Here is a 552,631-nt window from a genome sequence, read left to right on the forward strand (position 1 = left end):
CCATATTTTAGTAAATATTTTAAAAATAGATGAGTGATTTCTCCTTTTCAGTTTGCAGTTCCAGCATTAGACCCTGGAAACTACTGATCTGAAGACAGAAACCAACCTTTATGCACCTGAATGTTCCCACCCCCGGGGGCTGATACTTGCAATGCCACAGACAATTTTTTAACTTGACTGACCCACAGTCCACCTGTGAGCTTGGGAACCTCTGATTTGTTAATTAATTAATAGGGCTCTGGTTTAGGAGTCAGAGATGAGAACTTTAATTCAAAGTGAGCCATTAATTAGTTGGGAATCGTGGGCAGGTCACACCCCTCTTCAGTCCTCAGTTAAGACCTGCAAATACTTCTCTGTGTGCTTATGTGCATATTTCCCATTACAAATCCTTAGAGGGGCCTTTGAACCCCAAAAGTTGGGGACCTCTGCACTAGATGGTCTTTCAAGTTCATTCCTTTAACAAATATTTATTGAGGGCCTACTATGTGCCAAGCCCTGGGGCTGAACAAAGCCTGAGACACAGACAAGTTCCCTGAGATCTTGTGGAGGTTACATTCCTGTGGAGGGAAACAACCAACCACCATGGGAACAAACAATTACAGATGATGGTAAGTCGCAGGAAGGAAATGAAACAGGTGATAGGGAAGTGATGGGGTGATGGGGGGAGGCCGGCCCTCCAGGTGTTCAGGAAGGGTCTTTTTTCAGAGGTGGTATTAAGGGTTTGAACTGTATCCCCCAAAAAGACATGTTCTGTTTTCTTTCTTTCCTTCCTTCCTTCTTTCCATCTTTCTTTCTTTCTTTGAGACAGAGTCTCGCTCTGTCATCCAGGCTGGAGTGCAATGGCGCGATCTTGGCTCACTGCAACCTCCACCTCCCAAGTTCAAGCGATTCTCCTGCCTCAGACTCCCGAGTAACTGAGATTACAGGTGCCAGCCACCATGTCTGGCTTATTTTTGTAGTTTTAATAGAGATGAGGTTTCACCATGTTGGTCAGGCTGGTTTTGAACTCCTGGCCTCAAGTGATCCACCTGCCTTGGCCTCCCAAAGTGCTGGGATTACAGGTGTGAGCCACTGGGAGGCCAGAACTTCAAGTGATCTGCCTGCCTCAGCCTCCCAAAATGCTGGGATTACAGGTGTGAGTCACCGCGCCTGGCCTCATTCCTATGTCTCTAATGCCTAGAACATCTACTATGTCTGACACATAGTAGATACTCAGTCTTTTTTTTTTTTTCCAAAGACAGGGTCTTGCTATGTTTCCCAGGCAACTCAACATTTACTCAACAATTAAGGATCCACTATGTGGTTGTTTCCCTCCACGGGAATGTAACCTCCACAAGATCTCAGGGAACTTGTCTGTGTCTCAGGCTTTGTTGGAACCCAAGGGCTTGACACATAGTAGACCCTCAATAAATATTTGTTAAAGGAATGAACTTTAACACTTAGTAACACTTAGTATCGCTTAACACTTAGTATCACTTTCTAACACTTGGAATGTGACCCTATTTGGAAATAGGGTCTTTCCAGATGTAGTTGAGATGCGGTCACACTAGGAAAGGGTGTCTTTTTTTTATTTATTTTTTTGAGAGAGGCTCTTGTCCTGTCACCCAGGCTGGTGTGCAGTGGTATGATGACGGCTCACTACTGGAGGCTGCGAAAGCCCCGAGCTCTGGGAGCCAACACTATTTATTGGTAATCCAACAGAGAAACAGGTGGTGAGAATGTGGAGGTCAAGAGGGCACGTTGCATTAAGCCCATGATTTACAGCTGTGATGGTTTAGCATTTGCTCCGCTACTTGAGATAATGGAGAGCAGGTTCTTTTAACTCAAGATACAATTGATCCTGGGTGAGCAAGGAGCAAGGAGCCAGCAAGTCTAGACACATTCCAGAGCCACGAGCCCTGGATTCTATCCAAGCCACAAGGGATTTTATGCCCTGGGCTTAGATTATGGTACGTCAGGGTAGCCTTCCACCCTTTAGCACAGTTTGATGTTCCAGAGGCCACAAGGAGTTTTAGACCTTGGACCCCGGACATGTTCCAAGACTTTTTTACATCATGTCAGACATATAAGCCCTACCTCAGCTTCTCCCAACACTCAGCTTTTCCCAACACACTACAGCCTCGACCTCTGGAGCTCAAGTGATCCTCCCATCTCAGCCTCCCAAGCAGCTGGGAATACAGGCTTGCACCACAATGCCCGGGCTAATTTTTGTATTTTTAGTAGAAATGGGGTCTAACTATGTTGGCCAGGCTGGTCTCCAACTCCTGGCCTCTAGTGATCTGCCCACCTTGGCCTCCCAAAGTGCTGGGATTACAGGCATGAGCCACCATGCCTGGCCGGAAAGGGTGTCTTTTTAAGAGAGGACACACACAGACATGCACACAGGGAAGAAGACGGTGCAACAGGGTAGAGATTGGGGTGATGCAGCTGCGAGCTAAGGAACGCCAGAGAGTGAAGGACCCCGCCCCCGCCACCACACACACCCACAAGCTATGATGAGGGAAGGATTCTGCCCAGAACCTCAGAGGGAACACTGCTCTGCTGACGCCTTCCTCTCAGATTTCTAGATGCCAGAACTGTGAGACAATACATTTCTTTCTTTTCTTTTTTTCTTTCCTTCCCTCCCTCCCTTCCTTCTTTCCTCTTTCTCTCTCCCTCTCTCCTCTTTCTTTTTTTGAGACGCAGTTTCACTCTTGTTGCCTAGATTGGAGTGTAATGGCGCGATCTCGGCTCACCACAACCTCCACCTCCCTGGTTCAAGTGATTCTCCTGCATCAGCCTCCAGAGTAGCTGGGATTACAGGCATGCGCCACCACACCTGGCTATTTTTTTTTTTGTATTTTTAGTAGAGACGGGGGTTTCTCCATGTTGGTCAGGCTGGTCTTGAACTCCCAACCTCAGGTGATCCTCCTGCCTCAGCCTCCCAAAGTGCTGGGATTACAAGCATGAGCGACCGCGCCCGGCCTCCTTTCTTTATGAGACTGGGTCTCGCTCTGTTACCCAGGCTGGGGTGCAGTGGTGCAATCATAGCTCACTGCAGCCTTGACCTCCCAGGCCCAAGGAATTCTCGGACCTCAGCCTCCGGAGTAGCTGGGACCACAGGCATGTGCCACCACACCCAGCTAATATGTAAATTTTTTGTAGAAACAGGGTCTCCTTATGTTGCCCCAGTTGGTGAGAATACATTTCTATTGTTTAAACTACCCAGGTTGTGGTTATGGCAGCCCTAGCAACGAACACAGGGGGCCGGGCACGGTGGCTCATGCCTGTAATCCTAGCACTTTGGGAGGCCAAGTCGGGCGGATTACTTAAGGTCAGGAGTTCGAGAGCAGCCTGGCCAACATTGCAAAACCCCGCCTCTACTAAAAATACAAAAATTAGCTGGATGTGGTGTAATCTGGCTACTCCAGAGGCTGAGGTATGAGACTCACTTGATTCTGGGAGGCGGAAGTTGCAGTGAGCTGAGATCACACCACTGCACTCCAGCCTAGGCGACAGAGAAAAAAAACATAAAAATAGAAGAAAAAAGAAAGATAAAAAAGTAAAGTAACACAGGTATCATTTGAAACTGAGGCCTGAATGATGAAAAAAAGGCACATCGTATGAAGATTTAGAGGGAAGAAAGTTCCATGCAAGGTCAGGAAGAGAAAAAGCAACGGCTGGAGGGTACGAGTCCAGGGCGGTGAGATAGAAGGGACTGGAAAGCTAGGCAGGGGCAGTTCTTGCAGGACTTGGCAGAGGAGGGGACAGAACTGGATTTAATCAGCTTGGAGGCGGTTGTCCCTTGAGCGACAGAAACAGCTGTTAAGAACGTCACCCAGAGCGTTAGAGGGCAGGAATCTAGGATGTATTAGCTGCAGCACAAAATAATGACAACGTGAATGACCGTGCCCTCTCTGCGCTGTGCCGCCCGGCCCCCGACCTTGCTGGATGGTCGATGTCAGCTCCAGCCTTCCGGGATGCTGGCCTGGGCTCAGGTCAGGCAATGACCAGGGGCCGGTGAGCTTTCATTTCACCTCCCCCAAATCTCCTTTCCCCAAACTCTAGACACCCCCAAAACACACAATCTAAGTCAAATAATCTCTGCAAATGTAACCTGCAGACAAGTCCCCCAACTCTTCCTGGAAGAGACAGATTCTGGAGGCGCAGAGGCACTGCCAAGGGGGCCGCAACAGACCCCGCAAGACCTTGCAAGCTTGCCATGTCCGGGTCCCGAACGCCGCACGAGGGGCGGGGGGGGGGGGGGGGGGCGGGGAACATGCGCACGCGCGGCCCCGCCTCCCAGGCGTGGGGCGGGGCGGGCGCCAGGGCGGGGCCGTGACGTCAGTTGCGCGCGTGGCTCTGGCTGCGCAGGAACAGCTGGTGCCTCCGAGGGCGGCCGGCGAGCGCGCGGGCGTGGGGCGCTGGGGGGCCGGCAGGGCAGCGCTGCGGGAGCAGCCGCCGCCACCGCCGCCTTGCACCATCGCATTATGTCCGGGCAGCTGGAGCGTTGCGAGCGCGAATGGCACGAGCTGGAGGGAGAATTTCAAGAACTGCAGGTAGGGCCAGGCCACCTGGTCCCGTAACTCTGCTGCCCGCGGTGCAGCGCCTTCCCCTTCCTGAGCCCCCGGCCCGGGCGGTGGGGACAGTCAGGGCCTAGGGAGTGCCCCGGCGAGGCCCTGGGGGCGGACGGGAGGCATGGACCAGCCCCCTCCCATCACCCGGCGCTTCAGCTCTTCGTGCACGTGGGGCGCCGGGTCGCAGCCCCCCCTTCCGCCGCCCTCCCACTGGCTCTCTGCTCCACTCACCCCCTTCGCTGCAGAAAGTTGGTCTGTGGCCTCAGGCAAGTTCCAGGCGTGTTCATCTGTGGGGGTGGTTCAAAGAGAACAGCCCAGCCCCCACCTCTGCAGGGTCTCCCCAAATCTCACCCCGCTCCCTCCCATCTGCTTTTGGTAGCTCAGCTCCCACCCCGTACTCTGGCGGGGCAGCACTATCCTGCAGCTCTGTTTTGGGAGGTGTACTTAGGAGCTGTTCACCTTAAACCTCTAGGCTGTGCTTGGGGATTAGGGACCCCTATTTCCTGTCTTTGGGGGCTCTGACGCTGCTGCAGGCTGAGTTTGGCGTGGAGAGCATCTGTCAGTTCGGACAGCTGGGTCGCCTCACCCAGTGATAGGGGAAACTCCCAGCTCTATCCTTTTGGCCCGGAGCCTTACACGGGGTGGAGTGAGGGCGGGTGTAAGGCGGGGATCCCCTGAGAGAATGGCATTGCTGCTGGGGGTGGGGAGCGGTCCTGGGAGCAGTTGTTCCTGCTAAGAGGTTCAGAGAGGCCCCAGCTACCTACCGTATTGACTAGAGACGCCTCAGGAAACCTTGGAGTTGACCAAGAGGGACTCGGTGACTATTTTTGAAGACAGGGCTGTTCCCTCTCCAGTCACGGGATTGTTTTTTGGGGGGTTGGCTTTGCCTGAAATTACATTGCACACTATCACCCTAGTCCTCTCATTTGGAGCAGTGACATTGTCCCTGTCCATGTAGCTCTTGTCTGCAGTTCAGTTGGCCTCCTACAGTGTGCACAGGGGAGAGGAGGTTGCCACGGGTGTCTCTGATGGGTCTTTCTAGACACGTGGCTGTAGATTCTGATCAATAGAGGGTTGCTGGAGAGCTGGGGCAGGAATGGGGGTGCCCTTTCAGGCATGAATAGAGGGGAAGGGACCTAGACTCATCTTGGCCTGTCCAGCATGTGTAGGTTGATGCCTTCTCTTCTAGGGCCTGGGTCCCTTCCGGTTCTCAGGGGACTGTTTTGGCTCCACTCCCACGGAGAAGACTCAGTCACTTCTTGTTTTGTTTTGTTTTGTTTTGTTTTTGAGATGGAGTCTCACTGTCGCCCAGGCTGGAGTGCAGTGGTGTGATCTCGGCTCACTGCAGCCTCTGCCTCCCGGGTTCAAGCCATTCTCTGCCTCAGCCTTCTGAGTAGCTGGGATTACAGGCGTGCGCCACCATGCCTGGCTAATTTTTTTGTGTTTTAGTAGAGATGGGGTTTCACTATGTTGGCCAGGCTCCTGACCTCAGGTGATTCACCCACCTCGGCCTCCCAAAGTGCTGAGATTACAGGCATGAGCCACCGTGCCTGGCCCTCAGCCACTTTTTTTTTTTTTTTTTTTTGAGACAGAGTCTCCCTCTGTCACCAGACTTGAGTGCAGTGGCACGATCGTGGCTCACTGCAACCTCCGCTTCCCGGGTTCAAGCAATTCTCCTGCCTCAGTCTCCCAAGTAGCAGAGATTATAGGCGCACACCACCATGCCCAGCTAATTTTTGTATTTTTAGTAGAGACAGGGTTTCACCATGTTGGCCAGGATGGTCTCAATCTCTTGACCTCGTGATCTGCCTGCCTCGGCCTCCCAAAGTGCTGGGATTATAGTAGTGAGCCAGCCACCGTGCCTGGTCCTCAGCCACTTCTTAATGCTTTGTCTTACTGGGCTCGGAGGTCATGGTCAGCTGTGGAACCAAGTGGGTGTTAGGGTTGGGAATGGGAGAAGAGAAGAGGTTTGCTGTGTGGAGCTTGTGTTGTTCATAATTCCTGTCCCTTGTCTTGCCTTAGACAAGGAGGAGGAGGGGGAAGAGTCTTAACACTTCAGAGTGAGGCCCAGCGCGGCGGCTCACGCCTGTAATTCCAGAACTTTGGGAGACCGAGGCGGGTGGATCACAAGGTTTGGAGTTTGAGACCAGCCTGGCCAACACAGTGAGACCCCGTCTCTACTAAAAATGCAAAATTAGCTGGGTGTGGTGGCATGTGCCTATAATCCCAGATACTCAAGTGGCTGAGGCAAGAGAATCGCTTGAACCTGGAAGGGGGAGGTTGCAGTGAGACAAGACTGCGCCATTGCACTCCAGCCTGGGCAACAGAGCAAGACTCCATTTCAAAAACAAAACAAAACAAAACAAAAAACAGCAACAACACTTCAGAGCTGTGCAATTAATACAATTAACAGCAATTAGATAGCAAGTCTTGGCAGGCAGAGGTTGCAAAGGAGTTGTTTGACTCTTTCTTAGGACTTGGTCCTCGGATGCTGAGGTGTGTTAGGGACAAAGAGATTGGGAATCAATTCTGGATTTTGTTCCCTGGTGCACAGCAAGGGTTGTAGAAGAAGGTCTGAGTGAGTGGAAACTGATGCCTCCTGCTCGGTTCATGATGGGGGAACTGGGAGGGACTGCATCCTACTTTGGGGAAGAGGGAGCCTGCTGGCTGCAGGCTTTGGTGGTCACCTGCTGGGTCAGGGGCCAGTCAGGGATGGCTCCCGGTGTCAAGATCATAGACCGGAGCAGAAACTGCTGTCTACATCTTCAATTCACAGATGAGGAAACTGAAGCTTGGGCATGCTGATTGCCTGGACGGGGGCCACACAGCTAGTTAGTGGTAAAGTTGGGGCCATAATTTAGTTCTCTAAATATTGGGAGACCCCTCTCTGCCTTCTCACGTTCCCCTTCATGTTAGATGTGAGAGCTGTGAACTCTCAGGATGCAAGGCTCTGGGACTCTGTGTATGGTAAGTAGGATGTCCATTGTGTATGTACTGGGCCGTTTTGGATACGAGATATTTGTTGGGAGCTCGGTGCATTGGCTCATACCTGTAATCTCAGCACTTTGGGAGGACAAGTTGGGAGGACCGCTCCCAGCAGGATTGCCCAGCAGTTTGAGACCAGCCTGGGAAACACAGGGAAACCCCTGTCTCTACAAACAGTAAAAAAAAATTGCTGGGTGTGGTGGTGCATGCTTGTGGTCCCAGCTACTAGGGAGGCTGAAGTAGGAGGGCTGTTTGAGCCTCAGAGGTCAAGGCTGCAGTGAGCCATGATTGCACCACTGTACTCTAGCCTGGGTGACAGAGTTAGACGCTCTCTCAAAAAAAAAAAAAAAAAAAGAGAAAGATCTGTTGGGGAACAAACAGGTCAGCAGGTAGGTAGGTGGGCACACTGAACTAGAACGCTTAACAATAGGAAGGATTTTCTTTCTACCAGAAAATCCTGGTCTATTTTAATTTCCCTACATCTTCCTTAGTATCCGGGTTGAGGGTTTCATATTCGTATCTCATTGATTCTGGGGTGATGTGTAACGATGTATAATGTCTCTATGTCTTACCTCTTTTTCTCTTTTTTTTTTTTTTTTTTTTTTGAGACAGAGTCTTGCTCTGTCGCCCAAGCTAGAGTACAGTGGCACGATCTTGGCTCACTGCAACCTTTGCCTCCCGGGTTCAAGCTATTCTCCTGCCTCAGCCTCCTGAGTAGCTGGGATTACAGGCACCCGCCACCGTGCCCGGCTAATTTTTATATTTTTAGCAGAGACGGGGTTTCACCATCTTGGCCAGGCTGGTCTAGAACTCCTGACCCCCTGATCCGCCCGCCTTGGCCTCCCAAAGTGCTGGGATTACAGGTGTGAGCCACTGTGCCTAGCTTCCCTTTTTTAAATGAAGGAAAGAAAGAGCAAACCTAATTCTCAGACCCCAGAAGATTTGAAAGGTCTTTGGAATTTCCCTCCTTCCCACCCCAAGAAAACCCAACGTAATCTCTGGGACTGTTGAGAGGAAAGGATCAGTTTTCTTTGGACTGTGATTTGCATGTGTCAGGGCCTTCCTGAACCCTGGGGCACAGTTGAGTCTCCATGAGGACTTAGTTTTTCGGGTGGTTGGGGTTTCAGGCATGCTGGTGAATTGAGTGCTAGTCTGAGACCAGTGTGCTCCTGGTCTCCTGGCCTGTGGTGTGACCGCAGAAGGTCACTTACAGACACAAGGGCAAGTAATTTAATGAGCATTTCTTGCCTTGCATCACTGGAAACCTGATCTTGTTCCTCCCAGCCAAGGAAGAAGGTGGCCTGTAGCAGCTCTTCCCTAAGTCTGACCTCACAGTGATGCAAGGGCCTTGAAGGCCATTGTAAAAATTTTGGCTTTTACTGTTAATGACATGTACATCTGTCTGGCTGCTGTGTATAGAATAGACATCAGGGAGACACGCTCGAAGCAAGAAGATCAGCATTATTTCATTAATAACCCTGTGAAATAGATCCTGGAATCTCTATTTTACAGAGGTTAAATCACTTATCCAAGGTCACATGGCCTATCAGTGCTGGAGCCAGGATTCGAACCCAGGCTGTTGAACACCAGTGTCTGTGCTCTTAACTACTGCCCAAGGCTGATCTCTGCCCTGAGTACTCCTTTTAGCTTTTGTTTCTCTTCTATCTTGGCTTGTGGGGCGTCTTTCTTTCTTTTTTATTTGAGACAGAGTCTCGCTCTGTTGCCCAGGCTGGAGTGCAGTGGCTTGATCTCAGCTCACCACAACCTCCGCCTTCCGGGTTCAAGCGATTCTCCTGCCTCAGCCTCCCGAGTAGCTGGGATTACAGACGCATGCCACCATGCCCGGCTAATTGTTGTATTTTTAGTAGAGACAGGGTTTCACTATGTTGGCCAGGCTGGTCTCGAACTCTTGACCTCATGATCCGCCTGCCTCAGCCTCCCAAAGTGCTGGGATTACAAGCGTGAGCCACCGCACCCAGCAGGGCATCTTTCTTTAGTAGCAGATTGTGCAGAAAAAAACACTGCACAGGGAATCGGTATTCTTGAGTTCAGGTCCTAGCTTTGCCATTGTCTAGTATCTGAATTTGGTGAGCCACCTCTCTCAGCTTGAGTTTCTTTATCTAAAAACAAAGGCTGACAATAATAATAATCCTAACAACAACAATAACAGTAATAGCTAACCGTGTGAAACATAGATTATCCCATTTAATCTAAATGTCAACCCATGGCCTGGCGCAGTGGCTCATGCCTGTAATCCCAGCAGTTTGGGAGGCTAAGGCGTGCAGATCACTTTGAGCTTAGGTGTTCAAGACCAGCCTGGGCAACATGGTGAAACCCCATCACTACAAAAAAACAAAACAAAACAAAACAAAACTTAGCTGGGCATTGGTGGCTCGCTCCTGTAATCCCAGCTACTCGGGAGGCTGAGGCTGGAGAATCGCTTGAACCCAGAAGGCGGAGGTTGCAGTGAGCCAAGATCGTGCCAGGGCACTCCAGCCTGGGTGACAGAGTGAGATTCTATCTCAAAAATAAGTGAATGAATGAATGACAACCCTGTTTTTTAGATGAGGAGATTGAAGCTAAGAGATATTGAGTAACTTGAAAGTCATGGAGCCAGAATTCTAACCCATGCCTGCTGTATGACTCAGATACTTTTTGGGTTCCTAATACTGTGGGCTCCAAAAGTATCCTGAGACTCTTAGCTCTAGAAGAAAAGTTTTGAACTTTCTGGGTCCCTTTTCATTTATATAGTGCTTTCACACGATGCACTATCAGGACTCTTAGTTGCAAATGAAAAAAAACCCAGTCTGACTGGTTTTAAGCCAAAAGAGGGTTTATTGAGTCAAGTCTAGTGGCAAATGGCTTCAGGCAAAGCTGGATCCAGGAGCTCAGGTGATGTCTGCGTGTGGATGTCTCTCTCTCTCTCTCTGTGTCAGCATTATTCTCAGGCAGTCCCTCCCATGTTGTGGCAAAGATGGCCAGGTGGCCCTCAGCTGACATCTGTCAGCTTAGCAGCTCTGGCAGAAACAGAGTATCCTTTCCCCCTGTGGTTTCAGCAAGCGTCCCAGGGCTGACTCTCATTGGCCCAGCTTGGGTCATGTGACTGTGCCTTACTTAACCAGTCACTGTGGCACTGATTGGCCAGGTCACGGTCACATGTCTGCTCCTGAAGCCTAAAAGTGGGATCAGTGCCACCACACTACATGAAACGAGTTGGGGAGGGATGGTCCCATGAAGGAAAATCAAAATGCTGGTAGTTTTAAAAAAAAACAGAGAGAGGGATGCTGGACAGGCACCTTTTGGGGGGTAATAGAAATTGTTGGCTGGGTGTAGTGGCCTACGCCTGTAATCCCAACAGGAGGCTGAGGCAGGTAGATCGCTTGAGCCCAGGAGTTTGAGACCAGCCTGGGCAATGTGGTAACACCCTGACTCTACAAAAAAAACACAAAAATTAGCTAGGCATAGTGGTGTGCACCCATGGTCCCATCTACTTGGGAGGCTGAAGCAGGAGGATTAACTAAGTTCAGGAAGTGGAGGTTGCAATGAGCTGAGATCCTGCCACTGCACTCCAGCCTGGGTGACAGAGTGAGACCCTGTCTCAAAAAAATTTTGTTTTTTCAAGGGAAACAGTGGCATCTGTTGGACACTGCTTGAGCTGCTAACGGGGGTAGTTTAAGGGGGTGCTTCACAGTTGCATGTTAGGCCACACTGCATTCTTTTTTTTTAAGACGGAGTTTCGCTCTTGTTGTCCAGGCTGGAGTGCAATGGCTCCGTCTCGGCTCACTGCAACCTCTGCCTCCCGGCTTCAAGTGATTCTCCTGCCTCAGCCTCCTGAGTAGCTGTAGCTAGGACTACAGGCACATGCCACCACACCTGGCTAATTTTTGTATTTTTAGTAGAGACAGGGTTTCACCATGTTGACCAGCTGGTCTTGAGCTCCTGACCTCAGGTGATCTGCCCATCTCGGCCTCCCAAAATGCTGGGATTATAGGCATGAGCCACCGCGCCCGTCCCACACTACATTCTTGATAATGTCACATCTTTGTGACAGTGCCTAGCCTGCTGCATGCACCTTATCTCCCAGCTCTTTCCAGCTGACAAAACTGAGGCACAGAGGGATTACATAACTCAGCTAATAAGTGGCAGGCTCTGGATCTGAACTCAGGCAACCTGATGGCAGCATCAAATCACTTAACCATTGTGTTTTCATGCCACCCAAATGCCTGCCTCCCACGCACAGACCCCCACTTACCGCTCCCGTAACATACCGTTCATGGATTCTGACACATGACTCAGAATCTGTCCCAGCACAGGACGCATACACGTTAGGCAAAGTCATCCTTGGTGGTGTTTCTATGGTGATGAGTCCTGGTTAAGTATAGTCAGCGTCTGAAAGTCTATTTGAAGTTGATTTCTTAGAGCTATATAAAAGTAATCTCTTGTCCAGGCACAGTGGCTCATGCCTGTAATCCTAGCACCTTGGGAGGCCAAGATAGGCAGATCATTTGAGCTCAGGAGTTTGAGACCAGCCTAGGCAACATGGCAAAACCCCGTCTCTACAAAAAATAAAAAAATTAGCCAGGCATGGTGGCGCAGGTCTGTAGTTTCAGCTACTCGGGAGGTTGAGAGAGGAGGATCGCCTGAGCCCAGGGAGGTGAAGGCTGTGTGAGCAGCCATGATTGTGTCACTGCACTCCAGACTGGGCGACAGGGTAAGACCGTGTCTCAAAAAAAAAAAAAGTAATCTCTTGAAAGTTTGCCACCAGCAAGAGGCACAGCTCTAAGGCACCACGCTTAAGTGGTGGTGTGGCCCTGTTGCAGTCTACCGGACTGCCCAGCGACTTCTGATGCTCCTGGGCCAGAACCCTGTCTGTAAATGCCATGAGATTCCTCTAGCAATTCCTGCAACAAATGTTGACTCCCCAGTCCTGGATCTTCCGACAGCCAAGATGTGTTAAGGAGGTGTCTCCAGATGTTTCACATCTGTGCTGGGAACAGGAGTCATTAACCTCATCTTCCCACTGGGGCAGAGCTTGGGTCTCAGAGGACAGCAGAGGTGGCAGAGATCCATGAATCTTCCAAAGGAAACTTGCTTGTGTGTGTCTTTACTACATGCGGAGGATGGTAATTAGACAAGTAGGGAAGACGCTCTGGGCATGACAGCTCACAGAGCTCATGTGAGCAGTTCTCCTTTTTGTTGTTGTTTTGTAAGAGAGGGTCTCACTTTGTTGCCCAGGTTGGAATACAGTGGTCCCATCATGGATCACTGCAGCTTCAGCTTCCTGGGTTCAAGTGATTCTCCCCTTCAGCCTCCTGAGTAGCTGGGACTACAGGCACACACCACCACACTTGGCTAATTTTTGTAATTTTTGTAGAGATGGGGTTTTGTCATGTTGCCCAGGCTGGTCTTGAACTTCTGTCTCAAGCATTCCTCCCGTCTCAGCCTCCCAAAGTGCTGAGACTATAGGTATGAGCGCCCGGCCCTCCTTTTTTTTTTTTTTTCAACCAAGAGTTTCGCTCTTGTTGCCCAGGCTGGAGAGCAGTGGTGCCATCTTGGCTCACTGCAACCTCCGCCTTCTGGTTTCAAGCAATTCTTCTGCCTCATCCTCCCGAGTAGCTGGGATTACAGGTAGGCGCCACCACGCCCAGCTAATTTTTGTATTTTTAGTAGATGGGGTTTCACCGTGTTGGCCAGGCTGGTCTTGAACTCCTAACCTTGTGATCCGCCCACCCCAGCCTCCCAAAGTGCTGGGATTACAGGCGTGAGCCACTGCACCCAGCCCTGGCCCTCCTTTTTTTTGAATGGAATCCGTTCTACTCTTTTTTTTCTTTTTGAGACAGCGTCTTGCTCTGTCGCCCAGGCTGGAGTGCAGTGGCTCAATCTCAGCTCATTGCAACCTCTGCCTCCCGGGTTCAAGCGATTTTCCTTCCTCAGCCTGCTGAGTAGCTGGGACTACAGGTGTGTGCCACCATGCCCAGCTAATTTTTGTATTTTTAGTAAAGACGGGGTTTCACCATGTTGGCCAGGATGGTCTCCATCTCTTGACCTTGTGATCCGGCCGCCTTGGCCTCCCAAAGTGCTGGGATTACAGGCGTGAGCCACCTCACCTGGCCTTTTTTTTTTTTTTTTTTTTTTTTCGAGACAGAGTCTTACTCTGTTGCCCAGGCTAGAATACAGTGGCACAATCTTGGCTCACTGCAACCTCTGCCTCCCGGGTTCAAGCAATTCTTCTGCCTCAGCCCTCTGAGTAGTTGGTATTACAGGTGTGTGCTACCACAGCAGGCTAATTTTTTTATTTGTAGTAGAGACGGGGTTTCACCATGTTGGTCAGGCTAGTGTCGAACTCCTGACCTTGTGATCTGCCCACCTCAGCCTCCCATAGTGCTGGGATTAGATGCATGAGCCACTGTGCCCGGCCTCCATTCTACATTTTTATAAGTAATACATATTCACACAGTTAAAAATTCACATAGCAGCCATGCACAGTAGTTTTTATAACACAACTAAAAACTGGCAACCTGAACGTCCGTGGGAATGGATCATTATACTGAGCACCCAGAGAGAGGTGAAGTAGGAGAGTGAATAAACTGAGCTACCTGTGTTAACATCCCGCAGAAAGTTGCAGAGGGGTATATACAATGTGGCACTTGCAATAAAGTCAAAAACATTCAAAACAACACAGTATATTGCTTAATGATACATTGTATGTAGTCCAAGTATAAAGATTTGCAAAGGAGTGATGAAGACCACAGTTGGTGCTATCGTGGAAATTCAGACAGGGCCCAAGCAAGAAGTCAATGGCTGTCTCAGGAAGGTCTCGCTGAAAATAAGGGGCTGTTTACAAAGGTGTGGGCAGTTTTTTAAATTTACTTTTTTTTTTTTTTTTTGAGATGCAGTTTCGCTCTTGTTGCCCAGGCTGGAATGCAGTGGCGCGATCTCGGCTCACCGCAACCTCCACCTCCCGGGTTCAAGCAATTCTCTTGCTTCAGCCTCCCAAGTAGCTGAGATTACAGGCACGCGCCTCCATACCCAGCTGATTTTGTATTTCTAGTAGAGACGGGGTTTCTCCATGTTAGGCTGGTCTCAAACTCCTGACCTCAGGTGATCCGCCTGCCTTGCCTCCCAAAGTGCTGGGATTACAGACGTGAGGCACCGCACCCGGCTTTTTGTTTGTTTGTTTTGTTTGTTTGTTTTTTTGTTTTTTGTTTTAAGAGAGAGAGAGGGTCTAACTCCATCGCTCAGGCTGAAGTGCAGTGGCGGTATCATAGCTCACTGCAGCCTTGAACTCCTAGGCTCAAGCTATCTTCCCACCTCAGCCTCCTGAGTAGATGGAACTACAGGCATGTCCCACTGTGCTCAGCTAATGTTTTAATCTTTTGCAGAGACAGGGTCTTGCTGTGTTGCCCAGGCTCGGGTATGGGCAGTTTAATGGCTGGAGCTGGCCACAGCAGGGAGCTGTTACTAGTCCTGATTCTGAAAGGGGAGGAGTCACCAGAGCTTGGCACAAGCTTGTGCTGGCGGGGCAGGAGCTGCCAGTGAGGAGCTGTAGTGGATGAAGGGGGCAGCAGAACAGGGAGGAGGCCGGAGGAAGAGATACCCCAGCCTCTCTCTCCTCCCGCCCTCTAGTCTTCTGGTGACTACCATTGAGCAAACCCAATTGGAGGGCAGTTCCTAGGAATCAGCCTCCCAGGGCACAGAGAAAGCTAGGACTCATCTGGGGTGGGCATGGGTTGAGGAAATGACCACAATCCACCTCTTTGGCAGGGGTAGAGGATGGGAATACCATGTAGGAGGGATCCATGAGGCCATTTAACTCTGTGTGCACTATTCCTTCTTTTCTTTTCTTTTTTCTTCTTCTTTTGAGACGAGGTCTCACTCTGACACTCGGACTAGAGTGCGGGGGTGTGATCATGGCCACGGCAGCCTTCACCTCCTGGTTCAAGTGATCCTCCTGTCTCAGTCTCGCAAGTAGCTGTGACTACAGGCACATACCACATGCCAGCTATAAATAATTTTTTTTTTTTTTTTTTTTTTTTTATTGGAGAGATGGGATCTCACTGTGTTATCCAGGCTGCTGGTCTCAAGTGATCTTTTTTTTTTTTTTTTTTTTTGAGATGGAGTCTTGCACTATCACCCAGGCTGGAGTGCAGTGGTGTGATCTCCACTCACTGCAACCTCCACCTCCCGGGTTCAAGTGATTCTCCTGCCTCAGCCTCCATAGTAGCTGGGATTACAGGCACCCGCCAACACGCCCAGCTAATTTTTTGTATTTTTAGTAGAGACAGTTTGACTATGTTGGCCAGGCTGGTCTTGAACTCCTGACCTTGTGATCCACCCGCCTCAGCCTCTCAAAGTGCTGGGATTACAGGTGTGAGCAACTGTGCCCAGCCAGATAATTTTTATATTTTTGGTAGAGACAGGGTTTCACCATGTTGGCCAGGCTGATCTCGAACTCCCAGCCTCAAGTGATCCACCCTCCTTGGCCTCCCAAAGTGCTGGGATTACAGGCGTGAGCCTCCGCGCCTGGCCAACATACTCAAAGTTTTATAGCCGGGCACGGTGCCTCACGCCTGTAATCCCAGCACTTTGGGAGGCTAAGGCGGGCGGATCATGAGGTCAGGAGATCGAGACCATCCTGGCTAACGTGGTGAAACCCCGTCTCTACTAAAAATACAAAAAAGTAGCCGGGCGTGGTGGCGGGCGCCTGTAGTCCCAGCTACTCGGGAGGCTGAGGCAGGAGAATGGCCTGAACCCGGGAGGTGGAGCTTGCAGTGAGCCAAGATCACGCCATTGCACTCCAGCCTGGGCGACAGAGTGAGACTCCGTCTCAAAAAAATAAAAAATAAAAATAAAATAAAGGTTTTATAAAGAGAAACAGCTCTATAGGCTCCATGTCAGTCATTTACATGGTTAGGACCATGCAAATATCACTTACAGCAGAATCAAGTAGTGTACTATGATTGTATTTTTCTCTCTTGGAAGAATAAGTGTCTTGGTATTTGATGCCTTACTGCCAGTGTTTTCCTTATAATTGCCCTTTTTCCCCTTTGTTCTGATTTGGGTATTCTATGAAGTGTGCTTTGTTTGTTTGTTTGGATTGGCCTTGAACTAGGCAGCTGGGGAGTTGGGGTTTGCCTTGTGTTGCAGAATGGATTTTCTTCCACAGCTGTCTGTCTGTGCCCCCAGCACTCTAAGTTAAATTTTTAGAGCTAGGGACTCAATGGTGGGAGTCAATCATGTTAATATGCTGGTGGTCCCTGCACTGTCTGCAGAGAGCTGCCTCCCATTTTGGGGTGAGGGTCTCCCATGTTCTAATCTACTGCTGCCAAGGTTAGAAATAAAAATAGCAGTTTGGCATCTTCTTTAAAAGTTAGACAGAAATTTACCGTATGACCCAGCAATTCCATTCCTAGGTATCTACCCAAGAGAAATGAAAAGACAGGTCCACACAGACTTACATGACATCGGATCTTCATAGCAGCAGTATTCACGATACAGTAACCAAAAAGTCAAAACAACCCAAACAACTGGTGTATCTGGGCCACATTTTTATTGCTGACTAGCAGTAAAAGGAAAAACAAAACAGATCCATGCTACAAAAACATGATGCTAAGTCAAAGAAGCCAGATGCAAAAACCCCATGCTGTATGATTCTATTTATATGAAATATGCAGAAAAGAACTATAGAGACAGGGCCAGGCGTGGTGCCTCATGTAATCCCAACACTCTGGGAGGCCAAGGAGGGCAGATCACCTGAGGTCAGGAGTTTGAGACCAGCCTGGCCAACATGGCGAAACCACATCTCTACTATAAATACAAGAATTAGCTGGGCGTGGTGATGCGCACCTGTAGTCCCAGCTACTGAGGAGGCTGAAGCAGGAGAATGGCTTGAACCTGAGAGGCGGAGGTTGCAGTGAGCAGAGATCATGCCACTGCACTCCAGCCTGGGCAACAAGCGACACTCTGTTTCAAAACAAAAACAAAAACAAAAAAACAAAACACCTCTAGAGACAGAAAGCCGGTTAAAGGTTGCTGTGGGTTAGGAAGAAGGGGAGATGGAGAGTGACTGCGAAGAGACACCAGGGATCTTATTGGGTGTTATAGAAGGTTCTAACACGAGATGTGGTGATGGTTGTACAATCTGGTAAATGTATAAAAATCACTGAATTATATTATTAAAATGGGTGAATTGTGTGGCATGTAAATTATATATCAATGAAATTGTTAAAAAAAAAATGCTTCAGGCCAGGTGCAATGGCTCATTCATGCCTGTAATCCCAGCACTTGGGGAGGCCGAGGTAGGTGGATCACCTGAGGTCAGGAGTTTGAGACCAACCTGACCAACATGGTGAAACTCCGTCTCTACTAAAAAAAATACAAAAATTAGCTGGGCGTGGTGGTATGTGCCTGTAATCCCAGCTACTCGGGAGGCCGAGGCAGGGAGAATTGCTTGAACCCAGGAGACGGAGGTTGCAGTGAACTGAGGTCGTGCCATTGCACTTCAGCCTGGGCAACAGAGTGAGACTCCGTCTCAAAAAAAAAAAAAAAAAAAAAAAAGCTTCAGGCTGGGCACAGTGGCTCGCGCCTTTAATCCCAGCACTTTGGGAGGTCAAGGCAGGATCAGCCTGGGTAACATGGCGAAACCACATCTCTACTACAAATATAAAAATTAGTCAGTTTCATAACCCGGTCTCAAAATAAATAGATAGATACAAATAATTTAAAAATGCTTTAGTTTCTCTGTTTGGTAGAAAAACACCTAATGTGACTGTTCAGAGATATGCATTTTTGGGGGTGCTGCTTAGTTCCTGGCTTGATGAAGGAATCATTCAAGCAGCCTCCAAGTCCCTGGTTTTTCACATCTTTAGGATGACATCCAGGGGCCATGGCTCATGCCTGTCATCCCAGCGCTTTGGGAGGCCAAGGCAAGAGGATTGCTTGAACCCAGGAGTTTGAGACCAGCCTGGGCAGCACTGAGACCCCGTCTCTGCAAAAAAATTAAAAATGAGCCAGGTGTGGTGGTGCGTGCCCATGGTTCCAGCTTCTCGGGAGGCTGAGGCAGGAGGATCGCTTGAGCTGGGGAAGTTGAGGCTGTGGTGAGCTGTGATTGCACCACTGCCCTTCCAGCCCGCGTGACAGAGACAGACCCTGTCTCAAAAAAAAAAAAAAAAAAAAAAGACCGTGCCCTGGTTAAGAGATTCGTAACATTGGCCGGGTGCGGTGGCTCACGCCTGTAATCCCAGCACTTTGGGAGGCCGAGGCGGGTGGATCACGAGGTCAGGAGATCGAGACCATCCTGGCTAACATGGTGAAACCCTGTCTCTACTAAAAAATACAAAAAATTAGCCAGGCCTGGTGGCAGGCGCCTGTAGTCCCAGCTACTCGGGAGGCTGAGGTAGGAGAATGGTGTGAACCCAGGAGGCGGAGCTTGCAGTGAGCCAAGATCGCGCCACTGCACTCCAGCCTGGGCGACAGCGACACTCCGTCTCAAAAAAAAAAAAAAAGAGATTGGTAACAATGAGTCCAAGGTTCAGAGCTTCAGAGCTTCTTTTCTTAACTAAGTGTGGTTAACTTTGCTCAGAAGGAAAGTTCTGTTCTTTGCCATGGTAATCTGATTTTTTACACTTTTTTTTTTCTTTTTCCTTAAGACAGAGTCTCACTCTGTCGCCCAGGCTGGAGTGCAGTGGTGTGATCTCTGCTCACTGCACCCTCTGCCTTCCGGGTTCAAGTGATTCTCCGGCCTCAGCCTCCCAAATAGCTGGGATTACAGGTGCCTGCCACCACGCCTGGCGAATTTTTGTATTTTTAGTAGAGAATGGGTTTCACCATGTTGGCCAGGCTTGTGTTGAACCCCTGGCCTCAGATGATCCGCCCACCTCAGCCTCCCAAAGTGCTGGGATTACAGGCATGAGCCATCGCGCCTGGCTGACACTCACTTCTGAAATGGAGACACTCAGCCCCAACTGGGAAGGTAAAACAGAACAGCACAGAACGTGTTTGCTTATGTAATTAAGAAGTCAGAAGCATGCTACCTTCAGGTGTAAGCAGTTCCAGGAGCTCAGATGCAATCATTAGGGCTCCACTTTCATCTACCTCTCTGCCCCGTTTTCCCAAACTGGGTTCATTCTCAGGCTGGGTCCTCCAGAGACTGGCAAGACAGCCCTATGAGCTTTGGGTCCCCATCTTGCTACCTTCAAAACTAGGGGGAGAAGAGTTTCTCTTTCTCAGCAGTTCTCATAAATGTTCTTCCACGGAGTTTTGCTGGTTCCAGATGCCCATCCCTGAATTACCTGCTGGGTTGGGAGGCCGATGTTCTGACTGGCCAGGCCTGGGCCACGTGCTCTCTCCTGGAGCCTGTGGCCAGGCCTAACCCCGCTTCTAGCCACATTTCATGGACTGAGTGTGGCAGAGGGATGGGTACCTAAAAAAACTATGGGGATGTTAACCAGAAGGGGAATGGCTGCCTGACTGGCAAAAACAACAGAAAGCTTCCATCTGGCCAGCTGGTTCCATTCGAGGCCACAGGGCCAAGGTTGCTTGGAGGTTTGCAGTGCCTCCGTTGGCTCCCACTCTGCTCCCAGAAAAAGCATCTCAAAGCACAGGTCCAACTGAGGGCCTGCTGGAGACAGCCTGATGTGCAAAGAGTAGCCAGGGACTCCAAGGGAAGACTGGGATTGTATCTCCTCCACCTGGCAGAAATGCCCCATGCACAGTGCATCAAGACAGCCGCGTAGAAAACAGTGTGGCAGTTCCTCAAAAATTAAACATAGAATTACCATATGGTCCAGCAATTCCACTTCTGGGGTATATACCTAAAACAGTTGAAAGCAGGTGGGATGTGGTGGCTCACACCTGTAATCCTAGCACTTTGGGAGGCTGAAGTGGGAGAATAGCATCAGCCCAGGAGTTGGAGATCAGCCTGGGCAACATGGTGAGACCATCTCTACAAGGAAAAAAAAAAAGCTGGCATAGTGGCACATGCCTGTAGTTCCAGCTACTCGGGAGGCTGAGGTGGGAGGATCGCTTGAGCCCAGGAGTTTGAGGCTGCAGTGAGCCATGATTGTGTCACTGCACTGCAGCCTGGGCGACAGAGAGCGATCCTGTCTTTTAAAATATTGAAAGCGGGGTCTCAGAAAGATATTTGTACACCCATGCTCACAGCAGTGTTATTCACAATAGCCAAAAGATGGAAGCAACCCATCTTCCATTCATCAGTGGAGGCGTGGATAAATAAAATGTGGCTCGTCCATACAGTGGAGTACTAGCCTTAAAAAGGAAGGAAATTCTGGCCAGGCATGGTGGCTCATGCCTGTAATCCCAGCACTTTGGGAGGCTGAGGTGGGCAGATCATGAGGTCAAGAGATCGATACCATCCTGGCCAACATGGTGAAACCCCGTCTTTACTAAAAATACAAAAATTAGCTGGGCGTGGTAGCAGGCACCTGTAATCCCAGCTACTCAAGAGGCTGAGGCAGGAGAATCACTGGAATCCAGGAAGTGGAGCTTGCAGTGAGCCGAGATTGTGCCACTGCACTCCAGCCTGGCAACAGAGTGAGACTTCATCTCAAAAAAAAAAAAAAAAGGAAGGAAATTCTGATACATGCCACAATACAGATGAGCCTGGAGCACATTATGCTAAGTGATAAATAAGCCAGTCATTAACTGGTCTGGGCACGGTGGCTCACACCTGTAATCCCAGCACTTTAGGAGGCAGAGGCAGGCAGATCACGAGGTCAGGAGATCAAGACCATCCTGGCCAACATGGTGAAACCCCTTCTCTACTAAAAAAAAAATACAAAAATTGGCTGGGCATGGTACTGCATGCCTGTAGCCCCAGCTACTTGGAAGGCTGAGGCAGGAGAATCACTTGAATCCAGGAGGCGGAGGTTTCAGTGAGCCGAGATTACTCCACTACACTCCAGCCTGGTGACAGAACGAGACACTGTCCAAAAAAAAAAAAAAAAAAATACCGGGCGCAGTGGCTCACACCTGTAATCCCAGCACTTTGGGAGGCTAAGGCGGGTGGATCACCTGAGGTTGGGAGTTTGAGACCAGCCTGACCAACATGGAGAAGCCCTGTCTCTACTAAAAATACAAAAATTAGCTGGGCATGGTGGCACATACCTGTAATCCCAGCTACTCGGGAGGCTGAGGCAGGAGAATCACTTGAACCCAGGAGGTGGAGGTTTCGGTGAGCTAAGATTGCGCCATTGCACTCCAGTCTGGGCAACAAGAGCGAAACTCCGTCTCAAAAAAAAAGAAAACAAAAAACACATACTGTATGATTCCACTTATAGGCGGTACCTAGAGTAGTCAAATTCATAGAGACAGAAGACAGAATAGTGGTTGCCAGGGGCTGAGGGGAAGGTGAAATGGGGAATTATTTGATGGGTTCGTAGTTTCTGTTTGGCATGATGAAAAAGTTCTGGAAATGGATTGTGGTATAGTCACACATCGCATACTGATGTGTCTGTCAAAGACAGTGGTCCCCTGAGATTACATATACACCAGTGGTCCCATAAGATTATGATGCTATATTTTTACTGTACCTTTTTCTATGTTTAGATACATTTATTTATTTATTTTATTTTTTTCAGACGTAGTCTTGCTTTGTCGTCCAGGCTGGAGTGTAGTGGTGCAATCAAGGCTCACTGCAACGTCTGCCTCCCCAGCTCAAGCGATTCTCCTGCCTCAGCCTCCTGAGTAGCTGAGATTACAGGCGGATGCCACCATGCCTGGCTAATTTTTGTAGTATTTTTAGAAGAGAAGGGGTTTTGCCATACTGGCCAGGCTGGTCTTGAACTCGTGGCCTCAAGTGATCTGCCCTAGGCCCTGTTAAGATACATGTAGATACATGAATACTTACCACTGTGTTACAGTCTGCTACAGTATTGACTACAGTAGCATGCTGTGTAGGTTTGTAGCCCAGGAGCAATAGGCTATACCATCCAGGTTTCTGTAGGTGTACTCTAGCGTCTGCATAATGACGACATCGCCTAATGATGCATTTCTTAGAACGATCCTGTTTGTTAAGCGACACATGACTGTACCACAGTATGAGTGTAATGCCATCACATTGTACAATTAAAATGATTAAGATGGTACATTTTTTGTGTGTTTTATCACAATTTAAAACGTTTACAAACGGTTAAAAGTTATGTATATTTTACCACAATTAAAAAACGAAAGAGAGGTTCATGCCTGTAATCCCAGTACTTTGGGAGGCCGAGGCAGGCGGATCACCTGAGGTCAGGAGTTTGAGATCAGCCTGGCTAACACGGTGAAACGCCATCTCTACTAAAAATACAAAAATTAGCCGGGCATGGTGGCGGGCGCCTGTGGTCCCAGCTACTCAGGAGGCTGAAGCAGTAGAATCTCTTGAACCTAAAACGCAGAGGTTGCAGTGAGCAGAGATCGGGCCACTGCACTTCAGCCTGGGCAACAGAGCGAGACTCCATCTCAAAAAGAAAGAAAGAGTCTGGAAAAAAGTAAGTATACAAGCAATGAATTGATGACCTTTCCCACTGCTTGTGAGGCTGGCACAAGGGTGGAATCCATGAAGACTGGGCGTGGGTGCGGAATGCCTTGGGGGTGGAGAATGTGTCACACTAAGGTCCTTGTTTGTGGCTCCCCTCACTTCATGTTGTCCTCCTCGTGGCTGGCAAATCCTGAGACTAGAGCTAAGGCTGGGGGTGGACTAGGTGTGTGTGACCTCCAGTGAGGGATCCCTCCCCTTCACCCCTGAAATGACTCTGGCCAATGACAGAGTGAGAGAATTGCAGGGGAGCAGGAATGACCTCGTGTATTGGGACAAAATTGTGGGAAGGCCCACGGATTAACCTTCCTTATCCAGTCACCATCACCAGTGGAACATTAGAAAAGTACCTGGAAAAAATTAAATGTTTATAGCATGGAGTGTTGCTCAGATGTGGACAGCTGTTATATGCTGTGGGTGGGAGTATAAATTGGTATAGCTACTCTGAAGGGCAGTTTGCCAAGACTTACTAAATCTAATAACAAGGCCGGACGCGGTGGCTCCCGCCTGTAATCCCAGCACTTTGGGAGGCTGAGGCGGATGGATCACAAAGTCAGGAGATCGAGACCATCCTGGTTAACATGATGAAACCCCGTCTCTACTAAAAATACAAAAAATTAGCCGGGCGTGGTGGCACGCGCCTGTAGTCCCAGCTACTTGGGAGGCTGAAGCTGGAGAATCGCTTGAACCTGGGAGGCGGAGGTTGCAGTGAGCCGAGATCGTGCCACTGCACTCCAGCCTGGGCAACAGAGGGAGACTCCGTCTCAAAAAAAAAAAAAAAAAAGAAAAAAATCTAACAACAAGCCTGTACCCTCTGACCTGCAATTTTACCTCTCTTCCCCAGAGAAAACTACTTTAGAGACAGCCCAGAGAGGCCGTGCAAGGATACTATTTTGCATTGTTGGTTATAGTCAGACACAGGAAGCAAAATAAATATCCAGCAATAGGGGAAGGACTAAAGAAACCGGAGTATATCTGTAGCACAAAATATGCATAGCATTAAAGAGTGGAGTGCATCCATATATTCTTTTTTTTTTTTTTTTTTTTTTTTTTTTTTTTTGAGACAGAGTCTTGCTCTGTTGCCAGGCTGGAGTGCAGTGGCACGATCTCGGCTCACTGCAACCTCCGCGTCCCGGGATCAAGCAATTCTCCTGCCTCAGCCTCCCGAGTAGCTGGGACTATAGGCGCATGCCACCATGGGCAGCTAATTTTTGTATTTTTAGTAGAGATAGGGTTTCACCATGTGGCCAGGATGGCCTTGATCTGTTGACTTTGTGATCCGCCCGCCTCGGCCTCCCAAAATGCTGGGATTACAGGCATGAGCCACCATGCCCGGCCTTTTTTTTTGAGACCAAGTCTCACTCTGTCGCCCAGGCTGGAGTGCAGTGGCGCATTCTCGGCTCACTGCAACCTCCGCCTCCAGGGTTCAAGTGAGTCTTCTGCCTCAGTCCCCTGAGTAGCTGGAATTACAGGCGCATACCACCACACCCGGCTAATTTTTATATTTTTAGTAGAGACGGGGGGTTTCACCGTGTTAGGCTGGTCTCGAACCCCTGACCTCGTGATCCACCCGCATCGGCCTCCCAAAGTGTTGGGATTACAGTGCGCCTGGCCATATTACCAGATTTTAAACAATAATCTATAAAAGTTTTACTATCTAAGGACTTTCACTCAAGAAGAAAAAATACATAGTAACACCAAGCTTGCAGGGTGGTGAGTTAACAGATACATTTTCTCTAAATGGAAACTTAGCTAGCTTCAGTGACATTTCTTGATGAGGCATCAAGTTACTGTTGCACATTTTATTTATTTATTTATTTTTAAGACGGAGTCTCGCTGTGTGGCCCAGGCTGGAGTGCAGTGGCGTGATCTCGGCTCACTGCAACCTCAGCCTCCCGGATTCATGCCATTCTCCTGCCTCAGCCTCCCAAGTAGCTGGTACTACAGGGGCCCGCAACCACGCCTGGCTAATTGTTTTTTTTTTTTTGTATTTTTAGTAGAGACGGGGTTTTACCATGTTAGCCAGGATCGTCTTGATCTCCTGACCTCGTGATCCGCCCGCCTCGGCCTCCCAAAGTGCTGAGATTACAGGCATGAGCCACTGCGCCCGGCCAGTCTCGAACTCTTGACCTCAGATGATCCGCCTGCCTCGGCCTCCCAAAGTGCTGGGATTATAGGTGTGAGCCATCGCGCCCAGCCTTCTTTTTCTTTTTGAGACAGTCTTCCTCTGTTGACCAGGCTGGAGCGCAGTGGCACGATCTCAGCACACTGCAACCTCCACCTCCTGGATTCAAGCAATCCTCCTGCCTCAGCCTCCGGAGTAGCTGGGATTACAGGCATGCACCACCACACTGTCTAATTTTTGTAATTTTTGTAGAGATGAGGTTTCACCGTGTTGGCAAGGCTGGTCTCAAACTCCTGACCTCAGGTGATCTGCCCACTTTGGCCTCCCAAAGTGCTGGGATTATAGGTGCAAGCCACTGCGCCCAGCCTGGACGTTTCTTTATGTACGTGTCTGGAACCTATGCGGGACTGACAAGGAGATTTGTCTTAGTTGGAACTATTGACTGGAACTTCTCTGTGTGGTTAAACCTTCCATATAGCATGGTTGCCTCAGGATAGCTGGACTTTTTGCTCCAAGAGCAGCTAGTTCCACTTACTTAGTTGCTCCAGGAACTTAGGTGGAAGCCACAGGGCCTTCCGTGACTTTTTCTCAGAAGTTATGTAGTGTCAATTCTGCCATATTCTATTGTCAGACTAGTCACAAGCCTACCTAGATTTCAGGGGAGAGAACAGAGGCACTGCCTCTCTATGTGAGGCATAATAAAGAATAGGTGGCCATGTTTTAAAACCATCACAGTGGGCGGGACACGGTGGCTCACGCCTGTAAACCCAGCACTTTGGGAGGCCGAGGTGGGCGGATTACCCAAGGTCATGAGTTTGATACCAGCCTGGCCAACATGATGAAACCCTGTTTCTACTAAAAATACAAAAATTAGCTGGGTGTGGTTGCATGAGCCCTTAATCTCAGCTACTCGGGAGGCTGAGGCAGGAGAATCACTTGAACCTAGGAGGCAGAGGTTGCAGTGAACCGAGATCGTGCCACTGCACTGCAGCGTGGGTGACAGAGCAAGACTCTGTCTCAAAAAAAAAAAAAAAAGTCACAGTTGGGAAGCTCTGTCCCATGAGGTTGCGTTGGGACTCAGGTTAGTTTGATTGGGGAGGGGCAATGGCCTCTGCCATTTGCATCATGTGACTTCCACTTCTGGCTTCAAGGTAACTGAGCCCTTTGTTGCATTTCCTAGCCAGGGAAGAGAGGGTGGAGGGCAAGCAGTTCCCAATAAAAAATGTGGTTCAGAACTTGCACAAGTTGCCAGGTGCAGTGTCTCACATCTGTAACCCCAGCACTTTGGGAGGCCAAGGTGGGCGGATCACTTGAGGCCAGGAGTTCGAGACCAGCCTAGTCAACATGGTGAAACCCCATCTCTACTAAAAATACAAAAATTAGTTGGACATGGTGGTGCACGCCTGTAGTCCCAGCTACTTGGGAGGCTGAGGCACAAGAATTACTTGAACCCGGGAGGTGGAGGTTACAGTGACTTGAGGTCGAGCCACTGCACTCCAGCCTGGGTGATAGAGTGAGACCCTGTCTCCAAAAAAAAAAAAAAGTCCAGGCACAGTGGCTCATACCTGTAATCTATTCTACTAAAAATCTACTCTACTAAAAATATAAAAATACAAAAATTAGCTGGGCATGGTGGCGCATGCCTGTAATCCCAGCTACTTGGGAGACTGAGGCAGGAGAATTGCTTGAATCCAGGAGGCAGAGGTTGCAGTGAGCCAAGATCGTGCCACTGCACTCCAGCCTGGTGACAGAGCGAGACTCCGTCTCAAAAAAAAAAGGAGACCTCAGCCATAGCTGTAGTGTTTTAATTTTTAACAAGGGTGATGTCTTCATGTTTTACCTGTGACATTAAATATTAATTGAAACAGATGAGGGCCTGATGAGCATCTGGCAGCTGATTTTGCAGCCCTGGTCTTATCTCTCCATGGCGGGACCCAGCACCAAAGGCCACCAGGAGGGGTGTGGGCCCCTTATCTCGCAGCAGCCTCTCAGGCCAGGGCCCCGTCTTCCCCAAGACTGCATCGTCTGGGCAGAATCTCTCCACCTCTGTCCTCCTTGTCTGGGTTCGTTACCAGCAGGTATTTGTGGGTTTAGCACAATACAGGGCTGTTTAGCACTGAAGAATTCAAAAGTGATTAAAACACAGCCTTTCTCCACACGGATAACTTATTAATTACCAGTGGAAAGTTGGACACTACATAGTGCAGAAACTGGGTGGGCATCCTGGCTGTCTTTACCAAGCAAAGTTAGCATTGTAGACACGGTGTCCCTCCTGGCAAGAGCCACTAATAAGGGCACAGCATCCTTTTAGTAGCATGCTGGTCCCCACGCATACCCCAAATCATGAGGAAACATCCGCAAACCCCCACTGGGGGACATTCTTCCAGACAACTGGACCGAACTCTTTAAAAACTTAAATTCGGCCGGGCACGGTGGCTCATGCCTGTAATCCCAGCACTTTGGGAGGCCGAGGTGGGAGGATCATTTGAGGTCAGGAGTTCCAGACCAGCCTGGCCAACATGGTGAAACCCCGTCCATCTCTACTAAAAATACAAAAATTAGCTGGATATGGTGGCACCTGTAATCCCAGCTACTTGGGAGGCTGAGGCAGGAGAATCTCTTGAACCCGGGAGGCAGAGGTTGCAGTGAGCCAAGATTGCACCACTGTACTCTGGCCTGGGTGACAAGAGTCAAACTCTGTCTCAAAAAACAACAAAAACAAACTTAAATTCACAAAAGACAGAGATTGGGAGATTGTTCTAGATTAAAGGAGAATAAAGAGACATGAACAGTACCAGAAGGCATGAGACTGAATTGGATCCAAGATCTGGAGGAAAATTGCCATAAAAGAGACAGTCAGCAAAATTTGAATTTGAGTGGTATATGAGCCCATAGCATTGTGTTATATCAGCATTACATTTTCTAGACGATTGACCCTTGAACAAGGTGGGGTTAGGGGTGCCAATCAGTCGAAAAGCCAAGTATGTAACTTCTTTTTTTTTTTTTGGAACAGAGTCTCCCTCTGTTACCGAGGCTGGAGTGCAGGGACACGATCTCAGCTCACTACAGCCATCACCTCCTGGGTTCAAGTAATCCTCCCACCTTAGCCTCCCGAGTAGCTGGGACTACAGGCGCCCGCCACCACACCTGACTAATTTTTGTAGTTTTAGTAGAGACGGGGTTTCACCATGTTGACCAGGCTGGTCTTGAACTCCTGGCCTCAAGTGATCCACCCACTACAGCCTCCCAAATTGCTGGGATTACAAGTGTGAACCACCCAGACGGGGCGGAAACTTTTGACTCCTGCAAAACTTCTTTTTTTTTTTTTTTTTTTTGAGACGGAGTGCAGTGATGTTATCTCAGCTCACTGCAATCTCCCGCTCCTGGGTTGAAGCAATTCTCCTGCCTCAGCCTCCTGAGTACCTAGGATTACAGGTGCCCGCCACCATGCCCAGCTAATTTTTGTGTTTTTAGTAGAGATGGGGTTTTACCATGTTGGTCAAGCTGGTCTCAAACTCCTGACCTCAGGCAATCCACCCATCTTGGCTTCCCAAAGTGTTGGGATTACAGGCGTGAGCCAAGGCGCCCAGCGACTCCCACAAAACTTCTATCAGCCTAATGTTGACCAGAGTCTCACTGATAACAGAGACAGTCGATTAACACACATTTTATATATGCGTTATACATTGTATTCTTACAATAAAGAAAGCTAGAGAGGCCTGGCACGGTGGCTCATGCTTGTAATCCCAGTGCTTTGGGAGGCTGAGGCAGGTGAATCACCTGAGGTCGGGAGTTTGAGACCAGCCTGACCAACATGGAGAAACCCTGTCTCTACTAAAAATACAAAATTAGCCAGGCGTGGTGGCACATGCCTGTAATCCCAGCTACTCGGGAGGCTCAGGCAGGAGAATCGCTTGAACCGGGGAGGTGAAGGTTGTGGTGATTCGAGATCATGCCACTGCACTCTAGCATGGGCAATAAGAGTGAGACTCTGTCTTAAAAAAAAAACCAAAAAGCTGGAGAAAAGAAAATGTTATTGAGAAAATCATAAGGAAGAGAAAATATATTTACTCTTCATTAAGTGGAAGTGGACCATTGTAAAGGTCTTCATCCTTCGTGTCTTCACACTGAGGAGTAGCAGGAGGAGGAAGAGGAGTAGCAGGAGGAGGAAGAGGAGGGCTTGGTCTTGCTGTCTCAGGGGTGGCAGAGCTGGAAGAAAATCTGTGTATAAGTGGACATGCAGTTGAAACCCGTGTCGTTTAAGGGTCAGTTGCGTTTGATAATTGTACTATGGATATTTGAGAGAATATTGCTGTTCTTACTAGATACACACTGTACTATTTAGGAGAAAAGAGGTGTGTTGTCTACAACTAACTCCCAAATGGTTTAGCACTGGAGTGGGCAAATCTTTTTGGTAAAAGGCCAAATAGTGAAAATTTTGAGCTTTATGGGCCATATGGTCTCTGTCACAACTACTTGTTTTGCTGTTAGAGTCCCAGCACAGCCACAGGGAATATTTAAATGGGTGGGTGTGGCTGTGTTCCAATAAAACTTTATTTATGGATACTGCAATGCCAATTTATATAATTTTCACACACCACGAAAGATTCTTGTGATTTTTTTTCAACCCTGCAAAACCCATTTCTGTCTTACTGAGCATACAAAATTAGGTAGCCAGACTTGGCCTGCAGCTGTGGTTTACGAATGCCTGCCTGATATAGAAAAAGAACACACAGGCAGGCACACACATGCGTGCACATGCAGGCACTCATATATGGGGGATAAAGCAAATACAGCATGATGGAACAGCTGGTGAATCTGATGAAGAATAGAGGCGAGTTCTTTGTATTGTTTTTGTAATTCTGCAAGCTTGAAATTATTATTATTACTATTATTATTATTTTGAGACAGAGTTTCGCTCTTGTTGCCCAGGCTGGAGTGCAATGGCATGATCTCGGCTCACCACAACCTGTGCCTCCCGGGTTCAAGCGATTCTCCTGATTCAGCCTCCTGAATAGCTGGGATTACAGGCATGTGCCACCACGCCTGGCTAATTTTGTGTTTTTAGTAGAGACGGGGTTTCTCCATGTTGGCCAGGCTGGTTTCAAACTTCCGACTTCAGGTGATCCACCTGCCTTGGCCTCCCAAAGTGCTGGGATTACAGGTGTGAGCCACTGCGCCTGAAATTATTATTATTATTTATTTATTTATTTGAGACGGAGTCTCACTCTGGAGTGCAGTGGCATAATCTCAGCTCACCGCAACCTCCGCCTCCTGGGTTCAAGCGATTCTCATGCCTTAGCCTCCCGAGTAGCTGGGATTACAGGCGTGAGCCACCATGCCCAACTTGAAATTATTTTAAAATAAAAACATTAAGTAAAATAAAAGCATTGATTTTTCCTTCCTGGGGGGCCCAGGAAGGAGAGAGGGAGTCACCCTTTCATCTTCCTAGTGGGTGGGCCAAGGTGACTCACTCACAGCATTCTTGGATGTCTCTCCTAATTGTCATCTAGTCACTTGTCATTTTTATTGTCATCTAGTTAATTCTTAGCCTTTGCCTTTTCCTTATTTACTGACTTCCTTTTTTTTTTTTTTTTTTTTGAGATGGAGTCTTGCTCTGTCGCCCAGGCTGGAGTGCCGTGGCACGACCTCAGCTCACTGCAACCTCCAACTCCCAGATTCAAACAATTCTCCTGTCTCAGCCTCCCAAGTAGCTGGGACTACAGGCATACGCCACCATGCCCGGCTAATTTTTGTATTTTTAGTAGAGACAGGGTTTCACCATGTTGGTCAGGCTGGTCTCGAACTCCTGACCTCAAATTATCTGCCTGCCTTGGCCTCCCAAAGTGCTGGGATTACAGACGTGAGCCACTGTGCCGGCCTGACTTAACTTTCATACTTTCATACCTAGGTGCCTTGCTTGGCAGGCAGGGGAGTTTAGCCTCTGTGCTCACTGTTGGACCATCCCCTTTTGCTCTCCCTCTGCTAAATCCATCTCTCCAACTGCTTAAAAAAAAAAAAAAAAAAAAAAAAAGAAAGTCACTTTAAATATGTTTGTTGGCTTATTGTTGCTTTGTTTTTCAATGTTTTTTTAATTTCTCAAGGCCCATGTTAACGTTGTCTGTATCATTCCTATTTTGGTACATGTGCTGACAAAGTCAGCAGTGGCTTATTGTTTTTGTTTTTATTTTTATTTTTTGAGACGGAGTTTCGCACTTTTCGCCCAGGCTGGAGTGAAGTGGTGTGGTCTTAGCTCACTGCAACCTCCGCCCCCTGGGTTCAAGTGATTCTCCTGCCTCAGTCTCCCAAGTAGTTGGGATTACAGACGCCCACCACCATGTCTGGCTAATTTTTACATTTTTAGTAGAGATGGGGTTTTGCCATGTTGGCCAGGCTGGTCTCGAACTCCTGACCTCAGGTGATCTACCTGCCGCAGCCTCCCAAAGTGCTGGGATTACAGGCGTGAGCCAGCATGCCCGGCCAGCTTATTGTTTTTAATGTCATGGTCTTCATCTCCCATGTTGGTTTCCCTAAATTGTTGGTGTTTGTCTTAGAAGTCCAGAGATAAGGGGTTGTTTCCCTGCCTGTGGTGGTATTTATTTGGAGGTGTGCGATGGTGGCAAAGTCAAGAAGTTACTGTGTTCTGTTCCCCCAGCACTGGGGCGAAGTCTCTTGTATTTTTCCTGGCCTTATGGCCCTAAATGGTTATTTCAAGAATGAGCTATTGAATTCATTGGAGTGACTGTGTCTGGAGTGGGGAGGGTGGGTTTAAGGAAAGGGGTATGTGCTTTTCTTAGTTGACCTAACAGGAACTCTCTTCATTGCCAGGATCAGAAACTCAACTCAAAGTGAACACTAAATAAAGAGTGATTTATTGGCTGGGTGCGGTGGCTCACGCCTGTAATCCCAGCACTTTGGTAGGCCAAAGCGGGCAGGTCACAAGGTCAGGAGTTCGAGACCAGCCTGGCCAATATGGTGAAACCCCGTCTCTACTAAAAATACAACAACAACAACAAAATTAGCCGGGTGTAGTGGTGGGCACCTGTAGTCCCAGCTACTTGGGAGGCTGAGGCAGGAGAATCGCTTGAACCCAGGAGGCGGAGGTTGCAGTGAGCCGAGATCATGCCACTGCACTCCAGCCTGGGTGACAGAGCAAGACTCTCTCAAAAAAAAAAAAAAAGAAAAAGAAAAGAAGAAAATGACCTGTTCACATTCTCCCACACACCCTCCCCCGGGTCCCCTGTTCTTCAGGAGACGCACAGGATCTACAAGCAGAAGCTGGAGGAGCTGGCTGCGCTGCAGACGCTGTGTAGCAGTTCCATCAGTAAGCAGAAGAAGCACCTCAAGGACTTGAAGGTTACACTCCAGAGGTAGGTGCAGCTGTAGCCCGGGGGCTACCCTGGTTCTGAGAGACAGAAATCCAACTCAAAACAGGCTGAAGCAGAGAAGGGAAATCTCAGTGGAAAAAGAGAGGACTGGGAGTTGCTTCAGGCATCACTGGATCCAGGAGTCAAAGGGTGTTTTTGGGCATGTTTTTTTCCCTCTAAATTCTGCCTTCCTCTGGATTGGTGTCACTCTCAGGGTGACTGTCCCCTTCACCAGCAGTGCCAGGCTTATATTCTCCAGCCTTGCTTCCTGCCGGCTGTGCCACCCTGGCTGAAGGAGAGTTTCTCTCTCTTTTTTTTTTTTTTCTTGAAATGGAGTCTTTCACTCTGTCACCCAGGCTGGAGTGCCATGGCATGATTTCGGCTCACTGCGACCTCTGTCTCCTGGGTTCAAGCGATTCTCCTGCCTCAGCCTCCTGAGTAGCTGTGATTACAGGCATGAGCCACTGTGCCTGGCCGAGAGTTTCTCATTCCCAGTACTTCAGCTGACATTCTGGGTTCAGTCCTCATTGGCTGGGATTGGTTGAATGCCCATTTGTGAACCAATCACTGAGAAGCTGCTTGGGCAGCACCATGTCGTGTGCTAAGTATGTGGCCCTGGGAGGTGGAGGGAAGGCCACGTGGGTGGTGGGAGAAGAAGATGAGTAGTGTCCTGGGTGAAAGTTGGGTGCTGTTATAGGAAGGTACCCTGCTGGACAAGTAAACAGGCAGTGTCCTTTCGTGGGTGTGGGGTGCCCTCCCCACTGGGGTCGCTGGTGTAGTGGCCACTAGGCTGCCATCCCTGGTGGAGATGTGCTTGAGCTCATAGCTTAGTTCAGTTCCCAAGGCCTGGATCGTGTTCATTTCCTGACACTCGTGGTCTCCAGGTCTGGGAAGTCCCCTCTTGCCTGGTATGTGAAGGGGCCCAGCGGATGCCATGACCCCCTTGTCAGGCAGGGAAGCTGAGGCTCCGAGTGCCTTGTCCCAAGTCACTTAGCTGGGCCTCCATTTTAGAATCTGGGACTCCTAGTCAACTCTTTCCTCGTGGACAATTTTGGAGGAAGGTCCTGATTATAGCTCTCAGTGTGGCTGGCCATTTTGGAAATGGAGGCCCACAGCTAAGGGGTAGAGAGTGTGGTTGGCCCCGTGCAAACACGTCACCAGATGTGTCTTTGGAAAAACACATCTTGGTAATGGCAGGACTCAGATTCTAGAGTTTTTTCAGATTCTCAGTGATTGCTTCACAGATGGGCACATGGCGAACCCCAGCACTATTGATGGTTCTTTGTGGGGGCCGTGCAGTGCACTGTGGGATAGTGAGTAGCATCCCTGGCCTCTGCCCACCAGTGCCAGTAGCACTCCCACCCCGAGTGTGTCCACCAAGATGTCTCCAGGCATTGCCAGCTGTCCTCAGTTGAGAAGTGTTGGGTTAGAAAGTTGACCCGTGAGTTAGGGTCTTAGACCAAGGACCTCTGTCATCCTAAGATGTGTCTGCTGACTTGTTTTCTAGTTTTGAGAGTTTCGTGTTACCAAAGAATAACAGACCGTGATTGGTCGACTGCTTATGCTTTCAGGTGCCTTTCTGTCTGTCTCTTGGTCATCTGTAGGTTATTCCTTTATTTCTATTTTTTAAAATTATTTTCATTCATTCATTCATTCATTCAGAGATGGAGTCTCGCTCTGTCGCCCAGGCTGGAGTGCAGTGGTGCAATCTCGGCTCACTGCAACCTCTGCCTCCCGGGTTCAAGCAATTCTCCTTCCTGTCTCAGCCTCCCGAGTAGCTGGGATTACAGGTGCCCGCCACCACGCCCAGCTAATTTTTATACTTTTACTAGAGACAGGGTTTCACCATGTTGGCCAGGCTGGTCTCAAATTCCTGATCTCAAGTGATCATCCCGCCTCGGCCTCCCAAAGTGCTGAGATTACAGGTGTGAGCCACCATGCCCGGCCTTACTTTTTTTGAGATAGTGTCTTGCTCTGTCACCCAGGCTGGAGTGCAGTGGCGCAATCACGGCTCACCACAGCCTTGATCTCCTGGGCTCAAGCAATCCTCCCACCTTAGCCTCATGAATACTAGGACTACACGCATGTACCACCATGCTTGGTTGTTGTTTTTTGTTATTGTTGTTGTTGTTGTTTTTGAGATGGAGTCTCGCTCTGTCACCCAGGCTGGAATGCAGTGGTGCTATCTCGGCTCACTGCAACCTCTACCTCCTGGGTTCAAGTGATTCTCCTGCCTCACCCTCCCAAGTAGCTGGGATTATAGGGGCCCACCACCACACCCGGCTAATTTTTATATTTTCAGTAGAGACAGGGTTTTGCCATTTTGGCCAGGCTGGTCTCAAACTCCTGACTTCAGCTGATCTGCCCACTTCAGTTTCCCAAAGTGTTGGGATTACAGCCATGAGCCACCACACCCAGCCCCTGGTTGTTTTCTTAAAAACCCTATTTTTTTTTTTGAGACGGAGTTTCGCTCTTGTTGCCCAGGCTAGAGTGCAATGGTGCGATCTTGGCTCACTGCAACCTCTGCCTCCCGGGTTCAAGAGATTCTCCTGCCTCAGCCTCCCGAGTAGCTGGGATTACAGGCATGCACCACCATGCCTGGCTAATTTTGTATTTTTAGTAGAGACGGGGTTTCTCCATATTGGTCATGCTGGTCTTGAACTCCCAACCTCAGGTGATCGGCCTGCCTCAGCCTCCCAAAGTACTGGGATTACAGGCGTGAGCCACTGCACCCGGCCTTGGTTGTTTTCTTTAATTAATTTTTTGTAAAGATGGGGTCTTGCTATGTTGGTCAGGCTGGTCTCAAACTCCTGGCCTCAAGTGATCCTCCTGCCCTGGCCTCCCAAAGTGCTGGGATCATAGGCGTATGTGCTGGGACTATAACATCATGCCTGCTAACTATTTCTTTAGAAAAATGAGAAGAAGGCCGGGCATGGTGGCTCATGCCGGTAATCCCAGCACTTTGGGAAGCTGAGGCGGGCAGATCATGAGGTCAGGAGATCGAGACCATCCTGGCTAACATGGTGAAACCCCATCTCTTCTAAAAATACAAAAAAAAAAAATTAATGGCATGGTGGCAGGTGCCTGTAATCCTAGCTACTTGGGAGGCTGAGGCAGGAGAATGGTGTGAACCCAGGAGGCGGAGCTTACAGTGAGCCAAGATGGCGCCACTGCACTCCAGCCTGGGCGACAGAGCGAGACTCTGTCTCAAAAAAAAAAAAAAGAAAAGAAAAATGAGAAGAAAAATAGTATTGTCAGTAATTATCCCTTGAGCTCATATTATCAAGTATTATTCTAGATGCTCTATGCTGTACTTACTCATTTAATCATCACCAGGCTATTGTCTGTGAGGTAGGCTTGAGGTTATCCCGGCTTTTCAGGTATGGAAAATAAGGCAGAGAGGTTTAAGGACTTTCCAAAAGTCACAAGACTACCTGGGAGGCAGCATCACTCCCCCAACCCCGAGAGTTGAGATGGGGAACTGCAGTTCCAAGAGGCACTGGGGTAGAAGGTGGGAGGCTGGGGTAGAAGGTGGGAGGCTGGGGTAGAAGGTGGGAGACGCTGGGGTAGAAGGTGGGAGGCTGGGGTAGAAGGTGGGAGGCTGGGGTAGAAGGTGGGAGGCTGGGGTAGAAGGTGGGAGGCTGGGGTAGAAGGTGGGAGGCACCGGGGTAGAAGGTGGGAGGCTGGGGTAGAAGGTGGGAGGCTGGGGTAGAAGGTGGGAGACGCTGGGGTAGAAGGTGGGAGACGCTGGGGTAGAAGGTGGGAGGCTGGGGTAGAAGGTGGGAGACGCTGGGGTAGAAGGTGGGAGGCTGGGGTAGAAGGTGGGAGGCGCTGGGGTAGAAGGTGGGAGGCGCTGGGGTAGAAGGTGGGAGGCGCTGGGGTAGAAGGTGGGAGGCGCTGGGGTAGAAGGTGGGAGGCTGGGGTAGAAGGTGGGAGACGCCGGGGTAGGAGGTGGGAGACGCCGGGGTAGGAGGTGGGAGACGCCGGGGTAGGAGGTGGGAGGCTGGGGTAGGAGGTGGGAGGCTGGGGTAGGAGGTGGGAGGCTGGGGTAGAAGGTGGGAGGCTGGGGTAGAAGGTGGGAGACGCTGGGGTAGAAGGTGGGAGACGCTGGGGTAGAAGGTGGGAGGCTGGGGTAGGAGGTGGGAGGCTGGGGTAGGAGGTGGGAGGCACCAGGGTAGAAGGTGGGAGGCTGGGGTAGAAGGTGGGAGGCTGGGGTAGAAGGTGGGAGGCACTGGGGTAGAAGGTGGGAGGCTGGGGTAGAAGGTGGGAGGCACTGGGGTAGAAGGTGGGAGGCTGGGGTAGAAGGTGGGAGGCTGGGGTAGAAGGTGGGAGGCTGGGCCCCGGGGAGTCCATAGCCCTCCTCTGAGTGACGCCCCTTCCCCTGTGCCTGCATCTCTGTCCGCAGGTGCAAACGCCATGCCAGTCGGGAGGAGGCGGAGCTCGTTCAGCAGATGGCAGCAAACATCAAGGAGCGGCAGGACGTCTTCTTCGACATGGAGGCCTACCTGCCCAAGAAGAACGGGTAGGAGCTGGTAACCTCCCCATCCCTAGCACAGGCCCATGCCCAGGCCTAGCACAGCTGGTCCATATAACTCTCACCTTCCTGCTGGTGCTCAGATTGAAGGGGAAAGAGGGAAGCAAGGGCAGGAGAGATAAGGAGCCTTCCTTACGCATTCCTCCATGAGCCCAGGAAGGGACCTTAGCCACACCGTGTGACAGCAGCATTCCTGGGAGAGCCGTTGCAAGGAACCAGCACTGACCACATGCCTGGTGCCACCTGGGGTTAAGAGGGAAAGTGTCCTCTCCCAGGAGAACAAACATGCATTGTGTGCCTCCTGCACGCTCAGAGCTGTGCCGGGAACTCCTGTGATGTCACCCGGTTTATCCTCAACAGTCTGTGCGTCAGACCAAGAGATGCCCATTTTTACAAGATTCAGAGACATCAGCGAATGTTTGGCCACACCAGGATGTGAACAGCAGACATTCTGACTCCAAAGCCCACATTCTTTGTATTTTCCCCCTTCAGAGAAGTCCCTGTTCCCTCCCTCAAGTGATGTCATTGCCACCTTGTTCTGGAGAGAGAGAGTTGCTTACAGCCTCGTATCATCATGACCTGACTTACGCTGCTGAGCACAGTCAGTTCACCCTGACCCTGTTTTCTGTATCAGCCTCGCGCTGAGTCAGAGCCGTGCATTAGGAGGAGGGCTCCTTTCAGGCCTGTAGCGGGTGGGAGGGAGCTGGCTAGCCCTGTTACATTTTAACCCATTCCTCCGAGCTTCTCCTTTTTGACTGTGTTCGGATAGACTTCATGAGTTAAGTGATGATCATTTTCTGCAGAATGAGCAGCAGCCTAGCATTCGTGACCCTCTTACAGTGTCACGCGCGTCTACCTTCCTGCCCCTCTGTCCCTAGGCCTCTGTGCCTCTTACCTTATTGGGAATCTTTGGATTGCAAATGATAGAAAACCCAACTCAAGGCCGGGCGCGATGGCTTGTGCCTGTCATCCCAGCACTTCGGGAGGCCGAGGTGGGAGGATCACTTGAGCCCAGGAATTCAAGACCAGCCTGGACAACATCGTGAGACCACATCTCTACAAAACTAACAAAATTAGTGTGGTGGTGTGTACCCGTAATCCCAGCTACTTTGGCGACTGAGGTGGGAAGACTACTTGAGCCTAGGGGTTCAAGACTGCAGTGAGGCCGGGCACAGTGGCTCACGCCTGTAATCCCAGCACTTTGGGACACCGAGGCAGGTGGATCACTTAAGGTTAGGAGTTCAAGACCAGCCTGGCCAACGTGGTGAAACCCCTAAACCTACTAAAAATACAAAAATTAGCTGGCCTGGTGTTACGTGCCTGTAATCCCAGCTACTTGGGAGGCTGAGGCAGCAGAATTGCTTGAACCCGGGAGGTGGAGGTTACAGTGAGTCCTGATCGTGCCACTGCAGTCCAGTCTGGGTGACAGAGCGAGACTCTGTCTCAAAAAAAAAAAAAAACAAAAAACACTGCAGTGAGCTATGATCATGCCATTGCACTCTAGCCTGGGCAACAGAGTGAGACCCTATCTCTAAAAATAATAACAATGATAATAATAATAATAATGAAAAATAAAGAAATTTCTTTAAAAATTGACCTGGAGGTTGTACCTTTGCCTCCACCTCATTGGCTATGCTTAGTCACCTGCTCACATCTGGCTGCAAGGCAGGCTTAGAAATACGGTCTCTAAGGCAGCATGGAGGAGAAATTGACTCCTCACACTGTCCTGTCGCAGGTTAATGTCCTTTGGTTAGTCATTATTCTCACTCCATGTGGGGGCCCATTTGCCCACTGAGCTTAGGCCCCCTATCTTCTAACATCAGCGCTTGGGATGTGCTCGTTAAGTGTGTTGAGTTTGAATGTTGTGGATTCGCATCCACCTGCTAAGGATCATGCCCCTCACAGGTGTTTCCTTCCAGGCTCTACTTGAACCTGGTCCTCGGCAATGTGAACGTGACCCTCCTCAGCAACCAGGCCAAGTAAGAGTCCCCACCCACACCCACACCCACAACCAGGCCAAGAAAGAGTCCCCACCACACCCACACCCACACCCACACCCACACCCACAACCACACCCACAACCAGGCCAAGAAAGAGTCCCCACCACACCCACACCCACACCCACACCCACACCCACAACCACACCCACAACCAGGCCAAGTAAGAGTCCCCCCCACGCCCCACCCACACCCACACCCACAACCAGGCCAAGTAAGAGTCCCCCCCACACCCACAACCAGGCCAAGTAAGAGTCCTCACCCACACCCACACCCACAACCAGGCCAAGTAAGGGTCCCCACCACACCCACACCCACAACCACACCCCACCCACACCCACAACCACACCCCACCCACACCCACAACCACACCCACAACCAGGCCAAGTAAGAGTCCCCACCCACACCCCAGAGCCAAGTAAGTGTCCCCCCCACACCCCAGAGCCAAGTAAATGTCCCCCCCACACCCACAACCAGGCCAAGTAAGTGTCCCCACCCACACCCCAGAGCCACACCTCACTCCAAATCCACACCCCACCCACACCCCAAATCCATACCACACCCACACCCACACCTCACACCCATACCAACACCCCACCCACACCCATACCCCACACCCACACCAACACCAACACCCCACCCACACCCCAAATCCACACCCACACCCCACACCCACACCCCACACCCACACCAATACCAACACCCACCCACACCCCACACCCACACGAACACCCCACACCCACACCCCAAACCCCACACTAACACCCCACCCACACCCCACACCCCACCCACACCCCACATCCCATACACACCCCACACCCACACCCCACACCCCACACCATGAACCCACAACCCGAACCCCACACCCACACCCCAAATCCACACCCCACACCAACACCCCACACCCACACCCATACACCCCACACCCCAAACCCCACACTAACACTCCACACCCACACCCCATCCACACCCCACACCCACACCCTGAACCCCACACCCCACCCACACCCACACCCCAAACCCCACCCATACCCACACCCCACACCCACACCCACACCCCAAACCCCACCCACACCCCACACCCACACCCACACCCCATACCCCACACTAATACCCCAAACCCACACCCAAAATCCACACCAACACCCCACACCCCACACCCACACCCCACACCCACAACCACACCCACAACCAGACCAAGCAAGAGTCCTCACCCACACCCACAACCACAACCACACCCCACCCACAACCACACCCACATCCACAACCACACCCACAACCAGGCCAAGTAAGAGTCCCCCCCACACCCACAACCAGGCCAAGTAAGAGTCCCCACCCACACCCACACCCACAACCAGGCCAAGTAAGAGTCCCCACCCACACCCACACCCACACCCACAACCACACCCACAACCAGGCCAAGTAAGAGTCCCCACCCACACCCCAGAGCCACACCTCACCCCAAATCCACACCCCAAATCCACACCACACCCCACACCCACACCCATACCCCACACCCACACCCCACACTCACACCAACACCCCACACCCCACCCACACCCCACAGCCACACCCACACCAACACCAACACCCCACTCACACCCCACACCCACACCAACACCCCACCCACACCCACACCCACATCAACACACCAACACCCCACCCACACCCCACACCCACACCCCAAACCCCACACTAACACCCTACACCCACACTAACACCCCACCCACACCCCACATGCCATACACACCCCACACCCACACCCCACACCCCACACTGCGTACCCACAACCCGAACCCCACACCCACACCCCAAATCCACACCCCATACCAACACCCCACACCCACATACCCCAAACCCCACACTAACACCTCACACCCACACCCCACTCACACCCCACACCCACACCCCAAACCCCACCCACACCCCACACCCCAAACCCCATCCATACCCACACCCCACACTCACACCCCAAACCCCACCCACACCCCACACCCACACCCCATACCCCACACTAACACCCCACACCCACATCCCAAACCCACACCCCAAATCCACACCAACACCCCATACCCCAAACCACACCCACACCCCACACCCACACCCCACACCCACACCCCACCCACACCAACAACCCACCCATACCCACACCTCACACCAACACCCCACCCACACCCACACCCCACACCCACACCCCACACCCCACACTGCACACTCAGAACCCACACCCCATACTCACACCCCACACCCATACTCACAACCCACACCCACAACCCATACCCACACCCCACACCCAATACCCACACCCCACACACACACCCAACAACCACACCCCACACCCACATGCCATACCCACACCCAATTCCACACCCCACACCCCACACCCAATCCCACACCCCACACCCAACATCCCATACCCACACCACACGCCACACCCCACACCATACCCCATACCCACACCACACCTACACCCCACACCCACACCCCACAACCAATCCCACACCCCATATCCAATCCTACACCCCACACTCACACCCAATCCCACACCCCATACCCAAACCCCACACCCACACCCAATCCCACACCCCATACCCCACACCCCATACCCACACCTCACACCCACACCACACCTCACACCCACACCACACTTCACACCCACACCACACCCCACACCCCACACCCCACACCCATACCTCATACCCACACCTACACCTCACACCCACACCACACCTCACACCCACACTACACCTCACACCCACACCACACCCCACACCCACACCAGACACCACACACCCCACACCCCATACCTCACACCCCACACCACACCCCATACCCAACACCCCACACCCACACCACACGCCCCACTCCACACCCACACCCCGCACCCACACCCACACCCCACACCCCACACCCACACTCCACACCCATACCACACCCCACACCCCATACCACACACCACACACCCCACACCTCACACCCCACACCCACACCACACCCCACGCCCCATGCCCAACACCTCACACCCACACCACACACCCCACACCCACACCACACACTACACTCCACACCCACACCACACCCCACACCACACACCCCACACCTATACCACACTCCACAGCCCACACTACACCCCACACCACACCCCACACCCACACTCACACCCCATACCACACACCCACACCCCATACCACACACCCACACCCCACACCCTATATTCACACCCCACACCCCATACCCAACATCCCACACCTAACACCCACACCCACACCCCACACCTTACACCCATACCTACACCCCACACCCCATAGCCAACACCCCACACCTACACCACACTCCACACTCACACCCCACACCTTACATCCACACCTACACCCCACACCCCATACACAACACCCCACACCCCACACCCACACCACACTCCACACCCCATACCCACACCCCACACCCCACATCCCACACACACACCCCACACCCACACCTCACCCCACACTAACACCCCACACCCACACCAACACCCCACACCCACACCACACACCACACCCCACACCTCACACCCACACCACACCCCACATCCCATACACACCCCACACCCACACTCACACCCCACACCCACACCCCATACCTACACCCCACACCCACACCCCCACACCCCAAACCCACACCCACACCCCACACCTTACACCCATACCTATACCCCAAACCCACACCCCACACCTACACCCCACACCCCACACCCACACCTATACTCACACCCCACACCCCATACTCACACCCACATTCATATCCCACACCCCATACCCACACCCCACACCCAGCACCCCACACCCACATTCACACCCCACACCTCATACCCCACACCCCACACTGACACCCACACCCCACACCGACACCCATACCCACACCCCATACCCACACCCCACACCCATGCCCCACACCCACACCACACCCCACACCCACACCATACCCCACACCCCATATTCACATCCCACCCCACTCTCACCCCACACCCTATCCTACACCCCAACCCACACCCCATCTCACACTTTTCACCTGGCTCAGAGGCCTCCGGTGTTCTGTTCCTTCAGCTCAGGGAAGTTTCATCTAAGCTAGAATTTTTGCATAAATAAAAACCTGGTCACAGGTGAGGCGCTGGCTTTTGGAGTTTCTGACCCTCTCCTCCTTTGTAGGTAGAGCACCTGGGAGAGGGTTGGTTCCTTGGTTCCTTCCCTTCCTTCCCTTCCTTCCCTCCCTTCCCTTCCTTCCCTCCCTTCCCTCTCTCCCCTTCCTTCCCTTCCTTCCCTTCCTTCCCTCCCTTCCCTCTCTCCCCTCCCTCTCCTCCCTCCCCTCCCTCCCTTCCTCCCCTCCCTCCCCTCCCTCCCTTCCTCCCCTCTCTCCCTCCCTCCCTCCCTCCCCTCCCTCCCCTCCCTCCCCTCCCTCCCTTCCTCCCCTCCCTCCCCTCCCTCCCTTCCTCCCCTCTCTCCCCTCCCTCCCTCCCTCCCCTCCCTCCCCTCCCTCCCTCCCTCCCCTCCCTCCCCTCCCTCCCCTCCCTCCCCTCCCTCCCCTCCTCCCCTCCCTCCCCTCCCTCCCTCCCTCCCCTCCCTCCCCTTCCTCCCTCCCTCCCCTCCCTCCCCTTCCTCCCTTCCTCCCCTCCCTCCCCTCCCTCCCCTCCCTCTCTTCCTCCCCTCCCTCCCCTCCCTCCCCTCCCTCCCCTCCTCCCCTCCCTCCCTTCCTCCCCTCCCTCCACTCCCTCCCCTCCCTCCCCTCCCTCCCTTCCTCCCCTCCCTCCCTTCCTCCCCTCCCTCCCCTCCCTCCCCTTCCTCCCCTCCCTCCCCTCCCTCCCTTCCTCCCCTCCCTCCCCTCCCTCCCCTCCCTCCCTTCCTCCCCTCCCTCCCCTCCCTCCCTTCCTCCCCTCCCTCCCCTCCCTCCCCTCCCTCCCTTCCTCCCCTCCCTCCCCTCCCTCCCCTCCTTCCCCTCCCTCCCCTCCCTCCCCTCCCTCCCTTCCTCCAAGTCAGTATGTTGGGTGGACAGGACTTCCCATTTCACACAAGAAATGGCCCTGCTCTGTTTCACGCCCTATCACACACATACTTCTCCTGGGAGATGGGCAGTCCTGTCTACCCTGAGTCTACCCCATTTCCAGACAGCCGCAAACCCTGGCCTTTCAGCAGCAGCGGTTGGTTGAGGGAAGAGGCCCCGTCTCTGCCCCCTGCCTGTCCCCAGCATGGGCCCAGAGCCCCAGACCAGAGTCCAGGGGCATTGTCCTTCTGCATACTTGGCCCTCTTCCCCTCATTGGTCACCACTAACCCGTCAAGGCCAGGTCTCTCCTTTAGTGGAATGGGAAGGTCCTTCCGGGCCATGGCAGCGGCTGAAGGACAAGGGTCTGATGGGGCTGAGGGCCATGCCCAGGTGCTGGAATAGTCATGGTAAGGCGCACTGCCCTGGGCGTGTCTGTCGTGGCAGGTTTGCCTACAAGGACGAATATGAGAAGTTCAAGCTCTACCTGACCATCATCCTGCTCCTGGGTGCCGTGGCGTGTCGATTTGTCCTTCACTACAGGTAGTGGGTGTGGCCATGTGTGTCTGGGCATGCAGACGTCAGGTGGGGGCCGGGAGAGAGGGATCCAGGGGACCCAGGGCCTCTCCTGCTTCTGTGTTGTTTGGCGTCATGAGGTGTAGGGGAGAGAGGGGCTATTTCTCATGGGAAATGCCAGTCCTGGCTGCCCCACCTCCATCCAACAAGTGTGTGTTAAACGGCTGCTGGAAAGGCCTTGTACTGTACTAGTTAAGAAGAAGTTCGTTGCCCAGCGCGGTGGCTCACACCTGTAATCCCAGTACTTTGGGAGGCCGAGGCAGGCAGATCATTTGAGGTCAGGAGTTCAAGACCAGCCTGGCCAACATGATGAAACCCTGTCTCTACTAAAAATACAAAAATTAGCCAGGCGTGGTGGAGTATGTCTTTAGTTCCAGCTACTCGGGAGGGTGAGACAGGAGAATCGCTTGAACCCAGGAGGCAGAGGTTGCAGTGAGTTGAGATCGCTGCACTCCAGCCTGGGTGACAGAGCACTCTGTCACCCCGACACCAAAAAAAAGGAGTTCACTGTGGTCTATGCGTACAGTGGCATATCATTCAGCTGTGAAGAGAAATGAAAAGCTGGGCGTGGTGGCTCACACCTGTAATCCCAGCACTTTGGGAGGCAGGAGGACTACTCAAGTTCAGGAGTTTGAGCCTATTCTGGGCAACACAGCAAGACCCCCATCTCTACAAAGATAAAAAATAAAATTATTTAGCTGGGTGCAGTGGCTCACACCTGTAATCTCAGCACTTTGGGAGGCTGAGGTGGGAGGATTGCTTGAGTCCAGAAGTTCGAGGCTGCAGTGAGCCATGATCACACCACTGCGCTTTAGCCTTGGAGACAGAGGGAGACCTGGTCTGAACAAAAGGGAGAGAGAAATGAGGTACTGTCTCTGAGCCAGGCTGCAGCATGGATGAACCCTGAAAATGCGATGCTGAGTAAAAGAACCAGTCACAAAAAGATACACAGTAGGATTCCATTGCTGAGAACTGCCCAGAACAGGCAAATCCGTAGAGACGGGGAGTAGGTGAGTGGTGGCCAGGGGCTGCGGGAGGCAGGAAGGAGGGCATGACTGCTACTGGGTGCAAGGTTTCTTTTTAGAGTAATAAGAATGTTCTCCCAGCCTGGGCAACGTGGTCAAACCCTGTCTCTACTGAAAATACAAAAATTAGCCAGGCGTGGTGGTGGGTGCCTGTAATCCCAGCTACCCAAGAGGTTGAGGCAGGAGAATCACTTGAACCTGGGAGGCAGAGGTTGCAGTGAGCCAAGATTGTGCCACTGCACTCCAGCCTGGACAACAGAGCGAGACCTTGTCTCAAAAAAAAAAAAAAAAAAAAAAGAATGTTCTGGAGTTAGGTAATGGTTGTACAACTCTGAATATACTAAAAATCACTAAATTATATACTTTAAAAGAACAAATTTTATGGTATGTGAATTATATCCCAATTATATATTAAAAAAAAAAAGGAAAGAGAGAAAAAGAGAAAGAAAAGAAAATGGTTTTGAGACCAACTGGCTGTTACTATGGGCAGGTTCCCTCTGGGAGCCTCAGTCTCCCCATCTGTAAAACGAGGGTGACGGCAGTCCCTGCCTCACAGGGCTGTGACAATTCAGGGAGCTGGCACTGTGTGTGGAAGCTCCACCCTGGCTGGCACGTGGAGGCGCTACTGGGGGGCTCCCCAGCTGCTGGTGCCATCCGAGTGTGGCACAGCCACGCTGTGAGGCTGTGGGCTGCTGCTGCTGCCCTGCCTGAGGGGTTTTGTTCCTTTCTCTGGCCATGGGTTCTCTGTCCCCAGGGGAAGTGGCCAAGTACGGCTTGGGCATTTGGCTCACGTGCCAAGCGTTTATTGCCTGGCAGGCGCTTGGCTGGGCATCCGGCTGCTGGTCTGGCCACTTGAATGCTCAAACAAAGGCTCTTTTAGGCCCTGGGCCCATGCTCGCCTGCTCCCAGAGCCTGGCCTGTTTCCACGAGGGCAAAGGCTGCACACATAGCCCTGCGCTATGTTCACCATGGAGGAGGAAAAGGAGTTCTTCAGTTAGTGTTACAGACAATATGGCCCACTGGGATTTTTTTATGTAACAAAGTTTACAGATGGTTTAAGGGGACAGAGGGAGTTTATAGCTTAGCACTGCAGACAACCTAAAATAGAACATCGAGTCTCCTATTTTTTTTTTTTTTTTTGAGATGGAGTCTCGCTCACCCGCCTCGGCCTCCCAAAGTGCTGGGGTTACAGGCGTGAGCCACCACAGCCAGCCAAGTCTGCTGTTCTTAAAGTCCTCCCGTTAGTGGTGGTGGTGGTGGTGGTATTCCAGCTCCCCGCGGCAAATACAAATGGGTCTGCAGCAACCTCCATTCTTGCCTCTTCAGAAGAAAGAATTTGACTGAGGGGCGTAAGGCAGAAGAAGAAACAAGTTTTAGAACAGGAGTGAAAGTATATTAAAAAGCTTGGCCAGATGCGGTGGCTTATGCCTGTAATCCCAGCACTTTGGGAGACCGAGGCAGGTGCATCACCTGAGGTCAGGAGTTTGAGACCAGCCTGGCCAACATGGTGAAACACTGTCTCTATTGAAAATACAAAGATTAGCCGGGCGTGGTGGCAGGCGCCTGTAGTCCCATCTACTCTGGAGGCTGAGGCAAGAAAATCGCTTGAACCTGGGAGGCAGAGGTTGCAGTGAACCGAGATCGTACCATTGCACTCCCGCCTGGGCGAAAGAGCGGAATTCCGTCTCAAACAAACAAAATGCTTTAGAGCAGGAATGAAAAGCCACTGGGCATGGTGGCTCATGCCTATAATCCCAGCACTTTGGGAGGCTGAGTTGGGTGAATCACTTGTGGTCAGGAGTTCGATACCAGCCTGGCCAACATGGTGAAACCCCATCTCTACTAAAAATACAAGAATCAGGCCGGGTGCGGTAACTCACGTCTGTAACCCCAGCACTTTGGGAAGCCGAGGCAGGTGGATCATGAGGTCAAGAGATCGAGACCATCCTGACCAACATGGTGAAACCTCTTCTCTACTAAAAATATAAAAATTAGCTGGGCATTGTGGCGTGCACCCATAGTCCCAGCTACTCAAGAGGCTGAGGCAGGAGAATCACTTGAACCCAGGAGGTGGAGGTTGCAGTGAGCCAAGATCGCGCCACTGCACTCCAGCCTGGCGACAGAGCGAAACTACGTCTCAAAAAAAAAAAAAAAAAAAATCATCTGGGTGTGGTGGAGCATGCCTGTAGTCCCAGCTACTCGGGAGGCTGAGGCAGGAGAATCGGTTGAACCTGGGAGGCGGAGGTTGCAGTGAGCTGAGATTGCGCCACTGCACTCCAGCCTGGGCGAGACTCTGTCTCAAAAAAAAAAAAGTAAAGTACACTTGGAAGAGGGGCCGAGCGGGCATCTTGGAAGACAAGTGTGCGGTGTGCCCTTTGACCTGGGGTCTTATATGCTGGCAGACTTCCGGGGTCTGGTGACCCTCCTCTGATTCTTCCCTTGGGGTGGGCTGTCTGCATGTGCAGTGGCCTGCGAGCTGGGAGGGGCGGGTGCGCAGTGTTTCCTGAAGTTGCACACGTGCTCACTTGAGGCATTCTTCCTTTGCCGGTGGAACGTCCCCGGAAAGTCATGTACGAGTTAAACGCTGTCACTTTACCTCCTAGTGCACATGCTCGAGCCCACTTGCCCAGCTCCTGAGATCTTGCCAGGAGGCTGCTGATCACCAGCTTCATGTTTTTCCTATCTATAGGGAGACTGCCTTTCCCTGGCACTGGGTGCGGCCAATTATTATTTGAGAGAGACAGTTAACAACCACCTGACCGTTACCTGATGGTCACCTGACATTCCTGGTTGGAGGAGGCCCTGTTTATATCTGATTAGCTACCTACGCTAACTCTCTAACATTACAGACGGTAGGGCCCATAAGTTATTTTTTGTATTAAATACATGTAACAAAGTTTACAGATGCTTTAAGGGGACAGAGGGAGTTCATATCTTAACACTGCAGGCAACCTTAAATAGAACATTAAGTCTCCCATTCTTTTGTTTTTTTTTGGAACAGAGTCTCGCTCTGTCGCTCAGGCTGGAGTGCAGTGGCACGATCTCAGCTCACTGCAACCTCCACCTCCTGGGTTCAAGCAATTCTCCTACCTCAGCCTTCCAAGCAGCTGGGACTACAGGTGTGTGCCACCACACCCTGGTAATTTTTGTATTTTTAGTAGAGATGGAGTTTCACCATGTTGGCCAAACTGGTCTCGAACTCCTGGCCTCAAGTGATCCATCCGTCTCGACCTCCCAAAGTGCTGGGATTACAGGCGGGAGCCACCACGCCTGGCCAGGTCTCCCGTTCTTAAAGTCCTTCCATTAACATCCCACCAGAAATTTCACATCACATGGGAAGAGTTTAGAAGACAGACAGGTTGCCCTGGGCTGAGTGGTCAGGGAAGGACGGGGAGACTCAGGGAGAAAGATGAGGAGGTGCAGAGGCATTTGCAGGGCCGGGGAAGACGATCAAGAGACCGAGCTCCCCCTGCCTCCCTGGTGTCATAAGGGCTTCCAGAGGCAGCGCGTGCTGTGGGCAGCCCTCGGCCTGGTTTGCTGCTCTGTTCTGTGAGGTGAGGGTGGGATGGCTGTGCTTGGTTCTCACGCCCGCACCCTTCCTGGGGGCTGTTTCCTTGCACAGGGTGACTGACGAAGTCTTCAACTTCCTGCTGGTGTGGTATTACTGCACCCTGACCATTCGGGAGAGCATTCTCATCAGCAACGGATCAAGGTACCTGGGGCCCTGGCTTTGTGGGGAGCACAAGAGGAGTTAAAGGGAAATGTCACGAGGGGTGTCAGATGGGGGCCAACACCCTCAGGCTGCATTCCTCTCCTCCTTGGGGGTTGCTCTGTGACTGTTCAGATCCAGGAAGGAGGAAAGCTGATGCTGTTGATGCAGCAGCTTTTGTTTATGATCAGCCTCTTGCTTATGAGCAACAGAAGACCTAACTCAGACTGACTCAACACAATAAGAAACATATTTTCTTGTAAAAAGAAGTGACCGGCACAGGCACGGTGGCTCACGCCTGTAATCCCAGCACTTTGGGAGGCCGAGGTGGGCCAAAGATCATGAGGTCAGGAGATGGAGACCAGTCTGGCCAACATAGTGAAACCCTGTCTCTACTAAAAATACAAAAAATTAGCCGGGTGTGGTCCCAGCTACTCAGGAGGCTGAGGCAGAATAGCGTGAACCCAGGAGGCAGAGGTTGCAGTGAGCTGAGATCACACCATTGCACTCCAGCCTGGGGACACTGCAGGACTCTGTCTCAAAAAATAAGAAAGAGGTGACCCATTGTTCTGCCTTCAGGTAAGGCTTGATCCAAGTGCTCTCCATTTCTCACTTCTGCCTTCTGTGTTGTGTTTATCTCAGGCTGCTAGTGGGGCACCCAGCAACTCCAGGCTCATGTCACTATTTATAGCATTCCCAGCAAATGGAACACATTCCTCACTTCCAAGACTCTCACTGGGTCGCACTGGCTATGTCCAGATGCAGAATGGATCATGTACCTATCCCTGAACCGGTCACTGTTGCCAGGGATTGCAGTGCTGTGACTGGCCAGGCTTGAGCCTCACACCCACTCTGATAGCCGTCACTGGGAGCGGAGGAGCTGAGTGTCAGGAGAGGAATGGTTCCCCAGAGGAAAACTGGTAGACCGTTACTAGGAGGATGGACGGGTTTTGGTGACAAGAGTGGATGGGTGGTCTTCCACGGGAAGATAGAGGGGAGAGTGGACAGGTGAAGAGGGTATTAGGCCAAACCTGCCCCACCAGAGGAGACGATGCTGGGGAGGACGGAGGCCGGGCTAGGAGAGTGGACTCCTGGGTTCCGGTCCCAGTGCAGTCACTGAGCAGTCCTGTGACCGTGGGCAAGCCGTGTCTCCTCTTTGGACTGTTTGGACTCCCCCACACATGGGGGAGTGGGTGTGTCACAGTGGTGCTGAGTGAGTCCAGGCAAGACTGGGGGTTCCCTTGGCCCCCATCTCTGAAGGGCTCTGAGTGCGAGAAGCCCTGTTGTTTTCTCTCAGTCTCCTTCCTGCCCTGCCTGCGTCTAAGCTGAGTCTTGAGACCCAGTTAAAACCCATGACTTGCCACCCGGAGGACCTATTTTCCAAAGGTCTGATTCCTTTTGGGGGTAGCCATTGGAACCTCGGCATGCCGTTTTTTTTTTTTTTTTGAGATGAAGTCTTGCTCTGTCACCCAGGCTGAAGTGCAGTGGCGCAATCTTGGCTCACTGCAACCTCAGCCTCCCGGGTTCACGCCATTCTCCTGCCTCAGCCTCCTGAGTAGCTGGGACTGCAGGCGCCTGCCACCACGCCTGGCTAATTTTTTGTATTTTTAGTAGAGACGGGGTTTCACCACATTAGCCAGGATGGTCTCGATCTCCTGACCTTGTGATCCGCCCGCCTCAGCCTCCCAAAGTGCTGGGATTACAGGCGTGAGCCACTGTGCCTGGCCGAGATGGAGTCTTGTTCTGTGGCCTAGACTGGAGTGCAGTGACGCCATCTCAGCTTACTGCAACCTCTGCCTCCCAGTTGAAGTGATTCTCCTGCCTCAGCCTCCCGAGTAGCTAGGATCACAGGTGTGCGCCACCACGCCCAGCTAATTTTTGTATTTTTAGTAGAGACTGGGTTTCACCATGTTGGCCAGGCTGGTCTCAAACTCCTGACCTCAAGTGATCTGCCCTCCTCGGCCTCCCAAAGTGTTAGGATTACAGGTGTGAGCCACTGCGCCCTGCCAACGTGCCATTCTGGTTCCTGTTCTTTCCTGAAACAAAAAGTAACAAGCTCCTGCTTCCTCCTTCCTCCTGGGAACTAGTGAGGAAAGCCCAGGAGCTGCACAGCCCCCACCGCCTAATGTGCCACCTTCCCACTTATTTGCCTTGTGGTCTCTTATGGCAGGTCCCTGCCCTACCCTGAACATAGAGCCTGGAGGTAAGGACAAGAGCTCCCCTCCTGCCTGGCCTCCTGAGGGCAACAGGAAGTTTCAGGAATGCAGCCTTGTAGCACACAGCCATTTAGAAAACATCAGTGTGTAGGCCAGGCATGGTGGCTCACACCTGTAATCCCAGCATTTTGGGAGGCAGAGGTGGGCGGATCACTTGAGCCCAGGAGTTCAAGACCAGCCTGGGCAACAAAATAAGACTTCATCTTTACCAAAAAAAAAAAAAAAAAATTAGCTGGGCATGGTGGTGTGTGCCTGTAGTCCCAGCTAATTAAAAAATTAACCAGGCACGGGCCGGGTGCAGTGGCTCATGCCTGTAATCCCAGCACTTTGGGAGGCCAAGCCAGGCAGATCACCTGAGGTCAGGAGTTTGAGACCAGCCTGACCAACATGGGAAAACCCCTTCTCTCCTAAAAATACAAAATTAGCCGGGCATGGTCGCGCATGCCTGTAATCCCAGCTACTCAGGAAGGCTGAGGCAGGAGAATTGCTTGAACCCGGGAGGCTGAGGTTGCGGTGAGCCGAGATCATGCCACTGCACTCCAGCCTGGGCAACAAGAGCGAAACTCGGTCTAAAAAAAAAATTAGCCAGGCATGGTGGTGCACACCTGTAGTCCTAGCTACTCAGGAGGCTGAGGTGGGAGGATCGTATGAGCCCAGGAGGTTGAGGCCACTGCACTCCAGCCTAGGCAAGTGAGACCCTGACTCAAAAAAAAGAGTGCTCTGGGGCATGTGATGCCTCTAGCAATCATTAACACTTTAGTAAGAGTTACTCTGGGCAGCTTTTTATTCTAATGTGACGCTGTGGATGGGGGGTGACCAGAGAGATGGGAGCAGCACTGAGCGGAGGTCTCTGCAAGTGTGGGACTCTCCAGCAAAACAGAGAGGGCTGCTAACAGGGCAAGAATGGAGTTCCAAAGCCAGCCTCCCTTGCCTAACAGTTTAGCAGGAGCTGTTCAGAGTTCCTGGAGTTCACTCTCTGACAGGAGAGCAGGGATGGTTGTCACTGAGCTTGCAATTCAAAGCCGTGTGAGTCTGCTCTAGCCTCCATCTGCCATTCATCAGACATTTATTGAGCGTCTCCTAAGTACCAAACACTGAACTAAGGACTCCAAGATAACTCACACTCTGCCTTCTGGGAGCACCCACAGAGGTTGTTTTTTTTTTTCTTTTCTTTCTTTTCTTTTTCTTTTTCTTTTTTTTTTTTTTTTTTTTGAGACAGAGTCATGCTCTGTCACTTAGGCTGGAGTGCAGTGGTGCGATCTCAGTTCACTGCACCCTCCGCCTCCTGGGTTCAAGCAGTTCTCCTGCCTCAGCCTCCCAGCCTCCTGGGATTAGAGGTGCCCACCACCATGCCTGGCTAATTTTTGTATTTTTAGTAGAGATGGGGTTTCACCGTGTTGGCCAGGCTGACCTTGCACTCCTGACCTCAGGTGATCTGCTCACCTCGGCCTTCCGAAGTGCTGGGATTACAGGCATGAGCCACCGTGCCTAGCCCAGAGTTTTTTCTACTAAGGACCTTTTATGGCAGATATGATTCAAGGAATTTGAGGTTGCAATGGAACCATTCCTCCAGGCCTGTCTCCCCTTGGTGGTCTGAGGCAGGGGTTTGAATGGGCAAGTGGAGTCTGGAATGGGGCCTCTGGGCCCAAATAGATGCAAATAGATGCGTTATCTTCTATTTAGGTTAGTCTAAAAGTATTTGTGTTTTGCAGTCATTTTTTGCACCAACCTAATAGAATGACTACAGGAGCTGGGGCCAGCTTGTGGGGGAGGGAGCAAGGCAGGTGGGCTAAATCCGAGTGAGTCAAACTTGTGACTCATCTTCCACATCTGTTGGAGATTTAGTCTCCGCCCTCCTCCAGCTCCTCCTCGGGGCTGATTGATCCTGGGGGCAGGCAAGGGAGATGCCTTGGAGGCCTCCCCTCCTGCTTGGTTCTTTACCAGGGAGTAGCTCAGAAGCCCTTGCAGGAAAGCCTGTGTGGAGGCGGTGGGAGGTGAGACTGGGATGAACTCTAGTTTCTCATCCCTGAAGCATCCACTCGGGGCTGGTGTGCGCCGTCAACACCTCGTGGTCTTTGTTGAAGTGACCCAAACCCAAGTTCTGCGGTGAGGGAGGGTCCTGGGGCCATAACGGCATTTTAGAGACAGCGTCGCTGAACTCTACGGGCCTCCTGGGGGCTTGCTGCCCTGTTTTGGTCTGATGGAGGCGCTTTTGTCCAGTTCTGGCTGCACCTGAGATTTGAATTGGGACAGGAGGTGTGGTCAGGGGAGCAGGTAGGGGTGGGGACTTCCTCATCGAGATATGAAGCCATCCTCGGTTTGTGTCTGGTGCCTGCCAAGTGAGATGCCACTCATCAGCTCAGCATAAGCAAGTCAGCTTCTCTTGTAAACTTGAAACTGATGGAAACCCATCCCATAGGGACTAAACCTGAAGGGGTCTTATGGGCGCATGTAACTGGGAATTTCCATTCAAGGAGGTCAGGAGGGCTCAGGCGGTGTTCATGGCCCGGCTCCAGCTCCCTGTTCCGTTTTCCCCTGCGATGGCCCCCAGCAGCCCCCAGGCAGGCCTCCCACCAGCAGTAACCCCTGGGCTAACAGACCTCCCTCCACCCCAGTTGGAATCTTGACACAGACTTCTGATTGGCCAGGCTTGGGTGACCTACTGATCTCTGAGAGCCAGTCACTGTTGCCAGAGGACTGCAGAGGGTCCTGATTGGTTGGCTGGGGGTCATGTGCTTGCGTATAAGACTGAGGTCTATCCCAGCCACCCAGACTGAGTGTGGGGGTGAGGTGGTTCCCCACAGGGGCAAAGCAGAGGCCACCCAACGAGGATGGGCTGTGATCGGCAACTGGGCAAAACAGCCGATGTCTGTTACAGTTAGTTCTGGGCCAGAATGAGTAATGACTTGGTGATCATGTTTGCTTTTCTAGGGGGCCAGCCTAGGGTGCCTGCCTCCAACTGGCTTTTCTAGGAGGGGTCCTCAGTGGAGAAGCCATTCCCCGCTGTCTAGATGGCCCAAGGCACAGAGCCAAGAACGGCCTGGGGTTCACAGTGGCTGGTGCACATATCTCCTGCACACTCACAGCCATGTTAATGTGTCCTGAAGGGAGAAGTCTACCCTTGCAATTTCCAGATATCGGGACATGCTGTCCCTACGTCTGGCCATTGATGCACCTGCTCCTCCTGGAGCTCATAAAATAAAAAAAGGCCGTGAGCTCCTGCAAGGTTTCTTTTTTGCTTTGTTTTGTTTTGTTTGAGATGGAGTCTCGCTCTGTTGCCCAGGCTGAAGTGCAATGGTGTGATCTCGGCTCACTGCAAGCTCCGCCTCCCGGGTTCACGCCATTCTTGTGCCTCAGCCTCCCGAGTAGCTGGGACTACAGGCGCCCGCCACCACGCCTGGCTAATTTTTTGTATTTTTAGTAGAGACGGGGTTTCACCGTGTTAGCCAGGATGGTCTCGATCTCTTGACCTCGTGATCTGCCTGCCTCGGCCTCCCAAAGTGCTGGGATTACAGGTGTGAGCCACTGTGCCCGGCTGCCCCTGCGTGCTTTAACTTCTGTGGTGAAATGAGCCCAGAGAGTGACTGCAAATGGGTGTAGGTTTCTTTCTGCCATGATAAAAAGGTTTTAAAATAGATTCTGGTGACAGTTGCACAACTCTGTGAATATACTAAAAACCACTCAGTTGTACACTTTCAATGAGTGAATTGTATGGTATCTGAATTACATCACAATAAAATGACTATATAAACGCATGTGCACACAACTAGCCCAGAGCCCTGGGGTGTGCAGATGGATGCCTGGGCTTGTGAATGCCAGGCCAGGGAAGGAGCGATTTCTAGCCTCACCCGATGTCACTGAGCTGTGTTTATTGGTGGCATCTGTCAGAGCTGGGCTCTGGGCACGGCGAGCTGTGAAATGAAAAGCTGCTGCTCAGTCAGGCTTGTTGCCTGGAGTCTGTGTCTGCCTCAGGCTGCTCCTAGACAGAGGACATTTCTCAGGGGAGCTTTGGGAGCAGGACAAAAGAGTGTGGCGCCCGCCAAGTGCTGAGGGCTGACATGTGGCTCTGCAGAGCTCTGGGAGGTTGCAGAGAGACCTCCTGGTTGCTCTTCAAGCTGGAAGTTGGGGGATCTGGCCAACTGCCTTTGCTGTCAGAAATTTGGAGCCCAAGGGCTTCTTAGACTCTGACAGGCGAGACTCGGATACATGGGTGGAGGTGGGGGTTTTCTGGGGACAAAGAAGTAGATGGACATCTCACCCTGTCCCCATGACCTCACGTGGCACCTGCAACAATCTCCTGTCACCTCTGTGCTGGTGGCATCCAGATTAGCTGCTGCTTTCACCAGTCACACCTCCCAGGCATCATTCATGTCAACATTTATTGAGTGCCTGTTGTTTACCTGGTGCTGTTAGTGCTGTGAACACAGAGCTGCATAAAACTTTGCCCCTCAGCGTAACTCCTGGGGAACACACAGGCTGTTGCTTGAAAAGCCAATGTATGCCCAGAACTGTTGCATGGGCCGTCAAGGGAAGAGCGATGGTTTAGATCCAGTCTTGTTCTTACGACGTGCGTATGCGAGACCCTGCCTGGAAAAAAAAGAGAAAGCACGTGGGTGTGTGTGTGGACCCATTTCCCTGCCCAGTCCCAAGAGAGTTCTGGAGGGATGAAGGTTAATGACTGTTCCACAAGCATCCCCAGCCTCCACCTCCCAGTCCTGGGGAGGAGGGAGGTGGCTGCTCCCGGGTACATTTGGCAAGTTACTGCCATGTGTTTGGACTAGAGGAGCCTGGGGAAGCCAGCCAAGGCCTGAGACACACTCTGGGATGTTGAAGGTTACAGGGTTGAGGGACCAACTCCTTTTTTCCTAGGCTGCCCCTGATGCTGGGGGTGGGGGGTGACAACCAGGCTCTACCCAACTGTGGATCAAGAGCCCCCAGCTGGGCCGGGTGCAGTGGCTCATGCCTGTAATCCCAGCACTTTGGGAGGCCGAGGCAGGTGGATCCCCTGAGGTCAGGAATTCGAGACCAGCCTGGCCAACCTGTTGAAATCCTGTCTCTACTAAAAATACAAAAATTAGCCGGGTGTGGTGGCAGGTGCCTGTAGTCCCAGCTACTCAGGAGACTGAGGCAGGAGAATTGCCTGAACCCAGGAGGCGGAGGTTGTAGTGAGCCAAGAATGTGCAATTGCACTCCAGCCTGGGCAATAGAGCAAGACTGTCTCCAAAAAAAAAAAAAAGCAAAAAAAAAAAAACCCCAAAAAACCCAGCTAGGGGAGCGCTGAGTTCTGGAAACAGGGTCCCCATAGCCTCTTGACTGGATAGATGAAGTCCAGAGCTGGGCAAGGGCCTCCTGTCACTGAGATGACAGGAGATGGGCCTGGGGTATGTGGCTCCTGGGGAGAAGCTGCCTCGGAGATGGTGTGAGGTGCCGCATGTGGCATCCATCAGCCTCTGCTTCTGTACAGGGCAATGTCATAGCTGCAGTCCTGTGTAAGAATGTCTGGCCAGGCACAGTGGGTCACAACTATAATCCCAGCACTTTGGAAGTCCAAGGCAAGAGGATTGCTTGAGCCCAGGAATTTGAGACCAGTCGGGGCAACATAGCAAGATCCTGTCTCTAAAAAAAAAAAAAAAAATTAGCTGGGCGTGGTGGCGCACGCCTGTGATCCCAGCTACTCAGGAGGCTGAGGTGGGAGAATCGCTTGACCTGGGAGGTCAGGGCTGCAGTGAGCCATGATTGCACCACTGCACTCCAGACAGGGTGACAGAGTGAGACCCTGCCTGGAAAAGAGAAAGCACGTGTGTGTGTGTGTACATGCATGCTTATTCAACACATTGAGCAGCTGCTTGGAACCCAGGGTCACAGATAGACTGGTGAACAATAGAGATGAGACCTCTGCTCAATCTAGAGGCGACATAGGGGTGGGAAAGGGGACAGATCACAGGAAGAAAGGCACATAATTGCAGACAGTGATCCATGCCATGAAGAAGATGAAGTGGGGCAGTGTGATCCGAGTGGGGCCATCGGGCTGGTTTAGATGAGGCGGTCAGGAGGCCTTTGTGAGGTGACAGCTAGTCTGAAGCTTGAACTTGGACCAGGAGCTAGGCAGGTCAAGGTCTTGGAGCAGAGAGAGCAGCAAGTCCGAAGGCCCTGGGTGAGCCCGCTGGGTGTAGCTGTAGGAAGTACCGCCCGCCGGGTGTCCTAAGCCACAGAGTGTATTTCCTCGCAGTTCGGTGGCTGGAAGTCTAGGATGGAGGTGCTGACGGGGCTGGTTTCTCTTGAGACCATTCTCTGTGGCTCACAGATGGCATCTCCCCATGTGTCCTCATGTGGCCTTTTCTCTGTGCACAAACAGCCCTGGCGTCTCTCCCCTTCTTGCAGAGACACCAGTCACACTGGACTAAGGCCCACCAGTGTGACCTTGTTTTACCTCAGTCCCCTCTTCAAAGGCCCTGTCTTCAAATACAGTCATGGACGTTCTAAGGTGCTGGGGGGCTCAGCTTCAGCGCAGGAATTGGAGCCACTATTCAGTCCGTAGCAGGCCCTGAGGTGGCAGCAGGCAGGCTTGGCGGATTCTAGGAGAGCCCACGTGCCTGGAGGGCCTGCGTGCTGGGGAGAAGACCTGGTGGGGAGGACAGGAGTGAGGTTTGAAGGGGAGAGGACCTGGTGGGGAGGACAGGAGCCGTGCCTGGAGCGCCCGCGTGCTGGGGAGAGGACCAGGTGGGGAGGACAGGAGTGAGGCTTGAAGGTGGGTGAGGCTAGGGGTGTGCTCTGAGGGTTGCTGGAAACCACTGGAAGCCCAAGTGGGAGTCCAGGCTAATCTGCAGCTGGTTTGTGTGGGATGGTGCAGCCCTGTGGGACAGAGAGAAGGGCACGGTCAGGGTTCCAGTCCATTTCTTACTCCAAGAAGCCGTCTCTGAGTGCAGAGTAACCCCTGCTGCATAGGTGGGGCCTTAGCGAGACACATGCCTGCGTTGCTCTCCCCTCCTGAGCGCTTTCTGTTCTCTCCCTCTCCGAGAATTAAAGGCTGGTGGGTGTCTCACCACTACGTCTCCACATTCCTGTCCGGAGTGATGCTGACCTGGTGAGTAGCCCCTCGCTGGGCCCCTCCAGCCTCCCAGGGAGTAGAGCCTGGGGCCCGGGAATGGGGAGGGGGCTGATCCAGACGGCGGTGGGGGGTGTGCTCCAGGGCCAACTTGGGAAAGAAAATATGAGCCTGCAGCTGGGCCGGGCTGCGCGGGCCCCACCCAGCCCGTGAGGGGGTTCTCCAGGGAATGGTTTCGGGTGTCCCTGGCCAGGGCAGAGGTAGCGGGGCTGCAAGGCTGGAGGGAGCGAGTGAGGCTGGGCACTGGAGACCTCGGAGGACAGAGGGGTCACAGGGAGTTAGCGCTTCTGCACGGCCATGTGGACTCTTGTGCTTCTAGAAAGGAAGATGGGATGACCTCGCCCAGCCCCAGGGATAGAAGGGCGGAAGTCTGGACCTCAGTTTGACTTTATACACCTTTTCGCCTCTCCTGGTTGGAATGGAGTTGGGGCGGGGAGGAATGTCTCATTTCACAGCGGGCCCCACCTTTGTTTTTTCCTACCTTCTCTCCAGGCCTAATGGACCCATTTATCAGAAGTTTCGCAACCAGTTCTTAGCATTTTCCATTTTTCAGAGTGAGTGACTGTTGCCTGGATTTGGGGGAAGGGGCATGGTTTTCTGAGACTTTCACCAAGGGAGGGCCCCAGCTGACATCAGTGCTTGCCTGTGTGGCAGGGAGACCAGACTGGGGGAGAGGGTCCCAGAAATCCAGAAAGAGAGCTGTTCCCGCCCCAGGTCAGCTCCACCCACCTCCCAGCCCCCAGCACTGCCTGCTCCTTCCCCAGGCTGGAAACCTGCCAACTGTGACCTTTGGGAACTGAGTAGCATTGGGGATACCAGCCTTTTTTCCAGTCCTAAATAAGTCCTCCAAATGGAAATATATATTATTTTTCTCATCTGAAAATTGCTCTGGATTTGTATACAATGAGCTGGTCCCAAGGGTTGCCTCTGGGAAGGGGGGCTTGGATGCTTGGGGACAGGGAGAAAGTTTTACTTTTCACCAACTTGTTTGTTCCCTTTAAATTTTATCCCGTGTGTATTGCCTGCCTTTCTTTCTTTCTTTCTTTCTTTTTCTTTTTCTTTCTTTTTCTTTCTTTTTCTTTCTTTCCCTCTCCCTCTCCCTCTCCCTCTCCCTCTCCCTCTCCCTCTCCCTCTCTCCCTCGCCCTCGCCCTCGCCCTCGCCCTCGCCCTCGCCCTCGCCCTCGCCCTCGCCCTCGCCCTCGCCCTCTCCCTCTCTCTCTCCTTTCTCTCTCTCCTTTCTCTCTCTCCTTTCTCTCTTTCTCTCTTTTTGACGGAGTCTTGCTCTGTTGCCCAGGCTGGAGTGCAGTGACGCGATCTTGGCTCACTGCAACCTCCACCTCCTGGGTTCAAACGATTCTTCTGCCTCAGCCTCCCGGGTAGCTGGGACTACAGGAGCGTGCCACCACACCCAGCTAATTTTTTTATTTTTAATAAAGATGAGATTTCACCATGTTGGTCAGGGTGGTCTGGAACTCCTGACCTCAGGTGGTCCACCCACCTCTGCCACCCAAAGTGTTGGGATTACAGGTGTGAGCCACCACACCCCTGCCATTTCTTTTTTTTTTTGAGATGTAGTTTCTGTCTGTCACCCAGGCTAGAGTGCAGTGTTTTGATCTCAGCTCACTGCAACCTCCACCTCCCAGTTCAAGCGATTCTCCTGCCAAGTAGCTGGGATTACAGGTGCCTGCCACCATGCCTGGTTAGTTTTTGTATTTTGGTAGAGATGGGATTTCACCATGTTGGCCAGGCTGGTCTTGAACTCCTGGCCTCAAATGATCTGCCTGCCTTGGCTTCCCAAAGTGTTGGGATTACAGGCATGAGCCACCACGCCTGGCTGTATTGACTTTTCAGATACTACAACCTACATTTTAAATTACAACCTGCTTGCAAACAAATACAAATGTATAAAGCCAAGAATGGAAATTGTATATCAGCCCACCCTAGAGGTGATCAATGTTAATTAAGATCTATGGATCTATGTCCTCTCAAAAGTTTTTATTCATAAATAGGTATATACATGTGTGTATTGCATTATGTGTATTTTCCAAGTATGGGACCCTTCTGTACATAGAGCTTTACTATTATAACCTGCCTTTTGAATTTTTAACAGTTTATCATGGCTATTTTTCATGTCATTACCACCTCATTTTTAGCAACAACGAAGTATCCCATTGGATGGAACTCTCTTGTGTCTTAGCATTGCACAGAGCTCCCAACATAGCACTGGCATAGCTTGCATTCCAGCAAGCATCTATTGAGTGTCTACTGCATGGAAAATTCCAGAAGTTTCAAATCTAGTTGGGGCTTAGATGGGTCTTCACATACCTGTGTTCTCTCTGTGTTCTGGATAAGGGCTAAAGCAGGTTCAGACCAAAGGGTGTGTGTGTGTCTGTGTGTGGTGTGTGGGCGTGGGAGAGGGTTGTAACCAGGGCACCCTTTCTGCCTCTGCCCAGTAAAGACCCATCAGCCTGTGCTTGAGGCAGAGAGGAGGTGTCGCCCTGTCTTCCGGGGACACCAGGCCCTGAGCCCAGGCACTGTGCTCCCCCTGCAGGCTGCGTCCAGTTCCTGCAATATTATTACCAGAGGGGCTGCCTCTACCGGCTGCGGGCCCTGGGGGAGAGGAACCACCTGGATCTCACAGTGGGTGAGTAGCTGGGCCTGGGTTGGAGCGGGGGGCAGGCGCTGGACTTGCCAGCTCCCCACACCGGGAGTGCAGCCCTGCGAGCACCTCCCATACAGCGGAGCCAGGCTGCTGCCCTTCATCCGAAGCGCCTTCCAGAATTCATCCTGGATTCTGTTTCAGCTGCCAAGTGCCAGGCCAGCTGCATACCAGGCCCTGAGGGCAGGGCCTCTGTCTAAGCCTCTGTCTCAGCCTCTGGAAGTGTCTATTTTTGTGTTTATGTTCTAGAATATACACACACACACACACAAAATTAGCCATTTGTGTGTAACATGTCTACATACCAACACATATAAGTATATAAATGCATATACACGGGGAAGACATACTTCACTCTTAAGCCATAGGGGTGCCAGTCAGAAAAGTGAGGAGACGCCCTCATTGAGAATTTCAGGGGAAACTGTTTTTAATACAACTCTGCTATCTTTTTTTTTTTTGAGACGGAGTCTCACTCTGTTGCCCAGGCTTCATTGCAGTGGCGTGATCTCCGTTCACTGCAACCTCCGCCTCCTGGGTTCAAGTGATTCTCCCGCCTCAGCCGCCCGAGTAGCTGGGATTACAGGCATGTGCCACCACGCCCGGCTAATTTTTGTATTTTTAGTAGAGGCGGGGTTTCACCATGTTGGCCAGGCTGGTCTCAAACTCCTGGCCTCAAGTGATCTGCCTGCCTTGGCCTCCCAAAGTGCTGGGATTCCAGGCGTGAGCCACTGCGCCTGGCCAACTCTGCTGTCTTTTGACATAGTCATTTCCATCAAATTATTCTCCTAAGTGGGTCCTCCTGTCTCAAGACTCGATAGAAATGATGCATGTGAAAATTCGTTATAAAATGCAAAACCCTGTGCAGATTAAAGAAATTAGTAACAACATAGTGCCCAGTGTCTGTGTGTTGTCACCTGGCTCTTGGTGGCTTGAAGAGAGAGAGCAGTCAGGCCGGGTGACAGGGCTGCTACTGTCATAGTGAATGCCCACCCAGCTATGACAGGTGAGGGCTGACCCCCCGCATGTGCGACTGTCTCTGGCTCATCTTAGGGTGACTGGTGGGGCTGTGGGGGCAGCGGAGCCCCTCAGCGGGTCCTTTTTCTTCCCTCCTCTCCACAGAAGGGTTCCAGTCCTGGATGTGGCGGGGCCTCACCTTTCTCCTGCCCTTCCTCTTCTGTGGCCATGTGAGTCCCCCTGGAGTTTGTGGGTGTCTCCTGTCTGGGCTGACCCCCAGGAACAGAAGGTCTTCAGGCTTTGCCCTCCTTCTCCTTCCGTCCCCATGCTGGGCCCCACGGCATCCTGGGGCCTGGGCAGCCTCTGGGCCCAGGGATGCCAAGGCAGGAGCCAGAACTAATCTTGCCCTGGCCTCAGGTGCCTGCATTTCATTTTGGGGGTGTCTGTCAGTGTTGTGGGTAGTTGATACCCAAAGTTGGGTGAGGGGCCTGGCCATCGCCCTGGCTTTCTACGTGGCTGGCCAGGGGAGCCTGGTGGGTGAGCAGCGCCTGCCTTCCTCTCTCCAGTTCTGGCAGCTCTACAATGCCGTCACGCTGTTTGAGCTCTCCAGCCACGAGGAATGCAGAGAATGGCAGGTATGGGGGGTGGGGGCATGCTCGGGGGAGGTTCCCGGGAGGGCTGGGATGGCAGGGATGGGGTATATGTGTGGCATGCTGGGGTGCGGATTCCTGAGGAGGGCTGGGATGGCAGATGTGGGGTTGGGGTATGTGCATGTGTGTGGTGTCCTGCGGGGAGGTTCCTGGGACGGGCTGGGCTGGCAGGGATGGGGGGTGTGTGTGGGGGGGGCGTGTTTGGGGGGAGGCTCCTGGAAGGGCTAGATATGGAGCCTCTCCCAATCTGTGGATCCCAAGGAGGTTCGCCCCATCGAGACCTTCCTAGGCCCTGCCCAAGCCTGAGGCCTCACCCTTCCCCCAGGTCTCCTGAATCTCTGCCTTCGATGGCAAAACCCTGCAGTTTGGGAGTTTGGGGGCAGCTGTGCTGGAGCTTCTGGAGTGCTGGGGGCAGGGGTTCAGCAGGGCAGATGCCCCAGCCTCGCCCTCCTCTCTGGACTCCCCCAGGTGTTCGTGCTGGCGCTCACCTTCCTCATTCTCTTCCTCGGCAACTTCTTGACTACGCTCAAAGTCGTGCATGCCAAGCTCCAGAAGAACAGAGGCAAGACAAAGCAGCCGTGAGCCTGGGGCTCCTGTGCCCTCGGCCCAGACTTCAAACTGCAGGGGTCTCCCAGGCTTCTTCCCAGCGGCCATCTCAGGCCCGTGGTGTCGCTGGGAGAGGGCCCAGGCCCTGGTCCCCCAGTGGACCCCAGTGGTGTAGAGGAATGTGAGCCCCGCCTGTCCGCACAGTGTCCGCCCGCCTATTTATGACATATTTAATGCTGGGTCCCCCATCGTCCCTGGAACCCGAGGCCTCACCCCTGTGCTTGAAGGTGGCCGAGGCCGGGCCAGTCTTCCTGGGGATGGGGCCTGAAGCCTCAGGGAGCCCCTCTGTTTCCACTCCTGTCATTTGAACCCCTCTGGGTGGGGTTTGGATGTGCCTCTCGGGGTTGGATTTATGCTGACCTGCTACTTACCAGGCCCAGGCTGGGGTGGTGTGAACCCTCAGTGTCCTGTGGCGCCCCCACCCCAGGGCCACTCTGCTTCTGCTGTGAGTCCCCTCCTCACCCACCCCGCTGTGGTGAGGGTTATTTAAGTTCTCAGAGACCCACCGCGTCTGCCTTGTGCTCTTCTTGCCCCTGGGAGCACTGGGGGCATCCTGAGTCAGGCTGTGAGCAGAGTCGCCACCAGAGGGTGCCCCGGGCCCTGGGTCGTCCAAGGGGACAAGGAAGTTCCCGTCTGTGCTTCGGGGTTCCCTGACCCCGTCCATCCTGCGGCCCACCTTCCTGCAGTGTCTCAGCAGGTACTTGGAGAGTGGGACCAAGACCCTTGGCCCCTGTGGAGGGGAACCACCTCCCCCCTCCTTCCCAGAGGTTTTGGATGTTGTGGGAGAGAGGTGGGGGTGCCTGGCAGGCTCACTCCCAGGGGCCGCACCCTGAGGCGGGGCCAGAGCCACTGGGCATCGCTTGGGTGAGACTCTGCATTCGACGGGAGGCAGAGAGGCCACCAGGTTTGGCTTAGTGCTCTGCCCCACCATTCATATACGGGCCTCAGCTCCCCTAACCATGGCCCTACAAATCCCTAGGCCAGACCTCACAGCAGTGCCCACAGGCATGCCTTGTTTAGCCCTCCCCAAGGAATTTTAAAATTTTTAATTACTTTTTTTTTTTTTTTTTTTTGAGACAGGGTCTGTTGCCTAAGCTGGAGTGCAGTGGCATGATCATAGCTCACTGCAGCCTCCGCCTCCAGGGCTCAAGGGATTCTCCCACCTCAGCCTCTGGAGTAGCTGGGACCACAAGCATGCACCACCATGCCCTGCTCTTTTTTTTTTTTTTTTTGAGATGGAGTCTTGATCTGTCACCCAGGCTGGAGTGCAGTGACACGATCTCAGCTCACTGCAACCTCCGCCTCCCAGGTTCAAGTGATTCTCCTGCCTCAGCCTCCTGAGTAGCTGGGACTACAGGCACGTGCCACCACTCCTGGCTTTTTTTTTTTTTTTGTATTTTTAGCAGAGACAGGGTTTCACCATGTGTGCCAGGATAGTCTCGATCTCTTGACCTTGTGATCTGCCTGCCTCGGCCTCCCAAAGTGCTGGGATTACAGGCGTGAGCCACCACACCTGGTCACCCTGCTACTTTTTAATATTTTTTAGTAGAGATGGGGTTTCACTATGTTGCCCAGGCTGGTCTCCAACTCATGGGCTCAACTGCTCCTTCTATCTTGGCCTCCCAAAGCGCTGGGATTATAGGTGTGAGCCACTGTGCCTGGCCTGATTACATTTTTAAAATGACATTTCCTCTCCCCTACGGTGAGATTCCACATAAAAGTCCAGATTTCTGCTTTCCCTAGAAAAACGGACCTGGCAACATTCCCATGGCACAGGACGCCTACTCTCCAGTTGCCACAGGCCCCGCCACCCCCCTGCCCTTCATTCTGGTCTCCTTTCTGGCCCTTTTTAGGCACCTGTGTTTGCCCTAGATTAGGAGTCAGCTAGCTGTCTGTAAAGGGCCAGATGGCAACTATTTTGAGCTTTATGGGCCAGGTGGTCTGTGTGGCAGCTACTCTTTACCTGCAGCCACAGAGCACAAGGCAATGCAGAAAGGTATGGGTGTGGCTGTGTTCCAATAAAACTTTATTTACAAATCAGGCTGTGGCCAGATGTGGCCCACAGGCTGTAGTTGTCGGACCTCTACCTTAGACCATCATGAGGCCTGGGGTTCTTCGAGAACAAGAGCTCCTTGGTTGATTCCCCAGGGTACGGCAGGGCCTTGGGAACCTGGGTGGGTTGGGGAGGGTCTCAGAAGGCTCCTTCCTTTGGCGACCTGACCTCTTGGAAGCTCAGGCTTAGGTGACGTCCCAGCACTGGGCCAGGGGAGCTGAGGCAGGAGATACAGGGAAGGCTAGGAGTTGCCTGAAGCCGTTATCCCATCTTAGGTGACACTGACTCCTAGGCGCCCTCCAGAGCCAGACAGCTTGCGACTTCTGGTGGGCACCGGAATCCCCTGGGATGCTTGTTTTAGAAGTCCTGGGCCGGGCACGGTGGCTCACGCCTGTAATCCCAGCACTTTGGGAGGCCAAGGTGGGTGGATAACGACGTCAGGAGTTCAAGACCAGCCTGGCCAGCATGGTGAAACCCTGTCTCTACTAAAAATACAAAAATTAGCTGGACATGGTGGTGCGCGCATGTAGTCCCAGCTACTCAGGAGGCTGAGGCAAGAGAATCGCTTGAACCCAGGAGGTGGAGCTTGCAGTGAGCCAAGATCGTGCCACTGCACTCCAGCCTGAGTGACAGAATGAGACTCTGTCCCCCAAAAAAAAAAAAAAAAAAAAAAAAATCCCAGACCCTTGGCCCCAGACCTTCCCAAAGGAGGCTCAGGGATTAGGTATCTGGCTGTTGGTGACACAGGTGGTCTACGAACCAGTTCTGAGAAACTGTCCCACATGGACAGGGGGTAGATCCCATCAGTTCTCAAAGGAGGCCGGGATGTCTTGCCTCCTGAACTCCACAGGCTGGTAGAAGCAGGGCTTGAGGGACAGCAGGTTGGGAGCTTGAGGACTAAGTGGGCCAGTCCTGTCCTGCCACAGTGTGGGGAACAGTCCACAGAAAACTCGCTCATGACCACATGGGGAGCCGACTGCCCTTCCCATCCCGAGTCTCTGACGGTGGGGGCTTTGGATGAAACCTTAAGGAGATGGTCAGATGGGTGGTCCAGGGTATACTTTTAACAACTGAGAAGCCATTTTTTTCTGCCCCCTGGGCACATGTGCCCAGCTCTGCAAAGACAGTGGCCAAGCTGAAGACAAGTCTTCCATGTGGGGTGGAGATGGGAGGGGTGGGTGCCAGGCTGCGGCCTGTGTCCTCCTGATAGGCCCAGCCCCCTCGGTGGCCCCCCGCGTTCCTGGGGGAAGGAAGGAAGGAGCTGGAGGATACGGTGGTGCCTATCTTGGGAGCCCAGGGAGGTGGGGACACAGGAGTGGCAGGCTTGGGGCGCCCGCGTGGAACAGTGCCAGGTCCACGTTTACCCAACACCAGATAGACTTTTTCATTTCAAGCATAACTTGAGTCTGCACTGGGGAGACACTCGTGGTGGGGGTGGCTGTGATGAGGGCACTTCGAGTCCCGAGAACAGACACTGGCTCCTGCACCCACATCACCACCATGTCCCAGGGGCAGCCTGGAGGGGAGTTTGTGGTCAGAGCCCCAGCCAGGAAAGGAGAGAGTTCCAGAATGTTCCAAGAGTCTAGCCGCAGGCCCTAGACACCATGAGCTGGAGGGTCAGGATGGGGCAGCCTCCCTGGTGCAGTCGGTACCTGGGCCCTCGGGCCCTGTCAGTGCTGTCGTGAGGTCTGTCTGCCCTGGGTCAGAGCAGCAGGCAGAGCCGGCGCTTCTTCTGCCGTTGCGCCTTCTTCAGAGCACTAAGAGCCACCTTGGCAGCCTCCCGGAAGACGTCCTCCACATTCTCCTGAAATTTGGCGGAACATTCCAGGTAGAGAGCAGCTCGGATCTGTTCGCAGGCGCTCAGGCCCTGGGTGGGGGGAGGAGCCAGCATTAGGTGAGGGGCCTCTGGAGGTCTCCTGGCACCACCTGGTGGGTTTGGGACTGGCTCTGAGGACTCTCCAGGGATGGAGGCCTTGGTTTGGGCCTGTCTGTCTCCTCCATCCCGGCTGGCCCTCACAGTGTGTGGGTGGAATGGAGGGCCAGTGCAGTGCAGCCCGCAGGTTGGAAGAAGCCCTGTCCAGGCCCCCACTCTGGCGTCTCTCCAGCTCCAGGCAGGGAGGGGCTGAATCCTGAGACCCGGGGTTGGTTCCCCCAGGTGTGTCTCCCAGGCCTGTGAGAAGAGTTGGAGGCCTCAAGACAGAAAGGACTTCCAGCCACCTCTCTCCCTTCTCTGAAAGTACCATTTAGGCAAATTAATTTGCCCTTTTATTTATTTATTTTTGAGATGGAGTTTTGCTCTTGTTACCCAGGCTGGAGTGCAATGGCGCGATCTTGGTTCATCACAACCTCTGCCTCCCAGGTTCAAGTGATTCTCCTGCCTCAGCCTCCCGAGTAGCTGGGTTTACAGGCATGCGCCACCATGCCCGGCTAATGTTGTATTTTTAGTAGAGACGGGGTTTCTCTCATGTTGGTCAGGCTGGTCTCAAATTCCCAACCTCAGGTGATTCACCCGCCTTGGCCTCCCAAAGTGCTGGGATTACAGGCGTGAGCCACTATGCCCAGCCGAATTTGCCCTTATTAATGGTTATTTCTTGTGAAAGTTTCTTTTTGCCTTTGCATTCCTTTTATTCTGTTTATTCCCCCATGCCTCACCCAAAGAGTTACACGGTCAATTGGCCCGTGAAGGGGACGCCTACTTTCAAACAAGACAGACAGGACACGACAGGACGGCGGCTCATAGCACAGACTTTGGAGCACAGTGGATGGGACCAGATCCTGGCTCCACTTCTGGCTAGCTGTGTGGCCCTGGGCAAGCTGCTTAACTTCTCTGGGCCTCAGTTTCTCCCCCTGTAAACTGGGGGATGTGAACAGCACCTGCCTCCGAGTCCTAAGGATTGAGAGTAGTCGTGTAAAGTGCTCAGGTCCACAGGCCATCAATACTAATAGTTAAAAATTATTCTTAGAATCTTGCTTCCCTCAGCTCCCTGAAAGGCCACTAAGGCACCCCAGTTGCAGAGGCCAAACGTCCGGGAAGCTTCACAGCCACGGCTGCGCCCCGGGGTCTTGGCCCCTGGCCCACCTGCATGTAGGTGATGGGCTCCAGCTGGGCCGCCCGGAGCTTCCGCAGCTGCTCCTTGTCCTTCCTCAGGTCTGTCTTGCAGCCGATGAGCACCATGGGGATCCCGCGGCAGAAATGTGTGACCTCAGGGAACCACTGTGGAGGGAGGGGGCAGGGGATCAGGGGTGCGGCCGGGCCCAGATGTGGGGCCGCCACCCAGGAGGCCGGCCTCACCTTGATGAGGACGTTGTCATAGCTGGTGGGGTTCATGACGTCATAGCAGATGAGCACGAGGTGGGTGTTCTGGTAGGACAGGGGCCGCAGCCGGTCATAGTCTTCTTGCCCTGAAAGCAGAGAGTGGGGTGGGGTCAGGGGACGTCCCCTCCCTGTCTGGACTCTGATGGGTGAAGGGGAAGGGGCCAGGCAAGTGACCCTGTCTTAGGGCCTCAATTTCCTCATCTATACAATGGGCAGCAAGCCAGGAGTGCTGGCACAGGCCTGTGGTCCCAGCTACTCGGGAGGCTGAGGCCGGAAGATCGCTTGAGCCCAGGAGGTCAAGGCTACAGTGAGCTGTGATCATGCCACTGCACTCCAGCCTGGGTGACAGAGCGAGACCCTGTTTCTTAACAAAACCCATGAGTGGCAGCCCCCCAGTCCTGGATGGTGGTAAAGAATCCTCAAGATCAAACCCACGCAGTGCTGAGAGCTTGGCCTGATTCTAGGGCTGGGGCTGGAGAAACTGCTAGCGATGATGCCAATAGCCAGTGTGATCCCCCTGCCCTGATGGTCAAGGGCAGAGCGCAGACTGGAACCCTCCCCTCCCCAAAGATTCAGACCTGTGGGGCTGGGTGGGCTCACAGTGTCCCCAAGTCCCGAGAGGCTGGTGTCTGGCTTCAGCCTCCAGCTTCTCGGGGTCTGATGCAGTTGGCTGAGTTCCCTGCCCATTCTTGCAAGCACTAGGAGGAGGGTGGTGGGTTGCTTGGTGGGAACAGCACCAAGCGCCCTCCCCATCCAGATTCACAGAGCACACTTCTGGGGGGATACTTTAATCCTGACGCCGTGACGCCCGGCCCCGCCCCGAGACCAAACACGGATCTAGGCTTGAGCTTGGTTGGGTTTGCTTTTTTCTTCTTCTTTATAAAACAATTCTTTGTAACTTTTTATATTGACAGTTTCAAACTTACAGTAAAATTGCAACAAGAGTGTGAAGAGCTCTCTGACTGTGATTCACCACCTGCTTGCATTGGCCCCTCTGGCTTTATCTGGAGACAGACACTTCTGTTTCTCCCTATCAGGGCACGGTAACTGTAGACATCTGCCTCTTCACCCCTTAGCTCAGCGCCTATCTGCTGAGAACAAGGGCCTTCTCTCCCCTGCCCCAAGCCCCAGAAACCGCATGGACTCTGCATTCTAATCCGATCCACAGGCCATAGTCAGATTTTGACCATTTCACCAATATTGTCCTTTATTTTTTTCCCCGTTGAGGAGCCAGCCCAGCCCAGGGTTCTACACTGCACTTAGTCATCATGCCCCGGTATTTTTTTAAAATCCCCACAGTGAGAAGTGAGAGCTTTTCAGGCTCATTGGTGACCAGCCCCCCCGCCCCTCGACTTCCTTCCACTGAACAAGGAACGTGGAGGCCAAGGAATCCCCCTGCCCCATCCCCAGCTGCTGCAGGTGCGGGGTGGCGCCAGCCTGCCCTCCACTCCTCTGCCAGACACCTCTCAGGACAAGTGGCCTCTCCACGGAGCACCACCAGGCCATGTCTGCTCCTACTTCCTTGCTGGTGACGGGGCATGGCCACCCTCTCCCCACTGGCTCCCCCTCAACCCAGGGACCTCCAAAAGTCCTCAGCCAGCTCCCCCATGGAACAATGCATAAGGGTGAGGTCACTAGAGGCAGATGAGACACATGTTCAAATCCCAGCTCTGCCCTCACCGGCTGTGTGACCTTGACTTAGACAGGACAGTGGTGGGAGTCTTGGCTTCCCCACCTGGGACATGAAAATCATAAAATCTACCTCACGGGGCTGTCACCAGCCAAGGCACACCATTGCACTCCAGCCTGGGTGACAAGAGCGAAACTCTGTCTCAAAACAAATAAAAATAAATAAAAATAAAAAATGAATTAACATGAAGCATTCAACTCCTCAGTTGCACAAGCCCCATTTCAGGTGATGAACTGCCTCCCGGGGCTCATGGCTAATGCAGTGATTGGGACAGGTGCATGGCATTTCCTCCACTGCAGAAAATTCTACTGGACAGTGGGGCCCTGTCTGCTGCTGGCCACCCCCCGCCCCCCCCCCGCCCCTACACCATCCTCATCTAAGTCCTCCTCTGTCCCTCTTCCCTGGCCTCCTGCAGCCCTTTGATGAATCCATTATCCACCTGACAGCTGGATGGCTCTTAAAACACAAGTCATATCCTGCCCCCGTCTCCACAACTGAAGCATCTTCAATGGCTCCCTATTGCCCCCCACCCCCCACCTTTTTTGAGACAAGAGTCTCGCTCTGTCACCCAGGCTGGAGTGCAGTGTCCCAATCTCAGCTCACTGCAACCTCTGCCTGCTGGGTTCAAGCAATTCTCGTGCCACAGCCTCCCAGGTAGCTGAAATTACAGGCGCTTGCCACCATGCCTGGCTAATTTTTGTTTTTGTTGTGTTTTGTTTTTGAGACAGAGTTTCGCTTGTTGCCCAGGCTGGAGTGCAATGGCTCGATCTCGGCTTACCACAACCTACACCTCCCAGGTTCAAGTGATTCTCCTGCCTCAGCCTCCCGAGGAGCTAGGATTACAGGCACGCACCACCACACCCAGCTAATCTTGTATTTTTAGTAGATATGGGGTTTCTCCATGTTGGTCAGGCTGGTCTCGAACTCCCGACTGTTGGTGATCCACTCACCTCGACCTTCCAAAGTGCTGGGATTACAGGGATGAAATTTTTGTATTTTTTTTAGTAGAGATAGGGTTTCGCCATCTTGGCCAGGCTGGTCTTGAACTCCTGACCTCAGGTCATCCACCTGCCTCAGCCTCCCACAGTGCTGGGATTATAGGCATGAGCCACCGTGCCTGGCCCCTATTACCCTTTGCATAAAATCCAAACATCTCCCCTGTTTCACATGACTTCATCTCCTGCCACACCCACTTGCTCACTGCAGTCCAGCCAAGGCACCATCTCACTGTTTCTCAAACCCACCAAGCTCTCATGTTCCAGCCTTTGTGCTTGCTGTTCCACATGCCAGGAAGGTCCTTCCCTCGTTTCTCTTCTCACCGTTTTCTCCTTAGCATTTTATTCTTAAACATCCAGATTAACCATCTATGTTTTTTCCCTTTTGAGGATAACTGCCTGCCCTCTGCGTCTGCCTTTATAATAATACATGCTATACTCTATGCAGTTTTCAGGGTGCTTTAGTCTAGAAATGGTTAAGAAATCCTTGGAGAAGTGTGGTGGCTCATGTTTGTAATCCCAGCACTTTGGGAGGCCGAGGCAGGCGGATCATGAGGTCAAGAAATCGAGACCATCCTGGCCAACATGGTGAAACCCTGTCTGTATTAAAAATACAAAAATTAGCTAGGTGTGGTGGCGCGCGCCTGTAGTCCCAGCTACTTGGGAGGCTGAGGCAGGAGAATTGCTTGAACCTGGGAAGTGGAGGTTGCAGTGAGCCAAGATCACGTCACTGAACTCCAACCTGGCGACAGAGCGAGACTCAGTCTTAAAAAAAAAAAAAGAGCTGAGTGCGGTGGCTCACGCCTGTAATCCCAGCACTTTGGGAGGCCGAGGCAGGGGGATCACGAGGTCAGGATTTTGAGACCAGTCTAACCAAGATGGTGAGACCCCGTCTCTACTAAAAATACAAAAATTAGCTGGGCATGGTGGCAGGTGCCTGTAATCCCAGCTACTCCAGAGGCTGAGGCAGGAGAATTGCTTGAACCTGGGAGGCAGAGGTTGCAGTGAGCTGAGATCGTGCCATTGCACTCCAGCCTGGGTGACAGAGCAAGACTTTGTCTCAAAAAAAAAAAAAAGAAAAAAAAAATCCTTACATGACAGCCAGATATGGTGGGGAAATGATGAATACTCCCACAACATAGGAAGAACCTGAGAGTCACAGAAATGAAGTGATTTGCTTGAGGTCAATGACTCAGTGACCGGGCCAGGAGTCAACCCCAGCTCATGAAATTCCAAGTGGGATGTTCCTTCTGCTGATACACACTAATGTGCTATTTTGTTTTGTATTGTGCAAAAATAGGTTCCGGTCCTTTAAGATGTAACAATGGGGTTCATAGTTCTGGCATAACATATTCCCTTTTACAAATATGGCAGGAGTGAACAGGTACAGTAGTCCCCCCTAACCCACAAGGGTGGATTCCAAGACCCCCAGTGGATGTATGAAACCACAGACAGTCTAGAACTCTAGATACGCTGTTTTTTTTCTATATGTACACACCTATAAGAGAGTTTCGTTTATGAATTAGGCACAGTAAGAGATTAACAACAATAAGAATAAAATAAAACAGGGCCAGGCACTGTGGCTCACACCTGTAATCCCAGCACTTTGGGAAGCCAAGGCGGGAGGATCACTTGAACTCAGGAGTTCAAGACCAGCCTGGCCTGTTACTGAGCCAGCTACTGACTGACTCACGGGCAGGTGGTGTCTCCAGCAGAGATACACAGAGGAAGGGGCGAATCATATCCCGGGTGGGATGCAGCAGGACAGCGTGCAATCTCATCACGCTGCTCAGAGCAGTGCATGATCTAAAATTTATGAATTATTTCTGGAATTTTCCATGTAATATTTTCAGACCTCAGGTAACTGAAACTACAGAAAGTGAAACCGTGGATAAGGTTATAAAATGGGGCCCCCTTGGACGTCTTCTCTCATTTCTTTTTTTCTTTTTTCTTTTTTTTTTTTTGGAGACAGGGTCTTGCTCTGTTGCCCAGGCTGGAGTGCAGTGGCACGATCTCGGCTCACTGTAAGCTCCGCCTCCTGGGTTCAAGTGGTTCTCCTGCCTCAGCCTCTTGAGTAGCTGGGACTATAGGCAGGTGCCACCCTGCCTGGCTAATTTTTTTTGTATTTTTATTATTTTATTTTATTTTTGAGACGGAGTCTCACTCTGTCACCCAGGCTGAGTGCAGTGGTGCGATCTCAGCTTACGGCAACCTCCGCCTCCCAGGTTCAAGCGATTCTCCTGCTTCAGCCTCCTGAGTGGCTGGGACTTGACAGGTGCCCGCCACCACGCCACGCTAATTTTTTGTACTTTTAGTAGAGGTGGGGTTTCACTGTATTAGCCAGGATGTTCTTGATCTCCTGACCTCGTGATCTGCCCGCCTCAGCCTCCCAAAGTGCTGGGATTACAGATGTGAGCCACGCGCCCGGCCTTTTCTTTTCTTTGTTTGTTTGTCTTGAGACAGAATCTCGCTCTGTCGCCCAGGCTGGAGTGCAGTGGCGCGATCTCGGCTCACTGCAAACTCCGCCTCCCGGGTTCACGCCATTCTCTCGCCTCAAGCCTCCAGAGTAGCTGGGACTACAGGCGCCCGCCACCATGCCCAGCTAATTTATTTATTTATTTATTTAAGTAGAGACAGGGTTTCACCGTGTTAGCCAGGATGGTCTCGATCTCCTGACCTTGTGATCCACCCGCCTCGGCCTCCCAAAGTGCTGGGATTACAGGCGTGAGCCACTGCGCCCAGCCTTTTTTTGTATTTTTGGTAGAGATGGGGTTTCACCATGTTGGCCAGGCTAGTCTCAAACTCCTGACCTGAGATGATCCACCTGGCTCGGCCTCCCAAAGTGCTGGGATTACAGGCGTGAGCCACCACGTCAGCCAAGGTTGTTCCACTCTCGTCACACACAGCAGAGACAAGGGTTGAGACTTGCCCACTGGGTTTGGCAACTATAGCGTGCAGTGACATCAGGACAGGAGGTGGCAGGGCAGGCATCAGGCTGCAGTGGGTGAAGGAAGAAGTCGGCCCCGGAGCGCTGGAGGCAGTCACACCCTGCCTGCCTCTCCTGGGGCCTCTGCCCTTGATGTTCACTCCTCCAGAAGGCTCTTTCAACAGGGAGCAGTGTGGCTCCTTCCCTCCTCTCCTTCAGGGCTCTATGGAATGTCGCCTCCTCCCAGAGACCTTTCCTGACTGCTCTGAAACAGCCTCCTTGGCAGTCTGCCCCATGGCGGTGGCTTTACTCATGGCTCTCACCCCTACCTGATTTCACAATACTTCTCTGGGGCCGGGCGGGGTGATTCACACCTGTAATCCCAGCACTTTGGGAGGCTGAGGCAGGTGGATCACTTGAGGTCAGGAGTTCGAGACCAACCTGGCCAACATGGTGAAACCCCGTCTCTACTAAAAATACAAAAAACTGGCTGGGTGTGGGGGCAGGCGCGTGTAGTCCCACCTACTTGGGAGGCTGAGGCTGGAGAATCGCTTGAACCCGGGAGGCTGAGGTTGCAGTGAGCTGAGATCGTGCCATTTCACTACAGCCTGGGGGACACAGCGAGACTCTGTCTCAAAACAAACAAAAATAAAAAACAAAAAAGCAGTAATTCTCTGGGTTTTTTGGTTTGCCTCTCCTGCGGGCAGGAACTACCTCTGTGCTGTTCACTGTTGTGTCCCTGGGAACACAGGTGAGCTTAACACCTGTTTGGTGAAGGAAGGCTCAAAGGAAGGAGTGGGTGAAGAGGGTTAGTCGTCGTCTCTCCGGCTTTAGGTGCCCTGCAGCCTTGGCAAGGGCATTCCACTTCCTGACCTGTGTTCATTCAAGCAGCCACCCTGGGAGGTACACTGGGCGGGGACAGTTCTTCCTGTTAAGAACCCAAGTGGTGGAGGGGGCCTTTGTCAAGGTCAGAGACAAGCACCCTGTGAGCCAGAGGCCAACCAGTCCCCAAGGTCAGCTGCCTGCCAGGCCATTCTAAAAGCACCAGTTCTTCCAGGAAGCTGTCCCCAGCCTTCCCAACTGGGAATTAACCTCTGGGCCTCAGTTTCCTCATCTGTGGAATGGAGATGTGAAAAGTGAGCGAGACTTGATGACAGTAATAATAAAGATGGTTCATACCGACTCTCTTTCTCTCATATAAAAGTCATGGTCTAGACCGAGTGCTGTGGCGCACGCTTGTAATCCCAGCACTTTGGGAGGCTGAGGCGGGAGGATCGCTTGAGGTCAAGAGTTCAAGACCAGCCTGGGCAACATGGTGAAATGCTGTCTCTACTAAAAATACAAAAATTAGCCGGGCGTGGTGGCATATGCCTGTAATCCCAGCTACTTGGGAGGCTGAGGCAGGGGAATCACTTGAGCTGGGGAGGTGGAGGTTGCAGTGAGCCGAGATTGAACCACTACACTCCAGTCTGGGCAAAAGAGTGAGACTCTGCCTCAAAAAAAAAAAAAAAAAAGCTGGGGATGTTTTGCTCTGTTGCCCAGGCCGGAGTGCACTGGTGTGATCATAGCTCACTCCAGCCTCAACCTCCTGGGCTCAAGCCATCCTCCTGCCTCAGCCTCCTGAGGAGCTGGGGCTGCAGGTATGTACCACTGTGATTCTGGCAGCACCTCTCCATGAAGGCTTCTGTGTTACATGCCAGGTCTAGCTCGAAGCCCTTCACCTGGATTAACTCATGTTTCCCCAAAAAGCCCTACAAGGTAGACACTAATGTTGGCCCCATTTTACAGGCTGAGAAACGGAAGCACAGAGAGCTGGAGTGACTTGCCCCAGGCCACACAGCTAAGGGGAAGCTTTGTAAATAACAGAGGACCCTACTGGAGTATTATTTTTTTCTTAGCCTACCCCAGAAAACAGGAAGGAATCCTCACCCTACTTGTCCCAGCCCTGACCAGGTGAGGAAAAATGTCAGCCCTCTCAAGAAAGAGGGCCTCTGGGAAGGGAGAGGCAGCCAGCTCCGACTCCAGGACCTCCTCCAGGTTGCCTTCCTGGCTTGACTCTGCCCAGCCCAGCTTTCCCTAGAATTCAGTGTGGGCCTTTGGGGCGTGGGGGTGGTGGGGGGACCAGGCCTGCAGAGGACTACTTCCGTGTGCACCAACCCCATGCCCACTTGGGGATGGGGGAGTGTACTATTAATAAATACCTTCTCTCATATGAGTCAGGAGGGTCAGGTTCCATTCACTCATGCACATACTGGGCGGGACTGTTCAGGGCAGCCTCCACATCTCGAACTGACGCCCACATTTCCCTCTCTGGGTGTCAATTTCCTTATCTGGGCAAAGGGGTGATAACAGTGATAACCCTCCCCCTAATCTGGAAGGTGAAAGCCCAGGAGAAGGGAAGCAATGCTTAGAGCGGGAGCGGTGCAGGGGCAGGGGCGGAGTGGGGGCAGTGCCGGGAGGCAGGAGGACTGCTATTGTGGTTACTCTTGAAATAGAAACTTCCAGGAGAAGTTAATAGCCTGGCATGGCGGGTGGTCAGAACCCCAGAATCTTTGGACCCAGAAGCTTTAGGGGCCTCCCAGCAACCAGGTGATACCATTACCCTCCACATTCTACCTAAAATGATACCAGGGCTGAAAGGGTCCATGTCACCTGCCCATAGTCACTGAGGGGGCCCATCCAGCCTCTGCAGATGGGCTTAGAGGTTAAAACAGCCCAGGTAGACCAGGCGTGGTGGCTCACACCTGTAATCCCAGCACTTTGGGAGGCTGACGTGGGAGGATCACTTGAGCCCAAGAGGCTGTGGCTGCAATGAGTTATGATCATGCTACAGCACTCCAGCCTGGGTGACAGAGCGAGACCCTGTCTCTAACCAATCCCCCCGTCAAAAAAAAAAAAAAAAAAAAAAAACACCCAGGAATTACATGCAAAGGATGCATGTGCTTCTGGTGAGGAAGTCTCTAGGCCTGGGCTCCCCCTAGAGCCACCCATCGTCCTGACGTGCACTGGGGCGGTGTGGCAGGGCTGGGCGGAAGGGAGGCTCATGCCGCACACAGGGCTATTTTCTTGGTGGGATGAGGCTTTGCCAAGGAAGTCCTGCTTCCGGGGCAGGGGTCTCTAAGGCCCAGGGCAGAGTTGAGGAGAAAAGACCTCAAATCCCCAGGGCAGGAGGACACACAGAGCAGGTGGCCCCCAGCTCCAGCTGGGGCGTTGGTCAGGGAGGGGTACTGGCAGCATGAGAAAGAAAGCTACCAGAAGAGGAACCCACTTTTACTCACTCTGCTGGGGCCCGCCCACCTGTGCTTTACCAGGGAGACGGGCTGGGCAGCCCCAGCTGGGAGTTGAGACCACCTTCTGGGTGACCCCAGCCTTGGCTCAGCCCAGGCCTCCGGTGCTTCTGAGGCTCACGACACACATCTGTCCCTGGTTCCTTGTCTTAGCAACTCCTACTCCATTGCCTGCCAATTTTCTTTCTGTTCCCATCTCGGGCTCAGAAGGGGATCACCTCTCCCCAGGCAACCCCCATCCCATCCTGTGCCCCGCCAACCCTGGACCCCACACCTTGGCCCCGATGAGCTCACTCTCCCGCCTGTGTCTTCACAGCCCACCTCACCCCGCCTCCCCCAGCCCAGGAAACTTCAGACTTCACCGCAGCTTCCTGCCTCAGAGGATGTCAGGGCCCTGGTGAGGCCGACAGAGCAGTGGGTGCCACGGCCCCCGCCCCTTCCCCTCTGAGCCCTGAGAGCCCCGTCACCCGATCTGCCCTCCCTCCGCTGTGGTGTCTGTAACTACTTCCTCAGGAGGGAGACAGCCAGACGGGCCTTCCACGAGGGTCCCTGTGGGCAGGGTCCGGCCCCTGCCCAGGGCCAGCGTTTGGTCCTCGGTGTGGAGAAATTCAGCCTCTGAGAGCCACCCCTTTTCTCACAGCTCTGGTGGCCATCAGTTGGGAAGATGCCCTTTCCGCCACTGTGTGTGGCCCATTGGGTTCTAGAACTTTCTACAACTACGTTTACTAGACTCATTTCTGGCTTGGCCATTCCCTCACCCTCTTGGCCTTTGCCTCTCTCTGCGTGGCCGCCTGGCCATGGCTTTCTGTCATGTTCTCCTGAGAGCCGTCCATCTGCAGGCAGAGACGAATCATCTCGGGCATTCAGATCCACTACCCATTCATTCCATAACCTTCCAAGCCTTGCTCCATGACAAGCACTGGGACCTGGGCTCTCCCTGGTGGCACTCACTGACCAGGGGATTTCCTCCTATGAGCAGGCCTTCCCCGGTCACGGGGGACACCCTACAGGGAGCAGCCAGATTTCTTCTCCCTGGGTGCCCCTCCTTGGTCTGTCAGACTGTGAGGCCAGCCTCCTCCCCTGAGCCCTGCTTCTCTGCTGCTTGGAAGAGACTTGCCAGGGAAGATAGATCTCCCCGCTGCAGCAGGGGCTGGGGGGCCAGCTCGGGGCATGGCATCGTAGATTCCAAAGCACAGGCCTGAGCTAGAGCTGGGCAAGGATGGTAGGGTCTTTTTAATTTTTTTTAATTTTTATTTTTTGAAACGGGGTCTCGCTTTGTTGCCCAGGCTGGAGTGCAGTAACGTGATCTTGACTCACTACAACCTCCACCTCCTGGGTTCGAGCAATTCTCCTGCCTCAGCCTTCCGAGTAGCTGGGACTATAGGCGTGTGCCACCACATCTGGCTAATTTTTGTACTTTTAGTAGAGACGGGGTTTCGTCATGTTGCCCAGACTGGTCTTGAACTCCTGGCTTCAAGCAATTCTCCTGCCTCAGCCTCCCAAAGTGCTGGGAGATGGAGTCTCGCCCTGTCGCCCAGGCTGGACCGCAATGGCACAATCTGGGCTCACTGCAACCTCTGCCTCCTGGGTTCAAACGATTCTCCTGCCTCAGCCTCCCAAGTAGCTGGGATTACAAGTGCCCACCACCATGCCCAGCTAATTTTTGGATTTTTAGTAGAGATGCGGTTTCACCATGTTGGACAGGCTGGTGAACATCATATATTAATCTGATTTAATCCTCATGACCCTCTTAGTGCTCATGACAGATCAGGAAACTGAGGCCCAGACATCCCCAATGATACGTAGCCAATAGAGCTGGGGTCAAAGCCCAGATCTGACTCCAAAGAGGGTGGCAGGAACAGGATGGGACTGTGGATGGGATCCCCATGGTGCCAGTGGTCGCCTGCTTCTGGTGACTATAGCAGGGGATGCTCCTCCGTCCCTCTGGTAGCAGCTCTTGGCACAAATTCTTCCTACACCCACTTGTAGCTTTCCAGAATCTCCACACCACAATCTACTCTGACACGTTCCTTGAGCATCTCTCTCTGGGCAAGGCCAGAAAGGCCATCCCTGTTCTCATGATGTGGAGGCTGCCCTGAACAGTGAACCCCGGGACCTGATAGGGGAGGCCCTGAGGGCAGAGGAGGAGGAAAGAAAAAACCTCCTGGCCTCTTGCAGGGCAGTGGGTTGCTGTGAATGTCTCCACCCAGCAGCACTTGACTCAAAAAGTGGGTTAATGACCTTGGCCCTCCCTGGCTCCTGCACAAGAACCCTGAGAGGAAAGGTGTCCCAGACCATGACTTTTACTGCCCTCTGGGCCACGCCTCGGGAATTCCTCTGATGCCCAGCTCACCAGGGGCTAGAGACAGGGGCTGTTTTGGGGGTGGCCCTACAGGGCCCATATCCCACAAAGACAGGTTCCTCAGAGGTCACGATAGGACCTGCTGAAGTCGGAATGGAGGGGGGCTTTGAGCTAGGACAGCCCCTTTTTGGGTCCTCTCCAAGGTCTAGCTGGGGGTGGAAGTGTCTGGACTTTGGCTCCATCCCAGGTCAGTGTCTGACCTCACCTCACACACACAAGGCTTGGCTGGCCAGAGAGGGCCACCTGATGACGTGGTTCCCTGCAGGTCACTAAACACTGAGTCACAGAGGTGGGGTGAGGCCCCACCTGGGGATCTCAACCTTTGGTCCCCAATGTTGATGAAGCCCAGATGGGAGTCAGGGTCCTCCCACTGACTGTGTTTCTCCTGTCCCCACCCCTCACAACACCGACTCCCAAGCAATTGCACATAAATCCGTAAACCACCCGTGGGGGCCTGCAGGCGGCAGGCAGAGCCTGGTGTGGGGCCCCTGCCCCCAGTGCTCTGTTCCTTCCTCAGTTCATTTTCTACACTGTCTGGTTTTGTCCCAGGGAACTAGGAAAGCACAGAAGTAATTGTAGCCACACAATTCCAGAACCACCAACTGCAAGCCGTGGAATCCTGGGAGCTGCAGACACAGAACTCGCATCCACAGGACCCCAGAGCCTCAGGCTGCAGAGCGCAGTCCACAGAGCCCTGGAGCCACAGGCTGATCTGCGGCCGGGAGCATCCCAGAACCACAGGACCCAGACACACAGCCCAGGCAATCCGAGCACCAAGGGACTCAAATCTGCAGCCCACAGAGTCTGCAGAGACCACAGCAGGTAGCGCAGCAATCCTGGAACCATGGGAGGCCCAAGAGCAGCCCACTGCTTTCGAGAACCACAGGAGAGGAACGAACTGTGGGCTCTCAGCACAGAGCTGGGAGGGTGGCCCCGGAGTTCACCTCCTCCTCCAAACACCTTCCACTTACATATAGGGCTTGGCCTCTAGGGCCCCGCAGCCAGCGCCCCTGAGCGGCCTCCAGGAGTGAAGAGCCGGCCAAGGCCCTGCCAAGGCTGCAGGGCGGGGACACCCGGTGGGGGACGCCCGGGAGGGGAAACCCTTCGGGCGGGCGGACCCTCGGGCCCCCCGGCGCGCAGGCTCACTCACCGGCTGTGTCGTAGAGGTTCAGGGTCACCTCCTTGCTGCCAACGGTCACGCTGGCCGTGTACTTCTCGAACACCGACGGGGCGTAGTGCTGCGGGAGAGGGGGTCGGGTTGGTCCTTGGTGGGGCCGGCGGGGGCCAAGGTTCCAGCTGAATCCACCGTCCACCCCCCTCACTCGTCCCGGATCAGCTCCCCCCCTCACCCCGCTGGGCTCTGGAATTCCCGAGGGGGCGCCCCGGGGTGGCGGCCGCCTCTCCGTGCTCGGGACGCTGGGGACTGAGGGTCGGGGCTCTGGGCGTCCATCGCCCCCACCCCAGCCCCGCTGCGGGCCTCACCTCGGGGAAGGAGCCCTGGCTGTACACCATGAGCAGCGAGGTCTTGCCGCAGCCGCCGTCGCCCACGATCACGATCTTCAGCTCCTTCCTGCCCGGACCGGGGGCGGCGGTCGGGGCCGGGGCCCCGGGGGCATCCATTGCCCGGAGCCCGCAGCACTTGCGGCTGCGCGCCGGGCACTAGCGGAGCCAAGAGGTCGGGGGCGGGGCGGGGCCAGAACCAGCCCCGCCCACTCGGAGCAGCACCGCCTCCGCCAGGCAGCCTCCCGGCCGACCTCCCAGCCTCAGTTTCCTTTCTGCTAAGGTCCCAGCCCTGAGTGTGGGTATTCAGCTCTCAGTCCCAGGGATACTGCGGCACCGGAGAAACGGGGCTCAGCTGCGAGCGAAGCTCCCACCCCCATCCCACCGCCACCCTCCGCGCGTCACGGCGCGCCCCTCGCCGGCGAGACCCGATCGTGGCTGCCCAGCGACTCCAGGTGCCCCTGATTGGCAGGCTCCGCCTTCGGCAGGGACCCTCTGATTGGCCGGCGGGGCCAGACAGAGTCTCCCGGATTGGCTGGCTGTGCCTCCGCACCGGGTTCGAGAAGCCCCCGGCCTCCAGCTCCGGGAAGAGCCCCTCAACTTTGCACTGCCCCAGCGGCGTGGCTTGGCACATGTCCGCCTCTGGCCCAGCTTCCCCACAGGAGGTAGCGGCGTTGGCACCAGGGAAGATGCTGACGCGAGGGTCGTGTCTGCCCACCTCGCCTGGGCCAGGAACGCCTGCGTGCACGCGGGTTTGGGGTGAGGGACTGGGCTCCGCTTACCCGCACCCCGACCCTGGGCTGCAGGGTGGTCGTCTGACGCCCTCTGCCGGGCAATCGCCTCGGCGCCGGCCGCTCTGGGCGCAGGTTGGCCCCAAACCACTAGGGGCGGGCGCCTCCTTCCGGCAGGAGCCAGAGGCGTGAACCACGCAAGACGTCGTCAGGGAGGGGCAGGTTGGAGTAGCTCTAGTTGAAGTCAACTTGGTCCCTCTCCTTGAGCTTTGGAGACTGATAACCCCACACCCACCGAGAAATTTAAGAAAATGCGTTTCCTTGCCAGCAGCCACATGTCCTTCATCCCAGGAATCCCCCCAACTCTCCCATCCCCTGATCAAAACAGCTTATTTGTTGAGCACTTACTGTAGGCAATGCTATCAGGGCTGCTAGCTGAATTACCCGTAACCCCCACCCCTCCTCTTACTCCTCACCCTGGGCGGGCTGACTGCCCTCTGCACCAGCCAGGTGAGTGGACAGGGTGGCAGAGGAACCCCCCCTGGAGCCGGTCCACGGCAGATAGGCACGAGAGCATGGCCGAGTGGGATCCTACCAGCTGGGGTAGGAAGAGCCCATTTCTAACAAAACCCCCAACAGCAGCATGGTTGGGGGCAAGTGACCTTCGTAGTTTCCTCAGATAGGGGCTGGCAAAACTCAGGATCCTTTTGCTGGCGACCCCACCCCAAAGACGCCCAGTTTTCAAGGTCTCGGCAAGGGTCATGTAAACCTCACTTCGTGGAGGAAAACCGCCAACCTGGCAGTTCCATGGTCAAGGTTCTCACAGTGCAAGCAAGGCACAGTCTGACCACCAGAGGGCAGCAGCGACCGCCCGTAGAATCCCAAGACCACAGCAGAGCTGGGAAGGGGAGGCCGGGGAGGCACCCCAGGTTCAGTGGATGCACTTTCCCGGCACTGGGCAAAGGGGAATCTCCTGGGTCAAGCACTCCCTATACAAATGCACAGCAACTCATCCATTCCTTTTTTGCAACACGTTTATTGAGAGGCAGTTGTGCTCCAGCCTTCCAGAAGGTCAGTCTTGGGGGAAGCAGTGCAATGGAGGTTGGAAGCAGGGGAACCCTTTACGGAAGGCTGAGCGCTGGCCGGCACACTGGGCTTGGCAGCACTGGAGGGCAGGCAGGGAAAGTAGGGTGGGTAACCCGGCCTGGCAAATGGACGGCAACTAGAAAACCTCTTCAGGTTCTGGGATGGCTGGGCCATGAGGGGAGGCCAGGCAGAGCTGTCAAGGTAACCGGGGTCAGATCATGGAGTTGCCTGCCAGGCTCCACAGGAGTGGGGGACAGAAGGAGACGAGCCCAGCCACCAGCCAGGCCCTGAGCTCCCTCAGGGTAACCAGGGAGGAGCTGTGACTGGCTGGGGAGGCAGGGCTGGGGCCGAGGTTCCCCAGGACCACAGGAGGGAGCCAAGGCACTCTAAGAGGTGGAAGAAGAAGACCAGAAGCTGGTGAGTGCATCACTGGAGCCCATAGGAGGGCTCCTGACTGTCCTCAAAAGCCTCAGACCTCAGTGTCCACTTTCTCCATCCAAGAAATGGGGGTGTGATCTCTACTTATGACAGCACAAGCTTGCACAGAAATGGAGGCGGGAAATGAGCACAAATGTGCCTTCCCAGCCCAGCCTGGGTCCAGGCAGAACAGCTGATACTGGCCCCAGTCTGCCCACCCACCCCTGCTGGCCAGGAGGCTGGCAGAACCCCAGCCCCACCTGCCTGGAGCACGTTTGATTTGGACTCGACTGTTGTGGTGATGGAGGGGGGCTGGATCTGTAGCTAAAAATACCTCGGAGCCAAGCCAGCTGCTCAGAGCTTCCTCGGAGGCTGGGCTGCACTGGGCCCACTGAGGAACTGGGCATGCCCACCCAGAAGGCAGCTCCCTTACCTGCTAGAGGTTGAGGACCCAAGTCACTCCCCTTCCAGTCACCAGGAATTCCTGGAGAGTTTGAGAAAGCAAGAAAGATTCTTTAAGATGGTTCCTGACACAAGAGCTGTTAGGCCACTGAAGCCTGGGGTAGCGGCCAGGTGGTATTTGTGGGGTCAGCTCATCGGTGTCCACGCGGGGGCCTATGCCATAGTGCGGCCAACAGGGAAACTGAGTCCCAGAGAGTTGCGGGGGCCCAGCCACTGCTGTGTTGTCAGAGCAAAGTCCAGCCAGCCCCAGTGAGACTGGAGGCAACACTGTGGCACCCACTTCCCTGGATGCCTGAGAATCCTGCAGAGGGGCCACCCACATGAGGCAGAAGACACTGAGCCTTCAGGGATGAAGCTACTCCCTGAGGTCCCAGGGACAGGAGGTGGCCTGGCAAATACATCTACCCTGCCTGAGCAGTCTCCAGGCCTTGGCTGCCCATGAGCACTCCGGGACGGGCCAGAGACAAGGCCACTCCTTGAGTGCTAAAAGTTCCCCTCCCAAAAGCCAGACTCAGCAACAGCTCAAAACATTATTGTCCGGCCAGGCGCGGTGGCTCATGCCTGTAATCCCAGCACTTTGGGAGGCCGAGGTGGGCGGATCACCTGAGGTCAGTTCGAGACCAGCCTGACCAACATGGAGAAACCCTGTCTCTACTAAAAATACAAAATTATCCGGGCGTGGTGGCGCATGCCTGTAATCCCAGCTACTCGGAGGCTGAGGCAGGATAATCACTTGAATCCTGGAGGCGGAGGTTGCGGTGAGCCCAGATCGCACCATTGCCTGGGCAACAAGAGCGAAACTGTCTCACAAAAAAAAAAAAAAATTATTGCCGGACCTGCTCCTCCCAGCACTCAGGGGCAGGAGCTTGCTGGAAGTCACATGCCAGCTACAGATGCACTGGGCCAGACGACCTGAGATGGTGGGGCCACCTCACTGCACAGCCCAGGCAGAGGCTGTGTCTCCACCCAGAGGGTCCGAAAGGTCATATTCCACGCTAGGTCTCCGGGCAGAGGAGCCGGAAGAGGCGGAGACGCCGGCAACTCAGTAGTAAGGCAAGTCCTGCCACCTCCTGGCCGGCCCTTCCGCTGGCGTGGCCCTCTCTCTGCAAGCCCTGGGGCCCGGCGCCAGCAGCAGCCCCGCCCCGCGTTCGCTGGGTGACCGGTGGATGGGGCGCCCTCGAGGGACCAGCAGGAACAGCAGCAGGACAAACTGCCCCACCCTCCCTGCCCCAAGAGGTGATGGTGGGGGGACAAAGAAAGAAGAGGGACCAAAGCAGAGAGAGAGGGGTACAGTCCAGCCAGGTGGGTCCCGACACCGCGCCGAGAACCACATCCAGACCACAGCTGAGCACCCAACAGCTCCCTGATTGGATCTAGGGAGAGGAGAAACTGGCTGGAGCCCTCCAGGGTGCAGCTGGGAGGGAGACGTACATCAATTACTTAATTATCCAAGGCAGGTGGCGGGTAAAGACCCCCACCCGGAGAGCAACGAGGACTCTAAAGGGAGGCGCCACACCCTCGGGCAGCAGAGGGTCACCTGAGAGCAAGGGGGGTTCAATGGCAGAGCCAAATTTAAAACAGGTTTCAGGGAGTATAGGAGGAGGCGGCTTTTGGGATATTGACAATGTGAACCTCAATTTTTATCAGGTGCTTTCGCCCTCTTGCTGTACTTGAGCAGCGGGGAGTCTGGGCAGGAACACTCTTCCCTCCCAGGAAAGGAGCTGGACCCAGCACAGCACAGCTCATCGGGGATTGAAGACCCAGCCCTGGCCCTCACAGGAGGAGCCAACAGCACCACGCCGGTTACTTCCAACCAGACAGTCCTGGGCAGGGATGCCAGCAGACAGCTGGCACGGGAGGAAGCCCAAAATAACCCAGACAGCTGGGGTGAGGGGGTGCCATGGGCACAGGCGCTGGCTGCCAAGTCAAGCCACCTGGAACCCCATCCTGGCTCTATTGGTGGTGGCCTTGTGACCTTGGGCGAGTCACTTCTCCCCGGACCACGGGTGGGTGACCCAAATCTTCACCCCATCATGGAACAGCCCCTGTGGATGGGGAAAGGCCTCCAGCTGGACTCAACCACTCCAGGAGAACCGCGCTGGCTGCCTTCCCAGGGAGCGCCAGATTCCCCTTTGCCCTGAGGCAGGGACACGTGCTTCAGCAGGTGTGCTGGTGGGGGGGGGGGAGTTGAGGCAGCCCAGCCCCCACCCCCTGCAGCCACTCCCAGCAATAACCGCGATCACAATGGAGGCCAACTAAAAGCTTGGGAGGAGGGCCTCCTTAACGCACTTAATCCTCCCACCACCCTTTCCAGCAGGCATCCTTATCACTTTACAGGGAGACACTCACCCAAGGTCACCAGCACTGTCGAGATCCTAGCCCATAGCGAACTGACTATCTCCCTTAACTTAGCACCAAGATACCTTCAGCAAGATCCCCGTGTTAATCCCCACAAGCCCCCAGAGCTCGGTGTAGCCCTCACAGTGGGAGTGGGGCACAAGTCCCAAATAGGGGAGGTGGTGTGATCAGGAGCACCTGGACCCAAATGGCTCATCAAAGCAATCACAAAGCAGAGATCACAAGGGGGGGGTCCGAGACCAAGGGCGGCCATCTCCAGCTGTGGAGCTTCTTAGACACTGAGATGGGAAACTACCCAATACATGAAGTCGGCTAGCGTTAGGATGAAATCAATTACTATGTGCCAAGCGTGGAACTTGGCACTTCTGCGTCAAAATCCCAGGTGTTACCAGGCTAGGGGCTGGGGTCTCAAAATGTGTTCCCAGACCACAGCATCAGCCTCACCTCACCTGGGAACCTGTTAGAAATGCCAGTCCTAAGGACCAACCCACTGAATGAGACACTTGGGCACCAGGCCCCATGGTCCATTTTCAGTGAGTCCCCCTTCGGGTGTGATTCTGATGCCGGTTCCAGACTAAGAACCACTGATCTAGCCCTGTTTTCGGAGATGGAGAAACAGGCTTGGAGACTATGCCGCTTACGCAAGGCCATAGCTGTTCAATGGCTCACCAGGTTTCAAATCCAGCTTTGTCTGGTTCTAGAAACAAGGTTTATATACAGGCGTGCCCATTTAGGGACTGGAGAAGAAAACAATCCCAGGAAAGTGGAGAAGCGTCAAGGAAGGCCCTTTCATAGAGAAAGCTGGCCAGAACCTCGGGTCTCTGTTCTTTGCCTCCCTAGCAGCCAGACAGAGGACGGCTCACACTGTCACCCCACATGCCCCACGGGGGCGGCTGGAGGGGAGGCCACAGCACAGTTGGGCTTTCTGGCAGTGACCTGTGTCTTTCAGAAGTAGGCGGCACCCAGGGCCCTTCCCCCGCCGAAGAACACACAACTGGGAAATACTTGCAAGTAGATCCTCTCGTATGCTGCTAAATTCGGCAGAGAATTGCACGCCCCAAATGCCTACCAACAGAAGCTGACAGGCGGGGATGGATGGCCCCGGCGGCCCAGCAGGCGGCCCTACGCGCTCGCAGCTGGGGGTGGGGGCGGGGCCGCAGAACCAGCCCGGCGGGTTTGGGGTTCGGACCTCCCTGGGCTGCAGGCCAGAGCCCCCCAAATCTCCCTCACGGTCTGAGCAAGGACTCACACCTACCTTAGTGGGAGGACTGTCAGAGTCAAACTAGGCCTGCCCCTGCCGTCGACAGAAGGAAAGATTGTCCATTCGGGGGGTGCCCGAACGTCGCCCCTTCTCCGGCCCAGAACCTGGAGGAGAGGAAGGTGGAGGGCGGATCAGGGCGTGGGGGGAGAGAGATGTGACCGGCCGAATGCACAGCGGACAGGGGCTCCGGGGCTGAAAGGGAGCACCCCAGACGCCGCCCCTCCCCCAGCGACCCGGGCGGCCGGGGGTGGCTGAGTCAGAAGGTTCAACCCCGACCCGGGCGGCGGCTCATCTGCATTTCCAAAGGCCCGCCCCGCCCGCACCCTCCCCGGGAAGGGCCGGAGATCTGAGGCTTCGCCGGGAGCCCCGCGCCTCGGGGGATCCCGGGGGCCCCCCTCCGCTTTCCCAGGCTTCCCCCACCTCCTGCCGGGAGAGCTGGGCTGGAGGGCTGCCCAACGAGGCGTCTGCGGCCACCCCAAGGGCCTCCCGCCCTGACTGAGGACAAAAGGGGCGACCCCCCGCCCCGCGCTGGCTCGGCTCTCAAAGGGCGACTGGGAGGTCGGACCCGGGCGCCCAGAGCCGGGTGGGCAGCGGGGGGCGGCCTGGGGTCAGGGCCAGGCCGGGCCGCGGCTTCCGGAGGAGCCCGTGGGACCCGGGGCGGCCTCGAAGCCCCGCCGACCCCGTGGCCCTCGGCTGCGGGCGCCCGCGCGGGACAAAGGAAAGGGGGAAGCGGTTCGGGGCGAGGCCTCCTGGTGCCCGCGCGGGCCTCCGGGCCGCCCAGCCCCCTCCCCCGGCCGCTCCTCCCGCCTGGCGCGCGGCGGCCGCCACCGCCCCAGCCACGGGCAGCGCGCGAAATGGCGCCCATCAGGCCGCCGCGCCCGGCTGAGGCGAGCGCGGGAGGCGCGGCGCGCGACGCCCCCGAGGCCCACGGCCCCCGAAACGGCCCCCGAGGCCCGGTCGCCAGCGCTGCGCCCCGCGGGCTCTCGGGGCCCGACCTGGCCGCGGGCCCACCTCCTGCTCCGGGCTCCCCACGACCGGGGGGACGGAGGAAAGGAGGAAGGAAGGAAAGAGAGCCGCCGCCATTATCACCGCAGCCCTGCCCGGCTGGGCCCGCCTGCCAGCCCAGCCCAGCCCAGCCGCGACGGGCTTGAAGCCTGTAAAGAAAACTGGTGTTTGGGAGGAGGAGCGAGCGCGGCCGGGAGGACAGGAGCGCCGGGCTGCGGGCGGAGATGCTGCGTCATGGTGCCAACATGGACGCCGGCCTTTTGTCCTCCTTCGCGTTGCCAGCGCAGGCGCGCCCCGGAGCCCCGAGAAGCCGGCTTCGGGGTGCGGAATCCTCACGATCGAAAGGAAAGTGGGCCCAAGGCTGGGCGATGAGGCTCCCTAGTGTTTTAAGCCACCCGTCTCCAAAGCACTTCAATTTCTTCACCCCATCCAGGTTCAGACCTGGGAAGAGCGAGGGGGGCGAAGGCAGGCGGCTCCATGGACCCCCGAGGGTCGCTGCGAAGCCCGTCTTCTCGCCCTTGGGGCAGAAGAGGCACAGGGGTCCGAAGAGCCCTTCGTGTCCCAACCCCCCGCCCACTGCCCGCTCCGGCTGCCAAATACAATGCTCCAGAATCCTCCTTCTCCCCTCAGCTCCCAAACACTTGCAGCCCTTGCTTGGCCTGCAAAAGGTTTTCCTCGAAGGGGCAAAAGGCACTTTTTATCTTTCTTACTTACCCGCTCAGCCCGGTGCCATGGAGTCTAGAAGATCAAGCTGGGCGGTGGTTTTGGAGACGTTATTGTAAAAACATATATATTTTTTGATTTAGTTGGGAAATTTGGGGGTTATGGTGGTGTCTTTGTTCTTGTTACCTTTTGTAAGTTACACCCTCACGTTCTGCTCCTTCCACTTCTGCAAACTTTCCAGGGTTGGGTAGGCAAAAAGGCGGCTTCGCTGAGGACTGTTTACTGCTCTGGATATAGCAATGGTGTGATCGTCATTAAGAGACAAAAGGCGAAAATACAGTCAAATCAAACAAAAGGCAAAAGACGCACCAGCCGCCCAACCACCACAGAAAATACCCCCCACTTAACGCTGGTGTTTGCTGGAACCAGCTAGGACTTGTTTTCCAGTTTTAATCTAGTTTCCTGTGACGGCTTTAGTCTCTCTACACAAAGAAAAGGTCTTCCTTTCCCTCACCCACCAGCTTCCCCCAACCCCCAACAACAAAGACGAGAAAAACAGGGCTGTTTTTCTTCAAACAGATCGATTTTCAAAGAAAGTGTACAAACTACGGGGAAGAAAGCTGACTAGCATTTACTGCTGTAAACATTTTCAAAAGCATAAAGCTAGAACCTTAGCTTTATAAAGCAAGATCGTCTCAAGCATCTTAACTGGCTTATATTAGACAAGAGAGACAAAGACATACATGCAGATGAAGGTTCGGAAAATTAAGGACATCTCAGCAACATTAACATAAAAACTACTGCGTCAGGACAGAATGGATTGGGTACTTACAATGTAAAAGATTTTTTAAAAACTAAGAGTAACAACTGCTCACAATTTTTTGTTGCTGCCATTTCGCTAGTCCTAAAGCTATATACATTTAAAACATTACCTTGTTAAAAAGAGAGAAGGAGTTAATAAGATGGCCAGGTTTAAGTGTTTAATAGAGGAAACTAGATATATTTAAAAATTTATTGTTCAGTCAAGAGAATACAGATTAAGACAGCTCCAAGCTCCCCCCACCCACCCATAGAACAAAAAGAGGAAAACAAAATATGTCATTTACTTAGGTTTTTTTGGAATTCAAAACTGTTAACTGCTGACATGAATGGTGTGCTATGACCTAGTTATACAAGACAAAGATGGATTCCAAGTCATAAGGAAAAATCCAGATCTTTTTAAAAAGTCTTCTCCAGTCTTCCAACTGTGAGTCCTTGGGCCTGCTGACAAATGTTAAACACACTGAGACGTCCTGAATTGGATGGTAGAGTCAAAGGAAAAACATTCCCCATTTGCAACAAAGGAAAAACCCACTTGGCCATTTAATTCCATTGCAGAAAAATGGCTTCCCTCATCTGTTGGCCTCTCCTTCGTGTCTGATGAAGGATGTTTTGAGATCAGCGTCTAATAACTCAAGCCCTATAGAAGCCGCGCGCTGATTGGCTGCCGCGCCCTGCCGCCCTGCTCCAGCCAATTACCTACCCACGGCCAAATTACAAACCCCGAAAAGAGCCCCAATATGAGCTACACCAGCTCCGAGCCCCGGCGAGGCAGCTCCTGCGCCTCGGCCGCCAGAGAGGAGCGGCAGAGGGGGCTGCAAACGCGTCCTCGCGAAGCCCGGGAGCCTCGGAGTTGAACTCACAAAATGGAAGCCGCGCGCTGATTGGCCGCCGCCACTCCCGGACCTTTAATAAAGAAAGGGGAAGGAAAAGATAAATGCAAAAAAGGGGGACTCTCTCCTCCGCGGGTGGCTGGAGGAAGGGGGGGAAGCATGTGTTCAGGACAATTACAGGGCGCTCCCCTCCAAAAATAAAAACAGAAGAAGGCTTCTATCGCCCAGGTCCAGGCGAGGGCTGCATCCTCCCAGGAATGCGAATGCTAACGTGGTGAACCCTGGTCTCCCTTCCCCAGCTCAGCTCCGGGGAGGGGGTCGCGGGTCGGAGGAGGAAGCCGGAGCACAGATACCTCGATTGCAACTCCTCTGAGTCGACGCCGGCTTTCCCCCGCGGCTCCCAGCGTCCACACACACCCTCGGCCCCCCAGACCCCAACCATCTCCCCGGGTCCCCGCGCGCCCGCCTCCGGCCCGGGCAGTTTGGAAACAGTTTTGCAGGCCCGGGACGCACGCCGCGGCGGTCGCGGCTCTGAGGGTAGTCCCGGCCGCGGGAGGTAGAGCCCGGGGAGACCCCCCTCCCCCGCCAGCCAAGACCCCCACCCCAGTCCCAGAAGAATAAATAAATTAAAAGGCCTTCCCCCGGGGAGGGGGAGGCAGTGTGGGAGCGCGCGAGTGAGGGGTGGGGGGCCGCTGGGGCCCGGGGCTTTGGCGGCGCAGCTGCCGCTGCCGGGAGAGTGCCTGGGGAAGCGGCGAGGAAGGAGAGGGGAGGAGGAAGAGGAGGAGGAGGAGGAAGAGGAGGAGGGTGAGCGCTCGGGTCGGGCTCCTTAGCGGTGTATTGTGGGATGTGCGGCTACTGGGAGCCGAGCCTCCGCCGCCAGCCGCCTCCCGGGCAGCAGCAGCAGCAGCGGCGGCGGCAGCGGCAGCAGCTCCGGGCCCGGCAGCCGCGGCGGCGGCGCCCCCCCTTCCTGGCCCCCGGTCCGGCCGCCCCGGCCTCGGCTCCCTCGGGGGACACCATGTACTGGCTGGCGGCGCAGGGAGGCCGGCGCCCGGCGGGGATGTAAGCGCGGCTCGGGGAGGGAGAGGCCGCGGTCGGCAGCCGGGCGGCCCAAGCCCCCGGCCCCGGCCCTGGCCCGAGCGGGCGGGCGGGCGGCGGCGCCGCCAGGCCCTGCCGCCAGCCCCGCGCCAGAGCCGGGCCGAGCGAGCGGCGAGCGCCACGCCGGGCGGCCGGGCGGCCGGGCGGGCACCATGGGCCGGAGCCCGTGTCCTCCGGGCGTCCACGGGCCCCGCCAGCCCGCCCCGGGGACCCCCGGGAGCCCCTCGCTGCCGCCCCGAGACGGTGGCCGAGCGGGCGGGCGCGTAATTCTGCCGGAAGGGTTATTCTCTCGCTCCATTCTTGTTTTGGGGGGAGCCAGCGAGACAGCTCCTTTCGGGGCGCGCTGGCAAGGTGGGAGGGGGTGGGGGCCTGCCGATTGGATTCTTTCGCGTGTGTGTAGAAGCGGCCGCCGCCGCCGCCGCGGCGGAGACGACAACAACTTGCTGGTTTTCAGGTTGGGTTAACGGCATGGAGAACAGTCACCCCCCCCACCACCACCACCAGCAGCCCCCGCCGCAGCCCGGCCCTTCGGGCGAGAGGAGGAACCACCATTGGAGAAGTTACAAGTTGATGATTGACCCGGCTCTGAAAAAGGGGCATCATAAACTGTACCGCTACGATGGGCAGCATTTCAGCCTGGCGGTGAGTAGCCGGCGCGCCCCCCCCAGCCGTGCCCCCCGTCGTGTCCGGGGAGACGCGCCTAGCGGCCAGGGACCCCCCGCCCGACACCCCGGCCAACTGTCAGACGGGGCCCCAGCCCTGGAGTTTGACAAGTGCCTGGAGAAAGGGGTCTGTCTGCCCATGGGGAGGGGGACCAGCCCTCTCATCCCAGCCCCCCAATTTCTCCCCACAGATGTCCAGCAACCGCCCGGTGGAAATTGTCGAAGATCCCCGGGTCGTCGGGATCTGGACCAAAAACAAGGAGCTGGAGCTGTCGGTGCCCAAATTCAAGGTAAGACCTCTCCCCACTGCCCCGCCGTCCCTCCCCCACCTCCCCGAGTTCGAAAATAACGCCAGTCCTGACCGAGCCCAGCCGGATTCCCAGTTCCCGCCGTCCGGGGCCAGGGAAGTTTTGGCGGGGAGGGGTAGAGCGCTGGCGAGAGGTTGTCCCCTCTCAGCTACTGAAAACAAAATAACACTGGGTGAAACTGTAATCACGGCGCAGATACAGTGTCCTGCACGCCCCGCGGGGGGCTCCAGTCCGCCCGGGGGCTTGGCTCCGAGACCCTCCCCTCTCGCCAGTCCACTGAAGGACAACTTCTTAAGCCTGAGGGGTCGCCCCTGTCCCGGCAGCAGGAAGAGGAGGCCAGAAAGGGGGGTGGGGAAAGAGAAACTGTTTCTTTTTCCCCTTTCCTTCCGAACCCAGAGGACTTCCACGTTCCAAACGATTTAATCCTCCGCTTCCCGGGCCCGCCCGCGTGCATTTTTTTTTTTCCAAAAAAAAATTTTTTTTTTTTTTTTAGTTTTTTTACCGTTTATTGTTTTCAACGGACGGGCGAGTTGCGGGCGGGGTGGGGGGGATTGTTGTGTTTTCCCTTAGGTTTAAACGTGCTCCAAACTCCCTTCCCCCTCGGCCCCTGCCAGATCGATGAGTTCTACGTGGGCCCGGTGCCTCCGAAGCAGGTGACATTTGCCAAGCTGAATGATAACATCCGTGAAAACTTCCTGAGGGACATGTGCAAGAAGTATGGGGAGGTGGAGGAGGTGGAGATTTTGTACAACCCCAAGACCAAGAAGCACCTGGGCATCGCCAAGGTGGTCTTTGCCACGGTCAGGGGAGCCAAGGATGCCGTTCAGCACTTGCACAGCACTTCCGTCATGGGCAACATTATCCACGTGGAGCTGGACACCAAAGGTGAGCCCGGCAGGGGAGGAGCGTGGGGAGACCTGTCAGCCCGACCCTTTCCCTCCCCGCCCCTCCTGCAGCGTGGGGAGGACCCCCCTCACTCTTCCTTGGGATCCCCCCACAACCTTATTTATTTTCTTAGCCCCCTCCTGAGGGTAGAGTCGCGTGGAGCTAAATGTGTTGTCTGTTGCTAGGAGACAGGCTGTAATTTACCAAATGTGCCGGTCCTTGGCCACCGCACCCCTAGGGACCACCCGGAGGCTTCCCCACCGCTGACACCCCCGCGGGCCCCCTCTCTGAGCCCTGGTGGCCTGGGTTTAGACAGTCCCCAGTGTTGCCTGTGTTAGGGGAGGAGGCAGTTTGTTTACTTGTGGGGGACTGAGGGAGTGCCACTAGGATGCCTTTAAATACATCAAGAGAAGGTCTGAAAACTAAAAAGAGAGTCCTCTAAGGATCCAGGGTGTCCCCCCACCTCCCTTGCCGCCCCTTCCCCCCTGGAAGTGGCAGCCAATCTGGGGCCAGGAGTGTTGTTTCATTGATAAGGTTCTCCACAGAGCCGCCGGGGATGAGCAGAGCTGGGAAGAGCCAGGCGGGAGGCTCTGGGTGCTCAAGGGTTGACACTATGTCTTCCCTCCTCTCTCTTAAAGAGACCGCAACACCTCCCCTGCTCTGGAATCAGCTGGGTGATCTCTGGAGCTGGCTGGGGAGGCCATACCTCCCACCCTGTGGGTCTTCAGAGGCCCCTGCAGGACCAAGGGGCTTGCAGGACTCGAGGGCATTCCCCAGAGTGTGCCTGAGGCCTCTTTAGGGAAGCTCCCACCTATAAAAGAAGGTGCTGAGTGCTTTGAGGGCCAGCCAGCTTGTGGGGAGATGTCATTCGGTCCCTAGCCCACCAGGGTTCCCTGGGAAACCCTGCCTGGGAGGGCAAAAGTGCAGCTTCCAGGAATTTTGTGAGCATGGGGTTCAGGGACAACTTGGGACACACTAAACCCAAGGCAGGAAAATCAGAACTTTTCTTTTTTTGCGTTTAATGATTAAAATGTATTGACCGAGCTCTAAGCTGGTGCCGGGGGTGGTGGCGGTTATTCCACGCACACTTGCTGAGCCTGTGCCCGGTTCTGTTTCTCCTCTCAGGGCACAGCCCTCTTTTTCTGTCCAGTCCACAGTCCCTCCCACCCCTTTCCCTAGCTTCTCAGTCTCTGGGGGTTGCGGGGGCAGTGAGGACCTTGGGTGGCTGCAGCACGATTTCTCCCTGATAATTGAATTGAACGTGGCACCCCCTTCCCTATCATGTGCCCACATTTTAAGGAGCAGCCAGGTCTCAACAAAATTTCATTTCTGTAAAAAAAAAAAAAAAAAAAAAGAAAGAAAACACAAAAGTCCTCAGAGACTGCCAACTAAGTTTGTATTTCAAGAAAGAGACCAGTAAAATGTAGCTCCAGGAACGTGTCTTTTTTGCATATGTAAGCAGCTGCCTCTGAGGCTCTATAAATATCAATAACCCCTGGGCCCTGGTCTATAAAAGCCTCCTTCTGCTGAGGGGTGGAGGGTTCAAGTCCAAGGTAGTTCCCAGGCCACCCTGGGGCCCTCGGCCTGGTCAGGGCCTGTGGAGTTCACAGTAATGTGCTACTAGAGCGTGTTGCAAACTCTACTGCTCACCTGGCCCCAGATATTTAACAAACTCTGGCTTCTGTGTCACGGGCTTCCCCTCCTCTTACTGCAAGCCCCTGGGTATTTAGCAGAAAGGGGAAGACGTGGCTCTGTGGGTGCCATGGCCCAGGTAATGCAGGGGTGAGGAGGGCTTGGCGTCGCAGGTGGCACCTCTAGGTTTGGGTTTGGGGGAGTCTCAGCCCCAGGAGACATTAGCTTCTGGATCTCAGGATCAGAAAAATGGTGCAGCTCAGCAGCTTTGTTGGAGGTGGGGACCCTGAGTGCGGTGCAGAGGGGTGGGAACTCAGGGCCACACAGCCTCCCTAGGACTGGGGTCTCGGGCACAAGGGACCCACCAGGGTGCCACACAGGTTGGAATCCTTGTTGGGGCTGCCCCATCCTGGAACCTCACTGAGTTCCCCCTTTCCTGCCCATCTACAGGGGAAACCCGAATGCGGTTCTATGAACTGTTGGTCACTGGCCGATACACCCCCCAGACCCTCCCAGTGGGCGAGCTGGACGCTGTCTCTCCAATCGTGAATGAGACCCTGCAGGTGGGTTTATGGCCATCAGTCTGCCCCATTGCCAGCTCTCTGATGTGCCCCCCACCTCTGGAAAGCCTCACTAACTCTCTGATGGGACCCCCAGCCTACCCCTACCTCACTCTCTCCAGCTTTGGAGACCAAGGCCTAGGAGGGTGTGAAGCCTGGCCACGCCCCCCACAATTGGGAGCAGGGCCTAGAGCCCCATTTTTCCAAGCGCTCCTGCAGTGGGGCTCCATGGGATTGGTTCTGTTTCCTGCGGCTTTTCCCCTCCCCAGCACAGGCTGTGATTCCCACAGACCCAGAGCCTGCTGGGCCCGCTTTTCCACGTTGATGCCAAACATTGCTGTTTCCCGGGTCCTTAGTGTCTGGTGTCCTGGGCATGCCACTATCCCTAAACCCAGAAACCAGAGTTCATGCCCTGCCTTCCAGAGCAAGACTGACTCCTTCCAAACCACTGCCTTCCAGGACACAGAGACAACTCTCGCGTGGGGCGAGACTCATGCGAGCTCCTCCCTGGCATCAGGCTGACTAGCTGTCACTGGCCTGTTCATCACTTTATTTTTGTTTTATTTATTTTTTTGAGACAGAGTCTCGCTCTTTCCCCAGGCTGGAGTGCAGTGGTGCGATCTCGGCTCACTGCAACCTCCACCTCCTGGGCTCAAGTGATTCTCTTGCTTCAGCCTCCTGAGTAGCTGGGATTACAGGCACACGCCACCACACCTGGCTAATTTTTGTATTTTTGGTTAGTAGAGGTGGGGTTTCACCATGTTGGCCAGGCTGGTCTGGAACTCCTGACCTCAAGTGATCCACCCGCCTCGGCCTCCCAAAGTGCTGGGATTACAGGCATGAGCCACGATGCCTGGCCTCTGTTTATCACTTTAAATCCTAAAACATTGGGTGGCTAGGAGGACAAAGCCCTTGGCCATCCTCTCGTGCACAAGATTGTAGTTCTTGGTCATAATCCTGCCTGGAAGGTCTTCGATTTCTGACAGCCTGAGGCAAAAAGAAAATCCCAGCCTAAACCAAGATGTTACGGTCTTCTCTTTTCTCTGGCTCCTCTGGAATTAGGAAAAACCCTCAAGGTTCCCTGAACATATTTGGCTACCCCTAAGATTAGAGAAAAAGTTAGTACCATCCTGACACTCCTCCTCAATCTCCCCCACTTCCATTCCTTATGCAGCAGTTCTAGAGCAGTTTGGCTCTGAGCTTCCCAGCAGCCAGAGTGAGAAGAGAAAACAGCCCTGTTCCATTGCACGTTTTCCCCCAGTGGTCTCATATCTCTGTCTCTCCTTAGCTGTCGGATGCCCTGAAGCGCCTCAAGGATGGAGGCCTGTCTGCAGGCTGTGGCTCCGGCTCCTCCTCTGTCACCCCCAATAGTGGTGGGACACCCTTCTCCCAGGACACAGCTTACTCCAGCTGCCGCCTGGACACACCCAACTCCTATGGACAGGGCACCCCGCTCACACCACGCCTGGGCACCCCTTTCTCACAGGACTCCAGCTACTCCAGCCGCCAGCCCACACCCTCATACCTCTTCAGCCAGGACCCCGCAGTGACGTTCAAGGCCCGGCGCCACGAGAGCAAGTTCACGGACGCCTACAACCGCCGCCACGAACATCATTATGTACACAATTCTCCCGCGGTCGCTGCGGTGGTCGGGGCCACAGCCGCCTTCCGGGGTTCCTCGGACCTCCCGTTCGGAGCAGTAGGCGGCACTGGGGGCAGCAGCGGCCCCCCCTTCAAGGCTCAACCACAGGATTCAGCCACATTTGCCCACACTCCACCACCCACCCAAGCAACCCCTGCTCCTGGATTCAAGTCTGCTTTCTCTCCGTATCAGACCCCAGTGGCTCACTTCCCTCCACCCCCAGAAGAGCCCACCACCACAGCCGCCTTTGGGACCCGCAACAGTGGGGAGTTCCGGAGGGCACCAGCGCCCCCACCCCTGCCACCTGCTGAGCCTCTGGCCAAGGAGAAGCCAGGCACGCCACCTGGCCCACCGCCCCCTGACACCAACAGCATGGAGCTGGGCGGCCGGCCCACCTTTGGCTGGAGTCCTGAGCCCTGTGATAGCCCTGGCACGCCCACGCTGGAGTCGTCCCCTGCAGGGCCAGAGAAACCCCACGACAGCCTGGACTCGCGCATCGAGATGCTGCTGAAGGAGCAGCGCACCAAGCTGCTCTTTCTGCGGGAGCCAGACTCGGACACTGAGCTGCAGATGGAGGGCAGCCCCATCTCCTCCTCCTCCTCCCAGCTCTCCCCACTGGCCCCCTTTGGCACCAACTCCCAGCCAGGCTTCCGGGGCCCCACGCCCCCCTCCTCACGCCCCTCCAGCACCGGCCTGGAGGACATCAGCCCAACACCCCTGCCAGACTCCGACGAGGACGAGGAACTCGACCTGGGCCTTGGGCCTCGGCCTCCACCTGAGCCAGGCCCCCCGGACCCTGCTGGGCTTCTGGGCCAGACAGCTGAGGTGGCCTTGGACCTGGTTGGAGACAGAACCCCGACCTCAGAGAAGATGGATGAGGTACCACCGTGTCTGTCCATCTGTCTGGGACTGGTTTTGTCTATCTTGTATCTCCCTTTCCCCCTTCAAGCATTTAGCATGACTAGCTAAGATGCAGAAGCAGTGGAGCTAGGAAAGCCAATATAACAGGTGGAACTTAGAGAATAAAAAGGGGATGCAGAAAACACCAGGGGCTGTGATTGAGCAATTGGTTTGGCAATGAGCTCCCTAGCAGCCGTGGAGAGAAGGAAAGCATGGCCTAGTTAGTTCTGATACTTTCCTTGTTAGGTAAGAAGTCAGCTTTTCCTAGGGATAAATTCTGGCCTGAGCCTCTTTGGTAGGAGTTTGCTGAGAGTTCAGAGAGTATGAGCTGTGGGGATGGCTCTTGGTCCCCTTGTCTGTTGCGTGGCTTGGGAATGATCAGGGAGAGTCCTAGCCCTCAGGCAGAGGGGAGGAGAGAGATTGGCCAGAATACTGTGCTGGGCTAAGTGGGGTGAAGCCCCGGAGCACTGTCTCCTAGAGCCTGGTGCCCTCTGAAGAGGGGGAAACCATGGCAGACAGGGAGGGTGCTGAAGTTTCCCTTCTTCTCCCACTGGCTCCAGGGATGAAGGAGTTAAGAGCTAACTTGGGGTGGGGGTGGGGTGCCATGTAGCCAGAAACAGGCAAAGTTGACCATCCCCCACCCTCCTCAGGTCACGGGGTCTCGTTGCCTAAACCTCCAGCCTCAGGAAGTCCCGCCCAGGAGTTGGGGGTGAGGGTGCCACGTGCCAGGTTCCCCTGGGAAGGTGTTAGGTCATCTTCCTTGGCTCCACTCCTCCTCCTCGGTCCAGGCACCTGCCGGTGGGCATGGACACTCAGGGGCTTAGACAGAGCTGTGGGCGGAGGGGAGGAGGACTGCCCCCTTCTTGGGCCCTTTGATTAGGCGGGTCTGGCTGCATCAGGGAGGAACGAGAGGAACTTGGCTTGCCTGGGAGGGTGCTGCAGGTGGCTGGGGCTCCAGGGGGCCTCCAAGCAGTTCTGGGGAAGTGGTTTCTGGCATCAAGGGGTCCAGGCAGGGGGCGTTGACAGGTGTGCAGCTGTAGGGGGGCCGCCGGCCCTGGCACTCTTCTCCTCCGCTCCGTCTAGGCTGCGTGGGGTGAGGAGTGTTTACCATGCTGACCACGGTCCAGGGCAGAGAGGCCCGGAGTGGCTGGAGCGAAAGGCAGGCTGAGGCCCCGGGAGCGGGGGGTCTGGAACTGCCCGGCCGCCAGCGCAGGCAGCCGCCGAGTGCCGGGAAGCTCCGGGCCGGCCCGCGGGCGCCCCCTGCTGGCGCCGGGGAATAGCGCCTGGGCTTTCTGCGGCCGAGCGCAGTGCGGGGAGCTGGACCCCGTCCCAGTCTAGGTGGGGGAGCGGCGCAGGCGGGGCCAGCCGGGGGTGCAGGGGGGGTTTTCTTCTAAACAGTGGCTGGTCATTAAAAGTTCAGGTTCAAGTCCTTGAGTCCTGCCAAGTCACTTACTGGTTATGTGACCCTGGAAAAGGCACTTTTGCCTTCCTGAGTCTCAGTTTCGTCATCTGCCAAATGGGCCTGTAAGAGTCCCTGTAGCACAGGACCTTAGCTTAAGTGAGGTGCTGCACAGTATGCTCCAGGCACCGCCAGACCCGCTGGGCTCCCAGTGCTCAGCAAATTCCTGCCGCTTCTCACCCCGAGACTGCTGGGCGGAGGGAGAGGCAGGGCCGGCCAGGGCTGGAGCGCAGGATCTGCCTCCCTGTGATTGGCTGGCGGCGGCGGCCTGGGTTAACCCTCTGCGTGCCGCGGCGCGCTGCGCTCGGCTCTGTCCAGGACTGATCTGGGGAGTGCTCTCTGAGGATCCACCCGAGCCCGCCTGTCTCTTCTTGATGTGCATGGGGATCCTGAGAAGGAGAGTGTGTGCGTGCGCGTGTGCGTGCGTGCGTGTGTGTGTGTGTGTGTGCGTGTGTGTGTGCGCGCACAGAGGGGACCTGGTAAAGTCCAGAGCTTCCTGCCGCTGCCTTAGTTTGGGTAGTCTGCGTCCTCCTATCCTGCTACCTGCAGTTTTCCTCTGAGGCCTTCCTCACCTGTAGTCTGACCTCTGATCTTGCAACTTGCACGGACTCCACCTCCACCCCCACTCCCCCTCAGCCTTCAAAGGTCCCCCCACCCCAATTCCAGGCCCAATTCCTGTCCACTCAGCTCCCTAAAGCCCCACGCCCATCCTTGACACCTCCCACATTCATCCCTCACCACCGCCCTGGATCCCAGCTGCAGCCCCGCACTGGGCAGGTCCTGGGCTCCAGCCCTCCTTCTGACTGGCTGTGCCGCGGGGCCACGGCTGAGGCTCTGAGTGTGTTTACTAACTGTCAAATGGGTCGGAGCCCCCCGCCCTGTGAGGTTATCTTTCGGATAAAAAATGAGACAGCCGTCTGCAGCGCTTAGCCCCACGCGGGCCCATACTGATTGTGCAGTCACGAGACTAGGTGAAAAGAGTAATCAAGGAAAAATAAATAACAACACACTTCCTGTTTATGGGCCTTTGTGCTGCTAAACCCCCGCTCCAATGTCACCTTTCCTGCCTGGCCGTCTGCCGCAGAGTGAGGACAGCAGGCTGACTGAGAGCACAGGCTGCAGAACCACTTCCTGGTTCAAATGCAGGCTCCATCTCTTCTTGGCTGTGTGGCCTTGGGCAGGTTACTTAAATTCTCTGTGCCCCAGTTTCCTCGTGGGGCAAAAATGGAGTTGAAAATAGGACTATTCTGAGGATTAGCTGAGTTAATAAATATGGAGCGTTTAGAAAGGGCCCTGGCATATAACAGACACTATGGAAGTGGCAACTATTTTTGCACACAAGTTGCAACAGAATTTCTGAAATTGCAACAGTTTCATCCTCTGTGCCCCACCCCTCTCCCTGCCTTCTTTCTCTCCCTCACGTTTCCTATCTTCACCCTCATCATCCTTTGCCTCTTCCTGCTGGCTCCGCTCCACAAGAGTAAGATGTTTGCCTGCCTCTTCCCCTCTGTGTCCCCAGCACCTAGACCAGTGCATGGCACACAGGTACTGAGCAAATGTTTGTTGAATTGGAATGAATGAATGAATTCTAGTGGTAACTCCACGAGGCAGGGACTATGATGCCCATTTTGCAAATGAAGAAGCTGAGGCTTGGAGAGGCTGAATGGCTTGCACTGGGTCACACAGCTGGGAGTGCCACTGATCACTAGTCTTGCAGAGGGGACTCCGAGAGCCGCTTGGCCTTCCAGACTCACCTCAGTCTCTCCCTGCTCTCTCTGCAGGGCCAGCAGTCCTCAGGCGAGGACATGGAGATCTCGGATGACGAGATGCCCTCGGCCCCCATCACCAGCGCCGACTGCCCCAAGCCCATGGTGGTGACCCCAGGAGCGGCAGCCGTGGCAGCCCCTTCTGTGCTGGCCCCAACCCTGCCGCTGCCCCCGCCACCTGGCTTCCCCCCGCTGCCCCCACCACCACCACCACCCCCACCGCAGCCTGGCTTCCCCATGCCCCCACCGCTGCCCCCACCGCCGCCCCCACCCCCTCCAGCTCACCCTGCTGTGACAGTGCCCCCACCACCCTTGCCAGCGCCACCTGGAGTCCCGCCCCCACCCATCCTACCACCACTGCCCCCCTTTCCGCCGGGCCTGTTCCCGGTGATGCAGGTGGACATGAGCCATGTGCTGGGTGGCCAGTGGGGCGGCATGCCCATGTCCTTCCAGATGCAAACGCAGGTGCTCAGCCGGCTGATGACGGGCCAGGGCGCCTGCCCCTACCCGCCCTTCATGGCCGCTGCGGCCGCCGCTGCCTCAGCTGGGCTCCAGTTTGTCAACCTGCCGCCCTACCGGGGCCCCTTCTCCCTGAGCAACTCCGGCCCAGGCCGCGGGCAGCACTGGCCACCGCTGCCCAAGTTTGACCCGTCAGTGCCTCCACCGGGCTACATGCCACGCCAGGAGGACCCGCACAAAGCCACAGTGGATGGCGTCCTGCTGGTGGTCCTCAAAGAACTCAAGGCCATCATGAAGCGTGACCTGAACCGCAAGATGGTGGAAGTGGTGGCTTTCCGGGCCTTCGACGAGTGGTGGGACAAGAAGGAGCGGATGGCCAAGGTGGGTGGGTGGGTGCAGGGCTCCGCAGGGTGGCTGTGGAGGGGGCAGGACCCTAGCCGGGCACCTCCTCTTTCCCTGAGACTGTTAACTGGAAACGTTGCCGTGGACCCCAGTATGGGAGCTCCAGTTCATGTGGCCACTTTCAAAGTTCTGCAAACTGTGCTCTACTTCAGCAGCCACTAGATGCACGCGGCTCTTTGAATTTAAATTAGTGGCCAGGCATGGTGGCTTACACCTTTAATCCCAGCACTTTGGGAGGCTGAGGTGGGAGGATTGCTTGAGCCTAGGAGTTCAAGACCAGCCTGAGCAGTATAGTAAGAGCCCATCTCTAAAAATAAAAGTGTAAATTAACTTAAATTAATTAAAACAGAGTAAAATTAAAAACTCCTCCTTTGTACATGCCACATTTCAAGTGCTCAGGAGCCACAGGTGCCTAGTGGCCGTACACAGGATAGCTGGTGCAGACCGCCCCCACCATCGCAGACAGCTCACAGCGGTGACTCCCTTTGAACTTGACTCCCCTCACCTCCCCTCATGCCGCCTTTTACACAGAGCCCCGTCTTGGACCACTTTTTTCCTTTTTTTGTTTTTTTGAGACAGGGTCTCGCTGTATCGTCCACGCTGGAGTGTAGTGGCGCAATCATAGCTCACTGCACCGTCAACCTCCCTGTGCTCAAGGGATCCTCTCACCTCAGCCTCCAAGTAGCTGGGAGTACAGGCATGTACCACCACACCCAGCTAATTTTTGTGTTTTTCTATAAAAACAGAGTTTCACCACATTGCCCAGGCTGGTCTTGAACTCCTAGGCTCAAGTGATCCTCTGCCTTTTGGGCTGGGATTATATGCGTCAGCCACCGCTCCTGGCCTACTTACTATTTCCTTTTCTTTTTTTTTTTTTTTCTGGAGATGGAGTCACTCTGTCACCCTGGCTGGAGTGCAATGGCGTGATCTCAGCCCTCTGCAGCCTCCACCTCCTGAGTTCAAGCGATTCTTCTGCCTCAGTGTCCTGAGTAGCTGGGACTATAGGCACCCACCACCATGCCTGACTGACTTTTGTATTTTTAGTAGAGGTGGGGTTTCACCATGTTGGCCAGGCTGGTCTCGAACTCCTGACCTCAAGCGATCCACCTGCTTCAGCCTACCAAAGTGCTGGGATTACAGATGTGAGCCACCACGCCTGGTCTCTTTTTTCCTTTTTAACATACTATTTGCCTGTTTGCAATCTTACAGATAATCTAAAATTACTTCTTTTCTCCATAAGAGAGAACTTTTTCTTGAATACTTTAAATTCCCCTTAATCCCTCCCCTCCACCCCATTATCCCCTGCTCCCCTCCCTCGACCGTGGTTATGGTTTGAGTGTTCCCTGGAGCCTGCTTTGGGAAATGCTTGCTTTCTGCCGCAGAGGTAAGCAGCACCTGTCAGAGCCTGTTTGTCATCCGTTTAACTGGGCAGTAAAATTAGAATGACCGCCTGAAATTACTGATACACAGCTCTTTATGGTTCAGCCAAATTATACTGGCCCTACAGTAACAGCTAATAGCTATTCCATTCACAATTTGAACAGAAAGAGCCACCAGGCTTCATGTGCCCTGCATCTTGCAAAGCTCTTCATGTGGCTCGTTTTGTTAATTCTCACAGCATCCCTTTGAAGGCAGAGCATTTCAGAACCACAGGGGCAAACCCTTAGTGAGCAGTGAAATAAAGCCAGTAGGTCCTGTTTTTAATGCATGGGAAGCGAAGAGAAAATGGGATAGTGTAAATCTTACCTTGTGAAGGTGGTGTTGCACAGATGTGTCCCTATGGTGTAGTTTTTGGATTGTCTGCAAAGTGCAAAGGCCACTGTTGTAAGGAAGGCAGCTGCAGTAGTCCTATTTTACAGGGGAGGACATTGAGATGTACGAGGCAGAGCGATGCTCTAGAGAGCCTCGTGGGTAACGGCATAGTGTGGCCAGGTGTGTAGGGAATGAGGATGCAGTTACTTGTGGCTGTTTCTGCCGAGTGGAAGGCAGGTAGCCCGGGGAGGGCTCCCTGCAAGGGTTGGTGGTGCCAGAAGCGGTGACGGTCCCCTCCTGTCTCCACCCCAGGCCTCGCTGACCCCGGTGAAGTCGGGCGAGCACAAGGACGAGGACAGGCCGAAGCCCAAGGACCGCATCGCCTCGTGCCTGCTGGAGTCATGGGGCAAGGGCGAGGGCCTGGGCTACGAGGGCCTGGGGCTGGGGATTGGGCTGCGTGGCGCCATTCGCCTGCCCTCCTTCAAGGTCAAGAGGAAGGAGCCACCAGACACCACCTCATCTGGCGACCAGAAACGGCTGCGGCCCTCGACCTCTGTGGATGAGGAAGATGAAGGTTGGTGCTCTGGGTGCTGGAGTCCCCTTCTTCTGCATCCCCCCAGCCCAGCTTTGACTCCCTCCCTTCCTGCAGAGTCCGAGCGAGAGCGAGACCGGGACATGGCAGACACCCCCTGTGAGCTTGCCAAGCGGGACCCCAAGGGCGTAGGTGTGCGGCGGCGGCCAGCGCGGCCTCTGGAGCTGGACAGTGGTGGGGAGGAGGATGAGAAGGAGTCGTTGTCGGCGTCCTCGTCCTCATCAGCGTCATCATCCTCGGGGTCCTCAACCACCTCACCCTCGTCCTCGGCCTCTGACAAGGAGGAGGAACAGGAGAGCACCGAGGAGGAAGAGGAGGCGGAGGAGGAGGAGGAGGAAGTCCCCAGGAGCCAGCTCTCCTCCTCCTCAACCTCATCCACGTCAGATAAGGTGCCTAGCAGGCCAGGAAGCCTCAGGAGGCCGGGCCAGGTGACGAGGGCCAGACCCTTCGGCTCACCTGTCCCCACCCTTCCTTCTTCCCCAGGATGACGACGATGACAACAGTGATGACCGGGACGAGTCTGAGAACGATGACGAAGACACAGCTCTGTCAGAGGCGAGTGAGAAGGACGAAGGGGACTCAGATGAAGGTGAGCAGGGAGGCCGTGGCCACCTGGCCCTCCCAGGGCCCCTCTTTCCCCGGAGCAGAGCCTGAGTAACTGTCAGAAATACTTTTGAGCCAAAATGTTGTGCTTTTGAGACTTTACCTTGTTAAAACACACACACAGGGTGGCGTACGGTTCCATCTTCAGGGAGTGCCATGAACATAATGGCATGTCCATAGAGATAGAAAGCAGGTCTGTGGTCCTTAGGGCTGGGGAGCCCGGTGTTCAGGGGGGCTTGCTCAGCCTACGTGGCTTCCTTTTCAACTGATAAAAATACTTAGGGACCAGATCGAGGTGATGGTGGTGCAACATTACAAATGTACTAAATGCTGCTGGAATTACCACTTTATAACAAGCAGTTGGCCGGGTGCAGTGGCTTACACCTGTAATCCCAGCACTTTGAGAGGCCTAGGCGAGTGGATCACCTGAGGTCAGGAGTTCGAGACCAGCCCGGCCAACATGGTGAAACCCCATCTCTACTAAAAATACAAAAAATAGCCAGGCGTGGTGGTGGGCACCTGTAATCCCAGCTACCTGGGAGGCTGAGGCAGGAGAATTGCTTGAATCCAGGAGGCAGAGGTTGCAGTGAGCCGAGATCGTGCCACTGCACTCCAGCCTGGGCAACAAGAGCAAAACTCAAAAGAAAGAAAAAGACTCCTAGTGAACACTGCCCCACACACATATCTGAGGGCCATGTTCAGCCTGGGTGCCGCCAGTTTGAGGCCATTGGTGAGGGGTCTGGGTGGGGCTGGGGCACAGCGGGTCCTCAGGCAGCCCCTCGTCTGTGTCCCCCATCCAGAGGAGACAGTGAGCATTGTAACCTCCAAGGCTGAAGCCACGTCGTCCAGTGAGAGTTCCGAGTCTTCTGAGTTTGAGTCAAGCTCCGAGTCCTCGCCCTCATCCTCGGAGGATGAAGAGGAGGTGGTGGCCAGAGAAGAGGAGGAAGAAGAGGAGGAGGAGGAGGCGATGGTGGCCGAGGAAAGCATGGCTTCTGCAGGCCCCGAGGACTTTGAACAGGACCGGGAGGAAGCGGCTCTGGCCCCGGGGGCACCGGCAGTGGACTCGTTGGGCATGGAAGAGGAGGTGGACATCGAGACTGAGGCTGCGGCCCCTGAGGAGCGGCCCCCCATGCTGGACGAGCCCTCCTTGCCTGTGGGTGTTGAAGAGCCAGCCGACTCCAGGGAGCCCCCCGAGGAAGCAGGCCTGAGCCAGGAAGGGGCCATGTTGCTGTCTCCAGAGCCCCCTGCCAGGGAGGTGGAGGCCCGACCCCCATTGTCCCCTGAGCGAGCTCCAGGTAACACTTGCAGCCCCCTGGGAGGGTGGTGGGAGGGAGGCAGGAAGTCCTCACTGTCAGAATCAGCCAGGGCTTCCTGGGGTAGATCGCTGACCGTCCCCAGCCTCAGTTTCCCCTGTAAAACGAGATCAGCCGGTTGTGCCTCCCTCGAGCGAGATGGGGTGTTGGGTGCCAGCACTGAGCCTGGCACTGCATGGATCAACCCAAAGGGGAACCACTGCTATTTTTCAGTCCTCACTGCCAGCGTTTCCCTGGTGGCTTTGTCCTTGGACCATCAGTCCCATGAGATGCTTCCCAAAAGGAGGATGGGTGTCCCTGGTCACTTTAGCGACAAGCCGGTGGGGTAGGCCCTGGGGTGCTGGGCCAGGTGAGGGCTGTGGGCATTGCCCACTCGGGCATTGTGATGACGCTGCACAGAGCATATGAGAGGCTCTAACTGCATGGCCAGTAGAACTTTCCACAGTGATGGCAGCGTTCTCGGGCTGTGCTGTCCAGCACTGTAGCCTTCAGACACAACGTTGCTACCAAACTCTTGAAACATGGCCAGTGGCACAGTGGAACTGAATTTATAATAGCGTTCAATTTATTTTGGCTTACATAGCTGCATGTGGTTAGCACCTACCACTTTTTTTTTTTTTTTTTGAGACATAGTCTCGCTTTGTCGCCCAGGCTGGAGTGCAGTGGCGTGATCTCAGCTCACTGCAAGCTCCGCTTCCCAGGTTCACGCCATTCTCCTGCCTCAGCCTCCCAAGTAGCTGGGACTACAGGCGCCCGCCACCACGCATGGCTAATTTTTTGTATTTTTAGTAGAGATGGGGTTTCACCGTGTTAGCCAGGATGGTCTCGATCTCCTGACCTTGTGATCCACCCGCCTCGGCCTCCCAAAATGCTGGGATTACCGGCGTGAGCCACCACGCCCAGCCTAGCCCCTACCTTTAATAAGTCCCTCAGGAAAGGATTACAGCTGCCCCTGTACATTGAACACATGGCTAGGGCCCACTGACATACAGTTTTCAACCAAACATGGACGGAAAAGACTGGTGGGATGAGAAACCCACGTATATGGAGGGCAACCGCCTATACATGGGTTCTGCAAGGCAGACTACAAGCTTTGAGTATGTGCAGATTTTGGTATACCAGGGAGTGCTGGAACCAATTCCCTGTGTGTATTGAGGGACGACTGTGTTTTGTTTAATGTAATGTGTTTTGTTTTGTTTATTCCACCATTAACCACAGTCTTTGAACATTGACTCAATATTAAGCCTCTGTTGTGTCCCTGCTATTATTTTAGGCAGTAGCAATGCAACAGTGGACCAAACAGACAAAAATATCTGCCCCCACGGAGCAGGGGAACAGATGACAACAGATCAATTAGAAAATGAAAAACAGGTGGCAGGGTCCTGTAATCCCAGCTACTTGGGAGGCTGAGGCAGGAGAACTGCTTGAACCTGGGTGGCAGAGGTTGCAGTGAGCCGAGATCGTGCCACACTGCACTCCAGCCTGGGCGATAGAGTGAGACTGTCTTAAAAAAAAAAAAAAAAAAGAAAAAGAAATGTGCCAGGCGCGGTGGCTCACACCTGTAATCCCAGCACTGTGGGAGGCCGAGGTAGGCAGATCAACTGAGGTCAGGAGTTTGAGACCAGCCAGGCCAGCATGACGAAACCCCATATCTACTAAAAGTACAAAAAATTAACAGGGCGTGGTGGCACATGCCTGTAATCCCAGCGGCTCGGGAGGCTGAGGAAGGAGAATTGCTTGAATCTGGGAGGCGGAGGTTGCAGTGAGCCGAGATTGTGCCATTGCCCTCCAGCCTGGGTGACAGAGTGAGACTGTCTCAAAAAAAAAGTAAATAAATAAAATAATATAAAAATAGAAAATAAAAAAATGTATTCTATGGTCGGGCATGGTGGCTCACATCTGTAATTCCAGCACTTTGGGAGGCCAAGGCTGGTGGATCACTCGAGGCCAGGAGTTCAAGACCAGCCTAGGCAACATAGAGCCCGTCTCTACAAAACATTTAAAGATTAGCTGGGCGTGGTGGCACATTCCTGTAGTCCCAGCTACTCAGGAGCCTTAGGCAGGAGGATCCCTTGAGTCCTGGCGGTCTAGGCTGCAGTGACCGTGATCATGCCACTGCATTCCACCCGTCTCAAAAATAAAAAAATAAATAAATTTGTGAAAAAATTAAGAAGTGTATCCTGTGACTGTGGAGATAAGTGCCAGGAAAAAATCCTTGAAGCCTCTGACAGGTCCTGCAGAAAAGAGACTTGTTGAATTTTATTTAGTCATAGAGCAGATTTTCTTGGGCCACAAGGACATTGTTCTGAAGACGTAGTGTGAAAGGCTGGAATATATGTCTCCTGCATCTGTGATTTAGCCTAGCAACTTTGATAAAGCACATACCGTTGGGCGCTGAGGAGTCCTTGAGGGGTTTAGCTGGAGAAGGACAGGTCTGTGCTCAGACTCGGGGCTGTGAGCCTGCCAGGTATGGAGCACAAAATAAGGCACTGAGAGACGTTTGGATTGAATAGTAAACGTCTCGTGTTCGCTCACCTCTCTGCAGAACATGACCTGGAAGTGGAACCGGAGCCCCCTACGATGCTCCCCTTGCCCCTGCAACCACCATTGCCGCCCCCACGACCACCCCGGCCACCCAGCCCACCGCCGGAGCCTGAGACCACAGACGCCTCACACCCATCTGTCCCTCCGGAGCCCCCTGCCGAGGACCACCCCCCGCATACTCCAGGCCTCTGTGGCAGCCTGGCCAAGTCGCAGAGCACAGAGACGGTGCCAGCCACACCAGGCGGGGAGCCCCCGCTATCAGGGGGCAGCAGTGGCCTGTCCCTGAGCTCTCCGCAAGTGCCCGGCAGCCCCTTCTCCTACCCAGCCCCGTCCCCTAGCTTGAGCAGTGGGGGCCTACCTCGGACACCTGGTCGGGACTTCAGCTTCACACCCACCTTCTCCGAGCCCAGCGGGCCCTTGCTCCTGCCCGTCTGCCCGCTCCCTGCCGGCCGACGCGATGAACGCTCCGGGCCCCTGGCCTCCCCGGTGCTCCTGGAGACAGGCCTGCCCCTCCCTCTGCCCCTTCCCCTGCCCTTGCCCTTGGCACTGCCCGCCGTCTTGCGGGCCCAGGCTCGTGCCCCCACCCCGCTGCCGCCCCTGCTGCCCGCCCCCCTGGCCCCTTGCCCACCCCCAATGAAGAGGAAGCCGGGCCGGCCCCGGCGATCCCCACCATCTATGCTCTCTTTGGATGGGCCCTTGGTCCGGCCACCAGCAGGGGCCGCCCTTGGAAGGGAACTCCTGCTCCTGCCGGGCCAGCCACAGACCCCCGTCTTCCCCAGCACCCATGACCCCCGGACGGTGACCCTGGACTTCCGGAACGCGGGGATCCCAGCCCCTCCACCACCCCTTCCCCCCCAGCCACCCCCACCCCCACCTCCCCCACCTGTAGAGCCCACCAAGCTGCCCTTTAAGGAGCTAGACAACCAGTGGCCCTCCGAGGCCATCCCTCCGGGCCCCCGCGGGCGCGATGAGGTCACTGAGGAGTACATGGAGTTGGCCAAGAGCCGGGGGCCGTGGCGCCGGCCACCTAAGAAGCGCCATGAGGACCTGGTGCCACCTGCAGGCTCGCCCGAACTCTCGCCACCACAGCCCCTCTTCCGGCCCCGCTCGGAGTTTGAGGAGATGACCATCCTGTATGACATCTGGAATGGTGGCATCGACGAGGAGGACATCCGCTTCCTGTGTGTCACCTACGAGCGACTGCTACAGCAGGACAATGGCATGGACTGGCTTAACGACACGCTCTGGGTCTACCATCCCTATATCCTGCCGGCATGGGGGGGCTCTGCACCTTCTGGGATGCAGGAAGTCCCCACTCACCTCTCTGGGCCCCACCTCCCAGTCTGTAGCAGCCCACGGTGCCCATGAAGGTGACAGCATGCACCACCGTTACTTCCCAGCACCATGCCAGGCTCCCGAGTGAATCATTGGCACGTTTTAAGGACTCCCTCTGCGCCAGGCCCATCTCACCCCCAGAGTTAGCAGGTCTCGGGGTCACATGTAACAGCAGTGCCGTGCAGTTTAACAGCACACAAGGGCTGAGGGCCTCCTTGTCCTGTCCCCGTCATAACCTCAGGTAATCCCAGTAGCCTGGTGAGATAGGGGCTATGATTACCATTTTACATATGAAGAAGCTAAGGCTCAGAGAGGTTCAGTGACCTGTCCAAAGACACAGCTACAGGTGGCAGAGTTGAGATTTGAACCCAGGCAAACCTGGCTCTAGAGTCCAGGCTCTTCACCAGGCTTTCATGAGGCTTGGCCGTTCGCATAGGCCTGTGAGGCTAGACCTCTCATTATCCGTGTTGTATTAGACTGATTTATGAGCACTCAGTTTGTGTCAAGAGCTCTGCTCAGTGCTGGGCACCATGGCTCATGGCTGTAATCCCAGCACTATGGGAGGCTGAGGCGGACGGATCACTTGAGGCCAGAAGTTTGAGACCAGCCTGGTCAACATGGCAAAACCCCATCTCTACTAAAAATACAAAAATTAGCTGGGTGTGGTAGCACGTGCCTGTAATTCCAGCTACTCTGGAGGCTGAGGCAGGAGAATTGCTTGAACTCGGGAGGCACAGGTTGCAGTGAGCCAAGATTGCACCACTGCACTCCAGCCTGGGTGACAGAGCAAGACTCCGTCTCAAAAAAAATCGAAACTCTGCTAAGGACCATAAGCATATTTCATCACTTGCAGAGAGGCATCACTGTCAACCCAATTTACAGATGGGAAACTGAACAGAAAGTTGTTAACACACCCAGCACTTTGGGAGGCCGAGGTGGACGGATCACTTGATCTCTGGAGGTCGAGTCCAGCCTGGGAGACATAGCAAAACCCCATCTCTACCAAAAAATCCAGAAATTAGCTGGGTGTGGTGGTGCAAGCCTGTAGCCCCAGCTGCTCAGAAGGCTGAGGCTGCAGTAAGCTGAGATTGCACCATTGCACTCGAGCCTGGGCAACAGGAGACCCTGTCTCAAAAAAAAAAAAAAAAAAAAAAATACACCTAGAGCCACGCAACTAGGTATTCACCGTCAGCGGGGTTGGTCAGCGGACAGCCACGTGGAGGTGGCATGGGAGTGGGCAGTAGAACTGGACATCGCTGTCCCGGGAGGGTGGTCTGAGGGTGGGCAGGACCAGTCTATGAAGGGACCAGGAGGGGCTCTCTGAGAATGTCCATGTGGCCCTTGACCCACACCCACCCACCAGCCTCTCTTCAGCTAAGAAAAAGAAACGGGACGATGGCATCCGCGAGCACGTGACGGGCTGTGCCCGCAGCGAGGGCTTCTACACCATCGACAAGAAGGACAAGCTCAGATACCTCAACAGCAGCCGTGCCAGCACTGATGAGCCCCCCGCAGACACCCAGGTACTGCCAGGGCTCCTGGACACATCAGAGCCTGCTGGGTTGGGCCACGGGGATCCAGGGCACTCGTGGAGGGGTGCCAGGCAGAGGGAAGAGTTGTGAGGCCAGAGGGTGGCACACAGAGGCTGCAAGTGGAAGGGGAGAGGTGGGTGGGCAGGGCCTAGGAGAAGGAGGGAATTGCCTTAGTCCCATGGGCCCTGGAGCACCTCCCAGTTGTTTAATCAGGGATGTGACGGAGCTGTATTTCCACAAGTTCATTCATTTTTTGTTTGTTTTTTGCTTGGGTTTTTTTTTGGGGGGGGGACAAAGCCTTGCTCTGTCTTATAGGCTGAAGTGCAGTGGCACAGTCTCAGCTCACTGCAACCTCTGCCTCCTGGGTTCAAATGATTCTCCTGCCTCAGCCTCCTGAGTAGCTGGGATTACAGGTCCCCACCACGCCCGAGTAATTTTTTGTATTTTTAGTGGAGATGGGATTTCACCAAGTTGGCCAGGTTGGTGTCGAACTCCTAACCTCAAGTAATTCGCCTGCCTTGGTCTCCCAAACTGCTGGGATTATAAGCATGAGCCACATCGCACGGCCTCATTCATTCTTTTTTTAATCCAGTAAATATCTGTTGAGTACATGCTGTGTACCGGGTACTGTTCTGGGTCTATAGCAGTGAACAAAACCAAATCCTTTTCCTCATGGAATTTAATTATTTATTTTTATTTTTAAATTAAAAAAAAATTGAGACGGGGCCTCACTCTGTTGCCCAAGCTGATCTGGAACTCCTGGGCTCAAGCAATCCTCCCGCCTCAGCCTCCCAAAGTGCTGGGATTATAGGTGTGAGCCACGGTACCCGGCTGGAATTTATATTTTAATGGGCACTTGTGGGAAATAATCAAGTGAAGAAAGAAACACGTAATTCCAGGCAGGGAAAACGTGATGGAGAAAACAGGAGAGGGGTTAGGGATTACCAAGTCAAAGGGGAGTCAGAGATGGTCAGACCCAAGCGAAGTGTGGGAAGGCACCATGCGGATGCCAGAGAGACCACAGAGAAGTGAAAAAGCGACTTCCATAAAAAGTTAAAACCAGAGAGGGGCTCACTGACCCCAGCAGGCCTCCCTAGGACAGCAGCAGTGCAAAGGCCCTGAGGCAGCGGGGAGCTCCATGGTGTGAGGAAGGGAAGGGAGAGGCCACTTGTGGGAGAGACAGCACAGGCCACCAGGGTCGGGGGTACTGTGGTGGTAAGTGACCTGTCTCCTGGGGTGACAGGCAGCAGAGGGAGGTTGTGAGAGGAGCTGGGGTGGTGTGGAGCTGGTGCAGGGGTCCTGAGGGCAAACTGTGTTCGGGTTGCTGCAGTTTCCAGACCGGACGTGCCGGACTTAGCTGGGCCGTGAGGAGCCATTAGCTGTGGAAGAATATGAGGAAGTGGGATGGACAGGACCAGGGCTGGCCTGGGTACAGGAGACAGGGATGGGCGGGGGGTGACAGCCCAGGGTGTGGCTGGGGTCGGGGGTGCTGGGAAGCTGGACACCAGTCCTGAGATGGGGAGGCTAATATGCTATCACCATGAGGCAGCTTGAGTTCTGCAGGTTCTGAAAACACCCAGGCAGAGAGGTCTTGGTGGGCATGTGGGTATGGCGGAGCTTAGGATGGGGATCTCCAGCCCGGGGACCTAAGTGTAGGTATCGCCAGGAGAGAAGTGGTGACTGAAGGTCACAGCAGGGTGACCTCACCTGGGAGGGCACTTGGGGCAGAGGCCTGGGATGCTCCAAAGGTTAATGGCTGGGGCAGAGGCCCAGGGAGGCCAAGAGCAGGACGTGACACAAGGGTTTCAGAAGGATCCCCGATTTCGAACGCTTGGGGGGTCAGAGGGGTCTGGGTGAGAGCCGAGGAGAGGGTCAGGGTAGACAAAACTTTCAGCTGAAATGGGGAAAAGACAGCGCCAGGCAAGAGTGAGTCTCGTCGTTTTGAAAATAGAAGGAGCTTGAACACGCTCAGATACTGATGGGATAGAGGAGGCAGGGAAGTGGTGACAATTAGGGACAGAGAGGTGTGGAGAAGCCCAGAGCAAGGAGCCCAGGACACTGGGGATGACAGAGATCCAGAGCCTAGGGTGGGACCGCCGAGGACACGGCCAGCCCCGCTGAGCCCCGCACACCGTCCACTGCAGGGCATGAGCATCCCAGCACAACCCCACGCCTCCACCCGGGCAGGCTCAGAGCGGCGTTCGGAGCAGCGCCGCCTGCTGTCCTCCTTCACTGGCAGCTGTGACAGCGACCTGCTCAAGTTCAACCAGCTCAAGGTGAGGCCGGGCTTCACCCAGATCGCCGGGGTGGTGGCAGGACCTGAGACCGGGGCTCACCTCTCCCCTCTTCCCTCCCGCAGTTCCGGAAGAAAAAGCTCAAGTTCTGCAAGAGCCACATTCACGACTGGGGCTTGTTCGCCATGGAGCCCATCGCGGCTGACGAGATGGTCATCGAGTACGTAGGCCAGAATATCCGTCAGGTAGGCACTGCCCGGCAGGATGGGCACGGGGCCGGGCATGGGGCCGGCCCAGCCCGACTGATGCCCTTTTGTGGCCAGGTGATCGCAGACATGCGGGAGAAGCGTTATGAGGACGAGGGCATCGGGAGCAGCTACATGTTCCGGGTGGACCACGACACCATCATCGACGCCACCAAGTGCGGCAACTTCGCGCGCTTCATCAACCACAGCTGCAACGTGAGTGCCCAGCAGGGGGCGGCCCCTGCCCTTGCCCCTGGCCCTGCTTCTGTGCCAGGAGGGCCTGGAAGCCCTGGCACGGGAATCAGCTCGGCCTCCTTCCCAAGCTCAGGTCGGCCAAGAGTTATAGGGAGAGGAAGACATGTGAGGTCTTTTACCAGGAGCTCTATTCCTCTGAGCTTCAGTTTCTCATCTGTCAGATGGGCTTTAGTGAAACTTCTGTGGCATGTAGAGGACTCAGAAGTGGTGGGTTCAGTTCATTGGTAATTACGGAGTTATTTCTCTGCGTTGGCCTTTTCTCCGTGCTTTCATTGGTCAGGCTCAGTCCTGCTCGGGCCGAGCTGTCCACTAGAACTTTCTGCAAGGGGGAGGTGCACTGCGTGCATCTGTGCTGTGGGTTAGCCACATGTGTGGTGTTGAGCACTGGAAATGTGCCCAGTGCATCTGGGGACCTGAGTCTTAAATTTTATTTCATTTTGATGAATTTAAACTGAATTAGCTTGTGATGACTGTATTGGGTGGTGCAGGCGTAGAGGGGAGGAACACTGATAACAGGGATTTGAGTGCTGAAGAATGAACACAGGAAGCTCTGAGCAGGAGGCAGGCATGTTCCGGGGTGGATGCCCCTGACTGTGGGTTCAAGTCTTGGTATTGCAGCTTAGTGAGTTACTTCATGTCTCTGTGCCTCAGTTTCCTTGTCTGTAAAACAGAGAATAACAGTCTCTCCTTGTAGGTTGTTGGGAGGGCCACATAGGTGGGTCACTGCACATGGGCCCTTTGAGTGCTGGCCAGGCCAGTCCTCAGCGCCTGCTGGCTCTCTTCGTTGTGACTTGATCCTTGCCTGGGCTGTGGGGACTTTCCTGTGAATATCCGGGGAGATCTGAGGGGTGAGAGAGAATTGCCCAGGGGAAGCGGTGCTGGGGCAAGGGGAACTGCGTGTTCAAAGGCCCTGGGGCAGTGGGGAGAACACCTGTTCGAGAGATAGCAAGGGAGGCAGTGGGCATGGGGTAGGGTAAGAGCGGGGTGGGCAGGGCTGAGGGTGGCCAAGCTGAGGAACTAAGTTTCTCTGAGAGCCACGGTCGCTGGAAGGTTGGAGCCATCGGGCAACAGGTTCTGCTATCCCTTTGGAAACGTTTCCCTGGCTGCTGGGGCAGGAGTGGATTTTTTCAGGGGTGAGAGTGGCCGAGGGGGCTGTAGCAGGCGGGTGAGCAGTGATGGGGGCCTGAGCGTGGCTGGTGGCCCCAGAAGTGGATAGCAGTAGACACAACCAAGAGGCCCTTCTGGGACTGAACTCACCGGCCCTGGTTGGGGCCAGATCTGGACTGAAGGAGGCAGGGAGGCAGATGCTCTGGGGCCTGGGTGCGTGGTGCAGCAGCTGCCCAGAGCAGGAGCAGATCATGCTTTAGGTGTGAGCTAAGTCAAAGACGGTCCCAGGGCTGCCACTGGCAGACAGCAGGTAGTTGCATTTATGGGCTTGGAGGCCTTTACCTTTTCTGTAAAGGGCCAGATAATAAATATTTTTGGCTTGGTGGCTCAGAGGATCTCTATGGCAACTACTGAATTTGGCTATTGTAACAAAAGTAGCCCCAAATTATATGCAAATGAATGGGAGAATGGATATGGCTATGTGCCAGTAAAACTTTGTTTACAAAAACAGGCAGCTAGGGGCTATAGTTTGCTGACCCTTTTTCTAGAGCTCAGAAGTGAGACCTGAGCTAAAAATAGACATACATTTGGGAGGCACTTGTACTATGAATGGATATGAAAGGCCTGGGAAATAATTTTTATCATTATTATTTAATATCAGAGGCAAGGGGTCACCCCTGGGGGTGGGGGGAGCCAAGGTCCAGAGCAGAGCAGTGGGCTGGGGGTCACGTGGCAATGTCAGGCCTTAAGCACAGGCCTGGTTGGGTTTGAGGGGTCTGCAGTGGTGTGGGACCCCGGGGGGCCGGGGGCTCACTCTCCCCCGCACCTTGCCTGCAGCCCAACTGCTATGCCAAGGTGATCACGGTGGAGTCACAGAAGAAGATAGTCATCTACTCGAAGCAGCACATCAACGTCAATGAGGAGATTACCTATGACTACAAGTTCCCCATCGAGGACGTCAAGATCCCCTGCCTCTGTGGCTCCGAGAACTGCCGGGGGACCCTCAACTAGGCCCCGGCACCAGACTCAAAGGATGTCAGCTGTAGCCCTGGGACTCCCGAGCGTGGAGCCCCTGGCCCCGGGGCTCGGCCCCCCGCGCCCGCCCCCATTTCAGGTGCTGTCCTCTACCCAGCGGCCATTCAGGGCCTGGCGCCCCACACTACCCCCTGGAGCCCCTGGCTCCAGCCCCTCCGCGGGAAAGGGCTTCTCTGTCGTTCAGCCCATGTCGCTCTCATTTTTACAAACGCCCCTTTCAGGATTTCTGTTTAACTCCAGCATCAGCTTCTCTCTCTCCGTCTCTCCTCCCCTCTCTCTCTTCTCTGTCTCTTCTCTCTCCCACCGTCACCCTCGGCCTCTTCCTGTGAATGCTGCTACATTGTTTTGTCTTCTCTATTTTTTTCCTCGTTGTGAGAAAAGACATTTAACCGTTGAAATGTGAAGGTGGAATCAGAGAGGGGCCCCGCGGGGGTCTGCAGAGGCCTCAGTGTGGCTGTGCGTGGCCTGTGTCCTGGAAGCCACCCGGGCCTGGACGCAGGGCCGGGTGCTGTGGGAAGGATGGAGGCCCCCACGGCCTTGACCTCAGAACACTACGCCCCGAAAGCCCCCTTCACTGCCCGTGGGCACAGTGAGGAGACCCCACACCTTTCCCCACCCGAGCCCCAGCCTGTTCTTTCCCCAGAGGCCTGGGGCACCACTGACCCGGTAGACCCTGGTGGAGCTAAGCTGTGCCAGGCAGGGGTCTCCGCTCTGGGCTTTCCCTGCCACCTCACACCCCAGCACCCCCTAAACCTTAGGTTCAATGTTTACTTTCTCATTCGGATGCCAGCAACGAGGGAGCCTCTCGGGGGCCCCAGTGCAGGTGAGGGGCGCTGAGAACGCGGGCGGCCACTCTCTTCTGCTCTTGCCTTCACCCTGGGTGGGAGGGGGCTCCCAAGGGCAGGCGGGTCCCCTAGTCCCGCCATTACGGGTTGTCAGACCGTCTGCGTGTGGCATTTTTTGGCTTATAAGCTTCACCCACTCACCCCCAACCCACACCCCACATCCCCCTGCCGGCAGCCCCTCACCCCAAGAAGGCCAGAGCATATTTATTTTCGGAGGGAGCAGATTACTTCTCCCAGAAAAAGGAAAATCTTGGAAAAGATTTTAAAACTCAGATCTAAGTCTTTGACAGTTGTTTTTTTTTTCTCTTTTGACCCCCTTCCCATCCTCTTCAGAATTTATTCCCGTGGCTTTTTTTTTTTCTTGTGCGTGTATAAAATCAAAACGAAGGGGAAAAAGGTTTTTGAAGTTCAGAACCAACTCTGTATATAGAGGCTGCCGCAAAGGACTTTCTCTTGGGAACATTGTTTCTTGTAGAAACATGCGGGAAGACGTTTTTTGCTCATTTCTTTGTACTTCCAAAAAAAAAAAAAAAGACAAAAGCAAGTCCCCCCCGTACCCCAGAAAGCAGAGGAGGCGTGTAAATAATTTCTGGAAAGTGACTGTTGTGACCCGGAGTCCTCATCAAGATGAGTGCGCTCCATGAGGGAGCTGCTCCCACCCTGCGGACGCAGGCGGCCGGAGCCTCTGGTATCTCAGCTTGTGTCAAGCTTGTTATCATGTAAATTCTGTACAAAGAATTGTTATTTTTCTCTTTTTTGTCGTTGGTGGTTTTGTTGTGTGTTGTTTTTTTTTTTTTTTTGATTCCTTTCCCCCAGGCCCTCTCTATTTGAGACTGTGCCCACCGGTTTCAAGATCAAGGAAATTGGTGGCAACAAGACACAGATGGGGTACCTGGGCACAGCGGCGAACTTCTCTTCCGTTTGCGGTTTTCTGCGTAATTGTGCAACTGAGGAAATAATTTATTTTTCACATGAGGAAATGCGTAGCTTGTAGAGACGGCTGATTCAAGTTACATGTACAGCCTCCAAGGGGCTGTCTCCATTCTGTCCCCTTCCCATAAAAGAAGTGGGGAAATTTGAGAAGACCAGGGAAGGGACCCTTGCCTCTCCCCTCCCCCTGGCCTCACCTTGCCCCCAGCCATCGTGCCCAGTGTTAACCTCGGCTGGCCTTCACTAAGGGGACTAGACCTCCCTCTCCCCAGGAGCCCCAGCCCCAGAGTGGTTTGCAATAATCAAGATATGTGTTGAGTCATTTTTCTTTCAACTCCCTGATTTTTCATTGAACAAATCTCTGCTTTTTAAGAGTTGGGGGTTTCTGCTATTTTTTGTTTTCTCTCTCTCCCCGTGCAAAGAAGAGAACCAATAAGTTTTAGGGATGTTTGTGCGTGTAGACTCCATCATCCATAAGTAACTTGTTTTGAAGAGAAGTGTTTCCGTTGTGAGTGTGTCTTGATGTAAATATTTGTTCATATTTTTGTGAATTCAATACTATGTACCATTGTATTATAGTAACTTTTATAAAGCAAACCATAAATATACTGACTTTTCTTACAGATACGCCGTCTCTCTTGCTCTCCTCTCTCCCTCTCCTCTTTATTCTTTCTTTCTGTTGGGAGCACATCCTGCTTCCGTGGAGGGTGGAGTGGTCCACTCAGACACTCATATCAGCAGGGGTTTTTTGTTTGTTTTTGAGATAGGGTCTCACTCTGTCACCTCAGGCTGGAGTGCAGTGGTGCAATCATGGCTCACTGCAGCCTTGACTTCCTGGGCTCAAGTGATCCTCCCACCTCAGCCTCCTGAGTAGCTGGGACTACAGGAGCACACCACCATGCCCAGCTCATTTTTAAGAAATTTTTCTGTAGAGACGGGGTCTCCCTATGTTGCCCAGGCCGTTCTCAAACTCCTGGGCTCAAGCAATCCTCCCACCTCAGCCTCCCAAAGTAGTGGGATTACAGATGTGAGCCACCGTGCCCAGCCTGAACTTGTAGGTGGGTTTTGTGAACTGGGCCAAATTATAGTCACCACTAGACCTTCCACAGCTTTTAAGTGTGATTTCTAGATTTTTTTCTTAAAACCTCAGGTTTCTGACTCATGAGGTCTGCAATGAAGGAAATAAGATCAGGTATTCTTTTACTATCACTAGAAGAACGTAGGTGGTTCCTCAGAAATGTTTAACACTTAAGGAGATGCCCCCCTGGTCTGCATTTGAGGGAGGAAAAAGGGCTGACAAAATAGTACAAGTTGAGAAGAATTAAATCTATCCTGTATTCATGGCATTTCAGAGATGCTGTGCCCCAGTCAGTCTCAGCTCTGCTTGACCCAGTAGATGGGCGATAAGGGGCTTATAGTTGGCGTCCACAGTAAATGTCTCCAAGAAGATGTAAAACCTTAGCAAAAAGCAATATGCCTGAAAAGACGCTGTACCTCACTTCTTACTGGAGAAATGTGAATTATCCCATGTTACCATTTCCCCCTGTCAGGTTGGCAATTATTAGAAGGTGGAGGAAACCCAATTTGAGGGAGCAGGAGGCAGGGGGACTCTCGTGCATCATTAGTGGAAGCCAAAAATCGCTGCAACCTTTAGGAGGAAAAATACCTATTAGCAATCATTATTTAAAATGCACACGGCCGGCGCAGTGGCTCACACCTGTGATCCCAGCACTTTGGGAGGCCTAGGAGGGCAGATCACCTGAGGTCAGGAGTTCAAGCTAGCCTAGCCAACATGGTAAAACCCCATCTCTACTAAAAATACAAAAAAATTAGCCGAGTGTGGTGGTGCACGCCTGTAATCCCAGATACTTGGGAGGCTGAGGTGGGAGAATCGCTTGAACCCAGGAGGTGGAGGTTGCAGGGAGCTGAGATCATGCCACTGCACTCCAGCCTGGGCGACAGAGTGAGACCCCGTCTCAAAATAAAATGATCAAATGCACACACAAGTCTTGGCTCCATTGTTCCACTGTGAAGAATTGAGCCTGACAGATATAGTGGGCAACAATATGAAGAAGAGTGTTCTTCGCAGCCTCATTTGTGGTATCAACGAAACGAAGGGAGGGTAAATTGTCCGTTCACGGTGGGCTGCTTTTAGGAATTGTGCATCCAGACAGGTGGACACTCCTGTACGTGGATTCATGGGACTAGAGGGCTGAGGTCCGGGCTGAGCCAGGAGACAGAAGGAAGTGTCCAGCCATTAATTCAATCACTCAATATTTATTGAGCACCTCGTATGTGCCAGGTACTCCTCTAGGCTCTGAGGACAGGAATGAAGGAAACATACTGTTCTTGAGGGCGAGCCAGACAAATGTGAAAGGTAAATGCTACAGTAAGGAGAAAAAAAGCTAAGAGAAGGGGGTGTATTTGAAGGAATATACAATTTTACCTTTATTGTTTTAGAGACAAGGTCTAGTTCTGTCACCCAGGCTGGAGTGCAGTGGCATGATCATAGCTCACTGCAGCCTCGATCTGCTGAGCTCAATGATCCCCCCCACTTCAACCTCCTAAGTATCAGGGACCATATGCACACTTTACCATGCCAGCTAATTTTAAAAATTTCTTTTTTTTCTTGAGACAGAGTTTTGCTCTTGTTGCCCAGGCTAGAGTGCAATGGCACAATCTCGGCTCACTGCAACCTCCACCTGCCGAGTTCAAGCGATTCTCCTGCCTCAGCCTCCCGAGTAGGGATTACAGGGATTACTAGGATTACAGGCATGTGCCACCAAGCCCAGCTAATTTTGGATTTTTAGTAGAAATGGGATTTCTCCATGTTGAGCATGCTGGTCTTGAACTCCTGACCTTAGGGGATGTGCCCTCCTCGGCCTCCCAAAGTGCTGGGATTATAGGTGTGATCCACCGTGCCAGGCCTTTTTCTTTCTTTCTTTCTTTTTTCTTTCTCTTTTTTTTTTTCTTTTTTCTTTTTTTGTGGAGACAGAGTCTTGCTCTGTCGCCCAGGCTTGAGTGCAGTGGTGCAATCTTGGCTCACTGCAACCTCTGCCTCCTGGGTTCAAGCCATTCTCCCACCTCAGCCTCCCAGGTAGCTGGGACTACAGGCATGCGCCACCACGCCCGGCTAAATTTTTTGTATTTTTAGTAGAGATGGGGTTTCACCATGCTGGCCAGGCTGGTCTCTAACTCCTGACCTCAAGTGATCCGCCTGCCTTGGCCTCCCAAAGTGCTGGGATTCTAGACATGAGCCACCATGCCCGGCCTTTTTTCTTTTTTCTTTTTTTTTTTTTGAGGCAGTCTCTCTCTGTTGCCCAGGCTGGAGTGCAATGGCATGGTCTCAGCTCACTGCAACCTCTGCCTCCCAGGTTCAAGGGATTCTCATGCCTCAGCCTCCTGAGTAGCTGGGACTATAGCTGCGCACCACCACACCCGGCTAGTTTTTTTATTATTAGAAGAGACGAAACCCCATCTCTATTTTTTATTTTATTTTATTTAATTGAGACAGAGTCTCGCTCTGTCGCCCAGGCTGGGGTACAGTGGCGCAATCTCGGTTACTGCAACCTCTGCCTCCTGGGTTCAAGCTATTCTCCTGCCTCAGCCTCCTAAGTAGCTGGGATTACAGGCCATGTGCCACCACGCCCGGCTAATGTTTGTATTTTTAGTAGAGACGGGGTTTCACCATGTCGGCCAGGCTGGTCTCAAACGCCTAACCTCAAGTGATCTGCCCGCCTCAGCCTTTCAAAGTGCTGGGATTACAGGTGTGAGCCACCTGTATCTGGCCAATTTTTTAATTTTTATAGAAATAGGGTCTCACTGTGTTTCCCAAGCTGGTCTTGAACTCCTGGGCTCAAGCAATCCTCTGGCCTCGGCCTCCCAAAGTGCCAGGATTATAGGTATGAGCCACTGCGCCTGTCTTCATCTTCTCTCTTGAACTTGCTCTCCTGTTATATTTTCTACTTTGGTCAATGATACTTCTGTTCTCTGCCTCCACCCACTGCTGCCTGCCACTGACCACCTAAGCTCAAAGGCCAGGGATCCTGGATTTAAACCTTCTCTTTCCCTCCCTTACCTACCAAATCTGATGCTTCTTCCCTATTCCTCAAATCCATCCACCTCTTCCTCTGCTCCTCAGTCCCAAGAGATAACTCCTTTCTTCATTGGCTCTATTGTGGGGGCCAGAATGGGAGCCCCTCTCCAGCTTTTCAGGAGGCTGAGGCAGGAGAAAGGATCACTTGAGGCCAGGAGTTCGAGGCCAGCCTGGGTAACATGGAGAAACCCTATCTCTACTAAAAATACAAAAATTAGCCAGGAGTGGTGGCATATGCCTATGGTCCCAGCTATTAGGGAGGCTGAGGGAGGAGGATCACGGAAGCTGGGGAGGTCAAGGCTGCAGTGAACTGTGATCATGCCACTGCTCTCCAGCCTCGGTGACAGAGACCTCAGACAGAGAGAGGAAGGTCCCAGACAGACTTGGGTTCCCTTGTGGGCAAGAGCCCCTCCCCCCAAAATAAGAATATTCATATAGCATTGACTCTGTGCCAGCCTCTGTTTTAAACATCTTTGATACTAGCAACAGGGCTAGGAGGAGGGTATTATTATAATTCCCACTTAACACAGGAAACTGAAGCACTGAGAGGTCAAGTAGCTTGCCGTAGGTCACACAGCTACCACGTAGCTATCTGAGAGGTGAACTTAGGCAGCCTGGCTCTCCAGTATGTTCTCAGCTAGTGGGTGTCTGCTCTGCATGCTTTATTTATTTATGTGTTTATGAGATGGAGTTTCGCTCTTTTTGCCCAGGCTGGAGTGCAGTGGTGCGATCTCACTGCAACCTCTGCCTCCTGGGTTCGAGTGATTCTCCTGCCTTAGCCTCCCGAGTAGCTGGGATTACAGGTGCGCACCACTAGGCCCAGCTAATTTTGTATTTTTAATAGAGACTGGGTTTCACCATGTTGGCCAGGCTGGTCTTGAACTCCTGACCTCAGGTGATCCACCCACCTCGACCTCCCAATATTTATTTTTGAGATGGAGTCTCACTCTGCCACCCAGGCTAGAGTGCAGAGGCGTGATCTCGGCTCACTGCAAGCTCCACCTCCCAGGTTCAAGGGATTCTCCTGCCTCAGCCTCCCGAGTAGCTGGGATTACGGGCACCCTCCTCCATTCCCGGCTAATTTTTGTATTTTTAGTAGAGGCGAGGTTTCACCCTGTTGGGCAGGCTGGTCTCTAACTCCTGACCTCAAGTGATCCACCTGCCTCAGCCTCCCAAATTGCTGGGATTACAGGCATGAGCTACCGCACCTGGCCATATGTGCCCAACTTTCTAAAATGTTGACTCAAATTTGTTTGAAACCATGCAGGCAAAATGAAGTAGGTCTATGAGGCACATTTGGTCTGTAAGCCACTAGTTTGCATCCTTCCGGGTTATACAGTTTCCCTTCTTCACATTAAGTCACAGGAGAAGAGAGGGGGAGTATTTTTTTTTGCACGGAATCCTTTGGGTTCTCTCTGATCTCTTTATTTCTGAAGTTCGTGATCCCAGAAGCCCTGATTTCTTCTATAATCTGAAAAAATCCCCAATTCCCACCATTATACCAACTCAGAGTATTTTTTTCTTCTATTGAGCTTTGATGCCTCCTAGCTCTGAGGTGACTTATCCTCACGGAGGGTTCTTAAGCATTAGAAGCAGAAAGAGGCCAGAGGCAGTGGCTCATGCCTATAATTCCAGCACTTTGGAAGGCTGAGGTGGGCGGATCACCTGAGACCAGGAATTCGAGACTGGCTGACATAGTGAGATCCCATCTCCACGAAAAATAAAAACAAAATTAGCTGGGCGTGGTGGCGCATGCCTATAGTCCCAGCTACTTGGGAGGCTGAGGTAGGAGGATCACCTGAGCCCAGGAGGTGGAGGTTGCAGTAAGCCAAGATCACATCACTGCACTCCAGCCTGAGCAATGGAGTGAGACTCTGTCTCAAAAAAAAAAAAAAAAAGAGAAAAAGAAAAAGAAAAAAGAGGCCAAATTTGCTCCACACCAACTCTTTCCTGGTTTTGAAGAAAGAATCTCCTTCCTAGGGTTTTAGGACCCAGCTGCCTCATTCTTTTGCAAGGGTCACTCACACTTGTATGAGTATGAACAAGCCCCTTTCCAAAAGAAGTCCTTACTGCGGGCAAGGCTGAGGCAGTGCAGCTGCATGGGACTGGGATCCCAGACCCCTCCTACCTGCTTTATCTCCGAGACCAGGAACCAAGGGACCATATCCTACAGTTGCTGAGCATGGATGCTGTCCCTAGAGTCCCTTGTCTAACACTCTCCCCTCTCCTGTGTTCAGAGGTTTGGGCTCTGGGTAGCAAAACTGAAGACAGCTCATCTTTAGAGATCATCGGCCGGGCGCGGTGGCTCACGCCTGTAATCCCAGCACTTTGGGAGGCCGAGACCATCCTGGCTAACAAGGTGAAACCCCATCTCTGCTAAAAATACAAAAAATTAGCCGGGCGTGGTGGAGGGCGCCTGTAGTCCCAGCTACTCGGGAGGCTGAGGCAGGAGAATGGCGTGAACCCGGGAGGCGGAACTTGCAGTGAGCCGAGATCGTGCCACTGCACTCCAGCCTGGGGGACAGAGCGAAACTCCGTTTCAAAAAAAAAAAAAAAAGAGATCATCAAGCCGGCAGACAAGATACTGCCAAACTCTAACCCCACCTCAGGGCCTTTCTCTGTTCGCTCTTTCTGGAATCCTCTTCCCGAGCATGGTCCCATGGCTGGCTCCCAAATATCACCTTCTCGGAGAGGTCTTCCGTTATCAAAATTAGCTCCCCTGCGATCTTCACTTCCACATATTCTCATCAACTGCCTTTTTTTTTTTTTTTTTTTTTTGCCCAGGCTGGAGTGCAGTGTCACGATCAGGGCTCACTGCAGCCAAGACCTCTGTCCATCAATCGATCCTCCCACCTCAGCCTCCTGAGTAGCCGGGACCACAGGTGGGTGCCACTACGCCAGGCTAATTTTTATTTTTATTTGTTATTTGTGTAGACGCAGGGGGGCGGGGTCTTGCTATGTTACCGGGCTGGGCTCGAACTCCTGGCCTCAAGCGATCCTCCCATCTCGGCCTCCCAAAGCGCTGAAATTACAGGTGTGAGCCACCACGCCCGGCTCATCGCTTGCTTTATTGTCTGAATCGCGTTTATCTCTCTACAAAAGCAGTGTCATCCGTCTTTCCCTCCAGAGTGCAAGTCCCCTATCCTTCCCTGGTTCCAGAATTCCTCTCTCCGCGTGGTAGCGCTTGGCAAAGCGCTGACACCCGCGGCTCCTCGGTTCCGCGGCGCTGGCGGCCGCCCTGGCCTCCCCCTGGCTGCCATGAGGCACTATTGCCTTATGCGCAACACGAACAGACACCGTATTGGACCGGAGCACGCTTTAATCGGGAGGGCTGGAGCAGAGGGCGGCCCCGCCGAGGGGCGTGGTCAGGGTGGGCGGAGCCTTGGGGGCCGCGTCCGCTGGTGGGCGGGACCCAAGGGCAGCAGCCAGTAGGGAAGTTGGGCGAGTTCCAGAATCAGGGGGCGTGGCTGTGTGGCTGTGGGAGGGCGGGGCCTCCGTGGGGAGGGCAGTGGGCGGGGCTTACATGCCGGGCACCACCCCATTGGTCTCCATGTTGGTGAGGTTGCCCCGCAGGTTCTGCTCCTCCTCGAAAGCCTTGAACAGTGAGTTGAAGTTGCCGGCTCCAAAACCCTGTGGCGGGAAAGAGGAGATGAGTCAAGGACCTAGAAAACCGAGTGTGCTAGCTGCCTGTCCCCTCGGGCCTGCCGGGGACAAGCAGTACCTGGTGGTTGTGGCGCTGGATGACTTCCAGGAAGAGCGTGGGCCGGTCCTGCACCGGTTTGGTGAAGATCTGCAGGAGGTAGCCTTTCTCGTCGTAGTCCACCAGGATTTTCAGCTCCTAGGCGGGAGACAGGGGGCTCTGCTAGGGGAGGCTGGCCCGCGCTCTATCCTGGCACGGTGAGATCCTTGGAGAGTCCACAGGGGCTCCTGCACCCCAAAAGTCTGGAAATGACCTCTCTTTCTGGCAGTTCCAGCCACCTCCAAATATATCCCCAAACTGTCCTATTACCATCTCCCTACTACAGTTCCTAAGGCACCATTCAAGACTGCTGCCTGCTTCTAATCTTGGTATCCTTACAATCCATCCTCCCCGCAGACATTAGCAGGACCCTTTTTTTTTCTTCTTTTTTGAGACGGAGGCTTGCTCAGTTACCCAGGCTGGAGTAACAGCACTTTGGGAGGCCGAGGTGGGTGGATCACCTGAGCTCAGTTCGAGACCAGCCTGGCCAACATGGGGAAACCCAGTCTCTACAAAAAAAAAATACAAAAATTAGGCTGGGCAAGGTGGCTCACGCTTGTAATCCCAGTACTCTGGGAGGCTGAGGTGAGTGAATTACCCGAGGTCAGGAGTTCGAGACCAGCCTGGCCAACATGGTGAAACCCCGTCTCTACTAAAAATAAAAAATAAAAAATAATTAGCTGGGCATGGTGGCACACGCCTGTGATCCCAGCTACTGAGGAGGCTGAGGCAGGAGAATCGCTTGAACACGGGAAGTGGAGGTTGCAGTGAGCCAAGATCAGCCACTGCTCTCCAGCCTGGGCAACAGAGCAAGACTCTGTCTCAAAAAAAAAAAAAAAAAAATTAGCTGGGCGTGGTGGCGTGGCGGCCTATAATCCCAGCTACTGGGGAAGCTGAGGCAGGAGAATTGCTTGAACCAGGGGGCTGGAGGTTGCAATGGGCCAAGATCGCACCACTGCACCCCAGCCTGGGAAACAATGCAAGACTCCGTCTCTAAACAAACAAAAGGGAACATGGAATTACCATGTGACCTAGCTACTCCTAGATATATACCAAAGTGCATTGAAAACACGTCCACACAGAGCCTTGTACACAGATGTTCACAGTAGCATTATGTATAACACCCCAAAAGTGGAAACAACCCAAATATCTATCAACGAGGAACAGATAAACAATGTGTGTCTATCTATACAATGGGATATTTTTCAGCCACAAAAAGGAACGAAGCACTGACACACATCCCACGCAGATGAACCTTGAGCACATGCTATAAGAAAGAAGCTGCTCACAACAGGCCTATTTTGTGATTCCTTTTTTTTTTTCCAAGACGGAGTTTCGCTCTGTTGACCAGGCTGGAGTGCAATGGCGCGATCTCGGCTCACTGCAACCTCCCCCTTCCTGGGTTCAAGCAATTCTCCTGCCTCAGGCTCCCCAGTAGCTGGGATTACAGGTGCCTGCTACCTGCCCGGCTAATTTTTGTATTTTTAGTAGAGACAGCATTTCACCATGTTGGCCAGGCTGGTCTTGAACTCCTGACCTCATGATCTGCCCACCTTAGCCTCCCAAAGTGCTGGGATTACAGGTGTGAGCCACCGCGCCCGGCCTCTGTGATTCTTTTTGATGAAATGTCCAGAATAGGCAAATCTATAGAGACTGAAGGTAGATTAATGATGCCTAGGGCTGAGGTGGGAGAGGGGAAGGGAACAGAGGGGTTGGGAGGTGCTGGCTAAGAGGCTCAAGGTTTCTTTTTGGGGTGACAAAAATGTTCTAAAATTGATTTTTTGCCCAGGCTGGAATGCAGTAGCCTGATCATGGCTCACTGCAGCTTTGACCTCCTGGCCTCAAGTGATCCTCTCACCTCAGCCTCCTGAGTAGCTGGGACTACAGGCACGAACCACCATGCCTAGCTAATTTTTTAAAACTTTTTTTTTGTAGATACAGGGTCTCCCTATGTTTCTCAGGCTGGTCTTAAACTCCTGGCCTCAAGCAATCCTCTCACCTCAACCTCCCAAAATGCTGGGATTATAGATGTGAGCCACTGTGTCTGGCCTAACTGTTTTTGTTTTTCTTTTAGACAGGGTATCACCCAGGCTGGAGTGCAGCGGCCTGATCATGGCTCACTGTAGCCTCTACCTCCTGGGTTGAAGTGATTCTCCCACCTCAGCCTCCCCAGTAGCTGGGACCACAGACACAGATCACCACGCACAGCTAATTTTTTTTTCTTTTTGTAGAGACGGGGGTTTCGCCATATTGACCAGGCTGGTCTCAAACTCCTGACCTCAAGTGATCCACCTGCCTTGGCCTCCCAAAGTGCTGGGATTACAGGCATGAACCACCACACCTAGTCCTAAAATGGATCTTTTTTTTTTTTTTTTTTTTTTTTTTTTTGAGACAGAGTCTCACTCTGTCGCCCAGGCTGGAATGTAGTGGCACGATCTTGGCTCACTGCAACCTCCGCCTCCCGGGTTCAAGCAATTCTCCTGCCTCAGCCTCCTGAGTAGCTGGGATTACAGGTGTGTGTCACCACGCCCGGCTAATTTTTGTATTTTTAGTAGAGGCAGGGTTTCACCATGTTGGTCAGGCTGGTCTCGAACTCCTGACCTCGTGATCCGCCCGCCTTGGCCTCCCAAAGTACTGAGATTACAAGCATGAACCACCACACCCAGTCCTAAAATGGATTTTGATGATAGTTGCACAACATAGCAAATAGCTAAAAATCATAGAATTGTACACCTTAAAAAAATGACATGTTATGTGACATATGTCAGTAACACTGCTAAAACCAAACCAAAAAACCCTCCAGTGGTTTCTGGTCACAAAAGAACAAAATCCAGACTCCTGAATAACAGCTCACAAGAGGAACTGGCTCTTGCTTACCTGTCTGACCTAGGTCATCGCTCAAAAACAACCTCCCATCCACTCTAGCCTATTCTTTCTGTTCCTCAGACGCTCGGGGCATGCTCCTACCTCGGCCCTTGCTGATCCCTCTGCCAGGAATGCCTTTCTTCCCGCTGTTCACAAGGCCAGCTCCGGCTCATGATCTAGACTTCACTCAAATGTCACCTCCTCAGAGAGGCCCTCCCTGACCACTCTTTGTAAAGTAGCCCCAGGCTGCCTGTTTGAACTTTCTGCACTGACTATCTCTGACCGTGCTTTTATTGTTTGTTTGTCATCTGTTTCCTCCTCCCACACAGACCCCAGAATAAATGTCCCTTGCCAGCAGGGACTTGGTCTGGGCTCCTCTCCGGGCTGAGACAATATTTCTGAAAAGATGGAACGCAGAGCTCGTACTCCCCACAAGGCTGCGGATCCTGCCTGGGCCTCACCTCCAGGGCATCAATGTTCTCCTTCACCTTGATCTTGGCGGTCTTCAGCTTCTCCCGCAGTTGTTTGTAGTACGTGGAGGGAACAGATAAGAACTCCAAGCCTCTCTCTCTCAAGTGGCGAATCTGTTTCAGAGCAAAGTTGAGGTCAGCCTTCGGCCAAGTTCAACTCCCCTAGCCAGGCGGAGGTGCTGGGTCATCAGGAGGCAGGGTCCCTATCCTAGCTCCCCTCAACTGCCAGGATGCTGTGTGGCCTCTTCCCCTTTCTTCCTGTCATGGGCCCCGTTAGAACAACAACTGCTAGATTTATAGAACACTCACCATGTGCCTGCCTCGAGCACTTTCTTTTTTTTTTTTTTTTTTTTTTTTTTGCGATGGAGTCTCTGTTGCCCAGGCTGGAGTGCAGTGGCACGATCTTAGCTCACTGCAACCTCTGCCTCTCAGGTTCAAGCAATTCTCCTGCTTCAGCCTCCTGAGTAGCTGGGATTACAGGTGCCTACCATCACGCTGAGCTATGTATTTTTAGTAGAGACGGGGTTTCACCATGTTAGCCAGGTTGGTCTCGAACCCCTGACCTCAGGTGATCTACCTCCCTCGGCCTCCCAAAGTGCTGGGATTACAGGCGTGAGCCATTGAGCCCGGCCCGAGCACTTTCTACGTATTCCCTCATTATGTCCATGCAGCAATCTTTTGAGGCAGCTGAAGGACTATTCTCCCATTTCATAGCTGGGGAAACTGAGGCATCAAACGATTAAGGATCTATCAGGCCAAGTGTGGTGGCTCACGCCTGTAAGCCCAGCACTTTCGGAGGCTGAGGCAGGCAGATCACTTGAAGTCAGGAGTTGGAGACCAGCCTGACCAACATGGCAAAATCCTGTCTCTACTAAAAATACAAAAAAAGGCCAGGCGCAGTGGCTCACGCCTGTAATCCCAGCACATTTGGAGGCCAAGACGGGTGATCACGAGGTTAGGAGATCAAGACCATCCTGGCTAACACAGTGAAACCCCTACTAAAAACACACACAAAAAAATTAGCCAGGCGTGGTGGTGGGAGCGTGTAGTCCCAGCTACTCGGGAGGCTGAGGAAGGAGAATGGCATAAACCCGGGAGGCAGAGCTTGCAGTGAGTCGAGATCATGTCACTGCAATCCAGCCTGGGCGACAGAGCGAGACTCTGTCTCAAAATCAAATCAAATAAATAAAAAATAAAAATAAAAATACAAAAAAAAGTTATCCAGGCGTGGTGTCATGCACCTGTAATCCCAGCTACTTGGGAGGCTGAGGCAGGAGAATCGCTTGAACCCAGGAGGTGGAGGTTGCAGTGAGCCAAAATCGCACCACTGCACTCCAGCCTGGAAGATAGAGCAAGACTCCATCTCAAAAAAGAAGTATATATATATATATATATATATATATATTTTTTTTTTTTTTTTTTTTTTTTTTTTGAGAGACAGGGTCTTGTTCTGTCACCCAGGCTGCAGTGCAGTGGCATGATCATAGCTCACTGCAGCCTCAACCTCCCCAGGCTCAGCTGATCCTCCTACTTCAGACTTCTGAGTAACTAGAACCACAGGTGTGCACCACCACACCTGGCTAATTTTTTGATTTTTTGTAAAGATGAGGTCTTATGGCCGGGCGCGGTGGCTCATGCCTGTAATCCCAGCACTTTGGGAGGCTGAGGTGGGCGGATCACAAGCTCAGGAGATCGAGACCATCCTGGCTAACACAGTGAAACCCCGTCTCTACTAAAAAAACAAAAAAAAACATTAGCCGGGCGTGGTGGTGGGCGCCTGTAGTCCCAGCTACTTGGGAGGCTGAGGCAGGAGAATGGCGTGAACCCAGGAGGCAGAGCTTGCAGTGAGCCGAGATCGCGCCACTGCACTCCAGCCTGGGCGACAGAGCCAGACTCCGTCTCAAAAAAAAAAAAAAAAAAAAGATGAGGTCTTACTATGTTGCCCACGTTGGTCTCGAACTTCTGAGCTCAAGCAGTCCTCCTGCCTCGGCCTCCCAAAGTGTCTGACCCCCCAGTTTAAATGTGCAATGCCCTTCACCCTTGCTGTCCCAATTCCCTGCTTTACTTTCTTCCTGGGTGCTCTCTACCATCTAGCATTTATATTTTACTTATTTTGTTTCTTGCTCCACAAGGGCAGAAACTGTTACAGGCATGAGCCACAATGCCTAACATTAATTTCCTCATTTTAAAAAAACATTTCTTTTTTGAGGCTGCAGGGAGATAGGGCCTCACTCTCTGTCACCTAGGCTGGAGAAAAGTGGCTCAATCATAGCTAACTGCAGCCTTGAAATCCTTGGCTAAATGGATCCTCCTGCTTCAGCCTCCCAAGTAGCTAGGACTACAGGCATGAACCACTAAGCCTGGTTAATTTTGTTTACTTTTTGCGGAGACAGGGTCCCACTCTTTTGCCAGGCTGATCTCTAACTTCTGGGCTCAAACAATCCTTCTGCTTTGGCCTCCTGTGTAGTTGGGACTACAGGCATAAGCCACTGTGCCCAGTCCTAATTTCCTTCATTTATTATTATTATTTTTTTCTAAAGCGGAATTTCACTCTTGTTGCCCAGGCTGGGGTTCAGTGGTGGGACCTTGGCTCACTGCAACCTCTACCTCCTGAGTTCAAGCGCTTCTCCTGCCTCAGCCTCCTGAGAAGCTGGGATTACAGGTGCCCACAACCACGCCCAGATAATTTTTGTATTTTTAGTAGAGGCGGGGTTTCACCATGTTGGCCAGGCTGGTCTCAAACTCCTGACCTCAGGTGATCCCCCTGCCTTGGCCTCCCAAAGTGCTGGGATTACAGGCATGAGCCACTGTGCCCGGCCCTAATTTCCTCATTTTTAAGGTAAGGCAACTGAAGTCCAGAGACAGCACTGAATCTCCCAGAGACACAGAGCAAGCCACTGGCAGAACTGGGACCATCACCCAGGCTTCCTGATACCCTGGCGTCTGCTACCTCCAAAACCCAGGGGTTCTGTGGAGACTGAACTCTCTGGGATGGTTGGGGCTGTGCCTGCCCATTAGTTGCAAGAAGCAGTGAGGGAGTCCTGTCAGTCTCCCAGCCCAGAGAAGTGGGCCTAGGACTGCCGCCACCTGCCCTCTCGATTTTGCAGACCGTCCCTGGCTCTGAATGAGAGAGGAATATGGACAGGGAAGGGGGTTCTAACCGCTGTGATGATGTCTTCGGTCTTGAGAGCGATGTGCTGGACCCCAGCACCCCCGTTATAGTCCACATATTCCTGGGGGAGGGAAACAAGGAGACCACTGTCATTTGCCCCATCGCCCACATCCCTGACCCTACAAGAGCCCCCAGACCTCTTCCCTGCTCCCCTCTCCTCCAGCCAGGGCGGCCTCACCTGGATCTGGGACTTCTTCTTGCCAGGCGCTGGCTCATTGATGGGCATCTTGATGGACTCTTCATAGTTGGCCACCACAATGGATCGCAGAGAGCTATATTCCGTGTGCACCTGTGTGTCATCCACGGACCAGAAGCGGTGGAACTGCAGGTTTTTCAGGTACCTGTAGGGTGGGCAGTGGAACACATGTGCTCTGAGCGCCTCCAGGGACGGCCTCCATCACCCCATTTCCACCTTCCAGAATCTGTCCCTGAGCAGGCTCCAGAAAGGAGATGCCATTGCCATCATACCCATCAGATATTTAGATCTTTTTGTTGTTGTTGTTGCTTGAGACAGAGTCTCACTCTTGCCCAGGCTAGAGTGCAGTGGTGCAATCTCAGCTCACTGCAGCCTCAATCTCCAGGCTCAATTGCTCCTCCCACCACAGCTTCCCAAGTAGCTGGGACTACAGGCATGTGCTACCACACCTGGATAATTTTTGAGTATTTTTATTTTTTGTTTTTTGAGACGGAGTTTCGCTCTTGTCACCCAGGCTGGAATGCAGTGACGCAATCTCGGCTCGCTGCAGCTGCCACTTCCTGGGTCCAAGTGATTCTCCTGCCTCAGCCTCCCAAGTAGCTGGGATTACAGGCATGCACCACCATGCCCAACTAATTTTTTGTATTTAGTAGAGACAGTGTTTCACTGTGTTGGTCAGGCTGGTCTCGAACTCCTAACCTCAGGTGATCCACTCGCCTCGGCCTACCAAAGTGCTGGGATTACAGGCATGAGCCACTGTGCCCAGCCGTATTTTTTGTAGAGATGGGGTCTCACTATGTTGCCCAGGCTGGTCTTGAACTCCTGGGTTCAAGCCATCCACCTGCCTGGGCCTCCAAAGTGCTAAGATTCCAAATATGGGCCACCATGCCCAGCCTAGATTTGTACCTTTATGATGACACTTTTCCTTCAGGTGGAAGTTTCTTGGAACGAAATACATATAGGACGGCAAGGCTCCCACAGAGGGAAGTAAGGTGCTTTGAGAAAAAGGCCCTTGCTTGGAATTTGGACGGGGGGCTCTCTGGGTGGTGGCAGCCTTCCTCCAAGCCTCCCTGGACTGTGATGCCCCCAGGGTTCCTCAGAAGGAGGGCCTGTGGGTCGCTTTGGGCCTCAAGTCCACTGGTCTCCATGTTGACAGTTTTACAGTGAATAAATGCATCAGTGGCCTCAGGCTAACTCCCACCATCTTGTGCTGTATTTTCTACTTTTATTTTATTTTACTTTATTATTATTATTATTATTATTATTATTATTATTTTTTTTTTTTTTTTTGAGACAAAGTCTCGCTCTCTCACCCAGACTGGAGTGCAGTGACATAATCTCAGCTCACTGCAACCTCCCCCTTCCTGGTTCAAGCGATTCTCCTGTCTCAGCTTCCCAGGTAGCTGGGATTACAGGCACACACTGCCACACCCAGCTAATTTTTGTATTTTTAGTAGAGACGGGGTTTTGCCATGTTGGTCAGGCTGGTCTTGAACTCCTGACCTCAGGTGATCCACCCGCCTCCACCTCCCAAAGTGCTGGGATTACAGGCGTGAGCAACCGCGCCCAGTCTATTTTATTTTATTTATTTATTGGAGACAAAATCTTGCTCTGTTTCCCAACCTACACCTCCCAGAGTCTCACTCTGTTGCCCAACCTACACCTCCCAGGTTCAAGCGATTCTCCTGCCTCAGCCTCTTGAGTAACTGGACTTACAGGCGCCCAACACCTCGCCCACCGAGTTTTTGTATTTTTATTAGAGACGGGGTTTCTCCATATTGGTCAGGCTGGTGTTGAACTCCTGACCTCAAGTGATCCTCCCACCTCCGCTTCCCAGAATGCTGGGATTACAGGTGTGAGCCACTGCACTCAGTCGTATTTTCCATGTTAGTGCAAGGACCAGGGAGTGGGCCAGTCCACCGTGAGGACCCGTCATCTTCACGCAGAGGGAGAGGGCCAGGGTCTCACCATTCGGAGGCAGACACCATCTCCTGATCAGGCTGGTTTCCCACAATGTGGTCGATAATCTCCAGACTGCATTTGGGCCTGGGAAGGGAAGAAGATGGGGGTGAGAAGGTGGCTACCCCCCAGATTGCTCCCTTCTCCATGACTCCTCAGTAATAATAATAGCTCACACTTCTGTTTTTGGAGTTTTATTTTTTTGTAGAGATGGAGTCTCTACAAAAAGAGAGACTCTTTTGTTGCCCAGGTTGGTCTAAAACTCTGGGGCTCAAGTGAACCCCCTGCTTCAGACTCCCAAAGTGCTGGGATTATAGGTATGAGCCACCGCGCCTGGCCTCACACTTATGTAGCATTTACTATGGGCCGGACATTTTATTTTGTCAACTCATATACTATTACAGTCCCCGTTTTACAGGTGAAGAAACTGAGGCCTAGAGAGATGAAGTGACTTGCCCAGGGTGAAATGGCTGTGAAGTAACAGAGCTGGGATTTGAACCTGGGGAAGTTTGGTTGCAGAGGCCATGGTCTCAGCCTCTGTGCCACCTCTTCAAGCACCCCTGAGGACTTCCAGGAATTCCCTAGCCGGCTCCATTCTGCCCCAACACACATGTGCAGTGGACATGGAGGAAGGGGCATTACTTTTCTGAGTACCTCAGGGCTTTCCACCCACCTCTGCCCTGAGGGACACTCACAGTTTAGGAAGTAGGGGGTCCATGAACGCTGGGGCCTCATATCCAGGCAAGAATTGGCCAATGTAGTTCATCTTCTCCACCAGGGTGTGTGTGGTGTCCCCATACTATGGGTGGAAAACAGTCTGGCTCGGCCCCTGGGCACCCATCCCCGCCGAGGACAGAGCACATTTCATAGCGCTAATGTAGCCCGGGATTCCAAACCACATTTGACCCTAACCAGATGCGTGATCTTGGGCAAGTCACTTCTCCTTTCTGAAATGAATTGCAATCTGTCACTTGTTTGAGAGTTTCTATGAGGGCGGGGACACTGTTTTGCTCACCATGGTGTACCCAGCGCCGAGCTCAGTGCCTGGCACAGGGGAGGTGCTCAATGAAGCACCTACTTCATTTATTTCAGTAGGTCAAGTAGATGAAGAACGCAGGAGGGCATTGGATTAAATTACACTGAAGAGCGGCCAGGCGCGGTGGCTCACGCCTGTAATCCCAGCACTTTGGAAGGCCGAGGCAGGTGGATTATGAGGTCAGGAGATCGAGACCATCTTGGCAAACACAGTGAAACCCTGTCTCTACTAAAAATACAAAAAATTAGCCGGGCGAGGTGGCGGGTGCCTGTAGTCCCAGCTACTTGGGAGGCTGAGACAGGAGAATGGCGTGAACCCAGGAGGATCGTGCCACTGCACTCCAGCCTGGGCGACAGAGTGAGGCTCTGTCTCAAAAACAACAACAAAAAAATTATACTGAAGAGCTCTGTCAGCCACTTTAACCATCTTTTTTTTTTTTTTTAAGGCGGAGTCTTGCTCTGTCACTCAGGCCGGAGTGCATCGGCACGATCTCGGCTGACTGCAACTTCCATCTCCTGGGTTCAAGCGATTCTCCTGCCTCAGCCTCCTGAATAGCTGGGATTATAGGCATGCACCACCATGCTGGGCCCACCTCAACATCCCAAAGTGCCGGGATTACAGGCGTGAGCCACTGCGCCCGACCTTTTTTTTTTTTTTTGAGACGGAGTCTTGCTTGTTGCCCAGGCTGGAGTGCAGTGGCGTGATCTCCGCTCACTGCAACCTCTGCCTCCCAGGTTCAAGCGATTCTCCTGCCTCAGCCTCCCAAATAGCTGGGACTACAAGCACGTGCCACCACACCTGGCTAATTTTTTTTTTTTTTGAGACAGAGTTCCATTCTTGTTGCCCAGGCTGGAGTGCAATGGTGCGATCTTGGCTCACTGCAACCTCTGCCTCCCAGGTTCAAGAGATTCTCCTGCCTCAGCCTCCTGAGTAGCGGGGATTACAGGCATGCACCACCACATCCAGCCAATTTTGTATTTTTAGTAGAGATGGGGTTTCTCCATGTTGGTCAGCCTGGTCTCGAACTCCTGACCTCAGGTGATCCGCTCCCTCGGCCTCCCAAAGTGCTGGGATTACAGGCATGAGCCACCACGCCCGACCCCACACCTGGCTAATTTTTGTGTTGTTTTATTAGAGATGGGGTTTTACCATGTTGGCCAGGCTAGTCTTGAACTCCTGACCTCAAGTAATCCACCCACCTTGGCCTCCCAAAGTGCTGGGATTACAGGCACACTTTAACCATTTTTATGTAATTTAACTTTTTAACTTTTTTTTTAAATTAATTATTTATTTATTTATTTGAGATGGAGTCTTGCTCTGTCACCCAGGCTAGAGTACAGTGGCGCAAACTTGGCTCACTGCAACCTCTATCTCCCGAGTTCAAGTGATTATTCTGCCTCAGCCTTCTGAGTAGCTGGGATTACAGGCGCCTGCCATGCCCAGCTAATTTTTGTATATTTAGTAGAGACAGGGTTTTGCCACGTTGGCCAGGCTGGTCTCGAACTCCTGACCTCAGGTGATCCACCTGCCTCAGCCTCACGAAATGCTGGGATTACAGGCACACTTTAACCATTTTTATGTTTAATTTAATTTTTTAACTTTTTAAAAATTTTTATTCATTTATTTTTGAGACAGAGTGTCACTCTGTCAACCAGGCTGAAGTGCAGTGGTGTGATAACAGCTCACTGCAGCCTCCACCTCCTGGACTCAAGCAATCCTCCCACCTCAGCCTCCCATGTAGGTGGGACCACAGGCATGCTCCATCATGCCTGGCCAATTTTTAATTTTTTAATAGAGATGGGGTCTCACTTTGTTGCGCAGGCTGGTCTCAAATTCCCGGGCTCAAGCAGTCCTCTTGTCTTGGCCTCCCATATTGCTGAGATTACAACAGGTGTGAGCCACTGCACCTGGCCTATTTATTTTTTATTTGTATTTTTAATTTTTGTAGAGATGGGGTCTCCCTATCTTGCCCATGCTGGTCTCGAACTCCTGGCCTCAAGTGATCCTCCTGCCTCAGCCTCCCAAACTGCTGGGATTATAGGTGTGAGCCACTGTGCCCAGCCCTTTATGTTGAATTTAATCTCGAGGAGGTAAGAGCTATGATTGTCTCTGTATTACAGTAACACAGGTGCTAAACAGAATTGGTCATCTTTGCTGAGTGTCTAATGTGCCAGGCACTGTTCTAAGTGCTATACACAAATGACCTCATTGGATCCTTTTTCTTTTTTTTTTTTTTTTGAGATGGAGTCTTGTTCTGTTGCCCAGGCTGGAGTGCAGAGGCGCAATCTTGGCTCACTGCAACCTCTGTCTCCTGGGTTCAAGCGATTCTCCCACCTCAGCCTCCCAGGTAGCTGGGACTACAGGTACACACCACTGTGCCTGGCTAATTTTTGTATTTTTTTTTAGTAGAGGTGGGATTTCACCATGTTGGCCAGGCTAACTTCTGACCTCAAGTGATTCGCCTGCCTCAGCCTCCTACAGTGCTGGGATTATGGGCGTGAGCCACTGCGCCCAGCTCTCATTGGATCCTTACGATGACCCTGTGAGGAGTCACAGTTGAAGATACTGAGGCTTGCAGCCATAAAAAGGAATGAGATTATGTCCTTTACAGGGACATGGATGGAGCTGGAAGCTGTTATCCTCAGCAAACTAACGCAGGAACAGAAAACCAAACACTGCATGTTCTCACTTAGAAGTGAGAGCTAAATGATGAGAAAACGTGGACACATCATGGGGAACAACAGACACTAGGGCCTGTCAGATGGGGGAGGTCGGGGAGGGAGCGCACCAAGAAGAGTAGCTAACAGATGCTGGGCTTAATACCTAGGTGATGGGATGATCTGTGTAGCAAACCACACATTTACCTATGTAACAAACTTGAACATCCAGCACATGTACCCCAGAACCTATAATAAAAGTTGAAGAGGCTGGGCACAGTGGCTCACACCTATAATCCCAGCACTTTGGGAGGCTGAGGCAGGCGGATCACAAAGTCAGGAGATCAAGACCATCCTGGCTAACACAGTGAAACCTCTACTAAAAATACAAAAATTTAGCCGGGCCTGGTGGCGGGCGCCTGTAGTCCCAGCTACTGGGGAGGCTGAGGCAGGAGAATGGCGTGAACCTGGAAGGCGGTGCTTGCAGTGAGCTGAGATCGTGCCACTGCACTCCAGCCTGGGCGACAGAGCGAGACTCCGTCTCAAAAAAAAAAAAAGAAAAAAAAAAGTTGAAGAAAACAGCCTGGCACGGTGGCTCATGCCTGTAATCCCAGCACTTTGGGAGGCTGAGGCGGGGGGATCACTTGAGGTCAGGAGTTCAAGACCAGCCTGGCCAACATGGCGAAACCCTGTCTCTACTAAAAACACAAAAATTAGCCGGGTGTGGGGGCTGATGCCTATAATCCCTGGGAAGCTGAGACAGGAGAATCACTTGAGCCCGGGAGGCGGAGGTTGCAGTGAGCTGAGATCGCGCGACTGCACTCCAGCCTGGGCGACAGAGAGACTCCGTCTGAAAAAAGAAAAGAAAAAAGAAAAAAAAAAAGGCTGGGCGCAGTGGCCCACGCCTGTAATCCCAGCACTTTGGGAGGCTGAGTTGGCGGATCACCAGGTCAGGAGATCGAGACCATCCTAGCTAACACGGTGAAACCCCATCTCTACTAAAAATACAAAAAAGAAAAAATTAGCCAGGCATGGTGGCATGCACCTGTGGTCCCAGCTACTCGGGACGCTGAGGCAGGAGAGTCGCTTGAACCCGGGAGGCGGAGGTTGCAGAGAGCCATGATCACACCACTACACTCCAGCCTGGGCGACAGAGCAAGACTCCGTCTTTTTAAAAAAAAAATTTTTGAGGAAAACAAAAAAAGATACTGCTGAGGCACAGGAAAGTTAAGCACATGTCCCAGATCACATAGGCGTTCCAGTTCCAGTCTTTGCTCATTTAAACAGAGTCATGGAGAGGTACAGTAATATGCCCAAAGTCACACAGCTTCATGTAGGAACTGATGTCCCCAGACCCCATCCTTCTCCCTTCTTCAGAGCCCCTGCCTTCACCCCCTTGCTGTCATCCTCCCACCCTGGGAGAAAGGGAAGCCTGGGAGGAGTGGCTGGTGGCTCCTGCAGCCCCCGTACACTGGCCAGGCATTACGGGGGACAGACTTGAGGGACAATGTCTGTGCTCCAAGGCCCATGGGTGGGATGGTTTGATGGAGTCAGCTGCGGGGCTCCTGGCATCTCAGTGGTGCCGACAGCAGGAGGGGTGGGGGCACCAAAGGGAACTCACCGTCTGCAGCACAGCAAACTTCACCTTCCCAAACTTGTCTTGCTCTACCCAGGGCTCCCGCACGATTTTGGCGCCCCGTTCCCGTGCTTTCTGCAGAGAAGATGGGATCGGGGAATTGGTGAGGGCTGGAGCCTTCCAGAACCCTCGCCTGCTGCTCCTGCCAGGTGGCCTCTGCGTGGTCCTGCAGGCCCCTCCAGTTTCTCCAGCCCCAGGTAGGAACCCCAGCCAGCTTCAGCCATTACCCCCAATACTCATGCTCATTTGGCAAATAGGGAAACTGAGGCCCAGGCCCAGAGTTGGGGCTATGGGAGACAAACTAGGTAGGGATGGGTGTCTGTCCTGCCTCTGCTAACTCCCCCTGTGATCAGTCCCCTTCTCTAGTCCTCAATTTCACCATCTGTAAAAAGAATGGTTGGATGAGAATAATAATAAGATTTCATGCATTTATTTAGCAAAACTGGACTGCATGACAGTGCTTATATCATGCACCAGGCTCTGTTCTAGATTCTAACCTCGTTCATCCTCACAGCAACATATGCAAAAGTACTATTATCATCTCCATTCTCTAGGTGAGGACGTTGAAGCACAGAGACATTAAGTCACTTGCCTGAAGTCACGCAGCTTAGATTCAGACCTGGAGAGCTTGGCTCTGGAACACACACTCTGAATCTCTAGGCTGCCTGTTGGGTACAGTGTTTGGTTTAGAGTTGTGCTCAAGAAACGGTAATTCTGAGGCCAGGCAAAATGGCTCATGCCTGTAATCCCAGCACTTTAGGAGGTCGAGGTGGACGGATCACTTGAGGTCAGGAGTTCAAGACCAGCCTGGCCAATATGGCAAAACTCCATCTCTACTAAAAATACAAAAATTAGCTGGGCATGGTGGCAGGCGCCTGTAATCCCAGCTACTCGGGAGGCTGAGGCAGGAGAATCGCTTGAACCCAGGAGGTGGAGTTTGCAGTGAGCCAAGATTGCGCCACTGCTCTCCAGCCTGGGCGACAGAGCAAGACTCTGACACACACACAAAAAAAAAGAAAAAGAAAATGAAAAAAGAAAAAAAAGGAAATGACTAGCCTGACCAACAAGGAGAAATCCTGTCTCTACTAAAAATACAAAATTAGCTGGGCGTGGTGGCGCATGCCTGTAATCCCAGCTGCTTAGGAGGCTGAGGCAGGAAAATTGCTTGAATCCAGGAGGCGGAGGTTGCGGTGAGCCGAGATCGTGCCATTGCACTCCAGCCTGGGCAACATGAGCAAAACTCCGTCTCACAAAAAAAAAAAAAAAAGGAAATGGTAATTCTAATTTCCTCCTTTGACAACCCAGCTGTGGTTAGCCCCATCTGGCAGCTGTGGAAACTGAGGCTCAGTGAGAGAGAGGACACGGGGGAGGATGGGGCACTCCCGGAGCCCAGGTGTGTGTCACACCAGCCTCTGGGCTTGTCACTGTGATGCAGCATCTGGGCTTGTCACTGTGATGTGGCATCTGGGCTTGTCACTGTGATGCAGCAGTGTCCTTCCAGCCCTGACTGATGGGGTCCCCATGGCAGACAGAGGCCTTCCTCTCCCAGTCCACCCAGGTGCTTTCGCACCTGCACGATGTAGTCACAATCTTCCACCTCGAACGCGATGTCCTTCACTCCGTCACCGTGTTTCACCAGGTGATCGCCCATCTCTGTGGCCGGCAGGGAGGGGATGGCACAGGAGTCTGGAGTCTAGGTCCCCTCACCTGGCTTTTAGTCTCCATCCAGGCCCTGAACCCAGAGCCCACCCACGGAGCCATGCGTCCACCCTCCCAGAACCCAGACCCCACCCACAGAGTCATGCGTCCACCCTCCCCGGGCACCTCACCTTTGTTCCAGGGGTTGAGCGCTGAGGAGAGGACAAACACAATCTAAGATACAAGGAGAAGGAGGTGAGGCTAGTGGCTCGGGGGGGCATGGGGAGGTGCACCCATCGGCCCCTCCCTGCCGACCCGAGACACCCCTGATGGAGCACAAGAACTCCTGGACCTGGGTTCTAGCTCCTTCTCTGCCTTAGTTTCCCACGCTGGGCCTGAGGGATGGGGCTTTCAGCCAGACCCCCTCTGGATCCTCAGGGGAACTGCTAGGTCAGGTCTCCCTTGGGGAGAGAACTCCAGGGACCCCATCGGTCAGGACACTGCTTAAAATTCCTCTCCTCTGATATCCCAGGTTTTCTGAGCACCTGTGGGGTCAGTGTTGTGCCAGGCTGAGGAGGAAACGAAACTAGGAAGGACCCTGTTGCATGGTTGTAAAAGATGCCAGTGGAGGGGTCGGTGGGAGCTGAATTATATGTTTTTGTTGTTGTTGTTGGGGTTTTTTGTTGTTTTTTGTTTTTTTTGTTGAGATGGAGTCTCTCTCCGTCACCCAGGCTGGAGTGCAGTGGCACAACGTTGGCTCACTGCAACCTCCGCCTCCCGGGTTCTAGCGATTTGCCTGCCTTAGCCTCCTGAGTAGCTGGGATTACAGGCGCCCACCATCATGCCCAGCTAATTTTTGTATTTTTAGTAGAGATGGGGTTTCACCATGTTGGCCAGGCAGGGGTTGGGGGCTGTCCTGGGGGTGGCGACTCACCTTCCCTTGTTTGATTACATGGCTGACCACCTCCCGGGAACCGGTCTCCAGGCCCCTGTAGGCTAGAGGTTCAAAGCCCATCTTGCTGCAGTAGAACGACGCGGCCTGAATCACAGGGTTGCAGCAGGATTCATGAGGGTCAAGGGGCCAGCATGGGGGACTTCCGCAAGAGAGCCCCTGGCCCCCCTCAGCCTGCCTGCCCTATTGCCTCAGGGGCAGAGACCCTCCTGGGAAGATAGACTGCTGCCTGCACATTTTGCTGACAGATAACTTTCCCGCTGCTGTAATTAGGATTCAGAGTATCTGGCCCACCCCTGGCCTGATCCTCCCTCCCAAGGGCCAATCACAGACCCTGCTGGAGGCCTGCCCTTGTCAGGCGGCCCTCTGCCCTGCCGTCTGCTCACTCCAGCACCTTGCCCTGGCTTCTACCTGCTTGGCGTTGCCAACCCAGAAGGTCACAGAGTGGAAGTGGAGGAATCGGCCTCTCTCAGGCTGCAGAAGGAGAGAAGAGGTGAGGTTGAGTCCCTGAAAGTGAGTCTAGAAAAGTGCGGGTGGAGTGATGTCACCTAGCCACCTTCCTTATCCCAGCCTCAACCACAGAATTTAGGAGCAGCGGAACCTCATGCAGCCTTGCCAAGCCTCAAAAGAGGTTTCTCATTGTGGAAGTTGAGCTCCTGGGTGTCTTGGATGGGGAAGCCCCCTCAGGAGGCCTGCCAAGGTTTCACACAGGGAAATAGCCTTATGTTGCAGCAATATGGATTTAAGTTAGACCTTAGAAAGAACTTCCAGATGGGATTAAGAGATTGGCAGGCATTTAAGAAGGGGTACAGGTTTTGTTTTGGTTTTTGTTTTTGAGATGGAGTTTTGCTCTGTTGCCCAGGCTGGAGTGGAGTGCAGTGGTACAATCTTGGCTCACTGCAACCTCCGCCTCCCAGGTTCAAGCGATTCTTGGGTTCAAGTGATCCCCCCAACCTCAGCCTCCTGAGTAGCTGGGATTACAGGGGTGCACTACCACGCCCGGCTAATTTTCGTCTTTTTAGTAGAGACGGGGTTTCCTCATGTTGACCAGGCTGGTCTCTGGTCTCGAACTCCTGACCTCAAGTATTTGCCTGCCTTGGCCTCCCAAAGCACTGGGATTACAGGCACGAGCCACCATGCCCGGTCAGGATACAAGTTTGTTACGAGGGTGAGGTTGAGTCCAGCTCAGTCTCGGGGAGCCCTGGGGGGAAAGCTGAGTGTGCAGACATGCACGTCATGCATCCACTCCAGTCCTTCCTCTTCTGCTCTCTGCTGAAACCCCAGTCTCCCTGCACTCCGACCCCCTTCTAGACTCAGGCCCCTACATTTTCCACATTTCGCCTGCTTACCTTTGCCCCTTTGTCACTGTAAGTCGTCTAAGGAGAAAAAGAAGGACAGTGAGACTTGGAGGCTCAAGGTGCTTCTGGAAGTGTTACTGAAGATGTCCCACCCAAGGGGAGACGGCCGTGGCACTTACCATGATCGATCTTAGTCAAACCTCCTACTGGGACTGGAGGCCTGGGGAGCACTGGGCTGGAGTATTTAACCCCAACAGGTCCCGCCCAGGCTTCCTGGCCTACCTGGGGGATGGGGTGGGGAGCTGAGCCCAGCCCTGGAAGGTTCCAGGCCTGGGGGCCTCTGAGCCAGCCGCAGCCTCATTAAACAGGATGGCGTTGCCGGCCCAGAGAGGGGGAGTGAAGTCCACTAGTCAGTGGGAGGCAGAGTCAGGGCCAGAAGCCAAGGGCAAGCTTTTCCAGGACTCTGGGACTGTGACCATTACTGCCCAGAATCCAAAGCTCAGAAGTCAAGGCCGGCTGGAGTGCAGTGGCAGCTCCAGAACTCTTGCCTAGAGGAAATTTGAGGGGGAATTTGCAGACTGGCCCCGAAGTCCTGTTTGCATAAAAGCGTTGTATTCCATAGCTGTTAGAGGCACGGTAGGAGAAGGTTTGCATCCTGGCTCTGCTACATACAGTGTGACTTGGGAAAATCACCATATCACTTTGAGCCTCTTTGTAAAACAGGAACAAGAATAGTGTGGTGGGGATTAAAGGAGATAAGCATGCTCTTTGGAACAGGACCTGGCACACAGGACACTCTCAGTGTTGGTTATAATTCATCGGGACAGAGAACATTCCTAGGCCATGAGGTTAGCAAGCGGCAGGGAAGAACTGGAACATGAACCAGGCTATTCTAACTCCAGGACCCACACTTTAAATTGCTAGATTGTCCTCTATACAAATGGGAGATATTGATATCCCCATCAGATGGGGAAACTGAGGCCTGGAGAGGCGAACACATGTCTCCCAGGTCACAGAACTGGTAAGAGCAGAGCTCCAAACCCTGGCCTATTTGATTCTGAAGTTGGATCTTATTGCACCAGTGCAGACCACTTCTCCCTCCTTTTCTCTATTTTCTGGGCCATTCGGGAGGCAGGCGAGGTGGTCCCACCTCCTTATTCTGCCTGTCCTGGGCCTGCCCAGTGTGCCCCCAGTGTCCACCTCAGCTCCTTAAGTCTAAATTTCCAACTGGGGGCCAGGTGCGGTGGCTCACGCCTGTAATCCCAGCACTTTGGGAGGCCAAAGAGGGAGGATCACTTGAGGCCAGGAGTTTGGGACCAGCCTGGCAACATGGTAAAACCTCGTCTCTACTAAAAATACAAACATTAGCTGGGCATGGTGGTGCACGTCTATAGTCTCAGCTACTCAGGGGACTGAGGCAGGAGGATCACTTGAACCCAGGAGGCAGAGATTGCATGAGCAGTGATCACGCCACTGCCCTCCAGCCTGGGTGACAGAGTGAGACTCCGTCTCAAATAAATAAATATCCAACTGGGAAAACTTGAGTGGAGGTGGCCCAGGGTGGAGCTCACAGGCCCAGAAGGTTCCCATGGAGGAGAAGAGCTCTGTGTAGCTGCCTACCCTCTCCAGGCCAGCAGGAACATCCTATCCCTTTGATTGCTGTGACCAACTCAAACCCCCACTCCTGGAGCCTGCCCTGGCTTATATCTTAAGCACAAAGGCCAATGTTTACTAACTCAAGGAAGTGTGTCAACAGCAGTGGGTTGCAAAGGCTGGCAGGCATCTGGCTCAGCTGGGCAGAGGTAGGAACTCTGTCCCCAACACTGTAGGTCTCAGTCCCATGCTGGGTGCACCCCTAGATGCCATTCACATGTGTAGGCAGAGAGCAGGGAGGCGAGCCTGCAGGGCCCAGTATCCAGAGTCCCCTCCCTGATGCTCCCTGTTCTGGCTGGGCTCCATTGGATAACAGATCAGCAGTGGCTGGGTGTGACTGTCTCTGTTCTTCATGCCCGACCGTGCAGAGGTGGGCTCCAGAGGCCTTGCTCAAGCTCACTAATCAGATGGGTTCATAGGACTCATCCTTAAAAATATCCTGGTGTGCAGAAAAGCATTCACCTAGCTGGGCCTGGTAGTGAGCACCTGTAGTCCCCAGCCACTCAGGAGGCTGAGGTGGGAGGATCACTTGAGTCCAGGAGTTAAAGGCTGCAGTGAGCTATGATCATGCCACTGCACTCTAGCCTGGGGAACAGGGTGAGAACTTGTATCAAAAATAGATAAGGCAGGGCCCAGTGGCTCACACTTGTAATCCCAGCACTTTGGGAGGCCGAGGTGGGAGGATCACTTGAGATTAGGTGTTCGAGACCAGCCTGGCCAACATGGTGAAACCCTGTCTCTACTAAAAATACAAAAATTAGGCTGGATGCAGTGGCTCATGCCTGTAATCCTAGCACTTTAGGAGGCTGAGGCGGGTGGGTCACCTGAGGTCAGGAGTTTGCGACCAGCCTGACCAATATGGTGAAACACCGTCTCTACTAAAAATACAAAAATTAGCTGGGCATGGTGGTAGGCACCTGTAGTCCCATCTACTTGGGAGGCTGAGACAGGAGAATTGCTTGAACCCGGGAGGTGGAGGTTGCAGTGAGCCGAGATCATGCCACTGCACTCCAGCCTGGGCAACAGAGTAAGACTCTGTCTCAAAAAAAAAAAAAAAATTAGCTGGGTGTGGTGGTGTGTGCCTGTAATCCCATCCAGCTACTTGGGAGGCTGAGGCAGGAGAATCACTTGAACCCAGGAAGTGGAGGTTGCAATGCGAGATTGTGCCACTGCACTCCAGCCTGGGTGACAGAGTGAGACCCTGTCTCAAAATAAATAAGTAAGTAAGTAAGTAAGTAAGTAAAATGGAACAAGTCTCAGTTACTGATGGTTCTTACTATAGTGTTTGCTAATATTAGAGCTTCTGGAAAAAAACATGAAAAAGAGGCAATCTCTAAATGGAGATACAGTTTCAGGGTTTTAAAAAGCAGTTTTTAGTTGCTAATGAGCCCTTGTGAAACCACACAGCTGACCTTTAGAGTCATGATTTTCTAGCTGATGGGGATCTTTTTACAGGCATCCACTCGGGCTCTGAAACTGACAGACTTAAAGGGCTTAAGAAAGCCTCGCTTCGCTCTTAGCCGCGAGACAAACAGCCTCTTGGCTTAGCTACTGCAGAAGAAAATCCTGAATTCACAAATTCTAGTTTTCCAAACCTGATCCCAAGCTAAAAGCTCTGCAAGGGGACGGTTGCCTGAGCCCAAGAGGTCGAGGCTGCAATGAGCTGTGATCGCACCACTGCACTCCAGCCTGGGTGACAGAGCGAGACCCTGTCTTAAAAAAAGAGAGAAAAAAAAAAGCTGAAACTTGATGCTGTCTGCTGTGAGCTGTTTCAGTGTCAGCATGAATTCTGCCAAACTAAAAAAATGGGCAAAATTGCTCCACTCAACACACAGGACTTTAACTCGAGAACCCTGGCAGATTAGAGACATCCCTCCCTGGGGCCATATGCTGTGCAAACATTGTGGATGCTGCTGGACAGTCTGGGTCACTTACAGATGTCCATGATGAAAGAGTTCCTCTCTAATGGGACCTTTACATTGGGCTGCTCTTCAGCTCTGCATTTCTTTTTTTATTTTTATTTTTTGAGACGGAGTCTCGCTTTTGTTGCCCAGGCTGGAGTGCAATGGTGCGATCTTGGCTCATTGCAACCTCCACCTCCCAGGTTCAATCGATTCTCGTGTCTCAGCCTCCCAAGTAGCAGGGATTACAGGCATGCGCCACCACGCCCAGCTAATTTTGTATTTTTAGTAGAGATGGGGTTTCACCATGTTGGTCAGGCGTGTCTCGAACTCCTGACCTCAGGTGATCTGCCCACCTCGGCCTTCCAAAGTGCTGGGATTACAGGCGTGAGCCACCACACTCGGCTTTTTTTTTTTTTTTTTTTTTTTTTTTTTTGAGACAGAGTCTCCCTCTGTGGCCCAGGCTGGAGTGCAGTGGCGTGGCGTGATCTTGGCATCTTGGCTCACTGCAAGCTTTTTTTTTTTTTTTTTTTTTAATTGAGATGGAGTCTCGCTCTGTCGCCCAGGCTGGAGTGCAATGGTGCAATATCGGCTCACTGCAAACTCCGCCTCCAAGGTTCATGCCATTCTCCTGCCTCAGCCTCCGGAGTAGCTGGGACTACAGGCACCCGCCACCTGGCTCGGCTAATTTTTTGTATTTTTAGTAGAGATGAGGTTTCACCGTGTTAGTCAGGATGGTCTCAATCTCCTGACCTCGTGATCTGCTCGCCTTGGCCTCCCAAAGTGCTGGGATTATAGGCATGAGCCACCGCGCCTGGTCCCCCCCCCGCTTTTTTTTTTTTTTTTAAGACACTCTCGGGATGTCTCCCAAGCTGAAGTGCAATGGCGTGATCTCGGCTCACTGCAACCTCCGCCTCCTAGGTTCAAGTGATTCTCCCGCATCAGTCTCCCAAGTAGTTAAGACTACAGGCACGCGCCACCACACCAAGCTAATTTTTGTATTTTTTAGCAGAGACAGGGCTTCGCCATGTTGGCGAGGCTGGTCTCGAACTCTTGGCCTCAGGTGATCTTCCCGCCTCAGCCTCCCAAAGTGTTGGGATTACAGGCATGAGCCACTGCGCCCAGCCAGCTCTGCATTTCTGGTGCTGATTCCTTCCTAACTTGTGATTCCTGCCCAAAGCAACAAGCCGAGAGAGGGTACATCACAGGGACTGTGATCCTTCCACGCACTCCTTCAGATTGGACTCTCAAAAGCCCCCACCAAATGTTTCACTGCAGTTGATCGTTGTGTCTGACTTTCTCGATTCGTTGCAATTTGCAACAACGGACTAATAGCCTGATTCTCCTTCCCGCATCTTTGTCCTGACGTACTCACCTTAGTAAGGCTGTCTGTTAAATGCAACTGTCCCTCAAAAGGCATTATTTCTTCTATGCTGCTCACTACAGAAATGATCGGAATGAAAAGCATTGGTGGCGAGCCAGGAGCAATGGCTGACCCCTGTAATCCCAGCGCTTTAAGAGGCTGAGATGGGGGGATCCCTTGAGCCCAGGAGTTCAAGGGTACAGTGAGCTATAATCGCACCACTGCACTTCAGCCTGGGCAGCAGAGTGAGACCTTGTCTCTAAAAGAAAAAAAAAAGAAGAAAGAAAAGGGTGGGGAGTTATATAAGCCCATTTTGGAAATTTGTGAAAATCCAGGATTTTGCCCCTTCCACTTCCTGAACCTGAAATGAAGCTTTCTGGTTAAGTTGTATAAAAATATTTTTCTGTGAAAAGATTTTTGTCCCTCTTGGCTGGGCACAGTGGCTCATGCCTGTAATCCTAGCACTTTGGGAGGCCGAGGTGTGCAGATCACCTCAGGTCAGGAGTTCAAGACACGCCTGACCAACGTGGTGAAACCCCATCTCTACTAAAAATACAAAATTAGCTGGGCACGGTGGCTCATGCCTGTAGTCCCAGCACTTTGGGAGGCCAAGGCAGGCAGATCATTTGAGGTCAGGAATTCGAGACCAGCCTGGCCAACATAGCGAAACCCTGTTTCTACTAAAAATACAAAAAAAAAAAAAAAAAAAAAAAGTTAGCCAGGCATGGTGGTACACACCTGTAATCCTAGCTACTCAGGAGGCTGAGGCAGGAGAATCACTTGAACCTGGGAGGCGGGGTTTATTGAGCTGAGATCGTGCCACTGCACTCCAGCCTGGCGACAGAGCGAGACTCTGTCACAAAAAAAAAAAAAGAAAAAAAGTCTTATTAAAGCCAGGTACAGTGGCTCATACCTGTAATCCCAGCACTTTGGGAGGCGGAGGCAGGAGGATCACTTGAGGCCAGGGGTTCGAGACCAACCTGGGCAACCTAGTGAGACCCTGTCTCTACAAAAAGTTTAAAAAGTAGCCGGCTATAGTGGTGCATGCCCGTAGTCCCAGCTACTTAGGAGGCTAAGTGGGGAAGATCTCTTGAGCCCAGGAGCTTAAGACTGCAGTGAGCTATGATTGTACCATTGTACTCCAGCCTGGGCAACAGAGGGAGGCCCTGACTATTTAAAAAAAAAAAAAAAGGCCGGGCGCGGTGGCTCACATCTGTAATCCCAGTGCTTTGGGAGGCTGAGGCGGATGGATCACGAGGTCAGGAGATCGAGACCATCCTGGCTAACACGGTGAAACCCCATCTCTACTAAAAATACAAAAAATTAGCCGGGCGTGGTGGTGGGCGCCTGTAGTCCCAGCTACTTGGGATGCTGAGGCAGGAGAATGGCGTGAACCCAGGGGGCGAAGCTTGCAGTGAGCCAGGATTGCGCCACTGCACTCCAGCCTGGGTGACAGAGTGAGACTCCGTCTCAAAAAAAACAAAACAAAAAAAACTCCTGTTATAGATAATACCCACATTAATTCCCATCCTCAATTTTAAGGCTATTATCACTTCCACTGGTTCATCTTAGGGTAGAAAATATTATAAACGTCCGGGCATATTGGCTCACGCCTGTAATCCCAGCACTTTGGGAGGCTGAGGCGGGTGGATCACTTGAGGTCAGGAGTTCGAGACCAGCCTGGTCAACATGGTGAAACCCCGTCTCTACTAAAAATACAAAAATTAGCTGGGCATGATGGTGGGCACCCGTAGTTTCGGCTACTTGGGAGGGTGAGGCAGGAGAATTGCTTGAACCTGGGAGGTGGAGGCTGCAGTGAGCTGAGATCATGCCAGTGCACTCTAACCCGGGCAACACAGCGACACTCTTTCTTTCTTTCTTTCTTTGAGACAGAGTTTCGCTTTTGTTACCCAGGCTGGAGTGCAATGGCATGATCTCGGCTTACTGCATCCTCTGCCCCCTGGGTTCAACCGATTCTCCTGCCTCAGCCTCCTAAGTAACTGGGATTATGGGCGCCCGCCACCACACCTGGCTATTTTTTGTATTTTTAGTAGAGACAGGGTTTCGTCATGTTGGCCAGGCTGGTCTCACACCCTGACCTCACATGATCTGTACACCTTGGCCTCCCAAAGTGCTGGGATTACAGGCATGAGCCACCGTGCCCAGCCACGACACTCTCTTTCAAAAAAAAGAAAAAGAAAAGAAAGAAAATATTATAAACAAAGTAATCTAAAGTAATCTAAGTATCCATCAACAGGAGATTGGCTTAATACAATAAAACATTAAATATTAAAAATAATAAAGAGGCTGGGTGTGGTGGCTCATGCCAGTAATCCCAGCACTTTGGGAGGCCAAAGTGGGAGGATCACCTGAGGTCAGGAGTTCAAGGCCAGCCTGGGCAACATGGTGAAACCCCATCTCTACTAAAAAAATAAAAAGAGCTGGGCGTACTGTCGGGCGCCTGTAATCCCATCTACTCGAGAGGCTGAGACACAAATTGCTTGAACCTTAGAGGTGGAGGTTGCGGTGAGCCTAGATCGAGCCACTGCACTCCAGCCTGGGCAACAGAGCGAGACTCTGTTTTTTAAAAAACAAAGCAAAACAAAACAAAAAGGTGGGGCGCGGTGGCTCACGCCTGTAATCCTAGCACTTTGGGAGGCCGAGGCGGGTGGATCACGAGATCAGGAGATCGAGACCATCCTGGCTAACATGGTGAAACCCTGTCTCTATTAAAAATGCAAAAACAAAATTAGCCAGGCATGGTGGCAGGCGCCTGTAGTCCCAGCTACTCGGGAGGCTGAGGCAGGAGAATGGCGTGAACCCAGGAGGCGGAGCTTGCAGTGAGCGGAGATCGTGCCACTGCACTCCAGCCTGGGGGACAGAGCGAGACTCCGCCTCAAAAAATAAATAAATAAATAAATAAACTTTCTAGATTTCTAAATGGTGATGGGAAAAAGCTCCAAGATATGTTACGTTAAAAAAAAAAAAAAGGCACGGAGCAGTGTATATAAGTTACCATTTGTGTAAAAAAAAAAACCCCACAGTTTACAGATGGTTTTAATTTTGTTCTTACAGTTTATTTGAATTTTCCACAGTACAAAACATGCCAACGGTTCTCAGCCATTTGACGGAGTTTAAATAAAGAGAACCAATGCAACCTCGCCATTTGGAATCTTCTGCTTTTGGGAGCACCCCAAGCTTAGTGACTTCAGGATTTATTTCATACTTCTCTGCACATCTAGTTGGCCTTTCTGGTTCTGCAGCAAAGTCTGTTTACATGTTTTACATCATAATTTACATGATTTAAGATTTTGTAAATATGGCTTCTATTTGTTGAGCTATAACTTACACAGAGTGAAATTCATAGAACTGTACGCTGAAAAGAGTATTTCAGCATACAGTTCTATGAATTTTGAAAACATATACAGTTGCATAACTATGACCTCAATCAAGATACAGGACAATTCCATTACCCCAAAATGTAATCACCACAAATCCACCCTCACTGTGCACCTTTGTCCTCAATTCACCCTCATCCCAACCCCTGGCAACCACTGATCTATTTTCTTTCCTTACAGCTTTGCCTTTTCTAGAATGTCATATAAATGAATCAAGCAGTATGTAGCCTTTTCAGTCTTGCTTCATTCACCCAACAAAATACATTTGAGTCCGGGTGTGGTGGCTCACGCCTGTAATCCCAGCACTTTGGGAGGCGGAGGTGGGCAGATCACCTGAGGTCAGGAATTCAAAACCAGTCTGGCCAACATGGCAAAATCCCATCTCTACTAAAAATACAAAAATTAGCCAGGCGTGGTGGCACGCATCTATAGTCCCAGTGACTCGGAAGGCTGACACATGAGAATCGCTGGAACCCAGGATGCGGAGGCTGCAGTGAGCCAAGGTTGCACCACTGCACTCCAGCCTGGGAGACAGAGAGACACCCTGTCTCAAAAAAAAAAAAAAAAAAATTGAGATTCATCCACGTTGGTGCTTGCATCCAGACTTTATTTTCTTGTTTTTCTTTTCTTTTCTTTTTTTTTTAGACAAGGTCTCACTCATTCTGTCACCTAGGCTGGAGTGCAGTGGGACTACAGGCACACACCAACATGACTGGCTAAATTTTTTTTTTTGAGATGAAGTCTCTGTCACCTAGGCTAGAGTGCAATGGCGTGATCTTGGCTCACTGCAACCTCCGCCTCCCAGGTTCAAGTGATTCTCCTGCCTCAGCTTCCCGAGTAGCTGGGATTACAGGTGCACATCACCATGCCTGGCTAATTTTTGTAGTTTTAATAGAGACAGGGTTTTGCCATGTTGGCTGGGCTGGTCTCTAACTCCTGACCTCAAGTGGTCCACCTGCCTCGGCCTCCCAAAGGGAGGGACGCCTGGGATTACAGGTGTCAGCCACCGTGCCCGACCCCACTGGCTAAATTTTTGTTGGTTTGTTTGTAGAGTCAAGGTTTTGCTATGTTGTCCAGGCTGGTCTTGAACTCCTGGCTTCAAGAAATTCTCCCACCTTGGCCTCCCAATATGTTGGCATTATAGGTGTGAGCCACAGTGCCCCGCTCAAACTTTGTTTCTCTCTATTGCTGAGCAGTGTTTCATTGTATGCTTGTGCCAGAGTTTAATACTGCTCATTGGCCAGGCACAGTGGCTCACGACTATAATGCCAGCACTTTGACAGGCTGAGGCAGGAGGATCACTTGAGCCCAGGAGGTCAAGGCTGCAGTGATCACTTCACTGCACTCCAGCCTGGGTGACACAGCAAGACCCTGTTCCCAAAAAAATGAAAACCCAAACAAACACACAACACTGCTTATTTGCTTTCTGTAATCAGCCTGTTAACAAATCAAGGGAGAATGAGTCTTGGTGACAAGACAGAATACAAATGTGAAGGGTTAGAGAACAGGAGCTGGGCAATACGCTTCCTCATCTTTGTTTTGTTTTGTGTTTTGAGACAGAATCTTGCACTGTTGCCCAGGCTGGAGTGCAGTGGCGCGATCTCGGCTCACTGGCCTCAAGTGATCCTCCCATCTCAGCCTCCCAAAGCGCTGGGGTTACGGGTGTGAGTCAACACACCCAGCCCTTTGCCTATTTCTTTTTTTTTTGAGATGGAGTCTTGCTCTGTCCCCCAAGCTGAAGTACAGTGGCAAACTCTTGGCTCACTGCAACCTCTGCCTCCCAGGTTCAAGTGATTCTCCTGCCTCAGCCTCTTGAGTAGCCTGGGATTACAGGCCTGTGCCCCTGTGCCCAGCTAATTTTTATATTTTTATTAGACATAGAGTTTCACCATGTTGGCCAGGCTGATCTCAAACTCCTGGCCTCAAGTGATCCACCCGCCTTAGCCTCCCGAAGTGCTGGGATTACAGGCATGAGCCACCATGCCCCGCCCCTTTGCCTATTTCTTAATCGAATTATAGTCTTTTTATTATTGAGCTATAAGAGTTCTGTTTGTTTGTTTTCTTACTTTTGAGGCAGACTCTCGCCCTATCATCCAGGCTGGAGTGCAAGTGCAGTGGCATGATCATATTTCACTGCAACCTCAACCTCCCTGGCTCCAGCGATCCTCCCAGCTCAGCCTTCCAAGTAGTTGGGACTACAGGCATGTGCCACTATGCCCAGCCAATTAAAAACAATTTTTTGGCTGGGTGTGGTGGCTCATGCCTGTAATCCTAGCACTTTGGGAGGCCGAGGCGGGTGGATCACTTGAGGTCAGGAGTTCGAGACCAGCCTGGCCAACATGGTGAAACCCTGTCTCTACTAAAAATACAAAAATTAACCGGATATGGTGGCAGACACCTATAATCCCAGCTGCTCAGGAGACTGAGGCAGGAGAATCGCTTGAACCTGGGAGGCGGAGGTTGCAGTGAGCCGGGATTGCGCCATTGCCCTACAGCCTGGGTGACAAGAGTGAAACTTCGTCTCAAAAAAAAAAAAATTGGTAGATATGGGGTCTCACTATGTTGCCCAGGCTTGTCTTGAACTCCTGGGCTCAGGGGGTCCTCCCGCCAAAGTACTGGGATTATAGTCATGAGCCACTGGCGTGGAAAGAGTTCTTAATATATTCTAGATATAAATCCCTTATCAAATATATATTTGGAAGTATTTTTTCCCCATTTTGTAGGTTTTCACTTTTTTTTTTTTAGTGCAGTGGCTCTCGGCTCACTGCAACCTCTGCCTCCTGGGTTCAAGAGATTCTCCTGCCTCAGCCTCCTGAGTAGCTAGGGTTAAAGGCGCCTGCCACCACGCCCAACTAATTTTTGTGTTTTTAGTAGAGACAGGGTTTCACCATTTTGCCCAGGCTGGTCTCGAACTCCTGACCTCAAGTGATCCACCCACCTCGGCCTCCCAAAATGCTGGAATTACTGGCGTGAGCCACCATGCCTGGCCTTCACTTTCTTAATTGTATTATTTGTAGTGCAACAGCTTTTAATTTTGATGAAGTCCAGCGTATCTACCTGTTCTTTAGTCACTTGTGCTTTAGTGTCCTAAGAAGTGGGCTGATTTTTTTTTTTTTTTTTTTTTTTTTTTAAGAGATGGGGTCTTCCTGTGTTGCCTAGGCTGATCTTGAACTCCCGGGCTCAAGCAGTCCTCCTGCCTCAGCCTTCCACAATGCTGGGATTACAGGCATGAGCTACCACACCCAGCCTAAGCTGATTTTTTTTTTTTTTTTTTTTTAGCTTAAAAGGAAAAAATCTTCTGCAGAAGGAACATGATTCACCAGGCGGTTACCTCTGGAGGCAGCACACTTTTTCAAAATAATTAAAATAATGTTAACACAAACTAAATTCCCATTTTCTGGTCACTTTGTTTTATGTGCCAGGCACTGTACTAAGCACATTCCATGCTCTGCCCTTTACTCATTAAATCCACAACAACCCTGTTAGGTAGGTGCTCTCATATCCCCATTTCACAGATTAGAAGATGGAGGCTTACTAGCTAGGTATGGTGGCGCATGCCTGTAATCCCAGCTACTAGGGAGGCTGAGGTGGGAGAACCACTTGAACCAGGAGGCAGAGGTTTCAGTGAGTGGAGATCGTGCCACTGCACTCCAGCCTGAGTGACACAGTGAGACTCTGTCTCAAAAAAAAAAAGAAGGCAAGGATGGGTGATCTTATTGTCAGGGGGTTTAGATTTTATCTTTGAGACAATAGGGAGCTATTGAAGGTTTTTTTGTTGTTGTTGTTGTTGTTGTTGTTTTGAGACAGAGTTTCGCTCTTGTTGCCCAGGCTGGAGTGCAGTGGCGCGATCTCAGCTCACCACAACCTCTGCCTCCTGGGTTCAAGTGATTCTCCTGCCTCAGCCTCCCGAGTAGCTGGGATTATAGGCATGTGCCACCACACCCGGCTAATTTTGTATTTTTAGTAGAGATGGGGTTTCTCCATGTTGGTCAGGCTGGTCATGAACTCCCGACCTCAGTTGATCCGCCCGCCTCAGTCTCCCAAAGTGCTGGGATTACAGGTGTGAGCCACCGCACCTGGCCTATTGAAGGTTTTATAGCAGAGATGCAACATGATCAAACATTAAAGCCTGCTCTGCTCTAGGTGAGCACAGGGAAGAGAGCTGGGCTGGAAACCCAGCTGCCCAGAGCTGCTGTGCCATTGCCCAGTGGCCTATTTGTGATTCTCCATTAGGTTTGGGGAAGATAAGTAAACCAAGAAGCTTTACATTTAAAAATTGGATCTAGGCTGTAATCCCCTCACTTTGGGAGGCCGAGGCAGGCAGATCGCTTGAGCCTAGGAATTCGACATGACCCTGGGCAACATGGCAAAACCTCATCTCTACAAAAAAAAACCCCAAAAATCAGCCAGGTGTGGTGGGGCACACCTGTAGTCCCAGGTGCTCAGGAGGCTGAGATGGGTGAATCGATTGAGCCCAGGAGGTTGAGGCTACAGTGAGCTGTAATTATGCCACTGCACTCCAGCCTGGGTGACAGAGTGAGACTCTGTCTCAATTAAAAAAAAAATGCATCTAACAGCAGTCAAATAACCCTGTGCTCTGCTTCCTGCAATCTACAACTGGAGACTCCCACATAGGCAGAACTAGTGAGGATTCAGAGGCAGAAGTCCATGGACAGAACCTCACCCCTCCCCTGCCAGGCCCCACAGCTCTCCCAAGCAAGGGCAGCTGGGACCAGAGCAGGTGAAGGCTGGCCTGGGTGCCCAGCTAATCTTGTTATCAGGTCTGGTGATCCTGGGCAGGGCCACTTAGGTGGGGCTGGTCTTTATCTCTTGAGGTACAGAGCCCATGTGTCTGAGCTTTGTGGTGACAGAAAGCTGTATCACCAGGCACCAGTGATGGCTGGGAGGGACCAGAGAGTTGGTGGCACGGGACATAGGACCCCTAGGCTCTGAAGACTGTGTAATCTTGGGCCACTCCTGGCATCCTCTGAGTCTTAGTGTCCTAACTGTGCAAGCCAGGGAGCACTGGAGCTGGCATGGACCATAGGATGTCCTCTGTGCCTGGCACCGGGGGCATTGAGGAGTGTCCTGGAGATCTCTTTTCTCTCTTTTTTTTTTCTTTTTGAGATGGAGTCTCGGGCTGGGCGCGGTGGCTCACGCCTGTAATCCCAACACTTTGGGAGGCCGAGGCGGGTGGATCACAAGGTCAGGAGTTCAAGACCAGCCTGGCCAAGATGGTGAAACCCCGTCTCTACTAAAAATACAAAAAAAAAATTAGCCGGGCGTGGTGGTGGGCGCCTATAATCCCAGCCACTCGGGAGGCTGAGGCAGAGAATTGCTTGAACCCGGGAGGCAGAGGTTGCAGTGAGCCGAGATCGCGCCACTACACTCCAGCCTGGGCGACAGAGCGAGACTCGTCTCAAAAAAAAAAAAAAAAAAAGAGATGGAGTCTCGCTCTGTCGCCCAGGCTGGAGTGCAATGGTGTAATCTCAGCCCACTGCAACCTCCGCCTCCCACCTTCAAGTGATTCTCCTGCCTCAGCCTCCTGAGTAGCTGGGACTAACAGGAGCCCACCACCAGGACCAGCTAGTTTCTTTTGTATTTTTAGTAGAGATGGGGTTTCACCATGTTGGCCAGTCTGGTCTTGAACTACTGACCTCAAGTGATCCACCTGCCTCAGCCTCCCAAAGCATTGGGATTACAGGCATGAGCCACCGTGCCTGGCCTAAAATTTCTTGTCTCTCCAGCATCCACGCCTGTTCTCATAACAGTGTCTCCCTTCTCCATCCTTTCCCTGCTCCGTTCATGTGGTTTGGGTGGGGCATGTGAGCCAGGACTGGGCAGTGAGAATACCTGTGATTGGTTCAGGGCTGGGCACCTGGCCAGAACTGGCCATGTGGATTTGCTTTGGGTCTTCTGCTTGAGAAAAGAGGCTCACTCTGAGCTCTGAGTTTGCTGCACTGATCCAGTGGTGCTGCGGGGGCCAACCTTGAGTCAGCTGAAGGAAAACATGCCTGTATATAAAGCCAGAACAGAGAAACCAGAGCTGAGAGAAGATAGGCTGATTCCTGATGTCTGAGCAACTTGTTCCAGGCAGGAACAAGCTCCTGGATGAGTCAAACCTTTTTCCCTTTTGCTTAAGCTAGTTTGAGTTGGGTTTCTGGCATTTACAACCATTGGTGCTGACAAACACAAACAGAGAAACAATAACACCACCACCATCTATGAGCATGTATTCACTGTCAGGCAACGAGTTAGGGACCATGGGGATTGTCTGTTCCACAGGGAGGTAGTACTTGATCATTTTGTTTACATTTGCTGGCACACATAAAATAAAGTTGACAGATTTTGGCAGTTTTTATTATTATTTTAAAACTCTCTGCAGACATTGCATCCCTGTGGTAGATTCTACTGTCCATAACCCTTCAAGGAAGGACTCAGTGCCCAGCTGTAGGGAGACTGGTTGGCTGTCACCTCCTATCAGATTTGCCTCAGCTGTAGAGACTTGGCCACAGCTTTCCCAGAGCAGCCCACATTTTGTGATTGAGCAAGGGAGTAGAGAGGCTGGTCCCTTTCAGTCCAATGGGGGTGACTCTGACCAGTGAGTCTGTCTCCAGGGCCCCAGTAGGGCTGGCCAAGGCCTTGTGGAATCTCCACCACTGAGTTCTCCTTCTCCCCAGTCCAGCCTCCCCTGCTTCCTTTCACTGATGTGGATCCTTAAAATGATTTTATGGCCTGGTGCGGTGGCTCACGCCTGTAATCCCAGCACTTTGGGAGGCTGAGGTGGGCGGATCACAAGGTCAGGAGATCGAGACCATCCTGGATAACACCGTGAAATCCCGTCTCTACTAAAAAAATACAAAAAATTGGCTGGGCGTGGTGGCAGGCGCCTGTGGTCCCAGCTACGCGGGAGGCTGAGGCAGGAGAATGGCGTGAACCCGGGAGGCGGAGCTTGCAGTGAGCGGAGATGCGCCACTGCACTCCAGCCTGGGTGACAGAGCGAGACTCCGTCTCAAAAAAAAAAAAATCATTTTTTGGCCAGGCATGGCGGTTCACGCCTGTAATCCCAGCGCTTTGGGAGGCAGAGGCAGAGGATCGCTTCTGTCCAGGAGTCCAAGGCTGCAGTGAGCTATGATTTTGCCACTGCACTCCAGCCTGGGTGACAGAGCAAGACCCTGTCTCAAACAAAACAACAGCAACAAAAAAAATCTTGCACCCTAAGCTCTGTCTCATCCTCTGCTCCTAGCCAATCCAACGCATGACAGCTCCCTTATGACTTGTTTGTACCTGATGGGGTGGGAAAGAGGTGATGGAGGCAGCACCCCCCGGGTATGCCATGGCTAAGCATTGTGCCCATTTTATCTCACAGCTTTCTATTTTTCTCCTCTCATTTTACAGATGAGGAACTTGAGATTCAAGAAGAGGAAGAATTGCCCAAATAACTTGTTCTTTGTGGCTAGAAAATGCTTACACAGAACTCACCAGGCCACATTCATATTACTATGTTTGTGATCATCCAAACATAAAACCAGCTCCTAGGCTGGGCACGGTGGCTCACACCTGTAATCCTAGCATTTTGGGAGGCCGAGGTGGGTGGATCACCTGAGGTCAGGAGTTCGAGACCAGCCTGGCCAACATGGTGAAACCCCCCATATCTGCTAAAAATACAAAAATTAGCTGGGCGTGGTGGCGGGCGCCTGTAATCTCAGCTACTTGGGAGGCTGAGGCAGGAGAATCGCTTGAACCTGGGAGGCAGAGGTTGCAGTGAGCTGAGATCACGCCATTGCACTCCAGCCTGGGCAACAAGAGCAAAACTCTGTGTCAAAACAAACAAGCAAACAAACAAAACCAAAAACAGTTCCTGCTTCCAAGATTTTAAGGCATTAGCATCCATTTGGGAGATGTGTGCATGTGAAACATCCATTTGGGAGACACCTGAAACATCTGAACTTTCTTTGTCACTTTCTTTTTTTTTTTTTGAGACGGAGTTTCGTTCTTGTTACCCAGGCTGGAGTGCAATGGCACGATCTCTGCCCACCGCAACCTCTGCCTCCCGGGTTCAAGCGATTGCCTTGCCTCAGCCTCCTGAGTAGCTGCGATTACATGCATGCGCCACCACACCCGGCTAATTTTGTGTTTTTAGTAGAGACGGGTTTCTCCATACTGGTCAGGCTGGTCTCGAACTCCCGACCTCAGGTGATCCGTCTGCCTCGGCTTCCCAAAGTGCTAGGATTACAGGCATGAGCCACCGCGCCTGGCCTTCTTTGTCACTGTCTTAAGTCTAAAACAGCCTGGCAAACATTTTCCATAAAAAGCCATATGGTAAATATTTCTGCTTTGTGGGCTATCAGGCCTCCGCTGAAACTACTGTAGCCTGCAAACAGCCACAGACAGTAGGTGAACAAGCTGGTGTGGCTATGTGCCAATAAAAACTTATTTACAAAAACAGTCAATGAGGGAAAAAACAGACAGTGGTCCAGATTTAGACCAAGGGCCATGGTTTACCCACCCCTGCCTAGGCAATCAACAAAAGAGTAACCTTGGTTTGTAGCATTTCCTGAATGCTGTGGTGTAGATACTCTGTATGGTCAATTTCTTTTCTTTTTTTCCCCCCCTTTTTCTTTCGTTCTTTTTTGTTTTTTTGAGACATGGTCTCACTGTGTCACCTAGACTGAAGTGCAGTGGCTCAATCTCGACTCACTGCAACCTCCATCTGCCAGGCTGAAGCAATCCTCCTACCTCAGCCTCCTGAGTACCTGGAACTATAGGTATGTGCCACCGAGCCCGGCTAATTTTTGAATTTCTTATATAGACAGGGTTTCACCATGTTGCCCAGGCTGGTGGCAAACTCCTGGGCTCAAGTGAACCGCCCACTTCGGCGTCCCAAAGTGTTGGGATTACAGGCGTGAGCCACTGCACCTGGCTGGTGTGGTCAATTTCGAGTATCAACATGAAGTCATTGAACTTGGGGTTAAGCTAAGTACAGTACATACCAAACGGATACAAACAGAAGTAAATAACCCCAAAAGCACAGATGAGGCTGGGTGCCTTGACTCACATCTATATTCCCAGCATTTTGGGAGGCTGAGGCTGGAGGATCATTTGAGTCCTAGAGTTCAAGACCAGCCTGGGCAACAAAGCAAAATCCCATCTCAAAAAGAACAGAGTAGAGAAGAGAAGAGACAGCATTGGTGATACTAAAACTTAGTAAAAATGATTAGGAAGTTGAGGCCAGGCGTGGTGGCTCACGCCTGTAATCCAGCACTTGGGAAGGCCGAGGTGGGAGGATCACCTGAGGTCAGGAGTTTGAGACAGGCTTGGTCAAAATGGCAAAACCCCATCTCTACTAAATATACAAAAATTAGCTGGGCATGGTGGCGGGCGCCCGTAATCCCAGCTACCTGGGAGGCTGAGGCAGGAGAATCGCTGGAACCCGGGAAGTGGAAGCTGCAGTGAGCCAAGATTGTGCCACTGCACTCCGGCCTGGGCCACACAGAGACTGTGTCTAAAAAATAATAATAATAAAAACTGGCACACAAACTTCCTGCAGAATTGACCGTGGGCTCTCCTGAGTGAATAGGAGCTGCTTCCCTGCTTTGGTTGCCTGAGGTTTAGAGGTGGGATGTCCCCATGATCAGGGAAAACAGCCGCCAGGGAGGCTGAACAGCTGATACGGGATCAAGGCCTGGGATACATTAAAGGGCTTTTCGTTCCTCTCAGGCTAAATTACCATCACGTCAGTAGCTCTATCACTTGCATAAGTGGAGGGTGAGGTTACTCAAGCCCAGCCATCGATCCCTTTCGGGCTGAACCTGTGTCCTCATCATCCAAAGTCCCCATGCTTGCAAATGTCTCCCACCCTTCAGTTTGGAGCACTGACTTTCATCGTTGGCAAGGGCAATGGGGAGTTCGCTTTGGCCTCTGATTTGCTGAATTGCCTTCAATACACAGCTTAACCTCTCTGAACCCCCATCCCCATTTCTGAGTCTTAGGAAGAACTGTGGCAGGGCGCGGTGGCTCATGCCTGTAATCCCAGATCTTTGGGAGGCTGAAGTGGGCTGAAGTGGGTGGATCACTTGAGGTCAGGAGTTCGAGACCAGCCTGGCCAACATGGTGAAACCCCGTCTCTAGTAAAAATACAAAAATTAGCTGGGCATGGTGGTGCATGCCTGTAAGCCCAGCTACTAGGGAGGCTGAGGCAGGAGAATAGCTTGAACCCAGGAGGCGGATGTTGCAGTGAGCCAAGATTGCGCCACTGTACTCTAGCCTGGGTGACAGAGCAAGACTCCATCTCCAAAAAAAAAAAAAAAAAAAAGAACTGTTATGAGTCTCTGTTACCTACAGGGATAGAAGTGAGTGACTCCGACTCCGTGTCCAGCGCTTTGCATGCAACACAACCACCCTGTGAGGGAGGTATTATTCTACCCATTGTACAGTTGAAGAAGCTGAGACTCAGAGAAGCTAACTGGCTCATACTAGTAGGTAGAGTTAGGATTCATCTCTCCTTATCCCAAATCCTAGTTTTTCATCCTTTCTGGTGTGCCTTACTGCCTCTAGAGCCCCTCCAGATTTTTACAAATGAGAGGGGTGTGAGAGGCTGCTGGCCAGGGACTTGAAACCTAAATGTGCCAGGAGCCAGGAAAGCGACAGAGAAGAGCTGGGTGAGGCCGGGCGCGATGGTTCATGCCTGTAATCCCAGCACTTTGGGAGGCAGAGGCAGGTGGATCACTTGAGGCCAGAAGTTCGAAACTAGCCTGGCCAACATAGTAAGACGCCTGTCTCTACTAAAAATACAAAAATGAGCTGAGTGTGGTGGCACATTCCTGTAATCCCAGCTACTCGGGAGGCTGAGGCACCAGAATAGCTTGAACTCGGAAGGTGGAGGTTGCATTAAGCTGAGATCGTGCCACTGCGCTCCAGCCTGGGTGACGGATTGAGACTGTGTCTCAAAATAATAATAATAATAAAAAGAAGAGTTGGGTGGGATTGTGGGAAGCTGCATCCCACCCCCACACTCTGCCAACGAGGGCAGTAACTTAGCTCCAGACAATTGTTGCCTGTGGGGACATGGGCCTGGTGTGGCCAGATTTTGTTTAAAAGAAATTAGCAATGTGAATTTTTATGTGAAATCCTTTGATTTGAAGATTGTCTTGTTTTGAATTCTATTTGTATGAAATATCCAGAATAGGTAAATCCACAGACCCACAGTGCAGACTGGTGGCTGCCGGACTCTGCGGGGAGGGAGGAAGGGAAAGTGACCGCTTAAGGAGAATGGGTGTCCTTTTGGGGTGATGGACAGAAGTATTCTGGAACCAGATAGAGGTGATGGTTGCACAACATTGTGAATTACTAAATGCTGCTGAATGTTTTCACTGTTTTGTGACTCTCATCTCAATAAATTGAATTGGTTTAAAATTTTTCTTTATGATTTTGTGCATTTTTAGATATTGGGAAATAGCATTTTTATTGAAGATGAGTATACATAGAGAAGTGCATAAGTGTATAGCTCTGAATTGTCACAAACAGAACACACCTGTTTAACCAGCTCAGCTATGTGGTTTTTTGTTTGTTTTGTTTTTTAATTGAGACAGTCTCACTCTGTTGCCCAGGCTGGGGTGTAGTGGTATGATCTTGGCTCACTGCAACCTCTACCTCCTGGGTTCAAGCAATTCTCCTGCCTCAGCCTCCCAAGTAGCTGGGATTACAGGTGTATGCCACCACGCCCGGCTAATTTTTGTAGTAGAGATGAAGTTTTGCCATGTTGGCCAGGCTGGTCTCAAACTCCTGACCTCAAGTGATCCACCCACCTCAGCCTCCCAAAGTGTTGGGATTACAGGCATGAACCACTGTGCCCAGGTTACAGATATGTGTTTTGGTTTTCCTTTCTTTCTTTCTTTTTTTTTTTTTGAGACAGGTTCTTCCTCTGTTGCTCATGTTGGAGTGTAGTTACACCATCATAACTCACTGCAGCCTCAAAATCCTGGGCTCAAGTGATCCTCCCACCTCAGCCTCCCCAACAGCTGGGACTACAGGCATGTGCTACCACACCAGGCTATTTTTTTTTTCTTTGGCAAAGATGGGGGTCTCACTATGTTGTCTCGGCTGGTCTCAAACTCCTGGGCTCAAACCATCCTCCCGCCTTGGCCTCCCAAAGTGTCGAGATTACAGATGTAAGCCACCATGACTGGCTTATTTTGTTCTTTAATACATAACTAATAGGGCGGGTGAGGTGGCTTCTGACTGTAATCCCAGCACTTTGGGAGGCTGAGGCGGGTGTATCACCTGAGGTCAAGAGTTTGAGACCAGCCTAGCCAACTTGGCGAAGCCCTGTCGCTACTAAAAATACAAAAATTATCCAGGCGTGGTGGTGGGCACCTGTAATCCCAGCTACTCAGGAGGCTGAGGCCAGAGAATCGCTTGAACCCAGGAGGCGGAGATTGCAATGAGCCGAAATTGCACTCCAGTCTGGGCAACAAGAGGGAAAATCTGTCTCAATAAATAAATAAATAAATAAAAAATAACTAATACAACTTGATTGGGGCGGGGTGGGGGGATGAAAATACACATAATTAAGAGGAAAAAAAAGTAAAGAAAATAAACCTACTGATAATCCTTCATCTACAGACAACCACCTTGGATGATCTGGGAATGCCCACCCAGACTACTCTTTTCTTTTCTTTCCTTTCCTTTTCTTTCCTGTTCTTTTCTCTTCTTTTCTTTTCTTTTATTTGATGGGGTCTTTCTCTGTTGCCCAAACTGGAGTGCAGTGGTGTGATCAGCTCACTGCAGCCTTAAACTCCTGGGCTCAAGGGATCCTCCCATCTCGGCCTGAGTAGCTGGGACTACAGGCAAGCACCACCATGCCTGGCCCATACAGACTACTTTCTAAAAATGTATAAAATATATAGATATGACAAGATATACAGATAATGATACATACGATTTGATACTTATGCTAATTTTTTACATATACTTTGTAAACACTTTTGTCATGGCAATAAATACACATGTTCACCTGTGTGTGTATATGTGTGTGTTTCATTGAAAAGCTATACTGGGTGGGGCCAGGTGCAGTGGCTTATGCCTGTAATCCCAGCACTTTGGGAGGCAGAGGTGGGTGGATCACTTGAGCCCAGGAATTCGAGACCAGCTTGGACAATGGCCAGAACAGATCTCTACAAAAATTTAAAAATCAGCTGGGTGTGGTGGTGTGCATATATGGTCCTAGCTGTTGGGGAGGCTGAGGTGGGGGGATTGCTTGAGCCTGGGAGGTTGAGGCTGCAGTGAGCCATGATTGCACCACTACACTCAAGCCTGGGTGACACAGCGAGACCCTGTATCAAAATGAAAAAAAGAAAAAAAAAAAGAAAGGCTGTACCATGATTTCTTTTTTTTTTTTTTTTTTTTTTTTTTTTCAGACGGAGTCTTGCTCTGTCGCCCAGACTGGGGTACAGTGGCATGATCTCAGCTCATTGCAACCTCCGCCTCCCAGGTTCAAGAGATTCTCCTGCCTCAGCTTCCCTGGGATTACACGCGCCCGCCACCACACCCAGCTAATTTTTGAATTTTTAGTAGAGATGGGGTTTGACCATCTTGGCCAGGCTGGTCTTGAACTCCCGACCTCGTGATCCACCCACCTTGGCCTCCCAAAGTGCTGGGATTATAGGTGTGAGCCACCATGCCTGGTCTGTACCATGATTTCTTTAACCAGCTCCTAGAATCAAGCATTACCAAGGTCTTCCCATTAGAAACAGCATGGATGGTGATCCAGCTCATTTGAATGTAGAGTTTCATGCTCTTTAACAATTGCTTTATTAAATTACTCTGAATTTACATTAATAAGTATCTTTTACTATTTTATGTTTTGTAGAGACAGAGTCTTGTCATGTTGCCCAGGCTAGTCTCAAACTTCTGGCCTCAAGTGATTCTCCTGCGTTGGCCTCCCAACGTGCTAGGATTACAGACATGAGCCACCATGCCAGGCAGTATCTTATTATTGTTATTATTTTCGAGGGTCTCAATCTGTCACCCAGGCTGGAGTGCAGTGGCGTGATCTCAGCTCACTGCAACCTCTGCCTCCCAGGATCAAGCAATCCCCCCACCTCAGCCTCCCAACTAGCTAGGACTACAAGTGTGTCCCACCACGCCTGGCTAATTTTTTGTATTTTTAGTAGAGACAGGATTTCACCATGTTGACCAGGCTGGTCTCGAACTCCTGACCTCAGGTGATCTGCCCACCTTGGCCTCCCAGTGTTGGGATTACAGGTGTTAGCCACCGTGCACAACCCAGTATCTTATTTTTAAAAATTACTTTCTGCTCTGCTCCACGCTCTGCCCAGGTACTGAATATGAACACACTCACAGGTATAACTGCTTCCCTTTTTCCATTCTATGGGGGAGTTGACTTTATTGAATAAAAATAGGATGATTTACTATGTGGGTCTCTGCATCTTACTTTTCCAAATGCTTAATTATTGGCAACTGTGTTGGATATTCCTTTAGCCCCTCCAAATCTCTTCCCTCCCTGCCCTCCTCTGTGCTCCAAGCCTTATCACCTTCAGCCAACCTGAGACTCTGGCAGGAAAGGAGAGGAGAGACAAGTGGGGGTATCTCTTCCTTGGTTTCCTCCCTGCCAGACGTTGCTTTAGCAGCTGTTTTAGCAGCCGCTGTGTCCCTGTACTGAAGGCCACACTCCATTGGGTGGCTACAACTCTCTCTAGGTTTCCAAACCCTCCCTTCTCTTGCCCCTTTAGGCTTAAGGGGTGGGGTAAGAGACCCCCGCTCGCCAGCCCCGGGTGGCTTCATTATCCTTATCTGCTCCCATGACTTTGTTTTTTTTTTGTTTGTTTGTTTGTTTTGTTTTGAGACGGAGTCTCGCTCTGTCGCCCAGGCTGGAGGGCAGTGGCGCGATCTCGGCTCACTGCAAGCTCCGCCTCCCGGGTTCACGCCATTCTCCTGCCTCGGCCTCCCGAGTAGCTGGGACTACAGGCGCCCGCCACCACGCTCGGCTAATTTTTTGTATTTTTAGTAGACATGGGGTTTCACCGTGTTAGCCAGGATGGTCTCGATCTCCTGAGCTTGTGATCCGCCTGCCTCAGCCTCCCAAAGTGCTGGGATTACAGGCGTGAGCCACCGAGCCCGGCCTGCTCCCATGACTTTGTAAGTAGCCCCTTCAGTAAACGCCCCTCAAACATCCGTCTGAGTGGACTAGCTGTTCTGTGATGGGCCCCTGAACAACTGATTCAGCAAGTAATTTAAAATTCTTTTTTTTTTCTTTTTGAGACGGGGTCTTGCCCTGTTGCCCAGGCTAGAGTGCAGTGGCCTGATCTTGGCTCACTGTAACCTCTGCCTCCCGGGTTCAAGCAATTCTCATACCTCAGCCTCCCAAGTAGGTGGGATTACAGCCGCGCCACCACCATACCCGGCTAATTTTTTTTTTTTTTTTTTTTTTTGAGATGGAGTCTTGCTCTGTCACCAGTCTGGAGTGCAGTGGTGCGATCTTGGCTTATTGCAAACTCCGCCTCCCGGATTCAAGCGATTCTCCTGCCTCAGCCTCCTGAGTAGCTGGGATTACAGGCATGTGCCACCATGCTCAGCTAATGTTTTGTATTTTTAATAGAGACAGGGTTTCACCATGTTGGCCAGGATGGTCTTGATCTCCTGACCTCGTGATCCACCCGCCTCGGCCTCCCAAAGTATTGCAATTACAGGCGTTAGCCACCGCGCCCAGCCTAATTTCCGTATTTTCATTAGAGATGGGGTTTCAGCATGTTCGCCAGGCTGGTCTTGAACTCCTCACCTCAGGTGATACTCCCGCCTAGGCCTCTCAAAGTGCTGGGATTACAGGCGTGAGCCACTGTGCTGGCCTGATTCAGCAACTAATTTACAACTCTTAAAAACTTTTAGGGGGCCAACTCATGTGCAAGCCTGCCACCTTTATGGCTATCAGAGTCCAGACCCTTGTTTTATAGATGCAGGAAACGAGCGGAGGATTTGTCGTTTGTGGGATTCCTGGGCCAGAGTGAGGTGAAACATGGAAAGTGTGGTGGTCCTCAAGTCAGGCAGTATGAATTCTGACCAACCGGGTCTTGCCAGGGATCTCTAGTTCCCTGGCTCTATTTCCCACGTGTTTGTCTCTTGGCCTACCTCTCGTTCTGAAGTGAAGATGAGCAAGATGTGAAAGTTTGAGAGAGGCAACTGAAGTTCTCCTAGATCTTGGCAGCTTTCTAAAATAAAGGTTTTGCTGGGCTCTCTGTGGCCACTGCAGGGAAGATGAAACAGAACAATTGGAAAGGGGAAAGACTGCTCTCTCAGCCTGTTCCCTTGCGATCCTCAAACAGTCCAACATTTGAAGATGAACAAGCCTCAGTCCACATTCTCTAAGAGTCTCCAGTGCATGGGACAGACAGGTAAACATGCATTTACAATACCAAGTGAAAAGTGCAGAAAACAGCTCAGCTGTGGGGTGGGACACATAATGATTTCCAGGGAGGTCATATTTCTTTTTCTTTTTGTTTTTGAGAGGGATCTTTTTCTTTTGGTTTTGAGAGGGAGTCTTGCTCTGTTGCCCAGGCTGGAGTGCAGTGGTATAATCTCGGCTCACTGCAACCTCTGCCTCCCGGCTTCTCCTGCCTCAGCCTCCTGAGTAGCTGGGATTACAGGCACCTGCCACCAAGCCCAACTAATGTATTTTAATAGAGATGGGGTTTCACCATGTTGGCCAGGCTGGTCTTGAACTACTGACCTCAAGTGAGCCACCTGCCTCGGCCTCCCAAAGTGCTGGGATTACAGGTGTGAGCCACCTTGCCCAGCCTTGAGCTGGATCTTGAAGGAGAGGTTCAAGTCAGCCTGGCCTGAGATGGTGTTCCAGGATGGGAAGAGCAGGTGCTAAGACCCAGTGCTAAGAGAGACTGAGCAAAAAATGTGCCAGAAACTGCTAGAAGTTCAGCATGGCTGGAGCATAAGTTTGTGTGTGTGTGTGTGTGTGTGGTGGGGTACAGGGATGGCAGGTGGTCTAAAGGCAAGCAGAGATCAGGAGTCTTAAAGGCCAAGAGAAGGGCACTGAAGCCATTAAGCAGTAGAGTGCCAATGTCACTCTTGGGAAGGTTATTCTGGCTGCTTTGGAGACTGGGTTAAAGTGGGCAACCTGAGACAGTTCAAAGACTGCCACAATCAGAAGAAGGAGGTGGTGGGGTAGGAGTAGAGGTGGAGGAGATGGGTGGATTTGGGAGCTATGAAGGCAGTCACAGGATAGAGGTTTATTATAATGACAGCAATATTGACAAGCTCATAATGTAGTAACCTAACAACAGCTCTCTTCAGACCGCATAGTTAAGAATCTTCTCCTCACCCTTTTTATTTGGAAAAATTTCAAACCTCAGAAGGACTGCAAGATAGTTCCCCCACACAACCAACTTTTCCTTTTCCTTCTTTCTATTTTTTTTTTTTTTTTTTTTTTTTTTTGATAGAGACTGGGTCTTGCCATGTTGCTCAGGCTGGTCTCAAATTCCTAGGATCAGGGGATCCTCCTACTTCTGCCTCCCAAAGTGCTAGGATTATAGCCATGAGCTGCCTACAAAAGTTTCCTTGAACATGCATATACTCTTCATGTGGATTTGCTAATTGTTACATGTTACATTTTGTCTCTTTCTCCGCTTGTATCGTTTTCTTTGAACCACTTGCAAGTTAGCAGCTGAAACCATGACACTACACATCTAAATAACTGAGCATTTATCTCCTTCCCATAAAAAGAGATACTCTCATATAACTGCAACATCATTATCTGACTGAGGAAACTTAACACTGATATACTATAATTTAATATAAAGTTCACATTTAGATTTCACCAATTGGCCCAGTAAGTCTTTTAAAGCTGCTGTTTCTCATCAATAATTCAAGTAAGGATCATGTATTGCATTTAGTCATCGTTTCTCTCTTCCTCTCTTTTTTTTTTTTTTTTTTTTTTTTTTTGAGACAGAGTTTTGCTCTGTCGCCCAGGCTGGAGTGCAGTGGCATGATCACCGCTCACTGCAACCTCTGCCTCCCAGGTTCAAGCAATTCTCCGGCCTCAGCCTCCCAAGTAGCTGGGATTACAGGTGTGTGCCGCTGTGCCCCGCTGATTTTTGTATTTTTACTAGAGATGGGGTTTTACCATGTTGGCCAGGCTGGTCTCAAACTCCTGACCTTACGTGATCCACCCACTTCGGCCTCCCAAAATGCCGGGATTACAGGCGTGAACTATCATGCCTGGTCCTCCGATAATTAATTTTTTTTTTTTTTGTAGAGACGTAAGTCTTGCTATATTGCCCAGGCTGGTCTTAAACTCCTGGACTCAGGGGATCCTCCTGCTTTGATCTCCCAGAGATATGGGACTACAGGCATGAGCCACTGCACCTGTATTTCTCTCCCTCTCTCTTTTGACAATGTTAGAAATGTTAGTTTATTTTTCTACCTTTTATCTTTTTTCTTCTTTCTGTTTAAAGGTTGTTTTAAAATTTTATCTTGAAGTGGTTTTAAACTCACAGAAAAGTTCCAAAAATATTATAAAGAACATTTATATATGTTTCACCAATTATTTACATTTTGTAAATAATTTACATTTACAAATAATTTACAGAGTCACCAGTTATTTACATTTTGCCATATTTACTTTATCTCTCTCTTGTCTACAAATATATATCTCTTTCTTTTTTTTGAGACGGAGTCTCACTATGTGGTCCAGGCTGGAGTGCAGTGGCACGATCTCGGCTCACTAGAACCTCCACCTCCCAGGTTCAAGCGATTCTCTCCTGCCTCAGTCTCCCGAGTAGCTGGGGATTACAGGTGCCCACCACCACGCCCAGCTGATTTTTGTATTTTTAGTAGAGACGGGGTTTCACCATGTTGGTCAGGCTAATCTCAAACTCCTGACCTCAAGTGATCCACCCCCCTCAGCCTCCCAAAGTGCTGAGATTACAGGTGTGAGCCACCATGCCCTGCCTTACATATATATCTGTATTTTTTTTTTTTTTAGACGAAGTCTTGCTCTGTCGCCAGGCTGTAATGCAGTAGCACCATCTCGGCTCATTGTAACCTCTGCCTCCCGGATTCAAGTGATCCTCCTGACTCAACCTCCCGAGTAGCTGTGACTACAGGCATGAGCCACCACGTCCAGCTAATTTTTGTATTTTTAGTGGAGACAGAGTTTCACCATGTTGGCCAGGATGGTCTCCATCTCTTGACCTTGTGATCCGCCCACCTCGGTGTCCCAAAGTGCTGGGATTACAGGTGTGAGCCACCACGCCCGGCCTATATCTGTACTCTTTTCTGAACCATTTGAAAGTAAATTGCCTCTCTTAACCCTAAATACTACAGGGTACTTTTTCTAAGGGCACTGTCTTACAAAACCACAGTGAAAGTATCAAAATCAGGAAATTTTCAGATATCAAGGGTGGGAGGATATTACAATTTTTTTAAAAATCAGGAAATTTGGCCAGATGCAGTGGCTCACACTTGTAATCCCAGCACATTGGGAGGCTAAGGTGGGTGGATTGCCTGAGGTCAGGAGTTCGAGACCAGTCTGGCCAACATGGTGAAACCTTGTCTCTACTAAAAATACAAAAAAAATAGCCGGGCGTGGTGGCGTACGCCTGTAATCCCAGCTACTCGGGAGGCAGGGGAATTGCTTGAACCAGGGAGGTGGAGGTTGCAGTGAGCCGAGATCTCGCCACTGCACTCCAGCCTGGGCAACAGAGCCACCATGCCCGGATAATTTTTGTATTTTTAGTAGAGATGAGGGTTCAGCATCTTGGCCAGGTTGGTCTTGAACTCCTGACCTCAGGTGATCCAGCCGCCTTGGTCTCCCAAAATGCTGAGATTACAGGCGTAAGCCACCGCACCTGGCCACATATTGCATTTAGTTTTTTGTTTTTTGTTTTTTTTTTTGAGATGGAGTCTCACTCTCTCGCCCAGGCTGGAGTGCAGTGGCATGATCTCTGCTCACTGCAAGCTCTGCCTCCCAGGTTCATGCCATTCTCCTGCCTCAGCCTCCCGAGTAGCTGGGACTACAGGCACATGCCACCATGCCCGGCTAAATTTTTGTATTTTTAGTAGAGATGGAGTTTCACCATGTTAGCCAGGATGGTCTCGACCTCCTGACCTCATGATCCACCTGGCTTGGCTTCCCAAAGTGTTGAGATTACAGGCGTGAGCCACTGCGCCCGGCCTAGTGTTTTTTTTTTTTTTTTTCGAGACGGAGTCTTGCTCTGCCGCCCAGGCAGTGATCCACCTGCCCTAGCCTTCCAAAATGCTAGGATTATAGCCATGAGCAGCCTACAAAACAGTTTCCTTGAACATGCATATACTCTTCATGTGGATTTGCTGATTGTTACATTTTGCCTCTTTCTCCCCTTGTATCACTTTCTTTGGACCACTTGCAAGTTAGTAGCAGAAATCACCACACTACACATCTAAATAATTGAGCATTTATCTCGTTCCACTAAAGATAAAAGTGATTCTCTCATATAATTGCAACACCATTATCTGACTGAGGAAATTTAACACTGATATATTATAATTTAATATAAAGTTCATATTTAGATTTCACCAGTTGGCCCAATAAGTCTTTGAAAGCTGCTGTTTCTCATTAAATAATTCAAGTAAGGATCATGTATTGCATTTAATCATTATTTCTCTCTTCCACCCTTTTTAATTTTATTATTTATTTATTTATTTGAGACAGAGTCTCACTCGGTCGCTCAGGCTGGAGTGCAGTGACATGATCTCGGCTCACTGCAACCTCTGCCTCCCCAGTTCAAGCGATTCTCCTGTGTCAGCCTCCCAGGTAGCTGGGATTACAAGTGTGTGGCACTATGCCTTGGTAATTTTTGTATTTTTAGTAGAGACGGTGTTTCACCATGTTGGCCAGGCTGATCTTGAACTCCTGACCTCAAGTGAGCCACCCACCTCAGCCTCCCAAAGTGCTGGGATTACAGGTGTGAACCACCACACCTGGTCCTCTGCTAATTAATTTTTTTTTTTTTTTTTTTTGTAGAGATGGAGGTCTTGCTATGTTGCCCAGGCTGGTCTCAAACTCCTGGACCTAAGGGATCCTCCTGCCTTGTTCTCCCAGCATAATGGGACTACAGGTATGAGCCACTGCACCTGTATTTCTCTCTTTCTCTCTCAATAATGTTAGAAATGTTAATTTATTTTTGAGGGGTGCGGTGGCTCACTCCTGTAATCCCAGCACTTTGGAAGGCCGAGCTGGGCTGGATCACTTGAGGCCAGGGGTTCGAGACTTCAGCCTCCTGAGTACCTGGGATTACAGGTGTGTGCCACCACACCCGGCTAATATTTTATATTTTTGGTAGAGACACGGTTTCACCATGTTGGCGAGGCTGGTCTCGAACTCCTGACCTCAAATGATCTGCCTGCCTCAGCCTCCCAAAGTGCTGGGATTACAGGCATGAGCCACCACACCTGGCCCATTCCATGTAGTTGATGCACATCTTTAGTGTTCTTAAATCTAGGCAATTGCATATCCGCCTCCTTTCTCTGTCCCCCACCCCTTATCCCCCATGTATATTTCACAACACTGACTTTTTTTGAAGTTTTCAGGCCAGTGGTTTTGAAGTATGTCCCTTCTTTTGGATATGTCTGTTTTCCAATGATTAGATTCAGGGCAAACATGTTTGAATACTACACAGATGACCGCTGAGACCTTTTCAAGACAAAATATTAGAGGCACATGGTCAGATATCAAAGTTGATTGTTTAGTTAAGCTGGGTTGGAATTTTGGCCTCACATTTTGCTAGTTGGGTAAATTGGTTATTGAGACGGTTTTCTCAGCTGTCAAATTGGGAGGTAATAATCAAGCTTCATGAGGTTGTTGAATTAATATATGTAAGGCACTTAGAACAGCGTCTGGCACATTATAAGTATCAATAAATAAACACTGTTACCGTTATTATTATCACTACGATTTATAGAGGCCTTAACAGGAACATCCAGCACCTTCAACAGTATATGGCTCATAGGAAGCATTCCGTGAATATTTGTTAGCAGAAGGACAGCTCTATGAGATGACTGCTATCAATTACTGCCCCATTTTATAGATGAGGAAACTGAAGCCCAGAGAAGCAAAGTAGTGACCTAGGGTCACACAGATTGCCGTTAAGTGGCAAGATACGGGGTGTGTACTCAGGCATATCGGATCTGTAAAGTGAGGGATAAGGAACCTTAATGTATTTTGTAAATCCTCCAGGGCTGTGTGGATGTGAAGAACTGAATTGGAACGCCACGCAGCGGTTCTCTGGCGTACAGTATCCATCCATACAGTAGGCGCTCAATAAATGTCTTCTGCACGAATGAGAAAAGAAAATGAGTCAGCTGGGGCGAGATCATCCCCTAGCGTTGGTGTGCAATTGCGTGGTCATCCAATGCTTCCGACGCTACTCCTGCCGGGTCACCACATGGGCACGTGTTCCGGCAGGGCGCGGCTTCCGGTGATCCAGCTCCGCCCCAAGCCCCACCTCAAGCCCCGCCCCTTGACTATTCTCGCGTTCGCGGACGGCTGCGATGTTTTGGCCCATGGGCGGAGCCGTAGTTACGGTCTACTGGGGCGTCGTCCGTAGCCCGGGAGCCGGGTGTCTGGCATCGCGGCCCCGGATTCACGATGTCCGACGAGGAAGCGAGGCAGAGCGGGGGCTCCTCGCATGCCGGCGCCGTGACTGTCAGTGACGTCCAGGAGCTGATGCGGCGCAAGGAGGAGATAGAAGCGCAGATCAAGGCCAACTATGACGTGCTGGAAAGCGTGAGTGTGGGTTCGGGGCGCCCCAGGTTGCCTAACCCGGCGCGGAGTCCCTGGAGTACTGGGAAGCCAGGGCGGCGTCAGCTTGGGCGCTCGGCAACGGATCTTCTCCCTGGGAGGCCCAAGGCGCCGCAAGTGCGGCCTCTGTCGGCACAAGAAGGCAGGCAAAGAACTTTAGCAACTGAAGAGTTAGCCATATTGATATCCAGCAAGCGTTTATGGAGCCCTACTGTGCGCTAGGCGCTGGTTTAAGTGCTGTGCATTGTTGAGTTCATTTAATCCTTGCAACAACCCTTTGAGTTGGATGCTGTTACTCTCTCCATTTTAGGGAAGGGGAAACAGGTGTTACTTGGTGATTGAACAGCTGTCATGTGCCTCGCTGACTGCCTTATCTTAATTTTGTACTTTTTGTAAAGACAGTCTCGCTATGTTGCCCAGGTTGGTATCGGACTCATGGCCTCAAGGGATCCTTGCACCTCGGCCTTTCAAAGTGCTGGGATTACAGGCGTGAGCTACCGCACCCGGCATTTGCTGATTGCATCATAAATTCTTAAACTTCAGTGTGTATATGAATTACCCGGGGATCTTATTAAAATGCAGATTTTGTTTGAGGCAAGGGAGCAACTTCTGCATTTGTAGCAAACTCCCAGCAATGCTGATGCTAGTGGTCTAAGGACCGAACTTTGAGTTACAAATAAGGCTCATCATCCTTATTGCATAAGGAGGAAACTGAGGCCCAGAGTGGGGCAAACGCCTATCTAAGGTCATGTAGTTCGGAAGTGGCAGCGGTGGGTCTGGCTCAAAAGCTGATGCAGGTTTTCTTATGCCACCTAATGTAAAATCACAAATCAGTCTGCAGAGGAAGATTCAATTAATTATGCCCAAGTAGGGTGGGATGGAATGCATTTTAGGTGATGTAAGATGAAGTTCCTTTTTTTTTTTTGTCTGAGACGGAGTCTCGCTTTGTCACCCAGGCTGGAGTGCAGTGGCTCAATCTCGGCTCACTGCAGCCTCTGCCTCCTGGGTTCAAGTGATTCTCCTGCCTCAGCCTCCCGAGTAGTAGGGATTACAGGCGAGCGCCAGTACGCCAGGCTAATTTTTTATTTTAAGTAAAGACAGGGTTTCACCATGTTGGTCAGGCCGGTGTTGGACTCCTGACCTCAGGTGATCCGCCCACCTTGGCCTCCCCAAGTGCTGGGATTACAGGCGTGGGCCACCGCGTCAGGCCATAAGAGGAGGTTTCATACGGAGGGCCAGAGAACCATTTTACTGGGTGCTGACTATATGCTCAAAGTGGGATTCAGACCTCAGGTCTGTTACATTCAGAACCTGTGCTTTCAAGCAAATTACCAGCAATTTCTCAAACTTTAGTTTATTTTCTACCACATGCAGTATACTATATGCGTATACCACTTGTACTGTTATTCCTTTGATATTTTTATTTAAATAGATCTACTTTTAATCTTATATAAATGTATTATTATTGAGACAGGGTCTCGCTCTGTTGCCCAGGCTGGAGTTCAGTGGCACCATCTTGGTTCACTGCAGCCTCAACCTCCTGGTCTCAAGCAATCCTCCCACCTCAGCCTCCCAAGTAGCTGAGACTGCAGGTACGTGCCACCACGCCCAGCTAATTTTTGTATTTTTTGTAGCTACGGGGTCTCACTATGTTGCTTGCTCAGACTGGTCTCAAACTCCTGGGCTCAAGCAGTCCTCCTGCCTCTGCCTCCCAAAGTGTTAGGGTTACAGGCATGAGCCACAGTGCCTTGCCCATAAATGTATTTTAAAAGGAAATTTCAAAACTCCGCTGCATATGGAAAATGACAATCTTTTCTCTTAAATATAAGGTCAGATGCTTTGCATGTTAATACCGCATGTTTGTTGCTTCTGGCTAGCTGCTGTTGCTTGCTGAAAGCTTTCAGCCTGAAACTGTGCTTTATATTTGTTTTTAAAAAGTGGGTTTGGGCCGGGCGTGGTGACTCACGCCTGTAATCCCAGCACTTTGGGAGGCTGAGGTGGGTGGATCACCTGAGGTCAGGAGTTTGAGACCAGCCTGGCCAACATGGTGAAATCCCATCTTTACTAAAAATAACAAAAATTAGCCAGGTGTGATGGCGCATGCCTGTAGTCCCAGCTACTTCTGAGGCTGAGGCAGGAGAATCACTCAAACCCGGGAGGTGGAGGTTGCAGTGAGCCGAGATCCTGCCACTGCACTCCAGCCTGGGCGACAGAGCAAGACTCTGTCTCAAAAAAAGAAAAAAAAAGAAAAAAAGTGGGTTTGGGTGCAGTGGCTCACTATTTGGGAGGCCAAGGTGGGAGGATCACTTGAGGCCAGAAGTTCAATACCAGCCTTGGCAACATAGCGAGACTGTGCCTCTACAAAAAAAATATTTTATTTTATTTTATTTTACTTTTTTTGAGACGGAGTCTGGCTCTGTCGCCCAGGCTGGAGTGCAATGGCGCAATCTCTGCTCACTGCAAGCTCCGCCTCCCAGGTTCATGCCATTCTCCTGCCTCAGCTTCCCAAGTAGCTGGGACTACGGGCGCCCCGCCACTATGCCTGGCTAAATTTTTGTATTTTTAGTAGAGACGGGGTTTCACTGTGTTAGCCAGGATGATCTCGATCTCCTGACCTCGTGATCCACCCGCCTCGGCCTCCCAAAGTGCTGGGATTACAGGCTTGAGCCACCACACCCGGCCTACAAAAAAAATTCTTTAAAAATTAGTTGGGCGTGGTGGTGCATGCCTGTAGTCCTAGCTACTTGGGAGGCTGAGGCAGGAGGATTGCTTGAACCCTGAATGTTGAGGCTGCAGGGAGCTATAATTGCACCACTGCACTCTTGTGGGTGACAGAGTGAGATGCTGTCTCTTTAAAAAAAAAAAAAAAGGGGCCGGGCACGGTGGCTCATGCCTGTAATCCCAGCACTTTGGGAGGCTGAGGCTGGTGGATCACGAGGTCAGGAGATGGAGACCGTCCTGGCTAACACGGTTAAACCTCGTCTGTACTAAAAATACAAAAAATTAGCCAGGCGTGGTGGTGGGCGCCTGTAGTCCCAGCTACTCTGGAGGCTGAGGCAGGAGAATGACCTGAACCCGGGAGGTGGAGCTTTCAGTGAGCCGAGATTGCGCCACTGCACTTCAGCCTGGGTGACAGAGCGAGACTCTGTCTCAAGAAAAAAAAAAAAAAACAAAACACTGGGCATAGTGGCTCACGTCTGTAATCCCAGCACTTTGGAAGGCCGAGGCGTGCAGATCGCTTGAGGTCAGGAGTCGGAGACCAGCCTGGCCAACATGGTGAAACCCCGTGTCAACTGAAAATACAAAAATTAGCCAGGCGTGGTGGTACACATGTATAATCCCAGCTACTTGGGACGCTGATGCAGGAGAATCACTTGAACCTGGGAGGTGGAGGTTGCAGTGAACCAAGATTGTGCCACGACACTCCAGCCTGGGTGACAGAGATTCCATCTCAAAAAAAAAAGTGGACGGCTAAAACTATAAATCTCGTATAATAAAGCATGGGAGTAAATCTTCATGACCTTGGATTAGGCAAAGTCTTTTTAGATAGGGCACCAAAAACACAAGCTACCAAAGAAAAAATGATAAGTTGGACTTCAACATTTAAAACTGTGTTTCAAAGGGCATAGTAAAATGAAAAGATAAGCTCCAGAATGGGAGAAAATATTTGCATATCATTTCTCTGATAAGAGGATAGTATCTAGACTATAGTAAGAGCTCTTATAACTCAATAATAAAACGACAGCCAATTAGAAGACAGGGGAAAGATCTGAATAAACTTTTCTCCAAAGAAAATATGGTCAATACAAATGGTCAATGGCCAGGCGTGGTGGCTCATGCCTGTAATCCCAGGACTTTGGGAGTCTGAGGCAGGAGGATCACTTGAGGCCAGGGGTTTGAGACTAGCCTGGGCAACACAGTGAGAGCCTATCTTTACAAAAAATTCAAAATTAAAAGCCGGGCATGGTGTCTCACACCTGTAATTCCAGCACTTTGGGAGGCCGAGGCGGGCAGATCACGAGGTCAGGAGATCGAGACCATCCTGGCTAACATGGTGAAACCCCGTCTCTACTAAAAATACAAAAATATTAGCCGGGCGTGGTGGCGGGCGCCTGTAGTCCCAGCTACTTGGAAGGCTGAGGCAGGAGAATGGCGTGAACCCAGAAGGCGGAGCTTGCAATAAGCCGAGATCACACCACTGCACTCCAGCCTGGGCAACAGAGCGAGATTCTGTCTTTAAAAAAAAAAAAAAAAAAATTAAAAATTAGCCAGGTGTGATGACATGTGCCTGTGGTCCCAGCTACTTAGGAGGCTGAGACAGATCGCTTGAACCCAGGAGTTTAAGGTGGCGGTGAGCTATGAACACACCACTGTACTCCATCCTGGGCAACAGAAGATCTTGTCTCAAACCAAAACAAACACAAAAACCATTACCTTTTACACTTTACATGGGTCAGTTATATGGTATCTGAATTATATCTCAATAAAACTGTTATAAAAATGGAGGGTCCTAGAGATAGCAAGTAACTGGGGTGTTGCAGAGACCAGCACCAAATGGACACTTTTGCCTTGACAATTGCAGGATTGAAGAGAATTGGGAAGGAGTATGTATTTTTGATTCAGGGTTATTTAATGCCCTGTGTGTGAGCTGCCAGTATTATGGATCCCACCCTTTGAGAAGCATTATCCAATGTGATATTGATTCTCAAAGGCTGGTCAACTCTTAACCACTGTGGGAAGGCAGGAGCAGATATAGGTTTTTAGCCCCTGGCGCATTTCTGCAGTGTCATGGCGAGTCTTGTGTTAGGGGAGTGTGGAGAACTATCTCCCTGTGCAGTGGACAGTAGGTTTGGGTGTAACCCGGAGGCTTCCAGAGAGAAAGGGAGCAAAGTGAACAGAATCCCTCTTCTCAGTGCCTGTGTACACTGGCAGCTTGTCTCTGGACTGACGAATCCTTACAGCCACTATTTACGACTTCTGCGCATAGTCGTTTTCTGAGTCCACCTTAATACCACAGAGTGGGTGACTTAAAACAGGAATTTACTTTGTCCCAGCTCTGGAGGCCAGAAGTCTGAAATCAAGGTGTCAGCAGGGTTGGCTCCTTCTGCAGGCTCTGAGAGAGAAGCTCCCAAGACTTTCTCCTGGCCTCTGGTGGCTGCCAGCGGTCCTTGGCTTACAGCTGTGTCACTTGAACCTCTGCCTGCGTCTTCACGTGGCCTTCCTCTGCCTTTCTTTGATGAGGACACCAGCCACCAGATGAGCTTATCTCGAGATCCTTAACATAATTACATCTACAAAGACTCTTTTTCAAATAAAGTCATATTTACAGGTTCTGAGGGTTAGCTCGTGGTTATCTGTTTTTGGGGGCTGCTCTTCAACCCACTATGCTGTGTATGCGCGTGGCACTGTGCTGAGTACTCTGCAGGTCAGCTCATTAGTTCTTGCAGCAGGCAGGGAGGGAGGTGAGTGCTCCTATTCCCATTTTATAATTGAGGAAGCTGAGGCTTAGAGAGGAGAAGGTCTCAGCTAAGGATGCCCAGCTTGTACATGGCAGAGTTGAGATTCAAATTGAAGTCTAACCAATTGCAAAGCCCGTCCCCTGAACCATGTGACTGGTTTCACTGCTTTTGTGTACTCTCCTCCGATTCATGTTAAAAAAAAATTTAAAAAGTGTTGTTTTGAATAAAGAATACATTCCCATAGGCAAAATTCAAAACCTACAGAGGGGTATAAAATGGACCGTCTCTCTCCCTGCCCTGTCACCTAGCCAACCAGTTCTGCTCCCCAGAGGCAGCTGGTGCTATCACTGTTTCCTTCTTGGAAAGCCCTTTTAGATCTTTTTATTTTCAGAAGAATCAAAGCCCTGCCACAGCTGGGTGCTGTTTGGGCTTTTCACTCCCCTCTAGCTTCCAGGGCCAGCAGCCAGGTGTCAGCCACCTGTGGGAAGGAGGGTCTGAAGGAGTGGAGGAAGAGGCTGGCCTTGGGGATGATGCTTAAAGGAGTCTTTGGTTTTATCGGCACTGTTTTAATTTCAAAAAAGAATGGATTCATGCATTACTTGCGTCGTTAGAAATAAAAAATGAAAAACACAGTGGCCACCCCAGGGTAGTTGTGAGGACATGAGTAGAGCCCCTGGTGTAAGTGATCAGTATGTGGCAGTTTTCATTACTGTCACCTTTATTATGACTTCAGAGGAGAAAGGTCTGGGGAAAGACATCCTGGGGACATTACACCCATGAGCACCTTTTAACCACGTTTCTTTCCTCCAGCAAAAAGGCATTGGGATGAACGAGCCGCTGGTGGACTGTGAGGGCTACCCCCGGTCAGACGTGGACCTGTACCAAGTCCGCACCGCCAGGCACAACATCATATGTGAGTGGCCCTCTTAGAAGACTTTCCCCACCTTGTGGTGGGAGGTGTTAAAGGCATACAAATAAAACCAACCATCTATATTATCCACTGCCTTCTCTTCTGCCTTGAAGGGATTGTCTTGTCCCCATCCAAGGACTGAGAACCAAGGGAATGGGCTAGACTCTAAGGTTGTATATTTCTAGTTTCATTTTCTCTCTCTCTCTCTCTCTTTTTTTTTTTTTTTTTTGAGTCAGGGTCTTGCTCTGTCTTCCAGGCTGGAGTGCAGTGGTGCTAACATGACTCACTGCAGTCTCAACCCCCCAGGCTCCAAGTGCTCCTGCCTCAGCCTCCCAAGTAGCTGGGACTATAGACGTGTGTCGCTGTGCCCGGCTAATTTTTTTTAGTAGAGACAAGTCTCACTAAGTGGCCCAGGTGAGTCTTGAACTCCTGGACTCAAGTGGTCCTCCTGCCTTGGCCTTCCAAGGTGCTGATTTGTTTTTAATTAAAGAGCTAGCAGAGAGTACAGATTGGATAGTATATTTGTTTCTGTTTCTGCCATAACAAATGACCACAGACTTAGTAGCTGGAGATAAGAAGTCCAGATGGGTCTCACTGGACTAAAATCAAGGTGTTGGCAGGGCTGGCTTCTTCTGGAGGATCTAGGGGAGAACCTGTTCCTGGTCTTTTCTGGTTTCCAAAGGCTGCCCACCGTCCTTGGCTCATGGCTTCGTCCATCTACACAGCCAGCAATCACATTTCCCTCACTCTGATTCTGTCATAACATCACTTTCTCTCACTCTCCTGCTTCCCTCTTTCACCTATAAAGACCTCTGTGATGACACCAGGCCCACCTGGATAATCCAGGATCATGTCCGAATCTTAAGGTCCTTAATCACATCTGCAGAGCCTCTTTTGCCATGTAAGGTGGCATATTCCCAGCTTCTAGGGGCTAGGATATGGATGTGTTGGGGGCCATTATCCACTCAGCCATAGGTAGGCAACCGTCTCCACCACAGAGTCCTATTAGCATTTATCCTCCACATTTTTCACTTACTAACTCCTCTTTAATCTGTTTGAATCTTGATTCCATCTGCATCACATCTTATTTATTTATTTATTTTTTGAGACAGAGTGTCACTCTGTCACCCAGGTTGGAGTGCAGTGGCACGATCTTGGCTCACTGCAGCCTCCACCTCCCGAGTGACAGAGCAAGAGACCATCTCAAAAAAAAAAAATGTGCTTGAGCAATTCCTTATCCGTCTTTTTTTGAAAAATCTGTTCTCGGCCGGGTGCGGTGGCTCATGCCTGTAATCCCAGCACTTTGGGAAGCCAAGGCGGGCAGATCACCTGAGGTCAAGAGTTTGAGACTAGCCTGACCAACATGGCAAAATCCTGTCTCTACTAAAAATAGAAAAATTAACTGGACGTGGTGGCACATGCCTGTAATTCCAGCTACTCGGGAGGCTGAGACAGGAGAATCGTTTGAACCCAGGAGGCAGAGGTTGCAGTGAGCAGAGATTACACCACTGCACTCCACCCTGGGCAACAGAGCAAACAAAACTCTGTCTCAAAAAAAAAAAAAGAAAGAAAATCTATTCTCAAAATAGGCTTTTTAAAAGAACAGTTATAGATTTACATAAAAATTGGAAAATAATGGCTGGGCCCAGTGGCTCACGCCTGTAATCCCAGCACTTTGGGAGGCCTAGGTGGGCGGATCACCTGAGGTCGAGAGTTTGAGACCAGCCTGACCAACATGGAGAAACCCCGTCTCTACTAAAAATACAAAATTAGCCGGGCATGGTGGCGCGAACCTGTAATCCCAGCTACTCAGGAGGTTGAGGCAGGAGAATCACTTGAACCCAGGAGGCGGAGGTTGCGGTGAGCCGAGATTGTGCCATTGCACTCCAGCCTGGGCAACAAGAGTGAAACTCTGTCTCAAAAAAAAAAGAAAAAAAAATTGGAAAATAATGTGGAGGTCCTTTGGCTTCTGTATGTAGTCTCCCGTGTTAACAGCATATATACACATACATGTGTACACATCTACACATACATGTAAATATATACACATGCATGTGTATATATGTAAAATACACATATGAGTGAATGACTCAGGCTGGGTGTAACCAAGATTTCACTTTTCTCTGAAATCCTCTAGAAGGAAAAATGCTGCACAAGCTGGGCACAGAGGCTCATGCCTGTAATCCCAGCACTTTGGGAGGCTGAGGCCTCCCAAATATATACACATGTGTATACACATAGGTTCAAGTGATTCTCCGGCCTTAGCTTCCCGAGTAGCTGGGATTACAGGTGCCCACCATCACGCCCGACTAATTTTTTTTTTTTTGAGATGGAATCTCGCTTAGCCACCTAGGCTGGAGTGTAGTGGCACGATCTCGGCTCACTCACTGCACTCACCATCTCCCGGGTTCAAGTGATTCTCCCATCTCAGCCTCCCAAGTAGCTGAAATTACAGGCATCTGTCATCATGCCCGGCTAATTTTTATATTTTAGTAGAGACAGGGTTTCACCATGTTGGCCAGGCTGGTCTTGAACTCCTGACCTCAGGTGATCCGCCTGCCTCGGCCTCGCAAAGTGCTGGGATTACAGGCATGAACCACTGTGCCTGGCCTAATTTTTTAGTAGTATTTTTTTAGTAGAGACAGGATTTCACCATGTTGGCCAGGCTGGTCTCGAACTCCTGACCTCAGGTGATTTGCCCGCCTCGGCCTCGCAAAGTGCTGGGATTACAGGCATGAGCCACTGCATCCGGCCAACAGCTTATGTTAATATGGTATGTTTGTTATAATTGCAAATTTGTTTTTTGAAATACACTGCAGAAACATTTTGTACTGAAAAAAACCCTTTCAACATTTTGATTAGAATTGTAATATGTTGTAAATAGTCATCGTTCCATTCCCCAACAGCTGTGTATTGAGCACTTCCCTGTGCCAGGCACTGCAGAGTCTAGGGGTGCTGTGGACCTCACTGGCGGAGGGCTTTTCTAGTGAAAGTGACCATGTATTATGTAAGTCTGCCTCCCAGGTGCATGTCTCCACTTGTTCAGATCTGGGTTCTTTTCCCACATCTGCTCCTGTGGGTTGAGAACTTGAATCCCTTCACGACTGAGGGTCTCACCTTTGCTCCAAAGTGGCAGTGGCAGAGGAGGCAGGTCAGGTAGTACTGCAAGCCCACTGACAGGCACAAGGTATCAAAATACCAGCTGCTGTGCTGGCGTGGCCTGCAGATTGCCATGGTGGTTCGCAACATTTTGAATTAGCCATCTGTACTGAAAAATCAGAGAATTTCACTTCAAAGATCCCAATTTTCAGCTTTTCTGGAAAAATCAAAGATTTTGTGGCATGGGCTCTTCCTCCCAAACCCAGCCAATTGGCAAGAGCCCTGTAGCAGGGGTGCCCTTTGGCCACCTCCCTGTGGACTCCCTCTCCTGGACTGAATGTCTCCAGGATTACTAGGCTTATGCAGCATTTTTTTTTTTTTTTGAGAAGAAATCTTGCTTTGTCGGCAGGCTGGAGGGCAGTGGTGTGATCTCGGCTTACTGCAACCTCCACCTCCTGAGTTCAAGTAATTCTCCTGCTTCAGCCTCCCAAGTAGCTGGGATTACAGGTACCTGCCACCACGCCCAGCTAATTTTTGTTTTTTTGTTTTGTTTTTGAGACAGAGTCTTGCTCTGTTGCCCAGGCTAGAGTGCAGCGCGATCTCGGCTCACTGCAGTCTCCGTCTCCCGGGTTCACGCCACTCTCCTGCCTCAGCCTCCCGAGTAGCTGGGACTACAGGCACGTGCCATCATGCCCGACTAATTTTTGTATTTTTAGTAGAGACGGGGTTTCACTATGTTAGCCAGGATGATCTCGATCTCCTGACCTCGTGATCCACCCGCCTTGGCCTCCCAAAGTGCTGGGATTACAGGCATGAGCCACCTTGCCCGGCCTAATTTTTGTATTTTTTAGTAGAGACAGGGTTTCACCATGTTGGCAAGGTGGTCTCGATCTCTTGACCTCGTGATCCACCTGCCTTGGCCTCCCAAAGTGCTGGGATTACAGGCGTGAGCCTCTGTGCCCGGCTTATGCAGCATTTTTCCTTTTAGAGGATATCAGAGAAAAGTGAAATCTTGATTACACCCAGCCTGAGTCATTCATTCACATGATCACAGCGCTGGCCCCTCATATATATGCCTTTGAGTTCATGGCTGTAGATTCAGCTGGATGTTACCTTCCTTCTGCTCACCTCTCAGGGCTCACCCGAGACAGCACTGCCTTCAGGAAGCCTTCCCTCATCTCCTAGACTAGCGAGGGCAGACTTTCCTGCTGGCCAGGCCTCCCTGCAGTTATCAGATGTTATTGTAATTACTTATTCTGGAGCTGCTCCTTGCAGGACTGAATGTTCCATGAGGGAATGTCCTCTGTCTTGGTCAGAGACTCCTCCTCGCCTGTAGCTCCACGTCTGGCATGTAATAAGCACTTGTTAACTCTTCAGTGAATGAATGTAGGACTCTTGTGTCCTCCACTGTCTTCCTTGGCCCCTGATGTGTGGTTCTCATCCCAGGCCTGCAGAATGATCACAAGGCAGTGATGAAGCAGGTGGAGGAGGCCCTGCACCAGCTGCACGCTCGCGACAAGGAGAAGCAGGCCCGGGACATGGCCGAGGCCCACAAAGAGGCCATGAGCCGCAAACTGGGCCAGAGTGAGAGCCAGGGCCCTCCACAGGCCTTCGCCAAAGTGAACAGCATCAGCCCCGGCTCCCCAGCCAGCATTGCGGTAATCCAGGGGTTGGCCACTCAAGTCCGTGCCCAAGGGACACTGTGGGTCAGGTAGCCTTTGGGGATGTGGAAAGACAGACTAGTTCTCTCCATGCTGCGGTGCTGAGTTCAGTTACTCATTTAACAAACACTGACTGAGGCCTGTTGTGTATCCAGCCCTGTGCTGGGGGCAGAGTTTTAGAGAGGGGTCAGCCCCGGCTGCCCACTACATTGGTGGGGGAGTGACCTCTTCCCAGTGACAGAAGATGATAAATGTCCCAAGAGAGGGAGAGGATCTCTTCTTGGGGCTCATTTTAGCTGGGCACTGAATGATGAAAATGAGAATGGCATCTTGCCAAATGAGTTATGCATCTTATGTGGTGTCTTAAAAAAAACATTAGGCTGGGCACAGTGGCTCATGCCTGTAATCCCAGCACTTGAGAAGGCTGAGGCTACTTGGAAAGCTGAGGTGGGCTCAGGAAGTCGAGGTTGCAGTGAGCTGTGACTGTGCCACTGCACTCCAGCCTGGGTGACAGAGTGAGACCTTGTCTTAAAAAAATTTTTTTTGACCGGGAGCATTGGCTCACACCTGTAATCCCAGCACGTTGGGAGGCCGAGGCCATTGGATCACTTGAGGTCAGGAGTTTGAGACCAACCTGGCTAACATGGTGAAACCCCATCTCTACTAAAAATACGAACATCATGCCACTGCACTCCAGCCTGGGCAACAGAGTGAGACTCCATCTCAAAAAAAAAAAAATTTACCCATTTAAAGTGTGTATACAGTTTAGTATCTTTTGGTGTATTCACAGAGCTATGCATCACCACAATCAATTTTATTTCTATTTTAAAAATTTTCAGCCAGGTGCAGTGGCTCACGCCCGTAATCCCAGCACTTTGGGAGGCTTAGGTGGGCGATCACCTTATGTCAGGAGTTCAAGACCAGCCTGGCCAACATGACAAAACCCCATCTCTACTAAAAATACCAACATTAGCCGGGTGTGGTGACATGTGCCTGTAATCCCAGCTACTCGGGAGACTGAGGCAGGAGAATTGCATGAACCCAGGAGATGGAGGTTGCAGTGAGCAGAGATCGTGCCACTACACTCCAGCCTGGGCGACAGAGTGAGACTCTGTCTAAAAAAACAAACAAACAAAAAATAGAGATGGGATTTTGCTCTGTTGCGTAGGTTGGTCTCCACCTCCTGGGTTCAAGTGATTCTGCCACCTTGGCCTTCCAAAATGCTGGGATTATAGGCAGGAGCCACCATGCCCAGCCATAATCAGTTTCAGAACATTGTCATTGTCCTGTAAAGAGACTCTAGAGTGATTTGCCATCACTTCCTAATCCCCCAGCTCCCCGCACCCAGTTATCTACTTTCTGTCTCTATGGATTTGTCTATTCTGGACATTTCCTATAAGTTGAATCATAAAATATGTGACCTTTTATGACTGGCTTCTTTCACTTAGCAAATTTTCAAGTCATCTGTATTGTAGCATGGATCAGTGCTTCATTTGTTTACAGACAGGGTCTCACTCTGTCACCCAGACTTCAGTGCCATGGTGCCATCATAGCTCACTGCAACCTCAAACTCGCAGAATCAAGTGACCCTTCTGCCTCAGCCTCCCAAGCAGCTAGGACTGTAGGCACATGTGACCATGCCTGGTTAATTTTTTAATTTTTTATTTCCTTTTTTTTTTTAGAGATGGGTTCTCACTATGTTGCCCAGGCTGGTCCTGAACTCCTGGCCTCAAGCGATCCTCCTTCCTCGGCCTCCCAAAGTGCTGGAATTACAGGCATGAGCTGTCATGCCTGGCCCTTCATTCCTTCTTTTTTTTTGAGATGGAGTCTGGCTCTGTCGCCCAGGCTGGAGTGCAGTGGCACGATCTCGGCTCACTGCAAGCTCCACCTCCCAGGTTCACACCATTCTCCTGCCCCAGCCTCCTGAGTAGCTGGGACTACAGGCGCCTGCCACCACGCCCAGCTAATTTTTATTTTTTGTATTTTTAGTAGAGATGGGGTTTAACCATGTTAGCCAGGATGGTCTTGATCTCCTGACCTCGTGATCTGCCCGCCTCAGCCTCCCAAAGTGCTGGGATTACAGGCGTAAGCCACCACGCCCGGCCCTTCATTCCTTTTTATGGCCAAATAATATTCCACTGCCTGGATATAAAATATGTTTTATTTATCCATTTGTCAGTTAATGGACATTCGAATTGTTACCACTTTTTGGCTATTACGAAGAGTGTTGCTGTGAACATTCTTGTACAGTTTTTTTGTGGAGATGTAGTTAAATTTAATTCCACAGCCACTTCTGGGATAGGTCCTAACCTTTACTCATTTCATCCTCGAGGAAAAGCCTCACAGACCTGAAGTAACTTGTGTCAGGGCACATAGTTCCTGCCAGGTGGAATGGGGTCCTAAACCCTGGTCCTACCAGTCTTCTTTAATGGTCACAAGTCTGTAAGTTACACAGAAGCTCCCTATCATTCACTACCCCATCTACAGCATCTAGCCCAGTGCCAGTTGGCCCACAACAAATACTTGTTACAGGGGTGAATGAGTGGTGGTCTGTGTTCTTAGGACCCAGAACAAGAGCGTCACTCTAGTCTTGGGTGCGCCCTGTGCCTGTGGCTGCTTGTCTGGGGGCTTCTAGGGCAAATGTCTTGTCTAAATGTTGACCACTGAATAAAATGGGCCCAGCCTGGCGTGCCTTCTGTTAACCTTGAACCTGGGTTAGGACCTCAGAGAGCAGCATTTGGCCTTTCCCATGCTCCTCAAGGCCTTCACAGTGTCTGATAACTGCCAGCTCTCAGACATTGGGCAGACCTGGTCATCTTTACTAGAGCTGCCCTCAAAGGAACCCCAGGAGGAGGTGGCCCCATTACCCACTGCCCCTTCCTGCATGAGGTGTCTACATCCCTGACCTCTTTGTTCTGAGCCTACCCTGTAGAAAACAAGCTCGTGACCTTGGCATTAAATTGGGTATTGAAGGTTAGAGACCACCAGGAGCACACTGAACTTCTAGACTGATTTTCCGTTTTTCCTTCCCTCTCCAGGGTCTGCAAGTGGATGATGAGATTGTGGAGTTCGGCTCTGTGAACACCCAGAACTTCCAGTCACTGCATAACATTGGCAGTGTGGTGCAGCACAGTGAGGGGGTGAGTGGGGCTACCTGGTGTCTCGGTCTGTTTGGGTTTTTTTAACAGCATGCCATAAACTGAGTGGCTTACAAACAACAGAAGTTCATTTTTCACAGCTCTGGAGGCAGGGAAGTCCAAGATCAAGGCACCAGCCGATTTGGTGTCTGGGGAGGGCTTGCTTCCTAACTCCTAGGTAGTGCCTTCTTGCTGTGTCCTCACATGGCAGAAAGGGGAGGAACCCTGGGAGCTCTTGTATAAGGGCACTAATCCCAGTGGGGGCTCCACCCCTTATGACCTAATCACCTTGCAGAGGCCCCACCCCTAATACCATCACATTGGTGGTTAGGATTTCAACATATGAGTTTCAGGGGGCCACAGACATTCAGGTCATAGCACTCGGCCTCTGGTCTATAGCCCTGGAGTTACTGGAAGTGTTGCTGAGGCCCTGGACTGCTGCCTTCATGGTGTTGCTCAGCACAGCCCCATTCAAGGACTTGGCACCTGCTATTCCTTCTGCCTAGAATGCTCTTCCTCTTCATCCTCCTGTTTTACACTGGTGACATGCTCGCAGAGGGCCTTTCCTGGCTACCCTAACCCAAATTCCCTTCTCCTCTATCCTGTCTCTGTTTTCATTTAACAAGGTTTCTTAGAGATCTTTTCTTTTTCTTTTTTTTAAGACAGGGTCATGCTCTGTCACCCAGGCTACAGTGTGGTGGCGCTATCATAGCTACCTCACTGGCTAATTTTTTTATATTTTGTAGAGGCGGGGTCTTGGTATGTTGTCCAGGCTGGAATTTTTGTTGTTATTGTTTTGTAGCAAAGATCCACACTTTTCAGGAGTGATATTGTGGCAAAGCCTGGGAAAATTATTAACTAAAGTTTTTGGTTCCCAAATGAAGTCTCCAGTTAACCCAACAGTTCTGGATTTTTTGACTCTTGCTCAGCTGCACGGTTCATCTACTTGTAACCCATCAGTGCAGGCCAGGCCAGGTCAGGTCAGGAGATGGCTGGCAGTTGCCTATGCCCCTGCTAGTGGTCAGGCCATTGTTTCTGCACTGATACTGTCATCAAATCTGTAACTTGTATGGATGTTTAAAATGATGATTTTGTGAAATTTATGTTTTTTTGCTTATGGCTCTTGCATTTTGTGTCCACTTAAAGAAATTCTTTTTTTTTTTTTTTTTTAATTAAGAAATTCTTGGCTGGGTGTGGTGGCTCACGCCTGTAATCCCAGCACTTTAGGAGGGCAAGGTGGGTGGATCACGAGGTCAGGAGATGGAGACCATCCTGGCTAACATGGTGAAACCCCGTCCCTACTAAAAATACAAAAAATTAGCCGGGTGTGGTGGCGCACCCTTGTAGTCCCAGTTACTTGGGAGACTGAGGAAGGAGAATTGCTTGAACCCGGGAGGCAGAGCTTGCAGTGAGCCGAGATCGTGCCATTGCACTCCAGCCTGGGCGACAGAGCGAGACTCTGTCTCAAAACAAGAAATTCTTTTAATTTTTTTATTGTTTTATTTTTGTTTTTCCTTTAGTTCATCTGAAATTTATTATTATTATTATTATTATTTGAGATGGAGTCTCTCTCTGTCACCCAGGCTGGAGTGCAGTGGTACGATCTTGGCTCACTGCAACTTCCGCCTCCCAGGTTCAAGTGATTCTCCTGCCTCAGCCTCCTGAGTAGCTGGGATTACAGGCGCCCACCACCACGCCCGGCTAATTTTTGTGTTTTTAGTAGAGATGGGGTTTCGCCATGTTGGCCAGGCTGGTCTCGAACTGGCCTCCCAAAGTGCTGGGACTACAGATGTGAGTCACTGTGCCCAGTCTATTTTTATTATTTTTACAACAGTTGTATTGAGATTTAACTCACATACTACACAGTTCACCTAGTTAAAGTGGTTTTTAGTGTAGTCACAGAACTATGCAACCATCACAGTTGTACATTTTCATCACCTCTTCTACGGTGGCAGCCACTTTCCAGCCACTTGTCCTTCAGAAAGACTGCTCATATACCAGCACACACAGCTGCCAGTTGATTTTATTGTATTAAGGTGTAATTTACCTGCACCAGATCCACCTTTTTCAGTGTACAGTCCCGTGAGTTTTCTTCTTTTTCTTTTTTTTTTTTAGATGGAGTCTTGCTCTGTCGCCCAGGCTGGAGTGCAGTGGCGCAATCTCGGCTCACTGCAAGCTCTGCCTCCCAGGTTCACGCCATTCTCCTGCCTCAGCCTCCCGAGTAGCTGGGACTACAGGTGTGTGCCACCATGCCCGGCTAATTTTTTTGTATTTTTAGTAGTGACGGGGTTCCACTGTGTTAGCCAGGATGGTCTCAATCTCCTGACCTCGTGATTCACCCGCCTTGGCCTCCCAAAGTGCTGGGATTACAGGTGTGAGCCACCACACCCAGCCGAGTTTTCTTTTTTTTTTCTTTGAGATGGAGTTTTGCTCTTTTGCCCAGTCTGGAGTGCAGTGGCACGATCTCGGCTCACTGCAACCTCTGCCTCCCGGGTTCAAGCGATTCTCCAGCTTCAGTCTCCCAAGTAGCTGGGATTATAGGCGCCCACCACCATGCCCAGCTAATTTTTTTTTGTATTTTTAGTAGAGACAGGGTTTCACCATGTTGGCCAGGCTGGTCTCAAACTCCTAACCTCAGGTGATCCACCCACCTCAGCCTCCCAAAGTTCTGGTATTACAGGAGTGAGCCACTGTGTCCTGCCATTCCCGTGAGTTTTCACAAATGTATGTAGTATGTCATTGTCACCACAACGAAGGTCGAGAGCATTCCATCACCCCATAAAATTGCCTCAGGCTTCTTTGTAGTTAATCCCTCCCCATCAACTTCCAGAATGTCATAGAGAGAAAAACCACACAATATATTGCCTTTTGAGTCTGGTGTTCTTCACTCAGCACAGTGGATTCTGAGACTTCTGTCTGTTGTATGGATCTGTGAGAAGAGCTGCTGGTTTTTAATCTGTCTTATCCAGTTAAATGTATTCTCAGCTTCCTTGTAGGCTTATAAATCTTTCTTTATAAAAGTAGTTATTCAATTTTAAGCAAAACGAATCTTTTCTTCATGTGAAATTTCACGGGGAATTCCAAGGTGTCACTGGATAAAAGCTGAGCTGTCTTGGTGGGCTGGAGGATGGAGAAGGTCGCATCTTGTGAGTAGGGCTTGCCCGGCTTCAGCCTCATCCCCTCAGGGGACCTGAGCTCAGCTGGAGAATCAAGAATCCGAGTTTGGTTGTCTGTTTTGTGAGTCAAGAAAAAAAACCTCGCATAGTGCGGTGGCTCACACCTGTAATCCCAGCACTTTGGGAGGCCGAGGCGGGCGGATCACCTGAGGTCAGAAGTTCAAGACCAGCCTGGCCAACATGGTGAAACCCCATCTCTACTAAAAATAAGAAATTAGGCCTGGCACGGTGGCTCACACCTGTAATCCTAGCACTTTAAGAGGCCAAAGTGGGCAGATCACAAGGTCAAGAGATCGAGACCATCCTGCCCAACATGGTGAAACCCTGTCTCTACTAAAAATACAAAAAAAAAAAAAAAAAAAAATTAGCTGGGTGTGGTGGTGTGTGCCTGTAGTCCCAGCTACTTGGGCTGCCGAGGCAGGAGAATCACTTGAACCTCGGAGGCGGAGGTTGCAGTGAACCAAGATTGCGCCACTGCACTCCGGCCTGGGCCGCACAGCGAGACTCTCCCATCTCAAAAAAAAAAAAAATTAGCCGGGTGTGGTGGCACTCCCCTGCTACTCGGGAGGCTGAGGCAGGAGAATTGCTTGAACCCGGGAGGCAGAGGTTGCAGTGAGCTGAGATCGTGCCACCGCACCCCAGCCTGGGCAACAGAGTGAGGCTCTGTGTCAAAAAAAAAAAAAAGAAAAAACGCACAGTGTTCTATTGTGAGACATTTAGATAGTTTGCAATTTTGTGGAGATTAACACTCTTGCAGATCCATTTCTATTTCTTTTTTTATTTTTTTTGAGATGAAGTTTTTCTCTTGTTGCCTAGGCTGGAGTGCAGTGGCACGATCTCAGCTCACTGCAACCTCCGCCTCCCAGGTTCAAGTGATTCTCCTGCCTCAGCCGCCCAAGTAGCTGGGACTATAGGCACCCGCCACCACACCCAGCTAATTTTTGTATTTTTAGTAGAGACGGGGTTTTACCATGTTGGCCAGGCTGGTCTTGAACTCCTGACCTCAGGTGATCCGCCCACCTCGGCCTCCTAAAGTGCTGAGATTACAGGCGTGAGCCACCGTGCCTGGCCTTTCTTTGTCTTTTTTTTTGGGGGGGGATGGAGTCTTGCTCTGTCGCCCAGGCTGGAGTGCAGTGGCGTTATAAAACTCAGCTCACTGCAACCTCTGCCTCCCGGCACCCGGCCTTCTTTAACAAACTTTCTACAGGTGGGATTTCTAGATCAAATGCATGCATTTTCAAGGGGAAAAGATCTTTAAAAAAATGTAAGTGACTGCTGATGGATAAGGGATTTTTTTGGGTGATGAAAATGATCCAGAATTAGATAGTGGTGATTGTTTATACTAAATACATTGAATATACTGAACTCTGAATATACTAAAACTCACTTAATTGTATACTTTAAAATGGTGAATTTTATTGTATGCAAATTATGTCTCAATGATAAAAATAGGCTGGCTGCAGTGGCTCACGCCTGTGTTCCCAGCACTTTGGGAGGCCAAGGTGGGAGGATCACTTGAGGCCAGGAGTTTGAGACCAGCCTGGGCAATATTGTGAGACTGTGTCTCTCCAAAATATTTTTTAAAAAATTAGCCAAGCATAGTGGCATGTGCCTGTAGCCCCACCTGCTCTGGAGGCTGAGACAGGAGGATCACTTGACCCTAGGAGTTCAAGGGTGCAGCAAACCAAGGTCACGCCACTACACTCCAGCCTAGATGACGGAGTGAAACCCTGTCTCAAATAAATAAAATACATATTTATCCTTAAAATCACATAGTGCAATTGTATTTACAAATAAAAGTCCTAGTGTTATAGCTCTAAGAATTTGTCTACCAGGTTTTCTGATTGTCACTGGAAATGCCCCCTCCCCCCAAAATAAATTTTTTTTTTTTTTTTTTTTGAGACAGAGTTTCGCTCTTGTTGCCCAGGCTGGAGTGCAATGGCGCGATCTTGGCTCACTGCAACCTCCGCCTCCTGGGTTCAAGCAATTCTCCTGCCTCAGCCTCCCGAGTAGCTGGGATTACAGGCATGCACCACCAAGCCCGGCTAATTTTGTATTTTTCGTAGAGATGGGGTTTCTCCATGTTGGTCAGGCTGGTCTCTAACTCCTGACCTCAGGTGATCCGCCTGCTTCGGCCTCCCAAAGTGTTGGGATTATAGGCCACCGTGCCTGGCCCCAAAATAATTTTTTAAAAAGTCCTGTGTCTCTCCCTTCCTTAGTGCCTCTTCTGCTGCACATGCTGGGTCCTGGGCGAGGTACTGGGGCTGTAACAGGGAACGAAACAAACAGGGTCCTTGCCTTGGAAGCACTTTGGTGGGGGAGCCAGGCCTTAATCAAATAATCTCAGCTGTATAATGATACACACTGGTAAGTGTTAGGAAGGAAGAGTGTTAAGAAGCTCAGAGAGTAAATCATGGGGCCCTGTTTGGTTTGGGATTGAAGGAGTGTTCCTCAGGAAGTGACCTTCAGATGTGTATAGAAGTTTCTCTGGTCGAGGGGAAGCTGGCAAGGAGAAAAACCTTCAAAGCAGGTTCATAGGCCCTGGGGTGGGAGGATCAAAGAACTCAAAGGAGGGTGGAGCCCAGAGCAGAATGGAGAGAAGGGGAGGTGGTGAGGCCAGGAGGTGTTAAGGTCAGGCCTGTGGTCCTTAGTAAAGATTGTGCTGTTTTTTTCCTGAGGTGCAGAAGGGAACCACCGCACAGTTCCAGATTGTGGTGTGACAGGGGTAAGAAGCCTTCTCTGGATGTTAGGTAGAGAACAGATTTGGAGGGTGACAGAGCTGTAGCAGTCAGTCAAGAGAGGATGGTGGCTGTGACAAATGGGGTGGAGTTTAAAGTTTCTAAAATTTTTTTTAACTTGAATATATGAACTTTTTTTTTTTTTTGAGTTGGAGTCTTGCTCTCACACAGGCTGGAGTGTAGTGGCGCAATCTCAGCTCACTGCAACCTCTGCCTCCCAGGTTAAAGTGATTCTCCTGTCTTAGCCTCCCAAGTAGCTGGGATTACAGGCACCCACCACCACTCCCAGCTAATTTTCGTATTTTTAGTAGAGATTGGGTTTCACCATGTTGGCCAGGCTGGCCTCGAACTCCTGACCTCAAGTGATCCGCCTGCCTTGGCCTCCCAAAGTGCTGGGATTGCAGGCGTGAACCACCACACCTGGCCTGTGAACATTTTAAAATGTCAAAGATGACTTCCAGGTTTCTGGAATGAGCTTATTTATTTATTTATTTATTTTGAGACAGGTTCTCACTCTGTTGCCAAGGCTGGAGTGCAGTGGTGCGATCTTGGCTCACTGCAATCTGGACTTCCCAGGCTCAAGCAATCCTCCCACCTCAGCCTTGCAAGTAGCTGGGACTACAGGCATGTGCCACCATGCCCAGCTAATTTTTGCATTTTGTGGTTTTGCCGTGTTGCCCAGGCTGGTCTTGAATTCCTGGGCTCAAGCGATCCCGCCTGTCTTGGCCTCCCAAAGTGCTGCTATTATAGGCGTGAGCCACTGTGTCTGGTGCTTTGTTTAGGTTTTGGAGGACCCTCCATTACTGTTTTCCACTGCTGTGCACCGTTTCACATTCCCACCAGCGGTGCACAGGACTCCAGTTTCCCCGCTTCCTCGCCAGCACTTGTTTTCTGTTTCATAATCGGTGTGTGGTGGAATCTCATTGTGGTTTTGATTTTCATTTCTCTTATGATTAGTGACATGGAGCATCTTTTCCTGTGCTTTTTGATCATTTGTATATCTTCTTTGAAGAAATGTCTATTTAGGCTGGGTGTTGTGTCTCACGCCTGTAATCCCAGTGCTTTGGGAGGCCGAGGCAGGTGGATCACTCGAGCTCAGGAGTTTGAGACCAGCCTGGGGATCATGGCGAAACCCTGTCTCTGGAAAAAAATACAAAAATTAGCCGGGTGTGGAGGCTTGTGCCTGTAGTCAAAGCTACTCAGGAGGCTGAGGCAGGAGAATTGCTTGAGCCCAGGAGGTGGAGGTTGCAGTGAGCTAAGATTGCGTCACTATACTCTCTACACTCCAGCCTGGGCAACAGGAGTGAAACCCTGTCTCAAAAAAAAAAAAAGAAAGAAAGAAAGAAAGAAGTGTCTATTCTTTTTTTTTTTTTTTTTTTTTTTTGAGACGGAGTCTCGTTCTGTCGCCCAGGCTGGAGTGCAGTGGTGCCTTCTCGGCTCACTGCAAACTCTGCCTCCTGGGTTGACGCCATTCTCCTGCCTCAGCCTCCCAAGTAGCTGGGACTACAGGTGTCCACCACCATGCCCGGCTAATTTTTATCTTTTTTTTTTTTTTATTTTTAGTAGAGACGGGCTTTCACTGTGTTAGCCACGATGGTCTCAATCTCCTGACCTCGTGATCCACCCACCTTGGCCTCCCAAAGTGCTGGGATTACAGGTGTGAGCCACCACGCCTGGCCATTTTTTTGTATTTTTAGTAGAGACAGGGTTTCACCATGTTAGCCAGGATGGTCTTGATCTCCTGAACTCATGATCCGCCTGCCTTGGCCTCCCAAAGTGCTGGGATTACAGGCATGAGTCACCGCACCTGGCCCTTTGCTCATATTCTAATCAGATTTTTTTTGTTGATATTGAGGTATAGGAGTTCTTTATATGTTCTAGATATTAAATCCTTATTAGATATATGATTTGCATGTATTTTCTTTCTTTCTTTTTTTTTTTAAAGACAGAATCTTGCTCTGTCACCCAGGCTGGAGTGCAGTGGCACATTCATGGCTCACTGCAGCCTTGAGCTTCTGGGCTCAAGTGATCCTCCCACCTCAGCCTCCCAAGTAACTGGGACTACAGATGTGCGCCATCAAACCTGGCTAATTAGAAATATATATATATATATATATATATATATATATTTTTTTTTTTTTGTAAAGACGAGATCTCCCTCTGTTGCCTGGCTGGTCTTGAACTTTTGAGCTGAAGCAGTCCTCCTGCCTGGGCCTCTGAAAGTATTGGGATTACAGGCGTGAGCCACTGTACCCAGCATGTATGTATTTTCTCCTATCATGTGGGTTGCCTTTTCACTCTGTTAATAGTGTCATTTGATACATAGAAGTTTTAGATTTTGATGGCATCTTGTTTTATTTATTTATTTTTATTTTTTTGAGACAGGGTCTCACTCTGTCACCCAGGCTGGAGTGCAGTGGTGCAGTCACAGCTCACTGCAGCCTCCACCTCTGAGGCTTGAGCAATCCTCCTGCCTCAGCCCCCCAAGTAGCTGGGACTATAGGTGCACACCACCATGCCTCACTAATTTTTATACTTTTTGTAGAGTCAGGGTTTCACCATGCCCAGCCTGGTCTTCAACTCCTGGGCTCAGGTGATCTTCCTGCCTCCCAAAGTGCTGGGATTACTGGTGTGAGCCACCGTGCCCGGATATCGTATTTTAATTTGTAATTTTCTTTGCTATGTACTCCCCCCGCTTTAATTTTAATTTTTTAAAGTACTATATACAGGCTGGGTGCGGTGGCTCATGCCTGTAATCCCAGCACTTTGGGAGGCCGAGGTGGGTGGATCACCTGAGATCAGGGGTTCAAGACCAGCCTGGCCAACATGGCGAAACCCCATCTCTACTAAAAATACAAAAATTAGCTGGGCGTGGTGGCGCATGCCTGTAATCCCAGTTACTCAGGAGGCTGAGGTAGGAGAATTGCTTGAACCCAGGAGGCGGAGGTTCTAGGGAGCCTAGATTGTGCCACTGTATTCCAGCCTGTGCAACAGAGAACCCATCTCAAAAAAAGAAAAAAAGAAATACATACGTGCCGGGTATGGTGGCACACACCCAAAATCCCAGCACTTTGGGATGCTGAGGTGGGCAGATATTTGAGCCCAGGAGTTTGAGACCAGGCTGGCCAATATGGTGAAACCCTGTCTCTACTAAATAAACAAAAAAATTAGCTGAGCATGGTGCTGCATGCCTGTAGTCCCAGCTACTCAGGAGGCTGAGGCACGAGAATCGCTTGAACCTGGGAGGCTGAGGTTGCAGTGAGCTGAAGTTGCAGTGAGCTGAGATTGCACCACTACACTCCAGCCTAGGCAACAGAGCAAGACTCTTTCTCAGAAAAATAAAGTAATACATACACATGGTTAAAAAATTAATGATACGGAAATATGTAAAAGTAAACATCTTCCTCTTATTCCGAAAGACTAGTCCTCTCTGGAAGTAACCACTCTTTTTTTTTTTGAGATGGAGTCTCGCTCTGTCACCCAGGCTGGAGTGCAGTGGCACCATCTCGGCTCACTGCAAGCTCTGCCTCCCAGGTTCATGCCATTCTCCTGCCTCAGCCTCCCAAGTAGCTGGGACTACAGGCGCCCACCACCACACCTGGCTAATTTTTTGTATTTTTTAGTAGAGATGGGCTTTCACCGTGTTAGCCAGGATGGTCTCGATCTCCTGGCCTCGTGATCTGCCTGCCTCGGCCTCCCAAAGTGCTGGGATTACAGGCGTGAGCCACCGCGCCTGGCCTGGAAGTAACTACTCTTAACAAGTTTTTCATGTTCTTCCAGAAAACTTTGCACACTAGAGCAACACAGGTGTCCTTTTAGAAAATATTATCAGCCAGGCACGGTGGCTCACGCCTGTAATCCCAGCACTTTGGGAGGCTCAGGTGGGTGGATCACCTGAGATCAGGAGTTCTGAGACCAGCCTGGCCAACATAGTGAAACCCTGTTTCTACTAAAAATACAAAAATTAGCCGGGTGTGGTGGCGGGCGCCTGTAGTCCCAGCTACTCGGGAGGCTGAGGCACGAGAATTGCTAGAACCTGGGAAACAGAGGTTGCAGTGAGCCAAGATTGCGCCACTGCACTCCAGCCTGGGTGACAGAGCGAGACTGTCTTAAAAAAAAAAAAAAAGAAACAAAATATTATCAAATAGGTTCACACTTTGGTGGGGTTTTTGTTTTGTTTTGACTAAAACCCTTCATTTTCTGTACTGTATTTGAACAATACCTATTGATGGACATTTCTAGTGTTTTCAGTTTTTGAATTTCTACACAGCCCTGGAACGAACACTTCATTTGTATGTCATCTTGTAATTGTGTACTGTGTACCTTGGACATACCTTTTAAAGACTGTTGGTGGGGGGACACGTGTTTTTTGAGGAAGATGGTACTGAGGTCAGCACCCTGGCTGCCCTGAGAGTGCAGTGCCGCGTTCCCCACCCTCTCGCCAACCACAGGATTATGCTGAAAATGTAAATCTTTACCAATTTGATAGGCAAAAAATGGGATCTCAGCATTTTAGCCTGCATCTCTGAGTACTAAGGAGGCTGAACACGAAATGAGCTTATTTTTTTTTTCAGAAGCCCCTGAATGTGACAGTGATCCGCAGGGGGGAGAAACACCAGCTTAGACTTGTTCCAACACGCTGGGCAGGAAAAGGACTGCTGGGGTAAAGTATCTGTTTCTGTTCATTCTCACTGGGGCATCATTTGAGTGTTTGTTAAACATGAAGCTGGAGGGGAAGGCTGGGGAGACATTGGGGAATAATGGGAATCCCTAGTTTGCATGGAAACTGCAGATAAATCCTTGTGGTAGGAACGAGACTACAGCTCTAGAATCAGAGGGAGCCCCAGAGTCTCTCCTGGGAGTCTCTCCAGTTCATTCATGCACTAGGCATTTGCTTTAAAAGAATGAAAGGACATTGGTGAAAAGGTCAGAAGCGCTCAGCCTCTGACCTTCCTGAACGGAGCCTCCAAACTTATGCCGTTCCTTTTCTTCTTTCTTCCAGCTGTAACATTATTCCTCTGCAAAGATGATTGTCCCTGGGGAACAGTAGCAGGAAAGCATCTTCCCTTGCCCTGGACTTGGGTCTAGGGATTTCCAACTTGTCTTCTCTCCCTGAAGCATAAGGATCTGGAAGAGGCTTGTAACCTGAACTTCTGGGTGGTGGCAGTGCTGTGGCCTACCAGTGTAATCTCCCTGGATTAAGGCATTCTTAAAAATTTATGCTTGGCCTCTTTCGCAAATTAGGCCATGGCCCTAAATAGGAATTCCCTAGATTGTGGGCAAGTGGGCGGAAGTTATTCTGGCAGGTACTGGTGTGATTATTATTATTTTTAATAAAGAGTTTTACAGTGCTGATATGACCCTGTTGTCACCCCAGCTGAATTTCTTATGACCGTCCCAAACCAAAGCTCAGATGGGGTCAGAAGAGCTTCATAGAAAGTTGGGCAAAACAGGCTAGCAATTGCGAAGTCAGGCTTTGACCAACATATTTCTTTGCACAGAGGCCTTGCTGCTGTGGATACAGAAATTGTTAAGTACTGTGCTTCCTCAGCAGCTGGGCCGTTAGGGCCATAGTAGCTCCCTTTGGAGAACAGGGAAAGCCTGGATGCTTCCCAGGTGGCCCAGCGTGGTGTCATGTCAGCTTCCTCTTTAGGAACCCACCAGAGGGCAGCAAGCTTCTTTCACTTCGGTAGTAAGAATCCCTCCGTTTTTGTGTGTTTTTGTTTTTGTTTTCTGGAGACAAGGTCTTGCTTTGTCACCCAGGCTGGAGTGCAGTGTCATGATCAAGGTTCACTGAAGCCTTGACCCCCTGGGCACTGCCTCAGCCGCCCAAGTATCTGGGACCACAGGCGTGCACCACCATGCATAGCTAATTTATTTTTCGTAGAGGCAGGGTCTCCCTGTGTTCACCAGGTTGGTCCCGAACTCCTGGGCTCAAGCAATCCTCCTGCCTTGGCCTCCTAAAGTGCTGAGATCACAGGCGTGAGCCACTGTGCCCAGCCCACTGCTAGTTTGACTTTTTATAATTGACCCTCCTGACTATGCCCTGAGATCAGCACTATTTTGTAAACCGCTGAGGTGTGGATAGGAACGAGTAGATCAGATCTCTTGAAAATGCTTATTCTTCCTCCCTTTTATTTTTTGTCTCTTTTAAGATGGTAAAATGGTTCTCAGGGATTCCTGCCGATGCTTTGAATTATTTTTTCCTCTCCATGGTATCAGTGTTCATTTCCCCAGTTCTTGCACACCACTTTCTGTTTTGGCAGTTCTGCCAGGCAAGCCCTGTGTTCCTTGGGACTGGTTTTGCTGTGGTTGGATACAGATACCAGCTCGCCTTGATGGGATCCGTATTGCTGTGTGCTTCCAGCCACAGGTTCTCACACTCAATTCCAAAGCCCTCCTATTGGGTGAATTCCCTGAAACTATTTGACGCGACAGCCACATGTATTCCCCTCTGGTAGCCACAGACATGCTGTGTTTACCAATGTTTGCTGTTTAAATTGCATGTTCTAATTCCACGTATTTTCCAGTCTGTGTTTATAAAGTCTCAGACTATAATAAACACAGCTTGCCTCAGTTTATCCTTTCTTTTTTATTTTAAGATGTATGCATATTAATCAAATTACCATCACTGGGGCATGGCAGTGTGGGCCGGGAGAATTATTCACATTCTCCTAAAATGACAGCAGCAGAGAGCCTTCTGCCTCAGTGGCTCTGGCTGGTTTCCTGCAGGGCTCCCAGTGGAAACCCCTGTGGCTACCTGTTGCCGTCTTCCATGAGATGTTAGTGGAGAGCCACTTTGACGTGGAATGATCCTAATAGATTTAGCCAGACTGGTTTTGCAGAAACGCTTTGTGCTGAGAACCGCAAGCTGGTGCACCCTGTGTCATATCTACCCCTAGCCAGCTGGAATTGTCTGCAACACGTGGTGCCCGGTGAGGAGGCAGGCAGGACAGCTGTGTGCTGCATCCATGAGACCTGGAAACTCAGTTTGCTTTTGGAAAAGAGAATTGTATCCGAGTTCATACTTCTCCACCCCATCTTGCCAAGGTTGCGGAAAGTAAAAATTGGCAGTATTGGCCGCTGCAGCTTCTCAGGAGACGGGACCATGTGAAAAGGTGGGGATCGCGCGAGCGGAGGAAGGACAGAAAAGCGAGGAAAGCCTATGCCGCCAGCGACCGGCAGGGGGCACGTCGGCCACGCTCGTCACCGCTTCCTGGCACGTGACCACCGCCCTGCTCTGTCGTTTTAGGGCCTGTCGCTTCCGGCGGCGGCGGTTGCCATGGGGACGGAGCTTGGGTGGCAACCAGAACTAGGGAGCTGGTGGAGAAGGTGGCGGCCGCTGGAAGGAGGCCCGGGAGGTGGCTGAGGGGTCCAAGCGGCGGGACGACTCTGGCCTTTTGAAGACCGGGGTGGGTGCTCTCTGTAAGTCCGGGGTGGAGGCCACGCGGCCCTGGCGAGGGGGCCCCCGGCCTGGCGGGGTCTGGCGCCCCTTGGGGGACGCTTACCCGACCTGACCCTTGTGGGACCTGGGGCGGCCCTAGGGAGACCTGAGTTGGAGGCAGAGGCCGCACCTGGGCTTTAATCCCCACGCGGAGCCACGCACCTGGCACCCCTGCCCCAAACCCCTGCGGCTCGAACCCGGCTGTCCAGATGCGCCGGCGAAGTTGGGCTCAGTCAGAAGAGGCTCGGTGGTGAGAGCCCTAGACTTGAATCAGAGCGATGATTTTTCAGCTGGAAAAACTAAGTGCCAGAGAGATCTCGTTCTTACTAGCGGTGTCATCTTGAATAAGTCACTTCACCTCTCAGAGCCTCAAACTCATTTATCCATTCATTATTTATTTTATTATTATTATTATTTTTTTTTACCAGAGATGAATTTGAGGAGCTGATACATTTAGTGCTGAGAAAGAAATGAAGAAATAGACATACCTTTTCTACTGTGTACTCTTTGGGACTTTATTTTCAAAGTGTTGAGTTCTCTTATTCTGATATCACCGAAAATGGGATTTTTTTTTTTTGTTCGGGGTCCAACTCTTTAGGGATAAAGTATCCATCCTTATTGTTTTCCTAGTTCAAACTCTTGTTTGTTATAAGGAATAAATGGGGGAATATGTCAGAAGGCTTTCAAACTGTTCATTTCTTTGCACATTAGGGTTACTTTTCTCTCAAGTAATAACAACTGCTACCATTTTTTCAAGCTGTGTGTGCCAGAATTGTGTTGAGCATTTTATATATGTTATCTCTTCTCTACAACAACCCTAGAATTTAGGATTATTCTTTTTATTTTGCCCATGAGAAAATGCAGACTCTGAGGAGTAAAGTGACTTGCCCAAGGTCACAGAGCAAGTACACGGTGGAAATGGGATTCAATGCTAGGACAAGCTGACAGCAAGGCCCTTGCTTTTAACCACTAGGCTACCCTGCTTCTTCTCGTATTCCTGTTTCTAGAATTGTTGCTAATATGTGGGTTATGCATTTCGCTGCCTGTAGGAATATGAATATATTTTAAATGAGTAAAAAGGCTACAAGGTGTTTATTCCTAGAAAGTTTACAGGCCCTGGATCAATATTTTTTTAAGATCTGGGCCACAAATACATATACTTTAAGATTTCCCAGATGTGCGTGATGGCTCACGCCTGTAATCCCAGCACTTTGGGAAGCCAAGGAGGGCGGATCACTTGAGGTAAGGATTTTAAAACCAGACTGGCCAAAATGGTGAAACCCTGTCTCTACTGAAAAAATACAAAAATTAGCTGAGTGTGGTGGCAGACGCCTGTAATCCCAGCCGCTCGGGAGGCTGAGGCAGGAGAATTGCTTGAACCCTGGAGGTGGAAGTTGCAGTGAGCCAAGATCGTGCCACTGCACTCCAGCCTGGGCGACAAGAGCAAAACTCTGTCTCAAAAAAAAAAAAGATTTCCCACTGTTGCCCAAGCTGGAGTGCAGTGGCACGGGCTCGGCTCACTGCAAGCTCCGCCTCCCGGGTTCACGCCATTCTCCTGCCTCAGCCTCCTGAGTAGCTGGGACTACAGGTGCCCGCCACCACACCCGGCTAATTTTTTGTATTTTTAGTAGAGATGGGGTTTCACCGTGTTAGCCAGGATGGTCTTGATCTCCTGACCTCGTGATCCACCCGCCTCGGCCTCCCAAAGGGCTGGGATTACAGGCGTGAGCCACCGCGCCCGGCCAACTTTTTGTATTGTTAGTAGAGATGGGGTTTCACCATGTTGGCCAGGCTGGTCTCAAGCTCCTGACCTCAACTGATCCTCCCACCTCAGCCTCCCAAAGTGTTGGGATTACAGGCGTGAGCCACTGTGCCTGACCAGAAATATGACATTCTTTTTTTATTTTTATTTTTGAGACAGAATTTTGCTCTTGTCACCCAGGCTGGAGTGCAATGGTGTGATCTTGGCTCACTGCAACCTCCGCCTCCCAGGTTCAAGCGATTCTCCTGCCTCAGCCTCCCGAGTAGCTGGGATTACAGGCGCCCGCCACCACACCCAGCTAATTTTTGTATTTTTAGTAGAAACGGGGTTTCATCATGTTGGCCAGGCTGGTCTCAAACTCCTGACCTCAGGTGATCCATCTGCCTTGGCCTCCCAAAGTGCTGGTATTACAGGCATGAGCCACCGTGCCTGGTCAGAAACATGACATTCTTTTTATTCCTGTGGAAAGGGAACAGAGCCATTTGTGCACATTTCGTCAATAGGTTAGTGCACTAGGAGATGGAAATGGGAAGCCGAGGGCCAGCTAGTTATTATGGTCAAAATCTCTCTAGAGGAAACTCTACAGAGAAGAATGTCAGATGCAGAAGAAGCTCCCCGAGAAGCAACAAGAGAAAATGGAGAAACAGAAATGAAAGAAGAGGAGGAACCTAATCCAAATTATAAAGAAGTAGAAGATCCACAACAGGAATCAAAAGATGACACATTAGCATGGAGAGAGTCTCAGGAGGAGGAGAGGAAAACGGGTGAGGAGGAAGGGGAGGAGGAAGAGGAGAAGGAGGAGGAGGGGAAGAAGGACAAAAAGATTGTCATGGAAGAAACTGAGGAAAAGGCTGGAGAATGCCAGGAGAAGGAGGCTTCAGGAATACAGGAAGAAACCACAGTGGAGCCCCAAGAAGTCACAGAGTCCATGATCCGTTTGGAGACACAGATTACCGATTCCCAGTCAGTCACATCAGGAATTTTCCCAGTAAGTAGTCATCTTAATTCATTCATCAATTCATTCAGAATCATTAATTGAATGCTTAGTATAGGCCAGACTATGGGAACACAAAACCAAATAAGGTACAATCCATTCCTTTTTTTTTTTTTTTTTTTGGAGACAGAGTCTCACTGTTGCCCAGGCTGGAGTGCACGGGCACAATCTCGGCCTGCTGCAACCTCCGCCTCCTGGGTTCAAGCTATTCTCCTGCCTCAGTCTCCTAAGTAGCTAAGATTACAGGCATCCGCCACCACACCCGGCTAATGTTTTATATTTTCAGTAGAGATGGGGTTTCGGTCTTCCCATGTTGGCCAGACTGGTCTCAAACGCATGACCTCAAATGATCTGCCCACCTTGGCCTCCCAAAGTGCTAGGATTACAGGCACACGCCACCACGCCTGGCCACAATCCATTCTTTTTTTTTTTTTTTTTTTTTGAGACAGAGTTTCACTCTTGTTGCCCAGGCTGGAATGCAACGGCATGATCTCGGCTCACTGCAACCTCCGCCTCCCGGGTTCAAGTGATTCTTCTGCCTCAGCCTCTTGAGTAGCTGAGATTACAGGTGTCCATCACCTCGCCTGGCTGATTTTTTTGTATTTTTAGTAGAGGCAGGCTTTCACTTATGTTGGCCAGGCTGGTCTCAAACTCCTAACCTCAGGTGATCCACCAGCTTTGGCCTCCCAAAGTGCTAGGAGCCCCCACACCTGGCCACAATCCATTCTTTTAAGGAGCTCTAAGGTGTGTAGGGAGGCAGACCCATGAGTGCAGTGACTGAAAGATGCACAGGAGATGAAACAGGGCCTCTTAACTCAATTTGGAGGATGGCCAGGGAAAGCTTCCTGGAGGAGGTGTGTGCCACAGCTGAGGAGCTTGCCTTAGAATGGAGTCGGTATGATAATAGGAGTGTAGGCTTCCCACAGACTGCTCCCAGTAGGAGAACTTAGCTGTGGCCTAAGAATAGGTGACTGTCTGTACCTAGTCAGCCTTTTGGAGACCACTAGTGCCACTTAGAAGAATGATTTTGCCATTGTGGGTCTGCTGGTAGGCCAAGAATAAACTCGAACACACCCGTGTTTGTCCTGTTCTTTTCTTTTCTCTTTTCTTTTCTTTTCTTTTTTTTTTTTCTTTTTTGAGACAGAGTCTCGCTCTGTCGCCCAGGCTGGAGTGCAGTGGCGCAATCTTGCCTCACTGCAAGCTCCGCCTCCTGGGTTCACGCCATTCTCCTGCTTCAGCCTCCCGAGTAGCTGGGACTACAGGCGCCTGCCACCACGCCCGGCTAATTTTTTGTTTTTGTATTTTTAATAGAGATGGGGTTTCACTGTGTTAGCCAGGATGGTCTCAATCTCCTGACCTCATGATCCGCCCGCCTCGGCCTCCCAAAGTGCTGGGATTACAGGCGTGAGCCACCGTGCCAGGCTCTTTTCTTATCTTTTCCTTTTCCCCCTCCCTTCCCCTTCCTGTCCCTTCTCCTCTCCTCTCATCCCTCCTTCCTTGCTGGGGTCTCACTTTGTCACCTAGGCTGGAGTACAGTGGCATGATCTTTCACAAGCAGCCTCGACCTCCCAGGCTCAAGCAATCCTCCCACCTCAGCCTCCCGAGTAGCTGGGACTACAGGCATGCACCACCATGCCCAGCTAATTTTGTTCATTTTTGGTAGAGATAAGGTGGCACTGTGTTGCCCAGGCTGGTCTTGAACTCCTGGGCTCAAGTGATCCTCTGCTCTTGGCCTCCCAAAGTGTTGGGATTACAGGCGTGAGCCATTACACCCCATCTTGTTTTGTTTTTTAAGTACAAAATGTTCCAGCCTCTTTTAAAAAACATTTCATAATTCCTAGGTGAGGCTAACACTGAGACTGGCTGACTGGGAATAGAAAAGGTGAATAAATGGTGAATAGCAGCATGTACTGTATGTGGAATCATGATCTTTTATTTCTTTTTAAAGAAAACCCAAAGAGGTAGCAAGTCAAAGCTTTCCTTACAATTGGAGGATGCAGAAACAGATGAGCTTTTAAGAGACCTGAGCACACAACTTGAATTTCTTGATTTGGATCAAATCAGTCCTGAGGAACAACAGATTAGTTCCCCTGAAAGGCAGCCCTCAGGAGAGCTTGAGGAGAAAACCGACCAGATGCCCCAAGATGAACTGGGACAAGAAAGAAGGGACTTGGAGCCAGAAAACAGAGAGGAGGGACAAGAAAGGACAGTATCCGACATCCAGTCCAAAGCAGGGATCTCCCGGGAGTCACTGGTGTCCAGTACCACAGAGGACATTCTGTTTCAAAAGGATAAAAGCGCCCCGGTGTATCCCTTGGTAAGTGTAATGCTTTTAAATCTCCCTCAGTGCTTTGAGAGTGTTGCGCAATAGGGGAATTTCATGCATGTTGCGGGAAAGAGAATACCACCAGAAGGATACTTTTTAAACTAATAATAGACTTGTGTTTTTTTTAGACAGAGTCTTGCTCTGTCACCCAGGCTGGAGTGCAGTGGCACAATCTTGGCTCACTGCAGCCTCCGCCTCCCAGGTTCAAGCAATTCTTGTGCCTCAGTCTCCTGAGTAGCTAGGATTACAAGCATGAGCCACCACGCCCGGCTAATTTTTGTATTTTTAGTAGAGATGGCGTTTCGCCATGTTGGCCAGGTTGGTCTTGAACTCCTGACCTCAGGTCATCCACCTGCTTTGGCCTCCCAAAGTGCTGGGATTACAGGTGTGAGCCACCACGCCCAGCCTAGACTTGTCTTTTTTTTCTTTTTTTTTTGAGACACAGTTTCACTCTTTTTGCCCCGGCTGGAGTGCAATGGCACGATCTTGGCTCACTGCAACCTCCGCCTCCCGGGTTCACGCGATTCTCCTGCCTCAGCCTCCCAAGTAGCTGGGATTACAGGCGCCTGCCACCATGCCCAGCTTTTTTTGTATTTTTAGTAGAGATGGGGTTTCACCATGTTGGCAAGGGTGATCTCGATCTCTCGACCTCGTGATCTGCCCACCTCGGCCTCCCAAAGTGCTGGGATTACAGGCATGAGCCACCACGCCCGGCCTAGACTTGTGTCTTTTAAAGTTCGGTTAAGAGCTCTGACTGGAACACATGTGACTGAACATGAACTTGAGAGTGGCATCTGGGTTCAATGGTGTTGCTCAGCAGGCAGGAAATTCCAGACATAGTTTGTCTGTTGCATAGGGTGCTATTTCACGTGGGAGATCCAAACTCCATTCTGCCGCTTTCCCCAGCTTCCTTCTCCCCCTTTCCTTCTCGCTTCCTCTCCCTCTTCTTCCCTTCCCTCTTCTTCCCCTCCCCTCTCCTTTCCCTTTTCTCTCCTCCCCTCCTGTCTCCTCTCCTTTTTCTCTCTCACATTGTAAAACTCCTCCTTCATGCTGCCAGTTCCACCCCTTCCCCTTCTTGCCTCACCTCTTCTGCCTTTATCTTTACATGCCCCCAAAACCATCCATTCCAAGAGGGTCCCAGAGTGGAAGGTAATGGAGGAGTGAAAGCCGCTGTGAAAAGCCCCAGGCAGTCCAGAGGAATCTGCCTTTGCCACTGCTGAAAATATTCCAGGGAGGCACCATCTGCGAGGAGTAAAAATATTATCATTTACCAAGAGAAGGAAAAGGAGGAGTTTTTTCCTTCTTCCTCCATCTGCTACTTTCTGAAAATTGTTTCCTAGGATTCATCCTTCCTGTAGATTCATGTCTTTAGAAGATGTGGAAGTGATTGAATGGATATCAAATACTTAATGTAGTTCCTAAGACATAGTGAGTACTCAATAAGTGTCTGCAACTGTGTGTCAATGACGATGACAGTGGCAAGATGTCTGGAGGGAAATGCAGACAACTTAAAACCTCCTTTCTGCAGATTGGCTTCATTTGAGCCCAGTGTGACAGCCTCTCTCCCATAGCTTGCAACTGTTCAGTCTGAGAGAAAGAATAATTGAGCTTTAGGGCCCACAAAGACTCTTGTCTTGTTTAGCCAGCAAACATAAATCAGGTAACGTCTCTAAGGAGAGGGTGTATTCTTTGTGTCGGGGCACAGCTATCTGGACTTGGCAAGAGCCACTCCCCAAGTTTTGGGTCTCACTTAGCTTTGGTCTCACTGCAGAACCAAAACGGCAGAACGAAAATTTTTCTAGACTGTCTCCCTTTGCAAATTACTTTAGCTTTTATTTATTTATTTATTTATTTATTTATTTATTTTTGAGATGGAGTCTCGCTCTGTTACCCAGGCTGGAGGGCAGTGGCATGATCTTGGATCACTGCAACCTCCACCTCCTGGGTTCAAGCGATTCTCCTGCCTCAGCCTCCCGAGTAGCTGGGACTACAGGCATGTGCCACCACACCCAGCTAATTTTTTTTTTTTTTTTTTTTTTTTTTTAGTAGAGACGGGGTTTCACTGTGTTAGCCAGGATGGTCTCAATCTCCTGACCACGCGATCTGCCCACCTAGGCCTCCCAAAGTGCTGGGATTACAGGCGTGAGCCACCGTGCCTGGCCTTTTTTAAGAGACAGAACCCTGCTGTGTTGCCCAGGCTGGACTAGAACTCAATCCTCCCACTTCAGCCTCCTGAAATTTCTTTAGCTTATTGCATGTATCTTCTTTCTTCTTTCTTTTTCCTTCACTTTCCTTTTCTTTCTCTCTTTCTCCTTTATTATTTTTTTCTTTTTGTTTCTCTTTATTTTGAGACAGGCTCTCACTCTATCGCCCAGACTGGAATGCAGTGGTGCGATCATGGTTCACTGCAACCTCCGTCTCCTGGGTTCAATGGATCTTCCCACCTCAGCCTCCCCAGTATCTGGGACTACAGGCGTGTATCACCACACCCAGCTAATTTTAAAAATCTTTTTTAGAGATGGGGTCTCACTATGTTTCTCAGGCTGGTCTTGAACTCCTAAGCTCAAGAAATCCTCCTGTCTCGGCCTCCCAAAGTGTTGAGATTATAGGTGTGAGCTACCGTACCCGGCCTCTATTTTTTCTTTTTGTTAAAACTATTCAGTGTTGGCCAGGGCGTGGTGGCTCACACCTGTAATCCCAGCACTTTGGGAGGCTGAGGTGGGTGGATCACCTGAGTCAGGAGTTCAAGAACAGGCTGACCAACATGGTGAAACCCCTCTCTACTAAAAATACAAAATCAGCCGGGTGTGGTGGCACACGCCTGTAATCCCAGCTACTTAGGAGGCTGAGCCAGGAGAATTGCTTGAACACAGGAAGGCAGAAGTTGCAGTGAGCCAAGATTGCGCCATTGCACTCCAGCCTGGGTAATAGAGTGAGACTCTGTTTCAAACAAACAAACAAACAAACAAACAAACAAAAACTATTCAGTGTTATTTGTAAAAAATTCAGACAACTTATACATGTTTGAAGGCAAAGATTCTTCCTACACACACCCCCACCCAATCTCATTTCCCTATGTAATTCCTGCCACAGTTGGTTGTGACTGCTCCTCTCCTGCCACAGTTGGCTGGGACTGCCCCTCTCCTGACCCTGTTCTGTGCGTGTACAACATGTTATCTGTGTGCCCACGCGTGTGCGCGTGCTCACATGGCTCACATTTAGTTTTTGTGTTGTTTGGGTTGTTTTTTTTTTTTTTTTTACCGGTGAGATAATCCTGCATTTCTACAAAATGTTTTTCCATTTAATATGTCTTGGAAGATTTCTTGTATCAGTGCATGTATCTCTACTTCCTCTTTTTGTTTTTCTTTTTTTGAGATGGAGTCTCACTCTCACCCAGGCTGGAGTGCGATGGTGCTATCTTGGCTCACTGCAACCTCTGCCTCCCTGGGTTCAAGTGATTCTCCTGCCTCAGCCTCTCATGTAGCTGGGATTACAGGCACGCATCACCATGCCCAGCTAACTTTTGTATTTTTGTAGACACAGGGTTTCACCATGTAGGCCAGGCGGGTCTTGAGCTCCTGACCTCAGGTGATCCACCCATCTCAGCCTCCCAAAGTGTTGGAATTACAGGCATGAGCCACTGTGCCCAGGCCACTTCCTCTTTTTAAATGTAACTGTTCCCCTTTCTGTGGCCATTTACGTTGCTTCTGATTTCTTGCTGTCACACAAGGTCCTACAGTGAACGTGCTCCTCCATCTCTCCTGTGTCCACAGCATCCTCCTTTTCCTTTGGGGTCCTCTCCTTAGTCCTAAGGCCTGTACTAGCTCCCAGTGTTCACGGTAAACAGACATGACTGTGGATCCCACCTCCAGCTAGGAAACAAGGCAATCATGTATTTATGAGCAGGAATCTTATGAATATCAAATACAGCGAAATCTGGTTTTGATAGCAAAGTTTTATTTTCCAGATTAATATGTTTTAGAAAAAGATTGATGTAAGCAGGGGCTATCTCCATAATCATCTGTCATGCATGTTAAAACTTCTGCAAAACACGATGATTAATACTATTTGGTTTCCGTAATTGTGAACGCTGCTCGAGTGGGGTTGTTCTGTTACCACTAAGTGAAGTCAGCCTCGTGGTGACCCGGGAAGAGCTGCTGTGGCTGAAGACAGGAGTCCTTTTAGGAATGTTTTCTTTTTGTCACTAATTTGTTAAATGGCAAAATAAATTTCCAGGAAGATGATCCTTTTAGGATTAGCAAGTTTCCAAAAGAACAATTTCATTTGAATAAATCAGCTTTTAAGAAACAGCCAAATATTAAATAATTCTGTTCCTAGAAGTTGCAGCTTGAGACAATTATGATTCCATAATTCTAGCACTCACACCCACACAATAAGATCTAAATCTAAATCTAAATTATAGGGAATGAGCAGATGGAAACACAAGAGGATGGGGAATTAAGAACGCAGGAGAGAGAAATTGGCCACATTACCTGCTATGTCTGTCTTGGGGAGAAACAATTTAATTTTATAAGTATTGTTCAAAGATAAGAAAGGAAACTTACCAGATTTTGTTTCTGTATTCCAATTTAATTCACTGATTCTTAGCAACGCAATGCATCACTTTCAGCACTCTACTGCATTTGATTACTTGACCCTAGATAATTTTATATATATGTGTGTGTGTGTGTGTGTATATATATATATATACTTTTTTTTTTTTTTTTTTGGACAGGGTCTTGCTCTGTTGCTCAGGCTGGAGTGCAGCATTACGATCTCGGCTCACAGCAACCTCCACCTCCTAGGCTCAGTCAATCCTCCTGCTTCAGCCTCTTGAGTAGATGGGATTACAGGTGCACACCACCATGCCTGGCTAATTTTTGTATTTTTTTTTTAGAGATGGGGTTTCACTATGTTGCCCAGGCTGGTCTTGAACTCCTGGGATCAAGCAATCCACTCACCTCGGCCTCCCAAAGTTCTGGGATTACAGATGTGAGCCACTGCACCCTGCCTGGATTTTATTTTTGAGCAGTTTTAGGTTTATAGAAAAATTGAAGGCCGGGAGCAGTGGCTTATGCCTGTAATCCCAGCACTTTGGGAGAGTGAGGCAGGTGGATCATGAGATCGAGAGATTGAGACCATCCTGGCCAACATGGTGAAACCCTGTCTCTACTAAAAATACAAAAATTAGCTGGATGTGGTGGTGCATGCCTGTAGTCCCAGCTACTCAGGAGGCTGAGGCAGGAGACGCTCTTGAACCCAGGAGATGGAGGCTGCAGTGAGCCGAGATCGTGCCACTGCACTGCAGCCTGGTGACAGAGCGAGACTCCGTCTCAAAAAAAAAAAAAAAAAAAAAAGAAAGAAAAAAAATTGAGCTGAATGTACTGTACACAGGGTGCCCACATATTCCTCTGCACATCCCTCCTCTCCCAGTTTTCCCTTTTATTCACATCCTGGATGAGTGTGGTTCATCCATTAGCACTGATGAGCCAATACTGGTACCTTATTATTAACCTAAGTTCATAGTGTACATTGGGGGTCACTCTGTGTGTCATGCTTATTATGGGCCTGGACAAATGTATCCTGAATTGTACCCAGCATTCTAGTATCATACAAATAGATTCATGCCCTGAAACCCCCTGTCCTCCACCTATCCATCATCCTTCCCTTCCTCCCCTGAGCCCTGGCAACCACTGATCTTTTTATTTTTTTTTTGAGACAGGGTCTTGCTCTGTTGCCCAGGCTGGAGTGCAATGGCGTGATTTCAGCTCGGTATAACCTCCGCCTCCTGGGTTCAAGCAAGTCTCCTGGCTCAGCCTCCCAAGTAGCTGAAATTACAGGCACGCGCCACCAAACCTGGCTAATTTTTGTATTTTCAGTAGAGATGGGATTTCACCATGTTGACCAGGCTGAACTCCTGACCTGAGATGATCCACCCGCCTTGGCCTCCCAAAATGTTGGGATTACAGGCGTGAGCCATTGTGCCGGGCCACACTGATCTTTTTATTGTCTCCGTAGTTTCACCTTTTCTGGAAAGTCGTAGTTGGAATCATGTAATATGCAGTCTTTTCAGATTAGCTTCATTCACTTACCAACATGCATGTAACTTTCCTCCATACCTTTTTGTGGCCTGTTAGCCCTTTTTTTTCCTCGTTGAATAATACTGCATTGTCTGGATGTGCCACAGGTGGTTTATTCTTAATTTTTAAAAAATACTTTGAGCTGGGCGCCATTGCCCACTGCTGTAATCCCAGCACTTTGGGAGGCCGAGGCAGGAAGATCATGAGGTCAAGAGATCAAGACCATCCTGGCCAACATAGTGAAACCCCGTCTCTACTAGAAATACAAAAAGTAGCTGGATGTGGTGGCGCATGCCTGTACTCCAAGCTACTCGGGAGGCTGAGGCAGGAGAATCACTTGAACCCGGGAGGCGGAGTGAACAGTGAGCTTAGATCGCGCCACTGCACTCCAGCCTGGCAACAGAGTAAGACTCCGTCCCCCCTCCCCAAAAAAACCAAAAAAACCCAAAAAACTTTGAACACAAAACTAGTATGTAAATAAACTAGTATTGAAGTAAAAGCAGTAGTCAGATTTATTGTACTTATAATTTTTCATTTCATAAAATTTTAATTTGGGTTTATTCCAGGCAATACAGAATTTTTAATTCTTCTGAAGAGATTTTGTCTCTTCATCCTTTATCCTTCCAGTAGAAATAGTACATAGAGACCAAACCCAGGCTGAATAATTTATTGCCTTTCTTTTTTTTTTTTTTGAGATGGAGTATCACTCTGTCATCCAGGCTGGAGTGCAGTGGCACGATCTCAGCTCACTGCAACCTCCGCCTCCCAGGTTCAAGTGATTCTCCAGCCTCAGCCTCCTGAGTAGCTGGGAGTAAAGATGCGTGCCACCACGCCTGGCTAATTTTTGTATTTTTAGTAGAGATGAGGTTTCACCATTTTGGCCAGGCTGGTCTAGAACCCTCAACCTCAGGTGATCCACCCACCTCAGCCTCCCAAAGTGCTGGGATTACAGGTATGAGACAGGGCTCCTAGCCTATTTGCCTTTCTTATAAAGTTACGTAATGACTTCATTGTAACTTGTCTACCTACTCTACATGCTTTTAGAAAGTAAATGGAATTTCACAACATTAGGTGCTCACTGTGTGTCTGGTACTTAAAGTCTAGGTCCTGGGGAGTGGAAGAAAAGGAAGTTATTTCTGTGTATTGTTGAAGACTTTCTTTTCTAATGGAGATATAATTAACCCTTTAAATTCACCCTTTAAATTTTTTTTTTTAATTGTGGTAAAATACACAGAACATTAACATTGCCATCTTAACCTTTTTTTCTCACACTGTCACCCGGGCTGGAGTGTGATGGCGTGATCTTGGCTCACTGCAACCTCCGCCTCCCGGGTTCAAGCGATTCTCCTGCCTCAGCCTCCCCAAGTAGCTGAGATTACAGGCATGCATCACCACGCCCAGCTACTTTTTGTATTTCTTTTTTTTGTTTTTTGTTTTTTTTTTTTTTTTTTTTTTTTTTTAATTTCTGAAGTATTTATTGATCATTCTTGGGTGTTTCTCGGAGAGGGGGATATGGCAGGGTCATAGGATAATAGTGGAGAGAAGGTCAGGAGATAAACACATGAACAAAGGTCTCTGGTTTTCCTAGGCAGAGGACCCTGCGGCCTTCTGCAGTGTTTGTGCCCCTGAGTACTTGAGATTAGGGAGTGGTGATGACTCTTAAAGAGCATGCTGCCTTCAAGCATCTGTTTAACAAAGCACATCTTGCACCACCCTTAATCCATTTAACCCTGAGTTGACACAGCACATGTTTCAGAGAGCAGGGGGCTGGGGGAAAGGCCATAGATCAACAGCATCCCAAGGCAGAAGAATTTCTCCTAGTCAGAACAAAATGGAGTCTCCTATGCCCACCCCTTTCTACACAGACACAGCAACAATCTGATCTCTCCTTCCTTTCCCCACACTTCCTCCCCTTCTCTTCAACAAAACCGCCATCGTCCTCATGGCCGGCTCCCGATGGTCGCTGTCTCTTCGGAGCTGTTGGGTACACCTCCCAGACAGGGCAGCCGGGCAGAGGCGCTCCTCACCTCCCAGACAGGGCGGCTGGGCAGAGGCGCCCCTCGCTTCCCAGACGGGGCCGCCCCGGCAGAGGCGCTCCTCTCCTCCCAGACGGGGCGGCCGGGCAGAGGCGCTCCTCACTTCCCCGACGGGGCCGCCCGGGCAGAGGCGCTCCTCGCTTCCCAGACGGGGCCGCCCGGGCAGAGGCGCTCCTCAGTTCCTCCCAGACTGGGTGGCAGCCGGGCAGAGGCGCTCCTCACCTCCCAGACGGGGCGGCCGGGCAGAGGCGCTCCTCCCTTCCCCGACGGGGCGGCCGAGCAGAGGCGCTCCTCACTTCCCAGAGGGGGCGGCCGAGCAGAGGCGCTCCTCACTTCCCAGAGGGGGCGGCCGGGCAGAGGCGCTCCTCACTTCCCAGACGGGGCGGCCGGGCAGAGACGCTCCTCACTTCCTCCCAGATGGGGTGGCGGCCAGGCAGAGGCGCTCCTCACCTCCCAGACAGGGCGGCCGGGCAGAGGCGCTCCTCACCTCCTAGACGGGGCGACCAGGCAGAGGCGCTCCTCACTTCCCAGACGGTGTGGCGGCTGGGCAGAGGTGCTCCTCCCTTCCCAGATGGGGCAGCCAGGCAGAGGCGCTCCTCACTTCCCAGACGGTGTGGCGGCCGGGCAGAGGTGCTCCTCCCTTCCCAGATGGGGCAGCCAGGCAGAGGCGCTCCTCACTTCCCAGACGGTGTGGCGGCCGGGCAGAGGTGCTCCTCCCTTCCCAGATGGGGCAGCCAGGCAGAGGCGCTCCTCACTTCCTCCCAGACGGGGTGGCGGCCAGGCAGAGGCGCTCCTCACTTCCCAGAGGGGGCGGCCGGGCAGAGGTGCTCCTCACTTCCTCCCAGACGGGGTGGCAGCCGGGCAGAGGCACTCCTCACCTCCCAGACGGGGCGGCCGGGCAGAGGTGCTCCTCATCTCCCAGACGGGGCGGCCGGGCAGAGGTGCTCCTCATCTCCCAGACGGGGCAGCCGGGCAGAGGTGCTCCTCACTTCCTCCCAGACGGGGTGACGGCCGGGCAGAGGCACTCCTCACCTCCCAGACGGGGCGGCCGGGCAGAGGCGCTCCTCACCTCCCAGACGGAGTGGTCAGGCAGAGGCGCTCCTCACTTCCCATATGGGGTGGCGGCCGGGCAGAGGCGCTCCTCACTTCCCAGATGGGGCAGCCGGGCAGAGGCGCTCCTCACTTCCTCCCAGACGGGGTGGCAGCCGGGCAGAGGCGCTCCTCACCTCCCAGACGGGGTGGCCGGGCAGAGGCGCTCCTCCCTTCCCAGACGGAGTGGCCAGGCAGAGGCGCTCCTCACCTCCCAGACGGGGCGGCCGGGCAGAGGCGCTCCTCACCTCCCAGAGTGGGCGGCCGGGCAGAGGCGCTCCTCACTTCCCAGAGTGGGCGGCCGGGCAGAGGCGCTCCTCACTTCCCAGAGTGGGCGGCCGGGCAGAGGCGCTCCTCACTTCCCATAGGGGGTGGCAGCCGGGCAGAGGCGCTCCTCACTTCCCAGATGGGGCAGCTGGGCAGAGGTGCTCCTCACTTCCTCCCAGACGGGGTGGCGGCCAGGCAGAGGCGCTCCTCACTTCCTCCCAGACGGGGTGGCGGCCAGGCAGAGGCGCTCCTCACCTCCCAGACGGGGCGGCCGGGCAGAGGCACTCCTCACCTCCCAGAGTGGGCGGCCGGGCAGAGGCGCTCCTCACTTCCCAGAGTGGGCGGCCGGGCAGAGGCGCTCCTCACTTCCCAGAGTGGGCGGCCGGGCAGAGGCGCTCCTCACTTCCCATAGGGGGTGGCAGCCGGGCAGAGGCGCTCCTCACTTCCCAGATGGGGCAGCTGGGCAGAGGTGCTCCTCACTTCCTCCCAGACGGGGTGGCGGCCAGGCAGAGGCACTCCTCACCTCCCAGACGGGGCGGCTGGGCAGAGGCGCTCCTCACCTCCCAGAAGGGGCGGCTGGGCAGAGGCGCTCCTCACTTCCCATATGGGGTGGCAGCCGGGCAGAGGCGCTCCTCACTTCCCAGACGGGGTGGCGGCCAGGCAGAGGCGCTCCTCACTTCCCAGATAGGGCAACAGGGCAGAGGCGCTCCTCACTTCCTCCCAGACGGGGCGGCCGGGCAGAGGTGCTCCTCATCTCCCAGACGGGGCAGCCGGGCAGAGGCGCTCCTCACTTCCTCCCAGACGGGGTGGCAGCCGGGCAGAGGCGCTCCTCACATCCCAGATGATGGGCGGCCGGGCAGAGGCGCTCCTCACCTCCCAGATAGGGCGGCCGGGCAGAGGGGCTCCTCACATCCCAGATGATGGGCGGCCAGGCAGAGACGCTCCTCACTTCCTAGACGGGGTGGCGGTGGGGCAGAGGCTGTAATCTTAGCACTTTAAGAGGCCAAGGCAGGAGGCTGGTAGGTGGAGGTTGCAGAGAGCCGGGATCACACCACTGCACTCCAGCCTGAGCACCATTGAGCATTGAGTTAGCGAGACTCCGTCTGCAATCCCAGCACCTCGGGAGGCCGCGGCAGGCAGATCACTCGAGGCCAGGAGCTGGAGACCAGCCCGGTCAACACGGCGAAACCCCGTCTCCACCAAAAATACAAAAACCATTCAGGCGTGGCGGCGCGCGCCTGCAATCCCAGGCACTCGGCAGGCCAAGGCAGGAGAGTCACAGGAGCCCGAGGCAGGGAGGTTGCAGCAAGCCGAGATCCCGGCAGTACAGTCCAGCTTCGGCAACAGAGGGAGACCGAAAAAAGAAGGAGAGGGAGACCGAAAAAAGAGGGGAGAGGGGAGAGGGGAGAGGGGAGAGGGGAGAGGGGAGAGGGGAGAGGGGAGAGGGGGAGCTACTTTTTGTATTTCTAATAGAGACAGGGTTTCACCATGTTGGCCAGGTTGGGCTCGAACTCCCGACTTCAGGTGATCCACCCACCTCAGCCTCCCAAAGTGCTGGGATTACAGGCGTGAGCCACCGTGCCTGGCTGAGGACTTTCTTAAAGTGGTTCCTCTTCGCTGGACTGTTGATGTGAAATCCTTCCCCTCCAGCGAGTTCCTGGAGCCCCAGCTCTGGGCTGAACACGCTGTAATGTCTTGCTGGTTTTGCCCTTGTCTTCCAGACCATGACCTGGTCGTTTGGATGGAACAGTTCTCTTCCTGTTTACTATATTCGAGAGGAAAAGCAGAGAGTTCTTCTGTATGTTTGCGCTCACACTGCAATCATCTACAACGTGTTCAGGAATAATCAATACCACCTTCAGGTATGCAGGGATTTCCTTCCTACAGGTAGAGGAGTTGTCTTTAACGTGTGTGTGGTATTTTGTTTTGTATCTCAAGGGCTGACTTAATTCTATCACTGTCGTATTTTCCCACTCTCCTTGGAACTAAAAGCAATCCTGTCTTTAGAAACACATGGTATTGTTTATTGTCTCTCTGTTTCTAATGAGAATCAACTTACAAAACAGCAGTTGATATTAATTTTATAGTGAGAATTTAAAACATCTGTATTTTTTACACTTCTGCAAAAATGTGGACAGCGTAGATCATATCTCCACAGATATAACACAAAGGGCAGCTATTCAGCAGGGTGCCGACCTCATGGACAGTTACACATGTCTCTAGTTTTCAAAGGACTTTCATCTTATAACTGTACCGAGAAGTGGGTATTCATATACCCATTTTACAGAAGAAGAAACTGAGGCTCAGAGTGGTTTAAGTGACTTGCCCAAGACTGTACTAGTAAACAATGACTCTACATCTCCTGTCTTGAAAGTGTTAAGTAGGTCAGTTGTCCTTTTATCCCTCCCTCCTTTCAGCAGTTTTGCTCATTTTCACCCCTCTCTGAGCCTCCCCCATTTGTCCTTCATGCCTGCCCTCCTCACAGCACTCTGCCTCCTTTGTTCCTGACGTTTGGGACCCATTTCATTTTCATCATTTACCTTTCCAAGCATCCTATTCCTTGGTGTCTGACTTTCCACTCGTTGACCTGGTAAACTGTTCCATATCACCCTTTCAGTTAATGTGTGTTGTTACAGGAGCATCCTTAGCTGATGCCTAGATCAAAAACACCACAAGGTATTTACCGAGGACCCAGTCAATACTCAGTGTTGTGCCAGGGACTCAAGATATCTGGGTGCAACTTAAGGAATTCACTCTCTAGAAGTCCAGAAATACACAGGTAGAAATCAGCAGGTAGCTCCCCTTGGAGCTTCATTGAATGCATGGCAGTGAGCACAGTGGTGATGGCAGAGAGAGAAGGAGAGATTGCTGTGGGTGGGCTCAGATAGTCAGGGCGAGCAGGATGCGCAGATGGGCTGGGGTGGAAGAAGGCAGGAGTCCAGCCTCACTAGGGCCAGAGGGCTGGGAGTGGCCTTGACCATCCATTCGTTTCACAAATAGTTATAGCTGCTATGTTTCAGAGTATAGGTCTGTAGTAATGAACAAAATAGATGTATTTCCTGCTCTCATGGAGCTTACAGTCTAGTACAGAGACAGACGTTAAACAAGTGAACACATAAATGATTATAAATTGTAACCAGTGCTTGAAAGGAGATGTGAAAACGCTCTAAGGGAGAAAAATCAGGGTAAGAGAAGACTTAACTTTAGATTGAGTGGGCAGGGATTGAAGAGGTGCTGTTTCTGCTGAGACCTGGAGGATGCGAATGAGCCAGCCAAAGACAGTCTGGGGGAGAACATTCCAAACAGAGAGAGCAACAAGTGTTCAGGCCTGTGTGTGGGGCCTGGAAAGAAGGCTGGTGTGGCTGCCCCACCATGAGGGAGACAGAGAAGGAAGGAGGGAAGAGGGGCCATTTCCCAGCAGGGAGTGCTGCCATTTGTGTTTCCAGAAGATTCCTCTCTTGTGTGTATAAAAGGATTGTAAGAAGATAAGAGTGGAAGCAGAGGCCGAGAATGGTGGCTCATGCCTGTAATTTCAGCACAGGCCTTGGCCGAGGAGACCGAGGTGGGTGTATCGCTTGAGCCCAGGAGTTTGAGGCCAGCCTGGGCAACATGGCAAGACCCTTGTCTCTACAAAAAATGTAAAAATTAGCTGGGCACGGTGGCATGTGCCTGTAGTCCCAGCTACTTGGGAGGCTGAGGTGGGAGGATTGCTTGAGCCCAGGAGATGGAGGCTGCAGTGAGCCGAGATTGTGTTGATGCCCTCTAGTCTGGGTGACAGAGTGAGACCCTGTCTCAAACAAACAAAAAGAGTGGGAGTAGAGACACCAGTGAGGAACTTTTTGCGCCAGAGCTGCTCAGAGCCCTGAAGTGAGCAGTGTTGTAGAGAGAAGAGGCCGGCAGCGTGACTCAGAGTGGCTGGGGAGGGGAGGGCCCAGATGCTTATCCTCCACTTGGGTTGGGAGTTGCCGCTTGCCTTGACCTCTAGGAGCCACTGTTCATGTGGGGAGCTTGTCTTTCAGGTGTTTGGAGGGAGAGAAAGTTTGAAAATCACCCACTAGGAAGTGGAGAAACCCCCAGGAAGGCCAGCGGGAATAGAATTTCCAGCCAGATGAGTGTTGAAAGGGTCTCAGATCTCTCTGTGGGGCCCCGGCCTTTGCTGATGGTGGCCAAGGCTGGGCCGCATCTTGGATGTTTCAAAGCATTTTTTCTCCATTTCCGTAGGGCCACGCCAATATTATCTCCTGCCTCTGCGTCAGTGAAGACAGGCGGTGGATTGCCACAGCAGACAAAGGGCCAGACTGCCTGGTGATTATATGGGACTCCTTCACAGGGTAGGCTTCGTGTAGCCACTTCTTTTTTCCCTGAATTTTTGTAGAGTATCTGCCACTGTGTGATAGTGACAGAATGAGTAATGCCAATGCCTAGAAATTTGATTTGTTGGCGTTCCACAGTAGACTGGCTTATGCTGACTCACACTAACCTAGCTCACACAAGCTCAAAGCATAACCCAGATGGCAAATCTGTCATTTACAATGAGAAACATTACTTCTACAAGGACAGATTTTTTAGTGGCTGGTCATGCTGCCTCTTCTGGGCAGTTCTTAATGGTTGCTACCAAGTGTTCCTGTCTATCCCTGCTCCCCGTTCCATACATTTCTTGTTGGATATGTTCGATTTCTATCTGTTTGCCTGCCATGGTTTTAGGTACAGTAATGATGGGAGGCTTTCCAAAGCTGCTGTTTCTCTGCAGTCTCTCTCTAATTCTAACAACCCACCATTGCCTCCTTTCTTTTATAGTACAGACAGGGTCTCGCTCCATTGCCCACGCTGGAGTGCGGTGGCGCAATCATAGCTCATTCAGGAGAATCAAGCGATTCTCCTGCCTTGGCCTCCTGAGTAGCTGGGACCACAGGCGCATGCAACCACACCTGGCTAACTTATTTTTGTAGAGAGGAAGTCTTGCCATGTTGCCCCGGCTGGTTTTGAACTCCTGGCTTCAAGAGATCCTCCCATCTTGGCCTCTCAAAGCACTGGGATTATAGGCGTGAGCCACCTTGCCTAGCCTCTTTTTAAATATTTTATTTTATTGTATTATATTTTTGTAGAGATGGGGTCTTGCTTTGTTTCTAGGCTGGTCTTGAACTCCTGGGCTCAAGCCATCCTCCTGCCTCGGCCTCCCAAAGTGCTGGGATTACAGGCATGAGCCACCGCATCTGATCTCTCTTTCTCTCTTTTTTAAATTAACAGACTTTTATTTTTAGAACAGTTTTAGATTTACAGAAGAATTGGGAAGATAGTACTGAGGATTCCCATATACCCCACGCCCAGCTTCCCACATTAGTTACATCTTACATTAGTAGGATCAATTTGCTGTAATTCATGAACCAATAATGACACATTATTATTAACAGACATCCAGGATCCCACCCAGGAGACCACATTCGATTTAGCTGTGATGGCTCCTTAGGCTCTTCTCGGCTATGGCTGTTTCTTAGACTTTCCTTGTTTTTGATAACTGACAGTTTTGAGGAGTACAGGTCAGGGATTTGGTAGAGTCTCCATCTATTGGACTGTGTCTGATGGTTTTCTCGTGATAAGCCTACCAGCCTTTTGACACACTCTGGTGTCTAAGAAATGAGTTGCAGTGACCTTCTTAACCTGGGGGTAAAAGGCAGGCTTACTTCGATCAAGCATCAGATAAACCAGTCCAGGTGGTGAGGGGAGGTTGACAGCCCACAGACTCTCTGGCACTGGAGCTGGGTCCGGAAGGCCGGGGTTCTGTACCCTCCTTATATCTGCTTCTGTACCTCACTCTCCTCCTTCCCCGGCTGGAGGCAGACTGAATGGAGCGTCTCTCTTGTATCAAGGTTGTCATCCGGTATTGCCTTTCTTCCTAACTCATCAAATTCACCTTTTCTGGTTCCTTTTCTGATTGTGCATCCAACAAGGAATGGTGGAATTTCCGTGGGCTTGAGCAGTGCTGCTCAAAGTGTACTCTGCAGGCTGAGCTGATCTGTCAGCTGGTCCTGGGCTATGTTGAACAGAAAGTACAGAAAATGAGAGGGGGCCTTTGGGAACTTTTGTAGCAATTTGTTCTTGCTATGGTATTTTTATTTTGTGAAAGTATTTGACCTGGGCTGGGTGCAGTGGCTCATGCACTTTGGGAGCCTCCCAGCACTTTGGGAGGCTGAGGCAGGAGGATCACTTGAGGCCAGGAGTGGGCAACATAGTGAGACTCTGTCTCTACAAAAAATTAAAAGTTAGCCACATGTGGTGGTGCATGCCTGTAGTCCCAGCTACTCCGGAGGCTGAGGCAGGAAGATGGCTTGAGCTCAGGTGTTGGAGGCTGCAGTGAGCCATGATCATGCCATTGCACTCCTGCCAGGGTGACAGAGCGAAACCCTGTCTCAAGAAAAAAATATGTATTGGTCTGCAATGGAATACAAGTTTTTAAAAATATCTTTCACCACAGATAGTTTGCAAAGTGCTGGGCAAGAAGCTGCCTAGGCAGTTGGGGGATACTGTGGGGCTGAGCAGGCCACCTTGTGTGACAGCCCTCAAGCAGGAAGCCGTCTTATCTGCCAAGGACATTGGGAATAGGGCTGGTAGTTTGGGCTGTAGGATGTGCCATGGTGTAATCGATGAGAATGCAGTAGAGGTCCACCAAATGAAGGGAAGGAACTGTAGGGTTTCAGGGAGGGGCCTGGTTGGGGACAAAAAGCATGAGCCTGCAGCAGATGGTGGGTGGGGGAACGTGGTGATGCTTGTCCAGCCGTGCTGGGCAAGGGGGGAATAAGCATAGGGAATGTGACTGGTGGTGGCTTGCCTAGGTAGGAGAATTGGAAGGGGAGAAGGGAAGGGGCCTGGGGGACTTCAGAGTGACATGAAAGAGCAGGTGGCAGGAGGCAGGTGTGAGCGCGGGCTCTGGCGTCCACCTGGGTTTCCATGCCCACTCGGCCGTGGCCTGCTGTGTGACTTGGAGACCCAGAGAAGAAAGTGACTTTCCCATTTGTGAAAAAAGAATAATGACGTCTGCTGTTTTTTACTTTCCTCAGGCTGCTGTAACAAATTAGCTCAAACGATTTATTCTCTTGGAGTTCTGGAGGCCAGAAGTCTGAAACCAAGGTGTTGGCAGGGTTGGCTGCTTCTGGGGGCTGTGAGGAAGAATCTGTCCCAGGCCTCTCCCCTTGCTTCTGCTGGCTGCGGGCGACCTTTGGTGTCCTTGGCTTGTGGACGCATCCCTCCAATTTCTGCCTCCATCTTCCCATGACATTCCCACCATGCATCCATCTGTGTCTTCTTGAGGACACTGGGCATTAGATTTGGGGCCCACCCTAGTCCAGCACAACCTCATCTTAACTAACTACATCCACAAAGGCCCTGTGTCCAAATACGGTCATATTCTGAGGTTCTGGGTGGGCCTGAGTTTGGAGGGGCCACTTAGCCCATTAAACCCAGTGCACAGGATGTTGTGAGGATCACTAGAGCGCAGCACCAGAATGCAGCATGATAGAGGATCCTAGATGCGTTTTCTTTCTTAACTCCTGGCCTGAGGCAGAGAGCAGTCAGATTCACTGACAAGATTGTTAGGGCCTGGTTGGGTAGGTGGGTGGGGAGGGAAGAGTTCAACAAGTGAGTCCAGATGCACTAGGAGGTTAGGAAGAAGTTACGTTGAATGTTCTAGAGTGGGGGACACAGGAACTGCTCTCCCGCAGGTGACGAGTGACCTCCAGGGGATCGCATTACCCAGCCCTGATCCTCATCTGACTTGACTTCTCTGTGGCATCTAACACTTCATTTTCTGTGGCTTCTCTGATCTCACATCCCTACAATACAGGGCCTTTGTGTCTGGCTTCTTTCACTTAGCATTGTGCTTGAAGGTTCATCTGTGGTGTGGCACGTGTCCTTTCTACGGCGGAATCACATTACATTGTATGGATAGACCAAACAATGTATGGTCTTTCATCTGGTTTTTTGTTTTGTTTTTGTTTTTGTGAGACAGGGTCTCACTCTATCACCCAGGCTGGAGTGCAGTGGTGTGATCATGGCTCACTGCAGCCTTGGCCTCTGGGGCTCAAGTGATCCTCCCACCTCAGCCTCCTGAGTAGTTGGGACCACGGGTACATGCCACTGAGCCTGGCTATTTTTTTTTTTTTTTTCTGGTAGAGAGAGGGTCCTGCTATGTTGCCCAAGCTAGTCTCGAACTCCTAGGCACAAGTGATCCTCCTGCCTTGGCCTCCCAAAGTGCTGGGATTACAACTGTGAGCCACTGTGCCCAGCCTCATCTGTTGTTGTTGTTGTTGTTGTTATTATTATTATTATTATTATTCTTACTGAGACAGGGTCTTGCTCTGTTGCCCAGGCTGGAGTGCAGTGGCACAATGTCAGCTCACTGCAACTTCTACCTTCTGGGCTCAGATGATCCTCCCATCTCAGCCTCCCAAGTAGCTGGGGCGACAGGTGCACACCACCACACCCAGCTAATTTTTTCGTATTTTTTAAATAGAGATGGGGTTTCACCATGTTACTCAGGCTGGTCTCGAATTCCTGGGCTCAAGTGATCCGCCTGACTCAGCCTCCCAAAATGCTGGGATTACAGGCGTGAGCCACCATGCCTGGCTCATCTGTTTAATTTCTTAAAAAAATGATTTTAGTACATTTTAATAGAAAACTGTTAAATTTAATGAAAACCAGGCCGGGCATGGTGGCTCACGCCTGTAATCCCAGCACTTTGGGAGGCCGAGGTAGGTGGATCACTTGAGGTCAGGCGTTCGACACCAGCCTGGCCAGCGTGGTGAAACCCTGTCTACAAAAATACAAAATACAAAATACAAAAAAATTAGTCACGCACAATGGTGCACGCCTGTAATCCCACCTACTCGGGAGGCTGAGACAGAATCGCTTGAACCCAGGCGGCAGAGGTTGCAGTGAGCCAAGATCGTGCCATTGCACTCCAGCCTGGGCGATAGAGCGAGAATTCATCTTTAAAAAAAAAAAAAAAGAAAAGAAAAAATTAATGAAAACTGATACATTTTCATGGAAAGCACTGGCTGCCATCTCCGATCTTAGTCTTCTTTCTAGAGGTAATCAGTTTGGTGTGTTTCCTTCCAAAACATTTGCTTTTGTTTTGAACACATATATATGGATATCTTCATGTAGTTTTTCTCCACAACATTGTTGGTGTGATCTTTTCCCAAACAAATCTGATTGTGTTGCCACCCTGATTAAAACCCTTTAGAGACTGTCCATTGTCAAATCAACTTAGGCTACAGGGGACATGCAGCCTGCATTAGGGCCCTGCGGACACTTCCCCCAGAAAGTGAAATGCCCGTTGCCTGCACGCGTAGCCGTCTGCAGCTGCCACACGCTCTCAGCTGCAAGTACTGGCACATCCAACTTAACCACAAGGGAAGGGTATTATCTCATGCAGTAGAAGGCTGCAGTCGGCCGGCAGAAGGGTCAGAGTCCTTCAGGTGTGTCTCGTCTCTGAAGCCTTTGCTGACCAACACCTTCACCAGACAGAGCTGCCCTGTTATGATGTTGAGCCACTGTTTTTTCCTTGTTTGTGAAACTGTCTCTCTACTAGACATGAAGCAACTTGAGGGCAGTGATTTTTTTAAAAACATTTCACAGTAAAGCATATCTGTGGTTAATAATGCAAATGCTACGTTAATATGAATTTTATGATATCCCAAGTGATTACTTTGGGACCCAGAAAAGATTATTCAGAGGCTGTTTTGGTTTTAGGATTAATATTCATTTTATTAGTGATAAATTAAAAACCATAGTTCTTCCTCCAGTTTTTCGCTCAACTTAAAAATCTTACTCTGTTTATAAATCTAGCATATTTTTGCAATCACCTTTGAAGAGGCTTTGATTAATGTTTGGCCCCACTTACAAATTTGGTTATTAACTCCTTTTAAATATGTAAAACTGCATTTCAATATTTAAGAGATTTAGTTTCGTTAAGTTTTTTAGTAGTCTGATTAACAAACAAATCCTTCATGGTACTTAAGTAATTACTGCAAATCTAGTAAATTAGACATAAATATGGTACATCTTAAGTTTCCTTAAGTGTTCTAATATTGTTTATAAACCTATTACAATTTTAATTTAAAATCACAAGTCTAAATCAACTACATATTTTAAATTAGCGTCACAAATCTAATCTGTTAGCAACTCTGGTATGTCAAATTCACTTAAACATTACAAATTCCTAAAAAATGAACAAATTCTCTTATCACAAATATGTTAATAATGCAGGTCTGACTGACTTCATCTTCTCTATATTCAATTCCAAGTATCTCCAGGGATAAGATACATTTTCTCACTAAAGATTTCACTGTGTTATTTCCAATCATTTTGGGATTGCCTTCCCAGGTGAATTTTTGGGGCTACTTCTCAGTGGGAAGAAGTTTCTCAAGTGACAGAGAACCAGAGAAGTCCTCAGCTGGGACACAGACTTGATGCCAGCCAGTTGGGACTCTAGTGTGACATACAGAGATGCTGAGGCCTGTTTATCTTCACTGTATCTAGGACTCCATAAACAACAACAACAAAAAAGAACCATGCAGCCCGCATTCCTGGTTTAAGTCTTGCCACCACCCACTTTTCATTCCAGCGGGAATCAGCAGACCTCCCCCAACCCAACCATTACAACTTCTATCTTCACATCCACTGCTTCTGTGCTTTGGCTGTCTTAGATACTTGCATATCATCTAATTCTGGGTATTTCAAGGCTGTGTTGGAATCATACAGCTCTAAGGTCTTGTCAGTAACACAGTATGGAAGTGTAGGAGCAAAAAATAAAAGTTCCTCCTCACCCAAACCCCATCTTCAGAGGAACCATTGCTTACAGTTTGGAGTCTATTCCTCCAGAGTTTTTTCAATACATACACACGCACATACACACACACGATTAGGATGATGCAATTGTTTTGCAGTGTGCTTTTTTCACAAATTTTGGTCACTTTCCCAATCTACCTCATTCTTTTTGAAGGCAGCAAAGTTTTTATTTTTATTTCTATTTTTTATTTTTATGCCTTTATTTTTTTTTGAGATAGAGTTTCACTTTTGTTGCCCAGCTGGAGTGCAATGGTGTAATCTCGGCTCACTGCAAACTCTGCCTCCTGGGTTCAAGTGATTCTCCTACCTCAGCTTCCTGAGTAGCTGGGATTACAGGTGACTGCCACCACACCCGGCTAATTTTTTGTATTTTTAGTAGAGACGGGGTTTCACCATGTTGGCCAGGCTGGTCTCGAACTCCTGACCTCAGGTGATCCACCTGCCTTGGCCTCCCAAAGTGCTGGAATTACAGGTGTGAGCCACCATGCTGGCTTTTTTTTTTTTTTTTGAGGCAAGATCTTGCTCTATCACCCAGGCTGGAGTGCAGTGGTGTGATCTTGGCTCACTGCAGCCTCAACCTCCTGGACTCAAGCGATCCTCCCACCTCAGCCTCCCAAGTAGTTGGGCCCACAGGCACGTGCCACCACACCTGGCTAATTTTTCTATTTTTGGTAGAGACAGGGTTTTGCCATGTTGCCCAGGCTGATCTCGAACTCCTTAGCTCAAGCAATCCACCCACCTCAGCCTCCCAAAGTGCTGGGATTACCGGTATGCAACACTGTGCCCAGCCTAGTTTCTTATCATATGGTTATGCTATAATATCTTTTTAAACAATTCATGTATGGTATATTAAGGGACATATGTGTTGTTTGATTTTTGCTATTAGAGCAGTACCACGATGACTGTGAATTTTCATTGACCTTTGTTTACTTTTTCCATGATTTCCCTAGGAAAAAGTCGTAAGAGTGGAGTTCCTGGGCTGTAGGATGTATGCATTGAAGGTTTTGATAGATACAGCCAAACTGCTTCTAGAAAAGTGCTGCTCCTTTGCATTCCCACCTACGTAGGAGAGTGTCCGATTCCTTGAGAGCTGGGACGTTGTCCTAGTCATCTTTTCATATTTACATCCTTCCTGCCAGGCATAACCTGGCACAGAATCAGTGCCTGGTACCTAGTGAATGAGAAACTAGAGCTTGTAAAGAGGGCAAACAGCAGGCCCATTGCCTTGAGTTAGGCTTGACTATTATTGTTGTTGAGGTTAAATTCGCATAACATAAAACTGACCATTTTAAAGCATACGGTTCGGTGACATTTACACTCTTATGCAACCATCAACTCTATCCAGTTCCAAAACATTTTCACTGCCCCAGAAGGACACCCTGCACCCATTACCTGTCTCTGTGGGTTTGCCTATTCTGGCCATTTCATATGAGTGGACTCATACACTATGCGCCTTTCGTGCCTGGCTTCTTTCACTCAGCATCGTTTCCAAGGCTCATCCATGTCATAGCATGCGTCAGTGCTTCATTCCCTTTTATGACTCAGAAAGATTCCACTGTATGGATAGACCACATTTTGTTCTGTTTTGGAGAGGTTTGGGCTGAGCTCAGACCTGCCCTGGGCCTCTCTGGGAAGCCAGGGAGACCTCAGCAAGTGTCGCCCCCCCTTGTCCTATTTTGCAGTATTCCTGTGCACACAATATTTGACAGCTGCCCTGAAGGGAGCGGCATCAGGGCCATGGCCATGACCCACGACGCCAAGTATCTGGCAACCATCTCAGATGCTGAAGTCCAGGTAAAGGCCCTGGCCCTGTTCAGCTCTGTTCAGGCTGGGCTGCGTGATGTCTGTGATATTCTCAAAAGACCAGACTCCAAAGCACAGAGTCTGGGCCTCTGTCCTTAGTTACTTGAAGTTTTGGGGTCACCACAAGAGGTGTAAGTTACTTCAGACTTCACAGACCTTCTCATGCCCGTCTCTCTACTGTCACCTACAGAAGGTATGCATCTGGAAGTGGACTTTGGCAGTGGAAACGCCAGCATGCACTCTCGAACTCCCCACAGAGTACGGTGTTCAGGTGAGTTCAATTGGAGCCTGTCAACATCAACCTGAAGTTATACAGGTGCCAGGCCAGGCTGGGCGTGGTGGCTCACACCTATAATCCCAGAACTTTGGGAGGCTGAGGTGGGTTATCACTTGAGGTCAGGAGTTCAGGGCCAGCCTGGCCAACACGGTGAAACCCTGTCTCTACTAAAAATACAAAAATTCCCTGGGCGTGGTGGCGCATGCCTATAGACCCATCTACTTGGAAGACTGAGGCATGAGAATTGCTTGAACCTGGGAGGCAGAGGTTGCAGTGAGCCAAGACTGCGCCACTGCACTCCAGCCTGGGTGACAAAGTGAGACTCTGTCTCAAAAAAACAAAAACAAAGTTCTACTGATGCCAGGCCAGAACCTACTTTTTGTTTCAGTAGAGTTGTGTTATGTTGCAGTAGAGTGTTTTTGTTTGTTTGTTTGTTTGTTTGTTTTTTGAGACAGAGTTTTGCTCTTGTTGCCCAGGCTGGAGTCTGGAGTGCAATGGCACGATCTCGGCTCAACACAACCTCCACCTCCCAAGTTCAAGTGATTCTCCTGCCTCAGCCTCCCGCGTAGTTGGGATTACAGGCGCGCGCCACCATGCCTGGCTAATTTTGTATTTTTTTAGTAGAGATGGGTTTTCTCCATGTTGGTCAGGCTGGTCTTGAACTCCCGACCTCAGGTGATCTCCCCACCTCGGCCTCCCAAAACGTTAGGATTACAGGCGTGAGCCACTGCGCCTGGCCTCAGTAGAGCTTTTAAAACCCTTTCATTTCCTGATCTCATTTTACTTGAATATAATAGCTAATATTTTTCAAGCACTTATGTTCCAGAGTCTGCTAAATTCTTTACTTACATTATCTCACATAATCCATGCAAACATGCTAGCAAAAAAGATATTATTATCTGTGGAATACTACCATTAATTATTAAATAATTTGTCTAAAATCACCCACCTGGCAGTCTTTCTTATTCTAGAAGTGTGCTCTTAACTACTTCGAACCTTGTAAAACTAACTCTGAGGAGTATAGGGAAGTCATCATTATTGCTCCCAACTTACGTGAGGTGACTTGCCAAGGACACCCAGAAAGTTTCTATCAGGTCTCCTTATTTTCCTGGGTCACTGCTCCCTGCTTTTGTGACTTGTCTTATTCATCCTTGCGTGCTTCATTTGTCATATATTTATTGAGTATCTGTTCTGTGCCAGGCACTGTGATAAGTACATGCCTGATTTGCAGGATCTAAAACCCAAACAGAGGGTTTGGGTGACTAGACTCAGCCAGGGAAATATGGTTATGCAGCCATATGTCCATCTTCTTTCCTTTCCCTCCAACGTTCCTCTTGCCCCTAAAAAATTTTTTCTTACTCCTTAAGGTTGTGCTAACACAGTAGCCACCAACCATATGTGGCTATTTAGGATGGATTTTTCTATTGCTGCAAAAAACACCATTGGGGTTTTGATAGCGATTGCGTTGAATCTGTAGATCACTTTGGGTGGTATCATCATCTTCGCAGTGTTGTCTTCCAATCCATGAGCATGGGATGCCTTGCCGTGTATTTATGTCTTCTTTAATTTCTTTCAGGAATGTTTTGTAATTTCCAGAGTTCAAGTCTTCACCTCCTGTAACTTTATTCCTAAGGATTTTGTGGTTTTTTGATGCTATTATAAATGAATTTGTTTTCTTAATTTCCGTTTTAGATTGTTCATTACTAGTGTATAAAAAGGCAGCTGATTTTTGTGTGTTGATTTTGTACCTTGCAACCTTGCTGAGTACACATGGTGATTTAAATTTAAAATGATTAAAATGAAAAAAATCTTTTTTGAGACAGGGTCTCACTGTCGTCCAGGCTGGAGAGCAGTGGCACAATCTCAGCTCACTGTAGCCTCTGCTTCCTGAGCTCAAGCAGTCCTCCTATCTTAGCCTCCTGAGTAGCTGGGACTACAGGTGCACACTATCATGCCCAGCTAATTTTTTAATTTTTTACAGAGACAGAGTTATGCCACATTGGCCAGGCTGGTCTCCAACTCCTAGGCTCAAGCCATCCACCCGCCTCAGCCTCCCAAGTGTTGGGATTACAGGCATGAGCCACCACACCCGGCCCTCTTCTTCTTTTTGCTATGCTTTCTTCTTGGGTATTGTCATCTATTCCCAAGGCTATTTACTTCCAAGACATATCCTGATATCTTTCCTCTCCTTTCCACCTCTGTCACCACCATCCTAGTCCAGGCCACTGTCACCTCTACCTGCATTATCTGGCCTGCTGGTCTCTCTGCGTTCACTCTTGCTTCACTCTCTAACAGTCTTCCCACAGCAGTCAGACTGTTTTTGTTGTTGTTGTTGTTTTGTTTTCTTTTTTTTTTGAGATGGAGTCTCATTCTGTTGCCCAGGCTGGAGTGCAGTGGCACGATCTGGGCTCACTGCAACCTCTGCCTCCTGAGTTCAAGCGATTCTCCTGCCTCAGCCTCCCGGGTAGCTGGGATTACAGGCACGTGCCACCATGCCCAGCTAATTTTTTGTATTTTTAGTACAGATGGGGTTTCCCCATGTTAGCCAGGATGATATCGATCTCCTGACCTCATGATCCGCCCGCCTTGGCCTCCCAAAATGCTGGGATTACAGGTGTGAGCCACCGTGCCCGGCCAGAGTGTTATTTTTATTTTTCATTTTTAATTATTTATTTATTTATTTATTTTTGAGATGGAGTCTTGCTCTGTCACCCAGGCTGGAGTGTGGTGGCGCAATCTCGGCTCACCGCAAGCTTTGCCTCCTGGGTTCACGCCATTCTCCTGCCTCAACCTCCTGAGTAGCTGGGACTACAGGCGCCCACCACCACGCCCGGCTAATTTTTTTGTATTTTTAGTAGAGACGGAGTTTCACCGTGTTAGCCAGGATGGTCTCAGTCTCCTGACCTTGTGATCTGCCTGCCTCGGCCTCCCAAAGTGCTGGGATTACAGGCATGAGCCACCATGACCGGCCATATTTTTAAATAATTAAAATATTACATCATTCCCATACTTAAAATCCTTCAGTAACTTCTCATTGTCCTCAGAATAACATTAAAATTCCATGACATGTGGCCTCCAAGGTGTGATCTGATCCCTCTATCCATCTCCTAACGTCTACCATCCTGATTATTGTTTATCAGTTTGCATTTTCCAGAATTTCATGTATAATAAATGGACTCCGTTTGCAGAGAGCTTTGGTTTCTTTCACTCAGTTTTGTTGTTGCACGTATCAGTAGTGTATTCCTTTTTATTGTTGAATAGTAGTGCATTGAATAGGTATGTAACTGTTTATTAATTCACTGTTAATGGACATTGGGTTGTTTCCTGGTTGTGGCTATTGAAAATAAAGCTGCTGTGAATGTTCATGGACAAGTCTTTATTTTTGAAGGAGATTTTCCTTTGGTATAGAATTCTAGAATGGTAGTATTTTCTTTCAGCACTTCATATCTTCAAGGATGTGATTCTGTTGTCTTCTGGTTTCTACTATTTTCTGTTGAAAAGTCAGCTGTCAATCCCTATTTTGAATGTTGTGTGTCTCTCTCCTTGGACCCCAGCTGCTTTTACAGATTTTTCCCTTGGTTTTCAGTAGGGTTTTATTTTGTTTTGTTCTGGTTTTGAGACAAGGTCTCACTCCATCACCTAGGCTGAAGTGCAGTGGCACAGTCACCACTCATTACAGCCTTGATCTCTTAGGCTCAAGTGATTTTCCCACCTCAGCCTCCCAGGTAGCACCATCATACCTGGCTAATTTTTCTTTTTTTTTGTAGAGATGGGGTCTCGCTGTGTTGCCCAGGCTGGTCCCAAACTCCTGGGCTCAAGTGACCTTCCCACCTCAGTCTCCCAAGGTGCGTTAATTATAGGCGTGAGCCAATGTTGCACCAGCCCCAGCAGCTTTTCAATGATGTGTCTGTGTGGAAGTGGGTATGTTGTTGATTTTTGTAAAGCTTATCCTTTAGGATTTCTTGAACCTGAGATGTTATATCTCTTCTCAGTTTTGGAAAATTCTCAGCCATTACCTCTTTACACATTTCTTCTGCCACATTCTTTCTTTATTCTCCTTCTGGGGCTCCAATTACATATACGTTAGACCTTTTCTGGTCTTGTCCCACTGGTCTTTTATTTTGTTTTCTGTATTTTCTATCCTTTCATCTGTTTCTGCTTCAGTCTGGATGTTTTCTACTATAATTTGTCTTCCTTTCCTGCTGACTAGTTCTTTCTTTGGCTGTATCTAAATTTTTGTTAAACTGTCTATTGAGCGTAGTTTTAAATCATTTTTTTCAGGTCTAGAATTTACATTTGATTCTTTTTTAAGTAGAGCTATCTGCTGAGATTCCCCATCTTGTCCTCTGCTTTCCTGCGTGTTAATCCAGTGATTGTCACGTCTGTGTCTAATAACCCCAATACTCGGATCTCCTGTGGCTTCTTTCTGCCGATTGCTTTTTCCTCTTGGTTTTCAGTCATTTGGATGGGTCTTTTTTCTTTTCTTTTCTTTTCTTTCTTTCTTTTTTTTTTTTTTTTTGAGATGGGGTCTTGCTCTGTTGCCCAGCTGGTCTTGAACTCCTGGCCTCAAGCGATCCTCCTGCCTCAGCCTTGCAAAGTGCTGGGATTCCAGGCATACACCACAGTGCCTGGCCTGGATGTATCTCTTTAATATGCCTGGCTATTTTTTACTGAATGCCTGATGTTGTGTTTTTTAAAGTGTAGAAATAAATTTGAGGCTTGAGATGACTTCGTCCAAAGAAGACTGACTTCTGCTTCTTAAAGGCACTTAGCAGAGTAGTCAGCTTAATCTAATCAGAGCTTGAGGTCGTTTGAGGCTGATTTTCAGGCTTTGTGAAGTCTGCCTCATGCACTTGCTTTTGCCAGTTCCTTACCCTACCCAGGCTTTTGTGCTGTTCTGATATGAATTCTCAAACACTGGCATTAGTAGTTTACACTCCTGTGGTATGTAACATTCATAAAATGTTCAGAAAATGATAGGTAAGGAATAGGCGTGGAGACGGGGTGGAAATGGCAGAAATGGAACTTAAAAAGCTTTTCTCCAGCCTGTCCCTTAGTGCTGTCTCCTGCAGCCCTTCTCCCCAGGCTGTAGCCACCCACCTCCAATGCACATTTCAAACACATACCCCATGGCTCCCCAGGAAGAGCTTGCTTTGTTGTTCTTGCTGTGACTGTTTGGTTTCTGTATTTAAAGTTTCCCTCACTTCCATAGTTTCTGCAGGGTTGGTTTTTGGGAAGGGAGCCAGCAGCCCATGCTATTCACCATCTTCGCAGGAATTAGAATCCCCTTCCAATATCTTGCATTCATTCCAAGATAGCGTGTGGCACTGTCAAATTTAGAAATGTATACGCAGCAGTCTTTATCTAAAAGGATACAGAATAAAGGTTATTGAATACTGGTTTACTTTTGCTTGTTCCAATTTATTTTATTATTATTATTGTTATTATTTTAAATTGACCACTATCAGAAAAGCTTGTTATAGCCAGGGGCAGTGGCCCACACCTGTAATCCCAGCACTTTGGGAGGCTGAGGCGGGTGGATTGCTTGAGGTAGGGTTCGAAACCAGCCTGGCCAACATGGTGAAACCCCATCTCTACTAAAAATATAAAAATTAGCTGGGTGTGGTGGCACATGCCGGTAGTCCCAACTACTCAGGAGGCTGAGGCAGGAGAATTACTTGAACCCAGGAGGTAGAGGCTGCAGTGAGCTGAGATGGCGCCACTGCACTCCAGCCTAGGTGACAGAGCGAGACTCTGGCTCAAAAAAAAAAAAAAAGAAAAGCTTATTCCAATTTATAGATGATGAATTATAATAGATCAGACTGGAAAGGGAACACATTTGACACTGTTTATTTTAATCACCAGTATTTAAATGATATTCCTATTTTTTTACCAAATGCCATATCTTTTCTGTTTTATATTCCTACTCATTTGTTTTAATTAAAATTATTATTTAATTTTAACTTTCAGCTTAACCAGAAACAGAAACTTTATCATTAATGTATTTTCATACTTTATATTTCAGAACTATGTTACTTTTAACCCAACAAATAATAAAGAATTGGTGAGCAATAGTAAAACATGGGCAATATATTATGCATGGGTAAGTAGAAATATTTTGATTTGTTTTAAATGTGGGTAGAAGTATGTGTTCATTCTTTGAGTACGAATGTTTCAGTAATGTAACAATATAGTATCTCTACTTAGGAAGCAATGAATATATATTAAAATGTTTTAATTTAACTATAGTATTTAGTCCCATTAGAAATTAGCATATTAAATCAAAAGCAAATAATTCAATTTTATTTATTAAATTTTATTGAAGTAATGAGGCAAATGTTTATCTGAATTTATTTAACAAGACTAAAATACAAGTTTTATGGTTTTTTTGGAGATGAGGTCTCGCTATGTTGCCCAGGCTGGCCTCAAATTCCTGGGCTCAAGTGATCTTCCCACTTAATCTTCTCAAGTAGCTGGGATTAGAGGGGTGAGCCGGCCACACCTGGCTCTAAAATACAGGTTTTTTTTTTTTTGAGACCTTGGCCTTTTTTCCCTTTTAGAAAGGAGTTAGCAAACAGATTAGTGATACATATACTGACACAGGGCAAAATCATGAGAATAAAAAACATTGAGGCTGAGCACAATGGCTCATGACTGTACTTCCAGCACCATGGGAGGCCAAGGCAGGATGATCACTTGAGGCAGGAGTTTAAGACTAGCCTGAGCAACATAACAAGACCTCATCTCTACAAAAAATTATTTTAAAAAAATTAACAGTGCATGGTGATGCATGCCTGTAGTCCCAGCTGCTCGGGAGGCTGAGGCTGGAGGATTGCTTAAGCCCAGGAGTTTGAGACTGCAGTGAGCTGTGATGGTGATGGTGCCACTGCACTCTAGCCTGGGCGACAGAGTGAGACTCTGTCTCAACAAAACAAAATACAACAAAACAAAAAATGTTCCAAGTTAAACATGGAATAGCTATGTGACTCAGCAATTCCAAGGTAAGATGTAAAAGAATTGAGAAGAAGCATTCGAACAAATACTTCTACACAAATGTTCACAGCAGCAGCACTATTTGTAATAACCAAAAGGTAGAAACAAGCCAAATGTTCATCAGCTGATGAGTAGGTAAACAAAATGTAGTCTATCCATACAATGGAATGTTATTGTATGAAGTACTGATACATGCTGTGACATGGATCAGCCTTGAATGCATGATGCTAAATGAAAGACACCAGACACGAAAGTCACATGTTGTATGATGCAATTTCTATGGAATGTCCAGCATAGGCAAGTCAACAGATACAGAGTAAACTGGTGGTTTTCAAGGCCTGGGGAGAGACGGAGTGGCTGCTTAATGGGTAGGAGATTTCCTTTTGGGGTTATGAAAATGTCTTGGATCTAGATGGTTGCTCAGAATTGTGAATGTATGAAACACCACTGAATTGCACACTTTAACATGGTTATGATTAATTTTATGTTAAGTGAATTTTACCTCAATAAAAAATTGTAAAGCAAAACCAAAATTGAGTCACTGATTGTGAGTGATAGTCATTATTTAAGATATTTATTATAGCTTTATTTTATTTTATTTTTGAGATGGGGTCTCACTCTGTCATCCAGGCTGCAGTGCAGTGGTGCGATCTCAGCTCACTGCAACCTCTGCCTCTCGGGTTCAAGCAGTTCTCCTGCCTCAGCGTCCCGGGTAGCTGGGATTACAGGAAACTGCCACCATGCCTGGCTAATTTTTGTATTTTTAGTAGAGATGGGGTTTCTCCATGTTGACCAGGCTGGTCTCAAACTCCTAACCTCAAGTGATCCACCCGCCTCGGCCTCCCAAAGTGCTGGGATTATAGGTGTGAGCCACCGTGCCCAGCCGATTGTGACTTTACATAGTATTTAATGCAAATTCAAATTCTCTATTAATAAGGCTTTAAAACTTTAATAAATACCTTAAGGTCGGCCGCGGTGGCTCACGCCTGTAATCCCAACACTTTGGGAAGCCGAGGTGGGCGGATCACCTGAGGTCAGGAGTTCGAGACCAGCCTGGCCAACATGGCAAAACCCCATCTCTACTAAAAAAAAAAAAAAAATTAGCTGGGCATGGTAGTGCGCTCCTGTAATCCCAGCTACTCAGGAGGCTGAGACAGGAGAATTGTTGAACCCGGGAGGCGGAGTTTGCCGTGAGCTGAGATTGTGCCACTGCACTCCAGGCTGGGCGATAGACGTGTTTCTGTTTGAAGACACCTTATTTAATATATAACTCCGTCTCAAGAAAAAAAAAAGTCATAATCATTTGTGGCATTTTTTAATATTTTTTATGTATTTGCTTTTCTTTCAGAATGTTTTTAGATATTTCCCAAGGCAGCAAGTTCTCTTACCTGTAGAAACTGCAAATTTCTGACCTTGTTTATATGTATTTGTTTTGCTTTTATTATTAATGTAGTTCTTCCTTTGGAAACTGGGTCTTTTTGAGTAGTGATTATTTTTTCCTCTTATCAGTATGAAGAGAGGGATACACTGGCTCATAGCGCCCCACTTTTAACTGAAAAAGTGAGTATGCCTATTGCATTTTTGTCCATCAGATTTTGTGGAGAATAAATATGTGCAAGCTTAGCTGCTTCAGGCTACTCTTTGTACATCTTGATATTAAGCTACTGGGAAATAATTTGAAAAATTTTACTTGGGTCCTGTATACATATTGAATTGTCAGTTGAAAATAATGGAAGTATTGTTAAAAATAAATTTTTTTTTTTTTTTTGGGACGGAGTCTTGCTCTGTCGCCTAGGCTGGAGTGCAGTGGCGTGATCTCGGCTCACTGCAAGCTCCGCCTCCCGGGTTCACGCCATTCTTCTGCCTCAGCCTCCCGAGTAGCTGGGACTACAGGCGCCCACCACCACACCCAGCTAATTTTTTGTATTTTTTTTAGTAGAGACAGGGTTTCACTGTGTTGGCCAGGATGGTCTTGATCTCCTGACCTCGTGATCCACCCGCCTCGGCCTCCCAAAGTGCTGGGATTACAGGCGTGAGCCACTGCGCCTGGCCCTAATAAAATGTTATAAAAAGAGTTATTTCTGTGAGAAGATATAAAAACGTGATGGCTTTTAGAATGTGTATGTGCATATTGACAAGGAACGAAAGTTGTGGGGGTGCAGTGGCTCTCATCTGTAATCCCAACACTTTGGGAGACTGAGGTGAGAGCATCACTTGAGCTCAGGAGTTTGAGACCAGCCTGGGCAACACAGGCTAGACTTTGTTTCTACTAAAAAAAAAAAAAGAAAAAAAAAAGATTGCCAGCCAGGGTGGTATGAGCCTGTAGTCCCAGCTATTCGGGAGGCTGAGGTGGGAGGATCACTTGAGCCCAGGTGGTCAAGGCTACGGTGAGCTGTGTTTGTGCCACTGCATTCCAGCCTGGGCAGCAGAACGAGACCCTGTATAAAAAAAAAAAAAATGAATGAAACAGTATAAGTAGAGTCGTTGAACATGAGTGGATCCCTCATAAAGCTGCTCAGTTTCAGAATAATACATGATGTTAGGTATTTAGATGTTTAAGAGCCAATAAGAGGGAGGTGAACCAGATGTTGAGAAAACATTTTATCTTGCCTGCTTACCGCAAGCTCTTCTATCTGAGGTGGAACTTGAGTCATCTCCTGTAGCATTTTCTGCATTTGCTGCCCATGTAACCTGCTCTCAGGGAGAACCTGATGATGAGTTTTCTGCATACTTGCTTCTCTCTTGGTATGATTTGTAGAAATTTATTTAAGAGGGCATGCCAAAAGACAAAAACAAAAAATAAAAAGTTGAGATGGATGGGCACAAGGAGATTATTCTGTCTGTAGACTTGTTTTTCATAAATGAAAGTACTAAAAAATCCTGTCAATTCTCATTATTGTTGGTAGTTATGTTCTATAAAGTCTCTGCAAACACCAAATTAGCAGATACTTAACTATTGCTCTTAAGGGAAATATAGGGGTAGGTTTCTGTGAGCCTCTGGTCACATTTTCACCAACTGATCAATACATAACCTTGTTTTATGTGTATTTCTATTTAAAGACACTTTATTTAATATATAACATTGATTCATTAACATTGAGCTCATGGCCAACAGCACTATAACTCATGACTTGAACAAAACTCATCTAACCTACATATTTTCTCCATAAGGCACATCACAGCATTCTTTTGCTTAGGAACACTAGACAGCACTTCAGCACTATGTTTCGGGGTCAATTTAAATACTAAAATCACCAAGAAAAATGCAAACAACCAAAAATGCAAACAACATGGCACTAAATAGACCATGAAAAGGACACTTGTTTATAGTCACAGCTGAGACAAGAAGGCAGAGCATTGCCCTGCCTGCCCTCAACTGGAAATGTGCATGTTGAGTGAGTAAAATTATTTGTCACACGGCACATGCACTTCTGCAAATGACCGTGAGAGTGCTGCAAGTATTGATTTTGGGATTACAAATCAATTCTTAAAGTAGGTGAATTCGCAAATACAGAATCCACAAATAATGAGCCATTTGAAATGATAAAAATGTATTGAAACAGTGCTGCTCTTAGAAAGAACTTGGTGCTCTTGCTTGACTAATTATTATTTTACTATTCCTCTTGTGTTCAAGTCAGAAGAGGTAAACCTTAGGATCTTCTCTGTATTATTAGAGAATCAGGCAGCATAGAGAATAGGGCATTTCTAGGTACAGTGCTTAAATATTTTCTACTGATGGGAAAATACCTTATGATCAAAGGAGGCTGGGATAATTATTTTATGCTATTTTATAACCAGAGCATGCTTTGACTCACAACAGGCATTAGTTTCTTTACCAGTCTCTGAAACCTCCATAAGAGAAGTTTAACAGGTATAAACAGTGATTAACCACTCTCTCATTTGCTTTAAACAAACAATGTAATTGAACAGAGTACATAACCCTTCACTTGCTCTTAGCAAACCTCCAGAGGTTCAGAACTGCCTGGACCATGGCAGTCCATGGGAGACGGTTTTAGTGATTGTTTTCTTTTTCTTTCTCTTTTTCTCACTATATTTCAGCATAGCATTATAAAATATCATGTTGATAAATGCTTTGTTTTATATTTATTACCAACAGTAACTATAACCTTTCTTTTGAAACACAGACCTTCAACAAGCTTGTGGGAAAGTTTAGCCAGTCCGTCTTTCACTTGAATTTAACACAAATACTCTCAGCCACAATGGAAGGGAAGCTGGTTGTCTGGGACATACACCGCCCACCCTCATCTGCCTCCACCTTTTTGGGCTTTCCCTATATCAAGCCTTGTAAATTGGTTCATTTGCAGAAAGAGGGTATCACTGTGCTTACCACAACTGATAGGTAATTTTAACTTAATTAAAAGATAGCTATGGATGATTATAAAAATATTTAAAAATTGTTATGGGAGGCTGGGCACAGTGGCTTACACCTCTAATTTCAGTTCATTGGGAGGCTGAGGTGGGAGGATCACATGAGGCCAGAAGTTCAAGACCAGCCTGGGCAACATAGTGAGACCCTATCTCTACCAAAAAACAAAGAGAGAGAGATGGGAGGATTGCTTGAGCCTAGGAGTTCGAGGCTGCAATGAGCTATCATTGCCACTGCACTCCAGACTGGGTGTTAGAGTGAGACCCTCCTGTCTTAAAAAAAAAAAAAATACCGCTTTTGGATGTATATGCATATTTTGTATATGCATAAAGTATTCTGGGGAGAGTCATAATGAACTGGGAACATTGGTTGCCTCCGAGGAAAAGAACTGAGAACTAAGATCAGGGATGGGGGTGGATTTACTTCTTTTTATAGTTCCATTTATACTAATTGGATTTTTAAAAAAATCATGAGCATGCATTGTGTTTAAAAAAATCCCTTTGTGTTGATGAAACAAAAAGGAACTAGATTTTTTCTTCTGTGCTAATTGGATGGATTTTGCACCCAACATTTTACATGCATTAAATGTAAGAAAATAGTTTGAATAGCTATATTATTTTTGTCTGATTACAAGATAACATTTACAGCTGGGAGCGGTGGCTCACACCTGTAATCCCAGCATTTTGAGAGGCCGAGGTGGGTGGCCTCAGGAGTTTAAGACCAGCCTGGCCAACCTGGTGAAACCCTGTCTCTACTAGAAATACAAAAATTAGGCAGGTGTGGTGGTGTGCGGCTGTAGTCCCAGCATCTTGGGAAGCTGAGGCATGAGAATCACTTGAACCCAGGAGGCAGAGGTTGCAGTGAGCCAAGATCTCACCACTGCACTCCAGTCTGGGCGACAGAGCGAGACTCGGTCTCAAAACAAAACAAAAATAATATTTACCCATTGTGAGAAAATCAAATGCATCAAAACTTAATAAAATTCACTAACTCTGACTTTGAGTGGCTGTGGGGACTCACAGATGGTCATTAAAGTCCTTAATTAAGACAGAGTGCTCATTTCAGCTGGGTCCCTTCCTTGCTGAGTGACCTTGAGCAAGGAACTTAACCTTGCTGAGCCTCTATTTCTTCATCTGTAAAATGGGCATAACAGTACTATTTCTCTTAGAGTGGTTTTATGAGGATTTCACGAGATAGGGATGTAACACTCTGCACATGCTTGGCACAGGGGAACCCTAGGTAAATGGTGGCCATCATCAGTGTGTGAGAGAAGTTCCCGAAGGTGTGGAGAAAACTGCCTAGTGACGGGGACCCTGCCCATATGTTTAGAGTCTCTGGGCCATCTGCTTTCAAAACGCCCATTTGGTTCCATTCGCCTTTCTTTCCATGCAGGGCAACAATGAGGTCTTGACATGGTTTTACAAAGAGAAATGCAAATTTTCACCCTCACTCAGTGGGGCGAGAAGATAGGATAACTGCAGTTGGCCATGCAATCAACCTTTAATTGGTTGGGGGTTAGGATCCAGTGAAGACCAGGCCTGGGTTCTCCAAGTTAATAAAACCCGGTCAGGACCTGGGAGTCCAAGAAGGAAAAGGTCTCTGAAGATACTTGGTCAGTATTGCTGCTTCCGTCCAGCAGAGGGCAGTGACAGATGTTCAAGCCAATTACTCAGCCCACCTGCCTTGCTTATTAATCAGAAACCTCATTTAACCACTCTGCATATGTAAGAGAAAAATCCTCCTCGTCTGCCCCCCTTGATTAGAATTATGTCAAAGTCTTTTTTAAAAAGCCAATTTGGGATGGATCCAAGGACTGGAAATGAAAGCCATTTTGTCACATGGCACTGCCTTCTGCCATGATGACTGGACAGGGTTTTATGATCACACTAACAGTAGTGCCTTCCTGTAAAGTGGCTAGTGTCCCATTGCCAGCCTGCATGATTTCGGAGGGCTGGTGGAGCGATTCTCTCCGTTGTCATCTGTAGTTATATGGGGAGTGTAAATCCTTGTCCACCGCCATTGTGTATGGCTGATCTTGGAGGGCAGGGAAGAACTAGCAGAGAGCATGGACTTTGCTTTAGATATACCTGGGTTCCCTGCATAGTCAAGCCACATGGCCCTGATAAAATTGCCAGGTATAAGTATGTCCCATGCAATATTTGGGACGTACTTACATTAAATTTTTTGTTTGTTTGTCTGTTTTGTTTTTTGAGACAGAGTTTTGCTCTTGTCACCCAGGCTGGAGTGCAATGATGCAATCTCGGCTCACTGCAACCTCCGCCTTCCATGTTCAAGTGATTCTCCTGCCTCAGCCTCCCGAGTAGCTGGGATTACAGGTGCGCACCACCACACCTGACTAATTTTTGTATTTTTAGTAGAGGCGGGGTTTCACCATGTTGGCCAGACTGATCTCGAACTCCTGACCTCAGGTGATCTGCCCAACTCGGCCTCCCAAAGTGCTGGGATTACAGACATGAGCCACCACACCCAGCTACACTAAATTTTTTTAATGCAGATTTTCAAATGTAACTGGGTTTCTGTATTGTTATCTGCTAAATCTGACAACACAATGTCCTGAGCAAATTTCTTAACTCTCTGAACATTAGTTTCCTAGATGTAAATTGGGATAACAGTAAAATCATTCTCATTGGGCAGTATTAAATTAAGTTTTTGCAATGCCCCAGAATCCAGAGCCTGACATATAATTAGGTATTACATAGATGCTACTTGTTATTATTGCTATTTGCAAAACTGATGTTATTCTCCGTTTCAGCTACATTGTCACAGGTGACATTAAGGGAAACATTAAGTTCTATGATCACACGCTGTCTATTGTTAACTGGTACAGTCACTTGAAACTGGGCGCCATAAGAACTCTGTCCTTTTCAAAGACCCCAGCAACTCCTCCTACCGAAAAATCAAACTATCCTCCTGACTGCACTTTAAAAGGTGACCTTTTTGTCTTAAGGTAAGTTGTTAATGAATCTAGTCAGTAGAATGGTTGAAAAATGATCGCTGTCTTCTTTAGTTTGCATGCAGTGGGAGGTTCATGTTGTTCCTGGGATATCTCCCTGGCTGATTGTGATAACTATTGGATCATTTTAAAAATTAATGAAACATAAGGCCGGGCGTGGTGGCTCACGCCTGTAATCCCAGCACTTTGGGAGGCCAAGGCGGGCTGATCACGAGGTCAGGAGATCGAGGTCGTCCTGGCTAACATGGTGAAACCCCGTCTCTATTAAAAATACAAAAAGATAGCCGGGCGTGGTGGTGGGTGCCTGTAGTCCCAGCTACTCGGGAGGCTGAGGCAGGAGAATGGCGTGAACCCGGGAGAGGGAGCTTGCAGTGAGCTGAGATAGCGCCACTGCACTCCAGCCTGGGTGACAGAGCGAGACTCCGTTTCAAAAAAAAAAAAAAAAAAAAAAATTAATGAAACATGACTTTAATATTAAGACTCTTTAGTAACTGGAAGCTGGAAAGTCCTGAACCCTGAGCTCTCACCTCTGTTGAGTCTGGAGTCTTTTGCTGCAGGTTGGTCTCTTTTCTCTAAGCTGAGCTTGTCCTAGCCACTGCGGTTAAAGGCACTGGATAATTAATAGCCATAACATTTCAAGACCGAATTATCTGTGAGTCTGCTTAATTACCCTTGCAGTATTTACAGGCACATCTGTATGTGTGCACCAAACTCCATATTTGCATACACAAATGAATATTTGCATGTGCAGATTAGCTAATTGTACAACTGACTGTCCATCTGCATACTTAATGACTCAATTTACATGGAGAAAAGTGGGCTTTTTCACTTGCAAATGGAGGCTGTTGGGTATTGGTGGTATATTTTTGGAAATGTTGGGTTAATAATGTCACTAAATTACAGACGACAGAGGCGTTTTATGTGCAATTAGAAGCAGAATAGCTGGCATGCCCCATTCCCTGCAAACACTGATATTGTTTGGTCTCTCCTTGGCAAACAGGAATTTTATCATTGGAACATCTGATGCCGCGGTGTACCACTTAACAACAGATGGGACCAAACTTGAGAAGTTATTTGTAGAGCCCAAGGATGCCATTTGTGCCATCTCCTGCCACCCATATCAACCCCTCATTGCCATCGGGAGCATCTGTGGGATGATCAAAGTGTGGAATTATGAAAACAAACAATATCTTTTCAGCAGGGTTTTTGAGAAGGGGCTTGGAGTCCAGAGTCTGACCTACAACCCGGAAGGTATTTTCATCTTATCAGCCTACCGTCGGTTCCACATGGACAGCCCTGAAAGGGATGGATGCACCTGGGCTGGCATAGCTCCAGGAAGTCTCCCTGACTCCAGCCCCCAGCAGGCTGGATGAGGCGCCTTCTCTCTGGGGCTCCCATGGTGTTCTGGGCCTAGTGCTCTCTGTGCGCTCACCCCAGCAGGCTGGATGAGGCGCCTTCTCTCTGGGGCTCCCGCAGCATTCTGGGCCTAGTGCTGTCTGTGCGCTCACCCCAGCAGGCTGGATGAGGCTCCTTCTCTCTGGGGCTTCCTCAGTGTTCTGGGCCTATCTGCGTCTCTGCGCGCTCACCCCAGGAGATCATGCGTTTCGGTTCATTTCTCTGCACAGGAGCTTTGTTGTGTTAGTTGCTGTCTTCTCCACACCCAGAACAAAGCCTGGCACAGACTCAACATCTCTTGAATGAATGTAATCCTTTTCCATCGTTCTCTGGCTTGTCATTTCAGGAGCCCTTCTTGGAGCTGGCTTTACAGAGGGGACAGTTTACATTCTTGATGCAATGTCTTTAGAAAATGAAAGCCCAGAGCCTTTCAAATATTCCAGAACCAGTGTGACTCATATAAGCTTTTCCCATGACTCCCAGTATATGGCAACTGCTGTAAGTATTTTCATGGACAACCCATCCAGTGGCTTAGCAATTTTATTTGAAACCAGAAGAAGCCAGACATAGTAGCTAACACCTGTAATCCCAATGATTTGGGAGGCCGAGGTGGGAGGATCATTGGAGGAGAGGAGTTCAAGACCAGCCTAGGAAACACAGCAGGACCCCATTGCTACAAAAACATTTTTTAAAAATTAGCCAGGCCTTGTGGCACACATCTATAGCCCCAGTTATCCAGGAGGCTGAGGCGGGAGGACCCCTGCGGGCCAGGAGTTTGAGGTTACAGTGAGCTATAAGGCAGGTATGTTGGTCTGCCTTTATATTGGAGGGAAAAGCAGTGGTCTTCGCTAAACTCCTGTCCCTTCCAGCGCTCTCCGTCCCCACACTGGTGCGGCCACTCCTCTGGTTTGTGTACACAACGCTTCTGAAGCCAAAGCCATCTCAGCACACTGTGGGTGCACACAGTCCAGCCTCTCTGTCCCCTCAGGCCAGGCTCTCCCACTCCAACTGGGTTCACTTGCAGCCTTCATACCTTTCAAAAACACATGGCTTTTTTACTGTATGTAGCTGGACAAAGAAAAGGGAGGACAAAGGCACAAAGAGTCAGGCTTTTGGCTTTCCATAGACAGCGAGGGGGCACCTGGAAAGGTGTGTAAAACCATAGTTTCACGTTCATACTTTCTCCCTCGCTACCTTTTCAGTTTTCTACTTTTAACTTTAATTTTCTTATCTGTAAAATGGGCATTAGGCCAGGTGTAGCTCATACCTGTAATCCCAGCACTTTGGGAGGTCGAGGCAGTCAGATTGCTAGAGGCAGGAGTTCGAGACCAGCCTGGGCAACCTGGTGAGACCCCATCTCTACAAAAAATAATGAAAAAAAAACTAGCCAGGTATGGTGGCGTGTGCCTGTAGTCCTAGCTACTTAGGAGGCTGAGGCTGGAGGATCTTTTGAGCCCAGGAGACTGAGACTGCAGTGAGCTATGATCAGGCCACTGCACTCTAGCCTGGGCAACAGATCAAGACTCTTGTCTCAAAAAAAAATGAAAAAAACTAAACTAAAACTAAAATGGATATTGTTTTACTACTTGCTTGAATAGACTAAGTTTTTTTTTTGAAGAAAATATTCTTAGTATTTTTTTTTTTTTTTTTTGATAGGGTCTTGCTCTGTTGCACAGGCTGAAGTGCAGTGGTACGATCTTGGCTTGCTGCAACCTCGTCCTCCCAGGTTCAAGCAATTCTTGTGTCAGCCTCCCAAGTAGCTGGAATTATAGGCGTGTGCCACCACGCCCAGCTAATTTTTGTATTTTTAGTACAGATGGGGTTTTGCCATATTGGCCAAGCTGGTCTCGAACTCCTGACCTCAGGTGATCCACCCGCCTCGGCCTCCCAAAGTGCTGGGATTACAGGCGTGAGCCACCACGCCCAACCCATAATGATGATTCTTAATTTGCTAAACATAAAACGGGATAACTCCTTCTCTTTTGCTCATCTTCAGGATAGAAGTTTTACTGTGGCTGTTTACATGCTGGTGGTCAGAAACGGACAGAGGGTCTGGGAGTACTTAGCAAGACTTCGCTCTCATCGCAAAAGCATTCGAAGTCTCCTGTTTGGGGTTTACCTGGACAGCAATGAGCCTAGACTGCTGAGCCTTGGGACAGACAGGCTCTTGGTGAGCTGTTTAGTTTTTGTTGACCTGGTCACCAGGACTGTGTCTTACTCTTGTGACATCCCTGGCATCTTGCAAAGAGCCAGGCCCACAGTACATGTGTTTTTGTTGGAGAAAGTGAATGCACAGTGAAGGATCACAAACCTCTCCAGGTTGGCATTTTGCCTTAACATGGCTGGGACACCAACTGGGGACACCTGTTCTGAACGAGGAGGCTTCCCGGGCAGCGACAAGTCAGAAGGCAAGGAGCAGGGAGTTCCCCACAGCTTGGAAAGCAGCCGCCCTTGCCTCCCAGTGTGCACGGGGAGGGCTGACACTCACTAACACTGTCTTCATGTCCATCAGTTGGGGTCAGGCTGCTACCTAAATGTGAAAACTAGGAGAGGTTGTGAAATAAGAGGAAAAGGTAGGGACAGGGGCAAACGTGATATTACAGAGTCAGGTGAAATGGATTCAACCAGTCATTGTATCTGTCTGTTTTTCCTTCCTCCCTCCCTCCCTCCTTTCTTCTCCCCCTCTCTCCCTCCCTCCCTTCCTTCCTTCCCTTTCTTCTTCCCTCCCTCCCCCGCCCCTCCCTTCTTTCTCTCCCCTTCCTTCCTTTATTCAGTTTCTCCATCCATTCATCCATCTGTCCATCCATCCATCCATCCATCCATCCATCCATCCATCCATCCATCCATCCATCCATCCATTCTGCCCTGCCCACGAAAGCATACCTGTATGGGCCCAGTTCAGTGGCTGCTGATTTGTGACTGCCAAGTGTTGGGCTGACATTTAGATATGAATTAGTTCCTAAGATAATAAGTGACACAGTATAACAGAACTGTAAGACGTCAGGTGTGGGAGTCAGCTGGATCTAAATTTGAATTTTTGAATTTTTACTCTGCCACTTTTTAGCTATGTGACCTTGGACAAGCCACTCTGAACATCCTTGAACATCTGTTTTCTCATCTGTAAAATGGGCACAACAGTACTCCTTTGCAGGGAAGTTCTGAGGATGACATGACAGATGTTTTTAGAGCACTCAGCTCATTGTCTTCCGGGTAGTGAATTCTCAGTACTGATGACTTAGTGTCGGGTCTAGGCAAGTCTTCTCTTAGGAGACCTGATACCATCTCCCCCAGAACAGCACTGTTGGCTGATGATTATAAAGGCTGTCACCCAAGAGCTTGGGGTTCCTTGGCTGAGCCTTTAATTTGGCTCAGTCCTCATGTGTGTCCATCTGGGCTCCTCTGCAGATAGAGTATGATCTTCTCAGGAGCTACAAAGACCGCCTGGAAGTCCTGGACATTCACCACACCGACCAGGGCTGCTATCCCACCTGCATGGTCTGGTACCCACCACTCACCAGGGAACTCTTCCTGCTTATTTGCAACAGTGGCTACAAAGTGAAGCTTTTTAATGCTACCACCAAAATGTGCAGGTAAGCACCCGGAGCTTCCCATTGCCGGGAGCGTGGATCGAGTTCTCTGCCCTCAGCCTGTTTCAAGTCTCCACGTAGGGACCTGCAAGCAGCTTGGCTACTATTATTATCCTCTTCGCTTTGCAGAGGAGGAGACTGAGGCACAGATAACGTTAAGTAATTCTCACCAAAGTCATGTGGCCCTGTGTGGCGGTGAGATATGCAGAATCCAGGAAGGACACAGACCCTGGGGCCCTGGGAAAGTTGCTAATGCTATCTCCTAGTCTCCTCTCATTAAGAAAAACATAGTTTTACCGGGCTACTAACGATTGTTTGATTTTTTTCTTACTCTTGGGTCTCAAAGGAGTTTTAACTTTAATTGCTAGCCCTCCTTTGTTTACACCCTGCGTGAGCCAGGTACCGTTTTAGGTGCTGAAGACGATGAAAACAGAACTGTTTCCATCACTGTGGAGTTTACATGTTGGCGGGGGCAGGGGATGCAATAGCGTGACCAAGTAGCAAGGTAGTAGGTTGGTGGTAATCAGGTCTGTGCAAAGAAGAAAAAAAAAAGGAAAAGAAAAAGGCAGGATAAAAAGATGGGGAGGCAGGGAGGGCCTTGGAGAGCAGGGGACATCTGAGCATTTGGACGGAGACTTGAAGGAAGTGAGGGGGAGGCGAGGGGCGGCTGTGCAGTTGGAGGAAAGACAGTGGATCAGCACGGGCCAGTGAGCGAAGGTGGGAGGTGTCTGGGGTTTGGGAAATGCCACGAAGGCTGGTGAGGCCAGAGTGGAATGGGCAAGGAGGAGGCATGGGGGAGTTGGTCAGAGGTGCGGGCTGGTGCCAGGCACACGGCACCCTGGAGACTCCGGCTCCTTCCCGGGTAAGACGAGAGCTAGTGGAGGGTTTTGAGCAGGGGAGTGACATGTTCTGACGATTCTTTAGAATGATGTCTGGCTTCTGTACAGAGAGCAGACTCTAGGGCGCAAAGGTAGAAGCAAGATTCGGGAAACTGGTGTGAGAGCTGATGGCAGTTTGGCCCTGAGGGCAGAAGGAGCGGTCAGATTCTGGATATATCCTGCCGGCAAAGTGAACAGCATTTGCTAATGGAGGGAAAAGGAGGTGTGAGAGAAGACACCTCTCGAAGTCAGAAGAATGGACTGGACCTTTAAAGAGATGAGGAGGACAAGAGAAGGATAGCTTTGAGATAAACCAGGGGTCAGACTGGACAAGGCAAGCTTGAGATGCCTGCTTGGCATTCAGGTGGGAACCCACGAATCAGACTCTGGATTGTGGAGGTCCCGGGAGAGGCTGGGCTGGAGCCAGGAACACAGGATGGTTGAAGGCATGAAGGGGAAGACACCAGTGGGGGAGCAGGGCATCTGCAGCCGGGGAGCAGGGTGTCCGCTGCTGGGGAGCAGGGAGTCCACAACCAGGGAGCAGGGCGTCTGCAGCCCAGCGTCCTAGAGTGGCGTCTCCTCCCTCCTGATGCCATCCTGCACATGCACGTGGGTCCCTGTGCTTTGGCCCCTGTGAGCCCTCACAAGAAACACCGACAATTGTGCCTTGAGTGCAGCAGGGCCTGCACTGTCATCCCATTCCCTCATCCACAGCCCTGCTAAGTATTCTCCCACTGAGCTTCAGGAGGCTGTGTGACTTGTCCAAGGTCAAGCAGGGCAGGACTTGACCCTTGACCCTAGCCCCGACCCCATCCTCTACTCAGCGCTATGGGGCCTCGACGCAGCCCTGGCTTTGGGATCTTACCTGGTCAGCGCTGGAGGGGAGCTTCTGCCTTTGGTTTGGCTGTGTCTTGGGTATGGCTGGAAAGAAGGATGGAGGCAGGAGAAGTTGGAAGGGAGAATGTTTCAGTGATCCACCACGACCACCACCGCTGCCACTGCCACCACCACCAGGAGAAGGAAGTCAGGGAACTGGCAGCAGCTGGCTCAGGCTTGAGGACTATCATGGTTTTGAAATGTATCTCAGATAAAGACAGATCCTCAAAAGGCCAGGACCACCCGGGATTTTGTTGTTGTTGTTGTTGTTTTAAACAGTTCTTTCCCAGAAGGCACAAGAAAAAATGACTGAGAAATGCCATGTTTTATGGTAGAGAGAAAAATCCAGGACAATTTTCTTAAACGATTAAAACACTCAAAAGCATGTGTAAAGAGGAGCTTTAGAAAGACTTCAGAATCATTGTGCATAGTTTTTAATGAACACATACTTTTTGAACAAAGAATATCTCTCAGATATGCGCAGTCCTAAGACACTGAATTGGCAGAGCTAGAGAATGAGGGCTGGCAGAGCTTGGGCCTGAAGTTCCTGCTAACGGTCATTCACTGGAGGAAAGAGGCAGGAGGGACTTTTAGACACAAAGTTGGGAGCTTCTGCCTATTGATGATCAATCTGAAATTAGCATAATGCATCTTAAAAAATTTTATCAAGGTGATACTCATGTAACATAAAATGAACCATTTGAAAGTGAACAGTTCAGCCGGGCATGGTGGCTCACGCCTGTAATCCCAGCATTTGGGAGGGGCCGAGGCAGGTGGATCACCTGAGGTCAGGAGTTCGAGACCAGCCTGGCCAACATGGTGAAACCCCATCTCTACTAAAAATACAAAAATTAGCCGGGCGTCGTGGCACGCACCTGTAATCCCAGCTACGCGGGAGACTGAAGCAGGAGAATCGCTTGAACCCGGGAGATGGAAGTTGCATTGAGGTGGGATTGCACTAGCCACTTTACTCCAGCCTGGGCGACAGAGCTAGACTCTGTCTTAAAAAAAAAAAAAAAAAAAAAGAAAGAAAGTGAACAGTTCCATCATGGCATTTAGTACTCATGGTGCTGTGCAACCCCCACTGTAGCTTCAGAGCATTTCCATCATTCCAGAATAAAAGCCCTGCATAAAGCATCTTGTAAGCTGTAGGAATAAGAAAGCCTCATAACCACGGCTTAATTGGGAAGGAATTGTCTTTTTGTGATAAATCCAAAAGAATTTAAAAATGCATTTAAAAAATATTTGAAAGAACGTGAAAAGGCAGTTCACAGGAAAAGGCCAATAAACCTATGAGCAGATGCTCACTAGTATGTCAAAGATGCAAATGAAAACAAGATATCGTTTTTTCACCAATCAGATTAGCAAAGATAAAAATGATTGATAGTGCTTAGCATTGGCAAGAGGCTAGGGAAACGGGCACTCTCATCCGCTTCTGGGGGCGGGTGTGAATCAGTGTAACCTTTTGGGAAAGCAATTTGTCACCCTCTATTAAATTTTATCATATCTTCTGACTTCTAGGAATGTAGCCCACAGAAGTACTCACACAGTATGCCAAGACATAAGTAAAAGGATGTCTTGTTTGAAAATATTTTTAAAAATGGAAACAATCCAAATGCCCATTAATAGGGGATTAGTTAAATGATGGTTTGTCAGTACACTGGAACACGATGCTGCTTTTAGAAAAGAAAAAAAGAGGAAGAGTAAGACAGCTCTCTGTGTAATGACGTGGAAATATCTCAAAGATGTAATATGAGATAAAGCAAATTACCAATGAAGCATGAATAGCATAATTCTATTTTTATAAAAAATTATAATTACAAAAGAAATTCTTGAGTCATATACACCAAACTATTACTCACGATTATCTTGGGATAGGGTACAGCAATGTGGAGATATAGATTTTCTCATTGTTCTTCTTCTTTTTTTTTTTTCGAGGCAGGATCTCACTGTGTTGCCCAGGCTGGAGTGCAGTGGCATGATCATGGCTCACTGCAGCCTCGACCTCCCAGGCTCAAACAATGCTCCCACCTTAGCCTCAGGCCACCAAGCCAGGCTAATTTTTCGTAGAGACAGGAAACTACTATGTTGCCCAGGCTGGACTCGAACTCCTAACCCCAAGCAATCCTCCCACCTTAGCCTCCCAAAGTGCTGGGATTATGGGCATGAGCCACTGCGTTCTGACCATGACAAGAGTGTTAAAACCATGTTGAGATTTATGAAATTTTAAAGACTCTTCTCTTCTTCTTCCTTTCGATGGAGTCTTGCTCTGTCGCCCAGGATGGAGCGCAGTACCGTGATTTTACCTCACTACAACCTCCACCTCCCAGGTTCAAGCGATTCTCATGCCTCAGCCTCCTGAATAGCTGGGACTACAGGCGCGCACCACTATGCCTGGCTAATTTTTTTTTTTTTTTCCTCCAGTAGAGATGGTGTTTCACCATATTGGCCAGGCTGGTCTTGAAACTCCTGACCTCAGTTGATCTGCCTGCCTCAGCCTCCCAAAGTACTGGGATTACAGGTGTGAGCCACCATGCCCCATCCATGACCAAAGAGTCTTTTTTTTTTTTTTTTTTTTTTTTTGAGACGGAGTCTCACTTTGTCACCTAGGCTGGAGGCTGGAGTACAGTGGCACAATCTCAGCTCACTGCAACCTCCACCTCCTGGTTTCAAGCGATTCTTCTGCCTCAGCCTCCCAAGTAGCTGGGATTGCAGGCACCTGCCACCACGCCTGGCTAATTTTTCTATTTTTAGTAGAGATGGGGTTTCACCATATTGGCCAGGCTGGTCTCAAACTCCTGACCTTGTGATCCGCCTGCCTCAGCCTCCCAAAGTGCTGGGATTATAGGCATGAGCCACCGCGCCCGGCCCGACCAAAGAATCTTAAAACCTATGTTGAGATTTGTGGAATTTTAAAAACTCTTTCTCTTTTTGCCTTCAGAAAGACGCTTCTGGGGCCAGCTTATGGTTCCCCTATTGAGCAGACACAAGTCCTCCCAGTGAGAAGCATGGCGGAGCTACAGAAACGCTACTTGGTGTTTATTAACAGAGACAAGGTAACAGCGCTCTCTTCTCCAGTTCTGGGAGTTGACTCTGTGTGTCATGAGCAGCAGTCATTACCGAAGATCACGAGACTCAGAGAGTTCTGGGTTTACAGCCAAGCCCAACTGCTTCCACCGCAGTCAGCTGTGATACTGAAAATTGCCCTTGATGAGTTAGGAAGACTCTTGGGAGACATTTCTGAGCAGAGTTACTGCATTTTCTATATTCCCAGTGAAGATACATGGGCCACCAAAGGATTTTTCCTTCCTATTTATTTACATGGAAAAACTCTTATAAAAATATGCAAATTAGTTACACTTTGTTGTACATTTAAGGAATAATCTACATTGAAAAGTGTGAAGTCGGGCCGGGTATGGTGGCTCACGCCTGTAATCCCAGCACTTTGGGAGGCCGAGGTGGGTGGATCATGAGGTCAGGAGATCGAGACCATCCTGGCTAACATGGTGAAACCCCGTCTCTACTAAAAATACAAAAAATTAGCCAGGCGTGGTGGCGGGCGCCTGTAGTCCCAGCTCTTCGGGAGGCTGAGGCAGGAGAATGGCATGAACCTGGGAGGCGGAGCTTGCAGTGAGCTGAGATCGCACCACTGCACTCCAGCCTGGGCAACAGAGTGAGACTCCGTCAAAAAAAAAGAAAAGTGTGAAGTCATAAGTTGTGAGATGTATTCTGCAGAACCCTGGACAACTGACCATGAAGGCAGGGAGGAAAGCTTCTCTTCTGTGTACCTGTTAGAGCTGTGCAAGGGGCCCCCTACCAGGGCTGGTGAGTGTGGATGCCCAGCTACATTAAATGTGGTTCTCACACTCAGAGATGGGTCCAGACACACAGGTCCTTCTGGCACACAGATCTGGAGGTGACATATGAACGTGCCAGGCCTTTCTCGGGCCCAGCTACCTGAGTCTGAATATCCAATTATGTGTTCCTTTCTAGGTTGGACTTCAGATCTTACCAGTTGATGGCAATCCACATAAGACATCTGCTATTGTTTGCCACCCGAACGGGGTGGCTGGCATGGCCGTTTCCTATGACGGCCACTACGCTTTCACTGCGGGAGGGCACGATCGCTCGGTGGTGCAGTGGAAAATCACCTTAAGGTACACGACGGGGCGAGAAGGAAGGTATCAAGTGTAAACTCCTTTTCACTCAGCAACAGTGATAGACACTGAACCCTACTGCGTGCCAGGCACTGTGCTAGGATGTCACAGGGCCTGGCCTTCAGATTGCTCCCCGGTGGCATTGCTCACGTTACTCTGCAGACGGGACTTGCTGTCCTGTCCCATGGACCAATGGTGTTTGCAGTTCAGGCGATGTGACAGCACCTTGGGCTCACCCCCTGCTCCCTAAAATGCTTCTCCCTCTCCTCCACATATCCACACCTGCTAGAAAGATCTAGGCCGACCCTCCAAAGCATGCACTACGGAAATAGTAAGAGGATCATTTGAAGTGGGTATTTTCGGCTCCTCTTCTCAGCCTCCCTGCCCTGAATGGAGAACCTCTGCCTGAGGCGAGGCTGGAGAATTCTAGAGTTGACCATTGGAGAGTATGTGGACTTGGAGGTGAAAGGGATAATGTGAGTTTGAATATGGGCCCACCCTCTACTGGCTATGGGGCCTAGGGCAAGCTTCTTAACGTCCCTCATCTTTAGATTCCTTGCATGCGAAATGGGGGTGATAGCATGCGAAATGGGGGTGATAATAGGAACTTCTGTAGGATCCCTGATCAGGTAGTTTAAATACGGGAAAAGCACCTAGTACAGAGCGAAGTACTCAGCAAGTGAATGGTTTCCTTTCTTCTCTTCTTCCTGTAAGGGCATTTGCTTATGAGCTCAGGATCTTCCCTAATGAAGAGGGGACAAGCACCCACACTGTCCTCTCATCTACCCAAATCTGGCGTGCTGCCGCAGGGCAGAGTCAACCACGTGGCAGCCAGTTCCTGTTCCTGACCACTTCTCCAAGCCCCTGCGCTGCCTGTGGCTCGGCTGGGCCTCTCTCTTGGCAGTGTGATGTTGAGGAGCAAAAACAGCTCAGAGGCACCTTCCTTCCTCAGAGAACAAACCTGATTCCTGGCTGCCAGCACAGTGTACCCCCTGCCATCTGCCAAATGCACATCTTTCTTTTTATGGCAGATATTGAAGCTTCTACTCTTAACCTGAATATGAGCAAAAATAGCCAGTTAAATCTGCTTTGGAACCACAGTGGTTTGAGATTGCACTTGCAGCTCTGACTTCCACCCCGCCTTCACCTGAGAGAGCAGATCTTGGGAACTTGGGGATTTAGGAGCTGGAGGTGAACTCTCCTATTGAAAAGGGATCATGGCCTCAGAATGGCTGCCTGGTTCCTTGCTCCCTGGCTTGTTGCCTGGAACCATGGGGGCAAGCCACACCCTGTGGGGACAAGCAGAACCTTCCCTTCTATTTGTTGTTGTTGTTGTTGAGACAAGGTCTGGCTCGGTCGCTCAGGCTGTAGTGCAGAGGTGTGATCATGGCTCACTGCAGCCTCGAACTCCTGGGCTCAAACAATTCTCCTGCCTCAGCCTCCTGAGTAGCTGGGACCACAGGCACATGCCACTGTGCCTGGCTAACTTTAAAAAAATTTTTTTTGTCAATACAGAGTCACACCAAGCCTAGGCTGGTCTTGAACTCATGGGCTCAAGCCTTGGCCACCCAAAGTGTTGGGATTACAGATGTGAGCCACTGCACCCGGCTAGAACCTTCTTTCTAAAATGTTTGTCTTCTTCTCAGTCGTCGTGGGATCTGGAACCGTAGAAATTTAAGAAGGATTAAAAAAGGCCTCTGCTTTCCAATAGCTTTCTCCTGGCCAGAGTCCAGCCTTCTGAGAATTTCAATTTAATCTGTGGTGGGGACAAAGGATCATTATAAACTAATTATCACTTCATTGCTGCTTCTGGTGACTTAATATGATCAGCACTTCACTAATGGAAAGAAATGTAAAAAACCTAAACAAGTAAACAAACAGAATTTCCTACTAGAGTTACTGACAATGAGTTGTAGGGGAGATAAAGATGATAAATCCTCTCACATTCGATCATTTTAGTCAGTGCACCCCTTGGCCCCAACTGCTACCATCACAGTCTATGGCGCTTCTGCCCTGGGAGAGCCCCTTCCATCCCCTCTCTCAGGGTTCATGCCACACGCCTCTTCTTCTCCCTCTCCGTGCTAGCATGCCACCCTTTCTCTTCTCCTTGTCTGGCGTCTGTTTCAAAATCCTGCATTACTTTTTTGTGCTCATCCTCCCTGCCTCCTGTCATCCTGCTGCCCTGCTCAGCCAAGAGCAGAGAGACCCCGATTCGAATCCTAGCTAGTCACCACCTGCTAGCTGGATGACGCCAGGCAAGTCCCTTCACTTCTTGGAGCCTCAGTTCCTCCAACTGTTAAATGGGACTGCTACCACCAAGTTCAGACCATTCCTCCTCCTCCTCATCCAGGGAGCGTTTACAGAGCACCTACTGTGTGCTTGCCACAGGGCTGAGCTTTAGCTCCTTTCCAGAAGTACTGTATGGATTGCTGGGTACACAGCAGGTTTTCAATAAGTGTCATTTCCCTTTTGTGCCCTAATGACCTCTTTTCTGTTGCAAGTGTTAGAAGCACAATTTAGGCAAAAGGGAATGTATGAGAAGGTCGTTGGGATCGCATGTAGCTACACCGCAGGAAGGCCATGGACAGCGGCACACTTGGTGCCCACAGCACTTGCTGTCCACTTGGCCCTGCTGTTGGCTTCATTCTCTGCAGAACTGGGTTTCCTTACTCAGCAGGAAGATGGCTGCTGACAGTTCCCAAATTTCACAAATTATAACTCTCACCACAGAGAGAGGGAGTCTCTTTCCCAGCTTGTGTTGGAGAAATCCCAGTGCAGCCCCCAGGCCCCTCTGGGGTCAGTTGACGGTGGCCAGGATGTAAGGGATGTAGGGGAGCTCTGAACACCAGAGCCAGGAGCTGCGGGCTGTTCTCAGAGGACCAGGTGCTCTTGCCAGCCTTTCCCCTCAGGGGCTTCTGCTGGGGACGGGCTCCTCTGTGTCACTTCCGGCCTTTACCTGGCCCTGCTCCAGAGCCACATGGCTAAAAGTGGCCTTGCTGCTCACGGAGCTTGTCGGGATTGGGCCTGGGCCTGGCCTGGAGGCCACAGAGAGGGAGCCCTCTCAGCTGGACACTTGCCGCCATGGCCTAATATTTGAGCTGAGAAATGGGGAAGATCCAGCCCTGCTAGAGGGGCCCTCAGGCACCCCGAGAATACCCAGGTTCCTCAGACCTTAAGCCAGCCCATGGCCTTGTGCATGCCTCGGTGAGAGGACCCAGGACAGTGCGTGGCAGACTCTTCCTAAGAAAGGTGTAGGAGGGTGCTGATACCCATTTCCGTGGCCGTAATAATCCCAACCACTTGTGCTGAGTTTTCTCAGGGCTGGGGCCTGCACTGAGTGAGTTCCATGTATCATCTGATTTCATCCTGACAGCCATCCTGGGAGCCAGGCACCAATATTATCCCCATCAAACACATCAAGAAGCTAACTCCAAGGGGTCTGATGACTGCCCAAGCAACGGAGGAGGCAGTGGGGCTGGGATTCACAGCCAGGGCTTTCTAAGTCCACCCCACACCTTAACAAACATTCATTACAGGAGGAAAAGAAAGGACTTTTGTCTCCAATCTTTGTGATATGGTTTGGCTCCGTGTTCCTACCCAAATCTCATCTTGAATTGTACTCTGATAATTCCCGTGTATTGTGGGAGGGACCTGGTGAGAAATGGTTGGATGGTGGTGGGGCGGGGGGTGGTTTCCCCCATGCTGTTCTCGTGGTAGTAAGTCTCACGAGATCTGATGGTTTGATAAGGGGAAACCTGTTTCACTTGGCTCTCATTGTCTCTTGCCACTGCCATGTGAGACGTGCCTTTCACCTTCCGCCATGATTGTGAGGCCTCCCCAGCCACATGGAACTGTAACAATAAACCTCTTTCTTTTGTAAATTGTGCAGTCTCAGTTACGTCTTTATCAGCAGCATGAAAATGGACTAATATAGTACATTGGTACCAGCAGAATGGGGCACTGCTGAAAAGATATCTGAAAATGTCAAAGAGACTTTGGAACTGGGTAACAGGCAAAGGTTGGAACAGTTTGGAGGGCTCAGAAGAAGACAGGAAGATGTGGGAAAGTTTGGAACTTCCTAGAGACTTGTTGAATGGCTCTAGCCAAAAGCCTGATAGTGATATGGACAATAAGGTCCAGGCTGAGGTGGTCTCAGACGGAGATGAGGAACTTGTTGGGAACTGGAGCAAAAGTGATTCTGTTATGTTTTAGCAAAGAGACTGGTGGCATTTTGCCCCTGCCCTAGAGATTTGTGGAACTTTGAACTTGAGAGAGATGATTTAAGATATCTGGTAGAAGAATTTTTTTTTTTTTTTTTTTGAGATGGAGTCTCACTCTGTCACCCAGGCTGGAGTGCAGTGGCGCAATCTTGGCTCACTGCAACCTCCACCTCCTGGGTTCAAGTGATTCTCTTGCCTCAGCCTCCTGAATAGCTGGGACCACAGGTGTATGCCACCATGCCTGGCTAATTTTTTGTATTTTTAGTAGAGAAAGGGTTTCACCGTGTTAGCCAGGATGGTCTCGATCTCCTGACCTCGTGATCCACCTGCCTCAGCCTCCCAAAGTGCTGGGATTACAGGCATGAGCCACCGCGCCCGGCCTGTGGCGGAAGAAATTTCTAAGCAGCAAAGTATTCGAGAGGTGACTTGGGTGCTGTTAAAGGCATTCAGTTTTATAAAGAAAGCAGAGCACAAAAGTTCGGAAAATTTGCAGCCTGACTATGTGATAGAAAAGAAAAACCCATTTTCTGAGGAGAAATTCAACCTGGCTGCAGAAATTTGCCTATGTAACCAATAGCTGAATATTAATCTCCAAGACAATGGGGAAAATATCTCCAGGGCATGTCAGACATCTTCTTGGCAGCCCCTCCCATCACAGTCCTGGAGGCCTAGGAGAAAATGGTTTCTTGGGACAAGCCCAGGATCCCCATGCTGTGTGCTGCCTAGGGACTTGGTGCCCTGCATCCCAGCCACTCCAGTCATGGCTGAAAGGGGCCAGCATAGAGCTCGGGCTGTGGCTTCAGAAGGTGGAAGCCCCAAGCCTTGGCAGCTTTCATGATGTGTTGAGCCTGCAAGTCCACAGAAGTCAAGAATTGGGGTTTGGGAACCTCTGCCTAGATTTCAGAAGATGTATGGAAACACCTTGATGCCCAGGCAGAAGTTTGTTGCAGCGGCGGGGCCCTCATGGAGAACCTCTGCTAGAGAAGTGTGGAAGGGAAATGTGGGGTCAGAGCCCCCACACAGAGTCTCTACTGGGGCACTGCCTAGTGGAGCTGTGAGAAGAGGGCCACCATCCTCCAGACCTCAGGATGGTAGATCCACTGACAGCTTGCACTGTTTGCCTGGAAAAGCCATAGACACTAATGCCAGCCCATGAAAGCAGCCAGGAGGGAGGCTGTACCCTGTAAAGCCACAGGGATGGAGCTGCCCAAGACCATGGGAACCCACCTCTTGCATCAGCGTGACCTGGATATAAGACATGGAGTCAAAGGAGACCATTTTGGAGCTTTAAGATTTGACTGCCCTCCTGGATTTCAGACTTGCATGGGGCCTGTAGCCCCTTTGTTTCAGCCAATTCCTCCCATTTGGAATGGCCGTATTTACCCAATTCTGGTACCTCCATTCTATCTAGGAAGTAATTAACTTGCTTTTGATTTTACAGGCAGAAGGGACTTGCCTGTCTCAGATAAGACCTTGGATGTGGACTTTTGAGTTAATGTGAAATGAGTTAAGATTTTGGGGGACTATTGGGAAGGCGTGATTGGTTTTGAAATGTAAGGACATGAGATTTGGGAGGGGTTGGAGGTGGAATGATATGGTTTGGCTGTGTCTCCACCCAAATCTCATCTTGAATTGTACTCCCATAATTCCCATGTGTTGTGGGAGGGACCTGGTGGGAGATGGTTGGATTGTGGGGGCAGTTTCCCCCATGCTGTTCTCATGGTAGTGAATAAGTCTCATGAGATCTGATGGTTTGATAAGGGGAAACCTGATTCACTTGGGCTCTCATTCTCTCTCTTGCCACTGCCATGTGAGACATGCCTTTCGCCTTCCACCATAATTGTGAGTCCTCCCCAGCCATGTGAAAGTCCAATAAACCTCTTTCTTTTGTAAATTGCCCAGTTTCAGGTATGTTTTTATCAGCAGCATGAAAACAGACTAGTATACCGTGTGTGCATTTATTTATTAATTCTTACAACAATGCTGTGAGGCAGAATCTTCTCATTTTATAGTGGAGGACACTGATGCCAGGGAGGTTAAGTCACCTCCCCAGAATCACACAGCTTGCCAGGGGTAGAGCCGGGACTTGCACTCATGTCCGTGTGACTCCACACTCTGGACGCTTCCCCACTTCCCCACTGTGGTCTACATGAGGTGTGCTTGATGTCGCAGCAAAGAGGCTAATCACCCGATTAGCAGTAATCCAGTTAGTGGATTATTAGAATGATTTCTAATGATTAGCCTTTTGTAGGAGGCAAAGTTGGTCTCATTCAAAAGTAGGTTTTCTTACCATTGAAAGGGCCTATTTTTGGAAAGTCTGACCTTGAGTTAGGGAGCAGAGGGTTATTTTTATCCGACTGGCATGGGTCCCTGTGGTCTCCTGAGTTTTTATGGAAGCAATTAGTGTTGGCAGTCCACTTGTACAATATCCCATTCTTTTGACTCTGATCATTCGTGGATCTAAAGTTACGGCTAAGGCTGCTCTGTCTGGGAGGATTGTGGTTTCAGAACACGCGATGCCTCTCCCACCCCCAGGAGAGACATGTTCCCCAAAGATTGCAGACAAATTGTCAAGCACCTGCCCTGTCATCATCAAGAGAATATCACCATAATTAAGGCAGGTGCCCTCTACCTCTGAGTTCCACGCATGAAATGGAATTTTCTGGTTTGGGCTTCATTTTAAAGGACATTTTCTTAACAAGTGTGTAGAGACCCTAACTGTATCTGCGCTGTGATACCCTTCAGAGGGCCGCAGTGCTGTGCGGACCACCTTCTGAGCCATGCTCACGCTTGAGCGCTTTCTAATAGGGACATTTCTGTTGTTGTTCCAGTGTCCTGGAGGCAGCGGTTTCTCTTGGGGGTGAAGACTTGACCCCATTCTATGGTCTGCTGTCTGGTGGCCGGGAAGGAAAATTCTACAGGGTAATTGTCTCTAGAGTAAACACCTCCTGGTAACATCTAGTTAAGTTTGTAAAGCAAATGTGCCTGGGGTTAACCTTCTTGCTTTATTCCAAAGCTTTGTTCCCCAATTGAGCTTAAAATGTACTTTCTAGAAAATGTCTTTGAAGTATTCACGGATGCTTCAGACTTAAACCTAAACGTGTTGTGTTTCCGTTGTATTCCTACATAGGAGCTAGAAGACTACTTCTACTATTCTCAGCTTCGTAGTCAAGGCATCGACACAATGGAGACCAGAAAGGTGTCAGAACACATTTGCCTGTCAGAGCTTCCTTTTGTCATGAGAGCAATTGGCTTTTACCCGTCTGAAGAGAAGGTAGGGAGAACGAAAACAAGAGCAGCAACGGGATGTGCTATTTATAAAAAACGACCTCTGGGAACAATCATTATAGGTCAAAGCAAAAATTGCACATTTTTCTTGCATAAATGGATCAGAAAGACGGTTCTGGGCATTTCAGATGCACTCCTGAGTAACTGCCTTATGGTAGAGATATGCTGTTTCTAAAAGGCGCACTCCTCATGGAAGTTTGATGTTGGTTGGAGCATGGGTCTTGCAACCATGGTGTTGAACTGGACGGACTGGGGCTGCCGTCTCAGCCCTGACCCTTGCTGGGTGAGGACCAGCCTCATAGGACTTTTTTCTTTTTTTTTTTTTTTTTTGAGGTGGAGTCTTCCTCTGTCGCCCAGGTTGGACTGCAGTGGCACAATTTTGGCCCACTGCAACCTCCACCTCCTAGGTTCAAGTGATTCTCCTGGCTCAGCCTTCCAAGTAGCTAGGATTACAGGCACCCACCACCACGCCCGGCTAATTTTTGTATTTTTAGTAGAGACGAGGCTTCGCCATGTTGTTCAGACTGTTCTCAAACTCCTGACCTCAAGTGATCTGCCAGCCTCGGCCTCCCCAAGTGCTGTGATTACAGGCATGAGCGACCACTCCCGGCCAGCCTCATAGGATTTGAGGAGGGGATTGATGCATAAGCAGCCCTGGGCACGGTGCTGGGTGCACAGGAAGAGCTCAGTGAAGGGAGGGAGTTATTATCATCATTGTTATTCTCGCTGTCTAGTTGCTCTTAACCTAGCAGGTGTTAGTTAATGGGGCCCCTTAGGAAGGTGGGTGCTCGTCTGGACTGTGGAGCACGGGGGGTGCAGCCATCCCTCATGACCGTGCCGCAAAAGCACCCCCAGATGCAAGAAGCCCCAAGCAGGGTCGAGAAGCATCTCAGGGAAATGCTCCTCATGTAAACTGTTGTTTAAAGTGCAATTAAGCCGGGTGTGGCAGCTCACGCCTGTAATCCAAACACTTTGGGATGCCAAGTCGGGGAGGATCACTTGAGCCTAGGAGTTTGAGAGCAGCCAGGGTAACATAGGGAGATCCTGTCTATCCCCATCCCCCCAAAAAAATTTCCTGGTGTGGTGGCCCGTGCTTGTGGTCCCAGCTACTCAGGAGGCCATGGCAGGAGGATCACTTGAGCCCCAGAAGTGGAGGCTTCAATGCCCGTGATTGTGCCACTGCACTCCAGCCTGGGAGACAGAGCGAGACCCTATCTCAAAAAAATTAATACATAAATAAAGTACAATTTATTGTATTTCTTCTGACTTTTATTAATATTTTCCTTTTTTTATACATATTTATATAATCATATATATAATCATGCATCACTTAATGTTGGGGATATGTTCTGAGAACTGTGTCATTAAGCGACATCGTTATTGTGTGAACATCATAGAGTGTCCTTACACAAACACAGATGGCAGAGCCTGCTACACGCCTGGGCCGTATGGTAGAGCCTGTTGCTCCTAGGCTACAAACCTGAACAGCACGTGACTGTACTGAATATTGTAGGCAGTTGTAACACAGTGGTATTTGTGTATCTAAGCATATCTAAATGAAGAAAAGGTACAGTAAAAATATAGTATTATGACCTTATGGAACCACCATCATATATGCAATCTGTCATTGAAATATTATTAAGTGCAGTGTGACTGTATAGATGTATATAGTTTTAAAAAACCAATTGGCCTTGGCGCAGTGGCTCACGCCTGTAATCCCAGCACTTTGGGAGGCTGAGGTGGGTGGATCACCTGAGGTCAAGAGTTTGAGACCAGCCTGGCTAACATGGTGAAGCCCTGTCTCTACTAAAAAATACAAAAATTAGCTGGGCATGGTGGCGCACGCCTGTAGTCCCAGCTACTTGGGAGGCTGAGGCAAGAGAATCACTTGAACCCAGGAGGCGGAGGTTGCAATGAGCCGAGATCACACCACGCCCAGCCTGGGCGACAGAGCGAAACTCTTTCTCAAAAAATAAAAAACTGGCCGGGTGCAGTGGCTCAGGCCTGTAATCCCAGCACTTTGGGAGGCTAAGGCGGGCGGATCATGAGGTCAGGAGATCAAGACCATCCTGGCTAACACGGTGAAACCCTGTCTCTACTAAAAATACAAAAAAAATTAGCCGGGCGTGGTGGTGGGTGCCTGTAGTCCCAGCTACTTGGGAGGCTGAGGCAGGAGAATGGCGTGAACCCGGGAGGCGGAGCTTGCAGTGAGCTGAGATTGCGCCACTGCACTCCAGCCTGGGCGACAGAGCGAGACTCCATCTCAGAAAAAAAAAAATAAAGAAAAATTTAAATAAATAAATAAATAAATAAATAAATAAAAATAAAAAACAAACAAAAAAACTAATTGATACCACATTGAATATGTGTTTGTATCCTATATTTTCCCTTAATATTGTATCATAAGTATTTTCCATTATATTAAAAATTCTCTGAAAACATGCTTTTTAAAGGATATATTTTAATTTTTTAACTTTTTCTAATTTAGAAAATAGAATTATAAAGAAGAAAATAGAAATTACTCAGAGATCATCACTGTTATTATTTTGGTAGATATCCTATCATTTTATATATGGACATAGATATATCTATATTTTTAAACAAGGAATTGAGATTATATGGTATATATGTATATACCTATATATGTCAACATTATACAGAGGATGTGTGTGCATATATATATGTATCAACATTCTCAGTAACTTGTTTTGTTAGCAAGGTGGTAAAAATTCCTTGGCAACATGCTTTTAAAGGCTGCAAACTTAATTGGACCATTCCCTAGTTGATAGGCATGTAAGTTTTCTGAAGTAGTTGGTGTCAGAGACACAGCTGTATTGAGCATCTCTGTGCATGGTTTTTGCACACTTCTCTAATTATTTTCCTGGGTCATAGTGCAAAAAGTAGAATTACTGGGTCAGAGAATATGAAATTGCAGACCCTGTTGCTAACCTTCTTTCCATAAATACAGCATTTTACATGCTCATCTTCAGGAATCCACAAGTCCTGAAACCTAGCTAAGACTTGATGTTCATGTTGGCTGAGAACACTTGAGCAATATAAGCTGTGGTCCCAGTCCCTTCTCTCAGCTTCAGTGGCCTACCCAGAATCACCTGTTTTGTGTGCTCCAGGTATACAAAACTCATTTCTGGAGAAATTAGTTATCAGAGCCCCTTAATCCCTGCTGAGTCTTGAACGAGGACCTTAAAATCACCAGGTACTGTTGTAAGCTCCTCTAAAGGTCTTTGGCTGATGTGCATTTTGTCATAGCACATTGCTAGAAACATAAACAACTCTGAGAAAGTTCGTACAGCCTACGTAAGTGTTCCTGAGAGTGATATTTTCCAAAGAGTGTCCCTTAGAACATGGCTTCCCAAACTGGGAAGCTGCATCGGAGCATTTACTGACTATTCAGCTCCTGGGCCCTGCCCAGGTCCAGCCAATTGGAATCTCCAAGCACAGGCTTGGGATTCTCTATATCTCCTGGGGGTGCTCACTGCGGAGCCGCCCACATTTGAAGAAAGGGAGGGGCTCAACACACTGAGTGGGATCATTAGTCAGCTTTCTTCTTCTTCTTTTTTTTTTTTTTTTTTTGAGACAGCATCTTGCTCTGTCACCAACGCTGGAGTGCAGTGGTGTGATCTCAGTTTACTGCAACCTCTGCCTCCCAGGTTCAAGCAATTCTCCTGCCTCAGCCTCCTGAGTAGCTAGGATTACAGGCATGCACCACCATGCCTGGCTAATTTTTGTATTTTTTAGTAGAGACAGGATTTCACCATCTTGGCCAGGCTGGTCTCGAACTCCTGACCTCAAGTGATCCACCTGCCTCAGCCTCTCAAAGTGCTGGGATTACAGGCGTGAGCCACCGTGCCCGGCCTCAGCCTTGTTCTTTGGTTACAAGTTACAGAAACCTAAGTCGACCCATTTTCTGGTTCACAGAATTCCAGGTCCAGAGGGAGTGGGGATGTGCAGCGTAACCTAAGCCAGGCCCTCATCCATGTCGCTGGGAAGGGTCTCTCTCTTTAGGCCTCGATTTCTGCTGTGCTGTCTCCCTCCGTGTCCGGCTCCCAGCCCACATCCAGTGGGGTTCAACGCCACAGGCAGGAGCCTGTCTCCTTCCCAGAGCTGCAGACATTGTTGTCACTGTTGTCACTGCCATCGGTCATGTGCCACTCAGGTTGGCCAGGCGTGGGCACTCTCCTTCCTGGAGTGTGGGGTGGGCTCAGTACCCTTTAACCATGAGGACTATGACCAGGTGACAGCTAAGACGTGGGCAGGTGTCTCAGCCTCTTCATGCTTCAGCTTCCTCATCTACAAAATGAGTGCAGCAGTTGCACCCAGGACCACTCTGAGCAGGTGGTGTGGCTTCCACGGAATTCTGAGCAGGGCAAAAAATGGGCCCCTCTTCATTCTCACTTCCTTCTTTTTTTTTGGAGACAGGGTCTCACTGTGTCACCTGGTCCTCCAGCCTCAGCCCTCCAAGTAGCTGGGACTACAGGAGCGTGCCACCATGCTCTGCTAATTTTTCAATTTTGGTAGAGATGGGGTTTCCCCATGTTGGCCAGACGGGTCTCGAACTCCTGAGCTCAAGCCATCCACCCTCCTTAGCCTCCCACAGTGCTGGGATTCTAGGCGTGAGCCACCGCTCCCTGACCTCATTTCCTTCTCATTTTACATTAGAAATGTTGCCTCAGATGTCTCACTGTTCCCACGGCCACTGCACTTCATCTGCATGGTTCTATCTGTGGTTCTGCTTCTTCTGTTTGTAGTCCAACATTTAACCAAATACCCACCTCCTCTGGGTGATTGGTTGGCCTAACACTTGGTACTTCAAGATGGAGAAAGGGAAGAAGCACATCTTGGTGCAAACTAGCTGGCCTGGCTGCAGTTCCCAGCCTCCTTGGCGAGCCATCCCAGCGGTGGTCTGAATGCCAGAGTCCCCTCTGTAGATGAGGCTGGAGCAGGCTGCGTTCTCACAGGGGTGTCGTGAGGACTAGAGAGCGAGGGTCTGTGTGGTGCCCAGCGCACAGAGGTGCTTACTCAGTGGGGGGCTCTTCCCTCAGTATTTCCTGTTGAGTCAGCATGTTCCTCTTAAGAGGTGATGGGATCGCCCCTCATTTTCTTATTTTTAATTTTATTTTGCAAAATTCCAAGCAAACACAGAAACAGACAAAAGAATAAAATGAACTCTTGGCCAATCACGGTGGCTCACACCTGTAGCCCTAGCACTTTGGGAGACTGAGGCAGGAGGATCGCTTTAGTAAGCCCGGGAGTTCAAGAACAACCTAGGCAATATAGGGAGACCCTGTCTCTACAAAAAATAAAAAAAAAATTAGCTGTAGTGGCATGTGCTTATGGTCCCAGCTTCTCGGGAGGCTGAGGTGGGAGGATTGCTTGGGCCTGTGAGGTCAAGGATGCAGTGAGCCGTGATCACGCCACTGCACACACACGCCGCACACTCCTGCGTATCCATCAGTCAACTTCAGCTTCAGCAATTCTCAGCTCCTGTTTGGTCCAGACCCACTGAGCTGCTCCCGCCCCATGGGTTATTCTGAAGCAAGTTCCAGGCACCCTTGCCTCACAAGGAGGCCTTTCAAACCCAGGTGCCCCTTCCTCAGCCAGGGAGAGGGTCTCCTTCACAAGGCCTGCAGGCGCCTGAGGTTCACCCTTCTATGAAAGTCACCAACATGCCATCGTGGGCCATGCCTCTCGCAGTTCCTGTGGGTGAGGAGTATTCCGGCAGCTCTCTGATACCTGCAGGTCAGTGCTAACCATGGAGCCACATCAGGGAGGCTCCCGGCTCAGGCAGCTCTGGGTTTGAATCCTGACTGTGATCATGTACCAGTTACGACTTGGTCAAGTTTCGGAACCTCTCCATGCCTCACTTTCCTCATCTACAAAATAAACATAATAGTAGTACCTACCTCCAGAATTATTGTGAAGATTAACTGAGTATCCGTTTCGTACAGTACAAGGCACACGTTAAATGTTTAAAAATGTCATCCGATATTTTTGTCTTTGTCATGATATCCCCGTCTCTGGATTCGTGATTCCAGAAGCCCTTTATGGGAATGTTTCTCTGACCTTGTGCTTCTTCGTGTATAACCCTTTCCAAAATCTAAAAGTTTATATTTTCTTAATTTTCTGGTAAAGATACTTTACATAAATGTCCAAATGTCATCAAATTGATGGCAGTCTTCTCACTTGTTCAGGATTTTGTTTTTAAGAGGCAGGGTCTCACTCTGTCGCCCAGGCTGGAGTGCAGTGGTGTGATCACAGCTCACTGCAGCCTCGACTTCCTGGGCTCAAGTGATCCCTCTGCCCCAGCCTCTCTAGTAGCTGATATTATAGGCGCACAACACCACATCATTCAGGATTCTTGATTTTTTTTTTTTTTTTTTTTTTTTTTTTGAGACGGAGTTTCACTCTTGTTGCCCAGGCTGGAGTGCAATGGCGCCATCTCAGCTCGCCACACCTCCACCTCTCGGGTTCAAGCGATTCTCCTGCCTCAGCCTCCTGAGTAGCTAGGATGATAGGCATGCGCCATCTCGCCTGGCTAATTTTGTATTTTTAGTAGAGATGGGGTTTCTCCTTGTTGGTCAGGCTGGTCTCAAACTCCTGACTTCATGTGATCCACCCACCTCGGCCTCCCAAAGTGCTGGGATTACAGGTGTGAGCCACTGCGCCCAGCCAGGATTCTTGATTTTAATCCCTGGGCTGTCCTGCTTTGTTGGTGAGGTGTTTAGCCCTGGCGACCGGTGCTCACCTTTTGCACAAAGTATTTGAGAAAGGGGGTGGGCACAGAGCAACCCGCTTGTCTCTGCTTCCTATAGAAATAAGGAAGTCCTGCATATGCCTGGAATCCCAGCTGCTTGAGAGGCTGAGGCAGGAGGATCACTTGAGGCCAAGAGTTCCAGACCAGCCTAGGCAACATAGCGAGACCCCGATCTCTAAAAAATTTTAAAAATTTGTCTAGGCACAGTGGCTCACAATCCCAGCATTTTGGGAGGCCAAGGCAGAAGGATTGCTTGAGCCTAGGAGTTCAAGACCAGTCTCGGCAACATAAGGAGACCCGTCTCTGCTAATAAACAATTAGCTGGGTGTGGTGGCGTGCACCTGTAGTCCCAGCTACTTGGAGGGCTGAGGTGGGAAGGATCGAAGGATCACTTGCGCACAGGAGGTCAAGGCTGTAGTGAGCTGTGATTGTGCCATTGCACTCCAGACTGGACAGCAGAGTGAGGCCCTGTCTCAAAAAAAAAGATTACCTGGGGATAGTGGTGTGCAACTGGAGTCTCAGCTACCCTGGAGGCTGAGGCAAGAGGATTGCTTGATCCCAGGTGCTGTAGGCTGCAGCATGCTATGATCATGCCTGTGAATAGCTACTGTCCTCCAGCCTGGGCACCATAGCTCTCCAGAAAAAAAAAAAAAAAAAAAAAAAAAAAAGTAAGGAAGTGTCTAATTAAAGATGTACTCATTTATTCTATCATTGGCAAAAAATAATAAAGCTTAAACAACTTATCAAAATCTTGCTGATGAAGAAAAGGTATCCGGAAAAAAATGTTAGTTGGTAACAAATGTTACAAGTAACAGACATTGACAATTACTTAAAAACATAAAGACAGAAATAAAAACGGAGGTTGTAAGGTTTGCACTGGATGTTGTATATGTTCTCCTGCCTGACCCCACCACTTCCCAAAAGGAGAGTTTCGGTGCTGCACTCAGTGAGGGCCCCACTCACCCTTGGATTCCAGGGTTTTTTATCTACTTTAAAAAAAAAAAAGTTTCCTCTTTGGAGATGTTTTCTGAAGGCTCCAGATGTGCCCCACATCAGTGTGCAGACTTGATTAGCTGATGAGTTAGTTTATATCTGAAGCTACATCGGGAGAAGTTTCTGATCTTTTGTTTTCAAGTCAGATTTACAGTGATTAAAAAAAATCTTTTCAGGGCTTTGAAACTAACCCAGGATTTACCGTGGTTAATGAAATATTTCCTATTGAGATGTAGCCGCTCCCCCTCCTTCAGGAAGTTGTGTGGAGTATATGCCTCACTACTGGAGTGTGTTCACACTTGGTTACAGAAAAGACGCAGATGCAGGGTTTAAATCAGCAGCCCAAAGACTATACATTATTGATATTCTTCTTATGTCATTACAACTGTCTTGGGGATTTGAAGCTAGTCAGTGTGGTACACTGAAGCCAAATTACACAAGAATATAACCCTCCCCAAAGAATTCCTAGCCATTCCCTTCTTTCACAGAAAGCTGTGCTCAGGAGCAAAACACAGCCAAAGTGGTCATGGTGGGCTGCTCCTAGAAATCATTATTTATTTATTTATTTATTTATTTATTTATTTATTTATTTTTTGAGACCAAGTCTGTCGCCCAGGCTGGAGTGCAGTGGCTCAATCTCAGCTCACTGCACTCACTGCAACCTCCGCCTCCCAGGTTCAAGCGATTCTCCTGCCTCAGCCTCCCGGGTATCTGAGACTACAGGCACCCGCCACCACACCCAGCTAATTTTTTGTATTTTCAGTAGAAACGGGGTTTCACCGTGTTAGCCAGGCTGGTCTCAATCTCCTGACCTCCTGATCTGCCTGCCTTGGCCTCCCAAAGTGCTGGGATTACAAGATGTGAGCCACCGTGCTCGGCCTAGAAATCATTTTTAAATGAAAGATCTGCAGCGTGTATAATGTTATCAAAGGAACCATAGCTTAGGTGTCATCGTTTCTACAGATGATTTCACATACAAGGCAGTTCCATCCTCTATCTTTATAAATGTGTCTTTTCCTCCAGGATTTTGGACTGTCACATTGGGATGGGGTCCAGCATATCATTCGTTTCCTGCTTACTTGCAACTTCACTTCTCTTTAGCTTGCAGAGTGTTGTATAATCTTGACAGGTTTGGGCAGGGAATTAACATTGGTGCAACCACCTAGTTCTGTGAACTTAAGTCTAATCCTGTGGAGACATATGTGCCCAGCAAGTGCCCACCTGGTGGACGCTTGGCAAATGTTGATGGAATGAGTGAATGAATCAATGATGCTCATTGGTCGTATTCGACAGATAGTGAGGAAGACAGAGTCCCTGACATTATCATTTGATCTCAGCATAATTCTTAGTAACCCTAATGTGTTTGATATATTCAGGAGCTTGGGCATAGCTTAGGAGCATTTAGAAAGGAATTAAACAGTCACTTAACTTTTTATTTTATTTGCTATTTATTTTTTGCTTAAGTTTTAAAATGTATGTATCTTTTGACTCAACAAATGTACTTTTAAGAGTGTATCCTGGCCGGGCGCAGAGGCTCACGCCTGTAATCCCAGCACTTTGGGAGGCCGAGGTGGGAGGATCACCTGAGGTCAGGAGTTCGAGACCAGCCTGGCCAACATGGCCAAACCCCGTCTCTACTAAAAATACAAAAATTAGCTGGGCATGGCGGTGCGTGCCTGTAATCCCAGCAACTCCGGAGGCTGAGGCAGGAGAATTGCTTGAACCCAGGAGGCAGAGGTTGCAGTGAGCTGAAATGGTGCCACCATACTCTCCAGCCTGGGTGACAGAGCAAGACTCTATCTCAAAAAATAAAAAAGGGAGTGTGTCCTACAGAAAAACTCACCCAAGTTTATAATGATGTACATATATAATGATGTATATATTATATATTTAAATATATAATATATAAAAATATTGAGATGGGGTCTCACTACATTGCCCAGGCTGGTCTCAAACTCCTGGGCTTATGCAAGCCTCTTGCTTTAGCTTTCCTAGTTGCTGGGACTACAGGCCCTCCAAACCCATATCTGACCTGAAGGGACAATTGTTGCCACATAGTCTATTGTGTTGAAAATCAAAACAACACTGATATCCATTGATAGGAGATGAGATTAATAATAAGGCACACCTACAAGTGAGACTGGCCTGGTGCTGCGTCTCTTCACCTGTATTCCCAGCACTTTAGGAGGCCAAAGTGGAAGGATCGCTTGTCCTTGGGAGTTCAAGACCAGCCTGAGCAACATAGTGAGACCCTGTCTCTACAGATTATTTTTTTTTGAGACAGAGTCTTGCTGTTTTGCCCAGGCTGGTGGGCAATGGCATGATCTCGGCTCACTGCAACTTCCACCTCCTGGATTCAAGCAATTCTCCTGTCTCAGCCTCCCGAGTAGCTAGGATTACAGGCAGTGCCACCATGCCCAGCTAATTTTTTGTATTTTTAGTAGAGATGGGGTTTCGCCATGTTGGCCAGGCTGATCTCGAACTCCTGACCTCAGGTGATCCTCCCACCTTGGCCTCCCAAAAGTGGGATTACAGGCATGGGATTAAAGGCTGGGATTACAGGCATGAGCCACCATGGCTGGCCATGAATTTTTTTTTTTTAATTGCTGGATGTAGTGGCGCTCGCCTGAAGTCCCAGCTATTCAGGAGGCTGAGGTGGGAGGATCACTTGAGCCCAGAGGTCAAGGCTGCAGTGAGCCATGATTGCACCATTGCTTTCCAGTCTGGGCAACACAGTGAGACTCTGTCTCAAGAAAAAGAAAAAAAAAAGCCCATCTAGGGGTTCTATAAATAAAAGACCATTTCATTCAGTGGCATCTGCCCTCCTTAGGAGACAGTTGTGGCTATAAATTTGGGGAGACCTCAGACATACATTTCTGTACTATTTAAGTTCTCCTAACTATAAACATGTAGCTTGTGTTGCTTTTGTATTCAGAACAAAAACGAGAAAGATAAACAAGCAAATCCCCCCAAAGCCCTGTGCACTAATCTTCGTGGCTAAAGCAGGGTCCCAGCTGGGATGGAGGCCTGTAGCCAAGTGGTTCAGCCTCACCCATAACAAGGGGGGAAATTTGAGCCAAGAGGCACGGGGATAATTTCTGCTCTGATAAAGACCCTGAGGGAATTTGGAAATTTGCACTTTGAAGAGAAGCCCTCATTATGTTGGGTCTTGCCCTGAAACGTAAATATCAGCAGGTATTTCCATCCTGAAGGTAAGAGAAGTGGCCCAGTGTTCTAGGGGAGGCCTTCCTGGCCAACGGAGTCCGTGGCCAGGCCCCTGCCCAGCAACAGGTGGGCTTCCTGCAGAAAGATCAGAGCAAGACAAAACTATTTCTGCTTTTCACATGTAAAGCATTTAAAGAAATAAATCCTGGATTACTATGCAGACATTAAAAAGAATGCAGGCGATAGAGTCCGGGCCTGGTGGTTCATACCTGTAATCCCAGCACTTTGGGAGGCCGAGGTGGGCGGATCACCTGAGGTCAGGAGTTCGAGACCAGCCTGGCCAACATGGTGAAGCCCTGTCTCTACTAAAAATACAAAAATTAGCCAGGCGTGGTGGCGCACGCCTGTAATCCCAGCTACTCGGGAGGCTGAGGCAGGAGAATTGCTTGAACCCAGGAGGCGGAGGTTGCAGTGAGCCAAGATGGCGCCATTGCACTCCAGCCTGGGCAAGAAGAGCGAGACTCCGTCTCAAAACAAAAAAAAAGAATGCAGGTGATAGTAATGCATAATACCATTCTGGGAAAGTGAGGCCTAGAGAGAGAAGGAAGATTGCATAGTCACTTAGCTACCGAGGGCACAGCCAGGGTTTGAACCAAGCTGGCTGACCCCCAACTCCAGGTTCTGTTCCTACATATGTATGAGTTGGTGCAAAGAAGGAAGAAAACCCTAACAATTCAGGCATCCAACACTGGTTATTGCTGCGGGACGGGGAATTTCAGGGCATTTTATTATTTTTTTTCTTTGTATCTCCATTGTTAGAATTTTTCATAACAAGCATGTTTCAATCTTGACTGGTTTTATGATATAAAAGGGTAGATCACAATGATGGTGGAAGATATATTTTAAAAATATTAATGTTCTTTGAATTGAAATGTTGTTACTTGCCATTGCCATGGCTTCTCCATATTATTTATTTTCTTTTCTTAAAAAAAACTTTATTGAGATATACCACATACCACGTAATTCACCTGTTTAGAGGATGCAGTTCATTGGTTTTTAGAATGTCCACCGAGTGGTGCAGACATCACCACCATGTAATCCTAGAACATGTTTATCATTCCAAAAAGAAACCCCAGACCCATGAGCACTCACTTCCCATTTCTCCTTCAACCACCAATGTGCTTTCTGTCTGTATGGATTGGCCTATCTTGGCATTTCATATAAATGGAGTCATGAAATACGTGGTCTTTTGGGTCCAGCTTCTTTCACTCACTCAGCATCATGTTTTCCAGGTTCATCCAGGTTGTAGCATGTGTCAGTCCTTCATTCTTTTCTTTATGATTGGGTAACATTCTATTCATCCAGGTAGATATGCCACATTTTATGTATCCATTCACGAACAGATGGACATTTACGTTTTCCCATTTTCTTGGCTATTATGGATAAGGCTGCTGTGAACATTTGTGTGCAAGTTTTTTGTTGTTGTTGGATTTTTTTTTCTTCTTCTTTTTTTTTTTTGAGATGGAATCTCCCTCTGGCTGGAGTGCAATGGCGTGATCTCGGCTCACTGCAGCCTCTGCCTCCCAAGTTCAAGTGATTCTCCCACCTCAGCCTCCTGAGTACCTGGGACTACAGGTGCCCGCCCCCACGCCCAGCTAATTTTTGTATTTTTAGTAGAGATGGGGTTTCACCATGTTGGCCAGGCTGGTCTTGAACTCCTGACCTCAAATGATCCACCCAACTTGGCCTCCCAAAGTGCTGGGATCCCAGACGTGAGCCGCGGTGCCCGGCCCACATCACTTCTTCACTTAAGCTAGGAACCATCTGGGGCTTTAGGGTGCATGAGGCAGGATCAGGATTTTGGAGAGCTGTGGACACAGAATTAGCAAATCCTTCGTTGTGGGTTTGGTACAAGGTGCAAGACTTGTCTTTCAGCTAGGACTGTCTCTTTGACCTTTAAAAACATTCACCGGGAAGGGAAGAGTCCCTGGAGGTGTTTGAGACCTGGGCTCTGATGCAGGGCAGGGTGACAGTCGCTCTAAAGGGCCCTGTGAATGGGTGTTGTTCACATGGAGTAGAAGACACTGGGCAAGAGCACCAGGCCAGGCCTTGGCTGCCGTCACCTGAGACTGCGTCCAGAGGGCAGAACTGTGCACGCGTGCCCCACTCCTGGAAAAAGAGGCAGTCGCCATCCAGATCTAGTTCCTGGAGGGAGGTATGCAGCAGCTGGGGTCATAGTGTTGCATGAATCGCAGGGGGGGCGCTCACAGGGGTCTCCAGATGTGGCCATGCAGTGATGCTGCCCAGCCCTTACGCCCCCTCCTCAGCCCACTACTCCCTGCCCCAGGTCAGCGAGGATATGCAGGGGGTGACCAGGGGAGGGTGTGAGTGAAGATGATGAGTGGGAACAAGACACTGTGCCCCATTAGTTGAGGATGTTCTAGAGGGTATTGTGCGTTGGGAGGAGGGGGTGGGGAAGAGGGTGAGTGCTCCCAGCCCTACAGGTCCATGAAACCATTACAAAAGCAAACCTGCCCCCACCAGGAGCCTGCTTATAAAAACAAGGAATGGCCCCAGTTCAAATATATCGTGTTCCTCTCCATTTAATAGGGAGGTTGTAAAACTTAATTATAGAACATAATTCTAAGGACATCAATGGCTTTCTGAGGCTGACAGCAGGGATCACAGACCCAAAGGCCTGCATTGTCAATGACAGAGGCAGAAATAAGATGCTCTCGGGTGAGGGGACTCCAGCCCACCACCAAGAGGCCACCCTCATGTCTTGGGGCCTGGAGCAGTCGGGGCAACAGAGGCCCAGATGCTGTATGTCTAAATGTTTAAAAGTTACCAATCAAGCAACAAGCTGCTAAATAAATATTCCCCCTTGACAGTTCAACCTTCGACATGAGCTGATTCAAAGTTCACACCCGAATGGGCAGCATGCAGGGCCAGGCTGGGACAGCCCCGTGTGTCTTCCCAGCTCTGGCTCCGTCCCTGGCCACTGTGTGCATGGCATTCAGGAGGTGGACCCTTCTCTATACCCTCCAAACAGCAGCCCCGGGGCACCCTTCAGGCCTATGGGTGGGCAACACCAGGGGCACAGGTTGGCCTCAGGAGGGTGAGATCCCCATGGGCCCCAGAAGTGGGCTTAGGTTATGTAGGAGAGAGAAGCCTCGGGTTCAGGTACCCAGAGTGTGGTCTAGAATTGGGTGCATGGGCTCGGGGTGGGCACCTCCTCTGCACCCTCCTCCTCACGCTTGTTTCCCAGCATAGAGTGTCTTCCTCTGACCTCCTACGTGCCAAACCCTTCATGGCTCTGCAGTAGGCCCACCTCTTCCAGGAAGCCTTCCCAAAGCCCACCTGGCTGAGAGCTCCTCCAGCCTTTGATGATGTTCTCCTGCATCTTGGCACTGAATCTTTCAGAGCCACGGTAGCCAACCTTTTAAAATCACTTGAGGGCACTTAAAAAAATACATCAGTATTTTTACACCTGATTTTTACACCTGGGCCCAAGCCTTGTGCAACAGAACCTAGGGGTGGAGCCTGATCATGGACAGTTTTTAAAGCCCCAGGCAGCCAGGGCTGAGGACCTCGGCGATGGAGCCTGTCAGCTCACTTTCCTTGTGTATATCGTCTCTTGAGCGTCTCTTCACATGGCCCAGACCTTAATAGATGCTGAATAAATATTTGCTGACCCCAACGACTAAGATTGAAAACCAGAATGCAGAACTGTTTTAGTAATAATTGAGGGACTTGCATTTCATTGGCTTTGCACTAAACCAAATAAATGCTCAGTAACCACTAGTAAATCGAGTGAAATTAACTAGGGCACTAAATGATTATTCTAAGCTTCTTGTGAGTTTCAAGAGAATTCTTTTTGTGGCCTCACTTGTGTCCACATTATTTACTTCATCATTCATTCATTCATCCATTCATCCATCTATCTATCCATTCAGTAAACATTTCTCTGAGCCTCTATAATGTGCCAGGCTCTGAACTAAGCTGCCGGGGAAATAGAGATGAAAGCTCTGGCTACAGCTTAATGGGGAAAACAGATGTGAGCCCAAAGAATTAGAGCGTGCACCGCAGCTGCCACCCATTATTACTCTCTACTGAAAGTCACAAGCTTGGGGCTGATTCATTTTGGCACCAGTATCACCTCCGTGAACCCCTGTGGTCTAAGAGCAGCAGTATTCAAAGTGTGGCCCCCAGACCAACAGGACTGACTTCTCGTGACCTAGGGACTTACAAGAAATGCAAATGGTCAGACCCTATCCCAGACTCAGAAACCCCGCAGGTGGGACCCACAGTCTGTTTGAACAAGACCTGCTGGTCATTGTGATGCCTGACGATGTCTGCGAGCCTGTGCCTTCCAGCCGTGTTTCTCAAGCTTGGCTACGCATTCAAATCATTTGAATGAGAAGCTTCCAAAAATTTGGTCCCCAGACCAATTAAATCAGGATCTCAGCTGGTTGTGATGGCTCATTCCTGTAATCCCAGCACTTTGGGAGGCCGAGGCAGGCAGATCACTTGAAGTCAAGAGTTTGAGACCAGCCTGGCCAACAGTAGCAACCCTGTTGCTACTGAAAATACAAAAATTAGCCAGGTGTGGTGGCGTGCGCCTATAGTCCCAGCTACTTGGGAGGCTGAGGCAGGAGAATTGGTTGGACTCAGGAGGTAGAGGTTGCAGTGATCCGAGATCACGCCACTGCATTCCCGCCTGGCGACAGAGTGAGACTACCATCTAAAAAAAAAAATCAGGTTCTCAGGAATAGGATCTGGGCCTCAGAACTGTTTAAGCTCTCCAGATGAATGGAATAAAGCCCCGCCTTAGCAGGCGTGAGAATGCCAGTCAAAGGCCAGGCTGACTGACGACCACCAGAATGTCTGGGCCGCTCAGCTAGGACTCCTGCTTCTCTCAAGTCATCTTCACACGGGGGCGTTCAGAACAAGCTCCACGTTCTATTTCCGGCTCCGAGGTTCCTCTCCCAAGCATGAACTTTGTTCAGACATGTAGCAGAACCTGCCTTTTCAACGAACACTTGCGAAGTCGGCTCAGGAAGGAAATGTCAGTGATGCCAAAGCTGCCAACTCTGTGCTTGTTGAGTAGTGATTCTTGATCAGTCATACGGGAAGAGAGAGTAAGAGGTGAATCACATGCTGAGTGGTTTGTGCTGTGAATGTTTGCTGAGCTCTTTGGAACTCTCTGGGTATGAGTAACTCAGGCCCTTATGAATTCCTTTTGTCGTCTTAGTCTCCTGTTTCTGAACTGAGTTAAAACATATATTACATTGGTAATTTATATATATTTATATATATTATTTCTTTTTTTTTTCTTTTTGAGACAGGGTCTTACTCCTCACTCCTGTTGCCCAGGCTGGAGTGTGGTGGCACAATCACGGCTCACTGCAGCCTCCACCTCCCAGGCTCAGGTGATCCTCCCATCTCAGCCTCCCAAGTAGCTGGGACTACAGGCACATGCGCCACCACACCAAGCTAATTTGTTGTCTTTTTTGTAGAGACAGGGTTTCACAGCCCAGGCTGTCTCAAGCTTCTAAAGCGATCTACCCACTCCAGCCTCCTAAAGTGCTGGGATTACAGGTGTGAGCCACCCCACCCAGCCAAATTATAATTTATCTTATGTTATGATTACATGTATTGTAATTAGCAAGTGCATAGAAAAATACAATAATCACAAGAATAATTACTGTCTGTTGAATGCTTGCTATGTGTTAGGCATTATGTTAAGCACTTTACATGCATAGTCTCAATAAGCTTCAGAAAAGCCCAATGCATACGTATTACTGTATTCCCTGCTTTTTCAAGATGAGGAAACTGAGGAGAAGGAATGTGAGTAACTCACTCAAGGTCATATAGACAGAAAATGGCAGAGCCAGAGTTTGAACCTAGGTCTATCATCAAAGATTGCTCTTTTAGCCCCCACCTCTACTGTCTCATGGTAAATAGTGGCATTCCTATATAGTAATACTGTCAAAATTATATAGTGCAATATGCAAATAATTGCTACTGGATAGTGTTTTTTCCTACATAAAATTATACATGATTTAACAAGCAATTGTACATAGTATAAACTCAGTAAATGCTGTATATGAAACAGTGTTACCATTTACAGCTACTTTTATAATATCAATTATATATCAATTATAGTTAATTTGTGTCTGTAACCAATAATGTTATTTCAACATTCCTAGAATCTTGCCTGGTTTTTTTTTTGAGACAGGGTCTCACTCTGTGCCCCAGGCTGGAGTGCAGTGGCACAATCAGGGCTCACTGCAGCCTTGGCTTTCTGGGCTCAAGCCATCCTCCTGCATCAGCCCCCGTAGCTAGGACTGCCACCACACCTGTTTTTAGATTTTAGTAGAGATGAGGTCTCATTATGTTGCCCAGGCTGGTCTCAAACTCCTGAACTCAAGCCATCCTCCCATCCTGGCCTCCCAAAGTGCTGGGATTATAGGCATGAGCCACCATGTCTGACCTGGAATGTTGCATTGAGAATATGTGGCATCTCTGAAAATACTAGGTGATTACTTAGATACAGCGTTAAAGGAAAAAAGCAGGATGTAAAATTATACATGATACCAGTTTTGTAAAAAATATGCATGTGTATTTTATATGCATAGAAAAAATAGGAAGGAGGTGCCCCAAATCTTTCACAGAAATTGTGATTGGATGGTTGGATTACAAGAGATTTTTATTTTTTTCTTGATACTTGAGGCCAGACCAAGATGTGAGGGTGAAGGGTACTTGAGACAGGTTGGAGCTTGGCAGTGCTGCAAACTGGTGTCCTCTGAATTTTTGTTCCACATTTTTTAAGTGGGACATGGAGAAATTGGTTACCGATGGATAAGTAATGTGTACAAATAGAGATTAACTTCCTGGTTCATTCCCACAGACCAAAGTAGAATGCCTGTTCTTTTGCAGGAGCAGGGAGGAGAAGAAGCAAATTCGTTCCCACTTCTCTATTGCTCTTATTCTTTCTTTGTAAAATTCCAAACCCCACAGTTTATTGGGAAACATCTTAGGTTAAAATGTAAATGCTAAAATAAGTTACTAATTCCTAGCCCTTTCACTGGTATAATTGGGGTTTCTGCATTTCAGCTGACTGCTACATGCACGGTACAAAAATACTGCACAGAGAGAGGCTGACAGCAGTGAGGAACAGTTTTGTTTGTTTCTTTAATTATTATATTTCTCTCTTCCTCGTGTTTTGCCAGTGACATAAGGCGTCCTGTGAGGAGTCCTGTGGTAACTGGCCCTGCATTTCCACTTAAACATAGGCATGTCAGCACCCTTTTCTCATTCGAGAAAAATTAGAAAATACACAAACTTTCCAAGTGAGAAGGGGAAAATTTTTTAAATTATTATTTTTTTAAGCTGCAAAGAATGAACATCTAAAAGATCTCATGGGCCTGGGTTCTCTAGGAGTTGGCAGTAGTAGCACAATCACCCGATCATCTGCTGGTGGCCAAAAGGAAAGCCCTTATCAAAAAGGTATTTAGGAGCCTGGAGTCACAGCTTTTATCTCTGATGAGAAGCTGTGCACAGTCTAAGGTGAGGTGGCCTGGTGCAGCCCCACTGGAGGGTGTTTTTAAGTTCTTGCAGTGACAAGTTGTCACATTTTCTTTTTGCTTCATCCAGATGCATGAATCGAAGCAACTAAAGTCTGAAAGGGAATGAAATGCCATGAGCCAGTATCTGTGACCTGCGGGTGACAACTCGAGAGCAACAAGTGACTGGGTTTAAGATGATCTCCTTTAAAAGGTGTCTTTAAAGCAAAAGGAAGCATGTGTGTTAGGGATCCACGCGCATGTGATGAACCACATAGAACAGTGAAGTGGTGCTAATGGAAAATTCAGTAGCCAGTATACGGGGCGAGGAGGTAGTGAGGGAACAGCACATGCGTGAATGCAAAGGCGCATGCCACAACACCCGGCTCATTTTTGTATTTTTTGTAGAGACAGAGTTTCACCAGGTTGCCCAGGCTGGTCTCTAGTTCCTGGGTTCAAGCAGTTCTCCTGCCTCAGCCTCCCAAAGTGCTGAGATGGCAAGGTGTGAGTCACCGTTCCTGGCCATCATCTCTCAAAAAAAAAAAAAAAAAAGGCAGGCATGATGGCTCACTCCTGCATCCCTACACTTTGGGAGGCAGCTGTGCTGCAGCCTGGGTGACAGAGAGAGATTCTGTCTCTTAAAGAAAAAAAATTTAAGTCTTCCAATCCCTGAATATGGAACGCCTTTCCATTTACTTATGTTTTCTTTAGTTTTTTTTTTTTTACAATATTTTGTAGCTTTTAGAGCACAAATCTTACATTTTTGTTAAATTTATTCCTAAATACTTTATTCTTCTTAATCCTATTATAATTGGAATTGTTTTATTAATTTATTATAATTCTTGTGCTGTTCACTGCTAGTGTGTAAAGAAATACAATAGATTTTTTTTTTTTTTTTTTTTCAGTTAGAGTTTTGCACTTGTCACCCAGGCTGGAGTGTAATGGCGCCATCTCAGCTCACGACAGCCTCCACCTCCCCAGTTCAAGTGATTCTCCTGCCTCAGCCCCCCCGAGTAGCTGGGACTATAGGCATACGCCACCATGCTGGGCTAATTTCGTATTTTTAGTGGAGACAGATTTTCACCGTGTTGGCCAGGCTGGTCTTGAACTCCTGACCTCAGGTGATCTACCCACTTTGGCCTCCCAGAGTGCTGGAATTACAAGCCTGAGCCACCATGCCCGGCCTCAATTGATTTATTTTTTAAGACAGGGTCTCACTTTGTGTCCTAGGCTGGAGTGCAGTGGCATGATCATAGGCTCACTGCAGCCTTGAACTTGTGGGCTCAAGCAGTCCTTCCACCTCAGCCCCCTGAGTAGCTGGAACCACAGGTGCATGCCACATGCCTGATTAATTTTTTGTTTTTTTAGAGGCAGGGTCTTTTAATATGTTGCCTAAGCTTGTCTCGAACTCCTGGCCTCTAGCAATCCTCCAGCCTCAGCCTCCTAAAGTGATGGGATTACAGGGGTGAGCCACTGCACCTGGCCTATAATTGATGTTTATATTATTGATCTTATACCCTGCAACCTTGCTGAAGTTGTTTACCAGTTCTAATAGTTTTTAGTGTATTGTTTATATATATATAAGATTGTGTTATCTGCAAATAGAGATAGTTTTGCTTCTCCCATTCAATTCTGGGTGCCTTTTATCTTCTTTTCCTGCCTAATTTCCCTGGCTAGAACCTCCAGGACAGTGTGGAATGGAAGTGGTGCCAGATGGCTCATGCCTGTAATCCCAGCACGTTGGGAGACCAAGGTGGGCAGATTGCTTGAGCCCAGGAGTTTGAGACCAGCCTGGGCAACATGGTGAAACCCCGTCTCTAAAAAAAATACAAAAATTAGCCAGGCATGGTCAAGCATGCCTGTAGTCCCAGGAACTCTGGAGGCTGAGGTGAGAGGATCGCCTGAACCTGAGAGGTCAAGGCTACAGTGAGCTGAGATTGCCTCACTGCACTCCAGCCTGGGTGAAATAGTGAGACCCTGTATCAAAAAAAAAAAAAAAAAAAGGGGGAGGGGGAGGAAATGGTGAGAGTGGACATCCTTGTCTTTTTTTCTGATCTTAGGAGGAGAAAGCATTTAGTCCTTCATCATTAAGTATGATTTTAGCTGTGGGTTTTTCACACATGCCTGTTATTGGGTTGAGGAAGCTTCCTTCTATTCCTAGTTTGTTGAGTGTTTTTATCATGTAAAGTTGTTAGATTTTGTTAAATGCTTTTTTTCTATGTCTGTTTAGATGATCATGTGGTTTCTGTCCTTTATTCTGTTAATAATAATGTATTATATTAATTGAGGTTGACATGTTAAACCAACCTTGCATTCTTGGATAAATCCCACTTGATCACGGTGCACAATCCTTTTGTATGCTCCTGGATTTAATTTCTTGTATTTTCTGGAGGATTTTTACATCTAAAATAATTGGAAAGTATTCCTTTTTCCTCTATTTTTGTGCAGTTTGTGGAAAATTAGTATTCTTCTTTTTTTCCCCCCACCCCAAGACAGAGTTTCACTCTGTTGCCCAGGCTGGAGTGCAGTGGTATGTCCTTGGCTCACTGTAACTTCAACCTCCAGGGTTCAAGTGATTCTCATACCGTGCCAGGCTAATTTTTGTATTTTTAGTAGAGACAGGGTTTCACCATGTTGGCCAGGCTGGTCTCAAACTCCTGGCCTCAAGTGATCCTTCGGCCACGGCCTCCCAAAGTGCTAGGATTACAGGAATGAGCCGCTGCACCAGCCCTACTTTCCAATTTTTAGAAATCTATCCCGGTGCCTTTTCTATTTACTGTGGTCTATTTTTTTTTTTTTTTATTACCATCTTTTCCCTAGATTGATGATATATTTAACGAAATTAAATTTGGTGAATATGTGGACACTGGAAAGCTAATTGACAAGATCAACTTACCAGATTTTCTCAAAGTGTACCTTAACCACAAGCCACCTTTTGGTAACACCATGAGTGGCATCCACAAGAGCTTTGAGGTGCTCGGTTATACCAACTCCAAAGGGAAAAAGGCCATTCGAAGAGAGGACTTCCTGAGACTGCTCGTTACTAAAGGTAAGCACATACATCAGGATGTCTGGTAACATCCTGGGGCCATTTCCAGTGTAGAGAACTGAGTTTGGGCAGCCAGCCCCTGTGAGAGCTCCATCTTTCATGAAAGAGGTGATTTGACCAGATTTGAGCCATGAGGGGTTCTGGCTGACCCACCTGCATCCCTGGCAAGTACGAGGTAATGGGAGGGGCCTGGAGCTAGAAAGCAGAAGAATGTGATTCGTGTTGCAACTACCTGAGCCTCAGCAAGACTCGGCGTCCTCACTTGTAAAATGGGAATAAAAATGCCAGCTGATCCATCTCCCTGGGCTGTCATAAGATTTGGGTTGGGGCCGGGCGTGGTGGCTCATGCCTGTCATCCCAGCACTTTGGGAGGCCGAGGCGGGCTGATCGCTTGAGGTCAGAAGTTCAAGACCAGCCTGGCCAACACGGTGAAACCCCGTCTCTACTAAAAATACAAAAATTAGCCGGGTATGGTGGCACACGCCTGTAATCTCAGCTATTTGGGAGGCTAAGGCAGGAGAATTGCTTGAACCCGGGAGGTGGAGGTTGCAGTGAGCCAAGATCACGCCACTGCAGCAGTTCAGGCTGGGTGACAGAGCGAGACTGTCAAAAAAAAAAAAAAAGAAAAGAAAAGAAAACAAATATTTGGATTGCATTTGTGAAATGCAACCACACCAAAGTAAACTTTTTCATTTTTACCTACTATGTTTCTCATTATTGTACGTGAGGATGTCAAGTAAACTCTCTCGGGATGACAGTTTCATCTTAGTCTGAGCGGGTGGTTCTGAGAAGAGGGAATTTGAAATGAAGCAGAGCCTGGTCCCTGCAGCATGCTGCCCTACTTCTCTATGCCAGCCCCACGTATGTTCCCTGCCTGGAGGACCCTGTTTAACACCATTAGGAAGCATATGTGACAGCACCATGGGACTCTAGATCATTTTTGTGTCTAAAGAAAAGGGGCTGGGCTCAGTGGCTCACACCTGTAATCCCAGCAGTTTCAGAGGCTGAGGCAGGAAGATCACCTGAGCCCAGGAATTCGAGACCAGCCTGGCCCAACATAGCAAGACTTCATCTCCACCAGAAAAGTTTTTATTGTTTTTGTTGCTTTTTTTTTTTTTTTTTTTTTGAGACGGAGTCTCGCTCTGTCGCCCAGGCTGAACTGCAGTGGCACGATCTCAGCTCACTGCAACCTCCACCTCCAGGGCTCAAGCAATTCTCCTGTCTCAGCCTCCCGAGTAGCTGGGATTACAGGCACATGCCACCACACCCGGCTAATTTTTGTATTTCTAGTAGAGATGGGGTTTCACCATGTTGGCCAGGCTGGTCTCGAACTCCTGACCTCAAGTGATACGCCCACCTTGGCCTCTGCAAGTGCTGGGATTACAGGCGTGAGCCACCACGCCCAGCCTAATTTTTTTTTTTTAATTGAGTAAAAGAAAAAAAATGGGATAATTCTCTTTAAGACCTCTGAATAATAAACCTAAGCCCTGATAGTATGCTTAGCCTCAAGAGCTAAACAACTACCTTCTTACTCTTTGACACACAGGTGAGCACATGACGGAGGAGGAGATGTTGGATTGCTTTGCTTCGCTGTTTGGCCTGAATCCCGAGGGATGGAAATCCGAGCCTGCAACCTCCTCTGTCAAAGGTACCCTGGCTGGCTTTGTCTGGGCATGTAGCCGTGGCTCACTAATTTGTTGTAGACTTAAGTACATTTATTTCTCCTGATTGGTGCAAGCCACTCTCCCTAAGACTGCACATAACAAAGTAAATCTGTTGGGAATCCCACATGAATAAGTTATGAAAAGAACAGTGAGTGGTGGCTTTTGTTCCCGTGCTCTGTCTGTCCTTTTGTTTCTTCTGGGCTTATTTTCCCTTTGTTCCACTGACCTGTCATCTTGCCAGCTTGGGTGGGTGAATATTGGCCACCCGTAGAGGATCCAGTTTGACAGCTGTTTCAGAAGAAGAGATATGTCAAGAGAGACTTGGGGGCCAGGCACCGTGGCTCACGCCTGTAATCCCAGCACTTTGGGAGGCCAAGGCAGGAGAATCACTTGAGGTTCAGAATTTGAGACTGGCCTGGGCAACATAGCGAGATCCCATCTCTACAAAAAAAAAAAAAAAAAAAAAAAAAAAAAAGGCAGGCTGGGCACAGTGGCTCGCGCCTGTAATCCCAACACTTTGGGAGGCCAAGGAGGGTGGATCACTTGAGGTCAGGAGTTTGAGACCAGCCTGACCAACATGGTGAAATCCCGTCTCTACTAAAAATACGAAAATTAGCCGAGCATAGTGGCGGGCACCTGTAATCCCAGCTACTTGGGAGGCTGAGGCAGGAGAATCACTTGAATCCAGGAGGTGGAGGTTGCAGTGAGCCGAGATCACACCATTGCACTCTAGCCTGAGTGACAAGAGCAAAATTCCATCTCTAAATTAATTAATTAATTAAAGCAAAACAAAACAATTAGCTGGGCATAGTGGTGTATGCTTTTAGTCCCAGCTACTCAGGAGGCTTAAGTGGGAGGATGACTTGGGCCCAGGTGTTCATGGCTGTGGTGAGTTAGGATTGTGCCACTGTACTCCAGTCTGGGCAACAGAGTGAGAGCCTGTCTCAATTAAAAAAGAGAGAGAGATAGAGAAAGATTTGGAGAAGGAGAGAGCATCAACTTGGTGGGCAGTACAAGCCCAGCTACAAGCTACCAAAACTTTCAAGTTTTTAAAGATCATCTTCCTGTCCCTTCCTGCTATAGCCTAAGTATTTTTCACCTTCTTTTCGTGCACTGGACCTGAAGTTAGGGCTGTGACTTTCAGCTCAGGAGGAACCAATCTAAACGGCTCTTCTAGGCTCGCTGGTACAGGAGCAACTCTGCTGACAAACCTGGGGATGGTCAGATCCCACCACCATCACCAAGACTGAGGAGGGTGCAAAGACCCCTCACCCATTCCCCTTTCCCTCTCCTTTTATTGTTCATTCCCCACATCAAATTAAACAAAGTCCCTGAACTCAGATAATTTCAGACTCCAGTAGCTAACAGGTCATTCCCAACCTGCAAGGTCTCCCTACCCCATTCCTTGATGTGCTTCGGATCTCAGAATGTACCTTTCCTGATTGTTATATATTTCTGCTGTGTTCCCAGGCATCTTGAAACAGAAAAATCAATCATACCATGTGGTTAAGGCTTTCCAGTAAGGTTTGCAGAGATTTGGTTAACAGTGTTCTGTTCTGTAAAGGAGAGATTTTTAAGCAATTTCCACCCGGAGTTTTTCAAGGAATCAAAGCCAAATCACAGCACAAAGCCCCTCTTGTTTTTGTTTAGTAGCATTTCCTTGTGTTTTTGGAAAATCCTCCTGAGTTAGAAACATAGTCATTGAGGCCAGGTGCGGTAGCTGTAATCCCAGCGCTTTGGGAGTCTGAGGTGGGAGGATCACTTGAAGCCAGCAGTTTGAGATCAGCCTGGGCAACATAGCGAGACCCCATCTCTACAAAACAATTTTAAAATGAGCTGGGCGTGGGGGCGTGTGCCTGTAGTCCCAGCTATTCGGGAGGCTGAGGTGGGAGGATCACTTGACCCCAGGAGTTCAAGGCTGCAGTGAGCTATGATCGTGTCACTGCACTCCAGCCTGGGCAACAGAGCAAGGCCCTGTCTCAAACCCCTCCCCTCACCCAAAAAAGAAAGAAACATAATCATCATGAAGGCATTTGGTGTTCTTTTCTTGTTTTGGCTAGGTTCAGAAATTTGCCTTGAAGAAGAACTTCCAGACGAAATCACTGCAGAAATATTCGCGACTGAAATTCTTGGCTTAACCATTTCAGAATATTCCAGCCAGGATGGTCAGTGAAGTTACCAGGAATGTTTAAAGCACAAAGGACTTTGGGTGTGTGTGCATGCACATGTGTGTGTTTTCCATGAGGCACTGCTTTTTATGCATTTCCCTCCCCCCTCTCATCTTTAGAACATTTAGACATTAAAGCAAATTTCTGGTGAGCAATGGAATTCACAAAGTTGGACATTCCACTGTTTCTGAAATAGAAAAGTGGGCGGAGGCGAGAAAAACCCTGGCAGCTGGATGTACATGGTGGCTGGATCTCTGGGTCTCTGGTGATGCTGCCTGGATGGGGTTTGCACGGGATATGGAGGAGGCGTGGTCTCAGGGGGCAGAGGGGTCCTCAGCCAGCAGCAGGCCTTCGTCGCGACACGTATGGTCCAGGAAAATGATGGTCCGTGGCCTCATTCCCTTTCCCTGCACGGCCACCTGGACCCTCCGCCCAGTGTGGCCCAGTGTGGCCCAGTGTGGATCACCCCTGCCTGTTGTGGGGCTGGGGTGGGGGTGCCGGGTGTGCCGGGCTCCTGAGAGTTCCAGATTGTGGCTTCTTATCAGCAAAACACCCAAGTGGTGGTGTGTGACCGTTATAAAGAGCATCACTGGCCATGCTTAACCCCGGTGGCAGCTGCCAGGAGAATGCAGAAGCCCCTCTGAGAGCCCCCGAGCCCGTTCACGCTGCACCTGGGCCAGAAACCACAGAGCAGCCCCGCCCAGCAGAGGCCGGGGCCTCCCTCGCACCCACACTCACCAGTGCGGTGGCTTGGCCGCCTCACACTCTGCTGGGCCGCAAAACATGTAGTAGGCAAAAATAGGGGCTGGTTCCCCAGCTCTGGGACATTCAGGGGGCGTTACTAAGTTTATAGCAGTATTTTGGCCTTGAAAATAGCATAGCATTGTAGTGTGAACAGATGAGAGTTAGTCTGACTTTGGAGTTTTGTCATTCGTTCTGAGGCCTCATTCAGGCAAAGGTGCCAGATGTCATTCTCCAACACACTCCGTCCAACACACCCCCCAGACCAGCTTCTTCCTCAGAGAAACTAGCATCTGAGATAACATTTCTGATCCACTTAAAGTGCCTTTCTCGGAAGGAACATTCCGTGGCAAAGAAACAGAAAAACAACCACATCCTTACTCATGCACGAAGCCCCCTCCACTACGTGGGGTCCAGCTGGAAATCTGGCATGGTGAGAGTCTTTGGAACGCCCTGGAACATGGAACGGAACTGTCTACCCCAAACCAGGCTGTGTCACTGTGACCTTGGGGCAGACAGCACGGGCCAAGGTTCTGCCAGCGCCAGCTTGTCAGATCATGTCACCAGGGCTTTGCAACCTAATTTACATTTTGTTCTTTTTAAAAAACATGAAAAGAAAAACAAGCTTTATGAATCAATTTTGCAGCTGCTGAGGGCTTAGGAGATCTAGTATCAAGCCAGTTAAAAAGTTCCTGGGGACATTTTAGGGAACAAGAAACTCTCAAATGACTTGTTCTCTTCAAAAAATAACTCAGAATTGGATGCAGTCTCTTACCAACCAGGGGCTTCGTTCATTGAATCTGGCGCCCTCTGATTTGGTTCTGATTGACGGCATATATTGGAATTGTCTTGAGCAGAACCGACCTGTGGTCAGTTGGACCCACTATGGCAGGTTCATTAAGCTGGGACACTGCCTAGCGCAGGCAGACGCTCTCTCTCTCTCTGCCCATCAGGCTTCAGCATCTCCTTTGGAGTCAGAGAGTAGGGAGGTGGAGGTCCTGGTTATGGATCATGGTTACAGTTATGTTCACTGAGGAGACCAAAATCACCACGGACAGCAGGATTGGCATGAATGGCATTCCCACCCCACACCCAGCCCATCCTGGCAGGGGGACCCTTCTTACCTGGGAACCTCTTTCTGCAGGTGTTTGTGGGTTGTTTGGTTTTTTGTTTTTGAGATGGAGTCTGGCTCTGCCACCCAGGCTGGAGTGCAGTGGTGCGATCTCAGCTCACTGCAACCTCTGCCTCCTGGGTTCAAGCAATTCTTGTGCCTCAGCCTCCTAAGTAGCTGGGATTACAGGCACGTGCCACTAGCCACCACGCCTGGCTAATTTTTTTTTTTTTTTTTTTTTTTTTTTTGAGACAGAGTCTCGCTCTGTCGCCCAGGCTGGAGTGCAGTGGTGTGATCTCGGCTCACTGCAACCTTCACCAGAGAAACTAGCATCTGAGATAACTCAGATTGTCTCCCAGGTTCAAGTGATTCTCCTGCCTCAGCCTCCTGGGATACAGCTGGGATTATAGGCACACACCACCATGCCTGGCTAATTTTTGTATTTTTAGTAGAGATGGGATTTCACCACGTTGGCCAAGCTGGTCTTGAACTCCTGACCTCAGGTGATCCACCTGCCTTGGCTTCCCAAAGTTCTGTGATTACAGCTGTGAGCCACCGCCCTGGCCAAGATGCTTGCGTTTTGTTGTCTCCCAACCTTCTTGACAAAGGCAGGGCACAGCCAATTGCCCCTTTCAGCTCCAGGAGGACCTCCTCACCTCTCATCAGGGCAGGCCCAGCCTGGTGGCCTCACGGATGAGAAAAGGGAGGCCCCAGCGGCCTGGTCCCATCAGTAGGAAAGAGGGTACAGTGCAGAGAGCTCAGGCTTCCAGCAGTAGGGTGGCAAGGCAGCGACAACAGGAAGGGACGGCAAAGAAGACAGCGTCGTGGAGCTCGCTCATGCATCACACTTAGGAACTAAATGCTGAACACCAAAAACACTGTGATGCTCCTTTGCAGAAAGATTCCTGTGCGTTTCACACAGGGCCTGTGGCCGGCTGACTCTCACATCCTGGTTTGTGAGTTCTGGATCAGGAACCACCAAGAGCCTCCCTGGCGCCAGCTCTCTGCTCCAGACCCCCAGTCCCACCTGCAGGTGAGGGCCTCGCACGCACAGCGTCTGCGCTGGGAGCCCATGGACTTGCCATGCTCCTGTTCAGCTTCTGCAACTTTCTAGCCACCTGTGCGCCCTTGGGTGTGGCTAAGCTCTTAGACCTCAGTTTCCTCCCGGAGCAACTCCTGCGGTGGTGGTGCAGATGAGAAGAGATGGTGCAAGTAAAGCGTTATTGGCACAGGGTAGAGCTCCAAATATGACAGCAGCTATTATTATCACAGCAGAAACTGTGCCTGAGAATCAGGAAGACATTTGGTGCAAATTAACCTCTCCCAAACCCAGAGTTTGAGCAAGAGTTAGCGTTTGCTCAAATAGGGGTCTCTCCTAATTTTGATGATGAGCTCTCAACAAGTATTTGTGGAATGATGGAATGAATGAACTTGAAGCCTCTGTGCTCTTTTTTTTTTTTTTTTTTTTTTTTTGCCGCTCTGTCACCCAGGCTGCAGTGCAGTGGCACGATCTCGGCTCATTGCAACCTCCACCTCCCAGGTTCAAGTGATTCTCCTGCCTCAGCCTCCCAAGTGGCTGGGATTACAGGCCTGCGCCACCACACCTGGCTAATTTTTGTATTTTTAGTAGAGATGGGGTTTCACCATGTTGGCCAGGCTGGTCTCAAACTCCTGACCTCAGGTGATCCACCCACCTCGGCCTCCCAAAGTGTTGAGATTACAGACATGAGCCACTGTGCCCAGCCGCTCCATGCTCTTTTCATAGCTGACTTAGCTTTGGAATGAAGGCCAATGGCAGGTCCTCACAGGGCCCTCGTCAGGGTGGGCAAACCTCCTCTGTCAAGGGCCAGGGAGGAAATATTGAGGCTCTTGGGGCCAAAGGGCCTCTGTAGTGACTTCCCAAGCCTGCCATTGTAGTGCAAAAGCCCCCAGGGACAACACAGAAAAGAATGCCTGTGGCTGCCTCCCAGCCCCGCTTTACCTATGGACACTGACATTTGGATTTCATGATAATTTCCACATATCATGGACTATTATTTGTCTTTTGTTTTTTTTTTCAACCACTTAAAAATGTGAAACCCATTCTTAGCTTGGAGACCTGCAAACACAGGCAGCAGCCTAGATTTGTCCCACAGGGTGTAGCTCACCACCCCCGACTCTGCCTCGTAGGCCAAGGGTACTCATTCCAACAGATTTCCACAAATACTACAGATCTGTACCAAACACCTGACCAGCACTCTTCAAAAAATGTCAAGGTCATGACAGACAAGGAAAGATGGAGAAGCTCTCACAGACCATAAGAGACGGAACTATGACAACTAAATGCAGTGTGGACACCTGGATCCGTTCCTGAAACAGAAAAAGGACATTAGTGGAAAAACTGGTGAAATCCAACTAAAGTCTGTGGTTTAGTTAATAGTGTTGCACCAATATTAATTTCTGAGTTTTGGGCGGTAGGCAGTGGCTTAATCCCAGCACTTTGGGCAGCCAAGCTGGGAGGATCACTTGAGCCCAGGAGTTCAAAATCTGCCTGGGCAATATAGGGAGACCCCGTCTCTACAAAACATTTTTTAAAAATTAGCTGGACATGGTGGAGCATGCCTGTGGACTCAGCTACTCGGGAGGCTGAGGCCAGAGAATCACTTGAGCCTGGGAGGTTGAGGCTGCAGTGAGCCGTGATCGTGCCACTGCACTCCAGCCTGGGTGACAGAGCGAGATCCTATCTCAAAACAAAATTTCTGAGTTTTGCTCAGTGTATCACAGTTGTGTAAGATGTTCACATTAGGGAAACTGGGTGAAGGGTCTAGGGATCATGGCACTATCTTGGCAAGCCTAAAATTATTTCAACATAAAGTTTTTATTTATTTTTATCTTTATTTTTATTTTTATTTTTTGAGATGGAGTCTCGCTCTGTCGCCCAGGCTGGAGTGCAGTGGCGCGATCTTAGCTCACTGCAACCTCCGCCTCCCGGGTTCTCGCCATTCTCCTGCCTCAGCCAGCTGGGACTACGGCGCCTGCCACTATGCCTGGCTAATTTTTTATATTTTTAGTAGAGATGGGGTTTCACCATGTTAGCCAGGATGGTCTCGATTTCTTGACCTCATGATCCTCCTGCTTCAGCCTCCCAAAGTGCTGGGATTACAGGTGTGAGCCACCGCACCCGGCCATAAAGTGTTTAAAAAATGAAATCTGTACCACCTTTCTGACGCAGTCACCCCTGAATTATTTCCACTATCTGCCCTGTGCCTTTCAATTCTTGAGCAAATGCTCCTGCCGGTGCCATAGCACCAGGTCTCCTCACTGGCTGCCTGGCTTGTGCAGACCCGGCCTTCTGCTGTGCTTCGAGGTGATGCAAACAAAAAGGTCTTTTTTTAAACATCTGTGTCCTCAAGCTGTGGCTGCCTGAGACACTGGTGTTTTCGGCTTGAGCATGTTCTTTAGGTATTTGGCCAGCAGTTCCCCTGCGGGCAGCTATTTCCAAATTGACTGTAATAAATAGATGCCAGGCGCTGGGAGTTGACAGTAGTTGCCACCCTGCTCATATGTCATGTAACCGCCCTCTGCTAGCTTAGCTGGAAAGAATATTAAAACAAAAAAAGAAAAGCCGGTTGATACAACACTGTTCAGCGGCAGCGCGATGCTGACTGGTGGGACAGTGAGCTGCGGGTCTCGGTGCCCTGAAGCTCGTGTTCTCCCGAGTGCACTGATGCCAAGGCAGACTCGCATTTATTAGTGCCCAGGCGAGAGGCATCAGCCCCAGGAAGGTCGTTGTCCAGCACTGGTGTCACCGCCCTCCCTGAGAGTGTGAAATCGCAAGTGGTGCCGTGAGGCAAGGGTGGGGGCGTCAATACTGAAGCTGCCCCGACTCAAAAGGGCTCGGACCATGGCCGGGCGCGGTGGCTCACACCTGTAATCACAGCACTTTGGGAGGCCGAGGCGGGAGGATCACGAGGTCAGGAGATCGAGCCCATCCTAGCCAACACGGTGAAACCCCGTCTCTACTAAAAAAAAAAAAATACAAAAAATTAGCCGGGCGTGGTAGCGGGCACCTGTAGTCCCAGCTACTCCGGAGGCTGAGGCAGGAGAATGGCATCAACCTGAGAGGCGGAGCTTGCAGTGAGCCGAGATCGCGCCACTGCACTCCAGCCTGGGCGACAGAGCGAGACTCTGTCTCAAAAAACAAAAACAAAAACAATAAGAAAAGGGCTCGGACCATCGTCTGAGGCCCCCTCCCCACGTCCTCTTGTTGTTTTGATTGGAAGTCATAAAACACATCAGTATAAATATAGTATTTATTTTTGCATATCTTTTTAAAGCTGCATATCTTTAAAGCTGGTGGAGTTTTTTGAGGGGAGCAAGTTTCATGACCACAGCGAGGGCAGGCTCCAGTGAGCACTTCACGCCACCTGGATGTGCTGCAGACTGCACCACCCCCAGCCCACTGGCCAGACTGGCTGCCCTGGAGAAGGGACAGTGGGTAGTCCTCCGGGCCTGGACCATGGCTGTCCCTGCACCTGTGAGGGGATGGGGGAGTGGGGCGCATGCCTCCTGGATGCGAGGGTGGCTGCCGTCCCCCCTCCCCTGGAAGCATCTCATTTGTTCCTTTACAATCTGAGTGAGATGGGACTGGAAGAAGTGGCTGTAGTCCCAGCACTTTAGGAGGCCAAGGTGGGCAGATTAGCTGAAGTCAGAAGTTTGAGACCAGCCTGACCAACATGACAAAACCCCATCTCTATTAAAAATACAAAAATTAGCCGGTTGTGGTGGCACGCTCCTATAATCCCAACTACTTGGGAGGCTGAGACAGGTTAATCGCTTGAACCTGGGAAGCAAAGATTGCAGTGAGCCGAGATGGCACCACTGCACTCCAGCCTGGGTGACAGAGCCAGACTTCATCTGAAAAAAAGAAAAAAAAACCTGAGAGAGATGGACTTCATTTATTACCCACTCATGAATTCAACAAACGCTGACTGTGTGCTGGGCCCTGTGTGAGTGAGGGCTGCCTATTTGGAGTGAACAAGAGAGTGGCTGTTGCCTTTAGGGGGCTCATGTTAAACAAACACATTAACGTAAACTTGCAAACGGTGCTCAGAGCCACGAGGGAAAAGCCCGGCCCCTGTGAGAGGGAATCCCTAGAGCGGGGCAGGTTTAGATGAAGTGGTCAGAGAGGGGAGAATGTTCCAGAGGGAGCCAAGTGAGCCAAAGCTGGGAGCTGAGGAAGAGCCAGATGCATTCAGTGAACCAAAGGTTTCTACAGTCAACCCTGGGGAATGCTGCAGGCTCAAGACAAGGCATCTAGGTATGATTCTTCCTCATGAGCCTGAGTAGGAATGTTTCATATGGGAAGTGGGTAGGTGGCGGGGTGCAGCAGCTCACACCTGTAATCCCAGCACTTTGGGAGGTTGAGGTGGGAGGATTGCTTGAAGCCAGGAGTTCAATACCAGCCTGGGCAACACAGCAAGACCCTGACTCTATTAAATTTAAAAAGAAAAAAATAAAGGAAGTGGGTAGGAAGAATGGAGGCTGGCCAAGCTTTCCAAGTGGAAGATCTGGCCACTTCTCAGTTCTTCATATCCCAGGGTCCTGATGTGGGATAGGCGGTCACTCAGAGGGTCCCAGGAAAGACTAGCCCCAAAGTCAGTGTGTTCCTTCCTATGACACCAGCCACAGATTGAATGGCTCACAGTGGGTTTCAGCCCCACCTACTTTAAGTCCTTGAGTTGGCACTTTTTCATCCTTTTGAGTTTTCCAGGGATTTCAAGTTTTTAAAAATGAAAGCGGCTGGGCACCGTGGCTCATGCCTGTAATCCCAACACTTTGGGAGGCCAAGGCAGGAGGATCATTTTGGCCTAGGAGTTTGAGACCAGCCTGGGCAATATGGTGAAACTCCATTTTTATAAAAAATACAAAATTTAGGCTGGGCCCAGTGGATCACACCTGTAATCCCAGCACTTTGGGAGGTCAAGGTGGGCGGATCACCTGAGGTCAGAAGTTTGAGACCAGCCTGGCCAACATGGTGAAACCCCATCTCTACTAAAAATACAAAAATTAGCTGGACGCGGTAGCACGCACCTGTAATCCCAGCTACTCAAGCAGCTGAGGCAGGAGAATCGCTTGAACTTGGGAGGTGGAGTTTGGTGAGCCGAGATTGTGCCACTGCACTCCAGCCTGGGTGACAGAGCAAGACTCTGTCTCAAAAAAATAAATAAATAAATACAAAATTTAGCTGGGCATGATGACACAAGGCTGTTGTCCCAGCTACTCCAGAGGCTTAGGTGGGAGGATCACTTGAGCCTGGAGAAGTTGAGGTGCAGTGAGCTGTTTTGCACCACTGCACTTCAGCCTGGGCAGCAGAGTGAGACCCTGTCTCAAAGAAGGAGAAGGAGAAAGGGACAGCTTCAATTTGGTGTCAATCATGATCTCTGGTTTGCAGTAATAGAACTTGACTCTGCTTAGCTTAAGTGGAAAAGGACTTGATTTCAAAGCTACCAGGCAACTCACAGAATCAATGGAGACACTGGAGAAGCAAGCCCTGGAGATGAGTGGGAACCAAAGGATGCCAGGACGTCCCAGTGGTGCTGCCACCCCTGAGCACTTGATCCTCCAATCCTGTTAAGATTTCCAATGGCCACGTCTGCTGTGAGTCATTTCTCCATTGTCCCTACCTTCCTCAAACCTCAAAGTCAAAATCAATCACACAATGAGATCCCGCTTGACCTCCACTAGGATAGCTAAAAATTTAAAAAGACAATAACAAGTGTTGGCAAGGATGTGGAGCAGTTGCCACATTGCCGGTGGAAGTGTAAAAGGGTGCAGCTGCTTTGGAAAGTAGCTTGGCAGTTCCTCAAAATGTTAAACATAGAATTACCATATGACCCAGCAATTCCCTTCCTAGGTATGTAGCCAAGAGAAGGGAAAATATACATCCACACATAAAGACCATTATGTACATTAGTGTTCATAGCAACATTAATCATAGTAGCTAAAAGGTAAGGTAAGACCAGGCACAATGGCTCATGCCACAGATCACAGATCGCAGCACTTTGGGAGGCGAGGGTGGGAGAATTACTTGAATCCAGTAGTTCAAAACTTTGAGACCAGCCTGGGCAAGTGAGACCTCATTTCTTGAAAACAAAACAAAACAAAACAAAACAAAAAACAAGGCAGGGCATGGTGGCTCACACCTATAATCCCAGCACTTTGGGAGGCAGAGGCAGGTGGATCACCTAAGATCAGGTGTTTGAGACCAGCCTGGCCAACATGGTGAAACCCCATCTCTACTAAAAATATAAAAATTAGCTGGGCATGGTGGTTTGTGCCTGTAATCCCAGATACTTGGAAGGCTGAGGCATGAGAATGGCTTGAACTCGGGAGGCTGAGGTTTCAGTGAGTTGAGATCATGCCACTGCACTCCAGCCTGGGTGACAGAGTGAGACTCCATCTCAAAAAAAAAGAAAAACAAAAGGTAGAAACAATCCCATAACCATCAACAAAAGAATGAAAAAACAAATTGTGGTATATCTATACAATGGAATATTATTTAGCTATAAGAAGAAATTATGTATTAATGCATGCTACCAGACAGATGATCTTTGAAAACACGCTAAGCAAAAGAAGCCAGACCTAAAAGGCCACATATTGTATGACTCAATTTATGTGAAACATCCTCAATTTATATGAAACCATATAGACTAGTGGTTGCCAGAGGCTGTGGGGAGGGGAGACGGAGAGTGACTGTTTAATGGGTACAGGGTTTCTTTTATGGATGATGAAATGTTCTAAAATTGATTGTGGTGACAGTTGCACAACTCTGTGAATATACTAAAAACCACTGAATTATATATTTTAAAAGGGTGAATTTTATGCTGCATGAATTGTATCTTAATAGAACCATTATTTTTAAAAAATCAACTGGCTAGACCATCCACCATCCACACCTAAGGTTGGAACCCATTCCCAGGGCTTAACTGGGCCCCCAGTTAAGAGACAGACATACCCCCTTTAGCTCCTGTAGCAGGGTGGGGAGGGGCTGCCTCCACCCACAAAGGCTCACCCGGAACTAGGAAGGTGTTCAGATGCTGAACAGGCGGAATCACTCCACATGTGGAGAGTACAGGGGAAGAAATCTGGGCAGCCTTCTAGATCCCTGACCTAAGAATGTACCGAGCCTGTGTGTAGAAGGATCCCAACTTTACTCCAAGCCACTGGGTCATCCAGACTTTCTGCATTTAGAAAATGCTAATAATTTGGGACCTCACTGAGCTCCACCAGCTGCGTACTGCTAAATGCTTATCAACCAGCTCTGGGTGGGGAAGAGGGGAGGAGCCTGACGTATAGCACTTGCCGATTTCCATAGTGTAAATATTCCCATTAGAGCTGATTTCAAACTATCAGCGTTATGACGTGTGTGGAGTCCGGAAGCCCAGGTTCCCCAATCAGGAGAGCTGAGTTCTGGTCGCAACTCTGCTAAGTGGCTGGGCAGCTATTGAATTGTAGCTTTCTTTTCTGTAAAAGGAGGGAGGCGGCCTTGATGGTCTTTTTCGTGCTTCGCTTCATCGCCTTTCTGTTCCTGTGTCAGAGGAATGGAGTATATTTCATTCTGTGGTTGGAGCTTTCTCCTTAAAGCTTTGCCTCTTTGCTAGGCCTGGCTAATGACCTGCTCCCTAAACACCAGAACACCTCTGTTTATGAAACCACAGGCTGCTGCTGCCGCTGCAAGTTGCCAGGCTGCAGAGACTCACCGAGGCTGGGCCTGCACGCGCCTCACAATTACACATCTCTGTTCCAGAGATGGAAACCTCCTCCACCCCGCAGTGGTGAACGAGCCTCCACCCCGGAGGAACAGCAGCAGGAGTGGATGGATACTTGAATTTAGAAAGCAAGGAAAGGGGAATAGTTTGACTTCAGTCCCTAGCGAGGGTCATTACATAGTAATGATGTTTAATCATTATGATGATTATAATGATGACGTGAGCAATTGTACAGGTCCTCTAACAAATATAGCCATGTGTCGCTTAACGACGAGGATATGTCCTGAGAAATGCATTGTTGGGCAATTTTTTTCCTTTTTTTTAAAGAGAGTCTCATTCTGTCACTCAGGCTGGAGTGCAGTAGCACGATCACAGCTCACTGCTGCCTTGAACTCCTGGGCTCAAGCGATCCTTCCACCTCAGCTGCCTGAGTAACTGGGACTACAGGGGTGCACCATCACACCTGGCTGATTTTTTTTTCATTTTTTTGTAAAGACTAAGTCTCGCTATGTTGCCCAGACTGGGCTTGAACTCCTGGCCTCAAGTGGTCCTCCCACTTTGGCCTCCAAAGTGCTGGGAGTACAGGTGTGAGCCATGGTGCCCAGCCCAGACAATTTCATCAGTGTGCAAACATCATGGAGTGTGATTTCACAAACCCAGATGGTGTCACCTACTGTACACCTAGGCTGTACGGTAGAGCCTACTGCTCCTAGGCTACAAACCTGTATGGCCTGGGAATCCTATACTGTACTGTACTGAATTCTGTAAGCAATTGTAACACAAAGGTAAGGGTTTGTCTATCTAAACATTTCTAAGCATAGAAAAGGTACCGCAAAAATACAGTGTAAAACATAAAAAATGGTCCATCTGCACAGGCACTAACTGTGAATGGATTTTGCAGGCTAGAAGTTGCTCTGGGTGAGTCAGTGAGTGGTGAGGGAATGTGAAGGCCCAGGACATTACTATCCACTACTACAGGCTTTACAAGCATGGTACACTTATGCTGCATTAGATTTATTTTAAAAATAGAGTTACAGCCAGGCGCGGTGGCTCATGCCTGTAATCCCAGCAGTTTGGGAGGCTGAGATGGGTGGATCACCTGAGGTCAGGAGTTCAAGACCAGCCTGACCAACATGGTGAAACCCCATCTCTACTAAAAATTCAAAAATTAGCCGGATGTGGTGGTGGGTGCCTGTAATTCCAGCTACTTGGGAGGCTGAGGCAGGAGAATTACTTGAACCAGAGAGGCGGAGGTTGCAGTGAGCCGTGATCATGCCATTGCACTCCAGCCTGGGCAACAAGAGTGAAACTGCATCTCAAAAAAAATTAAAAAAATAAAAATAATAAAGTTAGGCTGGGCATAGTGGCTCATAAGTGTAATCCCAGCACTTTGGGATGCAGGAAGATCCTTTGAGCCCAGGAGTTTGAGACCAGTCTGGGCAACAAAGTGAGACCCCCCTCTCTACAATAAAGAAAAAAAAAAGCGTGGTGGCAACACACCTGTAGTCCCAGCCTCCTCAGGAGGCTGAGGATGGCTTGAGCCCAGAAGGTCAAAGCTGCAGTGAACCATGATCCTGCCACTGCACTCCGCCTGGGCAACAGAGTGAGACCCTGTCTCAAAAAAATAAATAAATAAAAAATAGCTGGGTATGGTGGCACACACCTGTGGTCCCAGCTACTTGGGAGGCTGAGGGAGGGGGATCACTTGAGCCTGGGAGGAGGAGGCTGCAGTGAGCCATGATCCTGCCACCGCACTCCAGCCTGGGCAGAGTGAGACCCTGTCTCTAAATAAATAAAGTAATTGCGGGAGCAAGACCCCGTCTCTACATCAATGAATGAATGAATTAAAGTAATTGCACTATGACTCGAGGATGGATCCAATGTCATCAGCTCCGTTACAATTTTCTGGGACCACCATCATATATGCAGTTGTGGACTGGAACGTTGTTATGTGGCACACGTCCGTCCTTTCTGATGCAGCACTTACTGCGCGGCGACACTGCTCTAAGTGCTTGACAGATAGTGTGCATAATTTTCTTTTTGTTTTGTTTTGTTTTTTGAGACGGAGACTCGCTCTGTCGCCCAGGCTGGAGTGCAGTGCTGCGATCTCAGCTCACTGCAAGCTCCACCTCCTGGGTTTATGCCATTCTCCTGCCTCAGCCTCCCGAGTAGCTGGGACTACAGGCGCCCGCCACCATGCCCGGCTAATTTTTTGTATTTTTAGTAGAGACAGGGTTTCACCACGTTAGCCAGGATGGTTTCGATCTGACCTCGTGATCTGCCCGCCTCGGCCTCCCAAAGTGCTGGGATTACAGGCATGAGCCACCGCGCCTAGCCTAGTGTGCGTAATTTTCATAAGAACCCTATGAAATGGGTGTAGTTATTTTCATCCCCATTTTACAGATGAGGCACAGAGAGGTTAGGACATTTGACACAGCCATAACTAACTCACTCACTTCTGTGACCCTGGAATCCCTCTTTTACTCTTTTTTTTTTTTTGTCTTTTCTTTGAGACGGAGTCTCGCTCTGTTACCCAGGCTGGAGTGCAGTGGTGTGATCTGGGCTCACTGAGACCTCCATCTCCCGAGTTCAAGCGATTCTCCTGCCTCAGCCTCCTGAGTAGCTGGGATTACAGGCACCTGCCACCACACCCGGGTAATTTTTTGTATTTTTAGTAAAGATGGGGTTTCGCCATGTTGGCCAGGCTGGTCTTGAACTTCTCACCTCAGGTGATCTGCCTGCCCGCCTCAGCCTCCCCAAGTGCTAGGATTACAAGTGTGAGCCACTGTACCCGGCCTCTTTTACTCTTTTAACATAACTAGAATAATAGTAAACATTTGTAGAGAGCTTGACTTCCAGTTTCTAGGAAACAATTATTCAGACTAACTCGCAAAGTAACTAAAAGTGCTAGGAAAAATATTTGAAAATATCCTAAAAGCCACTACATGCTGACTGTAAGAAAGAAGATAGTGAGAAATTAGGCCAAAATTGAAGGAAAAAACACTGAAAGGTAATCTGGCAAGGAAGCCACTTTTACTTTTGCCAGCTTAGCATATTTGAACTTAACCATGAATGGTTTTATGGGGCAAAAGTCCAGAAAATTAGGCTGAGTGCGGTGGCTCAAGCCTGTAATCCCAGCACTTTGGAAGGCTGAGGTGGGTGGATCATGAGGTCAAGAGATCCAGACCATCCTGCCTAACACAGTGAAACCCCGTCTCTACTAAAAATACAAAAAAAAATTAGCTGGGCGTGGTGGCGGGCGCCTGCAGTCCCAGCTACTCAGGAGGCTGAGGCAGGAGAATGGTGTGAACCCAGAAGGCGGAGCTTGCAGTGAGCCGAGATTGTGCCACTGCACTCCAGCCTGGGCGACAGAGCGAGACTCCGTCTCAAAAAAAAAAAAAAAAAAAAAAAAGCCAGGCGCGGTGGCTCATGCCTGTAATCCCAGCACTTTGGGAGGCCGAGGTGGGTGGATCACGAGGTCAGGAGATCAAAACCATCCTGGCTAACACGGTGAAACCCCGTCTCTACTAAAAATACAAAAAATTAACCAGGCGTGGTGGCGGGCGCCTGTGGTCCCAGCTACTGGGGAGGTTGAGGCAGGAGAATGGCGTGAACCCAGGAGGCGGAGCTTACAGTGAGCTGAGATCGCACCACTGCATTCTAGTCTGGGTGACAGAGCAAGACTCCGTCTCAATTTAAAAAAGGCCAGAAAATTAAAGTCCACGACTCACACTAAGTGGGAGTCCTTTCCCACGATAATTTGGGCCCTGTCGGACTCCACCAATGGTATGCTGGTAAATGTTCAACCACCAGCTCTGGCTGGGGCTGGGGAAGGAGGGTCCTGATGTATAGATCATTTGCCGATTTCCATGGTGTAAATACTCCCTCCACAGCTGATTCCAAACTCTCAGCATGAGGTCACTAAACACAGAGGTGGGAAGCAGAAGCCTGTAAACCACCTGCAGCACATCCCTGGCTCCACCCTCAGACTACAAGAAGTCAACCAGTCTTGCACAACTCTGCGGCCAGTATTCGCATCACCTGAGTGGTCAGGGACTCACAAACCCTGAACTTAGATTAAGGTCATCCCAGACTAGCAGTGACCTGAGGAGCCTGGCAGAAGCAAATATAAATTATCTCTAGGGGGAGGCCTCAAATTATCCCTAGGAATAAATTTTAAAATAGTGTCCAGCATGGTCAAAGAGAACCAGGCATATAACAAGGAACTATGACACCATGAGCAAGACCTAGCAGAAACAGACTCTTGGAGACTTCAAATATTAGAATCATCAGACACAGGCTGTAAAACTACTGTGATCTGTTGAAAGAAAGAAGTGTAAAAATACCTGCAGGAGACAGGAAACTACTAAAAGTGACATACTAGATTTACAAAGGACATTTGAAGAAAGCTTTATGGTTTTATCGGGGATCAAAATCACAAATACTTTGAGGGGCCAGACAGGTAACACGAATGAGTAAAGTGGCTATGAGTGCACTGGTGACCCAGAGAACTCTGAAAGATACAGGGTCCCTCAGCTCTAGACGATGGGTGCCATGTGGCACTGAGGGTCCAGTTTGCAGATCTGCTGGTTCTAGAGAAGCTGGGTATTTTTTTTCCTTCCTTCCTTCCTTCCTCCCTCCCTCTTTTTCTTCCTTCTTCCTTCCCTCCCTCTCTCCTTCTCCTCATCCCTCTCTCTTTTCTTCTTTCTTTCTTTCGTCCTTCTTTTCTCTCTCTCTCTTTCTTTCCTTCATGCAGTGGCATGATCTTGGCTCACTGCAGCCTCTACGTTCTGGGCTCAAGCCATCTTCCCCACCTCAGCCTCCTGAGCAGCTGGGGCTGCAGATGCGCACAACCACACCTGGCTATTTTTTGAATTTTTTGTAGAGATGGGGTTTCACCATGTTGCCCAGGCTGGTCTCAAACTCCTGGCCTCTAGCAGTCCACCCACCTCGGCCTCCCAAAGTGCTGGGATCACAGATGTGAGCCACCACGCCCAGCCTAGATTTCTTTTTATTATGATCAAATACACATAAAATTGACCATCGTAACCATTTAAAAGTGTACAATTCAGTGTCATTAAGTACATTCACATTGTTCTGCAGCCATCACTACTATCTCATTCCAGAACTTTCCTATCACTCCAAAAGGAAACCCCACATCCGTTAGCAGTCACTCCTGTTCTCCCCTCCCCCTTGCCCCCGGCAACCACCAATCTGATGTCTGTCTTTATGGATTCACCTAGTTTTAGATCTCTCCCGCAAAGGGACTTATACATATTTATCCTTTTGTGACTGGCTTCTTTCACTTAGCATGTTTCAAGGTTCACCCATGTTGTAGCATGTATTCATTCCCTTTTATGGCTGAAAAATATTCCATTGTGTAGATAGACACATTTATCTATTCCTCAGTCACTATTTGAATTCTGACATAATATTTTCCTATTTTAAATTTTAAGATACATTTTTGTAAAGTTTTGTGTGGCCCAAAGCACATTATCTATTGATCTCACATATCTCTGTGAGATCTGTTTTATGACCTGCTGTTGCATATTTTCCCAGAAAATTCTCGGAACGATTCTCTGAAGTCCTTCTTTCTCTTTCTCTTTTCTTTTCTTTCTCTCTTTCTTTTTTTGTTTTGTTTTGAGATGCAGTCTTGCTCTGTCACCCAGGCTGGAGTACAATGGCATGATCATTGCACCTCTGCCTCCCAGGTTCAAGCATTTTCCTGCCTCCGCTTCCCGAGTAGCTGAGATTACAGGCCTGCACCACCACGCCCAGCTAATTTTTGTATTTTTAGTAGAGACGGGGTTTCTCCATGTTGGCCAGGCTGGTCTTGAACTCCTGACCTCGTGATCTGCCCACTTCGGCCTCCAAAGTGCTGGGATTACAGGCATGAACCACCGCGCCCGGCCTTTTTTTTTTTTTTTTTTTTTTTTTTTTTTTTTGAGACGGGGTCTCACTCTGTTTCCCAGGCTGGAGTGCAGTGGCTGGATCTCCACTCACTGCAACCTCCGTCTCCGAGGTTCAAGCGAGTCTCCTGCCTCAGATTCCCGAGTAGCTGCGATTACAGGCCTGCACCACCGCGCCCGGCTAATTTTTGTATTTTTAATAGAGACGGGGTTTCACCCACCATGTTGGCCAGGCTGGTATCGAACTCTTAACCTCAAGTGATCCGCCCGCCTCGGCCTCCCAAAGTGCTGGGATTACAGGCATGAGCCACCGCGCCTGGCCGGTATTTGTGTATTTGTTCTTTTCTTCATTTTTCACATCAGGAGTCTGCGTTTCAGAATAGTAAAAAGAAATGCCTAGGAAAAGGCCTGCAGTCTCTCCATTTCCTCAGTAGCGTGTTCCCCAAAGACCAAACCTTCAGGGGAAACGTCTAGAATGAGTGACAGCTTAAGGCTGCAACCTTGAACTTTCCCAGGACTCAGTTTCCCCAGCTGTGAAATGGCTGTTGTCCAGCTGTCATCTCCAGGCCCGGGGCACTGACATTTGGGCCACTCTCGGTCTCCCACTTCATTCTGGGCGCGCATTAGCTCTGGTCCGGCCAGTTCCGCTGCAGCTGAACACCAAGATGCGGCACCCAGGTTACCCTGATCATCGCAGATTTCTCCCCAGGGCTCTTGTTCTGAGGCCTCAAAAGTGCTCCTTGTAGATGGGACCAGGGGTCATTTGGGCAGTAGCAGCGCCTGGTCTCAGTCTGGTACTGAAGTTAGGAATGGCTTAAGGTGAAATCGTGGTCCTCTGGTGAAGACCCCCCTCGCCTTGTTTATGACAAGAGAACTTCTGGGGGCGGGAGGAAGAGTCCCTGTTACGATGCTGATCATCATTGAGCTTTTGCTGAGCAGAAAACTCTTTAGTACTCAAGGTCGAGAGTCTCTGGTGGTCTGCCTGGCACCAGGCACCTTCCTACAACCCCAGTTTTCCAGAAGGACAAAGCCTGGGGCAGGCGACGTCCTCGCTCGCATTTGAACAGGGCCGCGGGCCAGCAGAGATGCGCGATGCCCAACTCTTTCCAAGAGCACCTCGCGTCCCGAACCGGCGCCTTCAACTCGGAGAAGTCAAGAGACCCGCAAGAAACTTGTACGACTGCACCCGCCGCCGCGCTCCGGGGGCAGGGCAGGGGCAGCTGGGCTGGCTCCCGGGGAGCGCGACCCCAACCCGCCCCGCAGACCGGCTGTCTCCCGTGGACCCCTCGGCACCTGCGGCCTCCGAGGAAGGGTCAGCGCGCGTGTCCGCACGCCCGCCCCCGCCGCGCGCCCAGAGCCGGGGGTCGCCGTGCGCCCTTCGCCACCTCCCCGGGAGGGCGTCCGGGGCGTCCCCTCTGGGGACGTGGGAGGCCCGGGGGCGCTGCCCGGTGGCCGCGGCGCCCGGAGGCCGCACTGCCGGCGGCGGCGGCGGCGCGGCTCCCCCTGCTCGGTGCAGCTGCCGCCCGGCGCTTGCGCACTGGGCCAAGCGCGCGGCGGCCCCGGGCTTTGTGTGTGTGTATGTGTGTGTGTGTGTGTGTGTGTGTGTGTGAGTGTGTGCGTGTGAGAGTGCGAGTGTCTGTGCGCGAGTGAGTGAGCGGCGGGCGGGCGCGAGTGTGGCCGCCGCGGAGCGCGAGCAGGACCCGGCGGGCGCGCTCCCCAGCCTCCGTCTCCCCGCCGGAACCATGTCGGGCAGGTCGGTTCGAGCCGAGACGAGGAGCCGGGCCAAAGATGATATCAAGAGGGTCATGGCGGCGATCGAGAAAGTGCGCAAATGGTAAGCGGAGGCGCCCGCCGCCAGCCGCCTCCCCGGCCGCCCCGAGCCCGAGCGCGGCTCCAGAAAGCCGCGGGGCGCAGCGCCCCGGCCGCCTGCCCCGGCCCAGCCCCGCCGCGGGCCCCGGGACTTGGCGAGGGCGGGCGGACGGGCGGGCGGCGCGCGAGCCGGGTCACCTGCGCCAGGCGGGGGCCGCGGCCGCTGCCCAGGTGCGCTCGCGCTTGTAGCCCACCTGGCGCGGCGGCCCGGAGGCGGCGGGCGCCGGGGCCAGGCGGTTGGAGCGGCGGGGCGGCCCCCGCCGCGGCGCTCGGCTCCCGGGAGGGGGGCTCGGGGCCGGCCCCAGAAGCCATTTCGTTTTGTGCAAGTCACATGAAAGCGGCTTCCCGCGCGCCGGGGCCGCGATGCCGGCGGCGGCGGGGAGAGCGCGAGCTCCATTGTGCAGGCTCCGAGCGGGCCGCCGCCGCTGTCTCCTCCCCGCGCGCCCCGGCCCGCGCCCCGCCGCCCTCCGCCAGCCCCGGCCCGCCCGGCCGTCCGCTCCCGCCTCCCGGGCCCGGCGCCCTCGAGTCTGCGGAGTTTGCAGAGCGCGAGCCGTTTAAATTTAGCGCTTTGGGCTGCCTGGAGAGAGGTCTCTCGGCGACGAGGAAAGATGGGGGCGAGCGCTGGGAGCCAGCGGCCAGGGGCGCGGGGCGCCCACGTCCCGCCCCGCTCTGCGCGGCGCCCCGGGCGGGGGGCTCGGGCCAGCCGATGTTTTTGGCCAGAAGCCGTTCGTCCTGGGCCGCTGCTGCCTCTCCACACCGGGAGCTCGTGTTTGTTTTGCGGAGGGAGCTGTTGTTTTTGTTCTCTGCACGGAAGAGAGGGGGACTTGGTGGCGGCCGCGCGTGGTTTTCGGGATCACATTAGCGTCCGCCCGGCGTGGCCCGGTCGACATTAAGGGGATCGAACCTTTCCGCGGCCTCGTCGGGGTCTGCTCGGAATCGGCCCCTGGGCCAGGCCCGAGGCGCAAGCAGATCGCCAGGTTGGGTCAGAGTTGTTGAAAACTCCCCGCTCCCTGATTTCAACTTTATTATTTTTTTCCCACGCCTTCACTGGGGTCCCGGAGGGAGAGGAGCCGCCGCGACGCTGGCTCTGAGTGTCAGCGCCCGCGGGCTCGTCTCGACCCTTTATTTCGAGCCTGGAAGCCGGGCAGGCCCTGTGGCAGGGGATGTTTACGTTTGGGGGTGTCGTTTCTCGAGTAGCGCCTCGGTCTCTAAAAGCCACTGGGGGCGAGCCTCCGGTGTGGCGGTGTCACAAGTTAGCTGTCCTTTCTGAGTCAAACCCAACAAAAAAGGCAAGAGGAAAATCAATAAAGTCCACGTGCTCCCCGGCCTCCTATGGAAAGGGCTGGCTGCGATGGCCGGATGCCCGGCCGTAGGCTGGGTTTGGCTCTAGTGGGACAAAGAATTTTCAGAACCGTGAGAAGGGGAGGCTTTCCAAAGTTGAGATCCAAGTCGTCGGTGTCTCGGGAGCTCCCCTGGTACACAGGGTGCCCGGTGCCCGACTGGAGCCATTTAAAAATGGCAGAAACAGCTGCAGGCCAACACACACACGCTGGAAAACAACCCGCAGCCCCCTCTGCTGTGGGATTCCCCGCGGGAAGCCCGGAGTTGCTCCCCTCCTTCCCTCAGCCCCTGTGCAAAGAAAGAACTGGTGTCTGTGCCTGGGTCCCTTCTGTCGCCGGCCTGGAGGTTGGGAAACAGCCGGCAAGCCGCCTTTCTCTGCTGGAGGAGGCGTGGTGGGGCCTCCTACTCCAGGTTCCCGGCTGGACAGAGGCTCCTGCACCCTGACAGCTGCTCCCGCAGGGCGGCCAGCTGCTCTGCAGGGAGGGCAGATGGAGAGATGGGGCTTCCCACCCCGTGGGCCCCAGGGCGGCCGGCCTGGAGGCCTTCCAGCGCGCTGACCCCGCGGGGACCAGGCCTGTAGTTGGAGCTTGAGGGGCTATGCCTCTGCGCCTCCCTGGGTTTGGGGAAACGACACATCGTGTCCTCTGAAGACCTCAGGCTTTAGGATCTCATGGTCCAGCTTCCAGTTCACTTCGTTGCCGCGACCTTGGGCATATCATTGTCACTTCTCTAACCATGGTGACCCGGGGCTCTGTGCTTGGCTTCCAGGTCCCCTTGGGTTATTGAGGACGAGTGAGGTCATGCCTCCGAGAGCACCGCGCCCTGGGCGCAGGAGGAGCTGTTGCTCAGTGTTGTCTGTGTTGTAAGGTGGACTTTGTAGAAACTTGGCTTTGAGGGTTTTTTGTTTTTTTGGGGTTTTTTTTTGGCCCCTTCTAAGCGAAAGCCGTGGACTTATTGCCCAGGTTTCTCTGGCCCCTGAGAAGACATATCCCACCTTCCCTGTGCCTTCGGATTGGGTCTTCGACTCAGCCCATGAGACTGTGGGTTATTAATTGTGTGGCCACCAACCATGCATTTCGCCACTGGTGGGGAGGTGGGGTTGCCAGGTTTAACCAGATAAAAATACCGCACACCCAGTTAAATTCGAATTTCAGATAAACAATGAAAGAATTTTTTAAAAATAAATGTTTTTGAGTATGTCTCATGCAATATTTGGGACACACTTATACTAAAAAATTATCTAATTTATCTGAAATGCAAATTTAACAGGGCATCCTGTATTTTACCCAGAGGGAAGCTGAAGTGTTTGGCAGATCATTTGGCCCCATGAGCCTTGGGTGGGTTTCTCCTCAGCCCTAGTGACCCCTAAAATTACCCCCCCCACCCACCCACTGTCCCCTGACGCTTCTTCCCCCACCCCCGGAAAAAGCTGTGGCCTCCCTCTCATTTGGGGCAGGCTGTCTCCTCTTCTCTTTTTCTGGTGTTTCAGCAAGGCAGGCCAGTGGAGGTGAGGTGACCAGAAGATGGCTAAAGGGAAAACAAAATGGTGGGCCTCTTTTTGGGAAACTGGGCCAGGGTTTGGAGGCCCTGTGCTGGTGGAGGAGAGAAGACCCCAGGGCCGTGGTGGGAGATGAAAGCTTGGGCTGCAGCATAGGCTTGGAGGCCCGCTGCGGTGGCTCATGCCTGTAATCCCAGCGCTTTGGGAGGCTGAGACAGGAGGATTGCTTGAGCCCAGGAGTTTGAGACCAGCCTGGGTCTCAAACCAAAAAAAAGAAAGCTGGGCGCGGTGGCTCACGCCTGTAATTCAAGCACTTTGGGAGGCCGGGCGGGCGGATCACGAGGTCAGGAGATCGAGACCATCCCGGCAAACACGGTGAAACCCCATCTCTACTAAAAAAATTAGCCAGGCGTGGTGGCGGGTGCCTGTAGTCCCAGCTACTCGGGAGCCTGAGGCAGCAGAATGGTGTGAACCCGGAAGGCTGAGCTTGCAGTGAGCGGAGATTGCGCCACCGCACTCCAGCCTGGGCAACAGAGCGCGACTCCATCTCAAAAAAAAAAAAGAAGAAGAAGATAAAAGAAAAATTAGGCTGGACGCGGTGGCTCACGCCTGTAATCCCAGCACTTTGGGAGGCCTAGGCAGGCAGGTCACCTGAAGTCAGGAGTTGGAAACCAGCCTGGCCAACATGGTGAAACCCTATCTCTACTAAAAATACAAAAAATTAGCTGGATGTGGTGGTGCACGCCTGTAATCCCAGCTACTCTTGAGGCTGAGGCAGGAAAATTGCTTGAACCTGGGAGGCCCAGGTTGCAGTAAGCCGAGATCGCGCCACTGCACTCCAGCCTGAGCAACAGAGCGAGACTCCATCTCAAAAAAAAAAAGAAAAGAAAAGGCCGGGCATGTTGGCTAACACCTGTAACCCCAGCACTTTGGGAGCCTGAGGCGGGAGGATCACGAGGTCAGGAGATTGAGACCATCCTGGCTAACAATGAAACCCCATCTCTACTAAAAATACAAAAAATTAGCCGGGCATGGTGGCAGGCACCTGTAGTCCCAGCTACTTGGGAGGCTGAGGCAGGAGAATGGCATGAACCCGGGAGGCAGAGCTTGCAGTGAGCCGAGATTGCACCACTGCACTCCAGCCTGGGCAACAGAGCGAGACTCTGTCTCAAAAAAAAAAAAAAAAGAAAAGAAAAAAAATTAGACAGGCATGGTGACCCTCGTCTGTAATCCCAGCTACTCGGGAGGCTAAGCCCGGAGGATCACTTGAGCCCAGGAGGTCGAGGCTGCAGTGAGCTATGATCATGCCACTGCACTCCAGCCTGGGTGACAGGGTGAGACCTTGTCTCAAAAAACAAACAAAAAAAGTAGGCTTAGGCCCAGGACCCCTTAGCACCTGGTCTGAGAGTTCCCTCAATTACTTGTTGTGAGGACTAAGAAAGGTCTGTGCCTGAAGACCTCCCATCTATCCCAGGAGAGGTGGAGGTTTGGGTCTGAGGCCTCCCTCACCTCAGCTCCTCCGGAGGTTTCATCATGGAGACCTTCCTACTGGGCACATGGCAGGTCAGGCAGACCTGGGCCTAGCTAGGGTGAGGCCAGCCATGGGCCAGGCCTCTTGAGGTGACAGGGACTAGCCATGAAGAGTGAGTACAAGGACAGGGAGTAGAGCTTTCCTGGAGGGAGTCAGCAGGGTCCCCTTGAGCAGAGGGTAACCCTAAGATGGTCTTGTTGGCTAACCCTTGGACCTGGACGCAGGAGAACATTCGAAATTGGCCTTAGCCTGGAGAATCTGGGATGGATTCTTGTAGTTTATATAGGAGTCTGTGCTGGGGAGGAGCAGTTGGGGCTACATTCCTACTGCTGGGACCTCATTTTGTCCTTTCCTCCCAGAAGCTCAAGTGTAATGGGAAGAGAGAGGTGCTGAAGTCAGGGTAAGGTGACGGGGCCGCCAAGACAGGAGGCGTAGGGCACACCCAGGGCCAGCTTTGCAGCAAGTTGGGCCACAGCCTGGTGGTTGTGGGGATTTCTGCACCTGGTGCTTACAGGTGTCAAGAGTGAGGGCATCCGAGGGGGGCCAGAGAGCCCATCTGGGGCAAGCTGTCACTCCCTGGAGCATGTGGACCCAGGTCATGTTTTCAAGAGTAGCCAGAAGTCTGGATTCTTATGCAAAGCCTGTTTTTCTTTTTTTTTTTTTTTAAAGTTTGGCAGCAGATTTAACATTTTTAAAGTACTGTGCAGGCCAAACAAAACACGCCTGTTGACCGGTTGTTTGCCACCCTAAATATAAAGTGGGGCCCAAGTGTGGTGGCTCACACCTGTAATCCCAGCATTTTGGGAGGCCAAGGCAGGGAAGATCACTTGAGCCCAGGAGGTCGAGGCTGCAATGAGCAGTGATCGCACCACCGCACTCCAGCCTGGGCAACAGAGGGAGACCCTATCTCAAAAAAATAACAAATAGGCTGGGCACAGTGGCTTAGACCTGTAATTCCAGCACTTTGGGAGGCCGAGGCAGGCAGGTCACCTGAGGTCAGGAGTTTGAGGTCAGCCTGGCCAACATGGTGAAACCCGTCTCTACTAAAAATACAAAAATTAGCTGGGCATGGTGGCACGTGCTTGTAGTCTCAGCTACTCAGGAGGCTGAGGCAGGAGAATCGCTTGAACCCGGGAGGCGGAGGTTGCAGTGAGCCGAGATTGCGCCACTGCACTCCAGCCTGGGCCATAGAGCAAGAGTCCGTCTCAAAAAAATAAAAAAAATAAAAAAATAAGAAAGTGATGAGTATAGCTTAATACCCTCATTGGGGGAGAGGAGCAACGCCCTTTTTTGGGGAGGGCTATGTGTTCTTTGGTGATGGTTTTGGGGGGCAATTGTGGGAAACCTCAGCTGCTCCGCTGAACCCGTGTGCCCACCCAATGTGTCTGTGGCTGTGAAATCCCATGTCCTCCCGGGTGCTCACTTGGTGCCTTAAATTTGAGCTCCATGGCCCCTCCGGGTGGCTGCTTAGCTGAGCATATCTCCAGCTCAGAGGCAGAGTTCTTAATGTTCTTGCCTCTGTCCCAAAGTCCCCTCAGTGTCCACACCTAGAAATACAGTTTCTCATCGCTGGGGTAACTTGAGAACTCAGTGAAGAGGTTGCCAGTTGGGGCAAAGAGAGGCACGAAAGCCTGGCTGCATTCAGCTTGTAGCCTGTGGTGGCCTCGAGCCTCTCTGGAAAGCAGCTGCAAACTTGCATCTTGGCTGATTTGCGGCCGCAAAGCCCAAATCTCTGGCACACTTTCTGCCCTGAAAGGTGTCCTGTGTGTTACAAGTCAATTACTTTTTTTTTTTTTTTCCCCCAAACACAATCAAACCTTGAATGGGTTGATTTACTGGGAAGCTGGTCCAGGGCTCATGAGTAATGAATGGCTTTGGCCAATCTACATGGAGTCCTGGCAATTTGTCATTGTTCCTCCAGCTTCTGTTACCCTGGTGCTCCTTTAGAATGATTCTTGGTTTTCATGGGCAACAGAATAGCAGGAGGTGGTGTCTGGGGTCCGAGCCCAAATCTAATTCTCTTCTGCCACTTCCTGTCTGTGAGACCCCAAGCTAGTGGTATAACCTCTCTGGGCATCCTGTTTCTGCATCTGTAAAAAGGGTGACAATCGTCCCCCTCTTGTAGCCTGTTGGGAATCCCAGGGAAAGAGGTTGTGTAAGTAGAGTACTTGGCATGGAGCCTGGCATGTAATAGCCTGGGCGCACAGTGGCTATCGTGATGGTTGCTCTAACAACTGAGGTTCTTCCCAGGAGTACTCTGTCTCTTGTGGACACCTTCTGATTGCTCAGAATGGGGGAAGGGAAAGGTGGGCATTGTAGTTTGTCTGCTCTGCCCACAGGAAGCAGAAGACTGGCCAGTGGACTTAGACACTCGTCTTTCCTGCATCGTTTCTGGGTGAAAAGGTGCAAGGAGGAGGGGACGGAGAGGCTGGTCTCAACAGCTGTGCTGGGTGAAGGGTTCGAGTGCTGGCTCTGGGAGAATGAGTTCACCTTCACCGCCCTGTGCCTCAGTTTCTTTATCTGTCAAATGGGGAAGTTGCCATTTCCTGCCAGATGAGCCGGCACAGTACTTGGTACATAGAAGGCACTAGGAACGGCCACTGGTATAATAAGAAAAGCCGGGCCATAGCGTCCTCTGATGGAACACGTGGGACCCGAGCGGGCAGGGTTTTTGGGGGCGAAGTGTCTGTGGTTTTGGCTGGCTGGGTTTGAGTATGCTCTGTCATCCCGCAACCCCCGTGGTGACAGGGTGGGAGTCCCGTAACCTGTCACACCAGCATGTGAGAGCCATGTGCCCCACCAGGGGGTGACCTAAGGCTGAGTTTGGGCAGAGAGGCCAGAAAAGGTGCCAGGCAGCTCACGGACAGAGGTGCTCGTGCCACACAGAATCCTCAGTTCTGGGAATTTTTGTCACCAAAATTGCTGAGGACTCGGGCAGCTACGTTGCCTGTACCAGGGGTGCGCCTGCCCCGACAGTGCCTGCTGGGGCCCTTAAATCCGCCAGCCTCCTAGCTGAGCCATCAGTGGCTCCTTAGTGGCATCACACGTTTCCTGATCTGGCAGAGCCTTGATTTCGGAGCCTCGGTTCCAACCCCAGCCCTGCTTCTGGGAGGCTCTCCTGAGCCTCAGTCCCCTCAGGGGTGTGGCTGCTGGGCCTTTGGGGCTGTAAGGCACAAGTCGGAGTGCAGGGGATCAAGGACAGGAGGTGGCTGGCTATAGCAATAATTGGAAAAATGACAGTGGCTCGGAGCAGAGTGGTGGTGGTGGAGGAGAGGGTGGTCATTGTTATCTCGAATGAAAACCAGTCCTGTTTGCTTCTGTGGCTTGTAAGTTTCTCCTTCTCATCCATAAACCTGCCTCTCACAGTGGGGGGTCTGGACTCCCTCCTTCAGGCGTTTGTAATGCAGCTGGGGTGACCTTGCAGACAGGGTCGCTAGGAGCCCTGAATCAGGGGTGCAGTTCCCCTCCCACCTGGCTGCCACCCACAGATTCAGGCTGTGTAACCTCCTTTCGGGCCGAGGTCACCACTCCCTGGCTCTCCTTGGCCGCCACGAAGGGCATTCTTCTGGCAGAGTGTGGGCGGCTCCCCGGCTTGCCTGCTCCTGCCTCCCCTGACCTCAGACGCATCACCCAGAGGGCAGGAGGAGCCCCGGGGTGTCCTTGGTGACGACTCCACCCCCCACAAGAGGAATCAGCCTGCTGGACTGAAGCCCTCTCTGCTGCCCAGATGGGCACGGGTGGCCCAGTCCAGTGGCTGTGTGGCATTGGCAGTGACACAGGAGGAACCTGGGCCTGACTCCCGCCACCCATAGGAGTCCTTGTAATGGCAGCCCCACCCTCAGCCTTTTTAGCGACAGCCTGGAGAGGGCAACCACCCTCTGTGGTGTAACGGGTGGAGAAACCAGGCTTAGATGGGCGATGTGGCCTGCCCAGCGGCTCCCACTAGTGAGGGTGGAGCTGGGATTCAAACCCTCTTCTGTGTGATCTGGAGCTTGCTCTCAGCCCCAAGGGAGTGTGGCCTGTGTCCCCCAGGGATGAAGAGTCCCCGGTAACAGGCTCTTCCTCATCCTCCTCAGGGAGAAGAAATGGGTGACCGTTGGTGACACATCCCTACGAATCTACAAATGGGTCCCTGTGACGGAGCCCAAGGTTGACGATGTGAGTATGGAGGGCTGGTCCCCTGGGGTGGGCTACCCATTCGTGTTCCTTCCACCATGGGGAGGGAGGTTGTCCACTGCTACCCACCGTGCTGGGGCTCTGGGACCAAGAGCCCCTGGGAGTAGAAGGACCCAGCTTAGACCTGGGGAGGCTGCTGGACTAGTCCCTACCCCTCCCACTCCAGCCCCAGAGTCTGGCCCTCAGAGCGGTGGACAGGGGGATCCCGCAAGTTGTGTCTTCTTCTTCCTCTTCCTCTTCTTCTTCTTCTTCTTTTTTTTTTTTTTTTTTTGATACAGAGTCTCACTCTGTTGCCCAGGCTGGAGTGCAGTGGTGTGATCTTGGCTCACTGCATCCTCTGCCTCGTGGGTTCAAGCGATTCTCCAGCCTCAGCCTCCCGAGTAGCTGGGATTACAGGTGCACGCCACCACACCCAGCCAATTTTTTGTATTTTTAGTAGAGACGGGGTTTCACTGTGTTGGCCAGGCTCGTCTCGAACTCCTGACCTCAGGTAATCCACCTGCCTGGGCCTCCCAAAGTGCTGGAGTTAAGGCGTGAGCCACCGCGCCTGGCCTGCAAGTTGTGTCTTCTGGGCCGAGTGCCCCCCCCCAGGGCTTGGCACTGTGTTTTGGGGCAGGTGTGGTGGTGCCCACAGATAGGCACGTTCTCCCCACCTTTGTGGTTCTGTTCCTGAGCCTCTGACCATCTGCCAGGCCCTGGGCTGATGCCTCACATGCGGCATCTCCGTTATTTTTCCTACTCGGCCTGTGGAGTTGATCTTTTTAACCTCTTCTCTGTACAAGTAAGGGCACAGGCTCAGAGAGGTGAAGCCACTTCACACAGCTCACCTCAGAGCTGTGAATGGAGCTCAGGTCTGTCTGACTCCAAAGCGCATTTTTTCTCTGCGCTTGGAGAAGCTTCTGGTGAGTGGAGCTGCTGGTGACAGGGGCCCCCCCCCACCCCCGGGGCTAGGAAAGCCTGGTGCAGGGATGCGGGACTCCAGGAGGGCTCCAGGAGGGGTGGCGCCATCCCGACTTCCACCACTAGAGGGAACGCGAGGCGCTGTCCTGTGATGGCTGGCAACTGCCCCGAGCAGACGGGGCTCTCCAACTTCGTGGCTCCCAGGCCAGTTACCTCCAGAGACCCCTCTCATTTCCATCCCAAATCAAGAACAGTCTCCCCCATAGGCCTTTGCCTGGGCCGTTCCCCGCTGCCTGGACTGCCTTCCCTATTTACTCAAACTCAGTCCTTCTACCTGGGAAGATGGCGCAGACTAACCCACGTGGCTGCGGCGACTCCTGGGAGTGACCTGAGGTCATGATTGGAGGTTTGGGGTGGGGGAAGCATGTGGGGGTCCAGCTTCCTCCAAAAAGACAGGGGCTAAGTTTTTTCGCCCCCGTCTTCGGTTACCTGCCCGGCAAGTCTTGGGTCTCTGGGCAGGGCTGTGGGTCCATTCTTCACCCCGTGATCACATGCTCACCCCTGAACTTGGGCCTTTTGTTGTCCCTTCTCGTTCTAGCCTGGGCTCACGGAACCACCAGGGCTGCTTTCCCCAAAGGGACTGAGCCTTGGTCTCTCTCCGCATCTCCCAGGGAAGAGCAGGGCAGGCTCCTCGAAGGCAGTTCCTGGCTCTGGCCCATGTCTGTGCCTTGCCCGCCATTAGGTGTAGAAACGCCGGTTGCATTTGAGAAGATGTGGTCCTTGCTCTCAAGGAATTTCTAATCTCGTTGGGGGAAGATAATTATAGAATAGCATGAAACAGATATCAGGGAAGTGCCAAATGGAATATGATCAAGGGGAAAACGTAAGCTCTGGGCCATCGGGAAGGACCGGGCAGCTCTAGGCTTCAAGGGACCGTTGGATTTGGAGGCAGACCAGCCCCGATTAACCTGTGATGTTAGACAGGTGACCCCACCTTGCTGGGCCTTAGTCCCCTCTTTTGTGTAATGGAGCAGTAACATCCAAATCGCGGTTTCTGCAGCAGAGCAAAAGCAATATATCACCACGGAGAATACTTAGCACTGTGCCGGCTGTGCAGACGGTGCCGAGAAATGCAAATTCCCTCTTCATCTGTGAGCCATGATGTGCCATGTGCCGCTCCCCCACCCTCTTTCCCTCTAGGGCGATGGTTCTCGGCCTGGCTGAGCACCTTCAGAAGATGCAGATTCCTGGGCCCATCACCAGCTGCTGAGTCTCTGCAGGTTGAGGCTGGGAATCTGCCTTGTGGAGGGAGAGCTTTTTATTGTTTTAAACACTCAGTATCTATATGGTTATATCCATTTGTTACTTTAGAACTCTTGAAAATTTCATCCTTTTAAATAGGTAAAATATGTTACAACATTCAAATTCAAAACAATTTTTTAATGAAGACAATTTACATATCATAGAAGTCACTTTTTTTTTTTTTAAGAGACAGGGTCTCTGTTGCCCAGACTGGAGTGCAATGGCAGGATCATAGCTCACTGCAGCCTCGACCTCCTGGGCTCAAGCAATCCTTCTGTCTTTGCCTCCTGAGTAGCTGAGACTGCAGGCATGCATACCTGGCTAATTTATTTATTATTTGTATTTATTCATTTATTTTTTGAGACAGAGTCTCACTCTATTGCCAGACTGGGGTGCAATGGTGCAATCTTGGCTCACTGCAACCTCCACCTCCTGGGTTCAAGCAATTCTCCTGCCTCAGCCTCCCAAGTAGATAGGACTACAGGCACGCACCACCACGTCCAGCTAATTTTTGTATTTTTAGTAGAGACGAGGTTTCACCGTGTTAGCCAGGATGGTCTCGAGCTCTTGACATCATGATCCGCCCGCCTCGGCCTCCTAAAGTGCTGGGATTACAGGCGTGAGCCACCACGCCCGGCCGCACACCTGGCTTATTTATTTATTTATTTAATAGAGACAGGGTCTGGCTATGTTGCTCAGGCGGGTCTCAAACTCCTGGCCTCAAGCCATCCTCCTGCCTGAGCCTCCCAAAGTGCTGGGATTACAGGTGTGAGCCACCATGCCCGGCCAGAAGTCACTGTTTTAAAGTATTCAGTTTGGTTAGTGTATTCACAGAGTTGTGCACCTGTCACCACTGTAATTCCAGAACATTTTCATCACCCCAAAAAAGGAACTCATACTCATTAGCAGTCACGTCCCATTCCCCTCGCCTGCCCCTGGTAACCACCAATCCACTTTTTGTCTGTTTGGATTTGTGTATCTTCCGATGTTACTCTTTTACTGCATATCTTTTATAAATCTGCCTCTCATCCCTGCATGCACCCCCCATCCCCACCCCAGTTCTCGCCCCTGGAGGCAACCACTGTTGCCAGGTTTTGTTTGTCCTTCTAAAGGGAGCCTTCGCTCACAAATATGAGTGTAAATACACGCACGCACACACACACACATCCTTTGCTCACCACTGGTGGTGAGGCTCACATATCCTACATCTTTCATATATATATATATATATATCTCTCTCTCTCTCTCTTTCTCTCTCGGCGATATTGACATATGTTAATGTGTTAGTACTTTGCAGATCACCCCATGTTAGTCTGTGAAGAACCACCTTATTCCCTGTAATTGTTGCATCCGATTTCATTGAATGAATGTACCACGATTGATTTAATGAGTCTCCTACAGTTCAGCCAAGGTTGTTTCTAACATGATTCCTTTCGTAAAAAAAAAAAAAAAAAAAAATTGAATGGCCGGGCACAGTGGCTCACGCCTGTAATCCCAGGACTTTGGGAGGCTGAGGCAGGCGGATCACGAGATCAGGAGTTCGAGACCAGCCTGGCCAATATATTGGTGAAACCCGTCTCTACTAAAAATACAAAAATTAGCCGGGTGTGGTGGCAGGCGCCTGTAGCCCCAGCTATTTGGGAGGCTGAGGCATAAGAATCACTTGAATCCGGGAGTTGGAGTTGGAGCTTGCAGTGAGCCGTGATCACGCCACTGCACTCTAGCCTGGGTGACAGAACGAGACTCTGTCTCAAAAAAAAAAAAAAAGAAAAAAGGAATGGCACAAAAAGCATCCCCTTCCTCCTTCCTTTCTCCCGAGGTCCTCCCTCCTTTCTCCCGGGGTCTTCCTTCCTAACTCCTCCTGCGCTTTTGTGCTGGAGGTCGGCGGAGTACACTTTAAGAAAGGCTGCCCCAGGGGGCCTGCAGCTGGTGGAAATGAGTGACCTCTGGGTCACCTGGCATTACTTTGTACCTGCTCTGGGCTGATGGTAGCCTCTTCCCCAGATACTCTCCCTAAAAGAGGAGGCAGGTCCTGCCAGCCAGGGTGTTTCCACACTGCTGCTGACAGCCCCAGAAACAGGCAGGCTTATTTCCCAGGGTGCCGGAGCTGGGCCAGCCTCAGAACCCTCCCCTCTGTGGGGCTCTTTGATTCCACAGTGGGGGAGACCCAGAGGCCAATCCCTAATAGGACGCGTTGAAATGCGGGCCCAGGAAAACCTCCAGAGGCCTGGGGGCTCCAGGAGGCTTCGATGGAATAAAATATTCACACCACTCCCCAGGGGCTCTGAGCACGTGTGCACACACACGATCTGGTGACTTGGTTTCTGCTCCATTTTCCCCTGCAGAAGAACAAGAATAAGAAAAAAGGCAAGGATGAGAAGTGTGGCTCAGAGGTGACCACTCCGGAGAACAGTTCCTCCCCAGGGATGATGGACATGCATGGTGAGTGCCCGTGGCCTGCCAGTCTCTCCTGCCCAGCCCGGGGCCTTGGCCAAGCACTCGGTCATGTTTTTGTTTCTCCAGCAGGTTTGTTCACATTCCAGGCAAGGGGTAGGAGGGCTGGGCAGGGCCCGGCGGCCTCTGTGCCAAGGAGAAGACTCAGCGGAGGAGAGGAAGTTTCTTTTCCCAGCGTACAAAGCCAAGAGACATAAACTAAGCCAGAGACATAGAAATTAGACCCTCTTCTCGCCCAGGGACAAGAACCCCGCGGGAGATGTTTCTCTCAGCTTCGTGTGTCCAGGAAGATTGTTTGGGCGTATGTTTCTTTCCCCTCCTCATATAAATTATATAAATGGCTGTGTTTCCCATTTTGCTTTGGCTGCTGGGAATCTCCAAACTGGATTTTGCTTGTTTTGTTTTGTTTTGTTTTTGAGACGGAGTTTTGCTCTGTTGACCAGGCCAGAGTGCAGTGGCGTGGTCTTGGCTCACTGCAATCTATGCCTCCTGGGTTCAAGCAATTCTCCTGCCTCAGCCTCCCAAGCAGCTGGGACTACAGCCGTGTACCACCATCCCTGACCGATTTTTGTATTTTTTAGTAAGACGGGGTTCCACCATGTTGGCAAGGCTGGTCTCAAACTCCTGGCCTCAAGTGATCTGCCCGCCACCACCTCCCAAAGTGCTGGGATTACAGGCGTGAGCCACCGTGCCCAGCCTCCAAACTGGATTTCTGATTTCATGTGAATCCCAACAGGACCTTGGGAACTGCCCTTCCACGTCTACACCTAACTTCCTTTGCTGTTTAATTTCAAATGTTGTAACTTAGCCGGGTACAGGAAACACGCACCTGTAGTCCTGGCTCCTTGGGAGGCTGAGGCGGGAGGGTCGCTTGAGCCCAGGAGTTCAAGGCTGCAGTGAGCTATGATTGCACCTGAGAGTAGCTGCTGCACTCCAGCCTGGGCAATACAGTGAGACCCCATCTCTTCAAAAGGCAAAAAAAACAAAAAAGTTGTAATCTAGGTCCATCAACCAAATCCAGATGGTGCTGTCTGCCATTGTTTCCTGTTGCTGGTGTCTGTTTCTGTTTTGACCTTTTTATTTGAGAGGAAACGTGCAAATGATGTGTGTATGACTCCATGAAATGTTCCCAAACTGCACACACCCATGTAACCACCCAGGTCAAAACACAGAACGTTCTGAGCCAGTCCCCAGTGTCCCCGGCAGGTCCTCACGGTTTTCTCCATCCGCCCAAGGAAAATGCCCTCAGAGATTCAAACCTAAAGCTCCTTTTTTTTTTTTTTTTTTTTTTAAGGTAGAGTCTCGCTCCTGTCACCCAGGCTGGAGCGCAGTGGTGCGATCTCAGCTCACTGCAACCTCTGCTTCCTGGGTTCAAGCAATTCTTCTGCCTCAGCCTCCTGAGTAGCTGGGATTACAGGCACGTGCTACCATGCCTGGCTAATTTTTTTGTGTTTTAGTAGATATGGGGTTTCACCATGTTGCCCAGGCTGGTCTCGAACTCCTGGTCTCGAACGCCCACCTTGGCCTCCCAAAGTGCTAGGATTTACAGGTGTGAGCCACCGCGCCCGTCCCTAGAGCTTCATAAAAATTAAGTTGGCTTTCCATGTTTAGAAATCAGGAAATCTCCATCCTGCCATCCCTTGAGAAATCAGATCTGGCAGTCCCGTGGCTGTGTGCTCCCTTGAGGCAGGGGCTGCCTGGAACTGCCTAAAGCTAGAGCCGCCTTCCCTTAGCAAGAGTGTGGCACCTCCAGGCCCACCTGGCTCACCCACTGCCTCTTTGTCACCTGCCTGGCCTGCTAGGACGAGAGCCTGCAACCCCTGCCTTTTTCTATCTCTTGACCCTAATGTCAATGTCTTTGTACTTTTGACCACTGGAAGCTTTGGTACAGCCAGGTAGTAGTAGATAAATAACTAAAAAAGGAACTGGAAGGGAATATTGGTTTGCTGGAGTTTCTGATCTCTCCAGAACCAGGGCTGTCTTGTTCTGGGGAAGGAAGGCCAGCAAACTTCCCCACGTGCTCAAATCGACCTGTCTGGAAAACACAGTCACCAGCTCCAAGGGCAGGGGGACTGGCAGGTTTCTGAATGGGCTTTAGAAAAGCACAGTGGCAGTGGCTCACGCCTGTAATCCTAGCACTTTGGGAGGCCGAGGCAGGCACATCACAAGGTCAGGAGTTCGAGACCAGCCTGGCCAACATGGTGAAACCCTGTCTCTACCAAAAATACAAACAATGGGCGCGGTGGCTCACGCTTGTAATCCCAGCACTTTGGGAGGCTGAGGTGGGCGGATCATCTGAGGTTGGGAGTTCGAGATCAGCCTGACCAACATGGAGAAGCCCCGTCTCTACTAAAAAATTTACAAAATTAGACAGGCGTGGTGGCGCATGCCTGTAATCCCAGCTAGTCGGGAGGCTGAGGCAGGAGAATCGCTTGAACTCAGGAGGCAGAGGTTGCGGTGAGCGGAGATTGCACCATTTCACTCCAGCCTGGGCAACAAGAGTGAAACTCCATCTCAAAAAAAGAAAAAAAATTAGCTGGGTGTAGTGGCGGGCACCTGTAATCCCAGCTACTCAGGAGGCTGAGGCAGGAGAATCGCTTGAACCTAGGAGGCGGAAGCTGCAGTGAGCCGAGATCGTGCCACTGCACTCCAGCCCGGGAACAGAGCGAGAATCCGTCTCAAAAAAAGAAAAAAGAAATGCACAATGGGAGCCAGGCACAGTAGCTCATGCCTGTAATCCCAGCACTTCGGGAGGCTGGTGTGGGCAGGTCACTTGAGGCCAGGAGTTCAAGACCAGCCTGGCCAACATGGCAAAACCCTATCTCTACTAAAAATATAAAAATTAGCTGGGCATGATGGTGTGTGCCTGTAATCCCAGCTACTCAGGAGGCTGAGGCAGGAAAATCGCTTGAATCTGGGAGGCGGAGGCTGCAGTGAGCTGAGATCAGGCCACTGCACTCCAGCCCGGGCAATGGAGCGAGACTCTGCCTCAAAAAAAAAAAAAAAAAGAGCAGTGGGGCTTTGCTGCTGGTTAATGTGTCAAGAAAGCCCCCCCAACCAGCCATACCATCATAGTTGGGTTATGTTTCATTTTCAGAAACAGATATTTGAGCTGGGATGTGGCCTGTCTCAGTGGCATTCCTTAGCATCCCCTTTTCCTCTGGGGACTGGGGAGACCCCGGGCCCGACTCAGGACTGAGGCTGGATCACAGACAGAATTACACCCGAGGGCCTTTTCGAGCTGAGGCCAGGACCCCACCTGGGTTCACATCCTAACTCTCCCTGCACCTTCCCCTGGCTGTGTGATCTTGGGCTATTTGTTTAACCTCTAGCTTTGGGGTTTGTTTAGTTTTAATCTGTACAATGGAGATGGTAATGCCTACTTCATAAACTCACTGTGAGGATTAAATTAAATAATCTCTTAAAAACCTTGGCATGGGACCAAGCACAGTGGCTCACACCTGTAATCCCAGTACTTTGGGAGGCCGAGTTAGGAGGATCACTTGAGCCCAGGAGTTTGAGACCAGCCTGGGCAACATAGGGAGACCTCATCTCTACAAAAAAAAACAATAGGTGGCTCATGCCTGTAATCCCAGCATTTTGGGAGGCCAAGGCGGGCAGATCATGAGGTCAGGAGATCGAGACCATCCTGGCTAACAAGGTGAAACCCCGTCTCTACTAAAAATACAAAAAAATTAGCCAGGCGTGGTGGCCAGTGCCTGTAGTCCCAGCTACTTGGGAGGCTGAGGCAGGAGAATGGCGTGAACCCAGGAGGCGGAGCTTGTAGTGAGCCAAGATCACGCCACTGCACTCCAGCCTGGGCGACAGAGCGAGACTCAGTCTCAAAAAAAATAGATTAAAAAAAAAATAATAAATTATCAGGTTGTGGTGATGTGCACCTATAGTCACAGCTACTCTGGAGGCTGAGGATCATTTGAACCTGGGAGTTGGAGGCTGCAGTGAACAGTGATTGCACCATTGCATTCCAGTCTGGGCAACAGAGCAAGACCCCATCTCTTAAATATATATATATATAAAATATATATAATATATAATATATATAATATATAATATGTAACATATTTACATATTATATATGTTATATATTATATAATATATATTAGGTAATATATATTACCTAATATATAATATATAATATATATTACCTAATATATAATATATAATATATATTACCTAGTAGATATTTTATTTTGGGCCCGGCATGGTGGCTCATGCCTGTCATCCCAGCACTTTAGGAGGCCGAGGTGGGAGGATCATTTGAAGTCAGGAGTTAGAGACCAGCCTGTCTCTATGGTAAAATCCCATCTCTACTAAAAATACAAAAATTATTGGGTGTGGTGCTACACGCCTGTAATCCCAGCTACTTGGGAGGCTGAGGCAGGAGAATCGCTTGAACCTGGAGGCAAAGGTTGCAGTGAGGTGAGATCATGCCACTGCATTCCAGCCTGGGCAACAGAGCAAGACTCCATCAAAAAAAAAAATTATTTTGTTCAAAAATAGAGACAGGGTCTTGCTATGTTGCCCAGGCTGTTTTCAAACTCCTGAGTTCAAGCAATCCTCCTCCCTCAACCTCCCAAAGTGCTGGGAGTATAGGCATGACCCACTGTGTCCAGCCTATAATAAAAATTTTAAAAACCTTGGCATGTTAACAGCTCACATTTATGAAACCGTCACAATGTGCCAAGTATTGTGCTAAACCCATTACATCATTCCCTCATTTGAGTCTAATAACCAACCCCATTTTACAGACGGAGAAACTAAGGCCCAGTGAGGTGAAGTAACATGCATGGTTAGCAAGTTCATAACTTCCAGTGCCATTGATGGCATCTGAGGTCCTTTGAAGGCAGAATCCAGGTTTGTGGCTGGGTGTGGTGGCTCACACCTGTAATCCCAGCACTTTGGGAGGCCAAGCTGAGAGGATCGTTTAAGGTCAGGAGTTGGAGACCAGCCTGGCCAAACAATGGTGAAACCCCATCTCTACTAAAAATACCAAAATTAGCCAGGCATGGTGGCAGGCACCTGTAATCCCAGCTACTCGGGAGGCTGAGGCAGGAAAATCCCTTGAATCGGGAAGGGGAGGTTGCAGTGAGCCAAGATTGCACCACTGCACTCCACACTCCAGCCTGGGCAAGAGAGTGAGGCCGTGTCTCCAAAAAAAAAAAAAAAAAAAAAAAGATCCAGATTTGTGACCTGGATGAACTCTCCAGAAAAATCTAGAAACCAGGTCCCCAGACACAGGAGCCTTGTTCACTTTCTCATTTTCATTTTAGTGCATGTGCAGCCGAAAGCCAGTCAGACTGTAGAGTGTGTAAATGGGAAGGTCAGGGAAAGGTGTGGGCCGGGCAAGTTTTCTGGAAGGCTTCAAGTGGGAGGATGGGTACAGCAGGAGATGAAGGAGAGGGCGGTGCCCCGAGCCCTTTAGTCCGCAAGACTCAGCTGAAGTTAGCCCAAGTATTGGGGTCACGCTGTTACCAGGCTACCAGGCTAGACCAGATGTTAAACATTAGTGCTCATTGTCATTCATTAACACAACCTCAGGAACCTATGGGGCCAGCTTCTTGCACACATATTTGCTGTAGGAAGGAAGTCTAGATTTTCTCAAGGGAGAAATCGGGGAGCACACATCCTTCTTTTTTTTTTAAGTCCCAGAATTCACAAGAGGATGCTTTTGTGTAACAAGCACCCCAGAGTACAGTTAAAATCAGATCCAGGTTACCCGTGTGGGGCCGCCTGACTGCCTGGTGCTTCCTCGGCAGGTTGAGGTAGAGGAGGGGCGTGGGGCTGAGAGTTGGGCAGATGGGTCCGGCAAGTGGCTCTGCTGCTCCCAGCCTCAGTTTCCCCCTTTGGAAAGTGAAGGTGGTAACGGCGCCTTTCCAACGGGTTGTGGGGAGGATTCCACGAGGTGACCATAAATGCTTTTGCCCAATGCCTGCAACGGTGGCAGGTGCCCAGGTCTGTTGGGGTGTCTCTGTCTCTTTCTCATGTTTACAAAAGTGGCCGTCACCCCGGGTGCAGCATGGCCCCCAGAAAGGCTGCTTTGGTTTTGAAACCTCCACTTGGGTCTCTGCTGTTTAAAACGACTCTTTTAGGTCGGGCATAGTGGCTCAGGCGTATGATCTCAGTGCTTTGGGAGGCCAAGACAGGAGGATCACTTGAGCCCAGGGGTCCAAGACAGCCTGGGCAACATAGTGAGACCCCATCTCTACAAAAAACTTAAAAATTAGCCAGATGCAGTGGCACATGCCTGTGGCCCCAGCTACTCAGGAGGCAGAGGCAGGAGGATGGCTTGAGCCTAGGAGTTCGAGGCTGCAGTGAGCTATGATTGTGCTGCTGTACTCCAGCCTGGGCAACAGAGCAAGACCCTGTCTCTAAAAATAAAAAATACATAAATGGCTGGGCGTGGTGGCTCACTCCTGTAATCCTAGCACTTTGGGAGGTTGAAGCGGGCGGATCACCTGAGGTCAGGAGTTCAAGAGCAGCCTGGCCAACATGGCGAAACCCCGTCTCTACTACAAAATAATAAAAACAAAAGTTAACTGGGCATAGTGGTGCATGCCTGTAATCCCAGCTACCTGGGAGGCTGAGGCATGAGAATTGCTTGAACCAGGAGGTGGAGATTATAGTGAGCTGAGATCGCGCCACTGCACTCCAGCCTGGGTGACAGACTCCATCTCAAAAAAATAAATAGAGTGACTCTGTGCCTGAGAAGGGAGTGCAGGACAAGGGGAGGTGCAGCCCAGGCCCCAGCTCTGCCCCCAGCCCAACTGTAAATGCCATTGCCCAATTACCCCTTCTCTTTCTTCTTTGTATTGTGAAGGGTTTTGTTGTCAAGAACAGTCGAGAGAGGAATACGATCCCCCTGTACACTCCACCTTGATTTTCATGAACACAATGCCATATTTGTCTCATCTATTTTTTCAATGTGTTAAATTTTTGTAATTAAAATATAATTCACATATAAAAAATACACAGCTAGTGGCCGGGTGCAATGGCTCACACCTGTAATCCCAGCACTTTGGTAGGCTGAGGTGGGCAGATCACCTGAGGCCAAGAGTTCGAGACCAGCCTGGCCAACATGGAGAAACCCGTCTCTACTAAAAAACAAAAAACTCAGCCAGGTATGGTGGTGGGTGCCTGTAATCTACTTGGGAGGCTGAGGCAGGAGAATTGCTTGAACCCGGGAGGCGGAGGTTGCAGTGAGCCCAGATCGCACCACTGTACTCCAATTTGGGCCACAGAGCAAGACTCCATCTCAAAAAAAAAAAAAAAAAAAAAAAGTGTAAAAGTTCAGGGAGTCCTGACAGTGGCCTGCAGCCTGCACTGAAGCATTTTCTAGTAAATTTCCCTGCCTCATGACATTCAAGTCTGCACCTAAACGTCATAGCATGCATTGCTAAAAATATGACGTTTCTACATACCCACTGTCCCATGATCACTTCTAACTAAATTAACAACAGTTCCTTAATAGCTTTTAAAACCCAGACCATATTCAAATTCCCCAGTTGTTCCAAAGTGTTACAGCTGGCACGTTTGAAACAGGATCCAAATAATTTCCATACATCATATTTAGTCGAGTCTCCTAGCTTTCTTTATTCTAAAGTCATCTCCCCTCCCCCAACTTTTTTTTTTTTTTTTAAATATGATACTGACTTTAAGGGAGTGGACCACGTGTCCCGTGGAATGTGCCACCTCCTGCTGTCTCTCTCTCCCTTTTATTTCCTATTAAGTGGAACTCGGCTCCAGGCTGGATGTAGTCAGACAGAACGTCTTGGCAATCCCGCCTCACGGACCATGCCATGTCTTCTGTGTCACTTCCCTGCCAGACACACAAGGCATCTGGTTTCTACACCCAGAATGAGGCCTCAAATGTCCCCCCAGGATTTTAAATGTTAGGCCACCATCCCCAGCTGGCTGCCTCCAGACACAGGGTACAATTGGCTCAGTATGGGGAAGGTCAGGCCAGTGCTGGAATTCTTTGCGTCTCTGGACACATGGGATGGCTGTGGTGCTTGGGTGGGTGGGTGGGGGTCGGGGGGCGGGAGTGAGCTCAAGGGTCCCAGGAGGAGGAGTATCCAGTATCCAGACCCCTACCACATGGCCGGGTGCAGTGGCTCACGCCTGTAATCCCACCACTTTGGGAGGCCGAGGCAGGCGGATCACCTGAGGTCAGGAGTTCGAGACGGGTCTGGCCAACATGGTGAAACCCCGTCTCTACTAAAAGTACAAAATTAGCCGGGCATGGTGGCGAGTGCCTGTAATCCCAGCTACTCGGGAGGCGGAGGTAGTGAGCCAAGATTGCACCACGGTCCTCCAGCCTGGTTGACAGAGCGAGATCCGTCTCAAAAAAAAAAACAAAAAAAATCGATAACCAGACCCCTCCCCGGGAGAGCTGCCGTGGGGTTCCGGGCATTGAGGCACAGGGATGTCAAGCCCTCCGACCTACCCGTCCTTGGCAGCTGTGGGATTTCATCCTGTGGTTCTGTTCCCAACCCACCACAGACGATAACAGCAACCAGAGCTCCATCGCAGATGCCTCCCCCATCAAACAGGAGAACAGCAGCAACTCCAGCCCCGCTCCAGAGCCCAGCTCGGCTGTGCCCAGTGACGGCACCGAGGCCAAGGTGGATGAGGCCCAGGCTGATGGGAAGGAGCACCCAGGAGCTGAAGGTATGTGGCCTCTGGAGGTGGGGCTCTGATGGCCTCCCTGTAACTGGCTTTCAGTGACTAGGTGTTCCAGGAGGCCCTGTCGTGTGCCAGCCCCAGCAAGGAGACAGTAAAGAGAGGTGACACCTGGAGGACATGGTCTCGTGGGGGAATTAAAAAAATCAGACAGGCCATGTGCAGTGACTCATGCCTGTTATCCCTGCACTTTAGGAGGCCAAGGTGTGAGGACTGCTTGAGCCCAGGAGTTCAAGACCAGCCTGGGCAACATAGCAAGACCTCATCTCTACCAAAAAAAAAAAAAATAGCCAAGTGTGGTGGCACACACCTGTGATCCAGCTACTTAGGAGGCTGAGGTCGGAGGATCACTTGAGCACAGCACGTCAAGACTACAGTGAGCCGTGATCATGCCTCTGCACTCCAGCCTGGGTGACAATAAGACCCTGTCTCAAAAATAAGTAAATAAATAAAAATCAAACAATTGGCCAGGCATGGTGGCTCACACCTATAATCCTAATGCTTTGGGAGGCTGAAGCAGGAGGATCACTTGAGGCCAAGAGTTTGAGACCAGCCTGGGCAGCATAGCAAGACCCCGTCTCTACAAAAAAAATGCTTTAAAATGAGCTGGGCATGGTGGCATGTGCCTGTGGTCCCAGCTACTCAGGAGGCTGAGGCGGGAGTATCCCTTGAGCTCAGGAGTTGGAGGCTGCAGTGAGCCGTGATCACACAACTGAACTCCAGCCTGGGTGACAGAGTGAGACCCTGGCTCAAAATATATTAATAAAAAATTTTAAATATATTTAAAAAATCAGACAACCTAGTATTAGGAAGATAAGTGTGGCAGAGAATTATAAAGTAGGAAAGGGGTGGGGGGGTCTTGCTGAATGACCTGGGGAGTTGCAATTTTAAAGGGGGTGGTCGAGTGGCCTTTGAACAAGACGAGGCTCAAACTGGGCAACTAAGCAAGCCGTGTGGGGATCTGGGAGGAGAATAGTGTGGGCAGAGGTAAGAGTGAGCGAGGAGCTGGAAAATAAGATGGGCACCAGGCGCAGTGGCTCACACCTGTAATCCCAGCACTTTGGGAGGCCAAGGCAGGCGGATCACTTGAGGTCAGGAGTTCAAGACCAGCCTGGCCAACACGGTGAAACCCTGTCTCTACTAAAAATACAAAAATTAGCGGAGTGTGTTGGCATGTGCCTGTAATTCCAGCTACTCAGGAGGCTGAGGCAAGAGAATCACTTGAACCCGGGAGGCGGAGGTTGCAGTGAGCCGAGATTGTGCCATTGCACTCCAGTCTGGGCGATAGAGCGAGACTGTGTCTCAGAAAATTTTTTAAAAGTTAATAATAATAAGATGGGGTCAGACAGAAGGCAGCGCCTCAGGTATGGGGGGCTCGTAAGGCCACTGCCTGGCCTGGGTTTTCATGGTAAGACGGGAGCCACTGGGGGCTTCGGTGACATGATCTGAAGGATTAAGAACAGATGATGGGGTGATTGTGTGAGAGTGTGTGTGTGATTGTGTGAATGCGTACAGAAATATATATGTGTATATGTTTATTTTGAGTCTCTACAGAAAAATTAAAAGAATGGCATAATACTGTCCTGTATATCCACCTGCTGCACTTGGCAATTGTTGGCTTTTGGGTTTCTTTTGCTTTGTATTTTTTCTGGGACCATTTGAAAGTAAGTTATAGATCTCAGGACATTTCATCCCTAAACATGTCAGCACGTGTCTTTTAAAAATAAAGACATTGTGGGCTGGGCACAGTAGCTTATGCTTATAATCTCAGCACTTTGGGAGGCCGAGGCAGGAGGATCTTTTGAGCTCAGGAGTTCAAGACCACCCTAGGCAAGAAGACGAAACCCCATCTCTACAAAAAGTATAAAAATGAGCCCGGCATGGTGGCACACACCTGTAGTCCCAGGAGGATTGACTGAGCCTGAGAGGTCGAGGCTGCAGTGAGCCATGATTGCACCACTCCAGCCTGGGTAACAGGGTGAGACCTTGCTAAAAAAAAAGACATTCTCTTACAGAATTACAAATACCGTTACTGCATCTAAGAAAATGAGCAGCATTCTGGATGGTCTAACATGGAGGTATATTTTGAAGGTGAGGGGAAAGCCTGTGTTGGGCAGTACATAGGGGTGAGTGTGGACCTGAGGGTGACTCTGGGCACCTGGAGGGAGAGCAGTGGCTGAGCGGGTCTGGGGAGGGCAGGCCAGGTCTGGAACGCCTTGCACACCCACGAAGAGCTGGCGAGCATGGAATGTGGAGTGGCAAATGTGACCAGCCTGCAGCTAGGGCCACCCCAGGGCTCAGGTCTTGTGTGTCCTGGGAGCAACCAGTGTGGTTCTAGGAGAAAGGCCGTCCCCTGCTGCAGAGCTGATCTGCACCCCTGTGCAAGGAGGCTCTGGGCTGGCGCCAGGGCCCCAGTCATAGCTGCACTCTGCTTCCTGCACCCCAAGAACCCATAGGTCAGCAGGAGAGACAGACACTGGAATGAAGGACTCATTGGCAGAGGTGCAGACAGACTCCATCCAGCCCGTGGGTGTGAGAGTCTGGCCATACAGAACCCTGCAGTATCATTTTTTAAATTTGAATGTGATGACAAAATTTAAAAATTGAGCTTAAAACAGGATTGATTTCTAGCTTATTTTGAAGAATCAGCTTTGACAATACCGGGCCTGCTTTTCCCTGGGGCAGTTACCAGCTGAAGCAGAAGAGACCCTTCCCTATTGTCTCTAAACCAAGGCCAAAGGGCGCTTGCCCTGTGTTACCTCATGGCCACTGTTGTTTTTCTTATTGTAGATTTTAAAAGGAAAATTAAGATATTTCTTGGGTTTTTTTTTGTTTTGTTTTTTGTTTTTTTCAGACAGAGTCTTGCTTTGTCGCCCAGGCTGGAGTGTAATGACGTGATCTCGGCTCACTGCAACCTCCGCCTCCCAGGTTCAAGTGATTCTTCTGCCTCAGACTCCTGAGTAGCTGGGATTACAGGCGTGCACCACCACGCCTGGCTAATTTTTGTATTTTTAGTAGAGATGGGGTTTCACCACGTTGGCCAGGCTGGTCTCAATCTCCTGACCTCGTGATCCACCCACTTCGGCCTCCTAAAGTGCTGGGATTACAGGTGTGAACCACCACGCCCAGACTATTTCTTGGTTTTCGTTTGTTTGTTTGAAATGGGGTCTTGGCCGGGCGCGGTGGCTCACGCCTGTAATCCCCGCACTTTGGGAGGCTGAGGCAGGCGGATCACGAGGTCAGAAGATCGAGACCATCCTGACTAACATGGTGAAACCCTGTCTCTACTAAAAATACAAAAAAATTATCCGGGCATGGTGGTGGGTGCCTGTAGTTCCGGCTACTCGGGAGGCTGAGGCAAGAGAATGGTGTGAACCCGGGAGGCGGAGCTTGTGTTGAGCCGAGATCGCACCACTGCACTCCAGCCTGGGCGACAGAGCGAGAATCCGTCTCAAAAAAAAAAAAAAAGAAAAAAAGAAATGGGGTCTCACTGTTGCCCAGGCTGGAGTGCAGTGGTACAATCTCAGCTCACTGCAGCCTTGAACTGCTGGGCTCAGGTGATCCTCCTGCCTCAGTCTCCCAAGTAACTGGGACTACAGACATGCACCACCATGCCCTGGTAATTTTTATAGTTTTTTGTACAGACGGGGTGTTGCTATGTTGCCCAGGCTGGTCTTGAACTTCTGGGCTCCAGTGATCCTCCCACTTTGGCCTCCCAAAGTGCTGGAATTACAGATGTGAACCACCACACCCAGCCAAGATGTTTCTTGAAGCTATTTCTCTATCAGAAGTGGAGGTGGAAAAGTGGAAAAGAAAAAGGCTGGAGAAGGCTTTTTTTTTGAGACAGAGTTTCGCTCTTGTTGCCCAGGCTGGAGTGCAATGGTGCAATCTTGGTTCACCACAACCTCCACCTCCCGTGTTCAAGCGATTCTCCTGCCTCAGCCTCCAGAGTAGCTGGGATTACAGGCATGCACCCCCATGCCCGGCTAACTTTTTATTTTTAGTAGCGACGGGGTTTCTCCATGTTGGTCAGGCTGGTCTTGAACTCCCAACCTCAGGTGATCCGCCCGCCTCGGCCTCCCAAAGTGCTGGGATTATAGGCGTGAGCCACCGCGCCTAGGCGGAGAAGGCTATTTTTTTAAGAAAACTGGGAAAGTACATATTTGAAGAGAGTATTTCTTAACATTTTATTTGTGAAGCTTATCTATGTCTGAATCAAACAGCCCACTTGACTCATTTGTGGTATTGCCTGGCCCCTCGTGGGGCTTTTGAGTTCATAGTCACTGCTGTGATGGACACAGTTAAAAAGGGGCCTCCAGGAAGGCTTCTTGGAGGAGTTGCTGTCTTGACTGGTATTAGAAAGGAGGCAGGCTGGCTGGGCACAGTGGCTCATGGCTGTAATCCCAGCACTTTGGGAGGTCGAGGTGGGTGAATCATTTGAGCTCAGGAGTTCGAGACCAGCCTGAGCAACATGGTGAAACCCTGTCTCTACAAAAAATTTAAAAATTAGCTGGATGTGGTAGTACATGCCTGTGGTCCCAGCTACTTGAGAGGCTGAGGCAAAGATCACTTGAGCCCAGGAGTTTGAGACCAGCCTGGGCAACATGGTGAAATCCCATCTCTACAAAAAATACAAAAATTAGGCTGGGCACAGTGGGTCACACCTGCAATCCCAGCACTTTGGGAGGCTGAGGTGGGCGGATCACCTGAGGTCAGGAGTTCGAGACCAGCCTGCCCAACATGGCGAAACCCCGTTTCTACTAAAAATACAAAAAATTAGCTGGGTGTGGTGGCGAGCGCCTGTAATCCCAGCTACTCAGGAGGCTGAGGCAGGAGAATCGCTTGAACCCAGGAGGTGGAGGTTTCAGTGAGCCGAGATCACGCCACTGCACTCCAGCCTGGGCAATGAGAGTGAAACGTGTAAAAAAAATATATACACAAAATACATAAAAACTATATAAAAATACATAAATATATAAAAATGCACAAAATACATTAAAAATATACACAAAATACATAAAACTATAGGCATGCGCCTGTAGTCCTAGCTGCTCGGGATACTAAGGTGGGAGGATTGCTTGAGCCTGGGAGGTGGAGGTTGCAGTGAGCATGATCGTTCCACTGCACTCCAGCCTGGATGACAGAGCATGACCCTGTCTTAAAAAAAAAAAAAAAAAAGAAAAGAAAAGAGAAGAAGAAACTAAGAAAGTGTGGTGTGGCAGGACCACAGAGCTCAAAATAGGGAGTGTTGGGAAAGAAAGCTGGAAATAACAGGAATTTGGAAGGCCTCCCTCACTCAATGGGGTAAGCAATTGGCTCTTCAAATACGCTGGAGAGGCCAGGCGCGGTGGCTCATGCCTGTATTCCCAGCACTTTGGGAGGCCGAGGCAGGTGGATCACCTGAGGTCAGGAGTTTGAGACCAGCCTGGCCAACATGGTGAAACCCCATCTCTACTAAAAATACAAAAAATAGCCCGGCGTGGTGCACACTTGTGATCCCAGTTTCTTGGGAGGCTGAGACGGGAGACTAGCTTGAACCCAGGAGGCAGAGATTGCAGGTTCATGCCATTCTCCATATCAACTATAATACTTCCCGTTCAAGTCTGTGACTGTGCCATAATTTATTTGAACAGTCCCTTAGTGATGGTCACTTAGGTGTTCCCATCTTTTGTTTTGCACATGCAGTCCTGCGAGGGGTCTGCCACCCTCATCTCTCTGCATCTTTGCCCAGGTGCAGGTGGCTTTGCAGGCTGCGTCCCTGGAAGTGGAACTGTTTAGTCAGAGGCTGCATATGCACTCAGAATGTCACAGGTTCTGCCTGGCTTTTCCCCCGAGAAGTCATGGGTAGGATGACACCACTAGCGCAGAGGTTCTCAGCCTCAGCACCCCTGGCATTTGGAGACGGATCATTCTTTTTTTTTTTTTTGAGACGGCGTCTCGCTGTATCACCCAGGCTGGAGTGCAGTGATGCAATCTGGGCTCATTGCAACCTCTCTGCCTCCCGGGTTCAACTGATTCTTCTGCCTCAGCCTCATGAGTAGCTGGGACTACAGGCGTGCATTTGCCATCACACCTAGTTAATTTTTGTATTTTTAGCAGAGACAGGGTTTCACCATGTTGCCCAGGCTGGTCTCAAACTCCTGACCTCAGGTGATCTGCCCGCCTCAGCCTCCCAAAGTGTTGGGATTACAGGCGTGAGCCACCACATCCAGTCTCAGATCCTTCTTTATTGTGGGGGGCCATCCTGTGCATTGTGGGACATTGAGCAGCATCCCTGGCCTCCACCAAAATGTTTCCAGTTGTTAACCAATGTCCCCAGGATGGGGACGGGGTAAAATCACCCCCTGCTGGGAGCCAGTGCCCTAGCGGCTTTGCCATAGCCTTCGGTGGGTACAGTATGTGTCGTCCCCTCTCATCTCCCCTCATGGTCCCCATGACCCCATTCTGCCCATCAGGCTTCCCTAGAAGGTGGTTCTGCAGGTAGAAGGCAGAGGGGGTGAGATGGGGGCTGTGGTCACATCCACGTGGACACTCACCAGCTGTGTGGCCTTGGGCAGGCAACATCACCTCCACATACCCTCCTACTTCCTTGTTTGTAAAATGGGACGACCGGCTGCTCGGGAGGCTAAGGTGGGAGGATCACTTGAGCCTGGGAGGTGGAGGCTGCAGTGAGCCATGATCGTGCCACTGCACTCCAGCATGGGCGACAGAGAGAGACCCTGTCTCAACAGAAAATAAAATGGGATAAACAGAAGCTGCCTCCCTCGCCGGGAGCGAAGGGGGCGAGAACGCCAGCAAAGTGCTCGGCCTGGAGCTGGGGCTTAGGAGGAGGGTCTGGGAGCTGCAGGGTTGCCTTGTCCACCCTTCTGTCGGGGGAGCGATTTCGGGGGTCCCAAGGACAGACATGGGCTTCATGTGCAGCCGTGTTCCTGCTTCTTTCCCGTCCTGGTTTCTTTCTGGCCGTGGCCTTGTTTCTCCCATGTTGGGGGTGTGTGTCTCTTTTGCTCTAGAAGCCCAATTTGAGCTCCGCAGCAGGAATTATGTTTTGAGTTAGTGTGTCCAATTGGTTGCTACTTTCTCGCCACCACCACCAGATGCTAAATTGGTGGGACGCAGGTGGGAGCCACACCAGGGTCATCTCTGGCCACCCCAGGCCCCTGGGCCTGCACGGCTGCCCTGCACTGCTCAGCCAAGATCCACCTACCTGCTGCCCGAGCTGCCCGTGGGAAGGGCACAAGGACAGACCCGTGTGGCCTTCCCAGGTGGGTGCGTGCTGTCTGCTGGGACGGGGCAGGTCGGCCACCAGCTGTTGACCTTGCTTTGAACTTGTTTACTGCTATGTGAGTTCAGGGAATGACATAATTCCTGTCCAAGCTCCCTGGACTAAATTTAGGCCCCAGGAAAATAATTTTCCCTGGGTGAGTTCCAGCACCGCAGCGCCCAGAGAATCGGCTGCTGCCCTGAGCTCCTGAATGCTCTGTGGGTTCCAAGGCCAGTTCCCACCAAGCTCTAGGGCCTGGCTCTCAGGAGAGGCCTCTGCCGGGCACCTCTCTGCCCAGCATGGGTCAGTGTGAGTCTCTGGGTGACTGGCCACCTTCATGATTTCTAAGCCTACATCTGGGGCCCCCACCTCCCCCACCACTCTGCAGAGCCTGCTGTGCCCGGCAGAAAAGGAGCTGTGGTCAGATGCAAAGCCACAGATGGGCAACTTTTCTAGTAAAAACTTTAAATGTTTATGTTAAAGCAAACATGTATTATGAAATAGAGTATAACAATAACATGATTTCTTTCTCTCTTTTTTTTTTTTTTGTTTTTGAGACAAAGTGTCACTCTGTCACCCAGGCTGGAGTGCCGTGGTGCGATTTTTGGCTCACTGCAACCTCTGCCTCCTGGGTTCAAGCGATTCTCCTGCCTCAGCCACCCGAGTAGCTGAGATTACAGGCACCTGCCACCACACCCAGCTACTTTTTATATTTTTAGTAGAGACTGGGTTTCACCATGTTGGCCAGGCTGGTCTCGAACTCCTGACCTCAAGTGATCTGCCTGCCTCAGCCTCCCAAAGTGCTGGGATTACAGGCGTGAGCCACCATGCCTGGCCTGGCCCCTCTCTTTAAAAAATAAATAAATAAATAAACTAGAGATGAGATTTCACTATATTTCCCAGGCTGGTCACAAACTCCTGAGCTCAAGCGATCTTCCCACTTTGGCCTTCCAAAGTGTTGGAAGTACAGGTGTGAGCCACTACACTTGGCCGATTTTTCTTTTTATTGAGATGAAATTCACATAAAATTAACCAGGTTAAGTGAATAATTCACTGACAGTACACTCACAAGGTTGTGCAACCACCACTTCTTATCTGGTTCCAAAACATTTTAATCACCCCAGAAAGAAACCTTGCACCCAGCAGCAATCATTCTCTACTTCTCCCTTCCCCAGCAACACTGGGTCCCTGCCCAGGGCGACTACGAAACTTTCTGTCTCCATTGGTTTGCCTATTCTGGACTTTTCATATAAATGGAATCATATACTCTGTGGCCTTTTGTGTCTGACTTCTTCTCACCCAGCATAATGTTTTCTTTCTTTTTTTTTGTTATTGTTTTGTTTTTTGTTTTTTGTGGTTTTGTTTTTTGTTTTGTTTTGTTTTGGAGACAGAGTCTCACTCTGTCACCCAGGCTGGAGTGCAGTGGCATGATCTTGTCTCACTGCAACCTCCGCCTCCTGGGTTTATGGGATTCTCCTGCCTCAGCCTCCCAAGTAGCTGGGATTACAGGCGGGCGACACCACGCCTGGCTTATTTTTGTATTTTTTTAGTAGAGACGGGGTTTTGCCATGTTGGCCAGGCTGGTCTCAACTCCTGACCTCAGCTGATCCACCCACCTTAGCCTCCCAAAGTGCTGGGATTACAGGCGTGAGCCACCGCGCCCAGCCTGTTTTTGTTGTTGTTGTTGTTGTCGTTTTTTGAGACAGAGTCTTACTCTGTCGCCCAGGCTGGAGTGCAGTGGCGTGATCTCGGCTCCCAACCCAGGAGGTGGTCCCGGGTTCAAGCAATTCTCCTGCCTCGGCCTCCGAGTAACTGGGATTACAGGCATGCACCACCGCGCCTGGCTAATTTTTGTATTTTTAGTAGAGACGGGGTTTCACCATGTTGGCCAGGCTGGTCTTGAACTCCTGACTTCAAGTGATCCGCCTGCCTTGGCCTCCCAAAGTGGTGGGATTATAGGCGTGAGCCGCCGCGCCCGGCCAGGGCTCCTAGTCTGAGGAGTAACAGTGTCAACCCTGCTCAGACTCCCTGGGAAGGAGGGTCTTGCTGTCCCGTTCCCCCACCCTCTGTGCCCCGGCCTGTCCCAGGCCCAGCACTATCTTCTTCTTCTTCCCATCTTGCCTGCTTGCTTTTAAACTTAAGCGTGGGTTATTTTCCCCTTTGCTATTCCTCTGCCTCAGAAACCCCAGCAAGGAAGTCTTGGTTGCACAGGCATTCTCTAGGATTCGTTTCGTGTGTGCATTTTAGCATCAGGGTACCATGGTGTCGGGGCCTTGGGTAGGATTTTTGCTGCCCCTTCATGAGTGTCTGGCTCTGTGCCCAGTAAGCTTTAGGAAAAACCACTGCCGCCATTGCCTCCTCCCAAGCTGCACCCACCGCCCCGCCCCATCCAGCCTGCACCTTCCTTCTGCTAAAGAAAACTTGGGGTGGAGCAGCGGGAAGACAGGCATGAGAAATCACCCGAATAACTGGGTTCATTCTACTGGCGATTGCTTGATGGAATGGTGTGCAGCCATCTTGTAAGCTGTTATGTTTAAAGAATCTTTAAAGACATGAAGAACTCCTCTGACATACCACGTGACCCGCATTTGGGAAGAGGAGAAAATTTGTACCCTTGGAGGGAGGGAAAACTGGAAAGATGGGAATTAATCCTCTAAAACAGTGGGGTGGTCCCTGGGTGGTGACAGGTGATTTTTAACTTTATTTCTTTCTGTGCTTTTCTGTTTCCTTCAATGATCAGTCATTGCTCTGGCAATTGGAAAAATATTATTATTATTATTATTATTATTATTATTATTATTATTATTATTTTGAGACGGAGTTTCACTCTGTTGCCCAAGCTGGAGTTCAGTGGCGCGATCTCGGCTCACTGCAACCTCCGCCTCCTGGGGTCATGCCATCCTCCTGCCTTAGCCTCCCGAGTAGCCGCCACCACGCCCGGCTAATCTTTTGTAACTAGTAGAGACGGGGTTTCACCGTGTTAGCCAGGATGGTCTCGATCTCCTGACCTCGTGATCCGCCCACCTCGGCCTCCCAAAGTGCTGGGATTACAGGCGTGAGCCACCGCACCCGGCCAAATACCCATATTATTAAGAGAAATGTTTACAAAAGGTTAGTTACCTCTGATGTTCCCCAGGAGGAGAAGGCAGGCTCTTCAAAGGAGGAGGACGGGAGAGAGGAATTGACAGCCATGATTGTTGGTGCGCACTGCGGCCGCCAGGGGGTGCTGGGTGCACACAGCACAGAGACTGCAGCCTCCTCCAGTCGCCTCCCAGGGCCCTCAGCAGCTAAGTGTGCAGGAGAGGGTTGCAGACACCAGGGTCCGTGTGTGGCCTGGCTGCTGGAAACAGTGCCACTGCAAAATCAACAGGAGACTCCCCAGCCCTCCAGCCCCCCAGCTCATTGTAGCCTGCAAAGACCACTGGCCCCAAAACTACCCGATTCAAGGTATTGTTAGTATTTGGCCCATCCGGCCCCACCTCTCACGTGTCTGAAAACAGCTCCTGTCATCTTGCTCTTCCCTCAGATGTTTCTGATGAGCAGAACTCACAGTCCTCGATGGAACATTCGATGAACAGCTCAGAGAAAGTAGATCGGCAGCCATCTGGAGACTCGGGTCTGGCCGCAGAGACGTCTGCAATCTCTCAGGTACCTCGCTCGAGGTCTCAGAGGGGCAGCCAGATCGGCCAGGAGCCCATTGGGTTGTCGGGGGTACGTTGAAAGGTGTTTCGTCATTGTCTTTTGTTGTTTTGTCGTTGGACCATTGGAACTGTCATTTGTCCATCAGGCGATGTCCATGAACACAGTCCTGGGCTCTGCCTTGGGCTCTGGGGCCGAGGGATAAAGAAACTTGTGGCCTCTGCCCTCGAGGAGCCTCCGGGTTGGAAGAGGATGAAGGGACCTTGAACCCAGCCTCGGCTGCTGCGTTTTGTCTGTTCAGGTTCACACAAGCATTGCCTCATCTCAGTGATCCCCAGATCGGTGAGCTTTAGAGCTGGGAAGACAAGACTTCAGAAACCTAAGTGGTGGGGCCTCCGACGGAGCGGTGCCGCTGGCCCCACTTGCACTGCGTGGGCCCCTCTCCAGGGCATCACTCTGTGTTGGAATCTGGGCTGAATGAGTCAGCACAGGTGCAGTGGGGCTTGGTGGTTAGGAGCAAACCTCCCAGAGTCGGGCCCAAGCTTGAATCCCAGCTCCCAAAATGGGATCACAGAACTGTCTTAGGGCCACCGTGAGGATTCGATGGGAGAACATGGGTAAAACACTTAGCATGGAGCAGAGGTGTCATTGGCCATGACCACTATTAGGATTTTTCACTGTAAATCCTCTAGACTCTTTTTCCTTCGAGACAGAGTCTCACTTTGTCACCCAGGCTGGAGTGCAGTGGCATGATCCTGGCTCACTCCAACCACCACCTCCTGGGTTCAAGCAATTCTCCTGCCTCAGCCTCCCCAGTAGCTGGGATTACAGGTGCCTACCACTATGCCCGGCTGATTTTTGTATTTTTAGTAGAGATGGGTTTCACCATGTTGGCCAGGCTGGTCTCAAATTCCTGACCTCAAATGATCCACTCCCTCAGCCTCCCAAAGTGCTGGGATTACAGTCGTGAGCCACTGTGCCTGGCAACTTCAAAATCTTTAAACCCTTTGACTGGCAGCTCCCTTTCCAGGAACTCACCCCGTGGAACCCCCTCCACATGCCCTAGCTCAAAGGGGCTGCTTAGGGAAATCTGGGGTCTTGTCTGAGACAGACTAAGGCACAGCCATTTAGAAGGGCATGGTTGTGCCTTCCAGGTTCTGATAAACATTCTTGCAGTGTGCAGTGAGAAAAGCAAGCTGCAGATCCGCCAGTGTAGCATGAGCCCATCTGGTTAAAAACAGTAGAAACCAAAGCCTGGTGATTTATATTAAGACCAAAGTTGTCGGCTGGGATCTCCGGGCCTCTTGAGCTCAGAGAAGAAAAGCTCAGCTTGAAACTTTGATCCATACCCTGAGAGTATCCAGTGCTCCCCCGCAGTACCTGGAAATGCCAGGAGTCCCCCATTCTCACATCGCCCCCACTACGTCCCACTCTTGCTTCCAGGAGACCCAGACCTAAAATTGGGCCTCTTCCACCATTTTCACAGGCACGCCGACACACACACTGTCCACAGAGCTAGGTGTGTGAGTGACATGGAGGATGTACTCCAGTAAAGCAGACAGCCTGACATTTCAAGCAGTACGTTTTTGGCTGGGTGCAGTGGCTCACATTTGTAAGCCCAGCACTTTGGGAGGCTGAGGCAGGTGGATCACTTGAGGCCAGGAGTTCGAGACCAGCCTGGGCAACATAGCAAGACCCCGTCTCTCCAAAAAAAATGAAAAAGAAAATTAGCCAGACGTGGTGGTGCGTGCCTATAGTCCCAGCTACTCTGGAGGCTGAGGCGGGAGGATTGCTTGAGCCTGAGAGTTCAAGGCTGCAGTGGGCTATGATCATACCACTGCCCTCCAGCCTGGGTGACAGAGCAAGACCCTGCCTCAAAAAAATAAATACAGAAAAAAGGAGAGAGAGGACAGAAAGGCAGCCTTCCTGACTCCCTGCGATCCCTGCTCCCAGGGTCCCTCAGAAGGGGCTCACGTCACTGTCTCTGCAAGTCCGTCGCATGTCCTACTCAAGGCCTCTCCTCTGCAACATTTATCTCTGAGAACCCACCATGGACCAGGGGCTATACCTAATCCCTCCCTGCCACAGTGGGGCTGACAATGGGCTCAGGATAAGCAGACACAAGTAGGTCACAGAGTCCCACTAAGTGCCGTGAGAGAGTGAAACAGGGTGACGTGAAGAAGTAGAACAGGCCATGGGTAGAGGGTGCTGTGGCTGGCGTCAGCAGGGAGGTGCTGGCTGTGAGCCGGACACAAAGGGGGCCCAGGCTGGGATGGTGAGCTCTCCAGGCAGGGGCAGACCAAGATGCAGAGACCTCAAGACAGGAGCCAGCTTGAAGAACGAAGGGGAGGCCAGAACCTGGTGGGTGAGGAAGAGAATGGCCTGATGAGGGAAGAAGTGGGCCAGGCTGGTCACTAGGGCCTTCTCGGTCCTGGTGAGGAGCTGGGTTTGTTCAGAAGTCAGTAGGAAAGTTGTGGAATGCTTTGTATTTGTAAGTTGTGGTTTCTATTGGAGGAAGGTTGCTGGGGCCATGCTGTTGGCCACAAGGAGGCTGCTCCATCAGCCAAGCCAGAGGCCGGGTTTGGGCGGGGGGTGCGGTGCGGGCGGAGAGGGGGCTTCAGGGGGTGTCCAGGCCTGGGGCTTTCTCCCAGGCTGATGGGGAGAACCAGTTAGGATGGCTGAGGTCAGGAATTTGGTCTCAGGTGACAGGTTAGGTTTGAGAGGCCCAAGACAATTGTGTGATGGATGAGTGAGTGTTAAACCTTTTCTGGGGTCCTGGGTTTCTTGGGAATTCAGTGACAACTACAGACCCTTTCCCCCAGAATAACACACACACATATGTGTATATCCAGCAAATGCTGAGAGTCCAGCCCAGACCAGGCACTGTGCCCAGCCCTGCAGGAGCAGGAGTCTACATGGCAGAGTGGGTCTGGGCCTCTGGGAGATGGCCTAGAACTTGCAGAGATTTCCAGGCATCATGGCTCACACCTGTAATCCAAGCAGTTTGGGAGGCTGAGGCAGGAGGATCCCTTGAGCCCGGGAGTTCAAGACCAGCCTGGGCAGCATAGCAAGACCCCATCTCTACAAAAACCTTTAAAAAAAAAAATTATCCGGGCATGGTGGCACATGCATATAGTCCCAGCTACTCAGGAGGCTGAGGCAGGGGGATCCTTTGAGCCCAGGAAGTCGAGGCTGCAGTGAGCTATGATGAGCACTGCACCTCAGCCTGAGCAGCAAAGCAAGACTCTGTCTCTAAAAAAAAATTGTTAAAAGAACTTGGAAAAGCCGGTGCGGTGGCTCACGCCTGTAATCCCAGCACTCTGGGAAGGTGAGGCGGGCGGATCACCTGAGGTCAGGAGTTTGAGACCAGCCTGGCCAACGTGGTGAAACATGGAGACATGGTGAAACCCTGTCTCTACCAAAAATACAAAAAATTAGCCAGGCGTGGTGGTGTGCACCTGTAATCCCAGCACTCTGGGAGGCTGAGGTGGGCAGATAACCTGAGGTCAGGAGTTTGAGACCAGCCTGGCCCACATGGTGAAACCCCGTCTCTACTAAAAATACAAAAATTAGCCGAGCATGGTGGTACATGCCTGTAATCACAGCTACTTGGGAGGCTGAGGCAGGAGAATCACTTGAACCCAGGAGGCGGAGGTTGCAGTGAGCCGAGATTGCACCACTGCACTCCAGCCTGGCGACAGAGTGAGACTCCATCTCAACAACAAAAACAAGAACTTGGAAAGGTGAACTTGAAACAATAATCACAAGTAATCACCCTAGCAGTGAATCACAGATGGGAAGATTGATAACAGCAACTCCTGGTCCAGTCTGAATGAGTGGGGAGAGCCTAGGGTCCAAGGCAGCAGTGTAGGAAATGCTCCCGAGTTACCAGCCATTGGCATGTGATAGGGCCAGGCAGGGGCCAGGGGACACCGCGCTCCATAGCTCCAGGAAGAGTTCGGGTGTGAGGGTCTCCACAGGTCCTCGAACTCTCTGGAGTCCACGCTTGGGCCTCGGGTCTGGAAGTGCTGGTCTGAACCACAAAGCCGCCCCCCCTCGGTTCCTTCCTTGGCTGACCTTTGGCCTCACGCCCGGCCTAACTTGCTCTCCTGGCCCATTAACCTGTGTTCCCCTTTTCTTCTCTCCCCAAGGATTTGGAAGGAGTGCCACCCTCTAAAAAGATGAAACTGGAGGCCTCTCAACAAAACTCCGAAGAGATGTAGACGATGCTTTAAAGCCTCCGATCCATGTTCCATGGAAGGTACATCAGCAATTAATTCTAGAGCAACTTTGCCCCAGCGATTCCTCTTGGGTGCGAACAGAACTACTAATGTTTCAAGTTTACCAAGTGCAAATCCAAGAAGACCCAGAACGGCGTCATTTCTCAGACACTGAAGAACTCTGCTGTGAAGCAAAACACTCAAACCTTTAAGGGACTGTCCTTGGGGAGGCAGGCGGGGCTGACAGCTCAGGAGTGTCTGCACACTGTCTCGGAAGCCAGGATTCCATTTGTGTTGCTGCTGTATTTTTTCCCCCACTTCTCTATGTAACGATATAAGCTATCGGAGGGTGGTACCAATCAGGAACGCTTTTCGGCGGGGCTGTCCACTGTTCAACCGATTCCTTCCGCTTTCTTTTTTTGTGCCTTGTGCCCTTGAGGTGACCTCTGGCATGTATCCTGGTGGTTCTTACATCCCCCTCTGCAAAGTGCCCTCTTGGTTTGGTTCGGGCGACGGCTGCCACCCTACTCACCGCTCTCCTCCCTGCCCCAGGACTTCATCGGAGCAGGCAGGGTGGAGCGAAGGAGCTCCTTAGCCCACCTGGTTTGCAGGTGCAGGGGGACCTTAGGCACGCCCCAAGCACCAGGCGCCAGGACCCAAGGACGCGCAGGTGTTGGGGCACAGTCCCCAAGGGCTTGGCCCCTTGGATCGGGCTGGGCACTCGCTGTGCTCTCCCCTCCTTGGGGCATTTAGGACTGGGCGTCTCCAAGCCCACCATGGCCCAGATGGACGTGCAAAGCCCTTGGAATTTTCTGGCACTTCCTCTCTATTGCCCCCCACCACCACCACCCCCATCACTGCTTTCTCCCAGCCCTCCGAATACGAAATGGCTTCTCTGGCTGACTGCAAGGCTGTCTCCTTAAGGCACTGAGTGGGCCAGGGAGGCTGGGAGCCGGCGGCAGGATTAGCTGGTGCTGAACTTTCTCTCATAGGACGTCACTTGGATTTCAAATCCACGGTCACCTGCTGCCCTTTGCCTCTCCCTGACGCCCCAGCCTGTGCCCCGGAGAGCAGGATCGCAGTGGTCAGAATCCACGTGCTTTCCTGTTCGCAGGCTGTTCTGACTCTCAGAGCCAACAGCTGGACCGTGTCTCGTCCCCAGAACATGCCGTCTGTCCCCACCGGGGAGCAGGCCTTGATGGCTGGGCCTCGAAGGCCACAAACAAGGCGTCGAGGAATTGGAAAGATTTGCACACCCTCCAGAAAGGAGAGACGCAATCTCCCCTCCCTCCCATCCCCCACCTGCGCTGGAACAGCTTCCTCTCACTGAACAGAGACGCCCCCTTGGACGAACTGCCTAATCGTTTGGTTCTGAGGCCTGGTTTGCTCTTAATTAATATATGAACTCCTCAGACCTTAAACCTTTTCCTAAGCTTTCTTTACTGCACTGGAGTTCTGACTCCCTTTGAGTTGTGTGTTACTGGGGGGGTGGGGGTCATGGGTTTTGTTGTTTTTTGGGGCTAATTGGTGCATATTCAGGTACCACCTTTGACGTGTGGATCTTTCTCCTGACCATCATGGGAAGTGTCTGCTGGATTCCATTTTCTAAGAGTTTCTGAGGGTGAGGCTCTTATTTTTTTTTTAAGGGATCCTATTTCCTGCACTTCAAGAAGAATCAAAATGTTCCTGAATTTCAAATACCTCATGCAAAATGTCTCCTGAAATAAGGGAAAAAAAAAACACACACAACTTTGAAAATCTTAATGTTGAAGTTAGCAATGCCGAAAGGTTTCTGTCTTAAAAAAAAAAGAAATCCTTGTACTTATCAGTTTTGCCCCTTAGGCAGTCAGTTTTGTTGAGAACTGTGTCCTGCGTCCTGGCGCAGAACCTACCTGATGCGGTTCCTCTCCACGCATCTCGAGGCGGCGTTACCTCCAGATCCCGTAGAGTTAGAGTCACATTTTTCTTTGCAGTGAAACTCCATCTTGGTGAGAGATGAATTTGGATATTTATTTCCTTTTCTTTTTTTGGGAAACGAGAGGCTACAACAAAGACAGCTGAAGGAGAATGAAACACACACATCCACAGAAACAGAGAGACGTAGGTGGTCCTGCCGTTGGCTGCAGCCTCTCTGGACAGGCGAGGGGAGTTGGCGCAGGTGAGGACTCAGACGACGTCCACCGTCCCAAGGCTGTCACTAGTATTTCTCTGAAGTGCCTGAAGGTAGGAATGGGCCGGCGATTGGGACCAGCTGGGCCCCGCCACGGCCACGCCAGGCAAAGCGCCAGCAGCCCTGCACTCCACGCTGGCCAAGAAGGCCTTCCACGCAGAATGACGAGACTGCAAAAATCCGATGTGCTTCCTTCCCTGGCGCAGTCGCTCCTTGAGCCGCTGCCCCCCACCCACCCTGCACCCCTCGCCCTCCCCCCACCACAGAATCTAAGACCTTTCAGCTTCGAGCCAGGGGGCGGGGGATCCCGAGCAAAAGCCTTCCGTGGACATCAGGCCCTGTGGCCTCAAGGGCTCCCAGGGCAAACCTAATTCCCCCCAACACGTGAAGTCGGGGAAGCTGCGGCTACACATTCCACAAAGTGCTGGCACTTACACCCACAACCCGGAAGGCTGTGGACCGATTCCTCTAGGGTGGTGACCTCCCATTAGCAAACGGTGTCATGGTTTGGAATGTTCATTATCGCCAAGAACCTGGTTAGAGGCATAAAGACCTTTTTTCACCGTTACCTAATTTTTTCCCCTTTCAAGACTTTTTTTTTTGGTGTGTTGTACAGCAGTATAATTTTTCACTTATTTATTCCATCAGTAGATATGGTTTGTACAATGTACAATGGTTTCATTTCAGAAAATAAAAATTTCAAATCATGAATACCTTGTGGTTTTGTTGCATTTTAAGTAAGTAAAGTCAGATCGATGGTGACGGTGTCCCTCTCCAGCTGCTCCGGCCTCTCTTGCATGGCCGTGTGGCCCTGATTCTACAAGACGCACAAGTTCCTTGCACACAGGAGCTGCTGCCTTCCACAATCATAAGAGCTGCCATTATTAAGCACCAGCTGGATGCCAGGCAAACCACTAGTTGCTCCTTTTTGTGGGCAGGTCTTGTCGGCCACCTTGTGCAGGTGAGAAAACAGCAGGACAGTCCCCTGCAGGGCTCTCATGCCGGGTCAGGCCCCCAGGTTGAAAGCCACACCTGAGGCCAGGCGTGGTGGCTCATGCCTGTAATCCCAGCACTTTGGGAGGCCGAGAAGGGCGATCACCTGAGGTCAGGAGTTCGAGACCAGCCTGGCCAACATGGCGAAACCCCGTGTCTACTAAAAATACAAAAATTAGCAAGGTGTGGTGGCACGCACCTGTAATCCCAGCTAGTTGGGAGGCCAAGGCAGGAGAATGGCTTGAACCTGGGAGGCGGAGGTTGCAATGAGCTGAGATCACGCCACTGCACTCCAGCCTGGGTGCAACAGAGTGAGACTGTGTCTCAAAAAAAAAAAAAAAGCCACACCTGATCCGTCTACCCCGAGACCTGGGTTCCAGCAGGGACATGTTTTCAGCTTCCCTGTCTCTGAGGGGGTTCTGGATTGTGGTAGGGACTCAGGGGCATTAGTGCATAGGGTGGACTGCAACCTCGGCTTGACTTGTCCTAACGGCCTCTAGTGACTTACATGGTCGGGCTGGAACCAGACCTTTCCCAGGGCCGTGACACTTTCAGCCCAGACTCCTTCCCCCAAGCTGACTTCTCCACCTCTGTCTAGCCTCACCTGGCCCTTGGGTCAGCCCCTAAAGAGAGCTGGCAGGGGTGGGGGTGTTGTGTCAGCGGGTCTAGGCCAAGCTGCACTGCGTGGACCGGCTGCAGGCAGATGCTCTCTCCTGTTTGTTCTGTCTGACTCTCCTTCCTACCCGTTCCTTTTTAACATGTTCCAGTGTTTTTACCAGAATTGGCTGCTCAGCTAAATAAACTCCTGATATGGAAAGTTCAGCTTGACAAAACACAAATCATAGAGGCCTTGTTTGCTTAAGGAAAAAAAAAGTGCCTGAACTGGCACACGTTCCCGCGCTTCCTTTCTGCCCTCCCTGCGTGTCTGTTCCCAGCTCTCGCTCTCTGGATCGCTGTCCCTCCCTCCTCTCTCTAAGGCTTCTGCCCTTTCCCCCTGCCTCCCTTGTCTCCACCCGCCTAGATCACTGTCTCACAGTCATTCTGTGGAACTTCCTCTGTGTCTCTCATTGGAGCCGCCTAACTTCCTCTCCCACCACCCTTCATCAAAGAGCAGTCTCATGCCCAGGAGCTAGAAACGTAGGCTTTGCAGAAATTGTTTGAGCTGTGCTGGGCCCTAGGCAGCAATGACTCAAACTTGACCCTTAACCCCCAGGCAGGTAAGTGAGCCGCAGTGCTTTACCATGCCGACCACAGTTTGGAATTAGGGGATACAGACATTCTGATGGCAAGGGTCAGGGAATCTCCTAGGACACTGGAGGAATACCAGGCCTGGGGCTAAGCAGCTTGTTTTTCCTTTTTGACACAAAAGAGGGGCTGGAGGCTTCTGAGCCAAGGCTCTGCTGGACTAGGGATGGTGTTGCCAACGAATAGCATGGATTGGAAAAGCCCAGACTGGAGGTGGCAGCCGGGCAACCAGGGAACTGGAACAATAGGCCAAGCAGGGGGCCAGCAGTAGGCAACAGGGCCCCTGTGGCCCCAGGCAATGTGAAGGCGGTCAGTAGGCAGGGAGGTGGGGTGAGAAAGGGATCAGCTGGGGGAGGTAGGCAGAAAAGGCTCAGGTCCAAGTTCCAGGCCATGCTAAGGCAACAAGTGTCACGGAGGTCCGTGGTGGGGCCGAGGATGGACTGCAGACCCTAAAGGCCAAGTCCAACTTCCCTCTATCGCTCCTCTGGGTGAAGAATGCATGTTTCCTCCAGAGCCTCAGATTAGACATCCATTGACCTTGTCTATCCAGTTCTGTTTCCCTCTTCTTCCCATAGGGGTCGCCCTCCCTCCCCGTCCTTAAGTGGGGCGGGCACCTAGCCCAGGGTGGTGATATGACCCAGTCCTAGCCAATCACCATGGTCCCGCCTCCTGGCTACCACAATTGGCTTCAGGGATGAGCACATGGCCCACAGCGGCCCAATGAGAGTCAGCCCTGGGTGGGAACTGGTGGGAAAGAATTCTGCTGGAGCATCTGGAGTTGCTCAAATGGAGTGGCTGCGGCCATCTTTCCTTCCACGTGGGAAGGAATCAGCCTGAGAATGAAACCATCACAGGAAAGGTCTGAAAGACGGTGAGTGTGTGCTTATTAAGGGCAGCATTTGGGCCTTGGCCCCAGCCGGCCCTGAAGCCAGCACAACCCCCAGAACATCTCAATTTTGTGAGCCAATAAATGCCCTTGATGGTTTAGGCAAGTTTTCACTGGGTCTTACCCCACGTGAGCCCCCACTCCTCTATATGGACCTGTTTTGGACCAATGAGGCATCCCCTTCTGTAGTCCTCAACACGCGGAGCTCCACCACTCCCGAGCAGTGTGACCTCAGGCAAGTATCTTAACCTCTCTGGGTCCCTGTTTCGTCATCTGTATAACAGGGAGAATAATAGTGCCTACCAGGGTTGTTGTGAGGATTAAATGAACACGTGTAAAGCGCTCAAAGCAGGCCCGGGCACATGGTGAATCTCAAATGTTAACTGCTATTTTACAGTCATTATCCTCACGCACCTCTAGCTTTGGAAGACCAGTTCCGAGAGCAGGAGGCACAGGGAAGGGAAGAATGACCCTCTCCTGGTTGCCTTGGGTTTGCCCTCAATTACACTTTGCTCTCTGAAGACCCACCTCTTCCCCAAGTGATTGACACTGGAGTCATCCGCACAGCATGCTCCAGATGCGGCACAGCCTGAGTCAGGCCTTGTGGGATGCGCCCACCCGGGAACAGGAAGGAGAGACGTGCCTGACTGAGCAGAGGGCTGGAGGTCAGACAACACGTCCCTGCCCTGGGCACTGGCTGCTCAGTCATTAAAGCAGACCCAAATAGCTTCTGGCCAGGGGCTCAAAGGAACAGCCTATTAGAGACTCAGTTTTCCAGTCTCTCTTCACTGTTGTTCTCTCTCCACAGGTGGGGCTGGGGAGAGACCTCAGGATGGCAAGGACCAGGATCTGCTGCCAAGCCTGTGGGTGCTGTCTCCCTCTGGGTTGCCCTTGGGACACTGGTACCCATGGATGCACTGGGTGACTTGAGGTCAATGGCTTTCTCTCTCCAGACCTAGGCAGAAAAAGCAATCTGCTTTGCATCAGAGAACCTCAAGAGGCTCTTAATCCTGTTCTTTTCTCCCTCTGGGCTCCCTCCGTGATGAGCTCATCTGACCTCCTGGCAACCCTGAAGGGTGGTTTATAGCAGGGAATCAGCCTCCCGATTTACAGAAAAGATAACTCAGGCCAGGGAAGCGACTTGGACAGGGTCCTGCAGGGACTCAGTGAAGGAGGCTTCAGAACCCAGCCTGTCTTCCAGCAGACCAGGAATCAGCAAATCTGGCTGACTACCTGTTTTTTTATTTTTATTTATTTATTTATTTTGAGACAAAGTCTCGCTCTTGTCACCCAGGCTGGAGTGCAATGGCATGATCTCGGCTCACTGCAATCTCCACCTCCGGGGTTCAAGCGATTCTCCTGCCTCAGCCTCCCGAGTAGCTGGGATTACAGGTGCCTGCCACTACGCCCGGCTAATTTTTGTGTTTTTAGTAGAGATGGGGTTTCACCATGTTGGCCAGGCTGGTCTTGAACTCCTGACCTGAGGTGATCTGCCCGCCTTGGCCTCTCAAAGTGCCGGGATTACAGTCCTGAGCCACTATGCCCAGCCCACCCGATTTTTTTAAAATAAGATTTTATTGGAACAAGCCATGCTCATTCATTTACATATTGTTCCTGGCTGCTTTCACCATGCAACAACAGAGTTGAATACAGATGCTCTTCAATTTACAGTGGGGTTACTTCCCAGTTAGCCCATAAATTGGCCTGTGGTCCCAGCTAACTTGAAAGGCTGAGTGGGAGAATCACTTGAGCCTGGGAGGTCAAGGCTGCAGTGAACCCTGATGGTGCCACTGCACTCCAGCCTGGGTGACAGAGTGAGACCCTGAATGAGGGTCCTGAGTAGCTGGAACCATACAGGTGCATGCCGCCATGCGCGGCTTTTTTTTTTTCTTTTCTTTTTTTTTTGGTAGAGACTGGATTTTACCATGTTGCCCAGGCTGCTGTTGAACTCCTGGCTTCAAGTGTTCCTCCTACCTTGGCCTCCGTAAGCATTTACAGGGATTATGGGCATGAACCACTGTGCCCAGCCCTGAATATTTAATCAACATGTAAGGGTATAGCTCAATGATTTTTCACCCACTGAACATACCTGCGTGACTTGCATCTGGATCAATAAACAGAATATCACTAATCCCCAGTCCCCTTCTTATCCCTGTCTAGTCACTTCCCCTCTAAGTGTGGCCGACACCCTGACTTCTACCTGCACCGATTTCTTTGGCTTATTTTTTAGCTTTACATACACAGAATGATGTAGTGTGTGCTCTTGTGTGTCTAGCTTCTTTCACTCAACATGGTATTTGTGAGATTCAATACTGCTGTGTGAGACTGTCATTCATTCTCATTGCTGGAGAATATTCCATGGGATGAGTGTACTACAATGTGCTTATCCATTCTTTGGTCATTTGAGATATTTCCAGCCGGGGTGGTGGGGAGAATTATGAATTCTGGAGGATCGCTTGAGGCCAGGATTTCAAGACCACCCTGGGCAACATAGCCAAACCCCATCTCTACAAAAAATTTAAAAATTAGCCAAGCATGTGATACACACCTTTAGTCCCAGCTACCCAGGAGCTGAGGTGCGAGGATCACTTGAGCCCAGGAGTTGGAGAGTGCAGTAAGCCAAAATTGTGCCACTGCACTCCAGCCTGGGCAACAGAGCAAGATCTTATCTCAAAAAAAAAAAAAAAAAAACCGCCTGGCAAAATCTTTGTGACTTTAGCAAAAAGCTTTGCCTAACCCCCTCCCCCCCGACCAAAAAAAAAACTTCTTTTTGCTTGTAAATCCATCACTTTGGGAGGCTGAGGCAGGCAGATCACTTGAGGTCAGGAGTTCGAGAACCAGCCTGGGCAACATGGTGAAACTCTGCCTCTACCAAAATACAAAAGTTAGCAGAGTGGCCGGGCATGGTACACCTGTAATCCCAGCACTTTGGGAGGCCAAGGTGGGTGGATCATCTGAGGTCAGGACTTTGAGACCAACCTGGCCAACATGGTGAAACCCTGTCTCTACTAAAAATACAAAAAAATTAGCCAGGAGTGGTGGTGGGTGCCTGTAATCCCAGCTATTTAGGAGGCTGAGGCAGGTGAATTGCTTGAACTTGGGAGGTGGAGGTTGTAGTTAGCTGAGATTGCTCCACTGCACTCCAGCCTGGGCCAACAGAGCGAGACTCTGTCTCAAAAAAAAAAGTTAGGGCCAGGCATGGTGGTGTGCACCTGTAATCCCAACTACTCAGGAGGCTGAGGCAGCAGAATCACTTGAACCCAGGAGATGGCGGTTGCAGTGAGCCGAGATTGCGTCACTGCACTCCAGCCTGGGTGATGAAGTGAGATTCTGCCTCAAAAAAAAAAAAAAAAAAAAAAAAAATTCCAAACCCACACCCATCTATTTCTTCACCCTTCTGTGCTTCAGTTTTCTTATGTGTAAGATAAAGGTAACTGTCCCTGACCTGCCACCTCCCAGGGTTGTATGGGAACCAGTTAGATCTGGACCTTTGAGGAAGGCTGTACAAACTGTTGAGGGCTTTAGCAAAAAGAAGAGCCATGAAACTCTTCTGCCTGCACCCCATAAATACAATTAGGTGCTTGCTGCAGAGGCATTGGGGGTCTCTGGCCAGAGGCGACATCTGAAGCAATCGGGATCCTGTTTGGTTTTGCCACATCCGACCTGCCGCCCAGCTGGGGCAAGACAGCCACGCGCAGCGGATGCACCGGCCCTGAACTCTTTCTCGAGTAGTCCCCAGAGGTAGCTGCTGCCTTTCAGTTTCTGCACTTGTTTATTTTCAAAGGGACGTTGCCAGACCACGAGGCCACCCTGCCCTTTCATGGTTTGTTTTATGCAGATTTCAGGAAGAGAGAGAAGAGGTAAAGAGACCAGAAACAAAGTCTTCTGCAAGCAAAGAACTGCAACAGGCCCCAGCTGTTAGGTTTGAGGGGCATATGGGGCAGGCAACTGAACTGCAGAGTTGGGGCCAGAGGTACCGTTGCTGACCCCTGAGCCCAGGAGCCTTGAGAATACTGACAGTGTTAATAATAACTGCAAACATCCAACATATGATGCTAGAATAACTGGACATCTGTGTGCAAAAATGTTAAACCTACATCTTGCACCTTATCACAAAATTCACTCAAAATAGATCATAGACCAAAATGTAAAACATAAAACTAAGACTCCTAAGGGAAAACAGGAGAAAATCTTTGGGGTTAGGCAAAGCTTTTTGCTAAAGACATTGATAAGAGATTGAAAAAACAAGCAGATTGCCAGACGATCTTTGCAAAACATGTATCTGATAAAAGACTTGTAGCCAGAATATATAAAGAACTCTCTTTTTTCTTCGTTGTTCTTTTTTTTTTTTGAGATGGAGTCTCACTTTGTCGCCCAAGCTAGAGTGCAGTAGGGCGATCTCAGCTCACTGCACCCTCTGCCTCCTAGGATCAAGCAATTCTCCTGCCTCAGCCTCCCGAGTAGCTGGGATTATAGGGCATGCGCCACCATGCCCAGCTAATTTTTTTTTTTTTTTTTTTTTTGAGACGGAGTCTCGCTCTTATTGCCAGGCTGGAGTGCAGTGGTGCGATCTCAGCTCACTGCAACCTTCGACTCCCTGGTTCAAGCGATTCTTCTGCCTCAGCCTCCCGAGAACCTGGGACTACAGGCACGCTCCACCACGCCCAGCTAATTTTTATATTTTTGGTAGAGACGGGGTTTTGCCATATTGGCCAGGCTGGTCTCGAACTCCTGACCTCAAGCAATCCACCCATCTCGGCCTCCCAAAGTGCTGGGATTACAGGTGTGAGTCACCACGCCCAGCTTCTTTTTCCTTTTCTTTTCTTTTTTTGAGACAGGGCCTTGCTCTGTCACCAAAGCTGGAGTGCAGTGGTATGATCACGGCTCACTGCAGCCTCAACCTTCCGGGCTCAGGTGATCCACCCACCTCAGTCCCCCAGGTAGCTGTGATCATGCCATTGCACTCCAGCCTGGGCGACAGAGCAAGACCCTATCTCTAAATTTTAAAAAAGTGCAAAAATCTGGATGTAAATATTTACACTGGTCTTATTCATAACCACCAAAAACTAGAAACAACTAAAATGGCTTCAACTGGTAAATGTATAAACACGCAGTGGTGGTACGTTCATAAAATGAAATACTACACAGCAATAAAAAGGAATGAGCTACAGATACATGCAGCAGCAGGGCAGAATCTCAGATGTATTATGCTAAGTGAGAGAAGCCACACTCAAGGCTACTTTTTGAAGGATTCTGTTCCGGAAAAAGCAAAACAATGGGAACAAGAAACAGACGGGTAGTTGCCAGGGACTAGAATGCAGAGAGGGACTGACTACAAAGGGCAAGTGGGAACTGGGGGTGACGATGGGGACTGGAACTGCTGTGTGTGTGTGTGTGTTTGTATACATGTCTATGTATATATATGCGTGTGTGTATATTTTTTAAGAGACAAGGTCTTCTGTCATCCAGTCTGGAGTGTAATGGCACAATCATAGCTCATTGCAGCCTCGAACTTCTGGGCTCAAGGGATTCTCCTGTCTCAGCCCCCCGAGTGGCTGGGACCACAGGCTCACGCCACCATGCCTGGCTAATTTTTAATTTTTTTGTACCAACAGGATCTTGCCATCTTGCCCAGGTTGGTTTCCAACTCCTGGGCTCCAGCGATCCTCCCCTCTCAGCCTCCCAAAGTGCTGGGATTACAGGTGTGAGCCACTGTGCCTGTCCTGTCCTATATCTTTTTTTTTTTTTTTTTTGACAGTCTCACTCTGTCACCCAGGCTGAAGTGCAGTGGTGCAGTCTTGGCTCACTGCAACCTCCGTGTCCCAGATTCAAGCAATTCTGCCTCGGCCTCCCAAGTAGCTGGGATTACAAGCTCATGCCACCACGCCCAGCTAATTTGTGTATTTCACCATGTTGGCCAGGCTGGTCTTGAACTCCACCTCAAATGATCCATCTGCCTCAGCCTCCCAAAGTGCTGGAATTACAGGCACGAGCCACCGCGCCTGGCCTGTCCTATATCTTGATTGTGGTAGTGATCACTTGACTGTATGTTTGTCAAAACTCCTGGAACTGTACATTAAAAAGAACTTTTCCAGGCGCAGTGGCTTATGCCTGTAAACCCAGCACTTTGGGAGGCCGAGGCAGGTGGATCATTTGAGGTCTGGAGTTCAAGACCAGCCTGGCCAACAGGGTGAAACCCCGTCTCTACTAAAAATACAAAAATTAGCCGTGCGTGGTGGCATGTGCCTATAGTCCCAGCTACTCGGGAGGCTGAGGCAGGAGAATCACTTGAACTCAGGAGGTGGAGGTTGCAGTGAGCTGAGATTGTGCCACTGCACTCCAGCCTGGGCAACAGAGTGGAACTCTGTTTCAAAATAAATAAATACATAAATGAATAAAGAGGACAGTCAGACTGTGCACAGTGGCTCATGCCTGTAATCCCAGCACTTTGGGAGGCCAAGGCAGGAGGATCCCTTGAGCCTAGGAATTCTTTTTTTTTTTGAGGCAGAGTCTCATTCTGTCGCCAGCCAGGCTGGAGTGCAGTAGTGATCTCGGCTCACTGCAACCTCCGACTCCCGGGTTCAAGCGATTCTCCTGCCTCAGCCTCCCGAGTAGCTGGGATTACAAGCATGTGCCATTACGCCCGGCTAATTTTTGTATTTTTAGTAGAGACGGGGTTTCACCATGTTGGCCAGGATGGTCTTGATCTCCTGAGCTTGTGATCCGCCCGCCTCGGACTCCCAAAGTGCTGGGATTACAGGCGTGAGCCACCGCGCCCGGCCAGAGCCCAGGAATTCAAGACCAGCCTGGGCAACATAGGGAGACCCTGTCTCTATAAAAAAATTAAATAATATAAAAATAAAGAGGATAGTTGCTCCTGAGCTCCAGCTGCTGACATGTGGAAATAAGGGCCCAGTGTTGTCAGGTGTTCTGATAGTTCAGGAAAATCCTAACTTTTCTGAGACGGAGTGTCACTCTGTCACCCAGGCTGAAGTGTAATGGCATGATCTCAGCTCACTGCAACCTCCGCCTCCCGGGTTCAAGCGATTCTCCTACCTCAGCCTCCCGAGTAGCTGGGACTACAGGCATGGGCCACCACGCCCGGCTAATTTTTGTATTTTTAGTAGAGACGGTGTTTCACCATGTTGTCCAGGCTGATCTCAAACTTCTGACCTCAAAGATCCACCCACCTTGGCCTCCCAAAGTGCTGGGATTACAGGCGTGAGCCACTGGCGCCCAGCCAATCCTAACATTCTAATGTCCCTATAATATGAAATGTCATGATTTTTACAATGTTAGCAAATGATTCAAAATTTTAATAAACTGTCTAGATGTTAGTTTTTACTACGGTAAAAACACCGGCTGGGCGCGGTGGCTCACGCCTTTAATCCCAGCACTTTGGGAGACCGAGGCGGGCGGATCACGAGGTCAGGAGATCAAGACCATCCTGGCTAACACAGTGAAACCCCATATCTACTAAAGATACAAAAAATTAGCCGGGCATGGTGGCGGCTACTCGGGAGGCTAAGGCAGGAGGATGGCGTGAACCCGGGAGGCGGAGGTTGCAGTGAGCCGAGATCAGGCCACTGCACTCCAGCCTGGACGACAGAGCAGACTCCATCTCAAAAAAACAAACAAACAAACATGGTCACCCCTTTTGCTCCTAAATCACCCTCAAAGTAAAAGAGAACAAGAAACAGAAGCAGAAAATCCATATTTAGTGAAATAAGGCAACACCTGTAGCTCCAAACCTGTAGAAGCAGATCCCAGAAAAAAGCAGGCCGGTTCTCTCCTGGAATCCCAGAAAGTCCCAGGAATTGGAGGCTTCAGTGCTGCAGTAGGGAGGGGACTAAAAACAAAGTCTGTATATGGAACAGTAAGATCTCCGGGTTCTCATCCCCTATCCTCTGTGCTCTCGGGTGACTAGCTCTCTCCCTCTCCAGGTTTAGCTTCTGGAGAAATTAAATCAAAGAGGCTCCAGAACTGGGGATGGCAGGCATTGAGTGCAGGGAGTGAGTTGCCAGAGGCTGACAGCAGAGAGATTTAGTGGCAGTGGGCAGAGCAAACAGCAAAATGACTGCCCTCTTCCCGGGCCTTGCTCCAGAAACTGAGCAGCCAGACATACATACTCCCAGAAGGCAGTTGGAGGTCCCCCCGGGCAATCAGAACCACCCACAGAGAAGACCTCCAGATACTGACATTTAGAAGCCTCTGACCAAAGAGCTGCCTGGCCACCCACTGGCTTACTCCCTGACAGGCCATGCTCCTGCCGTACACACCAATCCTATCAGTCATCCTCATGGGCTCCTTTCCAGACTTCTGAGGAAAGCTTCCAACATGAAGAGGGAGTTCAAAACAAACTAAGAGAGAGAGAAAAAAAAAGAAATATAAACAATGCAGGGAGCAAAAGATAACTTCAAATAAACTCAAAATATTCTTCTGGGAGAGGTAAGAGACAATATTGCATACATAAAACAAGAAAAGGATGCTATCACTAAATTAAAAAAAAAAGTATCAGAAAGTAAGAAAGACCTCTAAAAAATGTTTCTGAAATGAGGTATAATTTTTTTTTTTTTTTTTTTTTTTTTGAGAGGGAGTCTTACTCTGTCACCCAGGCTGGAGCGCAGTGGCGCGATCTCAGCTTACTGCAACCTCCGCCTCTCAGGTTCAAGCGATTCTCGTGCCTCAGTGTCCCGAGTAGCTGGGATTACAGGTACACGCCACCACGCCTGGCTAATTTTTGTATTTTTAGTAGGGACGGCGTTTCACCATGTTGACCAGGCTGGTCTCAAACTCCTGACCTCAGGTGATCCACCTGCCTTGGCCCCCCAAAGTGCTAGGATTACAGGCGTGAGCCACTGGACCTGGTGAAAACTCTTTTTTAATCATAACTTTAAAAACCCAGTTTTAAGGTTTTTTTTTTGTGCTACACTGTTTCTTGTATTCCATATCGTTCTTGTACTTGAATTTCATTTTTGTCTTCCTGGGGAGAACAACCTCTAGTAGTAATTCTTTCAAATGTGGCCTATGGATGAAAAGACCATTTTACCTTATATCCTCTAAAATTTATTGAGGTGACAATATAAGGAGCTCAAACACCTCTACAGGAAAAAAATCTAGTCATCTGATTTAAAATGGGCAAAAGAACTGAATAGACATTTATCAAAAGAAGACATACAAATGGCAAACAGGTATATGAAAAGATGCTCAACATCACTGATCATCAGAGTAATGCAAATCAAAACTACAATGAGGCCAGGTGTGACGGCTCAAACCTGTAATCCCAGCACTCTGGGAGGCTGAGGCGGGAGGATCACTTAAGCCCAGGAGTTCAAGACCAACCTGGGCAACATGCAGAGACCCAGTCTCTACAAAAAATTAATAAATTGGCCAGGTGTAATGGCACATGCCTGTAGTCCAAGCTACTCTGGAGGCTGAAGTGGGAGGATCACTTGAGTCCAGGAGGTAAAGGATGCAGTAAGCCTTGATTGTATTACTGCACTCCAGCCTGGGCAACACAGTAAGACCCTGTCTCAAAACAAATAAACAAAACAACAACACACTAAATGAGAAATCATCTGTATTAGTCCATTTTCACACTGCTGATAAAGGCATACCCGAGACTGAGCAACTTACAAGAGAAAGAGGTTTAATGGACTCACAGTTCCACGTGGCTGGGGAGGCCTCACAATCATGGTGGAAGGTGAAAGACACATCTCACATGGCCGCAGACAAGAGAAGAGAGCTTGTGCAGGGAAACTCCCCTTTTTAAAAATCATCAGATCTCATGAGACTTATTCACTATCACTAGAACAGCACAGGAAAGGCCTGCCCCCCATGATTCAATTACCTCCACCGGGTCCCTCCCGCAACACATGGGAATTCAAAATGAGATTTGGGTGGGGACACCCAAATCATATCATCATCTCACCCCAGTTAAAGCAGCTCTTGGGTGGGCACAGTGGCTTGTGTCTGTAATCCCAGCAATTTGGGAGGCCAAGGTAAGCAGACAATTTAAGTTCAGGAGTTCCAAACCAGCCTGGTGAATATAGTGAAACCCTGTCTTTACTAAAAATACAAAATTTAGCTGGGCATGGTGGCGGGCACCTGTAATCCCAGCTACTCTGGAGGCTGAGGCAGGAGAATTGCTTGAACCGAGAGGGGGTTCATAAAATAAAAATAAAAAAAGGCTTGTGTTTGTATCACTGGGAAATTTTCTTTTATTGCTGCTTTGGTCATTTCCTCTCTTGTTTACTTCTTTCTTTCTGTAACTATCTAAATGGATCCTCCATGTCACAACTTCTCTTTGTCCTTTTGGCAGTTTTCTGGGAGAAACCCTCAGTTTATTTATTTATTTATTTTGAGATGGAGTTTTGCTCTTGTTGCCCAGGCTGAAGTGCAATGGCGTGATCTCGGCTCACCGAAACCTCTGCCTCCTGGGTTCAAGCGATTCTCCTGCCTCAGCCTCCTGAGTAGCTGGGATTACAGGCATGCACCACCACGCCCAGCTAATTTTGTATTTTTAGTAGAGACGGGGTTTCACCATGTTGGCCAGGCTGGTCTGAAACTCCCAACCTCAGGTGATCTGCCCACCTCAGCCTCCCAAAGTGCTGGGATTACAGGCGTGAGCCACCGTGCCTGGCCTATGTATTTTTTGAGACAGAGTCTTGCCCTGTTGCCCAGGCTGGCGGGCAGTGGTGCAAACTCCGCCTCCCGGGTTCAAGTGATTCTCATGCGTCACCTCCCAGGTAGCTGGGACTAGAGGCATGTGCCACCATGTCTGGTTACTTTTTATGTAAACCCTCAGTTTAATCTTTTAGCTTACTGCTGTGTTTTTCAGCTTTATTCACTTTGCTTTTTTTCTATATTTTCATTTCAACTCAGCTTTTAAAAATATCATACTTGTATATTTGTATATTTATATTTATTTTCCAAGACCTCATTTGCCTCTTTTTCATAATGGGCTATTGCTCCATGGTACAGAATCTTCTGTGTTCTTTCCTAAACTATTAGTTATTTTTAAAATCTTTGTTAACTTTCTCCCCTTTGCTAGTTCTCAGGTACCCGCTTTCTCCCAGAGTGCTGGCTTTCCTTAATTATTTGCTGACTTGTGCTGGTGTGTAACCCTTCATACTTGGGTATTTCTATTTGTCTGACTGCTGATTTGATTCCAATCCACTGTTTCTTCTGATTTGTGGAGAAGAGACGACAACGCTGTGAGGCTCTGGTTTTGGTGGCTTGTCTGGGTGTGGGGGCTCCTTGTCATCGTGGGATTTTTAGCTCCCTGGGTCGCCATCCTGCATGGCCACTCTCCTGCCGATGCTGCCCGCTACTCAGCAGGAGGGGAAGTCGAGACCACCTCCTTAACCTTACAGACATTGATTGTGAGCTTGGACCACCTTCCGTGACTGGACCACCCGTGCAGTGGTCCTTTGCTTTTTGCATTTTTAACTGCAATTTTCCCCAAGAGTCTTCCCTAATACAGTCTCTTAGGAATTGATGGTGGGATTAAACAAGGCATGTTTCTGCACTGAATATGGTCCATGGGTTGCCACTTTGCAACCTCAGCTTTAGGGCTTATCTCCTCCCAGGAAACTGATTTTAACTTTTTAAGTTAAAAATGTGTATATAAGTAATACATGTTTATTTTGGAAATTAGAAAATACAGGCCAGGTGTGGTGGCTCATGCCTGTAATCCCAGCATTTTGGGAGGTTGAGGTGGGAGGACTGCCTGAGCCCAGGAGTTCGAGACCAGCCTGGGCAACATAGGGAAATTCCATCTCTACAAAAAATTAAACATTAGCTGGGTGTGGTGGTGCCCACCTGTGGTCACAGCTACTCGGGAGACTGAGGTAGGAGGATAGCTTGGGCAGGGCAAGTTGAGGCTACAGTGAGCCATGATCACACCAATGTGACACAGTGAGACCCTGTCTCAAAAAAAAAAAAGAAAGAAAATATAGGTAAACATAAAGACAAAAAAGCAGGGCATGGTGGCTCACACCTGTAATTCCAGCACCTTGGGAGGCTGAGGCAGGGGGATCACTTGAGGTCAGGAATTCGAGACGAGACCAGGCTGGGCAGCATGGCGAGACCCCATCTCTATAAAAAATACAAAAATTAGCAGGGCACGGTGGTGTGCACCTGTGGTCCTGCTACTTGGGAAGTTGAGGTGGGAGGATCGCCTGAGCCCTGGAGGTTGAGGGTGCTGTAAGCCATGATGGCACCACTCCACTCCAGTCCAGGTGAAAGAGCCAGATCCCGTCTCAAAAAAAAAAAAAAAAAAAAAAAAAAAAAAGTGGCTGGGCATGTAAACTTACCAAGGAGACATGTCTTGAGATAAAGGAAGGCAACTCAAAGGATGGACTTTCAAACACTTGCAACCAGCATTGGGAACAGTAGTAGGTTGGAGAAGAGGGAAGTCTAGAACTCATGCCTGAAAACTGCCAGTCATCCAGCCCATTTTTCCTTACAGACATTTGGAAATAAGTTAATGGAGCCATTTTGGTGAGAGCCCTCTGTTCCCTTCAGGAGGCCTTTGTCAGGAAGAGGGTGGGGCAGGGTACTCATCCCCCCACCCAAATCTGGAACTGAAACCAGCTTCAAAGCCGAGTGCAGAGCCAGCGAGGTGGCTCATGCCTGTAATCCCAGCACTTTGGGAGTCCAAGGCAGGCCTCACTTGAGGTCAGGAGTTTCAGACCAGCCTGGCCAACATGGTGATTGCACCACTGTGCTCCAGCCTTGGATGACAGAGCAAGACTCTGTCTCAAAAAACAAAACAACAATAAAACAAAGCAGAGTGCAGGAGTGGCTGTGGACTCTGGATGCCCTGCTAGGATTAGGATGGGTGTTCCTGGCTCATGGGCCTCACTGGTTCTTCTGATGCCCTGCCACCCCCACCCCAGACTGGCTTTGAGCCCCGGAAACCTTGACAGCTTTCTAGAGGTGTCTGTCAGTGAGGTTGTGCCACGCGAAGTTGCCGTTTCTGCAGGTCAAACAGTGGTGGACTATTGGCAATTTCTAGGCACCTCTGGTCTGGTTGATCCAAATCCTCCAACCTGTGGCACATTTATTTAGCGCTCATTTTGTGCCAGCCTGCCTGCTAAGCAACTTATAGCTATTTTTATTTGTATTTATTTGTTTTTCTTTTTGAGACAGGGCCTCGCTCTGTCGCCCAGGCTAGAGTGCAATGGCGCAATCTCTGCTCACTGCAACCTCCACCTCCGGGATTCAAGCGATTCTCCTGCCTTAGCCTCCCAAGTAGCTGGGATTACAGGGGTGCACCACCACGACCGGCTAATTTTTGTTATTTTTAGTAGAGACAGGGTTTCACCGTCTTGGCCTGGCTGGTCTCGAACTTCTGGCCTCAAGTGATCCACCCGCCTGGGCCTCCCAAAGTGCTAGGATTACAGGCATGAGCCACCGCGCCCCACTATAGCCATTTTTAAACTGTCGCAAGTTTCTGAGAAACCGGGATTGTTCACCATTTGACAGAGAAGAAAACGCTGGCTCAGATACTCCCCTTTTAGAATTGTTTCGGGGGCTGGCTCGTCCGTCAAACTTTAAAAAAATAACAACAGCATGCTGAGTTGAAGTTAAAAGAGCTGGGGTCTGGAGGTCGCTGGGCTCAGGGGCGCTGCCACTCAACAGCTGCGCCGAGCTGGGGACGCGCAGGGGAAGCAAGTTCCCAGCTCTGTGGACTCCAGGTCTGAGAAAAATCCTGTCGGTATTCACCCACCCAGTGTTCCCATCAATACGATGAGAATAATGGGGACAATAGCCACCAGGTCCGGGAAAGTCAGGCGTGAGCTGCGAGGAGTCGGTACCGCCCGGCAGGGGAAAGCAGGGCATGGAGGCCGAGGAGCCCCACCCGCACCCACCACGTGGAGCCGGCCGGGCCTGCGGCGACGCCGCAGGGCGACTCCCGGGGCGCGGAGCGGGGCGGGGGCGGGACTAGCACGGCCCCACTCCGCCGACGCCTCTCCCAGGCCGCGACACCGGCGAGCCGCTCCCCCCGGCCACCGTGTTCCTCAGCACCCGCGGACGCCGGGAGAGGAGGAGGTGGCGAGGGGCACGGCCGGGAGGCGTGGCCTCCGCTTCCCTTTTTTTTTTTGGTCCGCCTAGCTAAGGAAAGGTTCCCCTGCGCCTTTAAGAGGCCGACGCGGGCAGCCGATTGGCCCAGAAGCCTCGGTGACGTCACGCCGGGGCCGGAGCCCTCCCCCTCCCGCCGCGCCGCGCGCTCGCGGACAGTCGGCGCGCGGGCCGGGCCGGGCCGGCGCCCCTCAGCCTTGCGGGCTTGTAGCGTTGCCCCGGGCTCCGGGGGATGCCCCCGGCCGAGCCCTTCTCATGGCCGCCGACGTCTTCATGTGCTCCCCGCGCCGGCCCCGCAGCCGGGGCCGCCAGGTGCTGCTCAAGCCCCAGGTGCCCGAGGACGACGACGACTCGGACACGGATGAGCCGTCCCCGCCGCCCGCCTCCGGCGCGGCCACCCCGGCCCGGGCCCACGCGAGCGCCGCGCCACCGCCGCCTCGGGCCGGGCCGGGCCGCGAGGAACCTCCGCGCCGCCAGCAGATCATCCACAGCGGCCACTTCATGGTGTCGTCGCCGCACCGAGAGCACCCGCCCAAGAAGGGCTACGATTTCGACACGGTCAACAAACAGACGTGCCAGACCTACAGCTTCGGCAAGACTAGCTCCTGCCACCTGTCCATCGACGCCTCACTCACCAAGCTCTTCGAGTGCATGACTTTGGCCTACAGGTAGGGACCCCCGCGACCCCCTGAGGCCCCGGCCGGAGGCCCCTGTTTGACAAAACAAGCGTGGAGGGAAGGGCCGCCTGGCAACCCCGTGGCTTCGTGTATTCCCTTTGGGTCTTCCTCCTTCGGGAGGGTTTATGGATCTGGGGTTCCCCGCGTTGCCAGAGGGGCCGGGGTCCTGGCCTCTTCTCCTGCCAGCGGTGCCGGGGTCCTTTCGGGTTCACGTTCCCCATCCAGGCCCTCCCCTCCAGTGTCCTGGGGCCACCGATCTTGGACGAGGAAGAGGTATAAACACTGGCTGCATCTTGTGTTACCCGACTCTATCGACTCCTTCCTCCAAACGCTTTATGTGTTTCCCCCATATCCAGCAGCGGTCAGGACCACCTGTTCGGGGTAACTGGAGGCCGGCTCTGCTGTTTAATGGTGTTGTAACACCTCGGAGCCTGTTTCCTCCTTTATAAAAGGGGAATGACTGTAGTGTCTGCTTCCAAGGGGCTGTTGTGGGGATGGAGTGAGATAGGTAAATTGCTTATTCCAGTGCTTGGCCAGACTTAGGTGTCCCTGCACCTGGAGGCTGGCCCCCTTACGACCTCATCGGGAGGCCCTCCCCCATCTCGGGAGGGCCTTGGGTGCCTCCTAAGAAGACTTTTGGTGCCACAGCTGTTGGAGGTGCAGTCTGTCCTTCTGGCAAGTTGGAGGGTTTTCTGGCCGGTCCTGAAACATTATATGAGGGAGATGTCATTGTTGAGGGCAGATATCCCAGACACCATTCTGACATGTGGATTCGGCTCTGGGCAGAGATTCCTCTTTTCCAAGTCACAGAAAATGCCTGGCCCTCAAAGATTAAAGCACTTTTTCACTCTCTCTCCCTTTCCCATTATGAATATTAGGTATTTGCTGCAGGTAACTTTTCTGTCTGCGCAACAGAACTTCTTTGGACCGGCAGCAGCGGCCTTGAGCAGCTTGGCCCTGCAGAAAGCTCATGATAGGATCTCTGCTGAGTTAAGCTTATTGCATTAGGAGCTGGACTAGCGGGGGCTGTCTTAGGTCTGCTCTGGAGGCATCTCGGGAGAAGTTTCCTAGGAGACTCCATAAACAGCGTAATAAAAGAGCAGGAATATCTTGCCCCCCTCACCTCACCTTTTTAAGAGAGCTGTGAGCCCCAAGCATATCCAGGTTTAAATGTTATGCTTTTACCTGGAGTTAAAATATTAGATACTTAGCCCTGGATGGCACCCCCCTCACCGCCGCGGTCCCTGGAATAAACGATTAGTCAACTTGTTCTTTGTTATGTTCCTGAAACACCCCTATTTCCTCTCTTGAAAGTTTCCCTGATGATCTGTTCCCGTGGCTCCTCCTCCGATCCCCCTTACCCGGCACATTGGTCAGTCTGTGCTGATTCTCTGGTCTTGCCAGTTTGAGCTGGCACTGAGCCTGTAAAGATGTTCTGCTTTTTAAAAAACAAATGGTGTTGAGGCTGCAGCCCTGTGCGCCCTCCAGTCTGATTTTGAGCAGTTCCATTGGAATCAAACCTGACTGGATCGCAGCATATGCTATGCCTTGAGAGAGCCTTTTCAAACAAAGCTCGAGGTGAAAGACTGGAATGTATCTTATTAAGAAACTTAATCCTCTTCTTTATTTTAATATAAACTTCTACATATACAGTGAGAGAATGGATGAGTCACGGGGGGCATGGACTGGAAAGGTCTCACTTAAGTAAGCTCTGCTAAATGAAAACTAAGTCAGTCTCCCCTTTGCACTCTGTTTGGATAACCTAAAGGCTTATTAAACAACACCAAAGAATTTTAGTAATGGCATTTTTTTTTTCATTTCTCTCAAAAATATTTTGGCAGCTGGCCATTGCTCAGTTAACTTTCTTGATTGCAAAATGCACCATCAGTTTGGTGCAAGAAGGTTACCTTGCTGTCTTGGCTCTCTCACTTTCGCTGCTTTTCCCTGTGCCTAAGGTCTCCTGCTGTCTAAGGTCGGCCACCTAAGGTCTAGCACCACAGGCCCTCAGATGGGATCTGTCCAGTCATTTCTCATGAAGATGCCCTTTGTCTGTCTGTGTGAGGCTGGTTTGTCCAGCGCTGGGTTTAGTTGGCAGTGTAGAACTTTGGTATGGATGACAGACGAATGACTCAAAACCAGTTGTCTGGGCTGTAGTCTGTGGCACAGAAAGAAGCTAGAGGAAGGTGAGTTTCTGACCCCAGCTCTCCTAGTGAGGACTGCTACCTGGCTTTCAGGGAAGGAAGGTTGAGATTGGAGGCAACGTGGGGCGTGGTGGCTCATGTCTGTAGTCCCAGCACTTTGGGAGGCCGAGGTGGAGGATTGCTTGAGCCCAGGAGTTCAAGATCAGCCTGGGCAATGTAGCAGGACCCCCATCTCTAAAAAAGAAAAAGAAAGAAGAAAAAAAGGGATTGGGGGCAGGGCAGAAAGAAGACTTAACCTCAGAGCCTGTCTGGCTTCCATCCTGGTGGGGTTCGTGCCTTCCCTGCTGGCTATCTGGGTCCTCCCCTCCTGCCCGAGCTGAGGAAGGCCAGCTGGGTCTCCTCTTCTGTGTGACTGTTTCTGGCCTAGGTTCTTTCTAACTTCAACTTCCTGTCTGTCGCCTGGCCTCTTCGTTCTAGCTGTCTAACTCTCCGTGGTACACTCTGCTTTTTTTTGTTGCTGTTTGATTTCCTGTTAGCTGCCGCCTCCCAGCTGTTTCCAGATGAGGTTCAACAGCTCTTTGGGGAGGAACCAAGTGCAGGGGAAGTTGTGGTTATTTTTTACCGAGTCCTGAGAAGTGGCCTAGGGATTCTGACTGTGATCCATTCCTGAACTGGCAGGGCTTCACTTCCTGAAGGGTCTTTGCCCGGGGCTGACTTTGGGTGGGGAACAGGGTGTTTGAGGACTTGGATGTGAGTGTGCCCAGGGCCTGCTGGGTAGGGAACCGTGCAGATGGGATTCCTTGTCCTTCTCACTCTGTTTTGCTGAGAAGCCCTGTGGCGAAGGGTCTTGATTTGGTCCAGAAACATGTGCTCAATTATTGGGACATTTTGGAGAGAAGGGGTTGCCTTTCCCCGAGGCAAACCAGGTGTTAATGATGGAAAAAATCCCTAAGCATACATTTTCTGAAGTCTAAGAATGCTATTCAATGGGAAAGATAAAATTTCCCTGCAAGGTGGAAGTGAGGATCAGCAGAGATAACCTCTGGGAATGCAGCTGGGAATGGGGCTAGTGCCTGGCAAGTAACACACAAGAGGAGGGTTTAACGGGCTCCGCATAGCAAGTGGGTTATGGCAGAATTTTAGTTCTGCATCTGCATTCATCAGTTCTATGAACTGAAGGAAATAGTGTATCTAACCAGGGTCTTAGCTGAGCTTTCGAATGCCTGCTTGACAAATACTAAATAGAAGCATTCTTGATTTGGCCGGGTGCTTTCTGAGGCTCTACAATGGAGCTATGTACTGTAGAACATAGTTCATGGTTCTTGCCCTCTTAACACTGTAAGGAATGTCACACATGTATATCCTCCACACAGAATTTCCTTTTTTTGAGATAGGGTCTCGCTCTGTTGCCCAGTCTGGAGGATAGTGATGTGATCACAGCTCACTGCAGCCTTGACCTCCCAGGCTCAAGCAATCCTCTTGTCTCAGCCTCTTGAGTAGCTGGGACTGTGAGCATGCACTACTATGCCTGGCTAATTTTTTATTTTTTGTAGATATGGGGTGTTGCTATGCCTCTCAGGATGGTCTTGAACTCCTGGCCTTAAGCAGTCCTTCCACCTCAGCCTTCCAAAGCGATGAGATTATAGGAGTGAGCTATTGTGCCCAGCCCCCACCTACAGATTCTGAACACTTGAGTGTGTACCTTTTTGTGGTTGGTTTTGGTTCCATTTCTTTGCCTTTTTAGAAACTCCTTATTTCAGGGAGCGTTGGTATGAATATTTCCGGTGGTGGGGGGAAGAGATAGTCTTTTTCTGTATTTAGAGATAAGCAGTTTCTGGAAAATAGGTTTCTGTTTAAGAAGTGGGTGTTTGGAGAGACTTAAATTAGGGCTTGGAAGATAGCCTTGGGATGTAAGTTTCTAAAAAGTGGCCCCCTCCACGAATGCTTTGTATAGTAACCCTTCATTCTTTTTTTTTTTTTTTTTGAGACGGAGTTTCGCTCATGTTGCCCAGTCTGGAGTGCAATGGTGCGATCTCGGCTCACTGCAACCTCCGCCTCCTGAGCTCAAGTGATTCTCCTGCCTTAGCCTCCCAAGTAGCAAGGATTACAGGCATGCACCACCACGCCCAACTAATTTTGTATTTTTAGTAGAAATGGGGTTTCTCCATGTTGGTCAGGCTGGTCTCGAACTCCCAACCTCAGGTGATCTGCCTGCCTCAGCCTCCCAAAATGCTGGGATCACAGGCGTGAGCCACTGCGCCCGGCTAACCCTTCATTCTTGATCAAAGCGGGAATCTATGCCAGACTTAAGGAGTAGCAAGGGCTAAAGGTTAGAGCGCTGTGTCCTCCAAACTTTGAGTTTTCAATAGAGGTACCGTCTAATGCTAGGCACAGTTAACCAGTTGTAAGTGGAAACCTTTCATGCAAATACTAAATTGGTTTTTCTCTTTTGCAGTCATACCGAAGATAAGCAGTGTTTCTTCTCCTGCATTCTTCAGTCTTTAACCATTAGATAGTGTGCCATTGCAGGGTGTGCACTGAGGTGGGAGCCGGGGCTGCAGAGATGAAACTGAGTTGGGAGCCGGGGCTGCAGAAATGAAAAACACAGTCTCTCTCCTCAAGGGGCTCACAGGCTAGGCGTGGGGACAGATAGACAGTTATAGAACAGTTAGTAAGGGCTGTGATAACTGTGACCAGGTCTTGTGACACTACTGAGAAGGATGTCTCAGCCAGATTGTGTGTGTGTGTGTGTGTGTGTGTTGACATGACCAGGAGCAGTGCGGATGGTTTTCCTGACATCAGGGTTTAATGTGTATCTCCCCTTTAGCTGTTAACTCTCAAAGATTACCGATTACATTACCCAACAGGAAGCCCCAGTGCTCCCCGCTTTAGTGGTGCGGGACCAAACTTCCATTGCTTGTAGACGCTGGTTGGTTCATTGCCCACATGCTGGAAGGGGAGGAAGGAGAGGAAGGGGAGGAAGACTTGGGGAAAGAGTCCAGGTGACGAGGTTAGAGGAGAGGATGGAGGGAGGTTATTTTCCGGGTGGGAGAAGAAAAGAGAATTCATACAGACTGAACATTTACTATGTTCCACATTCTCTTTCCATGACCTTTTTTGTTGTTGTTTGAGACGGAGTTTGGTCTTGTCACCCAGGCTGGAGGGCAGTGGCGCGATCTCGGCTCACTGCAACCTCCGCCTCCCAGGTTCAAGCGATTCTCCTGCCTCAGCTTTCCAAGTAGCTGGGATTACAGGTATGCATCACCACGCCCAGCCAAGTTTTTGTATTTTTAGTAGAGACAGGATTTTGCCATGTTGGCCAGGCTGATCTCAAACTTCTGACCTCAAGTGATCGGCCAGTCTCAGCCTCCCAAAGTGCTGAGGTTACAGGCGTGAGCCACTGTGCCTGGCCTCTTAACATGATCTTAAGCAACTCACACAACAACCGTCTCAGGTAGGTGGTGGTGGAATCCTCATTTTAAAAAATAAATAAGTAAATAAAAAATAAAAAACCAAAGCTCAGAAGTTAATTAGCTGTGTTGCCGAGAGGTTACACAACATGTCCACGGAAAAGTGTCTCGAGGAGAAGAGTGACCTACCTCATCTGCCCACAAAAGCCCGGCTTCTGTTAGAGGAGAGTGCAAATGCCAGTTCCTCTCCAGAGGGGGAAACCCAGATGGGGAAGGTGGATGCCTCGGGCCACTCCATGTCTCTCTGTGGCTGCCCTCCCTGCTGGTGAAACCGTGTGCTTCCCAGAGTGCATGAACGTCACATCCCCCTGGAAGCCACCCTGATGTCATTCAGCCTGTGTCATTATGTGATCCTGGCTTATCAGAATCCCTGCCGTCTTCACCTTTGACTTCCCCGCTAAGCCTAACAGCTTCAGCACATCCTAGGAGATTAAGAATCATCTGTGGATTGAAAGGGACACTCAGGGACCTGGAAGCCAACTTTATAATCTGTAGCTAATTTTTTTTTTTTTTTTTTGAGATGGAGTCTCGCTCTGTCGCCCAGGCTGGAGTGCAGTGGCGCGATCTGGGCTCACTGCACTGCAACCTCCGCCTCCTGGGTTCAAGCGATTCTCCTGCCTCAGCCTCCTGAGTAGCTGGGATTACAGGCACATGCCACCACACCTGGCTAATTTTTGTATTTTTGGTAGAGACGGGGTTTCACCATGTTGGTCAGGCTGTTTTTTTGTTTGTTTGTTTTTCTTTTCTTACTTGCAGGCTAACAAGTTAGGTGAATTGTGTTTATCTTGAGCTCTGCAGAGACAAACACAACCTTTATGGAACGGTGCTTTAGGGGACATTGGTGTGGAGTGGGACAACAAGAGAAGTGCTTTTGCTGGATGGTGTTTGTATCGTGGCTTGCTTGGACAGGTGTGGTGGGCAGATTAATGGCCCCCCAAAGATGTGCACATCCTCATCTACAGAACCTGTGACTGCGCTAGGTTATATGGCAAAGGCGAATTAAGGTTACAGATGGAATTAAGGTTGCTGGTCTACTGACCTTAAAATAGGGAGATTATCTGGATTATCTGAGTGAGCCTGGGTGTAATCACAGGGGTCCTTAAAATTAAGAGGGAATCAAAGAGAGAACCAGAGAGTGAGCAGCGGAGGAAGGACGTCAGCTGCTGTTGGCAGCTTTGAAGATGGAGGAAAGCCACGGGATTGGGAATATGGGCCCCTCAGAGCTGGAAAAGGCGAGGGGACGGGTTCTCCCCCAGAGCTTCTGGGAAGAACGCAGCCCTGCTGAATCTTGTGAGACCCAAATCAGACCTCTGACCTCTAGAACTGTAAAATCATAAAGTCTGTTGTTCTAAGCCACTAAGTTTGCGGTAATTTGTTACAGTGACAACAGGAAACTCATCTTCACTCTTCTCCCACCACAGGAGAGCAGAGGAGCCCACGCCGGGCTTAAGATTGAGCTATGCCGTGGGTCCTCGTCACCAGCGAGGGGATCTAGTGATAGGAGGGCCCTGGTTATAAAAGGAAAGGTTTGTAAAGTGGATCCTTGTTCCCTGGTATAATTTCTATAATAGGGTATTGTAGAAAGTTAATTTTCCTTTTTTTAAAGGATTTATGTGATGGCTGATGAGAGCCTGAGCTCGCATTCCCTAGAATCAAATTACTTCTTGGGTGTAAAATGTGCAGTCCAGATAGCCAGTGTCTTAGGTGATTACTTTCTGTATTTTGTTGGAGTTCTCTTGTCTGTGATTAGAATTCAGGCCACAGGGTGTGTGTTTTTGGCAGAGTTCTCTGGCCGCGTGGATCAGGGACCCTCGTGCTGGCCTGTGGAATGGGGGTGCCGGTCACCTCATGCTAATTCCAGGACTGTGAGGACTGGCCGATTTCAGTGGAGACTGGTCCTGGGTTCCAGGCAGTGCCAGGTCCCCCGCAGGGGAGATGCTCCTCTTCACTGTCCGGCCAGACGCCTTGAAGAGACTGGCTCTCACAGGCCAGCCCTGCCGTCTTTGCAGCCCTGCTTCTTGCGCTGCCGCCGGCTGTCACCCACCACCCTGTTTCTTTTCTGGTACAAAGCTCTGCTCCTGGGAGCTTCTGGATCCGCCCAGCTTGAGCCTGCCATGGCCTGTATCTCACATATGGACCTTGCTATGAGCTTCCTGGGACCATCAACACTCTTGGCGGTTGTCTAATTGAATTAGCCCTATGAGGGCTAATTGAGAGGGAGCCTGGCTGGCCGGGCCCTAGAGCATGAGGCTGGCTATGAGCTGGGTTTGGCCGCACCAGCACGAATGCTTTTTCCCTCCAGAAGTATTAATCAGGCACATCCTGTTGTGTGCAGGCACGGTTCTAGCCCTTGGGGATACAGTGGTAAGCAAGGCGGGTTAGTCCTCTCCCCTCATGGGACTTCCATGCTAGTGGGGGGATTGTCAGCACATCAGGTCTTATATTGTGAGTGCAGGCAAGAATAGAAGATGAAGGCTTGAGAGTACTGGAGGGTGGGTGGCTACTTTAGGCTGGGTAGAGAAGTCCTCTGGGGGAGGTGACCTTTCTGGGTGAACTCTGAAACCTAAGTGTCAAGTAGGAGCCAGGCACAATGGTCGTTCCAGGTGCGGGAAGAGGCCCAGGCAGAGGCCTTCGCTGGAGTGAGCTTGGCGCATCGCAAGGTTAGAAAGAAGGCCGACTTGGCCAGAATGTTGAGGGCAGGAGTGAGTGGCAGGAGGTAAGATAGAAGAGGCAAGGGGCCTTGTGGGCCAGGGTAGGAAGTTAGGAGATGGTTTTGGTGGCACTGGGGAGTACTGGTTCATCTCCACAGGGCGGCTTGGGCCAGTCTACAGGAGACGGGTCTAGGGAGGGTGAGAGCAGGAGTGAGGCTACCAGTTGGGCGGTTGTGGAGCTCCAGCCTCAGACTAGGACGGTAGCAGCGAGGTGGTGAGGAGCTGGATTCAGGGTGGTTTTTGGACTTGCTGGTGAATTGGACCTGGCAGATGAAAGGAAGAAAGGAATCAACAGTGACTCTGAGGTTTGGCCTGGGCAGCCGGGGCCATTACTGAAATGAAGAAGGCTGGGGAAGGAGCGGTCAGCTGTGAAGCTGGGGTATGTCACGCTGAGGACACCACAGTGCACAAAGCTCGGCTGCCCGGGGGCTGCCCTGACAGCCAGAGCTGTGGGCGGGCAGCTTCCCTGAGAAGGGCTGAGGGCTGTCAGTGTGGTGGACATCACAGCCGCCTACTTTGCCCTACCCAGGTGCCCTAGGTTTCTTCTTGCTCCCCTGCCCCTCCCGCTCTGCTGTCCCTCTCCAGGGGAGGCTTTGGAGTTTGGAGCTTGCGTTCTGAGTGGCGTGGAATATGCACCTCCTGCGGGCTGTTTCTGCTCAGCTGAGTCTGGTGGTGCTGGAGAAATACTGTCTGCTTTGAATACCCTAGAGACCTCTCCAAGCCCAGCATTCTTGATGTATTTGGGAGTTGACTGCACCATCAGAAAAATCTCCTAGAAGGAGGCAGTAGAGAAGGGGTGATTTTGGTAGCTCCAGAAGGGGCTCCAGCATCTGGAGAAAGAATTCTAGGAACAGGATTCCATGTCATCCACCTTTAAGTCTCGGAAGTAAGCATGAAGAATCCCAATGGTGAAGAGGAAAGACTGAGGAGTCAGAAAAAGCTCCTACAAGAAGATGGAGCAGCTCCTGCAAAGAGGTGGCTGTGGGTAGAAGCAGCCACCTGGGGCAGTTTTCAGGCATTGGAGAGGAAAGCAGCTTCTCTGTTGAGGAATATTCTACGAGTGGGCGATCCACTATGAAAGCTGGTTACTATTCCTTCCTTCTAGGCCTGTGGGCAGGGAAGGAGGGCGGCCGTGTTTGCTCTGCTCCCATGAGGCAAATTCGGTCACCAAAACAAAAAACAGCTTCTTATGTAGAAAGTAGGGGAATTAGCCTGGTTTTCGGATATTCACCCAGTATTCTAGCTTTTTAAAGAACAGCCTGAAGAGGCTGGGTGCAGTGGCTCATGTCTGTAACCTCAGCACCATGGGCGGTTGAGGCGGGAGGACTGCCTGAGCCCAGGAGTTTGAGACCAGCCTGGTCAATGTAGCGAGACCCCTATCTCTACAAAAAAAAAAAAAAAATTAGCTGGGTGTGGTGGTGCCTGTCTGTAATCCCAGCTGCTGGGGAGGCTGGGGCAAAAGGATCCCTTGAGCCTAGGAAGTGGAGGCTGCAGAGCTATAATCATACCACTGCACTCCAGCCTGGATGACAGAGCAAGACCCTGTCTCAAACAAGCAAACAAACAAATAAAACAGAACACCCTGAAGAACCTCTTCATATGGTTACATGGTCACATGGTAACCAGCACGTTCACAATGGGCTGCCTCATTTTAAGACTGGCAGTTGGGACCTGCCCAGATAACTTGATACTAAGCTTTTTAGAGAAAGTGAATCAATAAATTCCTTTTATTTATTAAAAGGAAACGCTTTCAGTGCATTCTTAAAACAGTATATAATTATCCTAGCTTGGTGTTTTAAACAACTGTTTTCTAGTTGAGTAGCAGGGTCTTTTAAATTGCCTCTTTTGTCTTTAAATTATCAAGCAGATCTTTCTCTGCCTTGAAGCAGAAAACTCTTTCATCCGTTTGTAGTCAGGCTTTTTTCTTTTTAACACAACTTTCTGTAAGTGTAATTTACATAGCATAAAATGCACCCATTGTAAGTGTAAGGTTCAGTGATTTTTTTTTTAGTTGTGCAGTCATTGTCACAGCCCAGTGCTGGGACATTCCATCACCTCAGTAAGATCCCCAGAGTACATCCATGTTGTAGCACACATCAGGTATTTAGTTCATTTTAATGCTGAATAGTCTTCAGTTTTTTGGATGTACCACATTTTGTTTTCCTGACATGTTTTTGAGGGGACACCTAGTACCTTTGTGATTCGCGTATTGACTTCCCATTTCCTATAATAAGGCTCTTATAGAATCAGCTAGGAACTTCCTTACAGGATGAGAAGAAGGAAATGGCTGTGAGGTATGTGGAAAGATGATGGGATTGGAAGCCACAAGACAGTGGTGCGGCTGGTTAGCATGTGCCCCTTAGCTCCTCTAAGTCTTGGTGCCCATGAGGGTGGAGGATGCAAGAGAGAGGCTTAGACTGGAGCCATGGTTGCCAACCTTGCTCTTCTTCCATGGCTTTCTGTTTTGAAGGATGTTACCTTAGGAACAAAGTGCACTCCGTAATGTAAAAAGAAACAAACTACCAGTATATGCCACAACATGGAGGAATCTCAGAAACATTATGTTGAATGAAATAAGCCTTACCCAGCTGGGTGTGGTGACTCACACCTGTAATCCCAGTACTTTGCGAGGCCGAGGCAGGCAGATCATTTGAGGTCAGGCGTTTGAGACCAGCCTGGCCAACATGGCGAAACCCTGTCTCTACCAAAAATACAAAAAATTAGCTGGTGTGGTGGCACACACCTGTAATCCCAGCTACTCGGGAGGCTGAGGCAGGAGAATCTCTTGAACCCGAGAGGCAGAGGTTACAGTGAGCCGAGATCTTACCACTGCCCTCCATCCTGGGCAACAGAGCGAGACTCTGTCTCAAAAAAAAAAAAAAAACAAACACATAACAAAATAAGATGGATTAATGGATGGAGAGATGGCTTAGTGGTTATAATTGTAAGAATTCAGGTGGTGGGTACTTGAGTATTCATTGTACAGTTCTTTCAACTTTCCCTGTATGTTTGATAATTTTCTTAATAAAATGTTAGGAAAATTGCATTTATTTGAAGGATGACCATCATGGCTTTATCATGAGCAAGTAAATACTTTTAAAAACATTGATCTACCTGAAGCTATCTTCCCAGAAATAAAAAATATTGAAAACAACTTTTGCAGTGAAGTACTGATACATGCTGCAACATGGAAGAACCTTGGAAACGCTGCACTAGGTGAAAGAAGCCAGACACAAAAGACCACGTATGTGATCTATTGATGCGAAAGGCCTAGAGTAGCAAACTCATAGACACAGAAAGCAGAGCAGTGGCTGCCAAGGGCTGGGGAAAGGGAAAATGGATAGTCACTGCTAATGGGTTTTTTTTTTTTTGAGGCTGTGATGAAAATATTCTAAAATTAGGGTGGCGATGGTTACACAACTCTGAATATATACTGAAAACCACTGAACACTTTTAAAGGGTCACTTTGATGGTATGTAAATTATGTCTCAATAAGCTGTTATTGTTTAAAAAATATTGAAAACAGTTCTGATTTTCAACATTATCTTTAGGAATCTGACTTGGGAAGTGCAAGATCAGATGATCTTGGAGATCTTAACTATGTCAGTGTCTAGAAATTCCATGATTCTTTATCTTTACTGTGTACAGTAAGTGGAGGAGTGTTTGGGAAAGTGACCTCTTTGGAGCATTCCTTCTAGACTGAAGATGACGTGGGAATTGGTTTCTCCAGCTTGCACCAGAGCTTGCCAAATCACTCTCTGTAAAGTTAGTTTGTTAAGACCTTTATGGCCGGGTGCAAGTGGCTCAGGCCTGTAGTCCCAGCACTTTGGGAGGCCAAGGCAGGTGCATTGCTTGAGCTCAGGAGTTTGAGACCAGCCTTAGCAACATGGCAAAACCTTGTCTCTGTTTAAAAAAGCAAAACAAAACAAAAAAAGACTTTTTCTTCTTTTATCTGGGTCAAGGGTCACAAACTTAAATGCTCACAAGGGCCAGGAAATAGGATATCTGTAAGGCTAAAAAGACCTTTTCTGTTATTTATTTGCCTCCTTTTCATGAAGTCATGGTGATGGAGAGGTCTCTCTTTGTTATGGAAACTGTAAGCATAAACTGCAGTTGACTTGGTCTCAATGACAGGCAGTGGGGAGTAGTGGAGACTGTGGTGGTGAGCTACAGAGTGTTTGCTGAAAGAGCAGCTGTCACTCAACTTCAGGTGATTCTTGCCACGTGGGAATGTGAGCCTAGCGTTATGAGATTCGACATACTTGAAAAACTGGAGGAAATCTGGCTTTAAGGTCTGAATTCAGCTATTAGGTATTCTGGGGGTGTGAGTTTAATCTAGATTGAATCTAGTTTAGAAGTGAGTCTTGGCCTAAGCGATGAAGGCGGTGTGCTGTTTGCCACAGAACGGCTCTGGCACAAGAAATATTTTTTTTTCCTTTTCTTTTTCTTTTCTTTTCTTTTTTCTTTTTTTTTTTTCTTTGAGACAGGATCTCTCCCTGTCACCCAGACTGGAGTGCAGTGGCGCAATCTCAGCTCATTGCAACCTCCACATCCTGGGCTCAAACTGTCCTCCTGCCTCAGCCTCCCAAGTAGCTGGGACTACAAGGCATGCACCACCATGCCTGGCTAATTTTTGTATTTTTTGTAGAGACAGGGTTTTGCCATGTTGCTCAGGTTGGTCTTGAACTCCCGGGCTCTAGCAACTCATCTGCCATGGCCTCCCAAAGTGTTGGGATTACAGGTGTGAAGCACTGAGCCCGGTCCAGGTAGATTTTTTTTAGGTGTTCTTACACTATGTCTACCTTCTTGGCCCTGCTCTGTTTAAAGTCACAGGACCATAATCTTCTGAATACCAAATCTAAGACTGCCTAGTACACCCCAGAGGTATGCATGTGCCTAGGAGACAGTTAGTTACTCTGAGTTATGAGGAGCTAGGGTGATGATTTTAAGTATTCTTGTTCTGGGAATGGAGGGTATATTCTCCATTTTGTGAAATTCTTGGACTATAGGTTACATTCCATTTTAAGCTATCACCCCTCAGCATCACCACCATACTTGACTAAGGTGGGACTGTTTGCATAGGGTAATTTTGGGATGGGGGAAAGGGACAATACTTTGAATTCTATAAACAGTTGATTTGGCTGGAGTTGAAACAAAATTACAACATTAAGTTAGACTGAGGAGGGCTCTGTCTTGGCTCTTGTTTAGTTTCTGACCTGCACATTTTATGTTATGTTACATATCTTCGGCTTTGCTTCCCCAGTGTATGTGTTGTTGTGTGGGATGTGTGTGGGGTCTGTGTTGATGTGTGTGTTGGCGTGTGGGGTGTGTAGTGTGTGGGGGGTGGGTGTCTGTGGGGGGTGGGTGTTGGTGTGTGGTGTGTGTGTGAGGTGTGTGGGGTGTATGTGTTGGTGTGTGTGCAGTGTGGGTGTGGGGTGTGCGTTTGTGCTGTCTGTATGTAGTGTGTGTATGGTGTGGGTGCGTGGAATGTGTTTGCAATGTCTGTGTATTGTGTGTGTTGGTGTGTGGTGTGTGTTGGTGTGTGTGGTGTGTGGGTGGTTATGTGTGTGGTGTGTATTGGTGTGTGTTATATATGTGGGGTGTGTGTGTGTTGGTATGTGTGGGGTGTGTGTATGCGGTGTGTGTTTGGTGTGTGGTGTGTGTGGTGTCTGTGTTGGTGTGTGTGGAGGGTGTGTTTGCGGTGCCTGTGGTATGGGTGTAGTGTGTGTGTGTGGTGTGTGTTTGTGGTGTGTGTGTTGGTGTGTGGTGTGTTGGTGTGTGTGGTGTGTGTGTGTTTGCGGTGTTGGTGTGTGGGGTGTGTTGGTGTGTGGGGTGTGTTTGCGGTGCCTGTGTGGTGTGTGTGGTGTGGGTGTAGTGTGTGTGTGATGTGTGTGTGGTGTGTTTGCAGTGTCTGTGTGTGTTGTGTGTGGTGTGTTGGTGTGTGTGTCAGTGTGTGTGTGGTGTGTGTTTGCGGTGTCTGGTGTGGTGTTGGTGTGTGAGGTGTGTTGGTGTGTGTGGTGTGTTGGTGTGTGTGTTGGCATGTGTGTGTGGTGTGTGTGTGTGGTGTCTGGTGTGGTGTGTGTGGGGTGTTTGGTGTGTGGTGTGTTGGTGTGTGTGCGGGGTGTGGGTGTGTGTATTTGCGCTGTGTGGTGTGTGTGTTGGTGTGTATGGTGTGGGTTTGTGGTGTCTGGTATGGTGTGTTGGTGTGTGTGGTGTGTTGGTGTGTGTGTGGTGTGTTTTGTGTGTTGGTATGTGTGTGGGGTGTGTGGGATGTGTGTGTATGTTTGCAGTGTCTGTGTGTGGTGTTGGTGTGTGTTGTGTGTGTTGGTGTGTGTGGGGTGTGTGGGTGTGTGTATGCGGTGTCTGGTGTGGTATTGGTGTGTGTGTGTTGGTGTGTGGGTGTGTGTTTGCGATGTCTGTGTGTGTGGTGTGGTGGTGTGTGTTGTGTGTGGTTGTTGGTGTGTGTGTGGTGTGTATGGGTGTATGTTTGCGGTGGGTGTGGTGGTGTGTGTGTTGTGTGTGTGGTGTGTGGGTGTGTTTGCAGTGTGTGTTGGTGTGTGTGGTGTGTTGGTGTTGTGTGTGTGTGGTGTATGTTTTCAGGGTCTGTGGTGTTGGTGTGTGTGGTGTGTTGGTGTATGTGCAGGTGTGTGTGCGGTGTCTGTGTGTTGTGTTGTGTGTGTAGTGTGTTGGCGTGTGTGGTTGTTTGGGGGGGTGTGTATGTTTGCGGTGTCTGTGGTGTTGGTGTGGGGTGTGTGTTATGTGTGTGGTGTGTTGGTGTGTGTGTTGGTGTGTGTGGGGTGTGTGTTTGCAGTGTTTCTATGATGTGGTGTTGGTGTGTGTGGTGTTGGTGTGTGTGTGGTATGTATGGGGAGTGTGTGGGTATGTGTGTGCGTTGTCTGTGGTGTTGGTGTGTGTGATGTGTGTGTGGTGTATTGGTGTGTGTTGGTGTGTTTGTGGGGTGTGGGTATGTGTGTGCGGTGTCTGTGTGGTGTGGTGTTGGTGTGTTGTGTGTGGTGTCTGTGTGGGGTGGTGTTGGTGTGTGTTGTGTGTGGTGTGTTGGTATGTGTTGGTGTGTGTGGGGTGTGGGTATGTGTGTGTGGTGTCTGTGTGCGGTGTGGTGAGTGTGTGGTGTGTTGGTGTGTGTGTTGGTTTGTGTGTGGGATGTGTGGGTATGTGTGTGCGGTGTCTGTGTGTGTGGTGTGTTGGTGTGTGTGGTATGTTGGTGTGTGGGGGGGTGTGTGTTTGCAGTACACACTCACACACATGCACACTTACTGCTTGTGTAGCCACCTTGCACAGGTTCCTTAGGATTCCTGGCTCTGGCTTTTGGATCTGATTTGGAAAGGTGTTGGCAAGTAGCTTTATGGTTCTTAAGTGCTTTAGCATAGGCCTCTAATCCAGATTCAAATAGCGTTTGTATTTATCCGCGACACAGTGCTTCCTCTGCGGAGACATGTTTGCTGAAAAGTTGGGGAATTCTTTAAAGCTTAGGACCTTACTTTTTGGAATTTGTCCACATCTTTCAGGCCTCCTTCCAGATTTTACTCACTGTTATTTCTCTATGTTCATAGTATAGTTTTTTTTTTACATTTTAAAATTAAAGTTAACCTTTTCAAGTTGCATTTCAAATTATCATAGAAATTCAGAAATACAGGTAAAGCTAAAAGAAAGAAATAAAAATTACAACACCCAGAGATAACTTGTCAGTTCTCTAGTGTTTATCCTTATAGACCTTGTTTTTTAGTTTTATTTTTTGCATGGTGAGTATATATATTTTTTCCTTACTTTTATTTTTATTATTATTTTTTTTTTGAGACAGAATCTCGCTCTGTCGCCAGGCTGGAGTGCAGTGGCGCGATCTCGGTTCACTGCAACCTCCGCCTCCCTGGTTCAAGCGATTCTTCTCCCTCAGCTTCCCGAGTAGCTGGGACTACAGGCTTGGGCCACCACGTATTTTTTCCATTTAATAGAGTGTGAACATCCCTCCAAGCCACAAAATATCCATCTGCAATTTTTTATTTTTTAAAGATAGGTCTCACTTTGTTGTCTAGGCTGGGCTGCAAATGTGTGATCATAGCTCACTGCAGCCTTGAACTCCTGGGCTCAAGCAATCCTCCCGCCTCAGTCTCCCGAGTAGCTGGGACCACAGGTGTGCACCGCCACACCTGGCTTCTGCAGTGTTTCTTAATGGCTGGATAGTATTTCATTGTGTGGATGCACTACTGTTTATTTTCTCTCTCTCTGTTGATCACTGAGAATATTTCCCTGGTGTTTTTGGTAACCCCTCCCGTGTTTCTGGGCCCCTGTTCCATTCATCTCTGTTTTCATACCCCTGGTTGGCTACTTTCTCTGAAAATATCTCTGCTTCCTCCTCCTTCCTGACAGGAGCCTTTACCCTGGGAAGCTTTCAAGTCTCTACAAATGGCAGTAATTCTTATCACCACTTTAGGCACCCCTCCTTGTCCCACTCTCCCACCCTCCCGGGACAGGCGTGTCTAGGGGAATGGTGGTCAGCAGGCACGGAGCTGAATGGTGGCCTGTTTATTCTGAGTCCGGGACTGAAAGCTCCTGCGCTTTCACGTTTGTCCAGCAGCCTGCTGTGGGGCAGGGGTAGAACGCACAGTCAGCAGCATGCCCGCAGGACTGATGCCGCAGCTTACATGCCTTGTGGTGCGCTGCTGACAGACCCCCGAGGCTGTGACCGCAGTGTCCCCGAGGTGACTCCTGCCCTTGGCTGTTTGTTGTGCCTGAGGTAGGCAGAGCAAGGCTCTGTGAGAGTTGTGATTCCAGGTGTGAGTCCCCCCAGCCGGCGTGAGCTCTCACGTGGAACTGGAATGCTGCGGGTGCATGTCCCTGCGAGTTACAAAACTGGGGAATGACTTGGTACATGGAAGGAAGAGCTGACTCAACGCTCTGAAAAATGATTTAAGTATTTTTTATCAGATTGTGTCCGGAGATGCCGCTCTCTGGCTTGGCAGCCTTGCTTCTCAGCTGCTCGCTTGTGGTGCTTCTGTGGGTCTGTCTGTCCTAACACTTGCATTGTCAGGAGAGTGCTCGGCAGAGGAGCTGTTGGACGAAGGTATGAGGACTTTGGTTATGGGTGTGTTTTTTGGGCGGACAGGGTCTCGCTCTGTTGCCCAGGCTGGAGTGCAGTGGTATGATCACAGCTCACTGCAGCCTTGAACCCTGTGCTTAAGCAATCCTGTCACCCTGGCCTCACTACAGGTGTGAGCCATTGCACCCAGCCTCAATTTTAAAACATAACCAGGGCCAGGTTCGGTGGCTCACGCCTGTAATCACAGCACTTTGGGAGGCTGACGTGGGAGGATCACTTGAACCCAGGAGTTCCAGATCATCCTGGGCAACATAACGAGACCCTATTTTTACAAAAACTAAAAAATTAGCCAGGTGTGGTGGCTCACACCTGTAGTCCCAGCTACTCAGGAGGCTGAGGCGGGAGGATCTCTTGAGCCCAGAAGTTGGAGGCTGCTGAACTATGATCACTGCACTCCCACCTGGGTGACAGAGTGAGACCCTGCCTCTAAAAAAAAAATTAATTAATTAATTAAAATTGCTCAGGCCCAGCTGTGTGAAGGCCGGTGTCTCCACACTGCCCGCCATCCTCCTGCTGTGTTCTTGCTGAGAGCTCCTTACTGAGGGCTCCATTTCCTGGCCCGGTGGAATGCCTGCTCCCAGCTCCCTACTCTCCCAGGCTGCTCCCTTATCTATTGGGCCAGTCTCTGTTTCCCTTTAGTTTTGGAATCCATGGGTTTCTCCCCCGCTACGAGAAACCTTGGCAGAAGGTTTTGTCCATAGGGAAGCAAAGAACTCAGCAGCTCAGCTCTGGCCTGGCCTTGGCCTTGACCTTGCACAGTACTGTGAGCCAGCAGGTAGGTAAGCTCACCGGTGCTATGCACGGCCTCCTTCAGATCCTTCTCAGGGCAGCCTACCAGAGACTGTACTTGCAGAGGAGCTGGCAGGGCCTGTGTGGAGCCAGCTGCGCTGCGCCTGATAAGTTTGTTTGCTTATCTTTGTTTGTGTGCTTGTTGCTGGCTCCTTGGAGCTATGGGTGTGTTTGTGGGGTGTTGGAGATGACTGACCCTGATTGGTAAAATAGGGATGAAGCGAGCAGGGCAGGGTGTGGTGTGAGAAATTATGTCATCTATTCTTCCGGTGCCCCCCACTTCTTCCCCACAGAGAGATTTTCCTTCTGTTCCCTGTCCTAGAGGGCCCTGGGGCAGCAGCTTTTAGGTTGTTGGAAAGATGGGGAGCAGCCACCCCTGCTGAGCAACTCAGATTGAGATTGGGGTGTGCTACCCTCCCAGACGACTGGAAGATTGACACAACAGTGCTGTGTTTCAGCTCTTTGTTCTTTGTTGGCTGGGATCACTGGAAATAGATCAGTGAGACTTAAATGTGTCCTGGGAGCTTGAGCTGCCCAGTAGGCGACCCATGGCTGCAGAACAGCCAGCTCCAGCAATGTGTCATCCTGGAAGGGCAGCTGGCCTGCCTTCTGTCAGGTCACATGGGTTGGCTGATGTTGGTTTCTGTGTAATTTTTTTCCTCCTTTTTAACATGGTGCCTCAAAGTCACGGGGACTTGAGGGTAGAAATTAGGAGGGAAGGGCAGGTTTTTCAACTGGCTCTTGGGCTGTGCTTGACAAAGCCATCATTGTTTTGAATAAAGTGCCAGTTGGTGTGGTTTGCGTCGCTCCGGTGCTCTGAAATTGGCTTCTCTTCTTCCACCTCTGCTGCTGATCCTGGGGGTGGGCTGGGAGGAGGACCACTGGTTCCAGAGGAGAAACCACTTCCCTTTGCCTCCCTGCTCAGCAGGAGCAGTGGGAACAGCGTCTTAGGGCAGTGAGTTAACTACTGCAGAGCACCTGGGTGTGGTGGCTCGCGCCTGTAATCCCAGCACTTTGGGAGGTCAAGGCGGGAGGATCACTTGAGCCCAGGAGTGTAAGACCAGCCTGGGCAACATAGCAAGATCTTCTACAAAAATTATTTTAAAAATTAGCCAGGCATGGTGGCATGTGCCTGTGGCCCCAGCTACTTGGGAGGCTGAAGTAGGAGGATGGTGTTAGCTGGGGAGTTTGAGGCTGCAGTGAACCATGATCGTGCCACTGCACTTCAGCTGGCCTAGGCAACAGAGCAAGGCCCTGTCTCCAAAAAAACCAAACCAAACCAAAACAAAACCCCAAAACAAACAAACACAAAGACCAAACTATTGCAGAGCAGATTGCTGTCTCTTGGTCCAGTGGGCATCCTGGACCCCAGCTGTTGCAAGCCACCCTTGCCTCTTGGTAATACCCTGGGGGCATTGCCCTTCCAGGCATCATGCTGCGTGCTGGTGGCCCCAGCCTCACTTGGCCCTTGCCTGTTCCAGACATGAGACCACCTGCTCTGGTCAGGTTCCCCACCTGCTGTCCCTGCAGCCCGGACTGATTTCCCCAACGACCTTTTTGGTCTGATGTCTGTCCCTATCATGTGTATGATGCCTCAAGCTACAAATAACAAGCAAGAGAGAACAGTTCCTCTGCTGAACTCCTTCCGGGGGAGAAGCAGAGCCTCAGGGCTTTGGCTTTCTGATGCCAACTTAGGTTGCATTATCCTACCTCTGCGCCTCCTTGGTTTCCTATTTGTGTGGCTATATGAGGAATATTCCTCATATCCAAATATATTTGTGGAAATCCCAGCCCTGAAGGAGTTTAGGGCATTAGGAGAACTCCCTTGGTGGGTGGGAGGGTGGAGGCGGCTCACATGGAAAGGTGTTTGTAGTGAGAAGATGGAGACTCCATTTCCTCCCCAAGTCAGGAACTTCGTTTTTCTGCATTTGAATCAATAGCTCTCCAAGTGCAGTGTGGTTATACCCCGACATTTGAAGAGCTAGGAAGGAGGAAATGCAGAGTGCAAAAACATGTCAGGTCTCTGCCCCAGACGGCCAAGTTCAAGTGGTTTTTTTTTTCTCAAAGATGGAGCTGCAGTGCAGGAGGAGTGTAGACCTGGTGGACAGAGCTGGGTGGTCAGGTGGCAAGATGAAATGACCTTATCTACAGGGTTAGTTATTCAGACAGACTTGGGAAGCACCTCTGTGGTACCATTTGAGGAGCACAGAAGAATCTGTGAATGGATCTAAAATGACTTCTTTAGGTCAGTCCTTTGAGTTTTATGGGATTAAGGTTGGCTTGCTATTAAAATGTGTTTGCAAAAATACCTAATTTGCCCCTCTGTTAAGGAATAGAGCTTCCTTTGATATTAACCAGTTTTCTAGATCACTGTTTATTTTGTTTAATCATCTCTTTTACAAAATTAACCATTTTTAATGGGAAGTAGAAATCTGTCTCAAATGCATACTCATTTTTGCTGTTTTCTTGAACATATTGAACATAACTTTTGATTATTTAGAAACATATTTTTGAATATTATTTATTGCACTATTGTGGTAATCTTTCATTGTTAAGGTATATTGAATTCTCTGTTTAACAGTCCCAGACTTTCTCATGAGTTAGGTTTTCAACTTGAATAATCGTCTCCTCTAGGCTTTTGGCTGTCACTTGCTCAGCAGTGAGTTTCCCTTTTTGTCTGGTGTCTCCCATTTTCTATTGGTTTGCATAACTTGTTAAATTGAGTGTAAAATAAGGGTAATTAACTTAGTGAGGGTTTAAGACTCTCCTCTGAGTCAAGTGCACAGACCTTTGTTATCTATCTTGAATTACTTTTACTTACTTCTGGATAACTAAATTAAGCTCCAGATAATTGTGAGATAATGGTATACATACAGACTCCTTTTACAGAATACTCCGAAGCCATTATTGGCCAGTTATTAGCCAGTTACATCAGTGAATGTTGTTCACCAGATTAACTTGTATGTGTAATAGAAATTATCTGCAAATCTTGTGAAAGGGCAAAGATCCTAAACTCTTCAAAAAAGTATAATATATTCTCATTTTTGAAATCTGGCAAATAAGTAAACTCAATCAACAGGGCAGACTGTGTCCCCGGGCTAACTGAATTTTACTTTTTCCAATTATGAGATGGACATTCACTTCTTCGCCTTTGCCAAGAGGAAATCATTCTGTGGAGGTTTTTTTCCTTCCTCCTCCCTCATCACGTAGAGGTGCATGCTCATGGTCGAATGCAGGATTCAGACATTTCGGAAAGACAGGAAGAAAAGAGCCCTGGAAAGCTGCTCTTAGAGTTACACCCTGTTGTTTTGTCACTTTGCTTTTTTTTTTTTTTTTTTCTGTGCCCATGTAGGTAAAATTAGACCTGCAGCATCGTTTTCAGTTGTCTTTTGAAGAACAAAAGTTTTTAATTTTGAGAAAGTCTAATATATCTGTCTTTTTTTTTCTTTTCATGCTTTTTGTGTTGTATTTAAGAAATCTTTGCCAATCCAAGGCCTATAAGATTTTTCTCCTGTATTCTCTTCAAGAAGTTTTATAGTTTTAGCTTTTACATTTAGGATGTGAACCATTTTGAGTTAATATTTGTGTATGGTGTGAGGTAAGGGTTGTGATTCAGTTAAATAGTCCTTTGATGACTATCCTTGTTTATAGCTCTTCTCATTACACTTCTTAAATTATTTCTTTGAGATATATTCTTAAAAGTGAAACTACAAGGTCAAAATAGGTATTCACACTGAAGTCTGATATACATTGCAAGAGTAGTTTTCAAAAGCTGTATTAATTAGAAAAGACAGCCCCTAGAATGGGAGAACATATTGGCAAATTATATATCTATTAAAAGATGTATATTTAGAATATATAAAGAATTCTACAAATTAAAAAAAAAACAAATAACCCAATTTAAAAATGGACAGAGGACTTGAATAGACATTTTTCCAAAGAAGATATACAAATGGCCAATAAACATGTGAAAAGATGTTTAATACCATTAATTGTTAGGGAAATGCAGCTCAAAACCACAGTAAGAGGCTACTTCACAGCATTAGCCTATGGAAAGTGTGGGAGAGCATCGAGATCCATTCCCTCTGCGTGCTGGTGGGAATGTACAATGGTGCAGCCGCTGTGGAAAACAGTCTGGCAACTCCCCAACATGTTAAACATGGAGTTACCATGTGACCTATCAATTCCCTTCCTAAGAATCTCCCCAAGAGAAATGAAAATATAGTTCCTACAAAAACTTGTACACAGATGTTCACAGAAGTATTAATCATAACAGCCAAAAGTTGGAAATAATGTAAATATCCACCAGCTGATGAATGGATTAAACAATGTGATATATCCGTGCATAGGAATATTCAGTGGCAAACAGGAATGGAATGCTGACACATGCTACAACATGGATGAGCCTTGAAAACATGACGCAGAGTGAAACAAGTCAATCCCAAATGGTTACATATTACATGACTCCACTTACGTGAAATATGAAACGTCCAGAATATGCGTTCATGTAGAGACAGAAAGTGGATCAATAGTTGTTTAGGGTTGAAGTGGAATAACTAAAGAGTGTGGGCATTTCTTTTAAATGCTCTAAAGTTGTGATGGCAGTTGCATAGCTCTCTGAATATATTGAATATATCTGAAACACGATTGAATTGTACACTATTTTTTGAGACAGGGTCTCGCTCTGTCACCCAGGCTGAAGTGCAGTGGCATGATCACAGCTCTCTGCAGCCTCGACCTCCCAGGCTCAAGGCATTCTCCCACCTTGGCTTCCCAAGTAGCTGGGACTACAGGTGTACGCCACCACGCCTGGCTAATTTTATATGTATGTATGTATGTATTTATTTTTGAGACAGAGTTTCGCTTTTCTACCCAGGCTGGAGTGCAGTGGTGCAATTTTGGCTCACTGCAACCTCTGCCTTCTGGTTTCAAGCGATTCTCTTGCTTCAGTCTCCTGAGTAGCTGGGATTAGAGGCGCCTGCCACCATGCCTGGCTAATTTTTGTATTTTTAGTAGACACGGGGATTTACCATGTTGGCCAGGCTGATCTTGAATTCTCGACCTTGTGATCCACCTGCCTTGGCCTCCCAAAGTGCTGGGATTACAGGCATGAACCATCGCACCTGGCCTTTTTTTTTTTTTTTTTTTGAGACAGAGTCTCGCTCTGTCGCCCAGGCTGGAGTTCAGTGGCACGATCTCGGCTCACTGCAACCTCTGCCTCTCGGGTTGAAGCAGTTCTCTGCCTCAGCCTCCCAAGTAGCTGGGATTACAGGTGCCCACCACCACACCCGGCTAATTTTTGTATTTTTTTTTTTTTAGTAGAGACAGGGTTTCACCATCTTGGTGAGGCTCATCTTGAACTCCTGACCTTATGATCCTCCCGCCTTGGCCTCCCAAAGTGCTGGGATTACAGGTGTGAGCCACTGTGCCCGGCCTAATTTTTTTTTTTTTTTTTTTTTTTTTGTAGAGACAGGGTTTTGCTGCGTTGCCCAGGCTGGTCTCTAACTTCTGGGCTCATGTGATCCTTCCGCCTTGGTCTCCCAAAGTGCCGAGATTACAAGTGTAAGCTACCATGCCTGGCCAAATTGTACACTTCAAATGAGTGAACTGTGTGGTATGTGAACTATATTCCAATAAAGCTGTTACAAAAAGCATGTGGTACCAATTTATAGTCCCACTAGTGTTATTTAAGAGGGTCCAACTCCATATCCCCAACCCTGGGTATCATTACTATAATTTAAAAACTTCAGTCAGCTCTATTAAGGTGTAATATGTAAACAATAAAAGTCACCCTTACAAGTGTACTGATCTATAGTTTTGGCAAATGTATGCACACATGTGACCACTGCAATGAATATACAGAACATTTCCATGACCCCGGAAGGTTCCCTCGCGCCCTTCCCAGGCATCCTCTCCTTCCCTATCTGTGCACTATCACTGTGAATCAGATTAGTCTTTCCGTGTGTTTTGTATAAATAGAATGAGACGGTTTGTATCCTTGTGTCTCGCTTCCTTTGTTGGGCATGTTTTTAAGACTGATCCATGTTGCTGTCTGCACCTGTAGTTAATATTCTATCGTGTAGATGTAGCAATGTGTTTTCTCCATTCATCTGTTGGTAGATGTATTTGACTTATCTTCAGTTTTCTTGTTTTTGGCTTTACCATAATTACTTTTTTTTTTTTTTTTTTTTGAGACGGAGTGTCATTGTCTCGCCCAGGCTGGAGTGTAATGGTGCGATCTTGGCTCACTGCGACGTCTGCCTCAGCCTCTCGAGTAGCTGGGACTACAGGTGCCCGCCACCATGCCCGGCTAATTTTTTTGTATTTTTAGTGGAGATGGGGTTTCACTGCTTTAGCCAGGATGGTCTTGATCTCCTGACCTCGTCATATGCCCACCTCGGCCTCCCAAAGTGCTGGGATTATAGGCATGAGCCATCGTGCCCGGCCAGCCTTTTTTCTTATAGAAGAATTCTTCTGCCTTCCCCCCGTGGCTCTGACCTTTTGAAGGGTCTGGCTCAGTCGTCTTGAAGTTCATCCCACAGTCTGCATTTGTCGTTTCCTGGTGAACATGTTTCCTTGCTCCCCGTGTTTCCTCTAAACCACTAAATCACATGAGTCCTGAAAGGCTTTGTTAGATTTAGGTGAAACATTTTTGGTGGGTGCTTCATGGGCGATCACATCAAAGGTCCATACTGTCAGGTAGACTCACTGTTGGTGGTGCTAAATTGGGCCATTTGGTTCAGACCTTGACAGCCACATCCTTTTTATCTCTACAGTTAGTCATTGGGGAAGCTTCACTGATTGTGGAGCTCCTTACACCTTAAGGACTAAGCTTTTTTCCTAATGCCTCTCTCAGTTTGACACTTACCTTCCAACTTTGCTTATTGATTTTTTTTTTATTTAGAAGAGATTTTTCACGGTTTTTTTTTTTTGAGACGGAGTTTCACTCTTGTTGCCCAGGCTGGAGTGCAGTGGTGAGATCTCTGCTCACCACACCCTCTGCCTCCCAGGTTCAAGCGATTCTCCTGCCTCAGCCTCCTGAGTAGCTGAGATTACAGCCATGCCCGGCTAATTTTGTATTTTTAGTGGAGATGGGGTTTCTCTGTGTTGGTCAGGCTGGTCTAGAACTCCCGACCTCAGGTGATCTGCCTGACTTGGCCTCCCAAAGTGCTGGGATTACAGGAGCGAGCCACAGCACTCGGCTGATTTTTCACTTTTATGTGGTCAAAACACCCATGGTACAAAAGAGGTATCTCTCAAAAACTTCCCTTTTACAAGCCCTTCCCCCCCTTCTTTTCCTCCTCTCTCTCTTGTTCCCTTCTTTCTCGGTCTGCTTTACTTTAGAACCTGGTGTGACAGATTAGCTTTGATTCCTATTCTGTCATCTTTTTGGACTATAGGTTCAGAAAATTACACTTAAGTGTGAGATGTTGGCCAACTGGCATTTCCATGGCTTCACTTGCCCTTCTTTTTCAAGGACTTGCCTGTTGCCCAGGCCAGCCCCTGGCTGGGAAAAGTAGCAGCAAGGTTGGGACTTTGATCCTAGGCTCTGCACCATGGGTGGTGTTATCTCAACTTATCCTCTGTCTTCAAAGCTACAGACCCATTTATGGTGGTGATGGAGAAGGGAGAGAAGAGCATGGGCCAGAAGCCAAAGCTGCTCGTTTCTGGAGAAGGCCTCCTGATTCCGTCTGCCTGAAACCCTTTTCTCTCCTTTCTCTTTCCCTGGTTAACTCCTGCCCATCCTTGGAGACTCTGCTCAGGCATCCTAATTAAGGAAAACACCACTGGGTGCCCCTCCATTGCACTTCCGTACACTCCACACATGCCTTTGCTCACTCAAAGGAAGACCTTTCTGTCTTCTGCATATCGGGCTTTTGGTAAGTGTTGCTGGGATGTTCCACTCCCTGGCCTGCAGAGGGTTTCTGTATGGTGTGGATGCATTTGATTCCTGGTGGTGAAAGCAAGATGGAATCGCAGGTTCTTTTTTTTTTTTTTTTTTTTTTGAGATGGAGTCTCGCTCTGTCATCCAGGCTGGAGTGCAGTGGCGCGATCTCAGCTCACTGCAACCTCCACCTCCCAGGTTCAAGTGATCCTCCTGCCGTAGCCTCCTAAGTAGCTGGGACTACAGGCCTACACCACCAAGCCTGGCTAATTTTTGTATTTTTAGTAGAGATGAGGTTTTACTATGTTGGCCAGGCTGGTCTCAAACTCCTGACCTCAGGTGATGCACCCACCTTGGCCTCCCAAAGTGCTGTGATTACAGGTGTGAGCCACTGCACCCGGCCTTCACTACTCTTGATTCCCATAGATTCATAGAGCTGAAAGAGATGTAGCAGCATCAGCTGCACTAGCTGCCGGGTGCAGGATTCCAACTGGGCCCGTGCCTCTCCTCTGAGAGCACTGGCAGGGGTTCACACGTCACCAGCCCTCCTCCTTGTGTTCTCCTCTGTCTGTCGCCCTCTCCCAGGTTGTCCACTCTCTAGCTTGACTAAGAGGCACTTGATAAGGGTCACCGCTGTGAAGTGTGCCTGAGAGCTGATGCTGCAGGCAGTCATCAGGCCCTTGGTGGCATTTCCTCACTGCAGGAGCTGGGGGTGCAGGTGACAGGACAGCTGTGAAACCCCCAGCTGCGAATTCCTGTGTAAGGGCTAATAAAGACATTTCTGCCTGTGCTGTCCCTCTTGGTGGGATGCGTTTGCATTTTCCTGGATGTACCTAATCTCACAGCTCTGGTGCTCTCCAGCTCCCCAGCACCTTTGTTCAGCATCCCCCCACAGTCGTTCCCCCTCTTCCCATCCAGAGTCATGGTGAGGCTTGGCCACAGTGGCCTAGAGGCTTTAATTGTGCATTCCCACAGCACAGTGAGTCACACAGCCCTGAACATCTTGGGAAGCATCAGCTGAATTTATGAATTCTTTTTACTGAGAACCTCCTGTGTTCCAGATAGAAAGTCAGTCTGCTCTAAATACCTGGCTTCATTTCATTCTTACCACAGCTCTGTGAAGTAGTTTTCTTTTTTTCCCAAAGAAAGTGAAGTTCTGAAAGGCCAGGTGTCTGTCTAAGGCTGCAGAGCTGGCAGGCGGTTGGACACTGACTGCCCTCTCCCGGCTCTCCCGTGGCTGGTGGTGACGGGGTGGTTAGAAAAGTGTCTTTTCCGAGTTGGCCCTGATTGAAAAGGGGGATTTCGGGGGACACTGTCCTCCCCCAGCTCTCCTGTGACCAGTGGTGACAGGGTGGTGATAAAAGCATCTTTCTGAGTTGGCCCTGATTGGAAGGTGGGGGATTGCAGGGACACTGCCCTCTCCGGCTCTCCCCTGGCTGGCGGTGACTAGATGGTAATAAAAGCGTCTTTCCAAGCTGACCCTGATTGGAAGGTGCGCCATGTGTCCCCTGCGAAGGGCAGCCTGGCCTGTGATGCTGTTGATGGAGAAGATGAATTTTTGTGACATTAAGACAGAATCAGGGCCAGGAGGGGTGGTTCACACCTGTAATCCCAGCACTTTGGGAGGCTGAGGCGGGTGAATCACGAGTTCAGGAGATCAAGACCATCCTGGCCAACACGGTGAAACCTCGTCTGTACTAAAAATACAAGAATTAGCCAGGCATGGTGGTGGGCATCTACAATCTCAGCTACTCAGGAGGCTGAGGCAGGAGGATGGCTTGAACCCAGGAGGCAGAGGTTGCAGTGAGCCGAGATCACACCACTGCAACTCCAGCCTGGCGACAGAGCGAGACTCCATCTCAGAAAAAAAAAAAAAAAAAAAAGACAGAATTAGATTTCCTCAGTAAAATCAGGGATTTTGCCTTCAGAGGAATCATATTATCATTCTCCCTTATGTCAGAAAAGGGTAGCAGGCCCTTGTACATAACACGAGGACTGAAACTTTATAGTAAAAAAATCAGCATAAATGGTTAGCTTCAAGTTTTGTTCATAATTACTCTCTCCCTGCTCGACTCCTCCCCACCTCTAAATGCACGCTGGCCCCCAAAGATCTGCAGGAAGGAGAAGACACAAAATCTCCTTCCCATGTGGGTCACGCCCTTTCATTAGTCTGTGAGCTCCTGCAAGGCCTGTGTTTTGGTTTCGTTTGTGTGTGGAGGGAACCAGCAGTACATCAGGGACTTCAGTTTTGAGAATCAGTGCCCATCACTGTCCAGGCAGACTTCTTTTTCCTGCTCTGTAGTTTTTCTTAAATTATCTGTGTCTTACAGATTCTCATTCCATTTTAGTCTATTCTTCCAGGAGGACTTCAAGCAGGGGTAAATGAAAGAGAGAGACATTAGTCACTCTGACCTTGACTTTTAGTGACTAAACGCGTGCTCACCCTCACGTGAAACTATAAAAAAGATAATTTCCTTTTTAGGTGGCACAGTCTCAGCTCACTGCAACCTCTGCCTCCCAGGCTCAAGTGATTCTCCTGCCTTAGCCTCCTGAATAGCTGGGATTACAAGCGTGCACCACCACACCTGGCTAATTTTTGTATTTTTAGTAGAGATGGGGTTTCACCATGTTGGCCAGGCTGGTCTCAAACTCCTGACCTGAAGTGATCTGCCCACCTTGGCCTCCCAAAGTGCTGGGATTACAAGGTGTGAGCCACCACGCCCAGCTAATTTTTGTATTTTTAGTAGTGACAGGGTTGCGCTGTGTTGGCTAGGCTGATTTTGAACTCCTGACCTGAAGTGATCTGCCTGCCTTGGCCTCCCAAAGTGTTGGGATTATAGGCATGAGCCACTGTGCCCGACTACTTTTTGTATTCTTAGTAGTGATGGGGTTTTGCCATGTTGGCCAGGCTGGTCTTGAACTCCTGGCCTTAAGTGATCCACACTGAGATTACAGGTGTGAGCCACCGTGCCTGGCCCAAATTGTTGCTTTTCACAGACAGGAAAGAAATGTAGATATACGGAATGCTGACAAAGATGTAATCCATTCATACATCTTGGGAGAGACAGAAGGGCTGTTTGACCTCAGATGGGTTGGCTGAGGAGATTTGCAGCATGTCTGAAATAAAAAAACTGTTTCTATAGCTTGCCTTTGATTTAGAGTAGGCTCCAACTCTTCTGCCCATCCCAAACTCCTCTGCTACTTGGAAGGTTAATAAGTTGACTAAAAAACACCCATGGGAAGAGGATGAAAAGGAGAGATTTAGGGTGACAACTGATTCTCAGTAGCAGATGGGAGAAATCATCTTTAGCAGGCAAAGGGAAAATGGATTTTATTTTGGAATTTCTATTATGTGATGAGGGCAGTACAAAGTTGTTCGTATGCTTTTTTGAATCCTCTTCCTCAAATAAGCCAGAATCCTGTGGTTGCAGTGGGTGTTACAGGATCCAGCTATTCTTCCTTTTGCCGAATGGAAGTGGGTGTGACCCCAACGCATCCCTACTCTGGGTGCCTCTCATTTTTATTCTTTAGGGCCAGGAACTCTCTTTCTGGGGAGGAATACAATTCCAGACCCTTAAAACTGAAAATAATTGGGAACAATCTTTATTGAATTATCTCTTGTCTCAAAAAGGGAAAAACCTATTTAAAGCCTATTTAGGTTTAGGGTCAGGCACGGTGGCTCACATCTGTAATCTCAGCACATTAGGAGGCCGAGGCAGGAGGATCGCTTGAGGTCAGGAGTTGGAGACCAGCCTGGGCAGCATAGGGAGATGCTTATCTCTCTTTTTTTTATTTTTTGAGACAGAATTTTGCTCTTGTTGCCTAGGCTGAAGTGCAATGGTGTGGTCTTGGGTCACTGCAACCTCCGCCTCCTGGGTTCAAGCGATTCTCCTGCCTCAGCCTTGTGAGTAGCTGGGATTACAGGTATGTGCCACCATGCCCGGCTAATTTTGTATTTTTATTAGAGACAGGTTTCTCCATGTTGGTCAGGCTGGTCTCAAACTCCCAACCTCAGGTGATCCACCCGCTTCGGCCTCCCAAAGTGCTGGGATTACAGGTGTGAGCCACTGCACCCGGCCTGGGAGATGCTTATCTTTACCAAAAAAATTAAAATTTAGCTGGGCATGGTGGTGCATGCCTGTAGTCCCAACTTCTTGGGAGGCTGAGGTGGGAGGATCACATGAGCCCAGTAGTTCAAGGCTGCGGTGAGCTATGATCATGCCACTGCACTCCAGCCTGGGCAACAGAGCTAGATCCTGCTCTTCAAAAGAAAAAAAAAAAAAAAAAGGGCTGGGCGCAGTGGCTCACGCCTGTAATCTCAGCACTTTGGGAGGCCGAGGCGGGCGGATCACGAGGTCAGGAGATCGAGACCATCCTGGCTAACATGGTGAAACCCCGTCTCTACTAAAAATACCAAAAATTAGCCGGGCGTGGTGGTGGGCGCCTGTAGTCCCAGCTACTCAGGAGGCTGAGGCAGGAGAATGGCGTGAACCCAGGAAGAGGAGCTTGCAGTTAGCCGAGATTGCGCCACTGCCCTCCAGCCTGGGTGACAGAGCAAGACTCCGTCTCAAAAAAAAAAAAAAAAAAAGGCTATTTATAGGTCTTGGCTACCTGGCGAGTGTTACCTTATCCTTTTAAATGCATCAGACAGCTTCAGATTTCTTTGACTTGTAAGTAGGCTGTGTAGCTGGCAGTGCCTTGAAATGACTAATAGTGGTGATAATATCAAATTTGTTTTTTGTCAGTCTTCATAGGTGCTTAGAAACATTTGCAAGTATGATCTGTTTTTATTACATCTCTGGTAGCCAATTTCTAAAGTCTCGACTCCAGGTGTGTACTCTGGCTAGAGAACGCTGTTCCTTGATTTATTTCCTCTTTAAGCCAGGTGGCTGCAGTTGGGTGGAGTTTTTCATTCTTTACATAAACATTTTACCTTGGTGAATATTTAAACTAACTACCAACTGAATTACCTTCTTATGAAGGTGCTAGGGAAAAGCTGTATTCTTTGGGGACAGTCATGCTTAGTACTGAATATAATGGAAACCTTTCCCTGCTGCCTGTGGCTTAGCCACTTGGTCAGGGTGAGGGTGGCAGTTGCCATATCAGCTAGGTGGGGCTATGTCAAACACAATAAAATGTGGATAGTGCTTGTGTTTGAGTGGTATAACTGCGTAATTTGGTTTTGTTTTGCTGTTTTTTCTTTCTAAATTTCCTTTTTATATTATTTAGAAATGTTAGAAAAATATGATCAGAAATGTGAAGGAGGTTCATGAAGCAAATTATAGCAAACCAGATAGCTTTGGATTTTTCTTACTTTTTAAGTAGGTTAAGTAGTGTAAGTAGAGTAACATTCCTTAATTTGGTATGGCGATGGCCCAATTTGAAGTGGGGTACTGCCTACATTAATTGATTTATTAAACATAATCCCAATCAACATACTAAAATAGTTTTCTTTTTTCTTTCTTTTAGAATAGTTTTATTTTGAGATTTGTCAACATGGTCATAAAGTTCACTTGAAAGAATAGTAGGCAAGAATTCTAAAATTGTTTTAAAAGATGATGGGTGCTAACCTTACTTAGATAGTAAAGTATATCACAGAGTTGTGATGATTAAATTAGTGTGATAGCAGCACAGGATTGGACACAGGTCAGTGGTGATGCAGGGCCCAGAACAAGCCCTGGTGTAGGTGAAGATGCAACATATGTTCATAGAAGTGTCGTAAGTCATTGTGGGAAGATGAGACAATGAGATAACTAGTTGGAATTTGTTTTTGTGAGCTGTGTAAAGAACTAAATTGATTTTCTCCCCAGATGAATCAGAATTATGTAAAAAGTGAAATCATTAAAAATGTATGTACAGGCCGGGCGCGGTAGCTCACGCCTGTAATCCCAGCACTTTGGGAGGCCAAGGCAGGCAGATCACAAGGTCAGGAGATGGAGACCATCCTGGCTAACACGGTGAAACCCCATCTCTACTAAAAAAATATAAAAAAAAAATAGCTGGACGTGGTGGCGGGCGCCTGTAGTCCCAGCTACTCAGGAGGCTGAGGCAGGAGAATGGCCTGAACCCAGGAGGCAGAGCTTGCAGTGAGCCAAGATCGTGCCACTGCACTCCAGCCTGGGCAACAGAGCGAGACTCCATCTCAAAAAAAAAAAAAAAAGTATGTACAAAACCCATAAGAAACAACATCCAGAAGTGGTCCCAAATTATATGTATCTATGGGAAGGGGGTGTATGATGAAGATGGACCTTTAGTTTAATGGGGAAAGATGGATTATTTAGGAAATCTTACCTAAAGTAGGATCCCTACATCATCCCTGTACATTCATTCCACCAAATAAATCCCAGTTGGCTTTATTGAATTGCATGTAACAAGGGAAGCCGTGAAAGTTCTAGAAGGAAATAGTTAAGTGTTTTCAAAGTCTTAGGCTAGGAAAAGCCTTGTTAAGTACGACACAAAAAACAGAAACATAAACGAAAGGACTTTTAAATTTTGACTATGTTAATGAAAATTAGGGTTTATCACAGTGTTGTTTATTTGAAACAGCACGTCTGTTAATATAAATGTATGTCTATGGGGAAATGGTTAAGTAGATTATGATAAATATGTACAGTGAAATATTCTGTATATAAAAATAAAATAATATAAAACTTTATTGGCATAAGATGTCTGTGACATATAAGTGAAAAATGGGTTATAAAACAAACCTGTTCCTACCTATTTAAGCATTATGTTATTCATATATATATATATGGATTTTTTGTTTTTTTTTTTTCGTTTTGAGACAGGGTCTCACTCTGCCACGCAGGCTAGAGTACAGTGGTGAGTTCACAGCTCACTGCAGCCCTGCAGCCTCCACCTCCTGGACTCAGGTGCTCCTCCCACCTCAGCCTCCCGAGTAGCTGGGACTATAGGCATGTACCACCACACCTGGCTAATTTTTGTATCTTTTGTAGAGATATGGTTTTGCCATGCTGTCCAGGCTGGTCTCGCTCTTCTGGGTTCAAGCGATCCACCCACCTCAGCCTCCCAAAGTGCTAGGATTACAGATGTGAGCCACCACATCCAGCCTATTTATATATTTTTATCTTTATTTATATACATACATAATCAGATGAATATGTATTGCCAAGACTTAAGGGCCAACTACAGAGTTAGAACAGTCTGTATAACTGCCTTCATTTCTTTTTTTTTTTTTTTTTTTTTTGAGACGGAGTCTCGCTGTGTCTCCCAGGCTGGAGTACAGTGGCACGATCTCAACTCAGTGCAAGCTCCGCCTCCCAGGTTCATGCCATTCTCCTGCCTCAGCCTCCCGAGGAGCTGGGAGTACAGGTACCCGCCAACACGCCCGGCTACTTTTTTTGTATTTTTAGTAGAGACGGAGTTTCACCGTGTTAGCCAGGATGGTCTCGATCTCCTGACCTCGTGATCCACCCGCCTCGGCCTCCCAAAGTGCTGGGATTACAGGCGTGAACCACTGCACCCGGCTTTTTTTTTTTTGAGACAGAGTTTCACTCTTATTGCCCAGGCTAGAGTGTAATGGCGCGATCTTGGCTCACCACAACCTCTGCCTCCCAGGTTCAAGTGATTCTTCTGCCTCAGCCTCCTAAGTAGCTGGGATTACAGGCATGTGCTACCACACCCAGCTAATTTTTGTATTTTTAGTAGACAGGGTTTCATCATGTTGGCTAGGCTGGTATGGAACTCCTGACCTCAGGTGATCCGCCCACTTCAGCCTCCCAAAGTGCTGGGATTACAGGCGTGAGCCACTGCGCCTGGCTGACTGCCTTCATTTCTAATACCAAATGCAAGTTGGGGAGTTCCCAAAACCACCCTCAGTTTCAATAATTCACTAGAAAAACAGAACACACTGAAAAGTATTATATTCATGGTTGCAGTATATTATAAGGAAAGGATTCAAATTAAAATCAGCCAAGACGCAAGTTTTTACTGGACTTGATCCGTTCTACCCCTGTGGTTGACCTTTAGTCTCTAGCCCCTCCCAGACGTCTGGCTAAGACCTTTAGTTAGCCTCCTCTGGAGGCTGGAACTGATACCCTGTGCTCCAGGCCCCCACTATAATTCAGATTGGTAACTGTTCTGTGGCCAAAGCCCCCAGGCAAACAAAGACACTCCCATCAGGCAGAACTAATTTCTAATTCCAGGGGCCTAGAATTCACCTCCCAGCAGCCCAGGGCAAAGGCTGGACCTCTCTTTGGGAAGGTTACTTCTTTTTTTTTTTTTTGGCAGGGGGACAGGGTCTCACTCTGTCGCCCAGACTGGAGTGCAGTGGCACGATCTCAGCTCACCTCAACCCCCACCCCGGGTTCAAGCGATTCTCCTGCTTCAGCCCCCCGAGTAGCTGGGATTACAGGCGTGCGCCACTACTGCCCGGCTAATTTTTTTATTTTTCGTAGAGATGGGGTTTCATCATGTTGGCCAGGCTGGTCTTGAACTCCTGACCTCAAATTATCCACCTGCCTCGGCCTCCCAAAGTGCTGGGATTACAGGCGTGAGCCACCCACCCAGCCAGGAAGACTACTTCTTTGCTACACAATATTATCACCAAAATGTAACAGGTTATTTCTAGGTGGCGGAATTGAAGGTGACTTTGCTTTTGTTCTGTGCACTTTTCCTTTTTGTTTGAATTTTCTTTTATTATGGATATATATATATATTTTAATCGATAAAACTACTAAAGCTTAAAAGATAAAAGTGAAAACTAAATCTCTGAATGGGTGGGAGGGCAGACAGGGAAGCAGTACAAGAAATTCTAAAGAAAAACCAGTAGCGGCCAGGCGCGGTGGCCCACGCGTATAATCCCAGCACTTGAGGCAGGTGGATCACCTGAGATCCGGAGTTCAAGACCACCCTGGCTAACATGGTGAAACCCTGTCTCTACTAAAAATACAAAAAATTAGCTGGGCATGGTAGCGGGCACCTGTCATCCCAACTACTCAGGAGGCTGAGGCAGGAGAATTGCTTGAACCTGGGAGGCAGAGGTTGCAGTGAGTCAAGATCGCACCATTGCACTCCAGCCTGGGCAACAAGAGTGAAACTGCTTCTCAAAAAAAAAAAAGACCAGTAGAGATGACTACACAAATATGTAACCTACATTCAAAAGACATGCCATAAAAACAAGTAAAAGACAATGAAAATCCTAGGGGAAACATTTGCAGAAACATCGCAAAGCATTAGTACCACTAATATTATAATATTGCGAATATAAAATAGCATGGGAAACAATGGCTGACACCTGGGCACAGCTGTAATCCCAGCACTTTGGGAGGCTGAGGTGGGCAGATCACCTGAGGTCAGGAGTTCAAGACCAGCCTGGCCAACATGGCGAAACCCTGTCTCTACAAAAACACAAAAATTAGCCAGGCATGATGGCAGTACCTGTAATCTCAGCTACTTGGGAGGCTGAGGCAGGAGAATCGCTTGAACCCGGGAGGCAGAGGTTGCAGTGAGCCAAGATCATGCTGCTGCAATCCAGCCTGGGTGACAGAGCGAGACTCCATCTGAAAACACACACGCGCACACACACACACACACACACACACACACAACGTTGACATTTCAATGACTGTAAATGACGTGTAGTCTGTTTACCAGTAATGTCCCAAAGCCAGTTTCCCGGCTTTGACATTGCTCCAGCGATACAAGAGCCACCACTGGGGAAAGCTGGGTGAAGGGTACATGGAGCTCTTTGTTCCATTTGTGTGACTTCCTGTGAGTCTATAATTACTTCAGAATAAGTTTTTTTTTAAATTTTATTATTATTATACTTTAAGTTTTAGGGTACATGTGCACAACATGCAGGTTTGTTACATATGTATACATGTGCCATGTTGATTTTTAGAAAAGGCAAACAGGCATGGGCAAACAGCTCAGAAAATAAGGGGCACATGGCTAACGCACAGGTTTTTAATTATGAAATTTCATTAACAAATGATGCAAATTGAAGTGAAATACAAGTTTGCCTCTTGCAAATCTGGTTTCATCTCCAGTCCGGAGGAGTGGGGAGCACCTTGGGGTCTGATTGGGGTTTACTCTTCTGGCGAGGAAACCTAGGACTCTGGCTTTAAATGGTGCCCTGCCCAGGGGTCCCTGCCCCTGCCTGAAAGTCCACTTATGGCTTGAATCTGACAGGAAACTTAAGAACATGCCCAAGAATCTCCTAAAACTCAGGAGCGTGCCTCACCATGCTCAGCATTGACCGTGTGCTGGGCCCAGGCCCTCATATCTGCAATGGCCGACCCAGCTGTCCAGTGTGGTGGATGTGGTCACTGTTTTGCAGAAGGTGGGCTGGGCCGGGCCGGCCTGGGTGACGAGGCCAGAAATGGAGCCACTCTGCTTTCTTTGTTGGTTAGAAGTGGTCTAGACGTGGTGGTGTCTGTCCTCTAGTGGAAGGCCTGGACATAGCCCATCCCAGGCAGGGTGAAGTCACCATTGCAGGCAGGCACATCTTGCCTGGTATCCACTCCCTCAAGTTGCTCTGTTTTTGGGTGGTCATGGAAATGATTACTCCCTGCTTTTCACACAGAAAAGACAAACATACACCCTCACAAACAAACTGGCACACATGTGGGCGGAGCACCTGCAGGCACTCGAACACTCGCACACTGGAGTGTGCACCAGCCTTCCCGCCACAGCCCTCGGAGCCTGCTTCTCCAACAGGATGTTCTTCGAATGTAAGAAAAAAGATGCCAAGAGATCCACGAGGAGGACGGAGCAGGACCTGAAACCCCCCGGGGTTCCTCCGTAGGAGGCTCTCTGCTCGGGCAGGTGGCCCGACATGCACACTGCCCCTCCTGCCAGGCCATTGGCTGTGGCCCCTCCCGCGTCCCAGCTCCTCAATGAACCTTTGTTCGTCTGTAGCCTGTTAGCTTTGGCTGCTGGCAGCCTGTGGGACCAGGCCCACATCCCAGGACTAGCCGATAGAGACTGTCCTTTTGAAGCAAGTGAATTGGACTCCTGGAAGAGTCATTCCTCCACTCCCTCATTGAAACCACCTAATAACCGTGATCCTCGTATCTGGATCTGGTGCACAGAATTGACTAATTCATAAGTTATATCTGTTTTTGTGATGAATTGCCTTCCGCAATTATCTAGAAGCCCTGGAATGTCTTGGACCTTGCCTGGTCTTTTTTCCTTGTTTATTTTGAAAAAGTAATACAGTAGTCCCCCCTTATCTGAGGGGGTGTGTTCTAAGACCCTAGTGGATGCCTGAAAGCTGAGATAGTACCAAACCCTGTATACGGTACATTTTTTCACATATTAGCTATATACTTGTGATAAAGCTTAATTTATAAGTTAGGCACAGTTAAGAGATTAACAACAATAATAACATAGAGCAATTATGACAATCTACTATTCACAATTGCACAGATAGAAAATCTGTTTTTACCATAGATCTTAGCAACCTCAGCCTATGATTTTTTTCCTTGTTAAGTTGAGAAGTTTCACCTTTTCACTTAATGAAAGCACTTTAAGGCTTCTCTAGGGCATATCTGAATTGCCAGCATCACTACTCTTATGCTTTGTGGCCATTATTAAGTAAAGTAAGGGCTACCTGAACATAAGCACTGTGATACCGCAACCATGGATCTGATCACTGAGATGGCTGCTAAGTGACTTAGCAGACAGGTGGCAACTACAGTGTGGATCTGCTGGACAAAGGGATGAGTCATGTCCCAGGCGGGACAGAGCGGTACGGCATGAGATTTCATGCTCTTCCAAATGGTGCACGGTTTAGGATTTATAGATTGTTTATTTCTGCAACTTTCCATGTAATATTTTCAGACAGCGGTTGATCATGGTTAAAGCACAATACTGCAGGAAAGGGAGGAATGCCGTACATTCCAGTGTTATATTTCAACAATACAAAACGGTGACCAGTGAACACTTCTTCTCACTGGACCCCTTGCTTCTCCAGCTCATCTCTGCAAAGGGAAATCGCTATGGCACTCTTACTTTTTCTTGTGTATCCATCCTGGCTGCCTTTTCTCCTCCCTCCTCTCCTACGTGTCTGTGTGGATATCTCTGAATATAAAAGGTAGCCATACCAGGCCGGGCGCGGTGGCTCACGCCTATAATCCCAGCACTTTGGGAGGCCAAGGCAGGTGGATTGCTTGAGGTCAGGAGTTCGAGACCAGCCTGGCTAACATGGTGAAACCCCGTCTCTACTAAAAATACAAAAATTAGCTGGGCGTGGTGGCACACGCCTGTAATCCCAGCTACTCGGGAGGCTTAGGCAGGGGAATTGCTTGAACCCGGGAGGCGGAGGTTGCAGTGAGCTGAGATTGCCACTGCACTCCAACCTGGCGACAGAGTGAGACTCCCATCTCAAAAAAAAAAAAAAAAAAAAGATAATAAAAATAAAAAACAAATGGGCTGGGCACAGTGGCTCATGCCTGTAATCCCAGCACTTTGGGAGGTCGAGGCGGACAGATCACGAGGTCAGGAGATCAAGACCATCCTGGCTAACATGGTGAAACCCCGTCTCTACTAAAAATACAAAAAATTAGCTGGGCGTGGTGGCGGCGGGCACCTGTAGTCCCAGCTACTTGGAGGCTAAGGAAGGACAGTGGCGTGAACCTGGGAGGTGGAGCTTTCAGTGAGCCAAGATCACGCCACTACACTCCAGCCTGGGCGACAGAGCGAGACTCTGTCTCAAAAACACAAACAAAACAAAACAAACAGAAAAAAGAAAAACAAAGGGTAGCCATACCATATATCTTGCACCTTGGTTTTATTTTTGTTTTTTCACTTAACAGTGCATCTTGTAGGTCTTCCCTATATGTTACCACATAGAAATGTGTTATTTTAAAAATTACCCCGTAGTGTTCCACTGTGTAGATATGCCAGTTTTTGTTTTTGTTTTTTTTTTTTTTTTGAGATGGAGTCTCGCTGTGTCGCCCAGGCTGGAGTGCAATGGCGCAGTCTCAACTCACTGCAAGCTCCGCCTCCCAGGTTCACGCCATTCTCCTGCCTTAGCCTCCCAAATAGCTGGGACTACAGGCATCTGCCACCACACCCAGCTAATTTTTTGTATTTTTAGTAGAGACGGGGTTTCACCGTGTTAGCCAGGATGGTCTCGATCTCCTGACCTTGTGATCCACCCGCCTCAGCCTCCCAAAGTGCTGGGATTACAGGCGTGAGCCACCACGCCTGGCGATATGCCAGTTTTGACTGGTTCCCTGTGATGAATATCTAGGTTATTTCCAACCTTTTGCTGCTGCAAACAGTGCTGCAGTTTAATGTCCTTCTCTTCACGTCTTTGTGCCCATGTGAGGTGGATCTGTCGAATCACTTCCTAGGAGTGGGCTTGTGGGTCACAGGGATGTGCAGGTACAATGTTGATGGGCAGTTGTCAGCTTGCCCTTCAAAAAGGCTCACAATTGTTTTTGCCCATCATTCTATCCCCAGCACCAGCTCAGTGATGAGAACTCTTCCCCACCAGAGCTCTAAACTGATTGGGAAATAAAACGGAGGAGTCACTTTGTAGCAGCGCTATTCGCTGTAGCCCAAAGGTGGATACGACCTGTGTCCTACTGATGATGGATAAACAGAATGTGGTCCATCTATACATGGAATATGATTCTGCCTTGAAAGTAATGAAGTTCTGAGAATATTTTTTTCTTTCCCCCTCCCTCCCTTCCTCTCTCTTTCTCTCTTCCTTTCCTTCTCCTTCTTTCTTTTCTCTTTTCTTTTCTTCTTTTGAGACAGGGTCTTGCCCTGTCACCCAGGCTGGAGTGCAGGGGTACAGTAGTGGCTCACTGCAGCTTTGACCTCCTGGGCTCGAGCGATCCTCCCATCTCAGCCTTCTGAGTAGCTAGGACCACAGACACCTACCACCAAGCCCAGCTGATTTTCTAATTTTTTGTGGAGATGGTGGTGTCTCACTACGTTACCCAGACCAGTCTCAAACTCCTGGGCTCAAGCAGTTCTCCTGCCTTGGCCCCTCAAAGTGCTGGGATTACAAGTGGGGAACTAGTAATGGTGCTGGTTATAAAACATTGTGAATGTTCTTAATGGCACTGAATCATCTACTTTAAAATGGTTAAAATGGTAAATTTTATATTTATTTTACTACAAGAAAAAGAGTCAGCAGATGGTGGCCAAAATATTACCTTTATTGTTGACCAAGCTGAGGATATGGCTTGTAAGAGAACCCCAGACTGACCTTCCACCTCCACCCCCTCTTCAGGAGCAGGGGAAGGAGGGAATGACCCCAGCCCAGGTTCTCCTTCAGCACTCACTGTACCTGTCCTGCAGCACTCACTGTGAGATGCCCCACTCTACCTATCTGTCAGGGAGTAGGGAGGAAGCCAGGGATGTTTTGCTAAGGGGTGTCCCTCTAAGAAGCACCAGGAATGGCGAAGAAACGTTGCCCCATGACAAACAAATATGGTTGAATGAACAAATGAATGGGCTCTACCACTGTTCTGAGACCTATAACGACAGCCCCAGAGCCCTCTGCATGCTTGCTTTTTTTTTTTTTTTTTTTTTTTGAGACAGTGTCTCTCTCTCACTCTGTTGCCAGGCTGGAATGCAGTGGTGCCATCTTGGCTCACTGCAACCTCCGCCTCCCAGTTTCAAGCGATTCCCCTGCCTCAGCCTCCCAAGTAGGTGGGACTGCAGACGCGTGCCACCATGCCCAGCTAATTTTTGTATTTTTAGTAGAGATGGAGTTTCACCATGTTGGCCAGGATGGTCTTGATCTCTTGACCCCATGATCCGCCTGCCTCGGCCTCCCAAAGTGCTGGGATTACAGGCACGAGCCACTGCTCCCGGCCTTTTCTTTTTTTTTTTTTAAATTGAGACAGAGTCTTGCTCTGTTGCCCAGGCTGGAGTACAGCAGCGAGGTCTGAGCCTCCTGAGTAGCTGGGATTACAGGCACGTGCCACCATGCCTGGCTAATCTTTGTATTTTTAGTAGAGACAGGATTTCACCGTGTTGGCCAGGCTGGGCTCGTGACCCTCCTGACCCTCGTGATCTGCCCACCTCGGCCTCCCAAAGTGCTGAGATTACAGGTGTGAGCCACTGCGCCCGGCCTCTGGCTGCTTTCTTTTGGAGAGAATGGTCTGAGCAGGAGTCAGGAGTTCATCCCAGCCGGAACCAACAGAATTAGGGACCTCTGACCTGGCCATGCCTGGCCTGCCCTCTCTGCCTGCCCCTGTTGTTACTTCCAGCTTGGTCTGTGCAAGGCTTGCAATTTAATTTCCTTCCATTCCACAGCAGTCTCTTGCCAGACCTCTGAGGAATTCATAGTTTGCTAGTTTCATCCAAGAAAAGTTTTGAGAGAGACTTTTGTTGTACTGTGAATTTCCTGTCTCATGTCAAGAACCTGCCTTCTAGGAAGGGCAGCCGTGGCAGGGTGGTGTAAAGATTGTTCTTCATGGAAAATTTAGCATTCATTTAATAACTGCATATTTAAAACACCTCCCACGTGCCAGGCCCTGTGCTGGCGACCCTAGGCAATGGCCTTCCCACAGAGGGGGAGGAGAGGGCTAGCGAATGAGTGAGTGCAGTCGGCCTTCTCTGTTCTGATGGGCAGATGGCAGGGGCGCGTTCAGGAGGTGGAGGCCGGAGGAGGATTGCGTGTCTTGGGGGAAGCCAGTGGTCTTGCAGAAATGGTCAGAACATGTTTCTGGTCTGCTTTAAAGAAGGAATGGGGCATAATCCAAGTTAGACTAAGAGGTAGCCCAGTCACCTTTGTCTGGAAGATGTTGAGCTGGCAGTGTGAGTTAGGGGAGCAGAAGTCCCCCCAGTCGCAGATGCTTTCTGGTGGTGCTGCCCTGGGGGCTCTGCAGGGAGGGCTGCCCTCCACTGCTGCAGGCTCCCTTGTGGGCTTTTTTAAAAAAAATTTTAGATAGGGTCTCTCTCTGTCACCCAGGCTGAGGTGCAGTGGCACCATGATAGCTCACTGCACCCTCCCAACTCCTGGGCTCCAGGGATCCTCCCACTTCAGCCTTCCAAGTAGCCAGGACCACAGGCACAGGCTACCACTCCCTGCTACTTTTTTTCTTTTTTTTTTTTTTTGGGACTGAGTCTTGCTCTGTCATCCAGGCTGGAGTGCAGTGATGCGATCTCGGCTACTGTACTCTCCGCCTCCCGGGTTCATGCCATTCTCTGGCCTCAGCCTCCCAAGTAGCTGGGACTACAGGTGCCCACCACGACGCCCGGCTAATTTTTTTTGTATTTTTAGTAGAGACGGGGTTTCACCGTGTTAGCCAGGATGGTCTCAATCTTTTGCGTGATACACCCGCCTCGGCCTCCCAAAGTGGTGGGATTACAGGCGTGAGCTACTGTGTCTGGCCTTCTTTTTTTTTTTTTTTTTTTTTTTTTAAGAGACGAGGTCTTGTTATATTGCCCAGGCTGGTCTGGAACTCCTGAGCTCAAGTGATCCTCCCGCCTCAGCCCTCCAAAGTGCTGGGATTACAGGCGTGAGCCACTGTACCTGGCCCATTGTGGGACTTTTACAGCAGCTTTTCCTGAGTACCCTGTGAAGAAGGGTCCCCGTGGATGTCTGCATAGGAAATGTCCCCGCTCCTCTCCTTGAAGATTGACGGCGCACAGCCTAACAGCCCTGCCAGGCCCATCAGGAGAGAAATCTACACGAGCCTGCCCAGGGTTTCTGGGCATGAGTCGTCCAGGGCGTCCCTTCCTTTGTGACACCTGAAGCATTCATTGCCACCTTGCCACCTTCTGAGGCATCACAGAACTTAACGCGTTGCCTCCTCAGATCTTGACTTGAAATTGCCATGGGGGCGGGCTGGGGATGCGGGCGGGCTGGGGATGCGGGCGGTCGACACTTTCCGGCCCGCCGTGGCTGGTTTGTTTGGATTTTGAGTTGGACGCCCTTCTTTGTGTTTGTTGAGCGCCACCTGTTGGTCATAGAGATATTACCGAAACTCGGGGTGGAGGGGTGATCCCAGTTGGGAGTTCTGGTCTCTGTGTTGCTGCTGGACTGTGTTTGACGTAAACACCAAAGAAAAGGGAAACATTTCAGCTCACGGAGAGGAAGAAGAGGGGACCCTCAAACTAAACTTTGAGGTTTCTAGTCTGTAAGGCTAAATTTCCCTGCGTCTTGCCACTCCCCTCATCGTGTGTGATTAAAGCTGTTGGTATGACACCCTCTGCCCTCCAGCTTTGTCTGCTGCTACCCCCTGCCTTCAGACTCCCGTTTTTGGTTGGTTGTTTTTGTTTGTTTGTTTTCTGAGATAGGGTCTTGCTCTTTCATTTAGGCTGGAGTGCATTGGTGCCGCCATGGCTCACTGCAACGTCAAACACCTGGGCTCAAGCGACCTTCCTGCCTCAGTCTCCTCAGTAGCTGGGACTACAGACGTGCGCCACCATGCCCAGTTCACACATTGAGGGCTTTTCACTGCCTCGATCAGGCTGAGTTCTGCTCACTGGGGCCACCACAGGCCAGGCAGAAGGAACTGTGTGGGCTTCGTCGAGCTGGCTTTCCCTATCTACTAGGCCTTTGCTTAAACGCCACTTCTTCCAGAAAGCCTCCCCTCGCTGCTCTGGCCAGGTTGGTTATCCACCTTGTGCCCACAGCCATCTGCCCTTCAGGATGCTGAGCGTGGAGGCATGATGTGTGCTCCCACCCAGGGCGTGCTGCATGAGGGGAACCTCCCCGCCTCAGCCGCCCCCGCCTCAGCCATCCCCCACCTCAGCCGCCCCCCCCGCCCTCAGCTGTCCCCCTTCTCAGCTGTCCCCCTCCTCAGCCGTCCCCCGCCTCAGCCGTCCCCCGCCCTCAGTCCTCGGCTCTTCACAGTGCAGAGCAGGTGAGGCTTCTGCAGCTACGCAATCCCACCCTCAGGGCTGGCCTGGCACTCGGAGCTGACGTCTGCCCAGGTCTCTGTTCCTGGTGTTGGCAGAGGGCACCGGTGTCACCTTTTCCACCTGTGGAGAAAGAGGAACCACATGGCAATGTGGCAAACAAGAGAAAGGACTTCAGGGCGGGGGTTGTTAAAAACATCATGCCCTTCAATATATGTACCTACTATGTACTCACAAAAATCAAAACTAATTTTTTTATTTTAATTATGCCTTTTGCCAGGCACGGTGGTGCATGCCTGTAATCCCAGCACTTTTGGAGGCTGAGGTGGGAGGATCACTTGAGGTCAGGAGTTCAAAACCATCCTGACCAACATGGTGAAACCCTGTCTCTACTAAAAATACAAAAATTAGGCCGGGCTTCGTGGCTCACGCCTGTAATCCCAGCACTTTGGGAGGCCGAGGCAGGCAGATCAACTGAGGTCGGGAGTTCCAGACCAGCCTGATCAACATGATGAAATCCTGTCTCTGCTAAAAATAGAAAATTAGCTGGGTGTGGTGGCGCATGCCTGTAATCCCAGCTATACGGGAGGCTGAGGCAGGAGAATCACTTGAACCCGGGAGGCAGAGGTTGCCGTGAGCTGAGGTCGCGCCATTGCACTCCAGCCTGGGCAACAAGAGCGAAACTCTGTCTCCAAAAACAAACAAAAATTTGGCTGATGTGGTGGTGGGCACCTGTAGTCCCAGCTACTTGGTTGGCTGAGGCGGAAGAATCGCTTGAAGCCAGGAGGCGGAAGTTGCAGTGAGCCAAGATCTCGCCACTGCACTCCAGCCTGGGCAACAGAGCGAGACTCCATCTCAAAAAAAAAAAAAAAAAAAAAAATTATGCCTTTCAGTAATAACTTAACTCTAGATCATTGAGATTGTTATTAATATCTTTGTGTTTGCTTTAGGGTTTACCAGTTGTGTGTGTGTGTCTAAGCATGTATGTGTGTGTGTATTTTACTGTACACAAATGTGCTTTAATTTAGTCCTTATTAACACACTCTGGAGGAGGAGGCGTCATTCTGATTTTACCCAGGGCACTGTTGTGGTAGACAGCAGGTACGCCATGACACAGCGGTGGCTGTCTGATGCCGTAGCTGCCTGCTGTACCACCGGTGAGGCCAGGCCATCAACATGGAGGTGGGTTAGATGAGCCTTTGAACTGGGGAGAGAAGGAAGGAAGAAGGCGTGTGACTACTCTGAGTCCCTGATCTGTCGCGCAGAGGCTGCTGCTGTCTGCGTGTCTCTTGTGTGCTGAGGGGATGCACTGTGACATTTTTCTGGGGGAGTCATAACCTTCTGGCCTGTATTGCCCAAAGCCTGGGCTCCTTGGGGATTTGGGTGGGGATAGGCACAAGGGTCCTGCCAGGGGCACAGCCAGGACATCTGCCTTCCAGGGCAGGTTCCAGGTTCACAGAATGTTTATTGCTCAGGCGCTTCCTGTGAAGACTGCAGCTATTGTTGGCAAATCTCGGCTTGCCACGTGGCCTTTCTGAGTGGGACTGGAGAAGGGGCAGGGCTGTGGCCTGTGGTCAGATCAAACCTCCACAGCTGCACTGTGATATGGACCAGAAATAGTGCCTTGCCCATCTCAAGCCATCTGAAAAAGAGAAACCCTATGCGGGCTGCCCAGAGATGGCTCCGGGCCTAGCACTTGGAAAACTGAGCTGCCCAAGACAGCTGTGCCACCAGGGAGGCTGGGTTTACAAGTGCTCTGGACTTATTTAATGAAGAATTGTTAATTGAGCCCCTACTATGTGCCAAGCCACCTAACGTTCCTCCCTAGAGGAGCTGCAGTGTCAACAGGCAAAGCTGCATGTGTGCAGACACTGCTACATAAGAGCTCCCGTGAGACCGTCCCAGAGTGGAAGAGAGCAGAGGGACCCTGAAGGAATCGGCAGCAGCCTGGGAGAGGCCAGGCCAGCTCAGAGGAGATGGTGTCGGGGGCAGCATCTTGAAGGATTAGGAGGTGGCTGAGTGGAGGGCCATCAAGAGTGAGGACCATGTCAGAGGCTCTGGGAGGCAGAATAGGCCCTGCCCTGCAGGCGCTCAGGCCAGTGGGATGCTCGGGGACTTGGATTGTGAATGCCTCATGGGGGCTGGTGGCAAAGCAGGCAGGCCACGACCAGGTCACAGGAGCCTGGTTTTCACTCTGTGGTCAACAGATTTCTTTTAATTTTTAGTTATGGAAAATTTGTAGGATATGCCAAAGTAGACGGAATAATGTAGTGAACCCCACATGCTGCCACCGCACACACCAGTTGCTGTGTGACCCATGACTGTCCTTGGTCTGCCCCTCTCTGGAAACAAGAATGACTTTGAATCCAGGAAGGGAGGCTGGTCAAATGCGAATAACAATGAACAGCCCAAATGCAACCTTTGCTCCTCCTGGAGGGCACTCACTGCATGCCCAGTGCTCAGTTTGTGAGTCTGGTTTATGGAATCCTCCTAGCAGCCCTCTGCAGAGGTGTTTGGGTTAAAGTCCCTTCAACAGATATTGGTGGGTGGCTCCAAGGCTGCAGAAGCCCTGCAGCCAGTCCTACCCTCCGCACCCTGATAGCATCCCCGCCACGCCCTGCCCTGTGTGGCTCTGAAGAAATCCCCCAGTGACCTGAATTCCATGGAGCCCAGTGTATGGCTGGGAGTGGATCAGTCAAGAGTTTGGTCCTGGAATGATTGGGTGGCACTTTGTAATTTCACTTCAATTTCAGAGTAACCACTGAGTCCCCCGCTTTGCCTTGCCTTTCAGTGGGAAGTTGGTGTCTCCAAAATGGAAGAATTTCAAGGGCCTGAAGCTACAGTGGAGAGACAAGATCCGGCTCAATAATGCCATCTGGCGGGCCTGGTACATGCAGTGTAAGTGCTGCCTAGCCTGGGCGCCGGTGGTGGTCAGAGCTCCACGGCTTGGAGGCCTGGGCACCCAGGGACCAGAGTCTGCTCCTGGAACCTGGTGTTTCTAACAGAAGTTCAGTCTGTGCAGACAGGAAACCCAAGCCAAGTCCTAGGGGAGTGGACATTTACTGGCCATCAGACCCAGCAGAGGGGTGGCATCTGAAGAGTCAGGGAGCAGGTCTAGGAAGACTCGGGCACGGGCCTTCTCTCTCCAGCCCAAGTGTCATGGACCCGGCAGCTTCTCCGGGAGATGAGTGTGCTAGGGCAGGCTTGTGTTGGGCTGGCCTTTCTCTGAGAAGCCACACTGCCTCTCTGACTGAGGTGTTATTGACAGATTCCTCTCCTTTCACCTGGACTCCTTTATTCCCCTGAAATCTCCTTTTCCTAGGGAAGGAGAAGGAAAGGGTACCTGGGAATGTGGTCCGCCCTGGGGGAGGGGTGCGGCAGACAGGCTGGGGCTCCCTCAGGGGTCCGGATCATGGTGCTAACTCTCACCCTCTCTCTGCTCAGATCTGGAGAAGCGCAAGAATCCTGTGTGCCACTTTGTGACACCCCTGGACGGCTCTGTGGACGTAGACGAGCACCGCCGGCCGGAGGTACTTGGCAGTGACCAAGGGTGGCTGAGAGTGGAAACATACCAGCACCTCACCAGGAGTGGCTCACCGCGGGCTGGTCCTGCAGGAGAGGCTGCCGAGGGGAGTGCAGGGCCTGCCCTGCGCCATCCATGGCCTGGGGGCCAGGCCTGGGAGCTGGTGGCCTCTGGCAACCCCAGGCTACAGAGCCTCCCCCTTCTCAGAGGGACTGGTCCAGGGACTGAGGGGGTTAATATCTTTCTGTTAATTTTTAAAGTGTGTGTCTATGTGTGATTATACATGCACAGGAAGTGTCTAGAGGAATATACAGAAGTGTCTTTATTAAGAGACTTCAGGAACCTCTGGGGAGTAGGATTAGGGCTGCCAGATGAGGGGGAGATGCTTTCTTCACTGCATACTCTTCTGTGTTGCTTTAATTTTGTCTAGGCATGTCTCACTGTTAACGATAAAGGGGGAATTTAGAAGGTAAGCTAATGAAAGACAGTTTTGAGACAGGTATAATCTGGTATTAGACAGTATCAAGGGATATCATTTTGTTGGGTATGGCAATATTGTAATCAGTTCTTTTTAACAGAAAAGCATCTTCGCTATCGACACACACAAAGTGTTTGTAGGTGAGGTGATTTGGGCCTTGAGATCAGAAAGTGAGGCAGCCCCAGGCATTGGGGCTCCTTATCTCTGGAGCTCGAAGGCTGTCATGCAGGGCATCCACACTGGCATCACGCGAAGGTTGGATGAGTGGCCCCTGGAGGGCACATTCCACCTGAAACTTCCTGGAATTGGCTGTTCATTTTTGCCCTTTGAATGTGGCAGAGGCTGCGGGGAAGGAGCATTTATGGGGGGGCTTGGGAATAGCTGCAGCGTTCCCCTGCTTCTTCCTCTGCTGGAGCATTCTGCTCTCACCCCATCCTCCTGGACAGAGCCTCAGGACCGTGCCCCCAGGGCCTTTGGCTACCTTAGGTCTTGAAATGACAGTGCATTGTTAGCTAGAGTGTCTGCTGTAGCATGGAAGAAGTGGGACGTACTTTCTGAGTGATGTGGTAGCCACCGTGGGGTTTCCCGCTGGATTGCCTGAGGCCTGATTGTAGTGCCGGATACTCGGTATACCAGTTGAGCTTTGCTAATCAAGCAGAGCCCCCTCTTCACTCTGCCCTCTGTCCCTGTCCTAGGCTATCACCACGGAAGGGAAGTACTGGAAGAGCCGCATCGAGATTGTGATCCGGGAGTATCACAAGTGGAGAACCTACTTCAAGAAAAGGGTATCTGGCTGGAGAGTTCAGGCAGCCCGCCTAGGGAGGGAGTGGGCAGAGTCCCTGGTTCAGGGCCCTGGCCGAGGTGGTAGGCTCCACAGCCGCCCCACCTGGACGTGGAGCATCAAGCAATAAATCTGGGGCCCAGCGTGCCAGACTAGCCCAGGCGATGGCCTGCCTCGGTCAGGTCGTCTTTGCTGTCAGTTTCCCCATCTGTGCACTGGGTGGGAGTCTCCTTTGTGCAGGCATCGGCCTGGGGATGGTGTGAGCAGGACCCCTACCTGCCTCCCTGAGAGTTCTATATATTCTAGAGCCTTTGGGCCCTCCTAGGGCCATTGGTGACCGCCGTGTCCTGTCCCTTTGCCCACAGCTACAGCAGCACAAGGATGAGGACCTCTCCAGCCTGGTCCAGGTGGGTGAGCCTGGGAGCTCTGAGGACCTCCACTTTGACATAAGACAGCAGGGACTTCGGTGGCCCACCGGGAAGCCCTGCAAAAGGTGGCAGGCCATGGGCCCTCCCTGGAGTCTCAGGAATGGCTCAAGAAGCAGTCCAGCTCTCTCTCCTGGGTGGGCTGGAGGGAGCCGCTCTCCAAATGCCTCCACCCTGCTGCCTCACTTCCACGGAGCAGCCCTGTGACGAATTTCCCCACGTGACAGGCGTGGGAATTCTTCGTCCCACTGTTACTCTTTGGTGCTTCCTCCCCTGTGTTGGTGTTGTGTTAGGACGATGACATGCTGTATTGGCACAAGCACGGGGATGGATGGAAGACCCCCGTCCCCATGGAGGAGGATCCCCTGCTGGACACAGACATGCTCATGTCGGAATTCAGCGACACCCTCTTCTCCACGCTTTCTTCACACCAGCCGGTGGCCTGGCCCAATCCCCGGGAAATAGGTAACCCAAACCAGGGCCTTGGGCTTTGAACAGCCAGCCACTTCCTTCTCTGCCAGGCCCCCTCTGGGTCAGGGTTCTTTCAGGGCCATCTCTGAGCTGCTGCATGTCACGGTTGGGGACAGGCAGTAAGGAAGGGAAGGATGGCCGGCCTCATTTGACATCCAGGCCGCACGTACCGAGTGGGTGGGGTCTGCAGAGTGGGCCTACTGGGCAGCTGCCATTCCCGTAGTGCCGTGGTGGGAAGACAGCAGCAGGGTCTAGTCTGAGTCATTGGCACATTTCGGATACCGTTCCCTTCACGGGGTACATGTGCCGTGCCTAAGCCGAGGCGGCCGGGCCATGGCTCATGCTAAAGAAAATCAGAAGCACTCCCGGGTGTGACCGCTCACCTTGGTGGCATTCAGTCTTCCAGTGAACCTCTCAGGGAAGAGCCCAAAGATTGAAAATTAGAACAGTGTTGGGGGAGGTCTCTGTTCTCTGTTGAGCTCTTTACAGCTTCCTGGAGTGTCCATTCCCTGATATCAATTTTACCTTCCTGGCAAAAACTTACTTTCCTGCCTTTTGAGGGTGCAGAATGGCCATGAACCCTGAGAAGGTAGAAATCCCAGCCAGCTCCTTGGAAGACTCTGGGATGTGAGCAGGGCCAGGAAGGTCTGTTCCAGGCCTTTTTTACGTTCCTGCAACATTGTCTGAGAAGACAAAATGGTTCCTCTCTCTGTGATTCTTGCAGCACATCTGGGAAATGCAGACATGATCCAGCCAGGACTGATTCCTTTGCAGCCTAACCTGGACTTCATGGACACCTTTGAGCCTTTCCAGGGTGAGGACCAGAGGCAGAGAGAGCATGGCTGCCTGCATCTCCCCCAGCCCAGCACAGAGCAGATCGCTGCCTTCCTTTAAAAGGCGAGACTTGGTAGAATGGGCAAGGGGGCGAGCACAGAATTTTTTTTAAACTGAACTGTTTTTTGTAGTAACTGCAAGGTCTGGGAAGTTTTTCTGGGACATTGTTCAGCAAGGAAATTGGCTCTGGATTTAGCCGTGACTGTAAGCAGTTCTCCCTCGAAGCAGCAGAGGGCACCAATGACACAGCCAGCTCTCTGCCAAGGCCCTGCAGTTAGATGGGTCCTTGAGCACCTGCCATTGTGAGAGCAGCAGAAACGCCAGGCCTGGGAGTGTTTCAGAGCCCAGGATAGTTGCCAACATGTGTGGTTCCAACCAGAGCCCCCTTTCTACAGAAAAAAAGATGTCTCTGAGGGTAATACCCTCTGGCCATGGCATCCCCCTGGGCCATGTGGGGTTTAGGGGTTTAGTCCTTGATTTGTTTGAGTCTTTTTTTTTTTTTTTTTTTTTAAGAGACAGGGTCTTGCACTGTCACCCAGGCTAGAGTGCAGTGGCTCCATCATGGTTCACTGCAGCCCTGAACTCCTGGGCTCAAGTGATCCTCCCACCTCAGCCTCCTGAGTACCTGGGACTACAGGCACACACCACCACACCCAGTTCATTTCTTCATTTTGTTGTAAGACGGGGGTCTCCTATGTTGCCCAGGCGATCCTCCTGCCTCTGCTTCCCAAAGTGCTGGGATTACAGGTGTAAGCCATCACACCCAGCCTGTTTTAGTCTTTGTTATTTGGAGACAGAGCCTTGCTCTGTAGCCCAGGCTGGAGTGCAGTGGCACGAACACAGCTCACTGCACCCTCAACCTCCTTCCTGGACTTAAGCGATCCTTCCACCTCAGCCTCCTGTGTAGTTGGGACCACTGGTGGCACCAACCAGGCATGGTGGTTGTGGTTGGCACCTTTTTTTTTTTTTTTTTTTTCCGAGACGGGAGTCTCGCTCTGTCATCAGGCTGGAGTACAGTGGTGCGATCTTAGCGCACTGCAACCCCTGCCTCCTGGGTTCAAGCCATTCTCCTGCCTCAGCCTCCTGAGTAGCTGGGACTACAGGCATGTGCCACTACACCCAGCTAATTTTTATATTTGTAGTAGAGTTGGGGTTTCACCATATTGGCCAGGATGGTCTTGATCTCTTGACCTCATGATCTGCCCACCTCGGCCTCCCAAAGTGCTGGGATTACAGGCATGAGCCACCGTGCCTGGCCCTGTTTGAGTCTTGATTCCAGCAAATGCTGGGCACACTGAGCTCAGAAGACCCCTGTTGTTGTTTTTCAGACCTCTTCTCTTCTAGCCGCTCCATTTTTGGCTCCATGCTACCTGCATCTGCCTCAGCACCTGTACCAGATCCCAACAACCCACCTGCACAGGTAGAGGAAGCTGGGGGATGGGTGGGGGAAGGGGCTGGCAGGCACAGGGCTGCTCATCAAAGGTTTGCTGCCAGAGCAAGGCTAATGGCATAGCCACACAGTCACCAGCAAGGCGCCAAGCAGTGCTAGACCAGCACTAATGTGCAGAGGCACGATTCCATCCCTCTTTACAGCATCCTTCAGCACCCATGGGGTGGGAGACTTGGTCCAGGTATGCTCCTGCCTGAGTGCCAGGTAACCTATGTGCAGCTAGCTCTGCTACGACTGATTAACACAGAATTAGCTAGACAGAGAAGAAAAACATGGATTACTAATAAAAATAACTTCTGTATATTTCTTTCACGTTTTACTAAGCAATCCAAAAAGTTGCTTACAAGTGCTTGGGCTACAGAGCTGAGTGAGGTACCATTCTTTGTCCTTACGGAGCCCTCATGCTTATGTCCATGACCAGTTAGACACTGGTAACCTGGCACCATCTTCAAACGGGCTCTGGGAAAAATTTCTACTGTAGAGACTGGGATCTGAACCATTGGTTCCTCGTAGCTTTTCTTATTTATGAAGAGGTGGCCTGATGACCAGTTGACACGTGAAATCATCCTCGGGGAGCCCCGAGCAGCTGCAATCCAGGCTGCCTCTGCTCAGTAATAGAAGATGACAGAGACTTTGGGGAGACTCTGCTGGACTCCAGAAACAAGATATTCCCAGGCTGCTAGCCAGCTGTGTGAGGGCCGTTGCCTTATCTGAGCTCTGAGTTATTTAATTTTTAATGGAAACAAGACCCCCGCAGACATGCAGGGGAACACAAATCCCTATCAGATCAGCAGCCATGGGCGTGGAGATGTGGCCTTTGTCCCTCTGTCCCGGCGCCCGGCCTGTGTAGTTGAACTTGGCAGTGTGCAGCGCTAGAAAGGAATTGTCTGACCCCAGCATTGCTTCCTGGCTCCTCTCTTCCTTTTTCAGGAGAGCATCCTGCCGACCACAGCCCTCCCCACCGTGAGCCTTCCTGACAGCCTCATCGCGCCCCCTACCGCCCCATCCCTGGCTCACGTGGATGGGCAGGGCTGTGAACACACCTCCCGGACTGAGGACCCGTTTATCCAGCCCACGGACTTCGGTCCCTCAGAGCCGCCACTGAGTGTCCCGCAACCCTTCCTCCCCGTCTTCACCATGCCCCTGCTGTCTCCCAGCCCCGCCCCACCGCCCATCTCCCCGGTGTTACCGTTAGTTCCTCCTCCTGCCACTGCCCTGAACCCCCCAGCTCCACCCACCTTCCATCAGCCACAGAAGTTTGCTGGAGTCAACAAAGCGCCGTCTGTCATCACCCACACGGCCTCTGCCACCCTCACCCACGACGCCTCTGCCACCACCTTCAGCCAGAGTCAGGGCCTTGTGATCACCACCCATCACCCTGCCCCGTCAGCGGCCCCTTGTGGGCTGGCATTGTCTCCTGTCACCCGGCCTCCCCAGCCACGGTTAACTTTTGTGCACCCCAAACCTGTATCCTTGACTGGGGGCAGGCCTAAGCAGCCCCACAAAATAGTGCCTGCTCCCACCAAGCCAGAGCCCGTGTCCTTGGTGTTGAAGAATGCCTGCATCGCCCCAGGTGAGCCAGGCGGGGGGACTCAGTGCGGGGCTCCCCCCGACCCAGAGGGATGTTTTCCCATCCCAAAGGCTTTCAAACTTGTGACCGCCACCGCCACCCTGGTGTGCACGTGCCTGCGCACACACACACACTTAAATGAAACAAAAGTGTCGTGAAATAATACATGGCCATGATCTAGTCCGTTTTCTCTGCTCTATCTTTTTTGTTTTTTTGTTTGGTTTTTTTTTGAGACAGAGTCTCTGTCACCCAGGCTGGAGTGCAGTGGCGTAATCTCGGCTCACTGCAACCTCCCCCTCCCGGGTTCAAGCGATTCTCCTGCCTCAGCCTCCCGAGTAGTTGGGATTACAGGTGTGCGCCACCATACTCGGCTAATTTTTGTTTGTTTGTTTGTTTGTTTTTTGAGACGGAGTCTCACTCTGTCGCCCAGCTGGAGTGCAGTGGTGTGATCTCGGCTCACTGCAACCTCCGCCTCCGGGGTTCAAGTGATTCTCCTGCCTCAGCCTCCCGAGTTAGCTGGGATTACAGGCACCCATCACTACACCCAGCTAATTTTTTGTATTTGTAGTAGAGATGGGGTTTCACCATGTTGGCCAGGCTGGTCTCGAACTCCTGATCTCAGGCGATCTGCCCACCTTGGCCTCCCAAAGTGCTGGGATTACAGGTGTGAGCCCCCGCACCTAGTCTCTATTCTCTATCTTTTTTTTTTTTTTTTTTTTGAGATGGAGTTTCACTGTTGTTGCCCAGGCTGGAGTGAGATGACGCGATCTTGGCTCACTGCAACCTCTGCCTCCCGGGTTCAAGTGATTCTCCTGCCTCATCCTCCTGAGTAGCTGAGATTACAGGCATGCGCCACCACACCTGGCTAATTTTGTATTTTCAGTAGAGATGGGGTTTCACCACGTTGGCCAGGCTGGTCTCGAACTCCTGACCTCAGGTGATCCACCTGCCTCGGCCTCCCAAGATGCTGGGATTACAGGTGTGAGCCATTGCACCCAGCTTAAAGTTAGTCACAACCTACAGTGTGAAAACACGTGGTCCTGGCCATCTCTTTCCTGGGTCTATAGCATGTCTCCTTCAAGAAGTCACACAAGTTTTAGGTGCCTTGGTGGCTTTGTCTTCCTGTCCCCTGGGGTTGAGAACAAGCTGTCTCACTGGCAGAGAGGCAGCCTCTGCAGGGTGGGCCAGGCCCTGTGGCCCAGGGCTGCACCTGAACATCCTCCTTATCCTGGCAGCTGCCTTTTCAGGCCAACCACAAGCGGTGATCATGACGTCAGGGCCTCTGAAGAGAGAAGGGATGTTGGCCTCCACCGTGTCCCAGTCCAACATGGTCATTGCGCCTGCTGCCATCGCCAGGGTGAGGAGGGCCCTGGGCAGACCCGCAGTGTCCTTCTCACCCCGGAGCACCCTGATCTTGAGCGGCCCTCACCTGAGACTACTGGTGTGCTTCCCTGCTGTATATCAGCGGTCGGGGGTGACCTCTCTCCCATGTCACTGCAGGCTCCTGGGGTCCCGGAGTTCCACAGCAGCATCCTGGTGACAGATCTCGGCCATGGCACGAGCAGCCCGCCTGCCCCCGTCTCCCGGCTCTTTCCAAGCACAGCGCAAGACCCCCTGGGGAAGGGCGAGCAGGTCCCACTGCATGGGGGCAGCCCCCAGGTCACTGTCACAGGGCCCAGTGAGTGTTCACTCGGCGGGATGGTTGGGACATCACAAGGGAAGTAACTGGGCCTGCCGTAGATCATGGGGGGTGCTTGCTGGGTCCCCAGGACGGAGCCTGGGCTTAGGACACACAGTGAGGTCTTGTAGGCCTGCTGATAACACAGTCTGGGAACACGCTCTGTGGGTGGCAGGATGAACTGTGGTGGCACTGGCAGGGCAAAAATTAGTGGGCATGTGGCAGTGTAGGTGACCTGTGTGCTCGGGGAGTCCCTGCTGACTGCCCATGAAGGCCTGGTACTGAGCTGCTGTTCTTACCCAGAGAAGGGATTGAGGAACCCTGGGGTTCCTGTCTCTGGGAACATCAGCCTGGGGTTGCTGTGGCCACAGAAGCCATCCAGCCTCATCTGGGCACCAACGTGGCCTTCCCCAGCAGGTCTCAGCACTACAGGTCTGTGGCCCATGTCCACTCTTGGGCCATCCAGGGGCGAGATAGTCAGAGCAGGACTGATTTTGCCCAGGGACATCTGAGGAGCCAACAGGCCAGATCAGGGACAAATGATTTGCCCGAGGCTATGCTGCTGGTAGAGGGTGTAGGCAGATGGGGCCCCTTCCCTCAAATGCCTGCCATACCAGGAAGGGAAATGGAAATGGCCTCTTTTCTTAAATAAATGCATGGTGTAGGCCGGGCGCAGTGGCTCATGCCTGTACACCCAGCACTTTGGGAGGCTAAGGCAGGTGGATCACTTGAGGTCAGGAGTTCGAGACCAGCCCAGCCAACGTGGTGAAACCTTGTCGCTATCAAAAAATACAAAAAAAAAAAAAAAAAAGCCGGGCTTAGTGGCATGCACCTGTAGTCCCAGCTACTCAGGAGACAGAGATGGGAGAATCACTTGAACCCAGGAGGTGGAGGTTGAAGTGAGCTGAGATCGAGTCACTGCACTCCAGCCTGGGTGACAGAGCGAGACTCCATCTCAAACAAACAAACAAAAGCATGGTGTAGCTGCTCTTGGAACTCTGTGAGCAAACAGTTGTCTCCCTCTTCCCTCAGGAAGACACGAGTGAGGGAGGGTCTCTAACTTAGTGGGCTCAGCCAGCAGGGGCCTTTTCCAAGGACAGGCTTTGGAGAGTAAGGACTCTTCAGTCCGGAAAGACAGAAACAAGAGAGATGGGAGTCAGGCCCCTCAAATAATCGAGGGAGAGGTTAGGGCCAACCATCGCCTTGGTCTCCGGAGTCTCAGAACACAGAACTTAGAGCCTGCTGCACAGCCTCACGGGGAGTTTGGGGAAAATAATCCAGCAGAGAGGAAAGGAAGCGGAGGCATTTGTTACAGTAAAGCGGAATGGGCCGAGAAGGCCAAGTCCACCTGGGACTGAGCACGGTCACTCACTCCTCTAATCCCAGCACTTTGGGAGGCTGAGGCAGGTGGATCGCTTGAGCCCAGGACCTAGACAATATAGTGAGACCTTGACTCTATAAAAAATGTTTTTTAATTAAAAAATATAATAATAATAAAGAGCCCACCTGCGAAATATCTCCTAAAGTGACACCAGTGACTGGAACACGTCATACAGGGTTGCTCCATCGTGTTCTGTGTGGGTTAAGGGTGTTTTTGTTGTTGTTATTAATTTAAAATTTTCAGGGAGTGAATAAGAAAAATCTAAGGAAGCATGTGTGTGCAGTTTAAAGAACCAAGTGCAATACGTGGCTAGCAGCGAGCACCTCATAACCCTGCAGAGACCCCAGGCTGCCTCCTGGTGGCGTTGAGGGGCCAGGGCTCCGCCCCTCAGAGGAGTCTGTTCTTACCAGGTCGGGACTGCCCAAACTCAGGGCAGGCCTCTCCGTGTGCATCAGAGCAGAGCCCCAGTCCTCAGTCTCCCCAGAACAACTGCTCAGGGAAATCCGACCCCAAAAATGTGGCTGCACTAAAGGTACCGCATGTCTCCTCTTGGTTCCCTTGGGAGGAGGGGAGAGGAGTGCAGGACATCAAGGATCTGTCTCTGTCTGGAACGGAGACCTCAGACCCAGCCAGAGCTGCCCAGGCAGGGGTGGATCAGAAATGGACTTCTCCTTGCCCCATGCCACGAACCAGCCCTGTGGGGATGGTGGGCCCGCTGGAGGCTTTTGGGTGGGCCCCAAGCCTGGGAGCCAACGCTGAGTCCACGTAGTGTGCAGGTACTGCCCAGGCTGCCCGCATCAGTTGCAGGAGGGATATGGCCACCACCAGAGCTGTGCTGGGGGGAGGAGGCAGGGCTGGGTGGGGAAGGCGGAGCTTGCAGCACCTGGGATGCACCGGTTCAGCCCCGCGGTTCCCAGCCCTGGCTGTGCACCATTCTGCAGAGCAGGTTTTCTATGGTTCCCAGTCTTGTCCCCCCCGGCTCCTCATTGGAGCCTTCAGCTTCTCGTCGTGCCCTCCTCCTACGTAGCTCTCTAGCCCTGGCCCTTGGGCACCCAGGATCAGCGTAGGGGGTGAGGAGGGGTGGACAGCGTGCCTGCAATGTGCCTGTCTCAGTGACCAGTGGGTTCTCCAGCAGAACCGGCAGATGAAGCACATCTCAGCTGAGCAGAAAAGGCGCTTCAACATCAAGATGTGCTTCGACATGCTCAACAGCCTCATCTCCAACAATTCCAAGCTGGTGAGTTGCCAAGAGCATGGGCCGTGGCAGGGCAGGGGAGCTGGCAGGACGTGCTCCCTGCGTGGTCATTGCTGGTGGCAGGCCTGCTGGCTGTGGGTGCCGCCTCCAGCCACCTGCCCCTTCTGCAGACCAGTCACGCCATCACACTGCAGAAGACCGTGGAGTACATCACCAAGCTGCAGCAGGAGAGGGGCCAGATGCAGGAGGAGGCCCGGCGGCTGCGGGAGGAGATCGAGGAGCTCAATGCCACCATCATGTGAGCTTCTGGGCCTTGGGGCTCCAACCAGGCACCCCATCCCGACACAGGGCCTGCCTCAGAGGTGGTGGGACCCTGTGGCCTCATCACTGGTCGACGCCTCTTTGCTGCAGTAGTTCTGCTCTTTGTTACCCTCCTTCCACAGACCTCTCTTCTCTGTGCCTGGCTGTGGCCCGGCACTGGGCCAGCCCTGCCCATCTTTTGTCCCAGGGTCCTTATTGGCCACTGTGGCCACTGGCTGCTCCACAGCTCCCACGGCTCCTGTCATTTCAGCTCCTGCCAGCAGCTGCTCCCTGCCACAGGAGTCCCCGTTACCCGGCGCCAGTTTGATCACATGAAAGACATGTTTGACGAATACGTGAAAAGCCGGACCTTGCAGAATTGGAAGTTCTGGATTGTATCTTTGGGTTTTCTTTTTGCTCTTCCCGGCCCTCAGCCAATGCACTGAAGCCACAGACTGTGGCACTGTAGTTACTTTAGAAAGACTCTTTAAATGCTTGTCACCAAGCTCCTCACGACAGGCAGTGCTAGCGTCTGTCTCGGGAGAGAGTGGTCCGGCCTGGCCTGCTGTGTGGGCTGGAGCTGCTGATGCGGCTTCAGGGTGCTTTGCAGGAAGGGCTGGGGAGGTAGAACGGTGGGCTTCGCTTTCTAGGTCCTTAAGAAATCAGGACAACCCTAGAGCCACTTGCAGAAAGTGCAGGGGAAGGAGGCATGGTTCCACACAGCCTGGCAGCCAGCTTGGTCCTCGAAGCCACAGGGAGGGTGAGTGCCACCCCTGCTGTGACAGGCGGAAACCAGGACTCCCTCCACTGAGTGGTAGAGCCCAATTTGAAGCCTAATGGAGCATGTCCACCTCTGGGGGCTCTCGTGCCAAGGCCACCTTGCACTCAGCCTTCCAGGTGGCAGCACGGCTCTCACGGGGAGTGGTTCCTGCCTGGTCACTCCCCACCCTGCCACCGCTCTGCCTCTGAGTAAACGGTCGGCACATGTGTTGGGCTGACCGTGGCATTGGGGCAAGGGTCTGACAGTCAGAGGTGACGGTTGTGCGGGAGGAGAGAATCCCAGCTGCAGCTATCGGGCAGGGCAGGGCACAGCACGTGTGTGTGCTGGAAGGGGCAGGGTGTTTTTGTTTGTTTCTTTTTTCCCCCTGAGACAGGGTCTCACTTTGTCACCCAGGCTGGAGTGCAAAGATGCAATCACGGTTCACTGCAGTCTCCACCTTCGCAGACTCAAGTGATCCTCCTGCCTCAGCCTCCTGAGTAGCTGGAACTACAGGCTCATGCCACCACGCCCGGCTAATTTTTGTATTTTTAATGGAGATGGGGTTTCACCATTTTGGCCAGGCTGGCCTCAAACTCCTGACCTCAAGTGATCCCCCTGCCTTGGCCTCCCAAAGTGCTGGGATTACAGGCGTGAGCCACCGTGCCCGGCCATAAGAGGCAGTTTTTAATTGAAGAGATGACAGGCACCAGCTCTGATTCCCCTGTGTTGCTGTTTTACTGCCTGCCCTGGTCCTGATCCCTGTCATTAATAGAGCTGGGTGGCGTCTGGAATGAATCGGAGCTTCTTTGATGAAATGGCACACTCCCCATCATCAGGCCGAGGTGGGGGAACTGTGAGTGCCATCCTGATCAAAGTCCGAGAGGAAACATGCCTCAGGCCTTCACTAAGATGGTCTAGGAGACTGGCATGCACTTTTGCATTTAACACAGAAGGCAAACGCCACTTTCAGGCAGATGGCTCCTGCCTTTATTTATTTATTTATTTTGAGAACAGAGTCTTGCTCTGTCACCCAGGCTGGAGTGCGGTGGTGCAATCTCGGCTCACTGCAGCCTCCGCCTCCCGGATTCAAGCGATTCTCCTGCCTCAGCCTCCCAAGTAGCTGGGATTATAGGCACCCACCACCACGCCCAGCTAATTTTTGTATTATTAGTAGAGATGGGGTTTCACCATGTTGGCCAGGCTGGTCTCAAACTCCTGACCTCAAGTGATTCACCCACCTCAGCCTCCCAAAATGCTGGGATTACAGACGTGAGCCACCGCACTTGGCTGGCTTCTGCCTTTCCACCTGCTCTGTGCCTTTGATGTTCCTGGCACTGTATGTAAGAACCATTTTAATTGCGTGTTTGTGCTAGGACCTGTTCCAGACTAGAGACCTTCTGTGTCCCTGTCCCCTGCCTGCTCGGTGCTCGAGCGGCCCTGTTGTCCAGGTACAGTTAGAGCAGAGTGTTTTCATGAAGTGGAAGACACACCTTGCCTAGAGATCTCTCCCCCTTTTTCCTAGTGATCCATTCTCTGTGGGCAGGTACTTTCCAGCCCCAGGGGAAGGGAGTACGCCAGCCCAGCCACCTTCGGGTCTGCAGTCCCCAGCCCCTCTCCGTGCTTGCCTTTTCTTTAACCACACACTGCAGTTCAGCATCATCATCAAGCCGCTGTTTGAGTCGTTCAAGGGCATGGTGTCCACCAGCAGCCTGGAGGAGCTGCACCGGACGGCGCTGTCCTGGCTGGACCAGCACTGCTCCCTGCCCATCCTCAGGCCGAGTGAGTGGGGCGGCGCCAGGGTGGGGGCTTCCTGCTAGTCCTGAAGGGAGGACAGCCCCAGGCTAAGGACAGTATTAGCCAGACTCCACTGCAGGCAGCCAGGCGGGGCCGGGGCAGGGGAAAGTGCTGTCCAGGAGGCCCTCAGTCAGGAGCACCCAGTGGGGCCAGGAGGCTCCTGCCCTTGTGTGTCTCCCAGCTTGTTCAGACCCAGCTTGCATGGATCGAGTGCCCACTATTTGCCAGGCCCTGTATCAGGTGCCTTCAGGTGTGTTTTCTTGTTTAATTCTTATAATAACAAGCAAAGATGATCCCATATGTTAAGGTTATAGAAGCTTAATATCAGAACAGCTGGCAGCCCCACGGCACCAGGAACAGCATAGGATGCTCCACCTACGGCAGCTCCTGCTGGATTTGGGGAGGCTTCTGGAGGCAGAGGGGTGAGTGCCCAGGTCTCAGCGTAGGCCCCCGGCACTCCTTCCTGCAGTCCAGCACGGCTGCTGCTTGCCCCGTGCCTGAGCATTCCCACGTGGGTTGTAGGTACGAAGCCAAGTATGCGGTGTGTGGTGGGTCTGTGTCACTGCCTTTGTCTGACCCTTTCTGTCTTGCAGTGGTATTGAGCACGCTGCGGCAGCTGAGCACCTCCACCTCCATCCTCACAGACCCGGCACAGCTGCCGGAGCAGGCGTCCAAGGCTGTCACCAGGATCGGCAAGAGATTGGGAGAGTCCTAGCTGTTTAGCTGGCACGTGGTCGCATGAGATGCCAGGAGACCCTTCCCTGCCCATGGAGAGTAGGCTGCGCCCCCCAGCCCTTCCCGACGCTCAGCCTCGGGGCCTCTCTCCAACTCTGCCGGCCCACCGTGGTGTCGGGAGGCCATGCTCAGGTCTGAAGCAGGTTTGGGGCCTGCTGACAGCAATAGCCCGCCTTCGGGAACCCCTTGCTGTGAACTCTCTCACTCAGTGACCTCAGTCACCTCCTCTGCCCTCGGGGCAGCCCACACAAAAGGGAAGTGCTGGCCGCGCTGGTCCTGCCCTGCTGGTGGCCTGCCGGGCCCGGCGCCGGTGAGTGGAATCGACGGGATGAGGGTGACAGGGTCTGCTCCTGTCCTGAGGCCCAGCCTTGTCCCTCCTGCCACGTCCTGTCCACATGCATGCCTCTGCCTGATGCCCTGCTCCACTCTCTGGTCTGCCCGTGGGGCAGTTGGAAGGCGTCTTTCTTTGTCCCCTCAGCTCTGACAGCGCCCGGCCCTTGTGGATGGACTTGGGCTTCTATTCAGGCTTATGCATGGGAGGCTGCCAGGGGGAAGTGCCTTCTTCAGAGGCCCTCCAGGACACATGTGTGCAGAAACGGTAGATGTGGGACACACAGGACCAGAATGGAAGCGTGTGATGCACGGTGGCTGCTCTGGCTGAGAGGCCCTGCTGGGCATGTTTCATCTGTCCCCTTTTAGCTCCACCTGACATTGCAGGATCCACGGGGACTCAGCCCAGGGACTTCTCGGATGTCACCTCACAGCTGTGGCCCTTCTGCTGTTCTCCACTTGGCTCCAGCTGCAGCTGTTGACAGATCAAGCATGTCCTGTGGGAGCCTAGAACCCTGATGTTCTAGTGTCTGAAAGATCAGACTCCACGTCCTGCTGTCAGCCTTGTCATCTTGTCTGATGTCTTTCAGCTGGGAGCCCCAAACCGGGACAGTTCTTGGACCAAAGATGCCCCCACACTCAAAAGTCTGTCCCGTCTTGTGTTTGGAGAAGGAAACAATGTTGGTGGGCAGCACTCTGTGGTGGTCAGCCCTCAGAGCTGTTTCTAGGCATCTCTCAGATCAGACAGCAAAGAATCTACCCAGATCTGGGCTGGGTGGAGGCGTGGCTGGGCTGGGGGCCATTCTGAGCCTGCAGTGAGAGTTTGGCCCAGCCTCAGTCCTTGCCCTTCTCTGGCTACCTCTGCAGGGAGCTGCAGGGGCAAGCACTCTCTCCAGCACTCAGGAAGCCCAGCTGAGGGTACCTCCTCGTGGAAAGAATGCACTTTAAAGCTCTGCTGAGGAGTTCGGAGCCCAAGTTTTCAGGCGACCTCTGCCCTCCCTGCCTCTCCTCGCCCTCCCTCTCTGCCTGCAGGGCCTGGGAAGGGCTTTGAGGGAGCCTGGGAGCTGTGTGAAGAGGGGCACCCCTGGGCTGTCCTCAAAGTTTAGATCCAGTTGGAGGTTCTCCCTGGCTCCTGCAGGCCTGCGGGGATCTCTCCCCACTTCAGGCCACCGGCCAGCTGCCTGCCCTCTTGTCTGTGCTTCAGCCCTGCACAAAAGCAGCTTGGTGACACCACTCAGCCACCCAGAGCGCGTGTTTACAGGCTTTCCAGATCACCTTTCCTGTGGGGTGAACGTAAGATGAGGCGGGGCTGGTCCTTGGAATTTCCCCTGGGAAATGGTAATAGACTCCATCCTTGACCCGGGGATAAGCATGAAGGCATTGTCCCAAAGGCAGAGGCTACCATGGTAGGAATTCCACCAAGGCCAGAAGGGAAAAAGGAAGAACCCACCGTGTCCGGCTGTGCGGGCCCTGGGGAGGGTCGTGAGTGCAGCCCCACTCTACTTCCGTGCCTTTGTAAAACGTGTAGATAACCGCAGTGGTTGGCTGAGCCAAGAACTCTCCTAAATCAGTGGCTTTCTCCCCACCCCTTGCTGGGGAGTCATTTTTTTAAAAATCTGTGGGATATAAAATTGGCCTCCTGCTGCTTCAGCCTACCTCTCCCTCTGCTGACTTAATGTCGTGATTCTGTGTCTTCAGATATTTAAGGCTGTTAGGTTGTGTGAGCCTTGAAGTGTGTGTGTGTGTGTGTATGTGTGTCCCAGCGACTGTCCACTGTCCAGGAGATGCGTGTCTTTGTATTGGAGATATTTCTGTAACTCATTCTCTTGGTGCTCACGATTGCCATGGCCATAGGGCCACAGTGCCGTATCTGCTGCAGACGTGATCGTTTCTTGTTCTAGAGGTTTTCTTGTTTTTGAATCTTGCCTGATGAATCCAGCCAGACCAAGGGGCCTAGATTTGATCTCTGTCCTGGGCTCCTGGGCCAGGTGCAGGGACATCTGAGGCCACTCTGCTGGCCACCTCCAGTGGGTGCTGACCACAGGATGGGCTTTGTTTACACTCATTTTCACCCTGATTCTTGTCCCTGCTTTCATAAAAGAAACTTCAAAATGCTGACGCTTTGGAGAGTAAGAAAATCAATCTTGGCCGGGCACGGTGGCTCCTGCCTGTGATCCCAGCACTTTGGGAGGCTGAAGCTGAAGGATCACTTGAGCTCAGGAGTTGGGACCAACCCTGGCAACATAACAAGACCCTGTCTCTACAAAAAAAAAAAAAAATTTAGCCATGTGTGGCAGTGAGTGTCTGTGGTCCCAGCTACTTGGTCCTGAGGCTGGAGGATTGCTTGAGCCTAGAAGTTGCAGTGAGCTATTATCATGCCACACTGTACTCCAGCCTGGATGACAGAGTGAAACCCTGCCTCTAAATAAAAGAAAATAGAGGCAGACTGTGGTGGCTCACGCCTGTAATCCCAGCACTTTGGGAGGCCAAGGCGGGTGGATCACCTGAGGTCAGGAGTTCACAACCAGCCTGACCAACATGGTGAAACCCTGTCTGTACTAAAAATACAAAACATTAGCCGCGTGTGGTGGTACACTCCTGTAATCCCAGCTACTTGGGAGGCTGAGTCAGGAGAATCACTTGAACCTGGGAGGCGGAGGTTGTAGTGAGCCGAGATTATACCACTGCACTCCAGCCTGGGTGACAGAGCAAAACCCTATCTCAAAAAAGAAAAAAGAAAAAAATAGAAAATCCGAAAAGAAAAACCAGAAGTCCTGCTGGCGTATAAATCCCTGGGCGGGTTTCTGATAAATCGCCCTGTGCTGTCAGCCCCTGTACTGCACTGCTGCCTTCCGTGGTGGGTGGGAGACCCCAGAGCAGGGCAGGCGCCACTGAGGGCCTTTCTTGGAGTCGGCCGGCAGGCCACGCAGCATCCAGCACCCCAGGCGGGCTGGCTAGCCGCCTTCTTAGGACATCTCTACTTTGGAGGATTTTACCGCAGGAAGCAACGGCAGCGCTGGCCATTGGTGCTGATGACAGCATTGGGTCTGGTTGAGGGGAAGGGGCTGAAAAGCGGCAGACCCCCCAGTGCTGCGCATGGTCCCAGAGCCGTCAGCCAGGGGAGTGGGGTCAGTGGTCAGTCAGCCCTCCCGTTTCCTGCCCATGGGCCCTGACCATGCTCCCTTTTCTAGAAGTCAATCCTAGGGTTTCTCTGCTCTGGCTAAGAGGATGTAAATTTGGATTCTTAGAGGGCATGGCACCCCCAGTCCCTGCCCAGATAAAGTAGCACAGTGGCATGCAGCACCTCTGTCTGTTGCTGGGGTCGGGGGGCTCACACATCCACCTCATCTCCGTGCACAGCCGTGACTGGCCCTGCCGGCAGCTGGCGTGCAGGTAAGGGTCTGTCAGAGAGGGGAGCTGCAGCTGAGAACTGGCGAGGCCCCTTCCTCCAAGGCCCTAGCTGGCCCCTGGGTGAACCTGAGGTGGCAGGTTCAGGTTTTCAAGATGGCGAGGTCTCGCTGTCTGCTGGACAGGACGTTATGCTCTCAGAACTCGTGGGAGTGGAGCTGGGGCCTGTCCCGGGCCAGTGGACCCCTGTGTGTGGGGGATTTGGGGTGCTGTGGGCCTGGTTCTGCACTGGCAGATGGACCTTGCTTTGGTCCAGCTCTTTCCTGACCCTGGCTCCGACGTGGGAAGGCTTGGAGGGCCCCTCTCATCACCCCCGTTCACCCTCAGCTGTCCCTTTCCCTTGTCGCCTGGCCCTTGCCTCGCCCGCCTGAGGCCTCCTAGCAGGCAGCCTGGGTGTGAGTTGAGCCTCTCTCTTTTCCCTCTGGTGTGGCCTTTCCCTCAACACCTGCTCCCTGGCCCCAGAGGAACCCACCTGTTTTGGAGCTCAGCTTGGCCCGGCATTTCCTTGGGGAAGGGAAAGGAGGGCTGGACAGCACTGATCCGGGCAGGCAGCGTGTGCAGCAGTGGCCAGCCAGGGTGCCAAAGATGCACGGGGATGTGGTGTGTGGCTCCGGGCCCTCGATATCTCTGCTTTGGAGGATTTTACCTTGTCTGCACACCTGTCAGGGGAGAGGGGACAGCAAGGTGGGAGGTTGAAGAGCTTTGAGGCTCAGCAGCATGTTTGTGGCATTCGGTGGACACCGTGGCCTTGGGCGGCTGGACAGGTTTTTGTGATGTGAGGGACACACATGGGGCACGTGGTAAGCTTGGCAAGGGCTCCAGAAACGCTGACGAAGCATTTTAGGACCCCTACTCCCATGCGTGTACCAGGGCTGGCCTCCAGAGTGGGCGAGGACAGAGCAGCTGTGGGCTTTTCATTCTGAGGTCTTGGCCCCCCTGGCCACCGCATGGGACTCTTTGCTTGTTAGGGCTTGCGAAAATCAACCTTTGAGAAAGAAAAGGGAACTCTTCACGTTGAATGTTGACTTTGTGTGTATGTGTGTGTGGGTGTGTGTGGGTGTGAGTGTGCACGTGTGGGTGTGAGTGTGCACGCGCGCGTGCACTTGCACAAGCTTGCGTGTGCGTGTTTACTTCATGGAATTTTGTTTTGTGAAATTCCCCTCCAATCGTGTCAGAATTTACCTCCATGCCCCAGTCACACTGTTGGTTCTGCGCTCTGAACCTGGGTGTAGCTCATTTGAAGGACTCTCTTCTGCGTTTCCTAACTGTTATTTGGTGGTCTCAAGAGTTAGTTGAGGTTGTGGAGGGTTGGGAGAAACTGAAGTTCTGTACATTTCCATAGAGTTTACATCCTGCAGTTAGAAGGCAGGAAGGGCTCAGCCCGGGCCCCACAGCTCCAGGCCATCCCCCACGGGCCGCCCACAGTGCCCCCGTTTCTCTAGCTGAATCTTTTTCGAACAGCCCAGGAAAGGAAAAGGGATTCGCTTGCTGATTTTGTTCACAGCGGAAGCACCATGTTCTGTTCCTTTTTCAGGTTCAGTTTGTTGTGTAAATGGCGGTTTTTTTCTGGTGTGAGCTTTGGTGATTGTGGCAGGGCTCCTTTGAGGAGACGGTTCCACCTCGTGGTCTGAAGAACAAACCAGAGGAGTCTGGTTTGGCCAGAGGCCCCCTCCGGCCCACGTCACCCTGAGTACACCCCTCTGCTGTCAAGAAGCGCGTTTCCACCAGCTGTATTCAACACTACAATGCATTTTTTAAACTATATTTGCATCCAAGACAATAAAGAAACCTTATTTTTTTTGAAAAGCCTGTGATGTGTGGCCTTAAATACTATCCTGTTGCGCAGTGGAAGAGATGGGAAAATGAAAAGATCTGAGCGTAGCGATGCCCTTGGCTAGCTCACCCCTTCTAACCTTGGGAGGTGTGATCAGCCTGGGATGGAGGCATTTGGGTGGGGAAGAGGCCCAGGGTGGGAGGGCGATTCTGGAGGTGTGTCCAGAAAGTCGGTGCTCCTCTCCTAAAGACAGGCCTCCCCACAAAGGCTGATGAGAAAGGCCCAGTGTGGTGGGTTCTGCCTGTGGCCTCAGCAGGGGCTAGTGAGGCAGGCCACTGCTCCAGGCCGCGCCCAGGTGGACAGAATTCACTGGTGCCCCTATAAACCTCCTGTTTCCTCATCTGGGACTTGGGCAAAGAGCACCAGGCCTGCATGCTTGACAGTTTCACGTGAAATCATGTGTGTCCGAGTGTTCAGTAGCCCATAGAGCTCTGTGCTTAGAGAGTGCAGTCATCAGCACAGCCAGCACTGGCCCAGCTCCGCAAGATCCTCAGTCACAGTGGGAGCCTCCAGGCACTGTGGTTCCTCTGCTCGTTATTGACCCAATACCAGAGATGGGAAAGACTAGAAAGCTGACCAGTAGAAATGTTCCTTTGTTTAAGTGCTGAGAAGGTTGGCTCATCTTCGTTTAATGTAGAAGCTTTTCTCTGTCATTTTCCTGGGCCCCGTACCCACCCATCTGGCTCCCTGTGCCTGGACAGGGTGACCCAGCGAGAAGACCCAGCCCCGCACAGAGCCATGGGGTTGCTTCACCAGATGACTGCCCAGATCTGGATCTCGATGTAGAATGCAGTGGGTTGATACACAAGCTCTTGTCTGATCAAACCCCCATACCTCCCCTGAGGAGACACGAAGCAAGCCTGGGCCTTGAGAACCGGGGGTCCCAGAGGGAAAGGTGAGCACCTCACAGACTCCTTTGGGCTGGAAGGAACTCAGTTTCCACTGAGCTCAGCAACAGGTGTCTGTGTTAATGTTTTGAGCGCAGCTCCATACCTACCTGGGATCCTAAAAGATGGTAGGGGCATGATTGGAGGAGAAAGCAGAGTTTGGATGGGTTGGGGAGGAAGTAGCAGCGACAGGAGCGGGACAGGAGCAGGATCCGGAGGGAGCGAGGCCGGTGCCCTGGAGTCCTGTTCCTCGATGTGCACTGGGCCCTGCTCAGGCTTAACATTTCCGGCTGCTGCAGGGGCATGTACAGCTCTGCACAGTTCTCAAGGTGGTGGCGTGGTTAATTCCATTACAGACAAACCAGTCATGTCCGAGGTAGCAAGGCTATATGGGTCAGAGAAGCCTAACAGGGCTTTTCCCTCTCGTAAGTGGCCTCACCATCCACCACTCACCCAAGCCCAAATCCAGAGAATTATCCCTGAAGTCCTTCCTCTCCCCTCCCAATACCAAGTCCTGCCAAGTTTCTCTTCTCAGTTTCTTCTAAATACACATCCGCTTTTCTCCATCCCCGCTGCCATCACCCTCATCCAAGTCACGTCATTGCCCAAGCAGCTCAAGTAGTGGCCTCATCCGTCCTCCACATCATAGCACAAGCTTTAAAAAGCCCAAGTCCAGCCAGGTCACTCTTCTCTTCAGTCCTTCCAGCGCTTTCCAGATAAAGGCCCAGGCCCTCATGGAAGCCCCTCCCCTGCTTTCTTTGCTTTTTTTTTTTTTCGTTTTCTGAACACACCAGGTTTGGTTTGGTTTTGCTGTTTACAGTTTTCCCAAGGTCTGTCTCCTCTGTCCAAGCACTTCCCCATCTCCACTCTTTTCCTTCAGGTCTTTCCTTAAACATCAGATCCTCAGAAACCTGCCTTCATATTCTCTCCCCACCACACAGGTGCACGCACACATGGAGACGGGCCTTGGAGATGCTCTCAGGACACCGATCGTGTTGAATTACTCAGTTTCTCTTCCCCACCAGATTCCGAGCCCACCAGGACAAGGGCCTGGTGCCGTACCTCACACAGACCTGGCAGGAAGCAGATATCCAGACGGCCTGTGGATGAACCCTCCTGGAGCCCATCCTGCTCCAGCTGCCTCTGCCCACAGCCCTGGGACTGGTGGGGCAGGGGAGGAAAGGGGATCAGAGGGGGCAGGTTGAGCGACAGTAGGCGTTGACTCTGAAGACTGCGTAGGTAATTTCAAAACTTCAACTTGAGTAATTGTAGCTGTGAGACTAATCTCTAAATGGCGTGAAAAGCATTTCATCTTGATGTGGACTCGATTCTGTAGAACATGGTTTCCCTTATTTTCGGTAAAGATCTGAAATTAGACTTGTATAGGGTGGTGTGATTGAACTTATCCTGAAGTTTAATGCATGTACTTTCTACCTTTTTAGTTCAGAAAATCTTCAGTACACACAGAAGTGGAGAATAGTGTAACGAGCCCCTTCATCATAATGAATGCTCACCATCCACTTTAACAATTATCAACTCGGGGCCAATTTTGTTTTCTTCTAAGACCTCTCGCCCACCTCCATTATTTTGAAGCACATTCCAGACACCATATGGATTTCATCTGTTAAGTATGCCTTTTTTTTTTTTCTTTTTGAGACAGAGTCTACTCTGTTGCCCAGGCTGGAGTGCACTGGTGCAGTCTCAGCACACTGTAACCTCTGCCTTCCCGGGTTCAAGCAATTCTCGTACCCCCTCCTCCCGAGTAGCTGGGACTACAGGTGCCTGTCACCAGGCTGGGCTAATTTTTATATTTTTAGTAGAGACAGGATTTCACCATGTTGGCCAGGCTGGTCTTGAACTCCTGGCCTCAAGTGATCCACCCCCACCTCGGCCTTCCAAAGTGCTGGGATTACAGGCATGAGCCACGGCACCCGGCCGTAAGTATGCTTTTTAATAGCATTTACAGAACTGCATATATACCTGCAAAGTTGGTCATTTAAAAGTTCCCAAAGGCTTTGTGAAAAGCAACAAAATCACAGTTAATGAGAAATCTGGGGAATGGGGCATTCTGATTGATCAGATTTTCTGTTTCACTGAAAATCATTAGCTAGAAAACCCTCATTGTGTAGAGAGGGGAAAAGCTTTTTAAGATAAGAGTCTACTTTCCTGCCTTAATGGGCTTGGTACAGTGAACAGTCTAATCTCTTCATCTAGTCTGACTGATTTTCACTCCTGGGGGAAGTACTGAACAGAGCTGGTTGGTTCCATTACAATTTTGCATTGGGGGTGAAGCCTGAGTGATCAGGGGTTAGCGGTCCTCCCCAACTTGCCCCCCACACCTGTCCCACAGCCCTGATTCCAACGTGTTGGTGTCTCCCAAGTTCCCAGCACCACCCATCAGTGGACTATAATGACGCTGTGTCAACTCTCCTGTATGTACTGAGATCTGTGTTTCTCTAGTTTCTGTCCCTCCTTTCCCTAATTAACTTGCTGTGTATTTACCGACTCTTCCTGTTTTATTCTCTGACCAAGATGTGGATACTGGCCAGGTGCGGTGGCTCACGCCTATAATCCCAGCACTTTGCGAGGCTGAGGCGGGCGGACCACTTGAGGTCAGGAGTTTGAGACCAGCCTGGCCAACATGGTGAAACCCCATCTCTACAAAAAATACAAAAAATTAGCTGGGTGTGGTGGCAGGCGCCTGTAGTCCCAGCTACTCAGGAAGCTGAGGCAAGAGAATCACTTGAACCTGGGAAGTGGATTCCCAGGAAGTGGATTCCCGGGTTCAAGTGACCCGGGATTCTCGGGTTGCAGTGACCCGAGATTGAGCCACTGCACTCCAGCCTGGGCGACAGAGTGAGACTCCGTCTCAAAAAAGAAAAAAAAAAACCACCCACAAATTAGCCAGGCATGGTGGCGCACATTTAATAATCCCAGCTACTTGGGAGGCTGGGGTGGGAGGATCACTTGAACCCGGGAGGCAGAGGTTGCAATGAGCCAAGATCGTGCCACTGTACTCCAGCCTGGGCAACAGAGCGAGACTCTGTTAAAAAAAAAAAAAAAAAAAAAAAAAAAGGCCGGGCGCAGTGGCTCCGCCTATAATCCCAGCACTTTGGGAGGCTGAGGCGGGTGGATCACCTGAGGTCAGGAGTTCGAGACCAGACTGGCCAGCATGGCGAAAGCTCATCTCTACTAAAAATACAAAAAATTGCCAGGCACGGTGGCTCACGCCTATAATCCCAGCACTTTGAGAGGCTGAGGCGGGTGGATCACCTGAGGTCAGGAGTTCAAGACCAGCTTGACCAACATGGAGAAACCCCATCTCTACTAAAAATACAAATTTGCTGGGGTGGTGGTGCATGCCTGTAATCCCAGCTACTCGGGAGGCTGAGGCAGGAGAATCGCTTGAACCCGGGAGGCAGAGGTTGCAGTAAGCCAAGATCACGCCATTGCACTCTAGCCTGAGCAAAAAGAGTGAAACTACAACTCAAAAAAAAAAAAAATACAAGAAATTAGCTGGGCATGGTGGCAGGTACCTGTAATCCCAGCTACTTAGGGTGCTGAGGCAGCAGAATCGCTTGAAACTGGAGGCAGAGCTTGCAGTGAGCCAAGATGGTGCCATTGCACTGCAGTCTGGGTGTCAGAGCAAGACTCTGCCTCAAAAAAAAAAAACCAGATGTGTGTACTGAAGGTTGTATTTTAATGAGGCTCAGAGAATACAACAGTGACTTTATTGTAAATACAATAAAATCTTTGTTGATACCTGTGATAGGTTGTGGTAGGTGGCTTCTGAGCCAGGAACCAGCCAGATAAGCAGAGATGGACCAGCAAAGGGGTTGGGGCCAGGGCGAGGAGGCAGAAGGGACCTCCCATGCAGAGCCCTTTAGGGAAGGACAAACTTCACAGAAACAGTGGCCAAATCTCACATCTGCAGAGGTTTTGTCTTTTCCTGAACCATTCCCTTTGCTGCCGCCTGGGTCTTTCTCTTGTCAGTTGTCTTCTCTGTCCCTTGCATTTTTCTCCTTTTTCATTGACTCATTCCTCTCTATTCACAAGTTTCTCTTTCTCAAGTCCCTCTACCTCTAACTAACCTTACTTTCCATCTCTGTGCCCAAAACTTGTTCATCCGCAAACACTCTGCATCCCGATAAATGGCATTGACGTCTCCCCAAATGCTCCGGCCAGAAACTCAGACTTCACCCTGGCCTCTTGCTTTCCCTCTCTTGCCACGTTCAGCCTATTAGCAAGTCTCGCCAATAACATCTCCAAAATACAGACGGCCCTGACTTAGGATTCTTTTTTTTTTGAGACGGAGTCTTGCTCTGTAGCCCAGGCTATAGTGCAGTGGTGTTATCTCAGCTCACTGCAACCTTCACCTCCTGGGTTCAAGCGATTCTCCTGCCTCAGCCTCCCTAGTAGCTGGGATTACAGGTGTACAGGTGCCCGCCTCCACGCCCAGCTAAATTTTGTATTTTTAGTAGAGACGGGGTTTCACCATATTGGCCAGGCTGGTCTTGAATTCCTGACCTCAAGTGATCTGCCCGCCTTGGCCTCCCAAAGTGCTAGGATTACAGGTGTGAGCCACCACACCTGGCGATTTAGGATTTTTTGACTTTAGGATGGTGTAAAAGCAATATGCACTCAGTAGAAACTGTACTTAAGATGTTGAATTTTGATCTTCTTCCAGGCTAGTGACGTGCCGTATGATCTCTTCGTGGTGCTGGGCAGTGGCAGTGAGCTGAATGAAGGCAGACAGCCAACACTCCTGCGTCCTGGGCTGCCAGGCGCTTTTGCCCAGCTGTAGGCTGCTGTGAGTGTTCCGAGGCCTTTTAAGTCAGGCTGGGCTGAGCTATGATGTTCAGGAGGTTAGGTGTATTAAATGCATTTTTTACTTAACATTTTCAACTTACAGTGGGTTTATTGGGATGTGACCCCATTGTAAATCCATGAGCATCTGTAATCACAGACCCAGCCACCTCTCCCCATCCCCACTGCCATGACAATAACCCTCTTGCCTGGACAACTTGAATATTCATGTTGTTGTTGTTGTTGTTGTTGATGTTGTTTTGAGACACAGTTTCACTTTGTCACCCAGGCTGCAGTGCAGTGGCGCAATCTTGGCTCACAGCAACCTCCACCTCCCGAGTTCAAGCGATTCTCATGCCTCAGCCTCTGGAGTATCTGGGATTATAGGCACACGCCACCGCGCCTGGCTAACTTTTGTATTATTAGTAGAGACGGGGTTTTGCCATGTTGGCCAGGCTGGTCTTGAACTCCTGACCTCAAGTGACACACCCACCTTGGCCTCCCAGAGTGCTAGGATTACAGAAGTTGGCCACCCTGCCTGGCCCATGTTTTGCCTCTTGCTGCTTTCAGTCAGTTCTCTGTACAGCTGGAATGGTCTTTTTAAAAGATGCTGCTTCAACTTCCAGGGGCTTCCCATTACATTTAGAATGAAATCCAAAGTCCTCATCATGAAGTGCTGTTAGTCCCACGAGATTTGGGTCCTGAGTGACTGCCTGAGTGACAGCTGTCTTGTGCCTGGAAGTCTTCTTCTGTGAAGTGTGGATAATAATCACACCTCAAATTTGCTGAGTTTGTAGTCAGCACCTATAAAGGCAGCAACTTTTCTTTTTCTTTTTTTTTTTTTTTTGAGATGGAGTCTCACTCTGTCGCCAGGCTGGAGTCTAGTGGCATGATCTCAGCTCACTGCAACCCCCACCTCCCAGGTTCAAGTGATTCTCCTGCCTCAGCCTCCCAAATAGCTGGGATTACAGGTGCGTGCCACCACACCCAGCTAATTTTTGTGTTTTTAGTGGACACGGGGTTTCACCATGTTGGCCAGGATGGTCTCGATCTCTTGACCTTGATCCCAAAGTGCTGGGATTACAGGTGTGAGCCACCGCACCTGGCCTAGCAGCAACTTTTTTTTTTTTTTTTGAGATGGAGTCTTGCTCTGTCGCCCAGGCTGGAGTGCAATGGCGCGATCTCGGATCCCTGCAAGCTCTGCCTCCCTGGTTCACACGATTCTCTTGCCTCAGCCTCCCAAGTAGCTGGGATTATAGGCACGTGCCACCATGCCTGGCTAATTTTTTGTATTTTGTTGGTAGAGACCGGGTTTCACTGTGCTGGCCATGCTGGTCTCTAACTCCTGACCTCGTGATCTGCCCGCCTCGGCCTCCCAAAGTGCTGGGATTACAGGCGTGAGCCACTGTGCCCAGCTGCAACTTTCCTTATTCTTCATCTCCGTTTCCCCATTCCTGACAAAAATGTCTCAGTTTATATCAAGGCTACCACGAAGACTGTCCAGCTCAGTCAGTAACACCCTGGCAGCATTTCTGAGTTTTCTTTTTTCACGGCAGCCTGTCCGTCCCTTCCCATTTGTCAAATTTTGGGTGGTGAATTCTTTCTCCAAAATGTTGCTAACTGTGGTCCCATCCCATGCTGTGCACACAGCTGGTATAAGTCAGAATTCACTTATCTCCTAACAGAACTCTCCCAGCACTGATCAAAAAAGATCAGGAAACATCATCCTACTTTCTAACACCCATCCCTTTTTCTTTTTTCTTTTTTTGTAGAGATGGGGTCTTCCTATGTTCCTCAGGCTGGTCTCAAACTCCTGAGCTCAATCATCCCACCCACCTCAGCCTCTAAAAGCACTGGGATTACAGGCGTGAACCACCACACCTGGCCTTTCCCCATTCCTTTTTCTTTTTTTTCTCTTTTTTTTTTTTTTTTTTTTTTTGTTGAGACGGAGTCTCACTGTTGCCCAGGCTAGAGTGCAGTGGCACGAACTCGGCTCACTGCAACCTCTGCCTCCTGGGTTCAAGCGATTTCCAGCTAATTTTTGTATTTTTTTTAGTAGACAGGGTTTCACCATGTTGACCAGGCTGGTCCCAAACTCCTGACCTCAAATGATCCACCGTCCTTGGCCTCCCAAAGTGCTAGGATTACAGGCAGGAGCCACCGTGCCTGGCTTCTTCTTTTTTTTTTTTTTTTTGAGATGGAGTTTCGCTCTTGTTGCCCAGGCTGGAGTGCAGTGGTGCAATCTCGACTCACCGCAACCTCCACCTCTAGGGTTCCAGTGATTCTCCTGCCTCAGCCTCCTGGGTAGCTGGGATTACAGGCAAGAGCTACTATGCCCGTTTACTTTTTTTTTTTTTTTTTTTTTTGTATTTTTAGTAGAGACAGGGTTTCACCATGTTGGCCAGGTTGGTCTCAAACTCCTGACCTCAGGTGATCTACCTGCCTCTGCCTCCCAAAGTGCTAGGATTACAGGCATAAGCCACCATGTCCAGCTCCCATTCCTGTTTCAAAACTCTGCCTCCCTCCACGCCTGCCCTCAGCAGGAGCACTTCAATTTACAAGTCTTCTAGAATAAGTCCCCCCACCCCGTCCATTGCTCGCATTCAATACAACAGTAACTTCAATCCCATTGCTTCCCGATTACGATTATGATTACGCAGCCCAGGTCCCAGCAAGAGGAGCTCTCTGTGGCTACTCAACCGCACCCCACACTTCTTCCCTCTGTGCCGCTGTGCATTTCCCTCCCTGGAAGGCCCAGCGCTCTCTCTCCGCTGTGGCCTGGCCCGGCCCTCCCTGCTGTGCCCCCGGAACCACTGCCAGTGCTCCATTTCTGCTGCTGATATCAAGTGCGCTGTAGCTGTCAGTACCACATTTTATCTCTCCTTTTTCAGGACAAGGACCACATCTCATTTTATCTGTCATCTATCATAGCACACAGCTTCTATGTCCCAGGCACTTGGTAATCTCGCAATTTAAGTCACATCTACCACTGCCTGCCAATGTGAGCCCTAGGAGGTAGACACTTTATAATACCCATGTTAGAGATAAGGAAATTGAGGCTTACAGGGTTATATCAGATACACCCCAGGCGTGAGCCACTGCACCCGGCCTTATGTTATCCCATTTTCAACTTCAAAAAACTCTCCATATAGAGATTGTTGTCCTCATTTTACACATGAGAAAACAGGTTTACCTTTCAACATAAGAACATTTAACGAACCAGGAGTAGATGGAGTAGAACTTCCCCAGCCTGATGAAGAGCATCTACAAAAAGTCCACAGCTAACATCATGTTTAATGTGAGAGACTGATGCTTGCCCCTAAGATCAGGAATAAGAAGTGGATATCTGCTCCTTCCCCTTCGATATTGTCAATATCAGTATCGTCCTGGAGGTTCTGGTTAGGGCACTTGGGCAAAACAGAGAAATACAAGATTTGGCCAGGCACAGTGGCTCCCGCCTATAATCCTAGCACTTTGAGAGGCCGAGGTGGGCAGATCATTTGAGCCCAGGAGTTCCAGACCAGACTGGGCAATAGTGAGACCTCGTCTCTACAAAAAATAAACAAAATTAGCTGGGTGTAGTGGTGCATGCCTGTAGTCCCAGCTACTTGGGAGGCTGAGGCAGGAGAATCTATTGAACCCAGAGGCGGAGATTGCAGTGAGTCAAGATCGCGCCACTGCACTCCAGCCTGGGCAACAAGAGCGAAACTCCATCTCAAAAACAAACAAACAAAACATAAAAAAGAGGCCGGGCATAGTGGCTCACACCTGTAATCCCAACACTTGGGGAGACTAAGGCAGGTGGATCACCTGAGGTCAGGAGTTCGAGACCAGTCTGGCCAGCATGGTGAAACCCCATCTCTACTAAAAAAAAAAAAAAAATACAAAAATTAACTGGGTGTGGTGATGGGCATCTGTAATCCCAGCTACTCAGAAGGCTGAGGCAGGAGAATCGCTTGAACCAGGAAGGCGGAGGTTGCAGTGAGCTGAGATCGCGCCATTACACTCCAGCCTGAGTGACAAGAGCTAAACTCCATCTCAAAAAAAAAAAAAGAAGAAGAAAGAAAAAGAAATACAAGGCCTTCAGATTGGAAAGGAAGAAAAACCATTTGCAGATGATACGATGGTATGCGTAGAAAGCCCTAAAGGATGCACACACTTTAGAGCGAGTGAATGGGATCAGCAAGTTGCAGGACATGGGATCAGTATACAACAATCAGCTGTCTTTTTTTTTTTTTTTTTTTTGAGACTGAGTTTCGCTCTTGTCTCCCAGGCTGGAGTGCAATGGCGCACTCTCGGCTCACCGCAGTCTGCGTCTCCCAGGTTCAAGCAATTCTTCTGCCTTAGCCTCCCGAGTAGTTGGGACTACAGGCATGTACCACCATGCCAGGCTAATTTTGTATTTTTAGTAGAGACAGGGTTTCTCCATGTTGAGGCTGGTCTTGAACTCCTGACCTCAGGTGATCCACCCGCCTTGGCCTCCCAAAGTGCTGGGACTACAGGTGTGAGCCACCGCGCCCGGCCAATCAGCTGTCTTTCTGTACACTGGCAAGAAATAGCCCAAAAATGAAATTAAGAAAACAATTTCATTTTCAATAGCATCAACGAAGACAAAATACTTAGGAATAAATTTAACCAAGGAGGTGCACTCAGTATCATACTGAAAGTTATACAACAGTGTTGAAGAACATTATTCAACCATACAAAGGAATGAAATACCGATATGTACTACAAAGTGGAAGACCCTCAAAACCATTATGCTGAGTGAGAGGAGGCAGACACAGAAGGCCACATGTTGTGTGGTCCCATACAAATGAAATATCCAGGGCCAGGCGTGGTAGCTCACACCTATAATCCCAGCACTTTGGGAGGCCAAGGCAGGTGGATTGCTTGAGCCCAGGAGTTTGAGACCAGCCTGGGCAACTTGGCGAAACCCTGTCTCTACAAAAAAGTACAAAAATTAGCTACAAAAAAGTACAAAAATTGTGGTGGCACACGCCTGTAGTTCCAGCTACTTGGAAGGCTGTGATGGGAGGATCACTTGAGCCTGGGAGGTCAAGGCTAAGATTCAGTGAACCATGATTGCACCACTGCACTCCATCCTGGGTGACAGAGTGAGACCTGTCCCCCCCAAAAAAAAAATTAAAATTAAAACTAAAAAAAGAGAAATGTGCCAGGCACGATGGCTCATGCCTGTAATCTCAGCACTTTGGGAGAGTGGATCACCTGAGGTCAGGAACTTGAGATCAGCCTGGCCAACATAGTGAAACCCCATCTCTACTAAAAATTCAAAAGTTAGCCAAGCGTGGTGGCAGGCACCTGTAATCCCAGCTACTCGAGAGGCTGAGACAGGAGAATCGCTTGAACCCAGGAGACGGAGGTTGCAGTGAGCTGAGATCACGCCACTGCACTCCAGCCTGGGCAACGGAGTGAGACTATCTCAAAAAAAAAAAAAAAAAAGTAGGCTGGATGTGGTGGCTCACGCCTGTAATCCCAGCACTTCAGGAGGCCGAGGTGGGTGGATCACGAGGTCAGGAGATCAAGATCATCCTGGTTAACACGGTGGAACCCTGTCTCAACTAAAAATACAAAAAATTAGCTGGGTGTGGTGGCGGGCGCCTGTAGTCCCAGCTACTTAGGAGGCTGAGGCGGGAGAATGGCATGAACCCAGGAGGCAGAGCTTGTAGTAAGCTGAGGTCGCACCACTGCACTCCAGCCTGGGGTGTGTGATCCAGAGCTGGATTTAAAAAAATAATAATAAAAATAAGAAGTAGTGTTGAAATGTCAGTTAAAGTATAGAGATATTGAAATCCTCATACATGGCTAATGGGAATGTGAAATGGTGCAGCCACCATGGAAAACAGCCAGGCATTTCTTCCAAAAGTTAAAAGTAGAGCTACCATGTGGCCCAGCAATTCCACTCCTGGGTATATACCCAAAATAAATGAAAACAGGGGCTGGGCACAGTGGCTCACGCCTGTAATCCTAGCACTTTGGGAGGCCGAGACGGGCAGATCACTGGAGGTCGGGAGTTCAAGACCAGCATGACCAACATGGAGAAACCCTGTCTCTGCTAAAAACACAAAATTAGCCAAGCGTGGTGGCGCGTGCCTGTAATCCCAGCTACTCAGAGGCTGAGGCAGGAAAATTGCTTGAACCCGGGAGGCGGAGGTTGCGGTGAGCCGAGAGCACACCACTGCACTCCAGCCTGGGCAACAAGAGCGAAACTCCATCTCAAAAAAAAAAAAAAAGTAATAATAAATGAAAACAGGGATACTTGCAGGTAAATGTTCGAAGCAGCATTATTCACAATGGCCAAATGTGGAGACAACTCAAGTGTACTTGAAGTGATGAAAGAATAAACAAAATGTGATCTACCCATACAATGGAATGTTACTCAGCCGTCAGAAGGAATGACGTGCTGACACACGCTGCAACATGGATGAACCTTGAAAAAGGGAAGAAGTCAGACATAAGAGGACAAATACTATATGATTCTCTTTGTGGGAAATTGTGGAGTAGGCCAGGCACGGTGGCTCACACTTGTAATCCTAGCACTTTGGGAGGCTAAGACAGGCAGATCACCTGAGGTCAGGCATTTGAGACCAGCCTGGCCAACATGCTGAAACGCTGTCTCTACTAAAAATAGAAAAATTAGCCAGGCGTGGAGGTGGGCCCCTGTAATCCTAGCTACTTGGGAGGCTGAGGCAGAAGAGTCGCTTGAACCTGGGAGGCAGAGGTTGCAGTGAGCAAAGATCTCGCCATTGCACACCCCCCTGGGCGACAGAGCAAAACTGTCTCGAAAAAAAAAAAAAAAAATTGTGGAACAGGCAAATCCATCGAGACAGAAAGCAGATTAGTGGTTTCCAGACACTAGGGAGACTGAAAGCAAGTGGGTAGTGACTACTAATGGGGAGATAAGAATGTTCTGGAATTATATAGTGACGATAGGTGCACAACTCTGTGAATACACACACACTGCTAAACTGTATAATTGTTTAATTGTAACTTTTAGAGATGAAGTTGTTTGTCTAAGGTTATGTCACATATAGTAAGTAAAGGACCAGAAACTGAATGCAAGAATTGCTGCTCTTAGCACTAATGCTGTTGGGGGAAAATGTTTCCAGGGCCATTGAATAGGAAATTAATAACATTGGGATCTTGAAGAGCCTCAGAATTGTCATTCTAAGTATTCCTTCTCACTATAAAGTACTGTCATTTTGGGTAGTGCATAAAAGGGCTGAGAGAAATAATATTGCATTGGTTTTACTGCAAAATTGGTTCTACAAGGAGTCACGCCAGGGGACTGCTTTGTCCATTCAGCGGGGAGATCCAAAGAGCAGATGAAGAGTTGGGGACAGTGGAGCTGAGCCTGGTGTCAGAGATGGTTGAGGAGAAACACTGATGTCACAAACCCACTGCTACAGTAAGACATCTGGGAGTGCTAAAGCCTTTTATTCCCTTATTACCAACACTTGGAAAAGCCTTCGCACCTCTCCATTTCTCACCTTCTTCTCTCTAAGAGCTATTTCTTTTTTAAAACTTGAATTCATGTTTGACTGATTTCTAAAATAACACATACTAACTTTAGAAAATTTGGAAAATACATTAAAATATAAAGAAAATTCTTGGCCAGGCATGGTCGCTCATGCCTGTAATCCCAGCACTTTGGGAGATCGAGGTGGGATCACCTGAGATCAGGAGTTCGAGACCAGCCTGGCCAACAAGGTGAAACCCCATCTCTACTAAAAATACAAAAATTAGCCTGGTGTGGTTATGGGCACCTGTAATCCCCGCTACTTAGGAGGCTGAAGCAGGAGAATCGCTTGAGCCTAGAAGGCAGAGGTTGCAGTGGGCCGAGATTGCACCACTGAGATCAAAAAAAGAAAAAAAAAAAGAAAAATTCTCCCCCTGCCCGAAGATCTTTTTTTCTGGCCAGTCTTGCTTTCTGTCTATATGTAAGATAAGTGGACACACACACACACAGACACTTTTTTTTAAACTTATATTTTAGGTTCAGGGGTACATGTGAAGGTTTGTTACATAGCAACATGGTATGGTTAGGCTTTGTGTCCCCACCCAAATCTCATCTCGAATTGTAATCCCCACGTGTCTAGGGAGAAGCCAGGTGGAGGTGATTGGATCACGGGGGCAGTTTTCCCCATGCTGTTCTCGTGATAATGAGTGAGTTCTCACTGATGGTTTTATAAGGGGGCACTTCCTCCTTTGCTCACCACTCTCTCTCACCTGCGGCCGTGTAAGAAGTGCCTCTTCCGCTTCTGCCATGGTTATAAATTTTCTGAGGCCTCCCCAGCCCTGCAGAACTGTGAGTCAATTAAACCTCTTTTCTTTATAAAATACCAAGTATCGGGTATGTCTTTTTTTTTTTTTTTTTTGAGACGGAGTCTCGCTCTCTCTCCCAGTCTGGAGTGCAGTGGCGCGATCTCAGCTCACTGCAAGCTCCGCCTCCCAGGTTCACGCCATTCTCCTGCCTCAGCCTCCCAAGTTGCTGGGACTACAGGCGCCCGCCACCAAGCTTGGCTAATTTTTTTGTATTTTTAGTAGAGACAGGGTTTCACCATGTTAGCCAGGATGGTCTCGATCTCCTGACCTCGTGATCCACCTGCCTCGGCCTCTCAAAGTGCTAGGATTATAGGAGTGAGCCACCACGCCCGGCCCCAGGTATGTCTTTATAGCAGTATGAAAATGAACTGCCGGGCGCGGTGGCTCATGCCTGTAACCTCAGCACTTTGGGAGGCCAAGGTGGGTGGATCACCTGAGGTCGGGAGTTCAAGACCAGCCTGACCAACATGGAGAAACCCTGTCTCTACTAAAAATATAAAAATATAAAACATGTGCTGGCAGCACATGTCTGTAATCCCAGCTGCTTGGGAGGCTGAGGCAGGAGAATCACTTGAACCCGGGAGGCAGAGGTTGCGGTGAGCCGAGATGGCGCCATTGCACTCCAGCCTGGGCGACAAGAGCGAAACTCCGTCTCAAAAAAAGAAAATGAACTAAGTAAACTTGTGTCACGGGGGTTTATTATACAGATTATTTCATCACTCAGGTATTAAGCCTAGTACCCAACAGTTATCTTCTCTGTTCCTCTCCCTCTTCCCCCGCCTCCCTCCTCCCCGCCTCCACCCTTCCCCTCAAGTAAACCCCAGTGTCTGTTGTTTCCTTCTTTGTGGTCATCGGTTCTCATCATTTAGCTCCCACTTAGAAGTGAGAACGTGTGGTATTTCGTTTTCTGTTCTTGCATTAGTTTGCTGAGGATGATGGCCTCCAGCTCCATCCGTGTTGCCCCAACAGACATATTTTTTAACACAATGGGGGATCGTCATAAATATATTTTATAACCTGCTTTTATAAATTAACATCATACTTGAAGCATTTTACCCTGCCATTAAACATTCCTTGAGAAAATGACTTTGAACGGCCACTGTTCATTGCCTTATTTTCAGTCATCGGGGTTGTATAGCGGCCGTGAAAGTGTGCCCCTCAGATTTCCCACCCTGGGAGGTATAATTGACCCAGGGCCCCAGCTGCTGTGCCCCGAAATCCATCACCCAGCACATGGAGACCCCGCTTCCCACAGGCTTCTCCCATCTAGAGACAGCATGGCAGGGATGCTGAGGCTGGCTCGTTCCTGGGAGACCCAGGCTTCTCTGAGGATTTTCCCACATTCGTGCTGAAGTCTCCCAGGATGGCACCGTAGGCTGAGACGCTGCCCACAACCTCCTTTCCTTCCTTCCTCCTGTCCTCCAGCAAGAGTCAGACCTGCCTGTGGTGGGACAGCTCCGTGAGACCCCTGCTCCCTCCTCTTTTCCCTCCCAGGCCTGGCTCTGATGAATCTCTTTATTTATTTAGTATTTTTTAGAGACAGAGGTCTCACTCTGTCACCCAGGCTGGAGTGCAATGGCACCATCTCTGCTCACTGCAACCTCTGCCTCCCAGGTTCAAGTGATTCTCCTGCCTCAGCCTCCCGAGTAGCTGGGATTACAGGTGCCCACCACCACACCTGGCTAATTTTTATATTTTTAGTAGAGACGGGGTTTCACCATGTTGGCCAGCCTGATGTTGAACTCCTGACCTCAGGTGATTCTCCCGCTTCCATCTCCCAAAGTGTTGGGATTACAGGCATAAGTCGCCACGCCTGACCTTGATGAATCTCTTGCATGGCAAAGAATCCCGTCTTGGTCCCTGCTGCTAGAGGGCCTGGACTGACACAGGTCACCTCCACTTCGGTTTGTTTGTTTGGTTTTGGTGTTACCCTCAATGCTATTATGAGCATGTAAGTGCACATATCCCAACCAAATCTAGGATTATTCCCTTAGGAAATTATGTGAGGCAGGAATTCCAGGAGAGGGTTACTGGGTAGAGAGATAATCCCTTTGTAAGGCTCTGATTCGTGTTTCAGAAGTGGCTGAGTGGGCCTTTCTCACCCTCAGGCCTTCTTACTTGTAAAGTTCTGCTGATGTGAAGGCATAAAAACCCTCCTGTTTATTTGCCTTTCTTGGTTACTTGTGAGGTTGAGCAGAGTTTCACGTTTACTGCTTATTTAATTTCTGGTTGTATATGTAAGCTTTTCTTTTTTGTTTTGTTTTTTTGTTTGTTTGTTTTGAGACGGAGTCTTGCTCTGCCATCCAGGCTGGAGTGCAGTGGCGTGATCTCAGTGCACTGCAACCTCCACCTCCCAGGTTCAAGTGATTCTCATGCCTCAGCCTCCCGAGCAGCTGGGATTACAGGCATGCACCACCACTCCCAGCCAAGCTTTTCTTTTGTTTTTCTCTCCCCTCTCCTCCTTCGTTTCTCATTTGTCTCTCTTTATCTGATTACATCTTCTATTTGCTTTGTCTCTTTTTTTTTTTTTTTTTTTTTTTTGAGACAGAGTCTTGCTCTGTCACCCAGGCTGGAGTGCAGTGGTGTGATCTCGGCTCACTGCAACCTCCACTAGCCAGGTTCAAGTGATTCGTTTGCCTCAGCCTCCCAAGTAGCTGGGATTACAGGTACCTGCTGCCATGTCCAGCTAATTTTTGTATTTTTAGTAGAGACGGAATTTCACCATATTGGGCAGGCTGGTCTCGAACTCCTGACCTCAGATGATCTGCCCACCTCCATCTGCCAAAGTGTTGGGATTACAGGCATGAGCCACTGCGCCCAGCTTCTTTTTCCTCTCATCTCTTAATTCTCCAGAATAGGAAAATGATATTCTTTAAAATTGTTTTGTTACAGCTCTGTATTCCCTGTTCTTCCTTGATAAATTGGGCAGGTTTAAGCTTCGACCCCATCTTAGAAAGGTTCCCCTGAAATAAATAAATCATATTATCATATTACCATTTTGTTCTCTGTGACTCTTGATGTTTTGTTTGTTTGTTTATTTTCCTTTCCTCTCTGAGTTGGTGGCACTGAATTTTTAAAAGTAATTATTTTGGACTGTTTCGATCACACGACACACCCTGGAAATTGGTGTCTTTTTGCCTCTTTCTCTCTTTCTTTTTCTTTTTTTTTTTTTGACGGAGTCTCACTCTGTTGCCATGTTGGAGTGCAGTGGTGTGATCTTGGCTCACTGCATCCTCCGACTCCTTGGTTCAAGCCATTCTCCTGCCTCAGCCTCCTGAGTAGCTGGGATTACGGGCACACGCCACCATGCCTGGCTAATTTTTATATTTTTAGTAGAGACGGGGTTTCACCATGTTGGCCAGGATGGTCTCGATCTCCTGACGTCGTGATCCACCTGCCTTGGCCTCCCAAAGTGCTGGGATTACAGGCATGAGCCACCACGCTCGGCCTTTTTTTAATTTTTATTTTTTTGAGACAGAGTCCTGCTCAGTCACCCAGGCTGGAGTGCAGTGGCGCGATCTCTCCTGACTACAACCTCCGCCTCACAGGCTCAAGCCGTTCTCCTGCTTCAGCCTTCCAGGTAGCTGGGATTACAGGTGCCTGCCACCATGCCTGGCTAATTTTTGTATTTTTATTAAAGATGGAGTTTCACCATGTTGGCCAGGCTGGTCTTGAACCCCTGACCTTGTGATCCGCTGCCTCGGCCTCCCAAAGTGCTAGGATATTACAGGAGTGAGCCACCATGCCTGACTTTTTGTTTGTTTGTTTGTTTGTTTGTTTTGAGTTGGGTTTTGCTCAGTCGCCCAGGCTGGAGTGCAATGGCACGATCTCGGCTCACGCAACCTCCACCTCCTGGATTCAAGCGATTCTCCTGCCTCAGCCTCCTGAGTAGCTGGGGTTACAGGTACATAGCATCAAGCCTGGCTAATTTTTGTATTTTTAGTAGAGACAGGATTTCACCATGTTGGCCAGGCTGGTCTTGAACTCCTGACCTTGTGATCTGCCCGCCTCGGCCTCCCAAAGTGCTGGGATATTACAGGAGTGAGCCACTGTGCCTGACGTTTTGTTTTTTTGTGTTTTTTTGAGACTAGTTTTGCTCAGTTGCCCAGGCTGGAGTGCAGTGGCATGATCTCGGCTCACTGCAACCTCCACCTCCTGGATTCAAACGATTCTCCCGCCTCAGCCTCCTGAGTAGCTGGGATTACAAGCACCCGCCATCAAGCCTGGCTAATTTTTGTATTTTTAGTAGAGACGGGGTTTCACCATGTTGGCCAGGCTGGTCTTGAACTCCTGACAGCAAGTGATCCAACTGCCTCGGCCTTCCAAAGTGCTGGGATTACAGGCGTTAGCCGCCGTGCCCAGTCCTTTTTGCCTCTTTCTAGGTTTTGGCAGATTATCATCAACATAAATTCTAGTGACTTGAGAGTTTGTGCTAGTTGCATTCCAGGTAACTTAGGAGTTATCACACTCACCCCTGTGGTGGGTTCTGTCCCATGCTGTGTCTTTCGGGAAAGGCAACTATGAGTTAGGTTTTTTCCTCTTGCATATGTTGTGGGAGGTGATCTTGATTTACATACAAATGTCTGCCCCTAATCTCCTTCCCTATCTCCCTTTGACATTTTTCTTGTTTCTGAGAATCTGTGGGGAAAACAGGCATCAAGGCAAACGTTTCCATACAGGTAGACCGCCTGCATCAGGCCTCAGGGTCTTGTGCCAAAAACAGCGATCACCATGAATAGGAGTGCTGCTACAGGCTGCAGCCCGGATGAACCTTGAAGACACAAGGCTACGAGAAAGAAACAGCCACAAAAGACCACATGTTGTCTGATTCCATGTATATGAAATGGCCAGACAGGCAAACCCATGGAGACAGGGAGTGGCTTAGTGGTTACCAGGGGCTGAGGCTAGGGAGGGATGGGAAGCTCCTGCCCATGGGCATGAGGTTTCTTTATTTTTATTTTTTGCAGAGATGGGGTCTTGCTGTGTTTCCCAGGCTGGTCTCGAATTCCTGGGCTCAAGCGATCCTCCCACCTCGGACTCCTGAAGTTCTGGGATTACAGATGAACCACCATACCCAGCATGGTACAGAGTTTCTTTTGGGGATGATAAAAATGTCCTGGAATTAGATAGTGGTGATGTGGCACAACTGTGAATATCTTTAAAAACATCAAATTGTGGCTGGATGTGGTGGCTGTTGCCTATAATCCCAGAACTTTAGGAGAGTGAGGTGAGAGGAAGGCATGAGCCCCGGAGTTCAAGACCAACCTGGGCAACATAGTGAGACCTCATCTGTATAAAAAAACAAAACAAACACAAAAGACATCCAATTGTAAACTGTATGTATGTATGTATTTATTTATTTATTGAGACGGAGTCTCACTCTGTCACCCAGGCTGGAGTACAGTGTCATGATCTCAGCTCACTGCAACCTCCATCTCCCAGGTTCAAGCAATTCGCCTGCCTCACCCTCCTGAGTAGCTGGGATTATAGGTGCAGGCCACCACACCTGGCTAATTTGTGTATTTTTATTAGAGATGGGGTTTCCCCATGTTGGCTAGGCTGGTCATGAACTCCTGACCTCAAGTGATCCGCCTGCCTCGGCCTCCCAAAGTGCTAGGATTACAGATGTGAGCCACCACACCTGGCCCAATTATACACTTTAAATGGGCTAACTTTACAGTATATAAATTATATGTTTTAAAAAACTGTTTAAAATACTGATTCTGGGCTGGGCGCGGTGGCTCATGCCTGTAATCCCAACCCTTTGGGAGGCTGAGGTGGGTGGATCACATAAGGTCTGGAGTTCGAGACCAGCCTGGCCAACATGGTGAAATTCCATCTCTACTAAAAATACAAAAATTAGCCGGTCCTGGTGACACGCACCTGTAATCCCAGCTACTCGGGAGGCTGAGGGAGGTGAATTGCTTGAACTTAGGAGCCAGAGGCTGCAGTGAGCCGAGACTGCGCCACTGCATTCCAGCCTGGGCGACAGAGCAGGAATCTGTTAAAAAAACGAAAACAAAAACTGATTCCAGGGCCCAGCCAAAACTACTAAATCAGAACCTCTGGGTGTAAGCCTAGGAATCTGCATTTCACCTCCCTCTCAGCAGTACCGGCTGTGTACTTTGTTTAGAAATCACTAAGCATTTCAAGACAGTGATGAGAACAGAGGGTGAAAACAAGCTCGGGGCCCTCTGAGCTCTGGGCCCCATGACTGAGTAGGTCACAGGCTCGTGAAGCTGGCCTTGCAGCCCGGAACGAAGCCTGCATGCTCTACCCAAAGGACGGACAGAGCATTTGGTTAGCGGGTTTGCCTCTTCATCCAAGGACCTGGAAGGAGAGGAGAAACTAGCGACTTCTAAAGGTTTCCTCTCCCTGTAAGAGCAATGCGGTGGTTTTAGTGAGAAGAGTGCAGCGGAGTCCCCCGGCCTGTGGCTGAGTCATCTCCAGAACTGCGGGCTTTCAGTGACAGAAGGAGAAAGGCTGAGCCTGCGCTAGATCTGCGGGAGCTCCTTGGTCAATCCATCAATCCAATAGCATTAAATGACTCTTCTGGCAGATTGAATCAGAATGGGAATTCATTAAAGGAGACCAGGTGGTTCGCGGAATCGCTGTGAGCCTGTTGCTCATGGGAACACGTCTGGGGTGGGGGATACCAGGCGGCCACTGAGAGCTCAGCCCCTGTTCCTCCAGAGAGGGGATCTTGTTGCAATTGCCACCTCTCCCTGCAATGAAGCACCTGCCACCATCTCTGCTGCTTCATGTCACCAGTGTCTGATTTGAAGTCTGATTGCATTGCCGCGGTCTCAGGCCCACAACCTAGCTACGAGGGAGGCTGGGAAGACAAGTGTCACATTTCAGTTTCTGCAGCAGACAGCAGGCCCTGCTGCCCACCAGACAACCCTTACCCAGAATGAGCACAGGTCAAGCTTTTATCCCACCAAACAACCCTTACCCAGAGTGGGCACATGTCAAGCTTTTATTCAACTCAGTGTTGAGGGAATCAGCATAACGCAGCTGATTCAAAGGAGGAGATGAGAGACTTGTATTGGTTTCTCATCTGTCTGTCTGTCTGTTGTCAATGAAGATAAAGAATGCCAGAATCAAACAGCTCTGTTAGATGTGAAAGTGGTTCATGCTCTACAGTAAATACAACCATAACCTTTGGAGTCATCTTCTCTACTGGGTAGAGATCATTTGCATCTTATCTGTTTTCTCTAAGTTCAAAGACCCTGGGGCCTAATGAATAATACATAATACGTCAAACAAAGTTCCATTCTCTGAGAACAATGCCATCTAATAGAACTTCCTGCCGTAATGGAGATGTTCCGCGTCTGTGCTATCCAATAATGTCGCCACTAGCCGCTGCAGCTGTCGAGCACACAAGATGTGAGTGACACTGAGGAACTGAATTTTTTTTTAAAGTTTTTTTTTTTATTTGAAATGGAGTCTCACTCTGTTGCCCAGGCTGGAGTGCAGTGGTGCAATCTCCACTCACTGCAACTTCTGCCTCCCGGGTTCAAGCGATTCTCCTGCCTCAGCCTCCCTAGTAGCTGGAACTACAGGTGTGCACCACCACACCTGGCTAATTTTTGTATTTTTTAGTAGAGATGAGGTTTTACCATGTTGGCCAGGCTGGTCTCAACTCCTGACCTCAGGTAATCCACCAGCCTCAGCCTCCCAAAGTGTTGGGATTTCAGGTATGAGCCAATGCACCTGGCAAAAAAAAATGTTTTAAGTAATTAAAAAAAAAAATAGAGGTGGGAAGGCCGGGTGTGGTGGCTCATGCCTGTAAACCCAGCACTTTGGGAGGCCAAGGTGGGCAGATCACTCGAGGTCAGGAGTTTGAGACCAGCCTGGCCAACCTGGTGAAACCCCATCTCTACTAAAACTACAAAAATTAGCTGGGCGTGGTGGTGCATGCATGTCATCCCAGCTACTTGGGAGGCTGAGGCAGGAGAATTGCTAGAACCCGGGACGTGGAGATTGTAGTGAGCCAAGATTGCATCATTGCACTCTAGCCTGGGCAACAAAGGCAAAACTCTGTCTCAAAAAAAAAAAAAAGAGGTGGGATCTCACCATGTTGGGATCTCGCCATGTTGCCCAGGCTGGTCTTGAGCTGATCACTCAAGTGATCCACTCACCTCAGCCTCCTAAAGGGCTGGGATTACAGGGTTGAGCCGCAGCACCTGACCTATTTTTGGTGATTTTAGATTTATAGAAAAGTTATAGACAGTACAGAGAGTTTCCATATACCCTTCACCCAGCTTCCCCTAAGTGGGAATTTCTTAAATAACTGTGCAAGTTTAAAAAAACTAAGCGATTAACACTCATACGATATTAATCACTAAACTACCAGCTGTCTGAATTTTCTCCATTTTTTTCACTAATGTCTGTTTTCTGGTCCAAGAGTCAGTCCAGGTTCCCACATTGTGCTTAGTGCTTGTATCTCATTAGTCTTCAATCTGTGACCATTTCTTAACCTTTCCTTGTTTTTCATGACTCTGACACTTTTGAAGAGTGCTAGTCAAGGATTTTGTGAAATGACCCTAGGTTGGGCTTGGCAGGTGTTTTCTCCTGATGGGACTGGGGTGGTGGTTTTGGAAGATCACAGAGAAGTGAGGGAGGTACCTTCTCATTGTGTCATGGGAGGGGTGCGTGATACCCAAGCGTGGGCTCACTGGCCGGAGATGGTGTCTGAGACACATCTCCCCTGCCGCCTTGCCATATTCCCTCTTGTGCTCTGTCCTTTAGAAGGGAGTCACCAAGTCCCACCCATCTTCAAGGGGAGGGAAGTGAAGCCCCACCTCCTGGAGGGAGGAATATTGAAGATTTGTGGACATATGTTAAGGCCACCAGCATGGTTTGAGGGGAGATTCTTTGAGGCTATGCAGATTTCCTGTTTCTCCTTAAAGTTTCACCAGCTAACTTCAGCATTCTTCTGTGGATCCTGCCTGAGGCTGTTATTACTGTGGTGTTCTAATGATGATTTTCTATTTCCCTCATTCCTTCTATATTTATGATTTATTAATTAGAATTCTAGCTGGGCGCAGTGGCTCACGCCTGTAATTCCAGTACTTTGGGAGGCCGAGACGGGTGGATCACGAGGTCAGGAGATCGAGACCATCCTGGCTAACACGGTGAAACCCTGTCTCTACTAAAAATACAAAAAAATTAGCCGGGCGTGGTGGCAGGCGTCTGTAATCCCAGCTACTCTGGAGGCTGAGGCAGTGGAATGGTGTGAACCCGGGAGGCAGAGGCTGCAGTGAGCCGAGATTGCGCCACTGCACTCCATCCTGGGTGACAGAGTGAGACTCTGTCTCAAAAAAAAAAAAGAATTCTATAAGGAACATTTGTCCCTTTTCCCTCATTTATTTGTCTCATCAACCATTTTTGTTGTTGTTGTTGTTTTTTATTTTTTATTTTTGAAACAGGGTCTCACTCTGTTGCCCAGGCTGCAGTATGGTGACGCCATCTCGGCTCACTGCAACCTCTGCCTCCCAGGTTCAAGCAAGTCGTACCTCAGCCTCCCAAGCAGCTGGGATTACAGGCGTGCACCACTACACTTGGCCAGTTTTTGTATTTTTTTATGGAGATGGGATTTCGCCATGTTGCCCAGCCTGGTCTCGAACTCCTGACCTCAAGGGATGCTCCTGCCTCAGCCTCCCAAAGTGCTGGGATTACAGGTGTGAGCCACCATGCCTGGTCCAACTATTTGTTTATATCACAATGAACTTGTGGGTATTTACTTTATTCTTCGAAAGGACATACGGTCATCTTTTTGCCTTATTTCCCAGTTTTAGATAATTTTTCTAATATGTGTAAAGGTGTTCTGATGTAGGACAGTCAAAAAGAGAGAGAGAAGTCCACCACACTGAATATTTTCTGGAAAGATCACGAAAACCTTGTCATTGAAAACTAGGATATCTGGGGGCTTAAATGCCTGCTATGGGGCTGAGTGTGGTGGCTCACACATGTAATCCCAGCACTTTGGGAGGCCAAGGCAGGCGGATCACGAGGTCAGGAGATTGAGACCATCCTGGCTAACACGGTGAAACCCCGTCTCTACTAAAAATACAAAAAATTAGCTGGGCGTGGTGGCGGGCACCTGTAGTCCCAGCTACTTCGGAGGCTGAGACAGGAGAATCGCTTGAACCTGGGAGGCAGAGGTTGCGGTGAGCTGAGATCGTACCATGCACTCTAGCCTGGGTGACAGAGTGAAACTCTCTGAAGGAAAAAAAAAAAAAAGCCTGCTAGGGGCTGCAGTAGAAATACCTGTGAGAATAAAAATGAGAAGTCCAAGACTGAAGTGCATGTCTCAGAGTCCTAACCACATCCCCCCTTACATGTGGACTTGTGCAAACCACACCTCTTCAGTCCTCAGTTTCCCCCGAGATAAGATGAAGATATAGGTGCTGGTAGACTCAAAATTAGTGGTTCTCAAACTCGAGGGTGTATTAGAATCCCCTGGAGGGCCCCATAAAGCCCAGATTGCTGTCTCCACCCACAGACCTTCTGATTCAGTAGGTCTAGGGTGAGACCTGATGATTGACATTTCTAAAATGTTGCCACGGGCTGTTGCTGCTGCTGCTGGGCCAGGGACCCCGCTTTGAGTCCGGGTGATCTCTAAGAAGCCTTAACAGTTGTGGACTTAACATTGATTCAAATGACAAAATCTTTGGACCTGGCTAGGAAGAAGTCCCCTAGGCCCTGAAAACCCAGTGGGGAGTTGTGCAGAGGACACGGTAAGATTGCTGCATGCCGCGCCTGGCATCGAGGGCCTGTGAGACCCAGCCACTGCCCGGGGAGGGTCAAAGCCTGGGTAAGGTGGAGAAGCTCAGGCTGGAATCTGGGCTCCACCCCTTAACAGCTGTGTGGCCTTGAGCAAGTGACTGACTGACTTCCTGCCTCAGTTTCCCTACCTGTGAAAAGAGGATGGTGCTTAACATGACCTGGCATAAAGAAAATGCTCCATGAGTGTTTATTGCTGCTGAGGTCTTGCTTTGTCTCTGGAGTGAGTGGTGCTGTCCTAGCTCACTGCAGCCTCGAACTCCTGGGCTCAAGCAATCCTCCCACCTCAGCCTCCCAAGTAGCACACCACCATGTCTGGCTAATTTTTTTGTTTTGTTTTGGTTTGGTTTGGTTTTTTTAGAGATGAGATCTTGCTATGTTGCCCAGGCTGGTCCGAAACTCTGGCCCCAAGCAGTCCTCCAGCCTTAGCTTCCCAAAGTGCTGGGATATCTCATCTGTGTTACAACCCTGTGAGGCTGTGGCCATCACCATTGCCATTTCCAGACGAAACTAGCCACCGTGTCCCACCAGGGTCATTATTTCTTTTCTCTTTCTTTTTTTTAAAATAGAGATGGGGGTCTCACTATGTTGCCCAGGCTGGTCTGGAACTCCTGGGCTCAAGTGATCCTCCTGCCTTTATCTCCCAAAGTGCTGGGATTACAGGTGTCAGCCACAGTGCCTGACTCAGGGTCATTATTTTTTATTGAGCCCGTCCAGTGGGAAGAAATGACAGTGGTAGAAGCGATACCTCTTTCTAGAGCATGTCCATCTGCCCTCTGCCACAACTCTACCCAGCTTGGAGTCCCATTTGCCAATGTCAAGCCCCTCACAAAATGTGTCACAGACTATGAGAAAAATTCAATATAATTTATTAAATAGATTCCAAGAGCTCCCCCAGGGAGCATTGACAACTCTTAGTACAATAAATATCAATAAATTAACATAGCTACCACCTCCCGCCCTCACAAGGGTATAATAAGTAAGATTTAAGCCTGCAGAAGAAAAGCATTCCATAAATACCAAGACTAATAACAATAACCTAATGTTTTTCAAGGTAATTCACAAATTCACATCTCAGCCCTCCCGGGACTAGCCCATATGAGGGGTCCCTGAGATTATTCATTGGAAAAATGTACTTAAGGAATCACGGCAGAGTTCCCACACTTAGCTGTCGGTCATCTTTTTAAGGCTCCTTAAGTTCCTGCCATTCCAAAAGGAAGAGATGGCCTTAAGTGGTGGCCTGTTGGGCTCCAGAGGTCAATGATTTTAATGCGAGGTCCATGCACTCTGAAAACTGTTGAGAAATAGTCAGGATGAAGCGTTTACATTCATGGGCGTCTGCTGGCACAGAAATGTTTGTTTCTGGTGCATCTTGAAATATGAGTTTGTCGAGGTGCTCTATGATCTCATCAATAACAGATTTGTTGTCTAACTGTCTGATTGTCTTGAGATATGCCCGGATGGCTGGGCTGTGGATGTTGTTTGGCGGCTGGGCGTCAGGGCTGAGACACGGCAGCGTGTAATTCTGGGACACGAGCACCCCCTTCTCTTCCTCCACCTGTGGAATGAGGAGAAATGGTGAGTGTTGGGTTTGCAATAACAGCTGCAAGTCCTAACAGTGAATGTTTGCATGCTTCCTCCATAAACCGCCTGGATGATATATTTATCTAATCAGTGTCACAACCCTGTGAGGCTGTGCCATCATCAACCCCATTTCCAGATGAAACTAGAGCTTAGGTGGCTGCAGTCCTGAAGCCTGTGCTCAGAACCACTGATCCATCCAGCTGAGGCCTCCCCAGCCTTCCAGAACCCACTCTCATGTGCTCAGGGTGGTGGGAATTGCAGCACATCTGGCCTTCCATGGCGGCTCCCCGCCCTTTGGGACTCTGTGTTAAAGCCACGCACGCCCCACTTACAGAGGAGAGTGTTGGGCTTGTCCGGAAAGGCCTCCGAGATGCAGGTGAGGATTTTCCCAAACAAACCAAGGAGACCGGACCACTCCCTCCCTTCCTCTTTCTAAGGACTAACTATTTTTGAGTCAGACCAAATTGCCAGCAGCACCTCATCAACCTGAACTGCCCAGTCATTTTGGGTTGGTAACAACCTCTGCCTTTTACAAAAGCCAAGGCTAAGGTCTAAATACCAAGGCAGATGGGAAGAGTAATGCCAATTTCATGAATTGTTTCCAAGTTTGGGTATTTGTTCGTTTGATCAAAGCTATCTTGGCTGGGCACAGTGGCTCACGCCTGTAATCCCAGCACTTTGGGAGGCCAAGGCAGGCGGATCACTTGAGGTGAGGAGTTCAAGACCAGCCTGGCCAACATGGAGAAACTCTGTCTCTACTAAAAATATGAAAATTAGCCGGGCGTGGTGGCACGTGCCTGTAGTCCCAGCTACTCAGGAGGCTGAGGCAGGAGAATCGCTTGAACCCAGGAAGCAGAAGTTGCAGTGAGCCAAGATTGCACCACTGCACTCCAGCCTGGGTGACAGAGTGAGACTCTGTCTCAAAAAAAAAAAAAAAAGCCATCTTTGCCTGTCTAGTTTCCCCCATCCCTTCCTGGCATAGCTACAGCCCTGGTTTCAGGTCTGGAGAGAGGAGCCTCTTTGGAGGGCAATGGAAGGCATTTTTAAGAAATCGTTTAGAAAAGAAATCTCTAGGGCACTCACGTCTTTCAAAAGCATCTTTGAGAGGGACTGTAATTCCTCAAGTATTTTCTGTACGTCATCACTTGGTCGTAGCAAATGGACGGGCAACGTGTGGGAGTCCAGCCAGCCTCCCAGGCAGCAGAGCAGAAACAGCATGGACGTCGCGGGGCCTGGAGAGAGAACGATGCCGTGAGCGCATGCATCACACACCCCTGCTCACCCCGGCTCCATCCCTGCAGCCGCTGCTGAGCCAACCCTGGGGGCGGTGCTTCCAGAATCTTCCTGGTGAGATAAGATGATGCCCAAGACTCCGGAAGCACCAGGACCAGCGATACCTGAGTGAGAGGCCATGGCGAGAGAGAGCAAGGCCAGCTTCGGTGGGGGCTTCTGGAGCCAGATGTGTTCGCCATGGCTGCCTGGATGTATATAAAGGGCCAGGGTGAGGAGGAAGAGCAGTCAGCGTCCCGCCCATGGCAAAACCATTTACTCAGCTTTTCTCCAGAAAACACTCAAAGTTCTACTGGCCACGGCTGAGTGAAAGGGCTGAAAGGAAATGCTGAGGTTACCCTCCAGGTGGGCAGATGCCTGACTCAGACACACACATACTTCACAAGAAGGCACATGAATGCATCTTTACCATTCTTCTTGGAAGGAGCCTGTTGATTTGACTAGACAAAATTTTGAAGCCCAGGGTTGACAGACACGACCATACCACCAAGGAGCGGGTGACTTCCAGGAGTTCAAGGCCAGCGCCCACAGGGAATTTCTGGGGAGGAAATGCGAAGCTGGCATGAGATGTGCAGAATGCGGTATCTCTGGAAATTTCTGCAGCATATGCCCACGCCGGTGTGCAGGGACGGCCCCATAACTGCTGTGAATGTGGCGGGTCGAAGGCTTCATCTCAACTCTGTGTGGCCTTGGACATCACTGGACTCTCCATCGTGCCTCTGCAATCTCAGGGCCCGGAACCAGAGACTGTGCTCCAGAGTTATTGCTTGAAATCCTTGTTCATATCTTTTTTTTTTTTTTTTTCAGGGGATCCTGTCACCCAGGCTGGAGTGCAGTGGCGTGATCACTGCAACCTCCGCCTCCCGGGCTCAAGCAATTCTCATGCCTCAGTCTCAGCCTCCCAAGCAGCTGGGACTACAGGCACGCGCCACCACGCCCAGCTAATTTTTGTATTTTTAGTAGAAATGGGGTTTCACCATGTTGGTCAAGCTGGTCTCTAACTCCTGACCTCAGGTGATCTGCCTGCCTCGGCTTCCCAAAGTGCTGGAATTACAGGCATGAGCCACTGCGCCGGCCTAGAAACTTTATTGCTTTTTTTTTCTTTTTCTTTTTCTTTTTTTTGAGACAGAGTCTCTCTCTGTCGCCTGGGCTGGAGTGCAGTAGCGCAATCTCGGCTCACTGCAACCTCCACTTCCCAGGTTCAAGCAATTCTCTTGCCTCAGCCTCCTGAGTAGCTGAGATTACAGGCGCCCACCACCACTCCCAGCTAATTTTTTGTATTTTTAGTAGAGACAGGGTTCACTATGTTGGCCAGGCTGGTCTCAAATGCCTGACCTCGTGATCCACCTGCCTCCGCCTCCCAAAGTGCTGGGATTACAGGCATGAGCCACCACTCTGGCCTTAGAAACTATTTCTAAGTTCATTAGCTTTCTTTTTTTTTTTTTTTTTTTTGAGACAGGGTCTCATTCTGTCACCCAGGCCAGAGCGCAGTGGCATCATCACAACTCACTGCAGCCCTGATCCCCTGGGCTCAAGTGATCCTCCCACCTCAGCCTCCCAAATAGCTGGGACCACAGGCACAAATCACTATGCTAATTTTTTTTTTTTTTTTTTTTTTTTTTGGAGACAGAGTTTCACTCTTGTTGTCCAGGCTGGAGTGCGATAGCGCGATCTCGGCTCACTGCAACCTCCGCCTCCTGGGTTCAAGCAATTCTCCTGCCTTAGCCTCCCGAGTAGCTGGGATTACAGGCACCCACCGCCACGCTGGGCTAATTTTTGTATTTTTAGTAGGGATGGGGTTTCACCATGTTGGCCAGGCTGGCCTTGATCTCCCGACCTCAGGTGATCTGCCCGCCTCAGATTCCCAAACTGCTGGGATTATAGGCATGAGCGACTGCACCCGGCCTCCCTATTCATATTTTAGTGCCAGCTTTGATCAGGCCCTTTTCTAGGGTATCGGGAATATCGGTGAAGAAGTTAGAGTTCCTGCCCTTGTGGGCCCGGCATTGCTGTGGGCTGTGGACAATAGCAACAACATTCATAAATAAGCTAGAAAGCACTGTGACGGTTGGAGAGTGACGGGCAGGATATTTTAAGTCAGGTGATCAGCAAAAGTCTCTCTGAGAGGTGACATTGAAGCAGAGACTGAAAGATAAGAAGGAACTGGTCGTGGGAAGACCCGGAAGAAGAGTATTCCAAGGCGATGGGACATGAGTGCAAAATCCTCAGGTGAAAATGAGCTCGATGCTGTTCCTAGAACGGCAAGAGGGTCATGGCAGCCGCAGTGACGCGAGAGGACAGGAGGGCAGTGGGGAGGAGGGCAGTGGCTCCATCACAGAGGCCTGAGGCTGGGACAAAGAGCCTGGGTTTTATTCCACGTGTGACGAGGCAGTGCTGGGCAGCTTTCAGTAGGGAAACATAGGATCAAATGCACTTTATTTTTTTCTTTTCTTAATTGTTTTGTCTTTTGTTTTTTTTTTTTTTTGGAGAGAAGGTCTCAAGCGATCCTCCACCTTGGCTTCCCAAAGTTCTGGGATTACAGGCATGAGTCACCATGCCTGGCCCTGATGAACGTTATTTATTATTGGTAGTAGCATTTTTTTTTCTTAAGACAGAGTCTCACTTTGTCACCCAGGCAGGAGTGAAGTGGCACGATCTCAGCTCACTGCAACCTCCACCTCCCTTGTTCAAGCAATTCTTGTGCCTCAGCCTCCTGGGTAGCTGGGATCACAGGCATGCACCACCAAGCCTGGCTAATTCTTGTATTTTTAGTAGAGATGGAGTTTCACCATGTTGGGATGAGGTCAGTCTGGGCGGCCCACAGAACTCAAGATGCACAGAGGGGACACAGCCAGGAAGCCCTCCCACCCATCATCCCAAGTGCCCCTGCCGCCGGCCACCACTGACTTTTTCTTTACTTCCCAAACCGCCGCAATATGGCTTTCACCACCCCACTAATTTAATCAAAATCCTCTAGCGGAGTCCATGGTAGGCATGACCTTCATCCACAGGTGTTTACTGCCATAATTATGTTGCATTGCATGGCAAAAGGGATTTTGTGGATGTAGTCATGATTACTATTCAGTTTACCTAAAATAGAGAGATTTTCCTGCGTTCCCTGAGCCGCCCCAGTGCAATTCCATGAGCCCATAAAGCAGAAGAGGAGGTCAGAGAGATTCCGAGCAAGAGAAGGGCTCACCTGCTGTTGCTGGCTTGAAGATGTTGCTGGGGGGCAGCGTGGAAAGCACGAGAAGGAAATAATTTGGTCAATAACCACTGAGCCTGGAAGAGGATGCTGAGACCTAGATGAGAACCCTAGCCAGCCCACACCTTTATTTTAGCTCAATGAGTTCCTGAGCAAAGAATCTATCCATGGCATGCTAGACTTTGACCTACAAACGCTATGAGAAAGAAAATGTGTGTGTGTGTGTGTGTGTGTGTGTGTGTTTAATAGAAAGGATCTTGCTCTCTCACCCAGGCTGGAGTGAAGTGGTGTGATCACGGCTCACTGCAGCCTTGACCTCCCAGACTCAAGCAGCCCTCTTACCCCAGCCTCCCAAGTAGCTGGGACTATAGGCCTGCACCAGCATGCCTGGCTAATTTATTTATTTATTTATTTATTTATTTATTATTTTGAGATGGAGTGTGGCTCTGTTGCCTAGGATGGAGTGTAGTGGCATGATCTTGGCTAACTGCAACCTCTGCCTCCTGGGTTCAACCAATTCTCCTGTCTCAGCCTCCCAAGTAACTGGGATTACAGGCATGCACCACCATGCCTGGTTAATTTTTGTATTTTTTGTAGAGACGGGGTTTTGCCATGTTGGCCAGGCTGGTCTTGAACTCCTGACCTCAAGTGATCCACCCACCTTGGCCTCCCAAAGTGCTAGGATTACAAGTGGGAGCCACCATGCCTGGCTGCATTTGTGGTTTTAAACTGCTGTTTGTGATATTTGTTATGGCAGCAATAGAGAACTAATACAGTACCCAGAGACCACATGTTGTCAGCCTTGCTGGGGTTTCAGCCTTCATTTTACATGACCGCTCTATAGCGTGAAACATTGCCAACCACTTCCACCTTCTTGACAACCTCTTGTTCCTTTCCTGTAACAACGTCATCCTGATCCGTTTTGCGCCTCTCCCTAGCTCCATGGTGTCCACCCGTGATCTGGATTCCTCACACTTTAGTGTCTGTCTCCTTCACACTCCAGACCTGAATGTCCCAGTGATACCTCAAAATCAACATGCCCAAAGGTGAGGGTGAGAACAGGGTAATAGTGACAGTGGAGATGAAGAGGTGTGGATGGATTGTAGAAATGTTTAGGAGGAAAAATACATAAGAGGTGGCTTTTTTTTTTTGAGACAGCGTCTCGCTCTGTCATCTGGGCTGGAGTGCAGTGGTATGATCTCAGCTCACCGCAACCTCTGCCTCCCGGGTTCAAGTGATTCTCCTGCCTCAGCCTCCTGAGTAGCTGGGATTACAGGCGTGAGCCACCACGCTTGGCATTTTTTGTTTGTTTTTCTTGTATTTTTAGTAGAGATGGGGTTTTGCCATGTTGGCCAGGCTGGTCTTAAACTCCTGAACTTGTGATCCACCTGCCTTGGCCTCCCAAGGTGCTGGGATTACAGGCGTGAGCCACGGTGCCCGCGGCCAGAGGTGGTGTTTGATTGGATATGGGGATAGAGAGGGAAGAGTTGAGGACAACCTCTAGGTTTCTGGTTTGGGCAACTGGATAAATGATATTGATACAAACTGAGAGGATCACAGGCCTGAGGCCTTTGGGGCTTGGATGAGGTGATGAATTCTGTCTATTTGCTTGTTGGTTGGCTGGTTTTGTTTTGTTTTCTTTTCTTTAAGAGGCAAGGTCTCAGTCTGTCACCTAGGCTAGAATGCAGTGGTGTGATCACAGCTCACTGCAGCCTCAAACTCCCAGGCTCAAGAGAGCCTTCTGCCTCAGCCTCCTGAGCAGCTGGGGTTACAAGCACACAGCATACCACCAGGCCTGGCTAACTTTTTAATTTTAACTTTTTGTAGAAATAAGATCCTCCTCTGTTGCCTAGGCTGGTCTTGAACTCCGGGGCTCAAGCAATCCACTCACCTTGGCCTCCCAAAGTGCTGGGACTATAGGTGCGAGCTGAATCAAAAGCTGATTCAGCTTTTGACACAGTGAATGGGAGGTGTTATGGATGCTTAGCTGAAGAGACACAGTAGGCTGCCGGACATGTGGATCTGGAGCGTGAAGGAAGGAACTACAGATGGAAATGTGGGTGCCATCAAGGTATTGTGGCAGATGAAACTGTAAGCCAGTAAGAGATGAGCAGTGTGAAGTGTGGAAGTCAAGCGTGGAGCCCTAGGACGTGCTTCCATTAACAGGACAAAGAGAAGATGATGATTTAATCTAGAACATGGAGAAGGCACTCTCAAGAGAAAAAGAAGGCTGGGTGCAGTGGCTCACGCCTGTAATCCCAACACTTTGGGAGGCCGAGGCGGGTGGATCACAAGGTCAAAAGGTTGAGACCATCCTGGCCAACATGGTGAAACCCTGTCTACTAAAAACACAAAAAAATTAGCTAGGTGTGGTGGCGCGTGTCTGTAGTCCCAGCTACTCGGGAGGCTGAGGCAGGAGAATTGCTTGAACCCAGAAGGTGGAGGTTGCAGTGAGCCGAGATTGCACCACTGAACTCCAGCCTGGTGACAGAGTGAGACTCCGTCTCAAAAAAAAAAAAAAAAAAAGAGAGAGAGAGAAAGAAAAGTAACACCAGAAATACGTGTTGTCATGGAATAAGATGAAAAGCAGTTTTTCAAGAAGGAGGAAATGGTTGGCATCATCAAAAGCCGTGAAGAGGTCAAATAAGATAAAGCCTGCGGAGATTCACTAGATTGGGCAACATGAGGTCACAGAAACTTTGCTAGGAGAGTTTGAATAAATTTTTGGTGTGGCAGTTGTATTGTGGTGGTTTGGGAAGTGAGGAAAAAGTGAGCATAGGCCGGGCACGGTGGCTCACACCTGCAATCCCAGCACTTTCGGAGGCCGAGGCAGGTGGATCGCTTGAGGTCAGGAGTTCGAGACGAGCCTGACCAACGTAGTGAAACCCTGTCTCTACTAAAAATACAAAAACTAGCTGGGCGTGGTGGCGGGAGCCTGCAATCCCAGCTACTCCGAAGGCTGAGGCAGGAGAATTGCTTGAACCCAGGAGGTGGAGGTTGCAGTGAGCCAAGATTGCGCCACTGCACTCCAGCCTGGGCGACAGAGCAAAACTCTGTCTCAAAAGAAAAGAAAAAGCGAACATAGACCACTGTGTCAAGAAGCTTGGATGAGAAGGAAGAGAAAAGAGACAGCAGTGGCTGCAGGGGGACTTGGGATGGAGGGTGGAAGGGCTTCCTGGCTGGGCCTCTTCTGTATATCTTGGGCTCTGTGGTCTGCCCAGACCTGACCTCATTCCTGAGCTCTTACTCCTAACCAATGGCTGATTTGACAGAGTAGACGCCCATTGGCATCTGGACCTTAACTTGTTCCAAACAGGATGCTTGACTTCCCCTCTCAGTCTTCTCTTCCTTCACTGCACATTGTCCATCTGTTGCTCCATCAAAATCGCAGGAGCCATATCTGTGATTCATCTTCTTGATTTATTTATATCACTATGGACTCATAGATATTTATTTTATTCTTTGAGAGCCAGGCATGGTGGCTCACGCCTGTAATCTCAGCACTTTGGGAGGCTGAGGTGGGTGGATCACTTGAGGTCAGGAATTCGAGACCAGCCTGGGCAACATGGCGAAACCCCATCTTTACTAAAAATACAAAAAAATTAGCCAGGCATGGTGATGCATGCCTGTAGTCCCAGCTACTCAGGAGGCTGAGGTGGGAGGACCACTTCAGTTCAGGAGGTCCAGGCTTCAGTGACCTGTGATCACACTACTGCACAGTAGCCTGGATAACAAAGGGAGACCCTGTCTCAAAAAAAAAAAAGGATATTTTCTTCTTTGAAAGGACATATGGTTGGCTGGGCCCGGTGGCTCATGCATGTAATCCCAGCACTTTGAGAGGCTGAGGTGGGCAGATCACGAGGTCAGGAGACCGAGACCATCCTGACTAACACGGTGAAACCCCGTCTCTACTAAAAATACAAAAAATTAGCCGGGCGTGGTGGCGGGTGCCTGTAGTCCCAGCTACTCGGGAGGCTGAGGCAGGAGAATGGCGTGAACCCGGGAAGCGGAGCTTGCAGTGAGCCGAGATCGCGCCACTACACTCCAGCCTGGGCGGCAGAGCGAGACTCCGTTTCAAAAAAAAAGGAAAAGAAAGGACATATGGTCATCTTTTTGCCTTAACTCCCAGTTTTGGATAATTTTTTTTTTTTTTTTGAGACAGTCTCACTCTGTTGCCCAGGCTGGAGTGCAGTGATGTGATCTTGGCTCACTGCAACCTCCGCCTCCTGGGTTCAAGCGATTCTCCTGCCTCAGCCTCTGAAGTAGCTGGGACTATAGGCACGTGCCACCATGCCTGGCTAATTTTTGTATTTTTAGAAGAGACGGGGTTTCACCATGTTGGTCAGGCTGGTCTTGAACTCCTGACCTCAGGTGATCCACCCATCTCAGCCTCCCAAAGTGCTGGGTTTACAGGGGTGAGCCATTACGCCCAGCCTAATTTTTCTAATAACAGTAAAGTTGTCCTGATATCATATAGTTAAAAAGAATGAGAGATGTTAACGTGTTCCTCCAAAATTCATTTGTCAGAACCTGATGCCCAGTGTGATAGTATTAAAAGGTGGGGCCCTTTGGGAAGTGATTAAGTTTGGGGGCTCCTCAGGAATGGGATCAATGTCCTTATAAAAGAACTTCATGGCTGGACATGGTGGCTCACGCCTGTAATCCCCAGCACTTTGGGAGGCTGAGGCCAGTGGATTGCCTGAGCCCAGGAGTTTGAGACCAACCTGGGCAACATGGTGAAACTCCATCTCTACTAAAATACAAAAAATTAGGCTGGGTGCAGTGGCTCACGTATGTAATCCCAGCACTTTGGGAGACCAAGACGGGTGGATCACCTGAGGTCGGGAGTTCGAGACCATCCTGGCCAACATGGTGAAACCCCGTCTCTACTAAAAATACACACTAGCCGGGCGTTGTGGCAGGCGCCTGTAATCCCAGCTACTCGGGAGGCTGAGGCAGGAGAATCGGTTGAACCTGGGAGGCAGAGGTTGCAGTGAACCGAGATCGCGCCATTGCACTCCAGCCTGGACAACAAGAGTGAAACTCAGTCTCAAAAAAAAAAAAAAAAAAAAAAAAAAAAGCCAGAAGTGGTCATGCGCGCCTGTAATCCCAGCTACTCGGGAGGCTGAGGCAGGAGAATCGCTTGAACCCGGGACACGGAGATTGCGGTGAGCTGAGATCTCGCCACTGGACTCCAGCCTGGGCGACAAAGCGAGACTCTGTCTCAATAAAATAAAATAAATAAATAATTTTAAAAATGAGGTCTGGGTGCTTAAACAGTTACACGGGTGGACAGTGATAAAACCCCTGACTCCAGAGTTAGAGAGACCACCCTGGAACCCACTGGCTGGTTGGAGTCGAGAGGTTTGACCTTGGGCCCTCTTCTTCTTTTTCCATCTGTCAGATGGGTATGGGATGACTTTCCGTGGGGAGTGCTTGACAGGAGCCAAGAAACAGCTCAGCTACCGCGCTCACTGCCTGCGGAAGCTGCCGCACTTAGAACCACCAGCTGTTATCCCATTTTTATATGATGAGGGCAGAAGAGAAAACGCAGGTGGTTGGGGCCAGGCTGTCTGTGATTCGGATGGGGGACTTCTTCCTCGGGGCAGGTGAGCGCGCCTGGAGAGGCCCCGGCCCCCGCGCACGCGTCCTGATGGTTGCCAGGCAACGCGGCCGGGCCATGGAGGCGTCGTACGAGTCCGAGTCCGAGTCTGAGGCCGGGCCTGGCACTCAGCCGCCCGGGACCGGGACCGTGAGCGCGGCAGTGCGCGAGCACTTGCGGAAGCTCTGTCTGCGCGAGTTCCCGTGCGGTGCCGGCAGCTGGGTGCGGGCGCCGGGGCCGGAACTCTGGGGGCCTGGACTGGCTGCAGGGAGGCACGGGCCCGGGCGAGCGGAGCGGGCTGGTCCCTGGGGCCTGGGATCTGTGCGTTTTGGGGGCCGCCGACATGGGGGCGGGTGGGGCTTGAGGGTGACGCTGGGGCCCGAGTCGCGGGCACTGCGCGGGGAGGAGAGCGGGCCCGTCCTGAGCACATCAGCTGACCTGGGCCGGGGCCTCTCCCTGACTTGAAGACGCCAACACCCCAGATTTCCAGTGGGCAGGCTTCTTTTGGGGTGAAAAGCTTTTGTTTTGGGCAAAGAGTTCCACAACTTTTCCCAGCCTCCGAGCATTTAGTGAGAGCCTGAAGCAGTGTGAGAGGTGGCTCAGCCTGAAGCCTGCGACCTTGAGTCCAGGAGAAGGGGTTACCACCCATCCCGCCTCCTTGTCTCCAGAGTCCTAGACCCTTCCCTCCCGTGGCTTCAACCACGAGGGGCGCCCAGGTGTGGCTCAGGAAGGCTTACTGCCCAGGCTGGAGCATAGTGACGCGATGTCGACTTACTGCAACTTCCGCCTCCCAAGTAGCGGGGATTACAGGCACCCGCCACCATGCCCGGCTAATTATTGTATTTTTAGTAGAGACAGGATTTCACCATGTTGCGCAGGCTGGTCTCAAACTCCTGACCTCAAGTGATCCGCCCGCCTTTTTAAAAGGAATGGCACCTTTTAATTATTTTGTATCTCACCTCATCTGTAGTTATATCCATGGCTAATAATCCATCAAAATTATTGATTATTCACTGTCTAGATTTTTATTTATTTTTTTTTTTGAGACCGAGTCTCGCTCTGTCACCCAGCCTGGAGTGCAGTGGCGTGATCTCGGCTCACTGCAACCTCTGCCTCCCGAGTTCAAACGATTCTCCTGCCTCAGCCTCCCTAGTAGCTGAGACTACAGTTGCGCGCCACCACGCACGGCTAATTTTTTGTATTTTTAGTCGAGATGGGGTTTTACCGTGTTAGCCAGGATTGTCTTGATCTCTTGACCTCATGATCCGTCTGCCTCAGCCTCCCAAAGTGCTGGGATTACAGGCATGAGCCACCGCGCCCAGCCCACTGTCTAGATTTCTAAACTCTATCCCTAATCGTCCAGTTTTATGATCTGTTTTGAGAGTTTGGTGTCCTTAAGGGGGCTGTGTCACACCTAGAGAAAACCCCTCCTCTGCCACTGCAGAATAAGTCGCGCTTTCTTCCTCAAACTTGGCGAACATGGAGGGAGCTTGTCCCCAGAGAGGAGGACCTGGTGAGCCCCGGGGAGGAGACGGTGGAGGCCCTGCTGGGCCTGGTCTGCAGCCGCCACTCCCCCTGGGCTCTGCTGAACGACTCGAATGCGGAAGACAGTTTCCTGAGAGAACTGGCCATCCGGAACCCGCTGACGATCACAGACACCTTCTTCTACTCCTACTTCCGGTCCCTGCGGGTGGTAGACAAGGAGGTCAGTGCTGGGCACGTGGTGGGTGATGTTAGGGTGGCCGCTCTCCTAAGGGAGGTTGGGGGGAGGGCACCCTTCCCCACGGAGCGTCAGGGATCCTGCTTTCGGGGCTGAAGCCAAGGCCAGCCTGCCCTCCATCTGCTTCATCTCCCTGGCTTGTGTGCCAGGCAGGGTCGGCTACTCGGTCAGCCTTGTGTTTCTTCTTCCTTTACCCCTGGAGGCCATCATGGCACAGCTTCCACAGCTGAGTTCTGCAGTGGACCCTCCTGGGTCCTAGTAAAGGTTTTTCGAAGGGTCTGTGTTAGTTTTACTTCTTTTAAACCATGCGGGTCAGGGTAGGGGCAGGTTGGTGTAGTTCTAATTATTTTAATTTGTTACCAAAAAGCATTCTTTGTTTATATCAGTAACAGAGCCCAGGCTCAGCATGGTGGCTCTCTGGTGCTTGTAATCTCAGCACTTTGGGAGGCTGAGGCAGGAGGATCGTGTGAGTCTAGGTGTTAGAGACCCAGCCTGGACAACATAGTGGGATCCCATCTCTATAAAATTTTTGAATTTAGCCAGGTATGGTGGTGCACGCCTGTAGCTCCAGCTACTCGGAGGCTGAGGCAGGAGAATCACTTGAGCTGGGGAGGGAGAGGCTGCAGTGATCGTGATCACACCGCTGCACTCCAGCCTGGGTGACAGAATGAGACCCTGTCTCAATCAATTAAGCAAGCAAGCAAGCAAGAGTGAGACTCTGTCTCAATAAACAAATAAAGCCAGCAAGCCAGCCCAAAAATTGCCTGGAAACTTGGTCTCAGCCTTCCCAAGCCTTGGCTTTCTTTTTCCAGAGCCACTGGGAAGTGACACGGCACTAGGGGACAAATAGGGTGACTGACTGGTAGCAGTTTGCCAGGGACTTTCAGTTTCAGTGCAGAAGGTTTCGTGTCCTGGGCAGACTGGCACAGTTGGTGACCCTGGAGAAGGGAGGCCCCGCTGGGAAGGGCCCCGATGTCTTTGAGGCCACAGGAACTGAGGAGTCATGGATGGGTCACTGCAGCTTCTGGTCAGACCCTGCTCTGGGTGATTCCTGGACACCTAGACTGACTTCAGTGCCCAGAGTTCACTGTGGCTCTGGGGTAGACAGAAAGGAGAGAGGTTCCTGCCCTCACAGGTGGCTTATGGTCCAACAAAGGACACAGGTCATTGGCCTAGAAATCATGCACCACCTATGGTCAGAGGAAGGATGGAGGTTGGCAGAGGCTCTTGGATCCTGGAAGAATGATGCAGTGCAAGAACGGCTTCCAGGGGAGCAGGGGGTGGGAAGGGAGGGGAGGTAACTGATGGAGGAGCCGCTGTCTTCCTAATGTGGACATGGGTTCTATGCCCGTGCTCCCTCGCCTGCTACAGCCCTCAGCTTCCTCTCCCCTCTTCCAGGTCACCCTGGTGGATAAAGACCTCCTGAAATTTCTAAAGCTGGAGGAGTTGGTACTGAGCGCCAATCGAATCAAGGAGGTGGATGCCACCAATCTGCCCCCCACACTCAAGGTGAAGGAGCCCCGGTCTGTGTTGAGTATTTGGGCCACCGCTGCCTGGAGGCCTTGCCTTACGCTGCCCCACACAGTGTGGCCAGCATGGGTGGAGTGTAGGGCCCAGCTCCAGGCTTTTAAAATGTAGGTCACTTTCCTGGAAAAGTTCAACACAGAATAACTGTATGACCCAGTGCTTCCATTCCCAGGTGTATCCATGAAGGAACTGAAGACAGGGACTTAGCCAGATTCTCGTACTCCAGAGTTCAGAGCTGCGTTACTCACAATAGCAGAAGGGTGGACACAACTCAAGTGTCTATAAACAGATGAATGGATAAACAAAAAAATGTGGACAGGCCAGGCACGGTGGCTCACACCTGTAATCCCAGCACTTTGGGAGGCCGAGGCAGGTGGATCACCTGAGGTCAGGAGTTTGAGACCAGTCTGGCCAACATGGCGAAACCCCATCTCTACTAAAAATACAAAAATTAGCCGGGTGTGGTGGCATGCGCCTGTAGTCCCAGCTACTTGGGAGGCTGAGACAGGAGAATTGCTTGAACCCAGGAGGTAAGGGTTGCAGTGAGCCGAGACTGTGCCACTGCACTCCAGCCTGGGTGACAGAGTGACTCCATCTCAAAATGGTCTATCCATTCAATAGAATGCTATTCACTCATAGAAAGGAATGAAGTAGGCCTGTAATCCCAGCACTTTGGGAGGCTGAGGTGGGCAGATTGCCTGTTCTCAGGAATTCGAAACCAGCCTGGGCAACATAGGAATATCCCCTCTACAAAAATACAAAAATTAGCTGGGCATGGTGGCTGGTACCTGTAATAACCAGCTAGTCGGGAGGCTGAGGCAGGAGAATCGCCTGAACCCAGGAGGCGGAGGTTGCAGTGAGCCAAGTTTGTGCCACTGCACTGCAGCCTGGGTGATAGAGCAAGACTCCACCTCAAAATAATAATAAATAAACAATAAATAAATAAAAATTAAAAAAACCCAAACCAACAAGCAAACAACAACAACAAAAAATGGGTGAGGCCGTGGATGAGAACTACAAGCAAGGAAGGTTAGCTTTGGATTTGTTCCTTATCCATCTAGGGGCCCTTTTGGCCTCCCAGAGACGCATTCCTATGGGTTGAGAAGGTGCCAGATGTTATGCAGCTCCCCCACTGCCAATCCAACATCACCCCCCATTCCAGATGTTGAAGTGTCTTTCACAAAAGGAAAAGAAACTTCCCAAGACCTGCTGCAGGAATCTTTTCTTCCTGGGTTTTTAAAAGGGAGTCCGGGTGGCGCCAGGGAGGCCAGGTGTGAGTAGTTTGTGATTCCTTTACTACTTTGTGAGGCCTGATCCTCAGCGCTGACTTGGGGCCCCATGGTCCCGGGCCGTCCGTGCGGTCTCCCAGGTGCTGGAGCTCTACGGCAATGAGATGAGCAGCATGGAGTGTCTGTGCGCCCGCCCACCCGCCGGCCTGCAGCACTTGGGGCTAGGCCACAACAAACTTCTAGGCCCCTTGGAAAGTCTCTACGTCACCGCTAATCACTGGTAACTCGGGAGCCCAGATGGAAAGCGAGAGGGAGGGATTAAGTATCAGGTTGGGGCGATTCAACCGCGGTGGCTTGAGAACTCAGCTTTGGTCTTTTTTGTAACTCCCAGTTGGCTGCTAAATCCAGACTTATGGTTTAGTTCTCTGAATCCCTCTTCAGTGGGATTTTGTAAACAAAAAGCCCAGGGAAGGAGAACAAGAGGTGGTGGGTGTGAGTCAGAGCCTTTGCTTTGGTGCTGTATTTTAATTTTTTTATTTAAATTTTTTTTTTGAGATGGAGTTTCACTCTGTTGCCCAGGCTAGAGTGCTGTGCGCGATCTCGGCTCACTGCAACCTCCACCTCCCAGGTTCAAGCAATTCTCCTGCCTCAGCCTCCCAAGTAGCGGGTATTACAGGCACCCACCACCACACCGCGCTAATTTTTGTATTTTTAGTAGAGACGGGGTTTCACCATGTTGGCCAGGATGGTCTCGAACTCCTGACCTCAAGTGATCCACTTACTTCGGCCTCCCAAAGTGCTGGGATTACAGGCGTGAGCCACTGCACTTGGCCTGGTGCCGTATTTTAGAGGAGGGTGTCTCACCTTGGGCTCGTTGGCATCGGAACCCCGTCACCCTTTGCTGTGGGGCTGTCCTGGGCATGGTGGGATATTGAGCAGCATCCCTGGCCTGCACCCACAGATGCCAGGAGCTCCTCCCCGCTAGTTGTGACAAACAAAAATGTCTCCAGACAGTTTTTGTCTGAGCCTGACGTCCCCTGAGCAGCAAAATCCCCCCAAGCTGAGAACCACCACCCTGGAACCAAGCCCTAGCGCCAGCCGCCCCATCGCTATTGAAGGTTCAGGCTCGTTAGGAGCCTGCAGATGGTTCAGCTCCCAGTTGATATCCAACTTGATCTCCTCGGTGGGTGAGCAATAGAAAACTTAACATCCTGGACCTGAGGGGTAGGAGGGGACCAGAGAACACCCAGAAAAAGCCATCAAAGGAAGCTGGGAGAGGAAGGCTTTGCAAAGCATATGCTGTGAGAAGTCCCAGGAATTCAGCAGCCCAGCAAGGATGGAAGGGGTAGAACCACCTCCCCTCTCTCCTTCCCCCGAGGAACCTGGAGGGCATGCCCTTGGGGGGTCCAACCCTCTACATGCCTGGAGCGGGCGGATGCAGCAGGGAAGGGAAGCCCCCTCTGACCCTGGTTTCCTCTTCCTCCCCTTCTCTTCTGCTCTTAGGGGAAGAGTGAGGCTGGGATTGGGAGACGCTGTGCTGACAGTGGCCACTTGTGTTTTTCTTCTGTTCTCAGAGCTGAGATTAATTTGCTTTCTAGTTTGTGGCAGCAGGAAAGTCACCCTGACCCTGCCCTGTGTCTTGGTCTGGTCACAGGCGTTGGCCCGTGCTCTTTGCAGGCCCCTCCCAGCCCCCTTGCCTCCTGGGGTCCCGCCCCAGTCTGGCTTTGAGACGCCATCTCCTGCTTCTAGACCGCCCAGCCCTCCAGCCTCTGGCTCCCTCCTCCCAGTCCCCAGCATCAACCCCACTCCTGCCCTGTCCACTCCTGCCCTGTCCACAACTCCCCCACGGTGGCTGTCCCCTGCTGTGCCGTCCATTCTGCCCGTACTATTTGTGCAGAGCCTCCTAGACGCACGCAGTGCGCGAGGCTCTACGGAAGCTACTGAGAGGTTTGGCCAAGAAGAGAGGAGCCCCGTGAAGGGAGGTCGGTGGGGGCGTCTCTGTGACTCCAACTGTGAGGGTGGCAGTGCTACAGAGAGTGGAGACGAAGAGCCAGGCACTCGTTCCCGACCCGGGGTTAAGTTGGGTCAAGGGTAGGACAGGGGTGCAGGCCATGGATGGGCAGAATCCTTAGCCCCAGGCCCCCCATCCGTTTTGGCCGCAGGGCTGCTTGCCCCCTGCTCACCTGGCTTCTTGACCCCCAGACGGTCCTGCTCACCTTCCAGGCCCAACCTCGTCTCCCTGGACCTGGGCTTCAACGACCTGACAGACCTGCAGAGCATGGTCGCCAGCCTGAGGACCCTCCGGCACCTGCGACTCCTGGTGCTGCAGGGAAACCCACTGGCCTTGGTGCCCTACTACCGCGGCCTCGTCATCGACAGCCTGGCCCAGCTCTGCGTGCTGGACGACATCACCGTGTCTCCCAACGAGAAGCATCTCTTCCGGGGGCTCAGCCTCAATGGCGGTGAGGGTGCTGGCATGCCGGGAGGGGGTGGCACATGACACCCCAGCCTCCGCCTGGCTGTGCCCCGCCCTCCTGGGTCCATGCACCCGTCTGTCCTGCAACTCCCCATTTGACCCAGACCCTATTCAGGTATAGCCTCTCTTCTGGGTCAGAGCTTTTCCCCCAGGCTTTGATTCCCGTGATTGGGATTTGGAGACAGAAGTGATAGGGGAGGCCGGGCGCGGTGGCTCACTCCTGTAATCCCAGCACTTTGGGAGGCTGAAGCAGGCAGATCGCTTGAGGTCAGGAGTTTGAGACCAGCCTGGCCAACATGGTGAAACCCTCATCTCTACCAAAAATACAAAAATTAGCCAGGCATGGTGGCGAGTGCCTGTAATCCCAGCTACTCAGGAGGCTGAGGCACGAGAATCTCTTGAACCCAGAAGGTGAAGGTTGCAGTGAGCCGAGATCGTGCCAGTGTACTCCAGTCTAGGTGACAGAGTGAGACAAAAAAAAAAAAGGTGGTGCAGGAGGATCACTTGAGCCCAAGAAGTGGAGGCTGCAGTGAGCTATCATCTCACCACTGCGCTCTAGCCTGGTGACAGAGCGAGACCCCGTCTCTAAAAAAAATAAAAACTAAAAACAACCTGTAGGGACCTGGGACAGTTATTTCAATCAGCTTCTTCACCTCCCTGGTGGCTTGAGGTCACCCCCTTGTGGTTCATGCCGCAAGGTGCACCGGAGGCTTCTCCAGGTCACTGTGCCGTGCTAGATAATGCTAAGGTGACCTGCAGAGTAGCCCTTATCACTCCCATACACAGATCAGGAAAACAAGGCTGAAGAGGGGTATAATGACACCAGGATCACTCCAGGCCAGCTTGCCAGAGCTGTGACGTGAACCTGACTGCCCCACCAAAGCTCAGCCCTGAGTGCTGGAGAGAATCCAGGGACCCGAGCCTTCCCGGCCCTCTTGCTTTCTGTCTGCCAACTTCCATTCCACGGGCCCCCTGTCTTGCCCATTCCTCCCTGCAGATCTCTTGGCACAGGAGGCGCAGTTTGTGGTGACCATCGGAAACATCAGAGGAGTCCTGGACACCTCTGTCTTAGACCCGGAACCCGGACCCGAAGGCCCTTTCATCACTTACAACTATTACGTGACCTACGATTTTGTGAAAGACGAAGAGGGCGAAACGAATGAGTCCGCGGATGTGCTGGCCGAGGTGTGCCCTGGGCTGTCCCTGGGAGTATGGGGGGCTCTTGTGAAGGCTGAACTGCTTCGTGGGCCCCAGGAAAATCCTTTTAATTAATTAATTAATTTATTTATTGAGGCGGAGTCTCGCTCTGTCACCCAGGCTGGAGTGCAATGGCGTGATCTCAGCTCACTGTAACCTCTGCCTCCCGGGTTCAAGCAATTCTCCTGCCTCAGCTCCCCAGTAGCTGGAATTACGGGTGCCCACCACTACGCCCAGCTAATTTTTGTATTTTTAGTAGAAATGAGGTTTCACCTTGTTGACCAGGCTGGTCTGGAACTCCTGAGCTCGAGTGATCCTCGGCCTCCCAAAGTGCTGGGATTACAGGTGTGGGCCACCGCGCTGGCCAAGAAGGATTCTTCATATGGAATTTAGTGATTCATGCAGGGACCTGGCTTCATCTCAGCCTCTTTCTTGCAGCTAGAGCAATTTTCAACCATGCACACTCCCCTTGCCCCCTTAAAATCTGAGCCTAACAAGAGAGCTGCCCAGCATTTCATAACTTGGCCCCTTGTTCCCAGCCCCATTCTGCAATATCTTTTTTGTTTTGTTTTGTTTTGAGACGAAGTCTCGCTCTGTCGCTCAGGCTGGAGTGCAGTGGCGCAACCTCGGCTGACTGCAACCTCTGCCTCTGGGTTCAAGTGATTCTCCTGCCTCAGCCTCCTGAGTAGCTGGGATTACAGGCTTGCGCCACTATACCCGGCTCATTTTTTGTATTTTTAGTAGAGATGGGGTTTCACCATGTTAGCCAGGATGGTCTGGATCTCCTGACATCATGATCTGCCTGCCTCGGCCTCCCAAACTACTGGGATTACAGGCGTGAGCCACCGCGCCCAGCTCCATTCTGCAATTTCTACAACTCTTCCCATCTCCCTCCACATCAGAAGAAAACCCAAGGATATCATCCAACTAGGAGAAGCATGATGACACCTGTCTCCTCCTCCCACATAGAAGTGGTTCTTGCTTTTACTCTTAATGTAGGTCTTTCAGAAAAGACAAAACTGGGTTTCTAAGAGCCTTCGTGCCTCCTAGCGTGGTGTGTCTGCTCATGTGTGAACCTCATCCAGATGTCAGGAGCTGTGTTACAGACACCCCTGGCATCAGCTGAGCACGTCCTGAAGACGGCAGCCTTGGACAAGTTTCTGTGTCTTCCTGCAGATCGTCAAGCCCTCTCCCAGCTCAGAATTATTAGTTGAGGAATCTCCTGAAGAGGTCGTCGGAGACGTCATCGAAGACATTGTTGAAGAGGTTACTGAAGAGGTCGAAGGGTCTCTGGAGTCTGAGGTGGAGGAGTCAGGAGAGTCAGAGCTGTCTGTCATCTCGGGGCCTTCGACCATCTTGCAGACGCCGAGGGCCTCTGCAGAAGAGCTGGCCAAGTTGCGGCTGCGTATAGATCCCCGGCTCTGCCCGTCCCCAGGGTAAGGATGGAAATCTGAACCAGGGCAAGTGGTCAGAGCAGTAGGGTCACGAGCCTAGACCACACTGCGACCTTCCATTAAAAGTCCTGAGGCTGGCCGGGCGCGGTGGCTCACACCTGTAATCCCAGCACTTTGGGAGGCCGAGGCGGGCAGATCACTTAAGTTCAGGAGATCGAGACCAGCCTGACCAACACGGTGAAACACCATCTCTACTAAATACAAAAAATTAACCAGGAGTGGTGATGCGCACCTGTAATCCCAGCTACTTGGGAGGCTGGGGCAGGAGAATTGCTTGAACCCAGGAGGCAGAGGTTGCAGTGAGCCAAGATTACACCATTGCACTCCACCCTGGGCAATAAGAAAGAAGCTCTGTCTCAAAAAAAAAAAAAAAAAAAAAAAAGAATAAATAAAAACAATTGATTTACTTTCTGGTTTAATTCCCTCCCTCTTTCTTCCTTTCTCTCTTTGTTTTTTGTGGTGGGGTCTCATGATGTTGACCAGGTTGGTCTTGAACTCCTGATCTCAAGCAGTCCTACTGCCTTGGCCTCCCAAAGTGCTGCAATTACAGATGTGGGGCACTATGCCTGGGCTTGGTGTCATTTTCTTACTCCAGTATGCTTCATTCTCACCCCCATTTCCTTCATGTTGTTATGGTCAAATATATTACATTTCTACATGTTATAGCCCAAACTACAATTTTATAGACGTCTTATACTATTGCATTTTATTCTAATTAGAATCAAGGACAAGAAATATATGACTATACTGTCTTTTGTATTTGCCTACATGATTACCTTTATTGGTGCTCTTTGTTTTTTATGTGAATTTGAATTACCCTCTGGTGTTACTTCCTTTCAGCCTGAAGAACTTCCTCCAGGAAGTTAATGTATTCATGTATTCAACTTATTTTCATGTTTCGGGTAAGGCAAATCTACTGGCAACAAAGTCAGTTTTTTCTTCCTCTTGATATGTCTTTATTTCACCTGCAATTTTCAAAGATAGTTTTGCTGGGTATAGAATTGTTGGTTGACAGTTTTGGTGTTTTTTTTTTTCCCCGCTACCCCAGAACAGTTTTTTTTTTTTTGAGAGGGAATCTTGCCCTGTGGCCCAGGGTGGAATGCAGTGGCTGGATCTTGGCTCACTGCAACCTCTGCTTCCTGGGTTCAAGTGATTCTCCTGCCTCAGCCTCCCAAGTAGCTGGGATTACAGGCACCCGCTACCATGCCCAGGTAATTTTTAGTAGAGGCGAGGTTTCACAGTGTTGGCCAGGCTGGTCTTGAACTCCTGAGCTCAAGTGGTCCATCTGCCTCAGCCTCCCAAAGTGCTGAGATTACAGGTGTGAGCCACCATGCCTGGCCTACCCTAGAACTTTGAATATGTTGCCAGCCTGCCTACTGGCCTCCATTGTTTCTGATGAAAAGTCAGCTGTTCATCTTATTGGGATTCCTTTGTCTGTCATGAGTCATTTTTCTCTTCCTGCTTTCAGGATTTTCACTTTGTCTTTCAGCATTTTTACTATGATGTCTCGGGGTGTGGATGTGTTTGCATTTATCCCGCTTGGAGTTTGCCAAGCTTGAATATATAGATGAATGTTTTAAATCAAATCTTGGAAGTTTTCAGCTGTTATCCTTCAAGTATTTTTCTCTGTTCCTTTTTCTATCTCCTCTCCTTCTAGCACTTCTATTATGTGTTCTTCTAGTAGCTCTTCAGAAAACCCAAGGAAAACCTGGAGTGTTTACCAGGGGCCCACCTCCTTGGAGGGCTTTGAACACAAAATTTTGCCCCCCTAGTGCCCATGAGGTTGCCTAAAGTTCTCTTCGGCTTCTCAGCCACCACTTTTGGATTTGGCTCTTGAGCATTAATGTGGCACTAAGCTCATTCTCTTTGATTGTTCCCCTTTGCCCTGATGTTGGCCCTGAAAATTCTCAGTGACTTGGCTCTTCAGCACCTTCAACAGATAATATTGTGTCCAGCTGATATGACTGTTCTCAGCAGGAAAGTTTGTCCAGTCTAGTCTAGTCTACCATGTCCTAAAACAGAATTTCCACATTGATTTTCTAAACATACATTTTATTTTTGCAGTCTAATAGATTTATTTTAAATTATCTTAAGTTATATTCCTTAGTTTACTTGTCAGCCTTTATATTTTCCATACAATTATTTGCCATATGTAATTTCCCAAGTTCAACAATTAGCAAATGCCAGTCATCCACATACCATTTCCAGGTGCAGGTGTGATGTTGGCTGTCGGGATTACAAACAACAAATCAGATAGAAAATGGTCTGTTCTAGAGGGCTGGGCACAGCGGCTCATGCCTGTAATCCCAGCACTTTGGGAGGCCGAGGCAGGCGGATCACTTGAGGTCAGGAGTTCGAGATCAGTCTTGCCAACATGGTGAAACCCTGTATCTACTAAAAATATAAAAAATTATCTGGGCATGGTGGCACATGCCTGTAGTCCCAGCTACTCCGGAGGCTGAGGCAGAAGAATCGCTGGAACCTGGAAGGTGGAGATTGCAGTGAGCCGAGATTGCGCCAGTGCACTCCAGCCTGAGAGACAGAGCAAGACTCTGTCTCAAAAAAAAAAAAAAAAAAAAAAAAATTCTGTTCTATTTGGGCACTTACCTTTTCATGAGGGAAATGAACAAACAGTAATTACATATGTTAATGTCACAAGTGGTACATCAGAGGAAGTACAGGACAAATCTCTGCCCCTAGGATGAGCACATAGACTTAGAAGTGTGGGAAACACATTCACCCATCCAAACCCAAAGAACAGACTCAGAGACACGAAGAACAGTGGAAATGAGACTTTTCATGGCAGTTTTGGAAGATCAGGTGTCTGGTAGGCAGGCACACTGGGGCAGTCACAACAGGTCATTTATCTCCTAGTGGGCAAGTCCCTCCCCCAGTTCCTCACTGGTCGAGTACTATGGGGTTACAATCTTCCTGCTGTCGCCTAGGTTTCATTATCCCTTTATAAGGTCATACCCTGTCCCCTTCCCCACTTAAGTTTTGCTCTTGTCGCCCAGGCTGGAGTGCAGTGGTGTGATCTCGGCTCACTGCAACCTCTGCCTCCTGGGTTCAAGCAATTCTCCTGCCTTAGCCTCTGAAGTAGCTGGGATTACAGATGCACGTCACCACCCCTGGAAATTTTTTTTTTTTTTTTTTTTTTGTATTTTTAGTAGAGACAGAGTTTCACTACGTTGGCCAGTCTGGTCTCAAACTTCTGACCTCAGGTGATCCACCCACCTTAGCCTCCCAAAGTGCTGGGATTACAGGTGTGAGCCACCGCGCCTGGCCCCCTTTTATGGGCTGACCCCTCCTCTACATCCTGTTCGCTAAGCGTGACTTTCTAGGTGCCTGAGTCGTGAGGTTTGTCACGTCCTCAAGGCTGGCTGCCAGTACTTAGATTTTTCATGCCTTGAAAATGGACCATTTAAACTTTCTCACAGGAGGAATGGTAGAAAGAAGGTTAACTATGGAGGAAGGCAGGGATTGGCAAGAGATAGGGCTGGAGAGAGACAGAGAGAAAAAGACCCTTTCTTCTAAGGGGAAACTATTAAGAAGTTTTCAAGCAGAGGAGTAATGAGATCAGGTTTCCATTTGAGGAAGATGACTGCAGTGGAGAAGATGACAGTGTGCAGACAGACTTTCAACTCTTCTACTCACTTCTCCAGTAGATTGTTGAGTGCTAACCTTTATATATTTGTATCATTCATGTACATATGTTATCACTGGTTTGGGGTTTTTTTCATGTCACTTTTTATTCAGGAGGGTCTAACATTTCTTTAACCTGAGAAGTACAATTTTTCTTTTTCTTTTTTTTTTTTTGAGATGGAGTTTCGCTCTTTCCACCAGGCTGGAGTGCAATGGTGCAATCTCGGCTCATTGCAACCTCCGCCTCCTGGGTTCAAGTGATTCTCCTGCCTCAGCCTGCCGAGTAGCTGGGATTACAGGCATGCGCCACCACGCCCGGCTAATTTTGTATTTTTAGTAGAGATGAGGTTTCTCCATGTTAGTCAGACTGGTCTCGAACTCCTGACCTCAAGATATCCGCCTGCCTCTGCCTCCCAAAGTGCTAGGATTACAGGCGTGAGCCACTGCCCTTGGTGAGAAGTAAAATTTTTCACATTGTATCTTGGATTCTTTCTATGTGTCCATTTCACTGCATTTCTGCTGCTGCTGCTTTTTTTAATTTTTAATTTTTTATTTTTTTGAGACAGAGTCTTACTCTGTCGTCCAGGCTGGAGTGCAGTGGTGCGATCTCTCACTGCAACCTCCGCCTCCCGGGTTCAAGCGATTCTCCTGCCTCAGCCACTTGAATAGCTGGAATTACAGGCGCCCACCACCACGCCCGGCTAATTTTTGTATTTTTAGTAGAGACAGGGTTTCAACATGTTGGCCAGGAGAGTTCCAGACCAGAACTCCTGACCTTAAGTGATTCATCTGCCTCAGCCTCCCAGAATGCCGGGATTATAGGCATGAGCCACTGCGCCCAGCCGAGATATAGTTAGCATATCATAACGTTCATTTTAAAGCTTATGAGTTGGTGGTTTTTAGTATATTCACAGAGTTCTGCAGCCATTACCACGGTCTAATTCCAGAACGTTTCCGTCACCCCAGAAAGGTAGCCATTAGGCGTCACCTTTGATTCCCCTATCCCTCTAGTCCAAGGCAACCATTAAAGCACTTTCTGTCCCTGTGGATTTGCATATGGATGGAATCACAAAATATGTAGCCTTTTGTGTCTGGCTTCTTTCACTGAGCATCATGTTTTCAAGGTTCATCCGTGGTGTAATAAGTATCAGTGCTTCATTCCTTTTTTTATTTTTTTGAGATGGGGTTTCATTCTTGTTGCCCAGGCTGGAGGGCAGTGGTGTGATCTCAGCTCACTGCAACCTCCGCCTCCCAGGTTCAAGCGATTCTCCTCCCTCAGCCTCCCGAGTAGCTGGGACCACGGGCACGTGCCACCACGCCCGGCTAATTTTTTGGTATTTTTAGTAGAGACGGGGTTTCACTGTGTTAGCCAGCATGGTCTCGATCTCCTGACCTCGTGATCCGCCCGCCTCAGCCTCCCAAAGTGCTGGGATTACAGGCGTGAGCCACCCCGCCCGGCCTCTGCTTTTTTTTTTTTTTCCTGCAGGAGGTTCTCACTTTGTCGCCCAGGATCGAGTACAGTGGCATGAACACGGCTCACTGCAGCCTTGACTTCCTGGGCTCAAGCAATCCTCCTACCTCAGCCCCCAAAGTAGCTGGGACTACAGGCATGTGCCACCACGCCCAGCTAATGTTTGTATTTTTTGTAGAAACGGGGTCTCGATATGTTGCCCAAGCTGCTCTCGAACTCCTTGGTTCAAGCGATCCTCCCGTCTCGGCCTCCCAAAGTGCTGGAATTAGAAGCCAGAGCCACCACGCTCAGCCCTTTGCTGAACTTTTAACGAACAACTCTTGCTGCGTTTTGGTTGGTTTCTGTCAGTTGCTCAGGGTGGTCCTGCCTCTGAAGGGCTCCACTCGCCTTTCTTTTGCGGTCTCCTTTGTGTCCACACGTTTCTGGCCTTCTGGTCCCTTTGCCCTGCCTGGTGGCAGCCGGGCCCCACGTCTCATGCTGTTTGTGGGCTTCGATGCTCATGGTCTCCTCGGATTTCCCCTCACAGTCCTGTCCCGGGTCCCTGCCCACAGCCCCTGGGTGACGGCACCTACCTCTTCATCCCTCTCTCCCCAAGGACTGTCCTCTTCAGCACCACCCACAAGCCCTGGGCTGAGGTCATCCCCTGCAGCTACGAGATGCAGCACTCTCTCAGGGACCTGGTGCCACTGAAGGCCTTCCTGCTGGCGGGGACCACCGTGACCATCGTGGAGGAGAAGGTGCGCAGGTGGAGGCAGCGCCCGGCCATCCACAGGCTGCACTTCTGCCCTTGTTCCTGTTCCCATCGGGCCATCCCCCACGGGAGCCCCGCCATGGGGCTCAGTGCCATTCCAGAAAGGGTGAGGGAGAGGTGACCCCAGGCAGCCCGCCTGGGCCTCTGCTCACTCGAGGATTCTCTCCTGCTCCTAGATTCTCTCCTGGCCTGTGGTGCTACCTGCTGTTGACAGTCCCCTGTCTGCCAAGAAAGGAAAGGGGGAGAAAGACAAGAAAGGGAAGGAGAAAGACAGAACGGGGAAAGGAGAGAAAGAGCCGGCCAAGGTACCGGGCCTTGGTGCCGGTGCCGGGGAGGGCAGCCTGGCAACACCCTTGCTTCAACTTGTCCCACCCTCCTGTCCTCCCGTCGGTCATTGTCGCAGGAGTGGAAGGTGCCGAAGAAGAAGAAAGAGCCACCCAAGGAGCTCCGGCAGGACCCCCCCATCCTCCAGGTGCTGGGCCGGGGCCTGGTGATCCTGGAGCCCCTGCTTGCCGGGGAGCCCCTGGTGTCCACCGTGTGCAACTTCGGCGTGGTCCGCACCTTGACATCTGACAGGCTGACGTTGGCCAGGGTACAGCCGGGCCCTAGCCACATCCTCCACCTCTGCCTTCGCCCTCCCCATGGGAACCCTGTGGGCAAGCAAGGGCTGTGGGCCCAGGTCACCGGATGTGGGGGAGGTGGCGGGGAGGGCCTTTCCCTGGGTCACGCAGCCGGGTTGCTGGTGCTGCCGCCTGCACAGAGGGCACCTCCGTGGACTTTGGCCCAGTCAGGAGCCTTCCCCTCTGGGATGGGCTGGGGCAGGCACCCTCACCAGGAGACCCCCGCCTTCCTGGACCTGTCAGATGCCTTGGAGGAGGTGGGGCCCCAGAGACACCCCTTCTCCAGTACCTCCCCTCTCCAGTAAGCATCTCGTTTTGTGGTTCTTTCTCTCAGGATTCAAAGAAGATTAAGAAAGTTGCCAAAAAAGGTGAGTGCCGATGGTGGTGACCAAAGGCAGGGATTGTCAGGAGGACCTGCCGAGGGCCAGCCCTGGGGGAGCCAAAGGAACGGAAGGGTGGGGAATGGTAGCTTCTGGCCTGGGGAGAGGCCACATCCCCCCTTAGATCCAGTGTTATTATTTCCTCTCTGCAGCCCTCAGACCACAGGGCCTGTGTGGGTTGTGACGCAGGTGGGGAAGGCACCTGTGGTAGAGCCATAGCGGGGCAAGGGCTTGGAGCTGGGGCTGATCCGGTTCCGAGGTGTCTGCCTCCAGCTTCAGGCCATCGGCCCTCATTTGCTGTAAGAGGGGCCTGGACTTGTCCTGTGGGGAGCTGGAGAAGCATCTGAAATGGGTGCGTCTCAGGTTTGAGGTTCAGAAAGAACGTCCAGCCGGGAGGGAGAGAAAGGAGACAGGGAGTGCCGCGGGAGGTGGCTGCAAAAAGCATGAGGCCCGATCATAGCAGAGCAACCCACCATACTGAAGCTGAAAAGTGGAAACCGGCCCGACGTGGTGGCTCACGCCTGTAATCCCAGCACTTTGGCGTGCGGATCACCTGAGGTGAGGAGTTCGAGACCAGCCTAGCCAACATGGCAAAACCCCGTCTCTACTAAAAACACAAAAATTAGCCAGGTGTGGTGGCGGGTGCCTGTGATCCCAGCTACTCAGGAGACTGAGGCAGGAGAGTCACTTGAACCTGGAAGGCAGAGGTGGCAGTGAGCTGAGATCACGCCATTTCACGCCAGCCTGAAGAAGTAAACGTTGGAGGGCATACGCCACTGGACTTCAAAACCCATGCCTATATGAACATGTGATTTGTGATACTTATCTGTGGGTTAAGATGGCCTTAAAAAGGGTTTTTTTTTTTTAATCTCTTTAATGTTTGGCTTAATTGAAGACAGCTGGATTCTTATAGCTACTTCTGCAGTCAACTGCTTGCAATATGTTGCTGTAATTGAAGTGCATAAAGAAAATCCAACCTCAGACTCATAATTGGAAAAGAGGGAGTATTTTAATAGACCTTCCAATAATATAATTTCTTTAATATTACATCAAATTTGACAAGTGGTAATTTCTTAAAGGTTGTTAAAATGTGAAAACAATCTATATTGAATTTTTCATAATCAGATTAAAATTCATTAGTCTAGTTTGCATTTTGAATGGATATTTTACCATGCACAGTTTGTAACATGCATGAGTTACTTGTAAACTACAGGTTAACTGACTTATGCAGATATTCCAACTGTTGACACCCGTCACTATACATTTTCCAAAAATCACGTTCTTTACTATCACCACCCACGTCATTAGAAAGGTCTTTGAGTATTGGAAAATTGGTAAATTCATGGTGGCAGATACAATGTTATCTCATTTTTAGGGCAAATGTTATACATTTATTGAAATGCTTTCAGTTGTTTCCCCTGAAGTGCTAGAATTACTTCATTTTTAAGAAAATATCTGCAGCTGGGCTCGGTAGCGTACGCCTGTGATCCTAGCACGTTGGGAGGCCAAGGCAGGCGGATCACTTGAGGTCAGGAGTTTTAGACCAGCCTGGCCAACATGGTGAAACCCCCGTCTCTACTAAAACTACAAAAAATAGCCGGTCGTGGTGACAGGCGCCTGTAATCCCAGCTACTTGGAGGCTGAGGCAGGAGAATCGCTTGAACCTGGGAGGCGGAGGTTGCAGTGAGCGGGGATCGTGCCACTGCCCTCCAGCCTGGGCGACGGAGCACGACACTGTCTCAAAAAGCAGCCAGTCTTGCAACTCAAACAGCTGCGATTTATTAAATGATCTAATTAAATACAATTTAATTTTATTTCTTATTACTGTTAACACCCGAGGACCGAAACTGTGCTCCCGCTGGGACAGGGTCCAGGGCTTGCATTTGGGATGGGTCAGGGCGGCCGAGAACGCCAGCCCATCCGTTTCCCGGGGCTCATGCTCGCGTTTTAATTTTCTCAGAAAAGCCGAAAGCCGTGATTCCGATCTACGAAGGCGATTACCACCCCGAGCCCCTGACGGTAGAGGTGCAGATCCAGCTGAACCAGTGCCGCTCGGCGGAGGAGGCTCTGCGCATGTTCGCCGTGTAGGGCGTGGGCAGTAAAGGCTGTTCCCAGCACTCCCGTCTCGGTGTCTGTCCCGCCGCACGCGTCGGGGGGCGGGTGTGGCGCCGGCGTCCTGGGAAGGAGAAGCAGCCTCTGGCCAACCCGGCTCGTGCGGACCTAGGCACCGGGCGCGGGACACGTGCGCCCAGCCTCGGGCGCCACGGAGACCCGCGGCTGGGTCCGGGGAGGCCCCGAACCCGCCCCCGCCAGAACCCCCGCCCCAAATCCCCACCTCCTCCAGAAGCCCCGCCCACCCCGGAGCCCCGAGAGCTCCGCGCACCTGGGCACCATCCGCCCTGGCTCCGCTGCACGAGCTCCTCGCCCGTACCCCGGCGTCACGTTCAGGTAGGTTGGGGGCCGGGACGCCGCTGCTGTGAGGGAGGCTGGGTCACCGTGCAGGGAGGGGCGTCGCCAGGGCGGCCGTGCCTTTGCACCCCGCGGCCCGCTCCCCGGTCCCCCAGGGTCCCCGCGAGGACGCCGGCCCCGCCCGGGTGCGGCGCGAGTCTGGCCTCGGCGGGCACGGCTCGGGGCCCACGGGCCGCTCGGCTTCGGTTCTCCAGGCTGGGGACAGAGGCTGGAGCCGGGCGTGGCAGACCCCGCCAGCCTGGGCCGCCCGCGCCCGACGCGCAGCGCTGCCGCCAACCCCGGCCCGGGGGTCCCCGCAGAGTGGGTCTCTGCTGCCGTCAGCCCTTCGGAGACTGTCGCGTTGAAAGAATGAACCAGAGTTCGCCCCCTGCCCTCGCCGGGGCGTTTTGGGTCACCGAGTCCTGTGGGTCCGAGCGCCTCGGACCCGCTCCCCACCAGACGGGGTGGTGCGTTCCGCAGCGGGTGGAGAGCCGGGCTCTGGAGTCTCCGCGGCTCGGAGGGCGGCGGGGCGAGGCGGTGCGGCCAGCGCCTGGGGACGCCCGCGGCGGGACAGGGGCCACCCGGGCCGCGGCGCAGCCTGGGCTGAAACCTCCCGGGACGGAACCAAGCCACCTGCTGTGCGCCCTTCTGGGTGAATGGCACCGCCGCCCGCCCGGGCCTCTCGTCCACAGCCCGCGGTGCTCGCACACCTGAGACTCATCTCGCTTCGACCCCGCCGCCGCCGCCCGGCATCCTGGAGCACGGAGACAGTCTCCAGCTGCCCTTCATGCTTCCTCCCCAGCCTTCCGCAGCCCACCAGGGAAGGGGCGGTAGGAGTGGCCTTTTACCAAAGGTCAGATTCTTTCACCGCCTCTGCCAGACCCCCTTGTCCCCCGCCCCCGCATAGATCTCCAGGGGGCTCAGAAAACTCTGGCCGGTGGCTCACGCCTGTAGTCCCAATGCTTTGGGAGGCCGAGGCGGGAGGATCGCTTGAGGCCAGGAGTTCCAGACCAGCCCAGGCAACAAAGGGATACCACATCTCTATAAAAAATAAATTAGCCAGGCCCTGCACGCCTGTAGTCCCAGCTACTGGGGAGGCCGAGGCCGGAGGATCGCTTGAACCCAGGAGTTCCAGGCTGCAGTGAGCTATAATTGTGCCACTGCACTAGAGTCTGGATGACAGAGACACTGTCTCAAAAAAACCAACAAAACCCTAGCTCTTTCACTAGCTGGGCCGGCCTCTTCCTACTGTAAACCCGCTGGGCCCCCCTCTCCCTTCTCTCTCCCCTCACTCCTGCCCTGGAGCTGCCTGACTCTGCCTTCGGCCTGCAGAGACCCCAGGTCTTCACGCAAGGTCCCCATTCCTCAGTTCTTGCTCAAACGTCCCTCCATCAAGGAGGGCTTTTCAGCTACCCTTGGCTATGGGATCTGTCCTCCGCGTCAGCCAGTTCTCTGCATTAGACTAACTTCTCAACATACCTGGTTCCTATGCGTTTTGTGTTCCCCTCTGAGAGGGCAGCGACCCTGTCTTCTTTGCCACTGCATCCCTAGCACCTAGCAGTTGCTTTTGTGGTGGTGGCGGCTGTGGCAGTGGCCAATGCAGCAGAGTGGTCAGAAGTGAAGGGACAGGACGACTTGGCAGTGGAGGTCAAGGGGAGGGGACTGGGGCAGAGGGAGACAACGGAGGGACAAAAATCAGAAACTGAAGACCGGCTTTGCTACTGTGGAGCTCAGGCAGGCCACTCTGGTGGATTCTGTCTCCTCATCCTTCTTTTCAGGTCCCTGGGAGAAATCAGCACTTAGAACGTGGTGGGAAGGCGGGGCAGGGTGCCTCGGAAGCCATCCCTGATACAAGTCCCCAGCTTTCCTGCTTCCCCTCTTGCTTTGTGTGGCTTCGTCTCCCTCCCTCCCTCCTGGAAGCCCCGACCTCTAAGGCAGGTGTAAAGGGTGTGTGCTTTGGTGGCCACGGCCACCCTGTGGTGCTAGTTCCCCTCCAAGGGAGGCAGTGCACTCCCGGTCATCTTGGAGACGCCCAACACAGGACTGCACAGGCACCAGGCTTTTTTTGGGAAATGGTTTCACTTCCCACTTGAAAAGCCCTGAATGTCAGTTCCACACTTAAGTGAATTTGATCCAAGCTAAACTGAGTCTGTGCCTAAAACTCATCAGGTGCTCGAGTTTCCTGGAAGAATGGTTGGGAACGTTTATGGTGTCAGCTGTAAAGTGGCTGCAAGTCATTTTGGGGAAAAACCCAGGAGTCCTCAGATGATGGCAGAGGAGGGCAAGGGCTGGCAAAGCAGCTGTGCTTAGCCCATCCTCAGGGGAGGGAGGACTCTGGAAAGAGCCTGAGGACACGCTGAGAATAAAAGGAAGTCCAGAGGCCAGCAGGGACTTAGCTGCTGGGTTGCAGGTTAACTCCTGCCCAACTCTTGGGGACAGGGACAGGGACCCGGGGCTGGGCCCTGCTCAGGTGGCTCTCTCGTTGCAGGGACCGGCGATGCTCCGCAGGCTGGGCTGGCTGGTCTCATACAGCTTGGCTGTGCTGTTGCTCGGCTGCCTGCTCTTCCTGAGGAAGGAGGCCAAGCCCGCAGGAGACCCCACAGCCCACCAGCCTTTCTGGGCTCCCCCAGCGCCCCGTCACAGCTGGTGTCCACCCAACCACACAGTGTCTAGCGCCTCTCTGTCCCTGCCTAGCCGTCACCGTCTCTTCTTGACATATCGCCACTGCCGAAATTTCTCTATCTTGCTGGAGCCTTCAGGCTGTTCCAAGGATACCTTCTTGCTCCTGGCCATCAAGTCACAGCCTGGTCACGTGGAGCACCGTGCGGCTATCCGCAGCACGTGGGGCAGGGTGGGGGGCCGGGCTAGGGGTCGGCAGCTGAAGCTGGTGTTCCTCCTAGGGGTGGCAGGACCCACTCCCCCAGCCCAGCTGCTGGCCTATGAGAGTAGGGAGTTTGATGACATCCTCCAGTGGGACTTCACTGAGGACTTCTTCAACCTGACGCTCAAGGAGCTGCACCTGCAGCGCTGGGTGATGGCTGCCTGCCCCCAGGCCCATTTCATGCTAAAGGGAGATGACGATGTCTTTGTCCACGTCCCCAACGTGTTAGAGTTCCTGGATGGCTGGGACCCGGCCCAGGACCTCCTGGTGGGAGATGTCATCCGCCAAGCCCTGCCCAACAGGAACACTAAGGTCAAATACTTCATCCCACCCTCAATGTACAGAGCCACCCACTACCCACCCTATGCTGGTGGGGGAGGGTATGTCATGTCCAGAGCCACGGTGCAGCGCCTCCAGGCTATCATGGAAGAGGCTGAACTCTTCCCCATTGATGATGTCTTTGTGGGTATGTGCCTGAGGAGGCTGGGGCTCAGCCCCATGCACCATGCTGGCTTCAAGACATTTGGAATCCGGAGTCCCCTGGACCCCTTAGACCCCTGCCTGTATAGGGGGCTCCTGCTGGTGCACCGCCTCAGCCCCCTCGAGATGTGGACCATGTGGGCACTGGTGACAGATGAGGGGCTCAAGTGTGCAGCCGCCCCCATACCCCAGCGCTGAAGGGTGGGTTGGGCAACAGCCTGAGAGTGGACTCAGTGTTGACTCTCTATCATGATGAGAAATTGATCCCTGCTGGTCTACAGAAAATGCCAACTTGGTTTTTGTAACTCCCCTCACCCTGTTAGCTCTGATTAAAAAACTGCAACCCAGCTAACTTGTCCAGCATATGTTGAATGGGAGCCAAAGCGTAGCAAATGCTGCCAGGAACCTGTCAGGAGCTGCCTGGGGTGCTGCCAGTCTGGGACCTCAAGGAAGGAGGCTGCATAGGACCCCAGGAGAGAGACGCATTTTCTCTTTTAGATGCAAACAAAATCTTACTCTTCTCCTTTGGATACAATAGAGAAACGTAAAGGAAAGAAAGGGAACAAGAGGCCTGTGTTAAGAGTCCTGTTGAGAGCACCAGGTAAACCCTCTGCATCCCTTCTCTTAGTAGTAATAGACTTTTCACTCCTTGGCCTCAGTTGTCCTCACAGGGCAGTGGGCGCAGATCAGAGAACACATCAGAAATACTTAAAAAAAAATCGTACAAACTGTACAGGTTCCCCTCCCCCTGCCACAACTGGCATCCCAACAGAGGGAACAAGTACTAAATCATTTTTGACGACGTAAATAAGACAAAACAGGTTAAATAGTTGCTGAACTTAAGGGCATGACAAAAAGGACTCCTCTCTCTGACCCAGGTTGGCAAAATGCTTTGGGTGTGAGGTAAAAAAATGGGTAAGAGCAGCTGTAGAGTGGGGTGAAATGTTAAACAGGGTGCAGTGCCCAAGGGCTAAGAACCAGGTCCAGCACAAGCCTGAGACCACAGGAGGCACTCACAGCTCACAATGGCGTCTCGCCTGATTGGCCAGAGCAGGACCTGCCGCCTCTTCTCGGTGCAGAGACAGTCATGCCAACCCTGGGCAGGGTGGCATCTGCCCCTGAGACAGGGCAGTGGGCTCAGGCCCTCAATCCTCACGCAGGTAGGCCTCCTGCTCCGACTCCGCCCGCTCCTCCCCTTCCTCCTGTGTTTTCTGACGGAGCTCTTCTATCTGTGCTTCTGCCAGCTTGGTTTCTGCTTTCCGGGAGAGCTGGTGCACCTCCTCCACCTGCAGTTTCACCAGCTGAATGTGATTCCTGGCGGTTATAGAGGCCTGATCTGCGCCTGCCAAAAGATGGGACAATCGGGTTGAGTAGCCGTGCAGGGCGCAGAAGGCTCATGTGGACGTCGGCCTGGGGGTGCTGTGGCTGTCATCTGAACCCCTCTTGGGGTCATTTTCCTTGACCTCCCGGTCTTCTCTCTCTGCAAAGAAACTTCCACCTCTATGTTCAGGTCTGGATTTAACCGACACTGTCAAAAACAGCGTTTTTCTTCAGCTGTCAGTGGCCAACATCACAATTAAATACAACTCTCACAATCATCTTTATAGCTACAGAGCTTTTAGTATAGACCTTTGATGCATTTTTTTTTTTAACTACACGTCATCCATTTCTTTCTGACAAAGAGATCATGAATAAAATTGTCAAAGATCCCTTTCATCACCTTAACTAATCTTTAAAGGTAAAGGAATGCATAGAAAAATATTTTGTTACTATAAATTTATGTAACAGCATAAAAGGTATGAAACATGTTTTATAATTTTTTCACTTAAACATGTTTTGAAGGCCAGGCGCAGTGGCTCACGCCTCTAATCTCAGCACTTTGGGAAGCCAAGGCAGGCGGATCACCTGAGGGTCAGGAGTTCGAGACCAGCCTGGCCAACATGGCGAACCCCCGTCTCTACCAAAAATACAAAAAAAAATTAGCCAGGCATGGTGGCGCATGCCTGTAATCCCACCTACTTGGGAGGCTGAGGCAGGAGAATAGCTTGGACCCGGGAGGCGAAGGCTGAAGTGAGCCAAGATCGTGCCACTGCACTCCAGCCTGGGCAACAGAGACTCCGTCTCAAAAAAAGAAAAAGGCCGGGCGCAGTGGCTCATGCCTGTAATCCTAGCACTTTCGGATGCTGAGGTGGGTGGACTGCCTGAGCTCAGGAGTTCGAGACCAGCCTGGGTAACACAGTGAAACCCCATTTCTACTAAAATACAAAAAAAGTAGCTGGGTGTGGCGGAGTGCACCTCTAGTCACAGCTACTCGGGAGGCTGAAGCAGGAGAATTGCTTGAACCTGGGAGGAAGAGGTTGCAGTGAGCTGAGATCGCGCCACTTCACTCCAGCCTAGGCAAGAGTGAAACTCGTCTCCAAAAAAAAAAAAAAAAGTGTTTGAGCTCTCATTTTACCTGCTGCTAGTTAGTGTATTTCATCATCTGGGTATAAACATTTCATCAATTCATCTATAGAATATTTTGATCTTACTGCATTAACAAGAACCTTCAATACGATGTTGACAGGTAGTGGAGAATGGCAGGCATCCTCCTCTTCTGACTTCGATGAAAACACTTCTGATAGTTCACACAATTAAATAGGATTACTTAAACCTTTATTACATTAAGAAAATTATCTCTTCATAATTGTACTTAGATTCGAATCATAAATGGCTACATTGAAGATATTTTGGGCATATATTAAGTGGTTTTTCTCCTTTATGGATATATCATCTCAAGTAGTGAATTATATATATATTTTTTGAGAAGGAGTCTCGCGCTATAGTTTTTTACAGTGTTGAACTATCATTCTATTTTGGGGGTAAATGGCTATGTTTGATTTACGGCTACATTTTGAAGTGATACTGAGCTTTTCATTTTGGTGCTGCCCTGACTGAGTCCAGTTTGGGATCAGGGGCTATGCTGGCTTCATACAGTTGTAAGACGAGGCTTGTCATTACTTTCTTTGCACTGGTACACTTACAGTAACATAGGTATTATAGTTTTGGAAGATTTGATAAAACTCTCCCACGAAACATCCTAGGCCCTGGTGTCCATTTTGGGGACATCAAAATCTTTGAATACCATTTCTACTTTTTTTTTTTTTTGAGACAGAGTCTTGCTCTGTCACCCAGGCTGGAGTGCAGTGGCGCGATCTTGGCTCACTGCAAGCTCCACCTCCCGGGTTGACGCCATTCTCCTGCCTCAGCCTCCTGAGTAGCTGGGACTACAGGCACCCACCACCATGCCTAATTTTTGTTGTTGTTGTTATTTTAGTGGAGATAGGGTTTCACCACGTTAGCCAGGATGGTCTCGATCTCCTGACCTCGTGATCCGCCCGCCTCAGCCTCCCAAAGTGCTGGGATTACAGGCGTGAGCCGCCGCGCCCAGCTGATATATCAATTTTTTTAAATGATTTTGTTGTCTCTTCCTTTTGTCACCTGGTACAAAATTTACTTTGTGTCTTAGAAGAATATGTAGATTTAGAGGGAGGGGGCAAAGTTTTATATTCAGTATATATACATTGGTGAGGTGTTGCGAAACCAGTGTGGGAAACTTAGCGAAACTCTGTTTCTACTAAAAATAAAAAAATTAGCTGGGGCATGGTGGTGTGCACCTGTAATCCCAGCTACTGGGGAGGCTAAGGTGGGGAGGATCACTTGAGCCCAGGAGGTTGCGACTACAGCAAGCTATGATCTATGATCCCACCACGGAATTCCCGCATGGACCCTGTCTCTCTCACACACACAAATCTGATTTTCCTTTGTTTAGTTAAAAGTAAAAAAAAAAAAAAATCACAGACAGGTACAGTGGTTCATGCCTGTAATCCCAGCACTTTGGGAGGCTGAGGCAGGTGGACTGCCTTAGCTCAGGAGTTCGAGACTAGCCTGGGGAACATGGTGAAACCCCATCTCTACCAAAAAATAAAAAAGATTAATCGGGCGTGGTGGTGACTGCCTGTGGTCCCAGCTACTCAGGAGGCTGAGACAGGATTGCTTGAGGCTGGGAGGCAGAAGTAACGGTGAGCCAAGATCAAGGCACTGCACTCCAACCAGGGTGACAGAATGAGACCCTGTCTCCAAAATAAAAAACAAAAAATCACACTGAGCTGGGTATAGTGGCTCAGCTCATGCCTGTGATCCTAGCACTTTGGCAGGCCAAGGCAGGAGGATCACTTGAGCCCAGGAGTTCAGAATCAGCCTGGGCAACATAACAAGACCACATCTCTTAAAAAAAAAAAAAAAAAAAAATTAGTTGGGCTACTTGGGAGGCTGAAATGGGAAGATGGCCTGAGCCCAGGTCAAGGCTGCAGTAAGCTGTGATCATGCCATTACACTCCAGCCTGGGCAACAGAGCAAGACCCTGTCTCCAAAACAAATTCTGTTCTAATCCTTAATAGCTTTAATTTTTTTGGTTGTCCTGACCTGCAAGTGTGCTCAGAAAATTGAGTATTACACACATCTCTGAGATCTCCTTGTAATTCTATCAGTTTTTGCCTTATTAAGTATATTTCATGATTGATGTCTTAATTGTTCTGTCCTATTGACTGCTTTTTATCTTGAATGCTTTCTTTGATTTAGCTAGTTTTAGCTAGATTTTTTTGGAACACAATCTAAAAGTGTCATTTAATAAGTTTATTTTTACTGCAATCATTGATGTTTGAAATTATTCCTATAATTTTTTTTTTTTTTTTTTTTTTAATTAGAGAAGGGGTTTTGCCATGTTGGCCAGGCTGGTCTCGAACTCCTGATCTCAGCTGATCCACCTGACTTGGCCTTCCAAAGTGCTGGGATTATAGGTGTGAACTACTGCGCCCGGCCCAAAATTTTGTATTTTCTAATTAACAGGTTTTCTTTTTAAACCTTTCCTGCCTCAATTGGAGCTACCAAGTTTCCTCCCACTCCTACTCATTCTCTTTGCAGTGTTTAACAACGTCTAATGTCAATGTGCTTAGCATGTTTTCACTTTCCCAAATTTAAAAAGTTGTTTTACACTCAGAACTTTTGAAAAAAAATCTTAGTAGCTTCTTTCAAAACTGATTTTTTCCTTCTTCATAGTTCTTCCAGAAAGTGTATGCAGGTGGTACTTTGAGTCTATGTCTGAGGATATCTTTTATTCTCACTTTTTGATGGTAGCTGGCTATACATTAAATCCTAGGCTATAGATTTATCGTCACCTCTAGTGTTGCGGAGAAGATGCCTGATGTTTGATTCTACTTCCTTTGTAGGTAATCTGTTTTTTCCTAGTAGCTTTTGGGATTTTACTCTGAATCTTTTTGTTATGCTGTTATTTTATTATTAGCTTATTTATGTATTTAATTTTTGTTTGGTTTTTTTTGAGATGGAGTTTTGCTCTGTTGCCCAGGCTGGAGTGCAGTGGCGTGATCTCTGCTCACTGCAAGCTCCGCCTCCCAGGTTCACGCCATTCTTCTGCCTCAGCCTCCCGAGTAGCTAGGACTACAGGCACCCACCACCACACATGGCTAATTTTTTTTGTATTTTTAGTAGAGATGGGGTTTTACCATGTTAACCAGAATGGTCTTAATCCCCTGACCGCATGATCCGCCCACCTCAGCCTCCCGAAGTGCTGGAATTACAGGCGTGAGCCACCGCGTCCGGCCATTTTTTTGTTTTTAAGACAGGGTCTTGCTTTGTCAACCAGGATGGGGTACACTGGCCTGATCATGGCTTACTGCAGCCTCGACCTCCTGGGACCAAGTGATCCTCTCACCTCAGCTTCCCAAGAAGCTGGGACTACATACCACCATGCCTGGCTAATTTTTTTGTAGAGACAGGGTTTCATCATGTTGTCAAGTCTGGTCTCGAACTCCTGAGCTCAAGTGATCCACCCGCTTAGGCATCCCAAAGTGCTGGGATTACAACAGGTATGAGCCACTGCACCTGGACCAGATTTTTTGTTAAAAAAGTGAAATCATAAGGCCGTGTACAGTGTCTCATGTCTGTAATCCCAGCAGTTTGAGAGGCCAAGGCGGGCGGATCACTTGAGCTCAGGAGTTCAAGACCAGCCTGGACAACATGGCAAAACCCTCTCTACCAGAAACATATAATCCCAGCTACTTGGGAGACTGATGTGGTAGGATCGTTTGAGCCCAGAGGCTAAGGCTGTAGTAAGCAGTGCGCCATGATTGTGCCATTGTACTCCAGCCTGGTGACAGAGTAAGACCTTGTCTCAGGGAAAAAAAAAAAAAAAAAAAAAAAAAAATCTGTTTACAACTTTGTTAGCCCTTTCTATGAGTTCGAGGAAAATGTCTACTTTTCTCAGATAATGCTTATACATCCTCTCCTCCTTTTCTCCTTCTAGATCTAAGCATATCCTCCTGTTCACTGCACCCAGGAATCCACTGCCATCTTTGTGTGGCACGACTATAATGCTGCTTCCACACTTCACACTTCTGTTGTTTCATTCTTGTTCCAAATCTCTGATCCCTCAGGATCACTACTTTTTCTGGGCCAAGCGTGGTGGCTCATGTCTGTAATCCCACCACTTTGGGAGGCTGAGGCAGGCAGAACACCTGAGATCAGGAATTCAAGACCAGTCTGGCCAACATGGTGAAACCCTGTCTCTACTAAAAATACAAAAATTAGCCAGGCATGGTGCCAGGCGCCTCCAATCCCAGCTACTCAGGAGGTAGAGGCAAGAGAATTGCTTGAACCAGGGAGGTGGAGGTTGCAGTGAGCTGAGTTCACACCACTGCACTCCAGCCTAGGGGACAGAGTGAGACTCTGTCTCTGGAAAAAAATAACAACAAAAAAAACCTAAAAGAATTATTTTTTGTTTTTCAGTATGATGACACAACACTTACCTTAAAAAATGTTTTATATCTTTTCTTTGAGATGGGGTCTCACTCTGTTGCCCAGGCTGGAGTGCAATGATCTCGCCTCACCACAACCTCTGCCTCCCAGGCTCAAGTGATCCTCCTACCTCACCCTCCCAAGTAGCTGGGATTACAGGTGTGAGCCACCACACCTAGCCCTTTGTATCATTTTTAAGATTTGATGCTTGAGAACCCTAGCCTGCTAATCTTGAGAACCCTAGCCTGCTAATCTTGACATCAGAAAACAAGAGTATGTTTTAATGTAACAATTTCTTTTTTGAGACAGGGTCTAGCTCTTTTGCCTAGGATGGAGTGCACAGGCATGATCATAGCTCGCTGCAGCCTTGAGCTCCTGGGTTCAAGCAATCCTCCCACCTCCGCCTCCCGAGTAGCTGGGACTACAGGCGAGCGCCAACACGCCCACCTAATTTTTGTATTTTTGGTAGAGATGGGGTTTCGCTGTGTTGCCCTTGAACTCCTGGGCTCCAGCAATCTGCCCGCCTTGGCTTCCCAAAGACACGCGTGAGGCCCTGTGCCTGACTCATACCAGTTTCTTTTTTTTTTTCTTGAGACAGAGTCTCGCTCTGTCACCAAGGCTTGAGGTGCAGTAGAGCCATCTCGTCTCACTGTAGCCTCCACCTCCTGGGTTCAAGCCATTCTCCTGCACAGGTGTGTGCCACTACACCCGGCTAATTTTGTATTTTTAGTAGAGACAGGGTTTCACACCACGTTGGCCAGGGTAGTCTCAAACTCTTGACCTCAAGTGACCCACCTCAAGTGATCCGCCATCCTTGGTCTCCCAAAGTGCTGGGATTATAGGCGTGAGCCACTGCAACCAGTTTCTTAATAAGAGCTAGTACTAGGCTATTATTTTTGTGAGCCAGCTGGGTGCGGTGGCTCACACCTATAATCCCAGCACTTTGAGAGGCTGAGGTGAGGAGTTTGAGACCAGCCTGGGCAACATGGCGAAACCCATCTCTACTAAAAATACAAAAATTAGCCAGGAGTGGTGGTGCATGCTTGTAATCGGGAGGCTGAGGCAGGAGAGTTGCTTGAACTGGAGAGGCAGAGGTTGCAGCGAGCTGAGAAAGTGCCACCACTGCAGCCTGGGCACCAAGAGTGAAACTGTCTCAAAAAAAAAAATTGCCCGGATGCAGTGGCTCATGCCTGTAATCCCAGCACTTTGGGAGGCCAAGGCGGGTGGATCGCCTGAGGTCAGGAGTTCAAGACCAGCCTGGCCTACATGGCAAAACCCCTTCTCTATTAAAAATACAAAAACTAGCTGGGCGTGGTGGCGGGTGCCTGTAATCCCAGCTACTCGGGAGGCTGAGGCAGGAGAATCACTCAAACCCAGGAGGTGGAGGTTGCAGTGAGCCTAGATGGCGCCAGTGCACTCCAGCCTGGGTGACAGGAACAAAACTCCATTTAAAAAAAAAAAAAAATTTTCTGTGAGCCTACCTACCTAGTTTGGGACCAGTCAGGTAGGATGTTCTACGATGGGCACCTTGGGACACTAAGGTGCAGAGGACAAAGCACTGGCTGCTGGGAGAATAGGAGAAGCAAAGGCTTTGGAATTCGACCTACTTGGCTGGGTGGCTCATGCCTATAATCCCAGCACTTTGGGAGGCCAAGGTGGGTAGACTGCTTGAGCCTAGGATTTCAAGATTAGCCTGTGCAACACTGTAAAACCCCATCGCTATTTTATAAAAAACAAAGACCTACTCAGCTGAATCTCAGCTTGGCTGCTTACTCACCATACCATGTCATCTTAGCTGAATGATTTGGCCCATCTGCCCTCTAGTTTCTTCACATACAAAAAGTGCCTACGAAATGCTTACCACGAAGCCTGACATAGATAAATAATTTGTCCTGGTTTTGCCACTGACTATGATTCCAGGTCTCATTTTCTCCATCTGTACAAAAAGGTTCACATAGATTAATCATCTCAAGTCTCATCCAACGGTGTAATTCTATGATTGTTAATAAATTGTATTACCAAAAAAAGCTCAAACTATTTGGAAGCAATCCAATTTTCCAATGGTAATAGTTTTATCATTTTTCATTTTGAAGACATAACCTAGCTTCTACTGGTCTGGTCTGCAAGGGTATGCTCATTGCTTCTATTGTGCAAATAAAATGTAGGTTAATATGTAGGAAATGGGGAAAATTTCTCAAAGTTAGAGCCACTTAGACCATTTACTATAAAGCCCTCATTTTAGAAAACCAGATGAAAACTCAAATGGTACCTCCCTAGTTAAAAAAAAAACCACCAACACAAAACTTGAACCTACCAGTTTGATATGCAGCTTCTGCTGCCATCTCTGAAAGCCCAACTGCAGTCATCCAAGTGGTTTCCAGCTTCAAGTACTCTTGGTGTTTTGAAGTCATCTATATAAATCAAGCAAAGTGCTTCAGACAGCACGAAAGGTCTAGCCCATTTAAATGGACTTAAAGTAGTAGATTTAGAGAACACTGATTATATTGATTAGACTTAGTTCAATAATTTAGATACCACATGAGGTAGGTGCACTAACACAGAAATGCCTAGAACTTTCTGCTTACCTCAGCTCTGGCTCCTATGATCACCTGCCACACTTCATCTTCCTCCTGTGAATTCATTTTCCCAAGTAAACTTGTATATTGTCGGTAAAGAGAAATTAAGGTATAAACAGCCTACAAATACAGAATGAACAAGTCTGAGTAAAATAAGTGAGACATAGCAGAAGGAATAGAGAGATTTCCACCTCAAGGAAATTAAGTCCCATTACAGCAAACTGGCTCTTCCATCCTGCTGCCTCAATGAAATTGCACTATTATCCTATGAAGTAAAGGTATCAGGACATTAGTATCTCCATCTGTAAACTTCTGTGTTTTTAAAAGCTTGTCAGCAATTCAGACACAGAAAGAGAAAACAATGCAAGGGAAAACTCTAAAGGTTGAGGGGGAAAAAAAGCTGCGAGAAAATATATGTAAAACAAATGCACAAATGAGACTTCAATACCTTTGATTATCCATATACACTTTGAAAAATTTTTATTGGCTGGGTGCAGTGGCTCATGCCTGTAATCCTAACACTTTGGGAGGCTAAGACAGGTGGATCACCTGAAGTCAGGAGTTCGAGACCAGCTTGGCCAACATGGCGAAACCCCGTCTCTACTAAAAATACAAAAAAATTAGCTGGGCATGGTGGCGCACACCTGTAATCCCAGCTACTCAGGAGGCTGAGGAAGGAAAATCGCTTGAATCCACAAGGCAGAGGCTGCAGTGAGCTGAGATCACTCCACTGCACTCCAGCCTGCGTAAGCAAGACTCCATCTCAAAAAAAAAAAATTTTATTATTTTTTACAAACAGGATTCTATGTCACCCAGACTGAAGTGCAGTGGCATGTTCATAGCTCACTGTAACCTCAAACTCCTAGACTCAAGTGATCCTCCCACCTCAGCCCCTGGAGTCACTGGAACTATAGGCACACAACACACCATGCCTGGCTAAGTTTAAAATTTTTTTTCTGCTAGAGATGGGGCTTGCTACATTGACTGGGTTGGTCTTAAACTCCTGGCCCCAAATGATCCTCCTGCCTTGGCCTCCCAAACTGCTGGGATTACAGATGTGAGCCACCACGCCTGGCCCATATACTCTCTTTTCTATTAGGTTAGATCAGTGGTTTTTAAATAATCCTCACAGAGAAACCTCTGTTGATGGACCACGGGCCCCTGTGCCCTTAACTGAACCACATCAGCTTTACTCTTGTTTTATATACTAGGCTGCCACATTTAAGATTTTTCTGTAAAAAAAGGTGCCTGGGAAAAGTCTAAAAACGAGTGATTTAGATCAGGGCTCAGCAAACTTTTTTTGTGAAGGGCCTGACAGTAAATATTTTAGGCTTTGTGGGCCTTACAGCCTCTGTTGAAACTACTCAAATCCTCAAAAAGCATTACTGACAATACATAAACAAATAGGCCTGGCTATGTTTCAATCAAATACCAACATGGGCATCAGACGCAATTTGGTTGTGAGCCATTATTTGCTAAACCATGGTTTAGAAGATCAAGAGTTAACAAGAGGAGACATACCTTAGTATATTCAGTAATAGCTTCAATCAATGCATATGTGGTCTGAGAGAGAAAGGTAGAGGTGCTATCTGTTACCAAAGACACCGCTCTCCTCATCAATGCTTCACTACTAAGGGAATGAGGCTCCGATTTCTGAAAGACACAAACATTGTCACTCAACCTCTAAAGCTCAAACTGAGAACTTTTTCACCAATAGGCAAGTAAAAAACATAATTGTCATGCTGCTTAGTGTTTTAGGCTGAAACTGCACTATATTTCTTTGTGTTATATTTTTTAAGGCCTTATTTTGGCAATTTAAGTCAATATAGAGAAATAATTCCGGAGTATGCTTTCTACCAACTTTCATTCTCTGCTCCAAAGAGCAAATTATTTCTTTACATATAAAATAAAATATGGCAGGGTGCGGTGGCTCACACCTGTAATACCAGCACTTTGAGAGGCAGACACAGGCAGATCACTTGAGGTCAGGAGTTTGAGACCAGCCTGGCCAACATGGTGAAACCCTGTCTACTAAAAAATACAAAAATTAGTCGGGGGGTAGTGGTGTACGTCTGTAATCCCAGCTACTTGGGAGGCTGAGGCAGGAGAATCGCTTGAACCCAGGAGGCAGAAGTTACAGTAAGCCGAGACTGCGCCACTGCACTCCAGCCTGGGCGACAGAGCAAGACTCTGTCAAAAAAAAAAAAAAAAAAAAAAAAAAAAAGTGCTGGGCACGGTGGTTCATGCCTGTAATCCCAGCACTTTGGGAGGCTGAGGTAGGCGGATCACAAGGTCAGGAGATCGAGACGATCCTGGCCAACATGGTGAAATCCCGTCTCTACTAAAAATATAAAAATTAGCTGGGCATGGTGGCATGTGCCTGTAGTCCCAGCTACTTGGGAGGCTGAGGCAGAAGAGTCACTTGAACCCAGGAGGCGGAAGTTGCAGTGAGCCGAGATTGCACCACTGCACTCCAGCCTGGTGACAGAGCAAGACTCCATCTCAAAAAAAACCAAACCAAACCAAAACAAAACTATTGATTATAACCAACAAATTGATAAGATTACAATTCATTCATTAACAGTGTTAGATACTTGAGACACAAGTCTCAACAAGACATTCTTTGCCCTCAAACACAGGTGCAATGGTAGAGAGAGGAGGATGATGGGCTAACAGAACTAGAAAAATGAACACAATCATGTATCATGGAAGCTGTGGGAGGAGTATGTATAAGCTACATTGGGGGCATGCAGAACAGAGCAATCAGTTCTATGTTGAGTGCTAATAGCTTAGAAAAGGCTTCACAAGTTTGATGAGGATTAAGCTGAGTCTAATAAAGTGGGCCGGGCACAGTGGCTCACGCCTGTAATCCCAATACTTTGGGAGGCCGAGGTGGGGAGATCGCAAGGTCAAGAAATCGAGACCAGCCTGGCCAACATGGCGAAACCCCAACTCTACTAGAAATACAAAAAAAAAAAAAAAAAAAATTAGCCGGGCACGGTGGTGGGTGCCTGTAGACCCAGCTACTTGGGAGGCTGAGGCAGGAGAATCGCTTGAACCCAGGAGGTGGAGGTTGCAGTGAGAGCCAAGATCGTGCCACTTCACTTCAGCCTGGGCGACAGAGCGAGACTGTCTCCAAAAAAAAAGAAGTGGATGGGGGAGGGCAATTCTGAGCAGAATGAAGCAGTACAGTGTTGATGGGGGGACCTCAGCTATTTTATTTTTTTTTGAGACAAGAGTCTCACTCTGTCACCCAGGCTGGAGTGCAGTGGTTCAATCTTGGCTCATTGCAACCTCCACCTCCTGGGTTCAAGCAATTTTCCTGCCTCAGCCTCCCCAGTGGCTGGGATTACAGGCACCCGCCACCACGCTTCGCTATTTTTTTTTGTATATTTAGTAGAGATGGAGTTTCATCATGTTGCCCAGGCTGGTCTTGAACTCCTGACCTCAAGTGATACACATGCTTTGGTCTCCCAAAGTGCTGGGATTACAGGCGTGAGCCACCATGCCCAGCCTGACCTCAGCTGTTTTAAAAAAGGAAAGACTAATATAATTACCTTAAGAGTTAAGGGACTGTGGCCACCTTGACTAAATACTGGCAACTGTAATGACACATCATCCATGACTCTCTGCCTTTTTCCTCCTCAGCAAAGCACTTCTTACTCGCACCTGTAATCCCAGCACTTTGGGAGGCCGAGACGGGCAGATCAGCTGAGGTCAGGAGTTTGAGACAAACCTGGCCAACATGGTGAAACCCCATCCTTACTAAAAAGACACAAATTAGCCGGGCGTGATGGCAGGTACCTGTAATCCCAGCTACTAGGGAGGCTGAGGCAGGAGAATTGCCTGAACCCAGGAGGTGGAGGTTGCAGTGAGCCAAGATCATGCCACTGCACTCCAGCCTGGGCGATAAGAGTGAAACTCGTCTCAAAAAGAAAAAAAAGAAAAAAAGAAATTAATCACTCTGTGTTCTGTCTTGTTTTTGCTATTCAGAGTACAAACACTCAGAATCACTGCATGTTGAAAGAGGCAGTCAAGAAATATTTTTGATATGAACAAATCAAGAACTTTATATTTCAATCAAAGAAGTAAGTATTCATTAGGCATCTTATACAGGACTACAAAAGAAAGAAAGACACCTCTGCTCACAAGAAGCTAATTTTGTCTCAATATTCTGATAAGTCTTCATAATGTGCTACATTTTATAATGTGTTTTCACTTGTTCCTCACAACAGTCCAGTTATTATCCTTCCTTATTTACCAGCAATGACATGGAAGCTCAGAATAGTTATATAACTTTTCCAAAAAGTCATATCTAGACCTCAAACCAAATCTCACTTCAAAGTCTGTACCCTTCCCATTATGCTCTGATGACTCAGGAGAGTGCCAAAGGATTATCCTCAAATATCAAAATATACAATATTAAGTGGCCAGAAAGGAGGAGATGGTTGTTGGACAGGAATAAGGAAAGGCTTTAAATAGAGGTGAGACTTGGTACTAAAGATACCTAGAATCAGGATGGCCAGGCATCCTGGAGAATACGTAACAATGAGGAAAAGAATACTTTTGTTGCAGGGGATGTCCAGGGATCTAGCCTGGTTGGAGCAATGGCACAAGAGAAATGAGACTCACTAGGGCCCTGGAGTGCAGGTTTAGTTCTGAACGTCTCATGGAAAGCCACTGTAGGTTTTTCATTTCTCATTCGGTTGCCCAGGATGGAGTACAGTGTTGTGATTCCAGCTCACTGCAGCCTTGAACTCCTGGAATCAAATGATCCTCCTGCCTCCCAGGTAGCTAGGACTACAGACACACGCCACCACACCTAGCTAATTATTTTTTGTAGAGGGGTGGTCTCGCTGTTTCCCAGGCTGGTCTCGAACTCTTGGCCTACAGCGATCCTCCCACCTCAGCCTCCAAAAGTACTGGGATCACAAGAGAGAGCCATCGTGCCTAGCTGACCACTGAGGGGTTTTGGAGAATGGAAGTAGCACTGCTGTACTAAATGACTGGAGACCCCAGTCATGTGGCCCAGAACTGAGGTTAACCGGGCTTAGAAAGTAATATAATAACTGAGAAAGGACAAACCTAAAAAAAAAAAAAAAAAAAAAAAAAAAGGTTGTCCCCATTGTGGCCGAAAATGGCCTGGTATTCAAGTGAGGGGTTTTAGGGCTATGGATTCATCAGCATGCAGAGATGACAACTGAAGTGAGGCACAGTAAGGTGAGGGCTCATGAGTGAGCCTCAGAAGATGCTGAAAATACTTGTGATACATGGAATTAATCTTCCTTTTGTGATGAACACACACGTAAGTGGCAGGAATATTTTGCTTAAATGGAGCTTGCTGGTTTCCTCTCTAGCTCTTCCTCATAAAGCATATAAGCTATGATTTTTTTAAATGCAGTACCACTTTTATATCAACTACTTGACAGCTCCACCTAGATGTCTCCTAGACAACTTAGAAATGACATTTCCAAAAATTTTTTTTCCTTTCAAAATCCACTCCTCTCCATCCTACTAAATTGCATCGCCATTCATTCAGTTGCTAAGGCCTTTAAAAAATCTTGGAATCTGGCCGGACGCGATAGCTCACGCCTGTAATCCCAGCACGTTGGGAGGCCGAGGCGGGTGGATCACGAGGTCAGGAGATCGAGACCATCCTGGCTAACACACGGTGAAATCCCGTCTCTACTACAAATACAAAAAAATTAGCCGGGTGTGGTGGCGGGCGCCTGTAGTCCCAGCTACTCGGGAGGCTGAGGCATGAGAATTGCTTGAACCTGGGAGGCGGAGGTTGCAGGGAGCCAAGATTGTGCCATTGCACTGCAGCCTGGCAACAGAGTGAGACTCTGTCTTAAAAAAAAAAAAAAATCCTCTGCGGCTTTTCAGAAAACCCAAAGCCTTACAACAATGGCCCACAAAAGACAAAGCACACAATCTGATTATCAGTTAACTCTCTGGCTTCATCTATTACGGTCTCCCCCATTCGGCTCCAGACACATTAACTCCATGCTCCTCAGACATACCAGGCATACTTCTGCTTCTAGGTCTTTGTCCTTCTGAGTTCCTCCTGCCTGGCAAGCTCCTCCCCGCACGAGAGTATAATGGCTCTTTCAGAACATTCAGATCTCTACTTCGCCTTATCAGAGTAGCTTGACCACCTTTATCTTAAACAAAACTCCCTCTCAGAATTGCCTATACATTCACCTCATTTGTTTTGTTTCGTTTTGTTTTTGAGAAAAGGTCTTGCCCTGTCGCCCAGGCTGGAGAGCAGTGGTGATATCATAGCTCACTGCAGCCTCAAACTCCTGGGCTCAAGTGATCTTCCTGCCTCAGCCTCCTGAGTAGTTTTGACTACAGGTGTAAGCCACCACACCTGGCTAATTTTTGTTCTTTTTTGTAGAGACAGAGTCTCCCTATGTTGACCAGGCTGGTCTCAAACTCCTGAGCTTAAGCCATCCTCCCACCTCAGCCTCCCAAAGCCCTGGGCATCAGCCACTGTGCCCGGCCCTGTTTTCTTCCTACCATTTATCACCAGCTGATATTTTATATTTTCTCCTAATCTCCACAAAGCACTTTGTGAGAACAAGAATTTTTTGTTGTTCATTCTTACGTTCTCAGTGTCTTGCACATAAAAGTTGCTCAATAAATTTCTGTTGAATCAAAGACTACTTTGTTAACAGACTGTAATATCCTCTCATTTCTCTCTACTTGCTTTATACAATTTGATGTGCTGTTCCTACCAAATGAGACAATCAAAATGAGAATATTAATACATCTGCTCAACTGTGAAAAGATGCTGGTACTGTGGGGGAAGGGATGGGAGCACTGGGAAAAACTATGGCAGCTTGTCTAACGCTTCACCGTCCTCTTGAGACTTCAAGAGGACACGGTACACGAGATAAGAATCACTGCACACGACAGTACCTGTGCAATAGGAACCGCACACAGTGTTACTCCAAAGCCAACCGTCACAGTTTTGTGCCATGGTCTTATCAATTCTGAGAAACACCGCTTCTTAAAGTTAGCCACAACAGGAACACACAAACACTGTCTGTACCTGGAAGTAGAAGTCAGATTTCATAAGGCACGACCGCCAATCTGTAACAGGCTCTTGGATTTACTTGCAGGGGCTGTAAACTCAAACTCGAGCCAAGCAGGAACCTAAATGAGGATGCAGGACAGCTGAGGGATTTTGAAATTTTCAACATACACCAAGTTTAAAATGTTGCCTCAGGCAGGGTGTTGGTGGCTCACGCCTCTAATCCTAGCACTTGGAAGGCCAAGGGCAAGGCGGGAGGATCACTTGAGCCTAGGAGTTCACGACCAGCCTGGGCAACTGGCTGGCAACATGACCCCGTGTCTATTAAAAATAAATAAATAAATAAATAAATAAATAAAGGCCGAGGCGGGTAGATCACTTGAGGTCAGGAGTTCGAGATCAGCCTGGCCAACATGGTGAAACCCCATCTCTACTTAAAACACAAAAATTAGACCAGAGTGGTGGCACGCTCCTGTAATCCCAGCTACTCGCGAGGCTGAGGCAGGAGAATCGCTTGAACCTGGGAGGCAGAGGTTGCAGTGAGCCGAGAGCGCCCCACTGCACTTCAGCCTGGGCAATAGAGCAAGACTCAGTCTCAAACAAAACAAAACAAAACAAAAATAAAAAAGAAAAAAAAAATTAGCCGGGTGTGGTGGCGGGCGCCTGTAATCCCAGCTACTCGGGAGGCTGAGACTGAGAATCGCTTGAACCCAGGAGGCAGAGGTTGCAGTGAGCTGAGATCTAGCCACTGCACTCCAGCCTGGGCGACAGAAGCAGATCCTGTCTCAAAAAAATGAAATAAAATGAAATAAATAAAATAAAATGTTGCCTTTAAAGTTTTTAGAAACGGCTGCCACAATAACCACTCCTGCAGGCAGAATTTAGCTCTAGACCCCTGGCCTGGGTGCCAGGTGTGTGTGACGGTCCCGCTACAATCGCCCAGGAGCATGCAGCGCTAGGAGGGGAGCCCTGCGCCAGCTCCCCGGGCCCCTTCTGCCCTCGGGAGGACGTCCTCAGACGCTCGTCTCCCTTCCCGGACTCCCCCATGCCGTGTCCCTCCTCCTCTCAACGTCTCCTCAGGGACTTCGAGTGGCTGACGAGAGCTGGTCGGGAAGCGGAGCGGCCCCAAGAAGGCAGCCCGGGGTCTCGGGGACTCGTTTGTAGAAGACGGACGAACTGAAAAGGAAGCCGGGCTTGACCCAGGGGGCGGGGGCGGAGGCGGGGCTGTCCTCAGTCCTCCCGACCGGGGCGAGACGCCGCGACCCAGCTGGGCGGACGAGGGATGAGCGCGTAAGGAAGGCGGGCGCCGTGGGCCGGGCCACAGCGCTATCCGCGTCGGTCCCTCCCTCTGGTCCTGTCCCCTCTACGCGGCCGCAGCGGTACCTGAAGAGTAAGGTTACGCTGCGCGACAGCCAACTCTTTAGAACCGCCATTATGCAGCTGTCGGACGCCAGACGCACACGCCGGAAGTGACGCAGCTTCGTGAGCGCGGAGCGGGGCAAGGCCTCCACCTGAGAGCGCCTCGCCCCATGGCCACGCCCCCACCCAAGGAAGCAGTCGGGATTGGGCAGACAGGGGGAAAGGGGGCGAGGCTTAGGGCAACTGCTGTAACGGCCGCGCAAGGCAACCAACCGCCAGAACTTCCGCGCGGGGCGGGGCATATACAGGGCCTGAGGACGCGGAGGTGGGTCGGGCGCCGTGACGCTGGAGGGTGGGCGGGGACTCAGTTCCGGCCACGGCTTGAAGGGAATTCCCTGGTGAGTTACGGAGGCGGGGCCGGGCGGGAGGCGGGGCCGGGCGGGAGGCGGGGCCGGGCGGGAGGCGGGGCCGGGCGGGAGGCGGGGCCGGGCGGGAGGCGGGGCCGGGCGGGAGGCGGGGCCGGGCGGGAGGCGGGGCCGGGCGGGAGGCGGGGCCGGGAGGGAGGCGGGGCCGGGAGGGAGGCGGGGCCGGGAGGGAGGCGGGGCCGGGAGGGAGGCGGGGCCGGGAGGGAGGCGGGGCCGGGAGGGAGGCGGGGCCGGGAGGGAGGCGGGGCCGGGAGGGAGGCGGGGCGGGCGCGGCGGCGGCGCTGTCACTTCAGCACCAGGAAGTAAGTGGTCCAGCCGGCCAGCAGCAGCGCCCCGATGAGCACAGTGTAGCTGAGGAGCACGAAGGCGAGCAGCTCCCGCAGCAGCTGCAGCACGTGGACGGTGGACGAGGCCGGCATCGCGCTGCGCGGGAGCCCCGGGACGGTCGGCGACCTGCCGGGCTGGCGCCGTCCCAGAGGGGCGGATGGGAACACCCGAGGTCCTGGCCCTCGAAACAGCAAACGAAGGCCAGGAAGCCCACAGTGCCGACCTCCCCAACAGCCTCCTGGACGCTGGCTTCTCGGTTGCACTGGAGAATCCTTCTCAGCCCAAACTGCCCTCGTTCTTCGGCTCTGATCCGGGCTGAGGAGGCAGAAGCCCGGCTCTTCCCCGCGCCCCGCAGCTGCATGAGTTTTCCTCCCCGGCCCGCTCCTCCCACCACTTCCTGCATTTTTAATGCTGTGAGTGCCGCTAATGGGCTGGTGGAGTAAAGCTTTCTTTTCCCGTCACCCAAGCTGCAGCCCCAGCTGCGGCCCTGGCTGGAAGGGGAAGGGGAGACAGACCCATTTGGGCACGAGGAAGGCACAGGCCCAAACCTGCCCTTCTGTGAGTCCCCTGGCCCCGAGGCTTGCCAGCAGCAGAGCTGGAGGATCTTTGCTTTGTGGTCCGGCATGCTTGCCTTCTGGCCAGCTGGGACTGCAGGGTGCCAGGTGGTGGGTGGGCATCAATCCGATCCTAGGCTCACCTCCCCCACCGTGCTCTGTGCATCTGCCCCAGCCCTGCTAACTTACACCAGAGACGGCATCAGACAGTAAGAACCCCACACTAGCTCATCAGACAGTAGGAACCCTACAGCACCTCCAATGCTGCTTTGCCCAGCCACTCCCCACAGTGTCAAGCACTGGCTTCCTTCTCTTCCCACCTCACTTACTTGGCAAAGTTTCCACGACTCTTCCACCCTGAAGCTCCGCGGTTCCGTCTGCTCTGGTGCCCAAAGGTAGCTTGTGTGTATTCTGCGATCTCGGCAGAACTGAGATTTTTCAGGCAGCAGCACTCAACAACTAGGTGTGGTCTAGAGACCAATTACAACCTCCGCGTGGTCCCCGATCTCTCAGGGAGCTGCGCACAGGCGTTCTCAGCCCAGGCGGGGCGCTGGCAACCCTGCCCGCCCTCCGCCTGTGTCTCCACCACAGCCCACAGGGCTCAGATGTGGTTTCACAGACCCAGATGGGCTGAGCAGGCGGTACACTAGTGGGTATTTCAAGCCCCTTCTTGTTTTTTTCTGAACATTGTAAGGGGTTATGGGGTTATAGTGCCAATAGTTTCGTTTCTAACAAACACATTGAGAGCAGTCCCATCTCCTCCGAGTCTGGGCACCAGAAGAACCACTGGACAGTGTTGACTTGCGACCGCCCAACTACTAAAGCAAAAACTGTTGTCTTAAAAAACATGCAAGTGCAAGCATGCACGAGTGTGAGAACCAAGCTTAAGTGACCGAGATCTCCTGAGTGCTTGATTCCGATTTACAGAGTTTTGCAGCTTACAGACTCATTATGCAGATACCTTCCCAATGGGACACTTCCAATTTCACCTCCTCACAATGTGAGGCAAAAGGAGCCAGGGAGGATTTCTGCAAAGAACAGACACTTTCCCAGATGCAACAACAAAGGAAACGAAAGCATAAACTATGCTGCTTCTGATTATTTTGCTTGTTGCAGTAGTTTTTAGTTCAAGACTGTTTTCTGACCTTTGAAAAGGGCAGGCAGTGTGGACATCAACCCTTTTATCAACATCATCGTTCAGAAGCAAATGGCTCCTTAATTTAATCAGGATCTCTTATTATCAAATTATTGCCTTGGCCACAGTGAGGCTGAAAACAGGAGCAGAACATTATCAAGCTGCTCAGGAAGCCAGTGAGTAGTAATTACTCCCCCAGAGAACTGGTCATCTTCCGTGTCCTACCTAGTGGAAACGGAGTACAGCTGAGATTTATACCCTCCTCCACACCAAAATAATGGATGAAACAGACAGGCTATTAAAAATAGGCCTGATTCTGTTCCCTTTTAACTCTCACATCCTTCAAATGGATGTCTCCAGGCAGTTAAGTGTTCTAGCCTTTGCGGCCCCTTGTTACCGCCCGATTTTGGGTGTTTGACAGCAACGGAGTAACTTAAGCTAAGAATCACTGTGTGGCTTGAAATTCACACTAATCCATTTAGAAATAAAAGAATCTGAGAAATTTTAAATAACTGCCTTTTTCTTCTGTTGTCTGACAAAAAAGGTATCCTCTATTTTCTATAGGATGTCATCATTAAACCACATGACTGAATATATCAGACTACAATAAATTCAGTCTAAGGAAGATCATCTATGTGATGTCTGCATTTTTTGCCTCACCATCTTTATCATAGTCCCTCTTACTGTCTGCTTTAGACATCCAGTTCATTTTGATATTTTAAAAAGAGTATTTCAGCTGGTGTGGTGACTCACACCCATAATCCCAACACTTTGTGGGGCTGAGGCAGGAGGGCTGCTTAAAGCTAGGAGTTCGAGACCACCCTGGCCAACACAGTGAGATCCGTCTCTACAGAAAATTAAAAAGATAATAAATTTAATAAAAAAGAAAAAAAGAATTATTTCTCTTGAGGCCAGGAGTTTGAGCAACATAGACCCTGTCTCTAAAAGGAAGAAAAAAAAATTGCTGGGTGTGGTGGTGCTTTCCTATAGTCCCAGCTACTCGTGAGACTGAGGCAGGAGGACTGCTTGAGCCCAGAAGTTCAAGGCTGCAGTGAGCTATGATTGTGCCACTGCACTCCAGCCTGGGCACAGAATAAGACCTCATCTCAAAAAAAAAATTTCTTCTTGAATTAAACTCTGCTCAATACAAACACTTCCTCCTGGTGACAGGCTGGTCTTTAGTGTACAACTGAGAACAAGACCGACCAACACATCATGCTTAATCATAATCCATTTCCAGTGAGGGCAGATCTGAATGGAATAGAACTCACAATAAGACTGTCCCAGTTTTCTCTGAGAATTAAATGTGCTGTTTTAAATCATCCCTCTTTCAACCATTACTCTTTTGCTCCACAATTAACAAAATACTTAATTCTCTGTTGGTTAGAATTCAACACTGTATAGCAAGACACAAAACAGTGTCTGTGTAGACTTCTTTATTAAGGGGGCTGCTGGTGTAGAACTGTCTACCCAACTAGACAAAAGTCCAGACATGATGTAAACAATCCACTCTCCCCAACAATAAATGTACCATTCACATATCCTTTCTCAGTAAGGGCATACTCTTTTGAGACAAAGACTGCTTCAAGTATTAAATGAACTTACACAAAGGCGTGTAATATATAATTATCTACCATTTTCTATTTGCATACAAATGAAGCAATTGAAGTTTTTCAGTCTTCTGCTGAATGCATTTTTAGGAGCTGACCTAACTATGCTCTGAGCAAGCAAGTATATAGTGTCTTGGGTGAGTGCAGACACATGAGACTACAACTGAGTATCTGTTCCCAGGACAGAATCCCCAGCCAGGGAGACTTGACCAGACTTGAATTAAGCCCCAGGAACCAAAAACATGGAGGGGCAGGGTGGATTTCGTTCTCTAAAGCAGCTGATGACTGCCGGAGGTGGAAGGTATAAACTAATCTCCCTGGGATATAACAAGTATTTGAAAAAGGATTTTCTACAATGAAAATGGTTTTCTTTAAGACGTTTCCAAATACTGAATATCAAGGCCAAATTAATTCCATGAGAAACTAATCTTTCAATTATTATCTCTGCCACCCTTCATTCTTTTATTAAAGATATTGTTTTAAAAGTATACAGAATTTCTCTTTCATTAATAATATTTACCGTGCCCATCAGAACTCCACTAATGGGCTGGGCACAGTGGCTCACACCTATAATCCCAGCACTTGGGGAGGCCAAGGTGGGCCAATCACCTGAGGTCAGGAGTTCGAGACCAGCCTGGCCAACATGGTGAAACCCCGTCTCTACTAAAAATACAAAAATTAGCCAGGTGTGCTGATGCACATCTGTAATCCCAGCTACTCAGGGGGCTGAGGCACGAGAATCATCTGAACCCAGGAAGTGGAGGTTGCAGTGAGCCAACATCACACCACTGCACTCCAGCCTGGAAAGAGCGTGAGACTCTGTCTCAAACAAACAAACAAACAAAAACAAAACAAAACAAAACTCCACTAACGAAACAGGTGGGGAAAAACAATGTGTGGTTACTAATCAACAACCAAAACCACACCTGGCTGGGACCCAGCAAAGCAGGGGACCAGCTAGTTTTGCTGGAGGCTTGGGCAAGGGCAGCAAAGCCGCCAACCTGACTTGGTGCCCTTGGTGCCTTAACTCCTCCAGAAGCTGAGATGGAGCAGCAGAGAGGCAGGGAACACACGGATTTCCAACTTCTCCTCCAACATCCCTGCGCCCCACCACAGCCTGACAGTCTCCTGCAGGAGTAGCAGCAGCTGTGGCTGCTGGTCTCCAAGAGCATCAAGAGATACACCTGGAGAAGGCTGAGGTCACCAGAGAGGGGGCTGAAACAAAGTGTTTTCAGCTGAGTACGGAGTGGCCACAGACTGCTAGAAAAGTACACGTGGCAGTTACCACGGAAATGAAGTGGCCAGATGCTGAAGAAGCAAGAGTTGCCCCTGCTCACTGTGGGACCAGTTGGATGCTGGGCCCTTGATGGACAGAAGAGAAAACGGAAACCTCAATGGAGGCATCCACCACTGCTGTGTCTGGAGTTAACGTGTGTGCTAAGAAACTGTCTTTGAATTATTTCAAAGGCTGAATTCTCAGAAGGCTGCTCCCCAATTACCACATTCTTCCATGTCAAAAGCCCCTGCTAAGTATGGAACCTAAAGAGATGTAGCTGATCACATAGAGCATAAACTTTGTTTCTGGGCAAGAAGCTCCCCTAAACTTCTTGCTTTGTAAGAAGTAGAAGGAAGCAAACTTGCCTTAGTGATCAGCTGCGACAGCGACTGATGACCCTAAATACAATCTCCCATACTCTGCAGGAAAAAGAAATCTCAACTCAGTGATAAAATGATCTCCAGCTCCCAACACTTAACCACTGTCCTAGGCCTGATGCGCCTTGAAGAAATTTAGCACTGGGGATTAAAGGATGGACCTTCTCTTTTTATTTTCAGTTTCACTTCCTCAGTCTCAGCTTTCTTATTTTAAGAGCTGGCCCCATTTGTCTGGCTGAATGGATTATCTACCCCCATCATCCTTAATGTATTTCCAGAGGTCTCTAATGAAGACCCTGAGCTTAGAAAACTCAAAACCAGTGCTGCTTTTACTCAGGCTGATTTTCTTCTATTCTTTCTTCAGCAGATTAGGGGCCGGGCACGGTGGCTCAGGCCTGTAATCCCAGCACTGTGGGAGGCCGAGGCAGGTGGATCACCTGAGGTCAGGAGTTTGAGACCAGCCTGGCCAACATGGTGAAACACCACTCTACTAAAAATACAAAAATTAGCCGGGTGTGGTGGTGCACACCTGTAGTCCCAGTTACTCAGGAGGCTGAGGCAGGAGAATTGCTTGAACCCAGGAGGTGGAGGTTGCAGTGAGGTGAGACCATGCCACTGCACTCTAGTCTGGGTGACAGAGCAAGACTCCGTCTCAAAGGAAAAAAAAAAAAAAAGGAATACAAAAGAGAAGGAGAAAGCAGTAAACAGTAGTATAATTTAAGAAGCTCACCCCAGAATATATTCTGTATTCCCATGTTTCTTCTATGGGGTTTTACTTCCTTTCAGCAACTTCTTCGAAGAGGCAGTTTATTCTGCAGTATACTTGTTAAGTCTCCTCTGCACATCCTAGAAAGGTTTTTCCATCAGAGCCTCTATCCAACTGGTTCCATTCATTAGTTTAGTGGTGGCAATGACATATTCTGTACCTCCATCTTCCAATTGGGAGAGAAATCGCAGGGCAGCAATTTCAGCGAAGGTTACGCCCCCGAGGAAAAATATCAGAGTCACTCGGTTTTCTCCTGGTTGACCTAAAATTTAACATTTCAGAATTAAAAACTATTTATTATTAATGCTTCTCTTCCCACCTCTTCAAACATTTTATCATTCATAAGAATAAACAAGTGTCTTCATCCAGACAGTTCATCTGAAACCTAAGAATACTGATTTTGATCTCAACGTTTTTTCTAACTCCTGAGATTCTCAACACAGAAGTTGAAAGCTGCTACCCCTCAGGGAATAATCCGATTTTAGTGCTTACTATATACATTAGCAATGAACAAAAGAGGTATATTTAATTCTGACTCCTAAGTGCTTTACTAAGTATTTTACAAAGCAACTGTACAATACCTGAAAACCACACTAACAGTACATAATTATCTGTAGACGCTGGACTGGGACTTACGTTTCTTCTGCAGTCCTGTGGGCAGTGGCTGCCGCTCCTCAAAGTGGGGCCCTGGGAGGATGCGGAGGACCTCCTCGATGCTCCGCCAGCCAGGCCGGGAAAGCAGCTGGGCCAGCCGCACACTGAGCGGGGCATACCCACTGTACACATAGGATATGTCCGTGGGGTTCTGTGAGATAATTAAAGAACAAAAACCCTATAGATACAGAGACTTAGAGCTACCTGACTGTGGCCTTTTGCGTAATCCAAAATAATTTGATTTGGATTTAAAGATATACAACCCCCACCCCTGCCATGCCTCATTCTAATCCACCCTAGCTGGGCTCAATTTTTAGCAGCCAGAGCTTCAATTTTGACTTAAATCTTGAAAAGCCACTCAAAGCAGCTCTAGGTACAGAAGATGAAAAATTATTTGGTTTGGCATGAAACTTTTTTTTTTTGAGACAGAGTCTGGCTCTGTCGCCCAGGCTGGAGTGCAGTGGTGTAATCTCGGCTCACTGCAAGCTCCGCCTTCCGAGTTCAAGAAATTCTCCTGCCTCAGGCTCCCAAGGAGCTGGGATTACAGGTGTGCACCACCACTCCTGGCTCATTTTTGTATTTTTAGTAGAGACAGGGTTTCACCATGTTGGCCAGGCTGGTCTTGAATTCCTGACCTCAGGTGATCCACCTGCCTCGGCCTCCCAAAGTGTTGGGATTACAGGCCTGAGCCACCGTGTCCGGCCAGCATGAAACACACTGGGGGGAACTTGGCACTCCCTAGCTGAGCAATGATGTGCAATAACCTTTGAACTTAGCAATTCTACTTTTAGGCATTAATCCTACAGCGGTGCTTGCAGAACAAAAGACAATAGACCAAAGTATAAACGTATTAACTGCAACACTGCATGTAATAGCAAAGACTGGAAACAACCTGAATTTCTATCAATAGCAATCTGTTAAATCATTAAATAAGGTATAGCCTCAAAACCACTACGTAGCAATTTAGAAAAATTAAAAAGAAGGGGCAGATCACAGAAGACCCTTCAAGATCCTTTGTTAAGTGGTGGGTGGGTCCAGAGTCAGAAAGGTCAGAACAGTGAAGACAGCTGAACTAATATGTACATGATAGACTCTAGACATTAAGGGTCTCTATTTTCCCACTGGGAAAAAATCATTTAATTTTGCTCCTGACAGAGTAGACTGTCTAGTTATGAGCTTTTGTCGCAAGAGGCAGCCTAATAAAGTTCCTTATGAAAAACCAAAAAAGACTGAAGTTTAGAAACATTAGAATAAGTAATAAATGTAAAGCAAAGTGCACCCCACTTTGGAGACCAACAGTAGAGAATATGCACTCTGTATGTAAAAATGTATATGCACAGAATATTCTGGAAGGATAGATAAAAAACTGGCCACAGTGACTGCCTCTGAGGGGAAACTGTGGAAGGAAACTCACTTGGACCTGATGGCCCTGCTTTTGCATAGCTTTTTCTTTTTCTTTTTTTTTTTTTGAGATAGGGTCTCATTCTGTCGCCCATGCTGGAGTGCAGCAGTGCAATCTCAGCTCACTGTAGCCTCAACCTCCCAGGCTCAAGTGATCCTCCCACCTCAGCCTCCTGAGTACAGCAGCTGGGCCTACAGGTGCATGCTCTACCATGCCCTGATCACTTTTGTATTTTTTGGTAGAGACAGGGTTTCACCATGTTGGCCAGGCTGGTCTTGAACTCCTGACCTCAAGTGATCCTCCTGCCTTGGCCTCCCAAAGTGCTGGGATTACAGGTGTGAGCCACCGCGCCCAGCCATGGCTGGCTTGTTTATGAGTGATGGACATCTCCACTGGCTCCTTTAGACACTCTCCACCCTTCTCCGCAATGCTCTATGCCCGGAGATGGACCTGTAGGTCCCACACCAACACACTCCAATGCCTTCTCTTTGGATCTGACCAATGCAAAGCATCAGAGTGAACTGGAGAGTGGGCAGCAGCGTGAGGACGAGGTTGTCACTGGCCGGCCTCCTCTGCTGGAGGTGGACCGTACCCTCAGCCAGAGGCCCCTCACCCCTCACCTCACCAGATGGCCCCACCACAGCTCTTCTCTCCAGGTTCTAAGACAAGTTTCTGGAATACTCCCCTCTCCTTGCCCTTCAGGCCGTGGCTGGCAAGGGCTCCCCACCGCACTGCCTCTTACTGGTCTCCACTCTTCCCACATCTTTATTTATTTGAGACAGAGTCTTACTGTATAGCCCAGGCTGGAGTGCAGTGGCACAAACACGGTTCACTGCAACCGCCTCCTGGGCTCAGTGATCCTCTAACCACAGCCTCTCGGACTAAAGGCTCATACCACCACTGGCCTTTTTTTTTTGTAGAGACAGGGTTTTGCCATGTTGCCCAGGCTGGTCTCGAACTCCTGGACTCAAGCGATCTGACACTTCAGCCTCCCAATATACTGGGATTACAGGCATGAGCCACCAAGCCTGCCCCATATCTTTTTTTTTTTTTTTTGAGACAGAGTCTTGCTCTGTTGCCCAGACTGGAGTACAATGGCGTGATCTGAGCTCACTACAACCCCCGCCTCCCAGGTTCAAGTGATTCTCCTGCCTCAGCCCCCCAAGTAGATGGGATTACAGACACACACCACAATGCTGGGCTAATTTTTGTATTTTTAGTAGAGATGGGGTTTCCCATGTTAGTCAGGCTGTTCTCAAACTCCTGAGCTCAAGTGATCTGCCCGCCTCGGCCTCCCAAAGTGCTGGGATTACAGGCGTGAGCCACCGCGCCCAGCCCACATCTTTATTAAACTCTCCAGAAACTCCCCAGTTTAAGAGCATTCTCTGTGTCCTTCTAGGATTCTGATGGATACAATATATGCATGCATTACTTTTTCAAAAACATTAGAAAATTGTTTTTAGAAAGCAAGGCAGATGTGTAGGTTCAGAAGCATGTGTTGTCACCTGGACGATCTAACCAGTCCCTAAGCTGAGACGAGGTGGAGAAGTGTGGCTTACTTGCTCGTTAACATCATCCATCCAGAGGCGTAATGTTTTCCGTATAGTTGGGTAATTGTTTCTGCCCCCTGTCTGCGGTTTCAGCAGGCCAGCTTTCTCCAGGTTGTGTAAGGTCAATATGTGCTCATAGCCGTACGTCTGCAAGGGAAGTCATTTGGCCTTGATGTCAGATCAGGAAAAGGATTTCTGCAATTTTCAAAGAAGGGCACTTCCAACAAATCAATTTGGTTTGTACTGCAGGACATGTTACCAAAGTCCAGCAATGTTAGTGGATGGGCACAGAGGACAGGGTGGAGGGATGAAACTTGTCCTAAAACTGCTTGCCTGTTACTATTAATTCAGCTGTTTCAAAGAGAAATTTAAAATTTTTACTTTAAAGTCAGAATTTATGGACCCAATCTAAGTTAGCATCAAATAAATGATAGTGTATTTTTATAAGGGATATAATTAGCTCTAAAAAAGAGCAAGGCATATGTATACATCCTGATAAGACAGGTCTCCAGAATATATTAAAAAAACAATAATATGTAGAGTAGGATATTATTTCTATTTTTAAAAAGTAGCCAAGGTCTGGGCACGGTGGCTCACACCTGTAATCCCAGTACTTTGGGAGGCCGAGACGGGCAAATCACTTGAGGTCAGGAGTTTGAGACCAGCCCGGCCAACATGGTGAAACCCTTTCTCTACTAAAAATACAAAAATTAGCTGGGCCTGGTGGCAAGTACCTGTAATCCCAGCTACTTGGGAGGCTGAGGCAGGAGAATCGCTTGAACCTAGGAGGTTACAGTGAGCCAAGATTGTGCCACTGCACTCCACCCTGGGCAACAGGGTGAGATACTGTCTCAAAAAATAAATAAATTTTAAAAAGTAGACAACACTTGTAAAATACTTTCTATGAGCTGGGCACTGTTCTGGTCTAAGCACTTACATACAGTAACTCAGTCATCCTGGCTCTAACCCCATGACGTAGGTATCATTACCTTCATTTTACAGAGATGTTTAAATAACCTGCCTAAGGTCACACAGCTAGTGAAGAGCAGAGCTGAAACCTGGATCCAGCCAGTCTCGCTCTGAAGTCTGTGTATGGAAACATTCTGTCTAAATGCAAAGAATGGAGTTTGGAAGGAAGCAAACCAGACTGCTGACACTGGTCACATCTGGGGAGGGAAACTGGGGTATGAGCAAGGTACAGGGGACGTTCACATTTTGCTCTGTGTAATTCTGCATTATTTGACTCTTACACAAGGATGCGTAACTTAAAAAAAGACAAAAACAAAAAATTAATGAGCACTCAATTTTAATAAAAATGCATTTAATTGTCACTGGTAACAGCAAATAAATACTACCTGAGTCATTTTCAAACAAAGGGGAGACTTTTCAAAAACAAGAGTGGCCTTTTCCTTATTATAAGTAACACAGGCTTAATTTAAGTAAACCTGCTAAGCAACTGTCATCAGAAATTTGCAGAAAGTTCTTTTCCTCTGTGGTATAATTGCCGAGTTAAGAACATGGGCGCTACACTCAAATTGCCTGGTTTACCACTGGCTGTGCCACTTACCAGCCAGGTAACCTTGAGTGAGTTACCTAAACTAGTCTGTCCCTCAGTTTTTCATCCGTAAAACTGGGAAGATAGCAGTATCTAACTCACAGGGCTGTTGTGAATATTTGTTGTTGTTATGGTAACTACAGTTAACAAGGAAGTATTGTGAAGATGAAACAAATGAATACACATAAAGTTTTTCCAATAGATCCTAGCACATAGTAAATTTTCAATAAATGTTACCTATTATTATTTTTTACTTTTTGTAAAAAAGCTATGTTGCCCAGGCTGGTTTTGGACTCCTGGGCTCAAGCAATCCTTCTAACTCAGCCTCCTGGGTAGCTGGGACTGCAGACACAGCCACCACGCCTGGTTAATTTTTGTATTTTTTTTGTAGAGACAGGGTCTTGCTATGTTACCAGGCTGGTCTTGGCCTCCAGCGATCCTCCTGCCTCAGCCCCACAAAATATTGGGATAACAGAGGTGAGCCACTGTGCCCAGCCTGTTAGCTATTATTATCACACAAATACCATAAACAGTGATGGCTACCAAGACCAATTCCTCTAAGTGTTAAAAAATTTATACAACAGTGGTAACAAGATACCAAAATGGCATCTTGGTATTTTTTACTTTTTTTTAATTTTAAATTTTTAATTATTATTTTTTGAGACAGAGTCTCACTCTGTTGCTCAGGCTGGAGTGCAGGGGCGTGATCTTGACACACCGTAACCTCCGCCTCCTGTGTTCAAGCAATTCTCCTGCCTGATCCTCCCAAATAGCTGGGACTACAGGTGCATGCTGCCATGCTTGGCTAATTTTTGTATTTTTAGTAGAGATGGGGGTTTCACTATGTTGTCCAGGCTGGTCTCAAACTCCTAACCTCAAGTGATCCACCAGCTTCAGCCTCCCAAAGTGCTGGGATTACAGGCATAAGCCACTGTGCCCGGCCAATTAAGTATTTTTTAAAAAGATGCTGTAGCCCTTGGAAAATTAATAATTTAAAAATACACTCACCTGGAGAATCTCTCTTTTGTAATAATCCAAAACTTTTTGCTTGAGCCCACTGTTACACACGGATTGGAGACAAACTAGTCTTAACACTTTGCTCAACGAGTGCTTTTGGGCGATACAATCCTCAATGTAATTGTTGACCTAGAAATAAAGTAGCATACATATACATATACATTTACATATACATACACACACACACACACACACGCACACACACACACACACAATACTTGGTTTAGGAACTTAACTTGATGTTTATTATTATTTTTCAAAGTCCAATAAAGGAGATACATGGGAAAATGAGTTATTTTTCCACAGTCCCTAACCCTTCCCCGAAATAGCTCTGCTAGCCCCAGCCACATACACACCCTGGCCACCACACATACACAAACACACACACACACACACCCAGTGATCAGGCCAAGTCACTGGAGCCCAAGGCCGCTGAGAATACAACTGGTCACTCCATATGCCTGTCTGGACACATCTGTCTCTAAGGACACGCTTCTGAGAGGCTACCAGATGCCTACTCCATTTCAATAGTATCAACAACTAATCTAGCAAGAAGTATCAGTAATTGTTTTATGTTAGGCATTTTCATAAAGTGAATAATTTAAAATTTGTTAATAGAGCTATTTAAAGGAGTTACATAAGAAACTCTTTCAAAAGAGCAAATACCTTAATTTATCTAATACAGTCTTAAAAAGATTTGATTTTAGGGGCCGGGTCTCATCTTGCCATGTATGGCAGAAAGTGTCTTGCACAGAATAATGTTAAATATCTGTTACTTGATAAAATCTACACTTGCACATTTTGCATTTGCTCTTAAAAATATTTAAGTGGCTGGATGCAGTGACTCACGCCTGTAATCCTAGCACTTTGGGAGGCCAAGGTGGGCAGATCACAAGGTCAGGAGATCGAGACCATCCTGGCTAACATGGTGAAACCCTGTCTCTATTAAAAATACAAAAAATTAGCCGAGCGTGGTGGTGGGCGCCTGTAGTCCCAGCCACTCGGGAGGCTGAGGCAGGAGAATGGCGTCAACCCGGGAGGCAGAGCTTGCAGTGAGCAGAGATCGTGCCACTGCACACCAGCCTGGGCAACAGAGCGAGCTGGGCGACAGAGTGAGACTCCGTCTCAAAAAAAAAAAAAATTAGGCAAAGCATGGGAATCAAAGCAGTTGGTTTTCTGGCTATAATCTGAGGTTTAATAAGCTTTCAATTACTTGTTAAAGAGGTTTTTTGGCCACATACCTTATCAGTGTCTATTCCAGACATAAACTCCTGTTCCACGGTTAATTTATCAAAGAAGTCTTCAGAAGCTAAAATGAAATTAGCAAATTTGCAACTTAGAAATTAAATGTTAATTTACTTGAGTGGCATGCTTTTATACACAGAGCACAATTCAGAAACTAGACATGTGGCTGGGCATGGTGGCTCACACCTGTAATCTCAGCACTGTAGGGGGCCGGGGTGGGTGGATCACTTCAGGCCAGGAGTTCAAGACCAGCCTGACCAACATGGCCAAACCCCATCTCTACCAAAAACACAAAAATTAGCTGGGTATGGTGGCACACACCTGTAGTCCCAGCTACTCGGGAGGCTAAGGCACAAGAATCACTTGAGGCGGGGAGGCAGAGGTTACAGTGAGCCAAGATCACACCATTGCTCTCCAGCCTGGGCAACAGAGCAAGACTCTGTCTCAAAAGAAAAGAAACCAGACATCATGCAAAAAAGCAAGCAAGCAATAAGTTCAAGTCATCACCTGAAGAAAATCTTTTAGGAAACCCTAGGCCTCTGCACTCCTAAGTTACACTAGATATAGTTGACAAGTGCACCCTTTTGTTTCCTTGGGATTTCAGTACAGACCCCAGAATGAGCGTCAGTAATGAATGAAAGCTAATTTCTCAAGAACATTTCATTTTCATCATTAAGTTCAACCCAATTTCAACTGGTTTCCACTCCTATGAACAGGGAAACAAAGGACTGATTTTCCAATAACTGTGATTTAGTTAAGATTCGAAGTATACTTCATAAAACAATCTCCGACTCAGCTTTTACAGCCCTGTGTTGTAATGAACAAATTCATGTCTGCTTTAATAGACGTCTTCTGAGCTCTTTCAAAATACTCAACATATACTCTTTGTACCAATTCTGCACAGAGTATTCAAGGGAAGAACATGTGCCAGTAAGTAATCCTTCAAAAAAGGAAAAAAGCCACTGGCCGCGGTGGCTCATGCCTGTAATCCCAGCACTTTGGGAGCCGAGGCAGGTGGATCACCTGAGGTTGGGAGTTTGAGACCAGCCTGACCAACATGGTGAAACACCATCTCTAGTAAAAATACAAAATAAGCCGGGCGTGGGGGCATGTGCCTGTAATCTCAGCTACTTGGGAGGCTGAGGCAAGAGAATCGCTTGAACCAGGGAGGCGGAGGTTGCGGTGAGCTGAGATTGTGCCATTGCACTCCAGCCTGGGCAACAAGAGTAAAACTCTGTCTCAAAAAAAAAAAAAAGGAAAAAAGCTAGACTAAAAAAATTAACCATCTCAAATTATGATGGCAAACTTATGGATAATTTTTTTCTCTTATCTACATTCCAAATATTTTTCATATAAATAATGAAAAAATTTGAGTTAACAAATGGACCCTTCCTCTCTTTCTCTCTCTCTTTCTTTCTTTCATTATTTCGAGATGGAGTCCTGCTCTGTCGCCCAGGCTGGAGTGCAGTGGTGCAATCTTGGCTCACTGCAACCTCTGCCTCCCGGTTCAAGCAATTCTCCTGCCTCAGTCTCCCGAGTAGCTTGGATTACAGGTGCCCGCCACCACACCCGGCTAATTTTTGTATTTTTAGTACAGATGGTGTTTCACTATGTTGGCCAGGCTGGTCTCAAATGCCTGACCTCAGGCGATCCACCCGCCTCGGCCTCCCAAAGCGGTGGGATTACAGGCATGAGCCACCGCGCCCAGACTTTTTTTTTTTTTTTAATGGAGTCTCACTCACCCAGGCTGGAGTGCAGTGGCGTGATCTCAGCTCACCGTAACCTTTGCCTCCAGGGTTCAAGTGATTCTCATGCCTCAACCTCCTGAGTAGCTGTAACTACAGGCATGTGCCACCATGCCCAGCTAAGTTTGTATTTTTAGTAGAGATAGGGTTTTGCCATGTTGCCCAAGCTGGTCTTGAATTCCTGGACTCAAATGATCTGCCTGCCTCAGCCTCCCAAAATGCTGGGGTTACAGGTGTAAGCCATCATGCCTGGCCAACAAATGGAACATTCTTTGTTTTTGTTTTGTTTTTTTGAGATGGAGTCTCACTCTGTCACCCAGGCTAGAGTGCAGTGGTGTGATCTCGGCTCACTGCAACCTCCACCTTCCGGGTTCAAGTGATTCTCCTGCCTCAGCCTCCCAAGTAGCTGGGACTACAAATGCATACCACTGTGCGTGGCTAATTTTTGTATTTGTAGTAGAGATGGGGTTTCATCATGTTGGCCAGACTGGTCTCAAACTCCTGACCTCAAGTGATCTGCCTGTCTTGGCCTCCCGAAGTGCTGGGATTACAGGCATGAGCCACCATGCCCCGCCTGGAATATTCTTAACTATTAACGTATGTACACTTCATTAACACTGAGAAGAACACGTTGTATTAAGACAGAGCTGACTCTCCCAAAGAGGTATTGTGGTGTTGATGACCTACCTAGGTGTCAAACGTTGTATGTGCAAGTAGCCCCAGACTGAAACAATCATTACAAAGGATACTCACTAGTGACATCTTTGATCAATTCTGCAATTGAGGTATGGTTTGCAAGCGAGCCCCTTGCCGCCTGCATGTGGGGCAACTGTGAAACAAACTGCTTGATCTCCCCCACGGTCTTAGCATTGTGTCTTTCCTGAAATAAACAAGAGAGCAGTGCCTCAAGCAGGGAAGATAGTTTATTTATTTAATTTTTTTGAGAAGGACTCTCGCTCTGTTGCCCAGGCTGGAATGCAGCGGCACAATCTCGGCTCACTGCAACCTCCGCCTCTCAGGTTCAAGTGATTCTCATGCCTCAGCCTCTCCAGTAGCTGGGATTACAGGTGCCCACCACCATGCCCAACTAATTTTTGTATTTTTAGTAGAGACAGGGTTTCACTATATTGGTCAGGCTGGTCTCGAACTCCTGACCTCAGGTGATCCACCCACCTTGGCCTCCCAAAGTGTTAGGATTACAGGCATGCGCCACCACGCCCGGTTGATATTTTAAGTGCTCTGTTTTTTGTATTGTTCAGAGGATGTTTCATTTATATTAATGAGAAAGGGAGAATGGAATACAAATAAATCAGGGTAAACACAGCTCTAACATTACATAAAAAAACAGAAAAGTATATATATCACTGAAATAATAGAGTTCATGGTGTCTGTCTCCTGAATTAGCACTTCTTTAGAGAAGCAAATGCCTCAGAGTCTGTCTTCCAATGTACCAGCTCAAACACTGTGTCAATATTTTGTGGACATCTGAGTATTGGTGAAAGATAGTATTATATAAACCATACAAATTTCTGAGTAAAAAACTAAGACAAAAAATTATGTTTAGAGGGTACCATAAAGAGGAAAAGTTTCCTATGTAACAGAAAAAAATCCATTTTTTCTGTTGACCCTCAGTCTTTTATTTGATGTTGAGACAGGGTCTCTGTCGCCCAGGCTGGAGTGCAGTGGTGTCATCACAGCTCACTGCAGCCTCCACCTCCTAGGCTCCTACCTCAGCCTCCCGAGGAGCTGGGATTACAGGCACACAACACTGCCCAGCTAGTTAAAAAAAAAGTTTTGTAGAGACAGTGTCTTGCTGTGTTGCCCAGGCTGGTCTAGAACTTCTGGGCTCAAGCGATCCTCCTGCCTCAGCCTCCAACAGTGCTGGGATGACAGGCATGAGCCACTGTGCTTGGCCTGAACCTTAGTCTTGAGTATAGTCTATGAACAAAGCGAACCTAGCTTGGTGATGATAATATTTTTTGGCAAAATTTAATAACTTAAACCAAAAGTAACTTCAGAAATATGAAAATCAATTAATGAATATAATTCCTGAGAAAGATAAAATATGGAATTACATGGCCTAGTTCCAAGCCAGCCTGGGCAACGCAGGAAGTTCCCATCTCTACAGAAAAAAAAACAACAAAAAACTCTGCCGGGCATGATGGCATGTGCCTGTGGTCCCAGCTACTCTGGAGGCTGAGGTGGGAGGATTGCTTGAGCCTGGGAGGTAGCAGCTCCAGTAAGCCGTGATTGTAACACTACATCCATCCTGGGAGACAAAGTGAGACCCTGTCAAAAAAAAGTCTAGAACTACATACTCAGTGAAAAATCCATTTTCAAAAACTTCCCACTTATGTTTCCAAAGTCGAAATATTCAGACTTTATGATCTTGTTGAATTCCCACATTTCAAAAAGGAGCCTGGGCAAGAATAAACTAGTGAACGGGCAAGAGCAGGCAGGAAGGTGATAATGAAGCCACCAATTTCAAAGCTCTGGGTTGCTGGGGATTTCAGTCTCATTATCACCTGCCACACGTGCTGAGTTCCCCTGCCACAGTCACACTGGCTAAACTTGAGCTTTCAGCATGAACCACAAGTTCTATTATAGAGGATCCTTTATTTATAGTACAGATGGCTTCGTCTTAGGCAAGGTAGGAAATAATTTAAAAGACGATAAAGCAAATGTTTATGATGGAAGTCTGTAAACTGCACACACTTGCGCCTCCACCTACCCTCCACACAAAAAGAACTTTACACAACACGGGTCTGAGAAAGTTTAAAATGAAGGAAAACCTCGGATCTTCCAATACTGAATTTGCAGTTACTGAAGATGAGAAAAGTTGCATTGAAGCCTGGTTTAATGGCTACATATTTTTGGAGCTCTTATTCCCCTCAGGGGTGGGCATCTACCTGAGACCCAGAGTTGCAGAATGACACCCAAAACTTGCCTCACCTCGAATGCTGCAGAGATGATCTTTGCTTTCTTGCTGAGCACAGAGCCCACCGCGTTGAAGTTCTTATCTCGGATCTCAGCATAGAGCTCCTCTGCAGAATTCAGCTGCAGCTTCTTTGCTTCCGTGGGGAGGTCCTTACCACCATCGCCCTGTTTCTTAGGTGCAAATTTCTCTGGAGGTAATTTCACATAACCTGAGCAGCAGTGGAAGGGAATAAGCACATGTGTGCAATGACTGGAAGAACCAATCCAGTAGCCAAGCACAAAACAGAATTTCCAACTCAGGAGAAAATGGAAGATGGCAAACGACACATAGCTCTGAGCTTTTGATTTTGATCATTTTGATTGATGATCAAAGTACAGGAAGTAGTGACTCTAATATTGATACCACAGTTCTAATTATCTTTGGGGCACCTATATAAACCACACGCAGCAATGTCCACTTCCTAAACTTATTCAGGGATTAGGTCACTTTTCCACTCAGAAAACTTTAAAGGATCTCCCCATTGACTTTTAGTGTTTTTTCAAATTGTAGATCATGTTCCATTAGTGGATCATGAAATCAAGCTGGTGGGTTGCAAGTAGCATCTTAAAACCAACACCAAATGAAACCAAAACAAAACAACAGTACCAAAAACAGCACAGAGTAGAAAATACAAAAGCTTATCACACGATGTTAGAGAAGCTAGTGGAGGCTTCGTTTTATTTATTTTTTTAAATAAAACTTTTGTTTCAGTTTAACATGCACACGCATACATGTATGTATGTACTGGGTCATGATATAAAATACATTTCTTACTGTGGGTTGGAATCCAAAATAGTTTGAAAGCCATCCTAGAACAAGAATTAGAAACTACAGTCTCAGGACCAAACTCTGTTCACTTTGTTTTTTTTTTTTTTTGAGACAGAGTTTCACTCTTATCACCCAGGCTGGAGTGCACTGGCATGATCTCGGCTCACTGCAACCTCCACCTCCTGGGTTAAAGTGATTCTCCTGCCTTAGCCTCCTGAGTAGCTGGGATTATAGGCACCCACCACCATGCCCAGCTAATTTTTTTGTATTTTTAGTAGAGAAAGGGTTTCATCATGTTGGCCAGGCTGGTCTTGAACTCCTGTCTTCAGGTGAGCCACCCTCCTGAGCCTCCCAAAGTGCTGGATTACAGGCGTGAGCCACCACGCCCAGCCCACTTTCTGTTTTTGCAAATAAAGTTTTATTGGCACATGGCCACAGCTATTTTTGTATTGTCTATGGCTACTTTCACATTACAATGACAGAGACAAAGAGGTTCCTCTGTATGACCTGCACTGTGTAACAAGCAAAAGCCTAAAATACTTACTATCTGGGTCTTTATAGAAAAAGTTGTACACCCTGATCTAGAATAAGCTTCCAAATTCCTTAGCGTGGTATCCACTTCCTCTGCGAAGTAGCCTTAATCTCCTTCTCCCTACTCTGCTCCTGCCAAGCCAAGTGAGTCCCTATTTCCCTGGAACACCCCACATGTGCTCATGAACTACGGATGGCATGGAGCTGGTGTAACTCTGCAGTAAAGCAATTTGGCAACATGTACCAAGTGACTTTCACCCCAAAAATCCTGGATCAGGGAATCCAGGGAAAGAAAATAATCTGATATATGAAAAAAATCTTATGTAGGCTGGGCACGGTGGCTCACGCCTGTAATGCCAGCACTTTGAGAGGCTTAGGTGGGAGGATCTCTCTCTCTCTTTCTCTTATTTTATTTATTTATTTATTTAAGAGCGAGTCTCGCTCTCTCGCCCAGGCTGGAGTGCAGTGGCGTGATCTCAGCTCACTAAAACCTCCACCTCCCGGGTTCAAGTGATTCTCCTGCCTCAGCCTCCTGAGTAGCTAGGATTACAGGCGCCCACCACCACACCCAACTAATTTTTGTATTTTTAGTAGAGATGGGTTTCACCATGTTGGCCAGGCTGGTCTCGAACTCCTGACCTCAGATGATCAGCCCGCCTCAACCTCCCAAAGTGCTGGGATTACAGGCATGAGCCACTGTGCCCAGCCACCTTTTTTTTTTTTTATTTGAGATAGAGTCTCAGTCTGTCACCCAGACTGGAGTGCAGTGGCACGATCTCAGCTCACTGCAGCCTCCACCTCCCAGGTTCAAGCAATTCTCCTGCCTCAGCCTCCCAAGTAGCTGGGATTATAGCCGCCTGCCACCATGCCCGGCTAATTTTTTTTTGTATTTAGTAGAAATGGGGTTTCACCATGTTGGTCAGACTGGTCTCGAACTCCTGACCTCAGGTGATTGGCCTGCCTTGGCCTCCACAGTGCTGGGATTACAGGCATAAGCCACCATGCCTGGACTATACTGTGGATTTTAATATAACGATTACAGTATGCATACACTGGGAAAATGCTCATTAGCATACCAAATCAAAACTCAGGTTTGAAACTATTTGTACAACCTGATTCCATTTTTTGTTAACTAAAATAAACTACACAAGGGGAAAAAAAGACTAGGAAATAATACCACAATATTAACAGTGGTTGTCCCAAGGTTTGGGGCCACAGAGCTGTGGGGTAGGGTTGGAGGATAATAAGGGATCTATGTTTTCTTCTATTTTTCCAATTTTTTTCTTAATCAATGTTCGACTTACATTACGAAAAACTTGCTACAAGGAGGCTGGGAATTTATACATATTTTTTCTCTTCTTGGAAAATCCCTTCCCACATACCTCCCAACTCTCCTATACAGCTGTCCCCTGGGCCAACTCCCAGGCCGCCTCTCCCCCCACCACTCCCCATCCTGAACTTCAGAGCTCTTCTTTCATGCCTTCCTGGGTGGTACATGCTCTGGGACCACCCTGTTTCTTTGATTTCCACCCACGACCCAGCATAGGGCTCTCCTGAAATAAATTCCTCTGTCAATAAATAAGAGTTTTAAAAAGTATTAAAGGTGCCATTTTTCTGACAAACAATAATAAAAAGACTTTTTACAATCTTATCACTAAAGACCTTCCACACATGTGGAAACGCCTCCTCATGTCTGTCTCTCCATTCTGTCACCCACATCATTCATTCACCCATTCTTATGGTAAATTGCACATAATATAAAAATTACTACTTTGTTTTACAGTGAATGATCCAGTAGCATTTAGTACATATACAACATGGTAGGACCACAGCCAGTATCTAGTTCCACACTTTTTTATCCCAAAGGGAAACCCTGTAGCCAATAAGTGGTGACTCCCCATCCCCTTCCCGTAGTCCTGGCAACCACAAGTCCGTTTCCCTCTGAATTGCATGCCCTTCCTCCCTTCCTTTCTTTCTTTCTTTTTAAATATTTAAAAAATTTTTCACCTATTTTATTATTTTCTTGAGACAGAGTCTCACTCTGTCGCCTGGGCTGGAGTGCAGCCGTGCGATCTTGGCTCACTGCAAGCTCCGCCTCCTAAGTTCAAGCGATTCTCATGCCTCAGCCTCCTGAGTAGCTGGTACTACAGGCATGCGCCACCAAATCCAGCTATGTGTGTGTGTGTGTGTATGTGTGTATTTTTAGTAGTGATGGGGTTTCACCACGTTGGTCAGGCTGGTCTCAAACTTCTGATCTCATGTGATCTGCCTGCCTTGGCCTCCCAAAGTGCTGGGGTTACAGGAGTGAGCCAACGCGCTCGGCCTCATCTTTCTTACACAACCCTCTCCTCAGGCCTTCCCTTGGCTCCCTGTGACTTCATTCAGGATGGCAATAGAGGCCGGGGACTATGCAGACAACGGAAGAAGGCCAGGCTGAGACAGGTGTAGGGGTCTGTGGTGAGGCAGGGAGCTCTAGAGACACTGGGTCCTGGCCACCAGTGGGAGCGTGGCCTCTTGCCAGTGCTTCCAATATTTTTCGTCATGGCACAATTCAGGATTATTACTTAAAATGTATCACATTTTAAAGCTGACAGAAATAAATATCATGTGGGCTAAAACCAGCCAAACCAAACATGCTTGTGATCTACCTAGTTGCCCACCAAGGCCAAGCTCTAACCACCCATCCACATCTTCCACAGAGTGGCCTCGACCTTCTGTACCAGCCGTTTTTCTAAAATATTTCTCCAGGCATGCACTCCACTCAACCACGCTGCTTGGCTCGTCATGACTCTGTGTATGATGCCGACTGCCCCTGCCCCAAGATCTCCGTCTAAACTCTCCGCATCTTTCCAAACCCAGCACAAACGCCACTGCTTCCGCCACCTTCCTCAACTACTGCCGGCTGCAAGGATGTGTGCATTGCAAATGCCAGTGCCCTCTGTGGGAGACCCTTGGCCTCTGCTCACAGGGGACAAGGACAAGCCTGGGCACCAAACTTCCGGCCAACTCTTGTGTCACCAACAACTGCAGTTTGCTCAGATGTCACTGAATCCTAGTGTCTGAAAGTCAGAGGTCAGTATTTTTGTTTCAAGAGTGCTCTGATTTCTATGTAAAGGAAGCAGCTTTCTAAAAACTGACCCTTTGGAGGCATGGTCTGATTATTCTGCCTCCAGTTATTTCTGGTTTTTATGGTAATCTTAGTTATTTTTTATAAATATATTATAAATATAGTTTGGAACACACATACATACACAGACACATAGATAACAACTTCTAATTGAAATAGGCATGGCTATGCAGTTTTTCATGTCCCACGTTTATTATTTTGATGGTTCCGTAATATTTTGTTTTTTTTGAGATAGAGTCTCCCTCTGTCGCCAGGCTGGAGTGCAGTGGCGCTATCTTAGCTCACTGCAACCTCCTCCTGCCGGGTTCAAGCAATTCCTCCATCTCAGCCTCCCAAGTAGCTGGGGCTACAGACATGTGCCACCACACTCAGCTAATTTTATGTAGTAGAGACGGGGGTCTCACCATGTTTGCCAGACTGGTCTTGAACACCTAACCTTAAGTGATCTGCCCGCCTTGGCTTCCCAAAGTGCTGGGATTACAAGTGTTAGCCACCATGCCCAGGTGGTTCCATATTTTATAATGTACTCAACCACTGAGATTGTTCGGAAAATTCTGGTAAGAAAATGGAAATCGAAATTCTTATGCAAACCTCACTGATCCCCTTTTTTGGAATGATTCCTCAAGGCACATTCTTAGGCTTTGGGTTTTCTTTGGCCAAGGGTTAGAAAAGTTTTGAGTGTTGCTAAATTGCTCACAAAAAGGTCTGTATTAATCTACACTCTGAATCATTAAAATTGGATCTCTGACTTTAAATTATGCTTAAGTGTGCAATATACAAACAGTAGCCTCCACAAAGGATATTCTTCTCATATTACCTATTAGCAAAAACAGATATCACGTACTTACTGTTCTGAATGCCATAAATTTCATCAATGAGTCCTTCATATGTCAGCTGAGTGGCAAGAGGTGTTAATAAATCCACATTCCGATCAAGCAACAAGAGATTATCAAAAACAGGAAATATTGAATTCTGGCTTCCTGTAAACTCTCTCTTCATCCTGATCATCATATTGGCCACTTGCTGGAAACAAAACATTGGATGAAGTGGGGCCCCCCTGGGAACGAGCAGATTTTAAAATTTGTCTAAAACCAGAAAGACAATCAAAAAAGTAAAAAAGGAGAAAAACTGGAAGAGTGCATTGCTTAGAAATAAGCAGCTCTAGAAAAGCACCTTGCTGTTGGCACCCATCCCGACACTTGCACCAAGGCAGCTGCCATTTGCCAATGAGGCATAAAATCAGGTCAGTCTGTTCTTGTGATTCACAGTACTTATGTTCTATGAAGTCACTGCAAACACTAAATTAGCGAAGATGGAACCACTGACCCTGGGAGAAATGCAGACTTAGGTTCCTGGGAGCCTCTGGTCTCAACGTTTCTATCAATTGATCAATACGTAACCCAGTTTTATATGTGTTTCTGCTTAAAGATGCCTGACTTAACATAATTGTTGATCACTCACACTGAACTGACAGCCGGCAGCTCTGTGACTCGTGCCTGAATGAAGCATCTCTGACACACGTAATGTCTCCGCCAGGCACACCACAGCCTTCTTGTGCACAAGACACCAGACTGCACCTCAGTCCTACATTTGCAGGCCATTTTAAACAGTGAAATCACCAAAAAAAGTACAGACGTGTGGAAAATATGACAGTGTGACTGTGAAGAGTACACTTGTTTGCAGTCTGAGAGCTGAAATGGGAAGGTGGAGTGTCACCTGCCTCAGTTGGGAACATGCGCAGTGGTTACTCAAACTGTCACCACTGTGCATGCCATAAAAGCACCATGAGTACTGACTTGGAGGGCAGAAGTGCATTTTAATCAGTAGGCAAATTCATGAGTACAGTATTCGTAAATAATTAAGATCAACTGAATTTGTTTGTAAAGAGCTTCCCGTTCCTCCTCCCTTTTGGGGTGTGAAGGGCCCTCCTTTACCACCAGAAAGCAGCCGGTTCTCACCCGAGCGCATTCTCCTTTCCCAAAGATCTGGGGGATCGTTCCGTACAGAGCTTGCAGGGTCATCAGCCCCTTGGCTGCGTGGTACAGGCTCGTCTGGTCGCCCTCCAGGTAGCACTCCTGTGAGGGAAAAGGCCAATTACTGCCAAGCCATGGGGGCCTCCCAGGGGCCCATCTCTGTTCCTGGGGTTGGGGTGCAGCAACAGACAATAAAATCATTTCCAGTTATTTCACACTGTGCCAGGAAAATTGGGGACTCAAGTACATTTTCCAAAACTGCTGCCTGTCAGATCAGGCCGTGAGGCTGGCAGCCCCAGGGTGGGTGCAGCTGTGGAAGCACCTCTCCTGGGCAGAGCCGGGGCTTCTGGGAGAAAACTGTTCACCCAGCATGCCAGCTCTTCTGAATCAGCTCTTAAATAAAAGGCGGAAGAATACAGACTTACACTGAATGAGTGTATGGGTTCCCATTCACTGGTGAGAGTAAACTCTGGCAGGACATGCTGGCAGAGAGACATGCTAATACCCAGAAATGCAAAAGACCACAGGACAGAATACTTTATTGTTTTTAAAAAGGATGAGGCAGGTTTTCGTGACAACTGACAACCGAAGGCCACAATCCGTTGAGTATGATCTCATTTTATAAAATATATATTTTTTTGCATTGAAAAAAGGACCTCTAACTCAGCAAACTATCACAAGGACAAAAAAACAAACACCGTAAGTTCTCACTCATAGGTGGGAATTGAACAATGAGAACACTTGGACACAGGAAGGGGAATATCACACACCAGGGCCTGTCGTGGGGTGGGGGAAGGCGGAGGGATAGCATTAGGAGATACACCTAATGTAAATGATGAGTTAATGGGTGCAGCACACCAACATGGCACATGTATACATATGTAACAAACCTGCATGTTGTGCACATGTACCCTAGAACTTAAAGTATAAAAACAAAAAAAAGAAAAAAGGACCTCCAAAATACACACAAAACCACCTGGGAAGGCTAGGTGCAGTGGCTCATGGCTGTAATCACAGCACTTTGGGAGGCCGAGACAGGAGGATCGCTTGGGCTCCAGAGTTTGAGATCAGCCTGGGCAACACAGTGAGACTCTGTATCTATAAAAAATTAAATAATTAGCCAGGGATAGTGGCATGCATCTGTATCTGAGCTACTCAGGAAGGTAAGGCAGGAGGATCACCGGAGCCCAGTGGTTTGAGGCTGCAATGAGCTATGATTGCACCACCACACTCCCCTCTGGGCAACAGAGCGAGACCCCATCTCTTTTTTTATTTTTATTTTTATTTTTTGGGATGGAGTCTTGCTCTGTTGCCCAGGCTGGAGTGCAGTGGCGCCATCTCAGCTCACTGCAAGCTCCACCTACCAGGTTCACGCCATTCTCCTGCCTCAGCCTCCCAAGTAGCTGGGACTACAGGCGCCCACCACCACGCCCAGCTAATTTTTTTGTATTTTTTAGTAGAGACGGGGTTTCACCATGTTAGCCCGGATGGTCTCAATCTCCTGACCTTGTGATCCGCCCACCTTGGCCTCCCAAAGTGCTGGGATTATAGGTGTGAGCCACCACGCCCGGCCGACCCCATCTCTTTAAAAAAAAAAAAAAGAGAGAGAGAGAAAAAACCACCTGCGAGGTGAGAGGAGGGAAGCAGTCACTTTTGATACAGGTGGATCAAAACACAGGTTCTAGACTCAGGTTTCCTTGTTCTGAACCCAACTGTGTCACTTACTAGCTGTGCCCTGGGCCAGTTACAGAATCTCTTTGTGCCTCAATTTATTCATATGTAGAGGGGAGTATAGTCCACATAGGGCAAGGATTAAATGAGAAAAATACATGTAAAGCATTTAATCCCAGTACCTGAAACATACAGCAAATGCTCAATAGCAGTTAGCTTTTATTTGGAATTATTTGGGTTTTTTACAACCATTATCCACTCATAAGTCAATATGGTTCATTTTATCAATTCCCTCCACCCCTACCAACCCAACATGTCCCTGCTGTCCACAGCCAGAAATGAGGGGGCCCTGAGGGTCCAGGGCCTGAGAAAGATAGAGCGGGGGTCACTTGTCAGGCCCTCTGCCCCAGGGAGGAGGGATGGCAGACATGGTGGGGAGCATTTGGTTATTATTGAGAATGTCACCAGACTACTCTTTCAAGTGTCGTGTATTTTAACATTTCCCTGAATACGGCAGACCATCGAGAATATGTCAAAAGACACACTTTTTGGCAAAACTACTTAAAACTCCAGATCAGATAAACATTCAAGGGCAAAAGACATTGAGGGCCAGGCGCGGTGGCTCACGCCTGTAATCCCAGCACTTTGGGAGGCCAAGGGGGGCAGATCATGAGGTCGGGAGTTCTAGACCAGCCTGACCAACATGGTGAAACCCCTTCTCTACTAAAAATACAAAAATTAGCCAGGCGTGGTGGCATGTGCCTGTAATCCCAGCTACTCAGGAGACTGAGGCAGGAGAATCACTTGAACTCGGGAGGTGGAGGTTGCAGTGAGCCGAGATTGTGCCACTGCACTCCAGCCTGGGCAACAGAGCAAGACTGTCTCAAAAAAAAAAAAAAAAGACATTAAGGAACTCCCCTCCAAATAGCATTCATATTTTACTTAATTTTTTTAAGTTGTACTACTACAAAGACATCTCTTTTACAATATTTTTTAAAAGATGTAAAAGTTAACAACAGATTTTAATCTTGGTTGTTTTTCTTTTTTTGAGACAGAGTCCTGCTCTGACAGAGTCCTGCTCTATCGCCCAGGCTGGAGTGCAGTGGGGCAACCTCAGCTCACTGCAACCTGCACCTCCCAAGTTCAAGTGATTCTTCTGCCTCAGCCTCCTGAGTAGCTGGGATCATAGGTGCCCACCACCATGCCTGGCTAATTTTTTGTGTTTTTAATAGAGATGGGGTTTCACCATGTTGCCGAGGCTGGTCTCGAACCCCTAACCTCAGGTGATCTGTCTGCCTTGGCCTCCCAAAGTGCCACCACACCCAGCCCAATACCCTTAACATTTAAATGCACATTTTTTTTTAACCCCAAAGTCGCACATACCCACACAACAGAATACCTTGCAGTTTGCATAAAAGAGGCAGATTTTATATATGCTGATTTTTATATACACGCATAAAGGCCACAGTACCTTAAGTAATGTTATTGAGCATTTGACTGGGCAGAACTCTAATTCCCACATTTTACACAGAACAATGACATAGATGATCACAACTGTAACTCAAAACACAGAGAGATCTAGATGTACCTCCTGAAGCCAATCACAGAAATACAATTAACGTCATCTCCATCAAAAATCGGGGTTGACTTTAAAATTAGGCTCTTAAGTCAAAGCTGTTAGCTTTACCATCCAGATAAAGTCCTTTTTTTTTTTCTGCCACTTCCTCTAACTCCCCCAATCCACCCCTCCGCCTTTTTTTCTTTTGAGATAGGTTCTCGCTCTGTTGCCCAGGCTGGAGTACAGTGGTGCGATCTTGGCTCACTGCAACCTCTGCATCCTGGGCTCAAGTGATTCTCCTGCTTCAGTCTGCCAAGTAGCTGGGATTACAGGCATGCACCACCACACCCAGCTAATTTTAATTTTTTTTAATTTTTAGTAGAGATGGGGTTTTGCTGTGTTGCCCAGGCTGGTCTTGAACTCCTGACCATAGGTGATCCGCCCACCTCAGCCTCCCAAAGTGCTGGCAGGTATAAGCCACCATGTCCGGCCAAAATCCTTTCTTTCTAAACAGAATCTTAGGTGAATGTACAAAGCCAAAGGCTTGAAATTCTCAGTAGAAAATAGTTCTGGCCAGGCGCGGTGGCTCACATCTGTAATCCCAGCACTTTGGGAGGCTGAGGCGGTGGATCGCCTGAGGTCAGGAGTTCGAGACCAGCTTGGGCCACGTGATGAAACCCTGTCTCTACCAAAAACACAAAAAATTTGCCAGTGTGGTGGTGGGCGCCTGTAGTCCCAGCTACTCAGGAGGCTGAGGCAGGAGAATCACTTGAACCCAGGAGGTGAAGGCTGCAATGAGATGAGATGGCACCAACGCACTCCAGCCTGGGCAGCAGAGTGAAACTCAGTTTCAAGAAAAAAAAAAAGAAAATAGCTCTGCCCTTTCTTACAAATCATAAGTAAAATAAACAGGTTATTTCTCCTCTGCACAGATTTTGTCACTCCAAGAGAGTTTGGTTCGGCTGCTACCAATTCCCATTAAATACACAAATATGGATTAATTAAAAATGAGTATACCATCACAGGTATGTGATAAAGCACATATAGAAAACGGCTAATCCAGAAGATAAGTGGTGGACAGATGGGTGTTCACTGTACAATTCAATTTTTTGGTATATTGAAATTTTCCTATAAAATGTTAGAGGGAAATCTATATTACCATCAGATGGGATTTAGTGTAAGCAAACCACTAGGGTACAAGGTACAAAAGGGCCAAGAGGGTTGGGTGCGGTGGCCCATGCCTGTAATCCCAGCACTTTGGGAGGCCGAGGCGAGCAGATCATGAGGTCAGGAGTTCGAGACCAGCCTGGCCAACATGGTGAAACCCTGTCTCTACTAAAAATACAAAAAATTAGCCAGGTGCGGTGGCGGGCACGTGTAATTCCAACTACTCGGGAGGCTGAGGCAGGAGAATCGCTTAAACCTGGGAGGCAGAGGTTGCAGTGAGCCGAGATTGAGTCACAGCATTTCAGCCTGAGGAACAAGAGTGAGACTCCGTCTCAAAAAAAAAAAAAAAAAAAAAGCCAAAAAGTCCCCTGGTTATAGGATTAGTCGGTGGTGCCGCTGACTTCTACTGCCCCAGATTAACTTTTTTATTTTTCACTTTTTCTGTGGCCGGGTCTCACACCCAGGCAGGAGTGCACTGGTGTGATCACAGCGCCCTGCAGCCTCAACCTCCTGGGCTCAAGTGATCCTTCTGCCTCAGCCTCCTGAGTAGCTGGAATGACAGGTGCACATCACCATGCTTGGCTAATTTTTTGTAAAGACAGGGACTCATTCTGTTGCCCAGGCTGGTCTTGAACTCCTGGCCTTAAGTGATCCTCCCACCTTGGTCTCCCAAAGTGCTGGGATTATGGGCATGAACCACTGTGCCCGGCCTATTTTATTTTTTTAAATAAGTTTCATTTTTCCCCTTTTTGTGAAAACTGTCAACGAATTAACTCTTTTAACGAGGTGATCTATGTAACAACAAAATGGGGAAAAAATGATTCGAATAATTTTATGTACTATACCAGCGGTTCCCTAAAGTTCTAGTCTCTACCTTCAAAGTATTTTATTGGTAAGAAGAAAAAAAGGCCAGGCACAGTGGCTCACACCTGCAATCCCAGCAGTTTGGGAGGCTGAGGCAGGCAGATTTCTTGAGGTCAGGAGTTTGAGACCAGCCTGGCCAACATGGTGAAACCCCATCTCCACTACAAATACAAAAATTAGCCGGGTGTGGTGGCGTGTTCCTGTAATCCCAGCTACTCGGATGGCTAAGACAGGAGAATTGCTTGAACTGGGGAGGTGGAAGTTGCGGTGAGCTGAGATTATGCCACTGCATCCCAGCCTGGGTGACTGAGTGAGAATCTGTCTCAAAAACAATTAAAAAAAAAAAAAGTTCTAGTCTCCAGAGCAGCAGCAGCAGCACCAGCAGCAGCAGCATCATAAACTCATAAATCAAAGAAACATGGGTAAGTGTGATTATGTTAAAAACATACACATAGCCAAAATTACCAGAAGCAATGTCAAAAGAAATGACAAAGGCAAAAGCAGCCCGCAAAGGGCGCATGTGCAGAGGGGCCTACAAACAGGCTGATTCTCGGCAGTACTGCCTCCAACAGCGTAGAGAGGAAAAAAATGCCCTCCAACAGAAAGCTGATTTAATACATTATGTACATCCAAACAATGGAACTCTATGCAGCTTCAAATGAGAATAAACAAGTATTGCCATACGTGGTAGAAAATGACTCAGAGATATTATTAAGAGAATAACGCAACATACCAAAGTGTATATATCATATGCTACTACTTGTACAAAAGTGGGGAGGGATTATATACTATGAGCTGTAGCTGCATATAATATCCCCCCCACCCCAAATTAAAAGAGAAATAGTGATTGCTTCTGGGATAAGGGGCAGTCTGAGAACTTGGGTAAAAAGTAGCTTCAGGCCAGGCACAGTGGCTCACGCCTGTAATTCCAGCACTTTCAGAGGCCGAGGCAGGTGGATCATCTGAGGTCAGGACATCAAGATCAGTCTGGGCAACATGGTAAAATCCCGTCTCTACTAAAAATACAAAAATTAGGCAGGCGTGGTGGTGGCTGCCTGTAATCCCAGCTACTTGAGAGGCTGAGGCAAGAGAATTGCTTGAACCCAGAAGGCAGAGGTTGCAGTGAGTTGAGACTGTGCCACTGCAGTCCAGCCTGGGCAACAGAGTGAGACTCTGTCTCAAAAAAAAAAAAAGGGCCGGGAGTGGGTGGAAGCTCAGGAGTTTAAGATCAGCCTGGACAACACGGTGAAACCCCATCTCTACTAATATACAAAAAAATTAGCTGGGAGTGGCGGCATGTGCCTGTAATCCTAGTTACTCGGGAGGCTGAGGCAGGAGAATTGCTTGAACCCCGGAGGTGAAGGTTGCAGTGAGCCGAGATTACGCCAATGCACTCCAGCCTGGGTGACAGTGTGAGACTCCATCTCAAAAAAAAAAGATTTTCTTCTTTGTCTGCAGAGTGGAAGATTTATGAAGACTCAAAAAGCACAATCTAAAAGAACAAAAGTGATATATTTACCTGCTTTAGGGTGAAGGACTCACACTTCTGATTTCAAAGCTTACAACAAAGCTACTATAATCAAGACAGTGTAGTACTGACATAAGGACAGACATACAGATGTATAGATCAGTGAAACAGAACTAAAAGACCAAAAACAGACCCTTACATTTGTGGACAATTGATTTTTAACAAGGGTACCAAGACAATTCAATGAGGAAAATACAGTCTTTTCAACAAATAGTGCTGGAACAAATAGATATCCATGTGCAAAAAATGAAATTTGGACCCCCACCTTGCATTACATACAGAATTAACTTAAAATGGGTTGAAGGCCTAAACATAAGATGTAAAGAAATTACAAGCTGGGCGCGGTGGGTCACGCCTGTAATCCCAGCACTTTGGGAGGCTGAGGTGGGAGGATTGCCTGAGTTCAGGAGTTTGAGACCAGCCTGGGCAACATAGTGAGACCTGTCTCTTTAAAAAATAAAAATTATAGAACTCTTAGAAGGAAACATCAGAGTGAATCTTTGTGATCTTGGGGTAGACAATGGCTTCTCAGAGATGATACTGAAAGCACAAGTAACAAGAGAAAAACTGGATAAACGGGACTTCATCAAAATTTAAAACTTTAGTGCATCGAACGACACCAATTTCACCAAGAAAGTGAAAAGAACTCACAGAACAAAAGAAAATACTTGGAAATCATATATCTGATGAGAGACTTGCATTTAGAATCTATTAAGAATTCTTACAATTCTGTACTAAAAATGAGATAACCCAATTTTAAAAATGGGCAAGTGATCTGAACAGACATTTGTTTAGCTGAAGACAAACAAAGGCCAACAGGCACACGAAAAGATGATCAACATCTTTAGTCATTACGGAAATGCAAATAAAAACTACAAGGAAACACCACTTCATACTCAGTACGATGACTAAATTCAAAGAGTAACAGGCCAGGCATGGTGGCTCACGCCTGTAATCCCAGCACTTTGGGAGGCTGAGATAGGTGGATCACCTGAGGTCAAGAGTTCAAGACCAGCCTGACCAACATGGCGAAACCCCATCTCTACTAAAAATACAACAACTAGCCAGGCGTGGTGGTGCATGCTTGTAATCCCACCTACTTAGGAAGCTGAGGCGGGAGAATCGCTTGAGCCTGGGAGGCAGAGGTTGCAGTGTGCCAAGATCGAGATCGTGCCACTGTACTCCAGGCTGGGTGACAAAGTGACAATCCGTCTCAAAAAAAAAAAAAAAAGACAGAATAATAAGTGTGTCCATGTGGATATACAACTGGAACCCTCCCACACTGCTGCTGGGAGTACAAACAGTACAGCTTCAGTGCAAAAGAGTCTGGCAGCTCCTCCAAATGTTAAATGCAGAGTTACCACATGACTCAGCAATTCTACTCCGGGGGGGGGGGTGTGTGTGTGTGTTTATGTATGTATGTATGTATATATGTATTTATTTTTGAGACAGAGTTTCACTCTTGTTGCCCAGGCTGGAGTGCAATGTTCACTGCAACCTCCACCTCCCAGGTTCAAGCGATTCTCCGGCCTCAGCCTCCCAAGTAGCTGGGATTACAGGCATGCGCCACCATGCCCCGCTAATTTTGTATTTTTAGTAGAGACAGGATTTCTCCATGTTGGTCAGCTTGGTCTTGAACTCCCAACCTCAAGTGATCCGCCCACCTCAGCCTCCCAAAGTGCTAGGATCACAGGCCTGAGCCACCACGCCCCAGTCTCTACTCCTAGGTATATCTAAGAGAAATGAAACCATACAACCACATAAAAACTTTTCACAATATTCACAGTATCGTGACAGCCAAAAAGTGGAAACAACCCATCAGGTGTCCATCAACTGATGAATGATAATATCATTACAATGGAATACTATTCAGCAATAAGAAGGAATGAAGGCCTCATGCAGGCTTCAACCTGGATGAACCCTGAAAACATTACACTAAGTGAAGATGCCAGACACAAAGGACCATTTATGTATTATAGGATTTCATTTCTAAAAAATCTCCAGAATAAGTTTAAAACCAGCCTGGACAACATAATAAGATGTTGTCTCTCCAAAAAATAAAAATAGAAAAAAAAGAAATGAAAAAAAAATTAGCCCGGTGTGGTGGCACATGCCTGTAGTTCCAGCTACTCAAAAGGCTGAGGCTAAAAGTTCGTTCAAGCCTAGGAGGTCAAGGCTGCAGTGAGGTATTATCACGTCACTACACTCCAACCTGGGCAAAGGAGTGAGACTCTATCTCAAAAAAAGAAGAAAAAGAAAACTCCAGAATAAGCGAATTCATACAGACTGAACTAGATTAGTGGCTGCCAGAGGCTGAGGGAAGGAAAGATAGGGACAGACTGCTACTGGGCATGGGGATTATTTTCGGAATAGTTAAAATGTGCCATACTTAGATAGTGGAGATAGTTGCACAACTTTGTAAATATACTAAAAACCACTGAATTTTGCACCTTAAGAGAGAATTTCATGGCATTGTGAGTTTTTTTTTTTTTTTTGAGATAGAGTCTCCCTCTGTCGCCCAAGCTGGAGTGCAGTGGCGCAATCTCGGCTTACTGCAACCTCCGCCTCCCGAGTTCAAGTGATTCTCCTGCCTCAGCCTCCTGAGTAGCTGGGACCACAGGGACCCACCACCACACCCGGCTAATTTTTGTATTTCTAGTAGAGACGGGGTTTCCCCATGTTTCCCAGGCTGGTCTCAAACTCCTGATCTCAGGTGATCCACCCGCCTCAGCCTCCTAAAATGCTGGGATTACAGGCATGAGCCACTTAGCTCAGCCAGTATTGTGAGTTATAATAAATAAAGCTATTATTTTAAAATTTAACTACTTTTAATGGGAAGTGTCTACATGATAAAAGACATTATACACAAAGTTAAGCCAGGCGCGGTGGCTCACGCCTGTAATCCCAGCAGTTTGGGAGGCTGAGGCGGGCGGATCATGAAGCGGTTCCTGGCCAACCAACATGGTGAAACCCTGTCCCTACTAAAAATACAAAAATTAGCTGAGCATAGTGGTCCACACCTGTAATCCCAGCTACTCAGGAGGCTGAGGCAGGAGAATCCCTTGAACCCAGGAGGTGGAGGCTGCAGTGAGCTGAGATCACGCCACTGCGCTCCAGCCCGGCCGACAGAGCGAGACTCCGTCTCAAAAAAAAGAAAACAAAACTAAAAAACAAAGTTAAAAGACAAGTCACAGACTGGGAAGATACTTGCAGCTTTTATAACCCATAATGATCAACATCCAGAATATACAAAGAATTACTCAAAAAGAAAAAATGGGCAAAGAAAATGAACAATTTGTTGAACAGAAAATCTTAAACATCAATAAACATATAAAATGGGACTCAGCTTCACAGTAATCAGTACTGCGGTATGTTCACACTCATAAACTGGGCAAAAATTAATGCCTGAAGTTAAGGAAATACCGAACTTACTTTGAACGCACCCTCTGATTCCATGGATAAGAGATCCCCATCGAATGGAATGAGATCTAAGCTGTACTCCTCCCTGTGAATAAAGGATCCCAAGACACCCAGATCCTTCAACCGCTGTTCGCACAACAGGCTACGGCGTGGCACAAACAGAATATGAAAATCTCTTGTTGGGCCTCGTCTATCTTCACTGCAAAGGAAGCAACATTTGTTAGCTTATGAGCTCCTAAGAGTCATGGACCATTTTGCTTTTTTTATCCCCACTGCCTGGCACATAGCAGGCACTAAATAAATGCTGGCTAGATAAATCATATAAATACTGACTCTCAGGCCGGGTGCAGTGGCTCACACCTGTAATCCCAGCACTTTGGGAGGCCAAGGCGGGCGGATCAGTTGAGGTCAGGAGTTCGAGACCAGTCTGGTCAAGATGGCAAAACCCCATCTCTATAAAATATACAAAAATGGCTGGGCGCAGTGGCTCACACCTGTAATCCCAGCACTTTGGGAGGCTGAGGTGGGCGGATCACGAGGTCAGGAGTTGGAGACCAGCCTGGCCAACACAATGAAACCCCGACTCTACTAAAAATACAAAAAATTAGCCGGGTGTGGTGGCAGGCACCTGTAATCTCAGCTACTTGGGAGGCTGAGGCAGGAGAATCGCTTGAACCCGGGAGGCAGAGGCTGCAGTGAACCGAGACCACGCCACTGCATTCTAGCCTGGGCAACACAGCGAGACTCCATCTCAAAATAAATAAATAAATAATAAAATAAAAATATACAAAAATTAGCTGGGCATGGTGGTGTGTGCCTGTAATCTCAGCTACTTGGGAGGCTAAGGCAGGAGAATTGCTTGAACCCTGGAGGCAGAGGTTGCAGTGAGCAGAGATCCCACCACTGCACTCCAGCCTGGGCAACAGAGTGAGACTGTGTCTCAAAAAAATAACCAAAAACTGACTCTCAGACCCGAAATGTTACAGCTGTGCCCACGCTCTCTCTCTTTCTTCCCCCTGACAGGAAAGCATCACTGAGTCCTGGCTAGTACATTTTAGCATTCTCTTAAACCATTTATGGAGCATTGAAGCTCTCAGGTTGATTGAAATAGGATATCTGTGTCTCACTAAAAACAAATGGTTCTTCAACCAAAGCAATGCAACCACAAAGAGTCTTAAATTAAAATGAAAGATCACTCTTGACTCCCACTCCTACTCTCCTTGACAGAAGACTTCCAAAAATAGCCCACATGCTTTTAAGATTTTAGGGGCTGCAACAATCAATTGTACCACAGAGTGCAGACTGGGCTGGGAGCACTTCCTCTATAGACTGGATGCTATATTAAATTTTAATCAGCTCGTTTTTTTATTTTTTTGCTTATGAAATTCAAGTACATGCAGTGTATTTAAAAATAACTGCTGGAGGTTTATTTTTTTAAACTTAGGGTCCTTTTTACTGACACAGGTTTAAGCTTTTGGCTATCTTGAAAGAATGGGTAGATAGGATGATCCTCCTCTCAAACTGCTGAGAATGACTTCCTAAGTTTCTCATCCTCTCTATTTTTAATTTTTGGGGGGTACACAGCAGGCACATGTATTTATGGGGTCCATGAGATGTTTTGACATGAGCATGCAATGTGAAATGAGCACATCATGGACAATGGAGGGGCACATCCTCTCAAGCACTTACTCTCTGAGTTACAAACAATCCAATTACATTCTTTTTTTTTTTTTTTTTGAGACGGAGTCTCCCTCTGTCGCCCAGGCTGGAGTGCAGTGGCACGATCTCAGCTCACTGCAACCTCTACCTCCCGGGTTCAAGAGATTATCATGCCTCAGTCTCCCGAGTAGCTGGGACTACAGGCACAGGCCATCACACCTGGCTAATTTTTGTATTTTTAGTAGAGACGGAGTTTCACTATGTTGGCCAGGCTGGTCTCGAACCCCGACCTCAAGTGATCCACCCGCCTTGGCCTCCTAAAATGGTGGGATTACAAGTGTGAGCCACCATGCCCAGTCTCACTCTTTAAGTTTAAAAATATGTAATTATTATTAACTATAGTCCCCCTGTTGTGCTATCAAATAGTAGGTCTTATTCTTTCTATTTTTTGTTGTACCCATTAACTATCTCCACCTCCCCCCAGCCCCCATCTTCTCTTTTATATTCTTCCATGCCTATCTCAGTTTTCCAAAAGACCACCTTGCACTGGCAAGAGTGAGGGTCTTCCATGAGAAGAAGCTCATAAATTAAAAGCATTATAAGAACCAAACTCTTTTAGATCAAACACAAGCTCTGAGATACCTGAGCACGTTTTCAGCAATTATATCCATCAACTCTAGCCTGGGTCTGACAAAAAAAATAATATTCTTGACATCAGCTGCCGGCAAACGATTTCCTTTAAGTGTGAACATTTTTTCCACTTCATGTTCCTAGGCAAACACATACACAAAAGGTTAACAAAAAGACTGAAATTTACCTATCATTTTCAGACTCAGAAATCATAAATACCCCCAATCAAGTGCACATTAATTTTTTAATATCAAAATTTAGATTCCCTCAAAGCCAAATACATAAAGGACAAAGTTTCAGTATAAAGCCACTGTTACTGCATCAGCATTCAAATGACTCTTAAATGATGATGAACTATCAAAGACACCAGGAAATGGTCACATAATATAATGCTAGAATCAGTATAGAATCACTGGCCAATGGATACAAAATGTTAATCGGGCACTAGTATTAGTGTTTATAAAGACCAAACAGCTTTGCAAACCAATGATTCAGGAAGAAATATAAAATCCTATCGTAACTGCTAAAGTACAGAATTATTAATCCCCTAACAAAACCCAAATAGCTCATTTACCTTCAACAGTGAATACTGTGCAATTAGGCCAAAGGGTCCAGTTAGGTATTCATCCCAAACTATTGCCTGTAAGAGGGGAGAAACATTCTCTTATTATAGTTAATATCAGGAATTTTAACAATACCAATAAAAAATAGCCTATCATAAACAGGAGGAATATTTGCTTCAAATTCTGAGTTAAAAAATGTTCTCCTAGTGTTACAAGATTAAAATAATAATAATAAAAAATAAAGGAGAAAAAATAATTTAAAAATTTTGGGGGTTTTGCTGTTATTTTGTTTCTGAGACGGAGTCTTGCTGTGTTGCCCAGGCTAGAGTGCAGTGGTGTGATATCAGCGTACTGTAACCTCTGCCTCCAGGGTTCAAGTGATTCTCCTGCCTCAGCCTCCTGAGTAGCTGGGATTACAGGCACGCACCACCATGCCTGGCCAATTTTTGTACTTTTTGTAGAGATGAGGTTTCACTATGTTGCCCAGGCTGGTCTCGAACTCCTGACCTAAGGTGATCCACCCGCCTCGTCCTTCCAAAGTGGTGGGATTACAAGCATGAGCCACTGCACGCGGCCGAATAAAAACAAAATTTAATTGCCTCTGACCACATTCATATCCTTAGTCTAAAGAAAAATAGCATCCAGGGCAAGCGATGCTACTGTTGGTCCTGAGAAAGGAGTTAATCACTGTCCTGAACAGAAAGGAGGAATTTTAGTTTGTTGTATATCTGTGTCATGGTATTATTAATTTGAGCCATATGGAAATTGTCAACTATACAAAATTAAAACCTACGATATAGGTATTACAAATCTTATTTTGGCAAAAGAGGATTTTTTTTTTCTTTTTTTTTGAGACGGGGCAGTGGTGGAATCACAGCTCACTGCAGCCTCGATTTCCTGGGCTCAGGTGATCTTCCCGTCTCAGCCTCTGGAGTAACCGGGACTACAGGTGTGTGCCACCACATCACGCTAATTTTTGTTTTAGTAGAGATGAGATTTCACCACGTCACCCAGGCTGGTCTCTAACTCTGGGCTCAAGCGAGCTGCCTGCCGTGGCCTCCCAAAGTACTGGGATTACACTGCACTTCCTCTTCTACCACGCCTGGCCAAAAGAAAAAATTCCTAAAAGCTCAGTAAATTTAAGTAACTTTCCAAGGCCATATAGACCTTGGACTATACAGAGTGAAAGGGAGTGAGAACTCCAACCTAGGACTTTTTGACACCATGAGTCATTGCTCTGGGCCCCTATTTCTACTGCTAAACTCCAGTATCATTTCTTTTTCTTAAATTATTTATTTAAATACTTGTACATTAACATTTAGTGAAAAGAAATAATACAGAGCGAGCCTCTGTACACTTTGCTCAGTTTCCTCCAGGGGTAACATATTACAACCAGGATACTGACATTGATACAATCCATGATGTTATTCAGATTTCAGCATCCTTTGCTGAATTGAAACTGGGCCCCTATGATGTAGCCTGCCTTCTTCTCTCAAAGGCTGCTAGCACCCACTCTACCTCTCGGGGTTCTGTTCTCTACAAGACTGAGGCTCCCCAGTTCGACTTTTCACAGTTGTACTGTCAGTAACTTAGGGTGACTGATAAACCCTAAGAGGATGAAGGAGAGGTGACACTATTTAAAAGAAATCCAATAAAATCTCTGATCTAGTTCCTGACTCCCTTGTGAAAAGGATGCTACTAGAGAAGTTATACTATTTTAGGAGGCCAGGTTAAAAGCCCAAATGATTACATAACATTTGTTATCTCTCATAACACGCGTGAGCAGCTGGTTGCAAGGTGCGGGTGTTTCAAGAGAGCTTCTAAGGTACGATTTGTACTGACACATCTGATCCCTGTAATGAATGGACACTGGACCATCCACATTCTTGGACCGCTCACCGTCCGGTGCCTCGGCAGACAGCGGAGGAGACACCTGACGTAAACCAGCTCATCAGCTGCCGGGCTACCACAGTGGCTTACTCTGCTCTCACAAAACAGTCGCGGTGCCACTCCGGTTCCAGGCTGTACGCCCAGGGCCCCCCACTTCATCGCTGCCGCCTGCACAGGGGTGCAAGTAAAAGGGCCCTGAGGCTCGCCTCCTTGGAAGCCCCGGGGACCTCGTAAACCGCGAACTCAGGCGGTCAGGGAACGGATTAAGCCAGGCCGGACCAGGGGAGGCGAGGGCGGTGTCGCTGCCTCCCGCCCCTCACCTTGCTTCCTGCGCACTTGTCCAGGAACTCGCGCAGCTCACGACGCACCGCCTCGCGCAACACGTTTAGGTTCACTCGTCCGTAGGACAGGTGAGCCGCCATCTTGCCCCACCACCCACTGCCCCACAACGCCAACCGCGTCCGCCGGTTCCAGCGGGAGGCCCACGGACGCAGTCAGGTGACCAAACGTCCACGTGACCGTTGCGGCTGCGCACGCCAACCCGGAAACCGGAATCTGCCAGGTTCGGGTTCTACCTAGTCTGGCGCTAGTGCCCACCTCTTTCTTCTACGCCGGTGGTTGTTCAGATTCTCGCTAAGACCCAGAGCGCGTTTCAGAGCCTGGTCACTCCAGGAGTCGTCGGGCGCTGAAAAGCGATTTTAAAGATCTGGAGTAGACCGGGCGCGGTGGCTTACGCCTGTAATCCCAACACTTTAAGAGGCCGAGGTAGGAGTGATCGCTTCAGGCCGGGAGTTTGAGACCAGCCTGGGCAGACTTCGTCTCAAAAAAAAGACACTGACTCTCTCTTGTCCCTTTTAAAAATCGCTAATTTTTATTTGCAACAAAGGTACTTGCTGTAAGATGATATCTTAAGGCTAAACTTGGATAGGAAAAAAAACATTTTTTTGAGACAGGGTCTCGCCCTGTCGCCCAGGCTGGAGTGCAGTGACGTGATCATAGCTCACTGCAGCCTCCACCTCCCAGGCTCAAGTGATCTTCCCGCCTCAATCGCCGGAGTAGCTGGAACCACAGGTGCGCGCCGCCACCCACTGCTCAAATCTTTTAAATTGTAGCAGTCAGAAGTTTCTTAGCTTTGCACTAATCAAGGCTGTTTTAATTTGTGAGCTAAAGTGTGTCAATATGGTGAGGAGTCGAGGGAATCTTGAGTGGACTTTGTTTGTTTTTTTTTTTGGGGTAATCCCTAACAGACTTTTACAGCGACGTGAGATTTCACACAAATAGTATTGCTTCTGGAATCCAGGTCCCACCACTTGCCTCAGTAAAATTCCATGTTACCTCTGAGTTGTAGTGAGGGTCAATGAGGGTATGAATTTCATCGTGTAGTCCACGTGAAATGGACTGGAACTGAAATTAGCTGGATGCCTGGAACTTAATTGCTCAATAAACTATTAATATTAGTAGGATATATGCGTTTCGATACTTTGGGGTGGAAATGGGCCTTTGAGATCTGGTCAAAGACGGAAATTTCCTTCTTTGAGTGCATAGCTTCCTTTTTTTTTTTTTTTTTTTGAGACGGAGTCTTGCTCTGTTGCCCAGGCTGGAGTGCAGTCGTGTGATCTTGGCTCACTGCAATCTCTGCCTCCTGGGTCAAGCGATTCTTCTGTCTCAGCCTTCCAAGTAGCTGGGACTGCAGGCGCGCGCCACCACGCCTAGCTAATTTTTTGTGTTTTTAGTAGAGATGGGGTTTCTCCATGTTGGCCAGGCTGGTCTCGAACTCCTGACCTCATGATCCGCCCGCCTCGGCCTCCCAGTGCTGGGATTACAGGCGTGAGCCACCGTGCTGGGCCTCCTTCAGCATCTTCTATACACTTTACATTATGAAGCACTTATCATAGAGTCTGAACAAGCAGAGTGGTATTTGTGGATGGTGCAGAAAAGCAGCCACTCAACCAAAACTTCTGTTCTCAATTTGATTCCAGCAAGGACATTTAGATTTTAACAATTTAACACACATGGACGCCGGGCACGGTGGCTCACGCCTGTAATCCCAGCACTTTGGGAGGCCGAGGCGGGCGGATCACGAGGTCAGGAGATCGAGACCATCCTGGATAACACGGTGAAACCCCGTCTCTACTAAAAATACAAAAAATTAGCCGGGCGTGGCGGCGGGCGCCTGTAGTCCCAGCTGCTCGGGAGGCTGAGGCAGGAGAATGGCCGTGAACACGGGAGGTGGAGCTTGCAGTGAGCCGAGATCTCACCACTGCACTCCAGGCTGGGCGACAGAGCGAGACTCGTCTCAAGAACAAAAACGAAAACAAAACACACATGGAAACGCTTCCATGCTTTAGTTCTCAACCTAGTTTTCAAGGTGGTTCTCAGCCTCAACATTTTTTTTTTAATTGAGATGGAGTCTCGCTCTGTCGCCCAGGCTGGAGTGCAGTGGCGTGATCTCGGCTCACTGCAAGCTCCGCCTCCCGGGTTCACGCCATTCTCCTGCCTCAGCCTCCCGAGTAGCTGGGACTACAGGCGCCCGCCACCACGCCCGGCTAATTTTTTGTGTTTTTAGTAGAGATGGGGTTTCTCCATGTTGGCCAGGCTGGTCTCGAACTCCTGACCTCATGATCCGCCCGCCTCGGCCTCCCGAAGTGCTGGGATTACAGACGTGAGCCACCGTGCAGGGCTTTTTTTTTTTTTTTTTTTTTTTTTTTTTAATAGAGATGGGATTTCCCCATGTTGCCCAGGTTGGCCTCAAACTCTTGGGTTCCAGCTATCATTTGGCCTCAGCCTCCAGAGTAACTGGGACTACAGATGCCTGCTACTGCTCCTGGCTGATAATACACAATTTTTTTTTCTATATACAGACTCACAGCCAAGAGAATGCATCATTTTAACGCCTGTGAGAATAAAAGTTGTGTTCAGCAGGCCATGTCATGAGCTGTTAAATGAGGGTATAACTTACTTTAAGAGGTGAAATGCCCCAGGTTAGTGAAATCTCAAGGATGTGTGAGTGTAACTAAGGCTAGGATGATAAACTATCCCCAAGCGGGATCAGGATGCTACAAAATGATGAAGTAACAACAGGTGCTGTTATAGACCAGGAGAGACAATGCTATACTGCTATAGTTACCCTACAAATACTGCAGACTTGTTTAGAGTCTTTTATTCACCTAAGGTCAGTAACAAAGTTGAGAACTACTGTGTTTTAATGTATTATCTAGGTAGAAGTAATGTTCTTACTCAAGCAGTAACTGCTTTGGAAATACCTACCTGTGGGTGAGTCTGTATTTATAAAACAGATGTTAGGTGAGGCATGGTGGCACATGCCTGTAATCCCAGCACTTTGGGAGGCTGAGGTGGGCAGATCACCTGAGGTCAGGAGTTCAAGACCATCCTGGCCAACATGGTGAAAGCCTGTCTCTACTAAAAATACAAAAATGTGCTGGGTATGGTAGCGCACGCCTGTAGTCCCAGCTACTCAGGAGGCTGAAACAGGAGAATCGCTTGAACCTGGGAGGCAGAGGCTGGAGTGAGACAAGATCGCGGCACTGCGCTCCAGCCTGGGCGACAGAGTGAAACTCCGTCTCAATGAATAAATAAATAAATAAATAAATATTTTAAAACTTAGTTGGGTATGGTGGCATGCGCCTGTGGTCCCAGCCATTCAGGTGGCAGAGGTGGAAGAATTGCCCGAGCACTGGAGGCGGAGGTTGCAGTGAGCTGAGATTGCACAACTGCACTCCAGCCTGAGTGACAGTGAGACCCTGCCTCAAAACAAGAGAAGCATGTTCAAAGGCCTAGCACTCAATTGGTTCAGTATCATTTTTGTAAATATCACACGGACTTCTCAATTTTTAAGACTTCATGGATGAATAGACATTTGGCACCACATGGTGCCACATTGATTTGTATCAGGTAATTATTTTTGTCAGGTAATGTGGTGTGATACAGCAATGGATAACAACTATAGACACGTTATGCTAAATGGGTCATGAAACACTTAAAGGACAGAAAGACATACAAAAAAAAAAATGAGAGACAGTGTCTCACTCTGTCGCCTAGGAGTGCAGTGGCACAATCATAGCTCACTGTAGCCTCTTAACTCCTGGGCTCAAGCAATTCTCCCGCCTCAACCTCCCCAGTAGGTGGGACTACAGGTGTGTGTCACCGTGTTTTTTTTTTTTTTTTGAGACGGAGTCTCGC

General features: G+C 50.0%; 14 protein-coding genes, 1 non-coding gene and 1 pseudogene across 39 annotated transcripts; 9 read left to right on the forward strand and 7 right to left on the reverse strand.

The window, feature by feature from the left end:
• The first annotated feature begins 4,325 nt into the window (after window positions 1-4,325).
• On the forward strand, window positions 4,326-69,927 carry TMEM120B (transmembrane protein 120B). Of its 2 annotated transcripts, XM_054443929.2 has the most exons (12): window positions 4,326-4,538; window positions 32,453-32,571; window positions 36,974-37,090; window positions 39,022-39,081; window positions 44,561-44,656; window positions 49,337-49,426; window positions 58,658-58,723; window positions 59,237-59,298; window positions 61,296-61,388; window positions 62,523-62,587; window positions 62,924-62,992; window positions 63,476-69,927. In XM_054443929.2, exons 1-12 carry the CDS (start codon window positions 4,470-4,472, stop codon window positions 63,587-63,589), a joined length of 1,020 nt encoding a protein of 339 aa, XP_054299904.1. In that variant the 5' UTR covers window positions 4,326-4,469; the 3' UTR covers window positions 63,590-69,927. The 2 variants fall into 2 exon arrangements, with proteins under 2 accessions (XP_054299904.1, XP_063503200.1); XM_063647130.1 differs by lacking the exon at window positions 39,022-39,081 and having other exon boundaries at window positions 4,359-4,538; window positions 63,476-64,118.
• Window positions 65,623-82,622, reverse strand: RHOF (ras homolog family member F, filopodia associated). 2 transcript variants are annotated; one of them, XM_054443931.2, is made up of 5 exons: window positions 81,725-82,622; window positions 81,393-81,480; window positions 68,959-69,068; window positions 68,746-68,880; window positions 65,623-67,533 (listed from the first exon to the last, which is right to left on the reverse strand). In XM_054443931.2, the coding sequence occupies exons 1-5, from the start codon at window positions 81,860-81,862 to the stop codon at window positions 67,369-67,371; spliced, it is 636 nt and encodes a 211-aa protein (XP_054299906.1). In that variant the 5' UTR covers window positions 81,863-82,622; the 3' UTR covers window positions 65,623-67,368. The 2 variants fall into 2 exon arrangements, with proteins under 2 accessions (XP_054299906.1, XP_054299907.1); XM_054443932.2 differs by lacking the exon at window positions 65,623-67,533 and adding an exon at window positions 68,267-68,553 and having other exon boundaries at window positions 81,725-82,557.
• Window positions 82,623-83,489: 867 nt separating this feature from the next.
• On the reverse strand, window positions 83,490-87,208 carry LOC129010116 (uncharacterized; annotated as a pseudogene).
• Window positions 87,209-92,115: 4,907 nt separating this feature from the next.
• SETD1B (SET domain containing 1B, histone lysine methyltransferase) lies at window positions 92,116-120,092 on the forward strand. Of its 3 annotated transcripts, none has more exons than XM_054443935.2 (17): window positions 92,116-92,181; window positions 92,927-93,114; window positions 93,326-93,424; window positions 94,057-94,327; window positions 96,410-96,522; window positions 97,808-99,040; window positions 102,302-103,126; window positions 105,212-105,473; window positions 105,549-105,880; window positions 105,975-106,080; window positions 106,895-107,389; window positions 109,953-111,212; window positions 112,643-112,809; window positions 114,963-115,094; window positions 115,178-115,297; window positions 115,376-115,513; window positions 117,497-120,092. In XM_054443935.2, the coding sequence occupies exons 2-17, from the start codon at window positions 92,941-92,943 to the stop codon at window positions 117,668-117,670; spliced, it is 5,901 nt and encodes a 1,966-aa protein (XP_054299910.1). In that variant the 5' UTR covers window positions 92,116-92,181; window positions 92,927-92,940; the 3' UTR covers window positions 117,671-120,092. The 3 variants fall into 3 exon arrangements, with proteins under 3 accessions (XP_054299910.1, XP_054299908.1, XP_063503204.1); XM_054443933.2 differs by lacking the exon at window positions 92,116-92,181 and adding an exon at window positions 92,211-92,436; XM_063647134.1 differs by lacking the exon at window positions 92,116-92,181 and adding an exon at window positions 92,237-92,436 and having other exon boundaries at window positions 102,311-103,126.
• A 6,746-nt stretch (window positions 120,093-126,838) lies between these two features.
• Window positions 126,839-145,561, reverse strand: HPD (4-hydroxyphenylpyruvate dioxygenase). The gene is made up of 14 exons (XM_054441807.2): window positions 145,363-145,561; window positions 145,235-145,261; window positions 144,297-144,359; window positions 143,868-143,972; window positions 143,125-143,167; window positions 142,866-142,948; window positions 141,281-141,370; window positions 136,662-136,765; window positions 135,976-136,053; window positions 133,990-134,152; window positions 133,801-133,872; window positions 130,631-130,753; window positions 127,287-127,403; window positions 126,839-127,195 (listed from the first exon to the last, which is right to left on the reverse strand). Exons 1-14 carry the CDS (start codon window positions 145,363-145,365, stop codon window positions 127,085-127,087), a joined length of 1,182 nt encoding a protein of 393 aa, XP_054297782.1. The 5' UTR covers window positions 145,366-145,561; the 3' UTR covers window positions 126,839-127,084.
• Window positions 145,562-175,236: 29,675 nt separating this feature from the next.
• PSMD9 (proteasome 26S subunit, non-ATPase 9) lies at window positions 175,237-201,845 on the forward strand. Of its 3 annotated transcripts, none has more exons than XM_054441811.2 (6): window positions 175,237-176,290; window positions 182,575-182,677; window positions 187,220-187,431; window positions 190,473-190,574; window positions 201,060-201,148; window positions 201,488-201,845. In XM_054441811.2, exons 1-6 carry the CDS (start codon window positions 176,153-176,155, stop codon window positions 201,513-201,515), a joined length of 672 nt encoding a protein of 223 aa, XP_054297786.1. In that variant the 5' UTR covers window positions 175,237-176,152; the 3' UTR covers window positions 201,516-201,845. The 3 variants fall into 3 exon arrangements, with proteins under 3 accessions (XP_054297786.1, XP_063502866.1, XP_054297787.1); XM_063646796.1 differs by having other exon boundaries at window positions 201,063-201,148; XM_054441812.2 differs by lacking the exons at window positions 182,575-182,677; window positions 187,220-187,431.
• LOC129011043 (U7 small nuclear RNA) lies at window positions 195,551-195,611 on the forward strand. Its single transcript, XR_008493177.1, has one exon. It is a non-coding gene; the product is annotated as a U7 small nuclear RNA (small nuclear RNA).
• Window positions 201,846-203,089: 1,244 nt separating the features above from the next.
• CFAP251 (cilia and flagella associated protein 251) lies at window positions 203,090-289,710 on the forward strand. Of its 9 annotated transcripts, none has more exons than XM_054441793.2 (22): window positions 203,090-203,910; window positions 206,264-206,679; window positions 208,634-209,002; window positions 220,205-220,345; window positions 222,705-222,814; window positions 231,011-231,122; window positions 231,322-231,402; window positions 237,434-237,511; window positions 239,911-239,961; window positions 242,547-242,761; window positions 245,562-245,756; window positions 246,763-247,013; window positions 247,504-247,655; window positions 249,154-249,327; window positions 250,563-250,747; window positions 255,440-255,554; window positions 256,492-256,655; window positions 263,707-263,797; window positions 264,006-264,149; window positions 285,482-285,710; window positions 287,257-287,358; window positions 289,435-289,710. In XM_054441793.2, exons 2-22 carry the CDS (start codon window positions 206,284-206,286, stop codon window positions 289,545-289,547), a joined length of 3,468 nt encoding a protein of 1,155 aa, XP_054297768.1. In that variant the 5' UTR covers window positions 203,090-203,910; window positions 206,264-206,283; the 3' UTR covers window positions 289,548-289,710. The 9 variants fall into 9 exon arrangements, with proteins under 9 accessions (XP_054297768.1, XP_054297769.1, XP_063502860.1 ...); XM_054441794.2 differs by having other exon boundaries at window positions 203,090-203,897; XM_063646790.1 differs by lacking the exon at window positions 249,154-249,327.
• A 16,082-nt stretch (window positions 289,711-305,792) lies between these two features.
• On the forward strand, window positions 305,793-347,825 carry BCL7A (BAF chromatin remodeling complex subunit BCL7A). 4 transcript variants are annotated; one of them, XM_063646794.1, is made up of 6 exons: window positions 305,793-307,227; window positions 316,369-316,450; window positions 321,016-321,112; window positions 329,645-329,812; window positions 340,612-340,796; window positions 344,876-347,825. In XM_063646794.1, exons 1-6 carry the CDS (start codon window positions 307,139-307,141, stop codon window positions 344,945-344,947), a joined length of 693 nt encoding a protein of 230 aa, XP_063502864.1. In that variant the 5' UTR covers window positions 305,793-307,138; the 3' UTR covers window positions 344,948-347,825. The 4 variants fall into 4 exon arrangements, with proteins under 4 accessions (XP_063502864.1, XP_063502865.1, XP_054297784.1 ...); XM_063646795.1 differs by having other exon boundaries at window positions 340,612-340,733; XM_054441809.2 differs by lacking the exon at window positions 305,793-307,227 and adding an exon at window positions 307,388-307,887.
• Window positions 347,826-364,467: 16,642 nt separating this feature from the next.
• On the forward strand, window positions 364,468-431,829 carry MLXIP (MLX interacting protein). Of its 2 annotated transcripts, none has more exons than XM_054441799.2 (17): window positions 364,468-364,994; window positions 411,702-411,808; window positions 412,355-412,440; window positions 413,607-413,696; window positions 414,058-414,099; window positions 414,411-414,582; window positions 415,313-415,402; window positions 416,751-416,842; window positions 417,803-418,445; window positions 419,678-419,799; window positions 419,943-420,120; window positions 421,912-422,033; window positions 422,634-422,738; window positions 422,867-422,994; window positions 423,268-423,391; window positions 425,406-425,535; window positions 426,144-431,829. In XM_054441799.2, exons 1-17 carry the CDS (start codon window positions 364,582-364,584, stop codon window positions 426,263-426,265), a joined length of 2,766 nt encoding a protein of 921 aa, XP_054297774.1. In that variant the 5' UTR covers window positions 364,468-364,581; the 3' UTR covers window positions 426,266-431,829. The 2 variants fall into 2 exon arrangements, with proteins under 2 accessions (XP_054297774.1, XP_054297775.1); XM_054441800.2 differs by having other exon boundaries at window positions 422,637-422,738.
• Window positions 431,830-457,530: 25,701 nt separating this feature from the next.
• Window positions 457,531-459,730, reverse strand: IL31 (interleukin 31). The gene is made up of 3 exons (XM_054441845.1): window positions 459,666-459,730; window positions 459,352-459,500; window positions 457,531-458,242 (listed from the first exon to the last, which is right to left on the reverse strand). The coding sequence occupies exons 1-3, from the start codon at window positions 459,679-459,681 to the stop codon at window positions 457,913-457,915; spliced, it is 495 nt and encodes a 164-aa protein (XP_054297820.1). The 5' UTR covers window positions 459,682-459,730; the 3' UTR covers window positions 457,531-457,912.
• An 8,686-nt stretch (window positions 459,731-468,416) lies between these two features.
• Window positions 468,417-486,948, forward strand: LRRC43 (leucine rich repeat containing 43). 3 transcript variants are annotated; one of them, XM_054441834.1, is made up of 13 exons: window positions 468,417-468,587; window positions 469,810-470,070; window positions 471,484-471,594; window positions 472,982-473,121; window positions 475,065-475,303; window positions 476,315-476,502; window positions 477,691-477,950; window positions 483,677-483,818; window positions 484,009-484,137; window positions 484,236-484,424; window positions 484,787-484,820; window positions 485,296-485,390; window positions 486,793-486,948. In XM_054441834.1, the coding sequence occupies exons 1-13, from the start codon at window positions 468,417-468,419 to the stop codon at window positions 486,808-486,810; spliced, it is 1,977 nt and encodes a 658-aa protein (XP_054297809.1). In that variant the 3' UTR covers window positions 486,811-486,948. The 3 variants fall into 3 exon arrangements, with proteins under 3 accessions (XP_054297809.1, XP_054297808.1, XP_054297810.1); XM_054441833.2 differs by lacking the exon at window positions 485,296-485,390; XM_054441835.2 differs by lacking the exons at window positions 469,810-470,070; window positions 471,484-471,594; window positions 485,296-485,390 and having other exon boundaries at window positions 468,429-468,587.
• A 211-nt stretch (window positions 486,949-487,159) lies between these two features.
• Window positions 487,160-491,708, forward strand: B3GNT4 (UDP-GlcNAc:betaGal beta-1,3-N-acetylglucosaminyltransferase 4). 2 transcript variants are annotated; one of them, XM_054441840.2, is made up of 3 exons: window positions 487,160-487,280; window positions 487,973-488,133; window positions 489,769-491,708. In XM_054441840.2, the coding sequence occupies exons 2-3, from the start codon at window positions 488,068-488,070 to the stop codon at window positions 490,837-490,839; spliced, it is 1,137 nt and encodes a 378-aa protein (XP_054297815.1). In that variant the 5' UTR covers window positions 487,160-487,280; window positions 487,973-488,067; the 3' UTR covers window positions 490,840-491,708. The 2 variants fall into 2 exon arrangements, with proteins under 2 accessions (XP_054297815.1, XP_054297814.1); XM_054441839.2 differs by lacking the exon at window positions 487,973-488,133 and having other exon boundaries at window positions 487,167-487,280.
• On the reverse strand, window positions 491,127-508,728 carry DIABLO (diablo IAP-binding mitochondrial protein). 3 transcript variants are annotated; one of them, XM_054441841.2, is made up of 6 exons: window positions 508,492-508,728; window positions 506,994-507,126; window positions 501,591-501,722; window positions 500,079-500,189; window positions 499,808-499,904; window positions 491,127-491,983 (listed from the first exon to the last, which is right to left on the reverse strand). In XM_054441841.2, the coding sequence occupies exons 1-6, from the start codon at window positions 508,539-508,541 to the stop codon at window positions 491,787-491,789; spliced, it is 720 nt and encodes a 239-aa protein (XP_054297816.1). In that variant the 5' UTR covers window positions 508,542-508,728; the 3' UTR covers window positions 491,127-491,786. The 3 variants fall into 3 exon arrangements, with proteins under 3 accessions (XP_054297816.1, XP_054297819.1, XP_063503214.1); XM_063647144.1 differs by lacking the exon at window positions 491,127-491,983 and adding an exon at window positions 493,280-499,429 and having other exon boundaries at window positions 508,492-508,713; XM_054441844.2 differs by lacking the exons at window positions 506,994-507,126; window positions 508,492-508,728 and adding an exon at window positions 507,127-507,230.
• Window positions 508,729-509,053: 325 nt separating this feature from the next.
• Window positions 509,054-512,237, reverse strand: LOC129009255 (uncharacterized). The gene is made up of 2 exons (XM_055019502.2): window positions 510,103-512,237; window positions 509,054-509,534 (listed from the first exon to the last, which is right to left on the reverse strand). Exon 2 carries the CDS (start codon window positions 509,309-509,311, stop codon window positions 509,177-509,179), a length of 135 nt encoding a protein of 44 aa, XP_054875477.1. The 5' UTR covers window positions 509,312-509,534; window positions 510,103-512,237; the 3' UTR covers window positions 509,054-509,176.
• A 90-nt stretch (window positions 512,238-512,327) lies between these two features.
• VPS33A (VPS33A core subunit of CORVET and HOPS complexes) lies at window positions 512,328-548,961 on the reverse strand. Of its 2 annotated transcripts, none has more exons than XM_054441837.2 (13): window positions 548,752-548,961; window positions 546,553-546,618; window positions 545,991-546,118; window positions 543,702-543,888; window positions 533,467-533,583; window positions 532,357-532,531; window positions 527,058-527,251; window positions 524,859-524,985; window positions 522,357-522,424; window positions 521,107-521,244; window positions 518,553-518,690; window positions 515,574-515,742; window positions 512,328-515,199 (listed from the first exon to the last, which is right to left on the reverse strand). In XM_054441837.2, the coding sequence occupies exons 1-13, from the start codon at window positions 548,851-548,853 to the stop codon at window positions 515,018-515,020; spliced, it is 1,791 nt and encodes a 596-aa protein (XP_054297812.1). In that variant the 5' UTR covers window positions 548,854-548,961; the 3' UTR covers window positions 512,328-515,017. The 2 variants fall into 2 exon arrangements, with proteins under 2 accessions (XP_054297812.1, XP_054297813.1); XM_054441838.2 differs by lacking the exon at window positions 548,752-548,961 and adding an exon at window positions 548,522-548,605.
• Window positions 548,962-552,631: the final 3,670 nt, after the last annotated feature.

This window comes from Pongo pygmaeus, chromosome 10 (genome assembly GCF_028885625.2).
Source record: "Pongo pygmaeus isolate AG05252 chromosome 10, NHGRI_mPonPyg2-v2.0_pri, whole genome shotgun sequence".
NCBI lineage: Eukaryota > Metazoa > Chordata > Mammalia > Primates > Hominidae > Pongo > Pongo pygmaeus.

Coding starts and splice junctions, on each gene's coding strand:
- IL31 (XM_054441845.1), bottom strand. Junction 458,243..459,351: donor CAAAGATGCTTTTGAAAGAC/GTGAGTGCCCTA, acceptor CTCATTCCACAG/GTGGAGGAAGAGAAGGGGGT.
- B3GNT4 (XM_054441840.2), top strand. CDS start 488,068: ATGCTTCCTCCCCAGCCTTCCGCAGCCCACCAGGGAAGGGGCGGTAGG. Junction 488,134..489,768: donor GGAGTGGCCTTTTACCAAAG/GTCAGATTCTTT, acceptor CTCTCGTTGCAG/GGACCGGCGATGCTCCGCAG.
- HPD (XM_054441807.2), bottom strand. Junction 143,168..143,867: donor ATGTAATCAAACAAGGGAAG/GTGAGTCGCCAC, acceptor CTTGTATCTTAG/ATTGTGTTTGTCCTCTCCTC. Junction 136,766..141,280: donor AGTTTGCTGTGCTGCAGACG/GTGAGTTCCCTT, acceptor TTCCACCCATAG/TATGGGGACACCACACACAC.
- LOC129009255 (XM_055019502.2), bottom strand. CDS start 509,311: ATGCCGGCCTCGTCCACCGTCCACGTGCTGCAGCTGCTGCGGGAGCTG.
- SETD1B (XM_054443935.2), top strand. CDS start 92,941: ATGGAGAACAGTCACCCCCCCCACCACCACCACCAGCAGCCCCCGCCG. Junction 99,041..102,301: donor CCTCAGAGAAGATGGATGAG/GTACCACCGTGT, acceptor CTCTCTCTGCAG/GGCCAGCAGTCCTCAGGCGA. Junction 105,474..105,548: donor TGTGGATGAGGAAGATGAAG/GTTGGTGCTCTG, acceptor CCCTTCCTGCAG/AGTCCGAGCGAGAGCGAGAC.
- DIABLO (XM_054441841.2), bottom strand. CDS start 508,541: ATGGCGGTTCTAAAGAGTTGGCTGTCGCGCAGCGTAACCTTACTCTTC. Junction 499,905..500,078: donor TCATAGGAGCCAGAGCTGAG/GTAAGCAGAAAG, acceptor TGATTTATATAG/ATGACTTCAAAACACCAAGA. Junction 491,984..499,807: donor AGAAGCTGCATATCAAACTG/GTAGGTTCAAGT, acceptor ATCTTTTGGCAG/GCGCAGATCAGGCCTCTATA.
- MLXIP (XM_054441799.2), top strand. CDS start 364,582: ATGGCCGCCGACGTCTTCATGTGCTCCCCGCGCCGGCCCCGCAGCCGG. Junction 423,392..425,405: donor AGAATTGGAAGTTCTGGATT/GTATCTTTGGGT, acceptor CACACACTGCAG/TTCAGCATCATCATCAAGCC. Junction 425,536..426,143: donor CCTGCCCATCCTCAGGCCGA/GTGAGTGGGGCG, acceptor TCTGTCTTGCAG/TGGTATTGAGCACGCTGCGG.
- TMEM120B (XM_054443929.2), top strand. CDS start 4,470: ATGTCCGGGCAGCTGGAGCGTTGCGAGCGCGAATGGCACGAGCTGGAG. Junction 61,389..62,522: donor CCACCTGGATCTCACAGTGG/GTGAGTAGCTGG, acceptor TCCTCTCCACAG/AAGGGTTCCAGTCCTGGATG. Junction 62,993..63,475: donor AGGAATGCAGAGAATGGCAG/GTATGGGGGGTG, acceptor GGACTCCCCCAG/GTGTTCGTGCTGGCGCTCAC.
- RHOF (XM_054443931.2), bottom strand. CDS start 81,862: ATGGATGCCCCCGGGGCCCCGGCCCCGACCGCCGCCCCCGGTCCGGGC. Junction 68,881..68,958: donor ATGACAACGTCCTCATCAAG/GTGAGGCCGGCC, acceptor CTCCCTCCACAG/TGGTTCCCTGAGGTCACACA. Junction 67,534..68,745: donor AGCCCATCACCTACATGCAG/GTGGGCCAGGGG, acceptor CCCCCCACCCAG/GGCCTGAGCGCCTGCGAACA.
- LRRC43 (XM_054441833.2), top strand. CDS start 468,417: ATGGTTGCCAGGCAACGCGGCCGGGCCATGGAGGCGTCGTACGAGTCC. Junction 470,071..471,483: donor TGCGGGTGGTAGACAAGGAG/GTCAGTGCTGGG, acceptor CCCCTCTTCCAG/GTCACCCTGGTGGATAAAGA. Junction 471,595..472,981: donor ATCTGCCCCCCACACTCAAG/GTGAAGGAGCCC, acceptor GCGGTCTCCCAG/GTGCTGGAGCTCTACGGCAA.
- CFAP251 (XM_054441793.2), top strand. CDS start 206,284: ATGTCAGATGCAGAAGAAGCTCCCCGAGAAGCAACAAGAGAAAATGGA. Junction 256,656..263,706: donor CAGTGGAAAATCACCTTAAG/GTACACGACGGG, acceptor TTGTTGTTCCAG/TGTCCTGGAGGCAGCGGTTT. Junction 287,359..289,434: donor TGCAACCTCCTCTGTCAAAG/GTACCCTGGCTG, acceptor TGTTTTGGCTAG/GTTCAGAAATTTGCCTTGAA.
- BCL7A (XM_054441809.2), top strand. CDS start 307,796: ATGTCGGGCAGGTCGGTTCGAGCCGAGACGAGGAGCCGGGCCAAAGAT. Junction 307,888..316,368: donor ATCGAGAAAGTGCGCAAATG/GTAAGCGGAGGC, acceptor CATCCTCCTCAG/GGAGAAGAAATGGGTGACCG. Junction 321,113..329,644: donor AGGGATGATGGACATGCATG/GTGAGTGCCCGT, acceptor AACCCACCACAG/ACGATAACAGCAACCAGAGC.
- PSMD9 (XM_054441811.2), top strand. CDS start 176,153: ATGTCCGACGAGGAAGCGAGGCAGAGCGGGGGCTCCTCGCATGCCGGC. Junction 176,291..182,574: donor ACTATGACGTGCTGGAAAGC/GTGAGTGTGGGT, acceptor TCTTTCCTCCAG/CAAAAAGGCATTGGGATGAA. Junction 190,575..201,059: donor TGGTGCAGCACAGTGAGGGG/GTGAGTGGGGCT, acceptor TTTTTTTTTCAG/AAGCCCCTGAATGTGACAGT.
- VPS33A (XM_054441837.2), bottom strand. CDS start 548,853: ATGGCGGCTCACCTGTCCTACGGACGAGTGAACCTAAACGTGTTGCGC. Junction 546,119..546,552: donor CACAGTATTCACTGTTGAAG/GTAAATGAGCTA, acceptor GTGTTTGCCTAG/GAACATGAAGTGGAAAAAAT. Junction 515,200..515,573: donor CACAGGACTGCAGAAGAAAC/GTAAGTCCCAGT, acceptor GTTAAATTTTAG/GTCAACCAGGAGAAAACCGA.